The sequence below is a fragment of the Gopherus flavomarginatus genome, chromosome 13 (genome assembly GCF_025201925.1).
Source record: "Gopherus flavomarginatus isolate rGopFla2 chromosome 13, rGopFla2.mat.asm, whole genome shotgun sequence".
Classification (NCBI taxonomy): Eukaryota; Metazoa; Chordata; order Testudines; family Testudinidae; genus Gopherus; species Gopherus flavomarginatus.
The window spans coordinates 28,652,191-29,220,443 of NC_066629.1; the positions used below are offsets into that span (position 1 = coordinate 28,652,191).

The 568,253-nt window shown below is 46.4% G+C and overlaps 15 protein-coding genes across 54 annotated transcripts; 9 read left to right on the forward strand and 6 right to left on the reverse strand.

Moving 5' to 3' along the window:
- The first annotated feature begins 24,256 nt into the window (after positions 1–24,256).
- On the forward strand, positions 24,257–76,491 carry KMT2A (lysine methyltransferase 2A). The gene is made up of 35 exons (XM_050922144.1): positions 24,257–24,454; positions 25,727–28,398; positions 29,818–29,995; positions 30,420–30,654; positions 32,044–32,108; positions 33,958–34,329; positions 35,034–35,107; positions 36,004–36,132; positions 37,061–37,174; positions 39,389–39,535; positions 40,162–40,254; positions 41,265–41,385; positions 42,588–42,701; positions 43,428–43,612; positions 45,097–45,270; positions 46,147–46,257; positions 46,615–46,688; positions 47,116–47,309; positions 48,331–48,437; positions 49,158–49,295; positions 50,592–50,750; positions 51,051–51,168; positions 51,266–51,344; positions 51,633–51,793; positions 53,582–53,770; positions 54,753–59,067; positions 61,480–61,557; positions 69,230–69,294; positions 70,254–70,424; positions 71,073–71,147; positions 72,446–72,620; positions 73,101–73,208; positions 73,730–73,813; positions 74,230–74,359; positions 75,538–76,491. Exons 1-35 carry the CDS (start codon positions 24,301–24,303, stop codon positions 75,811–75,813), a joined length of 11,634 nt encoding a protein of 3,877 aa, XP_050778101.1. The 5' UTR covers positions 24,257–24,300; the 3' UTR covers positions 75,814–76,491.
- A 5,185-nt stretch (positions 76,492–81,676) lies between these two features.
- TTC36 (tetratricopeptide repeat domain 36) lies at positions 81,677–86,656 on the forward strand. Of its 4 annotated transcripts, XM_050922105.1 has the most exons (5): positions 81,677–82,363; positions 82,446–82,662; positions 84,600–84,788; positions 85,691–85,974; positions 86,561–86,656. In XM_050922105.1, exons 2-4 carry the CDS (start codon positions 82,647–82,649, stop codon positions 85,957–85,959), a joined length of 474 nt encoding a protein of 157 aa, XP_050778062.1. In that variant the 5' UTR covers positions 81,677–82,363; positions 82,446–82,646; the 3' UTR covers positions 85,960–85,974; positions 86,561–86,656. The 4 variants fall into 4 exon arrangements, with proteins under 4 accessions (XP_050778062.1, XP_050778063.1, XP_050778059.1 ...); XM_050922106.1 differs by having other exon boundaries at positions 81,677–83,241; XM_050922102.1 differs by having other exon boundaries at positions 81,677–82,662.
- On the forward strand, positions 86,193–117,498 carry TMEM25 (transmembrane protein 25). 7 transcript variants are annotated; one of them, XR_007769229.1, is made up of 10 exons: positions 86,193–86,903; positions 89,040–89,175; positions 89,612–89,923; positions 90,995–91,285; positions 93,942–94,073; positions 94,244–94,274; positions 95,036–95,136; positions 95,430–95,516; positions 97,188–97,435; positions 116,533–117,498. XR_007769229.1 is itself a non-coding variant. In XM_050922093.1 (9 exons), exons 2-9 carry the CDS (start codon positions 89,082–89,084, stop codon positions 97,259–97,261), a joined length of 1,122 nt encoding a protein of 373 aa, XP_050778050.1. In that variant the 5' UTR covers positions 86,193–86,903; positions 89,018–89,081; the 3' UTR covers positions 97,262–99,141. The 7 variants fall into 7 exon arrangements, 6 of the variants coding, with proteins under 6 accessions (XP_050778050.1, XP_050778047.1, XP_050778048.1 ...); XM_050922093.1 differs by lacking the exon at positions 116,533–117,498 and having other exon boundaries at positions 89,018–89,175; positions 97,188–99,141; XM_050922090.1 differs by lacking the exon at positions 116,533–117,498 and having other exon boundaries at positions 97,188–99,141.
- Positions 92,216–140,220, reverse strand: IFT46 (intraflagellar transport 46). 6 transcript variants are annotated; one of them, XM_050922096.1, is made up of 14 exons: positions 139,886–140,220; positions 138,938–139,012; positions 138,412–138,508; positions 137,802–137,878; positions 123,283–123,416; positions 121,982–122,056; positions 121,779–121,872; positions 110,658–110,786; positions 109,818–109,936; positions 107,201–107,267; positions 106,633–106,693; positions 105,830–105,915; positions 104,178–104,740; positions 92,216–92,944 (listed from the first exon to the last, which is right to left on the reverse strand). In XM_050922096.1, the coding sequence occupies exons 1-13, from the start codon at positions 139,886–139,888 to the stop codon at positions 104,645–104,647; spliced, it is 1,113 nt and encodes a 370-aa protein (XP_050778053.1). In that variant the 5' UTR covers positions 139,889–140,220; the 3' UTR covers positions 92,216–92,944; positions 104,178–104,644. The 6 variants fall into 6 exon arrangements, with proteins under 6 accessions (XP_050778053.1, XP_050778055.1, XP_050778054.1 ...); XM_050922098.1 differs by lacking the exons at positions 92,216–92,944; positions 138,938–139,012 and having other exon boundaries at positions 104,379–104,740; XM_050922097.1 differs by lacking the exons at positions 92,216–92,944; positions 139,886–140,220 and having other exon boundaries at positions 104,379–104,740; positions 138,938–139,684.
- An 86-nt stretch (positions 140,221–140,306) lies between these two features.
- On the forward strand, positions 140,307–156,747 carry ARCN1 (archain 1). The gene is made up of 10 exons (XM_050922088.1): positions 140,307–140,414; positions 145,531–145,794; positions 146,702–146,881; positions 147,129–147,334; positions 148,375–148,539; positions 149,760–149,925; positions 151,347–151,494; positions 151,909–152,017; positions 153,007–153,211; positions 154,768–156,747. Exons 1-10 carry the CDS (start codon positions 140,412–140,414, stop codon positions 154,855–154,857), a joined length of 1,536 nt encoding a protein of 511 aa, XP_050778045.1. The 5' UTR covers positions 140,307–140,411; the 3' UTR covers positions 154,858–156,747.
- Positions 156,748–170,753: 14,006 nt separating this feature from the next.
- On the forward strand, positions 170,754–276,613 carry PHLDB1 (pleckstrin homology like domain family B member 1). Of its 11 annotated transcripts, XM_050922074.1 has the most exons (25): positions 170,754–170,819; positions 171,874–171,991; positions 177,498–177,587; positions 179,672–179,795; positions 183,150–183,320; positions 213,956–214,081; positions 226,270–227,792; positions 238,018–238,314; positions 238,843–238,980; positions 239,619–239,756; positions 245,783–245,911; positions 248,542–248,697; positions 249,123–249,233; positions 249,873–249,962; positions 257,292–257,435; positions 259,245–259,361; positions 259,673–259,775; positions 263,365–263,659; positions 265,421–265,511; positions 265,743–265,889; positions 266,246–266,465; positions 266,756–266,841; positions 267,875–267,904; positions 272,763–272,801; positions 275,104–276,613. In XM_050922074.1, exons 2-25 carry the CDS (start codon positions 171,923–171,925, stop codon positions 275,242–275,244), a joined length of 4,575 nt encoding a protein of 1,524 aa, XP_050778031.1. In that variant the 5' UTR covers positions 170,754–170,819; positions 171,874–171,922; the 3' UTR covers positions 275,245–276,613. The 11 variants fall into 11 exon arrangements, with proteins under 11 accessions (XP_050778031.1, XP_050778035.1, XP_050778034.1 ...); XM_050922078.1 differs by lacking the exon at positions 257,292–257,435; XM_050922077.1 differs by lacking the exon at positions 245,783–245,911.
- A 914-nt stretch (positions 276,614–277,527) lies between these two features.
- Positions 277,528–294,392, reverse strand: TREH (trehalase). Of its 2 annotated transcripts, XM_050922086.1 has the most exons (15): positions 294,349–294,392; positions 287,485–287,585; positions 287,018–287,165; positions 286,274–286,361; positions 285,943–286,043; positions 285,452–285,544; positions 284,984–285,100; positions 283,288–283,410; positions 282,400–282,449; positions 281,567–281,767; positions 280,655–280,872; positions 279,897–280,008; positions 279,100–279,212; positions 278,512–278,565; positions 277,528–278,270 (listed from the first exon to the last, which is right to left on the reverse strand). In XM_050922086.1, the coding sequence occupies exons 1-15, from the start codon at positions 294,372–294,374 to the stop codon at positions 278,130–278,132; spliced, it is 1,686 nt and encodes a 561-aa protein (XP_050778043.1). In that variant the 5' UTR covers positions 294,375–294,392; the 3' UTR covers positions 277,528–278,129. The 2 variants fall into 2 exon arrangements, with proteins under 2 accessions (XP_050778043.1, XP_050778044.1); XM_050922087.1 differs by lacking the exons at positions 286,274–286,361; positions 287,485–287,585; positions 294,349–294,392 and having other exon boundaries at positions 287,018–287,123.
- Positions 294,393–301,356: 6,964 nt separating this feature from the next.
- On the reverse strand, positions 301,357–327,986 carry DDX6 (DEAD-box helicase 6). Its single transcript, XM_050922126.1, has 14 exons — positions 327,846–327,986; positions 323,741–324,212; positions 321,907–321,970; positions 321,306–321,410; positions 319,835–319,964; positions 319,102–319,248; positions 318,473–318,571; positions 315,641–315,759; positions 315,054–315,182; positions 314,472–314,588; positions 312,927–312,990; positions 310,274–310,375; positions 308,768–308,947; positions 301,357–305,624 (listed from the first exon to the last, which is right to left on the reverse strand). Exons 2-13 carry the CDS (start codon positions 323,938–323,940, stop codon positions 308,772–308,774), a joined length of 1,452 nt encoding a protein of 483 aa, XP_050778083.1. The 5' UTR covers positions 323,941–324,212; positions 327,846–327,986; the 3' UTR covers positions 301,357–305,624; positions 308,768–308,771.
- Positions 327,987–346,968: 18,982 nt separating this feature from the next.
- Positions 346,969–356,507, forward strand: CXCR5 (C-X-C motif chemokine receptor 5). Of its 3 annotated transcripts, none has more exons than XM_050922129.1 (3): positions 347,011–347,094; positions 352,170–352,345; positions 353,467–356,507. In XM_050922129.1, the coding sequence occupies exons 2-3, from the start codon at positions 352,343–352,345 to the stop codon at positions 354,544–354,546; spliced, it is 1,083 nt and encodes a 360-aa protein (XP_050778086.1). In that variant the 5' UTR covers positions 347,011–347,094; positions 352,170–352,342; the 3' UTR covers positions 354,547–356,507. The 3 variants fall into 3 exon arrangements, with proteins under 3 accessions (XP_050778084.1, XP_050778086.1, XP_050778085.1); XM_050922128.1 differs by having other exon boundaries at positions 347,070–347,094; positions 352,151–352,345; XM_050922127.1 differs by lacking the exon at positions 352,170–352,345 and having other exon boundaries at positions 346,969–347,094.
- Positions 356,508–360,862: 4,355 nt separating this feature from the next.
- On the reverse strand, positions 360,863–451,116 carry BCL9L (BCL9 like). Of its 6 annotated transcripts, XM_050922120.1 has the most exons (9): positions 450,529–451,116; positions 445,624–445,753; positions 386,204–386,582; positions 381,596–381,718; positions 375,507–375,720; positions 373,983–374,067; positions 371,409–373,761; positions 368,889–369,149; positions 360,863–365,888 (listed from the first exon to the last, which is right to left on the reverse strand). In XM_050922120.1, the coding sequence occupies exons 3-9, from the start codon at positions 386,502–386,504 to the stop codon at positions 364,732–364,734; spliced, it is 4,494 nt and encodes a 1,497-aa protein (XP_050778077.1). In that variant the 5' UTR covers positions 386,505–386,582; positions 445,624–445,753; positions 450,529–451,116; the 3' UTR covers positions 360,863–364,731. The 6 variants fall into 6 exon arrangements, with proteins under 6 accessions (XP_050778077.1, XP_050778082.1, XP_050778076.1 ...); XM_050922125.1 differs by lacking the exon at positions 445,624–445,753 and having other exon boundaries at positions 368,889–369,053; XM_050922119.1 differs by lacking the exon at positions 445,624–445,753.
- A 46,292-nt stretch (positions 451,117–497,408) lies between these two features.
- On the forward strand, positions 497,409–502,771 carry FOXR1 (forkhead box R1). The gene is made up of 6 exons (XM_050921514.1): positions 497,409–497,529; positions 499,140–499,244; positions 499,815–500,035; positions 500,512–500,777; positions 501,277–501,509; positions 502,719–502,771. Exons 1-6 carry the CDS (start codon positions 497,409–497,411, stop codon positions 502,769–502,771), a joined length of 999 nt encoding a protein of 332 aa, XP_050777471.1.
- Positions 502,772–515,935: 13,164 nt separating this feature from the next.
- CENATAC (centrosomal AT-AC splicing factor) lies at positions 515,936–526,612 on the forward strand. Of its 2 annotated transcripts, none has more exons than XM_050922136.1 (11): positions 515,936–516,117; positions 519,519–519,685; positions 521,098–521,196; positions 521,776–521,842; positions 521,935–521,997; positions 523,233–523,297; positions 523,876–523,984; positions 524,696–524,726; positions 525,163–525,252; positions 525,634–525,766; positions 526,335–526,612. In XM_050922136.1, the coding sequence occupies exons 1-11, from the start codon at positions 516,001–516,003 to the stop codon at positions 526,450–526,452; spliced, it is 1,059 nt and encodes a 352-aa protein (XP_050778093.1). In that variant the 5' UTR covers positions 515,936–516,000; the 3' UTR covers positions 526,453–526,612. The 2 variants fall into 2 exon arrangements, with proteins under 2 accessions (XP_050778093.1, XP_050778094.1); XM_050922137.1 differs by having other exon boundaries at positions 526,371–526,612.
- Positions 526,613–526,743: 131 nt separating this feature from the next.
- RPS25 (ribosomal protein S25) lies at positions 526,744–530,330 on the reverse strand. The gene is made up of 5 exons (XM_050922140.1): positions 530,187–530,330; positions 529,790–529,885; positions 528,368–528,551; positions 527,304–527,433; positions 526,744–526,801 (listed from the first exon to the last, which is right to left on the reverse strand). The coding sequence occupies exons 1-4, from the start codon at positions 530,313–530,315 to the stop codon at positions 527,339–527,341; spliced, it is 504 nt and encodes a 167-aa protein (XP_050778097.1). The 5' UTR covers positions 530,316–530,330; the 3' UTR covers positions 526,744–526,801; positions 527,304–527,338.
- A 44-nt stretch (positions 530,331–530,374) lies between these two features.
- Positions 530,375–535,444, forward strand: TRAPPC4 (trafficking protein particle complex subunit 4). The gene is made up of 5 exons (XM_050922138.1): positions 530,375–530,651; positions 531,723–531,897; positions 532,144–532,247; positions 534,140–534,266; positions 535,042–535,444. Exons 1-5 carry the CDS (start codon positions 530,423–530,425, stop codon positions 535,118–535,120), a joined length of 714 nt encoding a protein of 237 aa, XP_050778095.1. The 5' UTR covers positions 530,375–530,422; the 3' UTR covers positions 535,121–535,444.
- A 537-nt stretch (positions 535,445–535,981) lies between these two features.
- Positions 535,982–558,767, reverse strand: SLC37A4 (solute carrier family 37 member 4). Of its 7 annotated transcripts, XR_007769232.1 has the most exons (11): positions 558,659–558,767; positions 553,559–554,073; positions 551,357–551,589; positions 549,196–549,439; positions 547,519–547,677; positions 546,540–546,625; positions 541,870–541,983; positions 540,226–540,291; positions 538,913–539,051; positions 537,234–537,472; positions 535,982–536,872 (listed from the first exon to the last, which is right to left on the reverse strand). XR_007769232.1 is itself a non-coding variant. In XM_050922131.1 (10 exons), the coding sequence occupies exons 2-10, from the start codon at positions 553,704–553,706 to the stop codon at positions 537,306–537,308; spliced, it is 1,356 nt and encodes a 451-aa protein (XP_050778088.1). In that variant the 5' UTR covers positions 553,707–554,073; positions 558,659–558,767; the 3' UTR covers positions 535,982–537,305. The 7 variants fall into 7 exon arrangements, 5 of the variants coding, with proteins under 5 accessions (XP_050778088.1, XP_050778089.1, XP_050778090.1 ...); XM_050922131.1 differs by having other exon boundaries at positions 535,982–537,472; XM_050922132.1 differs by lacking the exon at positions 558,659–558,767 and adding an exon at positions 556,821–556,869 and having other exon boundaries at positions 535,982–537,472.
- Positions 558,768–568,253: the final 9,486 nt, after the last annotated feature.

A 568,253-nucleotide genomic window follows, 5' to 3' on the forward strand; every position in this document is an offset into this window, starting at 1 on the left:
TCTGAACTGTTCTAGGCTCCTTCATAAGAAATACTAAAAATAAAGTATAAATTATAAACATACTAAACCAGGGTCCTGTTAGGGTTGTCTCAATGTTTCCTTACTTTGCTGAATGCTAGTTATATGCAGCTCTCAGAATACAAGTATGCTTGGTTGTAAATTGTGAGAAAGTTGATTCTTTCTGAAGGAATGTTTTATGTCCAACTTCTCAAAGAAGGCGATGATTTATGATGTACTGTTGGGTTAGGGATGGTGGTGTTATCTCTTCTGTGTCTTGGCATGTTAACAGTATAAGCATCAGAACTCTTTGGCATGATGGTTCTCTCAGCTATACTACTCACAACACAGTCCTTAAAATGTTTTATTGAATTAACATTGTCATCCCCTCCTCCCCCGCCTAGTTTTCAAGTGTAGGAGTCAAATTATTGAACTGTGGGTATTATCAGACCACATCAGATTCAGTCCGAGAGTGGATGGGGACAGTCGAGTAACCTGTTGCCTCCTTCAGGTAGCAGTTAATCTTTCAGCCGTTCTTAGTTTGGGGGAGAGGGTATAAAGAAGTTCTTTCTTCGTTAAGTTGCCTTTCCTCCCATACTGTTGCATGTGTTCCACACAAACACAATGTTTTGCCATATGTGTTCCATAACCACTTGTTACAAGGTGCAAAAGCACTGCCCTCTCTTTTCCCTTTTGAAACTGTTTGCGATATACATACAGGATTTACAGACATAGGTGCCAAAGTCTGCCATCTGCTCCATTGATTACCACTTAACCCTTTGAGTGCCCCAGCATGTACTGACCTATAGCTAATGAATTGGCATTTCAAGGACCTTTTGCTATGTCTTGTTCTGCTGTTCTCTCTTATTTTATGTATTGAAGTTATAACAGGATGATTTTGGGACATGGTTGAGAGGAGGAATAGGATATGCGACAGAGTTAAGATTAGGAACCTGGGCCATTCAGTCAGCATTTAAGTCAGAAAATGTTTGTCCCCACTGCATAATTTTTTGAGATTTGGTTTTGAAAATTTATCTAGCCAATTTTTATTACTAGTTTAGAATATATTTCTAAATTGATTCTTAGCCAGATCCTTTACTTACCCGTTTCCAACACTCTAAACAGCCAGACAAATGTTGTAGAAGCTGATCATAGGCATTGCAACTTTGTGGAAGCGATAGCCTGGGAGCTTCCATCCAAGGAGACTACAGTTATGGCCCCACATTATCTCTGAAACTTTATCCAAGTGAAATACTAAAATGTTAGGCTTTGACTTAGCAATAGATGGGGGGTTTTCACATAGTAGAACCAAAACAGATTGGAAGAGTGGTAGCAGAAATGCCACTGATCTTTAAATTTGTTAAAACAGTTCTCATTGGCTTCGGTACATAAATGCTGAGGATAGAAGGCATTTTACTGGAGTGTTGTTGTGGGAAAGTTCATATTCATATAAAGAGAAAAATGTTACCTGCTTTAAGGGCGGGTATTTCAGTTAGATGAACTACGTTGTATTGGTATGGAAGGGACAAGCAAAAATCCCAGTCTTCTTATTCCCTTTCAATTCATCCTATGAAAAGCTTGGCTAGAACTTAGCCTGGACTTAGTAAAGGCATTCTCTCAAATCGAGAACCAAATGGCTTTGTTGATGGTTCATCAGTGTGAGACAGACAGCGGTATCATTACTGAACCCTCGCCTCTGATTCTTGCTCTCACAGCCATTAAAATACTTGTCAGGATACAAAGAGGATCTGGAGGTCTCTCTTATGAAGTTATTGAAAGATGCAGTTGGCCACTTCTCCTGGACTTTCTTTACAGATTGGTACAGAATCTTTAGAATACAATTATTTATGTCCAGAAGTATCTGAATTGTTTCAGTATTCTGCTTTGATGTGTCTGTGCAACTTTGACTTTTAAACATAAAACGGACATGAATGATTAACAAAAAATCGACAATTTTTTATCTATTCTCAGTTGTCTCAGTTTATCCTAAGTATTGCTTTCTAAATGTTCCGCTTAAGAAACTGACAGGAGAAGAACTAGCTTAGCAAAAGTGGTGCATTGACAGGACTGTTCAGTTTCTCAAATTCCATCTGTTTTACTTTTCGCTCACTGAGTGCAGGATACTGAGGTGATGCACAGTTTCTAGGATGTTGCCATCAGAACGAAACCGTTTCAGGTATTTCACATTGCAGAAAGCATTTCCTGTTCACTCAGAGTGAAAATTGTGACTAGAGATTATTCATATAGAGTAATGAGAACATGGGCAGGGTTGATAGAACAGACCTAGAGGTACGCCATCAACTACCTGGAAAACCTTGGACCGATGAAATACTTTGTTAGAGTGTTTGTTTTAAGTCTAAAAGTTGTCTTTGTGGCCACTGCTTGGGATTTAGGTCATGAGGGTGGTCTTTGCATTAATCTTAACTCTGTAATAGCACTGGATGTTTTCTGAGTTACACGTAACAAATATTATCTGGCTTTAACAGACCAGACAAAGCCATATACTACTAATGCTCCTAGAATGCGCACTGTAGTAATGTGAGAATAAGCATGATGTTCAGTTTGATTTTCTAATTCTAAAATTACTTGTCAATGGAGACTCTAGAAACTGGAGTTCTGATTGTGTTTATGCTGCTTTTCTTGTAACTTATAATTGCTAAGGATACAGGGAGCCAGTTAAAAATGTAGGGTTCATTTTGAAGCAGAATTTCTTCTATTCCTGTTGTACCTCTTTAGAGAAGGCAACATAGTGAATAGTTCTGCTGTGCTTTCTGAGAGGTCTTACAAGCTGATTTTGCTTAGTACCTCTATTTCTAGACTAAGTGCTGACAGATGTAACATTCTCATTCTCAGTTTCTGGACAGGCATTCACTTATAAGAATGTGGAAGTCAAATGAGCCCTCACTTTGCTAGGCTGGATATAACAAGAACTCCAAATGCTCTGATGCTTGTAAATGGCAATGCAACTCATAGTAGTAATTTGGAAATTCAGGGATGTGCTTATTAGGGTAGCTTAAGGATCCAGTTATTTTGATCAGAAGGTGCACATGAACCTCTAAGCTTGATGCTGACATGGTAATTTGTTGCTTTGTCTTCTTTTCAATATGACGGGAGCACGTTAGATGTTGTGCCAGTAACTACTGGACAGTCTGCAGAGTTAGCATCTGAAGACAGACTCTCGCTTGTCTTTCCAGGCAGAATAAGATACTGTAGAACTGGTCAACTTTTGAAGAATGAACCAAAAACTAGGGTGTAGGAGGTGAAGTAAAGTATATCATTGTTCAAATCCTTGTCTTTAAATTAAATATGCCCCCTTCCCATAAGTGCTGCCTGGAAAGTTGCATTCTTATTTCTAGTCCTTCTGCCGGTCAGTTTTGATGACAAGAATGATTCCATTTGCCTCTAAGAATCCATATCATGCTCCAATACTGAGACACCACTGAAATCAGTATCTTCAGGAGAACTTTTCAGTCAAAACTCATTTTAATGATCTGAATTTATTGTTCTCGCCAAAGATTTAATAACTTTGGAAAATGTTGTAATGTTGCTCCAAAGTCTTATTAAAGTGGTCTGTTAATTCGTCATCATGAAGATTTAAATATGATTTTCTCTCATTGGATTACACTGGTTGTAATGAAAAGATTTTATCAATTGAGTAAGAACTGTAACTTATGAACTATCTAGATAGTCTGTGGTATTTTGATAGGAGAGTTTAAGTGTGTTTCTGCCCTCTAGATCTGGGGGATGCTTCCTGTCTGCGACATTGGGCTTTTCGCTTCCTTGTCATACTGGAGGGACTAGCCTGTTTTTATCCTTTTATTTATTTTCCCAAGGGACCTTTTTGTGTTGCGTTATGCTTTCTCGTGTAAATGAAGTCATGTTTAAAATCATCATGTTTTTAATCACCCTGTTATGCTTTATGGTAACTTACATTAAGATAACCAGAGCAATTGTATTTGTGCTTCAGTCTCCTCAGGATGGAATGTCAATAGCTGTCGCATCTTTAACTGATTCAGCATTCCAACCTTCCACATGCATGTTGGGATTTCAACATTTGGCTTGGTACTTTCATATTTGATCAGTTACCAGACTACCTCCATAGATCATTATTACTTCTTTCCTATCGGTGGTGGTGTTGTCATGAACAGGCCCCTTACGAGCATGATTGACAGGTGTGGCCACACCTCTTTCAAGGGCAAATGAAGCAGAAAGAACAATTTGTGAAGAGAACAGCCTTTTTATTGAAGGTACTCCAGCAGGCAGTTCTAGTAACTGCCTGGTATGAAATAAGAGAGAAATAATAATCTGGATTTGACCAAATATCCTGGAGAAGTAGTTCATCCTTTTGGAGAGCTGGGTTAACAGAGCTCTCAGTTTAAAAATAGTGTGAATCCTAATTCTGAATTGACTAGGGTGCGCAATTGTAGGAATTGTTCCAGTTTATTCATTTATGACATGCAGATTACAAAATCATCATAGAATGCCCATTAACAGAATGAATAAACACATTCTGAATAGTTAAAGTTAATTGAATTATGGAGAGACAAAGTCATTCCATAGTTAAGGTTGCAACTGAGTTTTGTCACTGCTCCCCTTCCCCCCCCGCCCAAGACCCTCAGAACAGTCACATCTGCTTCAAAGTGATTGGTACAAAATATGAAATAAATTGAATGATTTCCTGAGTTATGGCATCCTAGAAACAGAGATGTTCATCAGAGTTAATAAAGCTGTCTGTTTGTAATAAAATGTGTATAATATTCTAAAACCTAGTATGTAGAGCACTGGACTGGGTCCCAGGAGACCTAAGTTGTATTCCTGGCTCTGCTTCAGGTCTTCTGAAATACCTTGGGAAAAATCACAGTTCCTCTGTTTCTCCATCTATAAAATTGGATAGCGATACATATCCACCTTGTAAAATGCTTTGAGATCTTCTGATGAAAAATGCTATATAAGAACTAGGTGCTATTATAATATTCCAGTGGCTCAGATCTAGAGTGCAGCCATACAGTCTTATTAAGTAATATCCAACTTAAAAAAAATTGGAACCATCACTAGGGATCATATACTTTGTTGGTATTGGTATAGCATGTCAAATAACTTCTTGAAACTTATGCTTTCGTGTAAAAAACCACTTCTACCTGCTTCCCTTCCCTAGGCAGAATTCACTTGAAATACAAATTGTAAAAAAGTGGATATCTATTTATCATTATGGAAGTTTGTCAGTGGGGAAAAACAAGAATTTCTCCACAAGATTGTCAAAGAAAGCTTCATTGTCTCGTATGACTCTCAAGAGGGTGGAGGGAGGGAGGACCAAAAAGCCTCCTGAGGCTCATTGGGTTGGAGGTTCTTGCCACTCCTGCAGCCCTGACAACATTCACAGGAAGGGGAAGGAATGCCCCCCAATCACCCCTCCCTCTGTCAGCCAAGTTCTCACTTAGTTACCCCCTTTCTTGAGAGAGATGCTCTGATAGTCTTCTGTAGCCCCAAGAAAGGAATACCCTTTTAAAAACCCACAGGAAATTTCTCAGATGGAGAAGGTAAAAAAAATTAATTCTTTCCTCCTGCCCTATCTTTTCTTGCTACATTCCTGAGTGCTTCCTTCTCACTGTGACAGCTCTGTTCCTCATTGTCTCATTCTCTTTACCAAGTCATCTGCTCCTCTCCCTGCGTCCCTCTGTTAGAAATACCAAGAGTGAGGAGGATGTCTTCAGGAAGAGAATGTGCTTCTCTCCCTTTTCCACCTGACAGACTTCATGTGGACTGCAACAGTTGAGGTCCCTTCTAATGACTGACAGATTTGCTTCTGTTGCAGACCATAGGGAGGCAAATTGAGAGGGGGAGCTCTCGGAGCCATTTGCCTTCTGCTACACTCTCTGAATTCCTCAGCTCTGCCTTCTCATTTGAACCACTATCTTCCTCACTTTATTCCAGTATTCTCCAGCAAGGCACCTGTTCCCTCCATCCCCTCCAGAAATCTGCTCTACCTCATGCCCTTTTGAACCAGAAGCTTGGTGATGGAGAGAGGTGTGTTAGGATCTTAAGGAAGTGGGATAAAAAGATTAAGGAAAGCACTAAACTTTCGTCCCTGTTGCACTCAGTGTGCCTTCTCTGGTTTGTTACAGGAGGATTTCCTTTTGATGAGCCCCAGGAGGTTCTCAACTCCTTTACCTAGTCCTCTCCACTTCTTACAGACTTCACCAAAAGCCCAACCCCCCTCAAGCACCTTATGTCCCATTCTTCCCATATACCTCTCAAGCATTTAGGTGTTATGAGATGCTGCACAAGCATAAGATTGGGGGTGGCGGTGTCTCTTAGTATTCAGAGAAATTGTGTGGGAACCCTTGATGAGGCTCATCAGACTTACTTGGGAGTTGATGTATTTACCCAGGTGAAGCCCAACTCTTAAAGGTTGCAGAAGATGGGCTCCCCTTCTGCAGAACTGAGGGAAGGGGTTGGGAGAAGCTTCTCCCTTTCCTAATCTTAATTTTCTGCTAAATCCTATGTTAAGACTAGTAGGGAATTAAGGAAATTTATACACACACACACCTCTACCTTTAAGGTGAAGCAAAGGTTGCACATGTGGGTCATGGGTCTGAATACATGTTGCCTTTCAAAAACGTTAGGGTGGGTGGAACCTTCATGCATTAGAATCCCATTAAATGAGCAGTTGTTGAATTTCTCAGATAAGTCTTTAACTCAGCCTCATAAACAATGCTCTGAAAAAAAGTAGGAAACATATTTTATTCATCTATAGAGTTTTTATTTTTTCTTTGATTTAAAAAATACCTGTAATGCCTTAATTTTAATTGTATGGTTGTTGGATTGCTTATGGCTTTTTTCATCATTCATACAAAAATTTTACAGTATTTTTTGTGCAGATAGCACAGATGCTGAAGGCAATCCTTCTTCATTAAGGACCTTGATCCTGTAAGGTGCTGAGTGCATTCATTGCCTCACAAGATTTGGTTCTGTGATTATATGTGCGAGCCAGTTATCCAAGTATCATTAGATATAGAGCTAGCATGTCTCCATATGTAAATATTATACACCTTGATCATCCCATTAGAACTCTTTAAGTGAAAAGAACAGATGTTAGTATGGGGACAAATCATCACACTTAGTATTGGAAACATGTTTCCAATAATAAAAAAATAAAAATTTATAAAATCAGTTTGCTGTAGTGTATGTTTTTGATACTCTACATGCAAAGAAGGGAATATGCTAGGCTGGTTTTCTACAGAGGCAGTTAAAGTAGTTTGTGTCTCTTGTTTGAGAAGTGCAGCCTTAACTTTGCATTTGCTGAGTTTCTAACATTAGAGGTGTTCCGTTAGCTAAAATTCATGAAAGGTAATATGTACTCAAGTCACTGATATGTGTCTGCAACCATAACTTTATCCATAAAAAACTGGAAGGTGAATATTATTGGAAGTGACTTTCAAGACTCTAAACTAATACACCCATAGTGTCCAAGTAAATGCGCAAATTATTTTTTAATCCAGGAATTCTGCTTTTTTTTCTGGTTTGGTTTCCTTTCAAACTTTGCATGTAATGTAAAGGATTGCCTTCTGAAAACTAGTCTTTTTCTCATGAAGGTAAGTTGCCTGATATTTTTATTAAACTACGTTGTAGGCACTCTGAATCTTTGGTCTCTGGCTAAACATCTTTGAACATTGATGTTGACCTTCTTCTCTACCAGAAAGAAGAGAACTCAGGTGTTTTAACAGGCATTTATAGTTCCTCTCTTCTTTGCTGTGAAGGCTCACCTTCAAAGTTTTCCAATATACACAAAATAGAAGTGATCTTGCAAAGAGCCGAGCACTGGTCTAAATTGATCTAAATGTATGAGAATGTCAAGCAGAAATTTGCCTGCAACTGTGATCTTTTGAGTTGCAGAATAAATTCTTCAAGGCAGAGAATTGTTGTCTTTGTATTGTGATGCACAGGATACCTATGGATGTTTCTTAATACTGTTCTTAGTAGTTCTGACCTTTAGATCAGTATAGCATGTCTTTGTTCTTTCTGGCCTCTTTGTATTGACAGGGAAGATGACACCAACTCATAAAGAACACCCACAACAAGGAATTGAGAAACAAAAAGCAGATTTGAACATCAGTATATTTTGATGATTGTCCTTGCTGGGTTGTATTATTTCAACTTCTCCCTTCTTTGTTAGAGAAGTTTTCTAGCAGGAATTAAATGATTTAAGGGTCTGGTTGGTCTTCTGAAAATATGAGTTGAAATTACTTATTTTTAATGGCCAGGCTTAGGAATTCAGCAAAAGGGTGCTAATTATGGAATTGTAGCTGGTAAAAGGACAGTTTAATAAGCCAAAATTGGTCCTTCCTGCTCACTCCCCCCAAAAAGTTATATTTATTAAGGATTGCAAAGTATTTATATGTGCCTAAGGACTGGTTCATCCTCAGTTTAACTATAAATATAGTAGCCACTTTATGGTGGTCATACTGCACGATAACTTTTAAAAGGGGAAAGGGAAGCAAAGAGTAATGTATCCAATTAAAACTATACTAGGGAAACTTGGATAGGCGGAGTGTAAAAATGAGAGTCGGATTTGGCTAAGTAGCACACCACACAGCATCATAGTGAGGGCACCATTACACTACTGACCGTGGGAAGAGGGCTGCATATTGAGTCACTACAGCATTTCCTATAGCTCTTGGGTTTTTCCTTGATGTCTTCTCCCAACTGCATGTTCTTTGATATTTAATACAGTTTAGTTTATGCAGTCTGAAATCTCGGCCTAAAGTCATAACCAGATGCACAAAATTCTGCCCTTCAAGATGAGTGCTGAAAAAGTATTAAAATTCTTTGTCATATTAGTGACTCACCATCTAAATCACAACACGGAGGTTATTGGGTTTATGGTTGGCCTGTAACATGTATGCTGGTTTCTTACAAGATATGATACTTGGGCCACTTTCAAGGAAGGAGCCAGTTAAGCAAATGGCCAAATAGGTTTCTGAATCAAAATGGAGGCTGGGAAATCTGATTTTATCACCTTCAAAGTGGCTGTTTTAAGACGGGATACATGCAAAATCTGATTCAAAGGCAGTTTTTTATGGGATTTATTATGTGAAATTAGAAATCAACAGCTCTCACCTTTTCTGAATCAGAAAATAAGAAAAGGTATGAATCATTCATATGGTTCAGCGCTAGGTGGGTGAAAGCATTTACTTCAGAGCAGTGTATTGTGTTACATTACATCTTGCCCCTTAGTGATTTTTATGAATTATTTCCAATCATAGGAGTGAGAGCTTTAAATAAGTTAGTTTCAAGAATGTTTCCATCAAGGATGGAATTTTGCAATGACTTTTAGTGGACAGAAACACGATTGAAGCAAAAGGAGCTCTTCTAAAGTTATGAGTTGTGTCCCTCAGCATTTCTTGACAGGTAGGGTCTTGTATATTTTCATGGAGGCTGGATTTATACAGTTTTGGCTTTTTCCTTCTCAGAACATTGCAAGAGTGTTTTATATGTTTATGATTTAGATTTTTAATGTTATTTAAAAACCAACATACAAATCAAGAGCGTTCAAACAACTCAGTATTTAATACTGTTAGGTATCTCACCCTGTTTGGGACTTGTAATAGTCTACTAACAGAAAATGACTTTACATGCCATATATGCTAAAATTGCCAGGCAGTTTGGGTTTGTTATAAGGTATTATTTTAGTTTAAACTCTGAATTTCTTTGCCTTTGTGGTTGGGCATAGTCTTATTTTGAATAAAGTAAATAAATCTTTGTACTTGTTGCTTTTTTTCTGCAAATACTTTTGTGCATTTATGTTGTGTTTTGTATTGTGGTATGCTTCTTGCATAGTTTCCTGATAGGCAAACCACACTGGATTATATCAGAGCAAAAGTCAGTAAGACCTCTCTCTTTAGTTTTGAAATAGCTCATTGGAAGTTGAGTCCTTGAAGTATAGCTATTATCATCAATCTTAAAATACTATATATCTTTAGCCCTGACCACTGTATGGTTTAAACTGTGCTAGCAAGGACTGTGTTTTTGTCCAATTCTACTGTTTCTATATCAACAGTTCTTGAACTGTAGGCCATCAACTATTGTGTTCGTAGTCTTTCCAGGTATATTGCAGAATGAAATATTGAGAACCAGTCAGTGGGGAGGTTGAGAGACTGCCTAGTGAAATGTTGTTTTAAGTCTTAAAAAGTGGACCTCAGGATCAAATATTTCGAGAGCTCCACTTCCATTATACCACTGTTACCTCAGGGTTCTGCATGGCATAGAGTTCTCCACAGATTGAAACCTGTCCAGTCTCCTTTCCTCAGGGCTTTGGTCCATTGTTGTTCCAGTCTCATTCTTTTTCTTCATCCTAGCATTATAACCTGTTGCTGTTGGATAAGAAATTCGTTCCCACCCAGCAACTTGCAGCTGTGCACCTTCAGTTCCAGGACACAGCCTCTGTGCCTTCAATCCACAATTTGTTGTTGTGGTACTTTACGGAAGGAGGAGTTCTACTATAGGTGGCTGGGGTGGAAAAAGTGGGGGAAAATGGGACACAATTTGGATTGCTGAGGTGAGCGGGAGGTCAGAAATGACATAAAATAGTACTGGATCAAAGCTGTGGGCAGGGAATGTGGAGAATGGCAGCAGTGGACCACTGCTATTGGGAGTCATTGCTAAACTAGCCTCAAGGGAAAGGAAGTGAGGCAACTGGAAGGGATAATGGGGATTTTGAGGTAGAACGTGAAACTAAATTGACATAGGAAGGGAAAGAAAGAAGGGACTTGTGGAAACATTGCAGGTCTGGAGGACTAGGGCTCTTATCTGAAATTGGAAAGGAATATAGACTAGTGTTCAGAGAAAAGGTTGGGAGTCTGGACACCTGGGTTCTGTTCTTGGATCTGGCAGAAACTTATTTTCATCTTGGGCATGTCGCTTACCATCATGATGCCACAGTTTGCCTATCTGTAAAATGGATACATTACTTGCCTATTTGTCAACAAATTTGATCTAAGGAACTCTGTAAATACTTTTAAGGATTTGGGAGCTCTGGTCTGTAAAGAATAAGCATCAGTGGTTTCTTGCCTGTACTTAGTACTAGGCTACAGTTTGTTTGAAAATGCTGCGTGTCTATGTTCTTGGCAGTCTTAAATCAAGAAAAATGTATTTGGGAGAAATGGGTCTTTGGGATAGATTTTGGAATGTAACTGATCATATGTAGCTTGTGATTTTTCTGTGCTCTCTCTTGCCCCCTCTCTCACTCTCTGTTTGGAGAGCACAAACATACGCTAAAATAATTGATGGCATTGAATATGTAGATTTTTAACACCCACTCCTTTTGTCAGTTTTGTAGAACACCCCCTCTTCCCCCCGCCCCGCAAGTATTAATCCTTTCTAAGTCAGTTCTGTGTAACATTGTTTACATCTTGCAGTGAGCCCCATGTGTTCAAGGGGAGTGGCAAAAGAGACATGACAAGGCTCTTGCTCATTGCAGTGCTGTGTGCAAAATATGAGCCCTTGAGTGATGCACTTCTGCAGCATTCCTTTCACTGCTCTGCTCGGATTTCAGTTTAATTCTGTTAATCTAAATTCTACCTTAAATTTAGACACACAACCCCTGTTTTTCACTTTCAGTAAAACAGTAACTAGATCTTTAAATATTGTCTTTATATTTTTGAAAATGTATTTGATGTGTATTTGTAGAAGCAAGTGGTTGAGATTTATGTTTTTTGTTTTTTTTAACCAGTGTTTTTCCTTCCTTCCCCTGGCATCACCGCCACAGCACTGGAAAGAGAATGTGTAGTAGTGAAAAACCTAGCAATTTCTCTTCTCTTCCTTTTCCCCCCAACGATACTCGTGTGTGTGTGTGTGTGTGTGTGTGTGTGCGCGCGCTTTAATATAAAATACAGAGAATTGTATTTCTATGTGTCAGTCTGGTATTCCAGTGCTACTTTGAGACCTATACAGATATTAGAAATAAATTTGAATGTCAGCATAATTGGAGCTAAACATATCTTTTTAGCATTGAATCCATGTTTAGATACAAGAGATTTTTGAAACTAAGAAATCTAAATTTTGTGTTGGGCCTTCTCTTTCTGGATACAATTTGCATTATTTACAGTACCTGTCTTTGCAGCTCTTATTAGTATTGCAGTTCATGGATTTACTAGTGTGTCCTGTATGTTTGTTGGTAAATTCCCAGAGGTCTGTGAAATGTGTAGAATGCCACCTTATTCCATGAGAACAACACAAAAAACAGAATTCAATGACTTTTTTTGTATTTAATTAGAGCACTGAAAACCAGAGGCAATTTTTGCCAGGCAGGAAGGAACGTCTCTACCTTTAAATATTCACATAAATCTTAATTTATTCTTAGAGCAGCCAGTAGTAAGAATTTATACAAATTATATTCACTTGCATAATGTTTTTTAAAGAGACAGCTCACTGCAACACATTTTTGTTCAAAATTTTGAATGGGCTTTTGTTCAGAAAATTGCATAGTATTCTGTAAACTGTCCATTTCTTTGCTACATTATTATGAGGTGGCCTTTAGTTGGACCGTTATTTGTCTTGCTGAAGGATGTTTCCGCTACTGAAGGAGTTAAAACACGCAGACTCCAGAAACATTTTATCGAGTTAACCCCCACATGCCTTTCATGTCCTAACTTGTGTGAAGACTTGTAGGGAGACTTTTCCCATTGCAAACTATGTAACTGGGTAGTAAATAGCAACTTAAAAATGTAGTTTCTGGCGACTGTAGACAGAATATAGAAGTCACTTAAACTTTCATTCTGATTTAGTTTTTCACAGAAGATTTTGAGAGATTATACATCTAGGCTGACTTATGTTTAGTCAGAAGAGTTTCTTAACATACTGTCGACAGTTCCCATCAAGAGCCTATAGCATAAATCCTCTGACCTCAGCTCCTGGAATTATGTGATGACATCAGACTCAACTTTCATTTGAAGAAGAAAAAACAGAACCTCTAGCTCTTACGGTTGTAAGTAGAAGCTTGTTAACATGAACTAAGTGCAACTGATCTAGTGGTGTTCACACACAGCCTGAGAGAGTAACTGAGATGTTTGTGCTGCTGCATGCATCTCAGTATGGTGTTAAGGCTCAGATGTACTTTGTTGGAGGCCAGGCCAACACCATTATGGAACTGTAGGGCTTGTATATGGCAGGAGAAAAGTGCAGCAGGCCCAGTCAGCCCATCTCAAGCAGGTGCATGCCATGTTCTGGGCTAAGTACAGTGTCATGGCTGCCACCTCTACCTCTCCAGGAGGAAGAGGGGATTCCTGCCTTTACAGAATGTATAGGGAACTCCTGATGAGAGAAGGGAGCCCTATACTTCTGCCTCTCTAGAAGTGGGGTCCCTGCCACCACCACTTTTAGTGGGATGTGGCAAAACCATGGGGAGCTCTGTGTTGTGTTGTGCCTAGAGCCCTGGATTGTCTTAATTTACCTTGCCCCATTTCTGTGTCAAATAGATATAATCTGTAGTCTGCCTCTTGGAGTAAAAACATGTGCATGTTGTGCCAATTTCTGACCTCAGATATGTATGCATCTCACATTCAAGTCATTTGATGTTATATGTTTGTGTCCAAGGGCAAAATTTGACCATAAGAATATAGATTAGAATGTATTTGTTACATTCAGCAATCGGTTTACATAGATTTTTCTCAAACATTTCCTACTGAGAATGACAGTTAAGCAGGTTAGGAGCATATGGTGGCTGTAAACAACTGGTTTGACAGCGTTTTAGCAAAAACTCACAGACATTGATGTCCATATGTATGGTTTAAGTTCTTAAAAACAAGCTCTTGGTGCTTCAGTGGTTGCAACTGGGTTTGTTGCCTACTTTGCGAAAAATGGAGATGGAAAGTGTTTTTCCTTCACACATAAGACACAAACTTAAAAAGGTTTTGTATCATTTTCAGGTAAAATATTGTACTGTAGACGCAAGAAGAAAGCTTTGCTATTGGTTCATCTTGACTTCCTTATCAAGCAAAGTTGAAAATTAAGAGGTGGCCCAAGCTAATTCAGTGACTGGTACTAGTGGTGTACTGTATTGGCATTGTTAGAATTTTTCTTTTCTGTGATTGATTGGAGTTGCTACCTTTTTATTTTTAATCACTTACTTTCTTGTAATACCTCTTACCCAGAAGAATCTCAGAGCTCTTTACAAACTTAAACTGTTATAGAAACTGTACAATGAGGGTCACTATAGCCATCTCTGAGGTGGAATATTACACCATACAACAGTACATAATAGTTTAAGACAGGAAGTAGAGTGTGCCACATTAGTTGAAACTGTAGAGGGACTTTAGGGAGGGAAATGTAATTGCCCAAGTTGGAATTTGGCTGGGACACCTGGATCAACATGCTGCTCTTATGAAATGTACCATGAAATCTTTAATTACCCCAAGTGAATAGGGCTTTTGTTTAATAGGTTGTCCAAAAAGTCTTCCTTAGCAGCACAGTGCCCCAAGCCATGTTGGAGTATTGTTTTTGCATTTTTCAAAAAGGAGTACCATCTACTGAATCATTGACAGCCTTCGTTTCAGCATCTAGGTGTTTCTCAGTTGTCTTCCATCCAAATATAGATTTAGCCCAGCTCTGGTTATCTTGTGATTTAGTCAGTTGCCCCTCCCCTCCTTTTTTTTTTCTGCTGCAGTTATGGAAAGTCTAGGCTAAAGAAATAAGTCATGCATTTTATTATGAAGGCAGTGAAAGTTGTGGTCATTCTTTTAAGAACACTTATTGTTGATTTTTCAAGAAAAATACTAAAACAAAAACAACTCTGGAAAAAAGTTCTGTAGTTTTGGGCCAGTTGCTGAGAAAACTCTGTCCTTTGTTTTCAGATGTGTTCTGCTTGAGATTGACAGTTTCTTTGAAGTGTAACTGTTGATAGGGGTCTTGGTTGCTTAGCAAGTGGTGCTTCTGTAGGTTACTTGATCTATTGCTATGGAGGACCTTAAAGATGAGGACTGCTGTCCTGTAAGTCGATGCCTTACAACAGTGATTCTCAATCTATTTACCATTGTGGGCCGTATATACAGCTCTCTGTGTATTAAGTGGGATGTATCCACACAATATATTTACTACCTCTATGGCCCTGAGGATGTTACATGGGCCTCAGCTGTGTGCTGATTGCACCGTGGGTTAAGAACCACTGCCTTAAGATAAATCAATCTGAGTGGAGCACTAGAGTGATGTCCTTTTCTATGGCTGATATCACTTGGGTGGCCTGGTGTTCTATTCTGAACAAATTAAAGCTTTATTTGAGCTGCAGCACTCATTTCTGAGTAAGGAAGTTTAAGTAATCCAGTCTGGGAGTCACAAAAGGGTGAATTGATATAGCCAGAATTTTTTTCTGACAACAGGGTACTACTACACCTCTGCCCCGATATAATGCTGTCCTTGGGAGCCAAAAAATTTACTGTTATAGGTGAAACCGTGTTATATTGAACTTGCTTTGATCCACCAGAGTGCGCAGTCCTGCCCCCCCCCCCCCCGAGCGCTACTTTGCCGCGTTATATCCGAATTCCTGTTATATCGGGTCGCGTCATATCGGGGTAGAGGTGTATCTTCTTGTTGAAAGATGGTTTCAGCAGCTGTAGTTATTTCAATGTCTAGAAACAAGGATGAATCCAGAAGAACTTTGAGGCTGTGGACTGAGTTGCCTATTTGTGTCCATACTTGCTCAAGACTGGGAAGGTATATGGTAGCTAGCTCTTCAGAGTGTTTAAGTCTTCCCACTGCTGATTGTTGAGTTTAGTTTCCACCAGTTGCTTTTCATCCATTTGCTGATCTCAAACAGTTACAAGAATAGTTAGGTGGTAGGTCTAACCGTGTCAGTGAATAAAACACCCGGGTATCATCCATATATTGATGTTTGTCATGATTTTCCCAAAGAAGTTTAATGGAGTTGTTGAACAGATTGGGTATTAATATGCAGATCTAAAGGACTTGTAGGTGAGCACTCTGATAAGGGAGGATAAGTTGTCCATCACCACCCTCCAAGTGTGAGTTGTAAGAAGGGATTACTTACAACTCACTGTTTTCCTGGTAACCCCTGATGCCTCTTCAGGGTGGGTTGGTAGTACACTGTGGTCTACAGTGACAAGGAATCCAAGGATCTAATAATATAAGCATAGACACCCTCTTCTGTCATTGGACAAAAGATCATCCATAGCCACTTCTGTTTCATGTCCTGGCCTGAAACATGATTGAAATGGGTCCAGGATCTTGGCAGTGGGAGGGTATGTCAGAGATGGCTTTTTGCTATTTTTTTTTTTCAATGTAGTTTACTCAGTTGGATACTGCAATGTTCGTAAGGATCAGTGTTTGCTTCCTTGTTCTCTTTAGGGGACGTGGTAAGTTCCATTTTCATATGGGGTGGATAGTTGTCAGGAGGAGACTTGGACAAGCCTGAGAGTCTTTTACTAACCAAGAAGCATCTGGGTCAGATTTGTATGGCTTCAAAACATTTCTTGTTACCCAAAGAAACCTATACATGAACTTATAAATTAGCTAGTTTAAGGCACTGGTAATATAAGGGAACATGAGTCTATTTATCCATGGAGCGGTTAGAGCAGAAAATCTGTACTGGAAAGGTTTCACTCTGTGTGGGAGTTCAGCCTTGATCCAGTCCTCCTTTGGTCTGAAAATTTAGACCTTGACTACACAGGAAAGTTTTTATTTAACTTTATTTTTTCAGTATAAACTGCCTTGTGTCCACACACACATTTTTTTTTTTCTTGTCTTAACCTGTGTTAAGTAATCTGCTTAGAAGTAACATACATTTATCCCAGAATGAGGTATTACTGGCATAACATTTGTGTGAATGCAACCCTGTTTTGGATTAATTATGCTGCTTCTAGCAGTCTTCCAGCTGCTGTCCCACACTACTTTGTTTCATAACTGGATTGTTCTGTTTGTTTACCTGTGGACCCTCTACAGCTCTGGGGTCATCTTAACTGGATGTCACATTTTTCTGTTTAAATGTTGGCATGCAGCCAGGTGTGGCCCTTTGTAATTCCAGCTCGTGGCATGTTAACACACCGAGTCTCATACTCATTATAGCAGCCATGCTTCTGGATGATCCTATCAGGAGGCCCTGGACTTTCTTGACTTTTAGGGAGAGGAGCACACCCATGCCCATCTGAGCAGCAATCACCGAACACCAAGATCTATTAGAGGCTGCCAGAACAAATGCAGGAAAAAGCATACTACTGGGATATAGCCCAGTGCTGTGTCAAAGCAAAGTAGCCTCCGACAAAGCTACAAGAATCCAATGGACTAAAACCGTTCTGCTTGTAGTGCTCCCAGTAGTTGCCTGTACTAAGAGGAGCTGGACTGGATTTTTGCAAAGGAGGACACCGCTTGGGTTTTGGACAGTTTGGAGTTGATCACAGAAGGCATCCAAGCTACCAGAAGGAAATTCTCCCAGACAGCCAAGGTTTCTTCAGCACACCCAACTCTGAGCCAGAGGCCCAGGAACCAAAGATGCCACCTGAATCTCAAATGGGGCCGCAGCCTGAAACTGCTGAGGAATGGAGCTGTACCAGTAAGTATTATGTCCTGTATTGCAATACAACTGTAGAGGGGGATTTAAACAACTTTGTTCCAAGTCCAGGCTGACCATCACCGTGTTGGGAGGACATTCCCTGCCTGCTCAGCTCCCCTTCTTCTCTCTCTGCTCAAAATGGCATCTGTGCTGGAGCTTTCAAGCTCAGAAGGATTTGTTTCCCTTAACTAGCGACTCTCACACCCGCTAGTCAAATAGGTTGCCTCTCTAAACCCCTTTCTGTGAGGTTTGATTCTCCCTATCCTTCATGGTGAACCATGCCCTCTTCCTCCATTCAAGATGGAAGCACTGTCAGGGTTAAAACCTCAAATACAATAAACATGCCTCCCATACAGTGTCAGAGCAGATATAGAAAGAGAAAAAGTAATAGAATAGTTACTTTGGCTCACAGTTTAATCAAGGCCTTGTGCTGCTAGCCACCTTTACATTGTATGAGGTAAATTTGCCAAAATTAGGCTACAAGAGCATTTCAAAACGAGTAGTCATTTTGATTTTTCATTCAGCATTGTTAACCCTTTGGGTTCAAACCAATTACTGTGTGAATGTTTGTTTTGCAGTGCTCTCTGTGCTCTTGTTATAAAACAATTGAAAGCAAAGAGAGTGTGCTATTTGGTATATCCATTGCAAGACAATGCACCCTTCTTGGAGCTGCTCATATGGGTGGTGCGCTTCCCTTCAATTCTTGTACCAGCTATGGGGGATCATTTTGGTAAATAAAAGTGCTTCATATCTTCCTGGTTTGCTCATTTTCTTTGTGAACATGATCCTATTGGGAACACATCTTTGGGTAACATCCTTCAGAGTAAGCATAGCCTCCAGAGGTGCACGTGTAATTACTAACCTGCCCCCATTTGCTCCCCCAACCCACCCCCCCACCATTGGTATAGGGGCCCTATACAAGGGGAGGTAAGATAGAAAACATCTTATCTCCAGGCTCACACCAGACTGGACAGAGCAGTTGGGAATAGCGTTCTAAAATTGTGAAAAAAAGCAACAGTTGATCATTTTGTATTAGGACAATAATTGCTTGTGCTGTTTCTCTGTTTTTCTAGTGCCTGAAATGCTGTGGCCCTCACAGACAGGGGTCTTATCAGCTGCTGAATGCCTGGCATACCTCTGAAGGAAGTGAAAGAGGGCAAGGAAGGACAGGTTCACTGACCTCATGACTACATCCTATCAGAGGGCCATAAAAGCAGAAGAGGTGAGGGAAGACTTCCTGCAACACAACAGTCTTAGAGGCTCTGAACAGATTGCATGGACAAGGACGTTCAGGAGGACGATGCTGGACCTAGAGGAGAGGCAAACAGCTCTGCTGGAGAACATTGTGTTGCTGTGTTCACAGCCACCACCCCAGCTTAGCCTGGCTCTGATCCCTGAGGAGAACACAGGATACTGGAGAGCCCCTTTTTGCTTCTCCAAATGACGGGGCCTTCCCACACCATTCCACCCCAGGGCAGCGAACAGTTTTTACTCTTCTACCTTTGCTTTTTTTGTGGGCCCTTAAGCACAAACTTATGTGCCCTCGGCACTCTAGTCATATTCTGCCACAGTTCTAGTGGTTTTAAGTTTGCAATATAATAATGAATCAATAAAGGTTCTTAATATGTAAAACTCTGCTGAAAAATTTAATTGAGATATTGCTTCTCCCTAAGAATATCTTTACACAAACACCTTTCATTCATTTTCTTGGTTACAGTACACTACTTTTCCACAAGAACACCCTGGCCTGAAAGTTGGACAAAAACACATCCCTTACCCTGTTTCCTTGACTAGTTGGAGCACCTTGTGGAAAGGCAGCCTTTTTGGCTGTTCATTATGTACAGAAGTCTCTCCACCTTCTTCTTCTACCCACTGGTGAGGATCTCTTACTTGCTCTCTCAGATGATGAGAAAAACAGAGCAAAATGCGCTTACCCCAATAGGCAAACATTGTTCAGAAACATCCAGCCTTCCCATGAGGCACTTCTACCATCCCTTCAGTCTTTCAAATGCACCTTCCACTGTCATTCAGCAGCTCCTCAGGTATAGTCAACAACTTCTGTCTCTTGTCTGATTGTCCAGTATAAGGCTTCCTAAGTCAGGGAACCAAAGAGTTAGCTGGGTCTCCCAGAATGACAGGAGGAGACACAGCACCATTAATGTCTGTAGACGTGGGAGAAAATTTTCCCTTTTTCAGTGCAGAAAATAGGGCAGAGGTTTTAAATAGCCTGGTATCAAGGATCTTTCCTAACCATCTCACATTACTACAGTATCAGTAAACCTTGCACAAGGATCAACCAGGGCTTGCCCCATGGAGAAATACCCTTTTCTGTTGACAAATTCTGAGGCTTGGTGTGGGGGGCAAAGAACGAGGGCCATGGTGGTTAAAAAGGATGATTTAAAAAAAATACAGATTTTTATATTTAAATTGGAGTTTTTCTTTTTAAAAATAAATCTGAAATTATGTCAACCTATGTTAAGGCCTAAGCTTGTTATAATTTATTAAAATTATTTGAGTAGTGTGTGAGCCCTCCTCAAATTTTAATGACTTAAAGGGTACAGTTATATACAGAATTAGGGGGGAAATCATCTTTAACTTTTGAAGTCAACTCATGCTTTATAAATATTTCACAATGTAATGTCTGTTATTTTCAATTTTTCAGTGAAGCAAGTGCTGGTATTTGTATTTTTCCAAATGTGTAAATATTTTCAATTTTTGTTGTGCAGGAAAGCTTTTGCCTTAGTAACTTTTGGATTCACTTTAGCAAGCAGATTCAGAAATAATATTTTTTTCATTTGGACTAGTTAATTCAGAAACAAGGAGTTTGAAAAAGCTAGAAAGCTTATTTTCTTCTTTAAATATATGAATAAAAAACAGGTGGGAGAGGAGGGGATGGGATCTACTAATTGGGAAAACTTGAAGGACATAGGCAAGCTTTTCAAAGTTATTTAGGCACTTAAACATGCAAATAGGTGCCTAGTGGTGATCTTCAAAAATGCCTACACCAGTTACGTGCCAAACTCCCATTGACTTCAATCTGTCAATTCACTAACTACAGTTATGACTTCTTTTGTTTAATAAATCTGTTAGTTTTAAATGCAAAACATGTTTTGATGAACTTCCTTTTTTTGCTTATGTATCCAGCACATTTAAGGAAGCTTTATTTAACTAGCAAAAAAAAAATTTTAAATATTCTTTTTATACATTTTTAATTGAATTCTACTTTCCATCCAAATGCAGCTTGACACGGTTTCCAAATTAAAAAAAAAAAGTAATTAATCACTTTCTTGCATAAAGTAAAAATTTAAGACTCTGAATAAATTTATTTTAAGCTATATAACTGCTTAAATAAATGTAAAGCTATAGTGTTACACTCAGTTTGGTACCTTTTTGTTAATGGCTATATTTGGTTGCAAATGAACATATTTTAATGTTTAGTATGAACAGCCAATGAGAATGAACCTTTCTGTAGGAAAATAAGTAAGGTAAAATGCCAAACAAAATTAAGATCAATTATTAAAGTCCAGGTTTCCTGTTTGTTTAAATCATGATTAAAATTTAGTGATTTAAATCACTGTGATTGAAATGGCCCAAATATAACTTGGGAATCCCAACCGTGCCATCCATTAATAAACTTCTGTGCATTGGCAAACTTTGTGACCCTGGGGTAGCAGCACTCTCTCAATAGAATGATGACAGTCCTGACAGTTGGATCTAGCAACACCAAACTGGTAAGCTACTGAGCAGCAGCAATTCGGGGTGGCGAGCTTCCAGATGGCAGTGTACATGTGCTTCTCCATGGTGAGGTGAACTCTCATGTTGGTGTTCTTCTATTGTGCCTCTGTGCTGAGCTCTGCACAGGTCTTGAGGAAAGTAGCTGTCTGCATCCTGAAGTTCTGCCACCATTGGTGGTCATCCCGCTTCTGCAGCACTGTCCTGTCCCACCAGTCAGTGCTAGTTGGCCACACCCAGAAATGGTATTGTGTCACGTGAAGCTGTTCCAGGAAAACGTCCTACCAAAGTAACAGCTCAATTTTTTCATACTTCTCCGCGTCTAGCTGTCTCACCGTGTCTGTCTCCCAACCCATCCAAAGCCATTCAGTAGTTTGAATGATGAAACATTTGGTGGAGCAGTTTGTTTGTGTTAATGATTCTCAGGATTGCGGTATTCGGTAGTGTTTTCTCAACTGCAGTTTGAAAATAGTGCTGCCTTGCAAAAAACAGTGGAAATTATGAGATGACAGGAGAGGAATCATGGGACTTTAGTTTGAGCCCATGTCCCAGAATTTCAGTAGGTTCCAGTTGACCTTCCATAGTGCAGCATGACAAAAATCCCAGATTATGTAGGGTCTTGCAGCAGAACATTACACCATGGGATATTTGCCCAGAATGCTGTGTGGTTATTTTTCGAAAGCACAGAGCTGTGTGGGCACAGTGATTCTGAAGGGAAATAGTTTAAGTTGGCATAAACAAAGTGGTGTGGACACATTCTTTCACTATAGTTGTACTGGTATAATTGCAGTGGAAAATCTTATACTGAAAAAAGCATTCCAGTGCCAACAAGCCCTTAGGGTAAACTGTGTAATTCCTACAGGTTGAGTCTTTATCTCTAGTTTGTGGAGAAGAGTGTATTGTGTTGTACAACGTACATTCTCATCTGAATGTGCTGTTTATTCCCCTCTCAACTCTTTTGAGCATTCTGTGGCTATCCGCCATGACTAGATACTATTTCATTTTTAGCCATGGTTTGCTGAAGGAACAAGCATTGCTATAGAATAGATTTTCTTTCCTGGAATTTTTTGATGGTAGTTAAATTTTTTAAAGTTAATTCCCATGTCTTTAACTTTAAAAATCACTTTCATTGCAGGATGAGCAGTTCCTAGGTTTTGGCTCAGATGAAGAGGTCAAAGTACAAAGTCCCACCAAATCTCCCACAGGTACGTTTAGCTCATAGGGTTGAAAGCTGAGTTACATATTGTCACTTTGCATGGTTTAGTCATGTCTCTCCCTGTTCATATTGCAATAGCTTATTTTAACGAGAGCTTGCTGGAAAACAATTGTAGATCTTTTTGTCCTACTCTGAGTGGAACACTTAGAGAACTGCTGTTCCTGAGAGGCTGTGCTTCATCCATATCTAGCCCAGGCTCTCCTACTTTAGGATCTGCTCTTTGGCAGGGTCCAGCACTCACAATATAAAGCGCTTCTTAGTGTTTCGTCATAGTATAACAGGAGATGTGTCAAGAATTTTTTAATAGAAATAAGGCTGACCTCCTGATCTTTTGATGTGGATTTGGAGTCCTTCACTTGCTCTTCACTCTCCAGTGAGTGTAATTAAAGTGAGAGGAGCCTTTTAACACACTGGTCTTTTTTTATTAATGAGAGGAGGTGGTGAGCAATGACAAAGCAAGCAAAAATGGAAACAGACCAACTAAAATTAGACCTGCTTGTATTGCTATTTGTTACAAACCATTGTATCTTTTCACTTTGTCTTTTGAAATATAAGAGTTGGAGTCTTATTGAAGATATTAAATGACATTGGGCAGTCTTTATTAAATTTAGTTTCACAAAAAAACCTCTGAATTAAAGTGAACGTGGGTAGCTTTCTCTATTGATCTTTTATTATATGGAGATATACCTATCTCATAGAACTGGAAGGGACCTTGAAAGGTCGTCAAGTCCAGTCCCCTGCCTTCACAGCAGCGCCAAGTACCATCCCTGACAGATTTTTGCCCCAGATCCCTAAATGGCCCCCTCAAGGATTGAACTCTCAACCCTGGGTTTAGCAGGCGAATGCTCAAACCTGAAAAATCATGGACTCATAGGACTGGAAGGAACCTTGAGAGGTCGTCTAGTCCAGTCCCCTGCACTCATGGCAGGATTCGGTATTATCTTAGAAAATGGCAACAATCTGTTTATTCCCAGGAATCCCAAGTGAGGATGGTGGGGAGCTCCCATTCTGCCTCAATTCCAGTTCTACATGCTGGGTATGCGACACTGGGTGGAAGTGTCGGGGAAGGAGATGGAGATCCTGTGAAATATATGCAGATGTCTAATACGCTAGCACTCAACCTGTTCCAGCTGATTGTACATCATATTATCTGTCTGGCATTAGTTTTATTGTGAAAAATCTCGACAGCTAGTTGATCCCGGTACTAATGATAGTGTTAACCTAATAATGTGGAAACGCCTCTGCAAACTATTGCTACTCAGTTGTATGTAGCAGCAGTTGCCCTAAAAAAAAAAAGTTAAAACCTTTTTTCCTCTTGTCTCATGACATTACATTTTTTTTTGAGAGAATGGCCCTGAAATCATACGATTGAGCGCACACACAGCGCTCTTTAAACTATAGTAGTAGTGTTGTCAAGATGTAATTTAAAGAAGTTTACAATTGCTTTTCCCAAGTACTAGTCTGGCATACGTAGGTTTCAGTTTATTTCTAAAAAAACCTTAAGGACTTTGAGGGAGTGAGCTTCCTCTTTCATTAGGAGGATATTTTGAAGAATTTTTGAATTTTAGTTTAACAGGAGATGACACTTGGAACCAGAGATGCCATGAAAATTGGTCAGGTTCAAGTCCATTGTGAAGATGACAAATCCTGTGCATGTTTTTTGGCTGGGAGTCCCTTTCTGATGGAATGAAGTAATGGATTCACTGTAGTTCCTTGTATGCCCCATTTCCATGCTACTTTGATACTATGACATGCTTCCTTTTGGAGACCTACAGACATTTCCGTCTTACCTAAAAGCTGTATGTGTTTGTGGAACAACAAAATAAAACCCACATCCAGTCTTTTGATTCAAATCGGCAACTGTTTAGAACTGACTCCATCATGGTCTGTCTATCTGATTTATCATGGAGCAGGGAAGTTTTGTGGGAAAGAGAGAGTGAAACTGATATTAGAAGGTGAGACTAACATTTGAAGGGAGACTAACAAATGAAACATGAGTAAATTTATGCCTTAACTGAAGGTGTGGTGAGGTGTCTTTTGCTAATGATGGTCTAGTTTCATGAGTATGTCCAACCCTGTGTTAGGCTTAAGTAGCCAAAGGGAGAGATGGGTGAACATAACTCGCCAATGAAGATATGATGCATTTCTCTGAAATGCTGACACAAAAGTAAGTCTTAATAAGGTAACCCTTCTGACATGCAATCAACACTGCCTAATCTGGGTTTTTAACTCCATTTTGTTTAATGTCACTGATCTGATTTAGTGAGCCAGTGGTACATCCTTGATATGAAACTATTCAACATTTGAATTTGTGTGAAACCAAACAAAGATGGAGGGCTTGTGAGTAAAGGTGCAATAGCTTATTATACTTACTTTCAGCTCTGGAGCCCTATATTCAGATTTTGATTTGGTTTCAAGTGAGTGAGTTTGATCATCTATCCTAGACTTGAATGGATAAATGTCCTCGTTACAATATTCTACACAGTTTGGCCCAGACAACAATGTCTGCTAAGGAGAGACTTTGTACTGCAATCCTGTGAATGTCTGCAGTAGTGGCTGACGTGCACTGGCAGAGCTGTGTGGGGACCCAGTGTGGACTATAGGTTGAAATTAAGGTGCATTGGCAGAAGTGTATAATGAAATCTTGCACAACACCTGTTCCGAGTGTAGTCACAAGCACTAAATTTACTACAAAATTAAAACAAAACAAAATCTTGAATTAGTAAAATATCAATTTTGATTCATGCTTTTCCCAAATGCTATTCTTTGTATGGTGGCCTTTGTATTAGCAGTGGGGGTGGATGATAACCAAGAAAAATATATATTTTTAAAATGAACTAGTTTTGAACTTTTTTCATTCTTTGTATATGATGTTTCAAGAAAGTTAATCTTGGGAGTTACTGTTCCCTTCAAAGAGTTATTTTTGGTATTTGTTTTTATAAATGTAAAAGTTCTTTTGGTGGAAAGCTATTTGTACTTAAAATATGTTTTGGTAAATAAGCTCTTTATTATAAGGGAAGTGTTTTGTTTGTCTGTGGCGGAACCCTTTTATGTACAGTTCTTATTAATAAGTTGTATTCATAGTGGGTTGGTGGATCAAAATTATGGTAGCTTGTTCTATGCATGTAATGTGACTTATGATGAATAAAGTCAAATGTGACCTGGGTAGTGTTGTAACAGTGTACAGAAAAGCCTAACGTGCTCTGCATTCTCTGCTTCCCCCTCAGTCAAGTCTAGTCCACGAAAACCTCGTAGGAGACCCAGAAGCAGTCCTGATCGAAGTTCAGCTGCACATTCAGACTCTTCATCAGTGTGTTCCCCCCTGAGCAAATCTGAAACCATGTCCATGGAAAAGGTAAAGAAGAAGGAAATTAAAAGTGGGGAAAAGAGACGAGGAAGACCTCCAGCACTTAGTAGTGTGAGGTTCAAGTTATCACAAGTAAAGGATACATCAGATATTCATAAGGGGAGCAAAGAAGCAAAAGAGAATCTGAAGAAGATAAAAAGGGCACCGTCCACTGCATTTCAGCATGCTGCAAAAATCAAGAAGTTACGAACTGGTAAACTCTCCCCACTGAAGTCTAAATTCAAAACTGGGGGGAAACTTCAGATTGGGAGGAAAGCGGTTCAGATTGTGCGCAGGAGAGGAAGGCCACCGTCTTCGGAACGTTTAAAGGCTGCCTCACCACTGGTCATTAATTCACAGCTGGAGAAACACCAGAGGGTATGCAAGGAGAAAGATGGCACACTGCCACTCACAAAAGAAGAAAAGACCGCTGTCAGACAGAGCCCCCGGAGGATTAAGCCTGTTAGGATTATTCCTTCCACCAAGAGAACAGATGCAACAATTGCTAAGCAACTCTTGCAGAGGGCTAAAAAGGGGGCACAAAAGAAGATTGAGAAAGAAGCAGCTAAACTGCAGGGCAGAAAGGGAAGAACTCAGCTCAAAAACATCCGGCAGTTCATCATGCCAGTTGTGAGTGCTATCTCTTCGCGGATCATTAAAACACCCAAGCGATTCATTGAAGATGAAGACTATGATCCTCCTATTAAAATAGCTCGCCTAGAGTCCACACCAAACAGCAGGTTTAGTGCTACATCCTGTGGGTCCAGTGAAAAATCAAGTGCAGCTTCTCAGCACTCATCTCAGATGTCTTCAGATTCCTCACGATCTAGTAGTCCTAGTGTAGATACATCTACTGACTCTCAGGCGTCCGAGGAGATGCAGGCACTTTCCGAAGAGCGCAGCAATACTCCAGAAGTTCATACTCCTTTGCCTGTTTCTCAATCCCCTGAAAATGATAACGATGATAAGAGAAGCAGGAGGTTTTCAATGTCAGAAAGGAGTTTCGGGCAAAGGGCAGCTAAAAAACTGTCAACCTTGCAAAGTGTGTCCCAGCAGCAGTCCTCTTCCTCTCCTCCTCCACCTCTGCTCACTCCTCCCCCACCGTTACAGCCTGCTACTGGCATCTCAGACCACACACCGTGGCTTATGCCTCCAACAATACCGTTGGCTTCACCTTTTCTGCCCACCTCTGCTGCACCCATGCAGGAGAAACGGAAATCAATTCTACGAGAACCAACATTCAGGTGGACCTCTCTGAAGCATTCTAGGTCAGAACCACAGTACTTTTCCTCAGCAAAGTATGCCAAAGAAGGTCTCATCCGTAAACCAGTGTTTGATAACTTTAGACCCCCACCACTGACTCCAGAGGATGTTGGCTTTGCATCTGGTTTTTCAACATCTGGTGCTACGGCTCCAGCGCGCTTGTTTTCTGCTCTTCATTCTGGAACAAGATTTGATATGCACAAAAGAAGTCCTCTGCTTCGAGCTCCAAGATTCACTCCAAGTGAGGCCCACTCCAGAATATTTGAATCTGTAACCTTGCCTTCTTCTGTTAGTCGAACCACTGCAGGAACTTCTGTGACAGGCATATCTTCTAGGAAACGAAAGAGAAGAGTGTTTAGCCCGATCCGATCAGAACCCAGATCTCCTTCGCACTCTATGAGGACAAGAAGTGGAAGACTTAGTACCTCTGACCTGACAACTCTCACCCCTCAATCTTCTGTCTCTTCCTCACTAACTAGCATGTCTGTTAGTTCTCTTGCCACTAGTGCCTTAAACTCAACTTTTACATTTTCTTCCCATCCCCTGACGCAGTCTGGGGAATCAGCAGAGAGAAGCCAGAGACCAAGGAAGCAAATCAGCACTCCAGCTGAGCCTTTCTCATCCACTAATCCTACTCCTCTGTTTCCCTGGTTCACACCAAGTCCCCAGACAGAAAGAGGGAGAAATAAAGACAGGGCTACTGAGGAACTGTCCAAAGATAAAGACATTGACAAAAGTATGGAAAAGGACAAGAGCAGAGAGAGAGACCGAGAGAGAGAAAAAGAGAACAAACGTGAATCAAGAAAAGAGAAAAGGAAAAAAGGGTTAGAAATTCAGAGTAGCTCTGCTTTGTTTCCTGTAGGTAGAGTATCCAAAGAAAAAGTTGTTAATGAAGATGTTGCAGCAGCATCTTCAGCTAAAAAAGCTGCTGGGCGGAAGAAGTCTACAGCAATAGATCCTGTAGCAGATGCTTCCTCTGTGGCTCTTGTAGATATGACAGCTGGCAAAACCAAAATGCCTAAGAAAGGTAGAGGGGGCTTAGAAAAATCAGATCTAGACCTAAGCCCCACTGTTCTGCCCCTGGAGAAAGACAAAACTCTACGCCTCTCTGCTCCTTCGTCAAGCACTGTTAAACATTCCACTTCCTCCATCAGCTCTATGTTGGCTCAAGCAGACAAACTTCCAATGACTGATAAGAGGGTGGCCAGTCTCCTAAAAAAGGCTAAAGCCCAGCTGTACAAGATTGAAAAGAGCAAATCCCTCAAGCAAGCAGATCAGCCAAAAGCACAGGTATTCTTTCTGACTTATTCATGAGAGGACTTTACGGTGCATTTTGTTTTGTACTTGGATTGAAAATTGTTAATGTCATTCAGATGCTGAAAGAGAACAAATAACATATTAATTTGAATAACTGTTAGAGCAACAGATGGTAACTAATGTGAAAATGAGAAGCACTGGGCAGAAGTTGAGGGGGAGATAAAGCTGCTGGAGTCAGTTCAGGATGGAGTTGCACACATTTTCTGAGAACAGTGCAGTGTAATTGCTTAGTAGATTTTTCTGGCTAAGTCTGGTGGAGATGTTCATCTAGTGTGTGTTGAGCTTATAAAGGCAAGGCTTTGGCGAATCATATAGTCATCTCTGGCCCCTTGATTTCTGTTTCTGGTACCCCACTTGCTTACAAAGCTGACATCCAAAAATGAGTGGTCCTGATCTGATTTTTCTTTAAGATGCATATTGCCATGATCTCGGTCTCGTGGGAGGGAATTGAGATCCCATGGGATTTTGCATCTAAAGGAATGGGGCCTCACAGATCCCTCCTTCTTGGCCCCAGTGTTCTGTCAAATGCTCTCACTGTAGTCCATTTTGGCTACTAAAAATGTAGTCATCATACAGACACATTTTCAGGTAATGGTTCCTATTTTTGGTTTAAACCAGAATTTGGCCTGCTGTCAGTGGTAACATTCAGGAATTTCAGAAAATAGGTTTTTTCAGTAGAAAACCTCCAAAGTTTTTCTCCCTGCCATCAAGTTCTGAACCTCCCACTTGTCTGCTCTATACCACTCCATGCACTGTTGACCAGTTTCACATTAGGGAAAAATGACTTGTCCCTAAAATTCGGCTTTATGGGAGTACATTTGTTCATCAGAAATAGCCGTGAATCTTTGGGGGCAAATCCCGGGGAAAAATGTTAAATTACTCAATTTCTTTTAACAGCAGGGATTAGAGGCTGGTTGTGCTGTAATTTCTAGAACCTTATAAGGGGGAATACGACCTTGTTTTCATATGTCCCACTGGCTACAAGGCTTTCAAACAGCCTGATTCACTTCCCTGTCAGGGTAACTAGACTGGTAGGATGCTTTAGCCTCTCTTATCCTAATTGTCCGTGCCAGCTCTGATGTTTTGGTCCTGATGCATTTTACATTATTATATAGTATTAAGAAATTCAGGTCCTTGAAGTAAGAAGTTAAAATTGGTTATGGAACTCTAGTAAACATAATAAGCGTTCTGCTTTACTGTTCTTTAAAGTACGTCTTCACTGGGAAGGAGGCTGTGAAAACTATAGCTGACTCAAATTCTTATGTGACCTGCAGTTTGAGCATTTGGTTTTAACCACTGCCTTTTTCTTTTAAGTGTGCTTGTTGTATTTTCCAAGTACACTCAGAATGTCTTCTTCAGAAATGCGTATGTTCTTGCACACCTGAAACTTAGGGTCAAGAGAGTGATTCATCAGAGACTTCAGTGCGAGGACCACGAATAAAACATGTCTGCAGGAGGGCGGCTGTAGCACTAGGCCGTAAGCGGGCAGTGTTTCCTGATGACATGCCTACTCTGAGTGCCTTACCATGGGAAGAACGAGAGAAGATATTGTCTTCCATGGGAAATGATGGTAAATTCAAGATTTTTATCTTTGGGGTCTGTGGATTCATACAACATTTTGATGCTGTTGCCCATTAGTTTAGTTTCTTGTGGGGCAATACTTATATGGTTGAATGTGTATTTCTGTAGAATGGACAACATGCTGCATAAGATTATACAGGGGAAGGTCTGAGTTAAATAGATTTCAGATATTTTGAATAAACTTCCAGTCTAAAAGGTAATTCACTAATTCATTGACCTCTGTTCATTTGCTATTTCATGGCACAAAAGTTGTGTCAGTTCTTCTCATCTGAATCTTAAACAAAAAAACACTCAACTTGTATGACTCTGTGGATGACCTTACACTTTTGATGGGATGGATGATTTCTGAGTAAACTTGAGACTTCTGAAATGGTGTTGGTGGCCCCTGAATTCACAGCAGATTTTTTTGGCAGATAAGTCATCAATAGCTGGCTCAGAAGAGGCTGAACCCCTTGCTCCACCTATCAAACCAATTAAGCCAGTTACCAGAAACAAGGCACCCCAAGAGCCTCCGGTGAAGAAAGGTCGGCGCTCACGGCGCTGTGGGCAGTGCTCAGGCTGCCAGGTTCCAGAGGACTGTGGTGTCTGTACTAACTGTCTAGACAAACCGAAGTTTGGTGGGCGCAACATAAAGAAACAGTGCTGCAAGTGAGTGTATATTTGACAAGCTGTTTAGCTAACCCTAACGTTGAGAGAGGATGCCCTGGGATTATAGGTGGAGACTGTCTCATTCGCTGCTTAGAAGCAGAGTTGACAGGCTTTGAAGGGAATCCCTTTTGTTCAGTCTTGGCTGGTGTTGGGTAGAGGTAGGTAAAGGACAAAGGAAAATAAAATCGCTGGAGTATTTTTGCTCTGAGTTGTGGACACCCCTTCTTTTCTACTGCTCCCCCAGGCCTACTCCACTCCCTCAAAAAACTTGAGAGGATTGTAAGGAATGTGATATAGCAAAATGCACTGATACTTTATAGGTCATTTAATTGCCAGGCAAGATCGAAAATTATTTTCTCAGATAATATGTAAAGAAATGGATTTCTTGCAGCATATGATATTTATCCAGTGTGTATTTAACATGCAGTGAAGGAAACTCCAGACATTGGCTGAAAATACCACTTTTTTTTCTTGATCTTTTTTATCAGTTTATCTGAACATTTTTGTGTACAAACATCCCTGCATTTGGAATTTACCTTCCTCCTTTCTACAGTAATTGACTTGTTTTACCAGCCTGGATAATCAGTTTGAGAAGGCAGCAAGTGAAGTGGCATAAATAAAGATTGTTGTGATATGAAGGCTATTTATAAAGTATAGCTGTGAGAATAGCTGCATAGCATGCATCTGTGTGAAAACAGTTTGCAGAGTACAATCTGTAAGTAGTCTGTCTCCAAGCAGCTTTGCCCTGGCCCTGGACAAGGTTTCAAAACCTGGGGTTCTGCAGCAAGAGCTAAAGGAGAAACAAACGCTAATTCAGTAGACAACAGATATTGTAATCTTAATTTTACATGAAATCTAGGAATTTAAGTTATGGCAAGATAACAACTTGATGACCTTGTCTCATCCCACTCTATATAAATGAAGGGGCTATTCCCATGTGGGGAAGATTCCTTTCTTATAAACCAAGTCCAAATGGTTCCCCTTCCCCCTCCCCCAATTAGCATTAATCAAAATTCAGAGAATTAGCAGTTGTTGGATTTGACATTGTTTTCCAGACCTTTTAAATGTATCATGAGACTTCTATGCCTCTCAAATCCTAGTATATGAGAAAGGGAACTGATAGAGATATCGCTATGCTGCTGACTGAGCTACTCCATTTCTTGTGGCACTATTCACATACTTTTGCATTGGATGATTGTAGTAATTATGAGCCAAAAGGAAACTCTAGGATTTTTCTGCCTTAACAGTTTTGAAGAAAAAATGAATGGTTCAAAAATGGTAATGGGAATATTGATTGGTGAAAAGGCTTTTTCAGCAGAAAACCCTGTTGAAGGGTGCTGCTGTCGTATATCAGTTTCTGATTGTTCCAACTTATCCCTTTCATCTCAGGATGAGGAAATGCCAGAATCTGCAATGGATGCCTTCAAAAGCTTATCTCCAGAAGCAAGCTAAAGGTATGCAGTGTGTATAATGGACCATCTTTTTGAGAAGTGGGTACTAAATTCATATCTGAAGCTTTTGTGGCTGCATTGAGCAATAGAGCCAAAGACAGTAATGCAGGGAGCATGATCCTGTTCCTGTTGAAGTCCAATAAGAATTTTACCCTTGACTTGCAATAGGAACGGAAGCAGGGCCATAGCTTCTGGAATCATGGTGCTATATAGCATTTTCATTCTCCAAATCTCTAGATTGCCTTCCTTTTTGTGATTTTGGCTGCTGTATTGAAACTTTGATACGTTTTCCCTCCACTACATTTTTAACTCCCTGCATGCTAAACGCAGAACTCTTAAAAGTATGTGTCTTGGCCACTGTGAGCTTCTCAAGCTAAGGTGTTGAACTCTTTGAACTTGCTGTACAAAATTTCCTTTTTTCCCCTACAGTTAAGGTAAGAAGGATCCATGTCATGCTACAGAAAGATTGGTCCTTAAGAATACAGAACCAACTTACTAGAACAGTGGTTGTAGCATCGGAAATTGAACATGTCAATTTGACTGCTTATGTGCATTCCTTTTAGAGCACTGAGCCACTTTTTATGCCCAGGAACTCCAGTATGAGAGTTCTGAGAACAGACTATGTTTTGTTCTTTGTTTGTATATAATTGTAAAATGAGATGTGTGGCTTGATATCACATAATTGCATCTGACTTTTATTTTATTTGTGTCTTTTCTTCATAAGTACATAGCTGCCATATTGGGTCAGTATCTGGGCAGGATACTGCCCAGTACCCTGTCTCTGACAGTGGCCCATACCAGAGCTTCAGGGGAGGGTACAGAACAGGGCAATTATGTAGTGATCCATTCCTATCTTCTGTCAGTCAGAGGTTTAGGGTCAACCTGAGTGTGGATTTGCGTCCATGACCATCTTGGCTAACAGTCATTGATGAACCTACTCTACGTGCATTTTATCCAGTTCTTTTTTGAATCTAGTCATGCTTTTGACTATCACAACATCCTACGGCAATAAGCTATGTGAAAAAGTACTTCCTCTTCTTTGTATTAAACCTGCTGCCTATTAATTTCTGTAGGTGACCTCTGTTTATTGTACTGTAGGAAAGCGTGTAAAAAACACCTCTCTTCGTTCTTTTTGTTCCATTAATAATTTTAGAGACCTCTGTTAGATCCCTCCACCCTTTTAGTCATCTCTCTTCCAAGCTGAACAGCTCTAATCATTTTAGTCTCTCCTCATATGGAAGCTGTTACATACCCTTGATCATCTTTGTTGCTCTTCTCTGAACCTTTCCCAATCCCCTGTGTCTTTTTTTGAGATCAAGTGACCAGAACTGGACACTGTTTGAAATGTGGGCATGCCATGGATTTATATAGTGTCATTTATAATATTTTTCTCTTACTTTCTATCCCTGTCCTAATAGTTCCTAACATAGTGTTAGCCTTTTTGATTGCTGCTGCACATTGAGCTGTTTTGAAAGAACTATCCACAATGACTCCAAGATCTGTCGTGGCTTGTAACAGCTAATTTAGAACTCATCATTGTATATGTATATTGGGGATTATTTTTTCCAATGTGCATTACTTTGCACTAATCAGTGTTGAATTTCATTTGCCAATTTATTACCTAGTTTTGTGAGATCCCTCTGTAATTCCTCACAATCAGCTTTGGACTTAATAATCTTGAATAATTATTTATTGCCTGCACATTTTGTCAAATCACCATTCACCTCCTTTTCCAGACCATTAATGAATATGTTGAACATGACAGGTCTCAGTACAAATTCTTCAGGGACCCTGCTGTTCACTTCTCTCCATTGTGAAAACTGATAGGAAGTAAATTATCTCTGTTTCATAGTTGTGAAAAAGAAAGAGAAGAAATCCAAGACCAATGAAAAGAAAGAGAGCCATTCTGGGAAGAACCAAGTGGATTCTGGACAGAAGCCAGCTCCTCAGACTGTTTTAGCAAAAGAAGATAATGCCTTGAAGAAGAGCAGTGAACCTGCCCGAAAGCCAAGTGAGGAGAAGAATGAAGAGGGAAATACCTCTGTCCCAGTGTTGGAATCCAAACAGGTCACTGCTTCTGGTGCCAGAAAAATTGGTAAACAGGCACCCCAGCCATTGCAAGTTCCCCTTTGTCAGCTGCCTAGCTCAGGACCACTGAAAAAAGAAGTACCTAAAACCATCCCTAGTGAGCCCAAGAAAAAACAGACACCCCAACCAGAATTAGGTAAATGAACAAATGTAATGAAAATAATCAGTCACTTGTTCAAAAACAAACTAAAAACTAGATTATTATGTAAAAACTGAGAGTGTTGAATATTAAACATCATTGAACAGTATAAAACTGGAAGATATTTTATATATTGGCAGTATCACTCTAAAATGTTTTGGGAGATGTTTGTTATTTAAATTAGATTTCTTTATATTAAACTTAGTATGTGTGTTTGGGAAGGTATAAGGATGTCTTATCTGTATGTTTGAGTTTTCCATTCAAACCCTGGTAACCTTAAAACAGAGTTTTATAGTGTTTAGTTAAACTTTTGTTATTCTCAATAGTTGCACATCATAGTAGAGTGAAAGTGCTAAACAAAGAAGAGAATCCCTACCTAAAAAAGTGTAGTCTAACAGATAGGGACTGTTACTGTATGGGCAGTTTTGGGGCAGTGTTGTATATGTTATGCTCTGGGGAATCAAGTTGGTTTTCAGAAGTGTTTTGTGGGGAGTGCATGTTTGCTGTGTTTAGGAAGCTACTTACAGCATAAATGGTGGTGTTTAGTCACTAAAAGAGATAAGGGAGCAGTTGGGAGTAAAGATCGGGCAGATCTGGGAGCAAGGCGTAAAATATCTTCTCAAGTGTATTATTTCTCTCCTATTTTCTGGAAGTGGTTGTTCATTCCAAGATGTAAATGTGATTTTTTTTTCCTTCCCTAGGCATAGAGCAAAGCAAACAGAAGAAAGTTACTCCCCGTCCAAGTTTCCCTGTGAAACAGAAACCAAAAGAAAAGGTGAGATTGTTGGCTTTTTTGTTTTTTTGTTTTTTTAACTACGTATTCAGCAAATTACAAGAATTTCAAAATTAGTTTCTATTGTCACATACCAGTGTGAAACCCTAACTTACCTTGTTGTGGGCTTTTCATGATTAGGTAAAGTTATGACTGTGAAGAGCATGTTTAGAATTAAACCCAATCAGAATTAAATTCAGTGTCTTGCCCCTGGAATGTCAGTCTAAAATAGACTTTAGTTTGATTTCTATCATGTTTCCAGATCCTTTTAGACACTTTTAAAGGAAGAAGTTTCCATTACTTGTCCCAAGGGCAGAGTTTGTAGTTTCTTCCCCCTCTAGACAAGCCTTACAGATGTAAAAGGCTCCTCCTACCTCCATTGTACCAAGTCCCCAAATGATAAAACATGCCTTTAAGACATAATTGATGCATGTCAATCTTTTTTACTAAAAAATCTAAATAACTGCAAAAACAAGTTCCATTTTAACTAACGAAATATGAATAATTTGAATTTAAAAAACAAATGTGATGTTTCCTTTGAAAAACAAACGAAACTGACTATTTTTTAATTCCATTTTTTAAAAATGGACAATTTGTATAGACATTGATTACCCACAGAGATGCCGCAACATAGTAAGCTAAATACCAGCTTTGTCTTGGATGACAATGTTGTGATTTTAGAATGCAATACAACAAGCATAATTCTGTGCATGAAGTGCTCTAAAAAGGGTTTGCAAAACTGATCATCTGCTTCCACTTTCTGTAAGAACCTTAGTTCTCAGATGCACTCAGCTTCTTTATATAAGAATTATCAAAGATTTGTTTACTCTGGTCAATCCTTTAGTAAAATAGCGATTTGGGGTTGGAATGAATGCAAATGTCTTTTCTTTACTCTTTAGGAAAAACCTCCTCCAATCAACAAGCCAGAGAACAGCACGCTGAATTTGCTCAGTACTCTGTCAAATGGAAGCAGTTCCAAGCAAAAGGCACCTACAGATGGAGTCCACAGGATCAGAGTGGACTTCAAGGTAAGGGGTCAAATATCTTGGAAATACTTCATGTAATTGGCTATACAGTGAACATTTGGAGCAATTTTTTCCCTCAGGAATGCCATTCTTGACTTTTTAAGTAAGTGATCTAATGTGGTGTGCTCTATTTTAAGATGGTATCAATAGGAATCTCGGTATCTCTCTGAAAAGTCTTTCTGCTGTTGGAAGTTCTTCCATCTTCTTTATTACAATATCAGTGTTGGATTAAGAGACTATTAAAACTTTAAACAGTAATTCTCAATATGAGAGCGAGAATGGATGAACAGGAGTTACATTGTCAAGGAAGTAATTTCATCAAGGTGGAACTGTAAAACCATGACAGCTACTTGAGTAAAAAGAATTTGGATATTCTATTAATCTTGTGTTATTCACAGCAGCACTGGAATATGTTTGGGAGTTGAACAGTTGAATTTTGCATCTTTTTTGTCACTTATATATATAACATAATCAGTACTTTCCTAATCCACTGTGGGAATGGTAGTCTCTCTTCTCCAGCCCCTCAAGAAAAGTTTTAAAGCAGAGGATGTACTGAGATCCTGTATTACTAAGACTTCATACTTTTATAAACTATATTACAGTAAACTGTGAAGTATGATTAGACTGATCAAAACATAGAATTGTGAATATTAGTGTATAAAGTACACCTTCTGATATGTTGTCCTTCTTATATTCACTTACTAATGCACAAACTTGTCAGTTACAGTGGATCCACTCAGCAAGAATTAGTAAGATGTGATTTCTGTTTTTAATTTATATTATATGGCTGGACCTAAGGTATGAGTTTCAAATGTTTTGAAACTGAAGCTTAGGTACGCTGACTATCAGCAGTTGTGAAATGTTGTGTTATACATTTTTCCCTAATGCTGCTTTTCTCTTTTCTGCTTGATGTACCCTTTTGTGCTTTCAGGAGGACTGTGAAGTAGAGAACGTTTGGGAGATGGGTGGGCTAGGCATTCTAACCTCAGTACCTATCACTCCCAGAGTGGTCTGCTTTCTCTGTGCCAGCAGTGGACATGTGGAGGTAAAGCATCTTGTTCTGTTGTTGATCTTAGAATGTTTACAAGCACCAAAGTATTCAGCAATTGTGTATGCATTTCCTTTTTTGTTAAATCATGTTAAATAAGAGGAAATTCAGGCTAGAAGCTTTAACTCCATCCTTTGATAACCCTGTTGTGTCCCACAGTACCTAAACACATGATATATAAAATCATCTACTGTTTCAAGAGTTCTGTAGTTCTCCAAAAGAAGCAATCTGATCTGTATTAGGTATTAGGGTAACACTTTTAAAAACACCTTAGTCCCATTTTCAAACATGACTTAGGAACACAAATCTCATTGAAAGTCAGTGAGATGTAGATGCTTTTGAAAATTTTGCCACACATGTATCTCAGCCTGTTAAGGGTTGCATGCAGTAGGGGATATGTTTGTCCCTGAAAAAAAGTACCTGTAGTGCTTTGCGACTACCTAGGCAGAACAGGACATCAGTTGAAACTTGTGAGTAGGGCTGTTAAACGATTACAAAAATTAATCGTGTGATAATTCGTGCTGTTAAACAACAATAATAGAATACCATTTATTTCAATATTTTTGGATGTTTTCTACGTTTTCAAATGTATTGATTTCAGTTACAACAATACGAAGTATACAGTGCTCACTTTATATTATTTTTGATTACAAGTATTTTTGCTATACAAAAAGAATAGTATTTTTCAGTTCACCTTATACAAGTACTGGAATGCACTCTTTATCATGAAAGTTGAACATACAAATGTAGAATTAATACTGTTTTATTTTTGAATGCAGTTTTTTTTCTACAATGTAAAATTTTAGAGCCTGCAAGTCCACACAGTCCTACTTCTTGTTCAGCCAATTGCTCAGACAGACAAGTTAGTTTACATTTTCAGGAGATAACGCTGCCTGCTTCTTGTTTACAATGTCATCTGAAAGTGAGAACAGGCATTCAGGTGGCACTCTTGTAGCTGGTGTCACAAGATATTTACATGCCAGATGCGCTAAAGATTCATATGTCCCTTCATGCTTCAACCACCATTCCAGGGGACATGCATCCATGCTGATGACGGGTTCTTCTCAATAACAATCCAAAGCAGTGCGGACCGACGCATGTTCATTTTAATTATTTGAGTCAGATGCCACCAGCAGACGGTTGATTTTCTTTTTTGGTGGTTTGGGTTCTGTAGTTACTGCATTGGAGTGTTGCTCTTTTCAGACTTCTGAAAGCATATGCCACACTTCGTCCCTCTCAGATTTTGGAAGGCACTTCAGATTCTTAAACCTTGGGTCGAGTGCTGTAGCTTTCTTTAGAAATCTCACTTTGGTACCCTTGTTTGCCTCTTGTCAAATCTGCAGGGAAAGTGTTCTTAAAATGAACATATGCTGGGTCATCATCTGAGACTGCTATAACATGAAATATATGGCAGAATGTGGGTAAAACAGAGCAGGGGGCATACAGTTCTCCCCGAAGAAGTTCAGTCACAAATTTAATTAGCGCATTATGTTTTTAACGATCATCATCGACATGGAAACATGTCCTCTGGAATGGTGGCCGAAGCATGAAGGGGCATATGAACGTTTAGCATATCTGGTACGTGAATACCTTGCAATACCAGCTACAAAATGCCACGCAAATGCCAATTCTCACTGTCTCGTGACACTGTAAATAAGAAGAGGGCAGCATTATCTCCTGCAAATGTAAACAAACTTGTTTGTCTTAGCAATTGGCTGAACAAGACATAGGACTGAATGGACTTGTAGGCTCTAAAGTTTTTCATTGTTTTGTTCTTGAGTGCAGTTCTGTAACAAAATAAATCTACATTTGTAAGTTGCAGTTTCCTGACAAAGAAATTGCACCTACAGTACTTGTATGAGGTGAATTGAAAAATACTTATTTTTTTGGTTTTTTTTACAATACAAATATTTATAATAAAAATACACACTTTGATTTCAGTTACAACACAAAATACAATATATATGAAAATATAGAAAAGCATCCAAAATATTTAATCTATTCCAGTTGTTATTCTGTTTAACAGTGTGATTAAAACTGTGACATGAGTGCTTAAGGTGGTTTATATGTGTGAATTCCAGTGTAAAATATCTGAATGCAAATACTTGTTCTATGAATTCTAAACCAGAATTAGAGAACAGAATAGAGAGCATTCGGGTTTGGTTGAGAAGTCAACAGTGTTTGACATGCTGATGTTTTTCCCCCTTGTAGTTCGTATATTGTCAGGTCTGTTGTGAGCCCTTCCACAAGTTCTGTTTAGAAGAGAGTGAGCGCCCTCTGGAGGACCAGTTGGAAAACTGGTGCTGTCGTCGTTGCAAGTTTTGTCATGTATGTGGGAGACAGCACCAGGCAACAAAGGTACTAAGAATAACAAATGTGACCATTTTGAGAGTGCTGTTTTTTTTGTCCATCATAGAATCATAAAATCATAGATTATCAGGGTTGGAAGGGACCTCAGGAGGTCATCTAGTCCAACCCCCTGCTCAAAGCAGGACCAATCCCCAACTAAATCGTCCCAGCCAGGGCTTTGTCAGGCCTGACGGTAGAAACCTCTAAGGAAGGAGATTCCACCACCTCCCTAGGTAACCCATTCCAGTGCTTCACCACCCTCCTAGTGGAAAAGTTTTTCCAAATAGCCAACCTAAACCTCCCCCACTGCAACTTGAGACTGTTACTCCTTGTTCTGTCATCAGGTACCACTGAGAACAGTCTAGATTCATCCTCTTTGGAACCCCTTTCAGGTAGTTGAAAGCAGCTATCAAATCTCCCCTCATTTTTCTCTTCTGCAGACTAAATAATCCTAGTTCCCTACTTCCAGGAACTGTTTAGTTTAATTCATCTAAATCATTTAACAAACGACTGGATGTTTTGTGCACATGACAGCATAGTATTCTCATTCTGGTGAATTCAAATTGACTAACGAACATAGTGGCACAGTGAAGATTGAATCTAGTGTAAAATGGATTTTTGCATTTCTGTAGCAGTTGTTGGAGTGTAATAAGTGCCGAAACAGCTATCACCCTGAGTGCCTGGGACCAAACTACCCAACAAAACCCACCAAGAAAAAGAAAGTTTGGGTGAGTTTGCTCTGCTTGACTTATATTCCTTAGGAGCTACCAGCCAAAGCTCAAGCTAGTCAGTCTGCAGATCTTTGATACATGATGGGATTTCTTAGACTATGACAGAATTACAAATTCTATGTACAGCCTATTAAAGGATGATTACTGTTTTATAAGGTAAATTTGAAAAAGTTTATCATTAAAGACTGGCTTTTGAATGCTCTCATGGTGAATGAACTCTCTAGCATTGTATGAATGAAGAAGGGCAGGGATACAAGAGGAGACACCTGTATTTTAGCCTTATTATGAATCCTCCTGAGCAAACTGAGTGGACAGGGGCCAGGGAATTCCCTTATATTAGTAAGTAAACACATGAGATTCCATTCTGACATTACTGTCAGTGGACATTGTTATGGTGATGGGTGTGAATGGGATTAGTGTGCTAGACTGTTCCTTGTATTTCAGGTTGTTAGCTCTTTGGGGAAGGGACTGTCTTCCTCTTTACAGTGGCTAGCACGTTTTGTATACTACTGTAGTATAAATAAGTGTTTTAGGCTGCTATACTTATGGCTTTGTCAACTTTCTACATTAGCCCTGATCTAAAACAAGAGGTTGTACGGAATGTCTTAAGAATGTTGTCCTTGTCAATACCATGTATGTTTGTTTGTTTGTTTGTTGTTTGTTTGTTCCTTTTCCAAATTAAAGAAAGGTTTGAGATTAATTGTACCACAATTTCTAATGGCAAAAGTGCTAGACTGAAGCATATTTTCTGTTGCATGGTCAGCTTTTTACCATAAGGAGGGAAGCATCTTCTCTGCTACCGAAGTTGTCTGAAGTGAGGGAAATGACTCGCCATCCAACATGGGCCCAAAGATGCATATATATGGGATTTACTTACACACACACACACACACACACACACACACCCCTACCTCTGTTAAATAATAAAAATTGTGAAATGGATCTTTAGAACCCTCAGAAGATAGCAAAGATGCTAACTCCTGTCAAATCTCTGTCCCCTCTTACAGATCTGTACCAAATGTGTTCGCTGCAAGAGCTGTGGTTCAACAACTCCAGGCAAAGGATGGGATGCACAGTGGTCTCATGACTTCTCACTGTGTCATGACTGTGCCAAACTCTTTGCTAAAGGTACAAAACAATTGAGGTTGCAACGTTGTTTATGGTGAATGTAGTTTGAAGCTATTTTCAAGGTGATCACAACTATTGTAAGGAAATGTTATCACAGAATGAAGTGATGGTCTATGAGGCAGTTGAGCAGTGTTGCTGATTCCAAGCTATAGTGCAACTCCAGTGTCATGGCCAAGAACCAGTGAAATCATAAACTATGGAAGCTTTTGGTATGTGAAATCAGGGAAAGTAGGGTTGCTTTTTACAGCTGTTGACAAAGAAAAGTCAACACTGCCTCTTAGTGAGAGAGTTTGGGACTTCCATATAATAAGCACTATAAATTGTTCCAGGGGTTATTTCTAAACTGTTGTCTAAAGATCCTTACCAGTAGTGGAGAAGAGGGTACAAAATTTAAGACAGGATCATGGCCTGATTTAGGCCATGTCTATATGTACAGCACTGCAGTGATGCAGCTGTACCGGTGCAGCTGTGCCAGGGCAATGCATGTGGTGAAGACGCTCTATGCCGACAGGTGAGACCTCTCCTGTTGGCATAAAAAATCTACCTTCATGAGCGGCATAAGCTATGTCAGTGGGAGACGCTCTTCTGCCAACATAGCACTGTACACATGAGTGCTTATGCTGGTGTAATTTATGTTGCTCATAGGGGTGCAATATTCACAGCTCTAAGCGACATAAATTTTGCTGGCATGGGCTGTACTGTAGACATAGCCTAAAAAACAAATACTTTGGGTTAGGTGGCCTCCTCCTCCTCCTCAGTCTCAGTTCAGGATCTGAATCTACGGGGTATGGATGATAAGGAGAGGGGTAAATGACTAGACCGCAGTAGGAAATTGAGTTTATCCCACTTGCCAGATTAGCGGGATAGGTTTTTCTGTCTTATACTTCTACAGGCAAATTATCTTTTTCTCTTTCTCACTTTTCCCTATCTGGTCAGTTTTTTATTTTGTTACAAGTCTTGCAATAAAGGTAAAAATGAAGTGCCTCCTTATAGTGGAATTGTAAGACCCACATGGACTGTAGTTTATTTTTGTAGGCATTCTTATTTTTTCTGTAAGAGTAGAAGTAGGAGCAGTTTGCATTTGGGCGGGAAGGTTTCAGTGGGTTTGCTTCTCAGAAATATAGTAAGCAGCCAGCCGGCCAGCCTTTGAGATGTGCCTGCGGCATCTGGAATGATGATTGAAGCTCCTGGCTTATTTTCAGGAAACTTCTGCCCACTCTGTGACAAGTGCTATGATGACGATGACTACGAGAGTAAGATGATGCAGTGTGGGAAGTGTGATCGCTGGGTCCACTCCAAATGTGAAAATCTTTCAGGTGAGGCAAATTGTCTTTACTACTCAGCAGGCTCTCCTTGGCCCCTGGACCAATAATATGGCTGCATTAAAAGTTTCCATGTATGGGTGTTGCCACTAGACTAAAGGGATCAAATTTTAGACATTTAGAGTGTATGTTGGGTGGTATTTTAAGAAAAATACTGATTTTCCTGCAGTTGAACACAGGTTTAAAATTGACAGTTTTCGGAAAATTTTGATATCCTCCTTCACAAGCTACCTAACGTAATAGCACCGTAGCTGAGTTCCACGGTTACCCTCTATGCAAAGATCATAGAATCTTAGAATGTCAGGGTTGGAAGAGACCTCAGGAGGTCATCTAGTCCATCCCTCTGCTTAAAGCAGGACCAACCCCATTAAATCATCCCAGCCAGGATTTTGTCAACCCTGACCTTAAAAACTTCTAAGGATGGAGGTTCTACCACTTCCTAGGTAACTCATTCCAGTGCTTCACCACCCTCCTAGTGAAATAGTGTTTCCTAATATGCAACCTAAACCTCCCTCACTGCAACCTGAGACCGTTGCTCCTTGTTCTGTCATCTGGTACCGCTGAGAACAACCTAGCTCCATTGATTAATGATGGGAAAGACTAGGGTATCGCCGGACAAAGCAAGTGTGGTATATAGAGTTGTTCCTTTTTTGCCTCTCTCTTTTACCCCTCTTCTAGTTAAGCAACTCAGGTTAGGTTTGTTACTTTTTTTGTCTCCAGATGAGATGTATGAAATCCTCTCTAACCTTCCTGAGAGCGTGGCATACACTTGCATTAACTGCACAGAGCAGCACCCTGCCGAATGGCGGCTGGCACTGGAAAAGGAGCTGCAAGTTTCTTTGAAGCAGGTTTTAACAGCCTTGTTAAATTCCAGGACTACCAGTCATTTACTACGTTACAGACAGGTGGGTTCACCTCTGCGTTGAGCACAATTTAATGAGTTGCCCATCTCTGGATTGAGTTCTTTCTACTGTTGCTAGATGTCTTCTTTTGGGAAGTTGATTTATTGTACTTGGTAAATCCAAAGTGTATATAATTAAGTTTTTATTTTATATGGTAATCTACATAGGTAGACATGAAGGATATATGATTTTTAAATTAGTGTAGGACAAGTGGTGTTTTAGGGAGAGGGGAAGTTTGGGACTTCAACAGTAACAATGTCTCTGACTGACATTGTGGAGACTGTATGGTTGTAAGAAGTTGTCAGACTTGTGGAAGTGAATTTGTGTTTTCACAGCTGATCACTTCCCTTTGCATGTAAACAAGCTGCTACTTGCACCCATGCTAGGAAATGTAATAAATTGTAGAAATCCTTGCAGATGTGCAGGAGAATTGCCCCTGTGTAGATCACAAAGCTGTTTTTTATGAATTGGGGCTTGTTGCTGCTTAAATTCAGCAGTATTGAATGTATTCATTTTAAGCTCTGCTGCCAAATGATTTTGCTTTCCTGTCCAGGCATCATTATGCATACGTGCTTTTTGCTAAAGTTCTGGGGTAGCCTACCTTTTGTGCACAGTACGGTTTAATTGTAATAACGGGATAATAAAAAAATCAAAACTTCCTGCATATGCTTAGCATTTCCTGGGTGAAGTGACACTGTGGAATTACATTATAGGGCAGTGGAAGTTTAGGTCTCTTGTTTTGTATTCCTGCTCTGCCACTGTGCAGCCCAGAATAAAGTGCCTTCCCCACTCTGCTTCATTTTATCCTTCTGTAAAATGGAGTATGTTTACTTATCACACAGGATGGTGATAGGCTTAATTAATGTTTATGAATCACTTTGAGGAATAGCACTGTACAAGTACAAAGTATTCTGTGAAGGCAGTGGTGTTCTGCAGGCATGGATTTGTATGGCTCCATTTCTGAATGGTCTGAAAGTTGGTCCAGAACTTTGGCAGCTTGCCAGAAAGTTATTTTGTACAGCACAATAGGTGAGTGTGTTGTTTTGGATAAAAATGATAGGTTCATACCTTAAGGAGGAGTCTTAATTAAACACTAAACAGAAAGAGTTAATAAACAGGAGGACGTGAGCGAGGGGAAAGAACAAAGACTATGACCATGAAATAGCAAAAGGAATTATTGTAGATTGTACAACGTTTTAGTTCCACAATGAATTATTTAATAGAATTTGGTGACCATGTCTGAATGAGGAGTAAGGGTAGAAGTCAGCAGTAGGAATCAGTTTAAAAAGAGAGACATTTTTCCCATTTATTTTTTTGAGGAGCACTCAGAGCTTTGTCCATTGAGCCTACTGGTCTACTAACGTGTGACTTTGTTTTGTCACCCTATCTTAATTTCTGCAGGAAAATGTTAATGTATTTAAGTGAGACTCTCACTCAGTAAAACGCTGGATATAGAATGTTTGTCCTTTTCCTTTTAATGTTAACAGGCAGCCAAACCACCGGATTTAAATCCTGAGACAGAAGAGAGTATCCCATCCAGAAGTTCTCCTGAAGGTCCAGATCCTCCTGTTCTAACAGAGGTCAGCAAGCAAGAGGAGCAGCAGCCTCTGGACCTGGAAGGAGTGAAAAGAAAAATGGATCAGGGAGGTTACACTTCTGTGGTATGTCAAAGTTAGGGGGTAACTTCTCATTCTTGTTATAATTGCTCAGTTGTAATAAATACCCTTTTCTGGAGACTATAATGCCATCTTTGTGAAATAGCTCATAGAATGCCTTAGTCCTGTCTTTATTGAACAAGGAAACTTTTTAAAATATTAAATAATATTAAAGAGAAGCCTTTAAAATATTAATTTTACACCATTTTGTGACATATTCTTTTACACTGAGAAGGCATTTGGTTACAGTTATTACAGTTGCTGGTGAAAAATCTTCGTGTGTTACATCTAACAAAATATATATAGTCCAGTGACTTCACTGATTTTGCTTTCTTCTGAGTTCTCTGGAAATTTATTATTCATATTTAGAAGGAAGAGAGTCTTGGGAGCAGTGTATGTAAAAATGCTAATATAACTGAATCAACTTGCTATGTAACGAACTGGCACTGAATAATGTGATAATCTTACCAATTTTATTTTTTTCAGAAGCTTTTTCATTTTAAGATAATCTTGCCTTTGAATGTATATTCTGTTTCCACTGCAACCACATGCCGTGTGTCTTTAAAATAACTGCAAAATTTAACCAAGACACTGTATAAAATGGCAGTTTAGTTACCTCATAAGGTCCGTTTTGACTTTGGTTTTGCTTTTCTCGGTATTGGGTGAAGGAAAATCATGTAAATATTCCACATCACTTAGAAGCAACCCCACCAGTCAATTCGCAAATCAGCGTGCGACTTGAGGTGTAAAGGGGGCAAGATCTGACCTTTTGAGGAGGAGCATCCCATTCAGTGGGGGCTTACCATGCCGACTAAGGATTTGGAGACAGCACAGGTGTGCAGAAGAGAGTAACATGCTGATATGAACTGTGTTTTCTTGTAGTTGGAATTTAGTGACGATATTGTGAAGATTATTCAAGCAGCCATTAATTCAGATGGAGGGCAACCAGAAGTTAAAAAAGCTAATAGCATGGTCAAGTCCTTCTTTATTCGGGTGAGGAATATAGTTTATTTTTAAATACTGCTTTCTATGTAATTACCTCTTTGTGTTAAAAAAAAATAAATAAATAAAGTTTGTCCTTTCATTCCCAAACTTCCAGATTAGCTGTTTGTGCTGCCACTGGAATTCAAAGAGTTCATCACGTTCTGTGTACTTAGCATCTTTCTGGTTAAGCTATTGGTTGGTTGGCTGTCCTTGTGAAATACTTTAGTACCTTGGCATAGTTCTCGACCTTAATGAAATCTTCTTGACTGACCTGAGATCTGCACATTTGCTGTGGATCTTGGATGAATTTCTTGGATCTTTTCATTAATATTTTATTATTCTAATTTAGCATTGTTTTTGTTTCAGCAAATGGAGCGTGTTTTTCCATGGTTCAGTGTAAAAAAATCCAGGTTTTGGGAGCCAAATAAAGTAACAAGCAAGTAAGTAACTGTTTTGCATCTAGGAGCAGAACCCTGCAGTTTGTCACGTGTCAAAGCAAAAAAGAACAAGACATGCTGTTACTTAGTAGTAAAAAAAACACCAGTCAAATTCCCAGATGGGTTTATTGTATGCATTTTGTACTTCTGAAACTGAGAGACTAAAAGCATGATAGAGAGCCTGGTTTTGTGTGAGCTGCCCTCTGTCTAGCATCGCCTTCGTTCTGTGTTTATATCATCCCTGAAGGAAACAGACGACAGCAACACAAATGTTGAAATGTAACTGATTGGTAGCAGTGATTAGTTGAGAGCATATACAGGTTTTAAGTATTGAAAGGAACTGTAGCTGGATACAGACTGTGGATTGTTTACAGTGTCCAGGTCATTGGTAGAGCCAGGTCTGACCGTTGACTCCTGTTTACATTTTCAGCAGTGGGATGTTGCCGAATGCAGTGCTGCCTCCTTCACTTGACCATAATTATGCTCAGTGGCAGGAGCGTGAAGAGAGTAACCACACTGAACAACCCCCTTTGATGAAGAAAATCATTCCAGCTCCAAAACCCAAAGGGCCTGGAGAACCAGATTCACCAACTCCGCTGCATCCCCCAACACCACCTATCTCTAGTAAGAAACCAGATCCCTGTAGAGATGACCCAAACCGTGATGTGCCCATTCTTCTCCAGACTCTTGAGAGCCAAGGGGTAGACTGCATTAGCTCCACACAGGGACTTGTACATGTTCATTCTTTGAGAGAACTCTTGGGTATATTTGAATAATCTGTGAATGGTTTCATGATCTCTTGCTAGTTCAAACCTTATCAAGCAATGAGCATATTTGCTGTTTGACAGAGCTGATTGAGGCACATCCAGGATCTTGGCAGCTCCACTCAAATAAACTGGGCACAGGGGCCGGCTGTAGGGAGAGGAGAAGCAGGCAGCAAGACATAGGTTGCTGGGGTGGGAGGCAGAGAGGAGAGGAGAGTGTCAGGGACACGATACAGAAGGCAACATGAAGTTGCAGAGCAGTGCAGAGGCAGAAGAAGAGCGGCTCCATTAAGGACACCAGGAGCTGCAAGGATAGACGCCACAAGTGAGATCAAAGGAGGCTCTAATTGGTCATGGGAGCTGCCCTATAGCATGAGACTATTGCACAGGAAGCCTCAGCCCTTGGGGTGGTGGCTGTCTTTTCTTCATCTTTTTTCTCTCCCTGCCCATGAGGAGAGGAAGGTCAGGGGACTAGATGTGAGACCTGACATTCTACTGGTCCCTCTACCTGTCTCTTCTGGGCCAGGAAGAGACAAATACATAGATGTACCTGGCCTGAAAGGAGGCTGTGAAGGAACACCATAAAATATCTTAACCTGAACAGTTGTCTGGGATTCCTCTGCTGAGCCATGGCCAGTATCATGTTCATTTCTCCCCAGAAAGTGGCCCTATAGCCCCTGAGTTCTGCCTTACTGACCCTACTCTCTGGTTTAAAACACTCAGGCTAGTAATGAATGCTGCATATGCTGCTATTTGACTCTTCTACATTTGTGCACTTAAAACTCTTAAACTGACAAGTTTTCTAAACAAATATTTCCCTCCCCCACTCTATCTTTAAGAACCAGTTGCCAAGAATAAACATTCTTTCTTTTTGCTGTAAGGCTCTGATAGAAGCCGGGAGGATAGCCCTGAACTTAATCCACCTCCTGATGTGGAAGACAATAGGCAGTGTGCACTCTGTCTGAAATACGGTGATGATAGTGCTAACGTAAGTACCTGCACAGCACTCTCTCTACAGTAGTGACAGACTGTGACAGTGGATTGGCCTTTTGAGCTGCCGTTGATAACAGGATAGATGGTTACTGATTTCTCTGTTCGTAGTTAATATTAAAATAGTATTGCTTCATTAGGTCAAAAAAACCTTTGTCTTTAAGCCTGGTTTTGATCAGGAAGTGTGGTTTGGTTTTAATTCCAAATTTTAATTATTATTATTATTATTATTATTTGTTTTTGGCATTTTAAGAGTCACTCTTTTGATACAAGTTCACCAAATAATGCATAGAGGGAAATTATGAGCTGCATTTATTTCCAATGAAATATCTGATTCTGGAACACAGACAGAAAACCTGTAGAAACAAAAATTTAATTTTTCAGCACGTTGAGTACTGTGGAGCATGTAACAGGTTAAAATTGGAGCTACTACTACTACTATTTAGGCTGTCCTTTTTTTTGAAACTGATATTACTGCTAATTTGCTAAACTTCCTTTTTGGGTGGAGTGAAATCCAGTGCAAGTAGAAGTTTGCTGGGATCTTTATGCATTGCTGTACTTTAGGACAGTGGTTTTCAACCTTCGTTGAAATGTCTAAGATTTCGAAAGGAGTGCACACCTCCCATCAAAATTTTTAGGAGTCTGCAAATGAAAAAAGATTGAAAACCACTGTCCTAAGGAAACTTTGAAAAACTGTGTATTACATGTTTTTCTTTAGGATGCAGGACGTCTCCTGTACATTGGCCAGAATGAATGGACACATGTAAACTGTGCTTTATGGTCAGCAGAAGTGTTTGAGGATGATGATGGGTCTCTGAAAAATGTACACATGGCTGTGATCAGAGGGAAGCAGTTGGTGAGTATAAGCAAATGTGGCTTGGTTAGGGTTGAGACTGGAGTCCATCTAAGGGAATTCTTGTGGGTTTTTTCCCTCCTCTCCCTTCCTATTATTAATCTGATTTCTGATTTTAAGTTTTACCACTGTCTGTAACATAGAGTATGTTCCCTAACTAGTCCTTAGGCTGGCATTTGAAAACCTACTTTTCCTCCTGATGCAGTGTGAACTCCTGGTATAGAAAAATGTTGGAGACCAAAGGGTTAATTTGCTTGTAATATGAGGGCAACGCTTTATGGACTGAGAATTTTACAGGGGACTCTCCCATGAACAAATTATTTGTGAGTTCAGCCCCAGGCCCCAGCAAGTCTAACACATTAAAATGGGTTTGCAACCCACTTTGGGGTCCTGACCCACAGTCTGAGAACTGCTGCTATATATAGTTAGGTCTTTCTGGTTCATTTCTGTCTGCATTTGCCTTGACTCTAGTGAGGCTTGGGTAAGAGAGAGACACTATTCCTAGATCAAAATTCTAGGATAACAGGGCTAAAGAGTGTTAGTTCAATATAAGATATTGACTGAGCTGAAATGGCTGCTTGCCATTTGAGGATGTTCATAAAATCCAGTATAGGTTGGTTACTTTTTAAAGATCTCGCTTACAGAGAGAGACATCGTAATAAACTCTGCAAAAGGTTTTTCTCAATTCTGACCAGACTTGGAAAATGAACTAACCTTCTTATTGTGATGCAGTGGCTGCTTTCTTTCTAGAAGAAAGGAAATGGGGCTGAAGGCAATTGGACAAATCAAATTGAAGTAATCTGGCCAAATCTTGGTATTGCATCATTTCCCCCTAAACAATGGTTTTCATATTAAAACTTCAGAAATAGCGATAAATTGTGCCTGTATTTTGGCCAGCAGCAAGCCCCACAGGAGGGAGTAGTTGCCATTTCTAGGTCAGGGCTGCACATGCACAATTGTGCAGGCTTCATCCAAGAATACCTGTGTGGTTCTTGTCCTGAAGGGTAAGCAGGATAACCTCTTTGGATTTTGAGGGACCCAGAGTTTAGGTGGAAAATAGTATGGTCTTCAGGGAATTTTTTTCTTTCTCCAGTGCAAACACAACCCCCCCTGCACATGTGCGCTGTCTCCTGTGGATGGGTTTTTGGGTATGAGCCTATGCAGAATAACTCATTTGTATAATTTTTAACTTTGATTAACATAAGCTCATTCAAAGTCTTAAACCCCTTTTTCAGTCTGTGAAAGGAAGATTTGTTCAAAAAGACGTCTTTGTAATTTTTCCATGCTTTGGCTTTGTAGAGATGCGAGTTCTGCCAAAAGTCAGGCGCCACAGTAGGCTGCTGCCTTACTTCCTGCACTAGCAACTATCACTTCATGTGCTCCCGAGCCAAGAACTGTGTCTTTCTGGATGATAAGAAAGTGTACTGCCAGCGGCATCGTGACTTGATCAAAGGAGAGGTGAGATCACACTCATACCCCTTTTTGCCCAAGGCTTGGGAGAACTGTAGCAATAAGCATTTTTATTTCTTAAAAGGTTTAGGTGAATGTACTCTTCATGAAAGTAAGGACCTGACACACTAGTGTGGAAGAGAGGTTACTGATGTGACTAATAGCTCTGGATACATGTGGCAAGTGCTGTATAAGTCTCCACACAGCCCCGTCTGAGAGACCAAATCAAGTATCCATTGAGCGAGGTTGGGTGAAACATGCGTGTTTCCTTTAAAAGTAATGTGTTGCTTGGGGGCGTTCTTGCTCTAGGTGGTACCGGAGAATGGGTTTGAAGTTCTTAGAAGAGTTTTTGTGGACTTTGAAGGGATCAGTTTGAGAAGAAAATTTCTTAGTGGGCTGGAGTCAGAAAACATCCACATGATGATTGGTAAGGCCTGTGTCTCTTAGCGTTTGTTCTGTCTTTTGGTGCTGGAATCTGATCTCCTCTCTCTTCTAGAACCCTTCTTGTCCTCTTTCTGGTTTAGGTTCAATGACTATAGACTGCTTAGGAATTCTGAATGATCTGTCAGACTGTGAAGACAAGCTGTTCCCCATTGGTTATCAGTAAGTATAAACTGTTTCATCATTAGGTAGATCTTGCTGTACTAGACTCTTATCAGTTATGGGCTCGATCGATAGGTCTTTATTCAGGGAAATTTGCGTTGAAGCTGATTGTAGCTTGCTTGAGCAAAAACTGCTCAAGAACCTTGGGATTTGGCTGGGATGATTCCAAATAGTACAGGAAGCATATAGCCTCCATAGTTTTGAGAAGATGAGAACTGAAGACAGGAATGTGGAGGTCTCTCTCTACATTAGTGACACAATTTATTTTACTTTCTAAATATTTTCCAGGTGTTCCAGGGTGTACTGGAGCACAACAGATGCTCGGAAGCGCTGTGTGTATACTTGTAAGATCATGGAATGTCGACCTCCTATCATAGAGCCAGATATCAATAGCACTGTAGAGCATGATGAGAACAGAACAATTGCTCATAGTCCAGCACCCCCAACAGGCAAGTCTCTTAAGATACTTTTCTAGTGGCAAATCCTCTGTATATTTTTTTTCCTCAACCGTGTGGCTCATGATTTTTAGTAAGCTGGTGAGAGAGATTCCAAAAAGTGAATTTTTTGCCCTGTGCTCAGTGTCCTGTGTGTTCTTGGACTTGGAACTTGACACAGAATACCCTCTGTGCTGCAGAAGTGTGCTCCAGTATCTTACGATTTTATTTTAAAAAATTTGTTTCTGGGACTCATGGTTGCATAGGTAGTCTTGGAAACTCGAACCTAAGCTGATGCAGCATTGCCTTCCAGTCTTCAGATAGCCTGACACAATAGCTCTGAGAGTTGTGAACTGACCCATTTGTCACGGGGTGTTAACTCTGAAACCAAAAATTATGGTTTAAATGTCAATATTGGTAAATATTTCACTGCTGTTAGTTTTAGCAAAATCCGCTAACTGCTGTGCCTGTTCCATAATTCCAGACTGCTTCCTACTCTTCCACAGATGCTGACAGCCTCAGTCACCTCCTTCCAAGCTGTCAAAACCTCCAGCTTCACTTCCAGACAACTTCTACAATGCAGTTATGCGTTGTCTGTACAAAAACCTGCAGTATATTAAAAACATACACAAAAGGGTATCTGTCTTATTATTTTAGGCACGTCTGACAAAAATGAAAAACAACCTGAAATCAGCTAAATGCACCAGCAATTTCCAATAAAATTCCTCTCCTCTTCAAGCCCTACATCCCCAAAAGCCTGAGTATTCAGATGAGCCTTGTATTGGCCCTTGAAGATCAGCTGAACCTAGCTGTTCTGACCTAGAGTAAGGATAGCTCCCAAAGCACTGAATCTCTCTGAAAATATTCTATCACCTTGGGGCTCCAGTTCAAGTCTCCCTTGATCACAGCTGTGGCAGTATTGCACAAGAAGAGACTGTTTCTCAGATAGGCAGGTCCTTGGCCATTTAGATCAAAACCAAATTATTTAAATCCTCCATTTTTCATTTAACTACAGTTGCCACAAAATTTTAAGTTTGCTGCCCCACGACTGCTGCAGCAGAATCCTTTGAGCCTTACTGTAGAATTGCAGTCAATCTTGCTGAAGAGTACATGAGGACTTTGACTGTAGCGCAAGTCTGTGGATAGAAGGGCAGAGTAAGGGTTTGTCTAGACACTGTGGCAGTGTGCACTGGGCTGGTGTAAATTGCAGAATGATCAAAAGCGTTGCTCTCTAACTGCCCCATGTAGACACTGCCAATGCTTTCTAAGAGGTTCCTAGTGCATGTTAACATAGTAGTGTTTCAGAAAGAACTACATCAGTGGGCATTGAACACCTTTTAGAGTATGTCAGTATGTCTACATGGAGCAATTGGAGCACACCAGAATATACATCCCTCTTGTACACATTGCTTCACTGAGTACCTAAGTAGGTAGTTATAGCCAAGGTTTGGGAATCAGGAGACTTTCTTATTACTGTAGTGGCAAAGATGTTCATGAGGCTTTATTGACATGTAAAAAGACAAGGTCATTACTCCAGGACAAAGTATTAGTGAAGCTGCCACATGGATGGGTCATAAATGAGTTTTACGTTGTGTGTTTTTTGTTTAAGTGTTTCAGCTGAAAAAACGTATTTTGGAGCGAGAAATTAGACTATTACTTCCTGAGGATCTAATACAAGATGTCAGTGATTTTATGTTTTGTTTAAAAAATGTATCTTGACTTCTCTGAGTGAAACTTGTCAGCAACAGATGGTCCAGGGTTTTAGTTTTTAATGTCTGAATTTTTATTATTCTTACTCTGCAGCAGAAACCCTATCCAAGGAGAGTCGAAATACACCAGAAATGGCAAACCCTCCATCTCCAGATCGTCCTCTGCGTTCTCAGACCTCCAGTTCCTGTTACTATCCTCTGATCTCAAAAGGTCCCAGGATCAGGACACCAATCTTTCCCCTAACACAGCGGTCTCCTGGGTCTAGGCCTTTGCCCTCTGCAGGTATTGTGCTGCCTTTCTTTCATTGTTTTTGTGTCTCTCTCATGCTTTGTTTCTCAGAAGTTCTGCTCACTTTAGATACTCAGTTTGCTTGTTGTGGAGATGATAGTGCAAAATGGAGCATGAGGGAAGAATAGAGTGTCTGGGGAACATGCAGGAGAGATTATTTGTCAAGGACTGCATACTCAAAACAAAAATATGCCCAGGAAAAGGCTCTAGAATTGTCATAGCTCCCAGCAGTGATCATAGTTTTGGCTTATTAAAGTCCCAAAAACTTTAAATGGCACTTTTTAGTGAGACTCAGAGTTTCAGTATCTTGGGTGATCTACTTCTTTTGTGTGGTGATCATGTGTTGTTTAAAAAGCATTTGTAGAATCTTTTATAAAAAGCTTTGAAATCCTTTGGATGAAAGATATATCAAAGTTCAGTTTTAGTCAAAAAGAGGGCATACTTACTGAATTATTTCCCAAGTGTGTTGAAAACCTACATTAAGCATCAGTTCAAATTTACTTTTAAAGACAAGATAGTAATCCTCTTCAGTTATCCTGAAACTAGTATGCTCTGATATTAACGTGTGTAATGTTGCCAGCAGTGAGGGGCAGCAGGTAAAATAATACTTCAGAGTTATTTTGAATTCATTTGTTTAACTTTTATGATGTGTTTGTAAATCAGAATTAGTTCTTGCATTTCAGAGACTTGAAATTGTATAGCATCGAACCCTACAGGATATAATTCAGAAATTATCAACCTTTAGCTTCAAAAGATGCAGAGCTGACAATATTGGATATTTACAAAGAGACTGATTTTTGAGGAATATGTATCTTCAGTCTTATTTCTTCATTTTTAATTTGACAGTTTTTCTGAAACATGTTTGTTGAATTTCTTAGGTATGTGCATCGTTTGTATAATCAAATTGCATGTATGTGTTGACTATGTGATACCCATATTGTTTCACTGTATTTTTTTTCCTTCTTTTTCTCTTCAGGAAGTCCTACGCCAATGACCCATGAAATAGTAACAGTGGGAGATCCTTTATTATCATCTGGACTTAGAAGCATTGGCTCTAGGAGACACAGTACCTCCTCTTTGTCACAGCAGTCAAAACTCCGAATGATTTTTCCCACCAGAGTTGGGAACACTTACTCCAGACACACTGTGCCTGGAGTATCTAGTATTGGATCCTCTTCAGAGCATGAATCAAGCTCAAAAAATATAGACAACTTCAAAGGGTCAGTGAATTTAAGTGCTCCAAGTGCTTTAGCTCAAAATAGCCCTAACTCTTCAAGCTCTCCAAGAACGGTAGCTACAAGTGGAAGTAAAATTTATCATTTGGGTGGATCTCAGTCTTCAGAAGTAAAACACTCTACCAGTTCAGAGTTGACCTCCAAAATCACATCTTCAAAGGGAGAGAAGACAAAATTGTTGAGCTCAAAGGACTCAGATTCTTCAGCTCATAGCTTGGCTTCATCTGGGAATCTTAAAATGTCCACCCAAGTGCTCAGTGCATCAGGCATAGAATTAAACATTAATAAAAAGGGAACTTTTCAAGAACCTTCTTCTGCAACACTTTCTTCCAGAGAGACAATGCTCTTTCCATCTTTCCATCAGAGAGGCCCAAGGAAAGAGAGGGACCTACATATGGACCTCATACAACCAGAAAAAATCCCTTCTGTTGAAGACATAGATGGAAAGAACTTTAAGCCTACTGGAATAAGTAGCAGATCTTCTGCAGCAAGTGACCATGTGGTTTCTGCTTGCAGAGACAGGCGACAGAAAGGAAAAAAGTTAACAAAAGACACTTTCAAAGAGAAACATTCTGTAAAAACTTTTACAGACTCGAGTCAATTGACAGCCTGTGATGAAGGAAGCTTAAAACCAGAATTCATCAGTCAGGTTTTGGCAACTGAACAGATTAGTCAGAGTTTGTGTAGTAATGTTTCTGCTGAGAAAACGGGGGATAAGTCTCCACCTACACAAGGGGCATCTAAAGCTCCACTGGTGCAAGTTGAAGTGGCCTCAAAAGAAGCACAGGCTCCTAGAAAACGCACAGTTAAAGTAACCCTGACTCCTCTCAAGATGGAAAGTGAAAGCCAATCGAAAAATGCACAGAAAGAAAGTGATGCCGAATCGCAGAGTAAGGGTGCAGAACCAACTGCTTTGATAGAGCTGTCTTCAACTTCTGAAAGCCAAGGAGATGGTTCTGTTGTCCAGGGTAGTCCAAGTGATACCCCTACCCAGGAATCTCAAAATAATTCTTATCCGAATCTGCCTGTTGAAGACAGAAACTTGATGCTTCAAGATGGAACTAAAGCGCAGGAAGATGGTTCCTACAAGCGGAGGTATCCCCGGCGAAGTGCTCGGGCAAGATCTAACATGTTCTTTGGATTAACTCCTTTGTATGGTGTGAGATCTTATGGAGAGGAAGACATTCCATTTTACAGCAACTCCACTGGGAAGAAGCGAGGAAAGAGGTCTGCAGAAGGACAAGTAGATGGTGCAGATGACTTAAGTACTTCAGATGAAGATGACTTGTACTACTACAATTTCACCAGGACAGTGGTTTCCTCAAGTGCAGAAGACAGGCTTGGATCCCATAATTTATTCAAGGAGGAAGAGCAGTGCAATCTTCCCAAAATTTCCCAATTAGATGGTGTGGATGATGGAACAGAAAGTGATACAAGTGTTACAGCAACAACAAGAAAAGTAAATCAGGTAACCAAAAGAAGTGGCAAAGAAAATGGGACTGAAAACTTAAAGCTTGATCGAGCTGAAGAAGCTGGAGAGAAAGTACAGGTCACCAAGAGCTCTACTGGCCATAAGACTGACCCAAAGATTGATAATTGCCATTCTGTAAGCAGGGTTAAAACACAGGGTCAGGATTCCTTGGAAGCTCAGCTGAGTTCCTTGGACACAGGCCGTAGAGCTCATGCTAGCACGCCCTCAGATAAGAACTTACTGGATACTTTTAACACAGAACTGCTAAAATCAGACTCTGACAATAACAATAGCGATGACTGTGGAAACATTCTCCCTTCAGACATCATGGACTTTGTACTAAAGAATACACCATCGATGCAGGCTTTAGGAGAAAGCCCAGAGTCCTCTTCATCTGAACTTCTAACGCTTGGGGAAGGGCTAGGTCTTGATAGTAATCGTGGCAAGGACATGGGTTTGTTTGAAGTGTTTTCTCAACAGCTGCCAACTGCTGAACCAGTGGATAGTAGTGTTTCTTCCTCTATATCAGCAGAGGAGCAGTTTGAGTTGCCTTTAGAACTTCCATCAGATCTCTCCGTTCTAACTACTCGTAGTCCTGCTGTGCCCAGCCAAAACCGCAACAGGCTTGCTGTAATTTCAGAGTCTTCACTCTCATCTTCAGGAGAGAGGTCTATACTGGCTTTACCTTCCACAGAATCTGGAGAGAAGAGAGTTACAGTCACAGAAAAATCTGCCTCTGGTGAAGGGGATGCAACTCTTTTAAGCCCAGGGGTGGACCCAAGCCCTGAAGGACATATGACTCCTGAGCATTTCATCCAGGGTCACATAGATGCAGAGCACATAGCCAGCCCACCTTGCGCCTCAGTAGAGCCAGGACATGGCAGCAACCAGGATTTAACTAGGAACAGTGGTACCCCTGGACTCCAAGTGCCAGTATCGCCTACTGTTCCTCTTCAAAACCAAAAATATGTTCCAAACTCCACTGACAGTCCTGGTCCATCTCAGATTTCTAATGCTGCAGTACAGACAACCCCGCCCCACCTAAAACCAGCCACTGAAAAACTTCTGGTAGTCAATCAGAATATGCAGCCTCTCTATGTCCTCCAGACTCTTCCCAATGGTGTTACACAAAAAATACAGCTGACTCCTTCTGGTAGTTCTGCACAGAGCGTAATGGAGACCAGTACTTCAGTACTAGGGCCCATGGGAAGTGCACTTACATTGACTACGGAATTGAACCCAAGCCTGCCATCATCTCAGTCTTTATTCCCCCCCACTAGCAAAGGACTGTTGCCTATGTCCCATCACCAGCATTTGCATACCTTTCCCACAGCTACTCAGAGTGGTTTCCCACCAAATATTGGCAGTCCTGCATCAGGTCTCCTTATTGGTGTACAACCACCTCCTGATCCTCAGCTTTTAGTATCTGAAGCAAGCCAGAGGACAGACCTTGGCACTACAGTTACCACTCCAACCTCTGGCCTTGTGAAGAAACGGCCAATATCCCGACTGCAGTCACGGAAGAATAAAAAGCTAGCTCCGTCTGCAGCCCCTTCTGCCATAGCTCCTTCAGATATGGTTTCCAACATGACTTTGATTAATTTTGCTCCCTCCCAACTTTCCAACAGCCCATTAGATTTGGGGACCCTTGGGAATTCGACATCCCATAGAACTGTTCCCAATATTATTAAAAGGTCTAAGTCTGGAGTCGTGTATTTTGAACAAGCGTCTTTGCTGCCCCAAGGCGTGGGAGCAGCCCCTGCTGCAGCAGTTGGCACTTCACCCAGCATTATTGGACCAGATGCTGGCCACCTCACAACAGGGCCAGTGTCAGGACTAGCATCAAATTCATCAATGCTGAATGTAGTATCCATGCAGGCCACAGCAGCACCTAGCACTGGTGGGTCAGTACCTGGCCATGTTTTGGGACAGGGTTCTGTAACATTAACTAGCCCTGGATTGTTGGGAGACCTTGGCTCAATAAGCAATCTCTTGATCAAAGCCAGTCAGCAAAGCCTTGGTCTTCAAGAACAGCACATGACTTTGCCACCAGGTTCTGGGATGTTTTCACAACTAGGGACATCGCAAACTCCAGCTACAGCAGCAATGACAGCTGCATCAAGCATATGTGTATTGCCTTCAGCACAGACTATGGGCATGACAGTTGCTCATTCATCCACTGACCCAGAAGGTCCTTATCAGCTTCAGCATATGACACAACTTTTAGCCATCAAAAATGCTTCTTCCCAGCTGGACCTTGCCACTGCTTCAGCACCTCAGCTGTCAAGCTTTCCTCAGCTAGTGGACATTCCTAACAACACAGGACTTGAGCAAAGCAAGGTTTCCTCAACTGTAATGCATGCCAGTTCAGCTTCGCCTGGAGGCTCCCCGTCATCTGGCCAACAGTCTGCAAGTAGCTCAGTGCTTGGTCCCACAAAAATGAAGCCAAAAATTAAACGAATTCAATCGCCTTTAGACAAAGGGAATGGAAAGAAGCATAAAACTTCTCACATGTGGACCAGTCCCCCTGAAGTACACATTCCAGACAGAGGGGCCAATGCTGTATCCGAGGTCTCAGCTGCAGGGTAAGAGAAACATGTTTGCTTTTGTGTATCCTTGAGGTTTTGTAACAGTGGTAAAAATTGGCTCTCGTTGCACTTGTCCCCACATTAAATTTCCTTTTTATCTTCTCATAGTGAATCCTTTAGTAGTAAATTCTCGAGTAGCATTCACTGCCATCAGTGGACATCTGGACAGGAAAGCAGATTTCTAAAGAAGTCAACACACAATCTTTGCTTTCATTCATGGTTGACAGCCCTGTCAGACTGTTGGTAACCATTTATTTGGGGGAGCAGAGTTGTTTGCAAACACGGTACCTCTAGCTGTGCTATAATTTAGTTGGTGGTTAGCTGTCATGTTGATAGAAACTTTGGACCTATCAATATATACTTTGTATCTTAAAATCTGGCAGCATTTGGCCTGATTAGAACTTGGATTGGAACGCTGCAAGGAAAACATGGTGGTTGCAGGAAATGGTGGTGGTCTGAGGAAGTTTCACTCTTCCAAGTCATTACCAAGAGACTGCTCTAGTATGTTCCTATGGAAGTACTATGATACTCACAATACCAGCTTTTTAGGTAGAACTTAAAACTGAGCCTCTGACCAGTTGTTGTCATTTGAAGATCCCATGGTACTTCTTGCAGGAGGAGAGTTAGTCCTAACATCCTAGTCAAATTTCTAATTGGATTATTACAATCTGCCTTCCCAAGTAACCCTGCTATTTCACGTGGCAATGGGATTCTGCACACCTTGATTGTTGTGTGGTGGTGCTGTGTGCTGGAAAACAAGTGTCCTCTTTCACTTTTAGAAATGTCTATATTTTAGTGGCTAGGGAAGTGGTATCCCTACTTACAGTTCGTAAATTGTTTTGAATTCATTCTGCCCTATATTTTGCCCTCTCGTTTCTCTTCTTTCTTGAACGCCATGGTACGATTTTAAAATGTCACAGGAGCAGAATACTCTCTGTTAAATGTTGTTAATAGCATGTTAACGCTGCAGAGATTTAATTATATGGTTAATTGTCTGTAAATGCTTCTGGAGCCTTAGATAGATATCTTTTTAGTTGTTTAATGAAAGGATTAAAGCGGTATGCTAGTTAATGTCAGTAATCACACTGCATTTTCATCATGCAGCAGAGTTTTCTCTTTCCTTTGGAAAGAGGACTCACATGTTATAGGGAATGTTTATGGAATTTTAAGCCAGAAGGGATAATTTGATAATTTAGTCAGATCTATATATATTACAGGCCAAAGAATTTCACCCCATTTCTCCTGTACTGAGCCCAATAGCTTGTGTTTTGCTTTTCATGAAGATGTTTTAGTCAGTCAGTCTGCATTTGAAGAGAGTTTACCACTTTCCTTGGTAGCTTGTTCCGATGGTTAAATGCCCCCACTTTTTAAATGTTTGTTTTCTAACTTGAATTTGTCTGGTGTTAACTTCCAGCCAATGGTTCTTGGTCTTTGGGAACAGCATATGACTTTGCCAGCAAACCTCTGGGATGTTTTCACAACTGCCAGTTAACATCAGTTTATAGAATGTAAACTATTTTAAAGAGTAGTTCAGTACTTGGTATATTCTCTCAGTGAAATACTTATACACTGTAATCAGGTCAACTCTCAATCTTCTTGGGTCCTTTCCAGTCTTACATTTATATCATTCTTTGATTTGTTTTGATAAGCTAAACAGATTGGACTCAAGTGTCTCACTGTATGGCAATTTCTTTCCAGCCTTTGAACTGAAGTAGCATTTGTCTTGGTGATTTTACTTGAGGTGCAAATCTGTAGGAAGAAGGGAGAATAAGGACTGTGGACCTGGGTGCTGAAAGTGACACGTAACGTTTTTATTCAGAAAGTCCTCCAAATGTCCTCGCTGTGTAACATTGCCAGCAGTCCATATGATAAGGGATTTGACCAAGGGCAACCCAGCAATCCACTGCAGTTCCTGGAGGGCAAGGGACCTGCCCAAAAGTACTGGGTGGGTCCCTTGACCTTTTACTCTGGTTAGTTGAGTCATATGATTCAGTTCTACGGTTCCTTGATGTTTTTTAATTCAGTACTGGTAAGTCTGTTTTGAAAAGCAATTGATCCACAATCTTTTAGACATAATTGGTCTTCTATTTGTAAATATTCTAGGCTATTTTTTTCCCCAGCATACCATTTTTTATGGAGTGTCCCCGTGGCTCCATGCTTATGGTTATGCAGAAACATCCTTGTAAAGATCCTAGAGTATTCCATTCCTTTGAAGTGCAAGTCTTGAATCTGACCTAAAGCACTAGCAATTTGATCTACTTTCTGTCCTCTGGCTTCACAGTAGCATTTGTTCCTATTTTAGTAGTTTGCTGAAATGCTGAATCACTTATGGCAGTCCCATTAATTCTTGGTCACAGTAAATTCTTATTTGTACAGTCTTCTGAATTATTCCAAATCTTTCTGTTCCAGGACTCCCGCAATGAAGGCAGACATTTATGATACAAGTATAGATCAGCTACCACAAAAGCCATCTGGGCAGCCTGCAGGGTAAGTATTAAAACAAACCTTCCCCATCAGGTGTTGCAGGTTTATATTCAGTACCTTATAAACAAAATAAAACTCTGTTCTTCCTTCCTTGTATTAAAATACCCCGGTAGCTTTCAGTCTGAAATGTATGTCACTTGTCAGCCACAATATTAAATCCTTGTTTAATCTAGTAGAACAAAATTCATCGTAATAACATAATCAGAGCACTTGCCACAGTGGTACATGTCACAGAAATAAATGTTAATCTATAAGAATATTTTCATTTTCAGTTGAAACCAGATGGTTTCAGAATACTTGATTCAAGAGTAAATGCGTGGAAATAGTTGCATATTTGTGGCTTGTTTGTAAATTTTTTTATTTTTTTTAGGGCTGGTAAGAGCTACTAGATTAGTAGCCCTACAGGTCAAAATCCTGTACCCACAGAATGGATACAGTAGTGCAAGCTTTCCCTAGGCAGCCAGTTTTCTTCAGTTTGTTGCTTTGCTTCTTTCTAGAGATGAGTGTCAGACTGCCATCCAGGGGCCAGTTTGTGATGGATTTTGTTGGGGGACTGTTTCCCCTGGAGATTGACTACCTCTTTTTAAAAATCTATGCTCAGTTCTTTAGTGGAAAGGTTTGATAGTTGTCAGTTTCCTGGTAGTAATTGAGTCTTAAAGGAAGACACTTAAACTGCACTATTAAAGAACAGTACTAATCTTCAAAAATAGATCTACTTAAGCGGACACTGTCAAGTTGAAAGCCATATTTCTATCTGAAAACTTTGGGGCCTGATTAACTGCTGCTGCTATTCCAGATTTAAATCAGCATAAGGGGTTGTCTTCACTCGCAAGTTAGCCTGAGGGATAGCTCCAGGTGTTCGTATTACCTCAAACCCCTTATGTACACCCACAGAAACACACCCCCACCCACCTGTCACTCGTGATCATAGAATATCAGGGTTGGAAGGGACCTCAGGAGGTCATCTAGTCCAACCCCCTGCTCAAAGCAGGACCAATCCCTGACTAAATCATCCCAGCAGGGCTTTGTGAAGCCTGACCTTAAAAATCTCTAAGGAAGGAGATTCCACCACCTCCCTAGGTAACCCATTCCAGCGCTTCACCACCCTGCTAGTGAAAAAGTTTATCCTAATATCCAACCTAAACCTCCCGCACTGCAACTTGAGACCATTACTCCTTGTTCTGTCATCTGGTACCACTGAGAACAGTCTAGATTCATCCTCTTTGGAACCCCTTTTGGGTAGTTGAAAGCAGCTATCCAATCCCTCCTCCTTCTCTTCTGCAGACTAAATAATCCCAGTTTCCTCGGCCTCTCGTCATCAATTATGTGCTCTAGTCCCTAATCATTTTTGTTGCCCTCCGCAGGACCCTTTTTCTAGTTCCTCCACATTCTGCTTATAGTGTGGGGCCCAAAACTGGACACAGTACCCCAGGTGAGGCCTCACCAATGCCGAATAGAGGGGAACGATCATGTCCCTCAATCTGCTGGCAATGCTCCTACTAATACAGCCCAAAATGCCATTAGCCTTCTTGGCAACAAAGGTGGACTGTTGACTCGTATCCAGCTTCTCATCCACTGGAACCCCTAGGTCCTTTTCTGCAGAACTGCTGCCTCACCGCTCGGTCCTTAGTCTGTAGCAGTGCATGGGATTCTTCCATCGTAAGTGCAGGACTTTGCACGTGTCCTTGTTGAAACTCATCGGATTACTTTTGGCCCAATTCTCTAATTTGTCTAGATCCTTCTGTATCCTATCTCTACCCTCCAGCGGATCTCACTCCTCCCAGTTTAGTGTCATCTGCAAACTTGCTGAGGGTGCAGTACACACCATTCTCTGGCTAGTTAATGAAGATATTGAACAAAACCAGTCCCAGGACCGACCCTTGGGGCACTCCACTTGATACCGGCTGCCAACTAGACGTCGAGCCATTGATGATTACCTGTTGAGCCCGACGATCTAGCCAGCTTTCTCTCCACCTTATAGTCCAATCATTCAGCCCATACTACTTTAACTTGCTGGCAAGAATTCTGTGGGAGATCGTATCAAAAGCTTTGCTAAAGTCAAAGAACATCATGTCCACTGCTTTCCCCTCATCCACAGACCCAGTTATCTCTTCATAGAAGGCAATTAGGTTAGTCAGGTGTGACTTACCCTTGGTGAATCTATGCTGACTGTTCCTGATCACTTTCCTCTCCTCGAAGTGCTTCAAAATGGATTCCTTGAGGACCTGCTCCATGATTTTTCCAGGGGCTGAGGTGAGGCTGACCAGCCTGTAGTTCCCCAGATCATCCTCCTTCCCTTTTTTAAAGATGGGCACTACGTTAGGCTTTTTCCAGTCATCCGGGACTTTGCCCGATTGCCATGAGTTTTCAAAGATAATGGCCAATGGCTCTGCAATCACATCTGCCAACTCCTTTGGCACCCTTGGATGCAGTGCATCCGGCCCCATGGACTTGTGCTCGTCCAGCTTTTCTAAATAGTCCCAAACCACTTACTACTTTCTCCACAGAGGGCTGGTCACCACCTCCCCATACTGTGCTGCACACTGCAGTAGTGTGGGAGCTGACCTTGTTCGTGAAGACAGAGGTGAAAAAAGCATCGAGTATATTAGCTTTTTCCACATTCTCTGTCACTAGGTTGCCTCCCTCATTCAGTAAGGGGCCCGCACTTTCCCTGACCACCACCTTGTTGCTAATGTACCTGCAGAACCCCTTCTTGTTACTCTTAACGTCCCTTGCTAGCAGCAACTCCAAGTGTGATTTGGCCTTCCTGATTTCACTCCTGCATGCCTGGGCAATATTTTTATACTCCTCCCTGATCATTTGTCCAATTTTCCACATCTTGTAAGCTGCTTTTTTGAGTTTAAGATCAGCAAGGATTTCACTGTTAAGCCAAGCTGGTGTCCTGCCATATTTACTATTCTTTCTACACATCGGGATGGTTTGTTCCTGCTGCCTCAATAGGGATTCTTTCAAATACAGCCAGCTCTCCTGGACTCCTTTCCCCCTCATGTTATTCTCCCAGGGGATCCTGCCCATCAGTTTCCTTAGGGAGTCAGAGTCTGCTTTTCTGAAGTTCAGGGTCCGTATTCTGCTGCTCTCCTTTCTTCCTTGTGTCAGGATCCTGAACTTGACCATCTCACGGTCACTGCCTCCCAGGTTCCCATGCACTTTAGCTTCCCCTACTAATTCATCCCTGTTTGTGAGAAGCTCTGCCCCTAGTTGGTTCCTCCAGCACTTGCACCGGGAAATTGTCCCCTATGCTTTAGAAAAACTTCCTGAAGTGTCTGTGCACCGCCATATTGCTCTCCCAGCAGATATCGGGGTGATTGAAGTCCCCCATGAGAACCAGGGCCTGTGATCTAGTAACTTCTGTTAGTTGCCTGAAGAAAGCCACGTCTGCCTCATCCTCCTCGTCTGGTGGTCTGTAGCAGACTCCCACCACGACATCAGCCTTGTTGCTCACATGTCTAAACTTAATCCAGAGACTCTCAGGTTTTTCTGCAGTTTCATACCTGAGCTCTGAGCAGTCAGACTGCTCTCTTACATATAATGCAACTCCCTCACCTTTTCTGCCCTGCCCGTCCTTCCTGAACAGTTTATATCCATCCATGACAGTACTCCAGTCATGTGAGTTATCCCACCAAGTCTCTGTTATTTCAATCACATCATAATTCCTTAACTGTGCCAGGATTTCCAGTTCTCTCTGCTTGTTTCCCAGGCATCCTGCTTTCTCAGTATGAGGCAGGAGTCCTCTCCTTGTGCTTTCCTGCTTGTGCTTCCTCCTGGTATCCCACTTCCCCGCTTACCTCAGGGCTTTGGTCTCCTTCCCCCAGTGAACCTAGTTTAAAGCCCTCCTCACTAGGTTAGCCAGCCTGCTAGCAAAGATGCTCTTCTCTCTCTTTGTTAGGTGGAGCCCCTCTCTGCCTTGCACTCCTCCTTCTCGGAACACCATCCCATGGTCAGAGAATCCAAAGCCGCCTCTCTGACACCACCTGCGTAGCCATTCGTTGACTTCCATGATTCAATGGTCTCTACCTGGGCCTTTTCCTTCCACAGGGAGGATGGATGAGAACACCACTTGCGCCTCAAAGTCCTTTATCCTTCTTCCCAGAGCCACGTAGTCTGCAGTGATCCACTCACGGTCATTCTTGGCAGTATCATTGGTGCCCACATGGAGAAGCATGAAGGGGTAGCAATCCGAGGGCTTGATGAGTCTTATCAGTTTCTCCATTACATCGTGAATTCTAGTTCCTGGCAAGCAGCACACTTCTTGGTTTTCCCAGTTAGGACGGCAGATAGATGACCCAGTCCCCCTTAGGAGGAAGTTCCCTACTACCACCACCACCACCTGCTGCCTCCTCTTGGGAATGGTGGTCGTGGAACCCCCATCCTTAGGACAGTGCATCTCATGTCGTCCATGATGACCTGTGTGTGGTTAAACCGTAAAACAAGTAAGCTGTCATGATGGGGTAATAGGACAGACCTTGAGCTTCCCTCAAGAACTACTAACTCCACCTATCTATAATGTGGCCATAGGCCAATGTCATAGCATGACAGTTGAGAGCCTAGGATTGCCAGGTGTCTGGTTTTCGACTGGAATGCCCTGTCAAAAAGGGACGCTTAACGGCCTGGTCAGCACTGCTGACTAGAGCCACCAAAGTCCTGTTGGCGGTGCAGGCAGGCTAACCGGATCCATGTGACTTCCAGGAAGCTGCTGGCATCTCCTCCTGGGTCCTAGGTGGAGGGACAGCCATGGGGGGTTCTGAGTGCTGCTCCCTCCTGCAGCGCCAGCTCATCAGCTCTCATTGGCCAGGAACCACGGCCAATGGGAGCTGAGGGGGCAGCGCATGTGGGCAACACGCAGAGCCGTGGTCACGCTTCCACCTAGGAGCTGGAGGGAGATGTCGCTGCTTCCCGGGAACCACCTGAGGTAAGCGCCACCCAGAGCCCACACCCGCTCCTGCGCCCCAATCCTGTGCCCCAGCCCTGAGACCCCTCCTGCACCCCAAATCCTGACCCCACTCCGGAGCCTGCACCTCCAGCCAGAGTCCTTAACCCTCTCACACCCCCAGCCAGGAGTCCCCTCCTACACTCCAAATCCCTCATCCCTGGCTCCACCCCAGAGCCACACCCCCAGGCGGAGCCCTCACCCCGCCCTGCGCCCCACCCTGGAGCTTCTCCAGCACCCCATACCCTCATCTCTGTCCCCACCACAGAACCTGCAGCCAGAGCCGTCACCCCCTCTTGCACTCGAGCCTCCAACCTGGCGAAAATGAGCGAGGATGGGAGAGAGCAAGCGACAGACTGATGTCAGGGGGATGGAGTGAGCAGGGGGCAAGGCCTCGGAGACAATGGGGGCTGGGCAAGAGTGTTTGGTTTTCTGCAAATAGAAAGTGGGCAACCCTATGAGGGTCATTAGTCCTCCTATACTCACCCACAATCCTTTGTGGCTACTACCATATGGCCTTTTCTTGCTATCTGTTTCCTGTTTCCTGACCAGAAGTCCTATGCCACTACATCTAGGCTTGCTGAACCTTCAGTTCTCCACAGTCACACTCAGCTGCCAGGACCAGCAACTGCACTGATCTATCTTCGGCATAATTTTTTTTTAGAATGGCCTCCAGGAAGACATTGTCTCAACATACTGCCAGTTGCTTGGATGGAGCTTCTCGCACAACTCTGGGAGTGTGGCCCACTCTTAGTGGTCTCATGGCTGCTTGGTGATGTAGTCTCATCACTCAGTGCTTAAGGGCCTGATCCAGAACCGCCAATCAACTGTCTCCTATTTTCCAGCTCTTCATGTAGCTTTTTGCTCTCCTTAAGAAAGCATACCATCACTTCTGCACGGTGACAAGCTGCTGCCTGCCTCCCCCCACCCCCCATGCCATATCCCCTGTTTCTTTCTCCTTCCAAAATGAGAGTTGTACTAGTACCAACACTTGCTATAGATTGTTTTTTCTGAGTTGGATCCGTGCCTTGCTTCCAAGTTGGAATGAAGGTAATGGACAGAAATGTTGAGTGCTCCAAGCCGGAACTGATTTACTTTAATGAGTTGTCAGGTTTATACCATTTCTGCCCAGGATAGGTTCTCTCTCCAGACACCAAAAACATAGAGTTGCACGGTGGTGCTATGATCCATGGGATGTATCCCAGGAAGTCTTAGTGCTTCACAGAAGTGAGTAAAGTGCCAGTGTGGATAAAGGTCACGATAGCCTTTCTGCTCCCCCAAGCTTGGCTGATGTTCTCTAGTGAAACCACTCTTCTTTGTGAAATGCAGCCACGAAGGAAGTAACTTGAGGGTGGATCACACAAGTTAATTCTGTAGTGTGAATGCATGCTAAGCGTTACAACAGCATAAAGCTGAAATTATTCAAGGGTGAATCTGGACCCTTGTACCTACTATAGTTACAGGTAACAGTAAGATTTCTATACTGAAATAATCTAAAAACTAGTTGTTTTTTTTTCCTTTTCCAGCTTGTATTCTTTGTGCATGGATTCATAGGCTATATTTACACTGGCAATTGAACGACAAAAGTTTTGTCTTTCAGAGGTGTTAACATCTCCTCCTCTCCCTGCCCCCCCCGCCGCCAAAAGACAGAAATTTTGCCGTGACAAGTGCCGGTGTGAACAGCACACAGTCGGTAGGTGTGCTCTCCTGCCAACAACGCAACTGCCGCTCATTGGGGGTGGAAGTTTTTTGTCGGCAGGAGAGCTGACAAACAGCGGCTACACTGCAAGACTTTTAGCAGCACAGCTTGTAATGTAAACAAGCCCGTAGATTTCAAGACCCGAAGAAACCACTGTGTGACCTCCTATATAATACAGGCCATAGAACGCCCCCAAAATAAGTCCTAGAGCAGATTTTTTTTTTTTTTTAAGGAAGTCCAATCTTGATTTAAAAATTCTCAATGATGGAGAATCTACCATGACCCCTGCTAAATTGTTCCAATTGTTATTTACTCTCACTGTTAAAAATGTACGCCTTATTTCCAGTCTGAATTTGTCTACCTTCAGCTTCCAGACGTTGGCTTGTGTTAGACCTTTCTCTCCTAGATGGAAGATCCCATTATTGAGTATTTATTCCTCGTGGATACTTATAGACTGTAATCAAGTCACTTCTTAACCTTGCCTCTGAGCTCCTTAAGTCTGTCAGTATAAGGCATTGTGAAGTTCTGGGGTGCAATCAACTTTTGTCTAGTTAGGGCTGTGGGGTTTGTGATTTATGGATTACATACATTTCACCATGACATTATTGACCATTGAGTTATTAGTTTTCCAATATAACTTTCAAGGCATATTTTGTACAGAGATGATTGCAGTAATGTGCAGGGTGTGAGTACGGAGGTGCTTTTGGTCACAGGCATGCAGGTTCACTGTTCTCTAGCACAGTCAGTTTCTCCCTTTCTGAAAGGATCCTTATAAACAGCTACTGGAGAACTGAAAAACTCGTATAAACATATTTGGAATGAGAGTATTATTTAAACTGTGCCCTATTAGAAACTAGAATTTTTTATATTTAATCAATGTAAAAATATTCAAGTTGACATTGTCTCTGTGAAAAACAAACAACCCCAACTGGTTAGATGGCTCAGCCATAGAAAAAAAACAGGAGTTGCCTTCTGTGGGGTGGTTTATTGCCAAGCATAATATTTCATTTTTTTCCCTTTTCCCCAAGGCAAATGGCAGTTCTTACAGAGCCACAGTCAGTGCAGAACACAGCAAATGAGCAAGAAAATACAGGTATGTCACGTCTTCCAAAAATTCAGTTTCTTGGCAGTCTTTGGTGTTGAACTATGTAGTCACTTTCATGTTTGACTGCTTTAAAGAACTCTCAGTAGCCAGTGTATTGTTTTCTGCTAGTTTTGGAGGGAGTTATGTTCCAGTCACAGTAATATGAATTGCATGTGTGGTTGTAGTTGCAGAAACTTGCAACTTTGATTTTTATGTTCTCATGTTGCGGTGTAATCTGGCTTTCACTTTCTAAATGGATGTAAAATCAATGCTGAGGACCTCAGTTCTTGATTAGGAAGTGAGAGCTCCAGACTTTAGAATGCCCATATACAGAGAACAGAATTAAAATTGTGGTGGTAAAGCTGTTGTCCCATTAACTGCAGTTTTCTTTCTGTTCATCGTCACCAAAATTGATATTCCTGTAGTAGCTCCCCTAGAGTATGGTTCTCGGAGAGACCTGTCTTTGTTTTCCCATTTTATAATTCCCATTGCCACTGGGGATGGCAGGCGGTTCAGTAGGTAGTCCATTATTGTGGAACTTGAACAAGTCACTTAATATCATTAGCAGAATTGTTCTGGCTGAGTCCACATGCCTGCATGTGGACATGGATTCTGCTGAAACTGTACAGCTGATTACTAGAGTGTGTGCTGTTCTCCATGCCGAGTTAGATGTTAAATTGCCTCACAGATCCTACAGGTTGTATTAACCTCTGAAGCAACCAGGAGTTGATTTGCATGAAAAGGATCTCAAAACTAGGGAGTAACCCAGGCACACTGATAAGGGAGACACCTCCTACTAAGAATGATACTTAAGTTTTGATGGCTTCTTAGAAATAATCGTACATTGTTCAAATCAGGGACAAATACTTTTCACCATTAGGTATCTGTTTGTTTGGTGGTGGGAGGTACAATAAAGCTTCATTCTGCCCAGGTGTATCTTCATATTGGTCAGTCTGTCTGTCTTCCAGGATCCAAAGCTCCTGAGGAGGAGGAAGGCACTTTCAGCTCCCCACTCATGTGTTGGCTGCAGCAAGAACAGAAGAGGAAAGAAAGCCTTGGTGAGAAGAAGCCAAAGAAAGGACTAGTGTTCGAGATCTCAAGTGATGATGGGTTTCAGATCTGTGCAGAAAGTATTGAAGGTGAGGACAATGATTTCTGTTTGCAGCTTCCTCTGAGCTTTGTTCCCAGAGGTTAAAAACAAAAGATGCTTTTTGAGAAATTGTGCTCTCTCTATCAGGCTTCTTCAGAATAGACTTGTCATCTCTTAGACATAAAGCTTTGGAACAAAATCCTATGCCAGAGTGCCAAGTTTGTGTTAAATGTCTGCACTGGCCGACTTTGTTTTGAATCCACTGCCCAACAGTGTTGTTGGTATATAAAGGAGTGCTGGGACAAAACAGATAATTAACACAGACCAAGCATTAGGTCATCTAAATTTAATTTCAAATGTAATTGCTAAAGCAACTTATTTGCCTGTGCACCAATAAGTTTTTTTGGAGAGGGTGAAAACTGTATAACTACAGGAGAAGTGATGAGTTTAGGGCACTTCTCTTTATATTTGCCACATGGCTTAGTCGCACTGTGCCACATAAGTGTTTTGCTAGATACTGGTAGGTGCTGTGTGCATACGCATACACACACACCCTCTGGACTTGGTTGCATTACTGCAGACCTCGCTGAATGAGAAGACAATCAAGAGACGTACTGAGCAGCTGTTCCAGTTACTCCTGATGTCCGACAGATGCAAAGCTTGTTTTATTGTTTTGTCTTCCATTTCCTAATCCCAGATGCCTGGAAATCACTGACTGATAAAGTTCAAGAAGCTCGTTCCAATGCCCGTCTGAAGCAGCTATCATTTGCAGGTAATACCAAGCACTGAGGTGGTTTCCTTTTTGCCAGCAAGTGTATTTTAAGAGCAGATAAACCAATGTCATGAGGAAATTGTCAAACGAGTAGAATCTTCAGAAGAAAAAGGTCAATTGCTTATAGACAGCTCACTTCTTTAAAGGAGAAACATTTTCGGCAGTAAATATTTTGATGTAAGCAGGGCAGAACTCCTCAAGGTTTGCATAAATCAAAAGCTCCAATATTGCAGCAACAGTAACTTTTATATGAGAATGATCCAGCCAGTGATTTTCTCTCTTATTACCTGATGCGTTACTTTGTGTCAGGGTTTGTGTTTGATCACTGAGCAAGCTGCATTTGCTGTGAAATGTTGGGCTTTTATTGTACAAAGCTTAGGCAATCTTGCTACTTTTTCAAATAAGAAAATTATGCTACTTCTCTTAATGTATGGTGGCGGGCCACCTGAGCCTATTTGACCTTTTTATTCTGTGTTAGTGGCACAAATAGCACTAGTTTAGATGTGTCCTGGAGTTCTGCCATGAAGTTGTTTAACAACATGGTATGAACAGAAATCTCCTCGCTTCAGGTCAGACTGCCTACAATGGCATGTAGCCGATCTAGCTATGATGCTAGCGTCAAATACCTCCCACGGCCAGTGATGGGACACTAGAGGGGGAGGGCTGTGAGTTACTCCAGAGAATTCTTTCCAGGTGACTGGCGGGTGGATCTTGCCCACATGCTCAGGGTCTATATGATCCACATATTTAGGATCAGGAAGGAATTTCCCCCGGGTCAGATTGGCAGAGATCCTGGGGGGTTTTCGCCTTCCTCTGCAGCGTGGAGCACTGGTCACTTGGAGGTTTAAACTAGTGTAAGTGTTGGATTTTCTGTAACTTGAAGTCTTTAAACCATGATTTGAGGGCTTCAGTAACTCAGCCAGAAGTTAGGGGTCTATTATAAGAGTGGGTGAGTGAGGGTCTGTGGCCTGCGTGTGCAGGAGGTCAGACTAGATTATCAGAATAGGCCCGTCTGACCTTAGAGTCTATGAAGCACTAATGTGACTGCATAGCATACAAGTGGAATGCCCAGAGTTACCCTATAAGCTCCAGTGTGGGGGTTTTATTAGTTAGGCATAGTTTATACGCCTGCTATAGGAGTTCGCATTCTGCTCAACTTAATCACTGTCTAAACGCCACTGTCCTAGATGGGATCTGGCAGGAGCTTCCACTGGTTGCTAATGGGCCGGTTTATTTTCCAGGCTGCCGGTCTTCACTGACTCATGGGTTCTTACCCTTTCCTTTTGTCCTTGTTCTAGGTGTGAATGGTTTGAGGATGCTGGGGATTCTCCATGATGCTGTTGTGTTCCTGATTGAGCAGCTTTATGGAGCGAAGCATTGCCACAATTACAAATTTAGGTTCCACAAACCAGAGGAGACCAATGATCCCCCGCTGAATCCACATGGCTCTGCTCGGGCTGAAGTCCACCTCAGGTAAGTGTAAGCTTTCTGATGGGCGGGACTTGACCAGTCTACTATCCAGAGTAAGAGACTTTCCCTGGCAAGTGAGGGGGCATAAACTGTAAAGTTCTACAAAATTTAAGCTTTAAACTAAAAATAAGATTATAGGTTTAATGGTATCTTCCAGATGTAAACTGATGGCCTGTATATTCCTGAGCCTGCATGCAGCTCTAGTACTTCTGTTGCTCTTAGCTTTGCCAAGCAGTAGGAAATGGAAATTAATAAGACCGCTCATTTTACCACTTCCATTCACAGTCCTAAAGATTATGTTTATTTGATGTTGCTGCCTTACAGAGCTTTGATCAGCACCTGAAGTGAGTATGAATCACTGAGAAGGAAATGAAAGTTAGGCCAGAAAAGTGATAGAGTAGCAGACGCACATAGCCCTTGCAGCAGCCAAGATATTGTTGAAAACTAACTTTGCCAGTAATATACACGTTCTTTGCCCTCCAGGAAGTCAGCATTTGATATGTTCAATTTCCTGGCTTCTAAACATCGACAGCCACCAGAATACAACCCCAATGATGAGGAAGAGGAGGAAGTGCAGCTGAAGTCTGCTCGGTACGCAACTGGATTTTGTCTCCAGCAAGGAAAAGGGGAGGGTACTAAGAAGAAAAGCCAAATATTTTGGTCTTGTCTATTGCACCTGGAGGTGTGGTGCTGCAACTTTAAATGTACAAAACAGTAGAAAATAGATTGTAGAGGACAATCCTGCATTAGCAGGGGAACTGGCTACTGAACGTGGCCAGCCCCTCTCTAATCTGTTTTCATGCTACTGCAGGATGTTCTGATCAGAATTCTGGGAGAATAAGGCAAAAAAGTTTACTTATATTGAATGTGCACAAGAGGAGAGCTGGTTAGCAGTAAGGAGTTTGTCTGAGATCTGAGGTTGAATTAAGAACAGCTTTATAATATAAGATTTATAGAAAAATACACTGTATTAATCTTGGTTGCTTTCTCAGTGGGCATTGGGCTGCAGTGTCACAGTGACTAAATGTTAATATTTGTGAAACTATACCGAGTAATGCGTGGCATGGGCTCTCGAATAAAGGTGATCACTTAGCAGTGTCTCTTTGTTCTAGGAGGGCAACTAGTATGGATCTGCCAATGCCCATGCGATTCCGACACTTGAAGAAGACCTCCAAGGAGGCAGTTGGTGTCTACAGGTATGGTTTTACTCTGGTGCTTTAACTCTGTCTAGGGCAGAAGGAGATTAAAAATTGAAAACCCTTTCCAAAGTCCGACTGGAATGTTGAAGGGAAAGAGTTCTCTCTCTCTCCTTTCATCTCTTCCCTTTCCTTGTTTTCAGGTCAAATCTTTAAAAAGCTGATCCTCAGTACAAACCACTTATTCCTGCCAGCTCACCTTGGTGATAGCTCAGCCATTTGTTTTTGGGGTGGGAAGGGAAGCTAAAAATGTGTAGGTTACTTGCATATGATAAAAACACAGTGAGGAGAGTCAAACCCTTCGTCCCTTTGATGAAGAGTTAGCCTGTGTGCTAAGCTTTTCTGATCTTCAGTTAATACAGTGTGGTCCAGTTGCATTGGTTGATATATTCTCTTACCTTGTTTCCTTTTACTAGGTCTCCCATCCATGGCCGGGGCCTATTCTGCAGAAGGAACATAGATGCAGGTGAGATGGTGATTGAATATTCAGGCAATGTCATTCGCTCCATCCTCACTGACAAACGAGAGAAGTACTATGACAGCAAGGTGAGTTCTGTGGCTTTCATCAGCATTTGTAAAAGGCACAATTAAACCCATTCACAGCACTTTTCTCTGGTTGGCGAGCTGAAGGGACCATTCCCAAAAGCAAACTGATAATTTGTCTTTCACAGGGGTTATGAACTGAAACACTGTGTAACTATGGAAAAAATATATGCCCTAATGTGTGGAGTCCTATAAAATATTAGCACTTACATAGTACTCCTAATCTTCAGTGTACTGTACAGACAGCTGATCCTCACAGCCTTCTGTGGGGTAAGGAGTATAGCTGGGGAAACGAAGGCAGAGGAGCTAAGCTGTTTGCCCCAGTTCAGAGAGGGAATTGGTGTCAGAGCCAAGATGAGAACAGAAGAGTGTCTGGCTGCCATTCCTGTGCTCAAACCACTAGATAATTCATCTGACAACGTAAATTGTAGATTTTAAAACAGATTTTACATTGTGATGTGTGTTTGCTTTGGAGAAGGCCTGAATTAAATGCCTATTGTTGGCAACTTCTCCTAGACATATCAGCAATTTCTTCTTGAAGACTCTCTTCTGTTTGTATTGACGTAGACATTTGCAGAATAATGTTGAACTGAAAATAATGATGAAAAAGAGGAGAAGTTTCACATTTGTGACGTCCCAAGTATTTTCGGACAGAGCCAAAACATGTTTGTGGTGAAGTCACTAGTTTTAAAGTCCAGTTGCAATGCAGCATTATGACCTCCAGCAGCAGTTTGTAGAGAATGGGCCCTGATCCTGGCCAGACTTGGTCTGGGGGGTTGCAAGGGTGGGTTAAAGGGAGTCAAGTAAATGTATAGTGCAAACTTCAATAGGCATGAAAATTGCACCTGAACTCTGTAGTTTGGGGTTCTAGACTTCCCAGTTTTTCCAGCATTGACTAGAGCTCTAGCAGCACTTCCTTTGCTTCCTCCAAGGGCTTAGGAAATAATTGAACCCTGCATCAGCACTTCGGATTCAAAGGGTCTGAGGATAAAGTGGCTCAAGCAAGTACCTTATAACTGAAGAATGGCTGCAGGATTCTAAAGAGATCATGGTTCCACGCTGACTACATTTTGATTTCTCTTGTTAGTTATGGTAATAAACAATCTCCTGAAACTCCAGGCAGGGGAGAGGAACTCTTGCCTTCCCTAAACTCTAAATGGTTTTCTTTCCTCCATGTCCAGGGGATTGGCTGCTACATGTTCCGCATTGATGACTCTGAAGTGGTAGATGCCACTATGCATGGAAATGCAGCCCGCTTCATCAACCACTCATGTGAGCCCAACTGTTACTCCCGTGTAATCAACATTGATGGCCAGAAACACATCGTCATCTTCGCCATGCGCAAAATCTACCGTGGGGAGGAGCTCACTTATGACTACAAATTCCCCATTGAAGACGCCAGCAACAAACTGCCTTGTAACTGTGGCGCCAAGAAGTGCAGGAAATTCTTAAACTAAAACTTTTATGAGCTGTGAGTGAGCCCTGAATGGCCTGGGGCAAACCAAAGTTACAATGCATTTCCTTCCCGCCATTGGGGAGGAAGAGGGGATGACAGAGACAGAAATGAAGATTGACTGGGGCTCAGGGACGTAAGTGATGGCTGCGCTTCTCCGTCGGAGTCCACATCTTCATGTCTCACATGCGCACACTTATCCTTGTGAAAGACACGGACGATCAGAGAAGATCCTCAATATGATTGTTATACTTTTTCCACTGCCCCCCCCCCCTTTTTTTCTCCCTCTCCAGTATTTGTCTGTCATTGTGGGATAGTGAGCGGGAGAGGGGAAGGGTGGATGGATGAGGCAAAACAGACCAAAACCCATATATGGGTCGATGCCTCAGATTTTGTCCTCCTTTGTTGTTTCTGGTCTGTCAGGACTCCGTGACCAGCTTTGCCAGGAATGGCAATGTGGGGTTTTCACTTTCCTTCGCTTGCGGTGTCATAACTTAAAAAAGCCCAGTACTTGACTGAGCTTTTCTTCAGGAGAGAGACTGTATCCCATCAGCCAGCTCAGTGAAGGACGTTCTGAGTGTCTGGTTCCTTCCACCATGCATTTCCAAAACACTATTTGTGAGCAGGCTGGGTCTTCTCAAATTTCTTAGAGCAGCCGTAGGTGGCCCAGTGCATTTCTCTTGGTTGGAGCCTGGGAAGAGTAAATAAGGCTAGGGTAACCTACAGCACCCTGCAAGTGAACCGAAAAGGGTTTCAGTAGCATTTTCCTCTGAAATTCCTGTTTTTGTATAAGAGAATTCCTGGCTATCTTTAGTAAAGGAAGGGGCTGTGTTGGGTTTATGCGAACTGATTACAGTGATTCACTCTTCAGGATTTACACCCCAAAGTGGCAAGTATCAGAGGGGTAGCCGTGTTAGTCTGGATCTGTAAAAGCAGCAAAGAATCCTGTGGCACCTTATAGACTAACAGACGTTTTGGAGCATGAGCTTTCATGGGTGAATACCCACTTCCTCAGATGCATGTCATCTGAGGAAGTGGGTATTCACCCACGAAAGCTCATGCTCCAAAACGTCTGTTAGTCTATAAGGTGCCACAGGATTCTTTGCTGCTTTTTCAGCCCAAAGTGGAAATCCTTGGTAGCAAAGGCCTTGTTTCAGTAATTAAGTCCTTTGTAGAGTAGAAACAACTCTTCTCCCATGTTTCTGCCATCAGAAATGGTCACTCTTCTTTGGTCTCGGGAGCTGAAGGGTTTTCCAGCCACATAGAGATGTGCCTCCCTGCCTCTGAGCCTGTCCAAGCAATGGAAATCCATGAGCGGAGTAGCAGGACCTGCAACTGTCAGAAATGGAGAGCAGTTCTATTAGCCAGCCAGTATTCCCAAACAGAAACTAGCAAGGGCAATTTGCTGAGATTTCAGCTGGAGAAGCTCTGCTCAGGTGGTTTAAATAATGTAGTAGGATAAATGAATCAGGCAAATGAGTGAGTTCTCTAAGCACATCCCTCTCTCTAGATCCATTTCTAGGTTACGGTTACGTCAATCTTCCTTGTAAGACATAGGAATAGGTACCAAAAGGGGAGTATGAAGGCTCAGTAGACATGCAAGGCCAAACACTAACAGTCTGAACATACTCCTTGTAGCATTTAAAAATGTGTTTAGGAAACCTGTTTGCAACTGCCACAGTTAAACCCACCTGAGTGAAATAGTAAATCCATTTAAAAAGCAAAACAGAATGACACTAGTCCTGCTTCAAACGAGATAATTCCCCCCACCTTTTGGATCCAAACAAAATAAAAGCCCCAACCCTGTTAAATTAAGTGATTGGATTTTACTCTGTTCTGTTTACAGTGTAGTATTTAAGGTTTTATAAATGTAAATATATTTTGTATATTTTTCTATGAGAAGCACTTCATAGGGAAAAGCACTTATGACAAGGCTATTTTTAAACAGTGGTATTATCCTAATTTAAGATAATCTGTGTTTATTTTCATAGGATGGTTATAGGAAATATCTGGCTGGACATAGTCTGATCCTTCCTCCAGAGAGAGGGATACTTTTATTTTTATTTTACTTTTAATCTTGTTCTGCCTTGTTGACTTAAGTAATTATTTCCTGGAAGCTTTGGCTGGACCTTAATGATGTTGATTTGTCAAGGGAGAGGGCATGGGGAACAATCACCCAACTCAGGAGGAGTTTGACTCACTGGAACTTTATTTGAGCGTCTGTGTTAACGGTTTTTGGTACAGTTTTCTTACCGCTAGGCAGAAAGAGGCGTGATTCTGCCTTGACATATGCCACTGTTCCATTTATAGAAAGGTGAAGAAGAGGGGGTAATAATTGCTATCTTTACTTTTTCATTAGTTTGTTCAGAGCTCAGAATTAGGAATATGGCAGGAAATACAAATTTTTCCACCTTGCTCTTTCCACTTAAATCTTGCAGAGCAGATGTGTCCTCCCCAGTAATTCACTGATTCTGCCAGGATACTTACTAGTGAGTGGTCCCTCCATCTCTGGAGAGATCACTTGAACTGTTGCCCAGGACTGTGATTGGTAGCAGGGACAGCCAGCTTCCTGTCACTCACTACTGTGCTTCTAAAGCAGCTTCACTGGATCAAGAGCCAGAGTGGGTTTTCAATCTTGGAAAATTCTCAACTCTTCAACCAGAGAAACTTGCTCCTGTGGAAATTGAGCAAAGCAATAGAACCCCAGCCCTGCCTTTGTTCACCATCATTGTTAGGAACAGGTGTAGGATTTGTACCCACCAATGCACTTCTCAGCCCCGAGTGCCTCTCACTTGGAAACATATGAATTTTTCCTTTGAATAGTAAAATTATAATGTACACCCACTCCTCTCATCTGTGCCTGTGGACAGGCCATCTACAAATTGCTGAATTAGCAAATTGAAAGGCTGCTGTGAAACAGCATCAGCAGCCATCTATGGAAATTGGACAGCATTGACTAATAACTCCTTAGCGCTCACCGCCTAGCACTATGTATTTGTGCCATTCAACCCCAGAGACCTCTTCCTCTGACCTGAGAATGAAATGCAGCACTCAGAAGGGTCAGGAATTACTGTTTCCTTTTTTTATTGCACTGTGTGATTTATTATTTTGTAAGACTTTTTGTAAAGGAAAAATCAAAGTCAAAGCTGCACGTGTTACTGAAATGATTTGATGCACTGACAGTTTGGGAATGCACACACACTGAGAGGCCAGAAAGCATGTCTGGGGAAATCTCAGCTCAGCATCCCTAGAGACAGCTCTTCGTGGCAGTGGCGGGGGACAGGTCCAGTGCTGGACACACCAGTGAATTTTAACTTCAGAATGGTCTAGTTCAATCATTTTTCCCCTTCTCCCTCCTGCTGATATCCCTTAATCTGGCAGAGAATCAGCCTCTGCAGCTGACAACAATCCCATTCTTGTCTCTTGCCAAAAATCTGTGTAGCTATCAGCTATTTGATAAGCAAAACTGAGTCCTCACCAGAAATCCACACTAAGAGCATGCTCTGATCAGGAAACACTGCTCCCACAAACCCCCTTGGGAAAAAAACACAAGAAGAGGGGGGAAAAAACAAGTGAAGGAGAAAACAGATGAGAGATACCACCTGAGTCCCTCTGAGAACCGGGCACTAGAAATTTCCTCTACCATGAGGACTGAGAGCGCAAATGGATCAGGCTAGAATGTGGTAGAAGATCCAGCTCACTGAATGCTTTGCTGCTATACCTGTTGTGGCTGCCTTACCTAGCAGCCACTGTGGCCAGTGAAACTGTCTGTAAACCAGAGAAGCTGAATTGTGCTGATCTACAGGCCGGGCCGGGGTCCCCATGGCTCTCCACTTCCATTGTTCTCACCAGTCTATTTCCAGCACAGATGTTTCCAGTCACTTACAATTTAAAACCAATAAAAGGAAGGTGGGGAGAAGCCTTGGCAGCTAGTATTTAAGTTTTCAATGATTCATCTGTAAGAAACAGGCCTATGTGCCCTTTAATCCTGTCCTGCCCAGGCTAATCGTGAGCACAATGCAGCTTCCTCGTATATGAATGTATATTTTATAAGGACTGACATAGATCATGATATCTGAAAATACTAAAAGTCAAACCTTACGGCGTTTATTCTTATTTGTACAAACCAATTTTTTTAAAGGAAAAGCGGGTCATTGCAAAGGGCTGGGTATACTCTTTTTCTTTCATTTTCTTTCATTTCCAAGCAATACCAGGTTCTTCAGCAAGATGGTCTTTGTGCAGAATCATGCCATTCAAACCCATACTACTGGTCCATACTCAACACACTTGCAAGTTTTTTTTATAACTATAAATATGGTATATATAGGAACTAATATAGTAATGCACCGTGTAATGAAGCCTAGTTCAGTATCGGTCCATGGCTTTTAATTCTCTTAACACTATAGATAAGGATTGTGTTACAGTTGTTAACAAAGGCAGGAAAAATAATCAAGCTGTGTACTTCTGGGTTACCAAATGTAAACCAAAGGGGGCTTGCTTGGCACTAGTGTAGAACATCTCAGCTTGAAGAGTGACAGCATAAACGTTCAGGAGCTTGCTGCAGCAATGAAATACTTAGCCCACAGGTTCCCTGCTTGAGGATTTTTCTGACCTTCAACGTTACCAGTCAGTACTTGTACAACTTGTTTTGGGGTTTTTTTTTATTTTTTTTATTTTATTTTATTTTATTTTGGTTATGAATGTTGGGGTACCACCTGCATATAGGGAAAATGTGTTCTGTGCTTTCCTGGTATCTTTTTAACAAGGTACTGTAGCTTTGTCTATCAACCAAGAACTATACTTGTGGTGTTTCTTTTATTAAACTTAACAGTCTCTTTAGTAAATACAGGTAGGTGAATAATTGTTCAAAAAAAAAAAAAAGCTCTACAATGGCAAGGTTATGTTCTAGAAATAATACGTTTCTCGACAACTTATCATGTATAACAGATCTTTTTATTTCTTTTTTTCTTGTGTTCTTCCAAGCTTCTGGTTTAAAAAAAAAAAAGGAAAAAAAAAGAAAAAAGGAAATGTCTAAAGTACATCAGTGTTAACTCCCTGTCACAGGGATGAAGGAATTACTTTAATAGTAAAAAAAAAACAATGCTGAAAGCTCTGCGAAAGACTGAATGTAAAAATAAAAAAGTGTATATAGTTGTAAAAAACAAAAAGGAGTTTTTAAACATGTTTATTTTCTATGCACTTTTTTTTATTTAAGTGATAGTTTAATTAATAAACATGTCAAGTTTATTGCTGCAGAGGGTGACTCTTGATTTACTTTATTTTTAAAAAGCTGGAGAGAAGGTGTTCCAGTGCCGCCATCGCTCAGCCTCATCATATGAATCACCCTTTCTTCAGAAAAGGCACATTGGTATCGTGGCTTCATTGTTACTGTTTGTGTTGTAGTGCCATAGATGTGACTGTTGCGCTGTGAAAGAAATGAGTCCCTGCCTCAAAACGGGATGGTTCTTGCCAGGTAACCTTGAAACATAAGGGCCTGCAGTGATGTCATGAAAGAAAAGTTAGACAGTACAGACGGGGGAGAAAACTGTGCTTGGGAGGTTTGAGGATGGATAGTGTGGAATTCAAGCTTCCTTTATGTTTGCCAGGAGCTGAAGAGGAGTCTCCTGCAGTAGTGTGGCTGGCGCTGTATGAAGGGGTACAAGTGGCTGGGGTAAAAGGTATGTAGAGAGGGAAGAAGCGAAAAACAAGGCAATTGTGAATTGGCTTCTGAAAGCTCTGGGATATTGAGCAGAGTTGCTTATGGAGATGATGGTGCAGGCAGCAGGACTAATGGAGAGTGAGCTTTTGAAGGGTAAGGAAGGAGGCCTCATTCCTTCCAAGTCCTTGATCCTTCATGGTCACAGAACAAGTGAAACACCATTTGTAAAAATCACCCAGGTGTTAAGCAGACCCTGTGCCAAGACTGTGTGTGTACTTTGTGACTTGTGTGTGGGATTGTACTTTGGCATTGGGTAGCCATGTTCTAAGCTCTTCAGGAAACAGAAACATTCACATCTATTCAGCATCTCCCTATCATCTTGGTCTGTGATGCAGAATTAGTTCAAAGCATTATGGAACTCAATGGCAGGAAAGTTAGCGACATTAGTGTAGTCAATATTTATACGCTGGTAGAGCCCAAAGGCCTCCGTTGGGGTTGGGGCTGGGGCTGCATTGCAGGGCACTGCACAGCCAGCCAGAAGTCACAGCTACACTGAGGGGATGCGTATACAACAAACAATCCAATGAATTGGGAGGAATTGGCCCTGCTGGGTTAGTTTCGTGGATGGTGGTTGGCTGGTTTCAGTTGAGGGCAAAGGAAAGAAGTGGAAGAACAGGCCCTGCTTGTCGCCTGTCCAGGAATGCCCTTTGCTGTGGTGCCTGGAGAACCATCCAGAGGGGCATCCTGAGGCGGACAAGACAGTGACAGTGGGGATTTTATCAGGGGTTTTCCTCAGGCATGGAGCCAGCACGGAGGTGTCTGAGGGAGAAACTGCCTCGTGAGCAATGAAGACTGGGAACACTGGCAAAGCGAACACAGGTTGACATCACCATAGGTAAGTAGGTCACCAAGTGGAGTGGGGCAACATTATGAACTGCCTTGAAGGTAAAGACAAGTATCTTTTATTTGATATACAGGTGAAGGAGGAGCTGGCAGAGCGACTTGGGGCCTGACGTCAGAATCCCAAGAATAAGGTCTTGGCAGAAGCCTGGTGAAGACAAAAGGGGAGTAAGGGTGCAGGAGTCCAGGCCAGATGAGGAGAGGGTTCTGTAGCCAAGACATTCAGGGATCCGGGCTTGGACAACAATTTTGGCTGTGTATGCAGGGCGGAAAGTCCGATGCCAGAGGAGGCGTGTAAGAAAACTGTCAAGATTTAGCAATGACCTGAAAGTGCGTCCAGTTTATTTCCATGTCTGTACAGTAGAAACTGGTAGTGCTTTGAGTGGGGCTAGAATCCCTTTCCCTGCCCTCTCCCACACACATCCTGTTACTGATCTCAATACCTGCGATGGTTTTAGTGAGTTCAGCTCACCTTTGACATTTTGAATGTCTGGACCCTGCAATTCCACTGCTGTCCTTGCCTGCAGTTAACAGCCAGCAGGCCCTCTGGAGGCTTTATCTGCCTCTAGCATTCTGCCACTGGCCAAAGGGGCATGTGAACATTAACTTCCCCTGCTGCTCTGCACTGCAGTGCAGTGCCCTCATCTCCTCCCCCACTCCTATTGGCTGTTTTTAGGCCAGTCCCCCACTTGTGTCTCCAGATCTCATTCCTGGCTTGCTAGAGGTGCCTTTTCCTGCCTCCCACTGTGCTGTTAAACATGGCTACAGCCAAGGACAGAGCGATTCTGCAAACGATCTTTAACCCCAATACTCCTTTTGGGGATATCCCTGGGTTAGATGAGGAAGAGGCGGCAGTGGCAATCCAAGGGGAAGGTGAGGTTTGATTCAGCAGCAGTTGTACCTCGGGCGCCTCAGATTCTTGCTGGTAACTAAATGTCTGTGCAGTAGCTGTGATTTACCCTTCCCAGTGGCGGACTTTGCCACTGAGGTGGTGTACACTGGCATTGGTTAATGAAGGGAAGAACTGCCTTCACTGGGAACAATGGCACTGCTGTAATCCAAGAGAAGTCAGTGGAGCTGCACCGGGGAAGAACTAGTCACAGGGATGTTGTGGAATGATCCAGTTTCCCCTGGCAGTAACTGATGGGGCCTTGGAAGCTAGGACAGAACTCACTAGGAGCTGGAAGGAGAGCATGCTGATCTCTAGAAAGACATGCCAGTTGGACTAACTGGACCCTAATGGGACTGGGGCCCTGAAAGCTCTTCTCAGCCCCGGAGGGGAAAATCTCTACAATGCAGACAAAGTGATGCAAGAGAGCTGCCTGCTTGCCTCTTGCTATGCTGCATGTCTGTCACTTAAATGAGAAGAGAACAGCAAGTCCCTGCATCTATTATTCCTTACCAGATAATGGTGCAGCTGGGAATTGGGGGAGGGCCCACAGAGCAGGGCCACAATTACAGAAAGTGGAAGCAAATATCTGCCTGATCACCTCAGCCTGCTTTCTACATTCGGCCAGTTACTGAAGCATCTTTGGGCCTGGCAGACTGTCCTGCCAGGAGCACCAATACAGTTGGTTTGAGTGGTGCCTGTGCAGGCATCTCAGGGCCACGTTGCCTTCCCCCAAACGCACAAAATTGTTATAAATAACCAAAGAGTCTGGCCTGGATCAGAGTGCTGAGTAGATCCCATCGGACCCACCCCTGGGCCAAGCAATCCTGTGGAAAGGGATCATGCAGGAGACAGGGAAGTTCCTCTTCTAATTCATATTGGAGCAGCTTGGACACTTTGGCCTTGGGGCCAGGACCCACGCACTTTGCACTGAGGTTCCTGATCTCTCTTTGGGGCAGCAGGTTTAGGTGAATCTGAATGTGTGTGTGGAAATTAAACTGCATGTTGGATTTAAATGCAGCCTGCTGCCCAGTCTGCATACCTGCCTGAGAAAAGGTGCCTAATGGGGATCTGCTGTCACAACAACCCATGACATGCCTGGGCACCTCTCTCAACCCTTGGTGGATCAGGAAAGCAGAGCCCAAGATTAGCTCAGAGCCCCCATATTAATCCCTGGTTCCGTAGGCTCTTCTGTCCCATGTCTGGTGGTGGTGAGACTCTCTCCCTTCACTGTGCCCTGGTCTGGAACAGGGGATCACCCCCCGTTACCACCACCACCCCCAAGATCGGTGTCTGCCCAAAGCGCTGCATAAATGAGGCTTTTCCTTTATACATGTCACAGATGGAGCTTTCGCCTCAGAGCTGCTGGAGCAAGTCAAAGACCTGGAGCTGCAGGGGGTTTTGGCGGCTGAATCGGGAGATGTGAACACGGCCCTTGAGAGATTCAGCCAGGCCATTCAGCTCCTTCCAGAACGAGCCTCATGCTACAACAACCGTGCTCAGGCCCTTCGTCTCCGAGGGGATGTGGCAGGTAAATTAGGGGAGTCATGCCCATCACACCTGGGTTGGCAGTTACCTTGGGGAGGACTGCAAACAGATGGTCTGACTGGTTCTAGGGGTGACTGGGCCAGGCGTGGGGTCTGATGTGCAGCAATGCAGTCACAGCACAACATATGTGAATAGCACACAGTAGAGAAGAAGGTTCTAAGCTCAGCATCGGGAGCCAAGAACTCCTAGGTTCAATCCTGACTTGGTACCCAATTTTTCATGTGATGTCCATGTGACCCAGGACTTTCCTTTGTGGGTCCTGAAATGCCCATTTTTTTGGTCCTATTGTTTGTTCCAATGTGTAGTAACACTGGGTAGAATTTGCTCTGTATTTACCAGGAACACGCTTTCAGGGTTATGAACGGGGTTTGGAGTGGAGTAGGATGAGTAAAGATGCAACTGGAGGTGCATGGGGCTCACAGTCAATGTTCATGATTCTTGGTCCGTGTTCCATAATAGATACATTCAGAACAAGTTACCGTGAAAATCTCTCCCCTCTGAAAACCTGCCCATGCTGTGGATGGGTCAGGAGCTGGTGCCCAGCATAGAAAATAGGCGCTTTTTTGTCTATTGAATGAACATTTCATGACCCTAAAACAAGTCCTCACGAAAGGACACTGTTGTTTTATTTTGAAAATGTTGTTCCAGCATCTCAGCTCTGAGATCTCCTCCGAGGATGGCTCTGGCCACTCTCATGTGCCCCATCTGTACGAGAGGGATAATACTTTGCTCTTCCAGCAGAAGGCAATGGAAAGTATCTAGTGCTGTGAATAGTAATCATGGATCTGAACCCCCAGAAGCCCACAGCTGAGTTCCAGCACATTACACTGACCAAGGGCAGACAGAGTTCACCCTTCTTCCTTTCTGCCTGCTGTCTCCACACAGGTGCCCTGCAGGACCTGGACACAGCCCTGCACCTGAGTGGGGGCACAGGCCGGGTGGCATGCCAGTGCTTTGTACAGCGAGGTCTCATCAGTGTGTTGGAGGGGCACGAGGATAATGCCAGGCAGGATTTTGAGCAGGGAGCCAGACTGGGTAGCGCCTTTGCTCAGCACCAGCTGGTCCTAATGAATCCCTATTCAGCGCTCTGCAACCAGATGCTGTTGGAAATGATGAGGAAGCTGCAGAACCCAGACATCCAGGGAAGCAACTAGAGCCCATCTGTCCAGGCAAGGGGTCAGCTGGGATTGTTCTGGGGGAGAGGGTTGCTAATGAATCATTCTGCTGGGCCAGGCAGACGGGATGCCCTCCACCTACCCCACATAGAATCCTGAGCTCTCCACTGGGGCAAGGGTAGCCCAGATCAGGGGTTCTCAACCATTTTCTTTGAGGCCCCCCCCCCCCTCCAAAATAAAAACTCCATGGTCCAACTGTGCCAGCACAACTTTTTCTGCATATAAAAGCCGGGGGCTGGCATTAGCAGGTAGCAAACAGGGCAATTGTCTAGGGCCCTGTGCCACAGGGGGCCATGCAAAACTAAGTTGCTCAGGCTTCAGCCACAGGTGGTGGGGCTCAGGACCCTGGGCTGCAGTCCTATGCAGCAAGGCTTTGGTTTTCTGCCCTGGGCCCTAGAAATTCTAATGCCAAACCTGCTTGCGGCCCCCTGGTTGAGAACCACTGGCCTAGATCGGTGCATCCTGAGCAACGCCCAGATGTTTGTGGGGAAGTTTGTCTTTTGCAGAGCCTGAGGCATCTCAGTCCTGGCAGCCTCCACTGGCCTGGCACAGAGCATGATCTGCAGTGTCTTTGTCACAGGCTGGTTCCCAGATGAGGCTTCCAGGCAGGTGAGGCACCTGGCAGGGACTCCCCAGGAGCTGGGCACCGTGTACAAACCAGCACAAACCACTTCCTCCCCAGAAGCATTTGTCATTTGTGGTAAAGCTTTAGAACCTCCTGAGTGGATCAGCTGGATCAGAATTGCACCATATTCCGGACAGGCCTCTCCTGCGGCCGTTTCTCACGCTTCCCTGCTTCAGAGAAGAGCTGACGCTGCCTCACCTTGGGCATTGTTCTTCCCTGTCACAAATAAACTCTGTAGTTTGACTGGTGATTGGCTCCAGTTGTCCTGGTGTAATCCATGTTCTTTCTACTTTTAGATGTAAGTAGTAATGAAAGAGTGCTCAGAAAAACCCCGCCCCTTCCGGTGTCCCTAGCAAATGTAGCCATTGGGTTCTTCTGTTCACATGTCACTCAGCTCAGCTGGGGCTGAACTAGACTGGCCTAGGCTCAGTAACAGTAGCCCACTAGGCAGTGCACTGGACAGGGTCTTTGGAAACAGGATTCGTTTCCCTGCTCTGGTCCTGACTCACGGTGGGATCACGGGCCAGTCACTTAGTCTTTATGCCTCGGTTCCTTCATTGGTGTGGCTTGCCTTTTTAAACGGTTGGCGTTTCTGAGGCAGGAACTCTCTCAGTGTGCACATTCAGCACTTAACTCGATGGAGCCTTGATCCTGACTGGGCCTCTCTGTGCTCCTGTTAGATTGTGGTTTGTGTACTGATTGCTTTCCTACTGCTTTAACTTGATTGCACTCCCTCTCCGGGCTCAGCATGATGCTGCTGTGTTTAGGGCTCCAGGGCTGACGCCCAGGGCCTGTCTAACCCCCAACATTTCCCATTTGAAATCATGGCAAACACCCCTCTTGACGGGCTTTTTTTTAACCCTCTTTTCATTTTGTTTCCGAAGGTAACTTCTAGTTCTAAGCTGGGTCAGAATCAGGTCCATCCTAGCCTGCAGCAGGGCTCTAGGATTGTCAAAGGGCATTTTACGTAGTAACGGTGTGCGGTAAAAATCACAGTAGAACCACTTCATCCGAACTAAGCGTTCACACGAGCCCGCGGCCCCCGGTGAACCGAGCCGGTGCGGATTGGTGCTCAGGCCGGGCCCTTTGGCTCCACCCTCCAGCCAATGGGGTTCGCGGCCACGCTGCAGCGCCGGCCCCAAGCGAGGCTGGGACTGCAGCGGCCGGGCGCGGAGCCAGGGCCTGACAGGTCCGCTCCGCTCTGCTCGCGTCGGGCTGCTGGAGCCGGGCCGGGGGGCCGCGCGCTCTGCACCGCCTTGCCGGGCTGGGCGGCGCGTTGCCTGCGGCCCCTGCAGCGCCCCCAGGTAAGTGGCCGCCGCCCTGGGCGAGCCTCCCCCGGCAGGGGCCGGGGCATCGGCTGCAGCCCGCGCGCACCCCGGGCTCCTCTGCGGCAGGTGTCCTGTGGGCCTCCAACCCGTGTGTGTGTGCCCCCTGCATGCCCGTGTGCCCCCCCATGTGTGCACCCTGCCTCTGTGCCCCCTTGTGCCCCCCCATGCGTGTGCGCCCTGCCTGTGTGCCCCCTGCATGCCCGTGTGCCCCCCATGTGTGCACCCTGCCTGTGTGCCCCCGTGTATGCGCCCTGCCCGTGTGCCCTCTGCATGCTTGTGTGCCCCCCCATGTGTGTGCGCTGCCCGTGTGCCCCCATGTGTGTGCGCCCTGCCCGTGTGCCGCCTGTGTGCCCCCATGTGTTTGCCCCCCATGTGTGTGCGCCCTGCCCGTGTGCCCTCTGCATGCTTGTGTGCCCCCCATGTGTGTGCGCTGCCTGTGTGCCCCCATGTGTGTGCGCCCTGCCCGTGTGCCGCCCGTGTGCCCCCATGTGTGTGCCCCCTGCCCGTGTGCCCTCTGCATGCTTGTGTGTGCGCCCTGCCCATGTGCCCCCTGCATGCCCGTGTGCCCCCCATGTGTGTGCACCCTGCCCGTGTACCCCCTGCATGCCCGTGTGCCCCATGTGTGTGCGCCCTGCCCGTGTGCCCCCATGTGTGTGCGCGCCGTGCCCATGTGCCCCCTGCATGCCCGTGTGTGCCCATGTGTGTGCCCATGTGTGCCCATGTGCCCCATGTGTGTGCACCCTGCCCGTGTGCCCCCCCATGTGTGTGCACCCTGCATGCCCATGTGCCCCCTGCATGCCTGTGTGTCCCCCATGTGTGTGCGCTGCCCGTGTGCCCCCTGCATGCCTGTGTGCCCCCCCATGTGTGTGCCTCCTGCATGCCTGTGTGTGTGCGCGCCCTGCCTGTGCGCCCCCTGCATGCCTGTGTGCCCCACGTGTGTGCGCCCTGCCCTTGTGCCCCCTGCATGTGTGTGCATGGGCAGACGCACTGCACTGTTCACCTGGCTAACACCTGGGGCAGTGATCACCCCCTTGCTTGGCCACACAGGCAACAGACCCAAGTTCACTCTCTCCATGGCCCTCAGGTACCATCTGACTCTCTCCTAGCGCTGGGGCACTGATGAAACTGAGGACCCAACGAGAGCACAGATGGGGCTCACCAGGAACCTGGCCGGCTGTGGTGCTGCCCTCTCCCACCTGCTGCTGCTGCTGCTGCTCCACATTGAGGCGCTGGTGCATTCAGGTAAGGCCCTTGCGTGGAGGAGAGTCTCCATGCCCTGGGGGGTGCTGGGCAGGCCTGGGCCCTGTGCATGGAGAGTTCATGCTGTTCTGGGACTGGACTTGCCCCCTGCCTCCATCCCAGCTTGAGGGGCCCCCTGAAACTGAGCGAACAGGCACCGAACCTAGGTCTCTGCCTTGGCTGTGAGGCAGGAGACTCCTGGTGCCTACCAGACTCCTTTACCTGGTCTGCTGCAGTGTTCTCCAGCAGCTGCCTCAGCCAGCTCAAAGCAGCCCTGCTTAGATTCAGAGCCTCCAGAGACTTGGTCCAGCTGGCTAGAGCCTGCTTCTGTGTTAGTCAAATGGATCCCTGGAGTGTATGGAGTGGGAGGGGGGGCATAGGATGAGCTCCTGGCTCAAGTGTGCTGCTTTGATGGCTTTTCGTCCTGATTCCCTGGCAGGGCTGGGGGAACCAGATCCCAAGATTAACGGGCAGTCACTGTTGGTGAGCACCATGCAGGAGGATGAGAGCCGGGACTTCACCTGCCAGGTGGACAGCTGGCAGGCCGTGCCCATGCTCACCTGGTACCTGAACGGCAAGAAGCAGGAGACCAATGGTTCCACAGTGTTGACCACCTTGGCTGAGGCCTTTGAGCAGAGCTCCAGCACTTTCACAGTTACGGCACAGCGCGCAGACAGGGAACTGAACTGCTCACTGATTGACCCGGCCTCTGGCAAGATCTCCAACGCCTCAGTGCTCCTCAACGTGCAGTGTAAGGGCTGGCTCCTTGGGCTTTGCCAGGGCTCCTGCTCCTTGTGGGCCAGGTCCTTTGTCCGGAGAACTCATTAGGGGAGAGACCAAGAGGCAACCCTCCCCACAACACACACCTTAATCCCAGCTTGCAGCCCCTCTGCTATTCTAGCCGTGCCCCCTCTTTCCCTCTACAGCTCTGCTAATACCCCTTGATTCCAAGCCATGGCCCTGGCTAGTCCAGCCCTGCCCCTTCTCTCCTCCTAAACTCTGCCTGTGCCCCTCCATCCTGACCCTATTATTCCAGCCCTTCCACTTTGCCCCCAGCTTTGCTGCTGCTCCTCAGTCCTGGCTCGCACCCCAAGCAGAGGCAGCTGGTCATACAGAGCTCTGAGGTGGACACAGTACCCTGGGCTCCACCAAATGTATTTTGCTGGAGATCTGAGGAAGGGTTGGGCTAAGCTCCCCTGAACAGAGAGGCTAACAAGGCCCCTCCTGCACTTTCTCCAGCCAAGTCCCAGGCAGTTAGACATGATGGAATGGGAGAGGCTTCCTTCCCATCCATGCTTGTGTGTCTGGACCAAGGAGACAGCCAGAGCTGGGGCTGGACTGGAAGGAGTTAATTGTGCAGTGCCCTGGATGCCCTGGCCAGTTGCAGGGAGGCTGTCTCTCATTAGCAGCTAATTTGGGCTCTCAGGAGCTCTGTGCTGCCAGCACCTGAGGGATTTGAGCCCTGCACCTTGTAGTCAGATGTGCAGAGAACACAGGACACTGATCTGAATCTGGTACTAATGATAACGAAGCCTCCTCCTTAAAGTGCTGCACAAACATGAAATTATGGGTTTTCCCTCCCATCGCTGAGACAAGAGACCAAATTCAACTCTGGCAGAGGAACCCTGCCCCTCAGCTCACAAGCCCCTGCTCCCAGCCCACAGCTGGAAGCCGTGACCCCCAGATCCCTGCTCTAAACACTACACCCCACTCCCCGTCCTCAGCTGACTTTGCTGCCTCTCCAGGGTCAGCATTCACTAGGTTCAAGACCAGGGACCAGCTTTGTCTTATACACATTTGGTTTGTGTCCCTTCTTGCCTAGTTAAACCGGAGATTGTGACGATGAACGCCAAGTATCAGGAGGCCAAGGACCCAGGTCTCTTCATGGTTCTCTTCGTCCTGGTGCGGGCCAACCCCCCAGCCAGCATCACCTGGATAGACCAGGATGGGCACGTGATGGTGAATACGTCCGACTTCCTCATCCTGGACACCAAGAGCTACCCCTGGCTGACCAACCACACCGTGCAGGTGCAGCTCAGTAGTGTGGCCAAGAACTTCTCTTTCACTGCTGCCAACAACGTGGGCATAACCAACTCCTCCATCCTGCCACCGGGTAAGTGGGACTCTCTGGGCGTTGGGCACTGAGGTGGAGAGCGTTGCAGAATCAGGGCCCTTCCCCCACATCTCATCTGTGGCGATCCACAAATCCAGCAAGGGTGGGAGAGGCTGCAGCCCATGCAAGCAGGACTGTGGGGCAAGTGCCTGAGTGAGGGGATGTCCATGGTGGAACTGGATGTTCTGAGAGCTAGTGAGGATGGACACATCTTTCCTATTACTGCCCTGTAGAGGAGCTGATACTCCTTTATCTCCCCAATATGCACACCCCTGCCCTGGGGCAGGATTAGAGCCAGTGCCTCCTGGAGGGGAAAGCCCTGTATCTTACTTCCTCCCCCAGAAAGCATCTCTGTTTTGTGAGAACAATTTTACAGAGGAGCCCAGCTGTGCTTGACGCTCCCTGCTCCACTTTGGGGGAACTGGGTAGTGAATGTAGAGAGTCATGTTATCCTTCTGAGGCGCAGTGTCCCAAAGCTGAGAGTAATTATGAGCCAAATCAGCTGAGAGGAAGAAAAAATGTGAATGATAGTTGGGAATACGTTCACACCTTACTAGATGCCTAGAAGCCCACATGGAAGAACACCGTGTAGGTTAAGAAACCGACCTGGTTTAAACCAGGTTTAAACCTGATAACCTTTAAACCAGGTTTTTTAACCAACATGGTGTGTTCTTCCTTGTGGGCTTTTAGGCACATATATAAAACACATGGAAGAAAGGGGAAGTTAATAATAAGGATTATAAATCAGAAGTTAAGAATTGTTGAAAATTAATAAGGGAAGCAAAAGGACACAACTCTGCTGGCCACAGATTTCTCCTTAGGGACTTTTAAAAATATATTAGGAATAAAAAGAATCCTAACAATTGTATCAGTCCACTGCTAGATGGAAATAGTAAAATTATCAGTAAGAATGCAGATAAGGCAGAAGTGTTCAATAAATATTTCTGTTCTGTATTTGGGGAAAAAACAGATGATATAATCTCATCACATGGTGATGATAATACTTTCCATTCCACTAATATGTCTGGAGAGTGTTAAACAGAAGCTAGACATTTTTAAATAATCAGGTCCAGATAACTTGCATCCAAAAAATTTTAGTAAGCTGGCTGAGGCGATCAGTGAACTATTTTTGTTTATTTCCAATAAGGCTTGGAGCACTGGGGAAGTTCCAGAAGACTAGGAGAAAGCTAATGTACCAATTTTTTAAAAAGATTAAATGGGACAACCCAGGTGATTGTAAGCCTGTCAACCTGACTTCGATCCTGGGCAGGACAATGCAGTGGCTAATATGGGACTTGGTTAATAAAGATTTAAAGAAGGATGTAATTAATGCAAATCAACATGGGTACATGGAAAATAGATCCTGTCAAATCACTTGATATCTTTTTTTGAGGAGATTACAAATTTGGTTGATAAACGTAAAAGTATTGATGAAATAGACTTCTGGAAGGCATTTAACTTGGTACTGCATAACATTTTCATTAAGAAAAGTAGACTATAAAATGAACACAGCACAGTAAATGGATTAAAAACTGGCTAACTGATGGGTCTCAAAATGTAACTGTAAATGGGGAATCATCATCAGCACTGTGTGTTTCCAGTGGGGTCCCGCAGGGACTGGTTCTTGGCCCTATGCTGTTTAACACTTTTATCAATGACCTGGAAGAAAACATAAAATCACTGATAAAGTTTGCAGGTGGCCTAAATATTGGGGGAGTGGTAAACAGTGAAAAGGACAGGTTACTGAATCAGAGTGATCTGAATTGCTTGGTAAACTGGGTGCAAGCAAACAAAATATACATTTTAATAGGGCTAAATGTAAATGTATCCATCTAGAAGCAAAGAGTGCAGGCCATACTCACAGGATGGGGGACTCTAGCCTGGGAAGCAGTGACTCTGAAAAACACTTGGGAGTCATGGTGGATAATCAGCTGAACATGAGCTACTAGTGTGATGCTGTGGCCAAAAATGTTACTGCGATCTTGGCATGCATAAATAGGGGAGTCTCGAGCAGGAGTAGAGATTAGTTAATCTTTGTGTTTGGCACTGGTGCGACAACTGCTGGAATCCTGTGTCCAGTTCTGGTGTCTGCAATTGAAGGGGGATATTGATAAATTGGAGAGAGGTCAGGGAAGAGCTATCAGAATGATTAAAGGCTTAGAAAATGTGCTTTATAGTGATAGATTCAAAGAGCACAATTTATGTAGCTTAGCAAAGAGACGGTTAAGGAGTGACTTGATTGCAGTCTATAATATGTACATGGGGAGCATATATTTAATAATGGGCCCTTCAATCTACCAGAGAGAGGTAGAACAAGATCCAAGGGCTGGAAGTTGAAGCTAGACAAATTCAGACTGGAAATAAGATGTCCATGTTTACCGGGGAGTGTAATGAAGCACTGGGACAATGTAGCTGGGGTTGTGGTGGACTCTCCATCGCTGCTCTGGGAATTATTTGGGGGAAGTTCCCTGGCCTGTGTTATAAAGTCAGACTAGATGATGGCAGTGGCCACTCCTGGCCTTGGAATCTGTGAACCTGTGATGGGGGAGCCATAGAAGCCATATGGGAATGGCTAGTGAGCGCAGCCCAAGGGAGGCGTAGGCCTGTGTGTGCTGTGTCTAGAGGTCTCTAATGCGGGTGACTGGCTCTGGTGCAGGTCTCCTGGATACCCGTGTGGAGCTGCCCCTCCTGGCTGTCACTGTTGGAGGAGCCTTGGTACTGGGAACTCTCCTTTGCCTCAACACCCTCATCATCTGTGTCGTCTGCAGGAAGGGGAAGGCGGTGTCAGGTGAGAGGGATGTGTCCTTGCACTGCCGGTGCCCTGGACACCAGGGCTGTTCTTTGGGCCTGGGAGTGCTCCCTCCCCCACCCACTTGGGTCACGTGCCCCTGCCGCACCCAGCTCTGTGGAAAGGCTAGGATGTCAACTTTGGCCCTAACACTCTCTCTCCTTTGCCAGGGCTCTCTGGACCTACGCCACTGCCACAGAGGTAACCCACCCCTGCCCCTCGCTGTGGGGTCTCTGTTCTGACAGGACTTGGTGCAGGGGTAAAAGTGCCTTATTTATCCCCCTCCCAGAACAGCCTGAAGCCTGCACTCACTGCCCCCATGCACCTGTGCCTGCCTCTTTAACCCCTTCACTGCTTTGGCATGTGCAGTCTTTGGGAGGGTCTGGGGCCACTAGAAGCACATGAGGATTGGCTGAGCTCGATGTGGTGGCCCCTGGGGATGGGGTAAGTTTGGCATTGTTGCAAGGTGCCAGATTCACAGTACTGGAGATTGGAGTCTTCTATTCCCAGAGCATGGGCAGCCTGGGCACCCACACCCTGCTGTCTTGGAGACCTTGTGTAGGGGGGACGAGGAGAGTCCTATGTGGCCAGCTGGGGCTGTAATTTGAGCCCTTGGGAGCTAGACTGATTCCTGCCAACTCACTGCACAGAGGGGCCCCAGCTGCTATCTGTGGATAGTGTCCAGTGCCTGCCAGGCGGGCAGGGCTCCCTATACAGACCTCCCCCCCTCGAGCAGCGCTGGTTCCATGGGACACGGATGTAGCAGCAGCAGGGGCTGAGGGCCAGCCCAGCTGTGTGTTCCAAGGCCCTGCCAACCCGCCCGGATTGAGCCAAATCTACCACCACATAGGCATGAACGGGCGGGGGGGGGGCAGAGCCTCTGGGCAAGTGGCCTGCACTGCAGTATGTGCTGTGCCACTGCAGGGGCTATTGCAGCCATTCAGTCTTCATTCTTGTTGCAGTGATTCCAACAACCTGAAGCTGAACAGTGTGCGACTGCCACGAGAGAACATGTCCCTCCCGTCCAACCTGCAACTAAATGACCTCACGCAGGAGGCCAAAGGTGTGTTCCTTACCAGAACCGGGCAATTCAGAGGGATGTCCCTTCTGAGGTGGGTGCAGCTGGATATAGCAGACGGGGTGGGATTTCCCATTGACCCAGTGTGAGCCTTTCCCCGGGACTCCTTTCCTCCATCTGTCCGGGGCAGCGGCTTCCCTTTTGATTGTTGGTCTGTACTCTGGACTGGGATTGGACTGGTATCCCCAGCTAGGGGAGTCCCAGCTCTGATGGGGGCAGTACAGATGTGGATACAATGCATCTGATTCCTCCTCACTCCAAACACCTTCCCCTGACAGCCAGCCATGGAGACACAGGAATCCAGACCGAGCGGAAAGACGATGCCCTGTCAGAGCCAGAGAACAGCCTGGGCCTTGGTAACAGAGGTAACGAGTCTGGGCAGCCCTCTAGGGGCAGGGAGTGGATCTGGGAAAGGTGGTTCCATCCTGTGATGGACTAGTGCAAATGGCTCATTACTGGGTGCAGTGTCAGCTCATCATTCTGGGATGTACTAGCAGGAGTGTTGTAAGCAAGACACAGGAAGTAATTCTTCTGCTCTACTTCGTGCTGATGAGGCCTCAACTGGAGTATTATGTCCAGTTCTGGACACCAATTTCAGGCAAGATTTGGAGAAAGTCCAGAGAAAAGTAACAAAAATGATTAAAGGTCTAGAAAACATGACCTATGAGGGAAGACTGAAAAAAATAGGGTTTGTTTAGTCTGGAGAAGAGAAGACAGAGAGGACATAATAGTTTTTCAAATACATAAAAGGTTGTTACATGGAGGAGAGGTTAATTGTTGTTCTTGCCCTATACTCAGAGCAATGGACTTAAATTGCAGCAAGGGAGGTTTAGGTTGGACATTAGGAAAAACTAACTTACTGTCAGGCTAGTTAAAGCATTGGAATAAATTGTGTAGGGAGGCTGTGGAATCCCATCATTGGGGATTTTTAAGAACAGGTTGGACAAACACCTGTCAGGGATGGTCTAGCTAATACTTAGTCCTGAGTGGACTGGACTAGATTACCTCTCAAGATCTGTTCCAGTTCTATGATTCTATAATGCAAGAACTAGTGGTTCACTGAATGAAAAAAATAAATAGGCAGGAGGTTTAAAACAAACTAAAGGAAGTATTTCTTCACACAATGCACAGTCAACCTGTAGAACTCTTTGCCAGAGGGTGTTGTGAAGGCCAAGACTAGATAAATGCATGGAGGACAGGTCCATCAATGGCTATTAGGCAGGATGTGCAGGGAGGGTGTCTCTAGCCTCATTTGCCAGAAGCTGGGAATGGGCGATAGGGAATGAATCACTTGATAGGGGGAGGGATAGCTCAGTGGTTTGAGCATTGGCCTGCTAAACCCAGGGTTGTGAGCTCAATCCCTGAGGCGGCCACTTAGGGAACTGGGGTAAAAAATCTGTCTGGGGATTGGTCCTGCTTTGAGCAGGGGGTTGGACTAGATGACCTACTGAGGTCCCTTCCAACCCTGATATTCTATGATTCTGTTCTGTTCATGCTCTCTGGGGCCGCTGGCATTGGCCACTGTTGGAAGCCCGGATACTGGGCTAGATAGACCCCCATTCTGTCTCCTCCACCTAACATGCCTTGCCCCTTCCTGCCCTTGCTCCTCCCACTTCCTGGTGATCAGCAGGAACTGCTGGGGGTGGGGGGGTGATCAGTGGGGCTGCTGAGCACTCATTTTTTTCCCAGGAGTCCCCAGTCCTGGAGCATCCACAGAGTGGGTGCCTGTAAGTCTGAGCCAGTATGGCTGATCTTTTGTTCTTAATATTATTTAATTTACGTTTGTTTAGACCTTCGCATAGATTGTCATTAATCAAGCCTATGTAACGTAAATATTAAAATGGGCTGAAAGTGGAGGGGCTGGTAGGCAACCTGCATGGATATGCTTTGAAATGACTGGAGTGTTGGGGCTTTAGTGAGCTTGGGAATAGCATATCACCTGCATCCAGAAGCTTAATTGAGCTGCAGTTGCTGACTCACAACCTGGGCTGACTGTGCAGCAGGGCCCTTGTAATGGGGTTTCTTTTGTCCTCCAGGTTTTGTCCGGTTCCCGATGGTTGGGCACATTTACAAAGTGTCCAGCATGAGCAGTGATGAGATCTGGCTATGAATGTGTAGGTAGGACCCTCCTGTGGGATCCAGGTTATCCCTCAGTCTCTTGGGATGAGGCCACTGATCCATCGGTACTGCAGACCCATCCAGGAGCTGCCATTCTCCCCAGAATCCCAGAGTGCAGCAGCCAGCTCATAACAAGCTCTCTGTGTAACCACCACCAGAGCTCCAGGTGAGAAAAGTGCAATGTCACTACGTTCCTGTGACTGCAGGTCTGCCACACACCATCCTGCCCCAAGGATCTCTGGGGCCTTCAGCTCTTGTACTTGAGTAGGTTAGCTAGTCTCACTGAAAACATCATGGAGTCTGATTTTTAAGAACTCTCCAGTGTGCTGGGGGGCAGGTGGAGCATCAAGAGTGGGAAGGGCCTGTTTGCCTGCCCAGGAGCAAGAGAAATTCATACATGTAACAGCCATGGTCATTTCATCTCCACTCAGCCATGGGAGCACCCAGCTATGTCCATCTGTGAATGGATCAGGCTTGCGTTCTGGAGCTCCTGTGAGGAGTCTGAAACTGCTGGGAGTGGAAGAGGGTGAGGTAATGTCAGCATCTTAGGGGAGCATGGGAGTGATTGGCAGGAAGCCTGGCTTGCCCAAACTCCAATCTCAGTTAGTCACACATTCTGTCTCAGGCTGGCCAAGTACCTAAGTCCAGTGGCTCCTGCTGTGTGGTAGGAAACTCAGAAGATCAGCTTCTAGGTGTTCCAAGCTAGGCTTCAAGAATTAGGGACTGCTTTGGAAAACGTGGCCTGTCCCGTGTGTGTTGAGTATCATATCATACAGTGGGAGATGGAACAGACTGACTTACCTTCCCATGGGGTGGGAGGGGAGGAGCACTCCAGGAATGGTATAGTACTAAAACCCAAAACAGCAAGCACTGTGGCCATTATTTGTGAGCTGCTCTAGTTCTGTGTACTCACTCTGGTAGGGAAAAATAAATCTCACCAGTTTGGGATGAAACAGAAAAAAGAGTGAGAGTACCCTATGCAGCTTCTCAGCCTCGGGTTAACTCTAGCCCTATATTAGGAGAGCAGTGATGGGCTGCTTCTGGGTATCCCATAATCAACCTCTTTCTGAGAAAGAACATGGGGTAGTTTCTGCTTGGAGCCCACAGCTGTCTCCTGGAGAAGAATTAGAGTAATAAAGGGAAGTTCTTATTCTTTGAAAAGAACATTTAGGAGAAATGTGTCCCTGCTGTGCCCTCATTTACACTCATGCAATTCCGTTGCAGAGAAGGGATGGGTATGGGTGTGCCTGAGGGTAGTTATCAATCAATCACTCTAATTCTTCACCCCTCTGAATCTAGACACTGCAGCATACAGAGGACCTTTCTATGTGAAAAACCACTAACCATCCCTTGCAATAAGTGCTGTGTAATTCCTACAGTCCAGAGGTGCTGCAGCACCTGGGCACTAGGTATGGCCCTGAGGTGTTTTAGCCTTTGCTTTGTTTGTTAGTGTCTTGCTATGGCAATTGTCTCTGTCTATCAATGTGCATCTGGAAAGAGCAATTCTTTCCTGGGAGACTCCCATTTGTGACCCTTCTCTCATGTCAAGAAGGGGGCTTGGCCTGGGTGCCAGTGAATAAGCACTAATAGAGGTGCTGGTGGAAATAAATACATGTGGCCATGCAGGCTGAGCAGCCTCTGAGTAATATATTAAGCTATGCATCAAATGATCTAGCAACTGTTCGCTCAGTTAGTTGTTGTAAGATGCTGCATTGTTAGCTGAGGCATGTTTTTCTGTAACTTAGGCACTTTTAAGAATAAAATGGTATAATCGAAGTGTAATGCAGAGCTCTTTCTCACTTGACTGATGCTCTGTCTCTAGCAGGAGTTGATGGGATAGAAGGACCTACTGTGTCTTAGCTGCTGTAATGAGGGAGCCGTAAGTGGTCCTTACCCCAAGGAACTTGTTCAGAGCACTGACGACAGTGTCAGGCAAATTCTTCCAACAGCAGTAATCATTGTTTGTAGTGGTGGCTGGTGATCTGTCCGCTTCTCCTAAAATGCAGCATGCTGGTGGGCCAAACTCTGCTGGGAGTACCTGTTGGATTTACAGTAGACTAACACGGCTCAGAGCTAGTGCCCTCATCACTACCCAGAGGCTGATGAAGGGGGCATTCCATGTGTTAACTGATTGTTTCCCCCTTGTTTCCTGTAGGTACTGACTCTGCTCTGCCTTGATATGAAGGCACTACCACCCTCTCCCTCCTGTCAGTCCCCTTAGTTTTCTCTCTAGAGTGGCTGCTATATGGGCTCCTGATACAGAGCAAAGGTCCATCCACAGCACCTCCTCCTCCCCCCCTTTAATTGCTTCCAGTGGGAGCTCTTACAGCCTAGGTTTATACAAGCACATGATGTGTGGTGAATACATCACTTCATGAGAAAAGCCTAAGCCTACCTCCAGGTGAAAGCCATGGTTGTGTCCCTCAGTGCTGTTCATCTCTCCAATTGGTGGCTCAGTCTTCTACTCATCTCATAATGGAAACAGCTGCAGAGAAGCAAATCAAAGCCCATTCCTGCAGTGAACTCCTGGCTTCCTAGCAATGCAGACTGAGTCTCTGGGCTACATTCTTTTAAATATTTGCTTGAGGGAAAGGGTCAAGCTCCTGATCCTTAGACCCAACACTGAAGCTGAGCAGGCTGCAGAGTCATACTGTTTAGCAGTCTAGGGAATGGCTATAAAAGGAGTCTCCAAGGTAGGTGTGTAAGCTAGGAGCCTCTGTTATTGGTGGAGCCTTCGTCAGCAGGTGGGGCTACCATGAAGGCCAGGGCTTTATAATGTAGTGCGCAAGCGACCAGGAGCTGCTAACAGGGAGTTTCGCACAGGAGTTCGGGAAGGGAGTGGACAAGGGCCCCTTCCCAGTCATATTCCTTCCCAGTCATATTCCTTAACACTAGAACCTATGCTACATGCATAATGTCTTGATTCAAACAAATCCCATTCATGAACGAAACCATGCAGGCTGATGCCCAGCACCAGAGTGGGAGTTCTCCAGTCTAGTTGCTGAGTGCATCATGTATGATTACCAGCCCTGTGGGCAGGTGGCAAGTGTGTGCAAGGAGCGCCTGGCCCTCAGAGCACATACAGGCTTTGGAGGCTGGGGTGGCAGAACTGGAGGAGCTAAGACAGGCAGAGAGGTATGTTGATGAGGCTTTCTGGGACACTGTGGAATTGTCCTACCATCAGTCAGACAGCTCCTGCACTGTTGACAAGGATGAAAGGCCCAGGGAGGCAGAGCAGTCAATGGGAGCAGAGGGAACCCTTGCCATAGTTGGGGACCCTCCTTCCGGATGATGATGAGGTATCCTCTCACACTGCAGTTACCTCCCCAGGGCAGGGAACTCCAGTCATTAGGAAAAGGCAGGTGTTAGTAATGGGAGATTCGATCATTAGACACGTTGATAGCTGGGTTTGTGATGTGACTGGGACAACCGTAGGGTGATTTGCCTGCCTGGTGCGAAGGTTGCAGATCTCTCAAGGCATCTGGATAGACATATATGTACTGCTGGGGAGGAGCCCAGGGTTGTGGTACATGTAGGTACCAATGACATAGGGAAGGGTAGGAGAGACAGCCTGGAGGCCAATTTTAGACTGCTAGGGAAGAGACTGAAATCCAGGACCAATACGGTGGCATTTTCAGAAATGCTCCAAGTTCCACGCGCAGGGCCAGGTAGAGCTTCAGAGTCTCAATGTGTGGAGGAGATGATGCAGTAGAGAGGAGGGGCTTAGATTTTTCAGGAATAGGTGAAACTTTTGGGATGGGGGAGCCTATACAGGAGAGATGGGCTCCACCTAAACCAAAGCGGAACCAGACTGCTGGCACTAAACATTCAAAAGGTTGCAGAGCAGTTTTTAAACTAGGAGATAGGGGAAAGCTGACCACTGCAGAGGAGCATGTGGATCGGATACAGACTTCTCTTAGGGGAGAGTCTAATGATAGAGAATCTCCAGGTTATAGTCAGGAGCAGACTATGGAAGAGAATAATCTAAGAGCCAGATCAGATACATCAGAAAAAGGGCAGACAAACAGTGTCAAGTTTTTAAAGTGCTTGTACATAAATGCTAGAAGTCTAAAGAATAAAATGGGTGAACTGGAGTGCCTCGCGATAAAGGAGGATATTGATATAATAGTCCACCAGGTTTCTGTGATGCCTGAGAGCAATCAATCGCACACAATCATTCTGGGGTACAAAATATATCAGAAGAACAGACCAGATCGTGCGGGGGAAAGTGGCACTATATGTGAAAGAAAATGTAGATTCAAATGAAGTAAAAATCTTAAGTGAATCCACATGTTCCACAGAATCTCTATGGATAGAAATTCCATGCTCTAAGAAGAAGAATATAACATTAGGGATCTATCATTGACCACCTAACCAGGACAGTGATAGTGAGGATGAAATGCTAAGGGAAATCAGAGAGGCTATCAAAATGAAGAACCCAATAATACTGGGGGATTTCAATCATCCCCATATTGACTGAGAACATGTCACCTTGGGATGAAATGCAGAGACATAAGTTCTCAATACTTTAAATGACTGCTTCTTGGAACAGCTGGCACAGGAACCCACACAGGGAGAGGCAACTCTAGATTTAGTCCTGGGTGGGGCACAGGACGTGGTCCAAGAGGTAACTATAACAGGACCGCTTGGGAATAGTGATCATAATATAACAACATTTAACATCCCTTCATGGTGGAAAGAACATCTCAACAGCCCAACACTGTGGCATTTAATTTCAAAAGGGGGAACTATGCAAAAAGGGGAGGGGGTTAGTTAAACAAAAGTTAAAAGGTACAGTGACTAAAGTGAAATCCCTGCAAGCTGCATGGGCCCTTTTTAAAGACACCACAATAGAGGCCCAACTTCAATGTCTACCCCAAATTAAAAAAAACAGTAAAAGAACTAAAAAAGAGCCACCAAGGCTTAAAAACCATGTAAAAGAAGCAGAGAGAGATAAAAAGACTTCCTTTACAAAGTGGAAGTCAAATCCTAGCAAGGTACATAGAAAGGAGCACAAACACTGCCAAATTGAGTGCAAGAGTATACTAAGAAAGGCCAAAGAGGAGTTTGAAGAACAGCTAGCCATAAACTCCAAAAGAAATAAAATGTTTTTTAAGTACATCAGAAGCAGGAAGCCTGCTAAACAACCAGTGGGGCCCCTCGATGATCGAGATACAAAAGGAGCGCTTAAAGATGATAAAGTCATTGCAGAGAAACCACACGGATTCTTTGCTTCGGTCTTCATGGCTGAGGATATTAGGGAGATTCCCAATCATGAGCCAGCTTTTGTAGGTGACAAATCTGAGGAAGTGTCACTAGAGGTGGTTTGGGAATTAATGGATAAACTCAACAACAAGAAGTCACCGGGACCGGATGGCATTCACCCAAGAGTTCTGAAAGAACTCAGATGTGAAGTTGCGGAACTATTAACTAGAGTTTGTAACCTGCCCTTGAAATCAGCTTTGGTACCCAACGACTGGAAGACAGATAGATAGCTAATGTGACGCCGATATTTAAAAAGGGCTTTAGAGGTGATCCTGACAATTACAGACCAGTAAGTCTAACATCAGTACCAGGCAAATCGGTCCAAACAATAGTAAAGAATAAGATTGTCAGACACATAGAAGAACATAAATTGTTGGGCTAAAGTCAACATGGTTTCTGTAAAGGGAAATTGCGTCTTACTAATCATCTATTAGAGTTCTTTGAAGGGGTCAATAAACGTGGAGAAAGGGGATCCAGTGGATGTAGCCTACTTAGATTTCCAGAAAGCCTTTGACAAGGTCCCTCGCCAAAGGCTCATACGTACATTAAGTTGTCGTGGGATAAAAGGGAAGGTCCTTTCATGGATTGAGAACCGGTTAAAAGACAGGGAACAAAGGGTAGGAATTAATGGTAAATTCTCAGAATGGAGGAGGTAACTAGTGGTGTTCCCTAAGGGACAGTCCTAGGACCAATCCTATTCAATTTATTCATAAATGATCTGGAGAAAGGGGTAAACAGTGAGGTGACAAAGTTTGCAGATGATACTAAACTGCTCAGGATAGTGAAGACCAAAGCAGACTGTGAAGAACTTCAAAAAGATCTCTCAAAACAAAGTGATTGGGCAACAAAATGGCAAATTAAATTTAATGTGCATAAATGTAAAGTAATGCGCATTGGAAAAAATAACCCCAACTATACATACAATATGATGGGGGCTAATTTAGCTACAACAAATTGGGAAAAAGATCTTTGAGTCATCAAAGATGACTCTGAAGACATCCATATGGTGTGCTCAGGTGGTCAAAAAAGCAAACAGGAGGTTAGGAATCATTAAAAAAGGGAATACAGAATAAGAAGGAGAATATATTATTACCCTTATATAAATCCATGTTATGCCCACATGTTGAATTCTGCGTACAGATGTGGTCTCCTCATCTCAAAAAAGATACACTGGCACTAGAAAAGGTTCAGAAAAGGGCAACTAAAATGATTAGGGGTTTGGAACAGGTCCCACATGAGGAGAGATTAAAGAGGCTAGGACTTTTCAGCTTGGAAAAGAGGAGACTAAGGGGATATGATAAAGGTCTGTAAAACCATGAGCAATGTGGAGAAAGTGGATAAGGAAAAGTTATTTACTTATTCCCATCATACAAGAACTAGGGGTCACCACATGAAATTAACGGGCAGCAGGTTTAAAACAAATAAAAGGAAGTTCTTCACGCAGCGCAGTGTCACCTTCTGGAACTCCTCACCTGAGGAGGTTGTGAAGGCTAGCACTGTAACAGCGTTTAAAAGAGAACTGGATAAATTCATGGTGATTACGTCCATTAATGGCTATTAGCCAGGATGGGTAAGGAATGGTGTCCCTAGCCTCTGTCAGTGGGTGAAGATGGATGGCAGGAGAGAGATCACTTGATTGTTACCTGTTAGGTTCACTCCCTCTGGAGTACCTGGCATTGGCCACGGTCAGTAGACAGGATACTGGGCTAAATGGACCTTTGGTCTGACCCAGTACAGCTGTTCTTATGAGTCCAAACAGCTGCATGGGCAGTGTGAAGGTTATGTCATTAAGGAGATGCTCTGCCCAAGCTGATTTCAGGTACCAATGACATTGTTATCCTTGCTGATGTACTCCCACTCACAAGCACCTGTTTAATGCTGAATCCTCTGGGAATGAGCCAAAGAAAGAGGGTCATGCAGCATTTACAATTAAACACCACGAGCTAAATTCTAACCTTTACTAATTCATCTGAGTCGTACACTGTCCAGCTGCCGGTACGTACAGACAGATGGAGGTTTCGGTAATGCTTTGCCTTGGTCTGCTGATTGGCTTAGGCGAAGGCTCTACTCCTAGGTGCAGGCCCCAGCTCATGAAGAAAGGATCTTTTCCTCAACTGAAGCTTAACACTTCTGTCTCTCCTGCTTGTGAAGGTGGATTTGATGGAGGACTCCCTACCTTTCTTCCTTCAGCCAGGGCTTTGAAATGCTGTGGGGGAAAGGAGACTGTGTTAGTACAGTGATTTGCTCTGGTCACTTAACACACACAACCAGCTGTTAAGAGATAATCTACTGAGACCACCCAATGAAAAACTCCCCCCAAAAACCATCAGAATTCCACTACGACAATAGTGTGTGAGGCATTCTTTCAGCTCACCCTCACAAAAAGGCACACCTCTAAGCAGAATATCGATGCACTTGGAAAAGCTACTCAGCTACATTCGTGAAACATAAAGGCTTCCTTTCCACTCTACATAAAATAATCTGTTATTTAGAGGAAGCAACTACCCTGATACAAAGATAAAGTTGATGTAGGAGGAAAGGGGAAACATATGGGGCAATGCTCCCCACACCTCCATAAGCACATTAATACAAAATGAAAAGTACGTTCACATTCACCAGTGGAATCTAAGTCCCCTTAGAATTAAGTGAATTTATGGTACAGGGATTGGCAAATGCTGGAGAGAATGTAAGTGAAGGATTTCTCCATACATAGCAAATGCATCCATAAATTAAAGACATTTTGGAAAGCCCTTGGAGACTTAAGAAGGGAAATAACAGGGCACCAGTATTTTATTGAATTGTCCTGCCAACTGCTTTTTCTAAGAGCCCTAAAAAATTGAGCACTCTTTCTCCAGCTGCTAGTAGAAGTACCACAGCATTTGGTGGAAGAGGAGTGACTCCCCTCAAACTAGTGAGTGAGATCAAGAAGTGTGGGAAATTCTGGTACTAGAAAAAGTAATAAGTCAGCGTTCTACAGCAGAGATGGAATAGCTATATATTGCAAGGGGGGAAGTGGGTTGGAGTTTGCTGGAAGAGGGTCACTATACGCATGTGTTGGATGAAGGAATCCTTCTGAGTCATGGGAAGCCTGTGAGGTGAAAAATGCATTACAGCTAAAATTGTTAGGAAAGAATGGTAACACTTCAGAAAGTGATGTTGTCATGGGCTCTTCAGCAGCGCAGGGGAGCTATTGTAAATTGCAGGACAAGTGGCTTAACACTGCCTCTCCCCCTCCCCACCTTTGAGCATTCTAACAGTGACAGCCTGGAAGGTGGTGGACACTGGAGTCACCTACCTGTGAGTTCTTGAACTCTGAATACAGTGAGAAGAGGACATGCAGGGACTGGACCCGATTCTTATAGACAGGAATGTCCAGAATAGCTAGGACAAAACAATGTAAGGATTCTGAGTACAACACTGCTGCCTGGACATTGGCCCTCTCCAAGTAGCAATACCTTCTGCGCATCCCCAGTGCTTTGGGGCTTTACGCACACAGTTCTCTCTCTCAACTGCAGTCACCAGGAGATGCATCAGCTTAGGTCAGGGCTGAACTTGTCTCCAGGTGCCTCTTGCTTTTCCTAATTGTAGTTCCATCTCTAGTGCTCCTAGGCTACTGTGCAGTCAGGGGGCTAGCACTGAATGGTGAATACGCCAGAGCCTGCCCCAAATATCCAGAGGGAACAAACACATTTAGAAATATAGGATCCATCTGTTTCTCCACAAGGACGTGATACTGGGAGCACAACACCCATCTCCAGGAAAAACAAGTTTTGAAATGAAAGCTCTAGGTCAGGGTCTTTCACCTTGATGCAATGTGCAACAGCTACAGGTTCTGAAGGGATCACCTGTCAGACCTGGCGCATGGTGGCAAAGGACTAAGCTTGAATGGGAGGGGAATGCAACTAATGTACCTGCAATACCTCCTCCAAAGAGCCTGAGAGCACTGCTGTCGGGAGACATGCTGCCTGCTCAGACACCCCCTTAGGCACATAACACTTCATAGTTCGTGCATGGTGGTGCTTGGAAGATGATCAGAAGCTAGCACACTGCTCTCTCTCAGAAGAAGATGAGAGTGAGACATATAGGTCCTTTGCTTACCACATATCATGTCAATATACTCAGCCAGGCCACAGTTGATGTCTGCTGTTGGAAGGGTTACCTAGAAGGGACATGGAAAGAGTGACTCATGATCCAGCTCTTTTTCAGTGCCCATACAGCGAGACTCGCACTAGTGTTACCCCAGCACAGAGCAGGTTTGGCCTGTTTTAGATGGAGGGAAGCCTCTCAGGCCCGTTCATCACTTGGTGTCTCTATCAACATGGAGGACAATTAGCACCAATGGTGGTGTTGCCAGCTGTGATGTGGATGCCTGTTCACTAGGAACTGGGCTGAAACTCACCCATTTCACACAGGCATCATAGGGTGGCAGCTTTCAAGCACCATTGACTGACCTGGCTGGCTTTGAGGCTTGAGCTAGAACATACCAAACTACCTAGTCACTGGTTGCACAGTGGTTTTCCATCATATTGATACATGAAACCTAAACAGCTTTGAGCAGCCTGCGTTAATGAGGGATAACACAGAGTAGGTAACTAGCAAACAAGCCCAGATTATGCTTCTAATACACAGTTGGGGTAGCTGTTAGGCAGGCTGACAACATACATACCTTTCCCAAGAGCTCCTCAAATTCTGGGGACCATTCCTGCATCAGAGTCTCAATATCAGGCATTGGCCTGCAAGGGGAGAAAAACAACCCTGCATATAAACACACAGTATGCCAGCATTAATTTTGCTGGATGGGGAGCTTCCTGATAGTGCACTGATGACAGACTGGTGTGACTGGGGACAGCGTGACACAGCAACTGCACTTTTGTCCTCACAGAAGGAGAAAATAGACACACATTTGCACCTATGAGCACACACAACTGTGGTCCTGATAAAGCAGCTTTCACAGCAGTCAAAACAAGGTGCCAACTCCATATTGCAAGAGACAAGAGCAAGTCATCCACAGATTTCACTACACCTGATATAGAATGAGAGTTAATATACTAGACTTCACCTCTGGAGGTCTGGGATCAAGTCTGGTTTGGATCACATGGGAAAATGAGTTTGATGGTCTCAGATTAATCAACACATCTGGACATCACGATCTATATACGGTACAAATCTCTTCACAGGAGAGGCTTGTGGGATAGCAGAGGGGCTGCTGGCTGGGACTGAGGATTTTTGGCAGATGTGCGCCGTGAGCTCAGTCCTGGAAAAGCAGGGAGTATGCGAGTCAGGATTGGGGATACTGGCAAAGCAGGATGAAAAAGCTTTGCTAATAATACCACCTTCCTCAAAACGCTTTGCAAAAGTACTCAGGATCATTATCCCTGTGCAAACTATACCTGGCCCACGTGAGTATCATTCATCATACTCGCTTTAGTGGGGACCAAACTCACTTGCAAAGTTCAAGACACAAACACACACAGCTGTATGTTTCAAAATCAAGGCAGAGTTTTGCTGAAGAGTTTTGAATCAATAGGAATTTCAGTTAAGACTGGATGAGCCAAGTAAAGGTAACATGGAGAGAGTGCACACAACAATTCCTAACTGTTGCCTGTGTCAGAGATTTCGACTTGTACACACAATCCATAGCTGTAACCATTTACAAAGTGTCTGATGAGACATCAGTTCCTTCTTCAGAGTCATGGCAAGAATAACTCTGATGAGGTGATGTTTTTATCTTCTCTAAATAAACCATTAATCTAACTGTATCTGCATTTCTAAAACCCCTATCACTGCAGTGCAACATACTGTAGGTCAACAAAGTTCCTCCTCTCTCCTGACTGCATTTTGAAAAGAGTTAACTATAGTTCTTCGCTGTCATACAGAGCCTTTCATCCCAGGTTATCTAAGCACTTTGCAAACATTAGACTCATAGACTTTAAGGTCAGAAGGGACCATTATGATCATCTAGTCTGACCTCCTGCACAATGCAGGCCACAGAATCTCACCCACCCACTCCTGTAACAAACCCCTAACCTATGTCTGAGTTATTAAAGTTCTCAAATTGTGGTTTGAAGACCTCAAGCTGCAGAGAATCCTCCAGCAACTGACCCGTGCCCCACGCTGCAGAGGAAGGCGAAAAACCTCCAGGGCCTCTGCCAATCTGCCCTGGAGGAAAATTCCTTCCTGACCCCAAATATGGCAATCAGTTAAACCCTGAGCATGTGGGCAAGACTCACCAGCCAGCACTCAGGAAAAAATTCTCTGTAGTAACCCTGATCCCACCCCATCACAGACCACTGGGCATACTTACCTGCTGATAAGCAAAGATCAGTTGTCAAATTAATTGCCAAATTTAGGCTCTCTCATCATACCATCCCCTCCATAAACTTACCGAGCTTAGTCGTCAAGCCAGATATGTCTTTTGCCCCCACTACTCCCCTTGGAAGGCTGTTCCAGAACTTCACTCCTCTAATGGTTAAAAACCTTCGTCTAATTTCCAGTCTGAACTTCCTAGTGTCCAGTTTATATCCATTTATTCTTGTGTCCACATTGGTACTGAGCTTAAATACTTCCTCTCCCTCCCTGATATTAATCCCTCTGATATATTTATAAAGAGCAATCATATCCCCCCTCAATCTTCTTTTGGTTAGGCTAAACAAGCCGAGCTCTTTGAGTCTCCTTTCATAACTGGGACCGCTAAACACTGAGGATGGAATGGAGGTTAAGGATAATCTAGGCATGGCCCAATATCTAAATAAATACGTTGCCTCAGTCTTTAATGAGGCTAATGAGGATCTTAGGAATAATGGTAGGATGACAAATGGGAATGAGGCTATGGAGGTAGCTATTACCAAGTCCGAGGTAGAAGCCAAACTTAAACAGCTTAATGGGACAAAATTGGAGGGCCCAGATAATCTTCATCCAAGAATATTAAAGGAACTGGCACATGAGAGAAGCCCTTCAGTCCTACTCTCAGGTAAGTCAGTATTACTATCCTCATATGACAGGTGGGAAAGCTGAAATACAGAGTAACTGACTTGTCCAACATCAAACCGGTCAGTGGCAGGGGGAATATAAAACCCAGGAATCCTGACTCTTAGTCCCCTACTCAAGGTACTTACTCATGCCCTCCTTCTGCAAGGGCAAGCTAGAGCTATCCGAATTACACAAAGTCAGCAGGAGAGAAATTCCATTGATTAAACAATATCAAACTGCATCTCTGCATGCAAAACAAGCGGTAAGGAGTAAGCAGAGTAAAATACAAATGCAGGAGGGTACGGAAAGCTCACCTGGTGTAGTGAACAGTAGCAGGAGGTTTGAAGCGATGTAACTCGCTGATGCTCTCGATCCAGTTATCAATGGCTTTGGGATTCTTCTCTGCATTCTCCAAGCTCTTCACTTTTATTTGCTGCTGAGAACAGAAATGCAAATCTGGAGACAGACTTTCCAAGACTGGTGGGTCCCTGCAAACCTTATGCTTCATTCCTGGCTGGACTGTGTGGCTCTGTTCTCTCTCTCAGCTGCGCTATACCGTCCAGTGTCTGCATACAGGAGCAGAAGAACATCTGGGTGCTTGGCTACACTCAAAACTTCAAAGCGCTGCCGCAGCAGCACTTTGAAGTGTGAATGTGGTCGCAGTGCCAGCGCTGGGAGAGAGCTCTCCCAGTACTGCACGTACTCCACCTCCCCATAGGGATTAGCTTGCAGCGCTGCGGCACTGTTTACACTGGCTCTTTACAGCGCTGTATCTTGCAGTGCTCAGGGGGGTGTTTTTTCCACATCCCTGAGCGAGAAAGTTGCTGTGCTGTAAAGCGCCAGTGTAGCCAAGGCCTGGGAAAGAACACAGTGACCCAAACCAGACAGCAACAACCACAGGGGAATGAAGCTCTGACCCAAGGAAACAAATGGATCCAAAGTCTGTTTATGAAGACGTGTGTGTGAAAGAGAGCAGACACACTGTAGTCTAAAGATGTGGGTGAGGAAGATGTTTTCCTATTCATGAGAACTTAGTCAAATCCTCACTGTGCTGTAACCATTATAGTGGTACAGCCACACGGGTTAGAACAAGACTCCCATCTTTCTACCAAGCTTAGTGCGGGGTAACCAGCCTTTTTCCCTTCATAACTTACTGCAACATTGTGCTGTTTGGAGTTTTCCGTTAACCAGAGAAAGAGCACTGTGGAATCTGACTGTTTCGTGGATGGCTCATCCAGTACCAACAGGCCAAGGTTATCTGGCTTCCCATCGGGACGTGGAACCTGCAGATCAACAAAGAGGAGCTGAATTTTTTTCCCTTCTATATTCAAAACAGGAGTTTGAAGGATGTTTAAAATGAGCCTCTCTAAATTGCTGACTTGCAAGATCAAGTCACTGTGCTACAGACTGACCTTAGAGATAGAGGTGAGAGAGGGGGCTTGGCTACACTTGCAACTCCAAAGCGCTCCTCTGGCAGCGCTCTGAAGTGCGGGTGTGGTCGCGGCGCCAGCGCTGCATGTACTCCACCTCCCCGTGGGGATTAGCTTGCAGCGCTGGACGGCTCCCAGCGCTGTGGCACTGTTTACACTGGTGCTTTACAGCGCTGTAACTTGCTGCTCTCAGGGGTGTGTTTTTTCACACCCCTGAGCGAGAAAATTGCAGCGCTGTAAAGCGCCAGTGTAGCCAAGGCCAGAGAGAGTGTTGCAGAGCTGCATGGCACTTCTGGAGCAGAAAGAAAGCTGCAGCTTAAATGGGATGCTACAGAAAACAGCAAGAAGGAATATCAGGATTAAGGGACTGCCTGAAACCACTGAAGGAGGATGTACATTGCAAAATATTAAAGCTGAGGTCACCAGAAGAGCTGAAAGTGGAGAGAGCAAATTAAGCTCTGCTCTGGCTAGTTAGGTCTCATAATAGACTCAGAGATCTGATGTGAAATTTCATCATTATCAGCAGAAAGATTTAATTATAAAAAAAAAACAGAGAACATTCAGAGTGTTTAAAACAGGCCTCAGTTTTTCCATAACCTCTGTGCCCTGACTTGAAAAGAGAAGAGAGCTAGGGGAAATTACAGCAGCACTCAGGAGGCCAGATATTCACTATAGACAGGGATCCCATTTACACTCTCACACAGTTTCCAATATCAGTGATATGATACAGTAAGAGACTGTAAATAAGAGAAACCAATACACTCCAGTCACTCAGGATAGAAATCCAAATCTCAGACATACTGGATGATAATCCAGAGATAAAACTAAGGATGAAATTCTGAAGAAAGCCTTGGTAGATGGTGAAATCCAAGGAAAGGAAAATATAAGACTAAAGACTCCTGAATGTACTGAAATAGCAGAAGTGAGGCTGAACAAGAGGACTTGGATCCCTGAGGAACACTTGATAAACACTTGAAAAGTAACTATGTTATGTTGTAAGAAACAGTACTAAACTTGCTTTAATTGGAGTGATCAAAATTCTGATAACCGTATTCTGTATTTTAACAAGTAGACAAAATAAAGGACAATAAGGGGAGTACATGGTGGGCACGGACAGAAGAGATTGGAGCAAACTGAGAGGAGCCCTTAGGGGTCCTGTATTAATCCCCCCCATGTAATTCAAATGACCAGATGATAATCTATCCCTATGATAGAGGATTAAGAGCCCATAGGAGGAGAATATACCCCCTTTGGATTGCAAGAGAAGCAGTCAAAGTTGATAGGGAGAGTACAAGGGTTTAGGTTTCAGCAAAGCACAGTTGTTTGGGGACTGATTTATACACCATATTGGTATTTTATTTTTGGATTTAAGTAAGGAGAATGCAGGAGAGGGGAGGGAACCAGGGAGGCAGTGGGGAATTAATACAAAAAGAAAAAATACTATGGAAGTTCACAAACAAAATTCAAGCCATATACAGGCACACAGTTGTGAATACAATGCAATTAGAAATGAGAGAGACAATCTCCACACAAGGACTCATGCCTTCAAATAGCTAAAGCATCATAATAATTTCAAGTTTTTCAATAAGCCATTCTTATGACCCCACATGTGGCAATCAATTAGACCCTGAGCATGTGAGGAAGAACCAGCCAGCCAAGCACCTGAGAGAGAGGATGCTCGGTGCCACTCAGGGCCATAGGCTTCCCTGTCCAATGTCTCCAGCTGTGGCCACCCCTGATGCTTGAAAGGAAGGAGATAAAAAAACAAAACAACAGCAGAGTACATGGGAGAGCATCCTTTCCTGACCCTGGCTGATGGTCAAAAGAAACACTGAAGGCTGAGCTTTTAGGAACATAAGACGTAAACTGGAAGTGAGTCCTGGGGCTGCTAAGCCTGGCCCCCTACCATCACAACCAACCTTGAAACACAATCAGACTCAAAATTGTCCATCTCTCTCTAAAACTAATTGAGTTGTTTGCCACCACAACTCTAGTTCCAGAACCTCACCCCTCTGATAGTTAGGAACTGTCTTCTAATTTCCAATCTTAATTTTGTTCATGACCAGTTTTCGCCCAAATACTGCAACATTTTGGAGACCGGGAAATTATATTTGGAGAAGACTTCAAATGCACACATACACCTTACTGGGGCAGACTGGATAAAAAAAGAGACAAAATAGACAGGGAAGCAGGTGCAGAATTGACTTCTCTATGCCAACAATTCAATCTCTCAGATTGCTAGAGAGAATTGCACACTGGGGAACAAACTCTTACATTTTATTTCATACCCTCATAATTTATATACTAGAATAGATTTAATGTTAATCACTAAATCCTTAGTGAAGCAGACTAGTGCTATGGAAATTGGCACCATTACATGGTCAGGTCATGCCTCACGGGAAGTAATATTTGCTAGCATCATCCTAAGATCACTTTTTTGGAAAATGAGCTGCTTGCTTCTACAGGACAAAAATCAGGTTGCAGTAATTAAAGAGGACATTGTTCAATACTTTAAAATAAATGATAAGACAATATAAAAAGAGGTCTTCTCTGAGAGGCAGGTAAAGCAGTATTTAGGGGCCAGGTGATAAGCAGAGCCTCTAAATAGAAAAAAGAGAGCAGCACTTAAGAAAAATAAAACCAGAACTGCAGATAAATATGCTGTGACATTCATAAAAACACAGGTTCAAAAAAGTATCAGAGGGGTAGCCGTGTTAGTCTGGATCTGTAAAAGCAGCAAAGAATCCTGTGGCACCTTATAGACTAACAGACGTTTTGGAGCATGAGCTTTTGTGGGTGAATACCCACTTCCTCAGATGCATGTAGTGGAAATTTCCAGGGGCAGGTATATATATGCTAGCAAGCAAGCTAGAGATAACGAGGTCAGTTCAATCAGGGAGGATGAGGCCCTGTTCTAGCAGTTGAGGTGTGAAAACCAAGAGAGGAGAAACTGGTTCTGTAGTTGGCAAGCCATTCACAGTCTTTGTTCAATCCTGAGCTGATGGTGTCAAATCTGCAGATGAACTGAAGCTCATCAGTTTCTCTTTGAAGTCTGGTCCTGAAGTTTTTTTGCTGCAGGATGGCCACCTTAAGGTCTGCTATAGTGTGGCCAGGGAGGTTGAAGTGCTCTCCTACAGGTTTTTGTATATTGCCATTCCTAATGTCTGATTTGTGTTTATGCCTACCTTCATGCCTCCAGCTTCCATCGCGGACACATCACACGATCCGTTGTCTACAGCCAAGCACTGAGGTACAACCGCATCTGCTCTAACCCCTCAGACAGAGACCAACACGTACAAAATCTCCACCAAGCATTTTCTAAACTACAATACCCGCACGAGGAAATAAGGAAACAGATCAACAGAGCCAGACGTGTACCCAGAAGCCTCCTACTGCAAGACAAACCCAAGAAAGAAACCAACAGGACTCCACTGGCCATCACATACAGCCCCCAGCTAAAAGCCCTCCAACGCATCATCAAGGATCTACAACCCCTCCTGGACAATGATCCCACACTTTCACAGGCCTTGGGTGGCAGGCCAGTCCTTGCCCACAGACAACCTGCCGACCTGAAACATATTCTCACCAGTCACTGCACCATAATAACTGTAGCTCAGGAACCAGTCCATGCAACAAACATCGATGCCAACTCTGCCCACATATCTACACCAGCGACACCATCACAGGACCTAACCAGATCAGCCACACCATCACTAGTTCATTCACCTGCACATCCACCAATGTAATATATGCCATCATATGCCACCAATGCCCCTCTGCTATGTACATCGGCCAAACTGGACAATCTCTACGGAAAAGGATAAATGGACACAAATCAGACATTAGGAATGGCAATATACAAAAACCTGTAGGAGAGCACTTCAACCTCCCTGGCCACACTATAGCAGACCTTAAGGTGGCCATCCTGCAGCAAAAAAATTTCAGGACCAGACTTCAAAGAGAAACTGATGAGCTTCAGTTCATCTGCAGATTTGACACCATCAGCTCAGGATTGAACAAAGACTGTGAATGGCTTGCCAACTACAGAACCAGTTTCTCCTCTCTTGGTTTTCACACCTCAACTGCTAGAACAGGGCCTCATCCTCCCTGATTGAACTGACCTCGTTATCTCTAGCTTGCTTGCTAGCATATATATACCTGCCCCTGGAAATTTCCACTACATGCATCTGAGGAAGTGGGTATTCACCCACGAAAGCTCATGCTCCAAAACATCTGTTAGTCTATAAGGTGCCACAGGATTCTTTGCTGCTTTTACAGGTTCAAAAAAGTACATCAACAATTAACTAATATCAGGGGAAACAATGTGCTGATGGCAGAAAGGGATTAGAGAGGAATATATTATTCCAGCAATTAAAAACAATCAGCAAAAGACAGTTACACAATGCAGTGAAACATGCTACTTTTGTTCATTATTATACAAAACCCTAAACTTCAGAGTTTGACGTATCTGCAGTAATTCAAAAATATTTGGAATTAGCAGGCTTGCCAAAGATAAACAAAACTGATAAAGAAACTTTAGATAAAGTTAGAGTTTCGCAAGGGAGTTTGGAAGGGGAGTAGGAAGGGAGTGGGGGTTCCTTGTCGGTCTCATCTGTGACCCATTGGTCCCCTGAACCTATAAACCAAGGCACATCCAAAACCTTTCTGTTTAAAGCAGAGCAGAGCGGACAGGGAGCTGCAGACGGGAATTTGAGAGAGTTTGACAGAGGGAGGCTTACGATAGTTAGGAGGACCCGCAACACCTGTGGCAGCACTGCTTCTGTCTCCTCCACCTGCGCCTGTAGCCAGACAGAGCACCAAAGCATGGATGCTTTTACCCAGATTCTGGTGTGGGTTTGCAAAGACTGTAACTTGCAATTTCCACTTACTGATATCCAGGCTGGGATTGGCATCCAATGTGAAAGGTGCCTACTGGTGGAATCTCTCAGGCAGCACGTGGGAGAGCTACAGGAGGAGGTGGCTAGGCTGAGGAACATCTGTATCCATGAGCAATTCCTGGACAGTATCCATGTGGAGACAGCTGACGTAGCTGTCCCAGTTCACAGGACTACTGACACACCGGTGGAGGAGGAGATGGCTCAGGGTGGACACTGGCAGCTGGTTACTTCTGGCAGCAGGCAGTGCTCCACCCTTGCTGCGAACCCTCCTGCTATGGTAACAGATAACCGTTATGCTCTTCTTGATACAGGAGAGAAGGAATCACCCTCAACAGTTAAGGAGGGGAAGCCTCGTACCCCTAAGGCTGGGAGGTCTGCTGCCACCACTGATAATAAGAAATGTAGGGTAGTGGTGGTTGGAGACTCTCTGCTGAGGGGGACGGAGACACCCATCTGTCGCCCTGACCGTTCATCCCAGGAGGTATGCTGCCTGCCAGGGGCCCATATCCGAGATGTTACAGAGGCATTGTCGAGGATTATCCGGTCTTCTGACTACTACCCCATGCTACTCATCCATGTGGGCATAAATGATACTGTGAGGTGTGACACTGAGCAGATCAAGAGTGACTACAGGGCTCTGGGAGTACGGGTTAAGGAGTTTGATGCGCAGGTGGTATTCTCTTCGATTCTTCCTGTCGAAGGTAGGGGCCCGGGCAGAGACAGATGCATCGTGGAGGTGAATGCCTGGCTGCGAAGATGGTGTCGCCAGGAGGGCTTTGGCTTCCTGGATCATGGGATGCTATTCGAGGAAGGACTGCTAGGCAGAGATGGCCTTCACCTTTTGAGGAGGGGAAAGGCCTTATTTGCGCACAGACTGGCTAACCTAGTAAGGAGGGCTTTAAACTAGGTTCAACGGGGACAGGTGAGCAAACCCCACAGGTAAGTGGGGAACAAGACCTGGGAGATGGGTCGGAAACAGGAGGGAGCATGGGCTATAATGGCAGAGAGAAAGGAGGGTCAGGGCAAAGCTGGGAGGCAAGATCAAACCAGTATCTTAGATGCCTATATACAAATGCAAGAAATATGGGTAATAAGCAAGAAGAACTGGAAGTGCTAATAAATAAATACAACTATGACATTGTTGGCATTACTGAAACTTGGTGGGATAATACACACGACTGGAATGTTGGTGTGGATGGGTATAGTTTGCTCAGGAAGGATAGACAGGGGAAAAAGGGAGGAGGTGTTGCCTTATATATTAAAAATGTACACACTTGGACTGAGGTGGAGATGGACATAGGAGATGGAAGTGTTGAGAGTCTCTGGGTTAGGCTAAAAGGGGTAAAAAACACGGGTGATGTCGTGCTGGGAGTCTACTACAGGCCACCTAATCAGGTGGAAGAGGTGGATGAGGCTTTTTTCAAACTAACAAAATCATCCAAAGCCCAAGATTTGGTGGTGATGGGGGACTTCAACTATCCAGATATATATTGGGAAAATAACACCGCGGGGCACAGACTATCCAATAAGTTCCTGGACTGCATTGCAGACAACTTTTTATTTCAGAAAGTTGAAAAAGCTACTGGAGGGAAGCTGTTCTAGACTTGATTTTAACAAATAGGGAGGAACTCGTTGAGAATTTGAAAGTAGAAGGAAGCTTGGGTGAAAGTGATCATGAAATCATAGAGTTTTGAATTCTAAGGAAGGGTAGAAGGGAGTACAGCAAAATAGAGACAATGGATTTCAGGAAGGCGGATTTTGGTAAGCTCAGAGAGCTGATAGGTAAGGTCCCATGGGAATCAAGACTGAGGGGAAAAACAACTGAGGAGAGTTGGCAGTTTTTCAAAGGGACGCTATTAAGGGCCCAAAAGCAAGCTATTCTGATGGTTAGGAAAGATAGAAAATGTGGCAAAAGACCACCTTGGCTTAACCACGAGATCTTGCGTGACCTACAAAATAAAAAGGCGTCATAAAAAATGGAAACTAGGTCAGATTACAAAGGATGAATATAGGCAAATAACACAGGAATGCAGAGGCAAGATTAGAAAGGCAAAGGCACAAAATGAGCTCAAACTAGCTATGGGACTAAAGGGAAACAAGAAGGCTTTTTATCAATACATTAGAAGCAAGAGGAAGACCAAGGACAGGGTAGGCCCACTGCTCAGTGAGGAGGAGGAAACAGTAACAGGAGACTTGGAAATGGCAGAGATGCTTAATGACTTCTTTGTTTCGGTCTTCACTGAGAAGTCTGAAGGAATGTCCAATATAGTGCATGCTTACGGGAAGAGGGTAGGTTTAGAAGATAAAATAAAAAAAGAACAAGTAAAAAATCACTTAGAAAAGTTAGATGCCTGCAAGTCACCAGGGCCTGATGAAATGCATCCTAGAATACTCAAGGAGTTAATAGAGGAGGTATCTGAGCCTCTAGCTATTATCTTTGGGAAATCATGGGAGACGAGGGAGATTCCAGAAGACTGGAAAATGGCAAATATAGTGCCCATCTATAAAAAGGGAAACAAAAACAACCCAGGAAACTACGGACCAGTTAGTTTAACTTCTGTGCCAGGGAAGATAATGGAGCAATTAAAGAAATCATCTGCAAACACTTGGAAGGTGGTAAGGTGATAGGGAATAGCCAGCATGGATTTGTAAAGAACAAATCGTGTCAAACCAATCTGATAGCTTTCTTTGATAGGATAACGAGCCTTGTGAATAAGGGAGAAGCGGTGGATGTGATATACCTAGACTTTAGTAAGGCATTTGATACGGTCTCGCATGATATTCTTATAGATAAACTAGGAAAGTACAATTTAGATGGGGCTTCTATAAGGTGGGTGCATAACTGGCTGGTAACCGTACTCAGAGAGTAGTTATTAATGGCTCCCAATCCTGCTGGAAAGGTATAACAAGTGGGGTTCCGCAGGGGTCTGTTTTGGGACCGGCTCTGTTCAATGTCTTCATCAACGATTTAGATGTTGGCATAGAAAGTACGCTTATTAAGTTTGCTGACGATACCAAACTGGGAGGGATTGCAACTGCTTTGGAGGACAGGGTCAAAATTCAAAATGATCTGGACAAACTGGAGAAATGGTCTGAGGTAAACAGGATGAAGTTCAGTAAAGATAAATGCAAAGTGCTCCACCTAGGAAGGAACAATCAGTTTCACACATACAGAATGGGAAGAGACTGTCTAGGAAGGAGTATGGCAGAAAGAGATCTAGGGGTCATAGTAGACCACAAGCTTAATATGAGTCAACAGTGTGATACGGTTGCAAAAAAAAGCAAACGTGATTCTGGGATGCATTAACAGGTGTGTTGTAAACAAGACACGAGAAGTCATTCTTCCGCTTTACTCTGCGCTGGTCAGGCCTCAGCTGGAGGATTGTGTCCAGTTCTGGGCACCACATTTCAAGAAAGATGTGGAGAAATTGGAGAGGGTCCAGAGAAGAGCAACAAGAATGATTAAAGGTCTTGAGAACATGACCTATGAAGGAAGGCTGAAGGAATTGGGTTTGTTTAGTTTGGAAAAGAGAAGACTGAGCGGGGACATGATAGCAGTTTTCAGGTATCTAAAAGGGTGTCATCAGGAGGAGGGAGAAAACTTGTTCACCTTAGCCTCCAATGATAGAACAAGAAGCAATGGGCTTAAACTGCAGCAAGGGAGATTTAGGTTGGACATTAGGAAAAAGTTCATAACTGTCAGGGTAGTTAAACACTGGAATAGATTGCCTAGGGAGGTTGTGGAATCTCCATCTCTGGAGATATTTAAGAGTAGGTTAGATAAATGTCTATTAGGGATGGTCTAGACAATATTTGGTCCTGCCATGAGGGCAGGGGACTGGACTCGATGACCTCTCGAGGTCCCTTCCAGTCCTAGAGTCTATGAGTCTATATAACAGAAGAAGAAATCTCAAAAGGCAAGAGCAAGTGTAAAGAAATAAAACTCTAGCACCTGACTGTTTTCCAGCTATATTTCACATACTGGTTAAGGAGTTATTAGTGGGTCCCTGAAGGGTATCTTCAGTGTCATTCTGCTATGGGAGAGACTTCCACAACCTATGAAAGAAGCTACTGCTGGTCCCCCTAAAGTTGGAAAATACTTTACTTTATGCAGTTCTTATTGGCTCAGATCACTGATGAATCACAGCAAAGATTAAAACAAAATAAATTACTAGTTAGCTGTCTGCCATCCATGCTCTCAGTTTATATAAACCCATATCGAACTTGACTCATTAAGGACAGATAATGTCAGACAATATTTGGAGAGTACTTTCAATCATTCATAATGCCAGTTTTAGCAAAATTGATTTTTTTAATCACTTGACCCAGAGAAAACTTTTGATAGACTAGAGCAGAACTTGCATTTATCCAATTAAGGAACTGTGGGCCAGCATTGTATGTATGGGACAGGACTTGAAACTGCTCTTTACATCAACCCAAAAGCAGCTGTGTGAATTAATGGGGCTTAATCTCCCCTGTTTGAATTATACAGAGGGACTAGGCTGGGATGTCCACTGTCTCTTACTTTTTGCATTGGCCATAGTGCCTTTGCATTGAGGAGAAGGAATAATGAATTTATCAGAGAAATAAAACTTGCAGGAACACAACAGAAAATAACTTCTTACTACTACTGCAGGCAATTATATTATTTAATGGCCTGCAGACAGAATTTTACAAGTAGCCCTTAGGTTTCAGGTATCCTTTAATTGGACTAGTTTAGAACCTGATTGGTTTCAAGATTTGCTTCTATTACCAGAGGTTCAAAGAATCTCTGAATTCCAAGGGCAAATTCATAGGCTTCAAAGTATACATCAAGTTGAAAAGAATGCCTTTCATACAGCTTATAGAGGGTCTACTTTATGTACTAAGTATGATGTATTGTGCTTTGTGACTAAAACTGTATAACAATCCCATTATATCTATTACTGTGGGAATGTTACTGCTTTTGTTGTTATTTAGTTTAGGATTACGTTGTTGTTGTTGTTGTACAGGACGTGATAATAATACCTTTCATGTCCAGGCTAAGTATGCATTGTCATTACATGCAATCAAAACCCCTAAGGTTGAAACATTTGATGTAGAATCTGAAATCCATGGCTTAATGCAAATAGAGGTTTGAGAATATTTGTTGTACTAGAAGTACAAAAGGGATGTGTGTGGAAGTAGAGAAAGAACTGACAGGGATCTGAAGGGATTTTTAATGCATGACAGTCTCTGTTAGCAAGAGTCAGGCTAGCTGTAACCCTAATAACGCAAGATTTGTAGAAGCAAGGATTGCGTGAGGCGAGTGGGAAAGAACTGTGTGAAGTTGTTGTGACCTTGTGTAGATAAAATAGAATGTGGACTAGAGTCAAAACAAGTGAGAAAAATAAGTTATCAGGATGACCAATGTATAAAAAAATGCAGCTGTGGCTTATTATTGTATGTAACAAAAGGTTTTTGTTTACCTGTAGAGAGACCTGCCTAGGAGGGGGAAACTCTGTGTCCTAGCACACTCCTTCCCTCTATGCAATTGCTTGAGAATAAATAAAGTATCTGACTTTGCTGCACCCAACCAAAGAGTGAGAACTGAGTTTTTCTCCAACAGTAAATATTGCTAGGCTACCAAGGATTAATAAAAAAAAATCTAGAAATTTATATAAATCCTTTAGCAAAGGCTATTCTATGGGTCTGTAAAAGAACTAGGTAAAAAACTTATCTTCTGACACTCTGACGGGGTGCACCAACCCCACACTGGTCCAGCAGGGGTTATGGGCTGAGGAGGCTAAGTCCCCGTAAGTGGGTTTGGGCTCTTAGCTTGGCACCCCGTGTGCTGAAATTGCTCCTCTTCCAACAAAGAGAAACGCAAATGCTGCTTCTCTCACTAAATTAATACTGTTTTCATGGGCGAGAGCAGTGTTCGATCCTGCACAACGGAGTTACAGGGAAGGGTCTGAAAGCCGGGTACCTTTAAGAAGGCATCAATGTCCCCAACAGCTGGAATGAAGTCTGGAATGAAAGGCTGCAGTTTTTGTTCAAGCTCTATCAATTGTGGAGTGTACCTGAGAATTACACGGGAAAATTATTGTCCAGAAAAGGAGCATTTCCTTCTGTAAACATTTCACCCCCTAGAAGGACATCCCAATGCAGCCTAGTGATCCTTCTACTCACCTCCTTATATACTGGAAGAGCTCTTGAATCTCTGCAGACACTGGTAGATACTCATAATCAGCAGGGTTGTAGGCACTAGAGAAAAGAAGAGACATTCAAGACCAATGGATTCATGCAGATTAACTTTATGGGGTACTTATATCTGATTCGCTGTGGGTGTGTTAGAGGAGGAAAAGGTCTTGGATGCCTTCCCCAGCTTAGCACACCCATACTGGGGAATGTATCTGGCTACAGAACAAATTTACAGAAGAGATCAAGAGAATCCAGTTTCTGACATCTTTAGGAAATGCTGCAAATTCTTCCTCTTGGAGACGTGTTTCCATCGTAAGAACACCACTCACAACACTGACAACCCCTTTTACCAGATACTCCCTTTGTTTGATTGGAGTTTAAATAATAATACCATGGTGATGGCAGCAGACCAGACTTTCAACAAAGTTATATTACAATAGGTGTAATGCTATAACAATTATTGCCATTGGGGCAGGCTGGTTTGCATGCTAGACATCTGTATGTCAATTATGGAAATGAATTGTCTGCAAAAAGGCAGTAAATGTACTCTGTCTTTGTGCAGCACAATGCATTGAGCATATTAATGGGCCTACTACTGTATTAATTAATTAATTAGCCCTCTATTAGTGCTAGTTTATTATACTGAGTCTCAGTTTATTTCAGGCTACCTGGGTACCCCCTACACTACCTCAAAGAGGCTGATTGCATTGGTTATAAAGTTCATGAGTAGGTATTTGTAGGAAGAAAACTGGGCAGCAGTATTTGAAATCTAAGAATCCTATCTGTGTCAATGAACAATTAAGAATCTTGCTTAGGAATCCAATTTCCAAACTCTTTAAGAACAGTCCTATTATATGAACAGTGCATCTTTTCTGATGCTTTTCAAACCCCAGTGACACTCTTCCTGTCCACATCCACATGGTCAATGAAATTCCTCCCCCCCATTTAATATAGCTATACCCTTCTATCTTCATTTTCAGGGCTGATACTCTGAAAGCAGCTCTCCCAAACCTTGGATTCAGACTTACAGTTCCCATTGCAGCACTCCAATCACAGTAGCACTGAACTGTTTGAGGATACTTGCACCTGCAAATTATCTACCTCAGCTTTTAAACTCCTCATTCCCACAATATCTAACCTATATCTAACCTAAAGATATATCTGCACAGCGTTGCTAGAATGTAACATTATTCAACTGGCCTGTTAGGAGTCTTCTCTCAGAACGGAGACCCTGACTTTAACTCACATGGCTAGTCTCAGTTTTATTAGGAATTAATAATCCCTCATACCCCTCCAGAGGGGCTCCATGCTCCTCTTCATCATCTTCATCATCCGAGTCAGTTTCAGATGAATCGTCTTCATCCTCTCCATCCTCATGCTCACTAAATCCTCGCTGGGGGGCCAACTGGGCTACCTTCTTCTCCTAGGTCAATGTTAAAACCAGAGTTATGGAGCTGTAGTAAGATGAGGCCCTGAAACATAAACCCTTGGTTTCAGAGGCCCGGTATGAGGCCAAAGGCCTGAACTAAAGTACTGGTCAAGACTTTGCTAACATAAAGCAAAGTGAAGCTGTGACCCAGAGGCAGCCCCTGCTCACAGAAGCTGGCAAGGAAAGGGCTGATGTTGCACAAAGACACATACCTAAAAAGGTACTGGACACGAGAGATACCAGAACACTCCAATACTTGCACATTCCACATAGATAACAAGCACAGGGACAAAAGGGGAATATGATGGATAGAGTTGTTTTGTTCGAACCAACACGTACAAGGTGAGAGGTGGCACCTTACTGCATAGAGGGGTTGCACCTCAATACGTCAGGAGTGATGTGTAACTTGTTTGTACCTGTGTACAATGCACCTGAGTGGATATCTTTGTTCGGTCTAGGGGGCAGTGGAAAGTGCCGCCACTGACTGAGCCGGCCCATTGCCAGGGAGCACATATGTACTCGCACAGGGGTCGACAACCTATGGCACACGTCATCATTAAAAATTCTGCCCAGCCTGGCCCGCTCTTCTCTACCCAGCCCTCTGTCCTGAGCCCCGCAACCCCGAACACCCCCCAGGCCCGCGCCCTGTGCCCTGCACACTCCCCAGGCCCCTGCCCTGAGGACTGTACCTCCCTCATACACATCCAGCCATCTGCTTGACTCCTTCACCCATCCCCCACAACCCCAGCCCTGACTCTGGCACCTCCACACATACCTAGCCCCCCACACCCTGACACCTGCATCCCTCCCCACATATCCAGACCCCCTACCTCCCATGCACCTTCCACGTCATGACTCATGCACCTCCCACACCCCCACCCCCACCCTGAGCACCAAACGGGACCTCCTGCACCCCCCCACACACATTCCCACCTTCAACCATCGCACCAAATGGGAGCTGCACAGGTAAGTGCCCCACACCCATACCTCCTGCCCCAACCCTGAGCCCCCTCCCTCATTCTAGCTCCTGGCCAGACCCTTCACCCCTAGACCTGTGCTTAGTGCACTCCCACCCTCAGCTCAGTGCAGAGAGAGGAAGAGAATGAGCCAGATCCAGGGAGAAGGTAGGTACTCACTGTATGTGGGCAGGGCCGGGACCCCAGACCAGCAGTGGGCCGAGTGGGTCTGGCAGCCAGAATCCTGGCTGGCAGAAGCCAGTGGATGGAATCTCTGAGTGGCAGTGGGCTGAGCGACTCCCGGCCGCTGACCCCGCACAGCCCACTGCCGGTCTGGGGTCCCGGCCGCCGGCTCCACACAGCCCACTGCCGGCCTAGGTGAACAGAACCCCAGATCAGCAGCGGTGCTGAGCAGGCTGGCGGTGTAAGATCAACATTTTAATTTAATTTTAAATGAAGCTTCTTAAACATTTTGAAAACCTTTTTTATTTTACAATACAACAATAGTTTAGTTATACAATATATAGACATAGAGAGAGACCTTCTAAAAATATTAAAATGTATTACTGGCACGCGAAACCTTAAAATTAAAGTGAATAAATAAAGACTCGGCCCACCACTTCTGAAAGGTTGCTGACCCCTGCACTGGCAGAACCGTAGATATCTAATTTGGGGAGCTAGAGACTGTGCTCCTCTTCGACACTAAACCTGGACAGGTGCTCTCGTACCTTACTAGAGTCTGTGGTCATTGGGGGTTCTCTCGGGGGTCTGCTGTGTCAGCTATCTGTGCAGACCCAGGGCAGCATACAGAGGGAACACACACGCAGCCAACTGTTATCAACACTGAAGCCAGCAGAGCACAACACTGGTAGCGTCTGATGACGCTGGTGACCCCGACCACTGATCTGGTGAGTAGGCAAGGTGTCGGCTGTCAGAACTGCGATCTAACATGACAGAAAATCACGAGCTAGGGAACCCCCTTTTCCCCTCCCTTTACATCCCCACAGAGTTTGGTAACTCATGGACCAGCTGGATTGCCAGTAAGGGGGGGTCCATATGAATTTTAAAAGGGACGTTGGGAAACATGGACTGGCATATGTAGAGCAATGGTAGAAACCGAGGCTCTAAAAAATAACAATAAAAGTAAAAAAGAAAGAATTTTTCAACTAATGTCTATGGCAGTGAGATAGCTCAAACAGCACGCCACCATACTGGCTGGACAAGTAATGGGAAAAACCGGGGAAGTAGAAGAGGCAATCCGGCAGTCGAACACTGGAAAGACCAAGCTCTTTTAGTAGGGCAACAGGCGGTCCAGACTCACGATATGCTCGAGCAAATAAACCAGGAGAATAAAATATTGGCCACAGCTGCAAGGAACCTACAAAAAAAATACATGTGCCGTCCCCTGTTATAAATACTGGCGGTGAACAGCTGGCTTCAGGTAGCTCCCCTGTGCCTGAAGAATGGGGACAGAAATGGAAAAAGGGGGCCCTAGCAAAATGAAAAGATGAAACGGGGTCCATTGCATTGCAACCACCACCTTATGATAAAAGCCAGGTTCTCGTAAAACCTAAACCCAGACCTAGACTGGTGCCTGTCAAACGGGACAAGTAAGTGCACAGAAGGAAACAGTAGCAACCAAAACTTTCATAGAATTGGTCAGTCGGATGAAGGAAAATATGGAACAGTTCACCAAGCACATCAGGAGACAGGAGCTGCAACTCGATTGCAGGGGAGTGAATAAAGAAGAATTTCAAAGTAAAAAAACCAAAATTAAGCGGGTTAACACCTATAATTAATACAAGGAGCTGCCCCAAAACAGTTAACTGCACCAAAAAAGTGCACTCCTGCAATCCACTTGGCATGCATACAAAAGCAACAGACATTAGGGGAATAAATTCAGGTTTTACAAGAGCAAGTAACTACCTCCACTATCCTCTCAGAGCCAGGATAAAAAACAGGGGCGCGGTTCCCAACTGCTTTGACCCACGGAACTATACTCCGCGCTCATATCTGAAAATACAACCTTCTTTCTCAAATATTTTTACATATCGGTTAAGTTTTGTCCTTTATATGCTTTCTCATTTTACAAAACTTGCTGCTGTTGCCTGTACTTTCAAATACCTTGATCGAGTTAATTTCTCTTGGCTCTCTTGTATGGGCTTTGGAGGCCAAGGTGGCGGAACTGGAGGAGCTAAGACAGGCAGAGAGGTATGTTGATGAGGCTTTCCAGGACACTGTAGAATCGTCCCATCTCTGGTCAGACAGCCCCTGCACTGTTGAGGAGTATGAAAGGCCCAGGGAAGCAGAGCAGTCAATGGGAGCAGAGGGAAACCTTGCCATAGTTGGGACCCTCCTTCCAGATGGTGCTAGGGTTGCCTCTCGCACTGAGGTTGCCTCTCCGGGGGAAGGAACTCCAATTGCTAGGAAAAGGCAGGTGTTAGTAATGGGAGATTCGATCATTAGACATGTTGATAGCTGGGTTTGTGATGACCAGGAGAATCATATGGTGACTTGCCTGCCTAGTGCGAAAGTTGCGGATCTCTTGAGGCACCTAGGCAGACTTATGTGTAAAGCTGGGGAGGAGCCGGTGGTCGTGGTACATGTAGGTACCAATGACATAGGGCAAGGTAGGAGAGACGTCCTGGAAGCCAAATTTAGGCTGCTAGGAAAGAGACTGAAATCCAGGACCTCTATGGTGGCATTCTCAGAAATGCTCCCACTTCTACGAACAGAGCCAGGTAGGCGGGCAGAGCTTCAGAGTCTCAATGCGCGGATGAGACGATGGTGTAGAGAGGAGGGGTTTACATTCATTAGGAACTGGGGAAACTTTTGGGATGGGGGGAGCCTATACAGGAGAGATGGGCTCCACCTAAACCGAAGCGGAACCAGACTGCTGGCACTAAACATTCAAAAGGTTGCAGAGCAGTTTTTAAACTAGGAGATAGGGGAAAGCTGACTGCTGCAGAGGAGCATGTGGATCGGACACAGACTTCTCTTAGGGGAAAGTCTAATGATAGAGAATCTCCAGGTTATAGTCAGGAACAAAGGACGGAAGAGGATAACGTAAGGGCCAGATCAGATGATAAACAGTCACATAAAAAAAGAATCTGACACATCAGAAAAGGGCAGACAAATAAACAGGGACAAGTTTTTAAAGTGCTTGATTACAAATGCTAGAAGTCTAAAGAATAAGATGGGCGAACTGGAGTGCCTCGCGATAAAGGAGGATATTGATATAATAGGCATCACGGAAACCTGGTGGACTGAGAGCAATCAATGGCACACAATTATTCCGGGGTACAAAATATATCGGAAGAACAGACCAGGTCATGCGGGGGAAAGTGGCACTATATATGAAAGAAAATGTAGAATCAAATGAAGTAAAAATTTTAAGTGAATCCACATGTTCCACAGAATCTCTATGGATAGAAATTCCATGCTCTAAGAAGAAAAATATAACATTAGGGATCTATCATCGACCACCTGACCAGGACCGTAATAGTGATGTTGAAAAGCTAAGGGAAATCAGAGAGGCTATCAAAATGAAGAACTCAATAATAGTGGGGGATTTCAATCATCCCCATATTGACTGGGAACATTTCACTTCAGGACGAAATACAGAGATAAAATTTCTTGATACTTTAAATGACTGCTTCATGGAGCAGCTGGTACGGGAACCCACAAGGGGAGAGGCAACTCTAGATTTAATCCCGAGTGGGGCGCAGGAGATGGTCCAAGAGGTAACTATAACAGGACCGCTTGGAAATACTGACCATAATACAATAATATTCAACATCCCTGTACTGGGAAGAATATCTCAACAGCCCAACACTGTGGCATTTAATTTCAAAAGGGGGAACTATGCAAAAAATGGAGGGGGTTTAGTTAAACAAAAGTTAAAAGGTACAGTGATTAAAGTGAAATCCCTGCAAACTGCACGGGCGCTTTTTAAAGACATCACAATAGAGGGCCAACTTCAATGTCTACCCCAAATTAAAAAACACAGTAAAAGAACTAAAAAAGAGCCACCGTGGCTTAACAACCATGTAAAAGAAGCAGTGAGAGATAAAAAGACTTCCTTTACAAAGTGGAAGTCAAATCTTAGTGAGGCAAATAGAAAGGAGCACAAACACTGCCAAAATTAAGTGCAAGAGTGTAATAAGAAAGGCCAAAGAGGAGTTTGAAGAACGGCTATCCATAAACTCCAAAAGGCAATAAAATGTTTTTTAAGTACATCAGAAGCAGGAAGCCTGCTCAACAACCAGTGGGACCCCTCGATGATTGAGATACAAAAAGAGCGCTTAAAGAAGATTAAGTCATTGCGGAGAAACCACACGGATTCTTTGCATCAGTCTTCACGGCTGAGGATGTTAGGTAGATTCCCAATCCTGAGCCGACTTTTGTAGGTGACAAATCTGAGGAACTGTCACAGATTGAAGTGTCACTAGAGGAGGTTTGGGAATTAATCAATAAACTCAACAACAAGAAGTCACCGGGACCGGATGGCATTCACCCAAGAGTTCTGAAAGAACTCAGATGTGAACTTGCGGAACTATTAACTAAGGATTGTAACCTGTCCTTTAAATCGGCTTCTGTACCCAACGACTGGAAGTTAGCTAATGTAACACCAATATTTAAAAAGGGCTCTAGAGGTGATTCCGGCAAATTCCAGACAGGTAAGTCTAACGTCAGTACCGGGCAAATTAGTCGGAACAATAGTTAGGAATAAAATTGTCAGACACATAGAAAAACAAACTGTTGAGCAATAGTCAACATGGTTTCTGTAAAGGGAAATCGTGTCTTACTAACCTATTAGAGTTCTTTGAAGGGGTCGACAAACATATGGACAAGGGGGATCCAGTGGATGTAGCATACTTAGACTTCCAGAAAGCCTTTGACAAGGTCCCTCACCAAAGGCTCCTACAAAAATTAAATTGTCATAGGATAAAAAGGAAGGTCCTTTCATGGATTGAGAACCCGTTAAAAGACAGGGAACAAAGGGTAGGAATTAATGGTAAATTCTCATAATGGAGAGGGATAACTAGTGGAGTTCCCTAAAGGTCAGTCCTAGGACCAATCCTATTCAATTTATTCATAAATGATTTGGAGAAAGGGGTAAAAAGTGAGGTGGCAAATTTTGCAAATGATACTAAACTGCTCAAGATAGTGAAGACCAAAGCAGACTGTGAAGAACTTCAGAAAGATCTCACAAAACTAAGTTATTGGGCAACAGAATGGTGAATTAAATTTGATGCACATAAATGTAAAGTAATGCACAATGGAAAAAATAACCCCAACTATACAAACAATATGATGGGGGCTAATTTAGCTACAATGAATCGGAAAAAAGATCTCAAGAGTCATCGTGGATACTTCTCTGAAGACGTCCAGGCGGTGTGCAGAGGCGGTCAAAAAAACAAACAGGATGTTAGTAATCATTAAAAAGGGGATAGAGAATAAGACTGAGAATATATTATTGCCCTTATACAAATCGATGGTTCACCCACATCTCAAATACTGCGTACATATGTGGTCACCTCACCTCAAAAAAGATATTCTAGCACTAGAAAAGGTTCAGAAAAGGGCAACTAAAATGATTAGGGGTTTAGAGAGGGTCCCATATGAGGAAAGATTAAAGAGGCTAGGACTCTTCAGCTTGGAAAAGAGGAGACTAAGGGGGGATATGATAGAGGTATATACAATCATGAGTGATGTGGAGAAAGTGGATAAGGAAAAGTTATTTACTTATTCCCATCATACAAGAACTAGGGGTCACCACATGAAATTAATGGGCAGCAGGTTTAAAACAAATAAAAGGAAGTTCTTCTTCACACAGCGCACAGTCAACCTGTGGAACTCCTCACCTGAGGAAGTTGTGAAGGCTAGGACTATAACAGCGTTTAAAAGAGAACTGGATAAATTCATGGTGGTTAAGTTCATAAATGGCTATTAGCCAGGGTGGGTAAGGAATGGTGTCCCCAGCCTCTGTTTGTCAGAGGATGGAGATGGATGGCAGGAGAGAGATCACTTGATCATTGCCTACTAGGTTCACTCCCTCTGGGGCACCTGGCATTGGCCACCGTCAGCAGACAGGATACTGAGCTAGATGGACCTTTGGTCTGACCCGGTACGGCCGGTCTTATGTACCTTCCTAGGTTGCTCTTCACCCCCTCCCTTTCCCCCACCTCTCCTCACTTCTGCTCTCTCTCTTTGTTTTAAAAGTTATAGCTTTTACAGAAACCTCCAAAAGATAAAGCAATTGAAAACAGATCAAAACCAGAAACAAAAAGAAAACATATTAAAAGCTTTACTTTAAATAAATCCAGTAAATTAATTATTTTAACTCTTCAGGAATGCAACAGCTGGAATTACTCCTAACTTTCTTGAATATATGGTTGCCAAGCAATGGAAACGCACACTCTGCTTCTAATCCTAACCACTCACTAATATTTGAAACATGGGTTTTTCTTATTTCCATATAGCAGAGTTTAAAAATAATGTTAAATATAAAGTAATGCAAAATTCCTTGTTACCAAATTAATACAATACATTTGGCAAATATTCATATATTTTTTATCAATTTATGTTACAAGTTTTAAATAAGGTAATAATTTGTTTATTCAAACGTTTAACCCTTTTTACTTATTTATTTATTTTGTTTGCCTTATTTTGTATAGTTATTAATAGAATTCTAGCGTCATTTGTTTTTAATTGTAAGTTTGTCCTGGGTGTCATGGGCGTTGTCTTGTGTTGTATGTTGTGTGTGTCACGTGATTAATTTTTATTTTGTTGCAACAAAAGTCAATTTTATACCCTTTTAAAAAATAAAATTATATATATGTGGTACCACACTATTTTAAGATCATGGTTGGGGTATAATCACAGTATTATTAGCACCAATTTTTTGTGCAAAGTTCAAAAAGGTTTCAGTTACAAATATATATACATATATTTCTGCCTCAACAAATAATGCAATTGCAAACAAAAAGAATTCTCTTTTATCAATCACTTTTTTTTGTTTTTTTTATTTGTTATTCAAAGAAAAAATGTAAGGGGAAACCTCAAAATTAAGGTAAAGATAATATTAACAAAATGTCAATTTCTTGTTTGGACTTTTTATAAACTTGTTTGCACTTTTAAATATAGTTATAAGAATGTCATAACCAAAATGTTTTAAATAACAATTTATGCAAAAAGCTAAACCAAACCATTTCAACAGGTTTCCACCTTTGGCTCCCAAACATAACAAAGCATCATGAAAGTTTATTACCCTCAAAGTATTTGCAAGGACCTGTATTTAAAATTTATTTAGGTTTAATTTTATAGTTGGTTTAATTTTATACACTTTTTTTGTTATATGTTATGTTATGTTAATGGGAAGCAATCGTTGTTAAAGTTTGTGTTTTTAAACAGTTAACAACAGTGAAGTTGCTATCACAAGCAAATTAACTCTAAAAAGCTTGTTAAAATTATGTTACTAAGGGTATGGCTACACTTACAACCGTACAGCGCTGCCGTGGCAGCGCTCCCGTGGCAGCGCTTTGAAGTGCGAGTGTGGTCGCAGGTACTCCATCTCCCTGTGGGGATTAGCTTACAGCACTGGGAGCCACGCTCCCAGCGCTGGGGCAGTGTTTACACTGGCGCTTTGCAGCACTGTAACTTGCTGCACTCAGGGGTGTGTTTTTTCACACCCCTGAGCGAGAAAGTTGCAGCGCTGTAAAACGCCAGTGTAGCCAAGGCCTAAGTCTTGCTGAAACAAAGTGTTCAGCAAGGGAAAGCAATACACCTTTTCATGGAAGATTGTGAGCATCTATTTTAGCCATTAAGCATTATATTTAGTATAAAATATTAGTAATGCATCTCAAATGAAAATGAATGTCTATACAACAATTGCAAAAGTATAGCTTGTGTTATAAAAGACTTGGTCCCTATTATATAGTTTGTTTACAATGTAATAGGAACAAAGTTAAACTTTGTATTAAGTTTGGGTTACTGAAAACAAAAACAGAAAAGGAAAACAAACAAAAAACACTACTATGTTAACTAACAAAAGTTGTTTAAGTTGCATCCCACAGACCAAAGACACCAGAAAATATCACACCCTGAAGACCCAGATGATATTAGTATACAGTGAAGAAATCCCCAAGCATCAAGAAAAGAAAAATGAAGTTCTTTATAAGTAAGAGACTGGTCAAATACACCTCTAGCTAGCATATATGGACAATTAATTAGCTAAAAACCACTAGCTGGACCAGGATAAACTCATTTAATTTCAACTTGGTTACTGTGTAAAAACAACTGTATTATTGCTGTACTACTGTATTATCATTGTACTGCTGTATTGTATTATTGCTGTACAACAACATGTACAATGTGCATAACCTTGCTAAACTGTTTAAGCAACACACAGGTAAAAACCAACAAACGAATGAATGGCAGCAAACAACATAAAGGCAAGGAGAAACAAATTGGTTTAAAATAAATAAATAAATAAATAAATAAAAATTGTCACCCAGTAACTAAAAATTAGATATATAAATTCTCTGTTAGTATTGATCACAAATGGGATCAGTAACGCTGCATCTTAACTGAGGCACATGTTATTCAAAACAATTTTGTTCAGTGTCTAAGTACCAATACTAAATCCTGACACAGCAATATTTGATAAATTGGTTACTGTCCAGTCAGAAGGTTATCTGGAAGACAGCATCCATAAAAAACAACTGGATCTACATCAACTACTGGTGTATCACAGAGCAGTTCAACCAATGGCACAGAGAAGTTAGCCACTTCTGTTTCCTGCCCAGTGAAGCTTACCAGAGGCTGACAACCACCAGTAAGGGTAATGCATAACATGAATGGACAGTACTGTGTAGTAACTCATTACAATAGATTTAGATATAAAGGCCACAGTGGTAGTGTCACTACTCCAAATTTCTGTTTTACTTCTCATATACATAGCACTGTGGGACACATTATCACAATCTCTATCCCAGTAGTTCAAAACATTTAGCAGACTATTAGTAATGATACAAATGGTAACTGTAATTGTGGGTTGCTATCTGCAGTACCACAAGGGCCAAACTACAACAACAGATTGGAAAAGACTTGTTATGCTTGGATACGAAGTGCTGTTATATGTATACATACATACTATACATATATGCCCATATACATATTATTAATATATATTAATTATCTGGGAGTGCCTCTAAGGCTCAATCATAATACTACATTCCACAGTCACGGTCCCGGGCCCAACATTCCCAGGCCCACCATAAGGGACTAGAAAATAATTGGACAATATCTGTCTATCAGTCGTACGTGGGAATGTGCAGACTACAAAGATGGATGGGGCATGAATGTATGGATGGTAAAATGAGGTAACCCCTAACAGTGTTTATCCCACTGGGTTATCTTTAGTCCATGCATTATGCTTTTCCGGGACGATGGGTAAAGATCTTCCCCATAAAAAGACAAAGAGTGGGAGAATGTAGTAAGATGAGGCCCTGAAACATAAACCCCTGGTTTCAGAGGCCCGGTATTAGGCCTAAGGCCTGAACTAAAGTACTGGTCAAGACTTTGCTAACATAAAGCAAAGTTAAGCTGTGACCCAGAGGCAGCCCCTGCTCACAGAAGCTGGCAAGGAAAGGGCTGATGTTGCACAAAGACACATACCTAAAAGGTACTGGACACGAGAAAAACCAGAACACTCCGATACTTGCACATTCCACACAGACAACAAGCACAGCGACAAAAGGGGAATATGATGGATAGAGTTGTTTTGTTCGAACCAACACGTACAAAGTCAGAGGCGGCACTTTACTGCGTAGAGAGGTTGTACCTTGCTATGTAGAGGGGCTGCACCTCAATACGTCACCAGTGACGTGTAACTTGTTTGTACCTTTCAGAGGAGCAGCCCTGTTAGTCTGTATCCACAAAAAGAACAGGAGTACTTGTGGCACCTTAGAGACTAACAAATTTATTTGAGCATAAGCTTTCGTGGGCTACAGCCGAATTCTTCGGATGCATAGAATGGAACATATATTGAGGAGATATATATACACATACAGAGAGCATGTAAAGGTGGGAGTTGTCTTACCAACTCTGAGAGGTCAATTAAGTAAGAGTAAAAACTTCTGAAGTGATAATCAAGATAGCCCAGTACAGACAGTTTGATAAGAAGTGTGAGAATACTTACAAGGGGAGATAGATTCAATGTTTGTAATGGCTCAGCCATTCCCAGTGTATAAGAATGTATAAGAATGTATACATCAAGGCTTGGCAACTTTTCAGAAGTGGTGTCCCGAGTCTTCATTTATTCACTCTAATTTAAGGTTTCGTGTGCCATTAATACATTTTAACATTTTTAGAAGGTCTCTTTCTATAAGTTTATTATATATAAACTAAACTATTGTTGTATGTAAACTAAATAAGGTTTTTAAAATGTTTAAGAAGCTTCATTTAAAATTAAATTAAAATCAGAGCCTCCCGGACCGGTGGCCAGGACCCAGGCAGTGTCAGTGCCACTGAAAATCAGCTTGCATGCCCAAGGCGGCACGCGTGCCACAGGTTGCCTACCCCGGTATACATTCTTATACACAGTGTACCTGTGTATAAGAATGCATTCCTGAGTGGCTATTGATACCAGACACCTGTGTTCTTGGGGAACCGGGGTGCAGTATCTAGCCTGACTCATGAAAGACACCCCTGCTCCCCACCCCCGCTTAAACCAAAACCCATCAGAAGAAAAAACTTGCAGAGAGCAGTAAAGAGCATTGGAAGACACAGCTAGACCCCTCCTGACAAGGGTGACAAGATTAAGACATCTCTATTAGCATATAGAATGGAGAGCAGAGACAACTCCCCATGCCTCATCTGCATGAAAGATGTGACAGGAAGACATCTCAATTTGCATACAAAATGGAGAACAGAGAACCCTAACAAACTCTGGGACCAGAAAAAGCAGGGAAGCACTGCATCAGGGAATCTCTGCTCCAGATGCTAATAAACCTATGTCTGCACACACCCAGCTCAGCAATTATCAGACCAATTTTAGTAAAGAATTCTTAATTGATATTCAAATACTGAAGCAGCCTAGTTGCACTGTGAGCTCCCTGAAAGAAAACACCACCGATAGCCAAGAGTAATCAGCTCCTGTGGTTTAGCCTTAAGAACACCTTTGCGTCATCAGCTTACCTATAAACAAATCTAGTTTTCTCCCTTCAACCATAGTAATTTCTCTACAAAAATCCCTACTCACCCTCCAGTCAGTGTTTTGATGCTTAGATCCAAACTATGCATCAGTTCCACTGGGACTCCATATTCTCCTGACTAATCGTGCTGGGGACTATGCCTGTCTCCTGCTCTCAGGACCCTCAGCTAGCCCCATCATCTGGGAACCCCGACCAGTTCAAGCTCCAGGGAGCAGTGAGATTCCCTTCTTTTTTTCTCTCTCTCTCTCTTTTTGTTTTTCTTTCTACCTTAGGTATTAATCTGTAATAATGTATGTTATGTTGGTTTAGCCCTCCTTGTGTAGTTATCACTATTATTCAATAAATAACTTTTATGGTTAAGTTGGTTGCTTCTCTTTTTCCTAATGAACTTCACTCTTTTGTGTTTTTAGCTTCTCCCATTTACTCTACAGCAATGCTTCTTTTACCTAAGCTGAAGATCCCTGCAGCGCCCAAAATACAAAATACATCAACTAGGTTACTGCCGGTACAGTTGTGTTGTGAGAGTGGGGATAGGGATGTGCTGAATCTGTGACACCTAAGGATAACAGCTTCAAAGTGCTGCTTGACCCAGTCCATGGCACCCAGGGGCACAAACGGAAAGTCAGCTTGAAAGTGCTGCTTCATCCAGCCCAGTGAGTTCAGAGGCATAAAGGGACAGCTTGACAGTGCTGATGGACCTGGTCCGTTCAGACTTGCTCTGTTAGTGTGTGTGTTTTCACCTGGTTTGGGGGCTGAAGGACCCAGGGTGCGTGTGGGTGTGTGTTCATCGGCTGAAGAAACCCAGCCCTAGGAAACCTAGGTCCTGCAGGATAGCTCCATTGGGAGGGGACCTGGAGAAGTGAGAAGTAGAGCTCCATATGAAAACACAAGAAGTACATTGATAAAATTACAGAATCCCCTTCCCCAGAAAAGTAACCCAAATAAATGAGCATATCCCAAAGTAATGGACAAATCTGGTAACAGTATCTTTGTCCGGCCTAGGTGGCAGTGGAAAGTTCTGCCACTGACTGAACTGGTCCATTGCCAGGGAGCACAGATGTACTAGCAGAACAGTAGATATCTAATCTGGGGAGCTAGAGACTATGTTCCTTTTTGACAATAAACCTGGACAGGTGCCTTTGTACCTTACTAGAGTCTGTGATCATTGGGGGTTCTCTCGGGGGTCTGCTGTGTCAGCTGTCTGTGCAGAGCCAGGGCAGCATACAGAGGGAACACACGCACGCAGCCGACTGTTATCAACATTGAAGGCAGTAGAGCACCACACTGGTAGCGTCTGACTATAGGCACAACACACATTTCCAGCGGCCCCATTTCCCGGCTCCAGCATCTTTCATTCTAAACAGAAAACATCCTCTGTCCAAACCTGCCACAAATGGGTGGGGCACAGCAGTGTACCAAAAAAAAACCGAACTTCCTTTAGTGGCATGGAAAAGGAATGCCTGCACAGGCACTTAATCTTAGTCTGACTTGAATGGTTTTCAGTGGTGGGGGAAATGTTCAGTTCTAATAAACAATACCTTATCCTTCTCTTAGAGGATCTAAAAATGCTTTATAAACATTACTCCATCCTCTCCCAAGTCCCTGCGAGGTAGCTGGTAGTATGACTCTACTTTACAGCCAGAGAAACTGAAATACTGATGAGGGGAACTGGCTCACCCAAAGTCATACAACTAATTGGTGGCAGAGCTGGAAGCAGAACCCAGGAGTCCTGACCCAGTCAACTTATCCTCTCTAACCTGTAAAAAACACTCCCTGCCTTTAGAGCCAAATGTGAGCTTAAGTGCTTTATTTTTCACATCCCTCTTTTTATCCCACTTCAGCCACTGACTGACAATGGGCTTGGTATTCATTACAGCCACACTGGATGGTGTTAGCTGCCATGATGTGAAAATCCCTTCCAGATCTGTTCTCCCTAGAATGCTTAAATTGTTCCATCTGTTCTAATTGAAGGAAAGAGCAATCTGACCCCTTCTAGTATACATAATGTGTCTTCCCAAAAGATACTGCAACTACATTTCTTTCTATTCAAAATGGGTCAAAAAAAAATCACAAAACTTTCCAAGCTGCTTTGCCACAATTTCCCCAGTAGGACTCAACATGCAGATAATGAGGCCCCAGTAGATGGGACTACAAAATGCTGTGATCAAGCGTAACAGCAGAGAAGAACATAGGCAACCTCATACCTTGTTTATTTCTTCATCATACTCATCACTGCTGTTATCAGCCATATTTTTGAGCTGTGGGCGCGTGGACCTAGGACCTGTTGAAGAGATCACCAAGAAAGTATGTTACCCAAGTTTGGGTTGCGGGATTGCACCACAGATTGTCACATTAAAGAATTTACAAAGGAAGTCCTATCTATAAAGGCCTTACACCCAAGTTTAACAATCATGCTTACTCACAATTTCAACTTGCTTTGGCTGAACTAGAATATAATGCAGGGGTTGGCCCTGGTGGAGAAGCTCAAATCCATATTACACCAACCATGTCGCAGACCTAGATTTCAGTGACAATAGGCATTACCACATCTGATCTCACTAGTTTTTTTGCAATGAGCACATTATATTAATAAAAATGTGCGAATGTATTCTATTTTACCAATGAATCTGCTCATGCTCCAATTTTATGGATTAGACTTAAATCCCATCCGAGTACTTTTAAGAAAATATAACCACCAAAATCAAGTAGTCAAAAGCATACCTGAGATTGCTCAGCACTTTCATTTTAAGGTAAGAGACAAACTGTTTTAGTAGGAAAGACAGAAGCAGGATGTGAAATTAGGCTTTCCCCTACCTAGCTGCCGTGGAGTTGGCGTGTAGATACTGGCAACCTCTTCTGAGTCGTTAATCTCTAGACTCTCATCATAGGGCTGGTTTTCAACTATTTTGGTCTAATAACAAACACAATCACGTTCGGACACTTTCTCTCTCATGTTACTGAGTACGGGCTCTCCCTAGTTAATGACTGCAAAGCGCTTTAAAGATGAAAAGCCTCTTAAATGCTGCCAGCGCTAAAGGTCCAGTCTTCCGCTGTGCGTGCCTCCAGAGCCGGTCCCAGCGCTGCACGTGGGTGCTCCGCGGGTGGTCGGGCATTTAGGGCCCCAGAAGCCCTGCACGGCCAGGGCCCCCAGACACCACTGGAGGGTGGGGCTGGCCACCCGCAACTGTTTCACTCCCCACGCGCCCGCCCGCGGCAGACTCGGGTCCCCGCTCCAGGCACCCTGCCCGGCGCTGACGCGGCCGAGGGCCTTTCCCCAGCGCTGCCGGGCTCCCTCCCCTCTGCCCCGCCGCGCCTCCCCCACAGGCTGGCGCTCGGTCACCTGCAGGGCCTCCGCCATGTCCCGGCCTTTCAGGGTGCTGCCCGCCGCCTGGAGGCCATCTTCGCCTGGCCCAGCCTGTGACCGTCACCATGGAGATTAGAGAGTAACTCTCGCGAGAACTTGCAGCCCCAGCTCTACGGCTTTCCGGTGACCGGATCGACTCATCCAGAACCACGTCACTAAGTCTCACCTCCCCCCCCCCTCCCCCGTCTATGGTTATGGGAACGCTTTGAGCAGCGGCCCCTAGTGGTCGAACAGCTTCACGGCAAGAAAAGAGTTGCCGGCGGCACGTAGGGTTTTATTTCGCCAGTCCCATGCACAGCTCCGATTCAGGCTGGCGTTACTCTAGATCGGGTTAGATTGGTCTAGAGCAGTATCACCGCTCCCAACGCAGGATGAAAAGGGCCGAGCTGTTCTAGTTCCAGCTAGATTGGTTTACAGCACTGCAAACTCCCATCATCTTAATGCGGGGAGGATAGGAAATGGGCTGCATTGTTCTACAATGCACTAGACTGATTCAGGGCAAAGCAAATCCTTCTAACTCCTCTAGGACTACAAGGCAAGGGGATCTTTCTAATGTGTCATAATTTGCCGAGTGAACTTCAAATCCTCCATCAGCCTGTCTGAGAAGGAAAGTGCTGCAGCGGTGCGAGTGGCAGGATATTAGAAAAAGAGGGTGGGCCAGGTAACATCTTTTACTGAACTGACTTCAGCTGGTGAGCGAGTCAAGCTTTCGGGTTTACGAAGAGCTCTGTGTAAGCTCAAACGCTTGCCTCTCTTACCAACAGAAGTTGGTTCAATAAAAAAAAATATTCCCTCACCCACCGTGTCTCTCTGGGAAGGCAAAGGCAGGGATCAGGTTTGCTCTACGTCAGTAGTTTTCAATCTGAGGTCCAAGGATGGAGAAAGCAGGGGCAGGATAGACACGCAGGGCAGAAACTCTCTTACCATGCGCAGTCTTCAGATGGACAAGGCCCGGACTGGTCTGTGCTCTAGCTCAATCTAAACCAAGCTCCCTCCAGCTTCAGTCTGGTGGCATGGAGAAGCCCTCACTCACTCCCTGTCCTTGGCCATGCACAGCGCCCCATGGGGCTCAGCTCGCCCGCTGGGGGGCATCTTCCAGGCCGGCCGGGGCGGGGGCTGTGTACAGACACGTGCTAGACCGTCTCCAGCCCCCAAAACAGGGGGGAAGAAGCAGGTCAGAGCGGCCCGTGACGGGGGGCTCAGAGGCAGCGCGAGTCTCCCCGCTTACCGACACGGCGCTCCGGGGGGCAAGCCGGAAATGCCCCAGACCTGCGCCCCCTAGCGAGGCGGGGGAAGAGCAGGACGCTCCCGCCCCCTTGCGTGGTGCCGCTTCCGGCTGGGGACGTGGCTCGGCGCCGCCATCTTGTGGGGCAGCTGGAAGGAGACGCGGCGGCCGCTGCTGAGGCAGCGAGAGACTGAGCGTGCCGGGCCGCACACACGCTCCGCCGCCATGGTAAGGAGCAGGCCGCGTCCCCAGCCTGGGCTCCTGAGTAGCGGGCACTCAGCGTGGCTGGAGCCGGCCGGGGGAGGCTGGGCCGTGGGACACGAGAGGGAGGAGCTGGGCCCACCCCCGAAATAAGGGGGCACCAGGCCTCTTCGTGCCCCTTCCTAGCGCCTTGCCGCGGGGGCCGCTCCGTGGAAACGGCCGGTTCCCTCACTCGAGGCCCCACGGGCCCCGCGCCTCCCCACCGGCTTGTGTCTCGCTGTCGCCGCAGCCGTGGTTCTCAGACCCTCGCTTGGGGCCTGGCCCGCCCTGCACCCCAGCAGCGGTGGGGGCCTTTCGCCAGTACAGACCGCGATCCCTACGTGTTCTTTGCACGGATCCGGGACACGCTGCCGTGCTTGTACCTGGGGCTGGTCCTCAGAGGCAAACGGGGCCTAGGTACACATGTGCCCCCTTGCAAAGCAGCCTTCCCCTGCAGGGTTCCCAGACCTTCCTGGGACCAGCCCTAGTGTAACTGAGTGTCTTGGGGGCACTTTGCCTCCTGTTCTGCATTGTGCAGATCTCCACTCCCATTCTTCATCACATAAGACCTCTGCAGCAACGACAGCAGCTGCTTACAAGGAAAATGAAATTAGTATGGTTTGGATCTCAGTCTAATTTGACAGCTGAAACAAGGAGGACCAGTGACCAGCAAGTGCCTGTGGCCTGGAGTTTGAGAACTTCTGGTTGGAGCACAAGGTTTGGAGCCAGGACCTTTGTAGTCTTCTTCCTATTGCTGCCTCTCGGAGTGAACGTTGGCATGCTATTTTGCCTCTATATATTTGTTTCCCCACCTATAATCTAGGACTAGTGATACTGATGTGAGAGTACTGAATATTGAGTAAAGCAGTTAGCACTTTTCAACTATGAAATCTACAGAAAGGCAAAATATTGCACCCTGCAATACATGAGACAAATGGACTGTGTGTATATATGCATGTATAAGATCATGACTGTACATGCATTTGATTAAAATTGGCTGTTTGAATTACAGTATTATCATATATGCTTTTTTAAAGTACTGTACAGGCAATAGCAACTCTGTGATGTAGATATTATCTCAGTTTTAGGTTGGTAAAACTTGAGATACAGAGCAGTTAAGTAGTCTGCACAGAATCACATGAATCAATGATAGGTCTGGGAAAATAATTCATTTGTCCTTACAATCCTGTTCTCACCTCAGATCCCCATCCTTACAGAAAATGCACTTATGCTGGTTTCTTTATATAGTCCATGGCCAAGGTTTTGAAAACTAAACAGACTTTGAGTGCCCAACTGGGGGTACCTTATTTTCAGAGAATGGTTATTTTGCACTTTCTGAAAATCAGGTTCCTTTAAGCCATGGCAAATTGGGCATGCAGAATTACTAGTCTCTTAGTGTAATATTAATCTAGAGTTTGTACAAACATGTAAGAAGAGCTATGTGATCTATATATGAACGTCAATCTATACAAATTGTTACCCATCTTGCTTCATGCAGGGGATTTGAAACTGATATGCAATTATTGTATTCTCTTTTTATGAACTCAGGTATTGTAGCTCTTTGTATTGTAAAGAGACTAGCTTGGCTCCTAATTGTAGTAAATTACATTTCTCTCTCCTTCCTTTGTTGTAGCATGGCTTGTACAGAGTTTCAAGCATGTGGTTTTTGGGGCTAAAGATAGTGTAATTTGCTTACATTGCTCAATAAATTAGTAAATGGATTTAAAACAGCTTCATACCCTATTGGAGGTGGTGAAACAACTTGGATTTGATCAGAGAAAAATTTTTTAGTTACAACCTGTCAAATGAACTAGAGGAAAATTTGACAAGTCATGACAATCTAGCAAGCAAAGTGCAGCATGAGATAATGTACACAAAAGGACAGCTTATTTAAAAGGAGTAACTTTTGGGATTGCTCCTTTGAATAACTGTTTTTCCCTCAAGCTATTTTTGTGATCTTTTGAATTTAATGGGAAAAAATATTTGTACTAAGGGCAAAAAAAAATTGAAGTAATTTTGAACCTTTTCTTAGTAAGCAAAATGTGTATTGCATCAAAATCAAGTGCTGTATAACTTAATCCCTGTTTCAGGTTCATAGATATTTGAGTAGAAAGGATTTGATACTATTGGGTAGTGACTGAGTATTAGTTTGATATAATTTTTCATTATTCACGTTTCACAGCTCCTGCTACAAGTTGTTGCTTTGCTATCACCTTTTATTGCTGGGAAAATGCTGTACTTAATTTAGTGAAGCTAAGAACAATGTACTTCTAAAACAAGTTGCAAACCAAGAATACCTAGTTTAACTTTTGTCCTCTATCCAAAGAAGTTAATTGTTTGCATAGCACAATAGAGATTTTAAGTACCTTTAAAAAGGCTTATCCCTTGCTTTCACAAACTAATAGTCTGAAAAGAATTGTTATGGTGGGTTAAAATTTTCTTAATTTTTTTCATGTGATGTATGTGTAACATGCTCTGTCCATCCAGAAGATACTGTCCTCTCAGTAACGAAATTGTCAGTTAATAAATGGAGCCATCCTTTTAAAACCTAGTTGAATATTCAAGTGGCACATTTGCAGTATTAGTTAAATCTAATCCAAGAAATCCAAACAACTGAATCTGAGGTTTGCTAATGTATTCTGTCTTTAAGTTACAAACAAGATTTGCAAGATGCCATATGTAGCTTTGCTTATAGATAGGAATTTATTGAAATACTTTATCTAGTAGCCTTAGATTACTCAGATCACTGGGACATTTAATATTGTAAAACAGTATTTTCATACTCTGGATCCTTGCAGAGTAGAGACTGAGGATGCCGTTAACTTTTCTGAATCTCCTCTCTTGACACGCTTATCAGAGTACTGTCTGCATCAAATCAACATTAACAGGCCAATGTCCAAAGCCACCTCATGTGACTGAACAGTGGAATATGCTGAAAGCTGACACATGCCATTTTTACTGTCCTATAAGCTGTTGTGTTTGAGTTGTCAGTGATTGGGATGAAGCAATGACACATCATCAGTCTTTGCTTCCAAAGTGGTAGCTCTTGAGTCAGAGGCCTAGTGTCAGTTACAGGATCTGTGGTACCTTATAAGCATGCAATAATAACCTGTGACTACCCCCTTAGATAAACATGTTAAATGCCTGTACAGTTTAAAGCTGTTTTATGAATATTAAGGCTGTCTTCTTTAGTGTAACCTCATGATTTCTTTTGTGTGTGTGTGTGTTTACTGTCTCATTCAAGTGATAGTCAGTCAGACTTGGCCATCTTAGGAAAGTTGAATGCTGTAAGAATTTCGTTATTACAGTCCTGTCCTTGCTTTCCATTCACAATCCTTTGCTTCATCTGATGGTAGATCCCATCTCCACAAAGGCTGCCAGTCCCTCATACAGAAGTGCCCCTTTAAAGAGGGGCATTACCTGTGAGTGATGCAGTAAGTATGCTTGGTGCAGCTGGACTGTGCAGCACCATGCTCTGAGTCCCTACTAGGCAATGGTTGGAGCCTGAGGCTCACTTCTAACCTGTCCATACCATGGACTTGCATTATTCTCTGAGTTGTGGGACTAATGTAAGGACAGTGCTGTCTGGATGGGATATAATCAGTTTAATCAAGGCATCCAAGCATTATGTCCACTATGAGTGGCTTGTACAATGTGTGGTTATGAGCATATTTTGGCAAAGGGTCTTAAATTTCTGTATTGGATAATTGCAGTATTTCCTTAACCAACAAAGAGCTCAAAATAAAGAAGCGATGGTTGAGTCTTTATGAGACTTCAACAAAATCTGCCTTGTATAGCCAAACAATTAAATTAAGAAGTTGCAGTAATCTTTTTCCAGTAGAGAGAAATTATTTGATAGGAAGTTGCAGGAGACTGATAGAACTGTAAGAGATAAATTGGTATCTGTCTCACTACTTCTCAATTTCATTAGTGTGATAACATCTATGAAAAGCCCAAGAGATGCTCAATGAACAGTAATTAATATGGTTAATATTTTATTAGCATAAATATGTTATCAATTGACTTTTTAAAGGGGTACTGTGAAAAGAAAAATTAAATTTAAAAGCATTCCCTCATTTGTTCTTAATGTTTATATTAAAATAGAATTTAAAAACAATTTTACCTTACTTTTCAGTATCTTTGCCTTTGGATTACTTTTTGCGCGTTACTCAGTTTGGACAATAAAACTTGGCTTGTCAGTTTCATGGTACCATTCAGAGCTCTGTGTTTGTTCTTCTACAACTACACAATGTTCCAGTGTGAATTTCCAGTACAACCTGGGAATATCATTTAAAAAAAATCAAGTTTGATGAAAAGAATCTTTAAAAGAAATCTCATTAAATCCTTTCTGTTGATAGTAGATATGGTAAAAATATTATAATTTTCCTCAAAGGCTAAATTTTGGGGCTAAACTCCATAACCGTCCCTTTTAAACAAACTTATCTATGAAAAAGGTAGCAGCATTTTAATAATGGCCAAAGCACTTTGAAGGCATTGCAAGAGGTTAATGTTTTAGTAGCTGTGTTCTGACACTTGCCCTTCCCATTGGCAAGTAATCTTTTGGTGTGACTGAACTATTTTCTTCAGTGAGGTTACTAATGTTAATGAAGTATGTAACTTACTTTGTTACTCTAGCAAGGAGCATTTGAGATCCTTCTTTGTGTGCTTTTGCTTTATTAAGTCAATCTGAAAGTCTTGTTCAGAACACTTCTGCGATTTTACTGTACCCTACCTCTGTGTTAAAACTAGTCTGTGAATTCAGATTAGTTAGCTATGTCAGCTCTGAACAGAGTGACATGAATTAGTTGGATTTGGGGGATGGGAGCAGCACCAAAAACAGAAATGGGTCTTCCCCTAGGAGAGTTCTGTTCTCCATGCTAAGAGGAAGCGTGGATGAAAAATGTACGTGTTTGTGTAAATGTTTTTTATTTATCACTAAGTATGCTAGGCACTATACAGATGAGCATGAATATATGGTCTCTGACCAAAGTGTTTCACCTACACAGGCAATTAACATTATCTCAAAGGTTTTGTGAGACTGTCTAGTCTCAGAAAATCTGTTTGCTTAATGAATGAAGCTAACCACTGCTTGTATTCCCCATAGGTGCTCTTGGCAGCAGCTGTCTGCACAAAGGCAGGGAAGGCCATAGTTTCTCGGCAATTCGTGGAGATGACTCGAACCCGCATTGAGGGGCTGCTGGCAGCCTTCCCCAAACTTATGAACACTGGGAAACAACACACGTTTGTGGAGACAGAGAGTGTGCGATATGTATATCAGCCAATGGAGAAGCTGTATATGGTATTGATCACCACCAAAAACAGCAATATCCTGGAAGACCTAGAAACACTCAGGCTCTTCTCTAGAGTGGTAAGACTTTATTCCAAGCTTAGTTAATACAAAATTCAGATGATCTTGTCCCCAAGCAGTGACGTTACAAAGTGCTGTATTGGAGAGCTATTACTGCTGTATCTACTGCCTCATAACAGAATCTGATTTCCTGTGGTCCATTAGGGACCCGGAAGTAGTCATAGAGTCTGATCCGATAAGCTTCTGCGTTGTTCCTTGACTGAGGCCCATATTGATTTGAGTTAATCAATGCGATTTAAACCAAAACAGCCCAATCCTTCAGTAAATTAACTATTTGTTAACAAGTATGTAGTGCTGTAAACAAAACCTTAGTACCAGTTGTACAAAATAAGTAAGTAGAGTGGATTTAATTCACTGTATGCAATTGCTATAGTAGTAATTCTACTGTAAAAATCTATCTGCATATGTATTTGTAGTATTGTCTATATAAAGCTTTGTCTGTCAGCCAAATGCAGCCAGGGGAACTCCTGGAAATCACAGCTTGGTATCTGCTGCCAGTTCAGCCTTCTATTGTTAAAGTGTAGCTCAAATAGAATATTATTTAAAGTTAGTCTTAAAAATGCATGCTTTAATAGTGACACTCAGTCTGCCTATTAAGCATGGAAAAAAGTGACTGGTTAATGGCTTTAAATAGATAGCGTTGTGGTGGCATTTTGGGGTCAGGTGAGGCTGCGAGGGTCACAGAAGTGATGCCTTTGGTTGAAATTAACCCCAGTGCAGACCCTACACGAGGCCTCAGCACCTCTTAAGTCACACCATCAAAAGAGAATGTAAGTAGTGCATAGGCCTTCTGCTAAATCTCTGCACAGGGGTGAATTCACCCTGTACGTGTGATTGGAGGGTTAGCTGAGGTAGTCATCTTCTCTTCCTCTGCAGAGATTCTTCTCTAATTATTCTCCCTAACCAGATTCCCGAATATTGCCGAGCTCTGGAGGAGAACGAGATCTCTGAGCACTGCTTTGACCTGATTTTTGCTTTTGATGAAATTGTTGCCCTGGGCTACCGTGAGAACGTAAACCTGGCACAAATTCGGACCTTCACAGAGATGGACTCACATGAAGAGAAGGTGTTCCGAGCAGTCAGAGAGGTGGGGTTGAGCCATTCTGTGTCTTAGTTGTTGGAAATGAAATAGTCTGTTGTGTGTCCAGGAGTTACTGTGAAGTTGCTGTTTGTTCCAAGTTTGATCATAACCCTTAATTCTTCAGTGATCAAATTTATTTTAACATTTTGTAAACAACCTATCTTGCCTTCATCTCCTCTTTCTCTCATTGATTAATGCATGGAATAGATTAAAGTCTTAAAGGTCTAGTCAGTCTCTGGTCTTTTTCCTCTAGACTCAAGAGCGTGAAGCAAAGGCTGAAATGCGCCGTAAAGCCAAGGAGTTGCAGCAGGCCCGAAGGGATGCAGAGAGACAGGGCAAAAAAGCACCAGGCTTTGGTGGATTTGGCAGCTCGGCTGTGTCTGGGGGTACAACAGCGGCCATGATCACAGAGACCATTATTGAAACAGAGAAGCCCAAAGTGGCACCAGCACCAGCCAGGTATGAGACTGGTTCAGGTACACTAGAGCCCTGCCCGGGACTAGTGTAGATCCCTGCAGCAGGACTAGGGTCCTGCAGTATCCGTCGCTGTAATAGCAGGAGTGGGATTAAAATGGTCCGGTGCAAGGCTCTAAGATAGAGCATGTCCATCAGCAAGGGAAAAGATATTGTGTACTGTTTGTTAAAATGAGAGTCCAGTTTTAGGTTGTCCTGCTGATTAACTTCTTTGCTCAACAAGTGAAATAAATGATTTAGAGGGATGTTAAAAATGCATATAATGTGTAAGTGAGGGAGGTACCCATGGACAGTGTGTGTGTGCGCTAGTGCTCTCTACTACCTCGTGCATATGTCAGTTTCTTCTTCTAGCAAAGTTAGAGCTTTTCTACCAGCTATTGTGTATTTTGGATGTCTTGAGCTTTCACTTTACCTCATGATCCTGCATGTTTGCAGCTTTCTAGTAATCATGGTGCTTCTATGCATGGAGCTGCTGAGTGGAATAAAGATGCTGGAGACTCCCACTGGGTTGTTTTAAAGCAGTATTGATAATTTTTGTAAAGCAGAAACCTCTCTTCTGAACTTGAGTGGATCTGTAGTTGTTCTTCTAACAGCCTAAATTGCTGCCCATGCCTGTCGCAGCCATCACATGCTCTCTAGACTGCCCTTTTTACTTATAGGAGTTTTCGTGGCACTCACCACTACAGTATCTAAGTGCCTCATATACATTAAAGAATCTAACCAGACAGATAGATCTGTGAGGCAAGACAGTCTGATTTATCCCCTGATGTCTGGATTAAATGACTTGCCTAAGGTCACAGAGCAATTGGCAGTGCTGGGAAACAGAATCCAGATTTCCTAAGTCCCAGTTCAGTATCTTACCCACAAGACTATCCTTTCTCTTAATGTGTCTTGAAAAGGGCTCAAACAGTAAAAGCTGCGATGCTGGAATGGTCTAATTGTAATAATGTGAAAAAATTGTGGAAAGATTGTATCTGCTACCATAGTTGTCGGATGGATGCTTACATCTTATTTTTGTTCTTTAGACCATCAGGTCCAAGTAAGGCTTTGAAGCTTGGAGCTAAAGGGAAGGAGGTAGACAACTTTGTGGACAAGCTGAAATCAGAAGGAGAAAATATCATGACCTCTTCTGTAGGCAAGCGCTCCTCAGAGGCAGCCAAGGTTCTCGCTCCACCCATTAACATGGAGAGGTGGGTATTGTCCTGGGCTGTAAGAGGATGCTCTTTTCAGTGTGACTGCAGATTCCAGTGATGGCTTCTAGCTCTGTCAGGGCTCTTCACTTTATTTTATAAACAGATTTCTTCCCACCATTCGGTTCTTACACATTGGCCTTTAGGTCTTGTGTAAAATTTTCAAGAGGCTCTGAATTCATTTAGGCAAAGTCCCATTTTCAAAAGTGACTTTGGTGGTTAGGAGCCTACATCTCATTGAAAGCTATCAGGACTCATGTTCTTAAGTCATTTAGGTGATTTGGAAATGTTACCCCTCTGCTTTTGAATTTTTATTTAAAATATTCAGCCTAATTTTTCCCTTTCTCCCAATACTCTTATTTCCTGGTGTCTGCATCCTTCAGATACTTTGAGACAGCTGTCTTCCCACCTTCCCCATCTGCTGTTAGCCAAGCTATACAGAGTTTTTAATAGTTCTTCATACTTCCATTCCTCTGATTCTTTAACTATTTTTGTTGCTTTTGTCTGGGACTTTTCAGTTTGTCAGCAGATACTAAGTATTGAGGTGGCTGGATCAGAGATCTGCTTTCCCTCCTCCGAGTGTTGGTGGAGTCTTGAAGAGTTCCTGACTAATTTCCAGTTAGAGTTCATGTATGCAAATTTCCAGTTTTCTGTGCTGGAGCACAGAGCCATCTGCTCCCATAAGAGACAACATTATACCAGTTTTATGAGGCTAAGTGAAAAACATGACCAAGGCTGCCCTCCTTTCCAGACAAGTTTTCATATTGCCTACATTTTCTATTCTGTACTGAATAGAATAGCTTGGCAGTGCCGTACATAAACTCACTTAGTGTCTTTTGAAGCACCAAAGGTGTCCATTTGTTTTTAAGGTAAAATGTAGAATTGCTCCCACTGCTTAGCTCTTTCTTTTGAAAACTGCCTGAGCTTTCTGCAGAAGAAGAGCCAGGGTTCTGTATTTGGGCTCCCATCTGTTCAAGACCTATACCACACTCAGGTGATTTTTAGTATCTTCTGTGTGAATCTCTTTCAAGCAGAAAAGCATGTTTCCATAATTCTATTCTGCACCACTCTGCTCTGGGTCATTCTTTTTATGACAACGTCCTCTTGGGCACTCTTTTGAAAACTTAGTTTGTCCCTGTCAGATCTTAAAAGGAGGAAACAACTATCTTGCCTGTCAAACCAGGGCATTTGGTGTGTTTTGGGCTTTCTTTTCTGTGCAGTGTGCATATGAAAATCGAGGAGAAGATTTCCTTGACTTGTGGCCGTGATGGCGGGTTACAGAACATGGAGCTGCACGGCATGATCATGCTGAGGATCTTAGATGAAAAGTTTGCCCGGATTCGCCTCCATGTAGAAAATGAAGACAAGAAGGGGGTACAGCTACAGGTAAGGCTGGCTGATGGTCCTGGCTTCCGTACATGCTTCTGTCATGGATAGTAGCAGCACTGTAATGTATATTTTTATCCAAGTTCTCCCAATAGATATAGTGGAAAATAGCTCACAGTTACAGTAAATATAAGTGCAGCACAAATAAAGGGCTAAATCTCATGCTCAAAAGACTCAAGTTAACTTGAAAATACAGTTTCTTACACTTATCATCATGCTCCCACAGCCTTATCTATCCCATGATGAACATTGATGCACACTTGATTTCACTTGGACTTTGCAACAGTCCCAATGTGTTGCTTGACACTAGTTATATCATGAGAGCTTCCTTTGTAAGGAAGAGAATGTTTATAGCCAGTTACTCTCAGCCAATGAAGAAAGATTTAATCAACCAGAAAACTGCTTATTCTCCCAGTTTTTTTTTGCTGTTGTCATTGCTCTTAATATCAGAGACAGTCTCTAGAACCACGGCTTTTGGGTTACAGTCAGTACTGTAAACTCAGACTGTCACATGGTCGACCTTTCCTCTCTCCATGTGGTTCCATGTGCTTGCTGAGCCCTGAAGATTTCCCCACTTTATATGCCCTGTGTCATGGCCACCATTACAATGCCTACAAACTAGGTAGTGCTGCTGCTTAATTGGTCAGAGGGCCTTGTGTTTAGTGATGGAAGTCCTTATCACTTTCCCAGGGGCTGAGAATTCTTCCTCAACACTCCAGCATTTGCTATTCCAGGAAGAGTCAGGTGGCAGTGTCAGCTTCTCTCTCTCCAATACAACTTAGATGCCAGTCACCAAAAAATGGCTTTGCTGAAATAGCTGCTCACATCTGTTGCTGTAATATAATAAATTCGTTCTTTATAATCCAAGTGTTAATCTTCCCTATTTAGATGGTTTAACTTTTGCATTTATTTGAATTTGGTCAGGAAAACAGTTTCACTGGTTTCTAGTCTGTTCCAAGTTGCAGAAGACTGCAAACACGGCAGGGGGCTGTTCTTTTGTTTGTGAAAAATAAATTCAAATTGAAACTTATTTTTAAGTGGAAATATTCCTGCAGATCTCAAACTTCATTAAAACTTATTTTATAAAAACCTAAGTGTCAGCCCCATTTTATAAAAACCTAAATGTCAGCCCCAGTTTATCTGCCAGAATCCCTTTTAAACGGAAAGCATTGGAGGAATGGAGAAATAGGCCAAATGAAACTTTTTGGTAAACTGATCTTCTCTTTCTTGGAGTGAACAAGCAACCGTGATCCTGTAGCACTCTGAAGTCAGCAGTTTTCCCTAGCAAAGGTATTCATGTGTGGTCAGGAGCACCTCACAAGAAACAGTATTACCTAGACACATTTGTGCTCTCCATTGAGTTAAAACTAAGACAATGAACAGTTTACCCAGTCTGTGTCTTCCCGTCTCCTTCATTTCAGACTCACCCAAATGTGGACAAGAAACTTTTTACTGCTGAATCTCTGATTGGCTTGAAGAATCCAGAGAAATCATTCCCTATTAACAGTGATGTGGGGGTGCTGAAATGGAGGTTGCAGACAACAGAAGAGTCTTTCATTCCACTGACAAGTGAGTGCAAGCATGCATGTGGCATTCTTCAGGTAGGATACTGGAGCCTGGGCTGAAGAAGCTGTGACTGGTCTTGGATAGGAAATGACAGCCCATTTTCTACAGCAGGCTCTGCCTTCTGCAGAATGTTTTACTCTTTGATATTATCGAAGGGAAAAAACAATTTTAGTGCCTTTTCCCTCTGTAACAATCACTTTAGCCAGTCAATAGCTATTTTCTGTAATGCTAGATAATACTGAGTGTCTTGCTCTGGAACTCACTCAAGTGGGCTGGCATCTCTTGGGTGAGATCGTTATTGATGACTATTCCTCCTTCATTCAGTGCCCTCCTGCATTTTTCTAAGTTTGTCTTTCTCAGAAGCCTGTTCTGTAAAACAAAGTCACATGATTCAATGTGCGCTTTTTTTGCCCTTAGTTAACTGCTGGCCATCGGAAAGTGGGAATGGTTGTGACATTAACATTGAATATGAGCTGCAAGAGGAGAGCCTAGAACTGAATGATGTGGTCATCACAATCCCATTGCCGTAAGTAGAATTTGGGGATGGGGTCAGCAAGTACCTGTAAATATCCTGTAGGTTATTTCCCTTTCCAGCAATCATGGAGGTAACATAGGAGGGAGCAGCATTCATGTGAAATGCATCTGTCTGCTGTAAATCCAGTGCTGTCTTGTTCCCCCATCTGAGGAGTTGAGACTGCCTCTCTTACACTTTGCGGACTGACTGTTCTTTCTTCCTCACCCATGATTAGGGCCCTACCAAATTCATGGTTCATTTTGTTCAATTTCATAGTCATAGGATTTAAAAAATTGTAAATGTCATGATTTCAGCTATTTAAATCTGAAATTTCACAGTGTTGTAATTGTAGGGATCCTGACCTAAAAAGGAGTTGTAGGGGGAGTGGTCACAAGGTTATTGTAGAGGGGTGTTGCGGTACTGCTACCCTTACTTCTGCGCTACTGCTAGCAGCAGCACTGCGTTCAGAGCTGGGCAGATGCAGAACAGCGGCTGTTGACCAGGCGCCTAGCTCTGAAGGCAAAGCTGTCACCAGCAGCAGCACAGAAATAAGGGTGGCATGGTGTGGTATTGCCACCTTTACTTCTGCGCTGTTGGAAGAGGCACTGCCTTCAGAGCTGGGAGCCTAGCCAACAGCTGCCACACTCTGGCCACCCAGCTCTGAAGTCAGCACAGAAGTAAGGGTGGCAATACTGTGACCTCCTAAAATAACCTTGTGAACTCCTTTTTGGGTCAGGACCCTCAAATTGAGAAATGCTGGTTTCCCCCATGAAATCTGTATAGTATAGGGTAAAAGCGCACACAAGACAATGATTTCACAGGGGGAGATCAGATTTCATGGTCCGTGATGCGTTTTTCATGGCCGTGAATTTGGTAGGGCTCTACCCGTGGCTCTTGGAGGGCTTTTAGGAGGTGAGCTGTCCCATTTGGGGCTGTTACAAGTGTGTCTTTGACCTGTGTTCAAATGAGCTAATGCGCAGCTCCTTATTGCCCTGCTGTAGGTCCAGTGTTGGCGCCCCAGTGATTGGAGAGATTGATGGGGAGTATCGCCATGACAGCCGGAGGAATCTCCTTGAATGGTGCCTGCCAGTGATAGATGCCAAAAACAAGAGTGGCAGCCTGGAGTTCAGCATAGCCGGGCAGCCCAATGACTTCTTCCCGGTGCAAGTCTCCTTCATCTCCAGAAAGAATTACTGCAATATACAGGTATGGTCACCCTCAACTTCTTATGTGTCCTGATGCAGAGCTTGGGAGGCTCTGCCTAGAAGCCCAGTGCATTGCAGTCCTCGGAATGAACAGTCACAGTGGCACACTAATTGTTTTGTGGATAGGTGCCCGGCTCTGCATTCGTAGCACCCACTCAGCTGTGTCACTGATACTCATGGAGACTGTCCAGCCCTGGCTTCCCTTTGCTCTGCCACACGCTCTGTTGCATCATCCTCTTCTCAGATAGTTTGTCTTCTAAATCTTTTTCTGCTGGATCTTCCCCAAGAGCAGCCTCTTCATTTTATATTGCTGCAGTTCCCACTCACTGCTTTTCAGCCCTTGCAAGTTGCATGGAGAATACCCTTCCTTCAGCCCAGTGCATTATTCCCACCTGGCACTGCTGAAAGAGTAGGCAGCAGTAATGAGGATGGCTTGTGCTGGGATTTCTCAGATCTCTCAAGCTAGGGAGGTGTGGCTAGATTAGTACTGAATGGGAATCCTCCATGAAATGGTTAAGCGCTGCCTGAAGTGATTGTGGTGAATCTACACCATTTGCACTGCTGCAATCAATGCGAGTGTAAATTTAGCAGGTGTGGTAAAGATGTGCTAAATCAATGGGAGAGCACTCCCCTTATGTACACAAATTGATAGGAAAGTTGATGGGAGATGCTCTCCTGTTGACACAGTGCAGTGTAGCTACCATGGTAAGTGGATCTAACTATGTTGACTTCAGTTATGTTATTCACGTAACTGAAGTTGTGTAAGTTAGATCAATTTACTGCAGTAGTGTAGACCAGCCCTCTGTAAATGCACACAGCCTGACGCTAGGGGCAGTATGCTGCCATCTCCTTCAGAAGAGACAAAGTTCCTAGGCACCTGTGTTAAAGCTGTTTTTCATGAGCTGGGGCATTAATGCTCGTATCCTGGCTAAATTCCATCTCAGATAATTCCACTCAGCTTTTCTAAAACCTGCCCTGCAATTTCAGTTGGATCTGGATTTCTTCCTCAGTGCCTCTCCTAAGCATTAGGCACACTTGTCCTCATGAGATGGTGGCAAAAGCAATTCATTTATCACAGTGTTTGAGAAGTGTTCTGGGGTGGAAGGCAAAGGATGATAGATCAGCTGAAGCAAATGAAAATTTCCTTTGTCTTAGTGTGAAGGCTTGTTTGGGTGTGGTAAACAGCCACAGGATGGGGAACCGAAGGCTACTTATCCACCTGCCTGGTCAAAATGAGCAGCTGCAGTGTGACCTTTCTCCACCTTGAACCTTAACCAGAAGCCACAATTCAGTTCAGATCTCTCCAGGGTGTTCTGAGCAGAAACCCAATTGTTACCGTAAATGAAGTAACTGGATTGTTGTCCTCTAGGGACAGCTGAGAACTAAACTCTTCTTTCTTAGGCTCTCAATCTGAAGTTGACCTTGTGGCTCAGAGATGATGTGCTCAGCCACCCCAACCCCTTTGTTGTCCTGGTTTGAATTGAAAAATCTCTGTTTAATTGTGTTTTGGAAGTAGAATATTAAGTGCTGAACTAACTGTGTGTATTATCTCCACAGGTTACCAAAGTGACCCAGGTAGATGGGAACAGCCCTGTAAGGTTTTCTACTGAGACCACCTTCTTGGTGGACAAATACGAAATCCTGTAATGCCAGAAGCAGAGAATAACAAATGCATTTTTTTAAATTAAAAGAAAAAAAGGCTGAAGTTTATTCTGAATGTCTGGAACGCCACAGCCTTCTCTCTGCTAGGACACACGGTTCTGTCTGCCCAACTGCAGTGTTTCTGGGTCACAGGCATTCTTTGGCAGAGATTTGACATGATCATATGGGGGAAGGGCTGCTAATATCTTTGGCAGATTTTACCAGCCAGCAGTAAAGCAGGATCTCCATTGAGAAACCCTGGCTTTGATAACTCCCCTTCCTCTCTCCCACAAAGCTGGCTACTGAGCTCAGTCCCAGAATGAAACTACACGTCATTCTCTTCCTTTTTAGTATATCAAGAGTTCTGTTTCTTTTGTTATGATTGTTCCATTTTAACTTATCCCCTGCCTCCAGCCCTTGTTTCCATGGATTCAAATATGCATTAAAAGATTCTATACATGGGCATTATGCCTTCTGGATCCCTTTCTCTTGGGAATGGAATAAGCTGATTGGACTAGGCCTCAGTTTTAAACCTGTTCCTCTCCTTTACCTGTACTCCTGACTTGCTGCCTGTTCAGCTGTGCTTCTCAGTGATGGACCTGCACTTGGGCCAGCTCCCACAGTGAGCCCATGTGCCCTTGGTGTGAGTTAGAGCAGAGTTGTCTCCCAGCTGGCAGAGAGAATGCAGCTTCTGAATTGACTGGTTCCAACTGCAGGAGGGGGAGCGCCTGGAAGTACTCACTTTTGCTAGAATTTCCTGTCACTGTTTGGTGTAGCCCCTAGCCCAGATTTATACAATCATTTTGCCTGGTTTAAGTTAACAATCTTTGGAGCCTTTCTTGATCCATTTGAATCTCCCCCAGTAAATTGAGCCCCCATACCTGCCAGTATGCATCTTAGCCCTTCCTAGCTGCAGCTTGTAAAAGCATATGGAACCTGCCTTGTTCAGCCCCATAAACAGATGTGAATTACTCTGACACATTCATGCTTGCGTAACCCTGCGTGGGCCTGCATAAGAGCAGAGGAGATTGATCCTGTTGGCACTTATTGATGGAGTAGGAGAAGGGATGCCTGGGTTGCAGCACAGAGATTTCAGGTAAAAGTCAAATGTACTGTAGTGCTTCTAAATTTGCCCTGTGGTGTGAGGGCTGCACACAGCCACACTCCCTTGCACCACAGAAAAGGTGTTTCCTCTCTGACTAGGCTGGAATAGCATTGCCTACCCCGTCCTCACTTAAAACACTTCTCACTTACTTTCTTTAGAACCATTTTTTATGACATTGGGTGGTGGTCTCAGCCTGACTGCATCTGAGCTGTGCCTGGCTGATCGCACAACTTCAACAAGGAACCTTGCTAACAACCATTGTAGCAAGGCCTCATGGTTCTGTCCAAACAACTATTTCGCTGGTTTGTGGGTGACAGGAAATTAAGTTTTTTTGCTCATGGAAGTCCTAGAAACTTGTGCACTGTGCTCCAGCGGGAGAACACATGTTTGAGACTAAGTGCACACCAATGATTGTAGGGTCATCTGCCAAAGAAGTTAGCTGTCTCTCCCCTGTTCCCTGAAATGCATCAATGAGGAAGTGTAACTCCAGTTCTTTCCATGTGAGGGTGATGTGTTCTGAGGGAGTGGAAGCAAATCCTGTCCTGTAGTTAAGTAGACTATGAATCTTAATTCAGTTGTGTTCAAGAGTTGCTTGTCTGTATTATTTTTAAAATGGAGTCATGTTTAGTTTCAAACATCAAAGGAGCATTTTTCTTAAATTACTTTGGGGGTAATATTTAAAAAAAAAGTTTTGTAACCCTGTATAATAATGACTTAGGGAATAGAACACATTCCAGTGTACACAAAGAATACAGATTCTTTAATCAAATAAAGAGTATTATAAAAAGCAATCAACCAAGGCTTTGGCCTAATCGGATGCTGGAATGGCGCAGCTTTGATTTGTTCACAACACACTCTGGGAGGCAGGGGGAGCCAATAATATCAGAAATAGTGACCACAGCTCCATGGAGTTCATTGGAATAATCAGGATTGGGACAGCTCATGGGCAAGAATTCTTTCTTAGTTCCTTTAAAAAAAACAAAAAAAAAAACCATTAAAAATGACTGAAACTTCATGAAGGATTTTCGCTCTCATTAAATCTTTCCAGGTTGCATTTTGCTGAGCGGAATTGGATGACCACTTCCCTGTAACAAACACTTTCCAGACTGTTTCTTGCCATATGTTATGTGCAGAATCACATCCAGCAGTGTCTGCTAGCGCTACTATGTAGGTATGACCTGGATGACTTGAGAGAGGCCATGGCAATTACTGTGTGTAGGTCTTGAGCCTCTTATTCCAATCAAGAAGTACTAAACCTGGAAAGGGGGCTGGGAGAGTGTTTGTTAGTGAATACATTTACAGTATGACTGAAATAAAATAAGAGGACTCGGGAATTTTAATGTTGGGTTAAGCGGATATGGAGACCCTCTAGCAGGTGCCTAACAGCTCTAGCTACAGTTACGTTACCTTCAGCTAAGGCTTGGCCCCCCCTGTCCTAAAAACCTGTAGCTGAATATTTTTAAAACACAGCATCTCCGTAGACTCCAGTAACAAAGGCAGACCATGACCAATGGCTGCAGGTTGGGGGCGGGGGGTGGCGGAGGCTGGGGGAGAGCACTTCCCTCGCTGGAATCTGCTACAGGTGTCTGTATGTTATCTAGATTCCTTAAAGGGAAGATAAGTAAAATAGTCCAAGGGTGAAGGCTACTGTCTCCTCTTCCTCCTTCCCCCTCCACTGGTGTATTATGTGAAGAGTGGGTAATATGGCAGAGAAGTCTGGAATGGTGAGGTGGAGAGTTAATGAGAATTTTGAAAGTGTGTGTTAAAAAACAAACTCTGATAAAAGATGAAGTTACCCCTAGTGGAGCCCTGCGCAGGATTGTTTTTTAATCCCCCTCCCACTATTGCGAGATCCCAGCCTTACTGCAGGTCTGTACGCTAGTCCTGTGCAGAGCTCTCGCCCAGAGAATGGTGGTGCTCTCTTAGCCCCTTCCATTCCCATCTCAAAGCTCTTCTTCACTAATAGTAATGAATTACATTTCACCATGCTCCTCTGCCACAGAGAAGCATTATCCCAGTTTACTTTGAAGAGCTTTGGAATGGAACCTCCCAGTGCTGCTTTTTAAAAAGAACTTGGGGAGATGGAAAGAATCGGGCTTGTTCTTTTTTTCCTGCTTGTCGGTGAAAGGTTTTTGTGAGTGTTTTCTGCTTGTTCTTTTATATTAGTGCTTCAGATCTTGTCTAGGGAGATTCTGTGGTGACTAGAGAATGAGTGAAATTGTGACAGAGACCACACTGAAAGCTGCAGCGATTGAGGGGAAGTGATTTTAAATCACTATAATCACTTTGTATTTTGTTGATGCTTCTTTATCTGCACTTCGGAGAAAAGATGTCTCTTTAAGCTACACAACTCTGTCCCTTCAGTTCAGATGTGAATGCTCCGAGTACCCATTTCTGAGACCCCCAGCAGACTTCACATTCCTGTTTTTTGCCAAGGTAATAAATCATGAAAGAGAACACCGTAAAAAACAGTACAACCTCCATTTTAATAATTTGAGTCACTTCTAGCCTTCTCTTCTCCTTTAGCAGTTCCGTGGTGTGGTAAGCATATGCCAGCTGATGTCTCTGCACGGCTAGGGATGGCTCTTTACTGTCAGCAGTACGGTTGCTGCCTTGCAGCCCTATTCTTCAGATGCAGTGTACAGTAATTTTCCCTGAAGTTACTGGCAGCTATTCACATCCTGATGTGGGAAAACTTCAGCTGATGTAAATCAAACTTCTAGCCTGTAGACTGCCGTAGTGTTGCTTCGGTACCCTCACAATCCCAATCCTACTGTTAACTCAGGCACTCTGTACAGGAAAAAAAACTTTCCCATATAAACTAAGGTGTGAATTAAAATTACTACAGTATTGTTGCCACTTCTGGTGTGAAGACACTTACACCAAAATAAGTGTCTCTCATGTAAACAAACCCTTAAGTTTTGTCAACATAAGTTATGCCATTTTAATTAAACTACTGTTGCATGTCTACATTATGCTCCAGCAGAGCGCATCGACACTAGCAGCTCTTGCATTGACACAGAGCAGTGCACTGTGGGTAGTTATCCAACTGGGCATAGGGTACTTTGGGAAGGGTTTGCAGTGCTTCATGGGGCAGGTACAGCATCCGGTGATGTAGGTTTCTCAATCCTATCATTCCATGGGCATCCTATGAGATTGCCAGCTGCTTTTCAACTAAAGGAGGGTGGAGAAAGGGGAAGAGGGTGTGTGTGGCGGGAGGGAAGAAACTGAGGAAGTGAGAGAGATTTTGGATGGGTAGAGTATATATGTGAGAGACTGTTTTGGGGCAGAGGAAGAGTTTTCGTATGGTGTCTCTGAAAGTTCATGCAGCTGCCTGAGCAACCAATCCTGAGGCAGGGGGATGCACTCCACCCACATCAGCCCCCTATTCCACATTAATAGTTCTGATATTCCCTCCAGGTTCTCCCATAGCCTCCTCAGCTACCAGGAGCTGCTGTGTCAGCAGCTCTGTGAGCACTCCATGCTGAAAAATGTCAAAACTTCCTGGAGATTTTAAAACGGAGGGGCGCCTGCCTGCATAGCTAGATGCAGGGCAGCTGAATTCAAAACAGTGAACAAAGTGGTCACAGTGGGCATTGTGAAATACTGGGGGAGGCCAGTTATGTCGACATAATGAATGGCAGCATCTACACTGATGCTTTTGTTGCTTTAACTTTGCTACAAAAAGCTCTATGCCTTTCATCAAGGTGGTTTTATTTTGTAAGGGAAACAGCACAGTTTTGCCTCCAGAAGTGGCTTTGTAGAGTGTACACCACTGTTTGGTAAGAAAAAGCTGCTTTCATTTTTATCCCATAGTCCTTCCTCAGTTCTGTGCATTGAATTACTAGGACGACATTGGTTCTTCATATAGACACCTCCCTAGCTTCGTGTGTCATGGAATGTGGCTACAGAAGACTAGACAACCACTGACTAATTGCTGAACATTCAGCAAAACATGTCTCTGCCGACACTGCCCAGTTCAACTCCTACGCTGACCCTGCTTAGAGAGTTCTAAAGAAGAGCACCAGCTTGCTATTTCTGAAAATCATTTCCTGTCCAGTTCCATGAACGCACCTGGGCCCTTGAACTGTGTTTATGCTGGACCAGGAAGCAAAAAATTATGAGCAAATTTAACAAAGTGGGAGGTCTTGTACTGCACATTGACATTTCAGCTGTCCTGTTCCGAACATTTTCTGAGCTCCCGGGTCAAGGTGCTTCATTATAATGGAGAGGGGTTTGGGTGGCCAAGAGCTGATGTAATTTAAACTATAAATGGGTTTATTTATTTTTTTTAGTGAATTTGTTTTTAATTTGGAAAGTGTTTGGAGAGAGTCCCTGACTGTGTTTATCCCTCCTCTTCCACAGCAGCTGGCTTTGCTGCTATCTGGAGCAGGGTAATTTAACTTAACTCTTCTATGAACTGTGACCATAGCTAGTCTGTTTGTTACCACATCCTCAGCCTCTGTTTTTTTGTTTGTTTGTTTGTTAACCCAGCAATTATATCTAGATTGTTAGCTCAATGTGGAATAGGGATTGTTATTTACCATGCATTTGTTTAGTGCTAATGTGCTGGAGCCCTGCCATGGTTGAGGGCTCTAGGTCTAGATATAGATGTGAAAAGCTAAAATCTCATGAGCCCCCATGCACATATATGTCCCCTTGGTGGGTTTTGAAAATAACTTATAGTTTGGTCAAGTTTATACTGTTCAGCCCAAATGTATTTGGAACTGATTTAGCTGGAGCTGCAGGTTCATGCTGTTTCCAAAGCCAAGTGTGTGTCCTGGTGTATCCCTGCCCACTTCTCTCTCTTCAAGGAAACTCTGGAGAGGCTGAAAGATCTGCCTACATGCCTGTTCTCTTCCTTCCTGTTCTCATCCCTCGGTTCTTGGGTGTCTCAGCTGTACAGTCTGTTGCATAACTAAAAATGCAGGCTTGATAGATTGCAGATGTTGACCTGTGGCATTGTCCAGTTTACTCAGTGACTGTGGGAACTGGAAGCTTAGGCTACAGGCTGCATTGCATTGTGCTTTCATCATGTCATTTGTCAGAGTGGGTATCTGGCAGTTCCTCCTGTCCTGAGCTGTTTCTCCACAGTGCTGTGTCTTGCTCACTCCATGGCTTCCAGTCTTCAGATACTGAAATAGCTGCTGAGTTTAAAGACCTGTTGGGCTGCAGTGATTTAGTGCCCTGTGTCTAGTCAGGCTAAGTTTTCCTTCTGCACAGCTTTGGGAAGGCTCAAAGGCCCAGCTCCTCATCAGTGACTCCGAGGAGAAAGCCAGCCCAGGAGCATTTCAAGGGGGTTTGTCCCTTGATTGCTTTGATTTTCTCTTTTCCCTTTCCTAGCCCTTCCTGGCTTTTCAGAGACACTGTCACAAACCTGTCCCGGTTTTGGTCTGTGCATGGGCCAGGCAAATTACCGCTGCATGCCCCCTCTGCCCTGCATGAATGAGGGTCCTCATGGCAGTGCTCAGCTAGGGAGTTTGCTGCCAGGAAAGTAAGGTCTGTTCTTGGAGTGAGGTCAGCAGCCGTAGTAGACCTCCTCACACTCTTTTTGCCAGCTGCCTTTTTATCATTAAAAGGAAGGGGCTGGAGAAGTATGAGGAGGTGAAGTAGGAGCCAGACTTGGGCTCTCTTCTAAGAGGATAAACACCTTTATAAACATATCAGCCTATGTATGTACTTACAACTGTACACCCTATCAAACCACTACACACTCCTCACAATTTTCCCCTGAAGATGAAAGAACATGTCCTAAGTTGTGTGATAGATGTTCCTTACTGCACTCCAGAAAGTGCTCAGAACTGGTAACTTGTGAGGATGAGATAGGAACCTTAATCGATTCCCTGAGTCTTTATGGTAAGTCTCTTCCCCTCTCTGTGTAGTAAATGGACAACCAACCTAATTCTCCATTACTGAGGGACAACTGCCACTCATTGATATATTTTGCTTTCCACAACCAAATCTCTGTGCAATTTTTCATGAGTGATGTATACCTGGGTCTTTGGATTCTAATATCTAAACTGTATTGTTAAATCTATTCACCTAAATGTGGGTTATTGCTGATTGTGCTATATGCATCTTATGACTTTAAAAACAAACTTTGTATTTGTGGATAATCCCAGCACTATACCTGGCTGTACAGACACTTTTCTCAACCTATGTATTATATACCTTTTTAACATTACCTTGAATAAAAATTTTAAATGTTTTTGGGGCCCTGTACTGGGAAGTGCTCTAGAAATGCACAGCTTTGTTGTCGCCACAGTACTGACTACCCAGCGCTGCAGGCGCCAGCCCCAATTGCTGGGTGAAGCCCTCAGTTCCAGGGTGGTGTAGACCACGAGTATTTTTAACCGGGGCAGAGAAAGGAAGGGGGGTGGGTGGTCCTGGCAGGAACCCTGCGGTCTATTCTAGAGTCTGACCTGAGGAAAGTCCACGCCCGTCTCCCTGCCTCGATTTCCCCAGCGGCAGCCGGCTGCGGCGTAGTTCCTTGGTTTTTCCAGAGGCCGTTAAGCAACTTGAAGGGGTTGTGGGTGGGTCCCCAGGCAGCCGGGGAGGGGGGGCTCCATTGTCCCCTTTAGCCGGGGTGGGCGGGGCAAGGCGACCCCTTGCCTGCCCCAGCCTCGCGCCCCCTCCCGCGGCGTCGCGCGGCCCGCCAGGAGTTCCGCGGGGCGGGGGGGGGGGTGTCAGTTTCGTCATGCGCTCCAGCCCCCCGCCCGCGGTGGGCGGTGACCGAGCCTCGCTGCCACGCGCCGAGCGACTCTGAGAGGAGCGCGAGCGGCGCGGACCTGCCAGGTGAGGAGCGCCCGGCGGCTCCGCGCGCCGCCCGCCCGGGGGCTGGCTCCCTCCGACCCCCAAGAGAGGGGCGGCCCGGGCCCGGGCGAGGCGGGTGCGGAGCGCGCTGCCCGAGGGCGGCCGGCGGTGGGTGCCCCGCTCGGGGCCGGGCAGGGGCCAGGGGGTGGCCCAGGCTTTGGGGCGCGGGAAGGGGCGGCCGCGCAGCTACTGCTGCGTTGGCAGATGGCGAGTGCGCCGCGTGCACCTGGGACCGGGCTGTGCGTGAGGCTGGCGGCTGGCGGGAGAGGCTGCTGCCCGGGCGGGGCTGACCCTGTACGGCCCGTATGAGAGCCCAGCAGAGTAAACGGGCTAAATCGCGCCTTTGAACCTGGAGTCCTTCTCTGGGCTGGGGCGACAGGACTAATAAGGGGCCCCTACCCCCAGGCAGCGCTGTTTGGGTTAGACAGGAGCGTGTGAAAGGGCTATTGCAAACAAACAGAGCTCTGTCCCCTACTTGAGTCAGGGCTCGTGCTATCCCGGGGAAATGGCTTTGGCAGAATTCTTTACATTTCTGATATTTTCTCCCACAATCTGTAACAGCAAGTCTTTGGCATGCAGCCTACTTTTTCCAGGAAGGGGAGGGAGCTGAGGGTTGTGAAGCCAAAGTGAGGGAAATTCTTACAGACCTGTAGCCTCCCCACTTCGCTGAGAGATGGGATTAGAGTTCCTGGGCAGTTTAGTGCAAATGGCTGTTCAGAGTCCAGCTACACACAAGGGGAGGTGTCTTGGCTGAATGGACTGATTGCTAGGGGTTAGGAGCCAGGAATCCCAGCTTTGGTGTTGACTTCATTCGCCTTTCTCTAGGCCCATGAAATGGAGAGAATGATGCTGACTAACTAGGCTTAAGAGTGTTAGTCTGTATCAGCAAAAAGAACAAGGAGTACTTGTGGCATCTTAGAGACTTAACACATTCATTTGGGCATAAACTCTCCTGGGCTAAAACCCACACCTTCAGATGCATGCAATGGAAAATACAGTGGCTTAGTGTCTATGCTTTGGGAACGGTCACTTCTGTGTGAGTGTGGCAGGAGGGCTCTTGTGTGGGCCATTGTTGCCAGCCCAAGGCTGCTGCTGTCCTTGTGGTTATTTAGCCATTGGCAAGTCAAGCGAAAGAAGATTTGAGCATAGAACACACTTGGAGAAGAGGAGGGTGATCAGAAACAGCATGGATTCACCAAAGGCAAGTCATGCCTGACCAACCTGATTGCCATCTATGATGAGATAACTGGCTCTGTGGATATGGGGAAAGTGGTGGATGTGATATATCTTGACTTTAGCAAAGCTTTTGATATCATCTCCCACAGTATTCTTGCCAGCAAGTTAAAAAAGTATAGATTGGATAAATGGACTATAAAGTGGCTAGAAAGCTGGCTAGATTGTCGGGCTCAACAACCGGTAGTGATCAACAGCTCACTGTCTAGTTGGCAGACGGTATCAAGTGGAGTGCTCTAGAGGTCAGTCCTGGAGCCAGTTTTGTTCAAGATCTTTATTATCTGGATGAGGGGATGGATTGCACCCTCAGCAAGTTCGCAGATGACACTAAGCTGGGGGGAGAGGTGGATACACTGGAGGGTAGGGATAGAGTCCAGAGTGTCTTAGACAGATTGGAGGATTGGGCCAAAAGAAATCTGATGAGGTTCAACAAGGACAAGTGCAGAGTCCTGCACTTAGGATAGAAGAATCCCATGCACTCTACAGGCTGGGGACCGACTGGCTGAGTGGCAGTTCTGCAAAAAAGGCCCTGGGGATTACAGTGGATGAGAAGCTGGATATGAGCTCGCAGTGTTCCATTATTGCTAAGAAGGCTAAAGGCATATTGGGCTGTGTGGTGAGGTGATGACTTGCTGGTGCGGGACCTCCTGCTGGTCATCCTGGGAATTAGCTGTTCAGCCCAGAGCACCCTCTGCAGGCTGGTGTCTCAGCTGCCACTGGCCCCCATGTCCCTCCCAGACCTCGGTGCCCTTCTATAGCAGGGTTCTGCCCCCAGTAGTAACCCCCCATCAGGGTCTCCCCACCCCTCTATCCCCACCTTGCCTCAGTGGCTACTGCTAGTCATCATCTAGCCTCCGCTTACTGGGGCAGACTGCAGTCTGTAAACCACTCATCATCGGCAAGTGGGGTTGGACCAGCTGCCTCTGCCTATTTCTGGACTGCCCCTCTGCAGCCCTAATACCCTTTTGCTGGGCCCGTAACTTGGCCTGTAGCCTGAGGTTTTGCTAGGCTGGAGCTCACCAGCTCTCTCTACCCTTCCCCAGCACTGCTCCACCCTAGGTACCCTCCTCAGCTTCCCAGGCAGCCAGGTCCTTCTGTCTCTGAAAACTAGAGAGTGTGTGTGCGCTAGCTTCTGGTCCACAGCCCTCTATCAGGGCCAGCTGGGCCCTGATTAAACTGGCCACAGCTGTGTCTGCTTTTTCCAGCTGCAGCCTTCTCCAGGGCTGCTTTAACCCCTTCAGGGCTAGAGCTGGGTGACTACCCTGCTACAGGCTGCATTAGTAGGAGCATTGCCAGCAGATCAAGGGAAGTGATTATTCTCTTCTTTTCGGTACTGGTGAGGCCACCTCTGGAGTATTGTGTCCAGTTTTGGTTCCCCCACTACAGAAGGGATGTGGACAAATTGGAGAGAGTCCAGCGGAGGGCAATGAAAATGATTAGGGGGCTGGAGCATGTCACTTACAAGGAGAGGCTGAGAGAACTGGGCTTGTTTAGTCTGCAGAAGATAAGAGTGAGGGGGGATTTGATGGCAGCCTTCAACTACCTGAAGGGGGGTTCCAAAGAGGATGGAGCTCAGCTGTTTTCAGTGGTGGCAGATGACAGAACAAGGACCAATCGTCTCAAGTTGCAGTGTGGGAGGTCTAGGTTGGATATTAGGAAACGCTTTTTCACGAGGAGAGTGGTGAAGCACTGGAATGAGTTACCTAGGAAGGTGGTGGAAACTCCATCCTGAGAGGATTTAAGGCTCAGCTTGACAAAGCCCTGGCTGGGATGATTTAGTTGGAGTTGGTCCTGCTTTGAGCAGGGGGTTGGACTAGATGATCTCCTGAGGTCTCTTCCAACCCTAATCTTCTATGATTCTATGAGGGCTGGGATCCTGTGAAGTGGGGATTATATATTTTGTCCCTTATCCTTGTCTATACACAATCCTGGGGTTCCCTTTTGTTTGGTCCTGATAGGTCTCAACTTGGCTGTCCCCTCTGTAGCAGGGAATGATGGTTGGTGGGTAAGCCCACAACAATCAGTAGGAATCCTGATCTCCCATGCTCATGCCTGGGAGCTTCCTGTATGGACAACCATGCTCTTTCTGCACTGTTCACCTCCTGCTTGAGGGTTCCAGAGCACCATGGTTGGTCAGCCCCAGAGGAAACTGCCTAGCTGCTCTGTGCTGAGTGTGAGGATTTTCTTCTTAGGGTATGGCTACACTCGAAACTTCGGCAGCGCTTTGAAGTGCGAGTGTAGTCGCAGCGCCAGCGCTGGGAGAGAGCTCTCCCAGCGCTGCACATACTCCACCTCCTCATGGGGTTTAGGTTGCAGCACTGGGAGCCGCGCTCCCAGCGCTGCGGCACTGTTTACACTGACGCTTTACAGTGCTGTATCTTGCAGCACTCAGGGGGATGTTTTTTTCACACCCCTGAGCGAGAAAGTTGCAGTGCTGTAAAGCGACAGTGTAGCCATGGCCTTAAAGGGCCACTTGCATTTTTATCCATCCCCATGTAAAAATGCTGAGATGGCTGAGTGGGCCTTGATTTTCAGCTGCCCTGTGCTGCGTTTCCAGCACTTCTCTTTTTAGGACTCGGACACCTTCTTTATCAGTAGTTACGGGTGTGAACTGCCAGTAACATTAACAGCCCTCACCAAAAGAGGCAGGACTGGAAGCTCTGGTCTCGGGCTCCAGCCCAGTGCACATTCTGTGAGCCCTAAGAGCATTTCCTGGGGGAATGTCTTCTTCCTGTTTTGTGATCCTTTACCGAAGATGTGTGATAATGCTGCCAAGAGTGGCAGAGTCACCAGGGTCCTAACGTTTGGCAGGTCTGCAGATAGTCTCAATTCCCTTGTTTCATCTGTTTTGTTGAGTTTTAAAATAGTGGCACTTGGGAGTATCTCTGATTGGACTCTCATGTAGTGTCCCCCCTCATGCCCTGGTATTTTGGCTGGTGCAAGTGAGCACGGCTGCTGCTCTTGCTTGGTGGAATTCCTCAAAGTGTCTGTGGGTGGCAGTAGAACTCTTATGAGACCTGGCCACTGTCCTGTTCCCATGTAATGAATTCAAACAGCCTTTATAAATGATGTTCAGGCAGAGCTGCCTTGAGCCTCCTGGTGTGTTATATCTGCCACCTGAGATTTGTTGTAAAATACAGGTCAAGAACCTCAGCCTTGTTTTCTTTTACCTGGGAAAGGAAGTGGGGTGGGATGCTGCAGTTTGGATTGAGGGGCATAGGCAGAGCTGAGAGGACAGAGCTGGAATAGCAGGGAGCTATGAGTCAGTTTGAGGTGCATCAGCAGAACTGTATGCATGTGTGGGGAATCGTGGGGGACTCTGGGTTGGGACTGAAGTCATCTGCCGAGCTGTGGGTGAGGGCATGGCTCTGAACTGGGATACTAGCAGGGAGCTACAGGTCAGAATGTGGGGGTAGGAGCAGAGCTGTATGTGCATGGGGGACTATAGGTCAGGGATAGCAGGCTGTGAATCGGGACTGAGATGTATTGGGTTGCCCAAACTCAAACCCTTCCATGATGCAGAAAGGCAGAATAGAGATATATCTAGTTAATTCTTTGCAGACTGCAGTCTTGTTCCTAAGCATTAATTGACAGGAAGTACTGTTGTGGTAAGGTGTTAGCTGTTTTACCTGAGGATTCTTTGTGTATTAGGTACCCTATTTAATTGAATATCTGAACCCAGTCCATTTAAATAAACCCTTCCAGACCTGCCCCTAGTGGGTGATGAGGGAGGCAACGCTTATTTTATGGTTTCTTTCTGCCCCTCTGGATGCCTCCCTTTGCCTTTGTGTCCTTTATGTTTCCATAGTGTTAAAAAGCAGGTCCCTAATTTGACTCCCAAATCTCCCTGGCTGACAATACCTTGTGGTGGCAGGCAAAACAGAATGTCTGGGGGGCGGGAGGGGTTGACTGCTGTGTATGGAGAATGGCAAAAGGAGTTGAGGAAATGCTTGGGGCTGGAGTTGGCAGCTGTGCACACTTTAATGACCCCAGTAGGGGAGCTCATTTCCTCCCAGGAGCTGAGATCAGTGGGTGGGGCAGAGAATTCTTTGTCTCCCAATGTAACTATCTTGGAGCTAATTTATGTTACTGTTATTGCCAGGCATGTTGTGTCGCCTTGACAACATGTGACCAGGGCTCCAGTGTGTGTAATCTTTGGGATGGAGATGTGTGGGTGTTTTCTCCTAGAAGGAGCCATTGGAAAAAAGAGAGAGGGGAAGGAGCCTCTGAGGCAAGCTGGCCTCTCTACCGGGACTTGCACCTGTGATGACATGGCCAGCTCTGTGCTAAGAAGGGATCAGAACAAATACTGTCTCTGTAGCCCCAGCCATGGGGAGCACGGCTTTTGAGATAAGATCAGACCCAAACAGTGGATTCAAATCCAGGCTTTGGGGCTGAACTGCCCTCCCCACACCCTCCTCTCAACAGGGTCAAATGTGAAGTGGGGAGCCTGGGTCAACTCCAAGCTTTCCTGAGCACTGGACTGTTTCAGCTTGTTGCAGAGATGGGTGCAGGCTGAGCTTAGCCTATTCACAGCAACTGGCCCTGATGGGATGTTTCAGACACTGACACCAGCCCGTATTAGCCCTTGCCAATCAGGGCCCTTGCTGCAATTTAGTTACTGTGGGCTGCCTGGCGCAAGTCCCTTTCCCACCCACGTTTGTCTCCAAGACAATGCTCCCGCCTCCGACATTCCCAGGCTGGAAGCACAACAGCCCGTTGCTCACTGGGACGGGGTGACAGCTTTGGTGCCTTAAACACATTAGCAGATGTGGAGTGAATGTACAGCCAAGTTGAATACAGAGCCTGGATGGTGTGTGGTGTACCCGTTAACTCAGCTCTGACTGCTTCCAAGTGACTCATCGAAGGGAATGGGATGGGGGGGAAGAAAGAGGCCAGGGATGCTATATTTCAGGGCATATAACATAGGGTGCTGCAATTCCTTGTGGGTTACCTAAGACCACTCCTGTCATGTGTTCTCTCAGCCACACCTGCATTCAGCCATTAGAGAGGATGATAGACATTGTCCAGCTTCCATATGGTGTGTGTAGATGTACACATGGCCAAATACTGTTCTTGGGCACACCCAGGCCTCCATACTCTCGGTGTATTTGCAGGCTGAGTCCGACCTGTCCTCTGTAGCTGCAGATACAACTAAGTGGAGCACAGATGGGTGCTCTTTCCCCTTGTGTTTTGTTGGTTTTAAGTAAGATAACAGGAGGTCCCATCTGCAAGATGCTTTATAAGCATAAATTAACCCAGGCTCATAGTGCCCTTGAAGGCAGGGCAGGGTTATTATCCCCATGAGAAAAGTCAGGCACAGAGGCAGGGGCGGCTGTAGGTATTTTACCGCCCCAAGCATGGCAGGCAGGCTGCCTTCTGCTGCTTGCCTGCGGGAGGTCCCCAGTCCCGCGGATTCGGCGGCATGCCTGCGGGAGGTCCGCCAAAGCCGCGGGACCAGCAGACCCTCCGCAGGCATGCTGCTGAAGGCAACCTGCCTGCCGCCCTCATGGCAACCAGCAGAGTGCTGCCCATGGCTTGCCACCCCAGGCACGCGCTTGGCATACTGGTGCCTGGAGCTGCCCCTGCACAGAAAGGGGAAATGACTTGGCCACGTGTGGCTTGCTGGAGGTGTGATATGCATCTCCCTCTGTTTAGTTGGGGGTAGGTTACAGTTATACAAAGCTGCAGTCACTATGGTGTCTCAAAGGGACCTCACTTGGAGGTTCATGCAGTGATGCACAAGAAGAAAGGAAGGTGAGCACTTTGGCAGGCAGCATCTGAGTCGAATGGACCAGCTGGATCTCAAAGAGAAACAAACTTGATGAGACACCCAGGAGAAAAAATCCTCCTTCCCCAACCCTCCTGAAGCCAAACTAGGCTCCCAGCCCTACCACTGCGTTTCCGACTGTTGCCACTGATAGCCCAACCCAAGAGAAAGGGGCAGGAGGGATTCAGCCACAAGGCCAGTTGGCCCCCACTGCTCCCACCTGATGCTTCAGCTCACTGACCCATCCCAGTATTGTGACCAGGCCACAGAGGCTGCTCAGTTTACCAAGAATCCAACAGCAGCAGCTGACATTTGAGTGCAAGCTCCAGCCTGAGTTGTCAAATATTTGTTATTTTCATGTCTGAATGAGGGGCTTTGGCAGAGCTGGATTTAGGATCCCAGTGCTGGAACAGTATGGGGGCTATGAGTTGAAATTGAAGGACTTTGGCAGAGCTGTGGGGTGTGCAGGGGGGGAAGCCCAGGGCTGGAATATCAAGGGTGCTGTTAGTCAGGACTGAGCGGCACCAGCTGAGCAAGATGGAAGTTCATTTTTGTGGGTGGCTTCTGTGCTCCCATCCTCCTTAGGCTGAGGTAAAGTCCTCCCCCTCGCTTCCCCTCCCATGCTCACCTCTTCCCTTCCTGGAAAGAACCGAGGTCTTTTTCTTAACTTTTAAAATAATTTTATGTAGGGATTTCTTTGGGAGACCTGAGCCCCATGGATGCTAGGGAAGGAGCAGGCAGGGGGTAGTAACCTCATGGGGAAGTGTGAGGGGTGAGCATGGTCTGTGCTGTTTGTGAAGGCTCTGGGGCTGCTTTTCTGGTAGCTGAGCCCGACCCTTTGGCATTTGCAGCCTGCGCCTCTTTTTGTGGCAGGAACAAGTGAAGTGTTTTGCAGGCTGCTGTGAGAGAAGAAAGGCTGCCTTGTTGCTGCCAGAGGTGGGGCACCCGGCTGAGCTGGCCCTCACTCCCTTGCTAGCATTCCTAGAACAGAGTCTGCTTGTGAAGGGCAGCAATCACCCTTCGTGCTGGGGCTTCCCAGGAGATGAGGTGAGAGGCTGGGATGAGGGGCATGGAGGAAGCATGAAATATGCCCTGAGGGGGGCTCCCCAATTCCTTATCTCCTTGCACTGGGGAGTTCCCTTTGGAGAGCCTTGGAGATAGCCAGGTCCATGGGGTGGCCAGTGGCTCCCACAAGGATTCCAACCGGGGCACTGGGATGGGGGAGATGGTACAAAATCTTTGTGGAGAGGTCTAGGGGATCAGTGTCTCCCTCCTGTGGAAAGCAGTTAAATCCCCTGTAAGGATTATAGCATCTCAATGGTAATAGGTCGGGGGAGGTGGCCTGCTAGGCTAGCATGAGAGCAGGAAACCTGGGCTTATCTTGTAGTTAGAGTGGGGTGGGAGAGGAATCAGAACTCCTGGATTCTATTCCTGGCTTGAGGAGGGGAGAGGAGTCTAGTGATTAAAGCTGAAGGGTGTGTATGGAGAGTCTGAGAGTCAGGACTCCTGTGTACTAGTGCTGACTCTGGGATAGGAGAGACACCTAATTGTTAGAGCTGGGGCGGCAAGTCTGGGAGACAGAGCTCCTGGCTTCTATCCCCTGCTCTGTTATGCTCTGTTATAGGCTGCTGTGGTGACTTTTCCTCTCAGTGCTGGAGTTCCCCCGTTTGTGAAGGGGGTACCTGCCTCACGGGAGCTGGGTGGGTTTCGTGCTGCCATGCCCAGATCGATGGAAGGTGCCAGAGCATGGCCCAGTGTGATGCTTGCCCCTCACCCCACACTGACTCTGTGGGTTTGGTTGGGATCCTGTGGACTGCTGTGGTGGGAAGGAGTTAATCTCCAAGCATGATTCCATCCTGGCCTCCCTCTCTTCCTTTTCAAGAGTCCAGCCTCCTGCCTGCTTTTCCTCTGGCCCAACAGCAGCCAAGAGCTAGCAGCTGGCTGCAGCTGCTTTTGTGGGGAAGGTGCAGGGGTTGGGGAGAGGTTAGGGCTGTGGGCCCTGCTGGCCTGGCTCTCCCCGCTGGGGTCTCCTGCCTTGATGCGCCTGTCACCTCCCCAGGGAGCTCGCAGTACAGACTGTTCTCTACGACTTCTCCCACAGCTCAGCTAGGCCGCACCTCAAGGCCATGGTGTGAACAGAGCACAGGGACATGAACGCTCTGCCACTGAAGCTGGTGGTCAGTGCTTGGCCCAGTGCCAGGGTGAGGATCCAAGCGCAGGTAAGGTGCAGACCTTAAAACCACACTGTGGCTCGGGGTGTGGCATGTGTGTATTGGAGCAGGGGGATCACATAAACTTTAAGTCTAGCCCTTCCCAGTGCTCATGGGTCCAATGGGCTTCTTGTCCTGCCAACATCCGGGCTCAGACCCTGACTTGGGGCAGCTGGAGTCCAGGCCTAACGGGGGCTCCTGTAAACATCAGCGGTGGTTCTGGCCCAACAGGTGGCTGGCACAGGCTCAGCTGCATGCTAGCGAGTGATGTCTGAGCAGGCAGGGGAGCAGGTCCTAGAGAGCTCCAAACCACTCCATTAATATGCTGTGTGGAAGCTGCATTTCCCCCTGCCCAACCCCATTACTGTGTCTCCTCCTCTGCCACCCCTGATCCCAGTGCCACGTCTTTCCTCTACCCCCTTTCTCTGCCCCGAGTGCCACTGCCTGCAGGAAAGGTCCTGGCTGCACAGCCCACACAGGAAATCTCATCTAGCAGGTTGGAAACTCCTTTTGCAGCTGTGGGAAAGTGGCAGCAAATGGAGAGATGCCCTGGTGGTAATGAGCTAGTGCCCCCTCTCCAACTTGTTCGCGAAAACACACACCGGCCCTCTGTGCAGTAGGGGCTAGTCCTACCCCTCAGTAGCTATAGGCTTGTGCATGAGAATCAGGGAGTGAAGGGAAACGGCCCTGCATCACTGTCCAGACAGTGAGATGAGGGTCAGATGTGCTGAGCGTTGACAGCTTGTAGTGGCAGGAGCTCAGCCGCTCTGACAGCCAGATCCACATACATTCTCCTGGCTCTAACCCCAGAGCCATCACTCAGCCTCATGTCCAGTGTGCTCCTTTTACAAATAATATTTCCAACTCAGCTCCTCCACTCCATACCCACGGCCCAGCTTGGGGGAAGCCTGGCTTCCCTGGGTGTCAGTGGGGACTGCTATGAATTTTGGGCCTGAATGCCAATCTAGGCATTTCAGTTTGAATTCTGTCTGGTCTTACTTCCTGATGCTGTCCTCTTTCAGCTGCCTATTCCCGAGGGAGCCAGGGCCTTTACTGTGAGCTGATGGTTATTTTCTTCTTTCCCTGCCCTGGAGTCAAAACAGTCTTTTTCCAGCCTTTCATTTTTTCCGCAGCATGTAATAGCTACGCGCTAGCTCCCACTCTTCCTGGCCAGGCTGTGTGCTCTCGCTCTGGGTATGGTTTGTGCTAACCACAGACCATGCTTTCTTTGACAAAGTAGGGAAAAGATCTCTCCTTGCTGCACTGGTTGAAGCTTGAGGATTGGTGGGCTAGGATTGTCAGGGCATCCTGTAGATAGCTTTGTCTCTAGGGAGAGTAGGAGAAGCCCAGACTTTGTCCATCTGAGGGGGATGCCCTGGCATTTGTCCCAGAGGCTAGCCATGGGTTGTACATATGCTGTACAGAAGTGCGAATCACAGCTGCCTTCAGCTGGAACCAGAGGAGCACTGCATGCTGGGCTAGCACTGGTATTTTCCACTGGCCTAGGTGTTCTGATAGCTGAAGGCAGCACTGGGTCTTCATGAATCCCATGAGCTGCAGTGATCCCAGGCTACACTAGGGCTTGTCTAGGCCCCCCCACACTACTCACCCATCTCCCACAAATGGCCTGTCTTCTGGATGGGATGTGGACTGAAGTCCTGGTCACTTGGGAGCAATAAAGTTCCCAGGACACTTTCCACAAGCCAGGGCATTGACTCTAGTGTCATGGCCAAAGCCCATCTTGGGTAATTATTCTCTACCAATCCTGCCCGAGCCGTTTCAGTTGGATACAGGTGGTTATTCCCAGTCTGCCCTAACCTGTCACTGTGCTGGGTGTGGCAGCTGCCATGTTACAGCCATCTCTGGGGTGAATGTCAGTCCTGGGGAAGTGATGTTTCTGTAGAGCTCTGTGGGATCCTTCTAGATGAAAAGTGATATGGGAATTTCCCCCCTCTTCAGGGTCTGGCCAACAGAAAGAAAAGACCTGGGGACTGAATATGCATGTCTGGTGTGGTGAGACAGACTTCAATCCCCAGGGTCCTATAGGCCCTTGCAATGCATTAGACACAAGCATCTGTGAGATCTGAGTCCCAGTACGACCCAGGAGCAGCGCAACCCTGTTCTGGCTGTGTCTGTAATGGGTGGGCTACTGGATGTGTGAGAGCAGAGACTAAACAATCTTTCCATGTACTCAGTGGCCCTGGCCCTTGGCAGGAAAGGCACAAGAAATGCCCAGCTGGCAAAGGTGAGCAGGTAGAGAACAGGGAGCCACCGCATCCTGGTGGGACTTTTGGAGTCGTTTTGATCAAGTTACCCCAGCCCATCCTGTTTTCTCTAATCCCGCTGGGGCCAATGCTAACCGGGGGGCAGGTGAAGCAGGGCCAGGAAAGCTTCCTGGGGGTAACTGAGAGGAGAGTTCAGCGTGTTTTCCTGAAAGCATGCTGGGGCTCTTGGGAGTGTCAGTGGCTGCATTCGTGAACATTGTTCTCCATTGGCAATGATAGGAGAAGGCTAAGTCGATGCTATCACCTGCAATGCAGGCTTAGCCTGTAGATGGTGCACTGGTGTCACACAGTTTGGCCTGCTTTTAATGAGCCATATGTGACCTAGTTCTGCCTTAATACCAGCAAAATAACATTTTACAAAGAGCACAGGCCTGGTTGGGGAAGGAGGGGCCGGGCTGCCTCTTCCCCAGACAAATGCAACCAGCAACTCTAATTCCTCCCAGACACTCCCTCTGCAGTCCTGTTTGAGCCCTGCATTGCTGGGGGATTCAGTAGTCCAGTGCATCTTTCCAGCTCTGAATATCCTAGCACAATACTCTTCCACCCGAGTGATTTGTCTGCAGCTCCTTGGGGAAGGAGTGGTGGCTCCATCACTTGGGGTCTTGACACCAGACTGGCTAAAGAGCTAGTGCCTATATGATAGGGGAGCAGTGCGGCTCTTGCTGGGAAGCAGGGGCTGAAGGGTCCAGCAGATCCCAGCCTTCTCCGGAGCCTCTTAACCTTACTCTGAAGCACAATGATTCTTGCTAAAAGCGTAGGCTTCACTCCACCCTCATTGTTGACAGGGAGAATGTTAGTGCTTCACACTGTCTCAAAATAGTGGTTTTGGGACAGCTGCTAGGAACCCATGTGATACAATCTGCCCCCTGACCTGCACTCATACAACACAAGGCTGGGAGCAGTCCTTATCATTGTGTTGTAATGTCACAAGCCACGTGGTCTGTAATAGGGGAGGCAACAGAACCCAATGATCCACAGGCCAAATGAGGTGAGGTCTCTGCCCCACAAACTGTCCATCCTCAGATCTGCTCTGGAAGTGCTTAAAGCCCAGGCCAGCAAGGAGGGGGTTACTGCTGCCATCCTGCTGTAGGGTGACCCCAAGATGGAAGTGTGGGATTCATGGAGTAGGGGGTAAACTTGGGCTAAGCTGGCCCAAATGGTCTGAGCACCAGAGTGCAGGAAATCACTGGCTTGTGTGGTCAGTTTCCTCTCCAAGCTGCTTTATTTATTCCTGCAGGGACAGAAACCCTGACCAGGATGGTAATGTAGGAGGAGCTGAAATTGGGTTTCAGTTAGTCAGTTTGTGTGTGTGTTTGAACATGCATGTAAATGTGGGGCATGTGCAGACATGCAGAGGGTCTGAGGAGCTGTGTGCACACACATGAATGTGAGGGGTTGCTAGTTCCCTAAGCAGCACCTGGGAGAGAGACTGGCTGGTGCACAACATTCCTGCTGACTAGTGGGGCGGGCTGCTGGGCAAGCATGGATGCGTTGTCATATGTGGTATGTGTACGTCTGTCTTCGTTAGTCCTTCCTTCCCTGCATCCCAGATGTTGGGTTTTTCCCTCAGTGATTATTTAGTGATGTAGATTTTTAAAAATGAGGCTCTGCAAAGCTATTGTTCAGTTAAGACTCCCTCTTTTGTTCTGTGTTCTGTAGTTATGCCCTCTGTGTACAAATGTATGTTAGTGAATGTGTGTGAGAGAGAATATCTCTGGATGGATGGACAGAGAAATGTAATCTTGAGACAATTCCTGAGCATCTGGAACCAGGAATTTAGCAGAAAAGTATCTTCTTGCTATTAAATGTAATCCTTGGAACTGAGACATGGAACTGACCAGGGCACATGGTATGAGTTGGGCTCTTAGCTCAGGTGTCTTGGCCCCATTCTAACCCTGGGAAGTTGTCTGCTTCCCCCTATAGTTCCCTGAAGTTTCACTGGGAGAGAAGATTATTTTTCCTCTCCTGCCAGTCTGAGTGCTGTTAAAAAGCTGCTGTGCTGGAGAACTGGCTGACCTGTTCCCGTAGACCTCCCCTGACCAGCCTTGTGCAGGGTTTATGATGCTAACATAGTTCATGTTTGTAAAGGTCTGGGAGATCCTTGGGTGAATGGTGAAAGATGGCCATGTATCCCATGCTCTGCACACGTTCTGTTGCATTCTACGCATAGGGGCTCTAAGTTACTGTGCTTTTTGGGTGTTTGTGCCACTCACTGTCATTTCGCATCAGCAGAGACCCTGTGGCAAGGTATGTTTGCAGAATTACTCAGTTCAGTTGGGGTCCAAGCCAGATGCCCCTGTGATCATTTCCCCATTGATTTGAGCAGGAGCAGGCAGAGAGGAAATGAGGCTCAGGGATTCTGTCATGCAAAGCCCAGCTGGTAGAAGATTATGAGGCCAGAAATTATGCTCCCTGGTGTCCAGCTCTCAGAGCTCCGAATGCTCAAGTGTCAGAGGGGTAGCTGTGTTAGTCTGCACCTGTAAAAAGCAACAAAGAGTCCTGTGGCACCTTATTAGACTAACAAATGTATTGGAGCGTAAGCTTTCGTGTGCCATGCATCTGATGATGTGGGTATTCACCCACGAACACTTATGCTCCAATACATTCGTTAGTCTATAAGGTGCCACAGGACTCTTTGTTGCTTTTTCCTAATCCTGTCTCTCTTTAGTACTGGGATTCATACACCTCACCCATTTCTAGAAGAAAATAATGCCAGTGCAGAAGCTGATTAAAAGCCTGGAAGCTGCTTGTGTCTATGGGTAGGTGGATGAGGGAGCAGCAAGTACTTCAAGCTGGTTATGAACAGTCATGAGCTCTGACAGCCTGTGTGGACAGGTGGGTGTGATCCCCACTGTACAGATGGGGAAACTGAGGCCTGGAGCAGTGAGATGACTTGCCAAAGGTCAAGCTTGGAATAGAACTCGGACATCCTGATTGTCCATCCCCTGCTATAATCCCTAAACCACTCTCCTTTCATTGGTTAGGCCTAGATAATGGGGCCTCTCGATCACTCACCTGTGCTTGCTGGGCTGTTTTGAACTTTACTGTCAGCCTGTGACCTCATGTGTCTCATTGGTCCAACCTTCTGCATCCTCTGCTGGGGAAGGAGAGGTGTGTCTCTGCAGCATAGCCCCATGCACAGCGCTAGATTGATTCTGTCATTGTATTCCTGTTACTGGAGGGCGCTCTCAAGTCCTAACACCCCCTCTGTGTTTCTGGTTCCTTCCCAGGAGAGTGCCAGGCACATTGATGAAGTTGCCATGGAAGCTTCAAACAGGAATGTTACCAGTCCAACCCACAAAGTCCAAGCAATCATCCAGGTGAGTGTGTGCCGGGGTCACCTCCTCCAGCCAGTGCATCAGCACTGCTGCCTTGTGCTGGTGAGGGCAGACTGAGATAGCTTTGGGGGCTAATGCCCTGTCCTTCCATCACCAGAGACTGGCACTGGGGTCACAAATGAGCAAAGGTTATTGGTCCTAGAGAGGGATTCAGGGATGATGCTGAGAGCACTGGCAATACAGGCTGCTTAGGTCCCCATAGTGATGGGGCCAGCAGGAAATCAGGGCATCCAGAAAACCAAAGAGAGAGCAGCCCCAAGTGCTGGGAGATGGGCCTGGCAATCCCATGAGAGTATAGGGAAAGTTTATTCCCTCTCCCAGGCCTGGGTCAGGCTTCATAAATGGCCCTGCTTCTGTTATGGGCCAGACCCCAATTCCAGATGGGGGTTGGGGGCACTGGTTCTAGATTGGGCAGTTCAGCATCCATATAGTAGCACTTTGGCCCAGTTGACCCTAAAGACTCCTGGAGGATCTTGTGGAGAGGGGACATGGGAACAGTTTGCCAGAGAGGAATTGTGGCCCCATCACGGTAAGAGGCTGTTGATGATTTATGGTCAGTGAGGCATGATCCCACCCCAGAGCTGGAGAATGGCATGGCTCTGTGCCACATCTCCCACCCTCCACTCCCTCCCAGAGCTCGACTCTGAAGGGTTATTGGTATTCTGAACAACCCCAGGACTAGGGTGTGGGTGACAGGCGCTGCCTTCTGCCGAGTGCCATTGAGCGTTTCCTCCCAATCCTATTATGGGATTGGCTGTAAATCCAGTTGGGCTAAATGGCTAGTACCTTGGATCCTGTTAAAAAGAACCTGAGCCCATGGAATCCCCCTTGCCCTGGGGCTGGGCTATTGTCACTTTTCATCCTTCTAGTCTCCGCTTCCCCAAGCTGCAGCACAGAGCAAAGATCACAGCTGGCCTGTCGTGAGATCTGGAGACATGGGGAAGGCCCAGAACCCTCAGACTCCACATCTGAGGAGTCCGTTCCTCAGCTTGCTAACCCGCTGTCTGGAACCCACACAGGGCACTCTCTGTGCTCTGGGAAAAGGGCTGAGGGAGACACCCTCAGAATGTGGAGCCAGGGGCCCAGCAGGCTGTGCTTGTGGGTTTGTGTTTGTGTGTGCTTGCATCCGTGTGGGGATGCATGTCCGTATGCATGCATATACATGTGTGTGCATGTAGCTGATGGGGTCTAAGTGAAGCCCGGTTGGATTCTGGTTTACCTGAAGTAGGGTCAGGGGCCCAGGGCAGTGAGGAGAGCCTTGCCCTGCTGGCTGCAGCCAGCCATTCTGTGAGACCTCCACTTCCGCTCTGCCCTGTCATAGAGAACAGAAAGATATGGCGTCCATAAATATTTATGATCCATCTTTGCTGTGCAAAGTGGGAACGGAGAGAGAACCTATCTGAATCTGATTGTGGACAGGCTGCTGGGTAGGAGCCAACCCTCGGCACAGACCCCATCTGTCGTCTTGTCCATCCATCCATTTACCAGCATGTTTCAGGTGCTAAAGCTGGCCTTGCTCCTCATTTCAGGGGTCTTGTGTGCACTCTCCCGCCTGTGCCCCAGACATGTTCCAGCCTTGTCCCCATGGCTCCTTCCATCCCTGCTCTCTCTCTCTTCCCTTTCCCACATGTGTGGTGCTGCCAGTGCAAGAACCACCTCTTCTGCAGCAGCTGGTGCCATATCTACCTCACGATTTTTGTGTCTTGGTGCCAGATTGACAGCTCTGGAGCCCTCTGCTTACCTCCAGAATGGTCAGGGGCAAGGTCAGCATCCACAACATGGCCTGCGCTAGAGGGATGAGAAGAGAGGACAGTCCCAATGGTCTGTTCAGCCCTTGACCTTTCTGCTGGCGCTGCCTGTAAGGGACCAACCTAATGGGGTGGCTTTTGTGCTGTGGATGCTGGTTCACCAGGAATTGACTGAGACTCACCAAACTCATTGCATTTCCTGCCAAGTGGAAAACCTCTCTGGCCCCCATCTAGGAAGGGCTCGGCCCAGCGACCTCTCCCCTGAGTTCAGGGATGAGCATATTCTAACCAGGGGTTCTGCTTTATCCTTACCTACAGAAAAGTCCTCTGGACCTAATAGACATGGGCAAGGGGCTGAAGGTCCAGACCGACAAGCCACATCTGGTGAGCCTGGGCAGTGGCCGGCTCAGCACCGCCATCACCCTCCTACCCCTAGGAGAGGGTAAGTTCCTCTTGCCCATCTGTGACAATGGGCCGAGGCTGATAGGGGTTAGGAGCTCACCTGGGGGAAGGGGTGTCACTTTTCCCGCTCTCCTGTGGCTGAGACTCACTGTGTAACTTACACTGGATGGAGACCAACCATCACACCATGGGAAAGCCAGACTGTGTGGAGAGGGTGTGTTTGTAATGGATAGAACAGGAGGCCTAGGGATTCCATTCCCAGCTGTGTTATAGACTCCCTGAGAGGCCTTGGGCAAGTCCCCTACACCCCAGTTTTCAAACTGGCTGTTAATTTTGAATGCCCCATTTTAGGAACCTTGGGCCTGATTCTAAGAAGTCATTAATTTGGGGGGGTCCAACTGGAAACCCTAGGGCCTGACTTTCAGGGGTGCTGAGCACATGCAAGCTTCCAGTCATGTCAGCTAGAGTTGTGGGTGCTTAGCACCCCTGGAAGTCATCCCCTAGGGGTCTTCAGTTGGGCCCCCCAAATTAGTGACCACTTCTGAGTATCTTAGCCTGCCCTCTTCCATCCCCGTTGCTAAACGGAGCTAATATTCCTGCCCTGTCCCAGTATCTGATGTGGACCTGCCTGTCTGCCTGGATTGTAGGGTATAGTTAGTGGAAGATTATATGATGCTTTTGGAGCCCAGATGAGAAGCAAAAGACAGGGCTATTGATGGCCTGGCACGCAAGATGCTGCTGCACTGCACTTGCCTTCTGCCGCACTCGATGCACAGACTGAAGGTGATATGTTACCTGTGTGATTCCTCTGCTCTTGCTAACTACTGTCAGTGTTGGCCTGACTGCTGCTGCCAGCCATGTCCTTGCCCCCGTCCTTCTCCTCCAGGTGTGTGGGCTTTGCTGTGATCCACTTTTGTGTGGCTGTAACTTTCTGCAGGGTGCTGAGAGAGCCCCACTAAACTAGCCACATCTAGATGCTGAATGTGGGATCCGGAACCTGGGTTAATCTCACTGAAAATGGGGATGGGGAGGCACAGTCTGGATCTGGCTAGGATACCCAGAGCCCCTGGGGGGTGGGCACACTAAGTCCCACCCATCTTCAGTCCCAGCAATGGGAGCTGGTGCTGCCACACCCTCTCATCTTGCAGGGACTTAGGTTGACATCTACATTGATGTTCCTGGTTTATGTGAGCTCAGCAGCCCAGAGCCAGATGGAACCAGCATCCCAGCGAGAGCTGGGCTGGCAATGGGATTCAGATCCAGCCTTGGCTCCCAAGAATGGAGGGAGTGAGAGGCACATAGGGCAGCTGTTCCTTCCCTCCTGACAGTGAGTGGCTAGCTCAATTTTGTGGCTCTCAGAGGCACTGGAAGCTCCTGAAAAGTTTCAGTCCCCAATAACATCCCGCCACCCTTGGCAGCCCCTGTGAATGGCCCTGCTATAGGGACAAGCACATGATGATCAGAATCCAGTTGTGCCTCCCCATCCCTGAGCCACTTGCCCCCTGCCTCTCAGTTTAAGATCAGAGACTCCAGCTCCTTCATGGCTCAACCCCTCCAAATGTCAGCCCTTCTCTAGCAGTTGGTGTTGGGAAGCGAGCCTTAGGCATGCATCTGTGTCCAATAATTGTTATTGAGGCCACAGTGCAGTCTCAGATTAAAGATCAGATTAAAAACCGGAGAGAAGCAAGAACCACGCTTTTCCTGGAGACATTGCTGTTAGCAACCTGTCCGCCTCCTTGGCCTGAGAGGCAGGGAGCTGCCAGGTCTACTCCCTGTGGAGATGTCCAGGATCTCGCTGGGAAGGATTTACCTGTGCACGCGTGACATGCCCACACACCAGCCCAAGGCACAGACCGTACCGAGCCCCCTGCACTTCAGACAGGGAGTGTGCTTCCTCCACCGGGGAGGGAAGGGGAGCAGAGCGGAGCTGCTTCTTGGGCCATGGACTTGTACTTAGTGAGCCTTACTTTTGGACACAGTCAGCAAGGGCCTGAGAGTGTGAAATGGATGGGAGCTGAGGGTAGGTGGGGGGGCCTAGCCAAGAGCTTGGAGTCTGTTCAGCACCGAATCAACAGAGGAAGCTGCTAGCGATAATTGGATCAAAGGAGAGTGAGAGTTGCCTGCCCAAGGAGACAGCTGGAGATTGGGATTGTGGTGGGATGGGGGGAAGAAGAGGTAGAGGAGCCACGGGAACTTGCCTGTCTGATCAGAGAGAGTGAAGGAGATAGGAACAGGAGGAGGAACCTGGGGGCCCAGTGGTTAGTGTGAAACAGGATTCATCATCACTAGCCTCCTCCTGCCTCTTCTGCTGCATCTTTGCTTGGGTTCATGTTCCTAGAAGGGACAAGACTGGGATGTGTGGGTTGCTCTTTGGGGGTGTCTGACAACCTACATTTAGCTGTCTGTTGTCTGTGCCCAAGTGGCCCCATGTCTTCCCAGCAGCTAATATGCTGAGACCTGTAGGGTGAGTTTCTGTCAGGGAGCCAGGGAACACCATGATCAATAGCAGCCCTGATAAAAGCCCCAAGGAGCATGGGCTCTCACCTGAGGACCTGCAAGGTCCCATCTCTCTGGCCTGGCGTTTGCAGTCTGGGCCACAAACAGGAGCCCAGTGCTAATCTCTGCAGCCAAGGAGAGAGCAGCATTGTGCTGGGCCCTGTAACACTGTCCAGATCTTACATAGTGGAAGGACTCCCCTCTCCTCTGAAGTATGAAGCAGCCTTGTTTCTCCAAGTGCTGCAGAGTGCTGGGGCAGGAGGGACAAATCAGCACTGCCACACACCCTGTGGGTGCAGACTGCCCTGCCTTTGGAGCTTTAAGAGTCAGCCTGGCCTAGAGGAATGAGCACAGGACTTCTGGATCCCATGTCATGCACCTGTATGAGGGGCTTGTACCCCCATTTCCTGAGGTGGTGTAGGGGGGAATCAGGGGCTGTTGGTGGTTTGTGTGTGTGTGCAGGAAGCGATGGGTACAGGAGCTGGGAGAGGCTGTTTTAGTCCCTCTCTCGGGGACCCACCAGTGTCTAAAACTTGGTGGCTTAATGCCTAGGCCTGCACTTGCTGTGCAGCATCAGGACAGGAGCTGCCCTCAGTCCTGGCTGCACTCCCATTATTCCACAGAATTATGTCATCCCCCCCAACTTCCCAGTTCAGGAGCTCCTCTGGGCAAAAACTACAGAGGCTGCTTCCTGCCCAGCCCTCACCTTCCTATCACATGGTGCCCACGCAGGGTGGGGTGCACACCAAGTGGAGTTTTGGCACCAATAATACAGGGTGAGTGGTCCCCTCTCAGCCTCTGTAAATGGGGGTGCTTCACCTGCTTTGGCCTCCCATCCCATGCACATGATCTCCTTGTTATGTCCCAAGGAGCATTAAGCAGATGTTTCTCCTTGCAGGGAGGACCATGATTGGCTCAGCTGCTAAGGACATTGTTCTACAGGGGGCTGGGTTGGCCTCTGAGCACTGCTACATTGAGAACGTTTGTGGGACCCTCACCCTGCATCCCTGCGGGAATGCCTGTGCTGTTGATGGCCTGCAGGTTAAGCAGCCCACTCGCCTGACCCAAGGTAAGGTGCCTACCCTTGGGCATCAAGGCTGGTTGTGGTGGGAGCAATGCATGAGAGGACACTCCTGACCACTCAACTAGCTCCAGGCCTGGGCCCCTCAGTCCCCAAAGATTGGTGATGTTTGGGTCAAGTTCTTGCTTTCCTAGCTTTGTAAGGTGGATCCTGACTTCCTCTGACTTTGGATATGTTTGGAGCCAGCTTCAGGTCTGCAGCTAGGGTACATCTTTGCCTTGGAGCTGGGTGAATCATACCCTCACCTGCTCTCAGGAGAAATAACTGGGCTTGAGAGAGCGCCCAGTGCAACTTAGCCCAGCCTCACCGAGTTTTACAGAAGCTTTATTGAGCTGGGATTGGCTTCAGGGTGAACTTGGCTTGTGTTTTCATCCACTCACTGCTTTCAGTGGAACTCGAACCCCAGCCCTGGGTGCAGGCCCAGCGCTAGTGGTGACTGCTAATTAGGTGAAGCCCAGTTCCAGTAACTATCCTGTTGGGGTGCTGGGTTAGTGAGGGTATCCCACCAGGCTTGGTTAGTGTGCAGGTGGCATGTGGTTCTGATTGTGCAGCTTCATTTGAATCCTGTACAGAGATTCCTCCTCCCCATCCCCCTTCCTGAAGGAGCCCCCAACATTCGCTGTAAGTTTGGAGTCTCCTTTATATTTTAGCCGTTGAGTGCTCTGACGCAGCTGGAGGGATCTGTGTTTGCCTCCCTGGTTATGTCTACACACAAATGAAAATCCACAGCTGGCCCATGCCAGCTGACTTCGGTTCACGGGGCTTGGACTCTGGGGCTGTTCCCTTGCTGTGTAGACTTCTGGGGTCAGGCTGGAGCCTGGGCTTTAGGACTCTGTGAGGTGAGAGGGTCTGAGCCCGGAAGTCTACACAGCAATGAAAAAGCCCCACAGCCCGAGCCCTGCAAGCCTGAGTTGGCTGGCATGGACCAATTGCAGGTTTTTCTTTGCTGTGTAGACATACTCCCTGTCACCTTGATGAGGGCCAGTTCTCCTTAACATCTCACTGTCTCTTCCCCTTGGAAAGGGCCCATGTGCCCAGGAGATGATGCTACAGGCCCTTCTTGCCAGTGGTTAATTGGAATTTTCCAGGCTTGTATTTCTGAAGAAGTTTCTGGTCCTTCTTGCCTTGTTAGCATGGGTGTGTGCAGTTCCAGAGCAAGGAAGGTTGGCCATTGTGGAAATGCAAGACTCCCAGCCTGCCTCCCCATCCTCTCAGCCGTCTAGGGCTCCATGGAGGGCAAGGACAGCACAGGCAGCTCTGCTGATGGGAATTTCTTTAGCAGCAAGAATCCTTTATAGAACCTCAGTGTGACTCACTGGTCAAGCTTGTGCTGTGTCCTCTTCTATTAGCAGTTGCACTAGAGGGTAACTGCCTATTACTGCCAGCAGCTAGTGGGATTACTCCTTTAGTTTATGTGGTCAGGGTGCTGAAGAAGACCTTGCTACAGGCTCAAGCAGGGAGCTATCATCATTTGAGAGGTCAGTCTTTCTGGTCCTAAATAAGGGCTGTAAAGAGGAGAGAGTGCTAGACTGTCTTGCGGGGAAGCCAAACTTGGAACTAAGATGAGGGGTGGATGGGGACAGGTGTGACCCATCCTGCATCCTCAGTTTGTCTACTAGAAGCAGGTATGGGCTAGAATCCCTGGGAGCTGGAAGCATGGCATGGACTAGCCCTGTTGGCCCATTGCCACACAATGCTGTCATGCATGGTTCTTAAAAAGAGATGCCTTCTGAAATTCTTTGCACCAGGTCACAGATTGTGCTGGAAAAGGCTCTCTGCTCACCTGTGCCTCAGTTCCTTGCTAGCCCATGGAGAAGTATGCTGCTTTAGGGGAGCTGCCATGCGCTTTGCCGAGTAATCTGGTGTTAAGGTCTCTGGCACAAAACACAGAATCCAGCTCCCCCTCTCTGATGCACAGTTTACACTGTCAAATATCAAAGGTGCATCCTGAGCCATCTTCTGACAGCTGCAGAAAGCAGAGGCGGGATCAGCTGCCAGGAATTTACTAGAGCATCTAATAATGGTTGGGCTTGTTTGAGGCAGAAAGAGGGGAATTTAGAGTAGATTGTTTTAAAAGAACCAACCGTCTGACAAACAAACAAGGCTTTTTAATCCAGATGCCTCCTTTTCATTTAATTATTTCAGCTTCTGGGTTCAGCTTTCCTGGGCCATTTCCCAGGCTGTCCCCTTCCCCATGTATCCTTAAAAATATCAGCGTGCCTGAGTCACTCCCTCTCTGATGTACTTCCTGTTGGTTTCATTTACCATAACTGTGCTCCCTCATTTCCCTGCCCCTTCCCTTTGTCCGTGGCTGAAATTTGCGTGGTTTGGACTTGAAGCTCTTTGAGGCAGGGTCCCTGTCTCTCTGCTTGTCCCTTTACAGAACTTGCGGGGGGTGGGGCACGTGTGGGATTGTCAATGTTAACAGGCCTTCTTGTTGGGGTCATTCTAGAACTTTGATTGCCAAGGTAAATGTGCTGCAATGGCATCGTTTTAGAGCTTGAGTTGCCATAGAAATGAGCTGCAGGCTTGTAACTGTTATGGCCAGCTGGTGGCATCTGCTCCGGGAGGGGGCACTGAACACTGAAGAGGAACAAAGAGGCATGAGCCTTGCTCCACCTGGAGAAAATCCCAGCCTAGGGGAAATGATGCAGTTTGGCCTTTGGAGTCACAGGTACCATAAGTGTTATGGGATAGTTGAGAGCCAGACCTTCTTTCTCCCAACGACTCTTAACAGAGGAGCACAGCATTTGCCAGAACAAATCTGAGCTAGCCTTGATTCCTCTGCCTGCCACACTGGATCAGTCCATATGGCTGGGTGTCCTGGATCCTCATGCAATGCTTCAGGGGAGGCTGAAACATCCTATCAGATGCCTGGCCAGTTGTGCTGAGCTGCATGTGGAGTGTGATATCTTGGCTCAGCTCAAGACACTGCTGGAGACGGGATACTGGACTAGAAAGACCACAGTTCTGATCCTGTCTGATAATTCTGATGGCCATTGGGCTGTGAGGTGGAGCTGGCCTCGTGTGAGGGATAGTCTGAGCTGACAACCACCTCAGACCTGTGTCTCCAGTAAGGTGTTTGGTGAGGTAGTGGATGGGGCGACACACCTCTCTGCTGGCAGTGTTTGCTTAGCTGTATTGTACCTACTCCTCGTGTGCTCCAGAATGGGCTGGCTCTGTAGTGCATGGCACAGCTGGCCAGCCTCCTGTCAGGCCCCTCATCTCCCTCTCAGTACAACTGGGGACATAATCCTCACCCATCCAGCAAGACTGTCTGTGATGTAAGCTCCTTTGTTAAACTGTCTGCTGTCTGTACCCAGCAGGGAAGGAGCAAAGTCTGTGCTGCCACCGATTGGGCCTGTTGTCCCAGATGGAAACACCACATGCTCCCATCTAGCTGATGAGGTGTCTTGTACCCATTGACCTTGATTTGTAGCACAATACTGGGTGCAAAGCAGATTGTATGTGACTTTTTCTAGCAGTTATCACAGGGAATGGGGAACCAGGAATCCTGGGTTCTACGCCTGATTCTGTTGCTGACTTACTGTCTTGGGCCCTCTCTGTGCCTCAGTTTCCCCACTTAGAAAGGGGTACAGTGACACTGGCCCTGCTTTGTAAAGTTCTTTGAGGCCCTGGCAGAAATGCTAGTGTTAGTTATCCGAGATTCCTCAAGGCACTGGGTCTGCAAGCCCACAGATCAGATGACCTCTTTGTTCAGTGGAAGGAGCAGGGGAGTGGGAGTAAGGACTCCTGGGTTCTTTTGTTCTTGGCTCTGCTATTGGTGCTCTTGGCTTGACCTCTCTGCCCTGATTTGTGTCTGTGAAATGGAGATACCAGCTCCCAGCCTCATAGGGGAGGGGAGGCTGAGCCATCTGCAGTAGGCTTTAAAAGTGCTGAGGGTTGGATATTGCTGAAGTCAAACTGGGATGAAATGGTAATCCTCACACGCTCAGATGTCCTATGGGCGATAGTAGGCCCTAAAATACGTGCAGGGGACTCTGCCTTTCTGTACAGGCTGCCCTGCTGGGGATTTAGCGCTTGCTATGCCTCATAAATAAACCTCCAATTTAGCTGTAAATGACACATTCAGCCTTAATACTTCATGGCTGAATGACGTCTTTTACAGCACTGGCCCTGGTGTTACAGGAGGCAGCCTAGTTACAGCTGTAGCAGTTACAATGTTGCTGTTTGTGATAAAGCAGCTGCATAGAGCTGCAGGGAAGAGGGGAAATGGGGGGGCACAGGGAATATTTGTGTTTGTTTTTTGCTTAAATGTTTCTTAGTATACTTGCATTTGGTGACCTGTTTGGTTCCTCATTGACATTTCTGCCACAGGACAAGTGCAGTTCATTGCAATCAACCATGATAGGATTAAAATTCAAAATGATCTGGACAAACTGGAAACATGGTCTGAAGTAAATAGGATGAAATTCAACAAAGACAAATGCAAAGTGCTCCACTTAGGAAGGAATAATACAAAAATGGGAAATGACTGCCTAGGAAGGAGCACAGCAGAAAGGTATCTGGGGGTCGTAGTGGACCATAAGCTAAATATGAAGTCACCCATGTAACACTGTTGCAAAAAAAGCAAACATCATTCTGGGATGTATTAACAGGAATGTTGTAAGAAAGACACGAGAAGTAATTCTTCCATTCTACTCCATGCTGATTAGGCCTCAACTGGAGTATTGTGTCCAGTTCTGGGTGCCACATTTGAGGAGAGATGTGCACAGATTGGAGGAAGTCCAGAGAAGAGCAACAAAAATTATTAAAGGCCTATGAGGGAATATTGAAAAAAATTGGGTTTGTTTAGTCTGGAAAAGAGAAGACTGAGAGGGAACATTACAGTTTAAGTACATAAAAGGTTATTACAAGGAGGAGGGAGAAGAATTATTCTTCTTAACCTCTTAGGATAGGACAAGAAGTAATGGGTTTAAAGTGCAGCAAAGGATGTTTAGGTTGGACATTAGGAAAAACTTCCTAACTGTCGGGGTGGTTAAGCACTGGAATAAATTGCCTAGGGAGGTTGTGCAATCTCCATCACTGGCAATTTTTAAGAGCAGGTCAGACAAACACCTGTCAGGAATGGTCTGGATAATACTTAATCCTGCCATGAGTGTCTCTTGAGGTCCCTTCCAGTCTTATGGTTCTATGATTCTATCTCAGGATAGGAATGGTAGGGAGCGTAATAGATCAGGACTGAGGGGCACCGGCAGAGCTGTATGAGGTGGGGAGCTCATGGCTGAGATAACGGGTGCACCTGTGGGTTGGGACAGAAGGGCATTGGCAGAGCTGGGGGTGGGGGAATCCCAGATCTGGGATAGCAGTGGGGCTGTAGATTGGGATTGAGAGGCACTGTCAGAGGTGATATGGAAGAGAGCCCAGAAGAGGAATAGCAGGGGGCTGTGTGTTGGGATTGAAGGACATTAGCAGAGCTGGGTGACGGAATCCTTCACTGTGTCTTGGTCTAACCCAAGGGTTCTCAAACTGGGGGTCGTGACCCCGTGGGGGGTCGCGAGCTGTCAGCCTCCACCCCCAAACCATGCTTCACCTCCAGCATTTATTATAATGTTAAATATAAAAATGTTTTTAATTTATAAGGGGGATCGCACTCAGAGGCTTGCTGTGTGAAAGGGTTCACCAGGACAGAACTTTGAGAACCACTGGTGTAACCTATCTCAGGGTTTCCCCTCTTGCATGTCCTAGTAGTGACTGGCAGCACTGTGCAGACCCACTCCTCACAATGCTGGTTCTTGAAGTCTCTATTTGCAGGAATCTGACTTCTGCAGAGCATCTGAACACAGCCTGACTGCTCCCAGGAAGCATGGTCAGTGAAAGTTCTTTGCCTTGCTAATGAAACCCCAGGGACAGGCTAAATCAGATTTGTCTCTGAGTCTTAACATATACCCTCTAAACTGAGGATTCCTCCTAGCTACAATCACTATAAACAGACTTGTTCTCACACCCCACTGCTCCTTCTCTGTGCTTGTCTGGGAAGTCCATGCATGAGAGAGTGAGATCCCAAGACCCAACACATCCTCACACTCTCTGCCCAAGGGCAGATAGAACAATATACATGCATACCACTGTGCACTGGCCCACAGGCAGTCTAGACAGATGCAGACAGACACGTGTGGACACATGCATGTTTGACTGCCACCTATGCCCATTGGTTGCATTTCTTTGGGTTGTATCTCACAGCTGAGCGGTGACGTGATCCCAGTATGTGCTGGCTGCCGTAAGCGAAGCCCAAAACATGCTCTGTGCAGCAGCACCGCGGGCTGTTATTAAGGTATCATCATTTTGCTGTATGGTATCCAGGGGAAGGGATCAATTCAGTTAATGATAGTGCAGTAGACAGACAGTCTGGTACAGACCTTCAAGAGTGGCGGAGGAGAATTTCTCCAGACCTGACCCTTCCCTCCCCCAGTCCCACTGTTGCTTCCTGTAACTCCTTCTGCCCCACTCCTGGTGGTGCCTGGCAGCCTCTCCCAGATGCTCCTGTGCAAGGCTGGCAGGTAGGCTATTGTCCTCTGATACCTTCCCTTTCCAGAGCCTTCACACTTGGGGAGATTTCTGAAGGGAGAAGCTCTTGAATGGAGACAGGTGAGACAGGTGATGGATTTGGGCTTGTTCAGAACATTGTCATGAGTGTGTTGCCCTGGAAGCTATCTATCCGGTGAGAGGTAAAATCACCCATTGTTTTGCTTATGACATCAGCTTCTTATCTGGATGGATGCAACCAGTAGAGAAATGAGGGCAGGCTGGGTTGTCGGGGTGGGAGAGCCCAGGGTGCTGGAGGTGGGCACCATCCCAGCAAACCTTGCTGCCACTTGCATTCTGCTCTATTTGATGAGATTGGCAATAACAAGCTTCCTTGGGTGCCAGATCCTTCTTCCAGCCCCTGTCACAAGAGGGTTCCCTATTAGAAAGGGTAGGTGTTTAACTCCTTTTCCAGGGGAGCAAGGGAACCGAGGAAGGCTGGGGACTTCATTGTGCCCTTCTTTTCTGTTTTTACTTCTTTCCCCCTCTCTGCCTGAATTATCCAGCCCTGGGAGGCACTGTGACTTAGTGCACAAGATATCAGACTGGCAGTCTATTCCTCACTCTGTCACGGATTTGCTGTGAAACCTTGGGCGAGTCATTTAACCTCAGTGTTTGCCTGTCAGTAAAATGAGGGTGATAAATGGCTTTGACAGCCATTGGCTGGAAAACCCTTTGTAAGTACTCAATATAATTGGGACAGAGGAGTAAATTCTGAAATCTGTTATTCTGGGACATTGCAGATTTGGACCCAGCAACCTTCTATGTCTTCACTCCCCAAAGACTTGATTCAACTGCCTCATATTGGTGTAAATCTGGAGACGCTCCCCTGAAGTCAGAATCATTACCTGCTCTAAATTGATCTTGGTGTGACAGAGATCAGAATCTGGCTGCTGAACAGGAACGAGCCCAGGCCCATCGTGACTCCATGGTGTTTCTGTGTGAGGTTCTGCTGCACCGTGTCCGGGAAATAGGTCTCCTTTGGAGAAAGTTTGTCTACAAGGGCAGCAGAAACTGTTTTATCTGTGCTGCTCTAACAAGCATCCCCTGTGCTGTGTAGCACTGTTGCTGGCCAAGGATCTACTGTCCTGGCTCATTCTGTGCTGTCTTATTTTGTACAGCAATTAAGATATCCTTTTCATTCTCCTCCTCGTTAGATTGCCCAAGCGCTCCCTGCTATACCTGTGCCCTTGTGATGGAAATTACATTAGCAGCAATGAATTTTCTGGATGTAGCAACAGTAATGCTAGCAGAGTCATCAGCATGGAAGCTAAGCTGTTCAGAATTCAGCCATTTCCTTTGATAATTATGTATATTTTCCACATTACTCTCGAAACTTTGAACCAGATATGTGAAAACTCACATTAGAATAGAAAATTACACACTATAAGCAACTCCAAAGCTGTAGCATCTGAGGCCGATCACTTAGGCCTATCAGAAAGCAAACTAATTAGGCCAAGACACAGGGACTGAACACCAACCAGTCTATGCTCTATGCTTATCTTAGAAACATGGTTAAAGTGTTTCATTATGTTTATCCCTGGCAGCGCCATCCAGTGTGCATGTACACACACACGAGTGTGGGCAGGTACTCTCTTCCTCAATCTGGAGTCACTCCATTGACTTCACTGGAGTTTTTCTGCTGTAACAGAGCACAGACTTTGGAAAATTTTACATCTTCTAGGCTCTACAACAAGAAAAAAACACCTCAGAACACTTCCAGGTTTCACAAAGACAAAGGGGCTTATTTTCCTATCCTGTCCTTGAGTAACGTTTTTCACACTACTGCAGTCAATATCTTTGTGCAAAGATGGTGTCATATTTTCCACAGCTGCTTTAGTTTTCCAGTTGAATCACTTTTTCTGATCATACTCTTTTAAAAAAAAAAATTTTAATTTTTCTTTTACAGTCTGGAAGCCTTCCCTGGGGTCTTAACAGGGATTTTGATGGAAAATTATGTAGATATTTTTCTCCATTACTGAGTCACTTGGAAATCTTCACTACTGTCACCACCAGACTTCTATTGTAGCATAGATAACACTGGGAAATGTTTGGGAACATTGGAATTCTTCTTAGCAGGATCACACACACATACTCCCCTCCTGCCAATAAAACATTGCTGATCAATAGTGTTTCCCAGCTCTGTGGGGAAAGAGGGGAAAAATTGCCACACTATATGTATTCCTGATGCTGTTGTCATAAACAGATAGCTAAGGGTTAATGTCTCTTTCACCTAAAGCACCTGACCAGAGGACCAATCAGGAAACCGGATTTTTTCAACTTTGGGTGGAGGGAATTGAGTGTCTTTTGTCTTTTGTCTGCCTGCCTGCTTTCTCTGAGCTTTGGAGAAGTAGTTTCTTTTTTCTAGTCTTCTGTTTCCAAGTGTAAGGACAAAGAGATCAGATAGTAAGTTCTATGGTTTCTTTTCTTTGGTATTTGCATGAATATAAGTGCTGGAGTGCTTTGATTTGTATTCTTTTTGAATAAGGCTGTTTATTCAATATTCTTTTAAGCAATTGACCCTGTGTTGTATCATCTTAATACAGAGAGAACATTTGTACTTATTTTTCTTTCCTTTTTATATAAAGCTTTCTTTTAAGACCTGTTGGAGTTTTTCTTTACTTCAGGGAAATTGAGTCTGTACTCACCAGGGAATTGGTGGGAGGAAGAAATCAAGGGGAGATTTGTGTGTTGGATCGCTAGCCTGATTTTGCATTCCCTCGGGGGGAATAGGAAAGTACTTTTTGTTTCCAGGATTGGAAACGGAGAGGGGGAGTCCCTCTGTGTAGTTTCACAGAGCTTGTGTCTGTGTATCTCTCCAGGAGCACCTGGAGGGGGGAAGGGAAAAAGGATTATTTCCCTTGGTTGTGAGACTCAAGGGATTTGGGTCTTGGGGTCCCCAGGGAAGGTTTTTCAGAGGGACCAGAGTGCCCCAAAACACTCTAATTTTTTGGGTGGTGGCAGCAGGTACCAGGTCCAAGCTGGTAACTAAGCTTGGAGGTTTTCATGCTAACCCCCATATTTTGGACGCTAAGGTCCAAATCTGGGACTAAGGTTATGACAGCTGTGGATCCTGAGCACAATATTTTCACTGTCTACACTGGCACAAGGTTTAACTGCTTCTAAAAATGGCATTACTCCCAGTGATTGATACTGCATCAGTGCATCAAGTTAAATCTCATCCATAAAGTTGCTTGAATGCGCTTTGCAACGTGTGAGCTTTACTCCAAGGCAAAGTAGGATCTTGTGTTTCTGGATGCTTTTTATGCTAACCTACCTAAACTAGCAATTAGAGCAGTGAGGTTGGACGGAATGAGGGCTCCTGGGTTTTATCCCCAACACTGTCACCGGAGCTCACAGAGTGAGTGAGTTTAACTTTGAGCCAATTTTGTCCCTAGTAAAACTCCTTTTAAAACTACAGAGTTACATGAGGGATGAATTTGGTCCTCTGTGCATCAGTTTCTGCATTTGTAAAATAGGACTGTTAATATTTCCCTCCCCTCTGTAAAGTGGAAAGGTTCTCAGACTAGAGCAGCTATATACACACAAACTATCCCATTTTGTGACTTATTTACCAGAATTGTATTGCGTGTGTGGGAGGAGTGTCTTTTCTACTATTTACTTTGGTAGAGCAGTGTGTACTTGGTAATGTGGTTGTACAACCCCCCTAGAGCCTGATTGTTCATTCTTGGGCTACCCTCTGCTCCACAGAGCTGCATTTGAGAGTAAACCTCTCTAGCACCATTTGACAATAGCTCTTCAGCCTGTTTGCAAAATCGTTTTTCAGAGCTGTCATATGGATTCAGAACCATAGGCTCATAACCTGTGCTGATCTCCTTGGTGTGCTTTACAGCTATGGTCCCTTCCTGGGTGCTAGTACTTTGCAGGGTATGGGCCTGTTTCAGGTGTCCCCTTATAGCAAGGTGACTCAGGAGAATTTAGGTCTGGGTGAGGCTGTTCAGGGAGTAAATTGCCAATAAAGAATAAATCAGGAAAAAATCAAACTTAAGGAAAAGCTCCTGCTGAATAGTCATGACAGTGACAGACACCTCCATACTGCCCGGGATGAGGGAGAGATGCAATGGTTGGAAATGGGACTCAGCCACAGAATTCTAAGCACTACTGTCCCTTTGAAATAGTCTTGCTGATCCTGTGACGTCCTGAGCCTTCTCACTTTCCAGGAACTTATAGTACTCAGCCCCATGCCCTCATTGTGAGGTTTTATATGCAAACAGAAATGCTGTTTTTGTGCAAAGTTTTTAAAATGTTTTTTCACGTGGAATCCTAATGGGTTTCCATCAGCTCCAGGTGGTGCTGTGAACCCTTTTCCCAACTGCAGTAGGCCACTGGAATCCACTGCAAGCCAAGACTGAACTGGCCATGCTAATTTTATTGCCCAAGCTGGGCATAAAGTGTAGGATGTAAAACAACTAGCTGCAGAAGCACTAGGAAGTAAACTTGTCAAAGTTCACTGCTTTACTAGCTTCAAGCAAGAGACATTAACTGTATTACTCCTGGGGGAATTATGCACCACTGCCAAATGCAGAATTTTGCAGAAATTTATGTGCATGCAGAATTTTCCCTTTCCCCACAGAAATGGGCTGCAGTGCTGCTAGCCACCACTAGGGGACACTGGACCTGTCAGAGCCCAGCTTGCACATAGAAGACACTGCAGGGAGGGGGGAGGGAGCTAGAAGGTTCCTGGCAGGAAACTCCATGCAAGCCTGGGACTGACCATCATATTGTTTCTTTCTCTGGATCCCTGGGCTCGGGGGGGGGGGGGGGGGAGGGGGGAGTTATCTGGGCTGGGGGGCATGGCTGGGCTCTGTGTGGAGGGGTGAAGGTATCTGGGCCAAGGGGGCCCTGCTAATGGGCTCTAGGGGGAGAGGGGGTACAGGTAACCAGGCTAGGGGGGCCCATGGCTAGGCTCTTGGTGGGAGAGAGTTTGAGTGTATTGGCTGGGGGAGAATCATGGCTGAACTTCACGGGAGGGGTTGTGGGTGTCGCCCCCCCCCTTTGCTGGGCTCTGGGGTGGGGAAGGGGGCAGAGAAATAGGAACTGGGTTATCATAGAGGTTTCTTTAATTCTACTCCTGGGGGAATGTTTGAGTGTGTGTCTGTATTGTTACAGACATACTTTCTGACAGGTATTTTGAAAAAATTAGCAGAATAATTGAAACTAGTGTGATTAGGTAGTGTTATTTTGACAAATAAAAATTGCAGAATTTTTAATTTTTTGGTGCAGAATGCCTCCTGGAGTAACTATATACATAGTAGTAAATGGCACCACTGCCCTCTGCTGGCTAAAATCAGAACTGCTCTGCTGCATGCCAGAGGCCCTGTATGGCTAATGTATTTTTTTCTGGCTTGGGTGGCAGGGGTTCATGCTTTGGGAATGGGAAGCACTCGGTTCTGTCCTGGTGTTGCTCTGAATGACTGAACATTTTTGTTAGAGCAGGTGCCCCCAACCCTGCAGTCTGAAGGGTGTATGCAGAGCCCTGTGGACTGGATTGCAGGATCTGGACCTTTATTATTTTTATCTTCAGAGTGTTCCCTTAAAATTAGAAAGTGTGGGCCACCATGGGTGCCTACACTGTGGCTGTTCTGATTGAGTGGAGGCCCAATGCTGGGACCTGTGAGGAGTGGCGGTGCCTTAGCGTGTTGCACTCTGCACTACTTGCCTGGTGGGCACACTTTGAGGCTACAGCAACCTTTACTCCCTCTTTCAAAAAAGGAAAGAAGGTGGCAGAGCCAGAGGGAGAAGGAAAGGCCAGAAGGGACAATAAAAGAGGGGGATGAGAGTTGTGTCCATGTGGGGCATGGGGCGTGGCCCTACAGGGGAGCTCTGAGAACAGGGCCTACGCAGGGCACAAATCCAGGCTGGGATAAGGGAGACAGACAGCGGGCATAGGCGTGGCAGGCGGATACAGTGGATGGAAGGGAAGATAGAAGCAGGCAGGCATTTCCCCCGTCTGCTAGAGGAGGGGGGCAGTGCCTGCTGCACCCTTCTCTCCCTCCTGCACCTGAGAACAGAGAGAAGCTATAAACTGCCTTAAGCGAAGCTTCCTCCTGCAGCCCCCTTCTCTACCTTGGCCCGTCGCCCGGCCAAATCCGCTCCACTGTTTCCCTCCCCTCGCTATTCTGGCACCCCCCCCCCCCCGCTTTATCCTCGCTGTCACCTCCCCTCCCGGGGGCGGTGCGCTCCCCTCCATTGGAGCCGCGGCCGCTCTGTCTGCGGGGAGGAGCCGCCCCCTGAATAGACCCTTCGACTTCGGGGCTGGCACCGGGACGGCCGGCAGCGGCGCGGAGCTGGGCTCGCAGCGCGTCCTTGCAGGCCGGTAGCGGGCTGCTGGTTAGTGGCCATGCCGGGTACTAGCAGGGTCTGGCGGCGCAGCTCGGGTAGGGTATGGGGCAGGCGGGGGGACTGCCGGCTGTGCTGCTTCCAGCTGCCGGGAGCCCCGCTCTGGCCCCCGAGGGAGAAGGGGGCGCTGGTGACGGGACTGAAATGGGATCGATGTAAGCGGGGCGCGCGGAGCGCACGGGCTGGGGGTGTCTGGCCGGCCCGGCCCTTGTCCCTCTCGGACCCTCTCCGCCCTGGGCGCTTACCGCGGCGAGGGACGCGGCTGGGGCTGGGCGCTCACAGCAGCCACTTGCTGGATTCGCGGCAGCGGTCGGTGAGCCCGGAGCTCCGTGCCAGCCAACGGGGAGGCCAGGGCTCGCCTCTGTATCGGGCTGGTCCTAGACTTTAATTATAACTCCTCCTCCTCGCTATTTTGGGAGTCTAGAATGTGGTACCAGAATTAGCTTTGGGCGCTGGAGCCTGGCAGATGGTACAAGTCTCCTCCCACCTGGCTGTAAACTAGCTAGAGTTGTGTCTTGGTGGCATCTCTGCGTGCAGTTGTGTGTGTGCATTCACTCGTGTACCCGTACATACATGTCTGTGATTGATGTATGTATTTGCATGTGGCTTTTTAAAAGGATGTTTTCTTAGGCCACCCAGTATTCTTTGTTTGAAAATAATTGGTCTTGTTTGCACTGGGGGGTGAAATTTATTTCCCTCTAATGTGTTGGCATTTTTCCTTGAGACCTCCACAGCTGTGCAGCTGAAACTGACTTGAAAAAAGGCTGCAAATAGCATGAAATACTAGCTAAATATGTCCCCTGTGTATTATATGTACATGTGGTGAATGTGTGCTTGAGGGGAATTAATTGCACTTATTTGTGTGTGTGAGTTGCATATGGTCATCCCAAATGAATGAAAATAGAAAGTTTGTTGCCTTCCCAGCCATCAGTGTATTTCTATCATAACAGAGAGCTGCTAAAGATACAGTAGTAATTTTGGCTCTGGTTTAAGTGGCTTAAAACTTTATTGAAGGAGAGTTGTACTTCTCTGGCCCTTAAACATTGTTCTCTAAACACAAGTCGTACACTTTAGCTATTTTTGTCCCCAAAATGATGCGCTGATGTGATTACATGCATCCATCCCTCCTGGGAATAGTGAAATCCTGAACGACACACCTCCCCGTTGACTTTATTTTCCTTGCTTTGTGGTTCAGATATTGGAAATTCCAGTATTTATTTTGGGTGGTTGTTGTGTGTTTCGGCGGAAGCAATGGTATATCACAGTGCCATTATAAACTGGGTTCATAAGTGACTGCCACACAGTGCTGTTTGCAATCTTCATTTTTTTTATCATAGAATCATAGGGTGAGGTATTTTTTTTTCTCTTTCAAGTATGTTTATTTTGTGGCTATGAGAGCAGGAGCAGGTATGGGACCTGAAAAAAACTTGGGTGGCTTTCTTTTTTTTTTTTAAACTGACTTGATTTCAGTTTGATGACACCTCTCTAAACAAAGTGAAAGTGAGATCTGGCTGTGAGAGCTGGAATCTTAGTCCCTCTGGGTTGTGGAAAAAACACTTGTGTCCTCATGAGCAGTACTGTAGGGTAAAGAATATGTGTCCCATTAATGTTTTGGGGGAGGTCTGGATTGTTGTTGTCTGCTCCTTTTCTAGTGTTCTTAGAAATTAAAGTGGTTTTTTTAACCTGTCTCCACTTCCTACCACATCTATCTTTCTTGGTGCTGGATTGCATTGGAGCCAGAAATCAGGGTTCTGTGAGGTGGTGATTTATCTTTGAATTTCCTGGAGTGGAGGAAGTCACACAAAGGTCTGGGGCTAGAGCATGGAAGGAGACCCCATGAGTAATCATCCAAACCCCAGGGAACAGGGAGGCTGGAGAATGCTAGTTAGTCCTTGAATGTTTAGAACCAGGGAACAGATTGGTTTAAGAGGGGGATTTGCCCAACCCTCTCCCAAGTACAGCACTGATTACATACTGGGGAGCTTTTAGTAAAGAGCCAGGCATGTAATTCTGAGTCTCCAAGTGATCTGTAAACCCAGCTGTCAGGGATTATACAATCCCAGGATTTCTACATGAGACTTTCTTTTGTTGTTAAAAAGCCAAGGAGCATTGGAAGCTTATTGGGGTCTGTGTGCAGAAGTGATTTCCCCATACTCTACTCTCTGCTGTAGGAACCACCTGTTTCTTTAAAGCTCCCTGTCCCTGACATTCTGCCCCTGTTTCTGCTTTTCTGTGTCTAATGTGGCTGGATCGAGGCAGGTTGGAGGAAAAAACTCCTCGCTCACCCCCTGTGGTTCTTCCCCTGACACTTCCCGCTTTTTCTAGCCTGTTGTTAGAGATCAGAGAATCTTGTAACTCCAGTGGAAGGGATGGGACTTTGATTAGTGTCTGTAGTTGGAGTTCTGCAGCAGATGTCTTTCTCTCTGTGCCTCTCGGGATGGTGGAACAGGTTGAAGATCCTTACAAAACTTTTAATAAAATGGACTGGTGTTGCTTGTTAGTTTACTAAACCCTCCAAGGGCAGTAGATTATGCTTTCTTGGTCACCAGCAGCAGAGAGGCTTGTGTGCGAATGTTCATGGGAGAGAGCTTCAGGGTCTACTGAGGGTGGATGGGAAGGCAGGGTTAGTCTGTACGTAACCTGTTCCCAAGAGATGTCATTGGAGGAAGTGTAAAACTCACACCCAGGCTGTGTGAGAGTTGGGTGTTAACGAGGGAGGGTCCTGTCTGGCCCAGTCAAGCCCCAGAAGCAGAGATGCTCCCTAGTGCCAGGGCAGAGGCTGCTTTTCATCTGTTCACAAAGGCGTGACCATGATTTTCTGCTCCATCCTTGGAGTTAGAAAAACCCCAAACTTCCTCCCAGAGACAACTGCAGAGTAGCAAGTCAAACTGATCATGGGCTGTAGAGACCGTGCTGACAGTTGTGTTAGAAATGCTTAGCTACTGGGAGTGACTGGAGCCTAGCAAGGGAACTAGAAGTTAAGACTCCAGCTCTGCCATTAACTGTGTGGCCTTGGGCCATTTTACACTGAACCTATCTGTGCTATTTCTTAACTAAGGCATGAATTGTTTTTAGGGTCTAATCATCAGGTCTGGAATAAACAGGTTCCCTAAAACCACAAATCCCTGCAGGGCTAGCTCAGCCTGTCTTCCTGATTTGCATAAATCAAGTTCCATGTAGCATGCTGTGTGTGAAACACACTAGACCTTAAATACCAAGGCCTGATCAGCCCTGCATGGACAGTAAAGGTCCCAGGGCACTTTAAGTAAAGCTTTGTCCAACATTTTCCCTCCCCTACTGCCATGCACTGCTTTGCTCCTGTCCCCTTGGAGGTAACCACATCTCAGGTTATGCCCCTAAAGCATGTTGAGACCCTCTGCCAAGCATTATGGATGTGTGAAACGTTTCCCTCATTATGGTTGCAAAAATGAGGAGTGCATATTTCCTAAGTAGAGTAGACCTGGAGTAATAGGATTATTTAGGGTGACCAGATGCTCCGATTTTATAGGGACAGTCTCGATATTTGGGGCTTTTTCTTATATAGGCTCCTATTACCTCCTACCCCCGTCCCGATTGGTGGGGGCGAGTGGGAGGGTGGTAGTGCTGTATGCATTGTAGACCTGGGAGCTCTGTTCCTATGCTGTGGTTAATCCAGGCAACATGTAAATGCTGCTTTAGTCCTAGCTACTGTTTCCCCATAACTGGACACTAGTATAAAAGCTATGACTGTCTGAGCACTGGAGAGAAGGCAGGAATCCCCAGGCCCAGCTCTAGGTTACTGGCAAACAGCTTGCTACATGCCCCCCTCCCCCGCCCCCCGTTTTGTTTCTTAAGATTTCTTTTTCCATTACTTTTATTTTTCCTGTTTTTTTAGCATAAACTTGTGCTTTGGCAGTTTTCTCCCCTTCCCTTCTTTATTTGCCCGATCTAGGCCTTTGTTTTCTCTAGCCTCAATCCATGACCTCAGGTACAGGTTATACCAAAAATCCCAGGCTTCAAACCCTGCCAGACCTGCCTTGGAGTTGCTCGTGCCCTCCAAATGTAAGGTCTGTTCAAGTTTTAAAAGCAGATCTTGAAAGCTTAGGGAAGACAGGATGAACTTGCTGCTGATGGAGCATTCTCTGTGACTCCTGGGGTGTGAATCCCCTCACCCACTTCCTGTACTTCAGCTCCAGATGCTCAGAGAACCTCTGTGATCATTGTGATTGCAGTGGTAAGCAAAGATCTTGGGGGCCGTTCAGAACTATCTAGACCTTCAACTAAGAAGAAATCCCCTCTCCAGAACAGTAGGGGAAAGTCACCGTCTCAGGAGACCTCATATCCTGGCATGGGTACTGCTAAGATGCCCAACTCCTCTGGTACCGAGGTCTTGTCACTGGATAAAAAGATTACACCATGTACTGAGAATCACATCCAGTAAACAGCCTAGAGCAGTACCAATATCGGTACTGGACTCAGTGCCTTTAAAACACAAGGACTCTTCTAAATCCAAACTGAAATAGTCATCAATAACAGTGTCTTTATCCAGCCACAGAGAACACATGGACTCCACTTTGGTACCATCTTCAATACTTCCTGATGTACTGATTCCAGAGTACCCAGTACTGCCCAGGGTCCTCTTCCATAAGGAATGTGAGTTACCATTGCTGAGGGGTACAAAACGACATTCCCAGCTGGTACTGACTTATCTCCTGGAGTCGACCCTTCCATCTGCATCAACTGCTCATCCTCCGGTGCTGATACAGCCACTGGTTCCACACCAACCTTTTGAGGGTACTGAGAGGGACTTCCAGTTGGTATTGACATATTATCCAGAATTCCCTTACCAGTCAACAACACCTCAGCACTGATGCAGTTGTATGACTCATCATGTTACCAGCACAAACACTGTTACCGGCACCATTTTCTTCTCCTCCCCTGATGGTCATGGGCGAGGACACCTCATTCACTTCTGAGGCGTCTATACAAGGCTCCCCTACCTTTCCATTTCAGCCACCCCTTCTTGAAGTGCACCCTGAGGAAGAAACTCCCAGCAGGTGGTGTACCCAGCAGTATTGGCAAGAATAACCTTGGGGGTCCAACCCCCTTCCCTTATGCCCCACCAAAGTGGGGTTATTGGAACCAGGGGGCCCCTTATGACAAGCTCTTCTACGGAGTTCCATTGTGTAAGAGGTCATGCCAGGAGCACCAAGCCCAGGTTCTGTTCTGCAGGAGTTGCTTACAGAGGAGCAAGAGCCTGCTGGGGAAGAATAAGTACCTCCTTCCCATAAATATTCCTCCTCACCAGACACCTAACTCCCTGATTGCTGAGGTGGTTAATGAATGAAACCGACACCACTGTTGCTGTTCAACGCCGTCTGACAGGGAACTGAAATGGCTAGACTTCTTTGGCTGCAAAAGCTACTCCTTGGCCTAATTGCAGTTCAGAGGAGCCAGTTGCCAAACTCTAAGGGCAAAATATAATTTTACAAATTATTACAAATTTTTCATCTTTTACTGAATATCTGCCACAGAACAAGAGGGAACAATTTCAGGCCATCATAAAAGCCATAAAATCATCACGGCTTCTCTCCAGGCCTCTCTTGATGCTGCCAGTACAGCTGCAAGTTCCATGGCTATGGCAGTAGTTGTGCTCAGAGTGTCTTGGCTGCAGTCTCCGACCTCCCCCAGAGGGTACAAAATGCCATCAAGGACCTTACTTTCGAAGGACCTAATTTGTGCAACAGCACCACGGGTGGGTCCCTTCATTCGCCTGAAGATGCCCAGGTGACACTACAATCACTGGGCGTTTATATACCTGTGACAAAGAAAAAATATAGTAGACAGCTCAGTGGTCTCATCTAGTCCACTACCAGCTCATGAGACTGGCTGAACCCTACAGGAAAAACCCCAGATTCACTGAAAAGGGGCCATCCTCCACAGTGACACTTCAGTTGGCAACATCCTCAAAACAACCATTTTGACCCACTGGTCAAAGACCACAGACTGTTTTCCTCTCTGGATCCTACATTGAACCTGTTCCCCCTTCCACCCTTGTGGATATCGTCTCTCCCATTTTCTGTCTTCCTGGGAGCTCGTTACTTTGGACAGATGGATGCTGGAGGTGATTTCTATAGGCTATTCCATCCGGTTTAGCACCTTCTCACTCTCCTCCCCCAGCCCTCTTCAGAGACCCTACTCATTAGTGTCTGATATCAGGGTGTTGGCTCAAAGCACATCTGGGATCTCCTGAAGTGTTGAGGCCTGTCTGTCTTATGTCATTGCTGTTTGGTTCAGCAGTTTAGTGCCCATAGTGCATTCACTGCCTCCTCTGACTTGGGTGTAGTGCCCTTGGCCTCCCATAACAGTGTGGCCAATCAAGTCTCAATCAATCCTTATGCGCTCTGCTGAGATAGTTCTGTCTTTCTGTCTGTCATCAACGGGGGTGTTGATCTAGGGGCCCCCCAGGAGCAGAAATGCCCCCCAGCTCCCTGCACAGGCCCTCAGAGAACCATTGGAGGGTATTCCCTGGGAGAGGGGCATGTGTTGTGCCAGGTACCTGAGTCTCCTGTTATGGTGGTTCCTGATGCTGAGCTGTTGCGCTGCTTTTGGGGTGTCACATGGGGTGTCCTTCCTGCCACAATAAAGCAAGAGGTCCCTAGGGCAGTCCTTTCCCTTGGGAGGCAGGGGACAGACCTGGCATAGTTGTCCTGTCAGATCTGCCCTGCGGAACTGGGGCTTGGCTACAAAGTGGTGGTGGTGTAGAGTCTCCCTCTACTCCCCATGGGAAGAAGCATTTGTTTCTCAGCCTGTCTCCATGTCCACATCCTACCAAGTGGTGGGATGTCCCTCCAGATGTTTGAACGGGCATAGGATGTTCATGTTCTGTTAACACATTAAAGGTTCCAGTTGTTTGCCTGTGACCCGTGGAGGCAAGTACCATACTGCTTGCTACCTGCTGGCTTTGCTTGCCGGACTGCTTAGTCCAGTATGGTGTTGCGTGCTGGGATGCTCCCTCTACAGTCCAGGTGGCAGAAAACTGTTTTGCCCTCTCTCATTTGGTGTGCTTGGGGTGGAGGACCCAGGGGTGTGTTGATCTGGACTTTCAGACCAACCCCAAGTCTTATAAGGGTCTGGTTAACATCTATACTGGCCCCATGCCAGTGCCACACATAGGTAGAGGTTCCTGCTTGGGCTCCTCTTTGCCCCAGGCCTTGCTGCAAATTCTTGCCACTGGCACATTCTGTGCGTGATGATAGCCTAAACCTGAGCAGCTAGGTGCTCCGTAGAGCTTCCTCCCCTTGCCTTCGTGGTGGTGGATGTCTGTCCTAGCTCTGCTGCTCAGGCCCACAGCACACACTGGGGGAAAAAGGGGAGCATCCCAGTCCCCCTCCTTCTCCTATGATTGTTTATCCCTGCACATCTCTCTCCCCTAAGACAGAAGTTCCTTCCCTCCTGTATGTAGGAAGAACCATACCCTGGAGGGAGGTATTTTCAGCTCTGACTGAAGCTGAAGAGCAAGGTTCCCCAGGGGACTGGCAAAGTGCTTCAAAGCTAGGTGTGTCTGGGGAGCATTCCAGCTCCTTCCCCTCCCACTGCACGTCACACAGACATGTTCTGCAGTGCGTTCCTTGCTCAACACAGAAAAGGGGAGGGAAGTTGGGCCTAGGAATGCAGCCCCCAGTCAGTGCTGTGGGGGGGGGGTCCCACATGATGGCACTTCGCCTGCTGGCCTCTGACTTTGGGATACCATGTGGCAGCATTCTTTCTGGTGCTGAGTGCTAGCCTGGGTTTGTAGCACTGGAACAACATCTCTGAGAGCTCTGCCATATGGGCAGAGAGCTGACTTGGTCAACAGGTTTCCTGCTGTTTCACTTTAAGTTTCAACCTTAACTTTTTCCTGCATTTTGTAGGGGATGGAGCACCGGAATTGACAGCAGGACTCCTGAGTTCTGCTCCTGAGTCACTACACCCTGCAGATGTGGATCCCCAGCACTTGTTGCTGTTGGACCCTTCCTCTTTCTATTCCTGAGCTTAACAGCTGCCCTGTGGGCCTAGTAGGGTTCCATAAGTTTTAGGGTGGGAGCTTGTTTGTGAAGGTTTGTAAAATGCTTTGAGATCATCTGATGGTAGGAGCTAGTGGAGGGAAAGGATTAAATGAGTCTGATTTTCTGTATTCGCCATCTGTCTAAGCTAGAACATGACCTGGTTCTTCCTTCACTTATTCTAGTGCCATTACACAGACGTCAGGGAACTTCCCCAATAGGAGGAGAATCAGACCAGGATATAGATCAGCATTTGTCAGCATACCAAACCCTTTGCAATGTCTGACTCTCCCATCAAATTCTGAATGTTCAGTTCCTCCCCAGCCAGGGGAAGCAGTTCACCCTCTTCTTTCTTGCTGGTTGGATATATAACAACACACTCTCTTCTGCAGGCTGCAAGTTTGAGATTTCTGTGCTATAGACTCTCTCCTGTCCACTGCAGACAGGAAGGGTCTGTGCTTCTTATTTCTACTTTCCATTAGCTCTGCCTTCTGCAGGTCTTTATTCTGGTAACTGAGTCAGGGTCAGCGGTGGGACTCTGCTTAGGAGCGGCTCTGGCCTTTTCTGGGCTGAGATCCTTGCCTCTAAAGTGTGACTTGTTGGCTCTGCTCTGGGACTTGGTCAGGCATGTCGATAGCAACAGAAGCAGGGCTAGATGGCAAGCGTGGTTGCTCACTCCTTTGCACTCAACAGGCCATGAACAAACAGCACATGGGTCAGCCGGGGAGACTGTGCCAGGCAATTGGAGCAGGAATGGTCCTGCCTGTGGTCAGGCCAGTGCCCAAAAGAAATTCCACACAGTCTCTGAGCCTTGCCACCCTCCAGGAGAGATTCCAGGCCCCAGCATTGCTCAGCCTGGCAAGGAGAGAGATCAGTCCCTTCCTCCTCTTCCAGTGCCAGGTGGTGAAAGCAAGGGAGTTGCTGAATGATGTGAGCAGCAGGTGAAAAAAACCTTTCATTGTGCAGCGTGTGGAGTGCCACCCCAGGCGCAGAGTCAAATACTACCGGGCCTTGCTGACCCTGACTGATATTGGCCTTTATGGCTGTAGTTGGGGCTTATACTTGAGAGCATGTGCTGGTGGTTCCTGTAGGGGATCAGGAAGAATAGCCTCCCACCCAAGTGCAGCATTGTTGCAGGTGCTCTGTGGTCTCTTCTGCTGCCTGCTGAAGCCTCCATGTTAGGCTAGGAACTGGAATTGCTGAAAATGGTCTGATCTGGTACAGCACATCCTGAGTCCCCTGGGATCAGCTTACAGATGTGGGAATCTTCTCATCTCAGGAACAGTCAGGAAAGAAAGAGGTGCTGCTCTTGTACTACCATTTCACAGACCAGAGGTGTACAGCAAGAGCTGGATGCTGCAGTCTGGCATGGTTGTGGATTTGCTTGTACAAATTTATGTCTTCTCCTTCCTCGCAGTCTGAAAGGGCTGCTTAGAATGAAGGGTCGGGGACTAGCTTCTGTAACAGGCTGGGCTGGGCATAGCATCAGTGGCTAATTATAATTGTCATGTGTGTGTCCTGTTCATCTGTTGCCCTTGAAACACTTTACACAGGTGGGTAAATAGCCTGCTCCCTGTCAGCTCTGCCCCGACCCACCAGAGAGAGGCAGTGTGCCCACACTGAGTCTGAGACAACCCCATTCTCCTGAGCCTCAGTCCTGTATCTAATTCACTGCCCCACACCACCTCCCTGGACAGTCATTGTGTCAGCTATCCTGGTGTCAGTCTAAAACACCCTTGGGCTGAGTATCTAAGTACTATGCTGTCCTTGGGCCCCCTTACAAGAGTGAGCCATGCTCTTGACTATAAGGTCTCTGCAGCTTTGCTGAGACTGTGCCTTGCCCGTCCTTGGCTGATGGTGCATAATGTAGCAGCTTCTGTGAAAGAAGGCATATGGATGCCATCAGAGAGGGTCAGCCGAACCCTGCTGAATAGGAAGTAACTCACTAACTCACCACCCTCACCTTCTCCTCTGCCCACTCAAAACTTGTCATAAAGATATTTAAAGCCGTGACCTCTTACGTGGGGCTTGGTCAGGAGGGAGCTAACAGGAACAGCTACAGCCAGCAGAATTATCTGCCTATTCTCTATAACCAGCACTTTCAAACCTAGCATTAGGCACCTGTTGCTAGACTCTGAGGGGCTGAGCATGGCTGTGGCACATGATGTGAGCTGTGGGTGCTCAGCACCTCTGAAATTCAATCACTTATTCAGGTGCCTGATATGGATGTAGGTGCTGGACTCTAGGCTCCTTGTTTTAAAGCTGCTCTATTTACTTTCAGATTAGGCTCTTCATGGGCTTTTCTAACACTGAGTTTCACAGCCCACTTCCAAGGTGATATTGACCCCATTTTACTGCTGGAGAAACTGAGACAGATCTGAAGTGAAATGAATTTGTAGAAGAGCTGGTGCAACCCAGCCTATAGACCTAGGGAGGCCTGAAGTGAGCAATATACCAACCAGCCTCTCTCTGTTTACTATATTATCCACTGCAGTAATTGTCATGTATTGAGAGATTTGTGTGTATATTGAATTATTAAATTAAATAGTACAGAGATGGTCTGGCATTTGGCATGGCTATATCCCCCTGTACCACCTCTCCACCCCAGGGGATCTTTAAATACACTGTATCTACCTGCATGTATCTCTGAGTTTCCACACAGGAATTGTAACTGGAAAAAAGTGGTCAGTGACACCATTGTTGTAGCCCTGCTGCTCACATAGACCTGTTCATGTTAGAGCAAGGAGAGCAGCGGCTCTAGATTAGAGGGGATGGATTCTGGCAGGGCCGACTTGCTCTGTGGTGGAGTATGCTCTCCCCAGCTTCCCCTCACCTTAGAACTGCAGGTGACAGTTCTAACCAGAGTGTTCCCACAGCCTTCAAGGTGACAACGGTCTCCACTCCTCATGAGTGTGAGGGACAGTTGCTAAACACTGCTTGGGACTTGAGCAGATGGTGATTTGCAATCCCCTTTCCAGCAGCCCTGGCCACAGCTCAAAATCCTGTCTGTCAATTAAACTTTACTGTAGTTGTGCAGCAGCACCACTATCATTAAGGTTCTGTCGCAACATCTATTTAAAGGTTCTTCTTTCAAAGTACTCTAAAATTGACATGCTTTATCAGATTTCTATGAAATCTGGTTGTCTCAGGAGGGTGTGGGATTGGATTAGTGACCCATATTTGGAGTCATTTGAGCTAAGGGTTCCAGAGATATAAGCCCCTCCCTCCCCGCCCCCCACAAACCAGCCATATTAAAAAAAAAGCTTTTAGGTATGTGGTTTTTGGTTTTGCCCAGCACTAAAGACCAAACTATTGAAGTTGTGCAGGTCAACCTGGTTTCAAACTGTAAAGTTTTACCTAAGGTAATGTGTGGCAATCACTAGGACTATGTCTACACCACGCACCTTACAACAGCAGCCGCACCATGGTGCGCTATGTAGCTGCACTTTATTGCCGGGAGAGGGCACTCCTAGCGACAAAATAAAACCACCTCCAACGAGGGGCAGTAGCTTCATTGGCAGGAGCTCGGCTCTTGCCGACGAAGCACTGTCCACACAGGTGCTTTTCGTCGTTAAAGCTTTGGTTGTTCAGGGAGGTGTTTTTTCAAGCCCCAGAGCAACAAAAATTGCAACAACGAAAGTGCCAGTATAGACATAGCCTACATCTTTGGGGGACTCAAATTGAGAACAGTATTGAAGAAAATGTGCTCTTGTTACACTGCCCATTCCCCAGTACAGAAAAATGGCTAGAGGGTTTCCATTCCTGACATTTTACATGCTTTAATCCTGACTTTTTTTTTTCCTTTTTAGCCTTTAATAGTGTGAGGTGGACTCCTGTGGGTAAGAGGAATGGATTGTAAAAGGAGATAAAGAGCTTGTACATTTCAACAACTGTGGGATTGGCAGAGGAAAACCATGTATTAATGGAGTGTATTGAGGCATTGCCGAAAGAGGAAAGAATTAAGGTTTCATGGACAACCGTAACTGTATATTTCCTGGTTTTCATAAGTTTGAGTTTTACTCAACTCAGTGGTCTGGAAGGGGATGATATACAGTAGTTATGAACAATACAGGAATGGAGATTGTTCATAACTCTGAAATGTTCATAACTCAACAAAATGTTATGGTTGGTCTTTCAAAAGTTTGCAACTGAACATTGACTTAATACAGTTTTGAAACTTTACTATGCAGAAGAAAAATGTTGTTTTTAATCATCTTAGTTTAAATGAAACAAGCATAGAAACACTTTCCTTATACTGTCAAATCTTTTTTTAAACTTTCCTTTATTTTTTTAATAGTTTACATTTAACAGAGTACAGTACTGTATTTGCTTCTCTTTTTTTTCTCTCTGCTGCTGCCTGATTCCATATTTCCAGTTCCAAATGAAGTGTATGGTTGACCGATCTGTTCATAACTCTGAGGTTCTACTGTACCACCAAGCAACCTTAACTCTGGGTTAATATAGTTTTTCGGCAGTGAATATATATTTGCTATAAACATTAATTTAACTGTATGAGGCCCCTATAATTGTTCATGGGGAAACTGAGCACAAAGCAGTGACTTATCCAGCTCACATTGAATTTGTGGCAAGGCCAGGAATAGAACCTGGGAGTTGCAAACATCCATCTGCTTCTCTTGCTGCTATACAGTGCTCCCTCTGGTAAGGAATGGAAGGAGACTGGGGAAGAGCCTGAGACTGAAAGTAAAGCAGTGTAAGAACAGAAAGCTACCAATAACATGTTAGAAGCCCTACTGCTTTGTAGAGAAAAATTCTCTCCTCTCCCTGATTCTCCTTTGATCGACAACAGGAAGTGTGAGATTGCCTGGGGAAGTGGAGTGAGAGCTCTCAGCAGATACTGGAAGAGAGCAGTTTGTTGATACTGAGGAGTGTTGCTGCTTAGCCCTATATAAATATTACTTACCAAACCTGTAACACCTTACCTGTCCCAAAAAAGTGCCCCCGTGCCTGCAGTGATGTATTGGGTCAGGGCTAGTGTTACTGGTTTGCTGGCTGCATGGCTAGCCAAGGGACTCCAGGAAAGGCATACTCCCTTTTTAATAAGGTAGTAATTCACTTTCCACGTGGAAACCCAGTGCTGGGATCTGGTCTTCTCTGGATTGCTGACTCTGAGATACTGGGAGTGCATTCCATCCAGCCCAGAGTCAGAGTCGCTCTTAGATCCTCCCCCATTTATAGAATTCATCTTGGGCCCTGATTTCAGAGGAGCTGACCTGCAGCTGCCGGTGAGGTCAGTGGGCCCAGATCATTTGAATATCAGGCTCCTAGTCTTCAGTGATGGCCTTTTTACCCCTACAGCCTCCATGCACATGCATCAGCCATGAGTGCCTTCCCCTCTGCTAGGGAATGATAGCAGTCATGTGTGCTGGTGGGAGGCAGGTGGCATGGGTTTGGCATTTGGCACTGTGTGTATGTGCAGGGCCTTTGTTTATACGCCTGTCTACACATCTCTCAAGCCACATTCCACACTCATGCTCATCACCAGCTTTCTCCAGAGAAGTCAGTTGGTTTTGGCCAAAAAAAGATGATTTGCTCATGGCAGACAGGAGCTGTCTTGTCTGCAGTGCAGACTGCCAGCTGTGGAATCCCTGCGATGTTGCTGATTTCCAGTAAAAGGTGAATCCTGCACACAATCGTGCTTCCCCCTGGAACCATGCACCCTATCCATACTTGTGTTCCCCCTCTTCTTGCACAAGATGCTGTGTACTGCCTCATTTCCATGATGCTTTGGGGGAAGGAAATGTGGGGAGGAGATATACCATAGATTTCAGCCTCTCTCCTTGGTCCCTGAAGATGGCAGAACAACCTGTCCCTAGGAAGAACCCTCAGGGCTGGGCCGTACCTTGAAGCCCAGCTGTTCCTGGCTCCATCCTGCCTCTTTCCCACACTTTCTCTCTGTGTCTTGTGCTTTCTGTCATGAGTGGAAGGTAGAAAATAACACACAAGTGAAGAGCAAAGGCCTGATCTCAGTGTGGAATAGCAGAGGCTGAGGGTATTCTGTTCTATATAGGTTTTTATGTCACGCTTATTACTATAACATCTGAGCACCTTCCACTAATGTATTAAACAATGTGAATACGTGTCTATCACATATTTGTTCTCTCATCCTCTGCCCAGAGAGAGAAGCATTTGTAAAGAAGCGTCTTGTTTTGGTAGGGTGTTTTTTTTTTTTTTGTTTAAAAAAATATACCTGTTGCTATAACCCCAACTATACATACAATATGATGGGGGCTTATTTAGCTACAACGAGTCAGGAAAAAGATCTTGGCATCATCGTGGATAGTTCTCTGAAGATGTCCACACAGTGTGCAGAGGCGGTCAAAAAAGCAAACAAGATGTTAGGAATCATTAAAAAGGGGATAGAGAATAAGACTGAGAATATATTATTGCCCTTATATAAATCCATGGTACGCCCACATCTCGAATACTGTGTATTGATGTGGTCTCCTCACCTCAAAAAAGATATTCTAGCACTAGAAAAGGTTCAGAAAAGGGCAACTAAAATGATTAGGGGTTTGGAGATGGTCCCATATGAGGAAAGATTAAAGAAGCTAGGCCTCTTCAGCTTGGAAAAGAGGAGACTAAGGGGGGATATGATAGAGGTATATAAAATCATGAGTGGTGTTGAGAAAGTGGATAAGGAAAAGTTATTTACTTATTCCCATAATACAAGAACTAGGGGTCACCAAATGAAATTAATGGGCAGCAGGTTTAAAACAAATAAAAGGAAGTTCTTCTTCACACAGCGCACGGTCAGCTTGTGGAACTCCTTACCTGAGGAGATTGTGAAGGCTGGGACTATAACAATTTTTAAAAGGGAACTGGATAAATTCATGGTGGCTAAGTCCATAAATGGCTACTAGCCAGGAATGGTAAAGAATGGTGTCCCTAGCCTTTGTTCATCAGAGGATGGAGATGGATGGAAGGAGAGAGATCACTTGATCATTGCCTGTTAGCTTCACTCCCTCTGGGGCACCTGGCATTGGCCACTGTCGATAGACAGATACTGGGCTAGATGGACCTTTGGTCTGACCCAGTACGGCCGTTCTTATGTTCTTATGTTATATGTTTCTATTAGTGAAGACAAGGTCAAAGAAATGTGCCTTGCTCTTGGAGTGCAATGTGGTAAGATTTGTGATGCTCCTTAGTTCTTGGGGAGTTCATAACACCGTCTTGGACTGCCCTCAGAGGAGGTTCTGTCTCTCTCACAAACAAGCGTTACTCTTATTGTTGAGAATTCCATTGTGCCAAAAGAGCAAGGTTGTTGACCACAATCTTTATCCTAGAGCATTAAACGGTCTTTTAGATAGCCTCGGCCCAGGCCATGGAGCACTTTGACGACAAGGACTGAGACCTTGAACTTGATTTGATATTTTATGAGACACCATTGCAGAGAGTGGAAGACAGGTGTGATGCATTCATGGTAGCCAGTGCTGCTGAGGAAATGTGCTGCAGTGTTTTCTACTAGTTGGAATTCCCAAAGTGCTGAAAGTTTCATGCCCAGGTATGCCACATTACTGAAGTACAGCTGAGAGGTGACAAAGGCATGAATAACTGAGGCCAGGTCACCTTCTGTCAGGATGGAATGGAGTCTCCTAGCCAACCAGAGGTGATAGAAAGCATTATTCATGGCCATTGCAATGTTAGAGCTCAGTCAGTGAGGAATCCAAGAGTACTCCTACACTGGACTGAATTGACAAATTGTGGATGTGAACCTTCAACCACTGTACTGTGGCTGTAAACTCCGCAAAATACTTTCCTCTGCCCACCAGTATCACCTCTGTTTTGCTTGGGTTCAGATTCAACCAACTGCTCATCATCCATGAGCTGATCTCATCCAAGCACTGGGCCATCTTGTTGGTAGTGGCGTGGTCAAATGTGGTGAAGAAAAGATAGAGCTCTATCATGTGTATATTGCTGGCACTTGAGTCCCTGTGATCTGACCAGTTCACGTACTTATTGGATATAAATGCTGAAAAAGATCACAGAGAGAATTGATCCTTGTGGGACCCCACAAGCAAGGGGTAGTGGTAGTGGTGCAGTTTCTCATCCTTGGATGCAAACTGTGGGAAGAACCCAAGCCATTTTAATGCATTACTCTGGACTCCTGCCACCTCTCTCAGGTGAGACAGCAGTATCTTGTGCTCAGCAATGTTAAACGCTGCAGAGGGGTCCAGGAGGATGAGAATGGATGTTCATCAGTGCCACAAAGCAGTTTCAGTTCCGCATCCTGTCCTGAATGCAGATTCTGCCAGGTCTAGATTGCTGGCTTCAGTCAGATGAGCTTGCTCAGGCAAAGGAGCTTTGATACTGGGCAATAGTTGGCTAGGACTGATGCAGCCTTGCTGCCAGGCCATGTCTAAGCAGTGCTACAGCTGGGCTGCTTGTATCCCAACCTGCCTTAGGAAAGGAAAGGAGGATCTGGTGATGCAGGAAGTCAGTGACTGCACCCATAATCGGCGGTCCCAGCACAACAGCCTCCCAGTAATCCCTCAGTCTTATGGTATTTGCATCATGTCTCTGCAAACTGGCTCTTATCTCCCTCACTGCCCTTGGACTTGAAGCTCCTTGGGTGGGTGGGTGGATGGACACTCCCATCTCAGCCCAGGCATGAGAGAGGAGGGTGCTGTAGAGAGCAGTTGTCTGAATCTGGAGCACAACGTTCCTTGCACAGGCACTGCTGCGCTCCTCTCTTTAAGATGAACAAGGCTCTTCTTTTTCAAGCTGCCACCTCCATGCGTGACTCCCTCTGCCCATTCTTGGGAGACACAGACGGGTGCAGCAATAACCAGTAGGAGAATGTTTGATGGGAAGTGAATGGCTCAGTGAGGAGGGTCAGATGTCTAGTTAGCAAGTAGTTTTGAGGGGCTTCACCCCAACCACCCCCAATAGGCTTGTGCATGAGCTATTCATTCATAGCCTCATGCCTCCTGGCAGGCTGTGGTCCTGCACCATAAGCTCTTGTTCTAGTGCATCCTCACAGCATGTACTATCTGCAGTGCCCACTGAGCAAAATGACACACCAGCTTCTGTGAGTTCCACATCAGACCTGTGACCTGACAACAAATCTCCAATGTGTCTAAAACCCACTAGGTCCCACCCTCAACCCCTCTGTACCTGGCACTTGGGTGCTCTCTGCTTACGCTACACTGCCAGGCGTCAAGGGGCGGGCTAAAGCTCTCTTGGCATCTCTCTGCCACCAGAGGCTCCTTAGGCCTGGCTCTTTCATCAGGAGCAGTGTGTGCAGCTCCAGTGTGGGCAGTGGGATCACTTCATGTGTCCCAGGGTGGAGTTTAACCGTAGCTCTGTGCAAATCCTGCTGGGACTTCCGTAAAGCTCCTTGTGGTCCTTCAGGAAGGGAAGTGTAATGGCAATGATTCTGTGCCTAGCTCAGTGCGGTCCTGCTCCATGTCTCGGGATCCTGGTGCTACGGTGATACAAAGAATGATTCCATCATCATGCCTGCTGTCTCAGGGCAGTTAGACAGCCAACTGGTACATTTGGGACAGAGATCCTGCCAGTTCCCATGGTCATGGCCAGAGTTTGCCAACTGCTGGGCTGTATTCAGTGATGAATCCCTTGGGGGTGCATTGTGGAAGGAGAGACCCTCAAAGACTGGGGTGGCCATGTTCACTGTATGCTATAACCTGCTCCATCTCACTCTCTTTCCGCAAGGGTGCATGATCTGCCTGGGGCAGTCAACCTTCCTCCGGTTTAATCACCCTGCTGAGGCCAAGTGGATGAAAAGCATGATCCCAGCTGGAGAAAGGAGTCCTGGGGCCCCATATGGACTCATGGCAGGTAGGTGAATCCTCCATGCTCAGGGCCTGGGAGTGAGGACACCCATGTTCTATTCTTGACTCTGCTGCTGACTCAGGCAAGTCAGTTTCCCCTCTCTGTGCTTGTTTCCCTACCTCTAATGTGGGGATAATAACCCACCTCCCAGGGAGGAGTTGTGTCAGTGCCTGTGGGCCTGGGATTGCTCTGAGGAAGATACCCCTGTGAGTATTAATGGCAACTGACTGAGGTTTTGTCTACACCATGCAGCTTTTAGCAGACACGGCTGTGCTGCTGCAGCTGTACCGCTAAAAGCCACACAGTGTAGCTGCTGTTTGTTGGGAGGAGAAAGCTTCCACGCCCCCACGAGCAGCAGCAGCTTTGTCTGCACTCCTGGCGACAAGTGCTGTTCACACCGGAGCTTTTCATCAGTAAAAATTCTGTCATTCGGGGGTGGATGGGGCCGGGGGGGTGTTGTATTAACACCTCTGAGTGACAAAAGTTTTGCCCACAAAGTGCCAGTGTAGACAAAGCCTCAGAGTGTAATGAGCTCAACAGAGCCCAGATATTCAGTATGGCAAAGGTCTAACCCTGGGCCTTGGAGAGAAGAGTTTGGGGAGGGAGCTCTGCCAGGGCTCAGATCGGCATTTCTGTCCAGTGCTGTGGTCTTTTAGTCTGCAGCTACCCCTACTGTCTGCCAGGTTATTGCCGTGCTCTCTGAGCCACTGAGAGTCACCAGTGCTGGGTTTGGTGCCTGTGCAGAGCTGGAGAGTGACAGCGATGTCAGGCAGGAATTTCTCCCTCTCTCACCAGTGAAGGAAGGGGAGAAGGGGACTCATTTGCTTCTGAAGGATCAGGTGGAGGCTGCTGCTGGAAGTGGGAGATTGGGCTTGATTAACACATCTTCTCCTAAAAGCCCATTCTGCCATCACAGCAAATGGAAAGGCCATGGCCCAGTTCTGCTGTCCTTACTCAGGCAGCACTCCTATTTGCTTCACTGGGGTTTTGCCTTGAGCGAGGGCTGCACAGCTGGGCCTAAGCGTTTCTGCTTGGTATGATGGCAGAACTGATCTGTAGGATTTGTCCATCAAGTCCAGGCTCCTACTTCCAGCTGCAGCCATGACTGACCTTTATTTCGGCTGAACCAAAGCTGATGCCATTAGGGATGGCAGCGAGTGACTCTGGGGGAAGCAGGTGAGATCCGATAGCTCAGTAAATCTATTCCCGGGAGAGCATGCTCCTAACATGGTCGTACAGCCACACCTTGGCATTATGGTTCACCATATGACCCAGCTGGGTTGAGCTACAGGGTGGCCTGCACAACCTAGGATTTAACATCTCTCAAGTGCCGAGCCTTCTAATACCTGTAGCAGTGTTTGGTTTAACCCTTCTTGTGCTGTTACCAAAGCATCTACACCAGGATACCTGCATGACCCTTCTTGGGGGTTGGGCAGTGAGGCGCTCTGCATGATGCAGACTAAATGTTGTTCTCCTTAATGGCCACTTGAGACAGACTTGCTGACTTGGTGCCTACAGTGGGAAGGGTTCAGCGAGAGTCTGTGCTGGTAGCACAGCAATATTGGGAACCAGCCTGGGAGACAGAGAGGGTGCAGAGGGGGGAGTTCACCGAGGCTTTCCAATAATGGAGTCTGGCTGTTGACAGCTAGTGCTTTCCTGCTTGCATTCCTCTGTCTGTACTGGGGGGCTTGTATTGGGGCAGTCTCTGAGCACACCCCTTTGTGGCATGGCATGCTACTGCACCAACCTACATAGCTTTCAGCACATCCAGTTGCTGCAGTGACTTTAGGCTGAGTCACATCAGAGTCCACTCCTTCCTGGGCAGTAAACTCCAAACAAACACAAACCCAAAACAATCCTCTATCCCCAGTGGGCTCAGCTCCTAGCCCCTCCTGAGCTCTGCTCAGTTTTCATCACCGTTTTATAGAGCTCTGATTCTTGAGGCAGCTCTTCTTAGAGCCTCTAACCCAGGGGTTTCTGTGAGAGCCTCCTTCCGGATTCCCCTCTCCTCCTAAATGAGCATCTCCTGGCTTTTTATGAGGACTAGGTGCTCTCTGGTTTAGTCACCTGACTCTTCAGCAGCTACTCCATCTTTGGGGCTGGGACCAGGCCCCATTAAAGGGCACTCACCCAGTGACAGGGCCCATGACCTCGACTCCTTATGAGACTAAACTCCTTACTGTTTGGAAAGCACTTTGAAGAGCTGAGTGCTTGGCAGTCAGGGGAAGGTCAAGCTGGCATCCTGCACCAGCAGTTTATAGCAGAGTGCATCCCTTCCCCCAAGCACCTATCATGGGCAAAGTACATCGGTGAGGCACTGAGAAACCCCAGGGGTGTATTCTTGGTCCCACTGAGATTACTAGCAGAGCCCTTGCTGACGTTAGTGGGGCCAGGATTTCACCACAGGGCTTGGTGTTGGGACACAATCGGGAGCCTGGTGAGAGTCCCATGGGAAGCTGTCTGGGGCAGGAGGGCATGTTCTATGTAAGGAATGCTGGCCATGGTTGAGCACAGCTGGCTCTCCGTCCATCTGCCGTTTTTTGTTTCTCAACATTGTAATCACAGAACCTGACTATGCTGTGTCTCCTTAATCAGTACTGTCTGGGATGCTAACCCCCACTTCTCATGCGGGAGCAGTGCTTATGTGACTGAGTGCCACCTGCCCCCATTCACTCCACTTTAATAAATGAAATACACAGGCGCTTTGGCAGGCAAAGCTGCTATTTGCTTATTACATAAATGATCGTTATTGAAGATTCTGTTAAAAACTCCATTAAACTGAATGCAGATGTCACCCAGCGCAGATCTAGGGCCATCTTGAGAAAAGCCCTGAATTAACTGGATTCTCAGTTTAGACATACGAGTGTCCCCACTCCTGCCAGGGGCCATTGGGTCACTGGACCCTGATAGAGGAGCAGTTAGGAGCTTTGTGTTTCCAGCTGGTGAAAAAAATCCCAGAGTTGGGAACTGAAATGTTGCTAAAATGATCTCTCTACTTGCTAAGAGATGCCTGCTATTTACGTGTATATGAACAACATTTACCCTGGTTTGTGGCCTTTCCGTTCCTGCACCCACTGTTGACTCAGCTCAGCAACTGCACTTCTGTCTGTTAATTATTAATACGTGTCTCCAAAGAGTTTAATTGTAGCAGCTCCTGAGCGAACTCTTGGCTGAACACAGGACCTGGCTGGCATTTCACACCAGCTCTCCTGGTCACAGGGCAGGTTCCAGAGACCTTTTAGCCCTCAGAACAGCATAAAACACAAGGTCACGAGCCTCATCTGATGTGTCGAAAGCAGGGAACCCTCCTGGAGCTGGGTGGGAGGGCTGCAGGCAGCCCTTGTCTGTAAGGGCGAATAAATGCAAGATTCAAAGGCTGTTTCTTCAGCCCAGAGGTTCATTGTTACTTTTCTCCATGGAGTGCAAGTCTCCTTCACCTTCTGTGGCTGTTCTCCTCCTCTGCTGCCACTGACTATTGATGGAAGACTGGGCTAGATGGGCCTTGCTTTGATCCAGGCCAGTGGCTATGTGCTGTCTCCATGCACCTTCTCAGGCTGTGCAGAGCTTCCATTACCACTCCATACCTCCCCTGCAGCTCCTGGCATGGTGTTGTGGCCAGGATGTTGCTGTGCTCTGGCTATTCCTGGCTGCCAAAATGGCCCTTTGGGGCTATAGGCAATCTTCAGACATAGCCCCCAGGAAGAGGAAGCACACAGATAGGGCAGAGCCTTCTCTGCCCTTCTCCCCTGCTGTCCATGCACAGCCTGGACAGAATTTGGCCCACACTCTTTACCAAAGCTCACAAGAGAGGAGTCTCTTTCCTTTTTGCCTACCCCACTTGTCCTCTGAGGCCCACTCCCATCAGGAGAGGCTTGGGTTCTACTCCCTAAGAATGCAGCACTGCAGGGACCTCAGATTCCTCATGCTGTACAGTCATACACAGTTCCTAAACCCCAGGTGTCAGGGGGCCAGAGCTTAATTCAGAATGTCATCTTCCCCTTTGCAGATATTAGCAGCCCCAATGGAGATAAGCTCTTTCTCTGTCGCATCAGGGTTGTGTTTGGGACTGTAGAACAGAAGGCATTAGCTGTTTGCATGGAGGAGTGGGCAGCTAGCTGCAGAATCTCAGGCTCTCTCATTGGCTGTGTCAAACTAGCTAGGGTGATGCGCAAGGAGAGGAGACAGCCTGTGTCACAAGCCTGGCAGTAATCTACATGGGGTAGCTTGATACCCATGAGAGAGAGAGTGTGCGTGTGTGTGTGACCACGTGCTGCTGTTAACCTGCTAGCATGCGAGGGAAGGGAGCATGTGGAGCCAATTAGTGTGTTAGGGCTTCTGGAACCCCATGCTTTTCTGTGGGGTGTGTGCACATACTTGCTAGACAATTATTTCCTGCATGCCGGTCTTGAGCGCATATCTGGGCTGTCTAATGTACATGGCCCCTAGCGCGCACACCCCAGGAGGGCCAGGAACCATGCCTGGGTGGAAATTAGAGAGGATTGGCCTTACACTTTACTTGGGCAATCTCAAAACTTTTCACTATGACATTTTGGTCTATGGCATAGAAGTATCCATTCCGTACATACACAGGAGTCAGCCTAGGATGAGAGTGGGGAATTGTCATGGGTTCCCATTGGCTACATCCAGCAGAGCCCTGTTTGATGTCAACCAAGGGCTCCAGGCAGAACTGAATTCACTTTTCTTAAGTAATTTGATTTCTGTCCCTTGACTGCCTCTGCAGTGAGTGCTGGTCCTGAGGCGCAAATCACAACACTGCAGTCAGCCAGGGTGCCATCTGGATTCAGGCTTGCTGTGGTTTCAGCACGCTCAGATGCTTTTCAAAGAGAGCTGGTCCAGCTGGTCTGATTCACCTCTGAAAATGGTCTTCAAGCTAAAGGCTGGTCCTTACCTGTCCTGTAGCCAACCTTGCTGTGATATTTTGAAGAGAGGGCTCTGCAATGTCCTTTGCTAGCATGTGTTTGTATCCCTGATGACTATGGATGGTGCTGGGCACTGGGGAGACATAGGGACAGAACAGGTTGTATGAAGAGACGGGCCTGGAAATTGGTAGCTTTATTTTTTATCCAAAAAAATCAGATTTTTGTATTTAAGTTAGAAACGGTTTTATTTTTAAAAATAAACTTATTTAAATGTAAATGTGAAATTATGACCAACCTACGTTAAGGCCTAAACTTACTGTAATTTATTAAAATCATTTAAATTGAATAAAAAATATTAAGCAGTACATATTTGCTGTGAAGTTTTGAAGAAAGTCAGCCTCTGAACAGGAAGTCACTGGCTAAGCACCCGGAACCAGAGTTTATTGAAGTGCTAAAGCAGCTTTCAATAGCAGTATCTTTTCTGCAGGTGCAAAGAAAATATTTTTTTCAGTTTACTCAACTATTTCAATTCAATAACTAGTTCAGTCAAAGTTCGAAAACCAATTGGAGTTGAAAAAGCAGGAAAACTTGTTTTCCTCTTTCAATCTATTAATAAAAACTAGGTATGAGAGGTTTGAGATCTACTCATTCTAAAATCTTGGAAGACCAGAAAAATTGGTTCAATTCCCTAAGTACTATTTTTGTTCAATAAGTTAATTTTAAATACAAAATATATTCTGATAAACTTTTTTTTTTATTTTATATCCAGCACATTTAAGGTAGTTTTTTAATTAATAATAACTAAATTAAGAAGCTGCTTTTATGCATTTTTAACTGAATTTGAATTTCCATCCAAACTGAACCAAATCACAAGTAAAAAATTAGTCATCTGCTTAATAAAAATGTAAAAAGTAAGAATTTGAATAAATGTTTAAGCTATACGATTGCTTAAATAAATGTGTATAGATATAGCATATCCCCCTGGTTAGCAAAAAGAAGCAACAGATTTCAGTGTACAGGCTGTATTTAATTGCAAATTAACATGTTTTAATGTTTACCAACAATGAGAATCAACATCTCTTTATGAAAATAACTAAAAAGTACAAATGCAAAGCAAGATTAAAATCAGTTATTTAAATCAAGGTTTCCTGCATGCTGATTTAAAGCATGATTAAAATTGGTAATTTAAATCACTTTGTTTTAAATCGGTCCACCCTGCTGGGTCTTTTATGTCCTGCATAACCTTTGGGTATCAGTGCCATGCCCCTCTAAGGGGAAACTGGGAGATTCTTGGCCTCCCCTGTTATTCAGAGAATGTCTCATTCTGACCCAGATATCCTGGTCAGTATCTTCCCACATCCAGTGCCTTGGAGAGAGGGGGCATGCTCAGAATTTGCTGTCTTGAGATCAGTAGAGGGCAGGGCTCTTACTGGCTTTCACTTTTAGGACAATCCAGCCACTTTGCCAGCAGGAATGATTCTGATGCAGAGGTGTTGGGCTTTGCTGACTGCATAGCATAGACCTGATACGGGCAAACCTGTGATGCTGCTTATTGCAGACTGAGCATGTGCTGCAGACCCAGAAATTCTGTGACCCATCAGCCCCAGCACTTCCTTCCCTGCCACCATAGCTAAGTAACTGGGGAGCCAAGGCCATACCTACAATTGAAGGAAGGAATTGACACAGTTTTATTCAATTAGCTTTTATTGGCAGGACAGGCTGTGCAAAAAAGCTAGGCTGCTCAGGTGTTTGCTGGGCAGGTCTGCTCCCCACAGGATAGGATCACTCCCAGTGTCTGGGGCTTGATCCCCTGGGCCAGGCATGTGTCATTCCTCAGCTGGTGGCAGGTGGCTCTGCTGTATTGTTCTGTCTCCCACGGTCAGATTTTCCTTGTGCCTCTGCAATGAGACATCTCTTCTGATTCTGCTTATTTGAGGAAATCGCTTCCTTGCACTCCCTCATATTTAGGATGTGGGATGGAATGTATTTGTGTCTCAGTCTCTCCTCTGTTCTGCTAACTGCACAGTTGCTTCTTTCTGGGTTCTGATCATGCCTTGAGGCTCCCAGTTTGCACCTGGTTCTCAATTTGGTGGGAGTCTGCCTTTGTTTTACCCATGTCACTATGGCAAAATATTATCTGGTCTCACTTTTCTGGGCAGGGATCTGGCACAGTCCAGCTTGTTGCTGTTCTTGATTTGTTCTCCCCAGTGACAGATATGTTGGTGTTTTAAGCATTGGTCGATCACACAAGCTGAAACAAAAGGCTAGTGCTTCCAGATGAGAAGCACAGAGAATTTGGTGTTTGTTTGAGGTATGGAGATCCCTTTGCATGCACTGCAATAGAATTTGGAGGCATGTCAGGCTGTTGCTGGTGGTTACCTGAATTGGGCAAGCTGACTGGCACAGAGGGAATTACCAAGGGAAAGTTGGTGTCAGGTTTTCTTGGCCTGCCTGTTGCAAATGGGAAGTGCTGTCTTTCCTGTGTGACCTTTGTCTCTGTTCCCTTTCTTGTACAGTCATTTGCATTGTCCCTCGATTCAGGAATACTTGACTGACTGAAATTGGCTTGCATGTCTCCTCCAGGTGATGAGAGTTCGGGGTCAAGACTCGTGGGTTCTGTTCCCAGCTCTGTCACTGCCTTGCATGGTGACCTTGGGCAAGTCACTCACACAGGTATAGAATAGAGCTAATGATAAAAGGATTGTGAGGCTGCAGGATGTCTGTGAGGTGCTTTGGGATCTTCAGACCAAGTGCACATTGTTATTATAATAACAAAAATTTACTCCTATGAAATAATTCTGCAGACAGATGTGGTCAGGAATCTTGTATCTGCGGAAGAGCTGATTTAATGGAAATAAGTTGAGCTTTGGTCTGCCTGGAACCGATGAGCAGATTAACCTGCCAATCAATCCCTGCTCTTACAGTAACTGACCATAAGACCATGGCTTTGCCCATTAATTCAGCACTCACTGTGAGCCACTCGTGCCGTGAGTCTGTCTAGTCTTCCAGAAAGCCAGACCGTAAGTGCCCCTGATTAGGTTATTGCTCTGGCAGTATTATTACGGCTTCTCCATCCTTCCCCTTCATGATTCTTTTCATTTATTAAAGGGAAAAAAACTCAGCCACTCTCAATCCCGGCTGGGATCTAACCGTGTCTGACAAATGCTGCAGACCAGAGCAGTCTGGTTTCAGCTGGACATTTGTGTGGCTTCAGACAAGAGCCATACTTTCTCCATCAAGCCAGCCAGCTGCCTTCTGCCAGCTCAGACAGGTAGTTGGGCATTGGCCATCCAGGGGTCCCAGCTAGCTCTGCAAGCAGAAATTGGTGCTTCCCAGATGAGTGCTGTGTAGAGACTGGGATGCTGTGGCACTACAAGGGGAAGGGATTAGCTCACAGTCACCCAGTAGGTGAGTGGCAGAGCCAGGAATAGCACCCGGGAGCTCTTGAGTCAGGCATCCTGATCTAACTCCTTGACCATGTTGTCTTCACAGCTAGAATGACTGAAGTGGCCATTATTGGCCCTGTAGAAGTCGAGTGGAGACAGGAAGGTTGGTCTGTCAATCATTTGGGTATCAGCAGGCAATCGAAGGCTTGTGTGGATAGAAGGGAGGCACCCTAGAAGCTTGTGACCTACTTGGCTGTTTTTTTTCCCTCTGCTGTTTTTGCTGGTTGCTGCTGGGAGCGTTAGAGCTGGAAAGGTGCCCTGAGGTTGTGGCTTAATTAATTAGTGTTTGCAGAGTGTTTGGAGATGCTCCGAGGCAGGGTGCAGCAGCTGCTTTTGGGGGTTGCTCTGCCCTTGGAGGGAATTTACTCCAGACGTGGCTCACCCCAGCCCCAGGAAGCTGTATGGGAAGGGGGAGCTGGTACTCAGGAGGTGCAAAGTCACCGGGCAGCTTTTGGCCAGCTCACATGTGCAGTGTTTGCCCCAAAAGAGGGAAGACGTCTGAACTCATCTGCTGATGAGGATCTATCCTAGGAATGAGCTTAAAGGGTTAATTGAGTGCTATTGCTTCTCCGAGCCAGGTCCTGTAGGAAGCTCGGGTTCTGAGAGGCCAGCATTTGGGACCTTGAGATACTGTGCCATGGATAGTTCTCACATGTCCTAGGGGGCCAGTTTAATGGGCGCCAGAAGTGTCAATACACCCTGCAGTTTATTGAGTAAGGAGCTGATAACCCCGCACTTGTTTAGCAAAGGAATTGGCCATTTGCCACCTGCTGAGAACCTTAGTGTCCTGAGGCATTGAGGGCCAACACAACTTCAGCTTCAGGGGCTTGGGGAGGAGTGTTAGTTCAGAGCCAAGTGGCAGGAACTGTGGGGGGACCCGCTTTACATTTATCCCCCACGTCCTGAGGCAAGTGTGTGGCCTGGTCTGGTTTATGGCTGACACATGCTCCCCCCCTGCCTCCCCAGCTTAGCGTTCTTGCCGCTGTTTAGAGACATGTTGTATAGTTCAAATTCTAGACCCTGGGCAAAGGTTATGGCAGGAGCTGGCTCCATGCTGATTAGTAAATTGTTTCTAAGGGACATTCAATCGAATCATTTAATTCTCTTAGTCTTTCCCCTCTTTTTGTCCCTGAAACTCTTTGAATCCCCAAGACAAACCCCCAGAGGCTCCATCCCCAAATCCCACCCAGGGAGCAGCTGCCCCTCCCTCCAGTCTGCCTGGATGTCTGATTTTGCAGGTCTTACATGTTCTTTCTTCCCCCGACCGTGATGGCAGCTGGGGAAGGAAAGGGGGTGTTGACTCGGCCTCAGAGAAGCAGGGAATAGTGGCATTTTAGCTGGGAGGGTGAAATTGGAAGTGCTCTGCACCCCGGCTGCTGCTGTCGGGTGCTCTGGAGGAGGCTGCACCTCCTCCCTTCTGAGTGGGAGGCAGATGCTTAACCACATGACATGTCTGGAGTTGGCTCTCTTCTCTCCCTGCACTGCTGGTTCAGTTTTGTCTACAAGACTCCAGAGGAAAAGTCAGGCGGCCCCAGGGACTGATTATTATGTGGACAGGGAAGGCACAACAGGCAGTCCAATCTGTAGGATGAGGTGAGATATATGCAGCTGTTCCCTGCCCAACTCCCAGCATGCCAGTGATGCCACAGGCAGAGCCAGGAAGAGGATGCATTAGCATCACAGGGCTTTGCAGTCTGTGTGCTGGAAAGAGCTATCAAATTTCAGTTGCCTGGGCAATAAGGCTAGTGGGACACCCGGATAGTTACTGGAAGATAATCCCCGGGCACCTGAGCTCCAAGGAGATGATCAGCATGGGAGATAACAATACTTCATAAGGGCATGGCTTACCCTGAACCCCAGGGGGAGTGGAGCAGGGTTAGGGGGGACAGTTCAGCACAGCCCTGTGTGCTTGAGTTTCATAAAAGAAAAGATCCAGTAGAGGTCCCAGGACCTGTTATTAAAGCAACTGTTCTGTACAAAGTAGCTCCAGGTAAGAGATGAAAAAGACTCTTGTATCTTACTGAAGCTGCAGGAGGAATTTAAGGAGGTGGACTTTAGCTAGGTCTGTTGTTAATATTCCTTTTCTTCTGAGATGTGCGCTGGACTCCTAATGGCTCCAGGTAGTCAGGGCCTCTGCAAGGGTCACATCCGGAAGATGGCACCTGCAGCAAGCCCATGCTGTGGCACTGGCTTGAAGAAGAGCACTCAAAGGAGCATGGACATTGCCAAGCTGTCTCAGACTGTGTCTTTCTAGTGCTTCCTTTCCTGTCCTCTCCTCTCCCCTCCCAAAGAGGCCAGTCCCAGGTGCTTCAGTGCGTGTATCCCTCTAATGGCCAAGTATGGAATAGCCTGACTATAGGAAAAGGTCTTCTGAAACCTAATTCTCATGCTTAGAAATTGAAGGGTTAATAGCTCTTATCCCGTCTAATGGAGCTGTGGGTGTTCCCCTTTGCATTGCTGGCACCACTTCCTACTGTGCTTAGCATTCCAGCCAGCATGTATGTGCAGCACACACCAGCAGTGTACAGGACCGGCGCTAGGGGTTTGAGCGCCCTAGGCGAACAGCAATTTCGCCGCCCCGCGCGCTGGTCCCGCGGCTCCGGTGGTGCTGCCGCAGTGGTGTCTGCAGGAGGTCCACCGGAGCTGCGCGAGCAGCCGACCGTCCGCAGGCACGACTGCGGTAGCTCCACAGGAGCTGCCTGCCGCCCCCTTCGGACCCCCTGGGCTGCCGGCTGCTGCGGCAGCACCCTGACCCAGGGGACCCCCTGGACTGCCAGCTGCCCCGGCGGCGCCCTGACCCAGGGAACACCCTGGGCTGCCGGCTGCCGTGGCGGCGCTCTGACCCAGGGGAACCCCTGGACTGCCAGCTGCCCCGGCGGCGCCCTGACCCAGGGGACCCCCTGGGCTGCCGGCTGCCGTGGCGGCGCCCTGACCCAGGGGAACCCCTGGACTGCCAGCTGCCCCGGCGGCGCCCTGATCCAGGGGAACCCCTGGACTGCCGGCTGCCCGGCGGCGCCCTGACCCAGGGAACACCCTGGGCTGCTGGCTGCCGTGGTGGCGCCCTGACCCAGGGGACACCCTGGGCTGCCGGCTGCCGCCAGCAGCTCAGACTCCCTCTCTGTCCCAGCAGCAGAAGCTGCTCAACCATTTAAAAAAAATTGGGGGGTGCTTTTTGGCGCCCACAAATCTCGGCGCCCTAGGCAACCACCTAGTCCGCCTAAATGGTTGCACCAGCCCTGGCAGTGTGGCTTCGCCCTCCTCCAGAGTGCAAAGTGCTGATTCAGAGCAATTAGAACTTCTGTGGGGTATTCTGTAATGTTGGAAGCGAGGAGAAAAGGAAGATTGGGAGGTGGAAATCTCTTGTGTGGGCGCCTCCTACCGGCAGCTTCCTGCTGGAATGTTTCCTGTGGAAGAGAAGAGTGATTTGAAACTGGCTCCCATCCCTTCCCTTCCCCATGTGGCCTCATGTCGTGGCTGTGGTGAGGTTGGCTGTGGTAGCAGTAAATAGCGGTTCCCTATGGAGGAGAGGTAGGCAGGTCCACAGATAGAGCCTAGACCGATCCACCAGGCTTTGATGGCCATTGGTTCCTCCACCGCCAGCCTCTTGGAGAGCAGGCCCTGGGCTGTCGTGGTTCCTCTGGAGTCTCCAGAACTGACTTGCAGCTGGGGTTTTGTGGGACAGTGCTTGGGCCGTCCTGCCTTAGAAACAGGAGCAGGAGCTGAATGTTTGCTTCCTAGCACAGGCTGGTTCTGGCCTGGCTCTACCTACATGGCCTGGTTGAGTGGAGGGGTTTGGCATGGGTTGGGCTGTGAGGTTAATGGTGCTGTCTTCTCGGCTAACGGGTGCTCCTGTCTTTCCCTCTGGCAGAATCAGAGAGCCTCGTGAACGGCAACCACCAGCTGTCTCTGAATGATGTCCATAAGGGGCAGGGAGTGAGGCCCCGGCCCAGCCACAGTTCCCTGGTCAGCTCTATTGAGAAGGACCTGCAAGACATCATGGACTCTTTGGTGATGGAGGACTCGAGCTCTCCCAGGAGAAAACTCTCTGCCCATGCCCAGTCCCCTGTGTCCTCAGTGGTGAATGGTGGTGGGCACTACTTCTTGTCCCCACCCTTGAGCCCTGGGGCCATGTCTGTGGGCTCCAGCTATGACAACGCATCCCCACCCTTCTCCCCGGTTTCATCCCCAGCCAGCAGTGGCAGCTACACTAGTCACTCTCCCAGTAGCCAGGAGCAGGGGCCGCCCCTCCCCCCAGTGGTGCCAGTGAGATCTTCCAGCTACAACCATGCCATGCAGCCCCCACAGCAGCGGCCACTTCGACCTCCGGGTGGGGGCTCCAGCCTGGACCTGAGGAACAGCACCACAGGCACAAGTGGGACACAGCTTGCAGAGAGTCCCAAGATGCAAAGGAGGGCAGTGCATGGCGTTCCCCTGAGCCCCAAGCCTTGCCAGAGAGCCCTGCACCCTGAAGGCCCTGGGCTTTCAGCCTTCTCCAGTACCCGGAGAGCTGCTGAGAGCACACAGCCGGGCCATCCTAACCAGCATGTGCCCCTGGTGTCTGTAAGCCCAAGTGACTATGTAACAGGGAGCCCCCAGGCTCAGCCTACCAACATCCCCAGCAGCCCCCGATTAGCACCCAAATTTCAGTCACCGTCTTCTCAGAGGTTGAAAATTGTGGCTCTTCAAGAGCGTCCACCTAGCCCCTTCAGGGAGGGCAGGGAGCCCCCTGGCATTGACAGACACCTGGCCTCCAGCCCCTCCCGGCAGGCGTTGACAAGAGTCTTCCAGCCCCTGGAGACTGTGGGTTTCATCCATGTAAATCAGGACAGCCGCTCTCTGCAGCCCCCTGAGAGTCCCAGAATGGGCAGAAGGAGCGTGGAGAGCATGAGGGATTTGCCTCCCCTCAGCCCTTCCCTGTCTCGCCAGGCAGCACCCCTGCCTTCTGCCTTGTCTCCCCAAGCAAGGACCCCCCAAGAGAGTCCCTCACAGCAGACCAAGCTGGCCAAGGAGGTTCCTGAGAGCCCTCGCATCCGGCGCAAGGCAGCCAGGCCCCTGGAGAGGCATGAAGACTTCTCCTCGTCCTCCTTGACGGGGAAGAATTTGAGAACCAGGAGCCCCTCACCCATCTTCCAGGCAGAACTTGCCTCCCAGCGTAAACCCAGCTTTGGCATCACCCTCAGCCCTGCATACAGCCTGGGATCGCTGGTTGTTCCCTCACCCCGTCAGAGCCCCCTGGTACAGAGGAAGCTGTCAGGAGATCTGCATCTGCCTGTGTGTACAAGGGAGCGCAAGAACAGCATCACTGAGATCAGCGACAATGAGGATGACCTGCTGGAGTATCACCGCCGCCAGCGCGAGGAGCGGCTGCGTGAGCAGGAGATGGAGCGCCTGGTGAGAGGGACAGGATGGGACGGGGTCTGGTGGGGGGTAGGGCATGGGACAGAAGTGGGACCTGGTAAGGAGTCGGAGATGGGGCATAGTGGGGGAAGCACTATGGATAGACGCTGAGCTCTAAGGCAAGGGGGAGCACTGAATGTTGGAGGGAGAAGTGAGGTCGTCTTCAGTCCATGCTCGTTGATACTGTTGCCCATTCTGAGGAGCACAGGTAGTCCCACAGTGGGTAAAACACTGGATGTTTAGGAATATCCGGTTTATCCAAGCCCCTTGCAGCAGCTGGGAAGAGGCTCTTGGTCTTGCTGGAACTGGTTACTGTGATGCTAGTTCGGTTGCTTTGACTTAGACTAAGGCTGATCAGGTCTCAGAGCATCAGTTGGTCCTTGAGAGTGTCAGGAAGGAGCTGCCATCCCACATGGTACTGTTGGCCAGCTGCATGCTGGACTGATTTGCCTCCCCCCTGTGCACCATGGGAGGCAGGACACCAAACTAGCTGGATACATGGTCTGAGCTGTGCTGGTCAATCCATTCCCTGTGGGATTTGATTCCTGGGCCCTTTCTGCCCTGCTGACCTCAGATTCACATGCTGTATATGGCCGGCTGCGTCCTCCCACAGCTGGGGCAGCAGTGGTAGGAGCTGCCCCACTCATTAGTCTGCTGAGCAGCTGGGTAAGACTCTGCACGTGACCCTTGCCGGCTCCCCTCAGCACAGCATCCTCAGTTGAGGAGTTAGTTGCTGTGTCTCTGACCATCATTCATCACAGCTGTAAGCTCAGATGCTATTATCTGCGAACTGTATCCTGGTCCCCTCCAGTTTCACATCGTGTCTGGCAAGTTTGCTGGACCCCTGGGGGGCTGCTGTGGCCCTCACTCCCGGTCAGAGTGGTGTTTGCTGAGGGGGAGGCACTGGTTGCAGTGACCCCTGTTCCCTCCCCCTCTGCTCCAGTTGACACGCTGCTTTATAGGAGCAATCACATTGCAGTTCCTGCTGTAACACCAGTACACATCCATGGCAGGGGGCATAATTAGTGGTCAGAGTAAGGCACTCACTGGTGAGCCCCGGGCTTGTAGCTTGCTACAGAGCCTGGAAAGCTCTTGCCTTGTGTATGTCACCTATAGGCCCTGTACCCCCTCAAATGCCTTACAGGGATTTGTGAAGGGGAGACAGGAAGCCAACCACAGTGCCCTCCACAGGATAGGAGAGAGAGCGGAGTGCTCTGTGGATGGCCGAGGGGCTTGTGGCATTGGCTGCTGTGTTGCTTCGGCCTTGCACTCCCCAGGATGCATAGAGTCTGGGATCCTCCTTGCTCTGGCCTGTGCTTTCACACACCACTGTGGGCCTGACCCCGCTGTGCCACATACTGGTACACCGACCACATGGCACTGGATGGTGTATACATCATTGGAGAGCTCTCTAGTCTCTCCACTCACCTAACTGGCACTATACATACTTGCTGTCACGGTGACCTGGGATTTTCTGTACCCTCGGTGAAGTTTTGAGTCTGACTCTTTCCAAGCCCAGACCTTCACCCAGATACCAGGGAGCCCAGACAGTTGCAATAAGGGCCGGTGTATTCTTTGCATAGGGCCTTGGACTTACAGTGTTTTCAAACCCAGACCCTTTCTGCTTCTGAATGCAGATAGCTGGATTTTGCAGAAGCCAGTGTGCAATTAGCCATCATAACAGGACAGGGAACCTAATGGCTTTAAGTCAGGACAGTGCTGACAGGTTATGAAGCTAAGTGGTCTGCATTTATGTGGGGTGAACTGTAAATCTGCAAAGCCTGTGGGTTGTATTATTGAGTCTCCATGTACAGGGTGCAGTGTGAACCTACAGGGTATTGACTGGCACAGTCTGGCTTGTATGTATAGGACTCCGAGGCCTCTTCTCTAAATGTAGGCCCTCAGGATTTGACCGTATGCTCTCTGGGGGATGCCAGGCTGGGACTCCAGCTTTGTGCTGAAGTAGTTAGCTGCCTGGGCCATTTTAATTGCATTGCATGTATTGTGCAGATAATGTTCCAAGGCTCTTGGCAGATGGGAGGTCTTGCGGGCACTTAGGCCCCATATTTAGGCCATGGGACAGAGTTTTTATAGACTAGGCAGTTGCCTGTCTTGGGAGAAGAGTGGGGTTTGCCCAGTGCATCTGTCTCTTCTTTTGTCCATGCGTAGCCAGTGAAGGGGGCCAGTCCAGGGTGGTTCAAAGAGATTGTGTAGCAAAACCCCTCCCCTTGCTACTGGATGGTGTGCTGGGGTGAGCCAGATGGTAGTTGCTGGGCAGAAGTCTCTGCACAGGTAATGGGATCAGGGAGGCACCTGTTGACTGCACTGCTTACCTTAGGGGGTCGCTTCTGCAGCCAGGGCCAAAACCACCAAAGATGGCTGCTGGCTACTGAGCTGTCCCTTGTGGAAGCTCATGGAGCGTCTGGTCTGTATTCCCAGGAGGCTGTCCAGCACCCAACCATGTGCCTGGGGACAGGGCAGCACAGCTCACCTCCCTGTCCTTGGCCTCAGACTGCAAGGGTAGGATTTGACTAAGCAGGGCCGCCCAGAGGGGGGGGCAAGAGGGGCAATTTGCCCCGGGCTCCGCAGGGGCCCCCACGAGATTTTTTCAGGGCCCCTGGAGCGGGGTCCTTCACTCGCTTCGGGGGGCCCGGAAAACTCTTGCGGGGCCAGGCCCCGGAGCTTCTTCCGCTCCCGGTCTTCGCCGGCAGGGGGGTCCTTCCGCTCCAGGGCGGAAGGACCCCCCGCCAGTGAATTACCGCCAAAGTGGGACCTGCCACCGAAGTGCAACCCAGTCTTTGGCGGTAATTCGGCGGCAGAGGGCCCTTCCATTCCGGGACCCACTGCCGAAGTGCCCGAAGACCCGCGGTGGGGGCCCTCCGCCGCCGAACAGGGCCAGCTCTAGACATTTCGCCGCGCAGGGGGCACCCTGCCACTTGCCGGTCCCGTGGCTCCGGTGGACCTCCTGCAGGCACGCCTGCGGATGCTCCACCGGAGCCGTGGGAGCAGTGGACCCTCCGCAGGCACGCCTGCGGGAGGTCCACCGTAGCCGTCTGCCGCCGACGGCCCCAGGCCCCCGGAATCCCCTGGGCGGCCCTGTGACTAAGGCAAGGTTCAGTGCCTGAGATCCCTTTTTTTAAGGTAAAGGGTTCCATGTAGGAACCGATGCCTTGAATCAGCTGGGAGTAACGCTGTCTGGGAAGAAGGTGGATATGACAGTGTCCCTGATTGAAGGGGCACTTGGCAGGTGACGACTGGTGCTTTGTCAGGTGGGGGTGGCATCAGGTACAAAATAATGAAACCCGGCAAGATTGACTCAGCCTGGCACTTAATACTCCCCTGACACAGTCTCCAGGAGCCCAGGAATGTCCATTCTCCAGGGCACTCACTTCCCTAAATCCCCTAAGAGATTACACTGGAAGCAGGGTTCTGAGGTGTGTGCCGTTGCCATGTGCATTGTAAACAGCTGCTGCCTTCCCCAGGTGTGGGAACTGCCCTGGCCATTGCCCATATTGTCCATACCATCTGCAGTGTGTGTGGAGTACCTGGGGGACAGTTGCTGCAGGAATGCAAGACTGTTCTCCATAGCACATCGCTGTATCTAGTGTGTTTGACCCTGGAGCCTCTCAGGGAGGAGATGCCATTAGAAATAAACCTCTCTCCATAGCTTCTAATGCATGGGCTGTGAATGCACCCATGATGCCCTGCTGTCCCTGTGACAGAGGAAAGTGCTCGTTTGGAGCTCCTTGTCCTGCCCAGCCTTGAGGAAATAGATCCCTTTGGGTGGCCAGGGATGTGAGTCTGTGGACAGCTGTCCAGCAAGGGGGATAGAAAGAGCGCTGAGCATTTCCCCACTGGTAGTTCACTTGTGAAATGAAGCAGATTAGAGAGAACAAACTCAGGCTCCTCTTCTCTGGACCCAAGCCCCCAAGGGACTAGATCTGGTGGTACCTGTTGTCTCTAGCCAATCAGGGGCTGAAAGGAAGGAATAGCTCTCCTGGACTCCAGCAGATAGGCAGCTGCTGCCCTCTCCAGAATCTCTTTATACTGCAGCTGGCTGATTTTGCTTGGGAAGGTCTTTGGCTGCATGTGTCCTAAGCCGCTGTGTTGCTGTTGACGCCAAACTCTGCGTCTGGTGCCCTGAATGTGTTCAGAGCTCCTTCTCAGAAGCAAGTCTATGTCTCTAGCTGGCCAGAGAGGCCGAATCTCTCGTTTCAGCTCATGCTCCGCTCCCAGGGGCCCGTAGGGTTTGCAGACAGGTCTGGCTTCAGAACTGGGACTAGTAGATGAGGCAGAGGGCCTGGGTCTAAGGTCTAAGTGTTAGCTATCCCTGACTAGCATGGCTCTGACTGGGCTGCATGCTGTGCATGGCCCAGGCTTGCTGTCTGCCTGCGCCCAAGGCTGGGGGATGCCCAGGGACTGGTTCTACTCCTTAATGTCTGGCTCAGGCTATAGTGCTTTGGCAAGTGGCAGTCAGTCCCTTTCCTAGGTGCTCCGGCTCAGAGCTGTGGCATGGGGTGTAAGAGAGTCTCTCCACCCCTAACATGGAAGGAATAGGGTGAATGTCAGCTTCGTGGGTTGATGCAGCACCCTCTCTATCCTGTGCACTGCAGTGAGACCCTAATTTCCCCTCCCTTCCGTGCTAGGGGCCCATTCCAGCCCTAAGGACTCATCCCTGAGAATGGTCCTTCCATCCCCCAGTACCTCATTATGCCAGCTCAGGAGAGGCTTATGCCGCGCCTCAGCTGCCCATTGGTGCTCCTGCTTTGGGGATAACGAACACTGAGGCACCGTGCCAGCTGGAGGTTTATAGCACTCTTGTTAATGTGCTATCCTTCTCTCTTCAGAGTCTACATTGGGAAGTGCCTGACTCTCACGCCTGTTCTCTCTGACCTGCAAGTTGATGGTCTCTGTAGGGCCGGGGAGTGCATAAACCCTCAGGCAGTGGCTGGGGACATCAGGTTTGTGGGAGGAGGCATAAGGGGTGAGACAGACACGGGGTGAGACGGGCAGGAGAGCGAGAGCTTCTGGGCACTTTGTCTGCCCCAGCTATAGGGAGGCCCTTTCCACTCTGAGCAAGGCTGGGTTTGGAGCCTGGGATTTCAAAGACGGCTGGGCTGAGAGGGAAGAGGGCCAGTGGGTGTGGGGAATCCATCTTGCTTTGCTGTGGGAACAGGTCAGAGGGCAGCACCCCCTTTTCTGAAAATATTCAGATTTAACCCACTCCAAACATGGGGCCTAGCTTCCTAACCCAGCCCCTTCTGTGTCTCTTGGCTCCGTAGGAAGCTGCTGATGTGTCCTTGCCCCAGGCAGTCTGGTCCCCAGAATGGGAGGGAGGTAGTTATGAAAGCACCTACAGCCCTGTGAATCCACAGCAGCAGAGCGCAGGAATGTCAGGGGCAGTCCAGCGTGGTTGGGGCTCTGCCAGCCTGAGCCTGAACATCCACCCCCACTATTACTAATCATCTTTGCTACAGTGGTGCCTAAGGACTAAGCAAGCCTGGGGCCTGCTGAGCTAGGTGCCAGAGCCTGGCAGGCTGCCCTTGCTCCCCTTGTTAATCTTTCTGGTGGCCAGCGCAGTGCAAGGGGGCCACCAGGGTCCCCAGAGTGAGGCTGTAGAGGGGGCAGCTAGGCACTGCGGGCTCCTGAGGTACCAGTCAGAGGCAGGTGACTATCCCCATCTTTTATCCAGGGCCTTTCTGTCTGAGGCCATCCCCTCTGTTCCCCCAACAGGGAGATGACCTGGCCCACAGGTGGAGCCCACACCCATCCCTCTCTTGAATGTCCTTTGCCCTCTGCAGTGGTTTCCCAGGTCTCCCAGCCTGTCACGGCCTCTTCCAGCCCAGTCAGGTCAGGATCATCACCGCCATTGCACCCAGGGGGAGACCGAGGCACATGGAGAGTGTATGTCTTGCCGAACGTCATGCAGCGTTTCAGTGGCACAGCTGGGAATATAACCCAGGTGTCCTGATACAACCGGGTGTCATGACTCTGTCCTGTGTTATAACCACAAGACCATAATTCTCCTCACCCAGACTCATTGGAAGGTGGGGGATCCTTTCTCCCAGGCTGCATCTGGCTGGGGTGGGGGAGGGAGCCCTGTTTACTCAGAACTGACTCAGATTGGAGCTGCAGTGAGCACTCAGACTGCCTGATTCACTGTCCAGAAATAGCCCTGTGTAGTGTGTGTGGCGAGCCATGCAGCTCTCCAGCCTGGGGCTATAGTCTATGTAATTAGTCTATCTCTGACGCCCAGCCGGTCACGTGTCTCCCATGGGGCAGCGGGTTGGCACCCTGCATGGGGTGGTGCTGAATCCAGGTGGGCGAGAGGGTGAAGGTGAATTGCTTCCCTGCAGGAACATCCGACGGACCATGAAAGTGGGGCTGGATCCCTCTGTGAGTATATGGACCTGGGGGGAGGAGGTTATGTGCGGGTGGGCTAGCAGGAGCAGCTGTGAGCGGGTTGCTGAATCCCTCTGAGCCATGGGGAGCACTTCGTTTGTGGCTGCTGCAGTTCACCCCCTCGGTCTCTAGCCAGGGTCAGTGCAGGTTGGAAAGGCTGTTGCAAGGCTTTTTGTGCACCATCCCCCCTGGTTTTCCTTTGTTCCTCTCCCTTTCATTGCTCTGCCCTGACCTTTGACCCATTCTCCTCCCTCGCTCTCCCTGGGCTGGGAATGCACCTGGAGCTGCGTGAGTGCTTGTGCGGCTGTGCTATGCCAAAACTAAATGCACTCTGCTCTGTGGCCTGTCAGTCATTGTTCAACAGTGGTCCAGGACTGGAATAGCAGGGGGCTGCAGGTTTGGACTGAGGGCGTTGGCAGGGCTGTGGGAGGGAGGTCTTCATTGTCCCTCTGATGCTGTGTGGTGCCTGCTGCTGTACAATCAGTCTCTGATTTTCATCCATTTCTGAGGGAAAAAGCTGCCAAGGCCCAGTGTCTGCTATCTGGGCTCGTCAGAAGCTTCGTCTCAACTTGCAGAGCTGTTTAATTGTTGGCAGCACGCTTTGTGGCATGTGACCTGTATCTCTGTGGGTCCATCAGGCCACTGGCTTCCCAGACCAGTTGAGATTGGTTGTGAGACTGAGCTGGTCAGGGTTGTGATTATGTGTCTGCATATATGTGTATGTGCGCACACAGCTATTTTTGCGTCCTTAGCAGTCTCCTGCCACTGATTCACAGGACAGCACTGGCATTTGCAAGGCAGGTGGTCACTCATGCGCCCAGGCAGATGATGGGAGCAACCTGTTGGGAAGGAGTAAAGGCCAAAAACCTTTTGGAATAATTCCTGGGATTGGGATTGTCAGGCCTTGGGGAGTAGTAACAAGGGGTTGCACCTGGTGGTGGGATGGGGCTGCTTGGGAAAGCACCTCAAGGGGTAGCCTGGTCCCCTGCATACCAGACAAGTGCTTTATGGCTGGTGGTTCCTTGCAGTTTGAACAGGTACCAGAGAACACGGATTAGTGGTTACAGCAGGGCACTCAAAACCTGGAGTTCTGGTATCATCTCCCAGATCCTCCATGGACCTGGTATGTGGCCACGTTAACCTGTATGAAACAAATGATTCAAACAAACCCTTCCTCGTCCCTCCCTTTCCTGTACATTGGAGTGAGTAATAGCACTGTACTCTGGCCCAGAGCCAGGAGTGTCAGGGAGCAACACTGTCAGGCAAGGGCAAGAATGTGCTAGGACGGGTTGTATTGTGTGCACACTGTGTAACTAATGAGCGAGGGGGACGCTCATTCACCCAGGTCAATCTGGGGAGCTCTGCAGGCTTTTAGATAGACACATGTGTCCTCTCACCTCCCAGGAGTGTGTTAATGAATGAGAACCATGTCCCTCGGCACCAGGTGGGGATTCGTGGGGCCTTGGAGAGGCATGGTCCTGCCCCTCATGATCTACAGGGGATTGAACCCTTCACTGTGATTAGGAATTACTAGTCCTGGCAAGTCTGTTCTGTCTCGATGCTGCCTGTCCTTTGGGGGTGGGGGAGATTGCTTACCTTTTGTAACAGGGGTCCCATCTGGGATGTGATTTGCAGCAGTGTACCAGAGCTTGAGATGCCGTAGGTGACCCTGGACACTGCAAAGAGAGGTGGGGAAGGGGCTGGGTCCATGCATGCTGCTTCCCGAGGTGACTAGCAATGTAGATAAATCCCTGCTGTGTGAGTTTGACTTTTGTCCTGAGAACATCCCCTTAATAATATGGCACCAGCTTCTGCTTGGTTTCCTACTCCGGTGGGAAGCAAATGCTGCCAGACTCTGGGGGCTCAGATCATGGGAGGGAGGGTGCTGTGGAATCAGTGATTCTGTGGCTGGGCGCAGACAACAAAAGCCATGTAGGGAGCTGGCAGAAGCAAACCCTTCCTCTGGTTGTTGCAGGAGCAGCTGCCCCAGAAGCAGGTGGGATGCTGTGTCTGGGTTGATTTTCTGGGGGGATTCGAAGAGGATGAGACATTTGTTGGGGTTCCCTTGTTTTCTTTTTCCCCTCCCCAAATGTCCTGGATGGGCTCCATTGGAAGCAGTATAGGTTGTGCCTGTATCTCCTTCGATCCCCACTGCAGGGCAAGGCAGGCTGGCTCCACACCCATCCAGTGGAGAGGAGGACTCTAGGTGCCTCCGTCTGGGCTGTGTGAAGCTGTGCTGCTGAGCACTCTCAGTGGCCAAGGCATAAAGCTCAGATTGAGCTTCACAGCTCATGCAAAATCTCCAGGTGCCCTTCTGGCCATCACTGCCTTGATACAAATCCGAGTCTTGGGAAAAGCCCTGCTCTTGAAACAGCCCCTGGCACCAATAGGCAATTGTCTCAGGTCCCTGGTTCAGTTGAAGAAGTGCTTTAGTCTTACTTTGGCTTTAAACCAAACTTAGTTCAGTTTAACTTTTAGTTGCTTAGGAATCAGTTTAAACTAAATGGCAGTCAGAGCATCCGCACACTGGCCTGCTCCAGTTCAACTATATGGGCTTAACAAACAACTGAAGCTAAACCAGTGCCACTCTCTCACGCACACCCAGACTCTGCCCCATGCCCGTGCAGCGGCCTGGGGAGATTCGTTCCAGACCATTCCCTTGTGCTGGGGCCCCTTGTCTCTGCTCCTGAGCAGAGTCAGAGTGACTCCTTAAGCCAGCAGTTGAGGTCTGTGAATGCAGCACCAAGCTGCCTAAGCCCAGAGGGTTAGGATGTCTTGGTGCAACCTGTGCATTTGTCTGCGGCTGGGCACTCCCTTCTGGTTAATATCATCTGCCCCAAAGGCAGCTGCAATTCAGTGGGACTGAACGTGCATCCTGGAGGACCCTAGACTCCCAGGGGAACCCTGTTAGCGAGATGCAGCCGGATGCCTCTGTGTTGAGGATCCCCTAGAATGCAAGAGGAGACGCTTTCCCCACAATGGCCAGGTTAGAAATGGGGTGGCTTTGGGGTCAAAGGCCATGGCACGCATTGGAATGAACTTCCCTGTCTTATCTGGCTCACTGCCATGTGATCCAGGCCCAGTTATGGGTGCTAGAAATGACATGGCAGCAGGAGATGGGAGAGATGAATGTTCGTGATGTCTGGGCACTTTACTGGGAGTGCTGTATTATGGCTTGGTCCAAGCAGGTCTCCCCCACAGGACTTAGTCCCATCTGTCAGGCCCAAGTGTGTTGTGAAGGCCCTGCCCCATGTCCTGGCTGGGAATTAGTGTGTGTGTGTGCGGGGGGGAGTGGCCAACCAGAGCCATTGCCTTCGTTTCCTGCATGTTAACTGTGATTGCTGCTGCCACCACCTGCAGGCAGGGACCTGTGCTAGGAGATGAGACCTGAGTCACATCCCCCAGAGTCACACAGCTCCCAGTGCTGAACAGAGCAGGGCAGAGCAAAGGGCTGTCACTCAACCTGCCTGCTCCTCCCCACAGGGGTCCCAGTCCCATGCAACATGCTACCCCAGCTGGTGGGCCAAGACATGTGATGGGGAGCTGTGTGTTTATTCAGTGGGGGGAAGAACAGGGCCAATACGTGGGGGATCGAGGGGTGGGGAGCTCAGTGTTTTAGTCCAACACAAGTATCACTTCAGGGAGATTGATGTCATAGGTGATGCAGGGGTGGATTGGAAGAGGGGAAAGTCCAGGTCAGTGGGGCCTGGGTTTACATGCCTCCCAGTTCCTGCTTGCTTGGCCCCCCCATATCTATGTGAGGACCCATCCCAGCAGGCAGCCCACTCACGCCTTCCTCCCTGTAACCCCTGCCCAGGAGCGCCAGCGTCTGGAGACCATCCTGAGCCTGTGTGCAGAATACACCAGAACTGATGGCACCACAGACGCAGGCAGCTCGCGTCAGCACTTCCCGAGTGACGGAGATGCCACCACCAACATCTTGACAGCCAGGAGGCACTCCAAGGGCTCCGCCAGCCTGGCTGCCTTGGGCCTTGGCAAGGCCATAGAGGAGACTGGAGAGGCCACAGGGCCCCAGCAGAGGGAGAGCCTGGAGAAATCAGATGAGGAGAATCTGAAGGAGGAATGTAGCAGCACAGAGAGCACGCACCACGAGGTGAGGGGAGGCAGGGCCCAGTGTATGGAGAGAACCCGCCAGGAGGGATGGGGGGACAGGGCCTGCCCAGTGCATGGAGAGAACCCACCAGGAGGAATGGGGGGGTCGGGGCCTGCCCAATGCATGGAGAGAACCCACCAGGAGGGGTAGGGGGGTCAGGGCCTGCCCAGCATGGAGAGCACCCACCAGGAGGTGAGGGGTCAGGGTCTGCCCACACGCACCACAAGGTGCGTGTGGGCGGGGCCCAGAGCACAAGAGAGCACCTGCCCTGAGGTGAGGGGGTGGAGTGTTTTTTGGGATGGGGTGAGGAGGGGGTGTCCTGCAGGGGACCCCGCTGCTGCTGGAGTCAGACATGCGTATGACCCGAGCTGGGCATGGGCAGTGATTGATTTCTGGGTGTATCAGAGGAGGCAGTGGCTGTGAGCTCTGGGGCAGGGCCCTCTTTTTGCTGAAGTGATGTGCGCGCTCCCCACTCTGCAAATAGCAAATAAGCAGTCCCTCAGTGACATCACCATTTCTTCCAAGCAGCACGAGGACTCGACAGGCTCCAAGACCAAGGAGGCTGCCCTGCTGGAGGAGGAATGGGTGCGGGTGCTGGGCCACGTGGATGAGCTCAAGAGCCATGTCAAGGAGCTGGAGCAGCAGCTGCAGGAGTTGTCTCATGAGGTGGGGGGAAACCCTTTCTGCTGCTCCTGGTGTGGGGGAAGGGTGCAGGACACCCACTGGGGGCCAAAGTGGAGCCCTGCACTGGACAGGGGTGAAGGGCTCTGGCTGCGGGTTCGGAGTGGAACAGTGCTGGGGTAAGTGCATCCGGCATCCCCAGCCCCACTTCTCTGGAGTACTGTGGGACTCTGCCCTTAGAGAGCTTTGACCGGGCTCCCCTCCCCTTAGACAAGGAAGGCAGGGAAGGACCCGGACCAGAGCCTTAAATCTGACCCCTTAAAGTTTTGTTCGTTTGTTTGTTTTTGGAGGGGAAGAATGGAGGGTCAGAACTAACCCGGACAGGTTGGGTCTGGCTCTGATTTGAGGCTTCATGGGGCCTGTCTCTAATTGCCATGTTTGATGGAGCATAGATCCAATGGGGAGAGCATGTGAGGTCTGAGAACCATTGAACCTGAGCCATTAGCCTCAGCCCTGACCTCCATCTGGGCCTGACCCAAGTCCAGTTGCCCTTCTTGGCTCATCTCTGATAGCAGAGCCACGTCCCACCCAGGCGCTGCTGTGCCTCGAGGGGGCCCTGCCGTGAGGGTGGGAGATGAGGCTGGCAGGGGCAGCACTGCTGTAACATGGCTGTGTTTGCCTAGGCGGAGATGGAGCGGGCACTGCTGCAGGGGGAGCGGGAGTCGGAAATGATACAGTTGCAGCAGGAACAGAAGATCGTGCAGCAGCTGCAAGAGAAACTGTGCGAGCTGGACTCCAGCATCCAGAAGGAGCGGGACATGGTAAACCCCAGAGCTGAGAGTTCCCCTGTCTGTGCCTTAGAGCAATGAGTGCAGGGTGTACTCCCAGAGCCCCCCACAAGGGGCTGCTTAATCCCAGGTCCCCTCTCTGCTGGAAAGTGTTGTCCCTGCACACATACTTCTGGCTCTGATGCTGAAGAGACTGAGCCATCTGGTCACCCACTGGTCTTGGAGGAGAATGGCATGGGTTCTGTGCACTGCACACACTGGCCATCCGTCCCCAAGAAAGCTTGTGTCATCTTCCTTTGGGCCCCCCTTCTCAAAGGGTTTCCCATCACCACCTGGGTGGGCATCTAAAGTGCCATTTCCCTGAGGAGGGGGCTGCCCCAGGCATGTTCGCAGCCAGATAGGAGGTGCTGGATTTCTTGCAGCCAGCTTGAGACAGCACTTCCTTTACTCAGAGCATTTCCCTTCTCTCTCCCGTTGTCTGGGATCCTGGGGCAGACTGGCCGCTGGCTCGGGAGCTTTGTCAGCCTGTCGCGGGTTGGAACTGTCCATTCTTGGGGCTCTGGTGTGGGAGGGCAGCTTCTTTCGGTGCTTGGGGTGCACTTTGGGAGTCACCTTTGCACTCATTGAACCTTTCCACAAGGTGCCAATCTCTGGAGCTTTCTCTGTTGGCCTCAGCCTTCACCTGGGCAGCGCATGGGTTACTGGCCCATCATGCCGTCTTGCTTCCTACACTAGCCTTGGTGTAGGACTAAAGAAACTGAGGTTTTGCAGTGAGTTTGTTAGTTCTCTATATGCTCCACCAATCAACAGCTCCAGGTGCTCACGTGCAAGTGGTGATGAAGCTGCAGTGCTTCGCTTGCTGGAGATCCTCATGTTGCTCCATTTAAAGCGTCATTCAGCTTTGACCATGATGCCATCATGGGGTCATTAATTTCCCAGTTTGTTGGCTGAGACGTTCCCAGAACGCTGGAGCAGTGGGGGACAAGAGCCAGAATGCACCTTCCAAAGACCATTATCTCAGCCTCCCTTCCAGATCTGGGGTATTGTTTGCTCCGTGCTTCTTAACAGTGGAAACAACACCTCCACACTCATATAGAAATGCACACAACTCCAGAAAAAGATCTGAATGCAGCTTCCTCTGTGGTACCTGTGGCAACCTTCCAACCCTCACCCCTGAATGTCCCTTGCAATAACCTCTGCAGGACAAACTGTGCTCCCGTTCCCATCAGAAACTGCACCAGAACCCCACTTCCTGCTGATGATTTCTGCCCTTCACAGCAACAGAACCCTCTGCTGGTGCCCCCACACACAGGGACCTGTCTCAAGGAGTCTTGTTGGAGATGATCCATTCCCATGCAGGAAGGTAACTGACTGCACTGGAGAGCAGTCCCAGGCTTGCTGGAATGCATCATTCTGTGGAGCAAGGATCAGTGGGAGCTGAGCACATTCCCAGCAGTGAGATCAACTTTCATTCTCTGTCTAGCTCTCTGAGAACCTTTGCCCTTGTCCCTCCAGGGATTACCTACTGCCCCACACAGTGAATGGATGTTTGTGCACTCCTTGCCCTCTCCATGGCAACCCAGTGGGATGTAGCCATGCTGGCACCATGGCTGAAAATGCACCAGGTCCTGATTAATTTCATCGGTGATTATTTCTGAGACTGGATGAGGTGAAGCCTGTGAGTGGCAGGATGCAGGCAGTCCCTCCTGCACAGATGCAATGTGCTGGAGTGTTTTTTTTTTTAAATTTTACAGCCCTTTTAAAAACCATTTGTAGTGAAACAACCAGCTCCATATGGAGTCAGGAGAGGGACTAGAAGAAACCACACTCCCAAAGTCTCTGCTGTCTTAATCTTCGCTTTCCTAATCAGTCTGCACTAAACTCTCTCTCTAACAGCGCCCGCTCTGAAATGTGTCTCTAATCCCTCATGCCTCTGCATGCTATGGGGCCCCACATAACCTCCAGCACTTGCGCACACAGCAAACACCTGGGCCTAACTTGGGCAGCTGTTTTTTAGCAATGCTGTGTCCTTGTGACATGTCCTCTGAGCTGCCCTGGGCCAAGAATCGGTGCTTCTGGACTAGCACCTAAATCCACCTATTTGTATAGATTCAGATTTCCATTAACCCTGTGGGAGCATGTGAGAGAGAGAGACATGGATCACTGTTCGTAATGTTCCTGTTTTTTAAATTTCCTTCCGAACATTTAATCACATAGTGCAGACAGAGGAGAAGGTGCAGGGGGCCCATTAGGGACAGTCAGAGTAACTGCAGCTGGACATGTGTCTCTGGGAATATTGTTTGCTTTACACAAAAGATGATGAAAAATCAAAGCTAATAATAGACTTTGATATTTGACTTAGGTTGAGAATTGAAGCTTTCCTACATGATCTTTATTCACCCTGGTCTGAGTGAGCAGCATGGAAATCCATTCTTCACTAGCGAGCAGCCCCACTGGCTGCTCCTCTGACCAATTATACCCTCTCTGTGACAGCTGTGTGACTGCTTACCAATTGTTAGTGGCATGGCATCCCTGGATCCAGGTTAATTTGGGGACATGGTTGCCCATTCTAGCCTAGCCGTAACCAGCTGCTTTGACCCACTTCTGGTTGTAGTGGAGATGGGTTCCTGGTGTAGCTAGTAGCCTACCCTGTGGGGCACTGATGTGGATTCTCATGTTGATAGGGGGTCTCATGGTTGGTTACAATGGAGTGTCTCCTGGCCTCTTGCTAGGAGTTGACAGAGGGAGAGGAGGATTGGGGTAGTTCCTCAGAGGATGTTACTCATGTATTTTTCTGCATCGTGATTCTGATGGTTTAACCACCACCCCCTAAGGTGAAGGAAACATCCTGCATGACATTCTGGCTCTGCAGGTATTCTTGGGTTCTTTCATGGGGCTAACTGGGCTGATGTGAGCTTCAGCATGGAGAGCTAGTTGCAGGCTGAGCACCTTGGGGAACAGGGATGGATTTGCTGCCAAGTGGCTTGTTGGTAGCCACAAGGTATCATAGAGTTGATGGGCTAGTTCCATTCCACCAGCCCTGGTGTAAATTTGGAGCGACAGTGATGTAAAACTGGTGTGAGTGAGTGGAGAATCAGGCCTGGAACTCTCTAGGGCACCACCTCCCTCCCCTCTGGCCACTGCAGGAGCATTCATTATAGTCTGTCTGTTCTGTGGAGATGCCCCACACCTGGTATGCCCCACTTCATACTGGGAGCTGTAGATTTAACGTTTCCTGGGAGCTCTTTAATTCTGAGAAGGATTTTGCCTGTGGCTTTGATGTGGTGACTCTGCTTGCAATGTGGGGTGAGTCTGACCCAGATTGCAGTGCAGAGCAATGAGGCATCTCTGATTAAAGCGAGCCTCCTGGCTTTCACACTGAAGTGCAGTAGACACCTTGAGTGCATGTGGGTTTCCTTCCCAGTCTGGAGACGTGACACTCCACAGCACTTTGTCAAGTTAAACAAGCCATCTGGCATGAAGATGCTGGCATGCTTGCAGATTGCTAAAAGGCAGCAGACTACTGCAGGGATGAGGAGGTGGCAGGGTACTTGATACAGCTCTGCCCAGGAATTTTGTTGTCACTGAGAAGCAACTGACTTAAGTGGATGTAACTAACTGGGCTTGTATGGCAAATTCTATTCTATGAATAAAAATGAATTGTGTGATTTCATGCATGCACATGTGTAGATAGGTATTACAATGTTGTCTGAAATGCTGGGTGGTCATGAATCTTACTCACATCAGTCTAGTGCAGGACATCTGGCAATCTTTGGCACAGGAAATTTGGGCCCTAAAAGCATAACATTAGTGGTTAAAGTTTTCCTAGAAAACAGCAGGAGCTTGTTTGGATGAGCCCAGACCCACCATTTAGCAGCTTCTGAGTGTGATGGGGAGAGCATGGATCTCTTGTTTTGGAGACAGCCCACAGCCTTCCAAGGCTTGTACCCGTGTTACTGCATGGAGGGGTGGTACTCAGAGTTATAAGGTGCAAATACTCTGATGGGTTGCTTTCTAGTGTTTAGAGTATGGGTCAAGGAGTCTGGACTGCTGGGTTCTATTCATGGCTCAACCACTGACTTCCTTCATGTTCTGAAACAAGTCACTTCACTTGTTAGTGCCTCAGCTTACCTACTCATAAAGTGGGTTTCATAACACTTCCCCTCTCAAAAGTGTTGGTAGGGGTAATCAGCTTCTGTTTCTGACTCTTCAGATAAGAGATTCCCTAGAAGCCACAGAACATTGTGCCATACATAGGTAGATGTTGTAAATGCTGGTGGTCACAGGTTCATACTTTTTTTTTTAAAACAATTGCCTGGGTAGCCAGCACTCGGTGCTGAAAACCAGAAATAATAAATTCTAGAGCTGAGCCTAAACTAGTCCCAGATCTTTTTTTCATAGTTTTTAAGACCAGAAAGGACCATTAAATCATCTAGTCTGATCTCCTACATAACACAAGCCCCATTATTTTATCCAGTTACTGCTGTCTTGAGCCCAGTACTCATATAATATATTGCAATAATCTGACCATCCCAAACTTCTCAGCAGTTTAGAGCCAAACGTCATGGCTCAAACCATTTCTAAAACAATCCGGACTGCCCTGCTGGAGCCACCCTCTAAATAGACACTTGTGCCCTGTCCAAGCAATTACTGCTACTGTTGGTATCTCATTCAGTCACAAACTTCTCAGCGAGTCCCAGGGGTTGTCTCATGTAACTATGGATTTGAAAACAATGCAAGGATTGGAGGGAATATTCATATTTCCTCTTTCTACTTTGCACTAACTGGTCTCATCATTCTGCATTGGTATGAGAGAGAGTCTCACGTTACAGGGTTTTGATGCAGATTTACCCCAAACTAGGGGTAATCCAGTCTGGGCTTTCTCCCATTCAGTTTGTTACTTATTCCTGTAGGTGGAGGTAAAATGGGCAGGATGGGAGGAAAGGATTGTCATGGGGCTATTGCTAGGGAAAGGAAGTCAAGAGTTTCCTGGTTCTCCAACTGTCTCACTGTGTGACATCAAGCAAATCACTTGCTGGCTGTCTGCCTTAGTTTCCCCACCTGTAAAATAAGTATAAAATCCCCTGAATGTCTTGAAACCAAAGTGCTGGTCTCACTGGTTACAGTGCATTGCTTTGTTAACCCAGGGTTCCTGTGCACATGAATGGTGGATTTGTATCATCATTTTTTATGCTGGCAGAACCCCCAAAAGAACCCTAGGAACTGCAGGGGGCTCAGCTTCTCTGAAAATCCAGCATGTTGATGCAGGACTGAAGCCAACTACATATTTAATCTGGCTGGGAGAGTGGGGTGGTGAACCTATTTCTTCCTCTCTTTAGGCCAGTGACAAGTGTCCTCCTCTTTATATCCTCTCTGTCACTAACTCACTTAAATAAAACCTGAAATGTTCCTGAGGACCCAGGGTGTTAACCTGTATTAACTGAGAAGAGATTGGATCTTAGTCTCTCGTTTTTCATGTTGTCCATAAGGAAACCAGAATGCCAGGACATCCCTGTCTACGAAACAGGACAGTTGACTGGTAGTGTAGTCTCTACATTTGACCTGCTTTATAATTATTTGATGGTGTCCTGGATTCAAAATATCTGTTATAAAATGACGTTCCTGAAACTTAATGTAAGGCCTACGAAAATGCCTCTGATGACAGGCTGTGCAGGACACCTAACTGACAAAGCCATTCCCAGTGCTGTGCTGACATCATCCCTGATGATGAAGCCATGTTAACAGTAAAATCTGCTTGAGGCCTAGAGGGGCCTGGTATGTGCTTTTTGTAAAGCCTTTGCCTTGAGACGTGAGACTGAGGTCCAGTCTTGAGCAATAACTGTTCTAATCCAATCCAGCCCTGGATGCCAAATGCTTTTGCTTTTTAAATCTTTTGGAAAATGCCTCTTTGACATACCCTTCCCCAGCCCCCTTCTCTCTCTGGCTTGAGCCACTGTCTGATTCTCCAGCTTCTGCATGGCGCGGATTTGAGAAGTGTGTTTTCTCTCTTTTTTTTGTTTTGTTTTTTGTTTTGTTTTGTTGTTTTTTCCCTGATTCAGGAAAGGGCAAAGGTTGATGCTGAAAGGAAGGAGCTAGAGAAACTGCAGGCGCTTTACAATGAGTCGAAGAGCCAGCTTGATAACTGCCCTGAGTCAATGCGGGAGCAGTTACAGGACCAGATGAGAAGGGTCAGTGTTTTACCCCCACCCTCCTGGATCACTGCCCACTCCCCCTCACCTCCATGCCCACAGCTCCAACCTGAGCCAGCACTCGACTGGTACCATGTGCCAGACTGAATGCAGTACACCAGAGGCTGGAGGAGGCTGGCATCCAGGTGCCATGGTATTGGTAAGTTTACCACTCAGGATGTAGCCTGGCCCCAGCAGCTTTCAGAGTGACTCTCCCCTGCTGTTGATACTGTTCCACATGTCCCTCTCTCCAAATGCCATAACACCTCACGGCAGCCTCTCCTCTTGCCAGCCAGTGAGGAGGAGGCAGGTTTCTTTCCCTAGTGCTCTCGTCCTTTTCCACCAGCCGCTTCTCTGGTCACTGCTGCTGTTCTCTGGGGGATGCTAATGTGACAAGTGCTGCAAGCCCCCCCCCCCCCACCCTTGTATTACTGCCTGGAGGGGGAATTCTGAGCACTGGAGCAAATTCGCCTGTCCCCAGATGTGAATTCAGTCCCATCTTTCCCCCACCTGCCAGCAGAAACCAGCGATTTGGCTGCTTGGCGAGCTCTGATTTTGACTGGAGACTCCTATCAAGTGTGGAAAATGGGCAAACACCCAACACTTGTCTCCATAAGTTAAATTCTCCATCTAGGTGCTGCTCCTGAGCACCTGCCTCAGCCAAGGACGACTCCTATGTGGCTGGAGGCGAAGAGATGTAAGGTGGGGTTTCTGTTCGGGCAGTTCCTGCAGAGGAGTCTGCAAAAGGGTGCAAAGGAATGAATGTCTATTTCAGAGACCCCAGGCCTGATTACTTAGACTGGACCTGCCAAGGGAAACTCTTGCTCTGCCCCTTGAACTGCAGTGCAGCGAGGATCCTTGGCATTGGTAGAGCTGGAAGAGGCCTATTGCAAATGCTGGTGCAACCAGCCCCTGGGTGCCGCACTGATACTGAACCCCACTTTAGCCTTAATCCAGCCTCTGTGAAAGGAGAGGCTGGCAGGCCTCAGGAGATTAAACTCTGTATCGGTTTTCTACTGTTTCCTATGAACATGTCTGTATGCCATTCAGGCCAGATAATGTCAATATCGCAGTGCTGCAGCATTTTTTCCCATTAGCTGGGATTTTCCAGGAGCACCTAGGAATGGAATATCGTCCGTTTATTATGCAAAACTCTTTTAGTGCAATAAATGAAAGCATTTTTCCTGGTCCCCGCAGGAGTCTCAGCTAATCCCAGCCTGAAAACCTATGTCCCGTTTAAAATGGAACTCAGGAGATGTCTAATGCAGTGAGTGACATGTAGAGATAGATAGAGCAGGAAACCAATGTCTCCCCATTGACACTGAACAGGCCGTTTCCACTAAATAGATGTTAAAAGGATTTCCATGGAAAAATTCTTCACTGAAATGGGGCACGGTCAGGCTGAAAAATAGGTATTTTAAATAAAATGCAAAAATCCTAACCAAGCTAAAACCTAACCCTAACTTCTGCAGCTTGTTACTAACAGCCAGAGTGACTGGAATGTAAAGGATTTTAAACATCAGATGCACTGTTTCCCCAAGGCAGTGTTTGTCTCTTGCTTCCTACTCAGCGAAGCTAGCCTGGTCAGTTTCTTTTTCGAGTTCCTGTGCCCCAGCTTCTGTTGGATTTGCATGAGTTGCAGAGGGATGTTTACATCCAAACAGAACCTTGTTTAGTTAATAACATAAATAAAAATACATGACTAAAGGCTCTTGCTGTTACTGTAGGATTTACAAACCCTGAATTGAATTGGCACTTCCTAGGAGATGCCATCCACATCTGAAACGAAATAAAACAGGCTCAATCCTGCGCTGTCCAGGAGGTGATCTAGCTCAAACCCTGGGACTCTCGTCCATCTCGGGGCTACGTGGTTGCATCCCTGGAGCACATTGGCCATACTAACTGTTAGCGAAAGACCTTTATGTAACCCCAGCTCGACAGCCCCACTAATCCATGCTCACTGAGTGCCCAGCTGGCACCTTTCACAGAAGTAACTTTTAAGGAAAAAAAAAAAGGTAAGGGAACAAATCTGCTGTTTGAATCTCTGCTGCAGAGTCCCCGCCAAGACTGCTTTGCCCTGACCGTCTTTCCAGCAGATTACAAGTCCTCATTGTCCCATGGTGCAGGGGCCCTGCACATTATCCCCTACCCAAAGCTATCATCTCTCTTTCGCTGCCGTAGTCGGCAGGGAACTCTCTGAGCTGGACCTCTCTCTGCTGGGGTGTGAGCATCACATAGGTTGGCAGCACTGTCGGGGGGACAGATCGGGCCAGCGAGACTGGTGGGGAGAGTGGACTTCTTGTCTTGAGTTTGTGTGTGTGGAGCAGGAGACCTTGCCTGGGTAGGTCCCTGGGCTGGGCACGATTCCAGGAGGTCCATGACGTGCTCAGTTAGAGCCACCAGCTGTGCACTGCACCTGTGCCTCCCAACAAGCAACAAGGAGGTGTACAGCTTCCCTTCTGCTGCAGCAAATGGAGCTTTGTCCCTTGCTTTCTCAGTGACCTGCTCTCCTGTCAGAGCGGTCCCTGCCTGGTATGTCTGTGTGCCATGGGGAAGGGGGGCAGGTACTGCTACCAGGGAGGTATCTCTGTTTCAGAGGGAGCTGAACATCCATGGTTGTGTGTTTGAAGGAGGTAGAGGCCCTGGAGACGGAAACCAAGCTGTTTGAGGATTTGGAGTTCCAGCAGCTAGAAAAGGAGAGTCGCTTGGAGGAGGAGCGTGAGACCGTGAGCCAGCAGCTCCTGCAGAGCAAGGCTGAGTGCCACCGCAGTATCGCCAAGAGGAAGGTGAGGAGAGGGCCCTGGACCCTTGAGCAAAGGCTGTGGAGCCTGGGTTCTCCCTTGTTCCAGAAGTGTCCACTGCAGTGAGGGGGAAACTGGCTTGTCTGCAATCCCCTCCCAGCCCACCTTAGCCTAGGACTCCCTGGCCTAGCTTTGCTCTGGTCTGAGCTCCTCTCCTAGCCCCTTCCTTTAATGCCCTAGGCCCTGTGCTGTCTCTGTGCTCACAACAGTCTTTTGGCTCCCGAGCACTGTCCCCTCCCACACTTCTCTGTGCTCCAAGCCAGCTCTGTGCTTGTTCTGGGAATGGATGGAGGGGCTCCAAATACCTGCCCAGACTGGTAAGGTTTCTCCCTCCCTCCCAACCAGCTACTTCTTCTCAAGCTGTCCTGCAGGGCCTGGTGCCAGCTCACCCTTGCCTTATTTTCCTTAAGGAGCGGGTGGCTGCATTGGAAAGCCAGGCCAATCACATCTGGCTCCAGGCTGCCCAGGAGTCTGAGCGCCTTACCAAGGAGAAGAATACCATGCTGCAACTGCTGCAGAAGGTAACATCCTGGAACCATGCTAGATGTAGAGGAGGAAAGGGGTTCGCTGGGGTAGTGTGTGCCAGGCTAGGCACACTCACTAACAGAGTGCACTGCCTTATGGGGCTGGACCCCATCTCTGCACTGCTGTGTCCTTCAAGTCCAAATGAGTCCATGTAGCATATGGGCTCTGCTCTCCAGCAAAGGGGTCACGTTACACATTGTCTGTTGGAAATGGAGAGGGCAACTGTGCTGGCACAGCTTGTCATATCCCTCCCACCTTGATGGAGATGGACCTGGTACTAAGCCCAGACTTTTCAGCTGGCCTGTATCCAAACACTGCCCCCCATTGGGAGCCCAGCTGTACACCCTGCCCCAGGCTCACCTAGTGATAGGGAGAGGGTTGAGAACCCCTCTGCTTGGGGCTGGGCTAATGCCACTCGGGTGACTGTCACTAGCTGCCTCTGCTTGTGGCTGGGAGAAGAATGGATCTGAGCAGGAACCTCAACGATATGGGTCTCTGTCAATGCGGGTGCTGTCAGGAAGGGCCCTAATGGTTTCTGTGGCTGCCCTGGTGTTGGCATCACTTTGGGACGCTTTTCAGGACAGTCACTAACTCTCTTGCTGTCACCCTTTTTCTCTTTGTTGCTGTGCACTCAGGAGAAAGAGAAGCTCGTCTCCCTGGAGAGACGGTACCATCTTGTTACTGGCGGCAGGAGCTTCCCCAAAACATCATCTGCGCTCAAAGAGGTAACTAGGGGGAAGAGGGATGATTAGTCACTAGAACTGCCCTCCCTTCACAGTACCATGCCTTCCTGGGGCTCCAGCTACCTCGATGGGCCCCTGCCTCTGGCCTCCAAGAGGTGTAAACAGTGCTCAGGAGTCCCGATTGTTGGCACAAATGCCTGAAAGTCCCAGTGCCCTGACAGTGAAAACACCTGTCAGCTGGAGAGGGCTCTTTCTCTCTCCCACGGCAGTGGGGATCCTGTTTCCCTTTGACAGAACCTTCCGAGGGCGGAGCCACCAACACCATGGAACCAGAGTTTAACCTCGTTGTTTGGAGCTGTTCCATCACACATGGGTTTGCCGTTAGCTGGGTGTCCTAGTCATGCCATGCACCATGGAGATTAGAGACTGGTTCTTACCTGGTTGGCCCCAAACACTGGTAGGGAGAGGGACCTGATCCAGTCTTGGGAGCAGAGCATCATTCCCCAGGTATGTGTTGCCTTGGACACCTGAAAGGGGGGTGGCCTTGGCTAACTCACCACAGCCCCCAGACCAGTCTGTGCTGTTAGGGTCTGGCTAGCATCCTGTAGCCCATGAGTGCATGGCTGCAGGAGCGTTTCCCAGTACATCCCATTGCTCAGCAGGGACTGTAAGCACCAGCTGGGGCTGGAGTCCCATGTCGCGAATCCTTGTTCCATGTGCCAGGGGAAGAGCGTGGCACTGGCTCTGTGCAGGTGCCCAGGATTGTCACTGATGATACATACCAACGCGTTCAGCCTATTACCCCCTCCCCCACCAACTGTATTAAGTACCTTTATTCTGAGGAGGGGCAAAGTGAGCTAGGGCTGGCCCTTCCGCAGACTCCGCCATATCATGTGCCTGATTAGAATTGGTAGCCAGGTAGGTATAAGGTGTGTGTGTGTTGATGTGGAGACTAGGAACATATCCAGGGAGGGTTGGCTCTACGCTGTGGAGGGCACAGACCCTTTTTCTCCCTCCTGTGGTTAGTTCCCAAGGGCAGAGCTGTGACAATCCAGCCATGGGATATGTGATGCCTGGTGCCTTCAGTCGTGCTATTGAGATGGTCTGCAAGGTGAAGTCTTCCCTAAGGCTGTGGCATGAAGCTGCAGTGCTCTGTCAGCAGGGATCGGCCAGTTGGAGGCTCCATTAGGCGGTGTCCCTGCTTTCTGCCTGAGGCTGTTCAGCTGGGAAGGGATTCCTCTGTGCTGTTTTGATCTGCTGTTTCTGTGCCTGCTTTGCCCTGATGACCTTTACCCTCCAACAGGAAACACTTCATATCTCGGAGTCTTATGACCTGTTAGAGGAAACTAAGCCCCAGAATCCCCTGCTAGGGGCAAGTGCTTCCTTAGGTCCTTTCTCCGCCCACTCTTACCCCAAGATGCAAGAGGTAATGGGACTAACTGCATGTGATCGCTTGTTCACTGCTTCCGCTCCCCTGCACCAAGTGGGGCCAGACTGCTATGTGCAGCCATCCTATCAGGGTCTTGTCAATAATTCAGTCAGCAGGCAGGCCAGCAGATCTCTTAAATTGGCTTGTGTTGCAGTCAGTGACTTAGGCCCCCTCAGATAGGCATGGGAGAGGCTCACTAACAGGGCACCATCAGATTAACACTCCTGTATTTCTCATGCACCTTCAAAATACCCGCGATTAACACTCCTCACAGCTGATGCTCTTTAAACTTCATTCAGCTGCATTCAGCTCTCGTTTCTACACAGTTTGGCTTCCTGGTTCACTTGCATTGGCACCATACTGCAGTGTGGCTTAAATCCCAACAAAACGCCTTGTACGTGTTTTTCCCTCCCATTCCGCAGACTGCAAGTCTGAATCTCCCCAACAACATCCCTTTAATTTCTTCTATTTGCCTGTTTGTTTGTTTTTCTATTTTTTTTAAATAGCATCAAAGTCTTTGATTTAGAAATAGTGAGAGAGTTGGGAACCGGTTCCAAACCAACTGGCAGGAGAGGTTGGGATTTTTAATTGCAAATTGCTGCCAGTGTCTAAACAGTTTGTGTTGTACCAATTATACTAGACCAGTAAAAACCAGCAGGATCTTATTAAAGGGGACAAGGCAAAGATGCCACATTTATTATTATAACAATTTATGACTAATAACTAATATCTTAATTCTTATACACACGCATTATACCTATTACCTATACACACACACACTCACATTATAATACCCTAATACCTACACACACACACACACACACACACACACACACACACACACACACACACACACACACATATTCACACACACACCCCCACATTCATCAGGTGTTCTGCAGCTGCTGCATAGTCACCAGTCCTGAAGATAGCTTAAGTTCATGGCTTGATTTTGCAGCTTGGGTTCGTAGCTTGTGGCAGCTAACTGGCCAGGAAAGCTGGGCACAAGGCTGAGCTGGATCTCTGTTGGGCAGGCACCGATGTTCTTCCATGTTGGCAGCAGAATGTTACCCATCTCACCCTTCTTTTTTATAGGCTTTTAGTTTGGATTCAAAGTCTATAGGTCTTGCTGTGTCACGCTGCCTCTGGGTTTAGATTGATCACCCATCAATTGCAGGCGTGACTTTCAGCCTTGAACCTGGCTTTGATCTTCCTTCTGTTGTTCTGTTGTCCTTTTCTTTTTAGGGTGGATGCTTCTTACTTTGTTTAGGGCTGTTGTCTAGGTCTTCAGCCGTTGGTATTTGAACTTTATCTCATCAGGACAGGCTGGAGCTGGAGTTTGATTCCATCATTCATACATACCTCATTCACACATCTAAACTAAACTAATAAGATTACAGCAGGGTTTGCAAAAATGAAGGTTGGAGGAAGCTTTTACAAAATGGAGTGAGTGTTCTAAAATGGGGTTTGAATTACAATATGGAACAGAAGTTACAGTATAGGCAAGTGTAGTGAATGGTGAACAGAAGTTACATTAATAAAGTGAACAATTGAAAACAATTTCATTTATCAGTTCTACATTTGGGGCTTTAGCAAACATTTCTATTAATGATGCTTGGCAACAGACGCCAGATGCTTCACCCCATTACCTGCGTTGTCTGGCTGGCAACAGCAGGGGGCACTGTGGATGGGTCTCGGTGTCTGCACTGACCCACCCATACACTTTGCTGTGTTTCTTGGTAAAGGGGCAGCTTGTTCCAATTCCAGTTCTTACCCATGCTAATTCCTACCCATCAATTGCTCTTAATTCAGTTGCTTTCCTTGGGCCAGTATCCCAAGAGCTGCGTTTCCCATTGCTGCTCTCTCCCCTTGGTGCTGGAGTGGAGCACGTTGGGCCCTTCTGATGGTGGGGTTGCATGTGGATGTTTTGTGTGGTGTGTGCAGTAAAGCTCCATTATAGGCCGAGTACTGCAGCAGCATGCGGTCTCTCCTCCCACCCACTTACGAGCTGAATCCATTTCCATCTAGCGATCCCTCTGGATCAGATGCTAATTCAGATGCCAAAGGAGTTCCAGATTCCCTGCCTCAAACTGTCTCAGGTGTGCACATTGCAACCAGGTGGCACCAAATGCAGCTAAGGTGCCGTTGGCCCAGTCCTCCAAGTTCCAGGAGAGAGAGAACAGGAGGGCTGGCAACCAAGAGGTGGCACTAGAGAATCCTGAAGCTCTGGGCCAGTGGGAATAAAGCAGCAGCCTAAAGGCGAATGGCTGTGTGCACCATGGTGGTGAAGGTTGGGAGGCTCCTATTCTGTGGACAGCCAGACAGCCTAAGATAAAGCCAATTACACAGCGGTGTAACTTTCAGACTACAAGTCCCATCATGCTCTGCCCTCAGCCAAGCAGCACTCCTGGGATGACAAGTCCTGCCCTGCAGCGCTAGGACTTGTAGTCCCCACAGGCAGCGCCTCTCTATCGAAGCGGAAGTCAGAATGTAAAATTGCACAGCCAGCTGCACTGCAGCGCCTAGGCAGCACGTGTGAAGCTTTACTGCTGTGTTGTGCTCGGTGCCAGGGGACCAGCGCATGAATCTAATTCTCCTCCTTCTCCATCGCGGATTTTTAGGAGTACATGAGGCTGTCTGACGTTTTCAGATTCTACTTCAATGTGTACGGCCCTGGCCAGGACACTAAAGCTTCTGCTGTTGCCACTGCTGCTGCTCCACTCTCTTTCTTGCTTGCTGTACCTCCTGCAGCCAATGAGGTACCTGCTCCTGAGCATGCTGAGTTTTGCATACACTGTTTCTGTCTGGATAGCAAAATCTGTACTCTAGTAGCTGATGCTGAGAGCAAGGTTGTCTTATTGCTCAAGATGGATCAGGCTGGTGCAAGGGATGGAGCCATCTTGCCATCACCGGTTGCCTCAATGCTCCTTACTGGAGCAGATTGGTTTTGGCTTGATGCAGCCCCCTGGCCTGCAGCTGAACAGGCAGTGAATTCATGCTGACTAGTGAGAGAGGCTGAAATGGTCATTTCTAGTGACTAGGCATCTCTCTACTCTTATGCTGTAAAATAGAGTGCTTTAGACTCACAGATAGCACTGGGGGGCTAAGTTCCCTCTAAGCTGCATGGCTGCATAGAAGGTATCAAGGGACATGCAGACAGGAAGAGGCACCTCTCCCCTGGCCCCAAACTGTTGTGGCGAGAGAGGGCTGGGGGGAGTCCTCTCTCTCCGCCGCAGCCCCGAGGCAGCCAGCACCCCAAACCCCTCTGCCCCAACCCTGAGCCCCCTCCAGCACCCTAAGCCTCTCATCCCCGGGCCCACCCCAGAGCTTGCACCCCCAGCCAGAGCCTGCACCCCCCCCACACACAACCACCTTCTGGCCCTGAGCCCCTTCCTGCACCCCAAACCCTTCATCCCCAGCCCCACCCCAGCCAGACCCCTCACCCCTTCACATCCCAACCCCCTGCACCAGGCCTGATCCCCCTCCCGCACCCTGAACCCGTTGGCCCCTCACCACACATCACCTCCATATTGGTGCACATATCAAAGTTCATTCTGCACATGGACGTAAAAAATTAGAGGGAACATTGCTGGGGGGTGGGGTGAATGAGTTAATTCTTTAGTCCTCTGAAGCTGGCTACCTGGGGCAAGGTCCCTCCCTGTTCTCAGTGGAATTCCCCTAAGCAAAATTTGGCTGCTGGGGTCTGCAAGTGAGATATGTGGGATCAGCTTTAGGTTGAATTAGATCTTTGTTACAACGCTGCCATTCGGCTTGGCATAGACAGTCTCAGCTGGATGGCTGGAGTAGCTTTGGGGCTGCAGGTCAGGCACCAGCATAGCTGTGGAGCAAGGGGGAACCCGACACTGAGGTAACTAAGGATGGAGGTGACTTGGCAGAGCAGCATGGGGAACCTTACACACTGCCAGCCTGGCCTCTCTCTGGATCAAGTGAGTTCTTACCAGTCCCAGGAGCAATAATAGTTCCTCCTCAAATTATAAAGTAAAGCGAATCCCCCAGCAGAGCTTATGCAAGTGCCACTTACGGTGTGCTGCGAGACCTTCGGGCAAGCGGGTGACAGCTGGGCTCAATGCAAATAGCAGCTGTTCCTGATGCTGCTCTGTGGAGCTGAGACAAAAGCCTCTGCAGCTTGTCAGGAAGTTAAACTCTCCTATTGTAATAACCTCTCCTGGGATGGGCTTTGGGCTGCTGAGGTCCTTACCTGCTCACTTCTCTACCTGTCTGGCTCTCATTGCTCTAGTCCTGTTTCCGCTTTTCACTCTGCTGCTTCTCTCTGCCCCAGTACGTGACTGTTGACCAGCTCTCAGGGATTCTGGGCAATGTCAGAGCTGACCTAGGGCAGGACCCTCCTGCTTCCCCATTGGGCCATCACACTTCAGGCTTCACCCCTCAAGTTGCTTCGTCTGCAGGCTGCCTTCCTTCTCCTGCGCCACCTCTCTCCTCTTCCTTCATCTCTGCTGAGGTTTGTGTCCATTGCATTTCCTTCTTGCCACCCCTCGGGCTTCAGCACCCCATACTGTGTGCCTGGGATGGGTCCCAGAGAAAGGCAGCCAGGCAATAGGGATCCTTCCTGGCCTGGGATGGAGTCTGAATCCTAGCAGGTAGGCATGCCCAGCACAGACACCGCTAGCATCATCAGCATGTTAGCTTGCCTGGGCAACCTTGGCAAATGCTGAATCATCCGTGGAGACAGATCCCTCGCAGTGCAGAACATGCACATGGGTCAGAGGAAGAGCTGGTCCAGCTACACAGTCCCTCCTCAGTGCCACCACACCAGCCCCTCTTGCCAGCTCTAAAGCCTCAGGACTGATTTAATGTTGAGCTCTCGTTTGGCTGTGATGAGGGAGCAGCATGGCTCACCCCTGGGGCAAGGTGCTCTTTGTGTGGGTGGATGGTGTCCAGCCACAGAAGGGAAGGCAGATGTGGGGCTCTGGGGCCTCTGACCCACAAGCAAGCATCCCACACTGCCGTGTCAGTCCGCAGGGTGAGGGAGACAGGCTCTCAGGATCCTTCTCTCACTGCAAAGCAGAATTGTGTGCTGCTCCCCTGTCCTGCCCAGTGCCCTCATCACAGCACTCAGCTGGAGGAGGAGGTAGGACTGGCAGCAAAGGGGAGCAGACCCAGCAGAAGGATTGATAAGTGGTGAGAGTTCATGGCCTAGGACTGTGTTTATGCCAGGGATGTCTGACATCTTCCTGTGTGTGCAGGGTCCCTTGTGAGCCCTACAGCATACCGTGGGTGGAGGGGGAAGGAATGACACCTTTTTGAGCCCCAAGCCATGGGTATCTACGCAGAACAATCTGTCCCAACACTCCTGGATTCAAGGGGGGTTTGAGAACACATTGTCTCCATCCCAGCCAGCCCAACCTCTACCCTGCTTACACTGTTGCCCTGCTTTGCTACAGCTCCAGGGTTAGCAGGAGTAGCTGTCTGCGCAGCTCCCATTGCAAGTGTTGGCACCTGTGCATCCCCTCCCTGCCTGTGTCCCCCGCTGCCTTTCATTCATCTCAGCCCCTCTGTGAGGACTCACAAGGCTCCCACGGGGCTTTCCTGCCACATCTAGCTGGTTTCGTTGTAAGCCATGCACACTGGGGTTGAGTGGCTTTCCAGTGCTCATGTTAGTGTCTGCTGCTCTCGCTCTTTGATAATGGGGTTGGGGGTGGAAGTTCCTGGAGCTGTTGTCAGCACAGTGCTGGGGTTTGGCTGCAGATGAAGAGTCCCATGTTTTAATTCACAGAAGAAGGGGACAGAGCCAGTTGGGGCCCTTGGTGGGCTGTAGGGAGCACTGGGTTCTGTTTCCCTCTCCTCACATCTAGGTCCTTGGTGTGAGCATGCAGGGATGGTGCAGGGTTTCTCTGTTTCTCATTCTCTCACTGTTTCATCCTCCATTCCTCCCCTCCTGTCTCTCACACCCTCTCTCTTAGATGGAGAAGCAGCTTCAGGTGGTCCCAGTACAGCTTTCTGCCCTGGATTACAAGGCTGGCTTCGAGGCCTCCCCCCCTGCCTCTCCTCACTCCCCCCCTCCTCCTCTTCCTGCTAAAGCTCACTCTTCTCGAAAGCTGTTCCAGGTAATTGCCCGATCTGCTTCCCATCTCTGGGCCCTGCAGGGGTGGACAGTTATGACCTTTTGGGTCATCACAGGGTGCAGGGTTGGGATCACAGAGGTGCCTGGGGAGGGGGCTGTTGGCAGCAAGGCTAGCTGCAGCTGGACTCAGCCAGTTAGATTAGTGAGACTGATCACCTAATAAGGGAGTTTCCGAGCTAGAGATGTTCTGAGTCCCCTCCCAAAACCTGCTGGGATGGAGGGAAGACACAGGTAGTATGACCCAGATTCCCAGCTAGTGTCAATTGACTTAGCTCCCATGAATCAGTGGAGCCAATTTGCACCCACAGTGGATTTGACCCAGAAGTTGGTTGTTGCTTTGATTTCCCATTGCCTGGCTGGGTCTGTTACTCTCTCAGTGTTGCAATTGACAATTTTGGGGGAGAATTATCAGCTGAATTATTTATCATTATTTATGCCATGTCATGCTGGCACATGGTGCTTAACAGACACATTAAAGAGACACTCCCTGCCCTGTCTTGTGTAATTTAGGGCTCATCTCCACAGAACACAGAATCAAAGTAATGAAATGATTTGTAGTTCACTTTTAGCTACTCCACTGCAAGTCTGTGAGCCCCAGTGCCAATTGAGAATGAATTAAATGGATTATTTATCAGTGTAAGACTCATCACAATAGCTGCTCATGCAGATTTTCCCTTGGGGAACTGATGGTTCAGGCTACAGCCCCTTTAGTTAATTGGGTTCCAGACCAGCCCTTGATCTCAGCTGAGGAACAATAACCTGTTGAATGACATTAATGAGTGTGGAGAGAAGTACCCGCAGTAAAAGGCCCCCTCAGTATACCACAAGTCCCAGGCACCAGACCCCAGGAAGTGAAAGCTAACCCTCCCAAGCTTCTTTAGTGCCTGGGGCTCTGCAAAGGAACCAGAGGAGCAGCACTGGGAAAGTCTTGATCTGTACCTGTGCAATTCCATCTTTGTGGCGGTTGTACTCGGATTTGTAGAGAGGTGACTGAACACAACCTTATGGCCTCTATGCTCACTCTCAGTGAGTCCAGCTCACAGGAGCTCAGCTGATGAGTCCAAAAGTTGCTTTTGCTCCAGGTTGGGACACTTGTCTCCTCACCAGGGGTAAAGGCTCTGCTATTGGAATAGAGTGTAAGGCAACCTAGAGGCCAGTTTGCTCTCACTTGGCTGTCTCAGCCTTTGAAAGCAGGTGTGAGTCATAGACACTGCAGCTTGAATGAAACACAATCTCACTGTGACAGGGTTTCTCCTCACTTTGACAGTGGGAGTTGGTTTTCAGAAGGGCAGGTGTTTGCTCAGAGAGGGCACGTTCCTGGGCCCTGGGTATTTTGTACCCTGTGCAGCAGCTGGCCAGCATGAGGCACATTCAAACAAGATGGAGCAAAGCCATCAGGGAATATCTTGTAGGGAAGGAGCCTGTGCTGAGGGACTGGGGCTGAAGGAGGGACGTAACAGAGATTAGCGTTAACTCTACTGCTGTTAGCAAGCTGGGCCCTCAGGCAGCTGCTGTCTGCACATGTCTTATATGTTGAAAAGATGCAGATCTTTCAGGTAGATCCAGGCTGCCATCAGATCAGAATCTCATTTCATCCTCCTGTTGCTATTCGGGCTCCTTTCCCCTCTCTTTGCCTCTTTCAGGGCTGAAGTGGTTCAAATGCCATGAATCTCTGTTACGGGTACTGATGGCTCTGGTAACCATCAATTCTTCCTAAGCCTCAGCCAGTCCACAGGGTCCTGTGCTGTGCCTTTCATCTGCCCTTTTTAGTCATGTCTGTGTTTGTGTCCAGGTCTATCGTGCTAAGATGGACAGTGACACCAGCAGCACCCTCCCACGCACAAAGAGCGGGTCTGCATCATCCCCGCAGCTCAGCGTGGCCATGCTGGGACGCAGCTCTTCCCCAAAGGTATGTGCTCAGGGGGCTGCAGTACCAGCATCGGCACTCATTCCCCAAAGGCGGGGCTTGTTCCAATCCACTGACTTTGGGGGTCCTGGGCTTTGAGGCTGCAGGAAGATAGTTGGGAGAGACAGCCTGGAACCCTGACTTGATGCCCTTTCGCAGCAGTACAGCAGGTGGATCTGTTAATATCTCCATCAGCCAGCCTGTTTATAACTAAGGTCCTTTACTGCAGTTTGAGCCCATAAGCCAGGGACTGGGGATTGCACGGGGGCACAACCCACGGGGGCTTCTTCATCCTTGTCTTTTCACATCCCTAGGGTCCCCTGCACCCACAGAATGGCACAGGTAGCCTGCCACGGAACCTGGCAGCCACACTGCAGGACATCGAGACCAAACGCCAGCTGGCCCTGCAGCAGAAGGGTAAGTACCTGCTCCAAGGGCATCCCACAGGGGTTGGGATTCAACCTGCCCAGGGAATGAGAGAGGAGGTGCTCCTACTGGGATGCTCCTAACTGTGCTGAGTAGTTTGTGGGAGCTGGGGTTGCTCTGCCCCTCCCAGGATGGTACTGCCCTTGCTTGTGCCCTGTGTCCTGCACCACTATCTCTGCTCATTGTGTGTTTCTGCTGGCCGCGGTTCACTAGACATCCCACCTGGGGAACTCCGAGGGCCTTTCTCATGCAGGAGGAGGAGGAGAAGAAGAAACACCCACTTTCTGAGCTGGCAACAGAAGAGCCTCTTTGCCTGAAGCTTTTACTACTCTGCCCTCCTGAACGATGCAGGCCCAGACCATGATCCAGTCTGGCTGTGTGTCAAACCCAGGAGGCTCTGGTGGCACTCACAATCGAGAGGAGGAGGGAGAGGGAGGGTTCCCACTGATCTCCCTGTGGAGGGAGAGTTGGCTTAAGAGAAATTGTCTCTTTGTGAGAATGGTCCTGGATCTCTCGCTCCCAGCAAGTACCCAGCCCAGGCTGGGGGAATCCAAATCCACTGGGGAAAGATGCCCAAGCTTCTGCAACTCAGGCTGAGCTGAGCCTATGGTTTCCCCTCATGTACTGCACCTGCTTCCCAGGTGCTGGGGGATCAGTTTGTCAGGGGAGGAGGGGGATGAGAACACCTGGGGGCCACAGTTGAAACAGAATCATCTAGGTTGCTATAAGCCCCTCTCACTCCAAGGGGTGTGTCAGGCTGCTGCCTATGCCACTGGCTTTGGAGTCTGGAGCAGTAGCTGGGTCCATCTTCAGAAAGCTGGGTCCAGCTGGGATTTGAACCCATTTCCCAGGAGTCAAGATATCTTAGCTGATGCTTGGCCCCTGCAGCCATAAACATGCCCAGCATGAGATGGTCTCTACTAATGGGGAAGAGAAAATGAAGGAGTAAGGCTCCACATCAGGCCTTTTGACAATCTGATGACTTTAATATGAGTGGTCAAGTCAGCTGGAGTAGACCACAAGGATCATGGGAAGGGGGAGAGGTCAGGACTCTCACGGATGGGTGGAGGGATGTCATCACTGAGTTGTCACATGCTGCTTTGCTGCACGAGCAGCATTGGCCTGTCTAGCCCTAAGCGCTCAGCTCAGCTGGCAATTCCCAGGCTCTGTCCATGCTGCGCCCTGGTCATGCTCCAGCATGGCTGTTGCTAGCAGTTGCTGTGACCCATGTGCACAAGGCTGTCTTGCCGGAGAGCCCAGCTAGGCCTTTAGCAGTTTGACAGGATTCTCAGAGAAAGAACTCCCATCAGTGGTAGACCCAGCCATGTTGGGCATCCTGCTGCTAGCCCAGCAGTGCTCCCAACAGATTTCATCTTGTGACTCGGTTGTGATCCCTCTGATCCTTGAGATCTGTTCATTGGCAAGACAATAGCATGGTCCTGCAACACAATGAAATGTGGCAGGTCCCATCTGCCAACAGTAACTGTGCCAGGCTGCCACTTCCTGCAGCATGGCTAATATAACAGTGTAGATGAGACTAAAACCTCAGCTAACCCTGTGCAAAGGCACCCTTCCCAGCAGCAGCCACGGGGAACAGGCAATGCCCAGAGCCATTGCGCAGGTGAGGAAGAAGCCAGGAGCCTGCCAGATTTGGTTTGGCTCTGACACGGATACTGTGGCTTTCATGGTCTCTTGCTTTTCCCCTCTGTCCCCTCACCCCTGGCTCCATACGGTGCATCTCCAGCTATTGCATTCCCAGGAGAGCCCTTGCAGCCAGGCAGTGTGTCAGGTAGAGACTTGGAAAGGCTAGGACTCCTGAATTGGCCCCTTAGGCAGCAGCATGGCTGTGTGGTTCAGGAAGACACCTGATGCCATCTGCCAATGGTGGGGAGGAGGCACAGACCCAACCCCAAGGTGTCAGTGTGTCTGTGAGTCCATCTGCTTGCAGCGCCAGATAAACTGGCCAGATGCTTCCAGGACATCTTCCCGCAAGAGCATCCCCAGCTGCATCCTTAAGAGGGTATCTCCAGCTTGCACTTGGGAACCTGCTTATTTTCCCCTGGCATTAGGGGTTGGTGCTGACTGAGGCAGGTGGCTTGTTGTTGACCAGCCCAGGTTTCCCCTGCATCAGAGAGCACAGCCTGGAGGGAAGCCCTTAGCAATTTTCTCCCCCATAGGCCATGTCAGCCAACACCTTTCCTACTTTGGTCAAATGAGCTCTGCAGTACCCTGTCTGCCTCCTCTTCCTCCACAGCAGCAGCTCCAGTGACAGCAGCTGTTTGCGCCTTTCACTGCCTGTGCCTGCCACGCAAAGCGCCAAAAGCTGGAGCGCCTTCAGGAACCTGCTGCCTGGTCCTTCTCCCTGCATGCCCCTCTCTCCCTGCTGCACCTCCCAAAGCCCCACTGAGCATGCAAGCGGTTGTATGGATTTGGCAAATCTGGTATCAGGCTGCCTGGTCTATGAATGCTTTGCCCAGCCCTCCCAGACTGATGCATGCACCCTCCCCTTGCTGCCTCTGCTGAGTGTCTGAGGCCAGGGGAAGGTAGAGGCCCAGCTGGGATGGTCCATGCAAGCTGGGAACCTTGAAGACTGGATCTGGCTATGTGCATTTTTGGCAGGAGGGAGGAGTGGGGTAACATCTAAATGGGTCCAGAAAAGATGAGGAGCCCCTTTAGGAGACACACTGGGAGCTTCCAGTGCATCCACCAAGTGATCCAAGACCACAGTATGGGAGTGGGATGTGCCATCGGTGGCCCGTGGTCAGACCTGCCTTATTCCTGTCTTGCCACCAGCTCCCAGATGGGAAATAGAGCTTGGTAGTCGCCATGCAACAGGGCTGCTGCAGCTGCACAGTGGTGGCAGTGTCTCCAACTCCTCAGGGTGAGCGACTTTTCTGTGGCTGCTGCATGGTCGCAATGTGCATCCTGCCCAGAGACCAGGCTTATCCCTGGCTCCTCACATGCACAGTAGGGAGTTCCTTTTGCCTTCAGATTCTGTCACTGTTGCAGTTCAAATCCACATTTATCCCACTTACTCTACATTCCCACAGTGCTGCATGGGGCTGCCGCAGGAAGGGGGCTATAAAGGGGTTTGAGTCATGGGTCAGGGAGTTCTCTGAAGACTGAGTGTGGTGCTTCCCCTTCAGCTGAACAGGTAGACATGAGGAGATGGGGGCATATTTGCACTGGGAAACCAATGGGCACGCACGGTGCTTAGCAGGGTGCATATTCTCACACTTGGATGGATGTCATAGGAGATTCTCTGCTCACCGTCATTAATGCTCTGATAGGTGTGGACGTAGACATGGACACTTAGACAGATGGCCACATGCTTGTATTTCCAATCACGTGCAATGCGGACTTAGTCCATGACAGCTGGCTGCACTGGGCAGTTCAGACTCGTGCCTTCCTGGCCAGAGATGGCAGAAGTCCTGTGTGAGCCATGAGCCCCAGGCAGTCACGGTGCTGGGCACAAAGTGAAGGCTGCCTGCCAGTGCCCAGGCCATAGCTACAATAGCCAGTCAGGCCCCCTTCTTACCCCTGGTGATCTGCCCTCTGTTCTTCTTCCCTTGGGGTACAGGGCAGCAGGTGATTGAGGAGCAGAAGCGGCGCCTGGCGGAGCTGAAGCAGAAAGCAGCTGCTGAGGCGCAGTCCCAGTGGGAAGCCCTGCACGGGCAGCCTCACTATCCCCCTTCTTCCTACCCTCCGCTCATGCATCACTCCATTCTCCATCATCATCCTCCCCCTGGCATCGGGCACCGGGCCGAGGACATGGACCACGCCTATGACACACTCAGCCTGGAGAGCTCAGACAGCATGGAAACCAGTATCTCCACTGGTGGCAACTCAGCCTGCTCGCCTGATAACATGTCCAGGTAATCCGGGCGCCTGCACTCTGGGCAGCCTGCGGAGGGGAGGGATGCACACGGGCTGGTCCCTGTCCTGACAACAGGCGATGTGAAGAGAAACTGCCCTGTTCAGGAGAGACGTCAGCACGTTCCAGATGCCTGGCCTGGCTTAAGGGGGCAGCCGGCTGGCTTGGGACTGAAAGCCTTTCACCACAGGGCTGCCAGGTTGGTAATGAGCAAAGCGTGTCCAGTGGCCTCTACATGAGGTGAACTGGGTGGGGCTCAATGAACCTAAGGTCTCTGATGGGCATTTACTCTGGGCAGCTAGCACCTACCACAGCTCACACTTCTGTGGAAACACTGTTTTTAGCAAAATTGCTAGATGAGAGCTAGTACAGGCGCATCTACTCGAGCTGAGAATCACCCCCACACACACACACACACATGCAGCTCAAGTGTAAACATATCCTAAGTGCTGGGGCAGGAGCCTGGTCAGTCAGGGCAGGGGGAGGGAGGGCTAGTTAATAAGTGCAGGGGCCTACAGAGTTTCACTGGGTTGACAGATAAGCCATTTGTAAGCATTTCTGACAACTTCATTGCAGCCACCTTCCATCATCCATCCCACACACACACCCCAGCCCCACTCCCCTGCTCTGAGACTCCCCAAACTCATCTCAGAATCAGTGGGCAATAACTTCCCCCCCTCCCCGTGCTGATTGTTGGGGGGCTGGATGAGCGTGGTGAAGCTTGAGGCTGGCTCCCCTTGCTCTGCCCAACATGAGAGCCTGACTCACGGGGAAGCTACTGTGCTGGGCTGTGCACAGCAGCCATGCAAACTGGGAATTTCCTGGCTTGCGTATGCTCTTCGGGAAGGAATCCAGAGCTCAGGCATCAGTAAAATCATGAATTCTGTCTGGGGGTCCATCCTGGCTCTGTGGCTGCTCTGCAGCAGGGTGTTGGCAGAAAAACAAGCCCATAGAGCTTGTTCATGTTAATTCTGTCAGTGTCTGTGATGATTGATTGGTGGTGTGAGGTGATCCTGCGGCAGACTCAGTATTTAGAGGCAGCTCTAGATGTATGAGAGGCATTGGGTTGGGGCAGAGGAGGCGATGTGGCCCTGTTTGATTCCCCCAAGTCACCCTCTACAATGAATCCCTGACTGCAAACAGACCCCAATAAAACCCATGGTTGGCACCATGGCTTGGACCCACAGTGTTCGGTACCCCAGATCCATGCCCCTCCCTCTCGAGCAAAAGGATAATTTCCATTAGCTGTTCCAGGGCCTATATATTCTCTGGATTAGTGTAAGCCCTTTGGAGCAGGAGTTGTCTTCCTTCAGGCACCACCATAACACACTCATGCAGATCTCCCTGGATGTCAGGTGGCTGTCTCCCTGAGTGGGGGATGTGTTCCCAAAATGTGTTTATGCGCCCCTACTGTGGCTGAGACAGAGATGGGGGTGCAGTGTCCAAGTGCAGAAGGACTCGTGATAGCTCAGGACAAAAACGTACACCTCATCCACAGAGTAGATGCCACTGCCAGTTAATCTCTGAGAGCCTTTTCTGTGAAAAATCATCCCCTCACTGAGGTCTGGCTCACTAGCCTTGGTTCTGAGCTCTGGGAGTTTGCTTGGCCCTGCTGCCTAACTAGTGCCCAGGGGTGAGTGAGCGTGGGATTCCTAACTGCCATCCTTTCCTGTAAGGAGACACTCTCCACCTGTGTGGAGCAGCCAGGCTTCTGACCCAAGCGAGGATTGCAGGCTGTTATGGTATCAGCTGTGTCTTGCAGTGCCAGTGGAGTGGAAGCAGTGAAGATTGAGGAGATGGAGAAGATGCTGAAAGAGGCCCATGCAGAGAAATCTCGCCTGATGGAGTCACGGGTGAGTGGGGACTGTATGCCAATGCTAGGGAGCTACACTCAGAGCATTCTCACCCTCTTGTTTATGGGGACACGGAAGCCTTCAGGGAGAGGGGATCCAGTCTCCAGGGCTGCCAGCGATCCACTGTCACACCCACAAGTCCTGCATCATGAGTAATGCCTCTGGCAGCTAGTGCTGGGCATGCAATAGGCAGGGCAGAGAGGGGATCTTGCCATGTCCTTTACTTGGCAGGAGCGGGAGATGGAGCTGCGGCGACAGGCCCTGGAGGACGAGCGCAGGCGGCGGGAGCAGCTGGAGCGGAGGCTGCAGGATGAGACGGCTCATCGGCAGAAGCTGATTGAAAAGGAGGTCAAGATGCGAGAAAAGCACTTCTCCCAGGTGAGGGGAGGGATGTGGAGCAGGGGATGAGTGGGCTGTCCTTTTTTCATCTGTCTCTGGTGTTAAGGAGGCTGCATGGTGCCATTTCAGCCATAGACCAAGCATTCACATGCATGGAAGGTGCTACCTGTCATGCAGTTCTCTTGGGTCTGATGTTGGAGCATCTGGTGCTGAGGGGTAGGGACAAGGTCAGGGCCTCTTGTCCCCTTTTGAGACGAGGGTGACACAGCTGGTGGCAGCATCTTGGATGCTAGGAGTGCCATGGGGCCTAAGTGCTCAACTCTCCCACTTCCTTTACTCTCAAGGGCGGCGACTGCCATTGGGGTGGCACTGACCAGGCTGCGTTGCTTCTCCAGGCTCGGCCCCTGACCAGATATCTCCCCATCCGCAAGGAGGATTTCGACTTGAAGACACATATAGAGTCCTCAGGCCACAATGTGGACACCTGCTATCATGTCATCCTGACGGAGAAGATGTGCAAGGGCTATTTGGTCAAGATGGGCGGCAAGATTAAATCCTGGAAGAAGCGTTGGTTTGTCTTCGACCGTATGAAACGCACAGTCTCCTACTATGTTGGTAAGAGCACCCCACTGCTGCCCGACTGCCCCCCAATCTCTGCAAATACCCCACCCCACCCAACCGCCACCAGTGGTGTATTTGACCCTTTAACCCTCAGAAGGTCTCATCACATTCATATCACTGACAGGGTCTCTCAGGACTCTCTCTCCTGCTGTGGCTGGCTCTAGCTAACCCATGTGGTGTCTGGCTCAGTTCCAGCTGGGAGCCAGCCTCCACCCTCTTGTCTTGCTGCCTCCTTCTCTGTGAAGCCTGGTGCTTACAGTGCCTTGCGTTTCTCTCTCATGCAGATAAACATGAGACGAAGCTCAAGGGAGTGATCTATTTCCAAGCCATAGAGGAGGTTTATTATGACCATCTCCGCAGTGCTGCTAAGGTGAGGCCTGGCCCTGCCCCTGGTGTGGGCTGGGGAAGGGGATGGGCTGACTGGTTAATGCTGTCTGAGGGCAGGGGGGGTTCTCTAAAGTGCAATGGTGCAAGCACTGCCTTGCAGCACTGGGGCGCAAGAATCGACATTCTGGGGCAGCAGGGCTCCATGATGAAGCCCATTTGCATCACAATGCCCACCCCAGTGATAAGTCACAGGAGTGTGATGTGTCGTGGGCCCCTGGGAGCCACAGATGTCCCACAAACCCCCGACTCACCCCATTGTAACCAGCAGGGCCCAGGCCCTTGGCACCAGAAGATGTGCCGCTCTGGGCCAACAGGACAGTTGCAGAGCCTGTGCTACGAGCCTCTCCCCCACCCCCAGGGATGGGTGGGGTGGGTTAATGCCAAAGCTTCCTGGAGTCCAAATCAGGTTGCGGCCAGTGGCCCAGAGGCCAGAAATGGACTTAGTGCTGCCCACTGTCCAGGTCACTGCTGCTCTCTCCACCCAGAGGTGGGTGAGTCTGCCAGAGGTTCAGTTGGCATGGGGTCTGGACATGGCTGGGAAGGGGTGTTATCTCCCAGCACATGGAGGCCTGTGCTAGGGCAGCTTGCCCAGCACCATGCGCTGAATCCTCTAGTTTAGTCTGAGCCATCTCCCTCATATCTGCAGGGGGAACTCTAGCAAGCACCCCTGTCTGTCTGCTGAGAGAGACCAATCTAGCATGTGGGGGGGTGGGGGCAGTTAAATGTCTGACAGACAGTATGATGCTAGCACTTGGGCTGCTAGGATGTCCCTGGACGTTGCAGAGTCTTGGCCCTCCAGGAGTGAGTGGGCAACAGGCCGAACTACTTCTAGGACCTCGTTTCCTGCAGCTTTCCCCAGAGCAATAATACGGACTGGAGACCTCTGCACGCACAGGCCTGTCGTTACAAATCCTACTGCATAGACAGCTGGGCAAGCGTAAAAGTATCTGAATCCAGGGCAGGCTGAGCTCTTTGTCTATTTCTCTCTCTTTTCCCCCCTCCTCCTTCCTATCCAGAAAGGATTTTTCAACCTCAGCCTAGCAAATGTATGTATCCCGCCCTCGGGCTCTGCTGTGCCAAGCACTAACCCTGCTTTCATAACGGAGTCCCTTTAACCCTTTACTGCCAGGAGTGCTCTAGTGCTAGTGTTGGTACTAACAGCAGAACCCTCAGGCTGCTAGTCCTGGGCCCAAGGGCCAAACTCAGTGTGTTTTTAATACCTGACTTTCACACAAAGGGAGAAATTTCTCACTTTAAAACCAAGGTTGTGAAAGCTGCTAGTGGCAGGGTGGTGAAGCAGGGCTGCACTGTGCCCTTCGTTAAGCCCACACATTATAGTTTTGTTGGCTGGCTTTAAAATTAGTAACAAGTGTGGGAAAATAGCGACCAGTGTACACCTCTGAATTCCTGCAGCCTTCATATGGCACCAAAGGAGAAATTTCAGCTGGAGTCTGCTATGGGGAAATGAGGAAAATGGATCTAGAAGTATCTGGGAGCACATGTCACAGGGGGGCAGTAGCAACAGCCAGCATAATTCTATCTGAAGATAATGCAGCCTGCTGCAAGCACAGGACTGTGGAACCACCAGTGACCCCTTGAATGTGAAGAAGCTGCCACCGCTGTTGGGTTGAAGGGAAGGCAGTCTGACTCCAGGAGCAGGCATGTAACTAGGCCCTGAGCCTCCTGAAAAATCTTGTTGGCCTTTGCCAGAGTTGGAGCATCCCATATGCTGCAACAGGGGAACATCTCTTTACTTTGCACTGAGCTGTAATTCCAGGCTGGCATCGTGTGGGGAACTCTTTTCAGCACTGTCTTCCCTGGGGCTGCCTATGGCTGCGGTGGGAGTGTCTGGCTGACTTTGACAGCTTTCTGCATGAAATGAATGACTTTTCAGACCCTTAGTATAGTGGAGCAGGGTTCAGATGCTCAAGGCTGGGGTCACAGAAGAATCAAATCCAAGCCTGAGGGAAAACCATCAGGACTTTGGCCCTTGCATTGCTGTGAAACACTCAGACTCTGAAATCCCACAGGGCTGGCTCCAGGTCTTCATTCTTCTGAGGCCACTGCATTGAGTTCCATGCAGGTCACTCCATGGGGATGTGCCTTGGATGAGATCTTGAAGCCCAAGGGCCATTCCATTCTGCCATCTACAAACAGCACACCTACAGTTTCTGATCTCAGCCTCATTGCAGAGAGCAAGGGAAGTCGGCAGGGATGAGCACAGAAGACAGCAAAGCCATGTCTGAGGAGAGCATGGTGGCAAGGAACTGCTATGGCAACAACCCAGAGGAAAATGGATGTCCCTGCTTCTCTTTGGGAAGCCTGAACAGCATTTCCCTAGCTGGAGAAGACAAGACTGGGGAAGTGGCGATAAGAACTGGCTGGTGGAAGGAGGTTGGGGCTCTCACCTAGAGCCCAAGGAAGAAAGTCAAACAAACAGAGGGAGACAGAGTTTGAACCCAGGAGTTCACTATAGCCTGCCTAGGCTTGGGGCTTACCAGAATGAGCTGTGCTTCAGGTCTCTGTACTGCCTTCAGGGCTGCCTATGCAGATTCCTGGTGACTAATCAAGCCAACTGTTCGAACACTATGGAAGTGTCAGTGCAAATGCTTGGCGAGGTACGTTCATCCCTGAGAAGCTGATGAGTCTCTGGCAGGGATCTGCCTTGGGTGAACTCACTGAACAGAGCTCACGGGGTGAGACGAGTCCTGCAGGCCCACAGGTTCAGCCTAAGGAAGGGGTGAAACTGTGTGGCTTACCCTAGCAGGAGACTGAGTCTGACACACTGAAGGGGTTCCTCCTAGAGTGCATTCCAAAGGTGAGGCCTAGCATGGATCTGATACCCCTTTATCCAGTGGTTACGGTGCTCATCTGTTAAGGGGGGTGGACCCTGCTTCAATATCCCCCTCTGCCTGGTTAGGAGAAGGGATATGAAGGAAGATCTTGACTGCCCAGGTGAGTACTCCAAGCTATGGGCCACAGGAATGTGGGAGACCTCCCTCATGCTTGCCTCTTGAAGCTGTTCTACTTGGCTTAACTATTCTTTGGGACAGACTCCCTCTATAGTCTGGTGGTTAACCTCTGTGCCTGGTGTGTAGGAGCTGCTGGTTCAAGTCCTTCACTGGTCTGTGGAGAAGCAGTTTGAAGAGAGCTCTCCACTAGCCCAGATGTGGGCTCTGGTCACTGGTGTATGTAGTGCTCATGGGCTTCCTGATTCTTGAAGTTGTTCCACTTGATTTAACTATTCTTCTGGACAGGACAAAAGCCAGAGTCACTCTTCAGTCCAGTGGTTAGGGTACTAGCTTGGGTTGTTGGAGAGTCTGGTTCAAATGTTCAGCAGGAGTTTGCTCAGGGATTTCCTGCCTCCTCAGCAATTGCCCTTTGGGGTAGAACATCCATGTCTGAACCCCCTCCCTTTCTCAGGAGGCCACTGTCACTTTGGGACAGGGAGGGGATTTAAACAGGGCTTGCCTACCTCTGACTCTCCTGAAAGGTGGGAGACCCCAATTCACACCCCTCAGCAGAGAAGGGGAGTGACCTCTGTCACAGCCTGGGTGGCTAGTCTCTGGGGACAAAAGAGTGATTTGGGTCTTTTGTATGGCCACCATTACTCATTAATTAAACCAGCAAGAGCTGCTCTATATAGTCCACTGTCAATTTACAAGGGCCTGCACCTCAGGCACCAGACCTCCTCCACTGAGACCGATCACTCACATCCTAGAGAAGTGCTCTAACCCTCCTACCATCAAGAGCCACGGAGGCAGACTTTGGCCCATTTATTATGTAGTTAAAGTGGACCACCATCAATAGAAAAGACTGAGAGAACCCTATGTCAGAATACCTCCCAGGCTGGCACTTAAGCCCTTCACTTGAGAGGTAAGGGAGCCTGCTTCAAATCCCATCTCAACCAGCACAAAAGGGATTTGAACCAGCAATTCACCCCCCTGCTGGGGGAAGTACCCCAAACCACTGGAGTACAGCAGGATTCAATGTAGGTTCTAGCCCAATTACTGTTGAGTAGAGTTGTCAATTAATTGTAGTTAACTCGTGATTAACTCAAAAAAATTGTGATTAAAAAGATTGCCATTAATTACACTTAAAACAATAGAATTTAAATTTATTAAATATTTTTGGATGTTTCTGCATTTTCAGTATTGATTTCAATTACAACACAGAATACAAAGTGCACAGTGCTCACTTTATATTTATTTTTTATTACAAATATGTACTGTAAAAATATTTTTAAAAATTGTATTTTTCAATTCACTTCATACAAATACTGTAGTGCAATCTCTTTATTGTGAAAGTGTAATTTACAAATGCAAATTTTTTTTGGTTACATAAGTGCACTCAAAAACAAAACAGTGTAAAACTTTAGAGCCTACAAGTCTACTCAGTCCTGCTTCTTATTTATCCAATCGCTAAGACAAACAAGTTCGTTTACATTGACAGGAGATAGTGCTGCCTGTTTCTTATATACAATGTCACCTGAAAGTGAGAACAGGCATTCATTTGAATGGCACTTTTGTAGCCGTTGCTGCAAGGTATTTACATACTAGATGGGCTAAACATTCGTACACCCGTTCATGCTTCGGCCACCATTCCAGAGGACATGCTTCTATGCTGATGATGCTCGTTAAAAAAAAAATGCATTTATTAAATTTGTGACTGTACTCCTTGGGGGGAGAATTGTATGTTTCCTGCTCTGTTTTACCTGCATTCTGCATATATTTTATAGCAGTCTCGCTCAGCATATGTTCAATTTAAGAACACATCTACAGCAGATTTGATAAAACACAAAAAGGTACCGACATGAGATTTCTAAAAACAGCTACAGCACTCAACCCAGGATTAAGTGCCATCCAAAATCTGAAAGGGACAAGGTGTGGACTATGCTTTTAGAAGTCTGAAAAGAGCAATGCTCTGATGCAGAAACTACAGAACCCAAACCACCAAAAAAGAAAATCAACCTTCTGCTAGTGGCACCTGACTCAGAGGATGAAAATGAACTACCTCAGTCCGCACTACTTTGGATTGTTATCAGGCAGAACCCATCATTAGCATGGAAACATGTCCTCTGGAATGGTGGTTGAAGCATGAAGGGACATACGAATCTTTGCTGCATCTGGCACGTAAATCTCTCACAACACCAGCTACAACAGTGTCATACAAATGCCTGTTCTCACTTTCAGGTGACATTGTAAACAGGCAGCATTATCTCCTGCAAATTGTAACTAAGCTTGTTTGTCTGAGTGATTGGCTGACCAAGAAGTAGGACTGAGTGGACTTGTAGGCTCTAAAGTTTTACATTGTTTTATTTTTAATGCAGGTGTTTTGTTTTGTTATTTTTACATAAATTCTATATTTGTAAGTTCAGCTTTCATGATAGAGATTGCACTACATTTCTTAGGAGAACTGAAAAATACAATGTTTTTGTTTTTTACAGTGTAAATACTTGTAATCAAAAATAAAGTGAGCACTGTACACTGTGTTGTAATTAAAATTAATATACTTGAAAATGTACTAAGCATCCAAAAATATTTTTAAAAAGTTAAACAATAGAATACCATTTATTTTAATCGCTTGACAGCCCTACTGTTGAGTTATTTAATGAAGATGGACCAGCTTCAATAGGGAAGAAAGAGTAAGGGGCCCTCCTTCCTCTATTGGAATACCACTCAGTCCTGCACTTAAGCCATTCACTTAAGAGGTAGAAGGTTCAAATGCTAACACTTTTGCCTACCAGAATGCTTTCCCTGCCCTAACAGAGCCAACTGATTTGCTGAATGCTTCCTAGGGTGCATAATTAACATGGGGAGAGAGTTTCAGTCTCTGCAACAGATGCTCCAATGGGAGCAAGGTTACAGAACTGTTCTAATTGCATTTGTCTTTATTTTCTTCTAGCAACTAGCAGATATTCTCCCCATTCTCTTCCACAGAGAGGTTTGTCTCAGTGCACTTGTCTCTGCCTCTCATTCTTTTCTTTTGTGGGGTGGTGTGACCTCGCCTGACCAGTTGAGTCCCCAGCCTAGTTGTAGCAGTTTGCATGCTCGCTTGTTTTTAACTGGCAATGCAGACTCTTGGTCAATCCATCAGTCTCTGACCTCCCTGCACAAAAGGTAGTTTCACCAGGAATACACTCTGCAATGGGCTCTTTCTATATTGCACTTGTTTCTGGATCAGGAGCCTAAGGCTCCTTCCCTCTGCCTCCGAGCCTCACCCTCTCTCTGCAATGGAGTTGGGGGGGTACCATTACAAGATTGACTAGGGGTGGACTGTGTTGGTCATGCACACCATACGCTCAGAGTGCTTTTGGGCCTGCTCCTAGGATAGTTAGAGGAAGTTTTCCCTGCAACTTTGATAAGAGTAGCATCAGGTACTGTGAAAAAAAAAATTGTGACTAGGATGAACGAGCATCCCTTGCATTTGCCATTGAGGTTTCATGCAGGGGAGATCCAAGTGCTAGTTGGAACCACAAGCACTTAGAGGGCTGGGCTGAGCAAGATGGGGAGAGAATTTTAGGGGGCTGGACTCTGGGTTGCAGAAATGCAAAGTGCCACCTATCTATCTCCTACTGACTCCAGGGCAGCTGAGGCCCCCAGCAGGGTTCAAGACTATGGTTCCCTAAGGTCCACCTCTGCACCCACTCAGCTTCTCAAGTATCTTTTCCAAATGGCAGCAGCTTGGGTGGATTGGATTTCCCTTCAGCAGTAGTGTGCTGAGGAAGCAGCCTCAGGATATCTGGGGCATGCGTGCATCGAACAAGGAGTTTGAGTGATCAGAATCTGCACGGCCTGTGGTCTCCCCAAACAAGTATTAGCGTTGACTCTAAGCTGCCTCTGCAACAGACTGAGAGCTGTGAATGTAACATCCCCATTAAATTGTTGGGGTAGCTCCAGGCCTTAGATCAATGAGTACAGCTGTTTCTACCATTCAGCTGCCAATTCCAGTCAGTACCACCTGTAAACTCTGCCCCTCTCCAGCATGACTCAGAGAATGCCCTGGGCATTTGTATCCTATGCCAGTGGCCTAATGTTGGCCACAGATATGCCAGTGGACAGATGCCAGACTTGCAGCTCCCTTCTGCCCTTGGTAAGGGTCATGTGTCAAGGTCTGAGCCTCTTTTATACTGCCACTCTCTGTGCTCAGGAATGTGCTGTGTGATTGGTCTGATTCTAGGAGCACAACCCTGCCTTACTTACCGGATTTGTAGGAAGAATGTATTATCAACTGGGAAGTCAAGGCACAGAGATGATCTGACTTGGCTATGGCCATGTTTGCACCGGGGACAGCCCCCCAGGCTCCTGACTCCGTTCAGTAGGTTGCAGTGGCTCTCAGACGGGCTGGTTGTTTAATGCAGAGTGGAGCCTTTAATCCTGTGTAAGCTCCATCCTCCACAACCTGTTGTCCTCAGTGCTGTTCTAGTCTGACAACACAGGTAGATTGGAATGATAAGTCAATATAGTAGCTTCAGCTTTTGGGTTTCTCTCCATGTGCTGGGAGATCTCTGCCCTTTGCAGCCATTCCTCCTCCAGGGCTGTGTCTGCAGATCTCAGGTGCCTGGAGAGCCATCATCTCAGGACATCCTATTACTTCATCTTCCCCTTCTCCATTCATTCAAGCTGCTGCCTCATTCTTCAGGCCAAATCCTACTTCCATCAGGCAAAGCTTTTATTGATGTCAGTGTGACTAGGATTTGTCTTTACAGGTAGAAGCTCACTCAGTGTCATGTCATATAGGCAGATGAACCTCAGGCAGGTTGCCCCCTCTCTCTAGGATTGGTGGAGTTGGGCAACATGACAGGCAGGTGTACAGGCTTGAGCCTCTGACCTAGCCTTGTTCAGGCAGTAGTCAGCTTGGTTGTTGCTTTCTGCTGTTATGCAAAAAGTCCCCAGCACTGTTCCATGATGGTGATGCTTTGTCTGGTCCTGCACTGGTAGCACAGCAGCTTTCTGTGCCTCACAGGGCAGTGGCACAAAGATAAAGGACCAATGTGCCTTCCTGCACCTGTACTGCCTCCCTAGGGCCCATTTACCAAAGGAGCTGCAAATGCTCACCATGGTGCTGAATCTCAGCACTGCTTCCCCTCCCTGTCTGCTGGAGCACTAGCTGTAGTTGGAAAAGTCCTCAGCAGGCCTTAGGCTGCTGTTGGTGTGGGGGGAAATCGGTTCTATCACTGGGGGAAGAGCTGGCTCCCTAGTTACTGCAGGAACAAGCTCCCCATGTTTTTCTCTCACCTCTGCAGAGTCCCAACCCAGCTCTTACCTTCTGCGTCAAGACCCACGACCGCCTCTATTACATGGTGGCACCATCAGCTGAGGCCATGAGGATCTGGATGGATGTCATTGTGACTGGAGCAGAGGGCTACACCCAGTTCATGAATTGATGGGGACCAGGAGTGCTTTCGGTGGTGCTGTTCCAGACCTGCCTTCTCCTCTTCTCCCACTGACAGTGCCAAGATGAACTGGAGGCCCCACCACCACCTGGATACAGCAGACAGCCATTTCCATCCCCATCACCTGGGGTGTTTAGCCTGCAGCAAGAAGATCTTGACTACAGAGGCGCTGCCTCCCATGCAGATGTTGCCTGTGTCATGCCCTTTAGGCCCTGGTTGGTTAAACCTGCCTGCTGACTAGAGGGGCCTGGCCCCAGGTGCAGCACTCTTGCCTTTTTCCCAAGAGAGCTTTGGGTTGTTATTTGAATAAATGTGGGAGAGTTGGGTTTTTTCAGTGGGAGGGAGGAGGGGAATGTTACAAAAATAGGAAAAATCAGCCCTGTAAAGCTATGGTTTTTTGTTACAAAATCCTTATTTTTTCATATTGTAGCCATTCCTTGTGGAATCGCTGTAGCGTTTTCCCTGCCGCCTGCACCAAATGCCTTGCGCTTTCTCTTAAATGCAGTGTGGGTGATAAGAGCGAAGGCATGTGCCTAGCTAGTGCCCAGGCATGGTGTAATCACTCTCAGATGGAACAGAGAGGTGTGCAGAAAGGCTGGCACAGAGGCCTAGCCAAGAGGGTTTTTTTAATATATGTAATAGTACAGAACAGACTTTTTTATTCTTCAGTGGAAACATATCAATAGGCTGAAAGGTACAAAACCGAAGAGCTGCCAAAGACCATCCCACGGGTTCCAGTGCAAACTAGGCCTGAAGCTGTTGGATTAAGGAACTAAGCTATCTAAATGCTGCCACTTTTTTAAATGGGAGATTGTTGGGCATCACTATGACAACTGCATCACAGACACATCTAGTACATCCTACCAGCACCTGTGACCAGACCCCAGTTTGCTCCACTGTCTACTTGACTTGTTTCCTTTTCTTGTGCCATGCTCAACAGTGCCAAGGCTGCTGCAGGTGCCAGGATGTGCACCATCACCGTCCTGCCAGATTTACTGCAGTGAGGGGTCTATCCATGCTAGACATCTCTCTGCTTTCCTGTGCCTTGACCACCTCAGAGTCTGGGCATCAGCACAGGCCAGGTGCCTGGTTGGAAGGTTCTCATGGGTTACGGTGTTGCGTAAAGCTACAAGTAACTGTGCCAGGTGTGCAAATGCTGTGGGATGAGGGGGAATATTTATATCTGCCAGGCTTGTGATCTCTCTCATGCACTAGGCACCGAGGTACAGTCTAATGAAACCAGTGGCTTGTTCTTCTGACGCTAAGTATCAGAGGGGTAGCCGTGTTAGTCTGGATCTGTAAAAGCAGCAAAGAATCCTGTGGCACCTTATAGACTAACAGATGTTTTGGAGCATGAGCTTTCGTGGGTTCCTCAGATGCATCTGAGGTGCCACAGGATTCTTTGCTGCTTCTTCTGACACTGTGAGCTTTAAAAAGTGCCTCACCCAAAGGAGATGCCAGGAGGGCAGGGCAAGAAGAATACAGAGCCTGGTTCTTAAATCTAGGTGCCTATAGTTAACTGTCTGCACATGCCTCATGGGGAGTCAGAGCCTAAATTCACAGGTAAAGACCAAATGGTGCGAGCTGCAGAGCCCCCTCAAAGTCCCAGAGAGAGAGCTGAGGGTGCACAGCCCCTTGCAGCATTGGGCCCATACTATCCAATTCTGAAGCTGCTCCAACTTTAGAAGTGGAAGTGACAGCACTGGTGCTTTGAGTGGCTAAGAAATTGGGCCCCTTGATAGCTTATGCCCCTTTAAAGTGGCTACTTATATCTACCCCCATTAGCAAAACCCAGCTGACAGCTAGGAATTTCCACAGCTTTCCTCTAGGGCATAGTGAAGAGTTAAGTTTCACACAGCTGAAAATTCCTTGAAAGAACAAGACTATTTAAATCCCACCTTGCTGTTATAACCTTGAAATCCTTATTTTCCAAATATCTTTTTTAACCCTAGGTATCTGAATTCCTACAAGTGCCACTGCTGGCACTCCTTTTGTCTAGTTTGTACCTCCCTCTGCTCACCTAGGCTGGGGGCAGGTAGCTGCCAATCCAGCCTCTTTTTTTCAGTAGTTGTAGACAGACTGCAAACAATAAAGCCTTTTGAGTAACAGACTTGAGGTTGTTTCCACCTTCCCCACTCTGGACCACAGCCAGCTGGGCCCTGAGCCAAAGGGTTCTCAGTAGGCACTGTGCTGGGAAGACGCCTGCCCTGCTCCTATGGAGTTCAGAAGGGTGACAGCCTCAGTGGCTGTCCAGACAAAAGAAATTCTTCAACAAACTCTACAAGTTTATTTATTTATACATCATCTCTCTGAATGAGGGGGATGTGGACGGGTGGCACAAAGGGAACGTTGTGAGAATGAAGGGATAAAAGGATCGGTGGTGGGCAGTGAGCTGGGCCCCTGGTGGATAAACAACACACACACTCTCAGGGATGTCATCTCTGCAATGGCTAACACCACCAGGGGGATCGGGGACCATTAATGCCCAGCCCCTACATCTACACTCTGTCCTGAGACTAGGGGATGTGGGGCCTCAGCACAGACCTCCACCAGAATCAGGCCCCTATTTATCCCAGTAACCACCAAGGCAGGCATGACAGCAAAGACCAGTTTGATAAACATTAATGAAACAGCAAAAGCATGAGAGAATTGCAGGTAGGGGGCTCAGTAGGGCTGCATGCACAGGGCTTTAGTCACAGCTATCGTTCACCTGTGGCTGCTTCGCTGTCCCAGCAGGTAGAGAAAGAGGTGGCTGCCCCGATGAATCCCGCTGCCACACACTCTCTTCCCTAACTGGTTACAAGGCCAGGGTACTGTTCAGTACATAATGGGCTTGTCTCCTCTGGCTCTGCTTCTGGGAGCCCAAACCACTTCCCCTACCATTTCAGGTCAAGGAGGAAGAGGCAAGCAGCAACAATCCAAGCCCTGAAGAGGGTAGAGGGGGAGCCAGAAGTCAGGCGGTCGCCATAGAGATCCAAGAGCTGCAGGACTACACCATTGGTCCAGCCAAATCCCTCCTAGCAGGGGAGAATGCAGCATTAGCAAGGCACATGCTGTTATCCAGGGCAGGAGCTTACACACATATGTGCAGCATGGAGACTGATCAACCCCAGCAGCAGCTTCCAGCCCAGCAATTTAGAGGCAAAACGGGGGGCCTCGCCCCCATGAGGAGAGCACATCCTCCATGTCTAGTGAGAGATTCTGTGAGCACACATCCCCAACCTGTAGGCAGTGAAGCATTTCAGTACATGCTCTTACCTGGACTTGGTACTCTCCTCCTGTCCCTGGCTTCCCATCTCCGTCCACGTTGTACTGAGGAAAAAGACCATTATTCAGAAAGCACCATTAGAGTGGGGGCTAGAATGTTCCCACCCCATAGAGTCCAGGGAAAGAGGGGCAGGCACAGAATCCAGCTCTTTGTGTTCACGAGCACAGTTGCTTAAGGCAGAGGAAGCTGTACACCAGGCAGGGGCAGAAAGCAGCACTGGAAGAGGAGGGAAGGGACAGAATGACAAGACCAGCCAGCACAATAGGGGAGACCTGTGGCTGATCAGCCACATTTGCCCCTGCTCAAGTCCACTCAGACTGAACTGTCCGAGATCAGATCTGGTGGCTCCACACCTGGGGCCCTGGTCTGAATACAAACTGACAACGAAAAGGTTAAAACAAGACAAGGTTCCTTTAGGGTAGCAGCCCAGACTCTTTCCATGCAAGCACTAGGCACTCTGAGGTAATCACCACAAGCTGCCCAGGGTCACAGGGCAGGGTGTGTGCATGAATTCCACTTGACAAGCTCCTACCCGCAGGGGATGCAGCCTGTCTGTCCGGGACCACCAATGTCTTTACCTTCTCGAACATGGCCTGGTACTTCTTATATAAGGCAAAGTTGGTTCTGACCCAGTTCTGGGCCAGATCAAAGGCAATTTCTTTGGCTCTCAAGGAGCTGGACTTGGCCAAACCTATCAACACAGATAAATGCCAGAAGGTCAGGGACCTGGTCCTGCAAACACTAGCCTGTCCATCCCTGCAAGAGGTGACACTAGAGCCCTCACTGGAGCTCAAGCCCACCCCTGCAAGCATGGCAGTGGCAGGGGCTTTGTACAATTCCTCCACCACCTCCTCCAAAAGCAGGCTTTGACAGGTTGGACCCAAACCCGATGGGTTTTGCCCTAGTGAAGGCCACAGATCAAGGCCGTTCAGGCTTATGGACTCTCAAGCAGAGGTGAGGAGGGTTATCAGTGCCCCCTGGCTTTTCCAATAAGCAGTATCAGTGGCTGGATGGCCTGCTGTAGCAGCAGTTTGGGAAAGGCCCAAGTGGGAGAGTCTCCCCCAAACCAAGATGGCACTGTGACACTTGGGCTCACAGCAGAGCTCCCAGCCTGACCTGCAGCTGCTGCACAGTCAGGAACTAAACCCACAGAAACAGGATCAATCCACAAGGCTACAAAGCAGCAGCAGAGTGGAGGGCAGGGACTGAGAGAGGCATAATGCAATACCCAGAGCTGCAGCACGGCTGAGACAAGGTACAAGGAAACAAGGGGCAGGTCCTAAAATAATTTGGAGGCCTGATACCAAACACAGCAAAATTTCCAGTGGGCTTCCTGTCCTGCAAACTATGGATATGAGCACAGCAGCATCCTTACCTGCAATCACCATATGCTGCAGTGGAGGCCAGGCATTGGGCAGGTCCCACTGCTCCCCAGTCCTGAACAGTGAGGTAGGGAGCCCGTTCTTGTAGGACAGGACTGTGCTCCCCTGCAAACATAGACAGCATATTGAGTGGTGGCACTGGGCTCCCCAGTGAGTCACCATCCAGGAGACAGAAGGCCACGGAAGAGATATAAGGAGACAGGACTTTGTTGGCTAATCTGGTCAGCTACCTCTAGCCCAGCCAAGCTCCTGAGCTCCATCGATGGCTATTAGCCAGGTTGGGCAGGAATGGAGTCCCTAGCCTCTGTTTGCCAGAAGCTGGGATTGGGTGACAGGGCATGGATCACTTGATGATAACCTGTTTGTTCATTCCCTTTGAGGCACCTGCCACTGGCCACTGTCAGAGGACAGGATACTGGGCTTGATAGATCCTTGGTCTGACCCAGTATGGCTGTTCTTATGTTCTGGGATGGGAACAGGCATGGCTCAGTGTAGGAAGCGGGCTCTAGGGGTCACTAGTGGGTTGAGCTAGAGAAGCAAGCCCTGGGAATCTCCTGGCAAACACGGGACAGGGCCACATGAGAACTGGGCTCCAGCTCTACCTTGCTCAGCTCTGTGCAGACAGCATGTGCCAGGCTCAATAGGAAGGTATGTGGCACCCTCCACTGTCTGCAAGGAACACTCCCCACGTGATGGGCTAATGGAGACACTCGTCTGTTAAGGTGAGGACTCTTACAGGAGCCCAGCTCACCTCTAAGTACCGCACTGCCCTCTCAGCTGCAGCCTGGTCTGAGAAGCAGTCAGTCCACAGGGGTGCCAGGTTGGAGGGGTAGAAGGCTGGGTTTGGCTGCTTCTTCAGGAGGTTGAAGTCCAGCCAGACTCCAGCAGCCTCATTCCAGAAGACAGCTTGGACAGCCTCGAGCCTGCGCTCCAGAGCAACCTGGAACTGGGCAGCCTTGGTGGTGTTTCCTGAGAGAGAGAGAGAGAGAGAGAGAGAGAGAGAGAAAATGGCTGATTACACTAGTGAGGGGTTTGCAGAGCATCCACAGATTAATTACAGTGCAATGCAGCTTCAGTTTTTGCTGTGGCCCATGGCAGCACTCACTGCAGACTCTAGTCCCAGTGCACTCTGAACAGCATGGCCTGTGGCCTTTGTTCAGTATTAGAGGGGGAGGAAGCTGAAACCCACTCCAGCTCATGCAGAGTCAGCTACAGTCTTCCAGCTCCTTCCAGCCCACTGGAAATTTGCTGACACAGCCCCAGGATGGGGAAAGGCAGGTGCCCTAGACAAAACTGATCCCTACAATGCCCATCCCCTACATACTTGATGCCCTCCCTAGGCTCCCAGCACCTGAGAATTAAACAAACACAGAAATAAATGAAGTGAGCAGCAAAGTGGCTTTGCTTGGGGCAAGAGAAGAGTTAAACTACTTCCTGCTCCCACTGGCAGGAAGATGCCACTATGTTGCACTGCTGTTTACACAAGCTGCTCTGTGGGAAGCACTGTTACAGGATGCTGGGCCCTTTCTCCACACAGGGGATGTTGCCCCAATAACAGCACCTTGCGTCTCACCCTGTCTCATGAGGGGGCAAGGGGGGGGAGGAAAGAGATTCAGCAGGCATCAGTATCTCCACAGGAGGCACTTCCCACCAGGCTCTTTACCCAGTATCCTGTAGAATGAAGCCAGCAGGTGCTCGGTCTTGCACAGAAAGGCATTCAGATCCACTGGCACTACAGCGCTGGCTTTGGTATCCTTCAGTGTCGCAGGGAGTGGGGGAGGCCAGGAGAGGAACCAGCGAGAGGAAAAGTCCCAGCCTGACTCTGCTGCTGATTTTAGCTCTGCCCAGAGCTCCTGCCTGGCATCTGCAAGACACACAGACTGGCATAGATACGACTCAATGTCTCCTGTGGCAGAAGATTTAGTACCTCTGCCCAGGGTGACCACTGGCAGGAAACAGCAGAGAAGCAATCTGGGGCTTGAACACAGGTTCTGATGGGATGCAGCTGGAACCAGGTCCCCAGACTGGGGCAATGAGGATAGAAGCCTCTGTTAGAGCAGGGACCCTAGGCCAGAGCACTGACCCCCAAGCACAGATATAAGGGCCATGCTGGTTCAGCTGGAGCAGGGGTTAAGCAGCTTTATCACACTTTCTTAGCTCCATCCCAAGGCTCCTTAGAAAGAAGGAACTGTTAGAGCACAAAGCTTGGGGAGCCCCAACAAATCCTGTCCTGGAGAATTGACAGACGTGGTCACAAGACGCCATGGCCAAAAGGAACCTAACCCCCAGTGCCACCACATCTGTGCCATGGCCTCACCTCCCACAGATGCAAATTCCATAGCCGAGCCCCACCCCAGCTCTCAGAAATCTCTCCCTGTCTTCCCCTGGCAGATGGGTGCCCACATTTAAGTGCAGTCAGTGAAGGGCAGCACAGGCTGCTCTGTTCTAATGGGCATTAGAGGGACAGCATCTGTCATCACAGAAATCTCTCTTTACCTTCATTTAAGTCACTTGCCAACTCCCAGTCTTTACTGTAGGACTCTGGTCTGCAGGACAGAGATTGGGAGACAGAGAGATCACCAGGTCAGTCCAGTTCTTAGTCATTTCCTTGCCCTAAGCAGGCAAAGGCTCAGATGCCTGGCATGCAGAGCCAGGTCTCACAGTGGCTCTACACAGGGGAAGCCAGACGCTGAGGTTGTGAGTGAAATCCTACCAGTGGTCCTACAAGGACCAGCTGCCAGGCTGCGTGATGACCCTGTTGGACATTGAGGGCAGCGCGAATTCCATAAGGCACTGCTTCAGCCTCAGCCCACCTTCAGCAGTTCCAGATCTCAATCAGCAACCCATCTGCTGGGCTTGAGAGTGCCTCCTCGTGCTGGCTGCCGAGTGGACCCTCAAGTCTCCAAGGGACACATTCCTCAGGGTAACAAGAGGCCATACCTTTGCCTGCAGCTGCAGGTCTTGCCTGTGCATGCTCTGGGACAGGCGCGGTTCTATGCAGCAGCTTGTTTTCTGCAGGGGCTGGAGGACAGCCCACTCTGCACTGGGATGTCATTGTCCTATCACAGGACAGGACTGGGAAGAGACAACACAGCCATGTCCATCAGCACCTGTCTCCATCACAGGGGATGGGGAATGGTCTGTCGAACATACTCAGTGCCACTGTAGAGCTTTGCGAGAGACCTGCATGTGCAATAGCCCCCAAAAGAGGGGGGTGGGACAGATGATTATCCCCCTCTGTTGCTGGGGAAACTGAGGCATGGGAGGGGCCGTGAGTCACTTGCCCAAAGCCACACAGTAAGTGGCAGAGCTGGAAATAGAACTCAGGAGTCCTGTCTCCTCCTCTAGTGTAACTCCATTAGATGGTGTTTGTTCGGATGGTACCTGGGCTCCCCGATCTGGACATTGTAGTAGTTCAGAGTATGATTCCTGTCCCCAACTGTGATGCTCACAGAGCGATTCCTCTGCCAGAACTCGTACTCTACCTCCAGCAGATGGATATTCTCCCTGGGAATCAGACCACAGGAATGGTCAGTGTCTCCTCACGGAGCAGTCTCTTTCCATGAGGAACAAATCACCCAGTCATGGGTCTGCCCAGGAACTGGGGGGGACAGGAAGCCCAGTAGGGAATGAACCACTCCAAGGAACTTCCCAGTGGATGTTGCTCAGTGTATACTTTGAAGGGCATAAACAGCACAGACCATGACCTGGAGCAATGCTCCTGCTGCCTCCAACACATGCTGGCCAAGCAGAGTGCAGACCACGCTGGCCCTGGGACCAGTCAGTAGAGGACTCATGTGTCAATGCTGTACCCAATATTACAGCAATGAGCTCTTGCTCAGACTAGCCAGGCTCATGGGGGCCTGGAGCGCGAAATCTCAGAGGAGGAGAGGGCATATGCAGGGGCATGTGTGCACCCAGAGAGGGGGCTCTGCCTATTGTGAAAAGGAGGTGGGGGTAAGAGTTACAGACACCTGGAGTATGGAGCACCCAATGGACAGAATCATGGCCACTCCAAGTCCCATCCTGTCTGCAAAGGCAGAGAGTGCCCACCCTCACTGCTATGCAAGATCCTCATTGGTGCCATAGGAGATGGGGGAGCCTTATCACCTTAGGTTACAGGGTGTGACGTTACAGCCTATATGATTTTATAAAAATATGCTAATGAGTGAGTATAATGTAACTGGAATATGCTTCATGCAAAAGGTCTCTTGTAAGGTATCATTACAAAGCTTATAATCTACTGAGTGTGATCATCCTATTTGTATAAATGTAACACTTGTATCTGAAACTAGAAATATGAAATATAACTCTGAGGGCCTACTGTAATTATGCAAAGTATGGGCCATTAATGGTGTCCAGTCTGAGGAAAAAAGTTATTGAAGCATCTCTGAGGGTTAGATTATCTGTATTCAGTTTGATTAAACATAGATTTGCGCATTCTATTTTATTTTGCTTGATGACTTACATTGTTCTGTTTGTTACTACTTGGAACCACTTAAATCCTACTTTCTGTATTTAATAAAATCACTTTTTACTTATTAATTAACTCAGTATCTATTAATACCTGGGGAGGAGCAAACAAGCGTGCATCAGTGTTATAGAGGGCGAACAATTTATGAGTTTACCCTGCATAAGCTTTATACAGGGTAAAACGGATTTATTTGGGTTTAGACCCCATTGGGAGTTGGGCATCTGGGCTTTAAAGACAAGCACACTTCTGTTAGCTGCTTTCAGGTAAACCTGCAGTTTTGGGGCAAGTAATTCAGACCCTGGGTCTTTGCTGAAGCAGATGGGAGTGTCTGGCTCAGCAAGACAGGGTGCTGGATTCCTGAGCTAGCAGGGAAAACAGGAGCAGAGGTAGTTCTGGCACATAATTTGGCAGCTCCCAAGGGTGTTTCTGTGATCTAACCTGTCACACAGGGTGCCAACCCATGTCCTCTGCAGCCATCTGGACCTGATCCTGAGGGAGAGCTCAAGGGATTGGCACCAGCCATGGGGGAGAGAGGTAAGGAGAATCCACCCCTGCCCCCTAGGACATACAGGGTACTGGTGACGCCTAGCAGAACCTCATGCCCACCTGAGAAACTCTGTGTCATTGGCATGGGCCAGGTAGGCATCCATCATCAGAGTGAGGAAAGGTGGCTGGCTCCGGCATAGGTAATAGACTCGCCCTCCATTCGGGATGTGCCCATACCTGCCCATCAGGGGAGAGACCACGTGTTACACAATCCCAGGGGAGGAAGATGAAGGGCCCTGCAGAAGCCTCCCCACTTCCCACACTGCATTCGGAGCAGGGCCCCGCAACTGTGAGGAGATGGCAAAAGCTGGAGGACAAGATGACGTATGCCCCTCATGACAACGGTCCCCGGGCAAGCATCCTCAAAGTGACACCCTCTCAGCAGAGGGCACTGCCAGAGCCATGGCTGTGTCACTTGGTCAGCTCCTCATGCTTGGACAGGGAAGGAGTGGCTTCAGAGTCAAGGGAGGAAGGTAGCGAGCCTCCAGTCAGACTCCTCTCTCTAAGTGCCTTAGGTCAGGGTCTCACCTTTCCACCAGGTACAGTAAGTTCTGTATCATCCCCTTGGCTGTGGCTGCCATTTCAGAGAGGAGCAGCCCTTCAATCACCCAGTAGGAATCCCTGCAGCACAAAAGCAGTTGCACATGCGATACCAGATGCTTTGGGCTTGTGGCTCTGCATGAACCAAATGTAAGATGGTCCATGCTCACACCCAACACTCTCCTGAGCATTGGGATTCAGGCCAGGGCTGAGGACAGTGTGTCTGCACCCACACCTTTCAGTCATGGCCGCATCTAGTGTGTGACAGGACAGTTTGTCACATCATTTTAGCAGGTACAATTATTTGAAACAACCCCCATGTATACTGGCCAGGAGAACAGTGCCGGTGACAGCCAGGCTCAGCAAAAATTCACCAGCTCAATCGGCATGGGGCAGAGCCAGAGTTCCAGCTGTGGCTGCAGTGAAGTCAATTTGAGGTGTAACCAAGTCAAGGCTCCAACACACCAGCTGTTACTCACCAGTAGTAATATTCAATGAACCTGCCACCGGGCACTACCACAGGGTGCGGCACATAAATCTGAGAGTAAAACATCGGGCGAGTCCTAACGTCATCTTTGATCTGAAAAAGATGATCCAAGTTGGTCGCCACTCCCCATGACCCACAACCCCCAGCTCCCTGAGCCAGTCGCCCCTCCTCCTCCTCCTCCAGCCCCCACAACTAGCCTGGGCCAAATCTTCACCACACTTGCATTCTTTCCAAACACAGCGCACAGAATCAGGGTCACCCCCCCACATATCTCTACCTTTCTCACAGCGCACAGAATCAGGGTCCCCCCCACATATCTCTACCTTTCTCCCTAGGGATTTCCACTTGGCATTCAAATCCGATGCCCATGCCTGGAGTTTTTGGTCAGAAATCTTGGCTAAAATCTGGGGGCTAGAAGATAAAGAAGGAAACATACTCAAGAGAGGAGACAACCACAACCAAGCACCTAATCACCACAGGCAAGGGTTGCTTCCAGAAACTGCATGTGACATACACTGCCTGATACAGTGCAGCAATCTATGGGTCACAGCACCCTTCTTGGCTCCCACTCCCCGCAGTGCACAAGTCAGAATGTGGCTAAATTAGCAATTTAGCTCTAGAGACCTAAGCTTCAATCGTCAGTAGATCACAGATGGATTTGGAGGTATAACTGGTTTTTCAGGCTAACACCCATCTCATGTTCTAGTCCATTTCATCACAACTGGCAGCCTCTGCTAAAGCCAAGCCAAAGACCTGACTATCAGCAAGATCTGCAGGTCAGGATGGAGGGGCATTGGCAGAGATGAAAAAGGAGGGAGGCTGCACGTCAGGGTGAGGTACATTGGCAGCACTGTGAATAGGGAGCACTGATTACAGCTATCACATCTCCCAGGTACTAAAAACAAATTCATTGCTTCCCAAGAAAGTTGTAAATCAACCCCTGCCTCCAGAGTGGGACAACATAGGCCAGCACAGTGCAGTCTAGCTCCCTTACTCCCATCACCAGGGCTGAGGCTCATCATGCTGCACTCACTCTTTCAAGGACCCCTTTGGGTTCTATTTTGTACCTGCTCATCCAGTCCTGAGGTTCCCATAGCTCAAACTCTTGTCCAGGGTCACTGAAGGATGAGCTCACAAACTGTTGCAGCTGCTCTTTGGACAATATCCCCCCTGGAGTCACATTCACTAGTTGCTGGAACTTCTTCAGAACTAGTTCTGGGAAAAAGAAAACAGCCTTCACTGTCTACGGCCTTGGCTGAGGTTCTGCCGAATCTGCGAACAAGGGGACCATGAATGGTGAAGGCACAGTGACTACTTGGTGTAGTATGTACCAGGGCACAGGGCCACTATTCCCACTAATACACCTGTGCATTAGTACCAGAATTCCCAATCATCCTGTATGTGTGGTGAGATGGGCCCAGGGCCCCAGCTTGTACCAACAGGCGGGTGTGGGGTTAGACTGCAGGTGTTTGACAGAAGGGGAAAGAGTAAACACAACAGCTCTGTAGCCCTAGGGCAGACTGCGATTACTGACCTGGAGACTCCTGCAATGGCATGTCAACAAAGTGTTTGTCATCAGAGAAGAGCTTGGCCAGCTGGACCTGCTTCAGGAGGTCCCCAGTGCAGTAAATGTGGCTGAGAAGAGAGAGAAAAAAAGGAGTGAAATTCATACACACATACCCAGGCATGTTCTAACCCAGTGGTTCTCACTTTTGTACTGGTGACCCCTTTCACATAGCAAGCCTCTGAGTGCGACCCACCTTATCAATTAAAAACATGTTTTTATATATTTAACACCATTATAAATGCTGGAGACAAAGTAGGATTTGAGGTGGAGGCTGACAGCTCGCGACCCCCCATGTAATAACTTGCGACCTCCTGAGGGGTCCCGACCCCCAGTTTGAGAACCCCTGTTCTAACCCATGTGGTCCAGGCAATTCCTCAGGAAGCAACAAGCTTATTTCTGCTAGATACAACCTGCTTCATTAACTGCAGCATGATACAGGCTTATCAGCACAGACAGCAACCCAGACATGCTGGAGCCTTAAGGCAGGGGCCAGTCCACACACACACCGCACCAAACTGTGTTCAACGGAGGGGGAGGGAGGGGAGAAGGGGCAAGTAACCGGTTACACAGTCAGCCAGCCAAGGCCTGTTAAACCCACTAATCTGTAGGAGTTTAAATGTGGTCCCTTAACTCTTAGGCATGGATGGTGCCTAGGAGACCATTTACATTGCAAAATCAATTATGACTTGGTCTCACCTGACAAACAGGACCAAAATATGTTACAACTATTCACAGAACCACATAACAGACCTGTAAAACTGCCTGGCTAGAGCATGGCTCTGTGACATGGAAGGGCAGGCAATATACACCAGTCAGGCACTACCCCCGCCGTGTTTGAAGGGACACTGCCTACTTGGAACCCTATCAATGTTAATTAGGGTTTAAAGTACTTCCACGTCCTGCCTTCAACTCCCTGCCTCTCTCTGGGATTGTTTTATCACATTTTCCTGTCTGTTTGTTTTAACCTATACAAAGAGTACAGGAAACTCAAAGACTCTTCACAGAGTAATCATACTGAAATGAGAGAGAAGATTACTATTATAGGTTGGGTTAAATTACTTTGAAACTGGTGAGTGTAAACTTCATTCAAAATAAACTTAAGATACAATAGGGGCGTCAAATTAAAACACAGACTCCTGACAACATTCAGTGTGGGTGGGGGGCTTTGCTGGGGATTGTTTGGTATAGTGGTGTGTTTCTCTTCCACACAGACACAAGAGAGACACAGAAATAGCATAAAGTCAGAGGCAGTCTGAACAGTCACTAAGAGCATGATCCTAATGTGATGATCGGGCTTACACATTTATTCTAACTGTGAGCTCAACAGTAAAAAGTATATGAAAGTTCATAAAGTGTCACATTAACCTTGAACAAATGTTTACGGGAAAAGGTACGGAAGGGGAGACTGACTGAACTAATCTAAACAAAAAGGCCTAATGATATAACTCCAGGATTGTGCTGAAATCACGCCTAGTAAAAAACAGAAGATGTAGAACGGTAAATTAATCAATCAAAATTGGTATGTTGGATATTAGCCATACATGTGAACAAACAATAAGGGGATAGGATATTCCGCCCATCACTCCATTTTTGAGTTCTTGAGGAAAGAATGGATGGGGCAGCCTTTCACTGCTGCCACCCCCACCCCTTCTGGGATACTGTATCTTCTTTGTCCTAATCCTGGGGTATGTCTTGACCTGACTGGGCCAAAGAGAAGACTCTAGATGACATCACCACCCCATCACTTCCAGCTGAATCCCAGAAAATGGCTGGGATAGAATGAGCTCAGACTAACAGCAACAGCAGCAGCTGTAGCCCATCTCAACCAACTGTCCTTTTGGGTAAACAAGAAGTTATTACCATCTTTGATGCCATCTAAGAAACTGCCAAACAGGATTTTTCCTTCTAAAAACTTCCCAGCTGAAGGAAAAAGGAACAAGGAAATGTTGCTAAAATTAAAGCTTTACTTAATCTTGGGATTCCCGCTGAGGCCTTATCCACTAGCCTTACCCAGAACATCTCGTCCAGTTCAAGGAGAACATTTTATCTAGCTCTCTGGCATCCAAAACCTTGGACTGAATCTGGACTTGTCACTAAGGTTTCTTTATTGGCATTTCATAAAGTTATCCCTAAGGTGATCAGGCTCAGATGTAGGGAATGGGTTAGGGAGCATAACAACTCCAAAGTACATAATTATAAATCAGATTATATTCATATTCTAAAGTACACTGACACATACACATTACATTCTACATTGTATCACATACTTCACGGCTGTTTTACTAATTTTGTGAACCAATCCCTGTAGAGATGACGAGCTGTCCACGCACCATAAAGTGTGCTAGTAAGCAAAGCTGCAAGCTTATCACATACCCCTCTTCCTACTATTTCTTTATCTACTAGCTATGTATTATTTACAAGGCCACTTGTGCTTTCATGCTTTGTCAACTGTTAACCTATTTCCTTACTTCTATTTTCTTTCACTGGCCTAACCCCACCTGTGTGACCCCACTCCTCCTGACTTGACCATGCAGGCACCATGTGTGCAAGGTCACAGCAGCGGGATCAGGGCAGTATGGTTTTCAAAACAGCATCCCCTGTCCAATACATCTGATTTTGTCTCAGTATCAGATCGGTGACAAACCTTAGAAAAGGTTTTCAAAACAGCATCCCCTGTCCAATACATCTGATTTTGTCTCAGTATCAGATCGGTGACAAACCTTAGAAAAGCAGGGTTGTCCTGTTTAAAACCAGATGAATGGCCTGTCTGAGCAAACTCCTCACCCATCTCTTTTAAAACTCTTGGATGCAAGTTATTTGGACCTGCTTATTTAAAAGTGTCCAAATTTAGCAGCTTAAGTTTAACATCTTTCAGAGATACTAGTGGAATGAAAAACATCACCCCCATATAATGAAACTATCACTATACTATCTGTCCCCCGCACCCGCCATTATAGAACAGAAATATTTAAACACCTCTGACTTTTCTACATTATTATTAACAATTCTACCATTTTCATCTAGTAATGGATCAACACCATTGTCAGGATTCTTTTTGTTCCTAATGTATTTAGAAAACTCCTTATTGTCCTTAACTCTGCTAGCTATAGATTCCTCTTTGTATCCGTTTACTTTTCTTATCAGTTTTCCACAATTCCTAACTTCTGATTTTTATTGATTTATTTATTTAACTATCAACTTCCCTTTTCTTCCATTTGCTATATATATTTTAATAGATGCCTTCACTTTCCCTCTAAAACAGGTCAGTTTTTTTTTTTAAACCATTATGGCCTTCTTCCTCAATTGTAGGATTGTGGCTTTTGGGGCATCTAAGGTGTTCTTAAATCATTACCAAGTATCATTCACATGCTTCTGATAAAATTCTTCCTCCTAGCTGATTTAGCTCATAATTGTTTTCAGCTTTATGAAATAGGCCCAATTAAAACAAGTATTCTGCTTCTGCCTTATAAATGTGGTACAAATTGCAAGCTAGATTCCAGCCTACCACAGTTCTGCTTCCGCTGCTCCCTCCTCCCACAAATATGCTACCCCACAGCATATGACCAGCACTCTCCTCCCTTGATCCAATTCCTACAGCATCTGGGCTTGAGCTTCACCTACCTCTTTTGTTCCTCAAGCTATATTTATTTTACACCCACAGAAATTATGTCAATTGTTTTCAATTTTTTAACCCCCCCTCTGCCGTCCACACGTATTTAAACCTCATCCATTGGGGCCCAATCACTCTTTCCAAACAGGAGAGGGTAAATTAAAATGGGAAGCTTGTTACCCTAGCCATAAAGATAAACTGATACAGTGCTTTCCATCCAAAGGCCTCAAATCACATTACAGAGGAAGTCAAGAAAGAGAGAGGAAAAGTGACCAAGGGCAGAATCTAAGGGTTCCCCATATAAGGCTCCTGACCTAGCCAACAGATCCTAACCCTTCCTGCAATGAGAACTTCTCTAACACAAGCAGCAGGAGGAGAGAAGGACCACCCTTTTTAGCAGCTTCAAACTGGCTTTGAAACAATCAGGCAACAAAAGCTCAATAGACTATGCTAAAATTAAGCTACCTTAGCCATTCAAGATTTGAATTTCATAGCACAGGGATGCTGCAGAGTTACTGGCACAAAAGTGTAGTTTCAGTAACCAGATCTCTGCTCATTGACTCCCTATATTATTCCCACCACTGTAGTATCTGTGCACCTCACTTTCATGCATTTATCACAACACCCCTGTGAGGTATGGCAGTGCTATTATCCCCATGTCATAACTAGGGAACTTAAGCACAGAGACATGCCCACGGTCACAAAGGGAGCCTGAGGAAACTGAACCCAGGTCTCTGATGGCCCAGGCTAGTGCCTTTTCCACTGCACCATCCTTTCCCTACTCCTTTCAGAACTCAGCCTACAGAACCCTTGCATTTACACAAAACTACTTGACACAGGTGAGTGCTATAGGATACTGATCATTCTCCACCTGTCAATCTAGCACCTTTCAGAGTTATTTTGTGTATTACTATAGTGCCTGAGGCCCAGCTGAGATTAGGGCCCCACAATGCTGGGCTCTGTGCAAACAGAACTATACAACCCAGCAGAGCTAGCAATCAAAACAGAGGCAGAGGGGAGCGATGGATCATGCACACCAGCAAAGGGAAGGCATAGGGCCCCTAGGAGGGCTAGGGAGGGGAGGGAAAAGGAGTAAAGATCTTAGAAGATGTACACACACACCTTACATGTCACTCTCAACATATTCTTATTGCTTCCCAAACTTCTACCAGCACTGTGCATCTAAACAGCTCTTACTTGTATAGCACAGCCCAGGACACTTTATTGGCAAAATAATTAGATTATGTCCCTGCCCCAAGATCAGTCACCAGGAGACCCACCAACTCCCCATGGACCCAGGAAGTAGTTACCTCTCACAAGGAGGTGGGAGCCCATAGACCAGTTCTTGCCATCCTGGCACAGAAACAGAGATGCCAACAAAAAAGCACCAGGCTGTCACCAAAATCCTTGCAGAGCAAGCCATTTGAGAGGAGAAGAATGAAGTGTTTGCTCTTCTGCTGAATCATTAAGTTAGTTGCATCAGATTTCACCCACCTGTGCAAAGGTCTATGAAGCAAAGTCTGAGATAAACTGCATGCATTAAGGGGGGGGGCTAGCATTAGATTTCAAGATGTGTGTCTGCTTCTACAGTCCTTGGCAAAGAATTATTTGGAACTATTTACAGTAGCTTTAACTCTCAGATACACAGCCTGAAAACTGTCTTTATTGATATTAACCTACTGATAACAGTTCAAGTCTCTGGCGCAGGGTGGGGTAGCTTCAGGGGCTCTTATGGCACCATATGGCAGTAGTGCACCCCATCATGGGGTGAGGATGGGAGGAAAGGAAGAGAGTTCAGCAACAGAACAAACAAGTACACCGTACACTACAGAAAAAGGTCTGTGTGGAGGGACTTATATTCCAAGCCCCAACACCAGGCACCTCATGAGGGCACAGGGAAGGCCAGAAAAGGAAAAGAGCAGGGAGAGAGTGGGGATTGACCCATGGATGGATAGACGAAACAGAAGGAACCAGGGTAGATAAAAATCAATCGGATTTTTTAATATAAATTGGATTTTTTGCTAAAATGCTTTTTGAGGAAAAAAACTCTCATCATGGAATAGAAATTATAAATTCTAATTCTATAGTATGAGACAATATATTCAGGTAATGTTTAAGAAAACTTTTGTAAAAGAGTTCCAGTAGTTCATGGATTAGGAATCCAATCTTATGGGGTTCCAGTGGCTTCTGTATAGATTATTCAGGTTAATCTTTCTACCTACTTAATGGGACTCAGTGCTCAGTCTAGAAGATACCATTAGAGATGTTTAGTTTTGCAGTTCTCAAAACTGTGGATTTGTCTCTCCAGACATAACACGCTTGTTAACAGCAAAAATGTTTTAAAATAAATAATATATAGAGGGGAGAAACAACAGACCTCAACTCTACTGTCCTTCTGAAAAATTGTGTATACAGAGTCGCTTACCTCTCTCTAAAAGTGCAAAGTTTCAAAAAGTTCAATGAATAGAAGATTGTTGGGGGCAGAATAGATCTGGACAAGGAGAAGTCTGGAGATAAATGTGAGAAGGGAGGGACAAGACCCAAGAACCTCTTAAAGCTAACTGGCAAGGTGGTTATAGAAATGTCCTAATTCTGATTCACCGAAGAACATCATGTGAAATCTTAAATAAAAGTCAGGGTCACACTGATCATTAATATCATTGTGAAATGTATGTAGAGATACCATATATGGAGTTATGTATATATACTGGAAATACCTTGATACATGATCTAAGAATGCAGGCGTCACCAGCAGAGGGAGAGAAAAGTTTTCTTTCAGACAAAAGATGTTTATCAATATCTCTGTTGGATGTAAATTAAGCATTGTAAACTAACACAATGATGTCCCTTTACATATAAACGTTTGAAGAAAAATGAAGTCAGCAGCACACTTGAAAAACAAACCATGAGATGGTTATAATTCCCTTACCCTGTACCTAGGAAGTAAACAGAAAGTGTGTTTACAGACTCTCCTTCAACCAAGGTTGAAGATGCTGCTAAAGTCTTTGGGTGAGAAACTTCTTTAGACCATAGGTTAACTAACTACTTAAGTTTAGTCTCTAGAAATCATGTAATTTGTATTTATATGTAATCTTTTGTTCCCAATATCTTTACTGTCTCCTGAATCTGTAGTCTTTGATAATAAACTTACTCTTGTTTTCACTATAAAGATATACAAGTGCTGTGATATTAAGTCAGGTGCTGATCCTAAATTGACTCACACAGCATAGTATGTACACTGTTCCATTGAGGATAGCAGACCTGGTGTTTCTGAGAATCTTCAGTGGATAACGGTCTGGATACTGCAGTGAATACTTCAAACTGGCTCAGGGACTGGGATGAACCTACTGTTAACCTGCAAGGCAAAGTAACGGTTGGCATAGCCCAGAGGTGTGTGCTTGGGTGGCTAATAGACTAGCGGTATCAGGGAGCTGACAATCAGTTAAGCACAAGCAAATGTCCCTCATGCTACAGCCAGGGAAGTAACAAGGTGATTCTCAAACCTGGGTACCCCAAGAACCATCAATGTTCTTCATAGCCTAGGCAACAATTGAACTAAGTCCTTTTACCATGTGGGTCTCTCGCATTTCCCCTAAGATTTTATGAATATGCAGGGGGCAACTTCACTTTGCAACAAGCTCCCCCAAGAGTCTTGTTTGTTTTAAAGATCTGAGTTTAGTGCTGATTAAAGATGTCTGCTTACCAACCCCGGAGACTGACTTCAGTATTAATCCACTCCACACAGCAGGGGCAATAAGGCAGGCTTCCACCCCATGCACTGCCAGTATGCCTCCAACTTGACCTGGAGGAACCCCCAATAAGGGAGTTCCATCTCCTAGACCAATGGTTCCCAAACTGGGATTCGTGAACCCCTAGGGGTTTGCAAAATGTTACAGGGGGTTCTCGGGGAAAAATTCCCTAATGGTGGACAGAGCTGTCCCTAGGCACCCCGAGCAGCCTGGGGCCAACAGCCTGGAGCCCCTGGACTTCCAAAAGCTAAGCAGATCAAAGCAAGCATATCTATCACATTGAAGAGATTTAAACTTCAAGACTCCTTATAAGAAAAAGGGAGGTGGATATTTTTTGCTGTTTTTAAAATTAAATAGGCAGCTAGGTTTTGTTTTTTTTTTAATTATTATGAAGAACAAGTTTAAGCTTTGTTGTAATGTGTGTTGTTTGCCTGGACTGCTCAAGATCTGAATGCTTATGTAGGAGGAACTCTGAGTCGGCTTCTTAAATAACTTCATGCTGTTTCACATCTGATACTCCTTGATGAAACATAGGAGCCTTGTCTTATAACAGGCTTATTCAGAGTGATTCAAGCTACGAAAGTGAGATCTTGGAAGAGTGTTGCCATTTGCATAATGTAGTAAAACTGTAATGATAAATAATAATGCATAGTGTGTAATAAGCATGTCATAAAAAAATTATATTTCCAAGATCACTGCTTTTATCATTTAAACTTAGGTAAAACAGAAAATCCCTGGAAATATTCATTTTTAAGAGTGAGTTCGTGAGACACAACACTTTAGTGAAAGGGGTTCACAGATTGTTAAATATTGGGAACCACTGTCCTTTACCCAGCTAGGCACTGCCCTCACAAGGGGCCAGTTAGTACAAGAGGGACAAAATGGAGACCTGTCTCCTAGCAACTTGATTGAGACCTACCAATTTGTTTCATAAAAGCTACCAAACAGCCTCAGATGGGGACAACTTTTGGTACTTAACATCCTTACCCTGGATTTTGGCAACAAAGGCTCCAGAAGGTGTGTCTATGCCACCCCAAAACTCTCCAGCTCATTAAGTCCATCATTATTTTAAATAATCACTTTTGCCAATATCACTGGAAGATACAAATCTCACTCCCTCCCTCTTGACATTTTCCATTTGGCAAGTAGTGATCCCTATCCTTTCCCCTCCCACCCTACATTTAGAAGGGCATTTAAGATCACTGCTGCTTCATTTTATTTCACTAAGGGCAGCGCTTTGAAGTGTGAGTGTGGTCGGAGCACCAGCGCTGGGAGAGAGGTCTCCCAGAGCTGCAGGTAAACCACATCCCTTATGGGTGTAGCTTGCAGCGCTGGAAGCCTCGCTCCCAGCGCTGTGGCACTGATTACACTGAGGCTTTAAAGCACTGTATTTTGCAGCGCTCAGGGGGGTGTTTTTTCACACCCCTGAGCGCGTAAGTTGCAGCGCTGTAAAGTGCCAGTGCAGCCAAGCCCTAACAGTCAGGAGAGATTTTACATCAGTGCTAGTTATATGAAGACAAAAGTCACTTCCCTTCTGGTCCTCCCACAAATTCTGGCAGCTACTTGTAGAGAGGAATGTGCATTTCAATAGAATGGGGAATATTTCTTTTAAACCTCTGCTGCACTGAGATTTTTTTAAACTAAGAAGAACACTTTGCATCAGGCTGCTACACAGTCCTCTTCAGAACGATACAAACATACATAAAAGGCAGTAAAAAACACAACGACTCATGCCTTGCAGCACTCAGGAAATGCTTGAACGCAAAGAACATCCTCTTCCCCAAGCCCCTAAAATACTCCAGCAAGTTTAGCATCTCTTTCCGTTGCTGCAGACAAGACTTTGGGTATATCTACACTTCAACCAGAGCTGTGACTGCAGCATGCGTAAACTCATCCAGTATTCCCAGCCTCAGGGGACCTACCCCAAACAGTGTGAGGCTTTATTTGTTTTTTACCCACACGTGTATGTACACAAACACTGCGGAGCTTTTGCTCTGCCTTTCGATTTTTGCCATCCCTAGAGCAGGTAAGAGTGAGAGACACAATCGGTGTTGCCGGCTCCCCAAACGTACCGGGCGAGGCGACTCTGGGCCCAACGGCAGGAGCTCTCACCCCTCATGAGCAGATGGCCCCGCCCCGCCCCACAGGCGCTCACCGCCCTGAGCTAAGCCCCGCCCCGCCCCACAGGCGCTCACCGCCCTGAGCTAAGCCCCGCCCCGCCCCCACAGGCGCTCACCGCCCTGAGCTAAGCCCCGCCCCGCCCCGCCCCCACAGGCGCTCACCGCCCTGAGCTAAGCCCCGCCCCGCCCCGCCGGCGCTCACCGCCCTGAGCTAAGCCCCGCCCCGCCCCCACAGGCGCTCACCGCCCAGAGCTAAGCCCCGCCCCGCCCCCACAGGCGCTCACCGCCCCCCCGCCGCACCTCCGCTCCTCTTGGAACTTTTCCCAGGTCTCCGGGGCGGCTCCAGGGGCTCCTCGCGAGCCTCGGGCCCGGAGGCGAGCGCCTCTTTACCCCTCCCCAACTCAGCGTCGGCTTGCGTGGGTAATGGAGGAGAAAACGAGCGCCCGCTCTACGTAGCGTACTTTTGATTGGTTATTCGTCCAGGGGCAGCCAGCCAATCAGAGGGCGCTCATTCCCTCGAGAACAGGTGGGGAAACACACCAGCTGCTGTGAAGCCGGGCCAGCCCTTTAGAAGCCCGCAGGCCATGCTCCTAGGGCCTATTACCGCTGTTAGGGGAGCTAGCTGGAGCCGTCACGCTCTCACGGTACTGTAGACAGCCTACAGGCAGAGCCTCCACCCTGTCCACTTCCAAAATGCAGACTACAGCATTAGACCGCTTTATGTCAGACATCAGTACCCAAATTAAGAAGGGACAAAAGTTGAGTTGCTGAGGCTTTTTTGTTCGTTTTTTAGTAACAGCACATCACTGAGTGGTATCAAGCCACTTCAGACAGGTGATATGAACAGAATATTTTCTATTCCAGATTGCCAGAAGCCTGTACCAATTTTAGAAAGCTAACACTACCCCTATTGTTGATCAAATTTCATAATTAAGTATTGCACATTGGTAAGGGGTAGGAGATAGAAAAGGTGTTATGGTGTCAAGTACCAAATAAAACAATCCCTAAAGTTACAAAAAAAAAAAAGTCTAGAGAACTGTAAGAAAAAGACATTACTAAAATTTGACACAATACCAATCCAGGGGTGGGCTCTAGGGGTGGAACCTCCCGTGCACTATTCCAGGCACCTGAGATTCTTACCACACCTTGGGGAATACCACGATCAAAGACAAGCAAGAAGTTAACAATGTTTTGAGTTTTTCCCTTTTCCTGTACAAGCAAGCAGTAAACAGAGCTCTTCTCTGTAAATCTCTGGAGAGTGATTCCTCCCTGGGTCAGGATTCCCTTCTCCCGGTAACTTAAACCAAAGTATATTATTTCCTTGTCTTCATGTACAAGATAAACAGTTTATAGACAGACAGGCAAATTATTTTTTGTGTCTGTCTGTCTAAGGGTTGGTAGATTCTGTTCAGTTTATCATGGATCACAAAATTATTTCTAAACATGCAGAGATAAGTGATCTTAACTAAGGCCTATGAAACTGAAACAAGTAATTCAATTACTTAGACAAAGCCTTTTAAAGTTACTTGACTGAAATAACATTTCTTATAAACCCACAACATCACTTTCAAGACAACTCCTTAGACAACCAAATTAATGAATATTAGGAATCTTATTCAAAGCAAGTCCCATTAGTTGTTTACCACAATTAGCTTACTTTTCCATCTGAACAATCTAGTGTTAACTGAAGTTATTAGTCCTTTAAGTTACAACATATAATTTCAATACACCATTAAAATTATTACAAGAATAGTTTAATTCCTTGGGGTGCTTTTGGAAATATCTCACCAATGTGCTGAAGTCTTCATAGTATCACATTGCAGAAACAGTGCTGGAATAAGGAGTTGGTTCTTCTCCATGGTGTGTGATGGCTTGTTTCCCTTTTGCTTGTTTGGAGATGAAATGAACAGGAGTGTGTTGAGTTGGTATCTCAGTTCAGAGAGTCTTCCCACAGTCTCACTGAAGGGAGAAGACCCCTCTTTTTCAGGGGCTGGCAGGATCCAAATATCAGCTCATGTCACTTTTACTGGCTCAACACCTTTATAGGATGGTCCTAGTTGTATCTTCAGTTAATGAATATGCAACCTGCTAATACATACACAGCAGTTGTAAATCTTCAACATCCTGGTCATATCGCTTGTCTCTCTGATGGAAAACAGTGCCATTTACAGTCAACTATTTAGTTCAGTTGGAGATATTCATCAAGGTTTAATACCAGAATTTGTTTCAAATTGCTCCAAACCCATTTCTATTTAAAATTTGCTCTGCTTTTAAAGAGTCTTTTTAAATTTAGGTAATTCTTAAACAGAGTCTAAACTTAAAATGGTCAAGGGCAGCGTAGTCTAAATACTTGAATATGTGGTTCTTTTCTCAGAGGTTGGTAAGAAAGTTTCTTAAGCACTGCGAGATACCTAATTAATATAAACATTCTACAGTCAAATAGCTTCTTGTAGTAGTAACCAGTTTAACAAGATTACTTGATTTTATATTCATACATGAATAGTGAGATGTTATGTAACAGTGCTATAAGAAAGTTATTGCATTATATTCTTGCATATAGATACAAAGTGTTTGCAAATGACCATCACAAAAAGAGTTTATACCACCTTAGGCATTTAAGGAATTAGAAAGGTTCTAACCACTGTAGTAGAAACTTGTAGAAGTAATCAACATAATTCCCAATTTTACATATTTCCTTAACATTAAATAGACTTTAGAGTGCCTATTAAAAGAACAAAAAAAACCCCACACTTTTCAACTAGAGTATGTCTAGCATTCTTTGTGCAAGGTTAAAACTGAGGTGTCTTTCTGGAGAAAGGGAGATAGATTCCTGGCCTAGCTTTTGTGGCCTTTATAAAACAGGTGCTCATATCCCTTAAAGAGGTATCCTGCTCTTTGAGAAGACACTCCTGTTGGCTATTTTACTTTTGACCAAACAGTTCCCAACACTACTAATCTACAGTAGCTTGACCCACAATTCACAATTATAAGAGTTCTTAACAAATGCTGTCTATGCAAGGCAGTTGTCACATTTGTATTGCTAGAAAGATGTTTAAAACAGCAAGACAGAAGAGTGGTAAAGGCAAAGTGTTATTTGAAAAGATGGCACCAAAAAACTGCTCTTCGGTAGCAAGATGGACACAGCAATATCAAACTATAAAGCTTCCATATTATAATGAAAATAACTATTTTTACAGAAATTAGACTCATGGACTTATTTCACACATAGAACATTTCCAGCTAAAGAGGTAGTGTTGCCTAGTGCACAGCTCTGGTTTCTATTCCCAGATTAGCCAGTAGCCTGCTAAGTGGCCTTGAGCAAGTTACTTCACCTCTGACCTCCTTTGTAAGGAGTTTTGAAATCTACTGATAAAAGCCTTATGTAAGAGCTAGGGCTTATTATACACCCTCCCTATAATTACTCAGATTATATAATCATAGCAGAGAATATCCACTTGATAAATGCTTTAGCAAACACACCTGTGATAAGGATGATAGCGCCAGCCTGAATACAAAGGTGCAGCATAATTCATTAACTATCAATTGTTCAAATCAAATTGGTATTTGCAAAGGAGTACTGGTTAGCCAGGGCTGTGGGCAGGTGCTTTGGAAGGTAATGTACCCTTCCTGCTGAGGACTGGTATTATGTGGAGCGCTTTACTTCCTCCTCACATGGCTGTCAATACACTAAAATCCTAACTTGCAACAGCCTGTGCTGCCCCAGCCCTATGCCCTTCCTAAGCAGCCTGTCAATTATGAAGTGGTTTTGCAATATGCACAAAAACCCACAGAGCTGTGCAGAGACAAGACTTTTTATTCTTATTTAAGCTAAACAAACGTTTTCACTGAACAGGCACTATAGTTACTGAATGTGTCACTAGTACATTTCCATTGGTTTCAGAAGGCTAGTTAAAATTTGCAGTCCAAGGTCATCATTCAAACTACTGGCTCACTTAAAAAAAAGTCTATACATATCTTGGATGAGCAATTTGTTAGAGGTAGGTGTCTGCTAATGTGATCCAGCCTAGCACCTTCAACAGAAGCCAGTTTGTACACAAAACAGCCCTCCTATCAGGTAAGAAGTTATCTTGCAGGTGGCACTGTTCTGCTGTTTGCTTCAGCTGTAATACTGCTGCTGAGCTTGTAGAATTCTTCTGCTATACAGAAAGATTGACACTCTCTTCTGCAACTGTTGCTTTATTTCATTTCTCAGGCCAGCCTGGAGCATGCACACTTACAGCAAGAACACATATGCAGGATTTGGATGGAGGAGGAAAATAGGAATGAAACTTCTTGCACAGTAGTACGGAAAACTCATCTGAAGGATAAAAGCAACAGGAAACAGACACCAAGACAAATCTGGAGTTCCAGTGAGCATTTATTGAGCCTCATCAACAAAAATCAGGATTTTACCATTCATCTTTTCTGCACTCTGAACTCGGTGAAGATTTTCACATAGTCACAGCCTTCCAACCCATATGTACATACGGACATACACATTCCCAAGGAAAACTCAGCTCCACTGGACAGTTTGCCAATTAAACAAAAAGCCAATTTTTCCCATCCCTTGAATGTTCCAAAGTTCTAGTCCACCCTGTTCACTTATCAGTGGAACACAGCCCTTTTAACAGGGACAAATGGATTATAAACTCATTTGAACTGCAAACAAAATTTTTTTTTAAATAAGTTCCAGTTTGTTTCAATAAAGGGAACAGTGACTATTTTTCTCCAGACACCCCTTCCCCACAATTAGTGGTTAAAATACAGCAAGCCTGTATCTTAGTATATCCTATCCCTCCCCCCTCCCATTCCCAATTTTGTCTACACAAGAATTTAATAATGCTTCAAGTAGGGGAATACTTTAAACTGCAGAATGGTGAAGGGAGCAAAGCTATAAGGCATACTACCCTCCTCATGTACCCATTTTTCATCTGTCTGACATACTTTTCACTCCAGACACCATGTATTTGTTGTAAAGAGAAGTCTTGGTTTAAAATTGGACTAAAAGGGTCATGGCATCTAAATATTCTTGGTTTGGACTAATTTTACCAAACTTTTGCAGTGGCAGCAACATTATTCTAGTCCCTGAGAGCAGAGTTCACTCTGTTCCCGTGAACCAATAAGCTCCTTGGCACCGGCATCATCATCAAGTCCATTGCCGGCAATGGATAATACACCAATAGAATCGGACTCCTGGCATGAAGAGAGAGAAATTCATATATTTGTAAAAAACTAACTAGAAAAAGGCTTTAAACAGAAAGGCTGAATGATGGTCTCTTCATGCCAGCATTATGTCACTGATGGAATACAACCATCTGAAGCATTTCTAAATCCTTGGTGTAGACACCCTCCCCATTCCCACCACTAAAATAAAGAACAAAGTTAATCAGAATGAGATGATTTGATGCTAAAATGTATGCAAGGTCTTTGTGTCGAGCTTTCATGTTCTCACCCAGCTCCGTACAAACAGACACAAAGCAGAAGGCAAAGGAAAGATGCTCCCATCTCATTCTGGAAATGAAAAAATATTTACGACCATCCCACCCCCCTCCCCTTGGCGAAACCCTCCAGCTTCAGCAGTGCATTTATACAATACACTTTTGAGAAGCCAGTCCAGATTTGTAGTTACGATTCAACTGGCTACAGACTTGTGCCCCCATTTCACTACCACCTCCTTTCACTTGTGGGATTTAAAATACAGGGTCTAATATCAGATTTATAGGTTAACAATGTAATGTTTTGCCTTCCTGGGGGAAAAGGATGGAAAAGCATGTAAACGTTTCAATATCCCACTAAGAACTTGACCACTGAACAAATGTTTGACCTGGGGATTATTAAAAGCAGGTACTTGCTCTGAAATAATACATGGAAATGTTGACACGTAGTCTGTAAAAATAAGGAACCAGAAGAAACCTGACAGTCAAGTTTTACACACTCCTTGATGAGGGAGAAATAAAGACTAGGATTTGCCTAGTCATTTGGAGCATCTTTCCTTTTGCAAGTTCATGTACATTTTAGAGATAGCCTATTAGCACCAGAATCAGACCACTTCCTTCCTCTAGAGAAAGCCACCTAAAAATGGTGCCCCTGATAGTCTAGGTAAGCGTCAATCCTCAGAGGCTGACTTTAATACTTTCAATTTAAAAATTCTGTGCTTCAAGAGGGACCATCAGAACATGGCACCAGGCTAACTTATCACAAATCCAGGCAGAGCACACACTTTTGACTCTCAGTATGGCTATCCTTTTCTCGTTGCATGTGCATGCTCTGTCATAAGAATTTTTATTTTCACTTTTCTTTTTTATCTCTGTTGCACTAAAATGATCCCTCTTCTGTCTCACTGAAAAAAATCATAAGCTGGCTGCAGTACAAGAGCAAGATTTTACGTTTGGTCAAAATTTACTACCCACAAACTCACTCCCTCCCCCCAAAAACTAGTTTACATTTGATACCTGCCAACTTGATAAGTGGCTCACAGAGGGCCTGTGACCAAGCTCTTGAGTTTGTACTTTAGTGCAGCTTTTGCTATAGTTATTACAGAGTCACTGTAGATATGGGGGTGGGGGGAGAAGGGGAAGAGGGGCACACACTTTTCACCTTGAAAGTTGTCACCAGGAGGCACCTGGCTCTATTTCTGATCCTCAAGGAGTTTAATGGATAAATCTGCTTTCCCTGCTCCCTCCCCAAATAATTTCACTTTTTATAGTCAAAATGGGGAGAAATTATTATTAATTCCCATATCCATATTCAGGTAAACAAGCATGGTGTGAGTATAGCATCGGTATATGCGAAGTACAACTGATCAAAGGGGATTGCTTTCATCCAGGTGCCTCCTGACAAACTGTAGTTGAACAGGCTAAAAGGAAATTAAAATTAAAAAAAAAAAGTTTACCGGATTCGATCTGTCTCACTCCTTTTGCCTGTAGATCAGGCCAAACATCAAGCATGTTGGGAGGGGCACAATTTAAAGCAACACTATTTGACCATAAAGCATTCTCCAGCAATATACAATGCAGAACAGACAGCAATTCATGCCAAAACATAGAAGATGGCAAGCAGCTTTCTGCAGCTTCAGAGTAACAAGTTAAAGGATTTGCTTTTTCCGGCTCAAATCTATATAAAAAATGTTTTTTTGGGCAGAGTATGCACAATGCTGCAGGAGCTGAAACACCCAACAGAGCTCCAGAACGGTCAGTTTATGCATGTAAGTTGGTTTTCTATTGTTTCTTTTAAACCCAAATTCACACCTATGTTCTACTTAGCTACAATGATAGCTCCTGGATTTCCCTCATGCCAAGGTGGAACACAGGTCTTTGTCCTCAGAGCTTGTAAAGTTCCTGGAATTTTAAGAGGGAAATCAAAGCGTACCTCAAGCAAGTTAAGCTATGGATTTTTAGGCTTTTCCAACCCAACAAGTAGTCTTTTCCAAAAAGAGCGGTACAGGACAATATTGCAAGCACCAGACCAAACCCACCCTGATAAGGGACGCTTGTCTAGGCCTGCTCTTCACAGAGGTCAGAGCACTTTTCAGATGTTTAGTGTTGCAGAAAACTGAGCCCCTCTCACCGTTAGCTGCTCCCATAATCAGTCTAATCCCTTTAGCCCCAGCTACTTTCATTTAAAAAAAAAAAAGTTATATATGAACCCAAAACAGAAAAAACATATTTACAAGTTTATACAAATATACACATCCAATTTTCAATGGGACACTGTGCCAGAGGAAAGAGGGCCATGGTTCTGAAATAAGTCTACATATCAAGTGCTGTAACTACGAATGGAGACTTATGGAAACCAGTCTTTAGTGTGCTGCTAGAGCATATGAACTTTTCATATTGCTCCTGCAAAAGATGATAGGCTGCTCTTTCCTTCTAGAGCTATGATGTTGCACCTAATCAGCTCAGATTTTTAGTTGTTTTTGTTTTAAATACATGTATTTACAGTGTGGGTGAACTGCAGTTGCATATCAACTCCTCCAATTTAAAAAAAAAGTTAAACAAAAAAGGTGTTACATTACTGATCGTTTCATCTCACGGCCCTGGGCTTGAGTATTGTTGGGGGAGGGCAAGAGAAGGGTTGGAAATTTTTGACCTGGAAAGAAAAAAAAGCTGTTGATTCCACGGGCTGTATCTGAAAGGTGGTATTCTGAATGGTCTCATAGCATAAGGCACTTTGCACGAATAAGTAACAAGCTGTTTAGCTTTAAAACGGATGAGTAACCAGGGAGAAGTTGAAATGCACTCAGTAAGCTGTTGGAGAATTTGAAATCGCAGACAAACTTCTGTTCATCAAGTTTCTTCTCTTTTCAGGGTTTCTCTTCTTCTCTTGCTGCTGCTGCCCCTGCGCCCCCCAAAAGAAAAAAATTTAAAACCAGCAGTTTAGTGCAACTAATGTTCAATCAGCACACAGTGCAAACAAGTGAAAAAACAAAAAAGTATTCCTTCTTTTATCTTCTTTCTTCCTTGCTGCCAAATTTAAAAAGAAAAGAAAATACGTCTGAGCTCTTTAGTCTTCATAGTTCCAAAATGAAAAGAAGATGAAAAACCCAAAGAGAGAAGGATATCCCCAAAGAAACAATGTGTCACAGATCTGGATCAAGGGGCTTCAGCTTCTGGTGTTTGTAATCAAAGCCTAAAAAAAAAAAAAGATCCTGCAGTTAGTTCTCTAACATTGTTTTCAAAATCAAGGAAAAAAAATACAAAAAAGTAATTCAGTTTTATGATTTAGCAGCTTTGCTAAAGCTAACTAAAGTTCTAGTCACTTTGCTTGATCAGCTACACAAGCCTAACATTCCCTACTAAATAAAAGGATATAGCATGGTACATGTTGATGACTGCTTTTATAGCAAACATAAGACTGTCGAATAAAGTAACAAAAACGGGAAGCTGCCACTCAAACTGAGTGATAGAAAGGAAACACCCAAAAGATGAGTGCATGGAAAAAAGGAACTTTCCTTTAAAAAATAAGAAGCCATCATTTGATTAAGTGGCTAAGCTCTTTAATCAAAGATTTCAGAACAATTTATTTACAACTCTGAAAGCCTCCTATACCTCAAGCACCCAAATCACAAGCGCAGGCTACACTTCTGTGCCTCAGACTACCCACAATACAGGTTTTCTGCTGTCAGTGGCTCTCAAATGGCAGCTATAAGAGGTATGCTAGCACCATTCAGCCTTCTGAAGGCATTCTAAAACTTGTTTTAACCAATTCCTGTACACTAAATCTTTAATTAAGGTATTACAATTAGTCACCAACATTTTCCTTCAAAAAGAAGGCTGCTCCACCAGCCACACAATGGGTATAAGTTAGCCTGTCTTGACCAGAATTACTAGTTTCCCCTTCAATATTTCCAGTGAGGAAACAGATTGTTATTGCTTCCTTGGAATAGTTTTACGAAGTTAAATAGTCTACTCCTATATCTAGTTTCACAGTGCAACTCTTTCTAGAATAAATAGATTATGCATTGTTTCAGAGATCCATTAAGATTCTTGATCAATGTTTTGGTTTATGTTTCTAGAAACAAAAGAATTTACTTTCTCCTTTTCTATCATCTATAGGGAAGATAGTACAATGACTGAGGATGGAGTCAAGTGTCCACAAAGTCTCTGGAGGTCTACACTGCTGAATTATAACCTCAGGGTACGTTAACTAGCACTACAATTCCAAACAAACATGAGGGATTTACCTCATCAACTGCAAACATTTTTGCTGGGTAGGCTGAAGCATAAGCAGGAGAATCTCAGTCTGTGGTGCTAGGAAGTCAGACTAGCATTTTGGGGTTTTGTTTTATTTTTTTTAAAAGCCATTTCAGAGAGACATCTAGTGGCAACCAAGGTGAATTACAGAAATAAACCATCCTCAACATACATAGCTTTTCTCTCTTTCAAGAAGCCTACATAAGCAAATACAGCATCTCCAACAGATCAGGAAATGAGAAAGACTGTAGGCTCCTAGGAGCCTGAATCTGTTCATTTTAACCGGTGAAATGCTCGGCTCACTGTTGCCCAAACAGAATGCATCTTTCCTCAGCATTTCCCACTTTCTTATTGCAGAAATCACTCATCCTTCCTTTACTCCTATTACTCCATAACCCAAAGATCATCTTTGGCATCTCCCTCGCCCAATACATCCCACACAACCTTCAAATCCTGCCATTTCTTCATTCATAACATTGCTAAAATTCTAGTTCAGGCCTTCATTTTTCATCTTGCCTACTCTAACCTCCTCCTCTTTGACCTCATTAATACTAGGGATGTAAATATCTGTTAAAAAAAGTGAACTGGTTAAACAATTAAAATTATATAATTTAAAAGTTAACTGAGGTTGCTCAGGCCCAGCCAGTGCCAAGGCCCTGCCAGTGTGGCGCAAGCTGAGTCCCTCCCGCCAGCCCAGCACTACTGGGGCTGGGGTTCCTCTGGCTAGTGTGGGCCACCAGGGTTAATGGTTAAGGTTAGTTAACCGTAAGTCTAATGCTTACCAGTTAACTGGTTAACCTTTAAACACCCCTAATACATACATGCATTGCTCCTCCCAAATCCATTCAAAAAACAGCTGCTCAGACATTTTTCTTACCCATCACACTCCCTTTGTATGAAATTGAGTACCAGCACAAGGACTCAAAGTTAACACTTTGCCCTCACACTCAAGGCCCTTCACAACTCCGCCCCTTCCTACTCATTTAAATCACCTTATTGCATCAGCTTTTCAACTTCCTCCACTCCAGTAATGCTAGTCTCATCCACTTGTTTCTCAGCTTCTCCTACAGCCATTTCTGCACTCTTTCTTGCTGAACCTCATGTATGCAACAGTCTCCTCGAATTGATCCATAAGGCCATTACCTGAGCCCTCACCACCTACCTCTGCTGCAACCCCATAAGGGGTCAGTTAACCAATAGCAGCTGTGTCAGTTGAGAAGAGCTAGTTTCTAAAAAACTGAAATCAAGACCCATAAATTCTCTGCAATAGCTAGTCTATGCAATGAGGTGTATTTATTTTCATCCCGTCATCCCTTGCGTCACACTCCCTTGTTAGCTCTTTGGAGCAGAGACTGTCTTACTGTATTGCCTATACCAGTGGTTTTCACCCTGTGGTCCACAGACATCTAGAGGTTCGCAGACTTTATCTAAGATTTCCAAAGGGGTCTGCACCTCCATTTGAAATTCTGAAATTAAAAAAAAAAGTGGCCTGTACAAAGCCTAATACAATGGTATCTTGATCAGGGCCTTTGGGTGTTACCAATACTAATGAATCAATAAGGATTATAAGAGTCCTAAATCCAGCAGAGAGCCACGTTTATTGCCTCTTCCCTTCTCAGAGTTTCCTGTAACCAGGCAATAAACTCTTTTCTTACCTTGAAAACACACAAGTCGGCAACTCACAAGTGAGGAAAAGTCTGCTTCATACAATAAATTACTTGTAAGCATAATATGCTCATTCATTAATTAGTTTATCCATTGAGTTCACAGCACCTGTTCGTGCATTTTGGCATAGCATTACTGAACGAGGGGGTATGCAGGAGAATGACAGAGTACTGATACCTGTTTGGGTCAGAACAGCTAGTCTGAAGGTTACCTCCTTATTTACTGCAGCTCACCCAGAAGAGCTAACCATGCAGAGTGGAATGGACAAAAATTAAAGGAGAAGCAATGGTAAGAAAAAAAAAAAAGTAAAGTGAAGTGATCCATACAAATCAACTTGTTCTATCTGCCTCAATTTCCCCAGTGCCACACACCCAGCCTTCAATTCAGTGGCTTTCTGAACAATCACATACGCACATGGTTAAGGTTTCTCATCATCTACAGGTTCAGTGTGGTATTCTGCCACATACAGGCTCTTGTCAATGTTGCTTGGGATGGGTTTAATTTCAGTTCCCAATTGCTCCTCAATACTTTTCAGGTTGAATCGATCATCATAGGTGATCAAGTTGATGGCCAGGCCCAGGTGACCAAAGCGACCTTCACAAAAAGAAAGGCTATAAGTAATGACAGTTCTATCACACAAGTCTGGAGGTTGTCACATGACCAGATTACATGTGATCATGCACTAATAAAAAAGGTAGTTTCAAAACAGGACTGACCGATCCAAACCCTCAAGCACATCAGTACAGTAGCTATTTCAAGTTTCACATCCCCATTTATTGCTGTAGAAAAGAAAAAAAAAGACATTTCTGCTCCCCACAGGAGAAAAACGATGTTAAAATACACTAATTAACTCTATAGATTTCTGAACAGTCTCCTTTCAGGCTACTGTCCTCTGTCTAGTGTTTGCCCAATGACAAAATTCTATTGAAAAGTTAAGCCAATAACTGTATGCAATGTTTGGCAGGTTTTTTGAAGGGGGGGCGTGCAAAATTCAGTTCTCTCTATTCTCCCTCACCCCTGATAACTCAAATACAACTGAATTCAAACTTTACAGATTAAGTCCTCTCCGATGTGCCTTTGCTAGCTAGGAATGAATAATTTTAAGTTTCAATCCACGGACATTCAGACATCTGACAAAAATCTTTGGAGTATACACAGGAAAAAAAAGTGTCATAGCTACAAGTGTGTGTTCACCAGAGGTTAATAACTGAACTACATCATCCTGCCTCTCCCCCCTTAGCTTTCCTTTCTTTCTATTCTCTTTAAACTTCCTTCTCACCACAACTCCAAAAAAATTCAGATTCTCCCCAAAAAACAAAAAAGTTGGTAAGTCTATATTATATATAACTATTCATACTAAGTTATGGTTGTGTTTAAACTATTTTGAAAAAAGGAAAATGTACAATATATTAATATTGTTAATCTTTAAGATTTATATACATAGTGTCAAGACATTAATCGTAAATGTCTTATTGTTAATGACCCAAAGTATCCACAAAAATCTTCTCTCCCACTCCCCGCAGGAAAAAAAAAACGGTGTGTTTAAAATGCACATGCACATAGCTAATTGAGTAGTTTTCTTAGATTGCCAAGAGAAGGAACCTGTCAGCCTTAGGAGGCTGAATATATATTGATTAAAATATTAAAAAGCTAACAGATATTTGGGCCAATTTCGATACCCTAACCATTTAATCCTGTTTTGTATCATGCTCCAACACACCTTAAAATAGAAAGTCTTTACACAGCTTTTCCCTTGGTGAAATGGCAATGAAGTTTGTCTTTCTACAGGCCAAATGAAAACCACCCACCAACTCGCTTCAAGCCATTTTAGAGATACTCACAATGTTTCAGAATAAAAAGCAGAAGTAAATAATTATTTATTAGCACAGCTTCCCTGAAGAACACTTTTTTTCCCCTCACCTGATCTGCCAATACGATGGAGATACGTCTCTGCCAGCTTTGGAAAATCAAAGTTTATCACCACATTCACAGCTTGGATATCAATACCTCGGGTAAACAGATCTGAAACAGAATTCCATTTAATTAATGGATTTTATTTCACCAAAAACACCACACTAGCTGGAATGGGAGGGTATCACAGGAGCTAGGGGAAAAAGTCTACTCAGGATGGAGAGGCTACTTGAGCATGATCAAATACCCTTAAAACATTGTTAGTATATTTAAGAAACTGGATGGTGAACCTTTCCTGCGAGAGCTGCCTATTTTGTATTTAATTATTTTTAAAATCTTCCCCTCATCCATTTTGGGCATGGATAACATTGTGAAGAATGATCAAGACACGAGCTTTCCAGACTTGGTATTGAGGATCCTTCATATGAACAACTCCTCTAGCATTTTGCCTACTTCTGAACATCCATTTCACAACACCCTTTCCCCTTGAAGGGAAAGCACACCACTTTCAATCGAGTCTCTAAAGGCCTATAGAACTTGTTTTCCAGCTAATTTAACTATTTTGCCTTACTTCTGGTGCATTTTAGAGAAGTTAAAAAGTCACTATTCTTAGAATACAAGCTTCCAATCATGTACTGAATTGATGAAGTCAGCAACACCACTTGTCAGCAACTACTGCAGTGGGGGAATCCTGACAACAGGCTGAATGAAGGCAGGACTGCACAGTTTCACACAGTTCTTTAAGTGTTTGTTTAAAACGGAACACTAATATTTTTTTCTCCAAAATATGAATCAATTTACCTTAATTTTATCTAAAATACCCACAAATGTAACAGAACAAAGTTAGTGCAGAGTACCTACATACTTTTTCAACTAATTAATATTTTACATGTATAAATATTAAAGATACTAAGATTGTGGCAAAAACTAAATTACAAGAAGGATTCATAGGCAAGTTTGATCCTCAATAGTTGACATAGTGTGTAAAAGTAAGCTATACCGCTCTATGTAGAAATTACTTTTTTAGTATCAAGTTTGTCATGCACTCTGGTGGTAGTTATCCTTTCGAAAACTAAACACCAATTTAGGAGGAAGCAAGGTAATGACTGCTACCTACAACATATGGGGATGCTCTGCAGCATACTAGGAGCTTGGCCAGACTACGTAACTGATAAAGTAAGAGGCCCTAAAGGAAGATGCTACAATTATTAAAAAGGTTAAACAAGTTTTTTTTGTTATGCTTCAGCTGCTCCTAAAATTATCCTATGTAAAGTACATAACTGCCTTAAAAGCACTTCATGTGTCAAATGCTGCCTTAAAAGCAGTCCATGTGTCAAACGCAAAACTAATCAAAGGGTCGTCTTCTAAATTACTCTTACACAATCATTTAGGTGGGATATGAGTAAAACTCAGCATAAACAGGAAGGACGCTACATGGTTCATGATAATATGCAAATAATGAATGCCTCAAAAACATTCCAAGTCAGTATTGGAGGAGGAGGGCAGGAGAATTTAACATTTGCCTTTTGTCTTTATTTTGCCACAATTTGCATATATATGCCTGAAATCTCCTGTTAGGAGTAAGCATATAAAGTTTGCAAATGATGTCAAGCTCAGAGTGGTTGCAAGCACTTTGGAGAACATGATTAGAATTCAACACGATCTTGACAAATGAGAAGTGGTCTGAAATCAAAAAGATTAAATTCAATAAAGATAAATGTGAAGTTGTACATTTAGGAAGGAAACATCAAATGCACAACTACAAAATACAGAATAACTGGGTAGGGGATAGTACTGCTGAAGATGATCAGGGCATTATAGTGGATCACAAATTGAATGAGTCAACAATGTGATGCAGTTGTGAAAAAGGCTAAGAATCTGGAGTGTGTTAACAGGGGAGCCCCGTTTTAAGACATGGGAGGCAACTGTCCTGCTCTGCTCAGCACTGCTGAGGCCTCAGCTGGAGATAAGCATCCAATTCTGGAGACCAAACTTTAGGAGAGATGTGGACAAACTGAAGAGAGTCCAGAGGACAGCAACAAAAGTGATGAATTGTTTAGGAAAAAAAAAAAAAAAAAAAAAAAAAAACAAAAAACAAAAAACTGACCTTTAAGGAAAGGTTAACAAAACTAAACATGTTTAACCCTGATAAAAAGTCCTCACTCAGACTTCACAACCGTCTTGAACTACGTTAAGGGCTGTTATAAAGAGGACAGCGATCAACTGCTCTCCACATTCACTGAAGGCACGACAAGTAATAATAGGCTTAATCTGCAGCCAGGGAGATTTAGGTTAGGGATCTGGAAAAACGTTCTAACTACAAGGGAAGTTAAGCTCTGGGAACAGACTCCGGCATTCCCTTCACTGAAGAGTTTTAAGAACAGGCTGGAGAAACACCTGTCAGAGATGGTCTAGGTTTACTTGGTCCTGCCTCAGCACTAGGAGGCTGGACTACATGACCTCTCAAGGTCCCTTCTAGCCAAACATTTCTAATAGTCTTGAAAGTTTCTGATCACTGAAGGCAAGTATGAGTTTTCTTCATGATGATAAAAAGCAGGTGAACTGTGTATAAGTCTAGTTCCAGTTGCAACCTCTAGAAGTCAAACAGTCTGTTTTTACTACTAAAACTGAAAAAAGAATTAAAAGAAAGGAAAACACTTACCAGTGCAAACAAGATTCCGGCATAAGCCATTTCTGAAATCGTGGAACACACGATTACGATGTTCCTGGTAAAGTAAAAAAGAATATTAGCAGCTTTTACAAACTGAAACATGGATCCTATTACTCCTCTCCCCCATGAGCTGGAATAAAACACTGGAACATGCAGAACTGAACACACCTCTTCAATAATAATACTGAGCACTTCTTGTGCTTTCATCCTTTTTATAAAGTGTTTCACAAAAGAGGCTTTTGGTACAACTTTTGTGTATAGATATTTAACTAAACTGGTTAGAAACTAATGCAGATTAATTGATGAAATCCCCCTGGATGGACAATCTGTTTAAGTAAATGAATATAAAGCACTAACTGAAGAGTGTCTATACAAAAGGGCTTGTATGAATTTAAATTACATCGGCTTCTCTACTGAAAAGCTACACAGAATTGTATTTAGAGAAGGCCTGATGCAGATAGATTAAGTGATTTGCCTGAAGTCACAATAAATCAATTGGGATTAGAAATCAGGTCTCCTAGTAGTACACTCAGATTACAGACGTTCTAAAGAAAATCTAAAATTTGCAAAGTTACTTATTTTCATTCTAGATATTTTGACTGTCAAGTCTTTCAAGACAATGGGTTATTTGTTGAGTAAAAATATTCAATTTACTTTATTGCTTAGAGATTCAGAATTTATGTTATAAATCAATGTATGAAGAAAAATCAGTCTCTTTCTGCTAACTCAAGTCTTCACTCAGTACTCTTATTTTTACGTATCAATAACCATGGACCACCTTGGCAGCACTGAAAAAAATTCAAGTAGTATTAATCTTAGGCAACCAGTTTAAATAAACTATAGGCCTGGGATGCATAAACAAATATGCACTGTGTTGTGCTCTGAAGATCAGTCGAAAGTGTGATTTGTGCCACCAAGAACCAACTTTTTATTCAGATTTCAATGAACAGTCAATATTGAGAGCAGCCAGAAAGCACCATATAAGTTTGTTTACAGCCCAGGGAGTATTTAGATTGCGTGTCCTACCAGTAAGTAGCAGCAGAAAAATTCTAACATACATTTGTTTTTTATAAATTGGAATCAAAGGTTTCAAAATGAAGTTTAGTTACAAATGGCATCTGATCCTACCACCAATTTTTGATAGTTTGGTGAGACGTGACATTTCATATCAGTAACAAGATCAGTATTGAAGTCTGGAGCTAAACCATGAGAACTGACCTAAAATCCTGAAAACATATCAATGGAATCACATAAGACAACTTAAATATAAAACATGAAATGTGTATCAAAACTGGTTTTCATTAAGGTGCTTTTGATCATGTGACCGAGTTGCTGTGCTAAGAAATATGATCAAGATTTCTTTAACTAAACTAGCTCTCATCTTGAGACAATGACATCAACGTTAAACAGTACAACACTTAAGTTACAGTTCTTGAAGGACTAGCAAATCTGGACTAAATATTAAAATTCTAGTTCACAGCTGTATTAAGTTTTTATCAGTTGCTTTCAAACTAACTGGTATAGCTTCACACTCACCTGCCTCATTTTAGCATGGATATAGAAGCAGGAATAGCCCAGCTGGGAGATCTTCTTGGCTAGCAGTTCAACCCGTTGTGAGGAGTTGCAGAAAATGATTGACTGGTTAATCTGGAGCTGGAAAGAGAGAGAGAGAGAGAGAGAGAGAGAGAGATGTTAAACAGCTGCAGAATTTTACTTACAAAGCTTTGAAATCTGAGGAGAATGCATCCTTTTCAGGAATACAAAACGTGCATCTGGGATTCCAGCTAGAAGAAGTCACTCACTCTTCTGGCTGCAAAGAGAAGATAATGACAGTTCTCCCACCAGGAGGTCTGCAGTTTAATAGTATGGCAAGAGAATATGCATTTTCAGTAAAGAGCCTGGGCTTCAAATTTCAAAGCTACAGCATGAAAGTAAGTAGTCCAAGATGTCACTGTTCATTCAAAGAAAGCCATTTTTTAAACAACAAAAACACTAGGTTAAGAAAAATCTCTTGTCTTGAGAGAATGGATCTCTGCCATTAAGTTATGTTCTGAAGGATAAATGAAGTGGTTCAGACTGGTGTTCTAGTTGCATCACGCTGCCCAGTAGCATACTTACCCTAGAGAATAGCGTATTGAGGCAGTGTACTTTCTGCCGCTCAGTTACATAGGCATAGTACTGGGTAACTCCCTTCAAGGTCAATTCCTCCATCAGGTTAATCTCATAGGGTTTCTGCAAATGGGAATTCTGAAATAAAGAGGCATTTCAAATTAAATTAAGGTAGAAAAGACATGCCTGTCTACTCACAAAAATTAAGTATGGTCTTACCTAACCTACTATTCTAACATTTGAGATGAATCAAATACACAAAGATGCATAACTATGTTGACAGGTGATGCTAGCATGACCACAGTAGATAAAGCCAAACAGGAGCGTGCATCCCAAGACCGCAGTTGCAGAGATTATTTTCTCTTATTAATACTGGCTATGTACAATGCATGTTTATTTAATGTTCCCATTTAATTTTTTTTTAGGATACAAAACTAAATCCAGAATGCAACTTAGAATACCCATGCATAAAATCACATTGGCGGTGGGGGGAAATGACACAGTTTACATGATCCACATTTACTTATGTGCATGAGGGAAAAGTCTCCACACATCCGTGCACTCCATACCCAAATGGGCATCAAGAGGCCACTTACCATGAACTTCTGTACACTAAGAGGGAAAGTGGCTGAGTAGAGCAAAATCTGCCTGTTTTTAGGTAGCGTAAGAATAATGTCCTCCATTATCTGAACAAAATCCTGAGACAGCAATTTATCTGCCTGCAATGAGACGGAAAACCTGTATCTCACACATACACCAAATTCCAGATATTTTTTATTAATGTTAAGTTAGAACATGATATATAACTAATGTTCTCAATTTGTGGGGTAGAAAGCTTGCTTTAAGTATAATGCTTCATGGACAGCTTTATTTACCTACTAGGGAAAAGCTTTACTTCAACTGCAAACACTGAGAAATGCAATTTATCCTGCCTCACGTCCAACTCTTCAAATTTAAGAGCTATACCAGACTGAAGAAGGAATAGCAGAAGAGATTTCCCATTCCTTAACTGGAATTCATAGATTCTAATGCCAGAAGGGATCCTTGCAATCATCTAATTGGAGCTCAACTCAGGCCACAGAACTTCCACAAAATAATTCCTATACACACACACACGGAGAGAGAGCGAGAGAGCGTGTGTGTGTGTTTCAGAAAAGATCTGATCTTGATTTAAAAGTTGTCAGTGATGGAGAATCTACCAGCATCCTTGCTAAACTGTTCCAATTGTTAATTACTCATTGTTTAAAATGTACATCTTATTCCTAATCTGAACTTGACTTGCTTCAGCTTCCATCCACTGGATTATGTTACACCTCTCTCAGCTAGAATAGGGACCATTATTTAATACTTGTTCCCCATGTATGAACTTACAGACTGATCAGTTCCCTACCTTAACAGAAGAGCAACCATACTAGGTTGGATGACTGGCCTATCTAACCCAGTATTCTGTCTGTGATAGCAGCCTGTGCCAGATGCTTCAGAGGTCATGAACAGAACAGGGCAATTTCAAGTGATCCATCCCTATTGTCCAGCCCCAGCTTCACACCGTTGGGAGATACAGGGACACATGGAGCACAGGGTTGTGACCTTGAGGATCTTGTCTAACAGCCACTGATGGACTTATCCCCCATGAACTTATCTAATTCCTTTCTGAATCCAGTTATCCTTTTGGCCTTCAAAACATCCCATGGCAACAAGTTACACAGGTTGACTCTGTGAAATACTTTTTTGTTTTCAACATGCTGCCTATGAGTTTCATTTTACCCTTCGGGTAAATAATATTGTCCTATTCACTTTCTCCACATCATTCATAATTTTATAGACCTCTATCACATTTCCCCCCTTCATCATCTCTTTTCTAAGCTCATCAGTCCCAGTCTCACTATCTTCTCATACAGAAGCTGTTCCACACTCCTAATACTTGGTTGCCCTTCTCTGCATCTATTCCAATTCTAATGTATCTCTGAGATTGAGAAACCAGAACTGCATGCAGTATACAATCTGTGGGTGTACCATCAAATTTATATAGTGACATTATGATTTTTATCGTATCTATCCCCCTCCTAATTGGTCCTAACATTGGCAGCTTTTTTGACTGCCACTGTACACTGGGCAGATGTTTTCAGAGATATATCCACAATAACTCCAATGTCACTTTCCTGAGTGGTAACAGTTGAGTTAGACCCTATCATTTTGTATGTATAGTTGAATTACGTTTTCCCAATGCACATTACTTCGAAATTCAACATTGATTAAATCCACCTACCGTTTCATTGCCCAAGCACCCAATTTTGTGAGATTCCTTTGTAACTCTTCGCAGTCAGCTATTTAAGTGAAAGAGATTATGCTCCTTGAGTCTTTCACCATAAGGCATGTTTTCTAACCCTTTAATAATTCTCTCGGCTCTCTGAACCCTCTCCAAGTTTTCGAGATCTTTCTTTAATTGGGGACACCAGAACACGACAAACTTTTCCAGCAGCAGCCATACCAGTGATAGACAGAGGTAAAATAACCTTTACTCCTACTCAAGATGCCCGTTTATGGATCCAAGGATCACATTAGCCTTTTTAACCACAGCATCACACTAGGAGATTAGGGTCAGCCGATTATCCAGCATGAACCCAATGTCTATCGGATGTAGCAAGCTATTTCTCATATCCCCACACTCCCAGCACCCTGACTGATTCAGTTGTTTCAAGAGACCTTGAAGGAAGTGAAGGAACGTCACTTTTACTCTACTGGAGAACAAAATGTTTAGCAATGGACTCTTCAATCTAGCAGAAAAAGGTAGAACATGATTCAATGGCTGGAAGTGGAAGACAGACAAATTCAGACTGAAAATTTATGCATAATGTTTTTCATGGTGAGAATAATTAACCATTTCAACAGTTTACCAAAGGTTGTGGTGGTTTTTTTAAATCAAGATCAGATGTTGATCAAAAAAAGATATGCTCTAGGAATTATTTTGGGGAAGATTTATGGCATATGTTGTACAGGAGGTCAGACCCCTTGGAAACTATGACTCTACTAGATCTTTGTATATCACTTTATACTGAGAGGTCTGTATTACAACAGTCATTTTAAACGGAAGAGTAAGAGCTACCCTTTCAGAAGAGATTGTTAACCTAATGCTCAGTGGTCCTACAAAATAAGGGGAAAGCAAACTTTCCCTGTCAGTTTGCTTCTATCAGTCTCTGAGAAAAGTACATGTTGAAAACTCATACCTCCCAAACGACTCCCCCCTCCCCCGCAAAAAAAAAAAATTAAAAAATGCAGAAATGGATCAATCTCAGCTTTATGGTGTCTACAGAAAGTCTGACCATTTTAATGGCCAACAATGCTCAATGAGCAGGCCTACAGAGATGTGTCATTGTTGTATCTTCATGTTAAATATCTTTCCATGTTTTGCAGATCGTTAAGACAGCAACTTGCCTCATCCAGTACTATCATCTGGACGTGTTCAACCTTTGCTACTCCTTTCTTGATGAGATCCAGAATTCTCCCAGGAGTAGCTATCACCACATGCACTGTAAATTTTAAAAGAAAATACATTTAGGTGACTTTTTGCTTGGATTAGAAACAGTACAAATACACAACATTGGCTTGGCTGACAATTACGCTAAGTCAACTTTAAGGGCTTGTTTGCAGAAAGTTTGTGGAAAATTGGGGTGTAAATCTACCTCAAGAAAGCCTGACATACTAATCGTCTACATGGACCCCGTTCCCACTCACTATAAGTTCTGTAGTATGCTCAGAGGTCTTGCTGTTTCAAAGTGGTGTAGATCAAAGTGCACTACAGAACCTATAGTGCACTGAAGCAGAGTCCACCTAGACAGTTAGCACACAGCATATTTACACCCCCGTTTCCTGCAAACTAGATGCTCGCAAAGACCAGTCCTTACAAACGAGCGTAGAATGTATGCATAAAACCTAAGCCTGGCTCATAAAAGGCCAATGCTAGGACAATAATAGCTGAAATAGGAGAATTTAGTGCTAGGCTTTCAAGTACTTTGCAAGCAACTAAAAAGCAGCAACCTTAATTGGGAAGTGTCCTAACCTGTATCATCAAGCCTCATGATGTCATCACGCAGATTGGTTCCTCCTGTTGTTGCCATCACTTTGGCACCTCCCATGTGTTTGCTAACCTGGATACAGATCTGACTGACCTGCAATGCTAATTCTCGAGTGGGAACGATCACCATTGCTGAAAGAGAAGATACACAAAATCCTCAGCATACAGGATGCATTTTATCCTTTAATATTGCCTTCCTCCCAGTTCAAAAAGGCATTAAAGAATGATTATCCTAATGAACACATACACTCAAACTCTATGATGGCTAAACTTTAGCAGGTTTAAGGAGGTCTATGAAAATTCTTAATGACTTGTCATGGAAACTGCATGGCTATTCTTCATGACAAGGAAGTATCACTGTGTTGAAGCACTGGCATTCCTTGCATGCTGTTATATAGCGCCAGCCACAACTTATATCCCAGCCACCTGTACACCACACTTCTTTTCAGGGCATATAAGCAAGGATGGAGGAGAAATTTGTAGTAGTTGAAATTTTCAAAGCAGTGTTGGGGATTAATTTTAATTGAAAGTATGTCCAAATCCCCAGGTTGCTTTGAAAAATTCAACCACCAATTTTAAGTATAGATCTGCAGGCCATCAAGCTACACGGATGCATACAATCTTCAAATATCTCATCCCACCAATACTGGCGTGCAGCAGCCAGGCTACTCATGTTACTTCGTAGATAGAGCTTCATGTAAAACTGTCTTCAGCTCACCTTGTATATTGTCCTTCTTTAAGTCTAGCCGTTCAAGTAAGGGAATGAGGTAGGCTCCGCTCTTGCCCGTTCCATTTTTAGCTCTAGCCAAGATATCCCTACCAGACAAAGCAATGGGAATACTCTCCTCCTGAAAAGCAAGCACAGGGCAATGCAACAGAAGAACCACCTCAACTACAGCTTTTTTTTTTTTTTTTTTTTTAATTTTTATAGATATAGATATGCTCTGTTTAACACTGACCCCAATAAGGGACAGGAGAACTTACCAATGCAAAAGCGAGTTATAAGACCCTATATATGAAAGTACACCAGCCTCATCACAAGACAGACTGATCAAGCAAAGGCATTTCAGCATTCCACTTGTGAGAAAACTGCTCCCAGTATCCCATTTATCAATGCCCCACTAGTCTAGCCTGGTCATAGGCAGACTGAATGGAACAGCTACCACAGGAATGATCCTAATGTGCACCGTGTATACATATTAGGTACAGCAAAGGAGATGGGGGAGAGGTGCTATCAAACTATCCCATGGGGAGAGAAGGGCTCTCCAACCTAACCTCCATTCCAGATACCAATTAGACCCAAAAAAGGTCTAGGTAGAAAGTAAAGAAAACTGCCTCCGTGACTTCAAGACCGTGTACATATTTTAACATTACACTGTGAAAACAGGAGAGCTTTATTAGCTTTTGAAAATGAAGACATTCTCTATGGAGCCAGCTCCAGACTCAAAAACCAGAAGTATTTTTCTTTCTGCTGTTCAGTAAAAAGTATAAAACCATTCCTTAAGACTTAGAGCCTGGGTGAAGATAAGTGTTCAGAATGCCTTGTATCATATTCCCCATGATGAGGTGAAATGGCAAACTGTGTGTACTTTAATCCTTCTCCAGTGCTCATTTAAAAAAAAATTAGAAAATAATTTGCAGATCACAAAAACAAGAGAAACATCAGAACAAGAGTGAGAGGACTTTACTGGAGGCTTGTACTAGCTTCCATTGAAGTGCATCTCCGTCACCTTTTGTCCCACCTCTGCTGAGAGGTTTGTGATTAGACTGGCACAGAGTTGCAACTAAGGGGTGAGATGAACTGCAGTAAGATTCTACAGAGATTTCTCTGTGGTGCTTAGATCAACTCAGAGCTATTAAGTTTGTCCATAACAGTGAACAGAGAAGATTGCTGACGTCCATGGGACTACTTACACACTGGAAGTAACTTAGCAAATTGGGGCCTACAACCCCCGAACCTCTCTATGATGAACAGAAGAATATGTTAAGCCTTTAATAGGTAAAAAAGTCTAATTTCTATGTTACTAGGTATTTTTTAGTTTAGTATGAAGTGAGTTTCTCAGAAATTATACTGTCAAAGCCTTAGTGTCAAAACCTCAAAGATGCCCAAAAACTTCATAATGACTGACTATGAGATATCTAAACTAAAGCAATCAGCATGTGGCACAAAGAATCTGCTCTGCACTAACCTGAATAGGAGATGGTTTTTCCCAGCCCATTTCAAAAATTCCCATCAGCAACTCCCGTTTCAGACAGTAATCTTCAAACTCATTTCCTTTTGTGGAGGTCACATCCTGAGTAGTTAAGAAAGTAGAACAGTAAGACCAGTTCATACAAATTATCCCCACAAACTGGTCCGACAGAATAATGCAGGCCAAAGACCAGGCAAAATGGAGTAATAAGTCCTTTCCAACCATTCGTCTTACAGCAGTTCACAAAAATCTGTGTAGTGCAACCATGGATAATTAGGTAGTATTGCTTACTGGGAACCAAGCAAAGTAATCTGCATACACACTTAAAACTTTGCATCTGTTTTGCAGTAAAAGCTCTAATAGACTTCATCCTGTAGTATTCTTAGAGTAAGTAAAAATATATCCTGGAGTTTCAACATACCTGAGAGAGAAAGGAAACACATTTGCCAAGTAGCTCTAAAAATGTATATTACTATCTACTTTTAATTAAGTTTAAAAATAGATCAGAAATGAATTATCTCACTGTTAGCACACTGTCACTGCAATTTATCTTATATCCTCAACCCTATGCTTACAGTTACCTTTAAAACATCCTTACCGAAGTTTTGATTCTCAGATCTTTTGGAGGGAGTTTTAAAGTCTTCTTCCAGTCATCACCAGGTCTGCAATGTGAAGGCACTAGTTAATATCCCTAAATAATTCTATTTTGTTTTAGTAACAATTAGTACTTTGCACAAACTAACACAAAACCTTAACCTGCCTGAGACATTATTTCCCCCGTTTTACAGATGTGGAAACTGAAGTACAGACATTAAACCATTTACCCAAGGCAAGGAGGACCATGACAAAACAAGAATTAGAACTCAGAAGTCCCTGAATTCCCAAAACTCGGAGCATTATACTTCTCTCTAAACAGCATCCACTTAAATAGTGCAATGTAGTAAATGCACCAAAGAACCTGGCCTAATTATTTCACCAAAAATGCTGCTCTTATCTTAGAAAACTTTAAGAGAAGAGTCTCTCAAGCACTGATTATCTACTCACTCTTCTAACCATTAGCAAATATGGTCAACAACTTTTCACCTCATCAAGTTCCCCTCACTATTTCAGAACCAAACATGACAAGTAACATTAGCCAACCTTATCTTTGGAAAAAATAGGATTATAAGAACTGTCATATGATAACAAAGCACTGGTCCATCATAACCTGTATCTGCTTCCAATAGTGTGAAGTGCTCATAGCTAATGTCTTGAAAGACAGTAAGAACCTACAATTCATTTGTCTAATTTGTACAATGATAAACCATGAGGCGGGGAAAAAGGAGAGAAGTTTTCTTCCCACCCCCAGCTGATAATCAGTTCACCATGTTCTGTTAGCCAGACTCTCAAACACAAGATTTTTGACTATTTAAACCAAAACTATATGTTGGACTGCTTTTATGAATTGCATTCTTTTCATCTGAGATGCAGTTTCTTCAAAATTACAAAAGCAATTAAAAGCATAAATGTTTATAGTTTTCATTCATGCACTACAGAAGAAAATAATTATCCATGCACAAGTGTCTAGTTCTTATAACAGACCAAAACTTGGAAACTGGAGGAAAGAGCTGTCCAAATCCAGTTTCAATTCCCAAATCCACATTTTATAATGCATTTTCAGAAATTCCTAAATTGGGGACAGGGAGTAAGAGTTTAGTGTTGCACTTGTTCCAGGTGCAGGTTTGAATGAAGTATACAGGTATCAAAACTGAGGGATCAGACATTTTTTAAATCATGTTTTGCAAATCACCCCACAGGAAAGAAAATGAGTGGTTTAAGTCAAATAAAAAACTGGCATTCCCAGTTTTAAAATATTTAGCTCTAGTTCTAGCATTTACTGAAAAATATCTACTAAATGTCATGTAACTGAACTGTGTGTGTATATGAGTGGGGTGGGGGACAGAGACAAGACAATACTCAGAACAAAATGACTTTAAGGTCCCTTATGTCACAACTTGCCACTTGTATTAAGCTATGGTCATATACACTTGTATTAAACTACAATAGACTCCACATCTTCCCCTCATCCCTATTATCGATCCTGAAAAAGTGATCAGGATGAGGTGGTGTTTCTTAGGGGAAAAGCCATCAAGAAAATAAATTAAAGTAGGCCATCAACCTATGCTTTTCAATAGTATACAACTTGAGAAAATGCCTTAACCATTAATTCTCACAACTGACAAATAACCAGAATCTGTCAGAGAACGTCTATTAATTTCACATTTCTGAATTATCAGTAGTTCATATTCCTCATCTGACCGCCTACACTGAATTTTAAAGTAACAATAGGACATAAAACTTAAATATCAACACAAGAAATCTTAAATTCTCTCCAATGCCTGATAACTCAAACATTGTTTAAGATGCTGCTTAACATTTATGCAAATACTTACTTAACAGCCGTGGTCATACTCTGTGCTTGCTGTTGAGTGCCATTATTGATTGTGTTGGTGTTTTTCAGCTGGTTCATCTGTTGCTGAGTCTGTGTCCCCCCACCTCCTGGGCCCCCACTTGGTTTTACAGGGCCTCTCAGCTGCCCATTCTGACTGGATAGACCCATTATAACAGGGTTCTCTGTTCTGGCCGTGCTCATGTTTTTATTTGTAAAGATGTCTTTTTAGACTTCAAAACTTTGAAAGTCAGTACAGAAACTGTAATAACAGTTTATTAGACTCTCCAAAATGAAGAGATAAATAAGTCTTGCTCAATATATGAGTCCTTTATTGCAATGCAGGCAAGCACCTGTAAGTCACTCAACAGTAAAGTAGTAACTTGCTCTGATGCACCGTGGAACAACTTTTTTTTTTTTTTAAAAAAAAAGCCCTCTAACAAAGTTGAATTATATCTGAATTCACTCACTTCAGTCTGAAAAAGATGCAGAAAAAAATAATTAATACATGGACTGAGTGTTTAAAAATATCACATTACTATTATTACAAACGATTTCAATACTTTAACTGAAGCACTACCAGAACAAGCATTCAAATCCTCAGTACTTTAAACAAAGGCACCCAAAAGATCAAGTGTCACAAATAAACCAAAAGGTAACTTCCCTACTTAAAACTGAGCCCACAACTATCATTTTATGGCATCACGTGGAGCTCTATAAAAACGTCAAATATCAGAGGGGTAGCCGTGTTAGTCTGGATCTGTAAAAAGTGACAAGAGGCCTGTGGCACCTTATAGACTAACAGAAGTATTGGAGCATAAGCTTTCGTGGGTGAAGACCCACTTCGGTTAGTCTATAAAGGTGCCACAGGACTCTTTGCTTTCTGTAAAAACGTGTACTTAACATCTTTTATGTAATGAAGTGCTTTACAAATATTAACGACACCCCAGGAACATAGGTATGAGTCACAGAGATTATTCCACCCAAGCTTGAAGTGCAGCCACCTCTGGGGCAGAACATAGCAGCTGTTTATAGGGAAAACGGGGGGTGGGGGCCACTATGCAATTACTTTAATATCTCAATTGGAGAAGGGGGAGAGAAGAGCACACTAATACAGTATGCAAGATGAAAATTATCTGAAAAACACTGGAAATCTGAAACTTATGAATTCTATTTCTGTTTAAGTAGAGGTTTAATTTTAACAGCTGGTTTAACAGGTAAGATGTACAATTTAAAACAAAAACAAAAAACTTCAATTTCAAATAGTGAAACCAAGTCCTTCACTCTCAGTGAATCAAAACAGCTTCCTGTTTTATTACATTCACAAAACCTCAAAAAATTTATATATTTACTCACAGTGGTTAAGTTCTCTAATTAGAGATAGAAATTCAAATACAAAACTATCAATAGAGATTAGCCCCTTAATTTTTTAACTGAGCTAACACCCTTTGAGTTACATTCAAAATAAGTTTGTAACTGAAAAACCTGCCTGATGCTCTCAGAAAACAGATACATACAAAACAAATGTAAAGTTAATGGCAGAGTATTGGAAAATTAACTATAACTGACTATTTAGCAAACAAGATAACACACTCTTCATAGTGAATTACTAAAGTACAAAATTGTAAGATTAATTTCTTTGAAGTAACCCTAGAATTGTTACTAACAAGTAAACTCTACAAGCCTATCAATAGCCTTTTCAAAAAAGGATTTACAGGCTTGACATATAGTAAGTATCACCATAAAGCAGCTGCATTTTTACACAATAAATACAAAACAGAAGCAGCATTGCTTGATTACTGCATTCTTATAAAAATGCTGTTTACAAGATACCTCTCCCCATACCCAGGTAAAATCCACCCACATAATTCAAATACAAACATTCCTTAAAGGGACACCAACATCTAATCACTTTCAAAAACAGTTAAAAGCAGTTTCAGGTACTACAACCTGCTTCTGAGTCTGCCAACTTTTATGGTTTTATAATCAAGTTTATTTTTTTCCCCAAACATTCCCCTTTAACTTTATTTCTGTTTCAAAGCAAGACAGCAACAACTTACTAAGGAAGGGAAACAATTCAAATTAGTATGTGAAGAACTGCCAACTGCACAAGGCAATCTTAAAAAAAAAAACACACACACACACCCCTTTCCTCCAATCTCTGGGACAGTCAGTCATTTTAGATGGTACACTGTTATGAGGAGTTGAAATATTTTCAGATGGATGTCATTTTCAAGTACCTTTAATTTACAGGAATACTGCCACAGACCCAAAAATCTTGTAAAGTGTTTTAATAACAATATTTTCATTTTTAAGAAGTCAAAGGAAACACTATTTGGATTAAGACATTTCCCTTGTGCTACAACTCAGATATCGAAGTAAAAAAATATAAACAGCAGAGAAAGATGCAGCAAGAGGTAAATTCAACTTTAAACTTTAATAATGTGTTGTTAGTACCCACTTTCATTTTTATTTTACCTGGCAACATGCCTTTAAATATCTTAACCCGCACTCACAGTAGGATTCCAAAACTTTGAAGTATAATATGTAATAAAGTAAAACTATATTTAATAAATCTTAAAAAAAAAAACACTAAAATTTCAGGGACAAGCAACCCCCACCATTTTGAAAGCCAGTGCCCTCTACTAGTAAAGCTCACCACCCCTATTCTAAGCATTTCCTTTCTTGATTTTGACCACGTATGCAGACTATGGAAGCTGCTGCCCTACACATTTCCACTTCCCTTTCAGCAGTAAACATCCTCCTTTCCCCGAGGAACTTTGATTTTTGCCTAAAAAGAGCACACAATGCTACATGAACAAATGCAAAATTAGGGGAGCTTTTTAAGTGACTCCAGGAACCATGTCTTCCACTGTTTGCTAGGGTTCAAGCAAACAGTCCTCTAAAGTCCTGAGGCAGAGGTGGGCTGCTCCAGAACAGACCTACATTCCCTCAAACTAAGGCCCTCACTGCAGCGTCAATCAGTTTAGAACAGGGGTAGGCAACCTATGGCACACATGCGATTTTCAGTGGCACTCATACTGCCTGGGTCCTGGCCACCAGTTCCCGCAGCTGTGTGTTTTAAATGAATTTTAAATGAAGCTTCTTAAAGATTTTATAAGCCTTATTTACTTCACATACAACAATAGTTTAGTTATATATTCTAGACTTATAGAAAGAGACCTTCTGAAAACGTTAAAATGCATTACTGGCACGCGAAACCTTAAGTTAGAGTGACTAAAAGACGACTCGGCACAGCACTCCTGAAAGGTTGCCGACCCCGGTTTAGAAATTCCAACCATATTCTCATCCTCTCCCCACTGCCCCTCGAAAAATAACTGAACGTTTCATTTTCCGAAACAATGGAGCGCAGCAGCTTCTACACTTTTTGCTTCACTCCCACATCGCCATGGGCCTCTGCCTGGGAGTGACAGTATGAGTGTCCGCAGCGGTTTCTGCAGAGCTTGGGGAAGGAGGCTACTTCAGCAGGCAAAAACAGGGGCAGCCCGGCACCACCACAGCCGAGGGGCGCCCCGGTTTAACAACAAACGTATACACGCCGCGTTTATCTGCGAACAGACAGGAGCAGCCTGCAGGAACAGGCACAACCCTAAAAACGTATCTGCGCAACATCAGCGGGCACCCGACTCCGGCAACATCCGCCGGGGAAACAAAAGACCATCCCCGCCCCCTCCGGGCCCCAGACACCGAGGGGGGCGCTGCTCCCCAGATACACCAACCCCGCCGGTGGGGGACCCTGCGTGAAACACCAACCCCGCCGCACGGTCAGGCTAGCAGCTACACGCCTCCCCCCACTTCACAGCCTCCCCCACCACCCGCACACCCCGCAGCGCCGCCCCTTGGCAAAGTGCTGCTCACCCCCCGCGCCCTAACACGCCTGCAGGGCCCCCCATGGGAGGCGGATGAGACCCATCAAGTCTCTCCGCAGTGTAACCCCTCCAATCCGGGATGGCCGCCCGATAGGCCCGACCCAGCCCAGGCCCCTCTCCAGAACAGGCCGCAGGTCTCACGCCTCGCCAAAGTACAGGCCGATGCCCGAGCGGCCCCATGCCCAGCCCCGAAGGCCACTCCCCCAGCACCCTCCTCACCGCCGCCGCCGGCTGCGCTGCCCGCTCTCCCGGGTAAAAAAAGTCCTCGCACTCGCCCGCTTGGTGCCTTGTTATGGCGATTCGAAGCTCCAAGATGGCGGCTTCCTTCTTCCTCTCGTGTGCCCTCCCCCTCCCGGCCGGGTAGGCTGGCAGGCCCGGCCCCTGGGTCCGCCCCCGTTACCTCAGCGCTAGTCTCGAAGCGGCCTCCTGGCGGAGCCGGTGTGTCCCGCACGACACACAGACTCTTCGCACCCTCACTCCACTGGCGACCGCCCCACGCGGAGCCCACCAAGAACCCGCCGTCACCTGCTGTTAGGCGCTTCCAGGCTTTCCCTGCCTGGAGCACGCTCCGCTAGAGCCGTGTGACCCGTTACCGCCTGGCCTGGCCCGGCCCGGCCCCGTGGCGGGAGAGGGCTGCGGCGGGGACAGCCTCCTCAGGCTTATACCCACCTCGTCCTCCCGCCTCAGCTCGGCCTCGGCCATTTCCCCGCCACGCTCATCAGCGCTTCTTTTAAAGGGGGCAGTCGCAGTCTGCGTTCGGCCTCTGCCGCTCCCTCCAGGCCTGCCCGAGGCCCGCCAGCTCCTCCTTCTGCCCCTCGCGTCACTTAAACCTGCGCTGCCGGGACAACATGGGCTCCCTGCCTCCCTCCGGAGCCGCGGCTACACCGCGCGGCGGGGGGCGGGCTGGGTTGTGCGCGGTTTCTTCGCGCACACGCGCCGCCATCTCACCACCCGCGAGGCCGGGCGCGCGATTTCTGATCGGCGTGAAACGAGGCTTCACATGTAACTGGGGCGCCGCAGAGGCGCTGCGAAACGCGGCCGCGGAAGAGCAGCCGCTTTCCCACCCTGCGCCGGCGCGCCTGGGCGAGGGCCGGGCGCGCCCTCACGTGGGCGGGTAAAAACCGCCTTAAACCGAGCGTCAGGGGAGCGGGGCTAGAGGCACGAGGAAGTTTCACAAGCAGGGAAGCGAGAATTAAGCCCCCTTCTGTTGTATTAATTAACAAATGAAGTAGCATTAAACAGCGACTTTAGAGGAGTCTCCGTGGCTCTCCTCCCTCCATCAGCGATAAACCGAAAGCGATGTCAATATTCCTGTGAACCCCAGTAAACTCACTCCTGAGGCACTCCAAACAGCTGCTTTGGCATTAATCCGAGACGAGGGAGCGAGTGGCCCTCCAGGTGAGACAGTGACTTGGTACATCTTCTCAGTCAAGCCTCTCTTGACTACCCCCTCTTCATTAATCTTCCTTGAAGTAATTACACGTGCAGAAATATAACAATGGCTTTTTTTTTAAATCATCCTTTCATCCAAATCCGAATTTCTTGCGCTATTCTAACAGATTTAGAGAGAGATTTAGTGTGACTGTTTCCTCCGTTGTGATAAGAGTTTTTTTAAATTAGCAACTTAACAAATGAAAGCAGAGTTAAAAGTCTAATTTCTACACCGATAGTAATTATGAGATTGTGAAACTATTCCTGGCTAACATGAAATAACTCTATTAAAGTAACTTTAGAGTGAGTCAAATAGAAGTAGGAGTCAGACAACAAAACCATTGGTTAAGACTACTCAAATTAATAGTACACCAAGTTATTGTCTCAGTTATAAGGATCAGCTGACCAAGACTTTCCTTCTATCCTTAATTAGAAACGAACATTTGTGGCAACAAATATTTTACAAAGGACAAAAATATTTAAGATTTGCTGCCCCCACCCTATATTTAATCTCAGCTGGAAAAAATATTGAATGCTAATGGAAAAAAAATAATTTGCAAACTGCAGGTCACCCTTGAACATGAAGGAAAAATCAGTTTTAAAAATTAGATTATTTAAAAGGAAAACTTGTCTTACATTTAGTTGCAAAATAGAAAGAAAACAGTAATTTAGTAAGCAAAATAATTTGGATATATTCCCAAACTATTTAAACTTAGTACACTGGTTCATATGTCCATCACTCTCACTACTTAATTTGTTATAACTATTGCAACAAACCACTTTAGAATTCGAGATTATGTTTATTTATTCTTACATTGATCTGCACTTATAGCTGTTATGATCTCAACACAAACTCTTTCTCTATGCCTTATGCCTTCCTTTTATGCTCTCCCACTTAACCAATTAGCACTTTAATTACTTTTAGCTGCATTGTGGCTTTTAAACCATTAGTTACTAAGACACTATCACATAATTAGTCAATAAAGTACCAAAAAATTAACATTGAAACTATAAATGTTTAATTTTGTATGTCAGGATCAGGAAGAAACCTCTGAAGACATCAGGGAACACAGGAAAAGCAGATTTGTAAGTACTATCAGGGCCAAATGTAGGGGCAGGCAACCCAGTCGACTGCTGCGGCACCAGGCTTGGGGTACTGTTTTTGTTGTTAGTGACAAAAGAGAAAATAGAATGCTAGAAGGAAAATGTGTCAGGTATTCTGCATGTAGTTTCATTGTTCACTAACCTCCTAGAATGTTCTGGACCTTTGTAGAATCTCACTGAACCTTCTAGACTTTCAGAGAACTACATTTTCCCTGAACCTCCTAGAATGTTAGCCATGCCCTTGTGGGTATATAAGGGATGGGGCGTCACTGGTCAATTTTGTATGACAGGGATAAATCATGGATGCAAATCATGCATCAGGCTCATGAAATGGGCTACAAATACAATAAAAAATAAGGTATTCAGAATTTTAACAAATGGAGGTGGAGGGGGAACGGCGCTGGAGATGTTTCTCACCTGGGGCACCATTTGGTCAAGGGCTGGCCTTGAGTACTATATCTGAAACTTTCACCTACAGAGCCTTGTACTTGATAAGGGTTGGCCCTAGGCATAAGTACGTTAGGTGCTGGAGGGCCTTGCAGTTCTATGCCAGTGATGTGCTGGAGGAAACTCTTCGGACCCCTTTCTATTATTCTGATGCCAAAGTGCATGGAGAGTTGATTTTCCTGCTGCAGAGGGAGTCATCCCCTTTCTGGATACTGCTAACATATCCCTGCCAGGGATTATTTATTTCCATGTATTGTGTTCTGCTAATCAACATAGTATGTTTTTTCAGAAATAAAGTATGTTTCTAGCTAAATGCACTTCATACACATTGGATGCCCAGTAGTCCTGCCTGAGCTTTATTTAAATGAGAACGTAAATGGATTCACCAGTCTCTCATCCAGTCTGTCCATGGCCTCATCCTGGTACATGGGGAAAAAATTGTGGGAATCCCTTGTTAAAATAATCAGTAGTTGAGTGTTCTGTGCTGACTCCAGAATTCACAGACCATCTCAGCCTTTTCCTCTGGCAGTGAGGCTGGTGAGTCTGGAAAGCTTATGTTCAAATAAATTTGTTAGTCTCTAAGGTGCCACAAGTAATCCTGTTCTTTTTACTATTGCACCAGCCAGACTGTGGTGATGGAACAAGAAAGTGAAAATATCACTTAACTTTTTTCTTTTTACTGAGGACCTGCAGGCCAAAAGGCTAATCCTGTGTAGTAGATGTTGTCTGGTGGAGGCTGGTAGCTGGGGTATTATTTAACTTAACTGTGAAAACTTCTGTGGATAATTCAGAGTGCAAATGGGATGTACAGATGTGATAATTTGGGAATCTGTCAGTACAAATTTATGAATTCTGGATTATATTATTAATTATTATTATGAAAGATGCTGTATCATGAATGCCTAGATGTTTCTGTATCCATCATGTCTTATCAGCATGACAGCATGTCTTCCTCATACTGAGGACAGTAGGAAATATTTAAAGTTTAATGACAACTCTTTGGTCACAATATTATTCTAGAAAGTAAAAACTAGCTGCATCCTTGGGAGAACAGTTTTATTTTACCCCTCTGAAGGGAGTAGGGAAAGATAGGAGCAGAACAAAAAATGGCCAAATGTCCAGGAGAGATTTAATAAACACATAGGAACAGAGGAACCAGACAGGAGGAGGAGTGTGGGGGGTAGGAAAGAGTAAGGTGGTCACGCAAGCTGGGCAAGGACTTCATGAGGGAGAAACAACACAACAGGGAGAAAGTCTGCATGAGGCAGGGGATTCTCTGCTTGCCTTCCTGGCCGCAAATGGTCCCCCCAGGACTCTCAAATGAAGAGCTAGTGACGGATATTGCGGTTTAAGATATCTATTGTTTTGTTTGATCTGTACTCTGCTATGTTTGAAGAGTGTTAAGGTGTTAATCTCTGTTAAGTGTGCTACGTTCTGCACAGTTACTGTTTCTGCAGAGACAATTAAACCGTAACCAGAAGCTTCACACCTTGCAGTGTAAAGGAGGGAGAGGGTGTGTTTAAGCAACTAGGCTCTCTTGGGGGTCAGCGCTTGTCTTGGGGGCCTAGGACAGGTGGGCTGAAGAGCTCCATTTCTGTAAAGAGATAACTGAGAATCAATGAGACACCAGGGAGGACAAAGTTCTGCAGCCTGATGAGACCCAGAGAAGCTTAAAACACCCAGGAAGTCAGAGGCTTAGATTACCCTCACACCTTGTGGTCTCTGGGGATCCAGCCACTTATGTGGGTTGCCCATCTATTGTCTTGCCTATGGACTACATGACCCACCCATCTCTGCTTTGCGTCATACATCGCCTGCACTACATCAGTCACCTCTATATGCCTTCTGATCTCATTCAATAAAATTCTTCTGCCAAATAGCCATGCAAAGCAGAATAAACCGAGAAACTACCTTTAAAAAACAAAAACAAAAAAAACCCTCTTATATAAGCAGCTAACAACTATCTAATAACACATCCATTAAATTCTCAACCCAGCTAGTACATTTCAATAAACTATGATCCATATACTCAATGTATCAGGTACCTAGAGAGAAGCTACCAGTCTTTAACACTCACATTCCTCAAATACCCCTTCTCCAGGCAGGCTAGTAAATCTGAGGGCTTGTCTACATCACAAAGTTGCAGCGCTGGTGAGGGGGTTACAGCGCTGCAACTTAGGAGGTGTACACATCTGCAGGGCATCACCAGCGCTGCAACTCCCTGTTTGCAGCGCTGGCCGTACTCCCGTTTTGTCTCGGGTGTAGAGGATTCAGCGCTGGTGATCCAGCGCTGGTAATCAAGTGTAGACACTTACCAGCGCTTTTCTTGACCTCCGTGGAATAAGCAGGTATCCCAGCATACCTGAGGAAGCCTCTCTGGTAATCAAGCAGGTCTCCTTCCCCGCGGTTTGCAGGGGGGTTCGGGGAACGCGAGAGCAAATCGCGGGGAAGCAGGTCTCCTTCCCCGGTTTGCTCTCGCGTTCCCCGAACCCCCGAGCAAGCAGGTCTCCTTCCCCACGGTTTGCAGGGGGGTTCGGGGAACGCGAGAGCAAACCGCGGGGAAGGAGACCTGCTTGCTCGGGGGTTCAGGGAACACTGGAGCAAACCGGGGAAGGAGACCTGCTTCCCCGTGGTTTGCTCTCGCGTTCCCTGAACCCCCCTTGAAGCCACCCAACAGCGCTGCAGTGTGGCCACATCTAACACCACTTGCAGCGCTGGTTGCTGTAAGTGTGGCCACTCTGCAGCGCTGGCCCTATACAGCTGTACTAATACAGCTGTAACAACCAGCGCTGCAAAATTGTAGATGTAGACATACCCTGAGTCTTTCAGGACATTTAATCTCCCTCTCTGTTTCTCTTGTTGCTAGCTTGTTTCTCCTTTGTCCATTGATAATAAACAATCAGTAGTGCCAGAGTTCTTACTGACTATCAATATTTTTTAACTTTCTGGGTTTACTCTTAGATCCCTTCGATTATGCCAATATTTGCCCCCTTAGTCTGTCTGGACTACATAAATTCTTGGATGCAGCTGTTCTTTAATGGTATCCCTTTAGCCCCAAGTATTAGAGGTGTGAGTCCTCAGGCGCACTCTAACACCTGGGCTAAGAGATGAGAGATCACGGGCCCTTTTGTCAAAATAATATTTCTGCTTCCACTTCTGATTTTCTTTCATCTTCTGCATGATTTCATTGTCATGAGATTTCAGCACATTATCATTGATTGGATCTGATCTTCAGCTCAGCTATCAGTGGGAAGAAAGAATAGCCATTCTCTAAAGCAGGGATCGGCAATCTTTCAGAAGTGGTGTGCCAAGTCTTCGTTTATTCACTCTAATTTAAGGTTTTGAGTGCCAGTAATACTTTTTAATGTTTTTAGAAGGTCTCTTTCTATAAGTCTATAATATATAACTAAACTATTGTTGTATGTAAAGTAAATAAGGTTTTTTAAATGTTTTAAAAGGCTTCATTTAAAATTAAATTAAAATGCAGAGCCCTGGTGGCCAGGACCCGGGCAGTGTGAGTGCCACTCAAAATCAGAAGGTGGCACACGTGCCATAGGTTGCCTACCCCTGCTCTAGAGGTGTACTTCAGTAAATCAATAAAACGTTATGCAAATCACCCCCATTGTCAAAAGTCTTTTTTTTTTTTAAGGTTTATTACTGTCCATATAGGTCTTTCCACAAATGCATTCAATTGGAGGTAATTTGGACTTTGTTTTGTGATGAAAATTCCAATTTATACCAAATTGGCTAAAATCTGTGCTGGAGAATTGTGACCCATTATTGCTAAAGATTTCATGTGGATTTCCATGTCTGGAAAATACTCCTTCATGCTGGCGATTACTGACTTACTAATAATACTGTGCAGTGTCAAATTTCTGAATACAGGGAATAATAATCTGTGACTATTATATAATCCTATGATTGCCGAGTAAATAAAGTCAGTGCCTACCTTCTCATAAGGCCTTTTTGGAAGTGGGTACGGTCTCAGTGGCTCTGTCCACTGGCATGGCATGTATTTCAGGCATGAAAAGTGGTTTCCTACCATATTAGCAATGTTGTGATTGATCCACAGCCAGTGCATCACCTCTCGTGCTCGTTGTTTCCACTTCTAAATCCCTAAACGACTTTTGTGAATATGCGGTAACATTTCTTTCTAGAGGCTCACTGGTATTACAGCCTTGCTGCCCTTGAAAATCACCCTATCTATCACAGTAAATTAATGTCTGCAGTTCTAATAGTCTCTTATACTTGGACAGCAACTGCTTATTTCTTCAGGCCACCTTTAATTATCACTTCTTTCAGGATCCCCAGTAATTCCTCTCTCTCTTGTTTCCCCTCTTTATTTGTTGTAATTTTTTGTTAGCTATGTGAATTGACTTTACAATCAGATCTACAAAGGGTTGCATCTCTTCCTCTGAGGCCTTCTGTAGTTTTGTAACAGGAGTCACCACTCTGGAAAGTGTATCCACAATAAACATTAATTTACCAAGTGTGTAGGTCACAACGAAATCATACTTTTGCAGATTTGTCATCATTCTTTGAATCCTTTGCGGTACAGGCACTTAGCAGTTTGCCAAATAATGGTATTGGTTGCATGGTCCATTTCAACATCAGGCAAACAATATTCCTAAAAGATTATTCTCAATCCAGGGGAAGGGATATCTCAGTGGCTTGAGGATTGGCCTGCTAAACCTAGGGTTGTGAGTTCAATCCTTGAGGGGGCCACTTAGGGATCTAGAGCAAAAATCAGTACTTGGTCCTGCTAGTGAAGGCAGGGGACTAGACTCAATGACCTTTCAAGGTCCCTTCCAGTTCTAGGAGATAGGATATCTCCATTAAGTTATTTATTTTATCTGGTTTCTGTATCAGTCAGTGGTTTGGATGTATATTCTACTGGTTGCCCGCAATCGTGTTTCTGTAAAATCACTGTGCCTAACTCAGATTGTGAAGTATCTGCTGAAAATTTTAATATGCCTGTTTGGTGCGTACTACTTCAACACTGGCTTTTGTATAAGTTCTAGTATCAAACTTTCTCATGATTCCTCCTGTTCTGCACACCAGTACCATTAATTTTTTACTTTCTAGGCGTTTTCTGAATGCCACTGCTTTTGTAAACAGATTAGGTATGAATTTTCTAAGTTAATTAACCACTCTCAGGAACCTGGGGACGTCTTTCGGTGAGATGTGGCAATTTCAGTGGCTGAAACCTTCCTCTTATCAGGTTTGACATCTTCGTTGGAAATAATATCTCCAGTGCAAGTCAGTTCTGTAACCTCTAAAATACATTTTTCTCTATTTAGTTTCAAGTTTGCAGCTCTAGTTGCATCCAAGACTTTCTGAAGTCTACAGTCATGTTCCTCTTTAGTTGAGCCCCAGATGACAATGTCATCCATTGTGTTGTCAACACCATTAACATTTTCATAGAATATCAGGGTTGGAAGGGACCTCAGGAGATCATCTAGTCCACCTCCCTGCTCAAAGGAGGACCAATCCCCAGACAGATTTTTACCCAGTTCCCTAAATGGCTCCCTCAAGGATTGAACTCGCAATCCTGGGTTTAGCAGGCCAATGCTCAAACCACTGAGCTATGCATAGATCATGTGTGTGATTTTGTGGTACGCTTTTGGTGATGAAGCTGTGCTGAAAGGTGGATGTAAGAATCGATATCTTCCAAATGGGTATTAAATGTGCATAGTTTTGAGCCTTCTTCAGTTAATTTTTGCTGCTAAAATGCTGAGGAGGCATCCAATTTATGAACTATTGTGCATTCACAAATTGAGCCATAAACTCTTCTCTGGTTGGCAGTTTTAAATGTTTTCTTTGTATAGCCTTGTTGAGGGCTCTTGGATCTAAGCATATGCATAGCTGGCTGTTATTTTTCTCCACAATGACTAGGGAAAGCTCACCTATTCCTTTGGCTTCTAAATTTTGTGCATTGCTTGTGTTGCTTCCATCTTGCAAGCCCGGCCTTGAGTTTACCATGGTGTGCAAATGGCACCTTTCTACATGGATGGATAACTGAAGGGACTTGCTTGTTTATCTGGATTGTATGATCACCCTGCAAGCAACTCAGCTCTTGAAACAGATCATGATATTCCCAAAGGAGAGCCTCATAGTCAGGTTTAGTGTGACTTTGTAGCAAGAACACCTGTTTTACCAGATTTTCACAAGCTGCCAAGCCTAAAATTCATGTCACCTCCTTTGGTACTACAATGAACAGTAGCCTGTACATGATGCTTTTATATTAGATGCTAGCAATGCACATCCCCTTCACTGGTATATTTGTTGCAGAATAATCAGTTACTTTTATTTTTGTCTTACTTTTAAGTTTTGGTCTTATTTTCAGTTTCTTATTAACCTGTGCTTCTATGTGCAGTTGGAGTGGAATAATTATTTCATCCACTTTGATTGGTAATATCTAGTCCCTCTCATCTGTTTTGCTTGTTCTCAGCACGTCTACATAAAACTCCTCAACCAGCTTGTCTTCAACTGTGTGCATTTGACTTTTCTGCCTTTGGAATCCACAGCATTTTGCAAAATTATTGGGGTTTTTTTGCAGTTTCCCAAAGTCACAACACTCTTTCGGGCCATGCTGCAATCCACACCTTCCACATAGCTGTCTGTACCCACTCTACCTGCAGTAGTGGTTTTCATAGTGGTTCTACTTTTTGATTTGACCTTTTCTGGCTATACTCCTTTTTTATACTTAGTACATGGATAATCTGTTCTGGTGAAGTCAACTCTTTGACTTGTGCTTTCACAGTTTCTTCTGCCTTGCATATCTGGAAAAACTTTTTCTAAATTTAAATCTCCTTCATGGAATAGTCTATTTCTTAGAATAATTTGTGGCATTAAAGACAGAGAATCTATCAGCTCACCAAAGTTACAGGTTTTACTGAGACTTCTTAATTCTGTGACATATTGCTCTATCATGTCATCAGTTTATTGCATGAATGTAAAAAGATTGTTTCTCTCAAAGGTCTCATTCCTGTTTGTCATGAAATGTGCCTCAAATTTAGTCCGTATTTTAATTAACTTCCTACTTAAAGTGTGTGTGTGTGTGTGTGTGTGTGTGTGTGTGTGTGTGTGTGTGTGTAATGCCTTCTCCCCAGCAACATACAAAAAAATTGATGATTTCACTTTATCATTTTGCTACTTTGCCCCTGTGGCTGCTAAATATAATTAAAATCTCTGTTGGAATTTCTTCCAATTCTCTGAAACATTGCCTGACAGTCGAAGACTGGATGAAGGTGGCAGCACATTCATTTTTGGCTTTCTTCCTTCTAAAGCTAGCCAAGCTATTGTGCTCATAGAATACATACAAAAGCTTTTGTTCGTCTCTGTTTGTTGCTCCACATAATCCTCTTGCCTCTGCTTTCAGTTTTAAACACAGGAGTTAACTTCAACATTACTGCAGTCTCCTTCTCACTCTGCGCTTCCGACACCATGTAATGATATTGGGGGTTATTAAATAACAAACCCGTGAATGAGAAATAAATAAAACTTTTATTTTAATAATAGAGAATAACTGTGGTGAGCTGCTGTATACAGCTACACTGTGTTCTCAATCCCCGTTTCCAGGGTATATCTCAAAATTCTTATATTCATAATACTGTCTCTTTTGAGTGAGCCTCTCTATATTATAATCTTGAACAAACATATCACTATAGACTCTATATTAGGAAGTTTCCCAAATGTATCAAATACTGCAGTGCTCTGTCCCCGTGAAGAAAAGGCAAGCTATTTAATTTGTGTTGTCATTATTTTGTTAGGTTTGATGCAAAATAACAAATATATAGACTCATAGAAATGTAAGGCTGGAAGGGACCTTGAGAGGTCATTAAATTCAGCTCCCTGTGCTGAGACAGGACCAAGTAAACCTAGACTATCTCTGGCAGTGTGTATTTAACCTGTTCTTAAAAACCTCCAATGATGGGGATTCCACAACCTCCCTTGGAAGCCTGTTCCAGCGCTTAATTACAGAGTTAGAAAGTTTTTCCTAATATCTAACCTAAGTCTTCCTTGATACAGATTAAGCCATTTGCTATTTGTCCTACCTCCAGTGGACATGGAGAACAATTGATCCCTGTCCTCTTTTTAACAGACCTTAACATATTTGAAGATGATCGGGTTCCCCTTCAGTCTTCTTTTCTCAAGAGTAAGCGTGTTTAGTTGTTTTAACATTTCCTTATAGGTCAGGTTTTCTAAACCTTTTACAATTTTTTGTCGCTCTCCTCTGGACTCTCTCCAATTTGTCCACATCTTTCCTAAAGTGTGGCATCTAGAATTGGGCACAGTACTCCAGCCGAGGCTTCATCAGTGTTGAATAGAGCGGGACAATTACCTTCTATGTCTTACATACACTAAATATCCCCCAGAATATTAGCCTTTTTTGCAACTACATCACATTGTTGACTCACAAGGAATTTGTGATCTACTATAACCCCCAGATCCTTTTCAGCAGTGCTACCATCTAGCCAGTTATTCCCCATTTTGTAGTTGTGTATTTGATTTTTCCTTCCTAAGTACTCTGCACTACTTCTTGTCCTGTCCCCCCCTCCCCCATCCACAAGTCAATAACCCTATCAAAGAAGGATATTAGGTTGGTTTGGCATGATTTGATTTTGACAAATCCTTGATGTCTATTCCTTATAACCCTGATATCCCCTAGGTACTTACAAATTGATTGTTTAATAATTGGTTCCATGTCTTTCCAGGTATCAAAGGTTAGGCTGACTCATCTATAATTCCCTGGGTCCTCTTTGTTCCCCTTTTTAAAGATAGCTACTAACGTTTGCCCTTTTCTAGTCCTCTGGAACTCACCCATCCTCCATGAATTCTCAAAGGTAATTGCTCACAGTTCTGAGATTGCTTCAGCTAGTTCCTTATGTATCCTAAGATGAATTTCATCAGGCCCTGCCAACTTTAATACATCTAACTTATTTAAAGACTCTTTAACCCATTCTTTCTCTATTTTGGCTTGTGTTCCTTCCTCCTTGTTAATATGTGTTGTGTTGAGTGACAGTCACTATTAACCTTTTTAGTGAGGCTGAAGCAAAATAGGAATTAAACACTCAGTCTTCCGGATGTCATCTGTTATTAGCTCCCCTTCCACACTAAGCAGAGGACTTACACTTTCCTTCATCTTTCTCATGCTTCTAATGTATTAAGAACCCCTCTTGCTAGGTGTCATGCATTTTATGCCTTAGACTTTCTGATTTTTCCCTAAATACAAACCCCATCCAGCTCTCATCCACTTACCTACACACCTCACCCACTCTAGCCATCTCCTACATGCCTGCAAAACTCTAACTGTGCCATCACACTGGCAAACCTCCTCCACACATTTGTGAGGCCTCTCATAATCCTTCCCTAGATTGGAGTTGATCTGAGCAATGGAGAGTGATGGACAGGTGTGTCAGAATAGCCCTGCATGCAGTAGTTTCTAATGCAGTCAGTAAGAACCATTGGATGCTTGACTTTTTTTTTTTTTTTTAAATCTGTCCATTTTAGGACTTTCACTTTCTGCCATGGCCCAGCAGCACAAGCTAAATGTCATTGGGGCTAGTGTCTAGGCAGGTGGTTTAGGAGTGTACAGGCTGTGCTGGCCTATGAATGCAAGCAGTTCATTTTAAGGTCTACTTATAAATTTTTAATTTCTTTCAGGGTGGTACTTTTAAAAGTTATTCAGACTGAAAGTCGTCTCTGGTTTGCATCTGTCTCTATTCCACTTTCAGTTCTTATTTTGATGCAAAGATTCATAAAGTCTCCTTTCACGGGAATACCCCAAATGTTGTCATCATCCTGCCACCTCTTCACCATTAACACTCCACTAGAACTACCCAGATTGTCACGTGGCTTCAATGACAGAGTGAAATTCCCTAGGGGATGAAGGCTTTTCCTAATATCAAAATGACCAGGAATCTCACTTCACTCCAGCTGCTGCAGGGTTGGGTTTCTCAACTCTTCATCACAGGGGAAGAGCATCTTGGCTTGCCTGATGATTTCTCTTTGAGCCAGAATTTCTATTATCCCTTTTATCATGGATGATAAAACAAAGATTATATTTGCTAGATGGTCCTGCAGTTAAGTAGGGGACTGGGAGTCAGGATTTTATTTCCAATTCTACCATTGACTCACTTTGTAACCCTGAGGAATGAGTCACTTAATTTCTCTGTGCTTCTCTGTACTTATCTGTAATACTGAGATGATGTTACTGCCTTAATCACTTGAGGCTTCATTAATTATTCAAAATAATCTGAAAGGCACAATATGGACCTACTTCTGTGAGATACTGAGCACTTCCTAAGACGTGCAACAGTGCCATTAAAACCATGACACTGTCATGAGACAAACTCTGGAGTAGTGAGCTCTCCATAAAAGGACTGTCGGGCTAAAACCTTGGCACGGACCCTTTGAATTCTCTTGCAAATAATTAAAGATCCATGGCTCTTTAATTACACTCTTTACCCCCAGTGTCCTGACCAGGCTAAGCCTGGGCAAGTGCATGCTGGCTGCTATCAGCTTTTAATTGGATAAGGTATGGTTATTCACCTAAAGCCAGTAAGTTGGTAGGTGTTGGACATCTGGGGTGTTCTGAAAGAACCTGGTCACAAAGAGACTATCTGTAATAGCTGAGGCAGGAAGAAGAGTAGAGGATAGATCAGCTCTGCCTCTCTTCTTCTCTTCATCCCTTGGAAGGCATGCCCCAAGTCTAGGGCAGGAGATGGCTGAAGTGCCCCGGGACAATTAATCACTAAGGAGAGTGGCTGTTTTATGTAGTTCCTGGGGAAGGAGGCCAGCAACACCCCCATGAAAGGTAGCCATACAGAGGGTTGGAGGTGAGAGGCTGTAGCAGTCCAGTGGCCTGGCAAGATGGGGCTGGGAAGAGATAGCCCAATAGGAATCTGCCATGGAGATATGCAGCTTCATGGGAAAAGTAGGGGCCAGGGAGCAGAGTGAGCCCAGAAGAAGCTGCTCCGGGGTCCCAGAATATTAAGGTGACGCTGGCTTGCAAAGGGTGTTGAAGCTGCCAGGGAGCACGGACGGCGGCAGCTCAAACTGACAAGCAGCCCACAGATTCAGCATGAACTAGGAATGGAAGGGGCAGTCCATTAGATGATGCAGAAAGGCAGAGGATGCAGCTAGACTGACAGGAAGTCTCCCCAGGGAAGGGGTAGGTGTAAGGAGAGGAGTGGGGTTCAGAGTGAGACCAGTAGGGGAGCAGCTACCTACTGCAGCTAAGTAACACATGACAAATGGAGAACTGAGCCAGAGGTCTGGGTCTAGTGTGTACAGGAGAGCAGGACAAGGTAAGTCTGAGGAGGGGGCTTGCATTGTGATGCCCAAAGCTGAAGACTGTTGAGCAGAGAACATGTACCTGCCTATAGGGAGATGATGCAAACATGAGACCAATACCACCACCAGGGCCAGGCCCTGTCTTGCAAGCCCTAAGAACTGATTTGTCCTCCCAGGAAGGAATAGAGTTGAAGGTGCCTGATGAATTGTGGCAGGAAGGTTAGCCTTTCCCATACTATTGCCCAGCCCTGCAAGGCAGAGTTAACTTTTCGCTAGCATAGGTTTTGCCCCTAGGGTACCTGCTTCCTTTCACTGTACCTGCTTCCTTTCCCAACCAGCCATATCAGATAGTCTTTTCCTGTTAGCTGTATGTGTGTGTGCACACATGCATGCTGGGGACTAATGATGTTACATCCCTTACAGCACAGCTTTTGAAGTACCTACAGCCCTTTCTTTTGAACTTTAGGCACAGTATCTGAAAAGGCTTGGTGTGCCATGGTATCCATGGAACCCCCAATAGATTGTCCGTGCTGCAGTTTTTGAGGTCTACTCTTTTGTGCCCAACTCTGCTTGATGCATTTCCTCCTGAGAGATGCAATGTTTTGGCAGTGGCTACAGGGAAGGCCCCTCTCATTTGTAATTCTGGAAAGTGCCTGGGTGCGTGCACAGATGTTTAGTCACTAAATAATAGGGAGTTTGGGGAGGGGGGGTCCTGGATTATCTTAACTGTCTGAATGCATCAGTTTCTTCAGGTTCCCAGCAAACTCAGCTTGAGAGTCTGGGAAAGGAAGGATAGGACACTATCAGGGGTGTCATCAGACATCACCGGTGTGGTGCTCTGCTTTGTTCAGTGATGATAACAGCCAGCTGCATGTGTGTGTTCCCTCTGTGTGCTGCCCAGGCTCTGCAGATAGCTGGCACAACAGATCTCATGAGAAAAGCCCAGTGACTACAGACTCCTATAAGGGGTGAAGGCACCCAGCCAGGTTTATTGCCAAACGAAACACAGTCTCCTGCTCCCTGAATGAGATGTCTACATAGTACATATGTGCTCCCTGACACTGGACCGGCTCAGTCAGTGGCGGGAGTTACCACTGCCCTCTAGGCCAGACAAAGACAACCACTCAGAGGTGCATTCTTATACACCAGTACAAACATTTTACGTATCACTCCTGATGTATTGAGGTACAATCCCTCTACGTAGTAAGGTGCCGCCTCTCTCCTTGTACATGTTGGTTTGAACAAGACAACTCTAGCCATCATATTACCCTTCTGCCCGTCTTTAAGATGGATCAGCCTGTTTCTTGTTATGTGTGGAATATGCAAGTATCGGAGTGTTCTTGGTACCATCCTGGCACCTGTTTATATCTCTATTGTCCAGTACCTTTTAGGTATGTGTCTTTGTGCAACATCAGCCCTTTCCTTGCCAGCTTCTGTGAGCAGGGGCTGCCTCTGGGTCACAGCTTAACTTTGCTTTATGTTAGCAAAATCTTGACCAGTACTTTAGTTCAGGCCTTAGGCCTAATACCGGGTCTGTGATACAAGGGTTTATGTTTCAGGGCCTCATTTTACTACAAGTGGCAGGCTGTCATTATGCAGCTCCGTGCAATAGGAGAGAGTTGCTGGACCTGTTTGGAGGTAATTCTACCTCCATGCTTTGCTGCAGAAAGTTTAAAGGTCAGAAGCCAGTTCCTAAATGGAGGCATCTTGTTGCTCCCTCGTGTGTCTCTGTATTTGTAAGCAGGGCCGTCCTTAGGATTTATGGTGCCCTAGGTGGGATTATTAAGCTGGTGCCCCTGTGCCTGTCTTGCTCTTAGCAACACAAACATAAGCTTATACTATTGGAAAACTTGCCACATGCATGTTATTAAAACCAGTTTAACTTAACTAAGCACACTGTAATGCTGATGGACTAGCACTAAAGAGGTAGAACTATAGAAAAAATTCTGATTTGACAGAATGATGCAAATATAATTTTTTTAATTTGTCAACATTTTATTGGAAATTTATATGAAGAGGTATTGAAACAAGGATTTGTTTTTAATTAAAAGCAATCTTTCTGGCTTGTTTGGCTGCAAAATCAGTAATAACGTCATTGTATGACAAAGACAAAGTGATGTCTTGTTTGATGGCAAGAATAGCAAGACCAATCAAGTGTTCCTGACACCTTGTAGAGCGGAGATAGTTTTTAATGAGCTTTAGTTTTGAGAAACTCCGTTCTCCTGTTGCTGCTGTACAGGAATTGTCAGTAGAATACGAGTGGCAATGTACACATTAGGATATATGTCAACAAGTTTGCTGGTATGAGTAAACTGTACAATGTCCATCATCGATTTTGCATGTGGCACTATTGATGACAGTGTACTCAATTCTTCATACAGTTCAAGTCCATTTAAATCAAAACGATCGCCGTGCTTCAGGAGGCTCTCTAGGTCAGGGGTCCCCAACGCAGTGCCTGAGGGTGCCATGGCGCCCGCTGGGGCCTCTCAGTGCACCCGGGTACAGGCCGGCAGACGAGCATCTGCCGAAATGCCACCGAAATTCGGCGGCATTTCGGCAGCAATTCCTCTGGATGGCGCCGCTTGCTGCCAACAAGCAGCGTCATCCAGAGGCGTCGCCGCTGAAATGCCACTGAATTTTGGCGGCATTTCGGCGGATGCTCGTCCACCCCCACAGTCCTTTATCTGGCGCCTGCCAGACGAAAAAGGCTGGGGATCACTGCTCTAGGTTCTTGCACTTTGTCATTAGTTGCTCTTGTTTTCCTATTTCGTTGAATTGAGTCCTGCTCAGCCCACCTACCAGCTGAGTGAATGGAATCCCAGGCCAACAGCGGGTAGAGTGGCTCAGCCAGGGTATCAGCCGCTGGCCTGCTCAGCCCGCTGCCAGCCTGGGGTTCCTTGGGGGTCCCCAGGACAGCAGTGGCTGCTGAGTGGGGCCGGTGGCTGGGACCCCGAGTGGCAATGGGGCAGCAACCGGAACCCCAGAGCAGTGGCGGGCTGAGCCGCTCAGCCCACCGCTGCATGCTACCAAAGATCAGCTCGTGTGCCACCTTTGACACGTGTGCCGTAGGTTGCTGACCCCTGCTCTACACATTAGTACAGAAATGAGCATACTCCAGTTGTTGGAGGGCTCTATTTAGCAGTAACAGGGCTATAGGAAAGTCAGTCAACATTTTTTGTTTCTCTGATGAAAACTGGCCCACTCCCTTCCCCATACCAAACACAAATAAGTTGTCACAAATAATTGTCAACAACTTAATTTTCTGTTTTTGGCTAAGATATTGATTTACAAAAATATTGAAATTGAATTCAGGATTGTGAGCAAGCATTTTTGGCGAACAAATTTGTTAAATGACAATCTAAATGGCAACACAGTACTGCTTTCGTGCTTGGCTCACCCCCCCAGCCTGCTGGTCCAACAGCTGCGGTAGAGGAGGAGATAGGTGGAAAACTGCAGGACCCCAAAATCCACCTCTTTGGGTGCAGAGTGGCAACAGCAGCAGCAAACTCTCAGGTCTGATCACATGCCAATGGGCACCACCGCCAGCCCAACAGACCATGGTGAAGTTAGCACAGCATCTGATCTCGGAAACGGGGCACCCATGGAGCCACAGCAGCTCATCCTGCCGTAACTCCTGGGCCATGAAGGCGAGTCCACACAGGCCATAAAATGTGTATGTGTCTGTCAGACAGGGTGGGTAAGGCAATATATTTTATTGGAGCAACTTCTCTGGTTGGCTGTCTCTCTCCACATTGGCAGGCAGGAAGTGGCAGGGTGGGTGTGGAAGAACAGTATAGTATATTCCATAGGACCAGCCATGTGCCCAGAACGGAATGCAGCATCTTAGGGGCAGAGGTGCTTGTCTTCAAGCTGATTGTCTTACAGGCAAGGGGATGTGGACTCACTGCAGCCAGTGCAGTGGTTTGCGGCTCCTGTGTTGAGGGGCATAAAGGCCAGTGAAAGCACAGAGTGTGCCCCCCACTTCCTCTGCATGATTTCCATTCAGACATCCTCTCCAGCATGGCAGCCTCAGTGCCAATGCACTCTGCCTTGCAGAGATCAGGCATTACGCTTGTCAGAGCTTCACACCTCCACAATATGGTCTCTGTCTGGGGTGACCATATTTCCCTACGCTGACTGCAGGACACCTGATAAAATTGCTCATATTCAAGCAAGTTCAATGGAAATCAATCAGAACTATGCAGTTCAAACATTCAAATTAACATCAAGTTGACTGAGCCCCTGTTAAAAAGAAATACTGAGTAGTTTGATTCTTTTTATTTACCTTCTTATCTTCAAGACTTAAGGGTTCACACAGGGAGAGGTGACACATATACACACACTCTCGCATACCTCTCTCACACAGGGCGGGTGAGCAACCGACCCGACCCTCTCTGACAGGCACTCTCCACCCTCCATGCCTGGCTAGGCCTCCAGGGTGGACCCACCTCTCCTGATACCTGGTGACATATCTTCCCAAGGCAACATGTGGGGGGCACGCAGGGTAACGTGCCCCCTCTCCTCAGATTTCTTCCAGGGTTCACACCAGAATGTGGCCAGCAGCAGCCTTTTGGCGCTGTGCAGGAGAGGGGGACGAAGAGAAAAGCTGAGGTTTTAAAGCAGCTGGTGCTATTAGAGTCAGAAGGCCATGACAATCCAGTCCATACCCAATCCAAGGCATTTTGGGGGTTGGAAACAAACTTTTCCCATGAGTAGAACATATCTTAAAATCGGAGATATTTTTTCTACATTGCCCAAATCCAGTGCAGTGTCTTCTATAAAAGCCTCTAGACTCTGTACTGGATTAAGCATTTGGGAAGGGACTCACCACATTGTGCAGTGAACTACTTTGGGGGCTTTGTTGCCGATTATAGGAGCTTTAAACTGATTTTTTAAAGTAAGGTTTTGAATAATCTAAAGTAAAGATGATAGAGCGAGATTCTAATCTGATGCTCAAATAGGTCATTCTGAGCTTTGAGCTCATTTGCCTTGCAAAGTTGAAAAGCTCAATACTTTGTTGATGAGAACTAGATGCCCCGCCCCATTCAGTTAAATTATTAACCCCTCATCAAAAAGGGAAGTTGGTTGATATTCTCTGTCAGAGCCGCTACCCAAACCACTGGAGGAGAAAAACAGTGCCTCTCAAATAATGGGGCCCTACAGCATCTCTATGAAGAGCTATGACATGGTAAGTCATACACAGGTCTTTGTTTTTGCAATGTCCATGAGTTTAGGGTGAGGATTCTGGGGGGGGTGATGGGTGTTATATCTGGGCTGAGGAGCTTGGCTTTTAACCTCTCCCACCCACAAACACATACTTTCCCTCTTTCGTTTAGATAAGTTTGGTCTTAAGCTAAAATTTCAAACCAACATAGTTAGACCCCAAAGCACCTATTTAGGGAGTTTTTGCCAGCTGCAGAGGTCCAGATGAGAATGCCAGCCCTTCTCATACGCTGTGATTACTTGTGCCATATCTTTAAAGTGTTTTCATCAGTGGTTGGCTTTACAATTCTCATGCTGTCAGTGCTGGGATTGCAGCCTGTGTTCTTGTGGCCAAAAGGCTCATTCTGAGACGGTGGGAATCAGATGCATCTCCTTCCTAAGTTAACTTGCTTAGAGAGAAGCCCACCTCCTGTAGTCATTTAAACCAACAGAGACTGGGTTTAAAACGCATATTAAGACTTGACAGCATTTTACACCACTGTGCACTGGTGTACATGAGTGCACAAGGTGCAGTGCCATGGGAAATCAAACCACTAACTTAAACAAACAGGAGTAACTGGGTAAGCTACAATAACATTGGGAAACACATGAAAGACCTACGTCCTACAATAACATAATTATACACTCACATCCCTGCCTTCATTTTATCCTTTTCTATGAGTGGGCTGCCTTGCGGAGCCTGCCTGAGAGCAGTTCTGTCGGCTACAAGCTGTAGTGTATTTATGGTAAAGGGTTTTTACCAGGAGAGAAGCTATCCTACAAATATCCTAGATTTGAAGTATGACATCCTCTAATTAGCCTTGTAAATTGAAGCCAATAATATCTTGTAAAAGAGGATTGTTCCATGCTAAGGAAAGCTCACGGCAGATATGCCACAAAGCCTGGCTTTTAGCTAGAGGGGCTCAGAAGTTTTTCAACTTTTTTTTAAATTAAAGATGACTTTTCAAAGGAAATGGTTTTGTTTCTGTTCAAATCAAAACATATTCATTCCATTTTGGTTTAATTTTTCCTCTTACCTTTTTCTTCTTTGTTTCCTTTCGGGGAGCGGGGTGCAGAAAGGTGAGAAAAGGGAAAAAGCAGCCCTCACCGCCCCCCCCCAAAAAAAAAACCAAATGCCAGAACAATTTTTGATTTGTTTTGTTGAAAAATCCTGTGACAACTTTAAAACAAAATTATTTTTGTCAGAATTTTTTTGCAAACGATACTTCCCCTCCTTTTAAATGGAAGGCTCAAGCAGGAGAATCATGGTGGTGGAGTTCAGCTGGGAGTAAAGCAGAGCTCACTCCTTAATGAAAAATGTGAAAAGTAGGAGCAGCATATCCACTGCAGCAGCACTGTCTGGGTGCAGGGGCAAAGCACGGTGAGTGGCAGATGGGGGTGGCGGTGGTCAAAGTACAGAGTCCAGTGGGTAAGCTCTGCAGAACAACTCCTAATGGAATCTTAGACCAATTCTGATTTTTTTTTTTTTTTCCTTTTCGCCCTCCTCTCAGTTATATGCCTTATATATAAATTATCCTATTGGCAGAAAAACAGATAAGATCAGTGGTGTGTCCTTACTGCTTAACCTGCCCAGGTCCAGATAGGGGATGTAGTCTATGACAGACACACAATTATTAATGCAGGGAAATTAAAGTGCTGTAGGATTTGTTCCTTGGTTGTGAATAACTTTCCAGAACTTCAGCTCCATTACTTTATCTCATCTGTAAATGATATTCAACTGTGAGGGGAACACCAGATCTGTGTGGAACACGGATGACTTTGGGACTGAAGAGATGGGCAGTTGTGAGGTAGAGTAGAATCAGTTTAATATCCTTCTAGCCCTGGAGGGAGGCTGAACTTGATGAACTAAGCATGCAGTGCGCTCCCAAACAGTGGTCATTGCCCTGCCCAGAGCTTCATGGGGATTTTGACTGCTTAAGTGGGATTTAAATTATGCCTTCACGTCTGGGGGGTGTCTTTTCCATCTCTGTTTTCTAGGAGCCTCTTAAGCAGAAAGCCTGAGGGATTGCATTAAATAAATGTAATCTCTCTATCTTCCTGCAAGGGAAGATACACACACAATTATTGCCATGTTTGGCTTGCCTGTTCTTTTTATTTTACATGTAATTCCCCATCATTACACACAAATACCCATAGTGGTGACAAATGGAAGCTGTTACATAATCCTCCTGTTCTATTCCTTCCTCCTTACTTATTTTTAGGCCCCTTCTTCCTGCTACTAGAGCAGGGGTCAGCAACCTTTCAGGAGTGGTGTGCCAAATCTTCATTTATTCACTCTAATTTAAGGTTTCACATGCCAGTAATACATTTTAACGTTTTTAGACGGTCTCTTTCTATAAGTCTGTAATAAAACTAAACTATTATTGTATGTAAAGTAATTAAGGCTTTTTAAAATCTTTAAGAAGCTTCATTTAAAATTAAATTAAAATGCAGAGTCCCCCGGACTGGTGGCCAGGACCCAGGCAGCGTGAGTGCCACTGACAATCAGCTCGCGTGCTGCCTTCGACACCTGTGCCATAGGTTGCCTACCCCTGTACTAGAGGCTTTCACAAGCACACAGATGGTTTTCCCAGGAAATCCATCCTTAAAGCAAAATGTTGAGGCCCTAGCCCAGTGGCAGGAGTTGGAAGGAGCCTGTTGCCCCTGTGAGTCATGGGGACTAATCTCTGCACCTGCCATACTGAATGCTGTAAGGCCCCTCACATCTGTGTTCCAGTAGCCGTAGTATGTCACACTCTATGCAACTCTTGTCGCTGCGCTCCAACCCCTTTCTGCTTCAGCATCAGCTTGGATTCATGATACCTAAATACTTTGTCTCTTTGACTCATCTCTGTCCGCTCCCACCCACACTTGCTGCTGTCTTCCAGCCTGAGACATACATGAGAGGATGGCGCAGTCACAGCACTGTGCACATTTCCCAAGCCAGAGGCGAGTGGCTTACAGTAAAAAACAAACAATATCCTACCTGTCACCTTATCAGAGATGAGATGGTGGTAGATAATGGTGCTTGAGTGCTGCATCGTCTGTTGTAAATGCAAGATGATGCTGACAGCCACTCTCTGCAGTTAAAACCGTTTAGCACTGTGCAGTGACTGCCCATGTTTTGAAAGCTTGCTATCCTTTTCTTTTGACACCATGCTGCGCTCTTGTGATTAACCCTGCAGTTCCAAATTGTTCTGCAGCTTCTCCTCCTCCCTCTGATGTTTGGACCCCCCCCAACCAACCCTTCCCTGGCTCTTGAGCAGCCTGTTTAGTTTTGTTTTGCTTAGGGAAAATGTAAGCTTTTTAGAGAAGGAACCTTGTATGCATTTGATGAGATGCTGTGCACGTTCATAGTGTCACATTAAAAGTACAGCAGCTAGTGGGCTGCAGATGGCATAGATACTAAGGGCCCTTTGAAACAAGACCCCCCTTAAGGATGTATTTGTCAGGTATGAGGTTATATAACCACCCCAGCATTGGGTTAGACCTTGGGCATTGGTCCTTGCCATAGTCAGTGCTATTAGCACAAGTTCCATGGGCATCATTAATTCCTGGTATGTATGAGCTAGACAGTTGCTAGGAAATATTTTTAGGAACAGAAAAATATGAAATTAAGGGTAGTTTAAAGACTCCCTTTGCCATCTCTCCTCTTTTGCAGAGTTTTAGTTAGTGGAGGTGAGTGTTGGTCCCTCCAGGCTGGTGCCCTGCTGTTACTTTAGATGAAGGCAGAAAAACCTGACCAATTGTGTGGCCTGGATTGAGAGTGTTTGTGGTTTCATGCCTGCCCCCTTGGCCTATTGGCTAACTCCCAGAAGCATCTCCCAGAAGGAGGCGCTGGGGAGACAAGAGTAAAGCAGCACCAGCACCGTGCTATTTTCCAAAACTGCACTTTAAGGATTTGCCTGAGTGCACAGCAGCTACAGCTCTCTGCCATAGTGCAACGTCCCATGGGTTGCTCTCTACGAGTGACAAGCTAATAACATGCCATTGCCCTAAGTGAGGCCTTCGCTTGCTGCAGCCAGAGATAACTCATGTGTGTTTCAGGGGGTTGTCCCCAACCAGGGAGCTTTCTGCCTCTGCCATGTGGCCTAGGGTCTCATGACTAGGGAGATTCACATTCACTGTATTTCACAGGACAGTTGAGCTGTTTCTAAAAAAAAAAATGCAACCAAAAAAAGAAAAAAATAGCTCTGAAAACAGCTCAAGCAGGAACTATGGCTAAGAGGGGAAGGTGCAGCAGGTGCAGGCAGCTACAGCTGGCAGTGAAAGGTATGAAAACAGCAAGCAGAAACTTCCGCTGTGGTCAGTGCAAGAGTCTCAGAGAAGGTGTTTGGGAGGGGGAGAGCGTTCAGCCTGACTGCAGGGGAACCCTTACCATCTTCTAGTTAGTATTTGTTGAGCTATCTGTCACATTTTTGCCATGAGCCTTGCTTGGCCCTTTGTTCCTCTTCTCCTCATGGATTTCTACCCTCCCCTTTCCCCAAGCACTCTTGTTTTGGCTAGCGTTAGGCTCTGTCCATTGCCTGCCTAGAGCAGTAGAGGACAGTCAGAGCATGTGCTCCATGTGAGACTGGGCTTTGCCCAGCTTTCTAGTGCTCAGGACCTGGATTTGATTTCTGCTTTGAATAAAAAACTTGATGTGTGATACAGCTCCCTGTGTGCCGAAAGGACTATAAAAGTGAGGAGGGCAACCACGCACCAGCAGGATCTTCTCTAAGTCCCTGCCTTCCCTCACTCCTTACCGGCAAGCCCAAGACCTTTGGGTAGTGGGTCCATCCTGCTTCCCAAACCTGGTTAAGCCCCAGCCCCTAGAATCCAGTGCTGTGGTTTCAGCCACCAACAGGTGAGGGACCAGCTGCAGACATGCAAAACAACACAAACCAGGACCTGACCAGCATGATGCATGTGCCACAAGGCAGAGCAGAACCCAGCTGCCGCCAGCCAGGCACAGTGTGCTCCCTCCCAGCCACGTTTTTAAAAGTAGGAGGCAGTGGCCCTCCCATCTCCAGTGCCTACATACAGCTCACTCCATTGGTCAGCTTCTGTGTTTGTTCCCAGTGCAAATCTCGCTTTGTGTGGCAGCATCACAGCCTGCAGATTGGGCGTGGACCTGATATCACAAATTCCCAGCTGTAGTTCAGCCCAAGGAGCTCAGACAGCCGGGGTGTCACACTGCGGGACAGCACTGTGTCAAGAGGAGTGTCAATACATCTTCCATCTCAAGACACAGCATGGTTTGTAATCACCCTACAGACAAATCAGAGAAAGTCCTTAGGGCCAGTGTGTGATGGTAGTTTTGGGAACAGAATATGGAATTAACATGATAGAAAAGTACAGAAACGTTTATTAGAGGGACACAACCAAGCCAGGTGAAATGGGCCACACTATGGTGACTAATGCACATAGGAGGGGAAATGTGCTATTCGTAGCCCTTACAGGGTTCTGAATTAATTGCATCAACTCAGGAAAGGGCATGAGGGTGGCCAGCTCGATGGAGGACTCTGCTCAGTGTGCAGCAGTGCTCAGAAAGCAAACAACTGGTGAGTGTCAACAAGAAATAGGGTGGAGAATGATATGGAGAATATTCTAATGCCGCTATGTAAACGAACAAGACATCCTCCTCCAGGCAGTCTGTGTAGTTCTGGTCCCCCATGCCAAAAAAGATACAGTGGAATTAGAAGAGGTCAAAGAAAGGTGACAAGAATGATCAAGGGCTGGGGGAAAAAAATCTATGAAAAGAGACTAGAATTGTTTACCGTAGCAATAGCTGAATAAGAGGGGACCTGATAAAAGTCTATACAATAATGAATGGGATAGAGACAGCCGACTGGATGCTTGTGTTCACCCTGTCTCATAACACAAGAGTAAGGGGACATTCAGTGAGACTGAGAGTGGCAAATTCAAAATTAACAAAAGGAAATACTTGTTCATGCAGTGTGTAATTAGACTGAGGAACTCATTGCAACAGGAAATAGTTGAAGCCATGGACTTGATATTCTTGTTATCCATATAAATATACAATCTCTTTTGAATCTTAAGAAATATTTTAGTTAACGATAAAACATGTAATGGAAGAGAGATAGACATTGGCTTAAATGCTGGAGCAGGAGGTTCTAACGATCAAAAATCAGGATGAGACCCTCACTGGTGGCAGATTATCCCACATCTGCTGCTGGAGGTTTCCTGCACCTTCCTCTGAAGTATCTGGTGCTGGCTATTGTCCAGAGGCAAGGCCTTGGACTTGATCAACTAGGGTCTAATCTCATCTGGCAGTTCCTATGTAATGGTTGGGCTTTCTCCTGGGAAATGGCTTACAGAAACTGCAGCCTGTAATTATTCTCCTCCTGTTCTGCAGAATTTGCTGGGGGAATTCACTGACTACAATGACAATGACAACACCACAAGATCCTACGATGACTACTTTTGTCCAGAAATAGTCTCATCACTGGCTAGTGATCCCACACATCCTTTCAAGAAGATCTTTATGCCCTTAGTCTACCTTCTGATATTCCTTCTGGGGACCTTGGGCAATGCCCTAGTATTGATCATCCTGGAGCGTTACAAGCGCGCCCGCACTACCACCGAGAACTTCCTCTTTCACCTAGCCCTGGCCAATCTGGTGCTATTGCTCACCTTGCCTTTTGGCGTGACCGAGAGCTTAACTGGCTGGATCTTTGGCACTTTCCTCTGCAAAGTCCTCAGCGCTGTCCACAAGATCAACTTCTACTGCAGCAGCATGCTGCTGGGCTGCATCAGTGTGGATCGCTACCTCGCCATAGTGTATGCTATCCACACCTACAGAAAGCGCAGAGTCAGGTCGATCCACCTCACTTGCCTGGCCATTTGGTTCGTCTCCCTGGTGCTGACCTTGCCCGATCTAGTGCTCATGGAGGTCTGGTCAGACAAGAGCAACCACAGTGTCTGCAATTTCCAGCAAGTTGGGATTCATGGCAGCAACATGTGGCTGGCAACCCGCTTCCTGTATCACATTGTGGGTTTCTTCTTGCCCCTGCTGGTCATGTGCTACTGCTACACAGCCATTGTGAGGACCCTGTGCCAGTCTCAGCGGCTGCAGAGGCAGAAGGCCGTGAGAGTGGCCATCCTGGTCACAGGGGTGTTCCTACTCTGTTGGAGCCCTTACCACATGGTCATCTTTTTGGACACACTAGACAAGCTGGAAACCTTACCGAACGATTGTGCCTTGGCAGACCAACTGGGCACCAGCATCATGGTGACAGAGGTGATTGGCTTCACACATTGCTGTCTCAACCCCATCCTCTATGCCTTTGTTGGAGTCAAGTTCCGCAACGACTTCTTCCGGATCCTCCGGGACCTGGGCTGCATAAGCCAAGAGACCCTGCAGGAGATCCTTGATGTGACGAGGAAGAGCAGTGGGATTGAGTCGGACACCATCACTTCTGTCAGCACCTTCTAGTGGGGAAAGAACTGGGCACAGGGCTGAGATAGACCTTGGCCAGCATGTAATGCCCTTGGTGCAAGACTCAGCTCTGCCTCAGTATCATCCCTACCACTTCCCTCCTCTCCACAAGAAACTGAGGTCTAAAGGCCACCATTAAAACAGCAAGTACTTGTCAACTGTTACCACACAGTTACTTCCTGTGCTAAATATATGGAGAAATGGTTTGTGTAGCCCTTGGTAAATACTGACTTTACACAGTAACCACTGCAAAGGGGCTGGCTGGGACCCTAGTTAGTTAGTTCTGATACTGCATTCTCCCCACTGGAGGAGCTCCATGTCCAGAGCCAACCACAGAATCAGGCCCTTAGAAAATGACAAACAGGAAATTCCAGATGACGGAGAGATTTTTATCAGAGAAATAGAAGAGCATGATTTAGTCTGTGCAGCTCATTGAGGTGCTCAGAAGAAAGTGATACAGCCCAATTATTGCTTTTAATTAGAAACAGTTCTATGATTAATGAAAGTCATGTAAAATATGAAGAAGTTTACAGTATGTTGTGGTTACTTGGGCACATAGCTGCATGTTACACACCATTCTGGTCAATACAAAGGACTGGACGCTGCTCTTCTGACTGCATCACAGAATCTGGAAGTAGAAGAGGCCTGTAAGGCAGCCAACCCATCTCCTCCAGCCAGTGTGGGATTGTCTCCTGTTGTGCCTTTCCTGGGGCTTTGGGACGGTTGGGTGCTTCAATCCCAAGTGGGGGCATTTCTGCAACTCACACTGGAAGACTCTTCCATAGGCTCAAAGACTTTTACTGTCAGGAATTCCTTTCCTGCCCATCAGCTGCATACTTTCTCACTCATTTCCAATCTATTTTATTTCTATTAATAATTCCAGTCACTGACTTACTGGAACTAACTGATTTCCTTTGAGGGTGAATATTCTCTGAGCAGCCCCTGTCCAGCTTTGTAACTGAATGCTGGCACAGACCCTCTCCTACTTTGATTACCGGGTGGGAGCAGGAGGGAAATAAGGCTGAACGTGTTATTGATTTGCTTTGGGGGTCGATTGCTGTATCTGTTGGCTTTAAGAGCAAGAATTCCTGTTATGCCAGAGTAAAACAGAACATGGAAGGAGAAGAGGAGTTTGGGGTGGGGTGGAGTGGGGTGGTCTTTTTTCCCAGGGGGAGACAAGGAAAGTTTTTGCTATGCTTTGTACTGTGCTTTCAGGCATTTTAGCTCTATCTGCATTGATGGTGTCTTTAAAAATTTCATGTATTAGATTTTAGGGTAAAAAGGTCTGAACTTTGACTTCATACCAGAATTGTGGGTACCCAATAGCTCTCAGGATCAGGCCTACTCTACACAGACATGCACCAAACTCACGACAGCAGCTTTACCCCACAGCTGGGGTTATTTCAGTGTAAGGCTGTGTAGAGCAGCCATAAGGGACTCTGTTTAACTATGTTGTTTTCCATTAGCTCTTGTCACACCGACAGGGGCAACGTGGGGGCAGTGCTGCTGCTCTCTTTATAAATAGGTGAAGTGTTACTTTGGCTTGAAATGTATTCATTATAGTTCTGCCTGAAGAGCCACTAGCCACCCCTCATCTGAGGCACAACCTCACCACAGATACATTGGTAAAAATCTGCTCCAAAACTAACCTGACTTTCTAGGCAAAACTAAAACTATTTCTGCTGATCAGTATTAATGTTAGTGTTGTCCAACTGCCCATGTGGCAGGGTGGATGTTTGAGCTTTGTGCTAGGGTCACTAGTAGCATTCACCCAATAACAAAGAGACCAACTACAATTCACTCACCCCTTTCCAGAAAAATGATCTGTCAGAAGTAGGGGAATGATCCATATTTAAAGGATCACCACTGGGCTAAATTCAGCCCAAAATGGAGGATTGGTGAAGCCTTTTACCAACTCTAACTCCAACAGGAAAAGTCCAAAGTTTAGAGATTTTTTTTTTTTTTTTTTTTTTTTTTTTTTAATTCCAAGGGATGTAACATTAACAACAACAACAAAAAAATCAAACATTCCCTGCGGTGTTCACAGCACAGCCACCGAGGACCCCAGTGAAGCTGATGAGGTGATTCTTATGGTCCAAGCAGGGAGAAATGCCAAAAAGTTTGTTTAAACTGTGCTACTGTGGCAAAGTCCAGCTACAGTTTGTACATTATTTCAGTGTTCATAACTCAAAGGGGATATTTTGAGAGGCTTTTTTTTTAAATGAACTATGATTAATTAAATAAAGTACTTTTTCCACCTCGCATGTCTCATGCTTGTGCAGAAAGTCAGCTGCAGTTGTGAATATTCTGAAACACAGACATATCAGAGAGACCAAAGAATAGCTGCTGGCTGGTCAGATGCCTTTCTGGTAAGTTCTGTATGGAGATAAAAGGAGCCTTTCAGGTGCTGCTTATGAGGCTCACTGGAGTTTGTCCTTTTCACTAGTACTGCAGAAGCCTCTCATTGTAGGGCACATGTAAGATTCAAATTTAGCTCAGTTTTTAACCAAGGAGGGCCTAGAGCACCCATCACCATTGTACTGAGACATCAGCTAACCCTACTGGGTTACTATAAGCTACTTTATTCAAGTTTCAGATTTGTCAACCCATAGCAAAGTTACACTCAAAGCTCAGCTGCTTTAATTAAGAAAAAAATCAACTGGATCTCGTTTCATTGAAGAGATCTTATTAAAGTGCTCACAGTGCATTAGGCCCGGGGAGAGTTGGTGCTCCCAGGTTTCCATAATTGCTGCAAGAACTGCTTGGTGGCAAAAACACTTATGCGTCTGCCTACTCTGCTGCTCATCCAAGTTTGGCCCTGGCCCCAAGAAGAGGCAGCTCAATAGTGAGAGACTGCATAGTCCAGCAGTCTGAGCAAGGGATTCCAAAGCTGTGACACTAATACCTGATGTGGCCTTGGTCAAGTCACAGCCTTAGTCTGACCATCTCCAACATAGGGGTAATACCCTACACTGCAGTCCTGCCTGCTATGTGACTCTGCAGCCCAGTCTTGCCGATCCATGGTTACCTGGCAACAAATGAAGCAAAGAGGGAAGAGTGAGTCAAAGAAAGAGGCGCTTCACCAGAGCTCTGGTAAATAGTTTCAAACCTGCAGAGGTAGCAGGGCTAAAGCCCCAAGCCCTGGTGACCCCCCACCCCTAAGTTAAAGCCTGGAACACCTAATGGGGTGGGGTGCTCCAGGAAATAATCGTTGAGAATTTAAGCCCTGGGCTTCACCAAAACACACAGGACGCTGGACATCGAATGCAGCAAAGTCTGTAACAGATGTTAGTCTGTTACATGCCCAAATCACTGAGCAGCTCCAAACAGGTCAGTGCAACAGGGCAGAGGAGCAGTGATCATGGAAGAAATAGCTTCTCTAGACTGAGAACTGGACCTGCCCCCTACCTGAATAACTGTGGCAGGATCTACCCATGGGACTTTTCCTAGCTAGAATCCAAGACTCAGCCTGGTGGCACACAGTGATTGGCAGCTATCAAAAGGACACTGCTACCAAAGTTTGCTAAGCAACAGCGCAGATACACAAGTGCACATACAGCAGAGCACCCACAGGGACCTGTATCTCAAAGACCCAGTGTTACTGCACAAGGTGAGTAACTTATTTCTGCATGCCAACTGACAATACCATGGGCCCCTATAATGGGGTCAGCACCTGCCTCTCACAAGCACCCCCCTGTGGCTGGGTGTGTCTGTCTGCAGTCTTTAAACCAGTCCAGCCCTGATGTTGGGCTGTATCCCCAGGGCTTCCTCCCTGGATACACTATCTTCCTGTGGCCCTTTCCAGGCTCAGTCCCTACTCAGTGCCTGCAGCCAGCCCAGAGCTCCTTCAGTGCAAGCAGGGACTGGGGGATCAAATTGTCTTTGGCTCAGTCCTAGCAGCCAGCCAGGAGCCTCTCACTCTCCCATTCCCTGCTCCCACTTCGCTGTCCATTGTGCTGCAGATCCCTCAGCTAGACAGGCCTGCAGTTCTTCCTTCTCCAGCTTCCAGCAGCATCTAACTGCTGCGCTGCTCTGCTGCTCCTTTTATTTGGCCCTCCTGGGCCATGATTAGCTGCTTCCTCTGCAGCCACTCTAGCCTGCTTGGAGGACAGCTTCACTGCTCCTCAGCTGGGATGAGTGTAGCAGGACCCCGAGGCCATCAACAAGAGGCTTCTGGGCCTACTCCACCCCATCACAGCCACAGGAAGTCAGAGGGGAGGGATTCCCTCATGAAGTTCTTCCACTTGACTTACCCACTCACTGGCCCCTAGAATAGTTGAGATGCCTTCTCTAGGCCAGGGGTTCAGTGACTGCTGTAGAGTGTGGGAAATGCTAGGGCAACACACCCACCCCAGTCTGGTAAGAGAGGGCTTGACTAACCCTTTCCTGTAGCCCATGGGTGCACCCTAAACTTTGGGCTATCATGATGGGGTGGTTCTCATTGTTGCCTCTTGAAGCCATTCCACTTGAATTAACTATTCTTTGGGCCAGCCCATGAACAAGATGCGCTCCACAACCTGGTGTTAGGTTACATGCCTGGCCTCTGGGAGATGCTCCCTTACTCTTGCCTTTGGAAGCTATTGCAATTGACTTAACAATTCTTCAGGCCAGGACAAAAGTCAGAATCACTCTATAGGCTGCTGGTGAGGGTACTCACACCTGGGTGCCTATTCAGCAGGGGATTGCACAGGAATTTCCTCCCTCTCAGGTGATTGCCCTTTGCAATGGGACATCCTTGTCTGAACCCCCTCCCTTTCTCAGGAGGCCATTTCTATCTTGGGACAGGGAGGGGATTCAGACAGGGCTTGCCCACCTCTGACTCTTCCCTGGGAGGTGGGAGCCCGCAGCTCACACCCCTAAGCAGAGAAGGGCTCTGCCACAGCCTGGATGTGTATCTTAGCTACTGGGGACAGGAAAGAGATTTGGGTCACAATACTCACTAATTAAACCAGCAAGAGCTGATCTGTATAATCCACAGGCAATTTATAAGGGCCTGCACCTCAGGCACCAGACCTCCTCCACTGAGACAGATGGGGAATTTGAACCAGGGTCACTCACATCCCAGAGAAGTGCTCTAACCCTGCTACCATCAAGAGCCATGGAGGCAGACTTTGGCCCATTTATTATGTAGTTAAAGTGGACCACCATCAATAGAAAAGACTGAGGGAACCCTGTGTCAGAATACCCCCTAGGCTGGCACTTAGGCCCTTCACTTGAAAGGTAACGGAGCCTGCTTCAAATCCCATCTTAACCAGCACAAAAGGGATTTGAACCAGCAACTCACCCATTCTGGAGAACGTACCAAAACAACTGGACTACCAAAAGATTCACAGCCTGAGTTTGACCCAATTATTATTTAGTGGCAGTGGACCAGCTTCACCAGAAAGACCAAGGGAGCTCCCACATCAAAATACCTCCCACTGTGGCATTTAAGCCATTCACTGGAGGTAAGAGAATAAAGTTCAAATCCCAGCTCAGCAAGCAGAAAGAGGGTTTGAATCAGCAACTCCTATGTTCTTAGCCAGGAGTGTAATGTGTAACTTGTCTCAATATATTGAAGTCTACTCTACTAGCTCTCTGTGCAGAGCTGGGACAGCACATGGAAAGAACAGACACGTACGCCGACTGACCTCATTGGCAATCAGGGAGTGAAGATTATTCTGTAGCCTTGAGTACTAGCTCCAGTGGAGCCATCAGAGAATAAAGCCAACACTGCTCCTTTCCTTCACTGCTTCTGCCCAGCAGGAGCAGGAGAGAGACTAGCTCAGGAGCATCCATGGCTCTGTAGTTCTGAGGGAGCAGAGAGCTTAGACACGCATGGTTTATGGTGCAGAGAGCTGGGCTGACAGCAGGGCAGGGAGGGAATGGGCTCTTTTATTGCCTCATGATAGCTGTTTCCAACTGAATGGAGAGGATGAGCTACCCAAAAAGCAGCACCAGAGGGTTAGCCAGTGGCCCAGCTCAGCAGGACATTGCTGATCATAGGTGCTACTACAGCATCAGCTCCTGCTCGGAGCAGAAGACTGCTGCTGACATCATTGGAAAGGATTGCAGTTAAAAGCTAAGATTTGACTTGTCATTTGGGCATTAACAATATCTCTGCCCTTCACATGGCAACAACTCTCCTCATTCCTCAAACATAATTTGGAGAAAACAACCAGAAGAAATGCATGTGTCCAAGCCAGTTCTTCACTGGGGCTCTACCAAACAGCAACTACCAGCTATATGTGATTTGATGTGAGCCCCCCAAGTACAGTGGGCCACACTAGCTAATGTTGAAGAAACTCAGACCAGTGAAGACAGGCTCCAAGGATCAGGTTTTGAAACTTCTCTTTTTAATAAAAAGGCACCTATAAAACAGGTCAATACATTACAGGCAGCACAGATACCCAAAAAACAAGCCTAAAAATTGTTTCAAAATAAAAACCAATAAGATGTCTTCACGTATTGTATTTATATATTTATATTTATATATATATATTTATATAATGGTACAAAATGATTGGGGAAGTTTCTCCGTGGGATGACAGAGAAGGGGGGGGGGAGGGAGGGTCAGTCACTGTTACCTTGACATGAAAGCTAATTCTGGACATGTGATTGCTTAAAATTGCATTGGAAAGACGTTTTCCTTTGTTTGGAGTAGGAAAAAACATTGACATATCATAGTTAGAAAAAAAGGGGCATCCAGAACCATGATTGGGTAGAATTCAGCACACAAAACTCAAGCCAATAAATGAAGCAATAAACCACAAGACTCAAAATGAGACCTAGCGCACAGCAGAGGGTGACTGAGAGAAAACGCTCTGCTGAGGCCTAACAAGGGGTAGCTACCGTTCACCTCTGAAAGGCTCCCACAGTATTGCTGATGAACTAGACCTGTTTGGGAGATGGTACCCAAAGCAAAAAAAGGCACCACTCAGCCTTGCCTGCCTCCAGATTCAGACATCATGAAGACTGGCTGCTAGGGCAGTGGGGGTTGGTTACGACTTCCCAGTTGGCTGCTCTGAAGACCAAACAAAAAGTACCCCAGGAGGACCAACAGCCTTGCAAAGTACCAGAATTTCACTTTTGTGTTCAGGGCGGTTGGCCTGTAGGCCTTGCTCCTTCCCAACTGTCATGCAATCAATGTTGGATAAATGACGACATCACTGTCACCTTCCCTTTCTGTCACCTGGAATGCCATCGCTCCCCCTACATCTGTGAGCTCTCTCTCTTGCTCTTCTACACAGCTGCACTGGCTTTCCTCACACAGACATTTTGCAACTTGCAGGCCCTGACTCATGTGAGGACAATGCTGACAGAAGAGATCCAACACCTCAGGACAGTTCTCAGCTAGACCAGATGGGTAGAGGGACATGTGGGAGGTCTACACACTGGAGCTTTTAATCACTCTGGGGTGAAAGCAATGGCTGCCTGGAGACAAAGATTAATTTTATTTTAAAGAATATTTTGGCTTCAGCTAGAGAGACTTGATGGTGGAGGGTGAAATGCCCCTGAGCATATGGGTCCGGGTGCTTTTGTGGTGCATGGGGCTTGTGCTAGTCCTGAGCAACTCCCAATGGTGTTTACAAGGGAAATGCCAGCAGATGTTGCCCCCCAACAGCACTGCCAGGGGGCAACATGGAGAAATAGGGAAGGCTTCTTTTACAGTAGGGTTTGTATTGTTCTGCTTGAACCAGCTCTTCCAGCACCAATCTTCCCCCCTCCAGGCTCTGAAATGGGTAAAAAACCCACCCCGGTTAAAAAGCAAGGTGCCTGAGTGCACTTATAGTGGGAAATGGAGGGGACAGCCCTCTTGGCCCTTTGACAGGGCAGGGCACTGTCCCAGGCAGAGATGGGCAATGCAATGGGTTGTTCCCATTTTACCAAATGGGACAGGGCTGGAAAAGTGGCTCTGCTTTTAGCCCATTGCTGTTCTGAGAGCTACACTCACGGTCCCTAGACACAGGCCCAAAGCAAAAGACCAGACCTCAACACCCTTCTACCTGGTTTGGATCCAGATTTCCCAGCCAGCCCCATTCCCACAATACACCCTCAAACTTGGGAATGTTTCTGTCTAAACTTTTTGGTTCCAGCCCATTGGGATCTGGCTTAAGAGACTGTTGGGCTGGTGCATTTCAACAGCCTTTGCTAACAGCCTTTGCTCTTTGGAACCACAAAGAGAAGGTTCACATTTCATACAGTGCTTCTCAACTTCTCCGTGCAAAAGCTTTCTCTCTCCTCCATTGTGGTGCTTAGGGAAGGGGCCCCTTTGCTATGAGAGGGGCAACAAAAAGGCTGGCTTTTCTGAGATAAACCTCAAATTGGTGGTAGGTTAGGGTGCCCGATGGTCATTTGGATGCACTTTTTAGAATATTTTCCTGCAATCCACAGAGGCTGCATGCACACATGGGTTATCTCCAGCCTCCCTTCAAAAAGATGTCACAGCACACTCTTACATCTCTCTGCAGGAAGAGGGTGCCAGGCATGGGCACACTCCCCCACATGAAACTTATGTTTGTAGTCCATGCTTTAAGCAGCCTCCAGTGGTGGTGGAAATGAAGACCCAGCTGCTCCTATGAGTAACATTTCCCAGCATAGATTCTAAGGCCAGATGAGACCATTGTGATCATCTAGTCTTGCTTCCTGTATAACACAGGCCATGAAACTTGTCTGAATAAATTACTGGTTGAACTAGAGCTTTGTTTAGAAAAACATCAGCTCAGTCCGAGCAGGAGGCCTCTTGTATCCAGTTGGAGTATTGCAGGCAAGGACCTGATGTCTCCATAGGCTGCACATCCATCATAGAGAGCAGGGTTGCTGCAGGTGGTTTCAGGGTATAAAGGTGGCCTTACAACTGCTGGCCAGTTGCCTCTAGGGCCTTTCATGGAGGAGTCTGGGATTCCCAGATTGAGAAAACACTTGGAGAATCTTTACCATAAAATGCCTGCTTTTATGCATCAGGCTAGCTCTCCCACAGAAATGTGTGCACTTAGGAGGCAAGGGGCATAGTGCAGCAGGGTGAGATGCATGAACTCATGTAAGTGGGAGCAGAGCCAACAAGGAGTATGGGATGCTCTGTGGGGTGTGTGTGTCAGTGTGTGTCTTGAGTTTCCTCCTGGCCTCTGCACAACACACCCAGGAAGCACAGGATGGAATCAGCCAGTCAGAAATCCCAGTGTTCATTCTGCTGTCTCCAGAGGGGCATACACACATCACACAGAGCATCTAGGGATGGAGAGGGGAGCAGGGAGTGTCATGATTGGGTGGAGGCCTCATGGTCCAGTTACTTATTACTTGCAGAGTGGGATCAGACCCCCACCTGTCCCTAAACTAAACAACTGGGCCCTCTCCTTGCTCATGCTGCCAGCAGCTTCACCAGGTAGCAGAGACAGATAGAGACCACTATCAATCACTACAATCAAACAGCGACTCCAACACCAACACTGTTTTAGAGACATCTCAGTAGTTCCAATCCTGCAGGTGGATCCATATGACTGGGTGCACTCCTGAATCGAGTACAGACCCAAAGGGTCTGACTGCAGAATCAGGATCTAAGATGTGTATATATGTCTGTTCAAAACCATCCATCCCTGCACACAAGCTGTTCTGATGCATGAATGATGTGGGGCTGGCCAAGAGGCTCTTTTGCAGAGGGCTCTCTCAATGCCCATTCACACCTCCTCCCACTGCCCTAGAACCCCCTCTGCAAGAGTTTTAAACCCTCGTACATTGATATTTTTAAAAAGTTTTGTTGTTGTTTTAAAACAGAAAATTGAGGCTTCTATTAAAACACAGAAATACAGACAATTTAAAACCAGCACAAGTTTCTGCCTTTCCCAGCCCTATTTACAGCTCATTCAAAATCTTGTTGTACATTTTGGTTGTTCTTTAAAACAAAACAAAACAAAAAAAAACAAGGAAAACCCACACTACGAGGAAAAAATAAAGGAAGATTTTACAAACTGCCGTAGGGTCTGGAAGCCCCCGGTCACCACTTGAGTTTCAAAAATAATAATGCCCCCACCCCCCAAAAAGGATTCACATCAATTTTACTGCACATCTGGTTTTCCTTATAGAGGCAAATCCAATATGAAAAACATCCCCCCTCCACACTCCCACAGGCCCCCATCTCCCAACCCTAACCCAAATAAAGGTTTAAAACATTTTTTCTACAGTTGGCCCCTGCCCCTCAGGACATGATTAGAAAGGCAGGTTTGCCATGTTTCCAGGCCCGGAGATATAGCTCATTTGGCTGTCCAGTGAAACACTCCTCTGCCTCATCTGGTGTGTGACCATAAGGTTCTGCTGAGGTGGGGGCCCCATTAGGGAGCCCTGAGGCGACATCATATGGCCCGTCTGGCCGTACATTTCCCCTGACACAGACATGCTCCTCTGCTTAGCCTGCATCAGCATGAAATTCTGCTGGGCCATCAGACTCTGCTGTGGGGACATCATGCCCTGGTGCATGCTATTCCCCATCATGGCTTGCTGGGGTGGCATACCTGTCCTGCCCAGCATGGACACCTGTCCAGGGTGGCACATAGACATGTTGAGTCCCCGCTGCACGCCCTGCTGCCCTGGAAGGCTGGGGGCGCTCATGCCCGGCCGTGTGGGTGGCTGCTCAGCCATCATGTTCTGCAGGTTCATGAGGTGGAGGTTGGAAGGCTGTGATTTCGGTGCTTGGCTGTCACTCTTGGGGAAATACTGCAAGGTGCTGCTCGGCTTCTCTGAAGGGATGATCCTGGACAGGTCAAACTCAGGGATGCCCGTAGGTGTGGGGCGGATGACCTCACTGAGCTCAGGGTCATTCAGCACTGAAGCCACACCCGGAAGCACAGGGGGATAGGGATCTCCAATCCGAGGAGGGATGTTCTTGCCCAGCATGTGCTGCTGGGAGGGCATCTGGCCAGGCTGCTGAGAGGGAAGGTCCTCTGGTGGCAAAGGCATCCCAGGCGGGTAATGTTGCTGCATCCCAGCCCCTCCTCCACCTCCTGGTGTCATGGGCATACCCGCAGCTGGAGACTGCATGGCATTGTGGGGCTGCTGCATGCGGGGGAACACCAGCTGGTTGGAAGGGACCATCTGAGAATTGTTTGGCACAGGGCCACAGGGCTGGTTCAAGGAGTCCTGGGGCCCTGGAGGCAGCATCATGGGGTTTTGGGGGGGCACACCCGCCCCCTGTGCACCAGGGTGCATCGGAATGTTGGTGCCCAGGGGATTCGGCGAGGACATCATGGACGTGGGGGGTTCATGGGAGAGTGGCTGCTGGCCAGGCAAGTTCATCCCCATGGGACTCTGTGAGGATGCAGGCCCCACTGAATTCAAGTGCAGTGGATTTGGCTGATTTCCTGTGATACCTAATGAAGGGAAGAAGGACAGTTAACTCAGTGCCCATGCACCTCCTCCCACCATATGCAGAGAGTATGTCCCTGGTGCTAGCAGCTCTCTCCATTGAAATCAGCATCTAAGCAGAGATCAGCTCCAGCCAGATTCCCTGGAGTATTCAAACCTGGCCCAGCTCTGCTCTCACTGCTAGACCCATGGAGAGGGTCTGCCATGGAGAGTCCATCAAGGCAGTAAGGTCAGTGAAAGAGTCCCTAAGCCCAGGGGACTCTGCTCTCAGGCTTACTGTCAGACCTGATACCTGCTCAGTACCTTCACTCAGCACCTCATTCCCATGGCAGCATCACACCCTGCCCCATACCAGCCAGATGCTAGGCTGTACAGGGGAGAGGTGAGCACCACAGAGCACATGCTTGGGAGGCCAGCCCCTCCCTCTCTCACTGAGACAATAAAGGCACATCAACACTGCATCTGGGAGCCAGCCTCCAGCCCAGGGCCACAGACTTGTGCTAGCATTCTAAAAATAGCAGTGTAGATGGTGCTTCGAAGTTGCAATGGTGGCTGGAGCTTGGCTCTCAAGCCCACCCCAGGCATCAGAGCCTGAGCTTCAGCCCAAGCTGTAACATCTACACAGCTATTTTTAGAGTGCTAGCATGAGTCTGTGGACCCAGGCTGGAAGACTCACTCCCAGATGCAGTGTAGACTTGCCTTAAGAGGGCCCCTTGGTAGGTGCTGGTGAGAGCTGCTCCAGACCTCAGAGCTGGCCTAGTGCAGGCAGAGAATAGCTGGGGTTCAAGGGATGTTACCGTAAGACTCAGTCGGTCATTGGCCATACATGGGGCTTGTGGCTCTTACCAGCCCAGCAAATCCTGTTCCCCACTGTTGCTACACAGGCTGGGACAGTACAGCACAGCAACCTCTCTATTGTGTTGAGCACAAAGAACACCCTCAGCACAGCCATTAGTTGGCAAGCTCTGTTCAGCTCCAACGTGCCCCCCAGTGGTGGATACTGAGAAGGACAGCACAGCTACTCACCGCAGGAGCACTGCCTGGCTTACACAATGGTCACAGCCAGCATGGGAGGGAGGTGTGGGCCCCCTGCTGTGGAGGTCAGAAAGACTTTCTGAAATCAGAACTAAGGAGTTCTCAGATTATGCCTCTCTCTCTCTCTCACAGCTCTGACTGCAGACACTGGGACCCTGCATGGACTGGATAGCCCAGTCCTCGCTCAGGCTTTCCCATCCCACTGGGCCATACCCTGCTGAGACCACCTGAGGTTTCCTACACAGCAGAGCTCTGGGGTGGAGATAGTGGTGATGGGACATCTCTGGTGGGAGAGGGAAATTTAAGGGCATCCCAAATGTCACAGCCCCCTCCCTCTTCCAAGCAGGGCAAACATGGTTCCTGGAAAGCTAGCTCTAGGACTCAATCAAGGGAAGTGGCCAAATACTAGAACATGGGCCTGCCATCCCTGAGACAACACTCAGGTAGATGGTTGAGGGAGGAACACTGGGCATGTGGGGGCAGAGAGGAGATGCCGAAGAGGATAGGGAGATGAGTAAGATCTAGGAGGTGTCACATCATCCCCACTGGGAATGGGAATGTACATGTAACCCACCTGAACGCTGTATCTCCCATTGTCTGTTTTACCCCCAGCTGATCTTGGCTGTATGCTGAGCTAGAAACTCTAGTGTCTCCTGGGCTCGCTGTGTTTGCCAGACAGATCAATGGCACATGGAGAAGGCAGCAGCTGGCCCTGGCCAGTCAGTAAGAAGCAGATGGCAGAACAGCACTGCACCCGCCAATGCCAAGCAAACAAACACTTGCCAGCTTCACACCAGGTTCTGGAAGCGCCCAATGCCTTTGCAAAGCTGCGGCAAGCTGGGAAACCAGCCTGGGAAGCCAGCTCAGCAGTTCCATTTAAAGAACTTAGTCAATAGTATCCAGGGAGCTAGAGTTTCCCCAAGGCCTTTGTTTACACCTGAATGCAGGAGAGCTAGACGGGTTCCATTGCTTTTAGCTGTGCTAATGAGAACACTGGGAGCCCAAGACACTCATCAAGAGACTCAGGACAGGCTAAGACACCCATACCTCAGACCTGACATCCCTATGTCTCACTTAAGGAGATGTAACCCTTGCAATAACTTTTACCCCTAGCATGCTGGTGGACTTACAGTGACTGCAGTTACCATTAATAACCCAACTGTATTATACTGCAATTAACTGGCTGGTGTGTATATGGCACTGTTGCCCTCTGCTGGCTGGAATCAGAACTGCTTGCTGTGTGTCAAGGCCCCATACTGCTAACAGATAGTAATTTTCCTTGAACTCAGTTGGTCAGGCCAATGCTTTTGGAGTGGGCAATTCTGGGTTCTAACCTGCTGCCTCTGTGACATTTTGAGAGGCCACGGCAAGGATACAGCCATAGAGTCTCTACTATATTAAGTCCTACATTTGGAAAGGAGTGATCCTTCCACAGCATGGTACACAACAAGGATTACACCCTGTCCTGTCACTGTAGAGGGCTCACTGAGTCTTCTTCCTTGTCCAACTTCTTCCTCAGGCTTTTCCCTGTGCCTGGAACAAACTCTTCTCTTCCCCACAGGATAAATACTCTCATCTGACTCAATTAACCCTTTCGTTCTCCTTGCTTTGCAGCTCCAAATGTGTCTGTTCCTATTCTGGCTCTCAGCACATTTTTCTACAACACACCCCCAGCCATGTCCCCCAGGTACTTTCTAGTCATCAATGCACTGAGCCCCATGCTCCAGCAGAGGCAGGGAGGGATAGGGAAACAGGAACTGACAAGCTAAGTGACTTGTCCAAAGCCATAGAAGAAGTCAGTGGCAGTGCTGGGAATAGAATTCCTGATCCCCACTCTGAGCATCAGAACCACACCCAGGTATCCTGCCTCCCAGGCCTGTGTGAGAGCCACAAGACTAGTCTTACCCCTATAAAGCCCTGCTCCAGCTTGCTCTCCCTGCTGGCGCAGACACCGTCCCAGAAGAACGTACCTGGCATGCTTCCTGGTGGGAGCATAGGCCTGTCTGGGAGCAGCTCATCATCAGAGGTGGCGATGGTTTTGATGGCATTGTGGTAGAGTGGTGTGGAGCTGGGCATGGCATACTTGGACATCTGTGACATCATCAGCGAGAGGGGGTTCTGGGAAGGGGATGGATCTGGAGAGGAAGTAAAAGGTATGTTGGGATTCATGGTGCTAGAGGGATTACTGGCAGGCGCAGACGAACTGCTCCTAGGTCCAGGAGGGAGCGAACCTGCAAGCGAGAGAGAGAGAGACCAGCTTAGTGCTCCCTGCAAGCTGCAGCCTGGTCCCATCAAGCAGCATCCCCAATTCTCTGCTTGGAACAGCAACAGACCCAGACCAGCCCTGGCCCCCAACCAAAACCCCTTATGGATTCTGGGGAAGTTCTGTGCTGGGACCACCTGCTGTGGTTGGCACCAGAACCAGACACCCCAAACTATAGAGGAGTTAGATCTGATCTAGTCCCAACTTCTGAGCTCTGGCCCTTCCCTTATGAACTGAAGAAGGAGAGGAGCGGGTGCTGAGGGGAAGGCACTGAGTTTGATGCCTTTTTCTAGACCTGGATACAGAAAACTTTGCCCCTTTCCCCTACCTGCTTCTTTTTAAAGTTCTTGCTGGGTGCCTGGGGGCAAAATCCACACTAACTTCAAGAGCTAACACAGAGAAGTCAGAAACTGGAAACCTGGGGCACGAATGAGCATGTCAAGTGTGCAGAAGCCAAGCGTGAGTAAGAAAAATGCAGCAGTTGGTGGCCTGGCCGACAATCTGCTCTGGCTGAGACTACGAGATGGGACTGACACGCCACTGCACTAAGTAGCTATGAGCACATGCTGCTTGCACCATGCAGGGCTACCTGGAACCATTCTTCCAGCACTAGAGATACCTCAGGGGCCTTACCCTGACATCCCTTCCCTGGATGTAGCTGTGGGCAGGTTTCTGGCACTCAGTGTGTCTTGTGAGCACACAAATTACCCTGGTGGGTAATTTGCTCTGCATTCACTCAAGGCCTCCTCAAGCAAGTAGGCATGGATGGGAACAGCCTGTTTGTACAGGGGAATGGGGTGGGGAGAGGTGTTAACCTTGCTAGAAGGCATGGGGGGAGAGGTGAACCAGCCCCCAGTACCTAGGAAGGAACCCTGCTTTCTAGCCTGTCCTGTTACCCCGATATGAGTGGACGTAGAAGAAAGAAAGTGGGGATGGGGAATCCTTGTCATATCATCAGAGGGACAATGAAAGACTCAAATCAGGGCCAGGGGAAACTGAAGCACCAAGAGGTGAAGGGACCTGGCCAAGGTGACAGTGGCAGAGCAAGGCTTGAAGTTCTGGAATCCTGAGTGGTTTGAGGATTGGCCTGTTAAATCCAGGGTTGTGAGTTCAATCCTTCAGGGGGCCATTTGGGGATTTAGTTGGGGACTGGTCCTGCTTTGAGCAGGAGGTTGGACTAGATGACCGCCTGAAGTCCCTTCCAACTCTGATAGTCTATGATTCTTGCAGACTCTGTTTTGACCATTAGACAATGCTGCCTGCATAAATAACTGGATTAAATTCTGATCTACCTGCAAAAGGTCTCCCCAGACAACAGGACGTGGGGCCTGAGAAAAGAAACACAAGGAAATGCAGGGAGCTGGGAATTGGCCAGACATATCTTGCAATCCCCCCAACCCTTGGAATGCACCAAGACAGGTTTGCTCAGTGACAGAGACACACCCACTATCCCCTCCTTTCAGTGCACTTCCCCAAGTCAGGACATATGTTTAAGGACTCTGTCTCCCATCAATCCATTTTTCCATCCCTACCCAACCCTGAAGAGCATGAGCCACTCAGCAGAGAGATTTGGGAATGCTGGGATCCTGGCTCCTCATTTCTAATTTGGTCCAATGTCTCCCTCCAAACCTCTACAGTGCATAGTAGGCTGCCTACTCGGTTTTCCTCCTTGTAAATAAGAGAGCACAGCATCAGGGGGTGTGGTGGGGCACAGCAAATCACTGGTATTAATCCCCAGAAGAAGCAAGTACAGACTTGCATATGTCGGACAGACCAGGCTCATTCAGACCACCAGGAAAGAGCAGTCCCTCTCCAGGCTGTACGCATTTCCCCTAATCTAGGCTCTTGTTCCCTTCTTCCCAATGCTGAGCCACATTGCCCTGAGGCCTGGTGCATGGCACAGAAAGGGAGATGGCGTGTTCTATCCCTTTGGAAAAGGAACTGGGCTGCTATCACAGCACTTCCAGTGCTGGGCCCTAGATGCCCACTCGCCAACCCCAAATCCCAGCACAGGGAGAGCTGGCTATGGGAAGGCATGTTCCCACCACAGCCCTGCAGGGAAATAGCCATGTAATCACTACTAGTCTGAGTATATGGAAAATAGGGGTCTGGAAGCCACAGAATTATTGGGTCCCATGAGAGTGACCAGCAATGTGCAGAGACCTTCGCAGCACCAGGCTTTAATTCTGTGGCCTATCCCACTCACATACACAGTTTAGCAGCTTACCCTGATCCAGCCCTCCCATGGAAGCTGACGAATTCATGCTGATAGGCTGCTTGCTCTGGCTGACTCCAGGACTTGGCAAGGTGGTTTTGGGAGATGGCACCCACCCGGGTGAAGGAACGGCCATGGAAGGGGACTTCAGGCGGCTTGGTGAGCTGGTGGGAGACCTGACGTTGAGGGAGGAGCTCATCACCTGGGGCGACTTCAGGGGCCCAGACTGGTTGGAAGGTGGTATGCTGACCATCTGCGAGGGCGTCTGTGGAGACTTCAGGTTGGCAGATGGGGAGGGGACAAGCGGTGAGTGCACCTGGCTGAGCGTTGGGGACTTGAGGTGGGCCATGCCAGGGGAGTTCATCTGGGTGATGTTGATGGTGAGGTCGGAGGGCCTGCGGCCCAGCCCCCGTGAGGGTGCCGGGTGCATGTTGGCTAGGTTGCCCCCTTGAGTGGGAGCGGAATTGGAAGCTGGCGGCAAAGGGATGTGACTGAGCCTGGTGGTGCCACCGATGTTCCCAATGGACATGGCACCCTGTTCAGGGCTGAACATGTCTGGGGCACTGCCCATCTCCTGGGGCATGCTGGGATAGGGGCCCTGCCCACCTGAGAAGCCTTGCTGCCCTTGGCTGGGGAACTGTGAAGGGATCATCATCTTCTGTGGCCCCCCCATCATTGTGCCACCACTACCATTCTGAGCTCTCACCCTGGCCAGATCCTCAGGGCTGATGCCCTGGTGGCCTATCATGTCAGGACCCCTCATTTTCTGCGACATCATCATCTGCTGCTGTGGGGTCATCTGGACATTGAGGTTCATGTTCATGTTCATGTTGACATTCATGTTCATGTTGAGGTTCCCAGGTCCCATGGGCGCATCCATGTCTCGGAGGCTCGACTGGCTCATGGGTGGGCTCAACATCCCACGGGTACCCGCGAAGTCCATACCTATGGGTGCACCACCTAGGCTCTCTCCTGGCATCTGTCCAGGGAACATTGACGGGTCAATCTGCCTGTGAGCCTGTATCATCCTCTCCATTTCCAAACCTTGGCTCATGGAGCTGCCAGACATCCCCATGGGCCTCTGCATCACCACCGGGCGCTTCTCCATCAGCTGATGCCTCAGGATCTCCTCCCTGGCTCGGGGGTTCATGAACCGCTCAGGGTCCCCTTGCCCTGAAGGGTAGGGCAGGCTCCCTTGTGGAAAGTTCCCTGGGCCTCCTATTGGAGGCATATCATCATTCCATCCCATGCCAGGCCTGACTGGCCGCTGCATAGCATTCATGGACCCAAGGGCATCCATGGGCACATTCTGCATCCCGCCAAAGCCAGAGACCCTCTGCATCTGATTTCCGGGGAACCTTGGCCCTGGGAAGGGGGGTGCTCCCCTCATCTGCATGGGGTCCTGGACCTCAATGGGCCCCCTTAGCTGGTTCCCCATCCCTGGAAGCCACGGCTCCCCAGGTTTGCTGTGATAAGGCGGTGGTGGCCCCCGGATCATCATGCCACCCATGGACTGTGGGATCATCATCTCCTGCATGGGTCGACCATGGATGCTGATCTGCTCCTCCTTCCGCCGCTTCTCCTCATAATACTCCTCCTGCAGCTTTCTCCAGGCCACTTGCTCTGGCGTCAGGCTGTCTTGGCTCAGCCGCTGCATCATGATGTTCATCTGCTGCCCCATGTCAGAGCCTGGGTGGTGGGGGACCTCATGCTCCAAGTTGGGGCCCCCCAGATTCTGCGTCTGTGAAATCATGGACTGCAGGGGCTCTTCATACTTCTTCATGCCCACAGGTGGGAGGGGTGGCTGGGTGGGTGGGGGTTGCGGCTGGGGAGTGGGGCCACCCTCGCCAGCACTTTGGTTGGCCTTCATGAAGGGCTCGGCCTCACCGCTGCGCAGCAACAGGCGCTCAATGTCCCGCAGGGTCTGCAGGGAGCGTTCCCGGTGCTCCAGCTGCTCCTTAGAGAGCCCCTCTGAGTTCATGGGGTTCCTGGGGCCCAGCACTACCTGCCCATTTCCGGTTGCCCCAGCACTGGCACCATCCCCCAGTAAGTTAGAGCTGGAAGCACTAGAAGAGTCCACTTGCCCAGGCTGCATCGGGTTGGAGGCGGCATTGGGTGTGTTGGGGTGGTTGCTCCCTGCCTGGGTGCTGCCGCTGCTATTTCCCACAGAGTTGGGAGTCAGGTCCCGCCGAATGTCCTCTCCCGTCCCTTCCTGGGGTAGGGTAGTTGGTGCAGGCAAAGCTTGCTGACTGATGCTTTGGGGTGGAGGGGGCTGGGGTGGGGGGGGCTGAGGCTGCGGAGTGCTGGAGGCAGGTGGGTTAACTGGCAGTTGCTCGGCAACTCCCAGTACCTTGGGAGCTGGAGCCTGTGAGAAAGGGGAAGCCAAAGTCAGCAAGAAACACATAAGGCAGGTGTGTAGCCCCAGACTTTGGGTGGGCTTCGAGCCCTGAATCCCCACAAGAGCCAACTGAGCCCATCCCCCTTGAAAGAATGTGAGCTGCAAGTGGGGTCAGGGTGCGACCGGCCATGAGGACATTAGCCAGCAGCATGCACAGACCAGAGTGTCTGGCTCTCATCCAGCCATACCTGGTCTAGCTTTGCCCGGGGAACATTCTGCTGATGATAGGCCAGGATGGAGTCTGCTCGCCCCTGCAAGACAGCTTCTGCGGCACTAAAAGAGAGAGCAGCTGGTCAAGAACAGCAAAACGTCAAGCCAGAAATACTTAGCAACTCCCTGGTCCACAGGCTCAGAACTCCCAGCAGGGCTACCTTTGCCCTTTGGCCCCCTAGGGGAATGCCCAAGCCCCCTGGGCTCCTTGTGGGAATCTCAGAGGAGAGCTGGCACTGAACTTCCACCTCTTCTGCACAGATCTCAGGGCATCTCTCTGCCTTGCAATTTCCCCTTCCCCACCCCCTGAACTGTGCATTGTGCTGTGCTCTGCACTGGTTGTTGTGTGCTGTCAGAGGGATATAGCCTGGGAGGGAGACACTGGGATATGCTAGGACTAGAACCCCATGTTCTTTGCAAATGTGAAATAACACAACATAAAAGCAAAAACAACTATCAAATGAAAACTCACCCTACGGCAGGGGCTGGGCCCAGCTCCTTGCACTGAGCTTTGTGACCTGGCGCACAAGGGTCACAATGCTGCTCAGGTTTAGCCTGGCCATCCCTCTGCCATCATAACAGGAAAGGACAGAGAAGTGCAGCCGGACCAAATTTGAGTGAGTAGCATTGTGACCTAAGCAGATGGTGTTGCAGCACCACTTACTCAAATTTGGTCCAGCCACATCCCGGTCCTCGGATGGAGGGCAGCTGGGCCAAATCTGAGGAGCACTGTGACTCCATGTGCCAGGTCTCAACACTCAGAGTGGGAGGTCCTGCGGGATAGGAGCTGCTGCAATGGGGTGAGTGTGGGGCAGGCTCGTTCTGTGCCCCCTCAGGGCCTCCCACTTCTCCTGGTGGCAGGACCCAGCCCCTCCCACATGGATAACACAACACAAAGCTCCCCAAAAATAAAAGGAAAAATTATAAAAAAAATTAAAAGAATTTCACGGGACTCTAGCTATGACCTAAGCAGGCACTCTAAAGCTGTATGTTTCCCGAGAATCAGTGGCTGAGATACTGCAAAAGAATGAAGGGAGCAAGTTGAACGCAGCCAATAATCTGGAGTGTTAGCACCCAGTGCCTCCCACCGCAATCTGTTCTCCCAGGGCCCTTCCAGATAATACCACTAATCCATCTAACCAAGTATCCTGCCTCTGGCAGCAGCCAACACATTTCAGTGCTCCTATGACCCTTTATTATACATCTGGCCAAATGCACTCTGTGGCTCCTGTTGCAGCTGGCAGCACTAGGGCACTATCAGGAGACAACTCACATTTAAGATGAAGTCTCTCCACCAGCAGCTGACAACTATGCTAAGGAGAATGTGGATTGGGGGTAGGGGGAGAGGTCATGCTAAGGGCAACCCAGGGAACCTCCAGTCCCCATCTTCTCCAGAGGCGGCAGTGCTAACTGCAACATGTAGGAGGCAGCTGTGGTAGACCAACCTAAGTAGCCAGAGCCAATGGGGAGGACTGAGGCGGACACAGGGGTTTACCGCTTACGTGTTAGCAAGGTGAGTGGTGAAGACATAAACAAACTGGGAAGGCTGCTTTCCGGCACCACCACCACCTCCACTGCCCCCAGCATCAGGCCGCAGGCCAGGAGCAGCACCATGTGGTGCATTGGAAGAACTGGTCTCATTCAGGCTCGGCAGCGGGTTGGACCCAGGACCAAGCTGCGGGGCTGTGGACATTGCAGGATCTGCTACATTACAGTCTGCAGAGGACACAGGAGAGAGCAGCTGTTACCAACAATCAGCATAACACAAACTGCTGGGAAGCACGGAGCAGGATGCCCTGTGGAGGCCTGGGGACAGCCCCTCTGCTCTCCTCCCGCAAAGCCCCCACGGGGGGGGGGGGGGGGGCTGCATAGGGCTCCAGAATAGCTAGGGACAGCCCTGGCTGGAGCACATGACTTATGAGGGGAGGCTGAGGGAACTGAGATTGTTTAGTCTGCAGAAGAGAAGAATGAGGGGGGATTTGATAGCTACTTTCAACTACCTGAAGGGGGGTTCCAAAGAGGATGGATCTAGGCTGTTCTCAATGGTACCTGATGACAGAACAAGGAGCAATGGTCTCAAGTTGCAGTGGGGAAGGTCTAGGTTAATATTAGGAAACACTATTTGACTAGGAGGGTGCTAAGGCACTGGAATGGGTTACCTAGGAAGGTGGTGGAAACTCCATCCTGAGAGGATTTAAGGCTCAGCTTGACAAAGCCCTGGCTGGGATGATTTAGTTGGAGTTGGTCCTGCTTGGAGCAGGGGGTTGGACTAGATACCTTCTGAGGTCCCTTCCAACCCTGATATTCTCTGATTCTAAGCAGCACACACTGAATGTCTGGGTTAAGGGCAATTACCAGAGTGAGGTCGGTATAACACAGGAGTTCAAGGCTGGGGAGTCAGGATTGAGGGGAACCGGCAGAGCTGCCTATGGTGTAGGGGAGCCTGGGGCTGGGATAGTGGGATCTGAAAGCTGGGAATGAGAGGCACTGGTAGAGCTGTGTGTGTCGAGGGAGCCCAGGACTGAAGTAGCAGGGAGTCTGAGAGTCAGGATTGAGGACCAGTGTCAGAGGTGCGTGTGAGAAGAGGATTCAGTGTCTCTGGCCCAACATTCTACCCTGGAGTTTATACCCTTACAAAACACAGAGAAGAACAAAAACCAAATGTGCTGGGGAGCAGGGCCTCTCTCCTGCATCTTCCCACCAGCAGGGCAGGGCTATGCATTCCCCCAGCCTCCAGCAGATGGCAGCACACAACAGGGATTTTTCTGGGCCTGGATATCTACAGCCTCCCAGAGAGATGCGAGGAGCAGGGAGTGGCTTAGTTCCTCCCCTTCATTTTCCCTCCTGGTGAGTGACAGACCCCAAACACTCCCAGCCTTCCCCTTCCAGGGCAATTCCAGAGACACTCAGGGAACACTGCATACTGGAGCAATAATAATTAATCACTATCTATTATTTAATAATACTCCTACTTAATATTAATAATAATTGTAATTAACAACAACACTTGGTGCTTTGCATTTGCACAACGCCCTATGGACAGCTGGACGGTAGTTAGTAGATAGTCTGCATTAGCACTTCCACCTGCACAAAGCCCCCTTGAAGCCACAGCCACACACATCCCCCCAGGCCCTGAACTTGACTGGGAGTGCAAAGCTACTGCCCCTTCATGTGAACTACGAGGCTCTGGTATTAAATAAAGGACAAGGCCGGAATGGGGGCAAGGCCAGGATTCACCCAACGCATCCTCTGCGCACTCTCCAGACTACCTTGTGTCTCTGAACAAGACTCCCTAGAGTATCTGTGCTGGGAGGAGAACCAGGCTCTTGTCTCTGTCATGGGGGCAGTCTGAGGAAGGCTTACTCCTCGCCACGTTATGGGGATCATAGTGCTGGAGTTGGCAAAATTCTATGCAGAACTGTTAAAATCCAGCCATTTCTAACAGGAGAATGGCCATTTGTTCTCCAGCTGGATGCTCTCTTGTCACACATGGCAGCATTCTGATGATCTGCTCACAGCAAGCCTCAGAAATAACAGTTAGTCTTACCTTGCACCTTTCACTCATGGATCACAGTGTGTTTTGTAAAGGGCAGGCCAACGTTATCCCTTTCTCTTGAGGCACAGAGGAGAAGTGACTCGCCAAAGGTCACGCAGTGAATCTATGGCAGAGCCAAGTAGAGAACCCAGTAGTCCTGACTCCTAGCCTAGTGCCCTGGGCTATACTGCCTCAAACCCAGGGATCTAAAGGGAAGAGCTTTGAAAAGCAACTTGCTTTAAGCCCTTGTCTGTTTGCACTGCACTGAGTCAGACACAAGGGCAACTCTGCAGCTCCTTGTATGCTTGTCCATTTTATCTTTATACTGCCTGCCTGCCTTGCTCTGCACCCAGCTGTAGGCCTGCACAGCAGAGGGAAGGATCCTCTCTCTAGGGTGATGCAGAAATTCACATTTCCAACTGGCAACTTTCCTGTAGCAAAGATAGTCAGACTCCCATACAACTTTATGAAGCATTAACATGGAACGGCAGCCTTGAAAGATGACAATGAAACAGCCAAATAAGTTCAGTTACTGTGTGTTGTGCTGCAACAGTGCAAGTGGCTAAAACATCAAATTCTTGAGAAACAGTCTTTGCCATAAATAATGCAGGCAGAAGGCACAAGGCCAGAAGAGGAAGCTAGTGCACTACTAAGACTTTGAGGCCTCCTGTGCTTTACTGTCTTCACTTTCCTCTCCCTCAACCACATCTCTTCAGCCTCTTTGACTCCCTGGTGCAGGACAGCCCACCAATGTGGCCCGTTAGCTCTCTGTAGTGTCTATATTAAAAGCTTTGAAGTCACTCCTGGAAACATCCTTGAACCTGATTAGACTTGGCAATTTTGCTTTCTCAGGTACTTTGGTGTCAGAAACTTTGGTTTCTCACTTGATATTTAGAATATGATGAAGACAATAGGTGTGGAAGGTGTTTAGCCTACTCATGTCCACTGTAGGTGGTCCAAATCTTGCCACTATACAGCAGTGTAATTAAAATGCACAGCTAGTAGACCCATACCTTGGTGTGGGGTCTGGTGGCTGCCTTTCCAGTGTGAGAATTAAGCTCATCATCTAGAGGTAGGTTATCCAGAACAGCTGATCCTAGATAACAGAACTTGTGACAAATTCTAGCACGGTAGTAGCTATAAAAACTTCTCGTGCAGTCCACACATGAGTGCCATAATCATGGTCTTCTTTAGACCAGTGATTAGTCCAAATTTGTCACAAGCTAGTGCAAAGCTACTGCCACGTTGCTAAAGGTCCTCTTCACTGTGTGTGGCAAACAGTGTGCTGTCAGTACAAAAAAGTTCCCTTATCAGCAGCTGTTTGACTTTGCTGTTAGCTCTTGTATGTGCAATGTTGAAGTGTTGTCCGTACACCCTCAGTGGCTAGATGAGAAAGCATGACAAAGCAGCAGAGAGAATAATATATCAAAAAGTGTTAGTGCCAAAACACATCTCTGTTTGATACCACTGTGGATTACAAAGCAGTCAGCTTGATCATCATCATATTGGACTGTAGCCTTCATGCCACAGTGGAAAGATTGAATTAGACTGAGGAGGACAGTGGGTGGGAGATGGGGCGCAACAAATTCTCTTGCAATTGGAAAAGACCCATTCTGCTGACCAGGTCAACAGCCTTTGTAAGATCTATGAAGGCCATCTAGAGAGGTTTTCCTGGTTCTTGACACTTTTCTTGCAGCTGCCTTAGTGAAGACTATGTGGATAGTTCAACTACTGGCATGGAAGATACAGTAACTCTCTGAATATATGCATTCAACAAGAACTTCGAGTCTTTTGAGGTTGACCTGTGCAAATACCTTACCAGCAATCCTAAGGAAAGAGATTCCTCTGTAGTTGTTGCAATCTCTCCATTCTCCTTTGGTTTTATACAGCATTATGATGTTGGCTTCATTCATGTCTTGCAATACCCTTCCTTCCTTCCACCAGGCAAACAAGACATTGGGCAGATGTTTAAGTCTTATTCCAGTACTTCAGCTGGAATTCCTTCTTTTCCTGTAGCCTTTCCTGGTACTAGAGAGGTGATTGCCTTTTCAAGCTCATTTATAGACGGTTCAGACTATCAAACAGTTTGATATAGAAGCCTAGGGACTGCATTTAGCACTGCTTCAGAAAGAGTGGTTTCATGTGACTAGAGCTTGTGATTCTGCATCCATTTGCTTCTGTTGATGATGATGTCTCCATTAAGAGATTTGAGTGGGCAATCTTCCTGGCTGAAGGTACTATTGCTTTCTTGATTCCACCATCCTCTTAGACCTCCATTCTCAAAGGACATTTGTATATTTTCACAGAGAGAGAGAGAGAGAGAGAGAGAGAGAGAGCGCGCACCAGTACGGTTGAGCACGTTGCTTTGATGTTTGTTGCAATGTGCTCTTGGCCATTCTGAGGTTAGCTCATTTCAGCAGAGGGGTTCATGTTGTAGTGGATATATAGCATGCATTTTGCTTCAATAACTGGAAGCATACTTCAGAGTATGTGGCAAACCAGTCTTTATCCTATAGTCTTTTTACTGAAAGCTAAGATTGCAGCTATGTGGATGGAGAAGATAACAACGTGAGTCCCTTATGTCAAACTGGGAGCCTGGGTCGGAGAGGATGTGGGGGAGGTATTCATGGCTAAAAGTATCTAGAGTTTTAAGAAATACAAACCATCATGAATATTGATCTAGGAAAATCTCCTTTATCATTTTAGGGGCAATTGCTCTGATTCACAAACTCTTAGCTTCACACTTTTCTTAATGACGTTACCATGTTCCATTTGCTGTGAGTAGAATTTAAACACAATTCTGGAGAGAAAGGGAAGTGAATGGGATAGATACATCCAGGGAAACAAATCTAGCTTTTTCTTCCAGCAGCTGGGGAACTTGTCTGTTGGGAAAGCCATTGGCAGGATGATGAGAAGTGAGAATGTGAAGGATGGACCCAAATGGACCTGACCCAGCTGCCTCAAAAATATTTTCACTTCCACAGTTTGAAAACCATTTAATTCAAGATGCAACAAATCAAAGGATTTTGCTGTTTCTGGAAGGCAAGTGGGACCTTCAGTTTGTTCTCTCTCTCTCTCTCTCTCTCCCCCCCCTCCCCACACACACACGATCACTGCGCTATTTATTAGGCCGAGGGAAGTGCCTCAGCTTCCAGCTAAACACAAAATGACACTTTTTTAACATATGAGATTCCAATGGGTGGGGAGAGAGGACCGAGATGGGGGTATGAGGAAGCGGAGGCTTAAGAGTCACATGAAACCTATTGATAAAACGTCACCATTCCCCAGAGACTTACAATAAAGACCGTCAGGGCCTCAGAGCAAGCTTTTAACTTGATTTAAAGCCTTGATCAGAAATTAAGGCAGTGTGCAGTGCACTCTGGTTAACTCAGCCCTGTCCAGATTCTTGGCAGGCCCTGAGCATTTCCCTCAATGCCAGAGCACAACCGCCTGCAGGCAGGGTTGCAGTGACTCCAGAGTGGATAGTCCAACACTACAGTGTGAACAGGGATCTAAATCCATGCAGAAGGCACTCTCTGAGCACAGCGCTCACAGAACATGATGAGATCTGTGCATGCCCACTGGCCTGCCAAACAGCATTGAAGCCAAGTCAGTGCCAGCCATGCACAACAGGCCAGTGTGGCCAGCCCACCTGTCATGGGGGTTGGGGGGAGAAAATGTCCCTTCGTGGAGACAGGGCCAAGAGGGCTGGGGGACTGATCCAGTCCCATATCACACACCGACCCCTCCTACCCTCACACTGCATTCAACAGTCCTCCAGCATACCACCACCTAAACCACACTGCACAAAATCCACCTGCAGAGCACCACATCACACCTCCCTCACAATACACACACACACACACACACACACACACACAGTGTGTAATACTACAACCCTGCAGCATCACCACACGCCTCACCAAGTGCCCTGTTAAGCCAACAGACAGCTTCTTCTGGGAGCCTTTGGTTGCCATCGCTGCCGTCAATGACAGACTCCAGAACAGGAACTGGGCATACAGTGATCTCGGGGCTGTTTGGGGAGGGAATACTCACTGTGTGTGCTGCTGATGGATTTGTCGTCCTCCTCGCTGTCCGGTCCTGAGCACCATTCGTCCCCGCTGTATGGCTGTTTCTTCTCCAGCACACACCGACGCTTGCTGCGGGGAGCCACCTCCCCTGCAATGGGATAGAACCTGTCAGAAAGTGGGAAGTGCCACGGCACAGGCATGGACTGAGTAGGCTGGGGCTCTGCCCCACCATCTCCTGGCACTTAGGGTCATGCTAGCAAAACCAGTCAGAGGAGTCCAATGAACAGAGGGGCAGATGTATAAGGGTTCAGCTTCCTGTGACAGGCATCACCCTGGCCCTGACAACCAGCCTCTGTCTGCTTCCTGCACTAAACCACAGCAATTCCACCCAGCATGGAGCCATGTGGACTCCTGCCCAATGACTGAACAGCCCTACGTGGGTCAGAAGCCCTGCTATCCCCAAGTAATGCAGGACCTGCAGCTAGTCTCCCTCCTACAGTGCACAACTTGGAAGCAGCATTTCCATCTCTGCCCAGAGATCATTGGCTGCACTGTGCTGTGCCTGCAGCAAGGCCCTGGTTGTGCTGTGGGTGAGGCCCTGCTAGCATGGCTTTGCAAAAAGGCATTTAGCAGTCAGAGCCCAGGCTGGGACCCACTCTCCAATGCAGTTGTTCCTCACCTATGGGGGGATGGGATCACAGCCTGAGCTGGGCCCAAACTGCTGCCACAGAACTGTTTAAAACAGCTTGAGATTGTCAGGGATCTGGAAGCTTTTGCTGGAGCCTAGTAGCACCATCCCCGAGCTGCGACCCACACATTAGCCAAGGGAGGCAAAGCTGCTGCTGGAATGCTGAGCAGGAAAGCTCAGTCAATACCAGCCACCTCTGCCATTCACAAGAGCTCAGTCTGGCACAACAGATTGACATGGGGGCTCATTAGAGGCCTGTCAACTCCCATCTCCCTGCTGGCTGCAGCAGAATTGTTCCCAATGGGATCCCACCCAGAGGTTTGCCCTGAGTAGCAGAAATGTGCCAAGCAATGGGGCTCGTATCCTCCCTTTGGGAGACGATTCCCCAGCCTGAGCCATCACACTGCGTGGGAACTTTCCTGGCATCCAGCCAAAATTTTCCCCTCTCAGTCTCAGCCAAGTTCTTCTCCCTTATTGCTCCTGCTCTAACTCCCCTCCCTGCATGGGGTTCACATTCCCCAGTTCTCCCAGCCAGACACAATGAGCACTCTCCCTTGACATCTTGGCCTCAGCATTTAGACTCTCTCCCCAGAGGCCTGACTCTGCAGCTGTGGATGGTGACTGGCAGGGAGAGATGCACCACTGGTTTTCATACAAGAAAAATTACTAACAACCCCTTCCTGCCCCCAGAAAATGGCAATTAGTTCCAATCAGAGCAGAATTAAAGGGGAAGGGCGGGGGCGCAGCAGGGACATGATTGCAAAAAAACAACCATAGAAGCTCAGCTAGGCCAAAGCAACAGGTACATGCTGCATTGGTGCAGGGATGTAGCTTTTGCCCCAGAGATGGCTTCCTGCCCCATGGATTCAATGGGCTCTCAACAAGGCAAAAGGCAGGAGTTCGTCTCACCATCATCAGAACATAAGAATGGCCACTCTGGGTCAGACCAAGTTCATCTAGCCCAGCATCCTGTAATCTGACATTGGCTAGTGCCAGGTGCTTCAGAGGCACAGAATGAACAGAATAGGAAATTATCAAATGATCCATCCCCCTGTCGTCCAGTCTCAGCTTCTGGGAGTCAGAGAGTTAGGGATACCCAGAGTGTGAGGTTGTTACCCTGACCATCTTGGCTAATAGCCAGTTTTGGATCTATTCTCCATGAACTTATCTGATTCTTTTTTTTAATCCAGTTATACTTTTGGCCTTCACAGCATCCCCAGAAATCAGTTCCACAGGTGTCCAAGACCACCCAGCAGGCAGGAGGAAAGAGTAACATACAGTAAGGATCAGCACTGCCAATGCAGTGTCTATGGGTTTTTTTGGAGGGGGATGGAGGTGGGGGGTGGAGCCTTGTATTCACATCAGCCCATCCGTGGCGTGTGACCAGGAGAGAGAGCTCTGTACATATCTTTGCTAGTAAGCATCCTCGCCAACTGCCTCAGAGGATGAATCTCAGGCTGCAGCTCTATAAACACAAGCAGCTTGGAATACGAGATACTTTATTGTTCTTTGAAAGGAATCCATATACCTAGGGCCCTACCAAATTCACGGTCATGAAAAACGTGTCACGGGCCATGAAATCTGGTCTGCCTCAGTGAAATCTGATCTTTTGTGTGCTTTTACCCTATACTATACAGATTTCACAGGGGAGACCAATGTTTCTCAAATTGAGGGTCTGACCTAAAAGGGAGTTGCAGGGGGGTCACGGTATTGCCACCATTACTTCTGCGCTGCCTTCAGAACTGGGCGGCCAGAGCGCAGCGGCTTTGGCCGGGTGACCGGCTCTGAAGGCAGCTTCCTGCCAGCAGTAGTGCAGAAGTATAGGTGGCAATACCATACCACGCCACCCATTCTTCTGTGCTGCTGCCTTCAGAGTTGGGTGGCTGGAGAATGGCAGCTGCTGACTGAAGGCCCAGCTCTGCAGGCAGGAGTGCAGAAGTAAGGGTGGCAATTCCATACCAGGCTTACTTCTGCGCTGCTGCTAATAGTGGTGCTGCCTTCAGAGTGGGCTCCCAGTCAGCTGCCACCACTCTCCAGTTGCTCAGCTCTGAAGGCAATGCCACCAGCAGCAGTGCAGAAGTATGGGTAGCAGAACCACACACCCCTACAATAACTTTGCGACACACACACACACACCCCCTCCCTCCTTTTTGGGTTAGGACCCCTACAACACTGTGAAATTTATGATTTTAAAATCCTATGACTGTGAAATTGATCAAAACAGACCGTGAATTTGGTAGGGCCCTACATATACTCAAATGCTACCTGGCTCCTGCTGCAAGTGATGGAAGGCTTTGGCACTAAGCCCCAGGTTGCAGCACAGAGATTTCCAGGGGTGAAAATGGAAGGGAGGTTTAGGGCCATTTGAGGGATTGGTGCCATAATACCCTGCCATTTTATGACACTTGTCACCTGAAGATCTCAAAGCACTTTGCAAGACTGGGTATTGTCCCCTCCCCATTACACAGAGGGATGGACTGAGGCTCAGAGATGGGGGAAAGACTTGCCTAAAGTCACACAGGATATCAGTGTCAGAGCCAGGAACAGAACCCAGGAGTGGTGACTTCCAGTCCTCTGCTATAACCCCCAAGACATCACTCCCTCATTGAGCCTCTTACACAAAACAGTGTTCAGAGGCCAGATTCAGGATAGACATCAGTGAGCTGTAGCTGAATTGGGAGGCCAAGGAACTTACATAGGAGATTCAGGCATTCTGAATAAATCACCTGTTCAAATCAATGCTTCAGTACACTGAGCTAAAAGCATAGTTGGATTCAATAAAAGATTGAACATTTACATGGATAATGAGAACATCCCCATCCCATTAACCAGGGCTATGGACTCTCACATTCCAGGGCATTAGCCAACCTCCCACTGTCACTGAGGAAGAAGCCTTCCTTTTAAGTAGGACACAGTCTATAATGGTGTTTCTTGCACCTTCCTCTGATGCAGCTAGCACTGGCCATGGTCAGGGACAAGACACTGGGCTGGATGCAGCTCTGGTCCAAGCCAGCCTGCCAGTTTCTATGTTCCTATAGAAGGCTAAACAGATCTTTGATCATGAGACGTGCTGGAATATGGGCCAGAGCAGCAGTGCTACTCCTGGAAAGAGAAGCTCCAGGCAACCGTGTAAAGATGGCCCCTAAGAGGAACCAAGGATACTTCCTGAGGTTCTTACTTTGCAACTCACTGGCAAAATGCCCGCAGGTCTGCTGTTGCGAGTGCCACATGCAGCCCTTTGGCACAGTGCTCTGCAGGGCCCAACAAGCTGTGGGAGGCTGGTTAGAACGGGGAAGCCAACGGTCAGGAAGTGCTGACTCAGCCCCTTTCCAGAATCCATGTGATTTAACTCAGAAGTCATCCATTGCAAACAAAACCACTAACTCTTCAACCAGCGACCCTCACACCAACTCCCTCTAACCACGGCTGGGCAGAAACAAAACAGATGCAAGGACACCACAAAAAGTCAGATCTTTGGCAACAGCAATTAAACAATTAACAAAACCTGTCTCAGGTCTGTGCTTGGAATCTGCACTATTAGGGGATTTTCACCACAACTCCTAATGACACGCTGCAGCTCACTAGAGCCCTAGAAGCAAGTGCAAAACGGAGCCCAGTATGGGGTATAAAAGGTGTCTGGGGTGACGCTGCCAACCAGTGCAATCCAAGCATTCCCCAGCAGAAGGTGCTGTGAGGAGTAGTGTAGGAACACAGGCCATGAGTGAGCTCACAGTTATTCCAATCCCAGCACCACCTGCAGGGAGAGGGCAGCCCAAGGGTGCAGGAGCACAGGCTGAGTAGGGGAGCTCCTAGCTAGCCCAGCAGGGACACTGCAGGATCACAGGCTGCAGGGAAGGCTCTTAGCTGCTCCACACCCAGTTCCCACTAGGATGCGAGGGACAGTTCAGAGAAAGTCTCTCCAAGGCAAAGGTTTTTTAGCATTACCTTTCGATTCCGTGTCCAGTGAGGGGGTGCTGGCTTCCCGCTGCTCTCCTGAGTCCACCGAGATGCTTCGTTCCCGTTTCACTTTGCCCTTCAAGGACCCAAAGTTTGGAACAGCGTTCTGGCTGTTTTTCAGTCCAGAGTTGCCAGGAGAAATCTGATTGGCTTTGCTGCCATGATTTCCCGCCCCCACGCCCTTAGACCCCAGGTTGCAAGTGGGTCCTTGGCTCACATTATGGTGCTGAGACTGGGTGCCGCTGTTACCTGTCTTTCCATGATTGGTCAGTTTATTGTCAGGGTGCATTTGATTGGCTAAAACTTCTGGCAGCGACAGTGGAGGGAGCTCCAAGTCCCTGCTGCTGCTTCCCTTTGGTCAAAACACCTGCAAAAAGAGAAAGCAATCAATAAACCTCTGTGCCCTACATGCCTCCCCCACCAGAGTGCCTGTAGGCCTCCCCACAAGCCATCCAGGGTGCCCACAGCCCAAATGCCTCCTTCCCTCCCTCCATCAAGGGTGCTTGCACCCCTTGTGCCTGTCCCAACTGAAAATGCCTGCACCCACACTTACCACTATGAGTAGAGTCATGTGTGGATACAAAGTTTGTATCCGTATCTGATCTGCAATCCACAAACATTGTCCATGGATATCCTCATCCCCGCAGATTTGCAGGGTTCTAACTATTAGCAAAGCCCAGCATGCCCAGTTCAGTAGTCCTGGCACATTACACATTGCTAAGGATGGACACAAAATTCTACATTGACACCACCTCTTCACCCCCCAAAAATAAGCTTTGCAGGCCTTTTAGCCAGGAATAATGGGATTCTTCACACAGTAATATTTTCTAAGCTGCATATTTAAATGCTACATTGGGGACCCAGGAGATCACAACTGTCACTGTGCTGCATATCTGGCTGTGTGGAACTTCAAGGTGGCAGCAGGATAGAACCAGACTTCCCAAAGGCAAAAATCAGGCCCTGACCACTGGAGCTAAAGGAGAAGCCTCCTTTGCTAGAAGCAGTATAAGATCTATGACACACAGAGAAGCAATTCCACCAAGTAGAGGCATGTCCACAAAAACATGCACACACCACACACCCCCAACTAAATATGGTATGAATAAAATGGGGCTATTTTCACTCAAAGCTTGTCCTCTCTTGAATGGAAGGACATCCAGCACAATTCTTCCACATTTTCAGACAGATGTGAACACACTGGAGAAAGTCCAGAGGAGAGCAACAAAAATGATTCAAGGTCTCTAGAAAACATGCCCTACAAGGAAGGATTGGGGGGGGGGGAACCTAAACGCTTTATTTAGTCTGGAGAAGAGAAAAGACTGATGGAGGGGGGACATGATTACAGTCTTCAAGTACGTAACAGGTTGTTATAAAGAGCAGGGTGATAAATTGTTCTCCTTAACCACTGAGGACAGAACAAGAAGCAATGGGCTTAAAGTACATCAAGGGAGATTTAGGTTAGACATGAGGAAAAACTTTCTGTCAGGGTGGTTAAGCATTGTAACAAGTTACCTAGAGAGACTGTGCAATCTCTGTCATTGGAGGTTTTTAAGAGCAGGTTAGACAAACACCTGTCAGGGATGGTCTACATAATACTTATTCCTGCCTTAGTCAGTCCTATGTTTCTAAGATTTTGCAGGTGTTTGCCAGAGTACAGAACAAATTTGTACAGTGAACAAAAATACAGAGGCCTTAGCACCCCAAATCCTACTGCCCATTTCTCAGCCAGCCCCAGTTGTTACTAGTACTGAAAGAGCCTTTCTGGTGCTTTGCAAAACACATGAGACATGGTGCCTAGCAGTCAGCATGTGGTTCAACCTGATGGACAAGAGGGGACAACCCAGCCTACTGAGGGGAGGAATGCAGTAGGGGAGAAATCCAGGGAGGGAGAGGGAGCAGGAGATGAGAGGGAGCTGTTCTGAGCAGGAATTAATGAACAAGGCTGAGGGAAGAAGGGGACGGAGGAGGTGGGGGACAGAGAGATAGAGAGGCAGAAGTGAGAGCAGGCAGAGGAACCAGCCAGCCAAGCAACAGTCACTGCTCTTGTAGGGGGCAAAGACGTAGCTTTAGCATTTGCTACAGTGGCCTGAGACAGAAATGCTTGATGGATGGGGAAAGCTCCATATCAGCCAGATCTTCCAGCTGGATGTTGTGATGCAGCATGGTGCTGCCAGGGATAATGAGGTGAGGTCTTCACCATACCACACCTTGGTCACAGTTCTCTAGATAGCCGCACAGGGTGCTCAGAGGGAAGACGGGAGCAAAGGGCACATATGGGAGGCTGGGCAGTGGCGTGTGTGCGATTTGCTCAGGAAATATAGATTCAGCCTTTCTTCAGCATCTATTTGACTTAACATGGGACTCTTCCACCCACACCCTCACCCCTTCGCTGGGGCTCTCCCGTGTCTCTGCCCTGGATGCTGGGATAAGGAGTCTTGCGGTGACTGGAATGAGGTGCTAGGTATTTGCTGGGTCCATTATCTGCTCTGGGGAGCCATGCAGCACCACTCACAATTCAATGGGCTGCCTGGGCAGCTGCAGCCTGCATCCCTCATGGCTGGTCACTGTTCCCTGCATGCAACAAACAATGGCTCACTTTAGCAGGGAGCAATAACCCCAGTGAGCCCAGAGTAAAGGCAGTACCACAATGGGAGGAGAGGAAGAGGGAAGTGCACTCAGAGTCACCCGGCAGAGGCAGGGGAAGCAAGTCAAGGGGAGCGGTGTCTTCTCCTGCCCTGTGCTCCTGACAAACCACCAGCAATGTGAGATGGCTTCTGCACTTGAGAAAGGAACAAGGCAGTGTATCCAAACTCTCCATGAGAAGTACCCTGCATACTGTGCCAGGATCTTCCAGAGACACACCCCATGTCCCTCTGCTGTGTTGGCCCTAAAGATACGGACATTCCCCTTCACTCGCTTTTTACTTCCTGGGGGAAGCCTCCAGCCAGCTGTCGTGGAAGCTGCTGTGTTGTTCTCTGCTTGTTCAGCTCTGTTTAACTCTCTACCCTATAGAAACCACCCTGCCCACAAAGGAACCTCCTCCCGTGCACAGGCAAAGAGATCACCCCACACCACACCACACACAGGGTACCAGCCCTTCTGCCTGGGCTCTGCTGCATGATGCCGGGCTGCCCTACCCATACACTGAACACAGCTATTTCTGCCAGCCAGGGACCAGAAGCACTGGGCACCAATCCAAACCCTAGGGCTCTAAATAGAACTGAATCAACCCAGCAGTGGGATGGATGCCCTTTCTGACCTGCTCAGAGTGGACCCGGGGACACGCAATGGGGGAAAAGCCAAGTCCCACTCCACTGCAGCACGATGTTGGACCTTGAACAAGATGCAGCAGAGCAGCCAGTCTGCCTGCTGCTCTGTGCTGTCCAAGAGACAGCAACAGCCTCAGTGTCAGGTCAGCCGGGACCCAAACAGGCAACCTGCCACCAGTTCCCCCATAACCTCTGCAAGTCCCTTCACAGTGTTGTACCTCAATTTCCCCATCTGTAAAATGTGGGATGATAGCACCTGCCTTGCCAATGGGTGAGAGACCAAAGCAGATGGGACTCAGAGGCCTGCAAGTGCAGTGCTGCCACACAGCCCGCCCCAGCATTTCTAGTTAGTAAAGTGAGATCTCTCCTGCACCATTTGGCCTATCACTGCTTCCTAACTAGCAAGTCATTAGCAGCTCCCTCCTCCTCCTTATCCCCACACACCTAGCAGAGGGCTCTGCTTTAGCCTAGAGGAAGATGGTGAGCCATGGTGCTGATTAATTTTCACAGCACATAAGGGAGTAGCTAGCCCTTTAAGTGTCAGCCAGTCTCGCTTGCTTGCTCTCTCTCTCTAGGGACCTATTAATAGCAGCTGGAAAGATCACATCACTCTCTGGATATTTATACCCCTCATTCCACACCAGGAGAGATTTATGTCAGTGCTGCTGTCCCAATGCCTGGCCAATTGCTCTATCTAACTGCTTGCAGGGGGAGGGGAGCAAACAGAGAAGGAGACACTGGGAGGATGAGCGAAGAGGAGAAGGTCCATATAGTACAAACTGCAGCATAAGCACACAGGCTGCCTGCAGGGAGCCCTCAGCCCCTCTGGAAGCCGCTGTTGCTGCCACACGGCATTCCAGAAAGCAAGCCCTGCAGCAGCTCCTGCTGCTGTGAGATCCCAGAGAAGCCAGCAGTCTATGCAGCACATTGCACTAAGGCCCTGAGGGTCACACACTTGACTTGAGGCTGGGGCTCCACTGGGAGGCAGAGAGATGATGCCATCCTTCCTCTCAGTAGCCATCCCCTTGTGCACAGCATGCAGGATGCTTTGAGATCAGCAGGGTGTCCAAAGTTTCACATAGACACAGCACCTCATTGAAATGGATCTCGAAGTGCTTCACCAAGCACACCCAGCAGCACCAGGATGCTGCCAGTTCAGGGAGGTGGGAGGGCACAGTACTGTATGCATCAGTGATGGGGGGAATCATGGCCAAGGACTGGAGTGTAAACTCCTACCCCTAGGAAATGTGCCTAGGCTTGGTGACACTTAATGGCCATCCAGGGGCAGACAAGAGGCCTTTGGGTTTAAGGCTGAGTACACAAATCACACATACCCACTAAGCTGCTAGTACTGGGTGGAGGGGATTAGGGTCTGAGACAGCCTTGCTAGAACTCAAACCCACGGGTTCTAGAGAGACTAGGTGCTTGAGATCCACCAGCCATCCCATCCAAGCAGGCCTGAAAGTCCCTAGAAACAAGACAAGGAACACTTAAAACTGGTTTCAGAGATTCTCTCATAAAAGTCCCAATGCTTGGAACATTTCCATTGTCCATGGGTGACAAAACCAGTGAGCAGACTGCCTTGATCACTATGGATTCTGCTGACAGGCTCCATAGGGGCTGGGGCCTGTGCTGCCAGCTCAAGGGCACAGCTGACTAGAGAAATGCCCACTGTTCTCACTTCAGTCATTAACCTTCTGGCTGCCCCTCTGAACTGCACAGCACCAGGACAGAGTGCTCATGGTTTGGGCAAGAGTCAGCTCTGCCAAGCACAGACAAAAGTGGGACACAGCACCATCATGGTGGTTACAGGGCTTCTGTGGCTGATGCAGTGAACCTGCTATACAGATAGCTCTTTTAGCAATAATAAATCATTAAAATAGCAAAGGAGAAAGGTAATGTTTAAATTTAAAAGTTAACAAAAACTGTTTACATCCTGCATGCACAACAGAGATCCACATACCAGGCCCCTCAGCCAGGCACAGACAAAGACATTCCCCACAGACACTGTGTCCATATCATACTAAGACACGGAAATTGTCTGAGCAGTAGCCATGGTTTCCTTCCAAGTCTCCCATAGCTTGGACTGTGTGCTTGGAAGGGGCCCTATCTGCTGTGTTTGGCAGAGAAGTTAGAGAGGACTCTGTTTTCTGCTGTTTATTAGGCCATGCTGCCTTTGGGGCTGGGTTCTCTCAGATCTCACCACCATTGGGAGGCATTTGGATATGAGGTGCCCTGTAAATAAAAGTTCCCCATTGCAAGGGATTCTCCAGAGCAGAGTCCTGGTTCCTCCCAGCCCAGCTCCATTCTACGGCAATTAGCAAAGCCCCTTCCAGGCCATGCCTGGACTTGGAAAATAAGTCAAAATGTAAAAATGTGTTAGCTAACACGTGTTAACATTAGTGTAGACTAAGATGGAACAACCCTAGGGAGCCTAGTGACCACCATTGCCAATGAGCTGCCCCCATTTGCCTAGTCAAGCCATGGCTTCAGAAGATTCCTCTTTAGATCAGGCATTTGCCTCAGTTCCCTCCCCCTTCTGTTACAGAATCAGGTGAGTTTGGTGCTCATGAAAGGTAATCACCATCTCCCTGAGCTAAACACAGTGCAGATAGCCACACACAGCTCTCTGATGCCTCCTCAATCTTGACCAGCAGACCCCTACAAATTCCAGCCCTGGGCTCCACACACACTGCTTTGTCAGTGCTCCTTGATACCAATCAGCAGCAGCCCCTGTTATTTCAGTCCATGGCTCCTCCCTCCCTCAACACTGCCAATCCCCAATCCTGACTCAAGCCCCTCTGTTAATCAGAGGTTTCTCTGGGGAGGTTCTCCTACTCACATTTTAATGAAGTCTGGCCTCCCTTAGTTTGTGAGATCCAACAGGATTGCAGCCAGAAGTGACTGTCTGCAAGTTTTTACAGTGCCTTTGGCAGTAGCAACAGTTGCATCATGTTGAAGATACAGAGAGAGATAAGCCGCTTCCCCCATCAGTCTCTCTGCAGGGAGATGATGGATTTCTGGGTGAAGAGGCAGCTGAAGGGTTTAGGGAAGTTGTCCAGCAGACATGTTAAACATCCGGACCATGGAAAATCCATTGAGAAGCACCTACATGGACCCAGGGTGAAAAATGACCCAAAATATCCCTGGAAAGGACACATCAAAGAGAATGAGGCTGCATAGAAATGTGGCTCCCTTGACAATTAGTGACAAGACAGCGGGTTTAGCAGAAACCTTACCCTTACCTGGCAGCTTTAAAGACAGCAGCAACTTTTGATTCCTAGTTGTTAAAACAAGGAGCCAGGACTACTGGGTTCTATTCCTTGCTCTGCCACTGTCTCGTTGAGCGACCTTGACCAAGACACTTCATGTCTATGTGCCTCAGTGTCGCCATCAGTAAATGGAGAGGATAACCTAGTGCGCTAAGGAATAAGTGAAGTTTAATAAATGCCTCTACAGCCCTTTGTAGATGGCTGCAAAACATTACAGGCAAGTATTTGGTGCTCTGCACATTCAACAAGCCGCAGACCTAAATCAAAAGACCTTTAGATAGGAAAAAACAAAAAAAAAAAACTAAAAGCTGGTTTCAATAAGTCTCTTGCAGTCTCAGTCTGATCGATGGAGGAGGAGGAAACTCCAGGCTGAGGAGTGAACTTGACACACTCACAGTCCCGGAATTGCTAGCTGATATTTCAAGCAACTTGAAACCCTGGCGCGTTCTCGGAGGAGTTTCTGGTGAATCATACTCCTGCTCATACTGAAAGGACGATAACACAGATTCCTGACGCAGCCACAAGAACACGGAGGCTCCCCCGCCCCCCACCTCCAGAAGCAGCAGGGAAGCCACCCAGCAGCCAATCCGCCTGCCCTGCTACTTCCACACTTCAGTGCAGACTGATACCACTGCAGTGCAATCCTTCAGTCACACCAGCCAGCAAGAGGGGAGCGTACGGTGCACTGACAGAGCAACAGCAAGAAAGGAAGCAGGGAAAACCAAAAATCAAGACAATTAGAGAACGAAGAAGATTGATCATGTCAGTGACACCTCTCTACTCGTCAGCAAGGAGTCACTTGGTCAAGAGGTCATAACAGGGCAGAGTAAATCTGGAGTTACATGGGCACAGGTGAAACCAGAATTGGGCTCTCCATGTGCTGTGCTGTCATGCCCCATAGAATGCAAATGCCCAATGAGTGGACACGTGGAGAGATAACAAGGAGTCCGTTGGCATCTTAAAGACTAAGATTTATTTGGGCATAAGCTTTTGTGGGTAAAAAAAAAAAAAAAAAAACCTCACTTCTTCAGATGCATGGAAATCTGTTAGTCTTTAAGGTGCCACTGGACTCCTAGTTGTTTTTGTAGATACAGACTAACACGGCTACCCTCTGATACATGGAGAGATGGGGCATGACAAAGCAATGCAGCAAGCAGAAATAGTCATCCCTGCCCCTCTCCTCCAGCCAGTCCTCCTGGTAACAGACAGGTTCCTACTGCAAATACCCACTCTCTCACATGCTGCTAAACTGCCCCCATCATGCCACAAGAGGCCCTGATCTGAAGTACCTCATGGATACTCCCAAACCTTCAACCAGGAAGTCCTCACTTTGAAACAAGGGGCCCAGAACCATTGTTTTCCACAGAAAGCCCATTAAGCACCCTTCATGGATCAGCAAAATAAATGACTCCAAAGACTGCTCCCCACCAGACAACAGGACCCCCTGCCTACAGATCTCCGTTGGGAGTCATTAGTACTGGCCAATAACATCTCATATGAAAAATCCTAGAGGTCAAGAGTAGCGATGGTCGGAATATTTTCAGTGATGTAGTTTTGTTGAAATATGCTGTTTTGTGGACACCAAAATGTTTTATTGAGACTTACTGATTTCACCAAAGTTTTCAACAGGAACGTTTCTGAGGTCCAGGGCTCTCTAGTCACTTCTGACCAGAGAAAGAGAGACCAGAATTGAAAACTTCAGCTTTTTGACCCAAAAACAGCTGTTCTGACACAGAATCCTGTGGCACCTTATAGACTAACAGACGTTTTGGAGCATGAGCTTTCGTGGGTGAATACCCACTTCGTCGGATGCATGTAGTGGAAATTTCCCGGGGCAGGTATATATATGCAAGCAAGCTAGAGATAACGAGGTTAGTTCAATCAGGGAGGATGAGGCCCTGTTCTAGCAGTTGAGGTGTGAAGACCAAGGGAGGAGAAACTGGTTTTGTAGCTGGCAAGCCATTCACAGTCTTTGTTTAATCCTGAGCTGATGGTGTCAAAATTGCAGATGAACTGAAGCTCAGCAGTTTCTCTTTGAAGTCTGGTCCTGAAGTTTTTTTGCTGCAGGATGGCCACCTTAAGATCTGCTATAGTGTGGCCAGGGAGGTTGAAGTGTTCTCCTACAAGTTTTTGTATATTGCCATTTCTAATATCTGATTTGTGTCCGTTTATCCTTTTCCGTAGAGACTGTCCAGATTGACCGATGTACATAGCAGAGGGGCATTGCTGGCATATGATGGCGTATATTACATTGGTGGACGTGCAGGTGAATGAACCGGTGATGGTGTGGCTGATCTGGTTAGGTCCTGTGATGGTGTCGCTGGTGTAGATATGTGGGCAGAGTTGGCATTGAGGTTTGTTGCATGGATTGGTTCCTGAGCTAGAGTTACTATGGTGCGGTGTGCAGTTACTGGTGAGAATATGTTTCAGGTTGGCAGGTTGTCTGTGGGCGAGGACTGGCCTGCCACCCAAGGCCTGTGAAAGTGTGGGATCATTGTCCAGGATGGGTTGTAGATCCCTGATGATGCGTTGGAGGGGTTTTAGCTGGGGACTGTATGTGATGGCCAGTGGAGTCCTGTTGGTTTCTTTCTTGGGTTTGTCTTGCAGTAGGAGGCTTCAGGGTACACGACTGGCTCTGTTGATCTGTTTCCTTATTTCCTCGTGCAGGTATTGTAGATTGGAGAATGCTTGATGGAGATTTTGTAGGTGTTGGTCTCTGTCTGAGGGGTTAGAGCAGATGCGGTTGTACCTCAGTGCTTGGCTGTAGACAATGGATCATGTGATGTGCCCGGGATGGAAGCTGGAGGCATGAAGGTAGGCATAGCGGTCGGTAGGTTTTCGGTATAGGGTGGTGTTAATGTGACCATCACTTATTTGCACCGTGGTGCAGTGATCCAGAGCTCAGGCAAAAAAGCCACGAATATCTAGGCACTTCCTAGCTATTCAGGCCTGGGGAGCTTTGATTTCCATTGAGACAGGAGCTCTCCCGCACTGAGAGAGAGAACAGGCCAGAATCACAAGCTGCTGTTGGGAGCCAGCTGCCCATACCCACATCTGGTAAACATCTCAGAACTCTTACATTACAAGGGGAGGTACTGGCACTGCTCAGTCGGAGCTGGGCCTCGCAGAGAACAGAGCCCCAGCACAGCTGGACTCAGGAGAGCAGGTCCTGGTAGGGGAGATATTCATGAACATTAACGTCCCTCCCCAAGTGCCCGAGGAACAGCCCTAGATCCTGTTACCCAGAATCTCCTGAGACCTTGTCCTGCCCCCAGCACCCTATTCTGCTACCCAAAAGATCCCAGGACCTCAGCCTAGTCCTCATTCTTTGTTACCTAGACAATTCCTGGGGAATCCCTCAGTTGCCATGACATGCAGCTCTTTAGTGGGGGCAAGAGCATTGGTGAGATCTGGACTGCAGCATGTAAGGGGAAAACTGCAGATTCCCTATCTGAACCGCTCTCCCAAGTGAGGCTGCCATCCCTGGTGCAGCTCTGCAGTCCAGCCCCCCTTGGCCCAGCCACTACATAAGATAACAGGATCCCCTTACGCTATTCTCACCATGCTTGTGTACTGATGTCATTGCTGCTGCTGGAGCAGTAACCTGCTGTGGAATTCTGCAGCCTCTGGCTTTTGCTCTGGGTGTGGACCTCTGCCCCCCACCACTCTAACCATCCCACAGGTGCAGGGCTCTTGAGCAAGACCTTGAGACCCCAGCTCATCATTGCTCTCCCATAGCTGCTATGGGAGATAAGGCTGGGCTTGGTCAGTGTGCAGTGCACATGCCTGATGCACCCACCTCTGGGGTGGAGAGTATTTCAGCAGGGCTGCATATAGAGTTTATGAAACACTTTGGGATCCTTCAGGATTAAACAAAATACTATGATCTGGGACTCCAGGGAGTGGCCAGTGAGGGGGGCCACAGGCAGGAGAGATGCAGAGGACAGGCATCAGGAGCAGGCTGCAGACCCACATTTACCTGGATCAGGATCCAGGCATGAGTGCTGGTAGGCCACTAATATTGCCAAGTCCCTACCTGTTGCTTTAACACCATAACAACTGTCCCTTTCTGTGGCAGCAATTTTCTTTCTACATGTGCATTGTGCATTGGCCCTTGAAAGCATGAGTGCTCCCATCCTGAAAGAGAGCAGCACAGGTGCTTTTACTCACATTTACCAGCTGCAGCTGGCAGAGCCAAAGGATGTGTCTTTGGGGGAAGAAATTCCAGCAGGAGAGCAGGAAGGGCTGCTGAGAAGAGCAGGTCCTGGGCTGTGGAGCCTCTAAATCTAAACCCAGTAGGAGAATGGAAGCCATTCCCATTTCATGGCTATTTGGTGGCCTCTGTTCAAACACATCATGTGATGAGATGCTCACCCCACACCAGAAAAGGAAGGGGTTAAAAGCAGCCTAGGGATGCTGTGCAAGGATCAGCCAATTAGAGAGAAGCTGCACAGAGCAGTCAATCACGGCCGGGCAGGCTCACATAAGAGAGAGCTGCAGGGACAGAGACAGTCAGCTGCTGCAGGGAGCCTAAGGAGTAAGGACTGTGTTCCTAGTGGGCTACAGGAAGGGTAGCACCTTGGACAGAGCAGTTGCTGGCAGGGACTGAGGGAGCAGGAGGGAGCTTCTGGCTGACTGAAAGCCCTGAGAAGAGGGTGAAGAAGGTGCTGAAGTTACAGAGAAGTGGCCCAGGGAACAGAAGCAGCATTGAGTGAAGTTAAGGAGATGCAGCAGGAGGCTGCTATCTACAGGGTCCCTCGGTTAGGACCCAGAGTACTGAATGGGCTCAGGTCACCTCGCACCTGCCACTGGGGAAGTGGCTGGATGGTTGAACTAAGATACTTCTCCCTCCCGCCCCCCAGAAGTGTGAAGAAATGGATGGTGATACAGCCGGAGGGCCAAATCATGAAGAGAATGCTGCGGTAACTGAACTGAGACTGGTGTGCAAGTGGAGACAATGACAGGAGAGGCACTGCCTGGAGGGGGCACACTGGCTGGCGGAGCTAATCCCTGTAATGGACAGCAGGAGGTGTGCTCCAGTGAGTGGACTTTGTCACACAGCACTACCCTTGGCACTAATTGATCCTTTTCAGCAGAGATGGCAATGACTGAATGTGCCATAGTGCTACACTCCTCACCTGCAGGCAGCCCAAGCCCCTTAGTACCTGGCAAGGAATGGGGAAAGGCCTGGACATTTTGTGACAAGGCTATGCACTGCCAAGGAGGGGATGAGAAAGACGGTGATGAAGAGCCCCTCCCAGTCCAGCTGCTTGAGGTTGGGTCAGGCCATGTGTTGCCAAGACAGTGCTGGCCTGTGGTGCCCAGAAGGTGTCTGCACTGCATGAGAAGGGAGTGCTGGGCTCCCCATCATCCCTGAGGGCTCCTTCCCTCAGCAAATCCACACACCCCCCAATTCACAAATGGTACCCAGCCCCCAATTTCCCCCTCCCCCCAAGATCACACCTGGCTCCCCATTTAAGAGGCGCTCCACCCAGTACTTCACTCCCCATGCCAAAGGCTGAACTAAAACTATCGGTACCTGGCACCATGCCCTGAAGGCCCTACATAACCATGTGGCTTTCCAAAGGAGTCCCTGGGTATTTCAGACAGCAGGCCTCTGTACAATACAACACCAACAGTCCGTACCACAAGCACCACAGCTATCTTTTCGTACCAGCAGCTCAAGGGTTAATGCTATTTTAGCTCAGGCTGCTCACCTGATTTGGGAGATCTGGGAGGAACCAGTGTACAGACACTTCACCTTGAATGGTCCCTTGAAATGTGTGTTAACTATTAAACAATGCTAAACAATCTGTTCCACTTTGTAATTTGCTATGACACTCATGTTTCCCAGACCTGAAAAAGAGCTCGGTGTAAGCTCGAAAGCTTGTCTCTCTCACCAACAGAAGTTGGCCCAATAAAAGATATTACCTCACCCACCTGGTCTCTCTAGTTTCTCCTAGAGGCAGCTCTGACTGAGTCACTAGCAGCAGCAGCCGCCAGTGGAGTGGGTTAGCTGCTTTATAAGTGAACTTGCTTCCTCAGTGTCTCCTCCTAACGTTCCTCCTCTCCGCACCCCTCTCCTGCAGGCAGCCTAGCCCCTGGGCACAGAGGGCTTCACTGGGCCTAAGGCACTGCTAGCTGCTATCACTCCATTACCTGAGAATCAAATGGGTTCCGGAAGGGATTGTCATATGCAAGTGCCAGTGACTCACTTGAGACTCAGCCTCATCTCCTGGGGGCAGGGGGATACAGACTAGCTCAGGTATTACCTAGTAACATCAAATGCAGAGCTCCCAGCACCTAGTCTCCCGCCCAGTGTGCCTGGGGCAGGGCTCCCACACAGGGCACAGACAATCTTGAAGGGCACATACATCACTTCTCCCAGCCCCAAGAGGGGAAGGGAACAATTACACTTCACATTTTTGTAGCTCCTTTACAGCAGAGAGTCTTAAGGGGCTGCACTCATGAGGGAAGCAGCTATCATCCCCTTTGGACAGAGGAGAATGGGATAAGTCAGTGCCTGGCCCGTAATACCCAGACTCCCTTCCCTGGGCTTCTCCCTGCTCTAACACTAAGGTCAGTCTCTCCCACAACAGTCCCACCTCCCAAGGGTCAGCAGCCTCAGGGCAGGCTACTAAGCTCATTATTCTCAGGGCTCACCCATGGGGCATTACAGTGTCACGGAATGCAGGCCAGGCCACTTACACCTCAGCAAGCAAAAAAGCCCAGGGGGCTCCTGCCCTTTGACTAAACTCTCCCTTCGCAGGTGTTGCATACAGTTCCATCAGGAACTCTGTGCCCAGGGGATCAGACAGGCCACTCACACTCCTTGTCTGCACTCAGGGTACATTCCACGCAAGCGAGGCCCTCACACAGAGTTGCCTACTCTGTCTTCTTGGATCTGCCTGCGTGAGGATGGTCAGTGCCTCTTGGGACTAAACCCACAGGCCACTCCAGAAACTTGGAGCAAATTGAGGGAATTCTCCTTCAGCTCCCAACATGGAGGAGCTATCAGCCAGCTCTACCCAACCTCAGCACGCAGGAGATTGCAATGAGGAGACCTTTAGTGGTGTCTTGGTGAGTAGCCTGTCTCTAAACCTGGCCCGTGGACTATGATCTTGTGCCACTAGGTGTCACAGCTGCACAGGGGATTCAGCTAAACTCCCAGGCCTTACAACAGCTGGGACTGAGAACTGGCAAACTCACTCACCTCCAGCAAGGCAGACAACTCTGACACCACACAGCAATGGTTTTACCTGCAATTTGGACCCTTTCCCTTGGCCCCAAGTCCTGAATCTGTGAACAGCAGCATTCCAGGGAGCAGTTACTACAAGTGCTGCAGATGGCATGGGCGAGTAGAGCCATGTAGCCCTTATGTGCCACTGGCAGGAACCCAGCTGATGCCAACTCAGATAAACAGTGCATGGAGAATTCTGCTGTGAACTGCCAGGGAAATCTCAAGGCACTCCCCCATCCTAGAGCACCTGAAGGCTCCTCAACAATCTGCATAAAATCCTCCCAGAAACAGAGACTCTAAGCCATTCAAACTGCCATCACCTCCTGCTTTGAACAGGGGTGCAACCCATGTGGACTACAACTCCCATCGTCCAATGCTCCAGCTAGATCCAGTAAGCTAGTCATGTTGCATGCTGGGACCTGTAGTCCAAACAGTCAGCATCTCCATATCAAAGAGCAGGGTAGCTGCTGCGTTCATTCTGCTTTATTAGGGACCAGCAAAGGTTTGGCTCTGTGGAGCCTTACAGGGCAATGAACAAGACTAATTTTTACCCAAGGGCAGGGGGAATTTGAATTACGTAAGTGTGCTCTGGCCCTTCTCTACATACCACACGCATCAGCTGCAGCCCTAACTTTCCTGGGTAGCCTCTAAAGTACTCCTGATTGGGAAAGATTTAGGTTCCCCTACTCTGACCTGATGGCCCACTCTGAGCCCCAACAGCTTTGCATAAAGGGCATGATCATCTCTAAGTAGCGTCAGGGGACTTGAGCTAGACCACTTATACCCTAGTGAGCAGCTTAAATCACAGAGCCGTACATCTGTATAACACTACCACCAATGTGAGGCACTGGCATGCAGGGAAATGATGGAGGCAGCTGGGAGTGCAGGAGTGGCTGCCCTGTACTGCTCTCACTCTGCACACTTTCTAACTGTGCTGCCTTGTATGAGCCTGGGCTTCAGATGAGACATGAGAAGCCACCAAACACTCCTCCAAGATTATAAATAACAGGCCCGGCATGCAGCGAAAAGCTTTGGTTCTATATTTAAACCTTGACGGAGGTCGCTTCCTTTTCCCGGCAGCTCCCCACACCCCCGTTTGCTCTTATTTGCATGCAATCATGACTAAGGCGCATTGGGGTTTAAGGTTAAAGGGGAAATAGCCACACATCTGCTTGGCAGGAAATTCCACCGTGGGCGACCTTTCACCTTTTACAGTGCAGCATCAGAGCAGGCAGCTAGAATTCTGCTAGCAAAGCAGTGGCAGCTGCCTGTAAGAGATCGCCAGAGCGGAAGGAGCTGGGACAGTCTGAGGGTGTCGAAACTTCAGCACAGGGGCCTCTGGATTGGGGGTGGGAGAGACAGGGGAAGGGGAAAGAAAAGCCTAGAGTGTGATGAGCAGGCACAGAGCACTCCCCCCTCCATCACTGTATCAGAGTTTGGGTTTTGCACTGCTGTGCAGGATTTGGACATCACTAGGGGTTTTCCCACCTAGCATCCTGAAAGGGCATCAGCTCCCCCAGGCCCCCAGTGCTTCCTGTCCCAGAAGACTTCCTCTCACCTTCACGTGAAGTTTCTCGGGATTTCCCATTCTGGTGGGTGCACATAAATGAGACACACTCCACAGCACTAGCCCAAGTCTCAGGTTATTCTGCTTTTCTACAGCACATAAGACCAGTGTCTCCAAGCCCTTTAGGTACTCTATTTTCCTAATTCTCCAATCACTCTACGAGGTACAGCAGACTAACGACAGGAATCGCAGACTAACGAGAGGAATCGCTCCCCCAGCACTGAAATGCAGCCCTGCTCGGGTGAGGCATGGCAGAAATTTAACAGCAGCACAGTGGTGCCACACAACAGCTTACTTTTCAGGGGGCAGGCCCAACAAACAACTTTTCCTAGTGCTCCCTACAAAGACTCCTGCACAGAAGGAAAAGATGCCTTGTTAATTTATAACATCCACAAAGCTGGCAAGGAGGTGAGAGAGAAAGAGTTTCTTGGGCATATGAATACGTTTGCCAAGTTTGATTGGATGTATTCCTGGAGGTTTCATCCCACAACAATCTCTAATTAAAGATTAATCTTTAATTCCTGGATCCTCCAGGACAATACTAGAGGGTTGGCAACCCTAGGTATGAGTATTCTTAAGCCGTTTCCAGTCCTTCACTGACACACGTGTGTGCGATGTGTGAGAGAGAGAGAGAGATCACTGAGCCAATCGTGTGTGTGTGTGTGAGAGAGAGAGAGAGATCACTAAGCCAATCCCTCAGGAGCAGCACAGCAGCCCAGTCCTGGGAGTTAGTGGGTGATGCAGGTGGGGATGCTGAGTCAGTTAGCCTGATAGAAGCTACCTGCACACTCACCTCATAAAGAGAAGAAAGGACCAGAGAGACCAGGTGATACTGGAGTGTATGGACCGCACAGGCAGGAAGCAAGGTGCTCCAAACAACAGGAGTTATTGTTGTTTCAGTGTCACCACTTCAGCCAGGTCACAGAATGGAAAGAGCCATTAGGATCGCTGATCATTCCTCTGTGGGTAAGGACTGCAGGCAGGATTGTCAAGATCCAGCAGACAGGCAGCAGGCTGCATGCAGATACCCCTTGGCTTTCCAACCACAGAGCCCCTAGCCTTGAGTGTTTAGCGCTCATTGGGGGCCCATTTCAAGGTATGCAGTGGCTCCTGTAGCCAACAGGCCGTGTTCTGTGGTCAGGTGCTTGGATTGTGCAGCCATGGTGCAGCCAGACAAAAATTCTGTGGCAGCTTCAATTATGTTTAGTGCAGTAACTCTGGGAGTTAACCACACTCAGAGAAAGGTTGGGGCTGATCACTAGGATGGTCATTTCCCTTTATTTTACTCTGCCTAATACATTCTGTATTCAACATGTGACTGATTTTCATAGTGACCTGTTACTGCACTGAAAACGTGTGGGGTAGGAAGCTAGACATTGTTTCGTAGGTCCATAGTGAGAACTGGGGCATCGGGCACTGGGATGGCAGCTTACTGACAGTCACTGTGAAATAAACACAACTCAGAGCTGGAGAGACTCCCCCCAGGATTCTGGAACAACTAGTGCAGCACCTCCTCCCTTTCTTCACCCCAACCCTCACCATTCTGAAGCACAATTCTGTAACAGAAGGAATGCTGTGGCAATTCCACAGGGCTCTGCCTTCATGTGACCCTCAGAAAGTCCTGTTGTACCGCATCACAGGTCGGTATTGAGTGAGCAAGGACAGAGACTGGGTCTATGCAGACTTGAGGGTAGCAGGGTGTTCCAAAGAGATGACTGCAGCTTGAGCCCCCACCTCAGCTGGGCTGAGTCTCTGCAGTTGGAAGGGGGAAAATAGTCACCTCTGGGCCTGAGAGTTTGTGCCAAGCTTCAACTCTGAATGGATTTATAATGTTTATAATTGAAACTCAGCCAGACCCTTAGCTACAGAGTCTTCACAGAGGAGTCACAATATATCAACATGCATGAGAGAAAAAAAAATAGTAAACCCTGTACTAACACACACAACAGCAACACCTCGAGCAGCCCCCCTCGCCCAGAAAACGTGTGGGGGGCGGGGGTAGGGGCACCAGCATCGACCCTTCCTCCCTGAGGCATAAAGAGTCAGGAGGGACCACCAGATCATCTAGTCTGCCCTCCTGTACGTCACAGGCCACCAGCACCTGCACACTGAACCCAACAACTGAAATGAGACCAAGGTATTACAGCCCTCAAGAAACTAGACTATTACATGCCACAGGCAGCGAATAGGAGGGACTGAAGCGCACCAGTGCAGGAGGCCCCCCACGATGGCAGGGACATGATTGAGATACACCCAGATAATCCTAGTAAGTGACCTACACCCACACAGTGAAGAGGAAGCTGAAAAACCCCTCAACAAGGTCCCTGCCAACCTGGCCTAGGGGAAAATTCCCTCCCAGCCCCACATATGGCAATTGGGTAGATCATGTGCATGTGAGCAAGAACCTGCCAGCCAAGCACCTGAGACAGAGAATGCTCGGTGCCCGCCCCTCCTATATTCTATCTCCAGCCACAGACATCCCGGATGCTTCTGCATAAGGAGATTAAAAAATGAAAACAAAACCCAGAACACATTGTGGGAGGGATCCTGTCTTGACCCCTGCAGGTGGTCTCCGGTAGTGGGAAGATGGCTGTCATAGACACAGCCATAGCACATGAGCCACAGCAGGGAACAAAACCCAGGATTCTGGGTTCCCACAGCCCAGTACTCAGCAGCACTGCCTTACATTCACTATCCATTATACTCCTCTCTCTCTCTCTTTCACACACACACGATGCTGTTTCTATCCATGTCCCGATCCAGACAGCAAGCCTGTATCCATGCTGTGCGAGTGCATTGGTGAAGCATGTCTGTTCCTTTCAGGGCTGTCTTTAAAGCCACAGAAGTCAGAAACCAGAGAAGCCCAAGAGCAGCTCCTGGGCTCACAATCACATTACAGCACAGGAAGGAAGAGGGCACTTTGAACGAGCTGGGATTGCTTTAAATGGTTTCCATGCCAGTATCTAAGCCATTGGAATTAGCACCCCAACATCCCAAATATATCTCCCCACACCCAGAGGCACTTCCTGTCCCGGACACTGTGCCAGAGTAACAGAGGATGGATGGCCTGGATCCTTCTGTGTGTGCAGATGTGCAGGCTGGGGCTGCCCCCAGAGTAGCAAGTCACCTTGGCTAGATGCCACAGGAAGCAGCACCCTAGAAATATGCAGAATACTCTCCCCCTGCTCTCGTTTGGGGAGAGGCTGTAGGACTCAGCTAGACCCCTTTCTCCCTGCTTACATCCCCTCAGATACAGCTCTCCTTGGGGGATGCTGGGATGACATTTTCAACAAAGGCATCTGCTACCCATCTTCTGAAATGGTAACAACCAACAGAAGTTTGTGGGGAAGCACTAGAATTGGGGCTCCTGCTTCCCAAGCTGCACCACTAGCCCAAGGGCAACAGAAGCTCTCCCCATTTGCCCCCTACACCTTCCACTCTGCACTTGCCCAGGATCACACTGCTGGTTCTGCAGCTGGTAACCAGAGGGTTAACAATGCCCAGGGAACTGCAGGAAGTCTCCATGCTTTTGGCAGGAACAATTAGGCTACTCCGGGAAGGCAGGCAAGTGTGGGCAGATTTCTGGCACTGGGAGTTACCAAATGGGTGTACTGCTCCTGCCATGCACTCTCCTCCTCCCTGGTCAGGTACAGGAAGAGAGTGAGTACAACTCCCCGGCCCTGCATACAGATCTAGACGTGTTCAGAGCCACACAGGACACAGCAATCCGCTGCCAAAGGTTACCGAGCCATCTCGAGAAGATGCATCATGCTGCTGAACAACCTGGCTTCTACTGCCTCAACAATCATTTATTACAGGAGCCAGTGCCACATCCGAATAGAGACAGATGCATTCAAAGCTTCTAGAGTGCAGCAGGATGGTTCCTTGCTATGCTTTCTAAGCCATTGCATGCTAGCTGCAGAGCATGGCTAGCAACATAACGAGCTATTCTAAAGTCAGGGGGATTGGTGGCAGGAGGTACAAGGCTCTCTCCCTTCACCCCACAGGCATATTCCAAGGCAGGATTCAAAACGTGGGGCAAAGGTAGTTGGCCACAGAAGCCAAACAAACAAACAAAATCAACAACTCTCACTCCCCCTCTCCCCAACTCTGTGCTGCCAGCAGGGTACAACTGTAAGAGAACATTTGGCTCCCACTTTGGCTGGTATAGGATCTACTGCATAATTAGGAGAAAGATAAAGCAGCAGAGGCTGGAGGGGGTGTGCGTGGAAGAGGAAACAATCATCATGTTAAAAAGTGAGGGGCACACAGCAGCAATTACCAGACGCGTAGTAGGGGAGATGTCAGTAAAATTTATTACTGCTTCTGAACTGGAAAAGAGGAAGGAGAAGAAAGCTTGAGATAGCAGAAAGATGGGGACAACGAAAGGGGACAAGCCAGGCCTTAGAAACCACAACATTGTTGCCTGAAGTACACTACAGCTTCCTGCAGCCCAGCCAAGGCTCCAGGGAAGTGTTGGGAATTGCCAAACGGCACACATGCAAGCTCCAAGGACACAAATCTCAACCTCAGAAAGGAAAGAAAAGCAGCAGAGCAGGGTCCAGGGAGCAGCTGCTGCCCTTTAAGTTCATATAGTGGAAAGTCTCCTCTGGGGTGAGGGAGGATTTTAGGTGTTAATGGCACTCTGTCCCCTGCATGGCCAAGCCCTTAACCAACATTAACCTACCCTCTCAACCCCTTCAGCGAGGGCAGAAAAGCACATCCCCAGGTTTCAGACAAATGCACAGAAAGGGGAAGTGACTTGCCCATGGTTACATAGTGAGTCAGCAGCTGAGCTAGGAAAAGAACCCAGGAGTCCTGATTCCCAGACCCTGCATTGGTCCATATCACTGAAATGTGCTGGGTTTGGCCTCCTCGAGTCACTCTGGATGTTTCATGCAGTGCAGACAGGAGACACAACCACAGCCCTGTGTGAGTTAGAGTACAGACATTAACACCCCAGGATCCCAACCTGGTAGGAACAGGCACTGGTACACATCATGCTAGCTACAGTGCAGTAGAAAGCCTAGTGGGTTAATGGGTAGCTAGACATTGTGATGCGTGTCTGTCTCCACCTCCAGCCTGGACCTCCCCCCTCCATCTCCCACATAGGCTAAGTGACCAGGCTCTCTACCATCAGCAGCTACAGTTCAGTGCCACCCACTAATGTGACAGCACTAACCTGTCTCCACTGTCCCTTCACTCGGACTAGCTCAGATACCCCTTTGGGTATCAGCCTCCTGCTCTGGCTCAGGAGCTCTGCTGGCTTCTCATTCATTTCCAGACCAAAGTTGATAATTCGATTTCTTATGTTTATTGGCCTAAGTGGATTTGCCTGGCATCTTACATCCCTGCCTCTCTGCCCTGCTTTTCACCTGTCGGTCCAAGAGCCTTCTCCACAGCAGCTCCTGTGTCACGCCAAGTCTCAGGTGAAGACATCACTTTCCTCCTTTGCCTCTTAATTGCTCTCTTCCTCTGAATCCTGTGGCACCTTATAGACTAACAGACGTTTTGGAGCATGAGCTTTCGTGGGTGAATACCCACTTCCTCAGATGCATGTCATCCTCATGCATCTGAGGAAGTGGGTATTCACCCACGAAAGCTCATGCTCCAAAACGTCTGTTAGTCTATAAGGTGCCACAGGATTCTTTGCTGCTTTTACAGATCCAGACTAACACGGCTACCCTCTGATACTCTTCCTCTGAAGTTACTCATCTTCAGCAAAGCCCTTTGGGATACTGTGTAAGATGCACTATATAAGATACAGAGTACAGTAGAACTTCGGGTCCCAATTGGGGAACTCACTGCTCTTAGGGGAAGGGGAAGGGATGAGTCTGCAGCCATTGGCAAAGCACTGACAGGTTGTATTCCATGCTCCATGACCAGCTTTGCTCAACTAACTTAGTACGTTCTTCATCTAAAACATCACGCACAGGCACTGAAGAGGTCAGATATAAGGATTTTTTTATGGAGAGGCTCAAGCACCTTCACAGGGGAGTCTGCCCAGGAGCAAGTGTTTCTCTAGGCTGCAATGTCTCCCCCCTCAGCAGACAAGGCAAGAGTCTGGGTGGCCACTGGCATAAATAGGGCAAGGAAGCCATTGTTTGGATATCTCTAGTCCTGCTAATCCAGCAACTGTAGGCTCATCTGAGCACTCACAGCCCTAGCTCCGGAGGCAGCTCAGAAGAGACAGACGGGCCCCAATTTAAACAAGACAAATGGAAAAATGAGTACAGCTAAGCCAACAGCCCAGGCTGACAGTGCAGAGAGAGTCACATCCATACACTCAAGGAATCAGGAGGAGCATGTTACCCTGGATTTCCAAGCTGGATCACTAATTGATCTGGATGGCAGTGTGACTCGCAGAGACAGAAGGGAAAGGACCACGCATATTTGGATTTGGTTGTTATGTGGGTCCTCGCAGCTCACTTCTGGAACAGAGATTCTGTGCCTGTGCCTTTAAAGGTGGTTCCAAAGACCACACAAGGGTTAAATCCACCTATAAATATCAGTTCCCAGCAGGGCTGCTGCTCTGAACCCTCCAGCCATCTGTTCCTGCGTTCCCCCGTCTAAGATTGTAACATCTGAAATACGTTCCAAACTCTTAGGAGTCCTCCCAAAAATAGACTAGAGCTGGCTTAGCTCTGCCGCCTGCCTATGTGTGTGCATGAGCGTGTCAATGTGTGTGTGCCTGCGCCAGCGTGAGCTTGCATCCATGCGCATGTGACCAAGACCGCAAGTGTACCCATGTCAGCGGGAGTCTGTATGCATGGGAATGCCTGCTTGAGCATATCTATGTGAACCTGTACAAGCATGCCCATACCAGTGGGAGTCTGCATTTGCATGCACATGAATGTGCATGTGTCAGCGTGCGTGGACGTGAATGTGCCCACATAAGCATGTCTGTCTGTGTGCAGAAGAGGCCAATAGGGAATGTGTAACTCTTGCCATGCTGCATTCTCTGGTGTCAAGGGGAGGCATGGTAGAAACCAGAGACCCACGCTGAGGTCTTCTTTGTATCACTTTCCCTCCTGCTGAAACTACACTATTGTGGCAGTCAGGTACCCAGACACTGTTCATTTTGAGCATTCCCTGGATATTTCTGTGAGAGCCCTATACCCGCCCCCCGCCCACTGTCCCCAAGCCCTCACAAGGGCCCATCCAGACAATGGGTGCAGGCAGTGAGTACATGGGGGTTCCATTCACCAAAACAGGGGTGGAGGATGGGGTATCTGGGGTATTTTGTCTCCTGGCTGCCAAGCCCTGTAAACTAAACAGAATCAGCCTTGGACATCAGAACCTGGTTAGAAAGGTGACTGAGGCCCTACCGGGGTGAGACTGCAGCCAGAGCCATGCTAGCTACCACCACAGCACACCACACTTGGGCATGGCTGGTGGCTGCAGGGTTTCCCCAACCAATGTGTACATAGATTATGGAGGCAAGTCTTATATTATGTACATTGCACCTGACTGAATTCCCACACACTCTGTCGGGTCCTCTCTCTCTCTCTCTTTAGGGACTCATACAGCTCCTCGACTGTAGTGTCTGAGCCTCATAAATATCAGGGGATTTACCTTCACAACCCCCTGTGTTACTAAACCCATTCTACCGAAGGCGCAACAGGCACAGAGAGATTCAGCAACTTGCCTGAGGTCAGACAGGGTTTCCAGTGGAGCTGGAAACTAAATACAGATCTCCTGAGTACCAGCCCAGTACCTCACTACAAGCCCATGTTTCCTTTCTAAACACTCTGCATTAGTTTGTCATAGGGCTCTGCCAGGGGCCAAACAATTCCTCCCCAGCTCATGCCGGTCAAGAGGACTCGGAGCAGCTATGCTTGCAGCCTGAGTTGGGCCTGTGTTTTGGAATGAACCCCTCCTTGCTCCTAAGGAGACTTTTTCTCCAATCTCATTTTAAACAAGTTTAATCTCCAGGTTAAAAAAAAACACCCTGACCAGAATTCACAGAGAGGGACCGTCACGAGACCATGCCCTGCCCTTGGCTAACCCAACACTCCAGGATAAAAACATAGAGCACATGACCACAAAGCATTGAAGGGAAAAATGAAGGCCAGTCAGCATAGTGAAGGCTAATCAAGGCTTAGCGAATACCTAGATTTTGCTTACAGCGATCTCCAGGGTGAATATGTCTCCTCCAACAATTTGGCTGGGGTCATATACAGTGAAACTAAAAAAGCAGCAGGGCCGAGGATCGGGTCACGGGGCCCGAGGGTTCTACTTTTATTGAGATTATGGCCCCAGAAGAGATCTCCAGGATAGCAACCTTGGTCACACTGTAGCACCATGGAGTGGATCAGCCACAGCACAGCACATGTGGGACTGGACCTGCCTTTCAGACACACAGTCGTGGTGTCTGGGAAGTGTGCTGGGTTACAGAACCTGGGGGAATCTTTTCTAGCTGTTTATTACCAAGATGTAACAGGACTAAACTTACTAGCTATGATGGATGCTGCCACCCATCCAGCCCTGGGGCACTGCATTTCACTATAACATGCTGTCAATCAGCTTTCCATTTAAGACGCTTTAAAAGAGACAAAATGACTGCCAGGGATGGTCAAATAGTAGAAAATACTACTATCCCAGAACTTGCCATGGGATTTGCCATATGCGTCACTGGCTGAACAACCATTGCACTAATATGTTACTTGGCCCTACAGAATCAGGAGGACAGAGTTAAGGAGCAGAAGTAGATTCAAAGTAGAACAAGGTCCAGATCCAAATCTACAAGCTGCCCAAAAGCTCAGGAACCCTCCCACGCAAATACACACACACACACACACACACACACCCCTTCCTATCACCAGCCCCTGAAAGGACCCCTCTATCTCCAAAACTGAGTGGTCTCGCCCACCTTCAAGTTTTTTATATGCCCAAGACAGGACCAGTTCAACATGGGATCCAGCAATAGATGTTATGGACCAGATTTTCCCCAAGAATCTAGCACTTGACATGCACCCCAAATCTGGCTCCAATTGTGGGCACTAAGCATTTGAAATTCTGGCCCTAAAGTTTCAGCCTTCTGGGAAACAGCCACATATGCAGAGCCACCTCAACAGACCGAGTCAACACAGCCCTAGAACCTTCCCTGAGAGGAAAAAAAATAATCCATTGATCCAGTTATCGATTGAATGCAGGAGTTTGTTTGTGTTTGTTTTAAAGTTTGCCCATGGGTCAGACCTTGTTACAAACGTCTTTCCGGGTGATTACCTTAGAAACAGGCTGTGCCAAGCTCTGGTCACCTGCCTGGGGAGAAACATGAAGGCAGGTGTGGAAGTTAAATAGTCCCTCGGGGACCCTTCCCTCCTCCCACTCCTTCACCATTAAAAACAATTGCTAGGATGGAAGAACACTACCAACAGCTGTAGTGTGCGCCACAAAGCAGTGTGTGCCCTGTAGGAAAGAGTGGATCAGGCAGCGCAACAACTGCTTACAGTACAAAATATCAAAGGGGACCGATTGCCATGAAGTTTAGACGGGATTTCAGTTTGGTTGGGGCAGGAGAGGAGGTTTGGGTGGAGGAGTTTAAACAATTCTGCCATTAACAAATCCATGTTCATAGTTCTTTTCCTTCATTTCAGAAAGAACGACTGGGATTTAAACATTTCTGCAGCATTTGTAACCCAACCATTGCAGCACTAGGCTAGGACAGGAGAGCCAGAAAGGGAAACTGACCAGAAAATCATGGAACTAACCAATCTTCCAAGAGAATGGCAAAAAGCAAAAACAGAGGAACAGTGAGGAGGAAGCTGGTTTTCAGAACAATCTCTGGGGTTACTGCCAACGTCAGTAATTATTGTAATTATCATGTTGAACATACATTCTCAGCGCTGTGACTGGCCAAGCTCACGTTTGCACCAAAGCCAGCAGACTGAAGTTTTCTCACTGGGGTGCCTCCTATTAAGCTCCCAAATAAACATGCCAGTTCTCAGAGCTTCTGAGTACACACAGCTCCCGCTGAAGTCAGCAGTGTTAGGTGCCCAGGGCTGGAATTGTTGGTCTACACTTCTAAAGCACTGAGATGCATCTGAGCAGCCGGCAGGTCATTCTGACTTAATTAATGTCTCCTCCTCCAGTCCTTAACAGGGCTCCTGGCCCCCGTTCACCTTCTCTCCCAAGCTCTACTATTGTGAGCTCAGCAAGGCACTACTGCAACACTGAGGGGTGGATTTCTACAGCCAGATGAAAAAAAAAAATCCCAAATTTTGTTCACTGGGGGACTTTGGTGTTTATGAAAACAACAAACTAAAGGCACTGAGCATTGCCAGGCATAGTACAGACAGGATCCCACGCCACACAGCTCTGCCAATGCATCTTGGGCCAGCAGTCATAACACCCTGGAGAGAAGATCAATTCATCTCATTGATTGCAGAATGTATCAGATTAGCGGATTAGCCACACTCTGTTAGGGGGCCTTTTCAGGTATTGATAAAAAGGGGGATTATTTGAAGACCATTAAATATGTTAAAGGAAATCTGGTGCTAGACAGGACTGGGCTTTCTGACCAGAGACATAGGTCCACAGGCATTAACCCTTCTTTCTCCCTACACCTTCCGAAGCCAGGGGAACTGGGTTTTAAAGACTGAAAAGGGAATAGAAGGTAGCAGGGGCCTAGGGCTAGGCACAAGCAGGTGCACTATATATTTCCCCAGGCAGCTGTACTAGTGGATTCTCATCCTAACCCTGGAGCACCTCTTACTGTCCCAGTTCCAGGGGTCCAGGCCCTCCATAGCTCTGCCAATACCCCTCACTCTTGATCTGCACCACCCTATGTGATTCCAGTCCTAGAGTCTCAACAAAGCTCTGCCAACACATTCCAGGTGTCATCTGTATCACTTGCCCACCCACCCCCACCAGGTTATCCCAGTTCCTGAGCAAACTCTTGCCTTGCCTACACTGCAACATGTTCACAGCTATACTCAAACATGGTAAAAAAAAAAAAAAAAAAAAAAAAAAAAAAAGTTACCCACCTTCTCATAACTGTTGTTCTTCGAGATGTGTTGTTCATGTCCATTCCAATCAGGTGTGTGCATGTGCACGTGCACGGCAGCCAGAAGATTTTTCCCATAGCAGCATCCATCAGGTCAGTCTGGGCGCCACCGTCATGGCGCTCAATATAGAGCCCTGCCGAACATGCCAACCCCTCAGTTCCTTCTTGCCGCCTACTCCAACAGAGAGGCAGAAGTGTGGGTACTGGAATGGACATAAACACCACATCTCGAAGAACAATCGTTACAAGAAGGTGAGTAACCGTTTTTTCTTCAAGTGCTTGTTCATGTCAATTCCAAATCAGGTGACTCACAAGCCCAAGTTTAGGTGGTGAGGTCGGAGTTTTCCACTGATTGGAGCACTACTCGTCCGAAGGCCGCATAGTCTGTGGCCTGCTGAGTAATCGCACAGTGTGTGGCAAAGATGTGGATGGAGGACCATGTCATGACCCTGAAGAATTCCTGAGTGAGAACCTGAGCCAGGAACACTGTTGATGAAGCCAGCGCCCTGGTGGAGTGCACAGCAATCGGAGGTGCAGGAACACCTGCCAGGTTGCAGCACTCACAAATACAGAACACTATCCATGATGAAATGCGTTGTGACAACACAGGCAGTCCTTTCATTAGGTCTGCCACTGACACAAATAACTGGACTGATTTTCTGAATGGTTTTGTTCTCTTGATGTAAAAGGCTAGCGCCCTGCAAACATCCAGAGAGCGGCGTCTCTGCTCTCTGCTGTTGGAATGTGGCTTAGGATAGAATACCATGAGAAAGAGGTCCTGGTTGATGTGAAATTGTGACACAACCTTCGGGAGGAAAGCAGAATGAGGCCTGAGTTGAACCTTGTCCTTACAGAACATAGCGTAAGGAGGCTCTGATATTAGGGCCCTGAGTTCAGACAGCCTCCTGGCCAAGGTTATTGCTACCAGGAACGCCACCTTGTAAGAGAGATAGAGCAGGAACCATGTAGCTAACGGTTCAAAGGAGGGTCCCATGAGCTTAGAAAGGACTGGGTTGAGGTCCCAGGCAGGGACAGGCTGATGGGTGTTAGGGTATAGACTGTCGAGCCCTTTTAAAAACCAGCAGACCATAGGGTTAGCAAACACAGAGCAGCCCTCCACACCTGGTTGAAAAGATGAGATGGCGGCTAAGTACACTCTTATTGATGACAATGAAAGCCCATGCTGCTTCAGATGGAGGAGGTAGTCCAGAGTAAGCAGCATTGAGGCTAGCATCGGGGACGAATGGCGCGGTGCCGACCAGATTGAAAATCTCTCCCATTTGGCAAGGTATGTGGCTCTTGTAGAGGGTTTTCTGCTGCCAAGGAGGACTTGTCTAACCTGATCTGAACAGGAAAGCTCCATTGGGTTCAACCATGGAGCTTCCATGCCATGAGGTGAAGTGACTCGAGGTTTAGAAGTTGAAGTTCGCCATGATCTTGTGTCAGAAGGTCCGGGAAGAGTGACAGGGTGATCTGGGCTTCCACAGACATGGCTAGGGAAGATATGTACCAGCGCTGACGGGGCCAGGCTGGTGCTATCAATATGACCTGAGCTCGTTCCCTCTGGATCTTGAGGAGCATCTTGTGAACCAGTGGTATGGGCAGAAAGGCGTATAGGAGACAATCTCCCCAGTGGAGGAGGAATGCATCCATGCTGGAGCCCATTTGTTGCTGTAGAACATTGCTGTTGTATTGTCCGTCATGACTGATACACATTGCCCGTTAAGTGTGCCCGGAAGGTATGGCACACCAGGCGCACCGCTCTAAGTTCTCTGACATTGATGTGGAGACCCAGGTCTGCCTGAGACCAGAGGCCTTGAGTCCTGCAGTCTCCCAGATGTGCTCCCCAGCCCAAGTCTGATGCATCCGTCACTAGCGACAGAGACGGCTGCAGAATGGCAAAGGGGACCCCTGAGCATATCTCCTGAGGGATGAGCCACCACAGGAGGGAGTCAAGGACTGGGCGAGGCAGGGTCACAACCCTGTCCAAGCTGTCCCGGGCTGGGCGATACACTGACACAAGCCATGTCTGAAGAGGTCGAAGCCTGAGTCTGGCGTGCTGCACCACATAGGTATAGGCAGCGGTGTGTCTGAGAAGCTTCAGGCACTTTCTCGCTGTGGTGGTGGTGGGCAACTGTCTTGAGGCCTTGAATTAGATCAGTCAGGGCCTGAAACCTTGCTTCTGGCAGGTATGCCCTGGATTGGGTCGAGTTTAGTACTGCCTCTATGAACTCTATCCACTGGATGTGGGACAGAGTCGATTTTGCTTTGTTTAGAAGGAGACCTAGGTTGGTGAAGGTGGTTCTGATCAATCTGACCTGAGCTTCCACTTGGGTCCTGGAGTGGCCCCTGATCAGCCAGTTGTCAAGGTACGTAAACACCTGTACCTGGTGCCTGTGCAAGAACATGGCAGCGACTGCCATGCACATGGTGAAGACTCAATATGCTGCTGACAGGCCAAATAGAAGGATGGTAAATTGGTGGTGGGTACTGTTGACCACAAACCTGAGATACTTCTTGTGGGGCTGAGTGATTGCGATATGAAAATATGCATCCTTCAAGTTGAGGGCGGCATACCAGTCTGCTGGATCCAGTGAGGGGATGATGGAGGCCAAAGAGATCATGCGGAAACTGAGTTTCTTCACCAACTTGTTGAGTTCTTGCAGGTCCAAGATAGGCCCGAGGGAGCCTTTGGCTTTCGGTATTAGGAAATACGGGAATAAAAGCCCTCACCCCTATGCTCCTGAGGAACATCCTCCACTGCCCCTAGAGATGGGAGCGACTGCACCTCCTGGATAAGGAGCTGCTCGTGAGAAGGGTCCCTGAAGAGGGACAGGGAAGGAGGGTGGAAGGGCAGGGGGACACATAATTGGATGGAGTATCCCCTCTCTATCAGGTGGAGCACCCAGCGGTCCGAAGTGATACGGGACCATACAAGGTAGAAAGGGGACAGTCGGGAGGAAAAGGTAAGGCGGGGTAGATCCAGTTTCTGTTCTGGTGCGCTGTCCTCGACTGCACCTTCAAAAGGCCGATTTGGGTCTGGAAGGTGGTTTGGATTGGCCAGAGCCTTGGCCTGAGGGCGGGTGTTGTCTTTCCCTGCCACTCCTATCCTGTCTCTCAGAACTGGAAGGGACCTTGAAAGGTCAACAAGTCCAGTCCCCTGCCTTCATAGCAGGACCAAGTACCATCAGATTTTTGCCCCAGATGCCTAAATGGCCCCCCTCAAGGATTGAACTCACCACCCTGGGTTTAGCAGGCTAATGCTCAAACCACTCCTGTTCCTCCTCCGAGAACCGTCCTGGCGATTCTGCTAATAGAACCTCAGAGGAGGTTGTGGCCTAAAGTGTTTCCACAGTGTGGCAGGAGTGTGAAGGTCCAAACACCGGAGGGTGGCTCGTGAGTCTTTCAGACTATGCAGCCTCTTGTCTGTCTTTTCAGAGAAAAAAGAGTCACACCCTCAAATGGGAGGTTCTGAATGGTCTGTTGGACCTCATAAGGGAGCACCAAGACTTGGGGCCAGGAGCCCCTTCTCATGGCCACCCCAATAGCCATGACCCTATTGGTGGCATCAGAAGAAGTGAATTTTTTTACCCACAAAAGCTTATGCCCAAATAAATCTGCTAGTCTTTAAGGTGTCACAGCACTCCTTGTTGTTTTAGTGGATACAGACTAACACGGCTACCCCCTGATACTTGGCATCAGCACCACCCAACATGGCCTGGAGGGAAGGCTGGGAGACTAGCTTTCCCTCCTCCACCAAGGCCAAGAACTCGACTAGGGAGTCTGAAGGGAGGAGCTCTGCAAATTTGGCCATTGCCACACAGGTATTATAAAAGTACCTGCTGACGATGGCCTGTTAGTTCGAAATACGGAGCTGAAGACCCCCTACAGAGTAGACGTTTCTCCTGATAAGGTCAAGTCGCTTAGCCTCCCTGTTTTTAGGGGAGGGCTCCTGGAAACCCAGTCACTCACACTGATTAGCAATGTCCACAATAAGAGAGTTGGGAGGTGGGTAAGAGTACAAATGTTCGTAGTCCTTGAAGGGCATGAAATAACGCCTCTCATTGTGCTTGGAAGTGGACAGCAAGGAAGCTGGCGTCTGCCTCAGGGTCTTGGTGGTATCCACCATAGTTTTAATCAATGGTAGGGCAATACAAGAAGGTCCTGAGGGGGCGAGGATATCCACCCTGGGATCAACCTCCTCGACCACCTCCTCAGCCTTAATGCCCAGACCCTGAGCAGCAACTGTTGTAGTGTCCTGTTGTCCTCAAGCACTGGGGCAATGGCTGGCTGTGCCTGTCAATGCCTCATCCAGAAATGACAAGGAGGAAGCCTTTATAAGCAGAGGATGCTCCCTGCCATCAGCTCCCATGGGGTCCTGCGACTCTTGGGGGAATGTCGACGCCGATGGAGCACCCGTCGGTGGCAGGGCTGTCAATGCCAAACTCAGCGTTGGTATGGGCACTGGAGACACTGGTGGTACAGCCGGTGGAGCCAGTGCCGAACCAGCTGCCTGAGCCAACAAAGGTGGCGGGGCCATTGTCTGTGCTGCTCTCGGTGCCAAGGTTGTCATTGGTGCCAAAAATGCTGTTGGTGCTGGCACAGAAGTTGAAGGAGTCGCCGGTGCTGGAGCCGGCGATGGTGCTGCAGCCGATGGCGTTGGCATGTAGAGAGACATCAAAGCGAGCTGCACGGTTGATGGCGGGACTAATGTGGTTGAGGCCACTGAAGAAGCTGCAGAGCAGTGCTGTTCCCTTCCTGGCTTTGGTGAAAGTCCCAGGGGGTCCAGAATGTGGTTGATTCTGTGGGGCTCTTGCCTGTCTCTCCCTGACCTCGATCATCGGCTCCCACTCCTCCAAGAGCGGTAGGAATCAGACTCTGACTCCAAGCTTTGGTGCCTCAAGTGTCGAGAGTTTGGGGAGCGACTAGGCTCTCTGTCTGAGTGGGCCAGTGTCGAAGGATGTGGAGAGGGGGAATGCCTGGACATCATTGCAGGCTTCCCTCCACTCCACCTGGGGGCAGGATGGGATCGCCAGCACAGGAGGTTTCTCCCTCCTAGAGGGAGAGAACGGCACCATAAGGTTCAGCAGAGCCCGAGCAGCTTCAAAAGCTTTCAGCATCGAAGGAAGCAGCAGCTGCTGGCACGTAAGTGAACATGGGGGACACAGACTCAACTGCCTCGCCTGGGCAGGAGTCGACATGGCCCTAATGGGGGATCCCGAGCTGTGGCCTGCCTGGGGTCTCACTTCCTTAGATTTAGCCGGAGGTGACCAACTATCCAGCTTTTCCTTCTGGGGCAATGACGAGTGAGATTGGTGCCTGCTGGGCCTTGGGAGATGCCATGCCGGTGCCAAGCATCCCAGGACAAGTCCTTTCTCTGCACCGAACTCTATGACAGCGCCGGGGTGCTCCACGTTGACGAGGAAGTGTTAGGAGCCAGGTCCCCTGAGCCCAGGTCTGAATGTGGTTGTACAGCTGCCTCCATGAGGATCACTTTAAGCCACTGCTCCCTTTCTTTAAGAGTTCTAGGGCAGAACTCACAGCAGATCTCTCAGCGATCCTTTTGGTGACCTCCCCTAGGCTCCGTAAACACGGGGAGTGTGGACTGCTCTTTGGCATGTGCTTTGCGCAGACCACACAGTTTTTAAACACCGGGGACCATGGCATACCACAGCTCCAGGGAGTTGGAAGGTGGGTGGAGACCCCGCCAACAACTGTAATCACTAATTAAAAGGATAAACTAACTATAAACAAACAACTGGAGTTGAAAGCGCTTGCTAATCAAGGGCTACAGGAAGTTCCAGCCACTGTCACTGGCGGTAAGAAGGAACTGAAGAGGTGATGGGTCGGCAGGGCTCTATATTGAGCGCCATGAAGGCGCAACTCCAGGGGGCGCCTGGACCAACCCAACGGATTTTGCTAGGAGAAAAATCTTCCAGCTACCGTGCATGTGCGCACGCACGCACCTGATTGGAATTGACATGAACAAGCACTCAAAGAAGAACATTGCGTAGCGCACACAGGACCATGGCCATTGAATCAAAACGAGAAAATGATTTATTTGTGGGCAGACACCGTTAGGGAAGAGGAGAGCCATTTCTCTAGTGTCCAGCTTCCCTGGTGCAGAGCAGGGGGCTGAGGTGAAAGCTACAGCTTAGACCCATGGGAACCCCCAGCAACTTCTCTTCTTTGCATTCCCAACCTTTATTACACATCTTAAGTTCACTTCATTTCAATGGAGTGAATTCTCTTTACAAAAGGATTTATTTCCCCTTTTCCATTTCTTAGCCCATCACATCCTCTTCTGCTAAAATAAAAACAGTAAATCAATTTCTCTCCTTCCTTGCCTTGGAAGTACGGATTGCAATTGAGCGGTGATATATTACGTGAGAAAGCAGCAAACTAGTTCAGACCAGTGTGAATATCCTCAAATACCCGCATGGCTCACAACAGCCAACCGGCTCCTTGCATTTATGCAGGCCCCTCGCTCAAGCACACAGAAGCCAGAGTAAGGCTGAAGCATTTGCCAGCATTTGTGCGTTTATAATAATAAAATCCAAACACACAAAAGAAGAAAACCTACCTCAAACTGATTGGCCAATTTGCATTAGAAATGTAATCTCACCCTAGGGGGTCTCCTTGGCCTGTTAAATAAGTGCTGCTACTGTGAGGTGCTGTGCACCACAATTCCTGTGCACCCCAATGGGCGTCTGATTGCACGCAACACCGCTCTTGATACGGCACACGGTGAAAAATGGAGACGTAGGGCAGCCATGAACACTCAGTGCAGCAAGGAGCTGACTTGGCAGCAACAGGAGATGTCAGTCACCTGCTTCAATGCTACCCACTGTCTCCCTACTCGCCCGGAACATGTCACTGGGCTGCCCACAGAAGCACTACTGAAGTTTGACAGGCAAGAGCCAAACCACAGCCCACAAGGAACCAAATGCTCCCTCCTTCCCATGCACCCTGCTTTTCTCCACGTTTAGATGTAGCTGGTTGGTGGGGGTAGGAATAGTTACATGGCAAGAGCATGGCCGCCCAGGCTCCCTGCTTGGGAAAGGAGATCACTCTCCCCTCCTGCAGCAATTGTTCACTCCACAAGGACAATCAGACAACTAGAGAGAGTGCTTCTCCATTCCCATTTGCCACATGCCGCTGCGCACACGCATGTTGGCACATGGGCCTGCTGGCACCTCCTCCTGCAGGATACACAGAAAGGAGAAGGGACTGTGGTCTGTTAAGAAATTTCCAAAGTGATCAGAAGTGTCCTGCCTAGTTACCCAGCACAGAGAGCCTCCCCAACAGAGCCACACAAGAGTGGGCAAGTCCTAGCATCAAAACGGAAACTCCCTTGCAATAAGAGAGCATCCAGAAGCTCCCCTATTATTTTCAAAGGGCATCTCCAGTTTGGGTGGATTAGTGACTGGGTCAATGAGGACAGGACCTTATCGTCCATTCCAAGTAGCAGCACCCTGTCCCTGCAAGCTACAGAGGGGCAAAGCACTGCCTTCCAGCACCCCTCCAGGCATCTGGTGGGTGCTCAGAGCAACAAGAACTGAGGGGCAGGGACTGTCTACTACCCTGCACAGCAAAAAGCACAATGGGACCCCCTTCTCAGTCAGACCCTAGGTGCTACCAGAATACAAATAAATCCTAATAATGGAGTCTAATGCCCCAGCTGGGATGATCCTCTTAGATGAAACTGCAGCACAGAGATAAGTCAAGCCGTAGTTTGAGATAGTCACTAGAAACCCTCCCAATCATCTTGCAGGGCTGAGTTTGCTGCATCTGCCCCCAGTCTCCAGGGTTTCACATCAGCAGTCATCCGTACTAACTGGCCCCCTTGCAATCAGCTTACTCTGATGGTCCGCATGCAGCCCACAGGTTGCCCACCATTGCTCCAGAGCCCCATCCTGAAAGTTACTATTCCTCCCTAAAGTGAGCCAAAGGTGGGATCTTTCCCCAGGGTGTCAGAGAAGCAGGAGAGATGTGTGGGATTTTGGGACCTAGGAGGTAGCTCCCTCCAAGCCACCAGCAGGCTGTGCAGGTCTGACTCAACCAGCCTCAGGCCAAGAGCCATTCCTGCTAGAGCAGCAACCTTTTGGGCACAAATGCTCCTCTGCGGGAATGCAGGGGCATGCGACAAGTGCAGGGGCTGGCAGCCTTTCTGAAAGCCCTGGGGAAAAGCTGTACTTCCAAGGCTGGGTGCTCTCCCCTGGGAATTAGCAAACCTATGAACGTGGTCAGTAGAGGGAGAGACTCTTAAACCCTCCTGCTGCTGTTCCCATACAACCCAAGACATCCCCCTCCGGACGAGCTGGGGTGTGTGTGCATGTCTCAGACTCATGTACTTTGCCCTGGGAGTTGGTGCAATAGCCTGGGAGGGAGTGATGCAATTTCACCTCTGTGGGAGACAGTAATAACACTTAGCATTCGGAGTGCTTCCCAGTGTGCACACATTAACTAATGGCTCCTTGCAGCACCTCAAGGATGGGTAGGCATAGACACAAGCACTGCCACCAAGCCCCAGCCGCTGGCCAGACGGATAGCCACCAGCACATGAACTCTCCCCTCTGCCATCCAGATGCAAAGCTTAGCACTGGGGGAAAAGCCAGGCACATGGACATCAAGGCCAGAAGAGTTTAAAACTAAATTGCCCAAAGCCAGGCACCTCCAGAAGCAAATGGCTGATTTTCAGAAGCGCTAAGCATCCACGACTGCCAATCAGCCACTTGGACCTCTGAAAAATTAGGCCTCTCATGTATTTAGGCTGCTAATTTTGGACACCCAAGTGTGAACACTGACCCCAAGTTTCTTTTCGAACAGCCTCCCCAGTTCTGTGCCATTCAGGCCATTTGCACTGTAAACATTTAGAAATCACAGTTTTCACCTTTCACCTCCTCTCATTCCCCAAACACCTGCCCTGTGGCTGGTGCAGCAACCCCATGCCAGGGGGCCTCCTGTGGTACAACAGGAAGAAAGGGATTAACACGAATTAGCTTGCGTGGCCTCAGGCAACCTTTCTGCACCTCCATTAACTGTCAGTAAAATGGGGGTAATAGCTGCCTCACATGGGTGTGGGGTGGCACCACTAACTGCATACTTAGAGACTGGTAGACAATATTCTAGAAAAGTGCAGAGCATTAGCTTCAGAATTTGAATTGTCCAGAGTCTTTTTGTGGCCAGGAGTTCAGCACACAGCTTTCCACCTCTTCAGAAACTCCATCATCGTGGGTTACAGTGTGTGACAAAAACAAGCTGCCACACAGCACCTTTTCCTTTTAGACTGATTCTCGGAACAAAAACCAGCTTCCACTTGTCCCAGCCCTGAGAAGGAGTGAGGCAGAAAGAGGTTTGTTATGAATACATGAAACTGTCGCTAAGAGAAGAAGAAGAAAAAAAAATACCAAGAGGAGAATGAGGGAGGGGACAGAAACCACATTTTTATTTCTGGTGGCCAGCCAGCCAGCCAACTGACTCAGCCAGTTTGGTCTCCTGCCACATAGATTTAAAAACAAAACCCAGCTCTCAGAGAGGGGAGAGCAGGGGATTCAGATGAATGTGCTTTTTTGTTGACTGCAAATGGATTCTAGACCAGCCCAATATGTATTTAGGAAAATGGTTTCTCTATCACACTTTGTCAATAGGGTCTCGGGAAGCACAGCACAGGTCTCTGGCCACATTGCCCTCTGAAAATGCCTTGGTTTGAAAATAAATAAAATAAAACCCCAAGGCTAAACTAAGGTCTGCTCCCCCTGCAGATCCCTCAAGATCTTGAAAGAGCTGGGAGAAAGTAATATGTGTTTGATACATGCTCTCCTAGCCCTGGTAATGTCTATCTTATAGGTGGAAAATAGCCAAGCCAAAGCAATATGCAGTGAGAGAGCTGTTCCTGAGAAGCGGGTTTGGCTTTGTGCATGTGTCTAGAAGACAGAATGACTTGGTTTCTTTCTTGCCAGTGCAATGATCCACAGGTCCCGGGTCTGTGGCTCCAAATCCTGCATGCTGCAGGTGTTTCCCCACCTTCGGGGAGACCCACAGTCAGTCTGAGAAATCTGAATATAAGCAGCAGCAGAAGCACAGAAGTAATTGTTTTTAAATATTGACTCCTGTTTTATTTCTCTGGATTCTGTAGTGCCCATGGCATGGCAGCATTTCATAATGAGTGCACAGTGTTCTCCAAGTGCCGTTCAAACATGAATCACTTTCCACACCCTCTGCTGCAGGAGCTACCTGTATGGCAGTGCTAAGCACTGAGGTACTCAGCGCAGCACCAGACACACACAGCTTACAGTCTCACCTGGAGCTATCAGTGAAGTCATAAGAGAAAGAGCACCAGCTGGCACCTCCCTGATTTCTTGTGCACAGGTCGCATGCTTTACAAATACTAGTTGGTGAAGTCACCTGCGTCTCCCACACAGCAATCACTCACAGAAAGTGGCCAGCTTGGCTGGAAATTAATTCTAGACTCACTGCAGGGAATGTGGAGGGAGATGAATTACGTAAGGAATTGGAAAGAGTTAAGTGTGGCCACTGTATTTTTATCTCCATTTGTAGATGATGGATTTGAGGCACAGAAAAGCTAAGGAATTGCACAAGCCAGTGGCAGAGCCAGGAATGGAACCCAGGAGTCTTGACTTCCTATTTCCTCATATGACCACTAAGACAATATTGCCACTCAACGAACTACTGTAATCCAGCCCTTTAAATTGGCATTTTGTGAGCTTTTGTAGACAATGTTCCTCTCTATCAAGGTACTATCTGTAACACAAGCACCGATCCTCTCGCCACCACATTTTGTGAGGAGTCTCAGTCCATAGTCAGAGCAGGCACAGGATTCTACATGTGTACACACTGGGTAAGGGTCGAGGAGAAAACTGGCAGGTGCACAGACTCCCTGGAGAAACCATTCTGGAGAGGCCCTGACAAGGCATGCAGGCATCCCAGTGAGCACAGCGCTATGCAGAAAGCAGCCGGACCAGACAACAAGAGGCTGACCGCCGAGTCTAACAAAATCTTCCACAATGAAATTCACAGTTCACAGCTTAGAACTAGCAGCCCTGAAGATCTGCAGAGCTACAAGCTCTTGGGCTACTGAGTTGGTGTCACCTTTGGAGGAAAAGCTCCAGGAAAAATATTTTATTTTATTTTATTTTAGTTGGGGGGGGGGGTGTTGGGGTTAGCAGTGGAACTAGAAGGAGAGATTTAATGACTGTCAGGGAAAAATGGCTGCTTTATTGCAGGCAGCTTGTAAACTCTGGAGCCTGAAGGTCTGGGAGTAATTTCTCCCTCCCACGTGCTGGGCTCAGTTTGTACTGGGGGTCAGAGGTCAGTGCTTTTCCAAAGCATTCTGGGAAAGAGGCCAACTGGAGCAAGCTGCTAAACACCACTCCTGCAGCACACAGCAAGCTGCTGCACAGAATTAACCCTTTGCATGGCAACTGCTCTGCTGTGTCTGTCCCAGTAAACACAACACTGCTCGCTGTGGAGTGGTGGTGGAGGATGATCCTCAATAGGGAAAGCCTTAGAACATGCTCCACTCAAAACACCGGGAAGGTGGTGGGCAAGGGTCTGAGAGTTCTTTCCCTTGACTGAGGTGGGAGGAGATGGAGGGGGACTAGCAAAGAGTTGGAGTACTTGTGGCATCTTAGAGACTAACAAATTTACTTGAGCATAAGCTTTTGTGGGCTACAGACCACTTCATAGGACGCTGTACTTGTACTTGTGCCACAAGTACTCCTGTTCTTTTTGTGGATACAAACTAACACGGCTGCTACTCTGAAACCTAGCAAAGAGTTGTTTTCTCCCTCATGTGGAGGAGGAGGTGGGGGACCCCAAACAGCTGCTAGCTTCGCTTGCATTTCAGTCAGGCCCCAGCCCGGGGATAGGGGAGATAGCTCAGAAGCAGACATCAGCAGAACAGGAGCAGAGGTGCACCTCCTCAGGTATGAGAGTCAGTGCGTCAGTTGCACCCAGGGCCTGGAGTCAAAACACCAGCATATAAATCTCAACTGCTTTCCCAGCTCACCAGCCACCATAACTACCGGCAAGGATCATAGGTGCCAATAGCGCCTGATATGTTAGGGCTTCGGTGCCTGGCACTGAGCTGGGGAAAGACTAGAGCAGAGCACGGCCAGACCTATCTGCTTTGTAGTGAGGGATCAAGCTGTACCCAGAATCTAGCCCTATCCCAGCACTAGTCATGCTCAGGTCTACACACTAGGGATGGGAGAGAATGACAATTATAGACCACAGGGAACACAGGCCATTTTAGGATGTGAAAGAAGAAACCATTACTGCCTGTAACTGGTTCTTCAAGATGTGGTGCAGATGTGTATTCTGTAGTTAGTGCAGCGGAGCCAGAGAATTTTTCCTAGCAGTATCTGTAGGAGGTGGAGCTTGCACCTCATGCACATAGCTCCTCCTCTGGCTACATGAGGAGGCAGCGCCTTGATCCCCCTCAGTTCCTTCGCACCAAACGCCCAAAGACCAGACTCCAATGTAGGGTGGATGAAGGGTGGGTTGTGGAATACACATCTGCATCACATCTTGAAGAACCATCACTACAAAAAGCAACCATTTCTTCTTCTTCGAGTAGATGCAGCCATGTATTCCACTCAGGTGACTCACAACCAGTACTAACCCCAGGAGGTGGGGCTGAGTCTACCTAAACAAGGATTGCAGGACCGCCCCACCAAAACTTGCATCTGCGGTTGATGATGTGGCAATGGCATAATAGTTCGTAAACATACAAGTCGACGACCATGTAGCAGTCTGCAAATGTCCAATATGGAGACATCACTGAGGAATGCTATTGACATTGCTTACGCTCTTGTAGAATGAGCTCACACCTGCTGAGGGGTGTAACTGAAGCTATTTCATATACAGTCTTGATACAGAACGTCATCCATTTAGAGATAATCTGTGAGGAAACCCCTTGCCCCTTCATATGATCTTCATATGACACAAACAGACAAGGTGAAGGATGAAACAGTTTAGTCTGTTCAGACAGAAGGCTAGACATTGACTGACAGCTATTGCACGGAGACATTGCTCCTCCGTAGATGAATGTGGAAAGAACACAAGTAAATAAACTGCCTGGTTCAAACGAAACTGAGAAACCACTTTAGACAAAAATTTTGGGTGTGGTAATAAAGTCACTTTGTCCTTGGAGAACTGTGTATAAGGAGGCTCTGCCAAGAGAGCCTGCCACTCACACTCTCTTTGCTGATGTTATCGCTTCCAGGAATGCAGTCTTCTGACACAAAAGCAGAAAGGGACAAGATGTCAGGGGCTCAAATGGAGGTCCTATCAAAGCCACTAGGACCATGTTAAGGTCCCACAGAGGAACCGGCCCTCAGACCAGTGGATGGAGATGAAGGGGCCCTTTTAAGAATCTTGCTACCTTGGCATTGGACACCCAGCTGAATATAGTAATGCAGTGCATTATAGGAACCCTTAAGTCAACTTCAACACCATGACTACTTGTTCTAACATCGTTTCCCTGCCAATATGCCAAATTACAGTGACATTCCCCAAAGCTCAGCAAATCCAGGAAAACAGATGTCTTTCCTGTCCACCAAGATCTTGACAATGCACCCCACAAAGTCTTAAGTCCTGCAAGCCTTTCTGGGAACACTCATTTAGCTTCATGCAATCAAGCTACGATCAGGAGGAGGTTTGGAAAGCATATTGGGCTAAAGACAACTTAAAAAATAAGTAACTTGTGCCAGATCCCATGCAGAAGGTTCCTGGGTTTGACCTTCCACGGTCATCTTGATCAATTCTGAACCAAATCCAAACCAACCATAGTAGATGTGGACATCTAATGAACAAATGGAAAATCAAGGACTCCCTGGCATGCAAACGTGGTTGCCCACAACAAACCATTGAACATATCACTACCTACTGCCCAAATTATAAATATGAAGGAGGCATCACTGCAATAAATTCTGCTACTTCTGATGTAGCCATTTGGCTCAATCAACTTCAAGTGACATTGTAGTTGCTGCTCTACACCAGCCATATGAAAGAAGAAGCAGCGAGTCCAGACTGAGGGCCCCTCGAGAGCTGAACAGATGACATTTCTTCTTGTCCCTTGTAGCAAACAGGTTAACCACTGGAATGCCCAAGGCTGCAAAGATGATCCAGAGGACACTTTTCTTCAGGGACCGCTTGTGACTCAGAGAAAAATTCCTGATTAAATGACCTGCAAGATGATTCTGGACTCTGGGCAAGTGATCAGTTATGGGAGTGATAATCTCCTCAATACACAACTGCCACGACCTTATTGCCTCGACAAAGCACCCGGGAGCGTGTTCCCCCTTGCCTGTTCATATAATGCAGGGGCAGGCAAACTTTTTCGCCTGAGGACCGCATTGGGTTTCGGAAATTATGGAGGGCCGGTTAGGGGAGGGGGTCATGGCCCAGCTCCCACCCCCTATCCACACACCCCTCCCAGACTCCTGCCTCATCCAACCCCCCATTCCCTGATGGCCCCCCGGGACCCTGCCCTTGATGGCCCCCCACCCCGTCCCTGACCGCGCCCCGCCACCCCATCAAACTCGTCCTCTCTGCAAAATTGTGAACTGGATGGCTAAGTCTAAAGTCATGTCAACATTTGGACAGCAATGCCTGCTGGTTAGCAGTGCACATCTGCAAGGAAGAGGTGGTGTAAAATCTTCCTACCCATCAGGTCCATCCATTTAGAGTTCTTATCCTTGGGAGTGGCCTTAAATCTGCCCTGCCGAGTCGTATTGTTCACTGTGGTTGTGACCAGGGAATTTGGGGCTGGGTAAGAGTAAAATCCTTCAGATCCTTGGTCCATGACAAAATGGTGTTTCTCCAAGCTCTTTGAAGTAGGTGGTACTGAAGCAGACAGACAGTCTCCAAAAAACAATAGCAGGCTCCAGGAACACATCATTAATAGGGAGGGTGACACTCCACAGGCAGACGGCTGCAGGATATCCAAAAACGTCTGAGTATTCTCCTGCAGAAACTCTGCTTGAATACCCAGGGAAGCAGCCACATGCTGCAAAAGGTCCTGGTATGCCATGAAATCCTCCGGTGACAAAGAAGAAGAAGAGCTAGACACAGCAGAATCATCCAGGGATGAAGACAAAGCATTTAGCTATGCCAGACCTAGACTCTGTTCCAGGACTGACGGATTTGGAAGGATGATTCTGAAGGCTCCCTGAGGGGAAGGCTCACCAGTGCCTGGGCCTGCAGTGGATTGATGGTCACTGCCATAGACATACTTGATCTCTCCTTAGAGCTTGATGAGGAGTGGGACCTCCACAACCAAGAAGCATCCCATGGATTCCATGGAGGCTACTGACATGAATAGGACATCGGTGGCCAGTAGGCCCCAGGCAAGAGGTCCCTGTCCCGACCATGACACAGGCACCAATCCTGATACCCATAATGCTGCATGAACACCCTGGCCCTCGATGCAGGTCAAGAAAGAGAGAGCGGGGGGAGGATGATCCCGACCTGGATGCTGAGGAATCCCTGACTTGAGGAGACAAAGGTGGAGCCAGCCCTAAGCATGTGAGCAATCAGACTGACTCATTCATAGCCCAGAACAAAGAGAAAATTAGCACCAACAGTAGAAACAGTATTGCTGGCACTAAGTACGCTTCCATTGTTTCTCGTGTCAGAAGCAGCGTTGACCCGGAAGTCAGCACCGAGGAGACTGACGTTGCTGTAGCAGAGGGTGGTGAGTGCCGCCATAGTAACTTCAGCAGTGCCGACAGCAAGGGTGCTGAGAAAGTTCCTGATGCCACAGAGATCTCTTGTGCAGAGCCCAGCACTAGCCTCACTTCCACTGACTGTGGAAGGGAAACATTAGGATGTGGTGCCAACAGACAGGTTTAGCAGCCCATTCAGACAATGGGGCTATAAATGATACAGCCTCTGCAAATTCTGGGACCAAGGGAGAGGCTGGGACAGAAAGGCAGAGGAGGTCCACTGCCACCTGATACACCACCAGCGTGGGAACAGCCAGTGCTGGTATCACCTTCAGCAATACCAGACTCAACAAATACTCCAGCGCCAGAACTGGAGTCGACGGTATGGGGTCTCTGACCTTCGTGCGTCCTTGCACAGTACCGGGGAGCAGTTAACAGGACCTGCTCCATCCCGTATGCCAGCATTCACACCATGCTGGTCTGCGCGCCTTCTGGAGGATGCATGAGTCCCCACGCAACCTGGAGTGGCCTCCAAAGGTCTTATGTGACCTTTTCCCTGGTGTATTTGATAGGGAACGCCTACTCCATCTTTTCAGAGACGCACTGGCTCTAGAGCATGAAACGTCAGCATTCTCAGAACCCGAGGGTGACCTCCACTCTGATGAGGGCCTTGGTGCCAAAGCAGGTCACATTGCCTGTTTGAGCAGGTAGTTCTTTAGACAAAGATCCCTCTCCACCTGAATCCATTTCGTGAATGATCTGCAAATTGAACACCACTTCTTGATGCGGGCTTTGCCTAAGCACAGCAAGTATCATGTGCAGGGATTGTTGTTGGGTATCATTGCCCCCATACGACGGATAATATTTAAACCCTGGTGAGGACATCACTGATGAAATATTTAAACTAAATCTACCTAGTGCTAAGTCTAACTAACGCTATACTAAGAGCACTACTTAACTAAATACAATTAGAAAAAAATTACCAAGGAAGAGAGAGGTTGTGAGGTTAGGAACCAGACAGAGCTCTGACTCTGGCCACAGATGGTAAGAAGAAACTGAGGAGGGTCAAAGTGGTGCTGCGTAGGAGCTACGAGCATGAGGCGCAAGTGCCACCTATTACAGGTACTTCTAGGAAAATTCTCTGGCTCCGATGCACTGGGTGAGTAGAATACATGGCTGTATTAACTCGCAGAAGAACTAGGCAGCCAAATGGGTCTGGGTCTCCCTGAAACCCCCACCTCCCACACATTAGATCACAGCAGCACCTAGAGGCCCCATCCGGGTCAGGACCCATAGTTCCAGCACAGCACAGAACCCTGCAGTGTAATCACAAGAGGCAGTGCTTCCTCCCTGTGGTTCAGAAAGGCTTGTTCTATGCTCCTGCATAAGGAAATCCCTGCCAGGCACGGTCCTTCTCCCAGGACTTGAGCTGGAACCCCCTTCACTCCCATTTCACACCAGGTCAAATAGTTTCAGTCCCCCTTGGAAATGGTGGCCTATACTTCCCTTCCCAGGAACACTGCTAAATCACCCGACTTTTGGGAAAAGCTTGGTTCCTGGTTTGTTTCCCCTAGGCCTTGACACAGAGCCTTCCCTCTCCCACTGCAGGTAGTATGCTGAAAGTTACAGTCCTCTTCCTACAAGTCCCCCATTTACACCAGTCACTCTCTTACAGGCCTCTGGCCCTTGATGTCCAAAGACTCTGTGCACAGCCACACTCTGCGCACTCACTGATCTTCCCTCCTGCACTGAGTCCCTAACATCAGTATGAACAACACTCTGCTCTGTCCAGTGCATTCTACCCCAGATCTCAAAGACCTTTAGAATCATAACTCCCACGTAATCCTACTCCTGCATCTCAAATGGGCCAAGGAGGCACAGGCAGAGCCAGAGAGAGAAACCAGAAGTCCTGGCTTCTAGCTTTCAAGCCTTCTTTCCTCCAGCTTGGAGATAAGGATGCCAACATCAGCAGCCATCTTGGCACTAACCCTGGTATCTCCACACCAGCCATCTTTCCCCCACAGTGACTTCAATATCCAAGATGGCTTTCTCTCTGCTCCATTGCGCTCCCCTTTGGACCAGCAACAGCCCTTTACATGGACTTTCTGGTTCTCCCCAGCATCTCAGGTAAATACAAATCTGTTAGCCTCTCCTCAGGCTGCTGATGCCACTCCTATTTCCAAGGGCAGGTTTTAAACACCATCTGCCTAGGGTCCCTTATCTCTTTGGCCCCTTCCTTCCAGGTTCTGGGACAGAGCTCAGCTGACTGAGTATGGGAAGGGCTTTGCGTTCTCACTCCTATGATGCTGTAGTCCTTGATCACCTGTGCAGGCAAGAGCCTGGCTTCCTGAAGCCTTTCGACATCCTTTCCCAAGGAAGTGTGCGCACATTTCTGGCCTCCAGCCCAGTCCTGTTGCCCCCACCCCTGCCAAGTATCTGCCAGCAAACAATAAGGCAGAGAGTTCCGTTACGGTTTTCGGCAGCATCCCTCACGTGTTGCATGAACTCACACACAGCCCCATCTTCTAGGGGCCTCAGGCTCTTTCATTCGCCTCATCTTCCTTACATACAAAGGCTTGTTGTGCCAACAAGAAGGATGGGCTTGTGGTTAATGCCCAGCCAAGAGACCTGGGTTCTAATTTCAGCTCTTGCTGCATGACCGTGGCCCACTCACTTTTCCCTTGATGCAATGGGTCTGATCCCAATCATTGCAGTTCAGCATCTTAGTTAATATAAAAATACACCTCAACCTGCTACCATCCTGCCAGCTAACCGGGATTCCCCGCAGTGCCCTTGCCAGCTGCAAAGAGATTCCTCCAGGCCCTGGCCCCACCAACTGCCCAGACATCTCCCCCTCCCCCAGGGCCTCATCCTTGCCCTGCTAGTCCCTGTCAAAATGAAAAAAGGCTCCTTGGGGGCAGCACCTCCTTCTTGGTTTTGTACGTGACCACACTCATTGCTGGTGCCTGGTAAGAACATAAGAACGGCCATACTGGGTCAGACCAAAGGTCCATCCAGCCCAGTATCCTGTCTACCGACAGTGGACGATCCCAGGTGCCCCAGAGGGAGTGAACCTAACAGGTAATTAAGTGCCACGGCCCAGCAACATGTCTGAAGATAGCCCTTCCCTTGAAAAGCCTCTGCTGCCAGCCCAGAAACACCCCCCTTCTCTCACGCTGTTCCCACACTGAGTCCCTAGCTGTTGCTTAGGTCAATCCCATGGATCTAATTACCTCATCACACCCTTGTTCCCCCAAATGGCCCCACCCATTGGTCTCATTCTAGTGCCAAGCTAAGTATGTTCCTGTATGATTTAACTATTCACTTGTGCCTCTAAGTGCACCCTCCGCTACTGCTCAGCTGCCCAGCACTGGCAAGGGGTTGCACTGTTCTCCCACACAAGCTTCTTGCTAGACAAACTGAGGGGCCTGTTGTGTGACATCATGTCATTGATGACTCATGTGCCAGGTACAGTTACTTTACTCTGTATGTCAGCAGTAGATTCTCTGACCTTGGAGGGGCTGTTGTTGGGCTTTTCAACCTCCCTGGCACCAACTGAAAAAGATGCTGGTAAGTGTGAGCAAAATCAACTCCATCTCCCTCCACCTGGAGACTTGTGTCTTCCTGTAAAAGCCCTGTTGAATCTCTCTCTCTCTCTCACGCATCATGCTGCTCCCGCCAGAAAGCAGCAAATCCCCCACCACATCCATTCACTCCTCATTTCCAAACTCTCATGTTTCTACCTCACCTGAAATCCCTCTACCTCCTTCTTTCCAAACCTGCCTTTACAGTCACCACTGCTGCACCCTCTTTTATCCTCTACCATTTCTTCTGAGTAACAATCCATGCATCTCACCCCTGGGCTGTCCCACAGTTTACAAGCCAGCTGCCCCTTCATGTTGCTATTTGCTGTTCCCTACCCTCTCTTGGGAGGAGGGGTTACATAATGGTGATTAGTGACCGTGCTCCAGGTCATACTCCCCCTCCTCCCACCTATCATTAAAATTCCTGCAGGGAGACGGGAACTTGAATTCCCAAGGGATTTTCCATTTCTCCACCACATTTTGAATCTGTTGTAGTTGCACAAAGGGGTGGCATTGTAGACCACACCCCAACAGGCATATACCCATCTCCAACGGAGCTTTGAGGCTAGAAGCACAAACCCTACAGATAATGGGCCTCAGAGAATGTGCGTCAGGGAACGAGAAGGTTGGGAAGAAGGCAAAAGTTGGACTTCAGACTACCCCCATCTTCCCCTCCTTTGGTGCCCCACGTACATACTCACAGAATGCCACTATTCTGGAGCGCTTGCATGTTCACACACAGGAACCCAGTATGGCAAGAGGCCAAAAATAAATAATCAATCTAAGCACTCCAAGGCTGGGGGACTGGAGTCGCTTCTGTGACTTGTGAAGGCACTGAGTTTCCAGGTCACTGTCACAGGGGAAGAGATCCATTAACTGCCTTTCTCCAGCCCACTGGAGTGGGGCGGGGGGAGAAAAGAGAGAGTTTCTTGCCCCAGTTAGACACAGTGGGAGGAAACAGACACTCATTCTTGGGGAAAGGGGCCAGTTGCACAGCTGCAGCGACACACACTGTACTGGCAACCCCACCCTCCACACCTACATGGGATACATTTGAGCCAGACACCAGACTCTGGTATGTGGCCTTAAGTTCACAGCTGACCCGCACCTGTATCTACTCCAGCCAAACCTATCCAAGCTCCAAATGTCCCAGACCATGTGTGTCTGGGGCCCTGGGCTCCAGGTGGAGACTAGCCTGGAGGAGGTTTGCCGGTCACAACCCAGATTGGAGCAAATGACACCCAGGCTCCCTTAAGCCTTTCGCGTCTACCATCCTCCCTGGATTTTTAACCTACCATTCAGTGAGAGGGAAAGCTGCTTGGATATTAGCCAGCTCCAGGGAAACCACCATTTCAAGGTCCAGTGAAGGAGCCTATCAGAGTGGACGGAAGCTTTGGTTGGGGTGCAGGAGTGATGTAAAGAGCAACTCAGTTCAATGGAAAGCAATTGCAGCCTGCCTACCGGGGGTGGGGGGGAGGGGGGCGGGGAGGCAGCAGATGTCCACCAAGGGCCACCGTGCTCCAGCCCAGCAATAGGAAGGAGGCAGGGGCTGGTGCCACTGCTGCTGCATTGTAATTGAACAAACATGACAGCCTGTGCTGAGAAAGCTTAAGTTGCCTTTTTCCTCCAATAACCACTGCTGTGTGAGATGTGAAGCAGAAATCCGAGGACCCTGAGCTTAGCGTCAGAGGAAGAGATCGGGACAGTGACTGGAGAACCTGGATCCAAGGAGGGAAGAGCCCCACGATAAAACCCAGCAGTTTCTGAACCAGGAATCTCAGGCAGACACAGCGCAAGTGGCTCTCTCGGTGTATTCAGCGGAGCTGCAGGCCCTTATGCCAGCGCTGCACTTGGGTCCAAACCCCCCAAAGCCTGGTAGATAATACTCTACCTGGTCTCAACATAACCAACAGACAGTTACTGAAACCTCTCCCCACCTCGCAGTGGTTGTGGTATAGATGCCTGACACAGTGACACTAGGTCACTAGGAAAAACAGGAACAGACCCCAGAAGTCCTAACTCCCAGTCCCCAACTTTAAGCACTAGACAATTCTAAACCCTGTCAGGGACTATTCAGGTTTATAGTTTCCACCCTCCCCCATACACTTGGGAGTGAAGGCCTGTATTTCCCCCCTTCATTTTTCAAACAGATGATACAGAATGCAGCAGTCAGTTCCTTGGAAGAGAGCCAGAGAACCTAGACCAAGCCAAGTCCCTTCTCTGCAGACGTGAGGTATCAGCTGGGCTCTAACGCAGCCCACGTGGTTCTGGTTTCCTGTCTCTGGGTAAAGAAGGTTTTTGCTCCTTTTCTGCATTATGAGGCAATCTGGGGAAGCTCTGCATTCAGGTTCTCCCCAGTAATACATCCTGCTGGGCACAGTGGCAGAGAGAAGCTTCTTGACCTCAGCCCCCACTTTACCTTTAAGTCTCTGTTTTGTGCCACCTGGGATGTAGAGTCCTGGGGAAGATGGTATGGATAGGGGATACGGAGCTGAGATAGCACCAGGGCAGAGAGCCTGCTCCATGGCACCAGAGCCCCCATTAGTGATGGAAATCTTGAACTGAGCCCATGTGCCCCAGTAGATGCAGAGACTAAACAGGCCAGATTCCTCTCTCATGGCCTGTATTATTCCCAAGGACCTTAAAGCTCCGAGTATAAGTATAGCAGCCTTCCATTTACAGATGGGAAGACTTGGCAAAGGCCACAGGGTGGACTCCATAGTAAAACCTGAAATGAAACCCAGGACTCTGGACTCCCAGACCCATTTTCCAATCACTGATTGTGTGGCCTCCCTCAGCTTGTTTCCACTGCTGTTCATATCAAACAATTCCTGGTCTTTTCCTGGGGCAGATAGAGGCATCAGCAAGTATTGAGGCAGGTGTGGATCCTCATTAAAAAGTTAATTATATACAAATTAAATTGGGACTTGTGATTCCTAGCTAATTGCCAGGGTAGCTTTGGGGTCAGGGCAAAGCATGGACTCCCTCCTGCTCTGAGCTATGATCCCAATCTCTCTCCTCCTCAGACCTCAACTCAAGAGTCAAACATTTGGAACTAGCCTTGTGAGCTGAAATGTTCCCATTGACATAAGACCAAGATGCAACACAGAGTTTGGACAACCATAATTCTGCTATGGGAGCAGGGAAGGGCCATGGTCATATCCTGCTGACCCTCATGTTGGGACGGATGAAAAACAAGATTTTGAGCTGAAAGCTGAGTTTAACCAGTCAGATACTATAGCCAGCCTGATGCGTGTGTGAGGAGGCAAAGGCCTGTTGCACACAAAGCGATGGAAGGGTAGAAGAAACAATGAGAGCAACAGGCACCTCCTGGTCACTCTCCAGGGGTGTTTATTAGCTTAATTCTTCTTCCACTTTATACAAGAAGAAAATACGAGTCACTGAGTGCCCTGACAACATTCACAAATACAACTACCAATAGCAACAACAGACTCACCCATCCAACTGGGCCCTAGCCAACAATGGCCTTAGGTTGCAAACCTAAACAGCAAGAGGTGGACATTCCCTGGACAGGAGGAGGGCTGATATTACCCCTGTCACCTCTTCCTGCTGCTTCCAAGCAATCAATCATCACTGCAGCCCTACCCAATCTGAGCCTCAGCCCACCTTCATCTATGCCCCAATCACAGCCAGATACCACATAAGGCAACTTACTGTTCCAGCTGGTTTTGGTGAGATGGATACAGAGCGCAGTATAGACACCGCCGTCAACACCTTCTAGCACCTGCAAACACATGAGAGGGGCAAGTATTCTTCCCTTTGACAGATGGGGAAACTGGTGCACAAAGAGGGCTCATAGCAACGCAGTGACAGTCTGCAGGAGAACCCAGAAGTCCCAGAGTAGATTTGTTCAAATTTGGTTGAGGCTTTGTGAAATTCATCTAAAAATTGTGCTATTGCAATTTGAGATTAAAATTTCTAATAAACTGAATAATAAATGCTGGGATTTTAAATGCCACAGCTGACAGGGACTTTTATTTTAATTTTACAAAACTGGCTAAACAAAATATTGAAACTTAAGGTCCTGACCCTGCAAACATTTAAGTAGGAACTACTCTCAGAAAGAGTTCCAGTGACTCATGTGTAAGCGTTAGCAGCAATCAAGAGTTAAAATTTAATTTTTATTAGAGATTTCTCTTAGTGGCATAAAATCTTTGTTACTTCAAAACAAAATAGCTCCAGAGTTATCAAAGTTTAGACTTTCAATACATAAAAGTCACAATAATTTTCTTACTTATACATATGCCCAAATTTTCAAAAATAGGTTTCTAACTCCGTATTTAGGTACCTACTGTACCTTGAGATTTTCAAAAGCACCTTAAGTGACACAGGACCCCAGTTTCCATTTATGTCAGAATGCAAATGCTGATGGAGGAGCATAGCCTGGTCAAAGCACTGCAACTTTACTGACTTGTGGAAGTTCAATACATCAGAAAGTATTATCTGTAAATATAGCACAAGCTATTTACTTCTCTGTTTTGCATTTGAGTTTGTGTTGTTCTCACAGCAAGGATGCTAATGAAAGGCCTGGACTTATCTTTTTCAGCATAGAAAAGCATTTTAAATGTGAAACTTATTAGTAGAAAGAAAATTGCTATGTAAAAATTCAAACTCTACTAACAATTAGGAAACTAATTAAAAGAAATAAGTACAAAACATCCACTTCATCAACATAAGACTATAAAATGGGAAGTCACTGCTGGCATCATGCAAATAAAAGATGTTGACTTTTTTTTGTTTGTTTGTTTTAAAAGCATGATATTTGTCAGCCTGGAGAAGTCTCAACTCCCAGTCTCTGGGGCAGTTGCTGACACTGTAGCACACAGATACAGCCATCTGAAACCACATGGGCTGCAATTTTTGAGGCCTGGGGTACACACGCCAACAGCCATTTCCTGCCCAACCACCCCCACCCATGCTGTCCCATCCCACCACGGCTTCCATTCTGAAAGAAGTCTGGTGGCTCACAATCCTAGCAGCTCCCTTCATACATTCAGTGGTGCTCTTCTCTGTAAACCCAGCAGTGCCAACTCAGACAGCACATTTTGTTCTACAACTGACCATGAGTCAGTCATTTAAAACCCTCAGAGGCCTTTTCTACAACAGGGTTCAGAATCTGGCTATGTACACAGTGAAGGTCATCAGTCTGTGATTTTTGGTCTGGTGCAGAGGGAGGATTTCTCCATGAAGACCAGGATATAGACTAACCAATCCTTTTCCTGGCCAAAAACCAACTCCTGTGCACCATGCTCAAGGGAATCCTGAAACCAGCAGAGCCACTGTGAACACAGCTCTTCCCAAGAGAGCAGATAGGGTCCCTCTCTGAGTTTGGGCTTGAATGGAGGTCATTTAGACTGTGCTTCCAGACACCGCCAGGAGCCAACATGGCATGCAAAAAAAAAAAAAACAAAAAAAAAAAAAAACACCACAAACACAAAAAACCCAACCCTGACTGTATGTATGTACATGCATGCAGAAACTTCCCATTGCCCACATGTGCACATACACACAATCCCCTCATAAACACACCTCCAGTCCTGTGCTTTATAGCAAAGCACCTACATTGCTGAGAGAGTGGCTGCTTCTCTCATTTTTCAGACTCACTCAAACTTTTCCACTTCCCTGCTGTCTAGCCTGGTTTTCAATTATTGGGCATCAGCCCTGTTACTCTGATGTGGCGATAACCCAGTACAGACTCAATACTCCTTCACCAAGTGGTACTGGGAGATATTGAGCCTCATCTCAAACCTGGGTGTGACCCGAGAGTCACTTGGGCAATAGAAGCCTTAGTTCTGGAAGTGCAGACATCAACAGGGGCTACAGGTTCTCAGACGCTCCTAGAATCAGGCTCCAGACCATGCTAGTTCTGATGTCAAATGGTACACGGCAGAATCACAAATGTGCCACATTCCAGGAGCACTTGGGACCCCGTGCTGCTCCCATCCCACGCAGCTGGGGGTGGGTGGGGGAGCCTCCAGGCTTTAGCCCAATAAAATCCAGATTCCACCCATAAAATCTGCTAGAGAACGTGGGGGCTGTTGCTCACTTCCCAGGTTGGGAGGGGAGGTGTGCCCTCCAGCACCTGTACAGCAGAAAGCAAGGAGAAATGGGGCACAATTCTGGTGCCTGCTCCCCACTACTCAACTTGCTTTGGAGGCTGCCAGGCTTGCTGAGGCTGCCACATCAAATAGCCATCCAGAGCCATGTTCCTGACACAAATAACAAACAAGCCCTCAGAGCGGGACTAACCCAAGCCTTCATCCACCCAGAGCAATGCACGGCCCACATCTGACACTCATTCACTCTGACTGGCAACAGCTGATGCCTACAGATCATGCAGAAACCCCTTCCAACCCAGAGAAGAGGCTGTGCATCTCCCCAGGCAGCTGCATTTTTATATATTCCACCTACCGTCCCCGCCTCACAGATCCCTATGGGCCATGAGAAAGGAACCAGCGACACCACTAACGCACACAAGGTAGGAGCTGCGTATCAGGCCGCTACACAGTGAGAGAAGGAGCCTGATTACAAGGCATGGACACATGGGCAACCCCCTGCCCAGACACTCTGGCCATGCTAAATCCTAGTCCTAAGGGCCCCTCACAGAGGAGTGGGTAAGTTCACAAGCTCTGCCTCCTTAACAGGAGACTTTCAACTCCAGGCTGCCACCTTCAATCCAGCCCAGCACAACAGCAATGTGACCAGCTGGCAACTGTTTAATGGTTACCTATAAGCAAACTGGTGGCTTCCAGAAGCTAGTGACCATGCCACAACTGATCCCTTGCTGGCAGTCTCAACAGAGGTCTCAGGGAGTCTGCATTCCCCTTTCACTCTAGTCAAGACCACTTCAGAACAAGGAGACACCCATTCACAGGACAACACAGGGCAGCCTGCTCTGCCCATGTTCTGAGAATAGAGAGGATGCTAGTCTCCTGGGATAATATTCTGGCCATCTGGGGAGCACATTCAATCTGTGAACAGATCAGGCTCCTGGACTTCCTTGTGTCAGAAGGGCCATGCTGCTCCTAACCCCTCTTTCCTCATGAGATTATTGCCCAGGCACTATGTCACTAATGCATTCTGGGGAGGGATCGTCTAATTGACTCTGCAGGATGGGGCCCTGACCCCAGGTGGGGCCTCTGGGTGCTACCACAGTAGCAATAATAAAACTCTGGTTTTTATATTTCATTTAATCACATAATTAGCAAAGATTAAATGACTAATAACTATTCTGGCAGCCAGTAGCAGAGTTCCCCACTGTCTGTGTGAGGAGCATTTGGACAAGTCCACGTATCAATGCAAAATTATCCACCGATATGTGGCCCCCAATTTCTAGCATCTGAGACTTTCCTCCCCTACCCTACCCTCCCACTGAGTCAGTAGCATGCCAGATGGGGGCGAACTTTCCCTGTTCCTCCCCAGCCCTTCCAGCTCTGCTAAGCATACAGCAACAGATGACAAGGTGGTTTGTGGGCTGCAGGGGAGAAGGGGAGCTGTTGGGCCTGTCTCCACAGAACTATTTCCCACTAGGAAGCCAGATGCTCTGGTACAGAGGGGCTCAGTACTTCATGGAATCCAGGCTGGTGGCCTGGTCCCACGCCACTGTCATTCACTCTCCTGCCTCCCCAGGGCCTGTCACTGTTTGGTGGGTTCCTCCTATTCCCATTGCCCAGGTCTCTGAAATCTCCACCATGCTCCCCACCCCGATGGTCCTTTACAGCTCTTACCCTATACTGTATACAGCTCTGAAAGGATGCAGCCATGACAGTTTCACTCTACCATGCACCAATCACTAGCATCCCCACTCTAATGCACATTGGTTGAGGGGGGCAGCGGGTTACGGCAATAAGTGCTATACAAAATCCTTCCTGTCTTCCTTTCCAAGCCTCCCATCCCCCACTCAACTGGGACCCCCTCATAAAAATAAGAAGAGACAGACATTACTGGCATTTCCTTTCTCTAAAAAGGCTGTAAAATTTTCCAAGCACAGCCAGAGCCAGAGTGAAGTTTGTCAGGAGCTCAGCTCATTAGGCGGCTGCTCCGGGAGCCCCGCGGGAGGTGCAGGCTGCATAATTCAAAACAGCTTGGACCCTGGAAAAGAAAATAGAAACCAGGCCCCAAGAATGGGGGGAGGTTCTCAGCTCCAAGTATAACCCACCCTGCTCTGGGAACACTCCCCTCTGTGGGGCTCTGGAGGAGCCTTGGCCCCATCAGAAGTGCAGTGGCCAGCCCGAGAGGACCTGGCACCGGGCAGAGGAAATTCCAAGCCTGTTGCTTCTGGCAGCCAAGCTGGGCCCTGGCTTAGTCCTCGGCAGCCTGGAAACCGGCTACTCAGCAATTTTCTTGCCATCCAGAGGGCTCATTCTAAACCACAGCTTCACCTCCCTCGAAAACATCACAGCCTGAGAGGCAGAGAACTCTGGAGGCAAAACTTATTTTTTGAACAACCACCAGCACCAAGGCCCCCAAGCTGTCCTTGGTGACAGTGCTGGAGTTTGGAGCTGCTGCCCCATTTATGTCCAAGGGATAGGGAGGGCAGAAGAAACTTGCTCAGCCCAGCCCTGTTTCTCTCCCCAGTTCCTTTCTCTCCTTGCCAGGGAGAAGTTCAAATATGATCATGCAGACACTGGACACAGACAGTTTTCAGTTCAGTCTAACCACCCATGCTTGAGCCTAAGCTGTGGCCAGACTAGCTCCACTCATGTCTCATGTGACCCAATCCCAACTGGGGACATGCAGGACTGTCTCCTACCAAGGGAAAGAATGAATGCAGCTACACTATAGAGCATTACACTGCTTCATCCAGCTCATGTCAGAAAGTCACCTGGAATTTCATCCCCTGGCTCCTAGTCATTCTCCCTTGGAGCAGCCCAAGCGATTCCTCCTCATCCCAGCCATTTATGCTCTTAGCAGACTCAGACATTTGGGTCTCCCAAAGCCTCAAACTATGCATATTTAGGGCCCTGCCTAGCCCAAGTTCAAAACCCCAAGCCCACTAACGGCAAGAGCCTCACATTATATCATTCTTAAGGAGTCTAGAACACTTTAGTACCCAACTGCATGAGGCAGAGATCACCTTACCCACTGTTGAAATGCCGTCACCTCCGGCATGGAGCATGACAGCTGTTTACCACTGCATAAAACCACCACACAATCATTTAGGACAGAAAGAGAAGGAGACCATTGTATCGACTGAGCAAGTTAAACCAGTATTTGCTTTTAAAGAAGACTGGAATGCTCAGTTGAGTCTTTATCTGTATGACGCGCTGATTGACACAGGCCTGGCAGGACAGTTATCACTCTTGGATATAAGTGAGGTGGGGGAATCCACCACGTGGGCATCTACTATAGCCAGGACAGGCCACATACATCTTGACTGCAGGCAGGTGCAGCCTCCATCGGCTTTGTGGAGTTATACCCCTTGCAAAAGGACTGAATTTGACTCTAGGGGTTGAAGCTTGACAGATCAGGAAAATTCTTAGAGGAAACATCATGTCCCTGGCAGGCTGGGGTGAGTTATGTTGGCAGGCCTAGTGTGGGGGAAACTTCCCCTGCCTGCTGCTCCTGCTCTGCAGATAGGGAAGACAGCAATCTCTAAGACTGTCAGTTTGGAGCCTTTCCACCAGTGTTACGTTCATATGAGAAAGAACCAAAAATGTGATGACTGGACCTGTGGGTGAAATCAGCAGGAACTCAACGCAGATACGAGGATGGTGCTCAGTTGACAAGCTTGCCAACATTCAGATCCACAAACAACATGATCTGGGGCAAAGTCCAGCCACTCAGCTTCCTTCCCCAAACAAGGATGCAGCCTTACCTGGAGACAGGGACTGGCATTTTGCTGGAGCATGCCCAGCCCTTTCTACAGCAGGAGAATGCAGTGCAACAAAACACCCTCTTGTATCTTTAGCTCCATGGACAATAAATGTAATATGAAGAACTCACACAGGCACAGCAAGGTCCAAATCACTGTCTACTAACTATACACAACTTGCAGGTCCTAGCCACACATACACACTGCTGCCCTGATAGAGTGCTGAACACAGAGAGCACCATGAGAAGGCTCACAAATGATTTCAAGACATGCTACACAATTCCTACACACAGCACGCCACTTATCAAGCAAAGCCATCTGCTGGGACGCTTTGAACACACCTAGGTATTTGGATCCCAGAATCCACGGTCATTACACCTAACTGAACAGAACACCTGGTAACATATAGGAAGCTACAATGTACTCTCACAAATGCAAGCAAAACCTGGCATTTCCTTTGCTTACATTTTAAGGAGCATAAAGGCTGTAAACATTCAATATTTTGTGCAGCATCTTTATACAAACTATGTCTTCAAGACACTTTCCTGCTAATTCCTCTCCCTCTGTTTCATTATTTAAAGAGGCAGAGGAAAGTAAAAGGAGAGGTTTTCAGCTGAGCTATAAGAGAGCAACTGTACATGGGCTGTTTCAGACAGCAGGAGATACAGAGAAGGCTCTTGCAACTAGTACTAGCAAGAGACAGAGAGATGGGAGTAACAAGGCTAAAAACAAAATCAACTCAACAAGCATCTTTGAGAGGTGGGAGACAGCAGAAAGGCCCGTATGTTCTGTTGGGCTCTGCTTGCTCCTCAGCAGCCAAGTGCTGTGACCCCTCACAACCCATCAGGCCCAGGGAAGACCAGCAGGCAGAGGTAGAACAAGGAGCACTCTGTGGTTTCACTCGGTATTTCAGGCCATCTCTCACACAGGAGGAGTTTGGCTCCACTTTCCAAGTCTCGCCCTCTCTCTGGCACAGGACGCCAACCTGGCTCCTGGCCCAGGATTCGGCTCCACTGAAGCTTCTCTTCAACCAGGGAGACACCCCGTCCCCAGGCACAGAATGCAGTCAATTCCTGGAGCTGCTTATTACTTTGGGGAACATCAGCCACAGCGACAGAGCTGAAAACCCCAGAGCAAGCTCCTCACTCCCTGACTTTCACTAATGTGTACTGGGGTTCAAGGCACCTTGATGTCATGGTTAGAGCAGGTGATTAGGAGGCCCCAGCTCTATTTCTGCTCTGGGAGGAAATGGGATCTAGCAATAAGAGCCAGAGAGCCCGAACTCCTGGGTTCTATCCCCCATTCTGAGAGGTTATGGGAGTTAGTGGGAGGAGCTGGAGGTTGAGCTGAGGCTCTTGTGTTCTGATCTCTGCTCGGTCACCGACTCTGTGAGCCTGAAGAATCTCTCTCTACTCTCAGTACTTCTGATTTTCCCACCTGGAAGACTGAGGGAGCACTGCTGCTCCCTTCCCAGGAGAGCTGGGAGATTCAGGTTTGTGAAGCACTTGGAGCTCCACAGCTGAGAGATGCTTCCAAAGAGCCGAGTGTTGTTAGTGTTCAACATGAAGACAAGCAGGTCCCAGCACTGCCTTCTGAAGCCTCATATACTGAGGAACAGACTCACTTCTCCCAGCCCTGATAGATTCAGCATGGAGCAGATTCTATGGGCCAGACAGAGGCCTGAGCTTCTCAGACGCTGCAGAAGGAAAGAAGCCAGATGGAGCCAGACAGCCAGGGCTGAGACGTCTATTCCCAGGGAAGTGGGGGGCATGGAGGAAGGGAATGAGCCACAGGAGGGACTAACAGTTCCTAACAGACAGAGCCCCATCCCTACCACAGAGATCCTGCTCAGACTTTTATAGCTACAGCCAATACCACTGCTTCCTGGGCATGCCTACCACGTCTCACTGCTCACAAGTACTAGTGCTGCAGGATGCATGGGCCAGTCTCACTGTGTGCCAGACCCCAAACCATCACACCCTACAGGTCCTCCCCCTCTGCTCCCATTCAACAGCAGCAGAGCCAGAGGAGCTGGAACCACAGCCTGGCCTGCCCTCCCACTCTGCCAGGAAGGGCAGAGGGAAGCAGACTCCCCAAGAGAACAGCCTTCCCCTCTAGCAGCAGGACTGATATAGAGGGAGGCAGTTCCTGGCCCAATTTCCCCACTTTACAGCACCCTGGATGGTCCCATTGGATTTGGGGGATGAAAGGGGTAATCAGGGCTCAGAAAGGAGCCGTTCAATTAACCACATCCAGACCCTGTGAGCTGAGGAGGAAAAGCCCTCCCCTGCCCCCTCCAGAAGGGGTGCCTATAAGAAGGAGGCACCCCATCCCCCACTACTCTCAGTCTGAGGCCACATCTACACTACAGCATAAAATCGAAATTATTAAAACCGGTTTTATAAAACTGGTTTTATAAAATCGATTTTACGCGTCCAGACTAGGGCACATTAATTCGGTGGTGTGCGTCCATGGTCCTAGGCTACCATTGATTTCCGGAGCAGTGCACTCTGGGTAGCTCAGTAAAAGTATGAGACCAATAACTTCAATTTCCATCCACACTAACCCTAAATCGATATAGTAATATCGATTTTAGCGTTACTCCTCTCGTTTTGTAGGAGTACAGAAATTGATTTAAAGAGCCCTTAAAATCAATTTAAAGTGCCTTGTAGTGTGGACAGGTACAGCGTTAAATCGATTTAACGCTGTTTAAATCGATTTAACACTGTAGTGTGGACCAGGCCTGAGCAGCCTCAAGAGACTTTCACATCTCCAGTGACCAGCTCCTTGCTGTGAAAAGATTGGGATGTCACTTTCTCTCTGCCCTACCATGAGTCTCCAGTCTCTCCTCTGCCTTGCTTCCTTGTAATTGACACTAGCACTGAAGAACCCCACTGGCCATGGCTGTGGCCCCTTCCCAAAGGAGTCCCCAGTGCTGGCCTCTCCCAGCATGGCGTGCTGTAGGGAGCTGGGCAGGAGTACTGGCTGCAGGAGCACTCATAACTCCTCCAGTCCCAAGGGAGTTTAACAGCACACCTAATAACCCAGGCAGCAGCACCAGGTCTCAACAATGACCTACTCCCACCCCTACAAAGGATGGAGCTGGATGCCAAGCAGAGGGGGGAGCAGGGAGCCTTGCTTGGACCTGGTGGGGAGATGGAATCTCACTGTCCTGATCTCTGGGAATTGGCACAGGCCTTGGTTAGTCATGACAAAGCCTGGCTGGTATTGCGTAAGCCCCCTTCTCCTCCTGCACTGGAGAACAGAATGCCTGCTGCACTCACAAACACAACCCTGCTTTCCAAGGAACCTGGATACGTTCATGGTTCCTGGCAACCCGCCCCTTGATTACATGGCTCTCCCTTAAGTCAAAAGCAGGTGCCAGTGACATTAACTGCTTCCTCTGTGCCAACTCCTGACAGGTAATAGCCCTGCAGCAGGTACAGGCTCCACAAGGAGGTGACCCCAGATAGAGGTAATTCAGTACCCAAACCCACAATTGGTAACTGGGTCTGACAGAGGACAGGAAAGAAATGGATATCCACTGGAGCTGCCTGGTGCCAAGCAGGTGTCCTCGAGATTGTCCTGTGGAAACACACCATCTGGGAGAGGGTCTCCAATAAGGCCCATCTGACTTGGTCAGCTCTGGTTCACAGGGTAAGGCTGGGCAAGGACAATAGAGATCAGCACAGAGACTGACAGACCCTGCCCTCCTCCAGCATTTCTCAGACAGGAACCCAAAGTATTTTACATGCACAACTCCCTAGGAGGTATTTATAGATGGGAAACTGACGCACCAATAGCAGGAATGACTTGTCCAAGGGTCACACCAGGAGTCATAGATGGATTCAATTCTTGGTTCTAAGAATCCTAATTTCCAGCCTTCCCTGCTTGCTCCCTCCTTATCCCCCCCAGCCCACACCAATATATCTTGTGGTTACTATCAGAAATGGAGAAGGAAAAGCAGCAGCCAAACTCCTAGGTCCTTCACTCCGAGATGTGTGCGTTTCCCTGGGCAGTCTGAACCAGTGACTTCGGGATCATTTTTATCCAGGATTCACAAGTTCAACCCTGTGGAGAAGTGAGACACAAACAGCTCAGGGAACTTGCACTGGCCAGTCAGCACCTTCCATAGGAGAGAAATAAATCAGGTTGCAGTTGGCTGACAACTGGAAGGGACCAAGGCACATAATCTATGCCAGAAAAGAGTGCACTTGCCAATATAGCTTACCCCACTCTCCCAAACAAACTAAGCTATATCTGCAAAAGCATTTCCCCCCTATAACTGCATCTACACTAGAGCTTTTTCTGGTATAAAAAAGTCATTAATCCCCCCACACACATACACACACACACTCACTCCTAACAGAGATTACTATCCCAGCAACAGCTTTAATTACAGACTTGTCCTGAGTCTCTACCCCTGCAAGGGCAGGGTCCAGCACCCTGCGGAGAGGACACAGTGGCTGATATAACTCTGTGTCTTCGCCAGAACACCACCACCGCCACCAAGTGGAAAACCACAGCTGTAGGACAACCTCCAGGGTCCTGTTCAGTTGAGACTGGGGGCTCTGGGTATTTCTGGGCAGACATCCAACGTGACCAGCATGGCCATCTTATGCCATCAAGGCTCTGTGATCTTAGAATTACCTGAACAAAGGAGCAGGAGAATGGATGAGGAAAACCTCACATGGTCCCCACAGCATGTGGGATGGGTAGAAAATGAGCCTCAACTTTGTGCCAAACTGGAAAATGTTTTTACAGAAGAGTAGCAGTGACAGTGAAGGGTCTGGAAACAGTAAGTCAGCAGCGAACAGCCAAAGAGAGCTATGTCTGTCTGACTCGGCCACCATATGACTGGCAGTGGAATGCAATTGCTGTCCACAAGGCTGTGATTCTTGGATAGGTCCAAGAGCACAAGCAAAGGAGGGGAAGATTCTTCCAGAAGACTCATTCCATGGAGGAATCATTTCTCTAAGGGACTAGGTGTCCATTACTGAAGACATTCACAGCTGAAATGGACAGACATCAGGGGAATGGAGAGCTGGGATCCAGTCTGTCTTGCCCACTAGGGATGGGCCCCAACCAGTCTTCCTCACCTGTAGAAGTTCATTTCTACTTCTAGATCCCCACAAGGGCAGACACTGAGAGAGCAAACAAGCAGACTGCAACACAGGGATGGGTAAAGCCTCACTCACCAGAGCAGATGAACCCAATGCCACCAGCTAAGGCAGCCAAGGGAAACATGTCATGGTGTTGGCGATAAGTAAGAGACCAGGCACAAGAAATGCTGATGAGACTTGGCAGTGACTTGGACTTCGCAACTGTTGTACCTGACAGGGGAAGATGCATCAGGCCTAGGGTGGGTGGGGGTAGGTTAAACCCAGACAAAATAACTGCAGAAAAATCCTTTGGCCTCCAGGCTGCATGGGCCAGGAATGCAGCTGAGGTACCTTGGTGAGGTAAAGGAGAGCCTTCTGTCTAGGTAAGAAGCAACGGTGATAAAAGGGGAATACCCTCTCAGGCCTCTTCACTCAGGAAGTAGAGCTGCAAGGGTGAGAACACGGCAGATGCTAGCAGGAAGGTGGATTCCAGGGGTGGGAAGAGAAGGCAAAGATCCCTTCCCAGAATACCAAACTTTGAAAAGCTTGTGCAAACTGGGTTGAATTGTCCACAAAAGAGACAGACAGAGCTGGCAAAGTCTTAGAGGTCCTAAATAAGTAGAAGTCCAGTGCATGGCCTCAGGCTCAGTCAAGAATTACTCCAGAATTACACCAGTGGAACCAAAGCAGAGTTTAGTCTCAATGCATTTTGGCAGTCAGACAACACTGCCTAGCAATTAGAGCACAGGACTGCAAGCCACTAACTCCCATAGGTGCTGGTACTAGGGGTGCTGTCTCACCCCCTGGCTTGAAGTGGCTTCCATCATATACAGGGTTTACATTTTGGTTCAATGGCTCTCAGCACCTCCACTATACAAATTGTTCCAGTGCCCCCAGTAATGCCTGAGTTTTAATCTCAGCTCTGAACTGCCTTGTGAGATCTTGGGTAAGTCACTTCAAAATACTAGATCTTACTTTCCTCCCCATCTGTAAAATGGGGAAACAGAACCCATCTTACAGGAGATGAGTTAATACGTAGAAGGTTTTAAAGCAATATTTTGTGCAATGTGCATGGGGTCAGACTAGATGATCATGATGGTCCCTTCTGGGCTTAAAGTCTATAAGTATATATTATTATTAGCCTCTTGAGTATATTTTTAATACTCTTCCTATAAACTCTCGCCCAAAAAAAAGATTAAGTTCTGGTTTTGGATTTAGAGAGAACTGAAACATGATTAAGGCACAAAACCTGTGAAAAAAACAAGATAGATTTCTCCTCAGTTCACTATGCAATATAGCTAGAGAGGGAGGAGAGGGCATCACAGGATATTTATGTCCAGCAGAAATGGTAGATTAGATGTAAAAAAAGATAGCTATAGTATTAAGGGTTTGGATGCTCAGTTTTGACACAGACTCACCACATGACCTTGGGCAAATCACTTCCCCCTCTGTGCCTCAGTTTCTTTCTCCCTCACTCTGTAAAAGTAGGGAGAACAATGCACACTCTCCTTTGCAAAGAACTTTGCGACTGATGGCATGTCATCATTTCCTGCTTGGCATGATGCAGCATTTGGAAAGGGTGGCAAGAAATCAGGGCTGTATTCACAGGAGACTAGAGTCCATAGGTCAAGAGTAAGCAGCTAAATCCTTCGTATTCCATTCTGCAAAGACAGCAACACAGTCCTAAGCGTGCAGTTGTTTGTGCCTTCAGTGTTGGCAATGCTCTGCCTTACATGCCCTGGACGCAGGTGTATGACACCACAGCGGAACACTATGTCATGTAGCACTGCCCCAAGGCATACAGACGCTGCATACTACACCACAACAGCATGCCCTGTCATGTAGCATTACTTACATGTACAGAAATGCAGCCTTCTCATGTTTCTACCCCAGCAAGTGGCTGCTAGCACAAAGCAGCGCTGGGGCAACTTCACCACCTCAACACAAAACAGTGAAGGGCACATTCATGTGGATGCCGGGGGCGGGGGGGAAGGTTAATGCAGAAGAAAAAAGGAGTTTTGCTATTTGCAAACTGAACAGGCATCCTTCCTTCCCATATGAGAACAGTGAGAAGCCCCTGGTAAGATATTCCGGGGAATAGGGAGAGCTTTTCCCTGTTGTCTATTTCACTGTTAAGAGACTGGCCAAAATTGGAACCATTTATTCAGACTCTACCTGAACTTCGACAGTTCCAGATAAAATAGTTCTATTCCAAGCCACCCCAGGGTTTGGACCCAACTGGTGACGAGTTGTGAAACCCAGATCTGTCCCAGAAAGAGCAGGCCAGACCTGGAGCATATGGGGAAAGCTAGGTGCACGGCAGGTAAGCCTGTCACACTTGTAGCAGAGCCATGAATAAGTACTCTGAACCTGCTTTTGGAACTGCTGCCAATGACAGTGCCCTCACACAGGGGAAGCACTGCAGCCTAAGAGAATGAGTTTCCAAACACAAAAACTAAGCACCAAGGGCCAAAGAGAACAGAGATGAGGCTCATCACATACCCAGAGAGAGGGAGGTGCAGACAGGGCCTCTCTCCCACACATCCACAACTCAGAAAACTCTCCATGCAGTGAGGAGTGAACAGAAATATTCAGAGGGCTGGATCCCCTGCATCATTGCTCCAGAGCTGTAGGCAAGTGCCCTCTGCACATTGCAAACTGAGCAGAAGGGACAGAAATGAGATACTGGAAAACCACCCAATACATCCAGGCTCTTCTAAGACCAGTGCCCTTTCCACAAGAAGTTCTTATCACCTCTGTCTAGGAACCTCTCAATGCTGCCACCTTCACTCCCTAAAAACAAAACAGCCCCATAGGAGTTGTAGTACAATGTCTGATTACTTCTCTGTAAAGCCTGCTGCGGGCGCTAATCTATTACTTTGCCATGCTGCATTTGCTGACTGGCCTGTGTTCAGTCTCTGTGCACAGCAGTCTGCAGCCCACCATGATTTCTGAGCACATGAAAAAAATTAAGAGAAAAGCAAAGACTTCTGCTTGAGTAGCCAGACAAACAAGAGAAAGGAAAAGACTACAGCGACCAGAAGCCTTTGGGGCCACACAGCCAACCTTCAGTTGCCAAAGGGCCTGCCTGCTCTCTTCACACTGGCTGTACTTTGATTCAATTCAGTGACTTCTACCCAGTCACTGGATGCCTGTGCTGTCCATCACCCCCTGCCTATTGCCAGCTAGGCTGACTGAAAATGACAGCCATAATCAAAGATCTGGGCTTTGAGGTGATGTTCAAAAGAAACTGTCAATTTCTCACAAAAATAACACACAGACATAGAATTGTACTCCAAGTCAGCAGCCCAAGCTGAGCTCCCAGAACAGCCCTGCATACCAACAGGAGGCAAGGGAGCGCACTTGCTCACAAACAAGAACAAAAAAGCAAGACGACCTTTAATTTTAAATTCAAAACAATTAAACATTTGCAACTACAGGTCTTCATTTGCTACCAGGAATCCTAAGTACAAGACACACCACATTCCTCACAAATCTAAGAGGAAGGCAAAAGTGGAGTTCCCTACAAGGACCCTTGCAGTCTCCAGGGGAAAATACAGATTAGGACTCTAACCAATCTTTTAAGAAAAACACCTAGGAAGTCTGCAGCATGCTGGAAAAAATACTCCCTCTGCCCAGCCCCAGACTTATCACTACACCATACAAAATGGACCTGCCTGTAGGACAGTCCTCTCATTTCAAAACACTCGGGCATTGAAAGAAAGTGGTTGGAAGACTACTTACCTTTCTCTTACTCCAGGTCTCAAGAAAGGCCAGAGGTATTTCCCATAGTGATCCTGTGCTTTTTTCCTTTGGGTTTTTCAGCAGCTGTCTGCTCGGTGAAGCTTGTTAGAGGGGAGATGAGGATCTGGAAGCTGCTGGGGGACAGCCATGCAGTCAGGGCTCATGATCTTCTTCACCAACAGCCTTCCAGCCAGCTGCAGGGGGCTCTGGGGAGTGGATCATGCTCTTTCCACACGCACTGGAGTCTCACCTACATGCACAGCACACACACACACATTTCAAACACTCTGCCTCTCGCACACACTTTCACTCCTTTAGTTGTTTCACTTTCACTTGAGGAGAATTCAGACTCAGTTTCTGGTGGGGGAGGTTGTTGGTTGGCTGATTTTTAGCAGCAACTTCCCTCTTGCCCCCCTGAAGTTACAGGAACCTTCTCCACAATTTTTTTTCCCCACTCTTGATCCTTATTATTGTTTAACTGTCTGTTAGATCCCTCCAGCTAAGAATTTCTGTGTTTTTGAGAGGATGCTGTTATAAAGTGGGCAAAGCTCTGTGGATGGAGTGCTCCTTTCTCTCTCTCTTTCTCTTCCTGAGTCTGAATAATCATTTGGAGAAACAGGATCATTCACTTTGCCTTCATACAAGAAGCCAAGCAGTGCCCTGTCAAAATAAAAGCCCCAGTTTGCCTCTTCCACTGATTAACTGCTTCCTAATCTAGGTCTCCTCCTCTGGCCTCCCAGTGGCCTGTCTGAGAGGAACACCTTGCAAAAAAAGAGATGATGGGAAACAATTAACCCCCATTGCTAAATGCCTCACCTGCACTTATGGCCCAGGGAAATAATGGCATGAGAGGCAAAGTTTTTAAAGGACATTGATGAGGAGCATTAAAAATAAATTATAAACAAACAAACACAAAAATAAGGAAACTCCAAAAGAGCAAATCTTATAATGTTACACACTCAGGACTGGTGCTCTTGTTTGCGCCTAGGAGTGAAAGAAGAGGGATGAGTTTTTTTCAGACATAAGGAAAGCTGCCCAAGCTAATGGCAGAGGACAGACAGCCCCCATGTAGGCAGGCTTAGCAAATTGGCTAAATGTCTGCACCTGAGTCTCTGGCTTGGTTGGCACAGTAATTAAAAACAGCCCCCAGAGAGCCCTAGCCCCTACCAGCTCCTCCACTTGCTTGGGAATTAATTAAACTCTGACAATGAAGAGGGAGGTTCCTTGTTGCTGTTGTGGATCTGACTCACTCATTGATCTACTAATGATCAGAGCATTTGAAAACTCTCCACAGGATTCTAGTAAAGGGCAGGATGCCTACTTTGATTAAGAGACCAATCCTGTCACTGACTTTAGTGGAGACTGGGGGTACTCAGCACCTCTCAGGATCAGGCCCTAAATCCTTTATTTGCTTTTGAACTGTTGGCTGTGAAAGTTTAAGTCTTTCCTTTTCTGAGTGTTTTATTACGGTGGGGTCACCAAAATCCCTATTCAGGTCCATCGCCTCACCAGTGCAGAATTGTTCCCTCCTGGTATGACTTCTAGCAGGTTGTAGCCTATTCCAGTTTAAATCAATGATTAGTCCTTTACACATGGCTCATGGATGTCACCAAATGCCAGCGCTTTTGTCAGCTAGGAAGAAATGTACTTTACTTTGATTTTTCAGCAAATAAGGTTCTAAAAGGACTGTACCTACTGGGTCATCCAGTGCTCTGGCTCTGTGATGCTTTTGGCCTGAGACATTCTGCTGCTGCATGGAAAGGTACAGTGTTGTTTCATTAGGGGGGCTGTAACTACACAAACAAGAGTTAAATTTCCATGCAGAAGCAGCAAAACAGAAATGTTCAGCCTAAAGCCACTTATTTTAGAATGAGGAAAATGCCAAGAACAAAAGTAAAGTTTCCAGGAGAGAGTGTAGCATGTGTTATCTCTACAACAGGTGCAGCACCTCAGAAGAGAATGGCAGCTGTCTTTGCATTCTGGGAGAGGTAACAGAAACGTAAAGGTACAGTACACACAAAACAAAGACCTCACAGTTTCAAGCTCTATACACCAAGTAATGCTATGCTAATGCTCATGAGCTAGGCTTTGCCAGACATCCAAGCAGACTCAGTGTGAGCTGAGTGCTGTACAGTTAATAAGAGGGCTGGGTCATCGGTCTGACCAACCAGCTCCAAAATGGGAACTTAGTAAACTGTGTGTGTATGGGAGGGGGAGAGTGGCAAATTAGTGGACAGAACTAATGGGATTATTGAGTACTTTACCTAAAACTAGCAGGTATGTCAGACGCTGCTGTTGTGAGCACCCACATCTCCACAGGTCTTTCTTTCTTCACTATGCAGGAAGATCAGAGAACAACCTAAGAACAGCAAAGAGGCCTGTGGCACTTTATAGACTAACAGACGTATTGGAGCATGAGCTTTCGTGGGTGAATACCGACTTCGCCAGATACATCTGACAAAGTGGGTATTCACCCACGAAAGCTCATGCTCCAATACGTCTGTTAGTCTGTAAGGTGCCACAGGACTCCCTACTGCTTTTACAGATCCAGACTAACACGGCTACCCCTCTGATACTTGACAACCTAAGAGCAGCCATCCTGCGTCAGACCTATGGTCCATCTAGCCCGGTTATCCTGTCTTCCAACAGTGGCCAATGCCAGATGTTTCAGAGGGAATAAACAGAACATGGCAATCATCGAGTGATCCATCTCCTCTCATCCAGTCCCAGCTTCTGGCAGTCAACCCTAGCTGTCACTTGCTGCTCAGTTTAAAATCATGCATGATTGCATTGGGAGTTCACACATTGTAAGGAAATGGCAGAGCCTAAATGCTCACCATGGTCACGCACCCTTGCAAGTGGCTTTTCAGGCATGTGGCTATGCAAGAAGTATATGTGACTATAGTTACCCAGGAGTCTGTTTACATACATACTGTGGTCCATGTTTAGCCAAAACCAGTATCACTAAAGGTTTGTCTCTATTTTGCATGTACATGTTTGTGAATGTACACACGTGTGGAAGTGAAGTGTACCTGCGTGCACTCCAGACTTTACCCTTGTCACAGCTTCTGTCCTTTAGTCACTAAGCATCTCTGCACCACCAGTGCCTGACTCCAACACCATTTAATTCAGCTTAACGAATCCCAAACCGATGCCCTGCTAAGTGGCAAGAAGAGGCTTCTCAGACCAAACTCCAGACCCCTCTGCTCCATCCTCACCCCAAACTGTCCAGGCCTCATCTCTGAATGAAACTCCACTAAGCCGCATATTCAATCCAAATCCCTCACCACTTGCATCTCTCTCCAGAACCCTAGTCTGCAGGTCCTCACTCCCATGAGGAATCCAGGCATTCCACTCTCTCCTTCCTCCTTCCCCTGGACCCACAACGTCTACCGAGATTGGTCACTGAGTCTTCACGTCTTCTCAGCTGGACAACTCCCAACCACCAATCTGACTGCCTTAGCAGCAAAGAGTCCTGTAGCACCTTATAGACTAAGAGACGTATTGGAGCATGAGCTTTCGTGGGTGAATACCCACTTAGTCGGATGCATCTGACAAAGTGGGTATTCACCCACGAAAGCTCATGCTCCAATACGTCTGTTAGTCTATAAGGTGCCACAGGCCTCTTCGCTGCTTTTACGGATCCAGAATAACATGGCTACCCCTCTGATACCTGACTTCCTTGAGATCCTACTCTTCATGCATGGAGCAGCATCTCCCCACTTTTGTACCTAGAATTGGGGCTGCACAGCTATCCTTTTCCATTGAAATCACCTTGGTTTCCTGTCCCCTCCAGAAACCATTATAAAATCCCCCTCCTCATCGGCAGGTCCCTCCATGGGGTTGACCTCCCTCTTCCACTCATCTAATAAGATCTAGGGGAGTGACAGGGTGGGTGAGATGGACCAATTTCTGTTGGTGACAGAGACAAGCTTTCAAGGCACACAGAAGTTGGCCCAATGAAAGATACTACCTCACCCACCATGTCTCTTTCATATCCTGGGACCAACATGGCTACAATAAACTGTATACAGAATCTAGTGGAGGTATTTTAGAGTCCTTCTCACCCCAGGATCTAAACAGTCCTTCCTTGCTCATTTTCCTGACAAGTTCAGGAACAACCCTGCAGGGCTGTCAAGCTGGGACAGTTTGAACAAGGAAGAGTTCAAAAAAGTATAAAAGTGAGATTTTCAAACATCTAATTGAAACTTGCAGCACCTCAGCACAAAAGGAGTCTCTCTGCAGGTTTGAACCTGGGAGAGGAGACAGTCAGTCTAGGAGCTAAAGGAGGGAAGGAATGGAGGGGGCAAGAGGCTTAGATACAGTGAAAATAACATCTATTTCAAATGCACAATTTACTTTGGCTGGGTGGCAGGAATAGAGACTTCCAAGCAGCGGATGGCATGCACCTCAGGAAATGTATTCCAAGTGGGAGTCTGCTGTTGGTAAAGGCATGACAGATACAGCTGAGAAAGGACACAGCTGGCCGCCTGGGCTCTTTGCATGCCCCCACTCTGCCTCCTGCAAGCAGAAGGGAGCTGTACAACCAGTCCACCCACTTTTGGCTGATGCCAGCAGCATCCTAACCAGGATGTGTCACCTTCCTGTCTGCAGCACACTAACTGTTCAGAGGTGGGTTGGGGAGAGTGGAGACAGCTGGAGGCAGGGACCACTTGGCATTGCAAAGCTAAAGGGGATCTTAAAGCATTGCACAGCTGAAGGGGATCCAGGGACAAACAATCAATCTCAGCTGATGGGAAGCAGGAGCCCTAATTGGAAATGAAAATACACCTTTCCCTCCTGCTCCATGTGCAGACAGGAGTGGCCACAGCCAGAGAGAGAGAGACACCCTATATTATTAACCCTCCCATGGCCAGCAGGGAGGAATGTCACAGCAAGAAAGCAAATGTGGCCTCTGGCGAGCAAAGACTCAGGACTCAGGTCTAGCCCTGCAACTGTCGTGTCAAAGTCTATGATCTTTCAGATCTCACAAGCTAAGCAGGTATGGTCTAGGTAAAAAAATATTGGCTAGACCTCAAAGGAATACCCAAGAGCTGCAGGGAGCAGTGCTGGTATCTTAGGTAGATACTGCTTTCAGTCATATGGAACCAATGTGAGAGCATGGCACTGGGGGCACTGTATTGCAGGGAGCAATGTGGATAGCTTACTAGTCCCACAAAGTAATTGCTGCACTACAGGGAAGTATGTGAGTAACACAGCAGGGCATGCTCTTCCACCAAGTTAGCACTCACGCCAGTGTCCCATCCTGATGCTACAGGGTACCATGTTGCAGGAGATGCCATCTTTTGTGGAAGACATAAAAGTGCAGCATGCAGCAGCCTTATTCATAGGATTCCTCAGCAACCCTCCCTCATCCTCCACCTGAGAGCAGGCAAAGTGGGCAGCTTTAGAAGGGAGACAGCACTTCGAGATCCCCAGTAGGAAGTAGCAATCAATGGGGGATCAAGCACACTCTAAAGTCTCAGAAACCGGAAAGCAAATAAAATTACCCTCAACCTTTTCTTTTTCAGATCTTAAATCTTGTGATTTTTTTATTTTAATTGTTATTTTTTTATTTATTTGTTGGCTCTGTGACATGATTTTTGGAGGCTTGGGACTGCCCATACTAAGGACAGTGAGTAGCATGATTGTTTTCTGACCTGGCAGGGGTTGGGAGGCTTGGGAATTTCATGTGTGCAAAGCACTCTGAGCTACAGGCTCTCTCTGTCCCCCAGACTGTACTGGGACAAGAACTGGGACTCTTGCTAACTTGAGTCACAGGAACTGCAGCTGAGGGTTTGTGCACCACTGCCCCCTTGTGGAGTGTGCCTAAACTGCTGATCCACAACAGCTTTCTCTGCTTGGCTGAAGAGGTGCCAGGCAGGCAGTTGGAATGTCGCTGCCTCTCCTCCAGGAAACATCTTTCCCTGTCTGAAACGTGCGTCAGTCACACAGATAACCTCAAGTCCTACATGTCACATCTGCTAAGGAAAGAGTGGAAACAAGGGCAATGTTGCCTTTCCAGAAGGATTTGCACATAGGTGTTGGAACTCGGGGTGTTGCCATGCCCCGTGGCTTGAAATGGTTTCTATTATATACAGGCCTTACAGTTTGGTTCAATGACTCTCAGCACCCCCACTATACAAACAGATTGTTCCAGTCCCCCTGGCTTTGCACCCAGCTTGGTATCTGAGGATGGAACAGCTGCGTCTACCAGTAATGATGCTTTTCCTCTTTTTTAGCACCTGCCATGTGAAAAATCTCAGGGCATTTTGGGATATTAGTAATGAAGCCTCTCATGAAGTAGCTGCCAGTATTAAGCTTACTTTTCAGCTTAGGAAACTGAGGCACAGGGAGGGAAAGTGATTTACAGAGCTGAGAAAAGAACCTATGAGTCCCGGCTCCCCAGTCTCATCACTAGATCCCACTCTCTTCATACAGCTGTGGTGGTGTTTTTTATTTGGACTATAAAATAATAAACTAAGACAAAGAGAATCCGTGTGAATGTGTGTGGACAGGAAGGTGACATCATTAACATTCATACTGTACTCTAACAAGTGAACAAACCATAGCCTGTGCTCCCCAGACAGGAGCAGGAAATAATGTAATTCATTTGACAAATCATATTTATTGAGGCCACGTTGTTCCTTTGGTTGTTCGCATTTTGGGTACAGAGCAAGCTGGGGCAGCATGAATAAACACAACATGCATGAAATTCTGCAGAATTTACCAAAGCAAACTTCAGATATTGCAGCCAAGAGACATCCTAGAGAAGAGAGAGACTCTCACTGTTCCCAAAACCCAAAGAGAAGGGATTGGAATTCTCTTTTCAAGGTATTTTCCCCAAGGCACTGAGTGGTTTTGCCCCTGAGGAGACAAGCAAACAGACTGGAGTAGAGAAAGGGGACAATTTGGCCACAGTGCCAAAATAATACAGACATATCTATTCACCCCTGTATAACAGCAATACTGACCCTTCCTTGGAGGAGGATCTCAGATTGCTTCATGCAGCCACACATGGACCCTCCTTCATATAGGCAGGGAAACAAAGGCACAGATAGGTGAAGCCAAAGCTCCCATAATGAATGCATGGCAGGGTCCAGGTCTTTTCACCCCTCACCCTCTGCTCTCACCCCTAGACCACACTGGCTCTCATTATTGTCTCAGAACACCAGCCAAGTCTCCAGCATCCCCAACGTTTGTCTGTGAAATTCCTAGAAGATGTGGGAGCCTCACAAAGGTCCCTGCTCTGAATGGGCCACACCCTCGAACAGCACAACATGTTTCAGATGCTTCTCTGAAGTATATCTGAGCACCTGCCCTGGGGACCTGCATGTGGGTCAGACCCAAATGTTTTCAAAGCTTGAGGGGGAGGCATTCTCACTCGGCCTCCAGCAGGTTGCCTAGCCCTACTCTCACATCATGGGCCCAGGTGACCCATAACTGGTGAGATAATGCAATTTTGGGCACCTTATGGATCTAAACTGCCCTAGCACATGGGATTCTGGTCTGCACTCCCCGTCTGCATGGGGTTAGGGACTTTCATGGCTTCACCCTTCCTTCTCTCCCCATAGCAATGTAAAGTTACTAATATATCTAATGCCCCGAGTGCAGCCAACCACAGCACATAGAGGGTTAATAAAAGCACCCGACTGCTGCCATTTGGCATGGTGGCACCCAACACTCTGTGGAAGGGGTTTAGATGCTGGCAGCGCCTTTCTCCAGCTGTGTCCGATCCAGATGGAACATACCAAGCCCCTGTTCGCCAGGTCCTACAGCCACCTTTCCCTTGTCCTCTTTTTCTTTCTCCTTGGCCTCCTGGGCTCCCTACATCACAGCACCTCACATCTCTCCCAGGCTGTGCGCATGAAAGCGATAGAGTGAGACTGGGAAAGGTCAGCGGGAGGATCAGGTGCTGCCGGCTCAGTGCTGAGCCTCTGTCGTTAATTAACATCTGTTGGGCAAGCCATCCTCCCTGCACTTGACTCTTACTCCCATCTCCCCTTCCCCTCCTCTGTCATTACGCCCACACCAGGAGAGACAGGAAGGAGAGGGCATGGGGGAAGCAGAGTCCCTGGAGCTCCTCACAGCCTCCTTATGCCAAAAACAACAAAATCCCAGCAGCTGATTCCAGGAGCTGCCTGGTACATCAGCATGTTAATGAGTCCAAGGCTGAGCAGCCCAGACTGGCTGCTACCTGCTTCTGCCACACACGGAGCTTTCCTGACTTCAGGCCATTTGGGTTTTTTCCTCTTGAAATTTTTGTTCAGTAAATTCAGCATTAGCAAAAGATGCTGTCCTGACAGCTCCACAGATCGAAGTCCTCTCTCCATCGCCAGCGCACACAATGTTAGGGCAGCACAGGCTCCTCCACACTGTCCCAACAATGTGCTGCCCCATTGCCCTCAATGGACCCATCCAGGCAATTGGAGATTTCAGGCTCCATGGCCCAGCCAACCCTTGGCTGGCAGGAACAGGACAGTTAAATTGTATACACCCATGCTCTAGAAACCCACCACACCAGAGATCTACCAAACCCATCCCTGACAGGCCAATGACCAGCAATCAGCAAGTAACAACTGTCACTCACTACTGCCTGGGGATGGATTGAACCAGCAACCCAGAGGCTCCATACCCCAATCCCTTCCTCATCTCCTGAGTTTGAAATTACATTTCACCATAGGTTTCTGTACCACCCACTGTTTGGCTCCACTGTTATTTCTCTTGCAGAGAAGGGGCCCCATTACAGCATGTGTGCTGAGATGGGAAGCCGGATAAAGGAAGAGGAGGCAAGCACTCTGCTGGATGAGTGAATGCTGGGGTGTTCCTGCCCCAGTGCTCCAAACAGCAATTCCTTTCCTCGTTATTGGGAAGGGGGGAATATTGCCTTCCCCACTGTTCAGGGAGGTTGTGATACAAACTGGCCCAACTCACTGCAGAAAGCTGAGAAGGAAAAGAACTTCCATTCAATACCCATCTCCCCATCCGTAAGTAAAAGACCCTGTTTGGAGCTACAACATCAAAGGATCAGAGAGTGATTATCTCTTACTGGCCTGGCCTGACCCTAATCCTAACCTATCAGCCTGTGTAGCTGTTGCTTCCTATCATTTTCTGTTGACTGACAGATGGTAAGCAAATGCCCTAAAGAAACTTCATGAGCTAGTCTGCAATGGAGACAGGCAGAAGGGACAGGCTGGATTCTGTTGCAGATGTATTGGCACAGGGTTTAATTTAGCAACAAAATGGTTAATTGTTTTAGCAGGAACTAAGCTGCACTCACTGTGAGATGCCATCTTCCTGTTGGCTAACTGTGCCCGAGAATAGTTTTAAAAAGTGATGCACTGTTTGTTGCAACTAATGTTCTAGCCCACACCTTTTAATGTGTTTACTGAGTTAGTCCAGAGACACAGGTGTGATACACAGCTCATTGAGAACAGAGGGCTAACTTCCCACCTATCCCACCAGCACCACCTATCCCAACTCTGCAGCTACCTTGGTCGGATGGATCTGAAGAGGGCCATGATGAGGATCTCTTCTGTGCTTTTATAGCATCTTTCATGGTAGGACCTCAGTCTGCTTCACAATCACAAACCCTAACTCATTAACCATCACAGCCCCATCGGCACAGGATAATTGCTCCACTGCACTGAGGGGAAACTGAGGCACAGAGCAGTGTCCTGGCAAAGACCACCCAGTGACTTAATGTAAGAGCTAGGAATGGAGCTTGGGAATTCCAGGCTCTTTCTTGCTCAACATTTGCCTCCCAAAGCTGGGCATAAATCTCAGGAGTCCTGATTCCCAGCCTCCTGCTCTAACTGCCAAGCCTGGGTTCTTGAGAGTTTCATGTATACTGCAATTCTAAAGGCACAGGTCTGGTCCTGGTTTGGGATGGCAGAGAGGAGAGCCCCATTCAGCTTAGCAGTCACAGTGCAACTACTGCACCACTTTCCTGCAGAGATCTAGAGCTGCCAAAATTCCAGAAGCATTACCGGGTTGCCATGATTCTGGGTGCTTGCGTAGCCTCAGTATCCCTGCAATGCCAGATGTACTCTGCATACCTGTGAAGTCCCAGTGCTGTCACAATCCTACCTGCACTGCCCCAGCACTGTCATACCCGTGCCCACTGTATGCCTGCACAGTCCCAGAGTTGTTGCAATCTTACATGCCTACTGCATCTCAGAGGATGCCCTAAACCCAGATCCATCATGGTGTATGCAAAGCCCTGGCACTGCTGTGAACCTGGACATCCCCTGGCCAGGGAGATCAGCACAGCTCCTACTGGACTGGCCAAGGGAAGGTTCCTTGGCAAATCTGTGCTTTGACTGTGGTAACACGCAGGACTCATGCAGCAATTTAGGCCTGTCCTGGAGCAGACAAATTCTGGAAGGAGAGAATTAGTCTGGAAATCAGGCTATTAGCTGCCTCTCGCTCTGATCCTGCTGTCAAAGAGGGGTGGGGCAAGTGGTGAAAGGTTCCTATTCCATTGGTCCCAAAGCTGGTGTGTTTGTTGCACTGAGATCCGCACAGACCTCTGCTTTGCTGCCAATAGATGTGGTGTTTAGCTGGCAGCCCAAGACATGGGCAAACACAAACCAGCCATCTGGCATCTTGAGATCCCTGTGCTCCAAGTCAGGAGAGAGCTGATGTAGGTCTGGAGTCAGCTGAGGGTGGAAGCTGTCTCTCCCATCACAGAGACAAGGTGGGTGAGCTAACATCTTTTATTGGACTAGCTTCTGTTGGTAAAAGAGAAGCTTTCGAGCCACACAGAGCTTCAGGGCTGCCCAGATCTTAAGAAGAACTCAGAGTAGCTTGAAAGTTTGTCTCTTTCACCAACAGAAGTTGGTCCAATAACATATATTGCCTCATGCAGCTTGTCTCTCTAATATCCGGGGTCAAACACAGCTACAACATCTCCCACCCTAGACAGACAGCAAAGGCACCATTGGGAGCCAGAGACTAAAAGCCCAGCCTGAGGAGTAAGACCTGGATCCTAGTGCAGCAAGGGAGGCTGCTGGGGCAGCCACCAGCAGAACTAACCTCCTAGGCTGCTGTCAGCACAGACAGCCACACAGTGCAATGAGGATGGTGGGGACTAAAGGGTTAAACCATTTAGCAAGGCCACCAGTGTGATAAATGTAGCAATCAGCAAAGACAACCCTCCCACCGCCACCTAGGGCTAGGTCTGGCTGGAGAGCAGGAAAGATGGCAGCGAAAGGAGTGGGTTGGGAGGACTCTTATCCTGATACGGCTCCTTCCTTCCAAGCGAGGGTTTGGAAAAACTGAGCAGGCAGGGCTGGTTCTGAAATCACAGCGCCTCAGTGACACAAAGCCAGCCAGATCTCCCCTCTGAAATAAAGGAGAGTTAGGGGCTGGTGTGGGCCAGGGACAGGCAGACATGCACCCTGCTAGCTTCAGTGGATGATACAGGCCATAGGGCAAGGGATGTGCACATTTGACGGTTGGGACGAGACAGACAGATCTTGGTGTGGGGGGAGAAAGACATCATTCCACCCCCCAGGAGTGAAATTTTCCTATGACATTCCTAGTTGGTTGCGCATGCGTGAACAGGCCCTGCACAGGCTGCAGGGGATTTCAGGTTAGTACACACAGATAGATGGTTGGCTCTGCTGCTGGCTGGCTGCTATTGCATTCCTGAGCTCCCCCTCAAGCACAAGCACCTGGCTCTGCTCCTGCAGGCATTCTGCACCTCTGAAGCTCCTCTGACAACAAACCTGATAGGGAAAGTACCCCAAACACACACAGGATGTGTAGGTAAATGCACACCCTGAACATGTAACTAAACAAACAGGGTGTAATAGACACAAACAATACATGGACATTCTACATACATACACATGTACTACTGCACGCACAAAGTATAATACACACAGGGCATGGCTGAAGACGTGCATCCTGTGTACTCAGACACACACGACACACAGTGTTGCGCCTTTTATCTGAGGATCACAAAGTGCTTTAGTAAGAATAATTAACTCTGGAAAGGTTGGTTGGTTTCATTATCACCACTATACTGATGGGGACATCAACAGTCAAGTGATGGAACTTGCCCAAGGTCACAGAGCTGGTAACTGCACCCAGAAGGCCTGATTCCAAATCCCCTTCCTCCATAACACACACTCACAGTCCGTGTTTCTTCACCATTAGTGGAGTTCTGAGGCTTGGACACTGCAAGCAATTGACTTCCTACTCTCACTCTCTCAGGCATTGCTAGGCCACCCATGACTGATGGTCTAAGCTCTGACGGCTGCTTGTGCCCAGGGCCCAATGGACTTATCTGGCCCAGGTTCCAAGGCAGTCATTTACTCGACTATATACAATATCTTAACAATGTGGCGACTGTCACCAGCTGCGAGAAGGTCCTGGCCCTGCATGCGACTAGTTCTGTGCGCCAGGCAGGGACTCTAAGACAAAGCAAGGAATACAGAACTTCCCTGAAGCTAAAGGGGGTCCCAAACAGGCCCTGCTGCCCAGATGGTGCCAGCTCCCCTGCATGATCTGAGGAAGGCTTGTCTGACTCGTGATTAGAGCAGGGGACTGGATATCAGGGATTCTGGGCTCTATTCCCAGTTCTGCCACTGTGGCTTTAGGTCAGTCCCTCTCCCTTTCTGTGCCTTAGCTTCCCCATCTGTACACTGGGAATAACGAGACTTTCTTGCCTCAGGAGGGCGCTGAGCAGCCAAATTAATTACCATCAGAGAAGCACTTGGAGACATTTGGAGCTAGCAAAGGGCCATGCTTTCTCTCTGTAGTTCTCAGCCCTGCCCCATGCACTCAGCTTTCACCTTTTCTTTGGCCCCTGCCCTGTTCAAACACAGCATCTCTGCATCTGTGAAGCCTTTACAGAAAGCCCGAGAAGACTGCTCCCTCACATACTTCTGTTCTACCCTCTCTCTGGAGAGATGCACTGGGTCACTAGTAGGTTGGTGTGTTTCAGCCCCGGGGTTCTCAGTCCATGGTGGGCAGAAGCAGCTGATCTCTCTCCTGCACCTCTTTGTCAAGTTGGAACAAACAATTTGGAGAACTGCCCCCTGTGAGAACTTCTATTGACCTTGGATCTACACATGATGGCCTTGCAGCATTGCCCAGTACTGAACTCTTTGAACCTCTTAGGTTTGCAGGGCTGGCCTTGAAGCCTCCAAAGTTCTGGCTCACCCAGGTAATTTCTGGTATTTCCTGCTTCTACTCAGACTAGGGCTGCCCCAAAACAGGTCGTCAAACAGGAGTTTTAACCTTTGGCTTCTAGACCCAGCCCACAAAAATCAGGCAGCATCTATGAATTTGTGGAACTTTCCCAACCTTGCAACAGATTCCCTTGAGGCAAGTGGGAAGCAAAAGGGGGCTTGTTCCTATGCCTTTGGCCAAAGTGTCCTCCATGTCATGCAGGGCGCTACCTGCCTGGCCTCCTGCCAAAGGTATTTGGCGCCATTGGCTTTAGTAGGAGTTACAGCTCTGAGGCTGGATTTGGCCCCGGAGTAGAAGATGGGAGGATTGTTAAATGAGGTCAAGTAGGAAGAATGGAGAGTGTGGGCTTTCATAGTTTGGGGCCTTCCCAGCTTGACTTCTCCAGAGGAGCTGGGACTTCACAGGCTGCCATCTGGCTGCTATAGGATAATCACCTGGATTCCCATGAGGAGACTAGTGTTTGATGTGAGCAAGGTGTGGCACAAGAGAGCTGTAAGGTTGTACAGGAGAAAAGGGGGTGCCACCTGGTGGTCAAGAATGGATTAGCAGCAATGTCACCTGTCAAGGCCACTGGTCACATCTCTAATCCCCTGGCTGCAGGAAAGGCAAGGGTCAGAGATAGGATGGGAGGGTCAGTGCAGGGGTCAATTACTAGGTGGGAGGGGGCTGCTCTGCTCCCCATGGTGGTCAGTGCAGGGGTCACACAATGCTGTATACCCCACTCTGCCAGAAGAGCTCCTCCAGACATTCCCATATTGCAGGCTGAGGGAATGGGATGCTCCACAGAGTGTCCAGGTCAGAGAACTGGGAGCGGGAGATGCTGGAATCAGCTTGTCAAGGAGGTTAATTCTGCCACAAAGCCACTCCTAATCCTGTTAAAGATAGGCCTGGATCCCCATTGGTGAAAACTGTGAGCAGGCCCTAGCTAAATCACATCACCCTGCACCAGCCTACAGGCATACAGACTAACACTTGCAGCCAAGCCAGAGGGGCTGTCCATCCATTCCCCATTCCCAAGACACGCACCATCTCTCCATCCATGTCAAGTTTTCATCAGAACCCCTTAATGAATTGTTTTAATTAGCCAAGGAGACAAAGGAAAGCAATGTAAGGCACTTTCCCCTACCATGTACCTCCCTAAGGCATTTTTGCTCTTCTGCCAGTTCCTGGCAGCCTGGGAAAGGGGGCACCAGGCCTGGGAATTAAGGACTTTGATTTCTGTCCTATTTTGTTTTGAGAACTTCTGTAGCTAAAATATGCAAATTAGAGTCATCCTCAGGGACACGTATGGCTCCAGGTCTAATCTCAGTGGCCCAACCTCATCTCTGCAAGGAGACAACCTTTGGGGTGCACAGAGCCTTCTCTGGATCCAAACTCTGTGGCACAGTCCTGTTTCCAGTGTAAACACTCGTTCAGGTGCTACCCTAAGGCTGCAGGCAATTACTAGGTGGGAGGGGGCTGCTCTGCTCCCCGGATGGGGATGATATCTCTGCTCTCAAGGTTCCCTTGGCAAGGCACACACTGGGCACCGCTCTCTTTGGTGAGTGGAGAGAGCAAGCTCTCTCTGTTGCTGTCATTTCCTTCCAACTACCACAATCCTGCATCCTGGTTATTTTACTGTCTAATATCCATGAAGCCCTGGAGACGGATGCCCTTCTGCTTCTGCAGAGCAGAGACAGAATGGTTTCCCCCATCAATGTGCCTCAGCCCTGCCTGGGATGCAGAACTTAGGAGTGAGACGGGAGTACTGGCACCACAGCCATTTCAGTTCTTGGTCTCTCCCCTGACCAGGTGGACGTTAATAGCAATGGCTTTTTTGATGTGGGCATTGGTTTCCTGAGAACTGAAATAAGACACACCAAAGTAATCTCATCCAGGGTGCCACTGCACAGCCATCAGATGAGTCTCTGGCAGCCTGATCTGGATTCAGACTGGCAGCTGTGAAGGGAGAGGGTCTTTGAGTCATTACCAGTCAGAGGAAGAGACAGAGGACTCAGACTCCAGATAGCAGAAAGATGAGTGACTCCAAGGACAGTCATATTTGGTAAAGGATCCATCATCCCATCTGCAGAGAAAAAGGCTTCCCCCCACAGCAGGCCCTGGCCCATCACCAAAGCTCATGCAGCAAACTGGGAGGCATCCCTGTCCCTGGTACAGACAGCCTGGGGGCTTGAAGTCCATCCCTATGAAAGCAAAATGCAGTGTGTGTTTATCCCCCGTTGGAGCTGCCACAAGGCCTGTTGGCAGCATCTTTGGAAAGTGATGGCTCATGCGGGATGGAAAGAATCTACTGAGGCATCCAAGAATGGAATGTTTCACTTAACGGGGCAAAGACAGCACTGGTAGCACAGGACTGGAGGGTCCCAGAGATGAGGCAGCCATTTCAGAGTGGGATGTAAGGGTTGGGAGAGGCAAATATAGCTCCTGTCTTTCCCAGTGTGGAGCAGAAGGGGGCAGGGATGGTCTTCCCAGTGTGGGGCAGCAGGGGAACCCAGGGGCAGAGATGACTCCCAGGAAATAAAACTTAACAGCCTTTGGAAACTAGGGCGTTGGACCAGGAGGGGAGGCCCCAAGCTGCTCTGCAAAGTCCTGCCCACACAGGGCTGGGTGGGATTCACCTCCCAGTGACACTTTGATTCAAGGGCCGACTGAAGCCATGGGACACAGGGCACATGGAGCTGGGGGGCTAGTTCAGCTCTCTAGTGCTACTTTGTACAGTTCAGATCCTTCATCCCTACCTATCCAGGTGAGTCAACTGGCCCCTCCTTGATGCTGACAGGTATCAGCATTGCAAAATGACACAAAGTGAGCAGAGTCCGATACAGGAGGAGTGTAGAGGGTTGGGGATCACTGATACACATACACTTCACTGCCGTGATAACCCTTACTCCTCTGCAGAACCCCAGTTCCAGGACGTCCCTGGGGGGAATGAGGTTTAGTTCCCTGCAGTGAGCTCTTCCCAGGTGTCAAACCTGGGAAAGACCCTCTAGTTGCTGCATCAGCCTTTTGTACCAAACCAGCCCTATCCTTCCGCTGCTGGTCAGCCCTGGCCTCATCAAGGAGCAGGAGGTTTATTGCTGTACCTTACCTCCTCCTTGCTGAGTCACACAGCTCCTTCCCTGACATATCCATCAATAATACAGGAGCACTTTCTTTTTGCAGAGGTGGATTAACAGGGATGTAAACAGAGAAACAATAGCAGAGCTATCTCGGGAAAGAACCCAAGAGATAATAATCCCCATCCCTACCACACACACCCTTCCATCCCAGATAGAATGATGGAGATGCAGCTACCTTTGAGGCAAAGCATGGCAGCCAGGGCAGGGCACACTGCTCAACAGGAACTGATGCTCTAGCCAGGGGTAACAAGAGAAATCTTGGCTCTCAGGGAAAATGCCTCATCTGAACATTAATGTCCAGGCAGTGAAGAGATGAGCTGAATCTCAGAGATCCTCACTCAATTTTTCTACATCAGGAGGCTGAGGACTGTGCTGAGTTTGAACCCTCAGTTCTAGAAAGTGCAAATGCTTTAAAGCTGGTGCTTAGACCATTAAACCATCCCCTCTGGCACAGACATCATCCTGAGACAGGAAAATATAAGGCATTGCCCTTCTCCAGCATCTACAGAACAGTGGTCTCAAAGCACTTCAGAACTCCCTACTAGGTGGGTATTATCCCACTTTACAAGTGGGGCACCGAAGAGGAGTGACTTCCCCAAGGCTATGCAGCAAGTCAGTGGCAGAGCTGGGAATTGAACTCAGAAGTCTTGACTCCCTGTCCCATACTCCTATTAAATATTTATATTCTGGTAGCATCCAAAGGCTCCAGTCGGGATTGTGGAAACCATTGTGCAGGGGATTGCAAAAACACAGAGAAACTAATTAACTTGGTAAGGAATTGGACTCAGCTGGATCAGTTACACAGATGGTGGATGGCTAGTTTCAAGTAGAGGGAAAGCAAATAAGGGGACAAGGAACAGGGTCAGATAGTCACTTGGTTGGCCATGCCTTCTGGCTGGTTCTGCAGGCTTCACAGCAGATTGGTGTCCTGAAGAAGACAAGGCAGTGGCAGTGGGAATTTTCCTAGTCCATGAGGGCAGTATGGAGGTGTCTGAGGGAGAAGCTGCCTGATGGGCAATGAAAGCTGGGAACTCTGGCAGAGCGAACACAGGGGTTAACATTGCAATCAGTACCTAAGCCACAAGGTGGGGCGGGGCTACATTATGAAGGTCCTCAAGGGTAAAGACAAGAAGCTTTTATCTGATATGTAGATAAAGTGGGAGCTAGCAGAGGGACTCAAGGGGCTGATGTGGTCTATGCGGATGAGCTGAGAAGATGATCTGGCAGCACCATTATGAATAGAAGTGAGGGGAGTAAGAGTGCAGGAGTCAGGGCGGGATAGAGAGAGGGTGCCATAGTCTTACCTCGAGGCCCCCTTCTCCTCCCCCATAAATGAGACAGAAAGAGGTAAGGGAAGGAGTAGCCCCCTGATCACGCAGCAGAGGAACGAACTCCCTCTAGCTCAGGCCCATCTACCCTCCCCATCCCCGATTTCTCTCTGGCAACTTGAGAAATATAAATTACATCAAGTTAATGTTTGTTAATCCCAAAACCCCAACATCTCTCCTTCACCTGGGCCGAGGGAAGCAGACAGTGACAGTGCAGGGCCCTGGAGCTGCCTGTCCTACCCTCATTCTCATAACACCAGCAGCCAGGGCACCACCTGACATTGGCATGGTCAGGGGTGAGAAAGCCCCAGTCAGGGCGGGGTGGGTCATGGTACATGCTGCAGAGGCCTGGCCTCGACTCTCTAGTTGCAGTTCAGAGTGGGAATCATCATGAGGCCAGGACATGCCTTGGGGCAAAGAGGCAGCTCTTAGGACATTGCCCACCCAGAACCCCATTTCTTACCTGGAGGCTGCAGAATGAAGCAGGAAAATTCCTGCCTAGAAGTACCTGCCTCTGCCCCAAACACCTATGGGACTCATCACCGGTCTGCACTTTCTCCTGACAATGGTACTTGAACTACAGCTGGCCACTCAATGGGGACATCATCCATTTGCCTTGCTCCCAGGGCCAGAGGACCCCATGGCATCCCTGATTCCCCCCAGTTCCCCAGAGCCCCCACATGTGGCCAAGAGCTCCCTCTCCCTGCAGCAAACACACAGCCACAGCCCATCTCTAAGCCTTGAAATTAAGTTAAGAAAAGAAAAGGGTTTCTCTGGGAAGCCAATGAAACGCAAATGAGAACATAGTTCCCATGGTAACAGCAGGATCCAGAGGAAGAAAAGGGGAATGTAAATCGGATTATCAAGGGGACAAATGGGGAGGGATGAGCCACCTGCACCCAGCAGACACACCAGCCCACTTGCACAATGGCCCACCTGTGCTGCAAACAAGTGGAATCCCACCAAGGAGCTGCCCCCTGCCCATCCCTGGTGCCTGCAGCCAAAGCTCAGAGTACTTTACACACATCAGTTCATTTAGCCCTACATCTCCCACTGAGGCAAATAGCACGGTACCCACTGTACACAGAGGAAACGGAGGCACAGAGAAGGGATGGGACTTGTCCAAGGTCACACGGGGAGTCTTTGGCAGAGCCAGGAAAAGAACTCTGGGAGTCCTGACTTCCAGTCCTATGCTTAAGATATAAAACTATCCTTCCTTTCTTTGACTGGAAAGATTACTATTTAATTGGGGCAACATATAATCCTTGCTGCCTGGCATTACTAATTATAATCCAGGACTCTCACTCTGCAGACCAAATGCAGCCCAGTGTAAGCAAGCAGAGCTCCCCTCAGAGCCAATGGGAGATGGCCACATTTACACAATAGATGAATTTGGGAACCCCAGTTATTAGGAAAAGACAGGTATTAGTAATAGGGGGATTTGCTTAATAGAAATATAAAGAGTAGTTGGGTTTGTGATGACTGGGAGAACAGCATGGTGAATTGCTTGCCAAGTACAAAGGTTGTGGACCTCTCAAGACATTTAAATAGATTTATATGCAGTACTGGGGAGGAGTTGGTAGTTATGGTACATGTAGGTACCAATGACAGAGGGAAAGGTAGGAGAGAGGTCCTGGAGACCAAATTTAGGCTTCTAGGAAAGAGATTAAAGTTCAGGACCTCCCTGGTAGCATTTTCTGAAATGCTTCCACTTTCATGTACAGGGCCAATTAGAAAGGCAGAACCGCAGGGTCTCAATTCATGGATGAGATGATGGTGTTCGGAGGAGGGTTTTGGGTTTATTAGAAACTGGGGAACCTTTTGGGAAAGGAGGATCCTATACAGGAAGGACGGGCTCCACCTAAACCAAAATGGAGCCAGATTGCTGGCATGTAAAATGAAAAAGGCCATAAGAGGAGTTTTTAAACTGAGGGCTGGGGGAAAGCCGAAGGTGTACAGGAGCACATGGTTGGGACACAGACATCCGTTAGGGGAGTACTTATTAAAGGGGATACTCTATATCCTAGTAAAGAGGAGAGGACAGAAGTTGACAAAGTACAGGCAGGAATTGAAGAGAAAAAGTCAAAGGAAAAAGAGTCCCATTCAATTACATCATATGAAGGCAGACAACTAAATACTGACAAACGTTATGAGTGCTTGTATACAAATGCAAGAAGGTTAAAGGGTGAACTTGAGTGCCTGGCATTAAATAAGCATATTGATATAATAGGCATCACAAAAACTTGATGGAATGATGATAATTAATGGAACACTGTAATACTGGGGTACAAAATATACAGGAATGACAGAACAGGTCGTGCTGGTGGAGTGGCACTATATGTGAAAGCATTGAGTCAAATATAGTAAAAACTTTAAATGAAGCAAACTGTACCATAGAATCTGTATGGATAGAAATTTCATGCTTGAATAATAAGAGTATAGCAGTAAGAATATACTACTGACCACGCAATCAGGATGGTGATGGTGATTGTGAAATGCTCAGGGAGATTAGAGAGGCTACAAAAACAGATAATAATGAAAAATGTTAACTATCCCCATATTGATTGGGTACATGTCACCTCAGGATAGGATGTTTCATAGATCAGAGTCCTAGCACCCAGAAGGGGAGAGGCAAGTCTTGATTTAGCCTGAGGCGGAGCACAGGATATAGACCAAGAGGAGAATACAGCCACTCAGTAATAGTGGCCATAATATAATTAAATTGAACATCCTTGTACGGGGGAAATACCAAAGAAGCCCAGTAGCGTTTAACTTCAAAAGGGGAACTACACAAAAATGAGGAAGCTAGTTAAATGGAAATTAAAAGGAACAGTCACAAAAGTAAAATGCCTGCAAGCTGCGTGGAAACTTTTTAAAAACATCATAATAGAGGCTCAAACTAGATACATATCCCAAATAAAAAAAACAATAAAAGGATAATAGAAACACCTCTATGGCTAAACAGCAAAGTAAATAAAGCAGTTAGAGACAAAAAGACATCCTTTAAAAACTGGAAGTCAAATCCTACTGAGAAAAATGGAAAGGAACATAACCTCTGGCAAATGCAGTACAAAAGAATAAGAAGGCACGCCAAAAATGAATTTGAAGAGAAACTAGCAAAAGACACAAAAACTAACAGCAAAAATACTTTTAAGTACATCAGAAGCAGAAAGCCTGCCAAACAATCAGTGGGACCACCGGGCAACTGAGGTGCTAAAGGAGCGTTCAAGAAAGATAAGGTTGTTGCAGAGAAGCTAAATTAATTCTTTGCACAGTTTTCACTGCAGAGAATGTGAGGGAGAGTCCCACACCTGAGCCATTCTTCTTAGGTAACAAATCTGAGGAACTGTCCCAGACTGAGGTGCCAACAGAGGAAAATGTGGAATTAATTGATAAATTAAACAGTAATAACTCACCAGGACAAGATGGTATTCACCCAAAAGTTCTGAAATAACTCAAATATGAAATTGCAGAACTAACAACAGTGGTATGTAAACTATTGCTTTTATCAGCTTCTGTATCAGATGATTGGAGAATAGCTAATCTGAGGTGGATTTTTTTAAAAAGGTTACAGAGGTGATCTTGGCAATGACAGGCCTGTAAATCTAACTTCAGTACCAGGTAAACTCGGTGAACTATAATAAACAACAGAATTATCGGAGACCTAGATGAACACAATATATTGGGAAAGAATCTAGATGGCTTTTGTAAAGAGAAATCATGCCTCACCAATCTATTAGAATCCTTTGAGGGTCTCAACAAACACATGGACAAGGGAGATCCAGTCAATACAGTGTACTTGGACTTTCAGAAAGCCTTTGACTAGGTTCCTCACCAAAGTCTCTTAAGCAAAGTGAGCAGACTTGGGATAAAGGAAAAGTCTTTCCATGGATCAGTAATTGGTTAAAAGACAGAAAACAAAGCATATGAATAAACTGTCCGTTTTCACAATGGAGAGAGATAAATAGCTGGTTCCCCGGAGATGTGTACTGGGACCTGTGCTGCTCAGCACATTCATAAATAATCTATAAAAAGGAGTAAACGGTAAGGTGGCAAAGTTTGCAGATGGTACAAATTACTCAAGATGGTTAAGTCCAAAGCTGACTGCAAAGAGTTACAATTACAAACGGATCTCACAAAACTGGGTGACTAGGCAATAAAATGGCAGATGAAATTTAATGTTGATAAATGCAAAGTGTACATTGGAAAACATTATCCCAGCTGTACACACAAAATTATGGGGTCTAAATTGGCGGTTACCATTCAAGAAAGAGATCTTAGAGTCGTGGCAAGTTCTCTGAAAACACCTGCTCAATGTGCAGCGTCAGTAAAAAAAAATCTAACAGAATGCTAGAAAGGGATAGATCAGATTAAGAAAGGGATAGATCAGTGGTTCTCAACCCACAGGCTGCTTGTGGCCCATACAGCACAGAGCAGCAGCCCATGTGACATCTTCAGGGCCATACAAGTAGTATATATACTGTGCATATGCAGCCCACAGTGATAAATAGGTTGAGAACCACTAGCATACATAATTAGATAAGATAAAATATCATAATCCCACAGTATAAATCCATGGTACGCCCACAACTTGAATGCTACGTGCAGTTCTGGTCATGCCACTGAGGGAAAAAAAATAGAATTGGAAAAAGTACAGAAAAAGGTAACCAAAATAATAATGGGAATGGAATAGTTTCCATATGAAGAGAGATTAAAAAAGATTGGAACTATTCAGCATTAGAAAAGAGATGATGGGGGGGATATGATAGAGGCCTATAAAATCATGAATGGGATGGAGGAAGTGAATAAGGAAGTGCTATTTACCCCTTCACATCACACAAGAGCCAGGGGTCACCTGATGAAATTATTAGGCAGGAGGTTTAAAATTAAAAAAAGAAGTACTTCTTCACATAAGAACTCGTTGCCAGGGATGTTGTGAAGGCCAAAAGTATAACTGGGTGGATTAAAAAAAGAATTAGCTAAGTTCATGGAGGATAGGTGCATCGATGGCAATTAGCCTTTTGTCAGGGACACAACTCCATGCTCTGGGTATCCCTTAGCCTCTGACTGCCAGAAGCTGGGCCTGAATGACAAACAGTCGATAAATTGCTCTGCTCTATGTACTTCCTCTGAAGCATCTATTGAAAGAGAATACTGAGCTAGAAGGACCATTCATCTGACCCAGTATGGCCATTCTTGTGGCCCAGTGCTTCTGAGTGCAGCGGAATGCACGATCCAGGGCACAGGTGTGAAGAGATGGATTCCTAGCCCCAGTGCAGCCAGAGCTGCACCTCAGCAGGATTCTCAAAATTAGGAGTCACCATCCAGCCTAAGCGAGCGAGTCCTGCATAATCTGTAAAAGCAGCAAAGAGTCCTGTGGCACCTTATAGACTAACAGACGTTTTGGAGCATAATCTGTTCTGTTCCCCAGATCTCCTTCTCCCTTTCCCTGTTCAGACTGCCTGGTGCACTCTGGATTTTCCATTGATGCTCCCTGACCTCAAAAGGGTTAAGTCTCTCAACCATCTCCTGAGGCTTTTGCTGCTTTTTTTCCTGCTCCTTCTATTTTATTTCCTCAAAGACATAGAGATCAGCTGCCGGTTTCACCTCACAGCAGAGCCTGCAGCCGCCCTCACTGCAGCAGACGCTGTGCCTCTGTGTCTGTGTGCAGGGGGGGTGGTATGCACATAAGGGCAGGGGGAGGGGAGGAACATGTAGATTTGCTTTGCTGGAGCTCATTCGGAAATAGTCATGAATATTTCATGACAGGGAGATTGATTCTTCAGTGAGACCAAACAGACATGGATCTGTGTGTGTCAGGAACACACAGGGACTGGGGTTTCCCGCTCTCGCCACAGCAGACCTCAAACCAGTCTCCTTGGGCCTATATAAAGAGCCCCGAAAACATCAAATGCAGGGGCCCTATATAAGGTGAACAGAGCTACACCCAGCTGCATCTGCTCCAAGCTCCTGCACTAGGAAGATTCACAGGTGCCTAAAGTCACTCCTGACAAAATCTACCAGTATTTTACCCTGCAACTTGTGACATGTCACAGGGAAAAAAAAAAAGGTGCAGTACAGTCCTATACAGCTGATAGCCACCTGCCAGCAAATTTAATTCGCCCCAAGATAGGACATTAAAACAGAAACAATTATCGCTCTCAAACTTCCAGTCCTCTGATTCCATTACAAAAGAGGGGACAGGAGTGGTGTCCAATGTGGCCATAGCAGTGCCAGCTAATTAATTTTCCTTTACAGTCTGAGGATGCCAGAATTCAAAGTAATTTAGGATTACAGGACTACAGATTCAGTGCTAAACCAGGGGCCAAATCAGGGCTACGTCAGTCTAGATAGCACCCAAATCACATCAGATTAGGTGGAAATCCATGAAAACCAAACTGAAACTGGACAATAGGTCCCTGATGGTACTGGATCTGACCTAGGCCAAACTGTGCAGGCAGGCTAAGATCCAAGGATTCAACTAAATCTCTCAAATTCAAAAGGGGAGCTGGATTTGAGTTCTGGTCCTTGTTTATTTTTAATACACTTTCCCCATCCAGGAGTCCCCAAAAAGCTGACAAGGGCAGCACGGGGGCCACTGGTATCCATCCAGGGAGCTGGGGAGAATAAACAGCAGCACAATGAGCATGTGGGAGGACACTGGTGTGGGCAGAGCAATGGAGACAAGGGCTGAATTTGGTCCCAAGTCTCTTTGTCTTCAAAATATGAAGGATTCAACAGCAACTTGCCACGTGCACGAGAGGCATGCATGTGAGTGTGCAGCACATTGGTATTTCCTAATGTGGAGATCTGTCCATCTAGCAGTATTTCACAAATGAGCTGGAACAGCCCGTTATCATGGAGCAAGCAGCAGAGGTGATCCTGCCCCTCCCCTCTACAAATACCAGATTTGGAAAGGCGTATGATCTGCATGTCAAACAGAGACCTGGCAGAGACAGGGCTGATGGGAGATTGAGGGAGGGAGCTGGTACAAATTAGCGGTGCCCAGCGGTCTGGAAGGGGGCCCGGCTTCCCCAGCCCTGTTTAACCGGTCCGCCCTTGCTGGGGGGGCCCGAAAAAATTTTTTCACTGGGGCCCAAACCCACTCTTGGCAGCCCTGAGCAGAGAAGCAGGTGGAGGCTAGGCAGGCATCCCATAGCTCCAGCCTTTGGGGTCATTGCTTTGGTATATGTGAGGTGCTCAGAGGAATCACCTCTCCCTCCTGCAGTTGAGAGTCAGGTCTACAAGTGAGGATACAAAAGTGCAGAGAGATGGGGACAAAATAGAGGCCTGTTATTTTATGCTCACCCAGAAGAGAGCACTGTGGGATGATAGGAGGGCAGAGAGAAAAACCCTTATGAGCAGTATGCGTCATGGCAGGATGCAATCTGGCTGGAGCAAAGGCACCTTGCACTGTCTTAAATCAGTACTGCTAATGTGCACTGTCAACAGCTGTTGTATTCCCCTCAAAGACAGCTGCATTTCAGCAGCAGATGAGTTGGCCCCTGTGCTGTCTATAAAATTTGCCCAGTTACTAAGGTGCTTTGAGTTCCATGTGGGTGAAAATTTGCCCAGTTAAGAAGGTGCTTTGAGTTCCATGTGGGTGGATGCATCTGAGGAAGTGGGTATTCACCCATGAAAGCTCATGCTCCAAAACATCTGTTAGTCTACAAGGTGCCACAGGATTCTTTGCTGCTTTTACAGATCCAGACTAACACGGCTACCCCTCTGATACATGTGGGTGAAAGGCACTACACAAATGTAAAATCACTCTACAATTCAGAGGAGTACATAAATCTCTTTTTGGCAGTTGCCATGTTTGTTGCTCATGCAGTATTACAGCTGGTGTCAGCACTTGGGAAAGAATCACACAGAGACTACAGCAGAGCTGGAACAATCTCCCTATGGCCTGCCTAAGCTGGACATATGTGGGGAATGACAAAGACGCACTGCAGTGGGAGCGGAAGACTTCAGCAGCGCACCATTGACCCAAAAGGGCAATATGCTGTTCCTGAAGGTCAGCTTCCCTGCCCTGGGGGCTGGTCCAAACCCCAGGAAATCTAGCCCTTCAGCAATAGCATTGATAGGAAGAACTATCAGGACTTCAACAAAGGGAACCCACAGAGGACCAGGATCCTAAATGTGATTTGAGGTACAGCTACTACACATTTCTTAGAGGTTGAGAAGAAGGTATATACTGCTGCGGATACTTTTTCCCCCCGTATGCATCTTTTCCACATGAGGTGGGATCATTAAGTATTGACAGTATGTTACGACTGGCTCTAGGAACCAAATATTCTTGACAGTAAAGAGAGAGAAACACACAATTCTTGATCTTTGCTACCCCAACCATCCAGCTCTCAGTGCCATTAGAAAAAAAACACATGGGTTTGGAGAAGTAACCCAGACAGTATACAGAAGGTCCGATGATAGCTATGATTGAAGTACACTCCTGTAAGGAAGATGTAACATGATGATGAACACAAAAGGGTTCAGAGTGCCAAGCAGGGGATGGCTCATCTTGAATCTACAGCTCAGCGGGACATAAAGTGTCCCAAAGGCTTATTTCTGTTCTCCCCACTGGAAGGAGAAGCTCTGAGTTTTAGCTTCTGTGGGGGATGAAGGCTCATAATGGTTTTTCAATCCCCTCTCCAGCAAATTCTTTCACTTCCATCCAACTTTGCAGCTGGAAGATCCTTATGTTAATGTCCTGTATGCTCATATCACAAGTCTAGGGCTAGTCCTGAGATGTTTGCCTCTGGCTTCAGTGGCAGCAAGACTGGGCTCTTACCAAACATTCTGAGTCTGCTTTTTTAGAGATTCCATTTCCAGAGCAGGATGGATTCCCCACAATGATCCCCAGCAGACACTACTGAGATCACTGCACACTGCAGACACAAGGGAGAAGAAGATGTTCCTGCAAGACTACTAAATTTTTTCTTCTTTGGAATAAGAATTCAGAGGCCAATGCAAACTACTCACTCGACTCTCTTTAATTAATGACCATCTGCTTTCGTGCAGCATTGTCAAAGCAAGAGAGAAAGAGAGGATTTGGCAATGTTCCACTGACTGCTGCTCTCCTAACATTGGTTCCTTACAGAAAGACTTTTTTAAGCACCAACATGCCAAAAAGAAAAAACAAAGAGACAATGTGGTCTGTTGGATGCAGTTCTGAGTTTACAATGGCGCCAGTGGCACCAGGCCCTGGCCTGCTCTGCTTACAGTGTGCCCCGAGACTCTGCCAGCCTGCTGGCTCCCCTGCAACACCATCACTTACTCCTCTTGGCCTGCCTGCTGGCCAGCCGAGGGCTCCTCTCCGCCCCCTGGCTGGACCCCAGTGCACCTCCGGCTCTGGGCAGTCTCTGCTTCTCATCACCTGTGGGGCCTCATCTGTCTCCCTGGAGCTGAGCCTCCTGGGACTGGAGCAGAAGCCTGGCCAGTCTCAGTAGTCGGGGGGGAGAGATTCACAGTGGTGCGGGGGAGGGCTTGGGTGGGCCCCTCCAGGCAAGTGGGTCCTGAGGAAGGCCTGCTGGGGCAGGCCCAGGCCTGGCTGATTGCGCCACTCCCAAGAGGCCGAAGTGATTCCCTATCCCGGGACCAGCCCTGGCTACGCTACCGGCTCAGCCTAGCAGACACAGTCACCTCCCAGCAAGGCCAGAAAGTGTAGCCAGGAGGCAGGGAGTGGGTCTCTGTGTGTTGGGGCACTAGGGAGTAAGGTCTCTGTGGGGGATGCTGGGTAGTTGTGGTGGGGCTGTGGTGGTGTTGTGCAGGGTGCTGTTGTGCAGGGCGCTGTGCATTTGAGGGAGGGTCTCAGGGATGGTGCTGGCCATAGGGAGCCTGGAGGGGGAGTTGGGCAGGGCGGCTGTGTGGTGTGGCATAGGCCCACCCCTGATAGGAAGGGGCATGCTGGGAGCACAGGGCCGGGCAGGATATTGTGTGTCTGGCAAAAAATAGTGCCCTCGCACTGGGCTGGTGGAGCAGGGCCACCCCTGCCATACCATGTCCCTGGCCGTCCCCTTGCTCCAGGGACTGATCTCCCCGTGTCATGCTCCATTGCTCCCATGGGGGCTCACACATATATTTGGCACCAGGCCCACAAAAGGTTAATCCGGCCCTGGTTGGATGCATCATGGCACAGGCGCCAGGAACTCCTGGGTTCTAGTCCCAGATCTGAGACCTCCTGGGTAAGTCACTTCCCTTTGGGAAATGGAGATGACGACACTCACCAGCCTCATGAAGTGTTGGGAGATCTGGTTAATATTTCAACAGTGTTTTGTCTACTGAGGTAACCTGTCCCGTCATTTCTACAGCTAAAGGAGGAGTGAATGTGTGTAGTCAGACATGTTCTCAGCTGAGCACTGCTCCTTACAGCCATGCCATCAGGGGCTGGGAAGCTGTCAGATTTCACAAGCTAAGCAGTTTGGGCTTTAGTTAGTAATTGGATGGGAGTTCATATTGGTGCTATGAAAAGTAATGCTGGCAATTTGATTGCTAACAAGTCTGCCACTGAATCCGTGGTGTACGAGGTACTCTGAAGGCCCATCTTACATCTTTCAGATAACACTATAACCAAAGTACTGGACAACTACAACTCCCAGGACATTTTTTTGCAAGAGTCAGGCTGTTAGCCCTAGTGTCTTGGCCAAAGTTCAACTTGAGTAACTACATTCTGCCTCCCTAAATTCCCCCTGCAGTTTCTATGTGTCAGCAGTTGCAGTGCGCCACCTCAGAGGTAGCTGTATTTAAGGGGTAAGTGAAAACAACTCTGTAAGGGAAAAAGTACCAACAGTTCCTCTACAGGTTAACTCTGGTCCAACATTAACAGCCATGGCAACATGGGGAGCCTTATTGCTCTGCACGAGGGCTTCCCGCACTCAGAAATCCAGAGCAGCAATGGGGAGATTTTTGTACAACCTCCCTAGCGTGGAAGGGCTGGCTAGTGATCCTGTCCAGCTCTCCTGACCTGAGGAATGCCGGCATCAGGCACATTCTGCCATCCTCATCCCCACTCCTTTCTCTCAGGGACTCAACCTCGCTAGCAGTAAATCTCAGTGACTTAAGCTGGAGCTGCAGCACCTCCGTCTGAAAGCTGTGCAGCCTCATTAGCATTCAACACACAGCACAAGCAGCCTTCTAAATTACCCACTTCCTGACTCAGGGCCCTCATGTACCGGTCACATGTACATGGGCACACAGGAACACACAACCCATGGGGCAGTCTGTCCTACTTTACCCACTCTTCCAGTGTACACTCCCACAGGGCAGCCTCTCCTCCCTTGCATATTCACCTCATCCAATTCTCCTTCACGCACACCCCCATAGGGCTGCCCCCCTCACTGCCCCCAATTTTCTGTGCACCCCCCGTGAGCAGCCCCTTCTCCCTTGCACATTCACTTCATCTCATTCTCCTGAACACATGAGTGTGTCATCATTGCTAATTACAGTCATGTTTGTTACGGTCAGCTGTACCAATGCAGCTGTGCCACTGTAAAATCCCTCGTGTAGCTGCTCTATGACGACGGGAGAGAGCTCTCCCATTGACATAATAAAGTCACCTCCACGAGCCACGGAAGCTATGTCAGTGGGAAGGGCTCTCCCACTAACAGAGTGCTGTCCACATCGGTGCTTCTCTTGGTGTAACTTATGTCACTGGGGAAGCTGGGGTGTTTTTTCACACCCCTTGAGGACATAATTTACACCAACAGAAGTGGTCGTAGCCCTAAGTGTTAAATTCTTTATTAAAGGCAGCTGCAGCCACTGGGGGCCTGAACCTGATTAAGCAATTTCACACATTTCCAAAAGAGGGAGATAAGCAGGATATCAGGTGCCCTGATCAGCAATGAGCTATGGTAGCAGCTCCCTGCCCATTAACTGTCTTCTGAGGACTGCAGCTAGACAAGATCTCCTCTGCATGGATACAATGAGTTGAGGAGAGTTTAAAAGTTTTACCCAATTTTTTTTAAAGTGTAAGAAGCTACCAGCCTAAAGCTGCGGAGAATTAAACCCTCTTCCCACAGGACAGCAAATGCACTGGCAGCATTGGGGCTCAGGGCAAGAAGGTAGCTCATTCTCCCTGGCTCATTCAGCCCTTGCCTCTCTGCTGAGTCTGGAGCAAGGGAGTTAACTGTGCTGCAGGTTTGCTAGACAAGGACATTGGACAGGAACAGCTTCCCATTGTTATTGATCTAGCTGAGTTAGACCAAAGGCCTGGAGAAGAAAAGATGAGCACCACATTCCTAGTCCCTTCTCCCAACCTCAGTCATAAGAGCAGAACCTTCCATTACATTAAACATTCTTCCCTCAAACTCCAGGAACTTCTTCACTTCTGTTCCCTCCTCTGCTGAGGGCTCACTTCATGCCCTCCTCCCCTCCAGTTATTCTTCCTTATTTATTAGCATTACGCAACGTGCCTAATTACCAATGCCACTGAGATTCCAGCCAGAACTCCAACTACCCCCTTATCCTCAGCTCTTAATTAAGACGTAGTCTTTAATTACATTTACTGTTTTAATGACAAAATATTTCTCTCTCTCTCTCCGTCTGCCCCTTCCACACAATCATTATAGAGCTTTAATAACAACCTCCTCACCCTGAGGGCAAGTGAGGAGAGTATCTGTTCTATCTTCCCAAGCAGCTGCTTCCCACCTAGTCCCCAATCACTCATTCCTCAGAGAGCTCCAAGGCCTGGAATCATGTCAGGGAAAGGAGAGGGAAAACACAGGTAACAGGTTGGCACAGCATACTGCTTGGGCTTGATGGAGCCTGCAGGCCATAGTCATGACAGAAGTCTGGGTTCAGGGATGGGCAAAGGTGCAGTCAATGACAGCGAATATGGTGGGATTCCCCTCTATTCAGTGGAAGGATTATGGGAACTCCCAGAAAGTTTCCCACTACACCACATTGCTCTCCTAAGGAAGACGTCCCATCCACAGGCACCTACATCCTGAGATGCTGCACCCACCATCACCCAAAGACTCTGTGGTAACACTGAGCTGGTCATGGTCTCCATGCAACAATGCTAGCAGCTGGGAGGCTCCCTTGCAGACCTCAAGGTCCCCAAGGATCCAGCCACCAAGCAGCAGCCCAAGAAGTACTCTTCTCTCAGGAGAAGTAGCAGCAATTCCTCAGTATCCTGCCAACCAGGAGAGCAGGAAAGGAGTTCTCTGAAAAGTGCCCTCTTCTTGCACAGACACTATGCACAGGCAGGTAGGGCTGAGCAGCAGGGACAAAGAAGAAGCTGAGCACAAACACTTGCTACAAGGCATGTTCCGCATTCATTATAGATTGTAATGGAGTATATTGTTATGGGCTGCTTGCTGACATCACTGATAGCTGAAGATTCTGGTCAACCCCTTCATTGCCTCCCCTATCCCATCCCCTGTGACTATTTTGATTCTGTGCTGCTCTATCATCTTTGTTCTTGTGCTAATGAGCATGAGGTTCCCATTTCCTCTAGGCTAGTGTTTATTACGGACATTGAAAGACACTCCATATACAGACAAAAACTGCTAGAGGAGTTTGATTGGTGGGCAGGGGGGAAGAAGTAGAGGGATAGAAAAAACATCTGGAGAGTTCAGATTGGTAAGGACTGTTTCTGCACATGCACATACATGACTGCTGCGAATGTGGCAGGTCCCCTTCTTCCCATGGCTCTGAAAGGTAACATTCTTCACACTGATGTCACTCTGGCTGACAGTCAGTGTGGCTGGAAGAAGTGACGTAATTTACACAAGCACCTGGTGCAGCAGGACTTTCAGGAAGGTCATCAATCAAGGTGGTGGAACCCATCAGTCCGGGGGTTCGTCAGCCTGGCAGCAACACCATTCTGCCACTGGCTCAGAGCATGGCAATAGGAAGCAAATGCAGGTTGGCAATACTGAGGACTAAAATTAGTTTTGTAAAACCTCAATCTGGCTCTAGATTTGCACACACCAGAACACAGACAGGTTCCATCCAGGTCCTGTTTTATTTGAATGACGAAAGTCTGTGGGTCAGAAGTTCAGTTGGGCTGGTTCACAGTGGCTCAATAAAATGTTTTTCCTGTAGTGTTTTGTTCCAGCTTTGCTCCATCCATCTCTAGAAGCAAACAGGATGAGGATGCCTGAAGACTGCAGAATTAACAATACTCCACCTGGCGAAGATGACATCATGGGGACTTTGTTTCCATGTCAGTGTCTGTGCCCCAATGTCAAGCAGACCACAGCACAGACAGCAAGAAGGCATGTAATGTAGCAGCTCACCTAGAGAAGTTGTGAAATCCTCATCCTTGGAGGTTTGTAAAAATAGGTTTGACAAACATATGTCAAGCATGGTCTATGTTTACTTAATGTGTCAACATAGGGGGATGGACTAGATGACTTCCTGAGGTCTCTTCCAGCCCTACATTTCTATGAAAGCTCCTACATGAGAAATGTGGCACAGAGTCCACAACATACAAATGTCCACACACATCTAACCACAGCACAGTCAACTCAACTAGACAGATACTGAGGGCTCCTAACAGGGCTCCCAGCAGGGGTAAAGAGCATGCTGTGAGCTGAGGGTGTATCTGCAGCTCACCTAAGCCTGTCCAGTTTCTCATGCTGAGATTATGCATGATAACCAAGCAATCACACCTGATCAGGGGCCTATCAATACACACTGTGAAAGGCAGACACTGTACCTTTAAATGTTGTCAATGGATCTGCCATGTTAGAAGATTTAATCCCCCCACTCCCCACCAAATCCCTCTCAGCTACAGTGATGGGATAATTAGATGCGAGGGCTCAGCTCAGATGATGCTCCAGTTGCTTAGCAACTAATGGTTTCCATGGAAATGGCAAAGCACAGCCTTCAGAGCAGTAAGTGAGCAGTGCAACAGAGCTGGGAGAGATGCCTTAAACTCTCGCACTGATCCGCTCCTCCAGAAACACTCAGAGGCCTTGAGGTATTAGGGAGAATGGAAAGAGGGTACCTTAAAGACACAATATCCCTGTTTCAAGTTGTAGTAAAAAGGAATATCTTCTGTCACTGTTTGCAGTGTTGTTGCAGCCATGTTGGTCCTAGGACATAAGACAGACAAGGATGGGGGGCAATGTAATATCTTTTATTCAACCAACTTCTGTTGGTAAAAGACAAGCTTTTGAGCTACACAGAGCTCTTCTTCAGGTCTGTGTAGCTCAAGAGTTTGTCTTTATCATCAACAAAAGTTGGGCCAATAAAAAAATATTACCTCACCCACCTTGTCTCTTTCGTAAAAAAAAAAAAGTGATTTTTCAAGTGATGCTTTAAATGACACATTCCACACAGTCTCAGTGACTCCCCATTGAGTGACAGCACTCATCTTGGAGCAGGAGCTGTGCATCTGTGCGATCCTGTCTACCTCATCCAAAGGCTGTGAATCCTGACACTAGTGGCCTGATGTGTGGATCCTACTGTACTCGAAGACTCAGAATGTGAATTCCAGCTCCAGGGCTTAGATACAGGGCCTGGGACGTGAATTCCGAACAAATACATTTAGGTCAGGAATGAAGTTCAGACCTGTAATATATATATACTTGGTACTTTAATAGGACCAATTTCATAAAGCTCAGAACAATTAAAAGCCAAATCAGTTGAGAGGAAGAATTAAATCAGAAAAAATGTGAATGACAATCATGAATCACTTAAAAATATCTTACTAGATGCCCCAAAAATTGCAATCAAGGAAGAAGGCCATACTGGTTAAAAAAATGACCTGATTTAGGGGAAAGTGAAGGAAGGTATGAAAAATAATATATATAACAAATGGAAGAAAGGGTAAGTTAATAGGAATGGATATAAATCAGAAGTTAGGACTATAGAAAATTGCTAAGGGGAGCAAAGGGACGCATGGAGGAATCTATGGCCAACAGAGTTAAAGACAATAAATATTTTAAAAGATATTAGGAGCAAAAAGAATCCTGACAATGGTTTTGGTTCATTACTAGATAGACATGGTAGAATTATCAACAATAATAATGCAGAAAAGGCAGAACTATTCAATATTTTTTTCTGTTCTGTATTAGGCAAAAAAAAACAGCTATAATTTCATCACATGGTGATAACACTTTTTCCATTTTACTAGTATCTCTGGAGGATGTTCAACAGAAGCTACTAAAATCAGACATTTTAAAATCAGCAGGTCCAGTTAACTTGAATCTAAGAGGAGCTCACTGGACATTAATGTTGATTTTCAGTAAATCTTGGAGCACTGGGAAAGTTCCAGAAGAAAACTATTGTTGTGCCAGTTTTTAAAAAGGGTAAACAGGATGACCTGGGTAATTATAGGCTTGTCAGCCTGACATCGATCCTCAGCAAGATAATGGAGCGGCTGATATGGGACTCAATTAATAAAGAATTAAAGGAGGGTAATCTAATTAATGCAAATCAACATGGGATTTTGGAAAATAGATCCTGTCAAACTAACTTGATATCTTTTTTGATGATATTACAAGTTTGGTTGATAAAGGTAACACTGTTAGCGTAATATCCTTAAGACTTCTGTAAGGTGTTTGGCTGGTGTCACACAACATTGTGATTAAAAATCTTGAATGATATCGTCATAAAACAGGTAAGTAAGAGTTAATAGAACAGAAGTACTTCATGTCTCTTTTGTCTGTAAAGGGTTAACAAGATCAGTAAGCCTGGCTGTCACCTGGCCAGAGGACCAGTCAGGGGACAGGATACTTTCAAATCTTGAGGGAGGGAAGTCTTTGTATGTGCTGTTAGTGTTTGGTAGCTGTTCTCTCTGGGCTCTGAGAGTGACCAGAGGTGCAACCAGGTTTCTCTCCAATCTCCCTGATACAGGTTCTTATAGATTCAAAATAGTAAGTACTAGGTGATAAGGCGAGTTAGGCTTATGTTTGTTTTCTTTATTTGCAAATGTGTATTTGGCTGGGAGGAGTTCAAATCTGTATTTTGCTGAAAGGATTTTAATTTGTACTTGTATACTTAGGCTGGGAGGGTATTCCCAGTGTCTATAGCTGAAAGACCCTGTACCTATTCCATCTTAAAATTTACAAAGATAATTTTTACTGTTTTTCTTTCTTTAATTAAAAGCTTTTCTTGTTTAAGAACCTGATTGTTTTTTTTATTCTGGTGAGACCCCAGGGGACTGGGTCTGGATCCGCCAGGGAATTGGTGGGGAGAAAGGAGGGAAGGGGGAGAGAAAGGTTAATTTTTCTCTGTGTTAGGATTACTTTCTCCCTCAGGGAGAGTCTGGGAGGGGGAGAGAGAAGGAGGGGGGAAGGTGAATTTTCCTCTCTGTTTAAGATTCAAGGAGTTTGAATCACAGTGATCTTCCAGGGTAACCCAGGGAGGGGAAGCCTGGGAGAGGCAACGGTGGGGGAAAGGGTTTACTTTCCTTGTGTTAAGATCCAGAGGGTCTGGGTCTTGGGGGTCCCCGGGCAAGGTTTTGGGGGGACCAGAGTGTATCAGGCACTGGAATTCCTAGTTGGTGGCAGTGCTACAGGTTCTAAGCTGGTAATTGAGCTTAGAGGAATTCATGCTGGTACCCCATCTTTTGGACACTAAGGTTCAGAGTGGGGAATTATACCATGACAGATATAAAATTAACATAGCACACATTAACTGGATTACTAAACAGACAGGTCTCAAAATGTAATTGTCAACAGGGAATAGCCATCACGCAGACGTGTTTCCAGTGGGGTCCTGTAGGGATCAGTTCTTGGCCCAACACTATTTAACATTTTTATCAATGACCTGAAAGAAAACATAAAATAATCACTAATAAAGTTTGCAGATGACACAACAATTGTGGGAGATGTAAATTGAGAGGAGATATAATTGATTCAGAGCAATCTGGATCACTTGGTAGACTGAGACCAATCAAACAATATGCATTTTAATACAGCTAAATGTAAATGTATAGAAAAAAAATAAGAACAAAGAATATAGGCCATATTTACAGGATGGGGGACTCTAGCCTGGGAAGCAGTGACTCTGAAAAACACTTGGAGGTTGTCGTGGATTATCAGCCGAACATGAGCTACTAGTGTGATGCTGTGACCAAAAGAGCTAATGAGATCCTGGATGCATAAACAGGGGAATCTCAAGTGGGAGTAGAGAGATACTATTTTACTTCAGTATTTACGACTGATGCAACCAGTGCTGGAATACTGTGTCCAGTTATGGTGCCCACAATTCAAGAAAGATGTTGATAAATTGGAGGGGGTTCAGAGAAAAGCCACGCAAATGATTAAAGGATTAGAAAACATACCTTATGGTGATAGACCCAAAGAACTTAATCTGTTTTGCTTAACAAAGAGAAGTTTAAGGGGTGACTTGATTACAGTCTATAAGTATCTACATGGGGAACAAATATTTAATAATGGGCTCTTCAATCTAGCAGAGAGAGGACTAACATGAACCAATGGCTGGAAGTTGAAACTAGACAAAGTCCAACAGTAATTCACAATTGGAACAATCTGCCAAGGGTTGTGGTGGACTCTCCACCACTGAGAATTTTAAAGTCAAGAGTGGATGTTTTTCTAAACCCTATGCACTCAGAATTATTCTGGGGCAGTTCTAGGGCAGAGGTTCTCATAACAAATTTTTTGATGGCCTCAGAGTGCAGCCACCAACTCTTGCTGGTGGTCACTCCGACAATTTTTTCCTAAAATACTTAATTAACTTTAGAAAAAACAAATAAATATGCACACACATGTCCAAATCGTTGTAATTAATTTATGTAGGATTTTGTTCGCAGTCTCAATAATCAAAATAATGTTTAGTTGTCTCTGTTCTTTACTGGATCTAAACTGGGGTGGGCAAACTTTTTGGCCCGAGAGCCACATCTGGGTATGGAAATTGTATGGCGGGTCATGAATGCTCATGAAATTGGGGGTTGGGGTGCCGGAGGGGGTGCGGGCTGCAGCTGGGGTGCAGGCTCTGGGGTTGGCAAGAAATGAGTTCAGGGTGCGGGAGGGGGCTCCGGGCTAGAGCAGGGGGTTGGGGTGCAGGTGAGGGCTCCAGCTGGGGGTACAGGCTCTGGGGTGCAGGAAGGTGAAACCGAGGGGTTTGGTGGGAGGGGGATCAGGGCTGGGGCAGGGAGGTTGAAGCGCTGGAGGGGGTCAGGGGTACAGGCTCTGGGCGGTGCTTACCTCAAGCAGCTCCTGGAAGCAGTGGCATGTCCCCCCTCCGGCTCCTACATCAATGCATGGCCAGGTGGCTCTGTGCACTGCCCCATCTGCAGGCACTGTCCCTGCAGCTCCCATTGGCTGTGGTTGCTGGCCAATGGGAGCTGCGGGGGCAGCGTGTGGAGCCCCCTGGTTGCTCCACGCATAGGAGCCGGAGGGGGGACATGCTGGTGTTTCTGGGAGCCACAGCACACGTGGAGTGGGGCAAGCCCAGGACCCCACACCCTGGCAGGAGCTTGAGGGCCAGATTAAAATGTCTGAAGGGCCGGATTTAGCCCGCGGGCCATAGTTTGCCCACCCCTGACCTAAACAGAATAGAAACACAAATAATGGTGCTTTGCAGATTCTTGTCATGTCTTTTTTTTTTTTAGACTTGCTAGTCACTAAGTCTGCTGTGAAAAGTGATATTAACAAACATACATATATCACTTTTCACAGCAAACTTACTCAGCCCTGGTAAGCCTGAAGATAAATTAGGCCCTGGATGGGGACGTGGATATGGAGGCAGCAGGGCACAGGGGCACTGGAGTAGGCAGCGAGAGCCAGGAGTATGGGGGGGGGGGGCTGACCTTGGGGCCAGAGCATGCCACCGTACGCCAGGGAACTGAGCCTGAAGCCCCATGGCTGGAGCCTTCCACCCACCACTCAGGGTCTGAAGCTTGACCCTACTGGCCCAGGGAAAGTGGGGAACTCACTGGCTGCCTGCTCCTCCAGCTTTTATGTTTCCAGAGGTGGGCAAGGCTCAATCACTGCTGGCTGCCCTGGAGGAGGGGACCGCTGTTCCCTCCCCCCCCCACACACTCACGGCCCAGGAGGCTGTGGCTGCAAGAAAAGTCCCTGGTGGCCACATGCAGCCATGGTGGCTGCATTTGAGAAACACTGGTTATACAGGAGGTTGGACTAGATGATCACAATGGTCCCTTCTGGCCTCAGAAGCTATAAATCTAGATGTTGAATGTTGCCTCTTAGGGATCTGAATTAAGAGGCATCCAGCTCAGTGCTGCTGAAACAAAGGACAAGAGGTGATTTCATCCAGATCCTCTAGCTCCGTAACATATACGAAAGTGCCACCAATTCTGCATCAGTGAAAGCTGAGTTCAGATTTCTTTTTTGGATGAGATTACAAGTTTGGTTGATAAAGGTAATAATGTTGATGGAATATATTTAAGATGATCACAATGGTCCCTTCTGGCCTTAGAATCTATGCCTAAATCCTTCATGATAATAATGGCAAATAAAGGCAGCACTTGTTTAACACCCCACACTCCCACTACATCACTACCAGTGCCAACTTCTGACTGCGCCCTGTACTATGCCAGTCTCAGATGTCTTCACACTGTATTAGAGCCATGGCCTGCATATCTCCTCCCTCACAACACTCCACAAGCTGAGAGTGCACCTGTATCACTTCAGGCTGTGATCTTGTCATCTTCCCATAAGTTAAAGCAAAGCCAGGCCTGGTCAATACTTAGATACAAGACCTCTGGGGTTCTGCAGGAAGTGGTGATGAATTAGTTGACAGGTCTTCTTACTGACCCAATGTCCCACTATGGTGTTGAAGGCAGTGTATTGTAAAACTGAGGTCCTGGCCACTTGTGGTCATCAAGGGATGTAAGGTATACTTCTGTAAGACCAGGGGTGTTTAACTCCAATGTTCTGGACCAATTCCAATTCTGATTAGTCTATTCTGCCTCCCTAAATTCCCTATGAAGTTTCACTTGGACATGAAATTTTTCTTCAATTCCTGCCCTAAACTCTTGTGTAGTGATGTCAAGGATTTTCAAAGTCAACCGCTGATTTGTTTCACTTCAGAAGTAGTTGTATTTCAGTGGAGAGTGAGGTCATCCCTGCACATAAAGCTTTTTAAATATCTCAGGCTTCACTAAAATGCTAGGTTCTTAAATCACATAGCCGTGGCCAGCTTCCAACATCGCCCTCACCTCATCCATCCCTTCCACTTGCCACAGGAGGACTGTCCATCCTAGAATACATGGCAATGTGCTGTAGTGCCTTGGCATTGCTGCAGCACAGAGAATCATCATCCAGCTTTTCCCTTTCCCCTCTGAGAGAAGGCTGATGGCACGGATGTGCTCCATCTTCTTGACAAAAGGGATCCAAAACAGAGGACAGTCTGATTACAGAATAGGCTTTTCACACAGATGGGTGTTGTCAACTAAGGGCATAGTGTGAGAGTGCACTTTGGCATGGAGCAGTCAGACGGGTTTGGGTCCTGGAAAGCCCCATCAGCAACACTTGGGCTGGTCAAAGTCATGAATTCTTGAAAACTCTAGAGAATGTATTTTCATGCCTATTGCGATAATTTACTTGCCCTCATAATAAATCCACATGGTGCTGTATGCAAGCCGCAAGGCTTAGAATCATAGAATCATAGACTTTAATGTCAGAAGGGACCATTATGATCACCTAGTCTGACCTCCTGCACAATGCACGCCACAGAATCTCACCCACCCACTCATGTATCAGACTTGTGTCTGAGCCACTGAAGTCCTCAAATCACGGTTTAAAGACTTCAAGGTGCAGAGAACCTTCCAGCAAGTGATCCGTGCCCCATGCTGCAGAGGAAGGCGAACCCCCCATTCCCCCGAGCTTGTGCCAATCTACCCTGGAGGAAAAACTTCCTTCCCGACCCCCAATTATGGTGATCGGCTAAACTCTGAGCATGTGGGCAAGACTCACCAGTTGACAGGATCAGCATTTATGATTCCGTTTTTTGTAGGGACACCACGCAGTGCACTAGGTCATACTCTGGGGCCCAAGAGTCACCCCTTTATGCAAGGCTGCCTGAATCCACCTCAGTGCTCACGCTATTATTTTTGCAGAACAAAGTGGAGCAGAAGGGTAATGGCTAGGGAATATATGGTAGCTTCTCCGGTGGATTTACTATAGTAGATTTACTAGAATGGATTCATCCCACAGAGATTAGAATCCATCCCACCCGACGCCCTGGTTATGGAGGGGAGTGTACAGTCCCTCTATATATGTCCCTTTCCAGAGAATTGTTCGAGTCACAGTCTCACATCTTCATTCACATGATTTGGTTTTGGTACAGGACAGGTGCCCACATCACAAAAGCCACCAGCACAACTGGCACTAGTTGGCCCCCTTCTCTGGCAGCCTCAGCAGTGAGCACAAAGGCTGAACGGCCAGAAGCAGTGATGTCATTTAAACAAGTACTGGGGTTGGTGTGCACCCAGTTGGATTGTCCCTCTTCCCCAAAGAGGGGACCTGTCTTCCAAGGCTGTCTGGGAAAGCTTGCCCTGCTGTTGCTCGGGCTGTCCCTGGCTCAGGGGTTATCAGAGAACCGCAGTGAGCATCAACCAGCACTAGGTTTAGTGTAATTCTTCTGTGACAAAAACAGGCACACTTACACCATGTGGGAGGTACTGTCATTTTAACTACTCACCAGCACCGGCTGCCTGTCCCCCCAGCCATTCACATTGGCTAATCATATTTAATGATTGGTTACTATAGTGCAGTGCTCCACACATCTGAGACCTAACTGGGCGAGTGTGAGACACCGCTGCAAACGGCCCAGCTCTTCCGAATATTTACATATTGTACGTAACCAAATCGAGCTGGCTGGGCTCCCCTTGGCTCCCAATAGGCAACCGGCAGCGCCCTCTGGCGGGCAGGCAAGGCCAGCCGCAAAGTCATTCCCCTCCCGGATCCCAGCCGCGGCGCTGAGAGGAAAGTCCGCGTTTCTCACCTAGGCAGAGGACTGCGCCCTTCTCTTTGCACATCTCACCTGGCAAGTTTGTATTCGAAAGGATATGCAGCAGCAGGCACTATCTTTGGGGTCATGAAGGGCATTAGCACAACTGTGGGGGCATGACTCTGAGTGGGATAGCAAGGCATGCTGTGGGTCAGGACTGAGGGGCATTGGCAACAGGGACTCAGAGCAGGAGGGGATATGCTTTTCCGGTGTGTCCCAGCTAGGCCAGGGTAGGGGGCACTCTCTGTTTCCCCACCACCTGCTTTGCTTGTGGTATTCTGTTATTTTCTTAGTAAAATACAATTTTCTTCCTCAGTGACACACACACAAAAGCCAAAACATTTGTGGCAGCAAAGGTGAAGAGGGAGGCTTGCTGCTGCATCCAGAGATGACATGTGGCTCAAAGATTATCAGAATTATTGGAACAAGGAAATTTAAAAACAATAGCACAACTTCCCCATCATGGGAACAGAATTTAATCCCTTTTTTAGGGCTTAAATTCTGCATGTGCCAGGCACAGCTAGAGATAGTGCAGGTGCATCTTGCTTCCTTGTATTGCACTCAGTCCTGCTCTATTTCCATGTGGACTGAACTTCCCTTCTAGTCCTGCACTCCACTTATCTTCAGGCTGCTAATGACCCTCAGTCCCAACCTGCAGACCCAATGCTAGTTCAGTTATGGGCTCCCCTTGCAGCTCTGCCAAATCCCATAGTCCTGCTCAGCAGTCCACTTGCTATTCCCCTTATAAGAGGAGAGATAAAATGTTAAGATATTTGCCATCTCTGCTGTTTGAAGCCTCTGCCCAAATATCAATTGTCATTGAGTTAATTTCCCTGTGATTAAGGCCTTTTCCCTGGCTTCCTCAAACCATCGTCCTTTAGTCAGTCAGCCTCTCCCATCAGAGACCAGGACTCTGGGAAGGTATCAGAGCACATTTCTTTCTTCTTTTTTTTATAAAGATTGCAGAACATTTCAAACTCTTTCTCCTATTGCTATCAAACATGGAAATCAAAGGGAAACACCATACTTTGTTCAGTGGGATAGCAGCACAAAAGGTGAGCAGCAAACTCAGAACCACCAAATACTCTTGCCAACTTGACTTTGAAGTAGTTTTGAAAATCTTGGAGGAGGGGCAGAGATCTGAGATCAGCTCTTCTGCTGCAATTTCACAGAGTTTAAGGACAGAGGGGGTGGAAATTTGTTCATTCCCCCACCTGAGAAATAAAGTTTCTGTACATGAGATACCTCGAAGTCAGGACACAAAGATGAGGAAAACTAATTATTCTGGGAGTTTGTGCAGCTATTGTGCAATGAACTGGCTACTGCTCGGCTCTCTATCACACATACAATGTGTGTGTGTGTGTATGTGTTTCACTCACCCTCCCACCCATCCCCTTACACACTGTCTGGCTATAGAGTAGACTTAACCTATGCCAGCAAAACTTACGTCACTCAGGGGTGTGAATATTCCATCACCCGAGTGATGTAAGTTTCACAGACATAAGCGCTTGTGTGCACAGCGCTGTCAGTGGGAGAGCTTCTCCTGCCAACACAGCTTATGCCGCTCGTGGAGGTGATTTTCTTATGCCAATGAGAGAGCTCTCTCCCATTGGCATAGAAAGTCTTCACCAGATGTGCTGCAGTGGTGCACCTATATCGGTACAGCTGCGCTTCTGCAGAGCTGTTCATGTAGGCATGGACTTGCACACACAGGTCCTACCTATGCTGCAACAATAACTCCTGTCAAGGGACCTACTTAAACAGGGCTATCTTCATGTTCCACTGAAAGCATGGTTTCAATTTCCATTAGAAACAGGACCTTAAGCATTATGGTCTGGAGTTAGGTCTTGGGCATTCCATTCCCAGAGCTGCTGCCAGTCTTACTTTAAGGCAGAGGTCCACAACGTGGTGCCCATGGGCACCACGGCACCCGCCGGGGCATCTATCTGCGCCCATGTATTGGCCAGCGGACGACCATCTGCCAAAATGCCGCCGAAAAGCAGCGTCATCAAGAGGCATCGCCACGAAAATGCTGATGATTTTCGGTGGCGTTTCGATGGCGACGCCTCTTGATGACGCTGCTTCTTGGTGGCATTTCAGTGGTGACGCCTCTTGATGTTGCCGCTTCTCGGCGGCATTTTGGCAGATGCTTATCCACCGGCCACGGTCCTCGGTGGCTTGTCGTCCGGCGCCTGCCAGATTAAAAAGATTGGGGACCACTGCTCTAAGGCAAGGTCATTAACCACCACTTTACAAATGGAGAAGGTCAATGAATTTGACATTACCCAGGTTTTCATTGTGTCCTCAAGTCATGGAAAAGCCCTAGATAGGTTCTAATCATTGTAACTATCTGCACTGCAAATGAAGCTCTGTGTCAGCCACGCCCGGGCACAGACAGCTTTAACCAGGTGCCCAACACAGCTGCAGTTGTGGTGCTGACAGGGCCACAGCATGTCTTAGATTTCTTGGTTTCCTCCTGCCTCACTGTCTCTTTCTTTCTCAGTTTGCCTCTGCTCCTCTGAACATTCCCTCTGTTTAATCAGGAAGAGGGAGCCATTTCTGAGTAACCTAACCATGAGGGCTGTCATGGATCCTGCCTTCAGGACACAAATCCTGGGAGCTAGCTCTGCATTTGAGCCACAGCCTCAGACACCTGCTGCAGCACAGAGTGTCTCAGGGAGTGCCAATGAGAGCAGGAGGTAGAGTTGCCAACACTGTAATTCAAAGATAAGGGACTGTTTTCTTTGCACTGCCGCTCCGCCCCTCCTCCCAATATTATCATCATCATCAATAATAGTAGTAATAATAATAAGCAGTACTCACTTGCATTCACCAGGAGTATCTCCTGCTGCTTTTTACAGCACTCAGGAACTCTGGATATTGTACAGAGATGAAAAAATAAGGGACATTCCATGTAATAAGGGGCTGTTGGCAACCAGGAGATGACCCTGCAACCAGGCCAGTCAGCTGTGGTACAACATGCACAGTGTGGATGAGATAACTCCCTTCTTTGCCAAGGAAGTAGATTGCTTTTGGGGGTGCTCTAACACAAGCAATAACCAAAGCAGGCCCGGTAGGAATCCACAGGCCCAGGAGCACCAGTCAGACTGCTTCTCTGCAGACCACAGTAGTCTTTGAGGCTGACCACATTACAGTGACAAGAGTCAAGAGAACCAGTGATAACCACATCCCAACATGTAATGTAGGCAGGACCTTAACTGGGTCTGTCCAAGACTGGTTACAGAACACAGCTAGGTCATCCCGTACAAAACAGAACCAGGTCTGGAGAGGAGCATAACTGAACCAAAATTCAGTTGTAATGCAGCACAGACAGCAGTTCTGCCTCATTCAAACCACAAAAAGCCACATCCAGAATGAGGCTCTTAGCTTTGTGTGCATGACTGCGGCACCCTCTAGGTAAGGGCCCTACTGTTAGTGCCAGCTAAGGAATATCCTGTTTAGCTTAGGTGGCAGAGGCCTATGTTTTGGGAGTTGGGCTCTAGTCCTGACAAGGTACATGTGTGATTTATTGAGTGGGTCTCCTTCCTGCAGCACACAGATTTGTTTTTCCTGCCCTTCCCTCCACAACATGTCATGTCCTTTGTTTGAAATTATGAGGCAGCGCAATCAGCATGGAGACTGGAGTCCCGGATACATGGGGGGGGGGGAGGGCGGCGGGTTTGAGGAGGAGTGTATAATGAGGGGCCTCCTGTCCTCCCCTAATGTCTCCAAACATCTGAGGCCCTGTCTACACTGGCAAGTTTGTGCACAGTAAAGCAGCTTTGAGCCCTGTAACTCCTGAGGTGTTCACACTCACAAGCCACTTAGTGCTCAGAAACTGCACAGATGCAGCGCTCTAAAAAACCACCACGATGAGAGGTGTAGCGTTTTCTGCGCCAGGGCTACAGCACTGCGGTGCCAGTGTAGACACCGTGGTGATTACAGCGCTGCGATTGGCCTCTAGGAAGTGTCTCACAATACCTGTTCTCACCTCTCTGGCTATTGGTTTGAACTATACTGCCTTGCCATCTCAGTCGATCACACAGAAGTAATGCTTGGAATCTATACTTTGTTGTTGAATTTTATGCATCCCAGAAGTTTTACTTTGTCTAATGCACCATAAGATGAGGAGAGGGGGGAGGGATGGGTCACAGAGTTTAAAACGTCCAGAAGGACTTCAAACCTGAGGCTGCCTTTGAGAGAAGGATTAGCTGCTAGGCTATGCCCCCTCAAGGGGCACCCACTGCCCAACTGAGATTGTGAGTTCTCTAGGGAAGGGACTGTGTCTGGATCTGTGCTTGGATGAATTTGCAGTAACAAATGCTATGGTTTAACAATATCCTCTGCTGCTATGTCAAGTCTTTTGTCTCATAGAACCAGGAGTGGAGAGAGCAGGAGTTCAGCTAGTTTTGAGCTATCCCTCTGGGATTGAGGGGAATCATGCCCAAAGGAGTCCTTGGACCAAACTCAGCCCTGGGACCTGCACCCACCTACTCCAGGGATGGACTTGACCCCTTAGTCTCTATGTCAGAAAAATCCAGCCCCTTTTCAGATGAACAACAGGGATCTCAAAGAGAGGAGGAGAGAAAATAAAGGGATTAAATGTTTTCCATGGTGCTCTAATATATGAGACAAGTTCCTTTGCACCCTGAATCTTGGTGTTCAACTCTCAGCAGGATTCATCTTACAGTCATGAGTCACCTGCCACATGGAGAAAGCACAGTTCCTCCCTCCCATTCTCTCACTACCAGCTGAACTGCAGTGCAGGCAGAATTCCATCTCATCTCCTCCTCCCAACCTGGCAAAATCCAGCATCTGTGACATACCTTGGATCAACAGTTGCTGCTGCCCATCTCCCTCTTCTCCTGCTGCATGCAAACACTGCCTCTGCCTGCAAGCACCTGGAAGCCTTTGCAAGTAATAATAGGAGATATACCAATCTCCTAGAACTGGAAGGGACCTTGAAAGGTCATTGAGTCCAGCCCCTTGCCTTCACTAGGAGGACAAAGTACTGATTTCTGCCCCAGATCCCTAAGTAGCCCCCTCAAGGGCTGAACTCACAACCCTGCGTTTAGCTGGCCAATGCTCAAACCACTGAGCTATCCCTCCCTCTGCAGTTGCCCAGAAATTAGACAGTTTCACTGTCAAACCTAGGGATCCCTTCCCAGCTGTACTGAAAGCCCACATCCCTGCTGCCTGCAAGGGGCAAAATGGGGAGAAGTGCACTTGCTGGGGTAGAAGCCACAGCCCTCTGAGCTGCAGCCTGATAAAGCCTCTCTGGATTCCCAGACTGTGGGTTACATGGGTGACTCAATGTCAGGGCAGGTGTGGTGAGGAAAGGGCATCTGGTCAGAGTTTTCAGGGCTGCTCCCATTGGTTGTCTCCTGAGCAGGTAAAACTCACCTGGCTGTGAAGATTCCAGCCATTCTGATACAAGGCAGCCTCCAGATTATCACCGTCACCTCTGTATGCTCTCATCTTCACTCACAGTGCAACTGCTGACCTTTCTGACTGTCTGGATGTTCTTCAGGGGAACCAAAGCAGCAGGTTCTCTCTTCCTTCCTGTTTTCTCTGAAATATGATGTCCATAGCCCTTGTTGCTGCTGCTTGGTTCCTTGAAGTTTCTGACACTGGAACTACAGGGTGGCCATAAGGAAACACATGGCTGCAGGGAGGAAGGATAAACTTCTGGTTTACACTGGGAATCAGGACTAACATGGTCACGGACTAACTGTGTGACCTTGGCCAAGTCCCAGCCCCTCTGGTGCCTCAATGTCCTCATGTGTACAAGACAGTTGAGGATCCTGACCTGAGCTAACTAACCTCAAAGTCCCTATATGTCCTCCAAAAAGTATTTGAGTTTCTCAGACCATAAAGGCCACAAACTTATGGATGATCCTATATTACAAACAGTTGCAAATCTATTCCTTTACACCTATTTTTCCAGAAATTTTAGGATAAAGCTCTGCTAACTTAACTAAGGAGCTGAGCACTTATCAAGAATTAGATTAACTGGACAGACGAAAAAAGCCCTCCTGATGATCTCTTTTATTCTCAAGTAGATTGCTTGCTTCATTGATACTAATCATCCAGTCCCTAGAAAGGTCTTTAATGGGTATTTAAAAGTGTGAAACAGAGGTCTTTAATTCACCTGGTCACATCTCTCTCATGCTCTCTTTTTTTTTTTTTTTTTTTTTTTTTTGTAAGTGAGATCAAATCGCATGGACCAGAACTGGAGAGTTAAAAGTTAGCAGGTTAACTCTCTGTGGCTTGCTCTGTGTCCTTCCTCCAACATTCTGGGTATACAGCAGTTGTGGGTTATTTTGCAGATTATAAGAAAATGTATTTGAATTTTCAAAACAAAACATTTTGGGAAAGTCTGCATTTAAAAAGTGGCCTTGAGGACTGGGATATGGAGGAGAAGCTCAAGCTAACCACCACCACTGATCAGTTTCCTCATGGTAAGGAGTTCTGAGAGGCTTGGGTTCTGGATGGTTTGGTTATGTATGTGTATGTCCTTGACTGTGAAGCTTCCAGGTGAAAAGAAGACTCTCTGATGGCTGGAGATAGAAATCAGATCTAGCCTGGAAATTAATTAAAAACCATATTTTGTCTTGCTATCAAAGAGTTTAAATGCTGCTAAATTAGAATTTTCTCTTCTATGAATGTCAAAATATATGCAAATTTAGGAGAATCTGGAGACTAAACTGTAAATAACTGACAGGTACTCTGATATTGGGGGGATCCTAAAGAGAGCTGGCAAGACTGGCTCAATGTGATAGAACTAGCAGCACTGACTGGGCTAGAGCAGATGCCAGTGCTGGATACGTGTGATTGTTCATGATTCTAGTTCAACGTTGTGAAACTATCACAGAAGATGTTTTGATAAAAGATATAGTTTAAACAGGAATAATTTGAGGGAGGAGTTCAATGGCCTGAACTATGCAGGTGAGACTAGATAATTACAGTGCCCCCTCTGGCCTTTGACTCTATGAATGGAAAAAAACCAGAACATTTCTGTTATGTCCTGTCTAGTTCATGTTCAGCTCTACCGTTGTTGCTATGATTTGCTGCTTTGGATAGTCTAATTCTAAATCTCTCCAGTGATGGGCCAGTTTAAAAGAATTCTTATGATACTTCAGTACATGGATTGTGGGTCTCTGGACTATACTAGGGAAATGCTGGGACTGGCATCTCCCTAACAACCTTATAGTCACAATCTTAGGCTCTAGGCCTGGAATCTGACCCTTAGGCCCACACGGGTCCCCATTCTGCAAGGGTCCAACTGCAGGATGAGGGTTTTGATGTGTGTAGCCCAGTGATTCTCAACCAGTGGTACCCCTGGGAATATGCAGAGATCTTCCAGGGGGTACATCAACTCATTTAGCTATTTCCCTAGTTTTACAACAGGCTATAGGGTTCCCAACTTTCTAATCACACAAAACTGAACACCCTTGCCCCACGGGTTGTCCGAGGCCCTACCTCACTCTCTCCATTCCCCCTCTGCTCTGTCATTCGCTATCCCCCACCCTCACTCACTCATTTTCACTGGGCTGGGGAGGGTCCTTTTTTGACCAGGTGTTTTGGTTTAAGCACTAGTGAAGTCAGTACAAACTAAAATTTCATACAGACAATGACTTGTTTATACTCTCTATATACTATATGCTGAAATTAAGTACAATGTGTATATTCCAACTGATTTACAATTATGTGGTAAAAATGAGAAAGTAAGCAATTGTTCAGCAATAGTGTACTGTGACACTTTTGTAGTCTCATGTCTGATTTTGTAAGCAAGTCATTTTAAGTGAGGTGAAAGCTGGAGGGGTAGGCAAGACAAATTAAACTTCTGAAAGGGATATAGTAGCCTGGAAAGGTTGAGAGAAACTTACGTAGCCCAAATTGGGTGACCCATCATGATGCAGAAAAAGGCCTTTTTCCCAACCTAAATTAGACTGAGGATGTGTCTCAAAGCTCTGATGGTCAGAAGAGAAAGGAGGTGGAGAAGAGGAGGGAGATGGGCGTCAGTGCTGTCAATTCACCATATTGTCTTTGAACTTCCATTTCCCACCAGCGGCAGATGAAAAACTGAACGATCACATGCAGTGTGAGCGACGGGTGCGCAGGAATTCACTCCCCAAGGAACGGTCTGAGACCCTCCCATCCACACAGCTTGGTGGTGAGCCATGTGCAGGGTATTGCCCTGGGGGAAAGGGACAGTGCCATAAGCAGATGTGTAGGTAAAGGGGCATTCGTTCATCTTGTTACAGAGAGATGGACCAGTGACAGAGAGCACATCTGGGTCTGATCTTCTCCAAGGGTTAGAGGTGCTTAGGTCAGCTCTGAGGGGAGTATTATGTACTCCTTTCTCCATTGGATGCTGCCAGACCAGTAGCTCAGAGTGCTTGTTGGGTAGTGGGAGTGCAGGCAACTCCGGTGCTGCTGGCAGGGGAAGGGACGTTAAAACTCGCAGGGTGAGCAAGGGCCAAGACCTGGTGGTGTGAGGGGCCACAGGATAGGAAGGAAAAAAACAATCAATTTTGTTGTGAGATAGATGCTGCGGGGGGGGGGGGGGGGGGGCGGGAAAGAGATGGACAGCATGGAACCTTAGGGCTAGGAGAGTCCTGAGATTTTGGATCTACATCCTAATTAGCCTTAGCCCAGCCCTGTTCCCAGGAGGCAGGAGTCCTGTCTGTTGCAGAGGCCCTCAGATGGTGTCCCTAGAGTGATCTGGCTTCTTCTGTCTCAGCAGAATCTTATGTGCAGCCCCATCTGTGGATGTGGGTGAACCCCACTCTGGTTTGCCATATTGCCAGCTGTCCTAGTGTGGACATGCCAGGAACCAGTAGCCTAGCATTCTCAGTAGCTGCTGCTGCACCAAGGTTTTCTTCTCCAAGCCCTTCCTTGAATTACCCCAACCTTGACTGTTCAGAGGAGGATCTGCTGTCATCATCCAGTGAGGCAGAGAAGGTATGTGGCAGAGAGGAAGCTGTGTGGACAGTGCTGGGCATTACATGCTTTGAGTCGCTTGGTCACTGTGCTTGATGCCTCCCAAGATAGCACTAAACTTGCTCATGCCCTGTTTTATGAACAGCAGAAGTGAATTCAGCCCAAATTATGGCTGGCAGAAGGTACAAGATGCTGGACTGGAAACTGGAGTCCTTCCTATCCATAGAACAGGGATAGCACAGGTAGCAGTATGTACCTCAGGCCTGACATGTGAGGAGGAGCTCATTTACCATCACCATGACACTTCTGCTGAAACAGATAGAAATGGGTCAGTTAGCACTCATTTGTGATGGGGACACATCACCACTGGGAACTAGACTGAGGCCCAAACTCATTACATACAAGCCGCTGATGTGCATCTTCCCACACACATCATGTCTACTTACGGTTGACTCCATGCAGGCCTAACTCATCTCTTCCACCCCTCTTCTTCCTAGTTCACAGAGGATGAAGGTGCCTCATCAGTGGACATCTCACTCCCTCAGAAAATGGAGACTCCCAAATCTAAGGCTGTTCTGGCACTCCGGAAACCAAAGGTCCCCAGATCTCAGAGCAAGCAGCTCAAGTACATCCTGCAGGCGAGCACCAAAATCAAAGGGGGATGGCCCCGCCCCCCCCTTAATTACTGCATTCTCATCACCCTGGCTCTGCGTAACAATGCAGAAGGCAGCCTGACTGTGCAGCAGATCTACCAATTCACACGGTACCTACAGCCCTCCAATTCCCCTATGCTGTGATAGGGGGAGTTTTAAGGGGCATGGGTACAAAACTGTCCTAGCTTTTACTAGGGGAGGAAGTACGGCTAGGGCAGGGAACTGGAGGTCAGGACTCCTGGGTTCTATTCTCACTGTACTACTGACCCACCATGAGACACCAGGCAAGTCACTCCCCTTCTGTTCCCATTAGAGATTACATGGATTTTTATTTAAATGCCCAAGATCAGGAGTATTCAGACTTGAAGTTTTAGTTCTGGTCTGTTGCCACTTAACATTACTTTGTTCAACTGGTCCAGCCAAACCTAAGGGTACAGGGGCTTGGGAGGAATCTCTCTGGTTACATCCATGTACGTTCCACAAATGATCAGGTGCACTCTGGTTGTGACAAGAAACATTGACCTCATGCCTAGAATGGCCAGTGTAGCCAATCCTGTGCTCTGGGCTTGCCCTACTTATGAACCCAGATGTGTTCTTCTCTCTCTGCAGGCAGCACTTTCCCTTTTTCCAGACAGCCCCAGATGGCTGGAAAAATACCATTCGTCACAATCTGTGCTTCAGTAGCAGCTTTGAAAAAACCTCCCACTTTGTGTGCCACGAGGGCAACCGCAAGTCATGCCTGTGGAAGCTGACACCAGAAGGGTGCAGAAAGTTCCAGGAAGAGGTACGGGCTCTATCTGAGGAGGCCCTCGACTTAGTGAGCCAGAGCTTGAACAAACCAGGTACATATCAAGAGACAGTAGCCCCTGCTGAGGCTTTGGAGCTAGGACGAGTGGTGCTGGAAAGCAGAGTCTCCCAAGACTTTGTTTTGAGGTTACACTAGTAAGAGAGCTGTAGAGGTAATAAGGGTGTTGACAGACCAGGGGAAGGAGAAAGTACATAGGGCTAGACTGGATGGCTGAAGAAGATGGGCTTTCTAGGGTGGAGCCCTTACAAGTAAGGGTGGCGCTCTGCCTCATTTAGTGGTAACCTAGGCCAGAGAAGAAGAGGGGGAGGGGGAGGTTTCCCTCCCTTTTGAATTATAGAAATGCTCCTGGTCCCTCCTCTCTGAAAATTATTCCTCCTCCTTCCCCCCCGCCACCCCATTGAAACTTCATGCACGGAAAAATTAGTATCCTCACATCTCTTATTTCCAGCACTGTGTGAGTTACTTCACAAGCTGCTGAGGGTGTTAGTGGTTGCTGAGGATAACTGGGTGGGTTGCACTTTGGAATCCAGGTCTGCAGTTGCCTGGGTCAGTGAAAGGGACCATTCCCATGCTTTAGAACAAGAGACCCAGACAGCCTTAAGTGGTGCTGTCCTTATAGCTCTGGCCAGCCAATTTTAACATGGATGCATGAGATCTGCACATGGGTGTGGGGGGACAAGCTTAGGAGCCTGGAGGCACATTAAGAAACAACATAAGAATGGACCTTTGGTCTGACCCAGTATGGCCATCAAGCCCAGTATCCTGTCTTCTGACAGTGGCCAATGGCAGGTGCCCCCAAGGGAATTAACAGACATGTTATCATCAAGTGATCCATGCCTTGTCACCCAATCCGAGCTTTTGGCAAACAGAGGCTAGGGCCACCATTCCTGCCCATCCTGGCTAATGGCTATCTTCCATGAATCTATCTAGCTCCTTTTTGAAGATAAGTACTTGAGAAAAATTCAACTATAAGCAGGGTTATTCTCCTGGCTGCTTAAGAAGTTTATCCTCTAGCTGATACTGAATAACACACTTGGCCAATGAAAGTCAGAATGGAAGTATTAAGTTTTTGTGACAAGCTCACATTGGTGGCTGAGTGATCCTGAGAGCAGGACATTGATAGCAATGGTGGTGGAATGCTGATTAACCCTTTGAGGCTGCAGAGCCTGTACCCAGAGCCTGGATCATGGCCCAGGCTCAGCCATCAAACTACCTTCTCTTTTTCTCTCTCGTTGCAGAGCAGATGCAATCTTTGTTCAGTCTCTGATCCCTGCTGCCCTGTTGCCTCTGAGATAACGACCACATGGCTCCCAAGGAGGCTTATTTCCTCCCCTTCTTCTACAGTCAGCTTCTAAGCAATTGCAGAAGGGAGCCCTAGAAGTGAATGGAAACTCTAGGGAATCAGACCTGTCTTCCCCCCCTCAATGGCTTGCTATGGGCAGGCTTTGTCTCATATACACTTCAAGAGGGAATTTCAGCTGCAGAGTATGGGGTAGTAGGTAAATCTAGTCATTTTGATTTCTAACTTCCCCCTTTCAGCAGTTTCAGTGGCTATCCCATCCATGATCCACTGGCTGCCAATGGTCAGAGTTGGTTTGTTTGAGGGAAGATTGCAGGAAGCTTTAGCATAATCTGGGAATCTGAGGCCCTTTATTCTAACAGCAATTTCTCAGCTGCTTCTGTGCAAGATATTCTGTTTCCCCTGTACAAGATGACTGGGGAAAAGTCAATTGAATTTTTGTACTTTTCAATTCCTTATTCTGCACTTAATGTTGTATAAAGTATGCTGAAGGTAAAAAGCACTAAGGGCTGCTGAACTACTTAAAAAAAAATGAAGCAGACAGTAAGATGTAGAGGAGAGTTTAGACATTCCACTGCAGCCACTTAAAGATCCCAAAGATACTGTCATTTTATTTTGCTGAAGTTCCAGCTAACTAGCCTTTTTTTTTTTTTTTTTTAAAAAAAGCACAAGACCACAACAAACCAAAGTGCTTTTCAATGCCAGTGCTAGGAGACCCACTCCATTTAGTATTATCTTTGTGAGGGGATAAGGTGAAAACTAAGTTGTTTTTCTCTTGCCTCTTGAAGATAGAGGCAGAATTCTGTTGTTTAAACAGAGAAACAGATCTTGTCACATCATTGGTTCCCTATGTGAGACATGAGCAAAAAAGCTCTAGCAAGTGAGAGGAAAGGGAGTTTGTCCCTTGTTTAGCTATTTAATGCCAAAGGCTAATGAATGCTGGGGAGAAATTATGTCTTTGCTAAAGTCTCCCCCCTGCTCGACAGATCGCCTGCCACATATCCTTACTTTCAGCAGGGACCAGACATTCCATTCCTGCTATTTCTAAATTTTTTGTTTTAAAAAGCCTTCATTATAAAGCAGTAAAAAAAAAAAAATTTAACTGAACACCTCTGGCAGCTCTGATTCTTTACATTGTCTTATTTAACATGAAAACTGCTGCTTCCTCTAACCAGGGCAGAATGGATCATAAAACCCCAGCCCTCTGCCATATATCTAGTCTACATAGCGGCACTGCCTAGAAACAGCTGGTGCTAAATGCCTGGACTAAGAAAGGCAGAAAGCAAACAATACAGGAAGGCGACTGGGCTAGTTTGATCTCTGCTGTTAGTAACACAGCAGGAACTATTTTTCAAACTAGAGAAATCATCACTTATTTGAAGATTTCATTTATAACATTTTAATAAATGGTTCAGAGTCCAACAGGTGCCTAGGTTGTTTACCTGTAATACCTACTAAGAGGCTAACATCAGATGCTACAACTATTTGTAACATGCTAAAATTTGTAGTCAGTGAGTTGTAAAGTGTGATTAAACTAGATTAGAGATGTTTAAGGTATCAGAAATAAGGCCTGTCATGTAACTAAGACACTTGTATTTCCTAGTGCCCCACAGATGGAAATTCTTTCCAACAGAAGCACTTCCACGGTAGGCTTAATCCCCTTCATGTATAATCTGACAATTTCTGTTCTACCACTGCCACCACTCATCTTTTAGGAGTCTAGTGAACACTTAACTGCTATTTACTAGAGAGGATCATGCTTTCAGTCCCCAGTGAGCACGACTGCAAAGGTGACCTGTTAGTCTAGGATAGATCCCTCTTATTCCCTGCTGTAAGGTCTTGCAAGCAAGATGTTTACTGGTACAGCTGAAACTGGATGTTATATTAACAAGTAACTGTTTCAACAGTCAGGCAGACCTCACAAACTAGAGAGGAACATGAGCAATTCACACTCATGCCACAAGGGAGAGCACTCACTGTCACGCTTATCAGCAGGAAACTGATTTTCAGTTGACTGAGCCATGAGAATGAGCTTGACCAATGCTCTAGAACAGCTGGACCTTGAAAGCTTATTCAAAGTAAAGTTTTGCCTCTTAAATCTGCACAAGAGTTGTGGGCACACTTAGCAAGCAGTCACTACAGGAGGGGTGGTTTCTACTCCAGTCAGATGCATGCAAGAGGAACAGCAGAAGTCAGATGGGAGGGTATGTGGAGAAGCTCTTCCCTTCTTTTAGCACCCTTCTCTCACAAAAGTGCTTGCCTAGCAGAAAGTGGCTAATGTTACTTTGAGTGCCAAAAGGTAGAGGTTGATCCTCTTTCCAATGAGGGGGTGGGGCAGAAACACTTAGAATTTACTATTAAAATAAACCAATATACCATCTATTCCTATATCCTACCTCCAGCATGACCAAGGAAGGCAAACTCCCCTATTCTGATCATGTAGCTGGTAGTTCTACAATGCTTTACCTGGGGTGGGGGTTACAGACTACTTCATGTCCTTGGCAATGACCATATTTGCTGATGCTAGAGGTTTGGTTTGTTTAGCTAGTCACATTACTGCAGGCCTAGATTGGGATCTAGTGCCTAACAACCCCTTCAAGAGGTAGAGCAAAGTCCTGTGCTTAGCCAACAGGTCCAAATATCTGGACACTTGGGTTCTATTTCTAGCTCAGCCAGAGACTTCATGTATGATGTCAGACAAGTCACTTTTACTCTAGCTTATAGATAAGTCACAGAGATGACATTTCTTATGCCAGAGGTGAAAGACTTGATATTTGTAACAAAAGCACTTCGAGTTTGGTTGGAAGGAGCCAGAGAGGGATACAAGAATAGAAGCTGCAGAAAGGAATGCTTAAAGAATTAGAAATACAGCATTAAAAGGAAACTGAAGTTTTAATAGATGCCTGGCAAGTTCATAGCTGATACAGACTTAAGCTTTATTTTAAAGTGATGGTTTTTAAAAAAGCTTTATTTGATCCCTACTGTAGGCTCAGGCCTGTAGTGCCGGCCAGTACAGTGGAAGCTTACCTCCCTAAGAGAGGACAGGCAGGAGGACTACCTGGGGCTTGTTTACATCAGTTTTGGCACCAACTTAACTAGATCACCTTGCGGGGAAAATCAAAAAACAAAACAAAACACCACAGGTTAGATCAGTTCAACACACTAGTGTTTTAGTACTGCTAAGTCAAAACAAATAGATTTTTAGATGTGTGCCCATTAAGGTGTCGAATCCTAATGTGTGCACATTAGGTTGGCACAGATTTAACACAACCAAAACTTTTCAGACCTGCCCGGAAATACAGTCAAACAGGCATCCAGCACCACCCACACCCATTGAAGTCAGCAGGAGCCCAGTATTTCTGTGGAAAAGGGGGGCAGGGTGTGTGGGGAGAGGCACGGAGGGGAAGGTAAGTCAGGTCATGGAGGCTTGATGTGTTTAAGATGTAATAGGACTGCACTCAAGAGGCAGTTGGACTTGTTTGCCATATGAGAGAGTGAGAAGAAAGATGGGTTGCTTTCCACACAAAGCCCATCTTCAGTAGCCTCTTGCTGGCAAAGGCCATTTTGAAGTCAGCACCATTTAGTGAAAAGAAGAGATGAAGGGCGGGTGTCAAGTCATCCAGGTCACAAGGGCTGTGGGAGTCATAGGTCATAAGACTCTCAGAACTGCAAAAGTAAGAGGAAGAGTAGGTAGTTTTGTGGTGAAGACTGAACCCAAGATGATCAGGTTTTATTGTCCATCATAGCCAGTCTGGAAGTATCAAGAATATAAAAACACCAAGCTGGCGAGCTTCCCTGTAAGATGGGGCACCTAATAGCTGCAACTCTAGCATCTGTACTTGCTAGCAAGTGGGAAGTTTTAATGGGATATGGGGGTGGGGGCGCAAGAGGAGAAGAGGCCAGTGTAGACAAGGCAAGTTTCCAATGCAGCTTTTGGCCAAGAATTTAATGGCTGTACTCTGGCTGCAACTTGAAGGATAAGATAACAAAAATGAATACTCCGATCGTAAGTTGCTGATACTGTGTTCTGACTCGCAGGAGCTCACCAACCATAGACTCCTGCAGTTGATCAGTGATGTCATCCCACAGCTACAGCAGAGGGGAGAGACATTGGCTGCTTGTGTCCCTTGAACTACTAACAGAGTTCCTCATGTGTCCTGTCCCTTCCCTTCCCTTTGTTTCTACATGATCACTTAAAATTTGAGATTCCTCACTAATGAAATGGTGGAGGTCAAAAACATGCATACTTTCCCAGCTTGGGATAAAGTATCAGAATCTGAGTCTACCAGTCATTTGCCCGTTCCCTTCTGAAAGCTGCAGGAAGTGTAGAGACCTCCCTGATTTCTTGCCCACACTTCAGCATCCATCCAACTCTGGGCCTCATGAGGTCAGTAAGTGCCTTTCAAATAATCATGAGAAAGATGTAACCCACACCCGTTTCAGGAGATAAGATTGCTACAGGGATCAGGAAGGAATTTCCTCTCTAGTCCCCTTCCCCTCAAAAAAATAAATAAATAAATAAAAAATATTAAAAAAAAGTACTGCACTGTAGTCAGCTTTGTTAAAGCAGGGGGCTGTCAGAGTCAAACTAAACCCAAAGGATGAATTCACTATAGCGAGTCCTAAGTCTATGAGATAGGAGACCAGCGAGCTAGGAGCTTTATACAGTTCTTAGCATACTCCTTCAATTCCCAGGTAGAGGGCTGGCTGGGCATTCGATCACAAAGTCTAGTGCTTGAGTTCCATTTGCACCTTTATCTATTGATACATCTGCACCACAGATGAGACCACCTATCTTCTGCTCTCAGCACTCTGACAAGTTTCAGAAATAGTTACAAGTGCAAGAGACCTCCTCCTCACTCAACACCTACAGTGACACAAATCAGTCAAGACAGAGCCTGTCACAACACTGGAATAAAAGACTGAACTTTAAGAGCAAGAGATTCTTAATGCAGGAGCTTGGTCTCCTATTGTTCACGCCCTCTCAATTTTACAGCTGTGCTACCACTAGCTCCTCTGATGCTGCTGCTAGCGAGATCAGGAGCCAGCAGCCTCCAAAACAACAGTAAGCCACATGGGCTTCATGTCCACTGAATTTCTATCTAACATACCTTTGCTTTGCTGGAGCACAGTAGTACCTCCTCCTTGGGACAGAGTTGCTTGTAGGCAATTGAGACTGGCTTTTGATAGGAGTCCACAAGTGCTGCAGCTTCCAGGGACATGGTTTTTCCTGGTGTGTGTGCGCAAACCTGCATGGTGTCAGCTACTGGGGGCACTGTCTTTCCTGAAGCATGTTTTCTATTAGAAGCCTTGGATGCAGCAGATACTGGGGGTACAGGTTTAACTGGAGTGAAAGCCTTTGGTGGAACAGCTGCCAATAATACAGGGAACACTGGTTTTCTGGGAACATTCTTGACTGTGGAAGCCTGCAGGGTTACAGCATCAGAAGCAGCCAATGGGGGTATGGAAACAGAGGCTACTGGAGAAGTCTGCAGGGCATTGATGAGAGCCACGGCCTTTACTGAACTATATTTTCTGGCGGAGACCTTGGGTGCAGCAGTTACTAGGGGCACTGAAACACATTGTCCAGAGGAAGTTTGTAGGACAGCAGCTACTGGGGGCCTTGGTTTTACTGAAGTAGGTTTTGTAACAGCGGCCTTGGGTGCAGGAGCTACTAAATGCACTGGTTTTCCTGGGACTCCCTTATTGAGGTACCCTGTTATGGGGCAAACCAGGTTGGGGTTCACCCACATCCACAAGTGTGGCTGCACATCAGATTCTGTGGAAACAAAGGTGATAGATCACTTCAGCAAAGTTGTGCTTTTGTTGAAGTTAGTTGTATGGGGTTTCCCCCTTCCTTCCCTTTGTAAGCTGCTTAGCTCCTTTGGACAGTTCATTAGGCAACAGTATATCCAACTTCAAAACTATAGTCCTATCACAAACTAGAGGAGACTCCCTGTGAGCTACAGTACTGGGACTTTGACTCAATAGGGTGCAGCCACCAGAAGGCAACTGTCACACACTTCATCAAATCTGACATTCCATGCATGAAGGAGCATGGTGTACATATGCACTAGCTCTGTGATACTCAAATTTCAGTGGTTCAGGAGCCACATTAGCAACCACCATAACCGAAAAGAGTCACAGTCGTGTGAATTCATTGTTTCTTTACTATTTTTAATAGTCACAGCAAAATGACTAAGTATTCTACAACTGGTTACTAACACAGGAAAAGTATCCTGATTGGTTAATAATTAAATCAGCGTTTTAATATGTGCTGCAAAGAACTCCAGGAGACATATTAAAGAGACACTTGCAGCTCCCAAGCCTCAGTCTGAGTATCATGGTACTAGCTAGTGCATGACTCCACAGTACCCTTCTACCCTGCCCACCTTCATTAACTTTGCCAACCCAACTACATAAGCCATGCTGTGTAGGAAACCCTGTCCTTATTCCTACTCTACACAACCCATAGTCATCACTTGCCATCTTGCTCCTTGGGTAGAGGGGGCTGGACTGCTGCTCCTGTGACAGAGTTGCTCCAATGATGCTTGTATGGCTCATGTAGAAAATATTTGCTGAGATTATTTTCCATATCTGGTCCACAGGCAAAGACAAAAACAAAAAACAAACCACCTAAAATCAAGAACATATCACACCCATCAATCAAACTTGCTTCAGCAAAGCTAGTGAGGCTAAGGCATCAGGCAGGTGCACCACCTGGAGTCATCCTATCAATGATTACAGAGAATTCTAGGTTGCCACTGGTTATACAGTGCTCATCTGTTATTGCTACTGTAATATGCTTCTTGGGGATTATTATACTTTGCAGACACCCTGCTATACCTCAGAGCCACAAACAGGTCAACGCTTGCAAGCAACTTATCAACACTAAGTATCAGAGCTCAATGAGTACTTACTGGTCTCGGAAGGGAACTAAGCTCCAACACGCTCCTAAAAACACTTCACCTCAAAGAAAGGTTTGTTGGTATTCAGCCAAGTTTCATCTTTCCTTAATTTCATATTATTTCTCCTACCTTCTTCCTTGAAGCATCCTGAAGAAATTCCTTCTCTCCATAGTATTTACATCTCTTTGGATACTTGAGCATAATTGTCACTTCCTCAATTTAGTTAGTTAGTTTTAGAAGACCCCAGCTCCCATGCAGCTACAAATAAAGTATCCTGAAAGATGACATTCCCTACAGAACTTGGAAAGTATACCTACAAGACCCACTCTCCATAGATTAGGGAGCTCTGAACACAGCAATATCAGACAAAAATATACATTGTCACTCCATTTCCATGTAGTTTACAAGCTATTTGTTATTCCTCACTACACCCCACTCAGTGATGTAAGGAGGTCATGCGCACACACTCAGATACACACTCTAGGGTGTGCTATGAAGTTTAGATACTGAAAAGCCTTTTACCTCACAAGACAAAGTCAAATTAAGATAGGCCATCAGATTAGCAGATATTTTTTCAGGGGGTGCATGTGGGCAAAATGGAAAAGAAGCTTACGAAAAATGCTTACACCAGACTTTTTGGGCAACAGCTCCACTATTAGTAGCAATGGTTGAAACACCTGTTTAGATACATGCTGGAGTAAAAATGTTTCAAACCTAAAAACAAAACAAAAAAAACTACCCCCACCTCCACCCAAATAAACCAAAAAACACAAAACCCACACCAGTGTCTTGTCTAATCCAGTTGCAAGGAGGCCAACGTAATACATGGTGGTAAAGTGCCAGCAGCTGCTTATGCCATATGTATGCTAATACTCCCACCAAAGGAGCTATATCCACAGTAGTACAACTGGAAGAGATTCCCAAAGTCTAGTGAAGTCAAGCTGTGTTCTAAAGGTCATTGTTAACAGTGATAGATAACAGACTAGACTTTAGCTGTGGGTGTCAGCTTTATGGAGAGCAAACGCTACTCCATAGTTAAGGCTGCAGTAGAGTTTCTGTTTAGATAAGATTAATTCTAGAGAGGATTTTGTAGCTTACTGCTTATATTGCTTTAATCATGAAAACTCTGTACAAACATTAGATATCTTTCATATGGGTTGTAAGAATGAAGTATCATCTCTGCTTCACAGTGGGGAAACCGAGGCACAGGACAATGAAGTGATTTGCCCAAGGTGATACAGCAAATCACTGTTGAGAAAGGACTTGGAAGTACCAGCTCCTGTGGTAATAATATTTAGTCCTGAGGTTTCTCCTCAGTCTGCAGGAACTTCACTTAGCTAATGGACTTAGAGAATTGTTGTCCTGTTAAGTATTTTGTTTTCAGTTTTCTTATCCATCCAAGTTCAAGGAATTAAATTTGTTGCTACCTGGAAGTATGTAACATCACATTTCCTCTACAGGCTGTGTGTTGCTTGGTTACCTATATCTCTGTACCAATGGGATAAAGATAGGGTAACCAGTTTCCTTATTGATTGTCCTACACAAATTACATAGGAAGGTTCATAGTTATATAGATATTAATATGAAGAGAGTCATGAGACAACATAAGAGATTTTACAAAATGCAAAATGAAAAAAACTGTTTGGCCTAAACTATAATATCAAATAATCTTCCTTAAAATACAATTAACATGAAATTAATTCAAATAACTATTTTCAGCAACTTTTTTTTTTAAATAAACTTTTATGGATTACTTCAGCCAAGTAAAGAAAACCAACCACACCCATCATCCCCAATAATTCACAGATGCCCAGCATCTCATATGACAGGTTCTAATGAGGAAGTCTAGAACTACTCCACTCATGTAACAGCTACATTTACTGGTTTGCATAGTCACTGAACTAACAATAACTAGTTACCTTATTCTTTGAGTATAAGAAACATCATACAGAAAAATGCAAGAGAGCATATTTACATAAATGAGACGCTAAGCATTTGTTTCCTACCTTCAGCAACTTGATCAGTGGTAGTAGCCAGTTCAAGTTCCTGAGCCATATCCCAATTCTCAAGGCCACTTTTTAAATGAAGGTTTTCCCAGCCCTTTTTGTTTTTGAAGTTTAAATACATTTTCATCAAGGGAACAAATAAAATCAACAGCTTTTCAAAAGTCAAGAACACATGACTACAGGCAAAAGAATGGCTGTTATCCTGAATTCTCTCCTTCTATCATCATTATTTTGATCCTTTTTATATAGGAAAGTAGCTAGTAAGGCAGTGATTGACTCACCTCTCATTGGCACCTTTAAATACCAATTAGCAGGTTTGTTAAAGTTTTATTCCCTGACAACCACCGGTCAACCTAACCCCAGGTACAGAGGCTAGCTACTGCCTGTTGGAGAGTGGATTACCTACGTGACAGAAGAACCCCTTCTGTTGATCTAGAAAGCACCTATGCCATAGCAGCACAACTGTAGCCCCATAGCTGTGCTGCTGTAGCAGCTGTAGTGTAGACATACTCCATTTCTACATGACAGGTTAAGCCAGCATAGCTACATTGGTCAGGGGTGTGAAGAGATGTGATTAGAGCTGGGTACAATCTTTTGGCCAATACTTTTTTCATCAAAGAATGTAGATTCAGGAAGATCAAAATATTAGCCAAAATCAACACAAATATGCAAAATTGTTTTGGTAAAAATAATATTTCCTCCCCCAGAAATGTCAAAATGGTTCATTTTGATGTTTTCACAATGAAATATTGGTTTCTCATACTAAATTCACAAGGGGACTTGGACACCTAACTCCAACATTTAGGTGACATTCACAAAACTATTAAAGTGGCCCCCATACATATTAGCCCAGTGATCAGGACATTCACTAGTGATGCTGAATATCTCTATTTGAATCCCTGTGCTGGAGCAGACACTTGAACCCAGGTCTCCCCACTCTCAGGGAAAGGGAGGTGACCTAGTCCCCAAGAGCTATTCTAAGGCAGAGGTTCTCTCAATCTCCCTTCCTGAAACCATTCCACCTGATATAAATAATTAATTATTCACTGAAGCAGGAACTAGAACCAGTGTCCCTCACCCACACCCTTTGAGTGCCCTAGCCAGGAGGCTAGAGTCATTCTCCTGCTTTTTCTCTCTCTGGCTCAATGAATATTTAATTATTTAATACAAAGTGGAACAGCTTCAACAGGAGAAAATTAGAGGTCCCCCTCAATACTCAAAAGCTTGGTGGTTAGGACACTCACCTGGAATGGGGAAAGACCTAGGTTTAAGTCCTTGCTCAGACCAGAGAATCAAACTTTGGTCTCTCCTATCCAGGTAAGTAGCTTACCCATTAGGTATAAATGGTACACCACCACCACTACTATTACTACACCTCTACCTCGATATAGTCCGACCCGATATAACACAAATTCAGATATGGGGCTGCGCACTCAATTCAGGGTGGGGCTGCGCACTCTGGTGGATCAAAGCAAGTTCGATATAACGCAGTTTCACCTATAATGCGGTAAGATTTTTTGGCTCCCGAGGACAGTGTTTATCGAGGTAGAGGTATACTATCTTTTCTTCTGGGGTTTTGTGAATGGAAGTCCGCTTGTGACTCTAGCCCTTTGTTCCAAATTTCATTTCCTTTCCCTTTATTTAAAAAAAAAAAGGGGTGGGTGTGTGTGTAAAAATGCCTCCAAACTAAACATATTGTTAGACCTGAAATGATTTTTTCCCCCAACTTCTTGATTAATTGAAAATTCCAGCTAGTTTTACTGGCACAACTGTGCTTTTGTCAGTACAGCCATGTCATTGTCCCACCCCTACATTCCAAAATAAGCTATACCAGAAAAAGCATCTTCACTAGTGGCTTTTGTTGGCACCACTATATCAACTGTAAACCACACATCATCACACTCTTAACCAACACAGCTAAGTTGGCAAAAGTTTGTAGTATAGACTTGTCCCTTGGGTAGACATCGGTATACCAACAAAAAAGTGCTTTTGCCAGTACAGCTTACGCAAGATCTACACTACATACTTTTCCTGACAAAGTGATGTTGGTTAGCGGTGTGATTTTTTTACTGACATAGCTATGTCAATATAAACCCTAGAGCAGATGCACTTGTATCAGAAAACAGTGCTGCTTTTGCCAGTATAAGAACAGCTATATTGGGTCAGACCAATGGTCCATGTAGACCAGTATCCTGCCAACGCCAGGTGCTTCAGAGGAAATGAACAGAACAGAAAATCATCAAGTAATCCGTCCCCAGTCATCCATTCCCACTTTCTGGCACTCAGAGGCTAGGGACGCTCAGAGCATGGGGTGCATCCCTGACCATCCTGGCTAATAGCCATTGATGGACCTATCCTCCATGAATTTATCTAGTTCATTTTTGAACCCGGGTATAGCTTACTTTGTTTGGGAAACTGGTATAAGCTCTGTGTAAACTAGCAGGGTTTGCTGGTATAACGAACTATATTGATATAGCTATACTGCTAATCCTTCTATAATGTAGACAAGGCCTTAATTTGCTCACCTAGTTAAGATAAACTATACCAGCAAAAGCACTTTTCTGGTGGTATAACCGCGTCTACCCTAGGAGGGTTTTGCCAGTGTAGCTATACCAGCAAAACTTTTCTACTGTAGACCTGGACTATGTCCAATTTTCAAAACTGACTTTCAAGTCAATGGGACTTGGGTTCCTACGAGCCTATATCAGTTATGTATGTTTGAAAATTTGACTCAACATCTCAGGAGCGCAGTTTTATATTGATTTCCTGACTAAGGCTGTGATCCTGCAGGTTACATCATGCAGAGCCCCACTGACTTCAACAGGTCTTTGTGTGGGTGCCCGTGTCCTCTCATGCAGGATAATTTGCAGGATCTGGGCCTGAAATATAAACCACTTTGCTTTACAAAGGGTAGAAAAACACTACCAACAAGAGCAATTAATACAACAGTGCTGCACAGTCAAAGCACGCTGAGAAAAGTAAGCTATCTAGAAGCAAAAATATTTTTAAAAGGAAAATATGTATTTTTTCTTTGGCTTTTCTAGTAAACTAATAAAGTGTGTGCAAGTGCTGAGAGCACATTTGGTGGAAATGAATAAATAAAATAATGCTTTGTTCCTCTGCAGTGCCTTCTGTCCAAGAGTTTCAAAAATGTCTGCATGAGAAAGCGACACTGGTTTAACTAAAGGTGTGGTTTTTGGACCATTTTAGTTAAACAACTGCAAAAGGCTGTGTTCATTCATTTTACCAGGCATATTTCGGGCTAGCTTCAGTCAACTATAATAGGTTGGAACTAATCCAAAATATGCCACTCTTATATGAGTTTAGGAGGGTCCACCTCAGGGTTTGGACTGATGTGAGTAAATCAGTTTGAATCTATGCAACTAACTTCGTCTGCAGATGAGGCTTTAGTCACATCACCAAATGAAGCCTCCCAACCTCCATGGACAGTAGGGGAATAGCATTATCCATTCTACAGTGTGGTGCAAAGAGAAGTGATTTGACCAAGGGAGAAGATCTCAGGAATCAACTTACCAAGAGATCTGGTGGCTTCTACTTCACTTGAAGTCTTTAAATCGAGGCTGATGTCTTTTTAAAAAATACGTTCTAGTTCAAGCAGAATTCGTATAGGCTGGAGGTGGGAATTATAAGGTGAATTCCACATGAACTCAGCCTCAGTTATCTGATGATCTCCTCTGACTAGGGTTACCAGATGTCCCATTTTTATATGCGCCTGAAGAAGTGGGTTTTTCACCCACTAAAATTTATGCCCAAATAAATCTGTTAGTCTTTAAGGTGCCACCAGACTCCTCGTTTTTGTGGCTACAGACTAACAAGGGTAACCCCTCCTCCCCATACCTGACACCATTTTTATAGGGAGAGGCCTGTTTTTTTTGGGACTTTTTCTTATCTAGGTGCCTATTCCCCCTTCCCGTCCCATTTTTTCACAGTTGCTATCTGGTCACCCTGCCTCTGACCAGAGGCTCCCTGAATCGGTGAAGGGGAACCCATGGGATTTCCCTCACACGCTCCCACCCAGGCACCCAGCATAGGGGCTGGCCTAATGCTCCAAGCCTCGGCGGGAAGGCTGGAGCTGGGCGGGCCTCGAGCCTCCCTGAGGGGCCGTGAGGGAGCCGCGGCCTGTGGCGCAGGGAGCGGCTCCGCGAGGCGCCGAGGCGAGCGCGCGTGCAGTTGACGGGCGGCCGCTAGGGCGCGCTGCTCCCTCCTCTGCCACCGCTGCGCACAGAGTCGTCGGTCGAGGCAGTCGCCTTAAGATGGCGGCGGTGGCCAGGCTGGGGTCCTAGCGCCGCGATGGGGCTGTTTTACTGCCCCCTTTGCCGCCTCACCGCCTTCACGGGTCGGCGTCACCTCTACAGCGGCAGCCACCAGCAGCGGCTGCGGGAGGCGCTCGGCCGGCTGCAGGCCAAGGTGAGAGCCGGGAGCCCCCGTTTGGGGGCTGCCTACGTGGACACAAGGGAGCTCGGGGTGTGGGGCCGGGCCGGTGAGCGGGAGGGGGCGGGGAGCCAGGACGCCTGGGTTCTGTCCCCACCTCCGACACCAGCTCACTGCTTGGCCTGGGGTGAGTCCCGCCTCCCCATCAGGAAATACGAGGCTCAGAGTTTGCCTAAATGCGAAATAATAGAGGTGCTTGGCCTTCTCACAGCTCATCTTTGGTGCTGATTCAGCATTTCCCAGAGCATGGGGCTGTGGGTCTCGGGGGGGAGACGCGCCACAAGGGTATGACCGTACACTGCCATTCTCCCTTAGCCCCCCTTTCTGAGTTGCCGGTTTTTTAAAGTAAATTTCTAACTTTTCTGGTTGTGAAAAGATCCAAAATGTGAAGCGAATGTAAATGCTGCACAGATGTCCTACTGAGTTTTGCTATCCAAACCACTAGCTCTGAGGTGTGCCCAGCCCTCCTAATTTCAGTGGCTACTAATGCCAGTGCCAATCGATGGCTAAGGCTATGCCACTGGCAAGTGAACGACAAAACTTTTGTCTTTGGCCTGGTCTACACAACACGTTTAAACCGAATTTAGCAGCGTTAAACCGACTGAACCCTGCACCGTCCACACAACGAGGCCCTTTATATCAGTATAAAGGGTTCTTTAAACCGATTTCGGTACTCCTCCCCAACGAGAGGAATAGCGCTGAAATTGGTATTGCCATGTCGGATTAGGGTTAGTGTGGCTGCAAATCGACAGTATTGGCCTCCGGGCGGTATCCCACAGTGCACCATTGTGACCGCTCTGGAAAGCCATCTGAACTCAGATGTGCTGGCCAGGTAGACAGGAAAAGTCCCGTGAACTTTTGAATTTCATTTCCTGTTTGCCCAGCGTGGAGCTCTGATAAGCATGGGTGGCGATGCAGTCCCAAATCCAAAAAGAGCTCCAGCATGGAACGTACGGGAGATACTGGATCTGATCGCTGTATGGGGAGACAAATCTGTTCTATCAGAGCTCCATTACAGAAGACGAAATGAAAAAGCATTTGAAAAAATCTCCAGGCTATGATAGATAGAGGCCACAGCACAGTGCTGTGTGACAAGCATAATGGAAACCAAAGAATCAAATGGACGCTCATGGAGGGAGGGAGGGGGTACTGAGAACTCCAGCTATCCCACAGTCCCCGCGGTCTCCGAAAAGCATTTGCATTCTTGGCTGAGCACCCAACGCCTGAAGGGTCAAAAACATTTTCCCAGGTGTTTCAGGGTATATGTTGTCAATTTACACCCTTCTCCCCTCCCCCCCCGAAAGAAAAGGGGAAAAAACGTTTCTCGCTTTTTTTCAATGTCACCCTATGTCTACTGCATGCTGCTGGTAGACGGGGTGCTGCAGCGCTGAACACCAGCATCCCCTTCCCGGTGGCAGATGGTACAATATGACTGCTATCCATCGTCATCATCAGCCCGTGAGTGCTCCTGGCTGGCCTTGGTAAAAATGGGAATGACTCCCGGTCATCCCTGGCAGATGGTACAGAACGGCTGGTAACCGTCTTTATCATAGCAACTGGAGGCTGAGCTCCATCAGCCCCCACCTTTCATGTCTAAAGAAAAGATTCTGTACTGCCTGGACTATCATAGCAGCTGGAGGCTTCCTCCCCCTCATTTTATCTCACTAAAAAGTCAGTGTTTCTTATTCCTGCATTCTTTATTACTTCATCACACAAATAGGGGGACACTGCCACGGTAGTCCAGGATGGTCGGGGGAGGGGGAAGCAACGGGTGGGGTTGTTGCTGGGGCACCCCCTAGAATGGCATGCAGCTCATCATTTCTGTGGGATCTCTGGGGCTGTGACACAGAGCGGCTGTGCTCTCTGATCCTCTAGTACACTTACCCCATATTCTAGGCAGGACTGACTCTATTTTTAGACAAAACATAAAGAAGGGAATGACCCGGGGAGTCATTCCCATTTTTGTCCATGCGCCCCGGCCTACCTCAGCGAGGCCAGCCAGGAGCACCCATGACAGCAGCAGATGGTACAGAACAGGGCATCTCATCGCCAATTTACAATGGCATGGCAGACGGTGCAATAGGGATGGTAACCATCTCTGCTACCTTGCAAAGGCAAATGAATGCTGCTGTGTAGCACTGCAGTACCGTGTCTGTCAGCAGCATCCAGTACACATACGGTGACAGTGACAAAATGCAAAACGGGCTCCATGGTTGCCATGCTATGGCGTCTGCCAGGGCAATCCAGGGAAAAAGGGCGCGAAATGATTGTCTGCCATCGCTTTCACGGAGGAAGGATTGAGTGATGACATTTACCCAGAATCACCCGCCACACTGTTTTTGCATTGGGATCTCAACCCAGTATTCCAGTGGGCGGGGGAGACTGCGGGAACTATGGGATAGCTATGGGATAGCTACCCACAGTGCAACGCTCCAGAAATCGACGCTAGCCTCGGTACATGGACGCACACTGCCGAATTAATGTGCTTAGTGTGGCCGGGTGCACTCGACTTTATACAATCTGTTTTACAAAACCGGTTTATGTAAAATTGGAATAATCCCGTAGTGTAGATATACCCTTTGAGGTGTTTAAAAAAAAAAACAACCCTCGAAGGACAAAAGTTTTGCCGATGACAAGCGCTGGGTGTGAACAGCACTTTGTCAGCAGGAGCACTCTCTTGCCGATAAAGCTAACTCTGCTTGTTTGGGGGTAGAAGTTTTTTGTTGGCAAACCAACAAACAGCAGCTACACTATGAACCTTTTAGCAGCACGGCTGTAGCAACACCTCCAGGTGACTGAAAGCTGTGTAGTGTAGACGTAACATTAGTCTTCACTGGGGAAAAAAAGTGTGTTTTTATGCTGAGATAGCTATGTTGATGTAAAAGCCTACTGGAATCATCAGTAGTTTTTATCTGGATGTAGCTAGTTGAGGTAAATACAACATGAAAGATAAAAGGTTGACATTGATGTAAAAACTACTTGGGCCGTGTCACCACTTGTTTACATAGAGATAGCCAAGGTGAGATACCTGTCGCTGTGTAAACAACATCTTTTTCTACAGTGAAGACAAAGCCTAAATGTCAATGTCAACTGTTTTATTACTCATGAAAGCACGTGGGAAAGGAGAAGATAATTAATATTACAAAAATCTGCGTTGGTATTTACTAAAGTGTTTGTGGGAAGGTGAGATGAGAGTTCAGAAGACTAGCTACGTGGAGGAGCATGAGCCAAAAATGTGTACAATAAGAGGCATAGCCCTTTTCAAGCACATGATGGGATTGTAGGGGCCATGATTAGTTTCATTTTTGTGAAGAGGCCCAGCTTTCAAAAATTTGGTAAACAGGTGCTAATTCACCTCTTTTCCCTCCTTCGTTCAGGTGCAGTTGGCTCGGAAGATGATTAAAAATGCAGTGGTTGTGAAGTATGAGGTAGGGGAGCATGAACAACTCTTCTGGTGTCTCTGCTGCAAGCAGGAGGTGAAAAGGCACCTGAGCCATGGGAGCCTGACAGTGCTGCATGGGGGACTTCTGCAGCACATGGCCAGGTAGGGTGCCCACAGCCTTATCTGCATCCTGAGGGGATGTTATGTTGTTTAATAATGCTTTGTATGTGCACAGCCCCTCAACTCTGAGGCACAGAGATGAAGTGACATGCTTCAAATCATATAGGGAATCAGTGGCAGAGCTGAGAATAAAACCAAGGAGTTGTTAACTAGATGCCTGCTGTAACCAATTAGATATGCTTGCGTAGGATAAGAAGTTAACATAATTCCAGTTCTACTGAAGTTTCTGACAGCCCTTAGTTTTTATTCCTCCCTTGCCACTGACTTGGTATAAGATTTTGGGCAAGTCACTTCTCTTCTGTTTATCTCCATGATCTTACGTGGAGGTTGTGAGAACTAATGGTAAAGTGTATGATGCAAGTTGCTTAACGTGGGCAGCTTTCTTAATTTGTCCACTCCAGAAGCGAATAACTAAAGAAAACACACCCAAGATGGTCTTCCGTGTATATCTCTAAAATGTGCACAACCTTATTTACATATAGAATCTACATTAAGTGCCTCCTGGGGTGCACATGATGACAATTCAGATATGGAAGTGTTGATTTTGAAGAAAACCCACTGCTTAAAATCTAGTTACTCTAACACAACATAACTTTAAACTAGTAATTTAAATGACTCCTAACTCTTCCAGTATTATTATCCACTGATAATATTTTAATGGTAGGTCTGTATAATATTGTACTTCTGCAAAAAAAAAAAAAAAAAAAAAAAAAAGCAAGGTCTGTATAACTGTGGTGAATAACACTTTGCTGTTCCATAAATCTTTCCTTATTAAAGTGTGGTTGCTCAGAGACAGCTTTCATTAGCTTTTGTGTGGACTAATTTGTGAGATATAGGAAGAAATAATGGTCACACTCTACAGCGATGATCATGATACAACTATCAAGGGAGATAGATGTGCTGTGTGTGTCTTTCGAGGCTTCTGTGACTCAGCCAAAATTCTACATCAGAGAAGGGCATGAACCAAACACCAGATTTTAGTGGTGTGTGATGCCCAAACCCACCTTTGAATATGGACTTTGTTACTAACCTTTCTAAACAGGCTAAACCCTATAATTGGGGTTGCACAAAATATAAAATTTTTCTTCTATACTTTGCTTTTTAATGTTGCTTTAATTAGCAATGAAAACCAATACCTGTAGTGCTACAGCATATGTTACCTGCTTCCAATATCCTTTTATCTTGGTATCCTTATCTCTCTAGTTTTTGTCACATAGCCATGGGCAACCCAAAAAGCTGCTCTATCAGTATAAGTTAATAAATCTGTTTGAGATAAGCTATTAAGGAGACATGTGTGCCAGTGATTAATCATGTGCTCTCTACTTAGTTTAGATTGAGAGCTCAAGCTTTAAGTGATTTAATCAAACTTGATTTTATTCTTTTTTTCTTTAAAGCCTGGAGCATAAAAAAGAAGCCAACAAGTTCTGGTGGGAGAACAAAGCAGACGCCAAAATAAAGGAGCAGTTTCTGATTTCCCCTGAGGACTATGAACGGTATGTAGGCGCCTTGTCTGTTTCTTTGCTTAGGGGTATAGAATTTGCTACATTAGATCCAACTATTGATTCAAAATTCTTTGGAACACAGATGTTTTAGTGTGTGTATTTGTAGTGTTGTATAAATAAATAAATAGCCCAGACTCCTGCTTTGAGCAGCAACCAATATCTGATACCATCATCCCCTGCACCTGGCTAGTTACACGGTGGTAGGTATGATTTTCTGACTTCCCCAAGTTATCACCTCACTTTGTCGAGCATAAGATTAGCTCACCCTCTAGTAGCATAATTATAAAAAAGCTGAGTCATAAGATTATCCAGTCCTGTGTTTATTCCGGTCATATATACATTGCAAAATTTTAGCATTCATCATGGCTTATCTTCCATGGGCTTTACAACCAGTAACTCATTAATCCTTGCAAGGTCCCTGCAAATGTAAGCCTTTTATCCCTCTCTTACAAATAGGGATACAGAGAATCAGCATCAGAGGTTGAGGTAGAAATTCAGGTGTTCCCAGTAGTTCAGCTGTCAGACTAAATCATGCCACAAAAGTGACTGATCTCTCAAATATTCTTTTAGGTTCAAATCATCACTTGTCAAAGCTCTGGATGCTTATGAAGAAAAAGAGGATGAGGTCATTAAAGAGGTGAACAGAGATGCCCTAGGTGTGCTGTGCCTGACTTACCTGTTTGCTTTGCCTTTTGTCCTTATCCTATTTCTTCCTTTGTTTGATTCCAGATGGCATCCCATATCCGAGAAGTGGAGCAGAGCAGACAAGAAATGCTACATGCTGTCTTAGAGGTTTGTTTTCCCAGGATGCACCTGAGCAGTATCCAGCAAATGATTGATTGTTTCCACAAGCCCTCTGAGTTCTTATAGATGGCTATTTTCTACATTGATTCTTATGTTGAAACTACCATACAATTTACTTCTAATAACTTGTTTTCTCACCTACCAGTGGGGAGGTTCTGATGTGACAATTGGTAGGACTGCTGCACTGTGATTGCAAATCTCTGGCTTAATTCACGTGTGGTTATCAGTCTCACAAATAGCGCAGTGCTTATGTTTGAATGATCACTGTGACAGAAATCTTCTTATCCTTGCTAGTTCTTCTAGGATAAGGTTGGATGTGGGTGACAGAGAAGGAATCTGGAATAAAGTGTACTATTATACCTGCACTGTGGAAAACTACAAAGAGTCTGGTGGCACCTTAAAGACTAACAGATTTATTTGGGCATAAGCTTTTGTGGGTAAAAAACCTCACTTCTTCAGATGCATTTTTACCCACAAAAGCTTATGCCTTAGTCTTTAAGGTTCCACCAGACTCCTTGTGTTTTTTGTGGATACAGACTAACACGGCTACCCATGATACTTGAGGAAAACTAGACACTTAAATACCCTTGTTTATAAGATACTAGTATATATATTACCTTCATGTATTGCATTCTCTAAAGAAGCACCTGGAACAAGATATATCCTCTTGCTGGGAGTTCAGTCTTGCATTTACAGGGGATGGAATCTGTTAGGCCTTCAGACTATACTCAAACAAAACGGGTAAAGTTATTGGCCCTTTTATATTTTTAAAAAGTGCAAAATTTGTCTGACTCCATAGAAATGGCATTGTGGTGTTGTAGATTGACTCAATGACTCTAGTTCAAATTGCTCCATTTACAGATAAAAAAGATTACACTTTATAATTGTGGGTGCTGAAAGCACCCTGGGCTCCTCAAGTAAGTCTGGCTCCATCCTCATCAGTAATAAATATTCTGCAATTTGAAACTAGCTTACAATCCTTTTGGTGATTCACAAGCCATTGAAAGACAGCTCACTCTCCGTATTTGTTTTCTCTTGCTCGCACTGCCCAGCCAGCGCGAAAAAACCAAAAACTTTAGTATCAACACTGAAAATTCCCGTTTTCCTTGCCTCCAGAATATAAACATGAATGTATGATTGCAATATGAGGTGTCTCATAAAACAGGAAGGGCCTTAGTGTTGAATACCAGAAAAAATGTTTATTTTTCCTGAATCAAACTCAGCCTCAAACAGGGATAGAATTTTGCGATGAGTCATCCGCCTTCAGTACACCTGGAGGGCATAAAAGGTAAGAAATTTGCCTTTTATATCGTGTGTGTCCCCCTCTGCTTAGGAGTTTTGAATTTGGTGAAATGCTGAATAGCAATTATCTGGAGAGTTACTAACAGTTTCCCTGGCCAGTATAGCTAGGGCATTAATGACTGTTGCTATCACTCTACTACTATCTGTTACTTACCTGTACCATTTCTCTGAGTTAACACAGTTGTCAAGAGCAGCAGCAGACCCCCAGTGGTCAAATTCATTTTTCCTTCAGTACCATAGAACAAACAATTCATGTTACCCTTTCTGAAAAGGTGGAGAATGTCCTGGGTGTGTTAAGGACTGAACATTGCAAAGAGCTAGACTGACAGAGTGCTTTATAAATGCTAATTATTGTTAGCTGCTGCTGCTGCCCAATTGCCTCTCCTCCTCCCCATTCAAAATCTCCAATCTTGAACACATGAATTGAAGCATTTATGCCTCACCTGTGTCCCAGAACTTTTATTTAACAATTCCATGGTGTAGGTTGAAAGACATTCACTCTTTTGCTGTTGTCTGGATACCAAATGCCTCACCTGATAAGCTGTTTTGGCTCCTGTGTTCTAGTGACATCACCATCATCACAGAAGAGCAGCTTGGTCCAAGTGCCATTCAGATAACACCTGATTTAGAGTGGATGGAAGGAAACCATGCTCTGACTTTTATTGGCCACCAGGTAAGGTTGGGGAGGAGCTTACAGAGTCACTTTCCGTTTTTCATGGGTACTGGTATTTCAAATCATAGCTAACGGAAATCATACTTTTAGCATTTGGTAAGAATAAGATTTATGGTTTGTAGGCTTCCCCAATGGCATAGCTACTGAGAAAGCAACCCAATGGATTTTGGTGACTGAGTGGGTGAAAAACTCTTAGCTCTGAAACATGGGACTTTTGTTTCACTAACTGAATGTTTCCTACAAGAAATGCACTGAAAATGAAAGATCCCTAGTACTGGCTAATCTGTTAGATGGGGATAGAGAAAAAGACCCTTAACCCTCTTTATTGCAAAGTTTCACTGGGGAAGGGAATTTCAAATGGAATTCATACTCCTGTGAGCTGCTATTTTCAATTACACATTTACCTCAATATAACACTGTCCTTGGGAGCCAAAAAATCTTACCGCGTTGTAGGTGAAACTGTGTTATATTGAACTTGCTTTGATCCACTGGAGTGCGCAGCCCTGCCACAATGCTTTACAGTGTTATATTGAGGTAAATGTGTATCAGGTTCCCCTTGTCTGTTTGTCCATACTTGAAGATCTGTGCAATCCAATAGTTTAACTGTTACTGTTTTTTGTGTATCTGCTGTGGTAGTACAAAGTTACAATAAAAGTTGCTTTTTTCAATCATCCAGTTCTAATTGGGATTTTCTTAATTTTTTGAAAACAGGAATCAGAAGGGAAGGGAAATGTTCACACAGGTACATGTTTAATTGTTGGCACGGTTTCACATTTACAATCTTATCAAACATTTCTGGGCTGAACCCAGCAGAAGACTGCAAAGTAATTTTAAAACATAAAATTGTGGCAGGAGTGAGAATTGTTAACTATTTTACTATTTCTGACTGATTTTAGGTATTAGAATTGAGTGGAGCAAAATCAGGCTTATAATGGAAACTCCTTTGAAACTAACTGTATGGTTGCAAAGTATGAACTATAATGGCTCTTAACTGTGAAAATTAAGATGTGTAGTCCTTTATTTTCTCCGCAAAGGATAGTACTTCCAGGAGAAGCCATTTCACCACTAATTTGTTAGGGAAAGTATACAGAAATTTTGGGGTACTTTTCCATTCTCTCCCCCTAGGTTTGTATTTAGGGTTATTTCAGTAGCCAAGCACATTCCCTATTACCTCCTAGGCGCCAAACCTCCCTGGCTGATGCAGGATGAAGAGGAGTTTGGAAGTAAACAGCAGATTGGACCTTCATATGAGGAATTTCTCAAAGAAAGTGAGTGGCTTTGGATTACTACTTGAATATATTGAGGTGAGGTCTAGATTTTAAATTCTGGTTTTATTTAAAAAGCAAATCACTATACATAGAATGAAGTGTCTACTACAAAGTCAGTGTGACAAGTTTGTGTATAAAACTTCAGTGGTGCAGGGTAGATGAGGTACATCAAACTCTGCATAGAGGCTAGGTAATGGTGATTTTCTGATAATCCTGGAGATGAATTCCAGTTAAGAGTCAGACTCTGGTGAGAGGAAAAAAAAAACAAACAAAAACCCTACATGTTCAGAGAGACCAGTATTCTCCCAACCATTTTTTCTATAACTTTACCTAAAATGTTTGATAGAACCTCTTCACTCTCTCTGAACTAATGATTCTTAGAGGAGAAGCAGAAGCTGAAAAAGCTTCCAGCAGATCGTGTTGGTGCCAACTTTGATCACGCCTCTCAGACAGGTGAAGGCTGGCTTCCCTCCTTTGGACGGGTCTGGAATCAGGGCAGGAGGTGGCAATCCAGGTAAGCATCTTCCTATGTTGGGCTGACAAATTAAAGAGGTGGGATTCCTTATATGTATATAGTGTTGACAATTTGTAGGAAAGATTTCTCAAATGATCATTGACTGGGTAGTAATGTATTTGAAATAGATGTCTTGCTGCAAGTAGTAGTATGAGTTAATGCTCAATGTGTGAAGCCTTGGATTTGTGAAATTCTATTGCTGAAATATCTCACCACCTTTAAACAAAGTCATGTCTCTGCTGCTGCAACACTGAGTTCAGCACTTTAGATAAAACTTTGCCTTATAGAGTGTGACTCCTGTTCTCAAGAGGCTGGACTTGGTATAAATTGACAGTTGTATGTGTGGTAGGGTATCACAGGCTGAAGCTTACTGTCAAGTACTGATTTAGATTTGTGAATAACTCTACTGAACTACAGGGGGTGCTGTTTGCCACAGCTACCTGAAGAGTAGAAACATCCTTATGAAATATTTAGACTGTTATAACTAATGCCCCTAACTGAAAGTGCATATAGGTGAGCATCTATGATAAGTGCTGTGTTGTAGGGCTGATTACAGTATGTTTCGTAGCAGGCTGCATTCTCCAAGCTTTTCCATTTTTTTAAGACATCAGTTCAAAGCTGAATCCGGCAAAGACAGAGACAGTCAAAGGAAGACCCGAAAGAGACCAAAATCTGAGCTTCAATGAAAGAGACGCACATCCCTGTATTTAAATGTACAAAGTATGTAACTTCTGACACCATGTCAGTGCTGTTACATTTTCCAGTGTATAATACCACTGTATAGAAAACAAACTCTTGAACTAATTTTACTTATCTACCTTTTATTAAAACTACTCCTAAGAGGGACTTCAGTGTGCTGTTCTACAGCGTAGATGAAAAGGTGTCTAAGGCTTCTTGGGCCAGAGCTATCAGCACCATACCATTAACATGCGTATTTTTTTTACTCCATCTCACCCCCGTAAGAAGAAGCAAACAAATTAATTCAACAGTTTTATTGTATACATTTACATAAGATTGCAGAGGTGACTGGAAAACCTGCAAAGCAAAAAGCAGTGAGTGAGTGAGTCAGTCAGTTGTGTGGAACTCATCTAATAAAATCTGTCTTACTACAACACTTGTAATGTGAAAGAAAAGTCCTCCACTCCTGATACGTTTTATGAAGAAGAGTTTTTGGATGGTTGGTTGCTATTGGCCAGATAGCAAATTTCAGAGAGGCCTTAATAAGAAGGCAACCATGGGACTAAGAAAAGCATGGAATGAGCCTGACAAATGATTGACCGTATCTTCTCAAATATCCATTACTATAACAGCACGACCTCTAATTTATTAGAATTTTCTTCTTCCACTGATGGGCAAGCAGTAATTCATGATTAGTGCTTTCAGCACTATATGGCTATTTGTTTTCACCCTGTTTAGAAGTAGATTCCTAATATCAAGGACTCCACAAGGCTCTGGAGGAGTCCACCATGAGGAATTCACATTAGGATTTTGGCTAGCAGTCCTATTAACCATGTGTACATCAGAGGGGAATGGATACCTGCAACTCTAGAATTTCAATAGCACCTCACTTTTTTAAGCATCCTCCCCACCAGCAGGTGCATCTCCACCCTTTGTGTTTCTGGTGTAAATCACTTGGGCTCGGTGCTTCGACACAAGTTTGATCAAACCTACAAAGGAAGCAGAAAACATTTAGGAAAAAAATGTGCAGAATCTTTAAACAAACAAGCAGTGTTAACACACAACTATGGGAGACCCACATATTTCCAAAGGTTGAGCGCTTAAGACAGCATTTCAATAACAGAAGTAGATTGAAATAAGTGTTCCACTGTGCCTTCTACACCAGGAACACTGAAATAAATTCCTATTGAGGCCCCTGGCAACCAGAGTCTAAAGTCCTGTCTAGAACACAGTAGTCCCAACACTAAATGTTCTGTAGGATAGCAGGACTTTAGCATGATCCAGGAACAGTTACCATTGCAAAATGGAGCCAAGTTTTCAATTGTCAGCAATGTGCACTCTAATTTTTTCCATTCATGTGCACCAAGTTATTAAGGTTAGGCCAGTAGACACAAGCCTAGATAGACAGACATTTAAAACGAATCATAGGCTCTGGGAAGCAGCTCCAAGGCAGAGGGCAGGAGGGGCACCTGAAGTGTGCAGCACTTTATAGCAGACTGGGCAGCCGCTGCAGCTTAGAGGGAATTTAGGTTGTCAGCACACCTGGCTACACAGTCATCTCCTGACACTGTTTTCCACACTAGGTAGGATCTTACTGTTCACAGACAGTATGCATATCAAGCAGCCATAATTTTTTGCATTATATTTAAAAATATTATGAACACAAGTAACTTGTGTAGGAACAGATTAAGACCACATCAGAACTGATGTAATCTTATAGAAGTAAAATATCTATTAGACTGATAAGAAAAGAAAGACTTAAGATTTAAAAAAAACCAAAACACTTAAAATGCTCATTATTGAACTCCTTGGTATACAAGCTACCTGCATATAGATTTGTATCAAATCAATCACCAACAAATAAGGGAGATAAAAGAATACATTTGGTTTGAGGTCCCGCAATCTACAGTTCAGTGTTTTTACCTTTGCTGAGCAGTTCCTGGAGGGCAGCTCTTGCTAAAGATCCTCGAATCTTCAACCTTTCAGAGACTACAGCTGGTGTGATGAGCTTGTAGTTGGGCACTTCTTTGCACAGTTTATCATAAGTAGCCTTATCAAACAAAACAAGGTTGTTCAGCTTGTCTCTTACTTTCCCCTTGGACCACTTCTACATGAAGAAAAAGAAGGGGAACATCACCAAAGCAGCAACACAAATACCCTCTCAATGAAAGCTTTGCCATGATTAGCATTTCCTCCATGACCACCTAATACAAGTTTGTTGCTCAGATGAGCAACAATTATAGAGAGAGACCTATTCGCTGTTACCAGCACTGACCCATTAGCACCATGCTCCAACATGCGCAATAGGGTCTTTTCTACACTACCACAACATGAAAATTCCAGAGCAGACAATAATCAGGCATTTTTACCACTATTATTCAATCATACTGTGTTAAGCTACTTGAGGGCCTATTCAGTACTATCAATGCTGCACCAGTAAGTCATCCACAGAAGTGGCAAAGTGTAACTTGAAACTAACATTTGCTTCTTTGTGATGTATAAAGCAGGACTAAACTTCCCACCCAACCAGCTCAATTTTCACATTTGAAATTCAGGCATTAGCTACCTTGTAACAGTATGGGACATCCCAAAATTAGTAGGATTATGATGTTATATACTTACCAAGGAAGTGAAACCATCTTCAGTGGTGAAGAGTCTTATAAATCACCTTTATACTAATGGGGGTAGGGGACTGCAATTTGCCCCCTTGCAACTCAAAAGTATAAAGGGTTGAAGAGATACTCCTCATTCAATAATCACATAACATTCCCTCTTAAAATAATTATACCAAGTTAAACTCTAAAGGACTATAAGGTTTACAATAACCTGCTAACATTTTTAATCCACTTATTTCTACATGGGTTCTAAGACATACAGTTGCCAATTAGCAATTAATATAATTTATTTTAAAGCACTTCAAACATTAAAAAAAGTTAAAGAGCTCTATGACACAGGGAAACCTCTCTTTGAAAGCCTCCCTCCCAGTCACCAAGGAGTTAGTCTGTAGTCACAACTACCATTAAATATCGAATGGAGAAACTCTCCTATATAATTCTTAAATACAATTAACCAGTATGATTAAAGTAGAGATTTAATTATAGAACAATACACTATCTCACTATGTAACCTTAGGCACAGCCTAGGGCTGAGCTACACAGGAAAACTGACCACATACCTACTGCTCTCTGCCCCACAGCCCTCTCCAAGGCAGATGACACAGGCTCATCTTATAGAGGGCACGCAGAGAATAATTAGTGACAAGTGCTCTGCTGAGTATCCAGACCCTACTGCTGAGCACACACCCCAGGGCCCAGCGGACCCACGCACCGCAGTGCAGACTCCTACCTTTTTTTTGGCTTTACCCCCAGATTTGTTCACTGGGTCCTTATCTTTCTTCGCGGACTTCCCCGCATCCTTCTTCTTTTTATCGTCCTTGGGGGGCTGGAGAAAGAAGAGACGGAGGGGGAGGGAGAGAGAAATGAAAGCAGGCTCTAGCCATGGGAAAATCCGCCCCCACCCGAAGGCCCGTCGAGTGCACGGAAAGAACCTTTCACGGCGGACACACCCCGGCCCCAGCTTCCACGCGGCCCTAACATGAGCCTTCCCCACCCAGGCGCCTGCCAACGCGACAGAGTGCAGCGTTAGACCTCCTCGAGGGAACCGGCACCCACGTGCTCCGGCTCTCTTACAGAGACCCCTGTCCTAGGCCAAGCCGAGGAGCTAGGCCCCGGGGCCGGCTCACCATGGCGGTGGTGCTGGTAGCGGCGGCGGCAACAGCTGCTGCTGCTACTTCAAGATGTCGGATGAGAAAGGAAGAAGCCTGCTTAGGGAGTCTGGGAAACCCCGTGCTTTCACTGCACTTCCGGAGCATGTAGCAACACCGCGTCCGGGTCAACTGGAAAGAAATACAATTCCCATAATACAACTCTCCAAAATCGGAAATACGTGTTCTCCCACAATGCACCGCGCTGGCGCGTAATGCCGCTCGTAGAACTACATCTCCTAAAGTGCTTTGAGGTGACGGGAGCCGACATGGCCATCTTCAGTGTGTACGTTGTGAACAAGGCCGGAGGCCTCATCTACCAGCTGGATCAGTACGCGCCGCGCTCCGAGACCGAGAAAACGTTCAGCTTCCCCTTGGACCTGGTGCTTAAACTGCACGACGAGCGCGTGGTGGTGGCGTTCGGGCAGCGGGACAGCATCCGGGGTGGGTGTCCGACCGGGGGTGCCAGGGAGGCTGGGAAACACGGGGGATCCTGCGAGGCCTGTGGCACTGATAGCGGCCGCCGGGGGCGCTGTGCCTGCTAGGGGGGTTGGTACAGCCGCCGGGGGGGTGGGGGCATGGCCGTTAGGGGGCTCGTACGGCCGCCTGGGGGGGAGGTATGGCCGTTAAGGGGCTCGTACGGCCGCCTGGGGGGGCGGTTTGGCCGTTAGGGGGCTCGTACGGCCGCTTGGGGTGGGGTATGGCCGTTAGGGGGCTCGTACGGCCGCTTGGGGGGGGGGTATGGCCGTTAGGAGGCTCGTACGGCCGCTTGGGGGGGGTATGGCCGTTAGGGGGCTCGTACGGCCGCCTGGGGGGGGGTATGGCCGCCTGGGGGGGGAAGGGGTATGGCCGTTAGGAGGCTCGTACGGCCGCCTGGGGGGGCGGTTTGGCCGTTAGGGGGCTCGTACGGCCGCCTGGGGGGGAAGGGGTATGGCCGTTAGGGGGCTGGTACTGCCCGCTGGGGGGGGAAGGGGTATGGCCGTTAGGGGGCTGGTACTGCCCGCTGGGGGGGGAAGGGGTATGGCCGTTAGGGGGCTGGTACTGCCCGCTGGGGGGGGAAGGGGTATGGCCGTTAGGGGGCTGGTACTGCCCGCTGGGGGGGAAGGGGTATGGCCGTTAGGGGGCTGGTACCGCCCACTTGGGGGCACTGGAGGGATTGGGGTGCTGGTACCGGCTGCTGGAGGGAGAGGATGGTGCCTACTAGGGGGTTAGGGTGCTGGTACCGACCACTGGGGAGGTTTGGGGGGCTGTGCTCACTGGAGAGGTGTTATGGGTGCTTGTGCTTTTGGGAGATACTGTGGTACATTGGTTGTGCTTGCTGGCTGGGAAGTAGTGTCATGATGCTATTTAGACTTTAACAATGGCTGTGCTAAACCATAAATACTCCAATAGTGATTCCAACTAGAGACAGGTCTAGAGAGGCCAGTGGTAAGGTCTGCTATTAGAGTTCCTAGTTCCAATATTCATTTGAAACAAATAAGCCTCAGCTCTGATTTTTCCCTTTGCTTCTTTCAGTTGGACATGCTGTGCTTTCCATCAATGGCATTGATGTGAATGGGAAATATACTGCTGACGGGAAGGAGGTGCTGGAGTACCTTGGCAACCCTACCAACTACCCTGTGTCCATCCGTTTTGGCCGGCCTCGCCTCTCCTCCAATGAGAAGCTCATGCTGGCCTCCATGTTCCACTCGTGAGTTTGCACTGGGAAGTCTAGCTCTCTGTGCCCTGGCTACCATGGCACTGATGTAGTAATGCCCACCATTTGTGAGGCACTGGCCAAACCCAGAGGAAAACACATTCCTTGCCCTGAAGAAGGTACACTTCCCAAAGACAAATTGAGGGTGGAGAAGGGACCCAGTATACACTATCTTTTCTCTAGTAACTTGAAGAGGAATCTTTTGTGTTAGACTTAAATAATTTCCCTTTGTTTGTGAAGGTTGTTTGCAATTGGGTCCCAGTTGTCTCCTGAGCTGGGGAGTTCCGGTATTGAGATGTTAGAAACAGACACATTTAAACTACACTGTTTTCAGACCCTAACAGGTAAGACTTACTGCTCACGTTATTCCTGTTAGTTAAGTCTTGAGGCTGTTTCTCCCTCACTCTGAAAAGACAAGTACAAACTGCTTTATTTACTCCTCGTGGGATTGAGTGCATGTGCAGAATTAATTACACCTGCAGATTTCTTTGCTTCCCTGCAGAAAAATGACTTCCTGACAGGGAAGCTGCAAGAGCAGTCACGCACCAATCCCTAGCTGTGCAGGTACATTGTTTCAGGCAGCTGGCAGAGAGGTAAATCACTGCAGGGCTGGGGACACTCCAGCCAGTGGCTCCTACCTTGAGCTGGGATCAGCTGCTAATCCTGGCTGGGCTGGAGGCAGGAGAAGACAGGATTTCCTCTTCCCCTGCAAGGAGTGGCTGGGGCTTCATCAGACCCACCCCCAGCTGCAGGAACCTCAGCATCCTTCCCTGCTTCCTGCCCCCATAACTCCTCAGCTGAGGGGAGAAGGATCACTATACAGGGAGCTGCTCCCCCATCCACCCAACCCCTGTGCATCTGGACCTCCCATATCTAGATACCCCTGCCAAGCCTCACCCCATACACCTAGGACCCCCCAAGCTCTCCATACCCAAACCCCACCCCATTGAACCTCAGCCCCTGCGTCTGGAGCCCCCTGCACCCAGACCACCCCCCACTGAGCTCCCTGCATTCAGCCCCCTACCTTGATGAGCCCCACCCTGAGCCCCCACATCCAGACCCCCATGCCAGTGATCCTCAATTAGCTGCAGCCAGACCCCCCAGCTCAGGCCCCGCTCCCACAGCACCCTGACCCCCCTGCTCAGTCCTATGCACCCAGACCCCTCCACTGAGCCCCCAACCACATTCACCTGGAAGCCCCTGCAGAGCCCCATTTCCCCTGCACCTGGAAACCTGCTGTGCATCCAGATCCCCCCAGTGAGCTGCCTGCACCCAGATTGTCCCACACAGAATCCTCTCACCCCATACTTGGATCCTGGCTGGTTGAGCCTGCCTGCCCCACACCTGGTGCATCTGGCACAGAGAGCCAGGCCCAGGCCTTGTGCTGTGTCAGGGTTGAATGCAGCCTCAACACTGAGTCCGTGTCCCCAGGGTGAGGAGGCTGCAGCGTGCTCCCCACTGCCATGCTGGAGCCTCTGCATTTATTTATTGACAAAACTTGCAGAATTTCAAAATATTGTGTGCAGAATGCCCTCAGGAATATTTATTAGACTTGTAGTTTTGCAGCAATATACTGCTTTTTTGTTTGATCTTTATTCATATGGTATTTCTCTGAATTAGATTGTCAGTTCCTCTGGGTAGAGGCCCATCAGCCCTTAGTAAATCCTATTGTATACTTCTGGTGCTGTCTAACTGGATACTGAAATAACTGTCTTTTGCCCCTTTCTAGTGCCTTTTGTCCTAAAATGTCAAAGTACCTCACAAATATGAATTAACCCGCAACTGCTTACTCACCACCCAGGAATTATCCCTTTTACAGCAAGGGAATCTAGCTTGTCTTGTCTATACCTCAACTGGCCAACATGTCTTTAAAGTCTGGAATCTAGCTGAAGAATTGCAAATAAAACCCAGCCTGTGCTTGAAGTGCAAGATTCCCCTAGAGGTGCTCAAGTGTTTAGGCCTGGTAGCAATATTACAAAATGTGCTGTGCTCTAGATGTAAAATCGCACCCTGAATGGTAGCTTGCTAAAATACACTACTCAGTCATTAATCTTTCTCTATATAACTTAAACAAAACAAGCCAAGTTTTAAGTATTCTTCAGATGGTGTCAGCTGCTCTCCTGTCCTTCCCCTAAGTGAGGCCTTTTCAATTATATTTGGGAATATATTTCATAGTAGTATTACCTTTGTAGCTTGTGTGTAGTCTATGCTAATGCTTCTTTCGTTATGGCTCCAGGGATCAAATTTGTGGTGCTTGCTGATCCACGGCAAGCTGGAATAGAGTCCCTTCTGCGCAAGATCTATGAGATTTATTCTGACTTTGCTCTGAAAAATCCTTTCTACTCACTGGAGATGCCAATCAGGTAGGGAGTAGGCAGATGATGTGTAGAACAAGGTACTTAGCACTTGCTCAGCTCTCCACTTTGAGAGCACTGTACAACCATTAATATGACCCCCTTTGTGGAAGAGAAGACATTTATTTTAGAGTGGGGAAGCAGACAGGTGATTTTACTGTCTGAGATTACTTGGACAGTGACAGAATTGGAAGCAGATCATGTCTTCCCTGAGTCCATTCACTAAAAATAAACTTAAGATTGTTGGGTTCTCTTTTGACCTGGGCTGCTGACTGGAGTTCTAGTAGCATACCTGACTACGTTGTGCCTTAAACAAAACTAGTGTCTGCGTCAATCAAAAACCTAACTTTTTGCATGGTTAAACTAAATTCCATAAGGAGGTTCAGCGCTGCCAAGTTCTTGGAGGTCTTCTAAGGACACCAGTCTGGTTCCTGTCCTCTACAAAAGGCTGAAGGAAACCTTCTCTGGAGTTGTTCCATTTGAGCAATGTGACTTGCTCTCTCGGCAGGACCCCTATTGCACTTTTAACCCTTTTAAAGTGGCATTTAAGCTTTGTTTTTCAAACTGTTTTGGCACGTCAAATCAAAAAGATGAGCTCAGGCTGCTTTATTAATCAGTCTTTTGATTCAAAAAGTTGCCCTTAGCAAAGTATGGAAAAGAAGCTGCTACAGGAATGGGGCTGTCTTCGAGCTAACGGTTCAATTAAAAACACCATTATGTTTTGGGTTGTAGATGGAGATTCTGTCACCCAATTCTGATGCCTGTGTTTCTGTGACTATTTCAGGTGTGAGCTGTTTGATCAGAACTTGAAAGTTGCTTTGGAGGTAGCAGAAAAAGCTGGACCATTTGGACCAGGATCATAGGACTTTTCCAGTGTCAGTACTGAGCCTCTCCTCACTAGACAGCCTTTCCAGGATCCTGTCTCTGGCTACAGCAGCAAGAGAGGAGGTCATAAGCTCCCAAACTGCTTTTGTCATCTTCAGAAATGCTGCTTTCTTCTATGGGTGTGGAATCTACCTTTGCCTAACAGTGAATGTTATTACAGCTAGGAACAGGCATATGTGGCTGAAGCTATGATTGCAGCTCTAATGCTGTCACTGTAACACAGAGGAAGATAAGACATAACATAGTGGTAAAACTTCAGTTATACTCCCCTTTTTTACTCAAGTGTGTGTGTGTGTGTGTATATATATATATATATATAATATATATACACAAGTTTTTCTCTGCAGCTTTAATTTATGGCTCAGACAAATGGATGTACAAGTAAAACATTCCCAAAAAGTGTGGATAGATTAATTCTTGGAGTGGATGCATTCATTCCTGCTAGAGCTAGTATGAATTAGTGCAAATGTGCAGCCTGGTTATTATCACTCTGGCGTTCTGTTTTACCATCTGAAACCATTCTAGCTTGAGATGCGTTTTCCTGTGCCCAGAACCCCAGTGGAAGGCAACACTTCAGCTTACCTCTGTGTAAACAGGAATAATGGATTTCAACCAGGGGAGGTGGGTGAAATTAATAAGGAATAAAGTGAAAAAAGAAGTTCCTTTGTGTGTGCACAGCTGTTCTGAGGAATAACAGCAGGAAGGGCAACATAAAATGACTGCTTCTGACTAAGGCTGCTCAGTGTAGAAAGAGGAACGTCCTGCATCCAGCACTGGCCTCTGGGCAAGAGCTCCCCCTTTTTTCTTGATCCCTTTGCCCAAGAAATCTCATGCTCCCATTGCAGTGCTCCATTTTTATTTCCCCGTTGGTAAATAGTATTTCTTAATACTCATGCTTAAGTATCAAATGTAGTTTACTTTTATACAATATTTAGCCATTTTGTTAGGATTGACAGAACAATCTTATGTCAAGGTAGCTTTACAGTGGTGACCGCTGCACTTCTTGCTTATCTACAGGCATTCTAAATAACTAAAACCCTGCAGAGAACATACACAAAAATCCTGAGAAGAAAAGTCTGGTAACATGAGACATATTTACTACCAAGGAGCAATGGTCCTGCTAACAAGCATTCATAATAGTAAGCAGCCCCTATGTTGTAGTTTAACCTAAAAATGCTGTACCTGGTTGAGCAAACTGGAGCCATTAGAAATTTACACTTGCACCTGACAATATCCTTAATTGTTACTTATACAAATCTACAAACTAATGATAAAAATCTCTTTTAAAGACTTTTCTAGATAATGCAGAAAGAGAGGAGCTGTACAAAGTATGTCTGCATCTAATGCTGTTACTGCATACACGCTTGAATCAATTTCCTTGGTACTCCAAGAAGTACTATTCTGTTTGCTGGTAACCATCTGTTTTGCAGTTCACTAATACTCTGAGTAAGCCACGGTGACTAATTTAACAAGAAAAAGTAATTGTTGTACAGTACTTCCATCTCTTGAATGGAGTTCCAAGGACTTTACTCATTTGCCATTACTGAAAAGGGAGCCATTTTGCTGCAGTGGCAGGGATCTGCAGTAATATGTGGACCAGTAACTGCTCAGTCTCTGACAATAGCTGGGGAAGCAGTGTTTTTCTTTAGTAATAGGCTAGCGGTCTCTGCTTCTGGGGAGGGAGGCACAGCAGGTAGCTCATGGCAGAGTAAGCTGGGTCACAGCTGCACCTACAGCAGCAAGTGGAGGTAAATGAAAATTGATTCAGTGGTGGCTAACTGTAATATTTCTGTAAGCAATGAAGGTGAATTGAGAGTAACACTACATCTGAGGCCAGCAGCAAGAAGGCTAGGCAGATACCACTCTTCTGCAGCACTTCTAGCTTAGCTATCAAGACTACCAGTACTTTTAAGTAAGAGGTAAAGTGAGGTCATGAGATGTAAACTATAACTGAACAACCACAAATTGTGTAGGCCTTAAAACATAACAGCCAATGAAGATCTTGTGCCTTTCTAAACAGGAATATGACTAAAATTAAATGAAGTTTTGATAAATATTCTGCTCTAGGCTGCATTGGTAGGAAACTCATACCAGGCCAGTGCGTAGTCATTTGCCATCCCTAGATAGCATCTGGAGCATCCTTACTACCGCTGTAGCTCATCTTTAGTCAATCTTCTTGGGTACCCGACCCATCTTGGTGCGGATGTTCCGTAACAAGAAAAAGGCTATGGTGCTGATGACACATGTTATTTCAGCTACCCAGAAGGCTGTGGCCCAGCTGTAGTACTTGGCTATAGTACTGAAAGGCAATCCTGCCAGGAAACCACCAACTGCAAGGATAATGGGGAGAAAAGACCAGAGTTAGAGTTCCTAATAGCAGCAGAACCTTACAATTTCTCATACTGACACTGTTCTTTGTGCTGGTCCCTGCAGTTATAAAAATGCTTCAAGCCAGACAGCTTGAGATAGTTTAAACTAAGGACAAAGCACTAATAACATACAGTAGAGAGCAATTCTGTCCTGCCTGGGGAAACAGAGCTAGTCACTCAGTAGCCCAGACTCTTTTCTTGGGGTCACTCCTTCAGGGTTCCTAAGTGAATGGGCTATGGCCACATTTTACTCCAAACTGGAGGTTTTCACTGCCAGAAAACTCAGGGGAGCAAGTTATTCCTATTCGGTTATCACAGAAGATACAAGTTTTGTGGTTGCAATTATCTTTATTTATTTACAAATGTTTATTATGAAAGCGAGGAACGAGTTGCCACCTGTCACGGCGCAAACAGCTGATGTACACATGAGCCCTTACCTGCTACAGACTTTCTGCTCTGGCAAAGCTTTTCAAAATTTGTACATATGGAAAATGAAGTCTCATAAGAGGGACAGACAATTAAACAGTGCAGTGTTTTCACTTGTGACCAGAAATGTGTCTGATCCAAAACTACAGAGTTAAACACCGCTGCACTTTGGGGAAGTATGGATCCAAACTTGAATTGGACCATCTCTCATTGTGACCCAGATGTTATAGGGACTCAAGCCTGGTCCAGATCTCAGAGTGTTGGTGGCAACTCCTGGACTACTGACTTTAAAAAAAAAAAAAAAAAAAAAAAAAAAAAAAGACTAGAAAGATCTTAAAGAGAATATTAGTGTATATGGACTGTTTCCCTAACAAATTAACCCTCTGCACACTGGACTTTTATCGTTAAATCTTCACTGGACTGGTAAAGGCCCAGGTTTCAACGGTAAGGACTTTTAACAAGAAGTCTTTAAAGGTGACGTATGATGACCGGGGTACAGAAGGCCCAACGCAAAAGATGCACTTCACATTTGTCCATCTTGTCCATCTCTAAATCCAACCCGTTAAGAATATGGATATCTGCAGTCTCCAGAGATTTTGTACAGACTGCAGTCTTCAGTGGGGCCCACAGAGTCCTTGATGGTGGGCAGCAGAAACGAAACATTTTGAGAATCAAGCATGAGATTAGGGAAGTTGCTCAGTGACAGTCTTAAATCTTCAGAGACCCACTTAATTTGTTGAATAAACAGACTCACTTGCACAGTCATTTGCTTCCAGTTCTCTCATCTGCGCTGCTTGAGACACAACCTTTCATATCATTAAGTAGCAATTAATCATATCAAGAATATCAGAGCCAATTTGAAATCTCATCTTGCCAGACTAAGATCATCAGGAACTGGGGCTTCTTGCTGCTACAGAATAAAGGTTCTGAGGTTTGTTTGAGGTTTTTGTGTGAGGGAGAAGGAGTATCACTCACCATTGGCCAGTAGTGCAACAATAGCATGGGAGGTGCCACACAGGTTGGAAGGTGCGCACTCATTTGCTATCACTCCAAACAATGCAATTGGTCCATAAGAAGAAAACCCAAAGATGGCTCCTAGAATCAGTATCCACAGCTATCAACACAAGCAAAGAGAAATCAGAATGGTATCTCTAAATTTGACTGCTATTGGTTAGACATTGGCTAAATGTATAAGGCCCAGTCTACAATATATTTCAAACTAAACATTGTTCTGGCTGACCCTGCTTCCCTAGCCAGTGGATATAAAGTCTAACCATGTGAAACAGAGTCTGCTCTGCCACACATTTGTAAGATGGTTTATAATTGAATGCATCCCGGACTGCATTGGCTAGCACATTATCAGCTTCTGAGCAAGAACTTTGTTTTTATGTATGGTTCTGAATAACCATCTGAACTGTCACATAGCCAGGTCTCAATATGAAACACCCTAAATAGGAAGATGTGGTTGCTGTGTTTTGTCAAAGTTCTATTTAATGAGCTTTAAGTTACAGTGAAATGACACAGAGAAGGTGTTTACTGCATAGTAGTCTTTTAAAAAATATCATTCTGAAGACTGTTGGTTAAAGGGCATTATAGTTGGAGAGACATGTTGGTAAAGGCATTTATACCTGTTTTGAGGCATCCCCATTATTTTGTCAGCTGAAAATCCTGCAATGTTATATTAAAAGATAGTCTGCCTGAACGTGGACTCTTAAGGTTGGAATTTACGCTAACAAAAACTAGCATTGAAAAGTACGTAAGGAATAGCACCAATCTGAGGCCCATAAAGGGTTTATAATTCTTTGCCCATCTTAAGGCTTTCCATCTGAGGATCACAGAATGCTGTATAACTATTAATGAATTAATCCTCAACATCCCTATTGGGCATAAAGTGTTATCCCCATCTTACTGTTTGGGAAACAGGCAAAAAGGAGGACAGGAAGTGATTTGCTAAAAGTCAAAAGGGAAGTCAATGGCAGAGGCAGGAATAGAAGCCAGATCTGGAATCCCAAGTCCTATGCCTTAGCCACAAGAGTTCTATTAAGAGTTGTGCAGACTGATTATCTCATCTAAAGAGTAAACATCCCCAGCACCTATCGGTGTTTTAGTACTGGTTTTATTAGATTGTTAGTTTAGTAATATGAAATTATGAAGCTTCTTTCAGAAAACTTACAGCACTCTTCATAATGCCCTGGCTATAAATCCTGTTCAACTAACCAACCTTTCAGAGTAGGAAAGAGTCAGTAAAAGTAGAAACAGGCAGAAGGGGAGAAAGACAAGGCAGAAACCTCTTGTTCTGTTAAGCCTGTGAGGGCAGGGAGAGGATGCAAGGCTACAATCCAGAAGTCGTTTTCCTGAGGGAGAAGTGAGGAAACATTAAAAAGGGTAGAAGTGAAATTCCATTTGTTTGGCAACCACCAGGGAAAGAGAAACAGAACAAACAAATATCAGAGGTTGGTGCAGAGAACTGTCAAACTTGCTACTAACAAAATCCTCACCAGTAAAAGGGATACCATCAGCTTAAACACTCTTCTGCCTGATAACACTTTAGCTACCTGAACAGGTGGAGTTCCCACACTGCCCTGCATAGTCAGAATTCAAACTTACCACTTTCTTGGAGTTTGACTTTACTGGAAGTTTAACCACCACAACATAAACCTCAAATAAACTTTCTCCCTGTCATGACTGTTCCTATAGTTTCCCTGCAGAGACATCTCTGTCCCAGAGCCCAATTCCCTTTCTCCTGGCAGCTGATTCCACCTCCCTTATATGCTAGTGGAGCTAACAAGCAGCACTTGCCACAAGCAATCAGCAGTACTTACTCAGCAGTTTTTTTGCAGGATTCTAATTCCTGCCAACAGAGTGGCTCAGCAAAAGACCCTTTATCCCTGCCACCTTGTTACACTATTACACACAACACATCAAATAACTTAACTGAAAGGGAGCAGAGGAGACATTTTCTCTATTTCAGTTTGTTTACTTTGTACATTTAACAGCACTATGTATAGTCAATTTGAGTCTGCATTGGAAACAGTCTCTCCTCATCTGTGGGAGTTTCACACAGCAGATGGGAGAGAGGAAAAAAAACTAATTGTGAAAATAAAATCACCCAAATTAGCTAAGGACTCTGGGCAAGTCTAGGACCCTGGAGCTATTTTTAGTTGAGTTAGTGAAACTGACTAGATTTCAGGCTGTCAATACTTCTTTACATTTCTCAGCTGCAGATAAAACCCATAAACTTCCAGACTACACATGGTGGTTCTGAAACAGGGCTCCAGAGAGCTATACTACTATCCATTTTATAAATCTCTCAAAGAGGATGCCCTGGAATTTTATACAGTCATTTACAAAAAAAAAATTATGAAGTCAGAGGAAGAGCTACAGATTTCAATAGAGTCCCAGAAATCATTATTAGTGTTTGAGCATGCTTTGCTAATAGCTAGACTGAACTCTTTCAGATGGGTTTGGGTCCCCCTTTATTAGATCAGCACTGAGCATACTGTCAGTACTCAAATCAAAAAATAATGTGGCATCAAACTGCTACCATTTTTATGAAGAACTTCCAATGCCATAACACAGGAATCTGCTTCTGTAACCTATGCTAGTCAGTGCCTGAGTGCAAGAACATTTACCACCATCTAAATCAATGGTTCTCAAAACTTTTGTACTGGTGACCCCTTTCACACAGCAAGCCTCCGAGTGTGACCCCCCCACCCTTATACATTAAAAACACTTTAACACTATTATAAATGCTGGAGGCAAAGCGGGGTTTAGGATGGAGGCTGACAGCTCGTGACCCCTCATGTAATAACCTCACAACTCCCTGAGGGGTCCTGACGCCCAGTTTGAGCACCCCTGATCTAAATGAAACTGATCAATTCTTCTGTCACACCACATGGTGCATGAGAATCAACTGCTTGTGCATGGGTTACCTTAGGAGAGTCACTTGTGATTGTGACCCGGAAAAGGTACATTGAAGCAGACATTCCCACCATCATGGAAAGCAAGAGCACATGCCGAGGATTCCCATAACTTGACAGACCCACCTGTAATACATATTGGAACAAAGTGAGAGAATGCACACAGAAAATGTGAGTTCCTAATGCCAACTGATTCACAAAAGTTAGGTCCAAAAGGGACCGATGATCTGCATAACATAACATCACCCAGTAATTTCTGCTTCAATCTCATAACTTCTGTTTGAGATAAAGTATATCTATAAATCAAGACTGATGTCTTTCCAAATGATGTGGAATCCACTATGTCCCAAGGTCAGTTGAACCAGTGGTTAATTATCCTCTCTGACTTTACTTTTAGTTGATTTGTCTGGCTTCAGCTCCCAACCACTCTATTTCATTATGCTTTTTTCTGCTAGATTAAAGTGGCTTCTTCTATCAGAAATCTCCCCAGCGTAGGTAACAGTACTTGTAGTGTAGACCATGATCAAGCCACCTCTTAACATTCTTTTGGATAAACTAAATAGATTGAGCTTCTTAAATCTCTCACTAAGGAATATTTTCCAGATCTCTAATAATTCTTGTAGCTCTTTTCTGAATCCTTTCCAATTTTTCGACATCCTTTTTGAAATGTGGACACCAGAACTGGACAAAGTAATCCAGTAATGGTCACACTAATGCCACATTCAGAGGTAAAGTAATAACTCCCTAACTTTTACTTGTTATTTCCTTGCTTACATATCCAAGGATTATAAATTAGCCTGTTAGTTAGAGCAGTAAGGTGGGAGCTCATGTTCAGTTGGTTATCTACCATGACCCTTAAGTTTTTTTCAATTTCACCATTTTCCAGGATATGCTCCCCCTCTTGTGTAACCTACATTCTTTGTTATGTGACTCTGCATTTAGCATGTTGTTCAAATAAGCCCACATTATCAAGCAATCTATCCTGTATAATGAACCTGTATTTATCATTATTTGCCACTCCACCAATCTTTGGTGTCATCTGCACATTTTTTCCAGCAATGATATTATGTATTCTTTCAGATCATTGATAGAAATTAAATAAAACTCAGCCAAGAATAGAATCTATGGGAAGCAACTTCATTGCATGAGGATTTCCTATGTACAATTTATTTTCACGTTCTATCAGTTCACTAGTTTTTAATCCATTTAATATTGGATAGCGCTAAGTTTATTTTTAAATCAGAATATTGTGAAGCACAAAGTCAACTCCCTTACAGAAGTCTAGGTATATTCTATCACCACAGTTACCTCTATCAACTATATCTGTAATCTCATCAGAAACAATGTCAGCTGGATATCTCCCTTGGAAACTTGATGGATAACACAGGCAGGCAGTGCCCATAGTTACAGAACTGGAGTGAATTTCTCTCATCTCGACTTTTCTTTACATGGGTGGAGGTCAGAGAATGTGGCTATAAATATACAGGATTTATAACAAGCTGTAATTTTACCTCCCATCACTGAGTCCACACAGTGAATTACATAACCACGTTTTTACTGCTTTATAACCTGTGGATACTTAATATCTGTATAATTAATAAGCTTTTATGGCCTTGTGTTTTGCAGTCCAATCCTGCAAATGGTACTCCTGGGGGAATTCTGCGCCAAAAAAAAAAAAAAAAATTCTGTAACAAAAAGGTTAAAAATTCTGCACACAATATTGGAAAATTCTGCAAAATTCTGCATATTTTATTTGTCAAAATAACACAATATAATCATGCCAGTTACAATTGTTTTGGTAATTTATTTCAAAACATCTGTCAGCAAGTATGTCTGTAACAATACAGACCAAAAGAAAATTCTGATTTTTTTTTTTTGACAAATAAATAGATTGCTTACTAGGCATATTAGTACAGAACTTTGTGTAATTTTTTTAAATTACAGTACAGAACAATATATCCTGCACCTGTCAGAAGCAGTGCAAAGGCTTGGGGGAGTCAGGGCTAACAGAAGAGCTGAAGGAGAGGGAAGGAGCCTGGGAGTGAACCTGGAGGGTGTTGGGAAGCCTCCCCCATGCAGGCCCTGGCTGACCCCAAGCCTCTCCCATTCAGTCAGGCACATCTGCCCCTGTCCCCCATCCCCATGGGTCTCTACAGCCCTGCTCCCCTGTCCCCAGGCTCAACGCTGTCACCCCACTAGCTCCTTGTAGTAAGATGAGGTCCTGGAAACATAAACTCTTGTGTCAGAGGCCCAGTCTCAAGCCTGAACCAAAGTACTTCCAGGCATTGCTAAGCAAAAGCTGAGCTGTGAGCCAGAGGCAGGCCCCAATCACAGAAGTTGGCGAGAAGAGGGCTGCTAGAAGCAGGTGCATCCACACATACGTGCTAATAAGAGGAACTTGTGCCAAGATGACATCAGAACACTCCACAGAGATAACAAGAAACAGGCAGGTGCATCTTAAAGACAGAGTCAAAAGGACATCATGGTGGATAGATCTGTTTGAAACAACATGATCAAAGAGGAGACAGCACCCTAATGAGCCAAGAGGCTGTACTTCAATACCTCAGTAGGGATGAGTAATCTGTCCTGTAACTGTATAAAAGTTTTAAAACTTTTATACAGTAGGTCCTGGAGTGCGCATCTTTGTCTGGCTTAGTGGGCAGGGGAAAGTCCCACCACCGACTGAGCCAGTCCATTGTCAGGGGGCACAAATTCGTAGTATGTCTTGTAGAGTCTAAGGGAAACTATTACTGTGCTTTGTTTGATAATAAACCTGGCTTGGGTTCTTTCGTACCTTACTGGAGTCTCTCGACTTTGGGGGTTTTCTTGGAGTCTGTTGCGTCAGCTTTCTGTGCAGCGCTGGGGCAGCACACAGAGGGAACATGCATGCAGCCGACTGTTATCATCATCGAACAAGAGCAGAGCACCACACCGGTAGCTACTGACCACACTTTGAGCCCATGCTCCATTCTGTCCCCCTCCACTAGCCATTCTGAAACTGTCTGTGACCCCACAGCAGCACTGTGTGCCCTTGTGGGCAGGGTGTTGTGATGAAATCTACTCCTGGGGGAATTCTACCACACAGAATTTTTTATTTTCCCGCATAAAATAAATTTACCCTAAGTAGTGCTGCAGTTCTGCCTTTTGCCCACCAGAGGCCGTTGTGGGTGGGGTAGAACGCAGCAGGCTTTTCTGACGTCACAGCGGCCTCTGGTGGACAAAAGGAGGAATCGCCGCACTTTGGCAAAATGTTTTTTAGGCGGGAAAATTAAAAATTACGCGAGACAGATTAATTTAATTCCCTCAGGAATAAAATGGTAACACTACAAGATGTTATAATCTAATCTGGTTTGAGTGACCTATATAAATCTCCTCAAAGCTTCCCCCTTATGGACACCAGAGGCATGATTTAATTATAGGGCTGTGATAAACTTCTAACAAAACCAGGCAAAATTCACCTGGTTTTCAATTTAATTAAAAAACTCAATACAGACCTGCGAGTCTTTGACTACCCTAGCCGAGTTTTGAGTCAGGTGAATTACTATTTTGGGTGGAAACTGCTTGTTTGTTCTAACAATTTCAGGTGAGGTTTCACTTTGTGTTTTGGGGTTTGTTTGAAAGAGAATCTGAGAGCAAAAGTGAAGAGGTGCATACCCACAAGAAGTGAACTGGAGACGTGGGGTTGCACAAAACTCTGAGAATGAAACCAATGAGCTCTAGATTCGTGTATATTGGTCTCTATATTATCATGTCAATTAATGTATTTCTCATAGGTAGTTTTATCTCTTTGCAGAAGTGTCCACTAATCATACGAGACCAAGGTGATGTTGGAAAGTCTCAGCTAGTGACTTTCACAGTATAGACCCATTTTTGTGCTGCTCTGCTTTAAAGTAATGTTTATTATTTTCATTATCTAGAAAGGGGCCCCAGCAGGAGCTTTGCCACAACACAATCTATGTTATGCCTCCCCTACTCCAACTGAATGCTAGACGGTGCCACTACTGACAGCAGTAAATCTCACATTACCTTCACTAGTACGGCACTGCAGCATAGCAGTCCTAGACCTCTGACCACACCCATCAGGCCAAGTTTCCATATGCTTGTGACTCGTTGATTTGGAAATTATCAGACATTTTAATGGACTGGAGCTGTAGCTCTACCCCAGCTCTTTGTATGGGGCAGACCCTGGTTTGTATTTTGCAAAACCACAGCAGATCAGATACCGTTTCAGACAAACATCAGAAGTTTCGGGGAGGCAAGGAACAGAAAATTATTTTGAGAGTGACCACCTCTGGTATGGTGTGTGCCCATACTCCCTACCCCCACTGCTGGGCACAGAGCATGCAGACTGGGACTTTCAAAGAAGCCTAGATAAGATAGGCACTTAACTTGCATCAGTCTGTTGGAAAATCCCGGCTGTTTGAAAAGTTTTTGTATCTTCTAAAGTGTTTAGAAAGAAAAAATAAACTAATTTTAAAGTGTCAGTGACTCTGCATCAGCATCCCTTGGCAACCCAGGAAGGTTGCATTTTATATCCTCAGCGTGACAACCTCTCACCTTTGCAGTTCTCTCGCCTCTGGGACTTCCAAGTTCAGAGTTACCAGACATTCCAGTTATTGCACTGAGATCTACCAGCTTTGCTACTGAGAATAATGGAGTGGACAAGGTTCCAAGCTACTTACCCGTGCTACTGCTCTGTCAGAAAGGTACCCAGCAGCAATGCTTCCTACCAGGCCCCCAATCTCCAAGGCACTCATGTAAGAACTGCCTAGAGCATAGGATAGGGGAGTGGTTAGGCAATCAGGTCCAGGGAGGAAACACCAAAACAATTTCTTATTAATGGTTTATGTTTGTGCACAGGGAGCAGTTCAGTATAAAGGCAGTATCAGGGAGAATGGAGTAACTTGCCCTAAAATGCTTATTTTTGCCTTGTCTCTCAGTTTCCCCAGGTCTTCTCAGAGCATCTGATATTGTTTGTTGTTTTTAGTTAAGTAGTGTTTGAATTAAGAGCTGGTAGATAGTGCCACACCAACAGCCCGGGAGACTGAAATTATCCACAGAGCAGGTGCAAATCAGGCAGGTTATTACATGTGGGGGAGGGGTCGCGAGCTGTCAGCCTCCACGCCAAACCCCGCTTTACATTCAGTATTTATAATGGTGTTAAATATGTTTAAAAAAAAGTGTTTTCAATGTATAAGGGGGGTTGCACTCAGAGGCTTGCTGTGTGAAAGTGGTCACCAGTACAAAAGTCTGAAAACCTCTGATCTAAGAGGACCCGTTGGGGTGAGCTAATAAGACTGTTCAATCGCCATGACTTAGTCAGTCCCTGGAATCTCTACAAAGGAGCCAATTTGTGCCCTTTGTGCTGGGGGTTTCTTGGTCATTAGAAACTGGTCAGACACACAAACTCATTTCATATACCAAATAGCCGATGAGCACTATTGGTTACTACACGCCTGGGCTGAATTTGAACTTGTGACCTAATGAGGAAGTGCATGCATTTCTTGACCATTCCCCTGTTTCATTCAGTAACCCTAATAATCTGGACTGGTATTTTCAAAGGCACTCAGATGCCATTAAAATGGGAATTGGACACTTGCGCCTTAAGGCACCTTTGAAAATCAGAGCCTTAAGCTTTAAAATGAGTCTGTTGTGTCTTACCCACAAGAGCAGACTGTCCTCTTTCCTGAATCAGGAATAGCTGACCCCAGTCCGTACAGCATGTCTTCACTCCAAAGACAACTAGGTAGCCAGTTGAGAGTACCCACAGATATGGCGAGAGTAGCAGCTCTGCCAGGGTGCTGTCATCTCTGGATGAGCCTGAAAGGAGAATTAGTAGAAACACCATTACATCGCTTGGACACAGCAATAGGACACATCAACCCAGCAGTGGGGTAGGATGATTTGTGAGCAGATTCTGCGTGCAGTGGGAGCAGCGTTGCAACACTAAGGCTTTTCTAAATGTAGAAATAGTTCATAATAATTAGAGGGGATCAGCCTTGCTACCACCTATTTGCTGTGTACAAAGAAACCTGTCCACGGTATTTATTCCACTTAATTAAAAAGCTCACATCAATAAGCTCCATTTTACTCTCCATAACTCTGTTCTCTTGTGGTTCCCAGTGAACACTTCCGATAGAAGATGTTTGAGAACATATTGTCTGCTCTTCCAGATTTTGTTTCTAGTCCTCTTCACTAGTCAGTGAAAGAAGCCGTGTACATCCCACAAAGGACATAGCATTTAAGCTAGCTGCTCAGTTCTTTCATGAACCTGCCAGTTATGCATGCTAACACTCATATCCCCAAAATACATTGTGGTAGGAATTATGTTCCCACGACAATTATCAAATGCCAAATCCAGTAGCAAAAGGTTTACAGGGTGATACAGAAATCAGTACTTTAAATACATTTTTGTAGGCTTTTAAATCCAGTGACAGTCCCTGTGTTGCAACAACCCTCCAGCCCTTTTGCTCTCAAGAGAAGGATCAATTCATTGGACATGATGCAACATTTATTAACTAGATGTCCTAGTTCAGGACACCAAATGTTGAGCAGTGTCCGCTCAAACCAGAGGTCAACAAAACAGGAGGCAGAATTCTCTGTTTATTGGAGACATGTGGGGACATGCCAAAGGCAGCACTTCTCTCTGCTGCTCAGTAAGGAACAAATAATAATGCTTTGCACTACAGCCCTGCGCAGGATTAGCGTAGAGCCTGCAGCGGGATTGGGATCCTGCAGGTCCCACAGGGCCTGCTGCCATAATAGCAGGAGTGGCTGGGAGCAAGATTAAAAACAGTCCCGCAAAAGGCTCTACTTTGCCCCTCTCTGGCGTGGAGGATCTTAGACCCCAACATATATAATTTAAGACCCCAGCGGAAACAGAAGAATATTAATATAGAGACATTTTATAGATGGGGAGACTATGGCACATAGAGCTGAAGTGACTTGTTAAGAGTCCCATAGAGTCAGTGGCAAAGCTGGGAATAGATGTGAAAGTGGGTTAGGATCTTTCCCTGCCCTACGAGACTCCATTAGAAGACAGTCCTTCGCACAATCCAGGGCATCAATACTTTCACACTGCGAGACACACATGACACACACAAGGTATTCCCTAACCAGGATACCTCAAGGGTTCTCACAGTGTACGACTGCAAGCAGACCTGCCTGGAGTTAAATGCTGATGAGCACCAAGTTCAGAAAATGGGAAGGGCTTGTTCCAGCACCAAGGAGCAGGAGGAACACGCAGACTATTAAATTTTGCTACAACATGTCTCATCTCCTCTTGCTCCTCCTGCTGCCTGCACTCCTTAATTGTAAGATGAGGAGTCTAATGCTCACCTTTTTTCCCTTTCATGGTTCCTGGTTCAATGTTTCGTAGCCCAACGTCTGAGGGCTCATTTTTAATGAGGACAAGACAAACAAAGGAGGCAGCCACGCAGATGAAGCCAGAGACGGACAGAGTTGTGCGCCAGTCGTAGCGCAGAGCCATCAGAGCAGCAACAATGGGGCCCAAGCCGCCAGCCAGATTCATGCTGGTGGAGAGAATTGCCCACCACGTCCCAAACTGGGAAGGCTCAAACCACTGTACAACAGGGAAAGAAAGAGAGTGTGAGCAAAGTGCCATGGAATGGGAATTATACTTAGATCCTAAAACCTGCAATTAAGTCTCTTGGTGGACAATTCAGATCCTAGCAGACAGAGGTTTATAAAACTAGATTGAAAAATATTTTACTCTTCCACCTCCTTCCATCCAAGAAACTCAGAGCTTTTTGCAAACATTAATGATGTATGCCTCACAGACCCCTACCTTGTGAAGTAGGTCAGTATTATTCCCATTTACAGATGAGGAAATGGAGGTACAGGAAGTTCTCTAACTCATTTGATGATGCTGTCATCCTGAAAAGGTTTGCCTGCTTTGTACCAGATGAGGGGATAAACCAAGGTTTCAGCTTGTAACTTTACGACCCTAATCCTTAATTGCAGTGGATGCTGAGGAAGCGCTGCACAAATTGGGCCCTTGCTGACAGAATGACTGCTGTGACTCAATCCTGCTTCTAATGGAGTCAATAGTACAACTTCCATTAATGCCAAAGGGAATAGGATCAGGCCCCATGTAATTCAAATACTTTGTTGACAATCTTCTGGAAGTGTTATTTGATATTTTGTCTTCATTTTCAGTGAGCTTCCCCCACTGTGTATAAACAGCCCTATGTGAAAGGCATCTTCCTCCCAGCTCCATTCATTGACCAGGGTATAGATCAGAAGAAGCATAAAGACTTTATGGAGAGAATCCTCATATCCAGGTGATTAGTTGTTCAGTCCTCCATCTCTCACGTGCACCTGTCCTCATTTTTACACATCCCATTGCCAGGATTAGTCTTGCACGGAGACAGAAATAGGACTGCTGGTTTAGAGGGAGGTTCCTACCAATGTTCGTATGGAAGGAAGGGCGTGACCTTCTCCATGGCAGCGCCTTCTTTGTCCCTGCCTACAGGGAACCATAGGTACCAGCCCCTAGTTTCATAATGTCAAGCTTTATTTCTTCACACTGCCAAATTATCTATTTGTGGCTTCTGTAGCTGTCTAAACAAACACACAATTCAGCAGAGGCCCTGCTCACACAGTGTTCCGTATGTCACTTGATATTATGTGTAGGCAGACTGGATTTTTTTTCTCTTAGGGGCAGAAGGGATACATATCATTCTCCCAAAATATCCTGAAATGCAACATGATCTGGCTTGTGATTTATAATTCATGTGACCACTGCCAGTTCAGACCAAACTTTACTTATCATTCCTTCTTTCACCAGGGGACAACTACTAGAGCGAAGAGGCTATGGTGCCTCTGTCTTCACAATTCAGGGGCTGGAATCCAGCAACTGGGGTTTCTTATGATTACAAATTCTGCTGCTAGGGAGATTTAACAAATTAACCAAAATCAACAACCAAAGCTTCATGCTTAAAACAAACGAATGGAATAAATAACTCTCCAACTTGAGTATTCTTGGCTTAACTAAGCAGCTGGAGGCATATGAGACTCTTATTCCAAGAAGGGGAGGGGATAGAGCAGCTGGAAGTTCATCCACAGATAGCATGCCTGGAGCCCTACCTATACTGCACTTCCTGCGAGGAGAAGTTGGAACAGCTGTGAATTCACCTATGGTCCCAGCACAAGGACCCCTGCAGTGTTCTCCATATAGTACCTATTATGGAAGAAGTTAGGACAAGTGCTGCTATGAACTTCACACCGAGCAATCATTCCTGTATCATCCTCTATTCAGTGTCCCCTGGTCAGCACTTAATTTGTAATGGGAGAGATGCCAGGGTTCAAGCAATATTTTACTTTCATAACGGACTCAGCAAGCTCAGAAGTGCTGGGGATATGAACTGCCAAGCCTAGTCCTGGGAGAAAGTAAGCACTACTCCTGGTGTTTAAATCGGGTACTGCACCCCTGCCAAAAAAAAAATAAAAGAAAAGGGGATTTTCAAAGTACACTTACTTTGCGCAGTACCTTCCCACATGGTGGCCACCCCAGTCCTTGTGCCAGCCCGTTCAGGAACCACAGCCCTGAAAAGACTGTAACAGTAGAGCTCCAAGAAAAGACAACATTGACTATGCCCACCAGTAGAAGGCCAGAAGAGAAGAGCCAGCGGGCACTCATTTGATCAGAGAGGACTCCACTGATAAATTTACTGATAGCGTAGGCTGCAGACTGGCTGCTAGTGATAAGACCTGCAATAAATTAGAAACCAAAGGCATACTTTAGTAACACATTTTATAATAAGATGGTTAACTCAGCCATGTTCCTACTGGAGCACATTCAAGGAGTTGTCATTCAGGCACAAATCAGTTCTACTAGCTATTAGAATGACAACAGCCTTCTCTTTGGTTGGTTTCCAGAAACGTATTTTTGTAAGCCGGATACAGACTTTAATATTATTAGTACCTGAAGTGAGATATACATAAAGATTATGGAAAGCAGTATTTTTTTTCTCTTCAAAGCACACTGAGACTTCTTTAACTCCACCATAGTTGTGGAGACTCAAATTTATAGCTTCACCAAACTACAGATCCAACCATCCCATGCTGTTTGTAAACCATAAAGCGTTGAGCACAAACAATGATATACACAAGAGGAGACATTAGTGCTACCAATAGGCATCTCCAAAGAAAGTGTTTCCCAATCTCTTTAGGCAACTGTGTCAGTGTACCGGACTAAGGACTTGTCTACATGGGGAAAAAGTCCAGAACAGCTAGCGTGGAATAACTATTCTACACTGGCTCCCCTTGTGACACTTTTATTCCGCACCAAAGGTTAATCCATGTAGGATTCTGTGTTTATTAACTGAACTCCCACATAGATCCACCTGCACTGCTAACATTTTGTCTCAAATATACACCTTAGGTCAATGCATTCTGATAATCAGCATAACAGAATAATCAGCATAACAGATCGTCCATCATTTAATCTTACTTTCCACGCCCAGCACTGACACATGAAGGACACAATAAAGTGCCAAGCTATTGAAATGATTTAAGTTTTTTTAGGCATTAAAGGCTTATAGTGGTTCACCAAGACTAGAGGAAACAACTGAATTTTTCAAACAAGACCATGTTTGGGATGTTTTACTTAGCAAATCTCTGTCAATCTACAGTCTTCTTGAGCCCCAAACCAAATGCCATCTCTGATAATATTTCAACAAGGGCTCTACATTTGTTTCATTAAACTGTAACTGGGGTTACAGTGTTTTTTTCACTACTCATTTTTGGAGGAGTCTATTCAGCTTAATGAATCAAAGAGAGATTACTTTCAATTGTATGTATTGCTCAGTCCTGAGACTGTTTTGACACAACAAAAGCTTCCAATATGTGAGATCAAGTCTACAATATCAGAGAACAGATAAAATTACTTCACAGGCCTCTTCCATTTTCTATTTCTTCAACTGTTGCTGATTAAGAAGTGACTTTTTGAAGTGAACATTCTTAACAATTAAAGGGGACACTTTCATGTCAATTAGGGCCAAAACACCCTACTAAAAAAATTCAAACTCAACAGAAGTCTCCCTTTGGATCTGTAAAAATTCCTACAAAAACAAGGTGTTTGTGCGTTTGTTTTTTAAACAAACACTGTAGCATTTTTTTAGTGCTTCAGATTTACAAAGGGAAATTAACTACACACAAAGTGAAATTAAATTATTTTGAATGACCAAGCTCAGTAAAAATGCAACAAATGAAACAGCTCCAATGGCAACAACAGTTAATTTTAAATAATGTAAGTGGTATAACCAAGGAAGAAAATCTTTTAAAAAGATACATGGATTTTTAACTGGGCAGTGTCCTTTTTAGATATTATAACTCAGGCACACAAAGCATGTACTACCACTTCAAATTTTTTGACTACTAAATATAGACCAAATTCAACTTGCCTTACTCACCTGAACAGTCTTACTGAAGTCAGTAGCACTATAGGCACTTGCATGAATAAATCTTTATGCAAGTGCCTATAGTGCTACTGACTTCAGTAAAAAAAGATAGCGTTTTTAGGGCGAAATTAATCAACATTCTACAGTAGGTGATTTCTCACTCCACTTCTTCAGATGGATAGAACATATATTTAATGTATAGATTCTGGTAACACAAAATAACCAGATATATATCAAGAGAAAACATGCACAAACTCTATCACAAAGAAAGTTCTTACCCAAGTCATCTTTGTCCAATTCTATTTCCTCCATGATTGAGGGCATTACAAATGAAAATGTTTTTCTATTGAAATAGTACAGGGTGTAGCCAACAAACATGGCAGTAAATATCACTGTTCGGTAGTAACTGTAACCCTTATTCACCATGGTAAATTCAGAGTAATATCTCCAAGAAAGAAAAAAAGAAAAATCCTGTTGATAGGAGGATTTGTCCTGCTTTTTAAAAATTCAGCTCACAGCTGTAGTGAATAGTTGTAATAAAAGATTTAAAAAAATAGCAAATGCTTGTAAATAAAAGTTAGAACAAAAGAGCAGTTTTGAACAAGGAAAAGTAAAACAGCAGCTATCAGGGTGTCTGAACAGGAGGCTGGACTCTCATTAGAATTCACATCCTGGAGTATTTTGCAGAGCTACAGCTTTGTTGATCTTCTCTTTTCTTCTCCGTTCTGTTTACAGCTGCTTTCTGGAGAATGATTAACTTAGGGAACTCGTCATTCAGGACAAAACCATCAACCTGCAGAAAAAGAAAAAAGTAAAGTTAGCTTGTGATAAGCAGCAATGTACGCAAAGTGGAAAGATTAGAGGAGCCTTGCTCATTAACTCTCCTCTGACCTCTGAACTCAAACAGGACAAACTGAAATCAATCAATCCCTTTCCCAGAAACAATATTAAACTAGATTCACTACAAGGAACAGACAGGGTAGATTAAAGCCTTGCAACTTCAACAGGCAATCTGCATTTAGTTTCTGATTTCCTTTTCAGTGACTCCATAGGTATTATATAGCTGTGACCTTCTCTGCTCTTTTAGCTGGTTCAATATTACAGAGCTAGCCTCTCCCCACTCTAATTAATTTGTAGATAGAAGATGAAATTTAATCCAATCTGAAGGATGCTAATGTAATAAGCATTTCCAGAAACAAATTAAATGCATCTTCCAAGATAGTTTTATAATTCTCTCAGTTAATGTTATTTTCTGTGGATAAAACACAGATAATCACCCACCTAAGACTGTGTCACAGTCTTAGTCACATTTTCAGAATCTGCAAGTGATTGCATGGATCTAATTTAATCTCCTTTCTCTAGCCTGTAAATATATCTGTGGAAGACTCTGGGAAAGTGATGCAACTATAACTGAGCAACGTATTCTTGTATCTGGAATAGTAAAGAAAAAACTTTGGGAGAGGGAGTGCAAAAGAGAGACAGATGCAACAGGACAGAAGACTTGGTTCAAGACAAAAAGCAAAGAACAGGGCAACATTTATCCCAGGTGTGAAACTACTGAAGTCAACAGAATTACACTAAGATTACATTTTGAATAAGAACTCATTAATAGAGACAGAAGGATAATTGGGGCACTAATTGCCTATGACTACATAACGAGGCCTGAGAAATAATGAATGCAGAAATTCAGAGAGCAAAGGGATGTGCAAAACAATTAAAAGTAGTCAAGCATGGAGTTCTGATGCAAGTCTTCAGCCCATAAGCAATTACACAATTTTTGAACAAGGAAACGGCATTCAAGTTCATTTTGCATTTTGGAGTGCAATCAATATTTCAAAAGAAACCAAAAAGAAAAGATGCCCTGACACTATGAGGATAATACCTGAGCAGCACCATGGAAAGAAAATCTTATGAACTATGAAAAATAATTTTTAACATTCATTTGGAGTTACTCATCTTCAAAGTACTTTATAAACATAATGCTGAGAATATAAATTCCTTGCAAATGGGACAATATCTCAATTTATGTACTGTACAATACAGAGCAAGTCAGAACCAAACATATAGTAAAACAACAACAACAAACAATAACAATTAATTCATTTATGGGGTTTCCAGTATTTATTTTTAGGCAAATTATGAGCATTTTGTTCTCTCTCTCTCTCTCTCTCTCACACACACACACACACACACACACACACACACACACACACACACACACACACACACACACACACACACACACACACACACACACACACACACACACACACACACACACACACACACGACTTTTAATCAGTTTTTTTAAACTTCTCCTTTGAGTTATATTCAAAAGTTGGCATTGTCTCTGACTGTTGAACTCCTTCAACTGGCCTTCTCTTGGTGGAAGTGTTCTTAACTGAATGTGGAAATGAGAAAGGTGGGCCTCCTAGAAGAAAAAGTCTGATTTCATACCAAGAACATAAGGCCTGGCCAGCCAGTTTGTAAAAATTGTGCTGACTGTATAAGTTCTGTGGGTCTTCATCTTCAAGGAGTACATCAATTCAGTGCTAGAGCATCCTCGGCAGCAACGTGCAACCACATTGCTTGACAGCTGTGGAAAATGCGCAAAGGCTACCACATTCTAGGCGCATACAGCTAAAACCCAGTAAAAGGTGGTTCAAGATACTGAAGGAGGATGTGACAAAGGTCTGCGTCAGATTGGAAGATGCACTTGATGGAAACTCTTGGAGACAAAGAATAAGTGCCACTCACCCCAACTAATTGGATATGGTGAAAGTGCAGAAGAAAGGCTTTGAATTAGTTTTTTAAAAATTGTTCTCCTTTGAATTAGATTAAAAAGTTGGTCTTGTCTGAAGACTGTCACTTCCACAGATAAGCTCCCAGCAAGCATGGAAAGTCTGTAGAGAGCAGCAGTCCCCTCTTCAAACATGAGGAATGAGGAACATTTTGACTGTATAATTTAAAAACACTTCTCATATATTTTCCCCATTAGGGTTTACTTGATTTTAAACTTAAACTAGAAACCTGATTCTAAATGTAAGAACCCAGCAAGGGAAGACTCTCTCAAAATTTTCAGCCAGTTTTACAAACATCTGGCTCTTCCGATGGGCTTCGCTGTGTTTTTCAATTAGACAATTAAAACTTAATTTCATTCCATCTGTCACAGCTTGACAGCCCTGCCTGCTTCAAAATCAGCCCACACACAGAAAAGAAAAGCTACTCTCTCTAGCCATGCATTTCCCACATACCTATCATTGTGGTTTCTAGGCATTATTAAGTATGTAACAGCCATCAGCAAAAAGTATGTAGGGCTATATGGTGCATGTGTTATGGTTTGATTCACCAAGACTGAGCAGTATGCAACGCTACCACACTGATTAAATGGTTCATTTTCCATTGTAACAACGAACACTATCAGCCCATGTTACTATTTGTATTACAATAGCACCTAGAGGCCTAACTGTGACCAGGGCCTCATCATGCTAGGCACTTCAGTAAGAAACAGTCCATACCCTAAAAAGTTTAAAAGCTAACCTCTTCCTCTTTCATGTCCACTATCCTGCCTCCAGCAGCAGCCAAACCTGATGCTTCTGAAGAAGTTGAGAAACCCCACAACACAGCCAATGACCTCTTCAATGCCATACAAACAGGGATGAGGACTGGGGGAGGTTCCTTCCAGACCCCTCTTGTGAACAGATGTTGTCTTGAAGAAGGGGACTCCTATAATAGTTCATTAACTCACCCAATCCCTTTAACAACCCATCCACAGTATTTAAAACATTAAGACATCCTGTTTAACTAAGACTGGGATGCAAAAAATTATGCTGCCCAAGTCTGATATCATTACATATACGGCACCAGAAAGTGTACCAGGCATTCTACAAAGACACAAGTTTCTGACACCAGGAATTTACTCTAACAGAGACATTATTCTTATCCATGGTATCACATTAATTTCCCTACCTGAGCATGGAAAGTGTGAAGTTCAGAGCAGACATTGAGTTAGCTTTGAGCCCAAATAACTAGATAAATGGTGGAGCCAGGGCAGCTCACACTGCTGTAACTGGAGCTGCATCAATACAGATAAGAGTCTGGGGTTGGGAGGGGGCAAGAACTAAATATAAGTCTCTTCAGGTGCTCATCCTTGAGGTGAAAGCTCACCCAGAAAATGGATATCAAGCAAAATGCCAGAAAGCAAAACACTCCTGCTGAACTCAGGAGGAGGGCAACATGGGGCAAGGACTGCAGGCTTTAAGTGGGGAACGGGACTTGTGTGTGGGTGAGGTTACATGCCAGCCTCAGGAAGGAAGTCTGTATATGCCTGTGGGGTTATATGCCTGAGAGTTGGTCGGGGTGTGTGTCACATGAGTAGGAGATCGGGGGGGGGCGTACGATGGCTGGGGGCCTGTGGAGCAGTTATGTGGTTCAGAGGTCCATGAGGCAAGGGGTTCCATGGCTGGGGGGAGTGAGAGCTTGGTGTATGTTTGTGGGAAGGGGGATTACATGGCTGTGATGTCCACGGGGGTCTGTCTGCAATGGGGTTACGTGGCTGGGGGGCTCTGTTGGGGGGAGTGAGAGCTTGGTGTATGTCTGCGGGAAGGGGGATTACATGGCTGTGGTGTCCACGGGGGTCTGGCTAGAGTGGGGTTACGTGGCTGGGGGTTTCTGTTGGGGGGAGTGAGAGCTTGGTGTATGTCTGCGGGAAGGGGGTTTACATGGCTGTGATGTCCACGGGGGTCTGTCTGGAGTGGGGTTACGTGGCTGGGGGGCACTGTTGGGGGAAGTGAGAGCTTGGTGTATGTCTGCGGGAAGGAGGATTACATGGCTGTGATGTCCACGGGGGTCTGTCTGAAGTGGGGTTACGTGGCTGGGGGGCTCTGTTGGGGGAAGTGAGAGCTTGGTGTATGTCTGCGGGAAGGAGGATTACATGGCTGTGCTGTCCACGGGGGTCTGTCTGAAGTGGGGTTACGTGGCTGGGGGGCTCTGTTGGGGGAAGTGAGAGCTTGGTGTATGTCTGCGGGAAGGGGGTTTACATGGCTGTGATGTCCACGGGGGTCTGGCTGGAGTGGGGTTACGTGGCGGGGGGGCCATGGGGGACAGGTGTTGATATGTCTGGGGGCACAGGAGGTTATGAGCCTGAGGGGGGGCAGTCAGTGTGTATGTCTGCGGGAGGCCACGTGGCGGGTGGCCTATCGCGGGGGGAGGATACATGAGTGGTGATAGGGGGGGGACGATCGGAGAACGTGTCTGTTGTCGGGAGCGCGGCAACCCAGCAGGGCGAGGCCAGTCATTACAGCCAAGGGCTGCCTGGGGGAACCCGTCGGAGTAAGAAGCCCGAGGAAGAGCTGGGGGCCTGAACCCCCACACAGTACCTCTTCGACCGGCCGCTTCCGCCCAGAAGTCCTGCCTCGTCCCTCTAGACACACGCCAGTCGCCTATTGGTCTGCAACCGTGTACGTCACCAGCTCTGCCAATCATAACCGACGATATGGCTCTTCGGGCTCCACAAGGGGACGCCGCACCTCCCCAGTCTGTGGTGATTCGCCGGATCGTCTTCGTGGGCGGGTATTGAGGGAGAATTATGCCGCAGTCTACGTCACAGCAGCGCGCGGCTCCTTCAGGCTCGCGGCAACTAGCCGGGGCTTCTTCCCGCCCGCCCCTCTGCAGCACTTCACAGGGCGGCTGTAGCCGGGGCGCGCGCCGCGTTCGCAGAGTCTAGCCGCCCCGCGCCGGTGAAAGGTGAGGTAGGGCCAGGCCCGTCCCGGCCGCTGCCGTTCTTCAGGTCTGTGTGCGAAAGACCTTCCCGCCCCCCAGCGAAGGGCTGAGCGCGGCCCGCGGTTACAAAGCCGGGGGAGTCAGCCCGTTGCACCTCACCCCCTACTTACACCAGGTAGGAAGTTGGACTTTCTGGAGTAAGGCACCATGCAGCGACCAGTGCGTGCAGGAGAAACGAGCACTGGTCATGTACAAACCTGTCTTCTGAAGCAACGGCTTTCCACTCGGGCCACAGGGCTGGGCCTACTGCTGCCCTCGTCCCCTGCTGCTTCTGTCAGTAGGGTGACCAGACAGCACGTGTGAAAAATCGGGACGGGGTGGGGGGTAATAGGAGCCTATTTACAAGAGACTCAAAAATTGGGACATCTGGTCACTCTGTCTGTCAGACAGCACAAGTATAGGTAATCTAAAGTACATTTTCCTACTCAAGGAGAGAAGCAAGCTCTGAGAATGCAAAACTTCATAAACAAAGGTTACCTCAATTATCAGTTCCCAGTAGCATAGTTTTGTTTTGTGTTTGTACAGCAGGAATCATAGAATATCAGGGTTGGAAGGGACCTCAGGAGGTACCTAGTCCAACCCCCTGCTCAAAGCAGGACTAATCCCCAACTAAATCAGATGGACATCTAGATTGACAGCACGCACTCACAAGTCATATAATCACATGAGAGGTGTTTCTATGCCCATCTCGTCATGAAGTAGCACTTTGCCATATCGGAATAATCTCTGGGTACTGCAGCAGCTGTTACCCTCAGACTGGAGGTGGTTTCTGGTGCCCTTATGCTAATAGAGTGGCATGTGTTTCAGGGGGTCTATATGAGAGTTGCATTTTATCCAGTGACCAGTCCTTCCTTGCAGAAATGTGCCATCTCTGCAGCCCTGATGGGGACCAAGCTCTTAAGCACACAGAGTGTCCACATACTGCATCACACATACCGTAAGTGGTGGGTGCTACAGGAGACTAGGGAGGGGCTCTGGAGTTGTTGTACATGGCTGCATCTAAGAAACAGAATTGAGGATGAGTCTGTGACCCTCACACACCAGTCATAGCTTATATGAGGGCAGAATGGATTGTTTCTCTGTGGCACTTAATTTATGTCACAGAGCACCTGCTCAACTCTACCTGGACCTGCAAAGGTTCCTAATCCTTTCCAGCCCAGGTTACCACAACTCAGCCAAGTCTGAATTCTAAAGCCTGCAAGCACAAATCCATCATTAGGAGCACTGTGCAGGAGAACGTTCCCATTGCACGCTGCTGCTCTCTTCTCAAAACCCTGCTCCTCCACAAGATGAATGCTATAGCTACTGGTACCATATTGACTGGGAATGTTTCACTTCAGGACAAAATACAGAGATGAAATTTTTTGATACTTTAAATGACTGCTTCATGGAGCAGCTGGTACAGCAACCCACAAGGGGAGAGGCAACTCTAGATTTAATCTTGAGTGGAGCGCAGGAGCTGGTTCAAGAGGTAACTATAGCAGGACCGCTTCGAAATAGTGACCATAATACAATAACATTCAACATCCCCGTGGTGGGAAGAACACCTCAACAGCCCAACCCTGTGGCATTTAATTTCAAAAGGGGGAACTATACAAAAATGAGGGGGTTAGTTAAACAAAAGTTAAAAGGTACAGTGACTAAAGTGAAATCCCTGCAAGTTGCATGGGCCCTTTTTAAAGACACCATAATAGATGCCCAACTTCAATGTCTACCCCAAATTAAGAAACACAGTAAAAGAACTAAAAAAGAGACACCGTGGCTTAACAACCATGTAAAAGAAGCAGTGAGAGAGAAAAAGACTTCCTTTAAAAAGTGGAAGTCAAATCCTAGTGAGGCAAATAGAAAGGAGCACAAACACTGCCAGCTTAAGTGCAAGAGTGTAATAAGAAAAGCCAAAGAGGAGTTTGAAGAATGGCTAGCCAAAAACTCCAAAGGTAATAACAAAATGTTTTTTAAGTACATCAGAAGCAGGAAGCCTGCTAAACAACCAGTGGGGCCCCTTGACAATCGAAATACAAAAGGTGCGCTTAAAGACGATAAAGTCATTGCGGAGAAACTAAATGGATTCTTTGCTTCAGTCTTCACAGCTGAGGATGTTAGGGAGATTCTCAAATCTGAACTGGCTTTTGTAGGTGACAGATCTGAGGAACTGTCACAGACTGAAGTGTCACTAGAGGAGGTTTTTGAATTAATTGATACTCAACTTTAACAAGTCACCGGGACCAGATGGCATTCACCCAAGAGTTCTGGAAGAACTCAGATATGAAGTTGCGGAACCATTAACTAAGGTTTGTAACCTGTCCTTTACATCGGCTTCGGTACCCAATGACTATAAGTTAGCTAATGTAACACCAATATTTAAAAAGGGCTCTAGAGGTGATTCCGGCAATTACAGACCGGTAAGTCTAACGTCGGTACCAGGCAAATTAGTCGAACCAATAGTTAAGAATAAAATTGTCAGACACATAGAAAAACAAACTGTTGAGAAATAGTCAACACGATTTCTGTAAAGGGAAATAGTGTCTTACTAATCTATTAGAGTTCTTTGAAGGAGTCAACAAACATGTGGACAAGGGGGATCCAGTGGACATAGTGTACTTAGATTTCCAGAAAGCCTTTGACAAGGTGCCTCACCAAAGGCTCTAACGTAAATTAAGCTGTCATGGGACAAAAGGGAAGGTCCTTTCATGGACTGAGAACTGGCTAAAAGAGAGGGAACAAAGGGTAGGAATGAATGGTAAATTCTCTGAATGGAGAGGGGTAACTAGTGGTGTTCCCCAAGGGTCAGTCCTAGGACCAATCCTATTCAATTTATTCATAAATGATCTGGAGAAAGGGGTAAACAGTGAGGTGGCCAAGTTTGCAGATACTAAACTACTCAAGATAGTTAAGACCAAAGCAGATTGTGAAGAACTTCAAAAAGATCTCACAAAACTAAGTGATTGGGCAACAAAATGGCAAATGAAATTTCATGTGGATAAATGTAAAGTAATGCACATAGGAAAAAATAACCCCAACTATACATACAATATGATGGGGGCAAATTTAGCTACAACGAGTCAGAAAAAGATCTTGGCGGCATCATGGATAGTTCTCTGAAGATGTCCACGCAGTGCGTAGAGGTGGTCAAAAAAGCAAACAAGATGTTAGGAATCATTAAAAAGGGGATAGAGAATAAGACAGAATATATTATTGCCCTTATATAAATCCATGGTATGCCCACATCTCGAATACTGTGTACAGATGTGGTCTCCTCACCTCAAAAAAGATATTCTAGCACTAGAAAAGATTCAGAAAAGGGCAACTAAAATGATTAGGGGTTTGGAGAGGGTCCCATATAAGGAAAGATTAAAGAGGCTAGGCCTCTTCAGCTTGGAAGAGAGGAGACTAAGGGGGGATATGATAGAGGTATATAAAATTATGAGTGATGTGGAGAAAGTGGATAAGGAAAAGTTATTTACTTATTCCCATAATACAAGAACTAGGGGTCACCAAATGAAATTAATAGGTAGCAGGTTTAAAACAAACAAAAGGAAGTTGTTCTTCATGCAGCGCACAGTCAACTTGTGGAACTCCTTACCTGAGGAGGTTGTGAAGGCTGGGACTATAACAATGTTTAAAAGGGAACTGGATAAATTCATGGTGGCTAATCCATAAATGGCTATTAGCCAGGAAGGGTAAAAAATGGTGTTCCTAGCCTCTGTTCATCAGAGGATGGAGATAGATGGCAGGAGAGAGAGATCACTTGATCATTACCTGTTAGCTTCACGCCCTCTGGGGCACCTGGCATTGGCCACTGTCAGTAGACAGATACTGGGGTAGATGGACCTTTGGTCTGACCTGGTACGGCCGTTCTTATGTACCACAGTAGCCCCAGTACCCACTTTTAATGGGTAAACGGGACTACTCTTCTCACTGCTTTGTAACACAGGAACAAGTGGAATGTCTCACTTTTCAATTCCAAGGAATGTCCAAGTCAATAAAAGGTACTTACTTCCCTCCCCTGCCCCCAACACGTGATTAGACTGTGGAAGTTACTGCCACGGGAAACCATTGGGGCCAAGAATTTAAAAAGATTTTAAAAAGGGACCAGATATTTATATGGCTATCAAAAATATCCAGAGTTACCATAATTAATGATAAACATTTGGGAAGGGACAGTGAACCTCCTGCTTCTGGAATTAAGCCTGTCTGTTAGTGATCACGATGAGCCCTAATGTGGGTGCAGATTCTCCCACATCACTTACTACAGGGTTCTCATACCCTCTCCTGCAGCAGCTGTTGCTGTCAGGTACAGGAGAGTAGGTTACAAGCATCTGAGGTGTGATCCAGTCTGGCAGTTCCTACATTTCTATGCTCCAGAACAAATGGCACATCACTTGGCACTCCCTGGACCTATGCCTCCCTTGCTCCCTGACATGAATGCTGTGGCTTCCAGGACCCAATCCTCCCGCCCTTTGTCAGTACCTGACTGGAAAGTGATCTCACTGAACATCATCCAGGTGTCAGCAAAGTAATACTGGCACTTGATGGCGCTGGCCATGTGATAAAGCAAGGGCACAGTGACGAACTATACACTGGGGTTGACATCCAGCACCAGCACCAAGGAGATGGTGTTGGACTCCCACTCACTGGCATTGGAGCAGAAATAGTACTGAATTTCCTTGAATATCTTCACCCCTTTGGCAAACGTGTTGCAGTGCACCGGCGTGGCAGCAATAGAGTCCCAGAAGAGCTCGACACCAGCACAGGCTGGCAGCATCTGCTGCCCAGGGCAACTCAATAGGAGTCAGAGACCCTGAGATAGTCACACAGGGAACACTGGGCTCATCGCACCCTTGGTGGCACGCTCACCTAGAACCCTAGCTTGTCAAGGGGCCCCGGGAGGAGGGGTTGGGGGACATTTCCTTAGCATTTCATCATAGGAAACTTGCCACTGTCTGAGGTCATAAATGGAGTGAGTCTTTGGTCTCATTCCAGGCACTAGCTGACAGGTCATAGAAACATAGTGATTACAGATAGAGGTGGCCCATTAGTCACTCTCAGGCAGGGATAGTAAGTGGGGCAGCAGAACAGGCTGAGCAGAGCAGGAGCTGGTGGCTAGGGCTGAGGAGGTATGTTGCAGCTGAGTGGGCAGTGTAGCTTTGCATCACTCGTGTTCACTATTCTTGACAAAGCCCCCTCCTCCCCCCCCGATGCAGGGCAGACTGTGTCCTAGATCCTAACGCCTTACATTAGCATTTTGAGAGGCACATGACAAAGTCTAGTCCCTTTCTAGAACGTGCCTTCTGCAGCCGGGCACATGTTCTGAGAGACAAGGCCACAACAAGCCCTGACTGATGTTACCAAGAAAGGTGCCCCTGGAGCCACAGACCTTCATGGTGGTGAAGTTTCTGATCCGATGAAATTCAAACATGATTTAAATGTAGCCCCCAGTGCGCCACTCCATGTAGTCATAGCCAGGCCACATGTGGTACTCATGGGTCTGTGTGAAGTCATCCAGGCCAGAAACACCATCCATCAGCTGGCCCAGTCCCTCAGTCATGCTGTAGCATAATGGATTCCTGGTCCACAGCTAGAGGTTAGAGCTGTTACCACCAAAAAAACCCAAACAGCTGCAGGATTAACAAACCGGTAAACTGAAGCACAGCGTAAATAACATGCTCAAGCTGACACTGAAATTTTATGGCAAAGCTGGACATTAAACAGGACCAAGCACCAGTTGAGCCCCCACCACAAAAGAGTGTAAAAGCAAAACTTGGTGCAGAAATCAGAGCATCTACAAAAGTTTCAGTGACGCACTTGTTTAACTCTTCACATCACCACCCAGTGCTGTTTTAATCTAGAGGCTGTGAGCCTTTGAATCAAGTTGCATTGGGGGAGGGGGGAGAGAAGATGGTCAAGGTTTGTTTATATACAAAGTAGCACTAGTTTAAATTGAAGATGTGATTTTTAAACTCATTTCAGCTGGTGCAAAACCCTATGTGAACACCCTTAAATGGACAGAACAGGTTTAAATCTAATTCTTATCCTGTTTTATTTTAATTCAAAGACTAATTAAATTTCTAACCAAGTGTTCACAGAGGATTTTGCACTTAACTAAATTAGTTTTTAAAATTAAACTGGAACAAAATTTGAATATATAGAGAAGACCTGTTACAGGTATCCTAGCCTTGAACACCATCATGGTGACAGCCATCACACTCCTATAACCCAAAAGCAGTATAGTTTAAATGGACTATCACTGCACCCATGAAATTCTTATATGCCCCTCATCACAGTATCCAAGAGCCCTAGCTCATATGCTCTCATTTGTAAAGCAGGAGTCACTCAACCTTAAACAGCACTTTCAGCTACACTTGGTCAAATAAAATTCTGTATGTGGTCCTAATTAATTCAACTGAAATTGCAGAAAGAATGTAGGGAGATCAGTCACCGATGCTAGGATTTGACCTGAGGTCAGAATTAAATTTTAACTCTCAAAAAAAGTGTTATGGGAACTTTGGCGGCCACAGATGGTGAAACCCAGTCATGTCTTGGCCAAAAGGTTGGAACTCCGGCATTATGGCACACTGTGTTGGAGCTTAGAAGTTCAGTACCAAATCAAAGGCAGTGCTGAGTTTTCCAACAGACAGCAATTGGCAATATAGATTAAAATGGTATACCCACAGTTCATACTGTTTTCAACTTAAGAGACGTAAAGAGATGATTGTAGAAAAGCAAGTTTTTTATTGAACCCATTTCTTAACAATGGAGCAAGTACATTTTGACGGAATTAGTTTGCCCCTTCCCTCCCATGTGGAAAAAAAAAAAAAAAAGTTAAAACTGACCAAAACTTCAGTACAAACACGTACCTGAAATGCTAATAGAAAGGACAAGAATTAGGACTTTAGGGCTGAATGTCCACCAATGTGGCAAAGAAAAATAAAAAAATTCCACACATACACAATGGTGCAAATCCTTGAACCGACGGGGGTGTGGTGTAACAGTACTTGATATGAACCCAAAATATCATCTGGGTTGGGCTTGGTTCTGTTTTAGGTAGTTCACACCAGTGAAGGTGAAAAAGGAGAGACAGACAATCTTCACTGCCATAAGAGAGGAATCAGGGCTAAGGCCAGCCACTCCACCTTTGAGGAGGGGAACACCTTAAAAAAAGTTTCCAGGAATGTTGAATATTTAAAACTTTGCATGTGATTCAGGCTGGTTTTTCAAGAGTCACAGTAGAATGCACATTCTGGTCAACACTGAGATTTGCAAAACTAAATGCCTTGTTGTTTGTGTTTAATTTTTCAATTCTGCCCATCTAAGAATTTCAATCAATAAACTACACAATTTAACAAAGATAAGACCAAGCATGCAAAACAATTGCTGCCCTAATGTCTATAGTATGTGCAACTCTAGTGGAGGAGGAAGAGGGCGATGAGATAAATCTCTAATTAAAAATGTTTTTTTTCTAAACTGTCTTTTCTCCCATCCAAATAAGCATTCTGATCTTGCAGTCTATACATGCGTCACTCCACAGGAGATTTAACTTTATAAGAACTGCATTATTGAGCATGTGAATCCATCAGTTTTTACTTCACTTGATGTTTGTTTTTAAACTGTTCTTAGAAAGTCAGGGTTAGAAGATGGGCAAACAAGCTGTACCACAGAAGGTCACATTCTTCTCAGGCAAATGTGTATCTGAGGGAAGAACATGACCTTTTGTGGCCCATACTGTCATCTGTTCACCCAAAAGGCACAATTCCATCAGATTAGTCTTCCATACTGTAACTACCCTGCTGTTATCCCCCATCACTGAGTATACACTGCTGCGGGCACAGCATCATGAATCCTGCAGCTCAAGTCAGATCATAACCAACTTGTAAAATGTGCTGCAAATCCCACTACAGCTCTACTCCCTGCTCCCCAAAAGGTGAATTTAACCTATTCTTGGGCCATCATGCTCAATGGCAAAAGCAGAAAGCTCAGCTACTGTCTTTACAAGGGAGGCATTTTTGACAATCACCACACAAATGTAAACAGTTGAGAAACACCAGGGAAATGCAATGCCAAGGGTAAAATAGTATTACATTGTAATGAGCATCCAGAGCATTTATTGGTTTATTCATCCCTGTTATGAAGGACTGACTCCAGGCACAGGGTGAAAGACTGTCAGAAGACATTTGCAGACAACACTAATACACATGGACTTCCAGCAATTCAGAGTAGTATCCACAAAACTTCCCTACCACTACCATTCAGGGCCAACATTAATAAGACCAGAAGCCTGCTACCAAGGATCAGACTGCAGAGGTCATTATATATGCAGCTTGATGGGATGAGATTCCATCCAAAGGAAGATTTGATTTCTTTTGCTGCAAGGACCACAGAAGGCCACAAACATCCATAACCACACCCTAGGTACACTTATTTCAACTGCAGCATGATTGCCCTTCTGCTTTTTGAAAGGAAAACTTCAGTGTTCAAGTGCTATTAACCAACTTAGATAATTAAGTTAAACTTCCCACTACAGCAGTCTCCTGTCTGCAGTGACATTCTCAGGGAGCCAATGCAGTTTGACTCAATGTTACGAGATGGAACTGAATGCAGCATGTTACTGGGAGTCAAGGGAGTACATAATCAGATATGGAAGGGATAGGCTAAAAGGCTGTCTAGTGGTGTCTAAACTCCACAGATTTGTGTTATGGAGAAGCTTTTGGGCTCGCTCTCTGGTGCGCCAAGTTGGAGGAGTTTTGGTTTCCACACAGTAGCTTGCTGTGTAGATGCTGTGAAAGATGGTATTGGTGATGGCAGAGAAACCTCTCCTGGATAGAAGAACAGTATGACACAGTAAGATAGGAAAATTGCAGTCCCTGTCAGAAAAGAGAAGGAGGTCCTAGCTTTTGAGAGGAGCGTGGGTTGATTAGGGAGGAGGAGGAATTTGGTTCCAGTAGAGGAAAATAAGACTTCAGAACACAGCAAAACCAAATTTAATTGTGCAAATGAGATTACTTATAAGAACAGAGTTCATCCTGAGAGTGGCCCTGGGCAGGGAGCGTTGGAAGGTCCAGTTATCTGTACTTTGTGCTGTCTGGATGCATGAGACAAGACTCAGGAGGAAGCCTGTTCATGCTGATTTGCAACACCAGCAATGGGGTGCAAAACCCTTGAGACAATGTGTTTTCTCTGCTTATCTGCTCTTGA

Bases quoted from the DNA above. Each gene is read 5' to 3' on its own strand.
- CXCR5 (XM_050922127.1), top strand. From the start codon at position 347,056: ATGGGGCCCTACAGCATCTCTATGAAGAGCTATGACATG. The intron at 347,095-353,466 runs GTAAGTCATACA...CCTGTTCTGCAG, and splicing joins CTATGAAGAGCTATGACATG to AATTTGCTGGGGGAATTCAC.
- SLC37A4 (XM_050922131.1), bottom strand. From the start codon at position 553,706: ATGGTGAATAAGGGTTACAGTTACTACCGAACAGTGATATTTACTGCC. The intron at 551,590-553,558 runs GTAAGAACTTTC...AATTTATTGCAG, and splicing joins ATTGGACAAAGATGACTTGG to GTCTTATCACTAGCAGCCAG. The intron at 541,984-546,539 runs GTAAGTAGCTTG...TATGTATTACAG, and splicing joins CTGACAGAGCAGTAGCACGG to GTGGGTCTGTCAAGTTATGG.
- CENATAC (XM_050922136.1), top strand. From the start codon at position 516,001: ATGGGGCTGTTTTACTGCCCCCTTTGCCGCCTCACCGCCTTCACGGGT. The intron at 521,197-521,775 runs GTATGTAGGCGC...ATATTCTTTTAG, and splicing joins TCCCCTGAGGACTATGAACG to GTTCAAATCATCACTTGTCA. The intron at 523,298-523,875 runs GTAAGAAATTTG...CCTGTGTTCTAG, and splicing joins ACACCTGGAGGGCATAAAAG to TGACATCACCATCATCACAG.
- TRAPPC4 (XM_050922138.1), top strand. From the start codon at position 530,423: ATGCCGCTCGTAGAACTACATCTCCTAAAGTGCTTTGAGGTGACGGGA. The intron at 531,898-532,143 runs GTGAGTTTGCAC...TTGTTTGTGAAG, and splicing joins CTGGCCTCCATGTTCCACTC to GTTGTTTGCAATTGGGTCCC. The intron at 534,267-535,041 runs GTAGGGAGTAGG...TGACTATTTCAG, and splicing joins TCACTGGAGATGCCAATCAG to GTGTGAGCTGTTTGATCAGA.
- ARCN1 (XM_050922088.1), top strand. The intron at 148,540-149,759 runs GTGGGTATTGTC...TTTTCTGTGCAG, and splicing joins CCACCCATTAACATGGAGAG to TGTGCATATGAAAATCGAGG. The intron at 153,212-154,767 runs GTATGGTCACCC...TTATCTCCACAG, and splicing joins AGAATTACTGCAATATACAG to GTTACCAAAGTGACCCAGGT.
- IFT46 (XM_050922096.1), bottom strand. The intron at 137,879-138,411 runs GTAGGGGAAAGC...TCTCTTCAACAG, and splicing joins GCCAACTCCACGGCAGCTAG to GTCCTAGGTCCACGCGCCCA. The intron at 122,057-123,282 runs GTATGAGGGATT...TCTTTTCTCTAG, and splicing joins CATGGAGCCCCTCTGGAGGG to TGCCTACAACCCTGCTGATT.
- PHLDB1 (XM_050922074.1), top strand. From the start codon at position 171,923: ATGAACGCTCTGCCACTGAAGCTGGTGGTCAGTGCTTGGCCCAGTGCC. The intron at 183,321-213,955 runs GTAAGGTGCCTA...TCTTTCCGCAAG, and splicing joins GCCCACTCGCCTGACCCAAG to GGTGCATGATCTGCCTGGGG. The intron at 248,698-249,122 runs GTGAGGAGAGGG...ATTTTCCTTAAG, and splicing joins GCAGTATCGCCAAGAGGAAG to GAGCGGGTGGCTGCATTGGA.
- KMT2A (XM_050922144.1), top strand. From the start codon at position 24,301: ATGTGTTTGTGGAACAACAAAATAAAACCCACATCCAGTCTTTTGATT. The intron at 28,399-29,817 runs GTATTCTTTCTG...CCTGAAACTTAG, and splicing joins CAGATCAGCCAAAAGCACAG to GGTCAAGAGAGTGATTCATC. The intron at 70,425-71,072 runs GTGAGGACAATG...TCCTAATCCCAG, and splicing joins CTGTGCAGAAAGTATTGAAG to ATGCCTGGAAATCACTGACT.
- RPS25 (XM_050922140.1), bottom strand. From the start codon at position 530,315: ATGCTCCGGAAGTGCAGTGAAAGCACGGGGTTTCCCAGACTCCCTAAG. The intron at 529,886-530,186 runs GTGAGCCGGCCC...TTCTTTCTCCAG, and splicing joins CTACCAGCACCACCGCCATG to CCCCCCAAGGACGATAAAAA. The intron at 527,434-528,367 runs GTAAAAACACTG...CTTCCTTTGTAG, and splicing joins CCAGGAACTGCTCAGCAAAG to GTTTGATCAAACTTGTGTCG.
- DDX6 (XM_050922126.1), bottom strand. From the start codon at position 323,940: ATGAGCACGGCCAGAACAGAGAACCCTGTTATAATGGGTCTATCCAGT. The intron at 321,971-323,740 runs GTAAGTATTTGC...TTCACATTGCAG, and splicing joins AGTATGACCACGGCTGTTAA to ACCTGGTGATGACTGGAAGA. The intron at 321,411-321,906 runs GTAAGGATGTTT...TTAACTACTCAG, and splicing joins ATCTGAGAATCAAAACTTCG to GATGTGACCTCCACAAAAGG.
- BCL9L (XM_050922119.1), bottom strand. From the start codon at position 386,504: ATGCACCCTGACAATAAACTGACCAATCATGGAAAGACAGGTAACAGC. The intron at 381,719-386,203 runs GTAATGCTAAAA...ATCCCATTGCAG, and splicing joins ACTGGACACGGAATCGAAAG to GGGAGGTGGCTCCCCGCAGC. The intron at 365,889-368,888 runs GTACGTTCTTCT...TCCCTTCATTAG, and splicing joins CCCACCAGGAAGCATGCCAG to GTATCACAGGAAATCAGCCA.
- TTC36 (XM_050922106.1), top strand. From the start codon at position 83,127: ATGGCTACAGCCAAGGACAGAGCGATTCTGCAAACGATCTTTAACCCC. The intron at 83,242-84,599 runs GTGAGGTTTGAT...TACATGTCACAG, and splicing joins AGTGGCAATCCAAGGGGAAG to ATGGAGCTTTCGCCTCAGAG. The intron at 84,789-85,690 runs GTAAATTAGGGG...GTCTCCACACAG, and splicing joins TCTCCGAGGGGATGTGGCAG to GTGCCCTGCAGGACCTGGAC.
- FOXR1 (XM_050921514.1), top strand. From the start codon at position 497,409: ATGTATTTGAATTTTCAAAACAAAACATTTTGGGAAAGTCTGCATTTA. The intron at 497,530-499,139 runs GTAAGGAGTTCT...ATTTCCCACCAG, and splicing joins CACTGATCAGTTTCCTCATG to CGGCAGATGAAAAACTGAAC. The intron at 499,245-499,814 runs GTGAGCCATGTG...CTTCTGTCTCAG, and splicing joins CCCATCCACACAGCTTGGTG to CAGAATCTTATGTGCAGCCC.
- TREH (XM_050922086.1), bottom strand. From the start codon at position 294,374: ATGGAACAGTGTACATACTATGCTGT. The intron at 287,586-294,348 runs GTGAGTCAATTT...CTCTCTTCTCAG, and splicing joins CAGTGTACATACTATGCTGT to CCACATTTACTGCACTGGGG. The intron at 278,271-278,511 runs GTAAGAGCATGT...CTCCCCTGCTAG, and splicing joins GAGGAGAGTACCAAGTCCAG to GAGGGATTTGGCTGGACCAA.
- TMEM25 (XM_050922090.1), top strand. From the start codon at position 86,883: ATGTTCTTTCTACTTTTAGAT. The intron at 89,924-90,994 runs GTAAGGGCTGGC...CTTCTTGCCTAG, and splicing joins AGTGCTCCTCAACGTGCAGT to TTAAACCGGAGATTGTGACG. The intron at 91,286-93,941 runs GTAAGTGGGACT...GCTCTGGTGCAG, and splicing joins CTCCTCCATCCTGCCACCGG to GTCTCCTGGATACCCGTGTG.